The sequence below is a fragment of the Prionailurus bengalensis genome, chromosome D1 (genome assembly GCF_016509475.1).
Source record: "Prionailurus bengalensis isolate Pbe53 chromosome D1, Fcat_Pben_1.1_paternal_pri, whole genome shotgun sequence".
Lineage (NCBI taxonomy): Eukaryota > Metazoa > Chordata > Mammalia > Carnivora > Felidae > Prionailurus > Prionailurus bengalensis.
In genome coordinates, this window is record NC_057346.1 from 69,443,269 (window position 1) to 70,019,984 (window position 576,716).

The 576,716-nt window shown below is 45.3% G+C and overlaps 2 protein-coding genes and 1 long non-coding RNA gene across 11 annotated transcripts; 2 read left to right on the top strand and 1 right to left on the bottom strand.

The window, feature by feature from the left end:
* The first annotated feature begins 106,599 nt into the window (after nucleotides 1-106,599).
* TEAD1 (TEA domain transcription factor 1) lies at nucleotides 106,600-376,627 on the top strand. 9 transcript variants are annotated; one of them, XM_043580694.1, is made up of 15 exons: nucleotides 106,943-107,036; nucleotides 107,640-107,786; nucleotides 193,682-193,937; nucleotides 299,497-299,561; nucleotides 301,954-302,016; nucleotides 302,106-302,168; nucleotides 315,624-315,635; nucleotides 316,475-316,609; nucleotides 317,995-318,041; nucleotides 318,918-318,979; nucleotides 320,740-320,864; nucleotides 336,547-336,720; nucleotides 358,287-358,427; nucleotides 362,805-362,957; nucleotides 368,900-376,627. In XM_043580694.1, exons 3-15 carry the CDS (start codon nucleotides 193,781-193,783, stop codon nucleotides 369,011-369,013), a joined length of 1,311 nt encoding a protein of 436 aa, XP_043436629.1. In that variant the 5' UTR covers nucleotides 106,943-107,036; nucleotides 107,640-107,786; nucleotides 193,682-193,780; the 3' UTR covers nucleotides 369,014-376,627. The 9 variants fall into 9 exon arrangements, with proteins under 9 accessions (XP_043436626.1, XP_043436627.1, XP_043436631.1 ...); XM_043580691.1 differs by lacking the exon at nucleotides 107,640-107,786 and having other exon boundaries at nucleotides 106,600-107,036; XM_043580692.1 differs by lacking the exons at nucleotides 107,640-107,786; nucleotides 315,624-315,635 and having other exon boundaries at nucleotides 106,600-107,036.
* LOC122483575 lies at nucleotides 291,530-293,226 on the bottom strand. Its single transcript, XR_006297417.1, has 2 exons — nucleotides 292,280-293,226; nucleotides 291,530-291,894 (listed from the first exon to the last, which is right to left on the bottom strand). It is a non-coding gene; the product is annotated as an uncharacterized LOC122483575 (long non-coding RNA).
* Nucleotides 376,628-421,686: 45,059 nt separating the features above from the next.
* RASSF10 (Ras association domain family member 10) lies at nucleotides 421,687-424,043 on the top strand. Its single transcript, XM_043580701.1, has one exon. It carries the CDS (start codon nucleotides 421,991-421,993, stop codon nucleotides 423,494-423,496), a length of 1,506 nt encoding a protein of 501 aa, XP_043436636.1. The 5' UTR covers nucleotides 421,687-421,990; the 3' UTR covers nucleotides 423,497-424,043.
* Nucleotides 424,044-576,716: the final 152,673 nt, after the last annotated feature.

Below are 576,716 nucleotides of genomic sequence, written 5' to 3' on the forward strand. Positions count from 1 at the left end.
CATGGTTGGTGAGGTCCATCCCTGTGCCGAGCTCCGGGCTGACAGTGGGCTGCTTGGGATGCTCTCTCTCCTTCTCTCTCTCTCTGCCCCTCCCCTGTTCTCTCCCTCTCTCTCTCTCTCTCTCTCTCTCTCTCAAAATAAATAAATAAACTTAAAAAAAAAAAAGAAATGCAATAACCATCCCTCCCTAAGCCTGTCACTTTTTTCTACATGTTCTACCCATCTACCTCTGCCTTCTTTCACTAGGATCTCAGTTTCCTCCCGTTAGTTCACCTTATGTTTTCTTGTCCCAGTCTCTTTTCCTGGACTCTAAATAAAGCCTTCTTGCCCATGGCCAGCTCTGTAGTATAGCAAGAACCAGCAGAGGCCTGAGATTCGGGCCACAGCCAGGTTCAAAGGCAGGCACTTCTACTTACCAGCTATGAATCCTAAGGTAGAGACTCAACCTTCCTGAGACCCAATTTCCTCTTTAGCAAAATAGGAATAATAGTTCGTACTTCATAGTGCTATTGGTGGATTAACTGGAATCTTTCATGTAGGAAGCCTGGCATATTGTCAGATACACAATCCCTATTAGTCGGCATTACACCACATAGCCCACGTAAGCAGACTCACTGGTGCCCCACAGAGCTTTCTTGAATTAACCTGAAATAAACATTTTCTAGATTTCCAGGCTCCCTGGAAGAATCTCCTCCACTACCCCTATCTCAGTTAAAAAAAAAAAAAAAAAAATCAGTGCCTGGCTGGCTCAATTGGTAGTACACATAACTCGTAATCTCGGGATTGTGGGTTTGAGCCCCATCTTGGATGCAGAGATTACTCGAAAAAAATCTTTAAAAATTAAAATAGTTTTAAAAAAAACCAGAAGCTTGAGAAGTGGAGGAGGGATTGGAGAGAGGGCAATGAAGTAAGCCGGATGCAAGAGCCTGGATTGCCTTTGGCTCAGTCTGGGTTTGAGGGAAACCTGGAATTACTGCGATTTCATCACAGCAGCTGGTCCAAGATAAACCTGCCAGAACTGCTCAGAGGCCAGATCTGGATTGCAGTGATAGCTGGGGCCTGCTGAGAAGCAAGGAAAAACTATTTATCTGACATTTTTTCAACCCCAACCAAGAATTTTCTTTGGCTCGAGATGCCGCTGGGACCGGTTTTCATTTGCATGGATCTCATATGAGGATCCATGCCTCTGACGGGGGAAGACTTCTTAGAAAGACTTCCATTCCCCAGCCTCCTTTCCATGTGTGCCTTTCTCATGATTCAGAAATAATTATCCATCCAGGAAAACTAATCCCTGAGTTACTTATGCATGGACTGTGCCAGAACCTCACATATAGGTTCGCTCTGATTCAACTCCACACACAGCCTGTGCAGGTCTGAGCATCAGCAAAGATGGCCGCCAGAGAACATTTGCCCTCCTTCCAAATTGGCAGCCTTCATGTCACTGAAGCCATGTTAACTGATGTGGCACATTTTAATGCATTTCACTGTCTCAAGCTGTGGCAGCAAATTTAGAGTGTGAATCTTCTTAACAGCTGCTTCTAGAGTGGCGGTCTGGAATCTGCATCCTTGACTCATTGGTGCCAACCAAAAAAAAACATAAAAAAAAAAAAAAAAAACTTGTCCATGTATCATATATGGCTTTCAGTGGCTGTAAGACAGTCCTGTCTGAACTCAAACGCCATTGTTCTTGTAATATGCTTATGAAGACCGCACTTTTCAAACAGGTAGCATTTGGGGAGTGGTATAAATGTTCTAGGAATAAAATAGTGAGTTTGAGAAGTCAATCCAGAATATGTCCAATCGGATTAGCATTATCTGTGTTCAATCAGGTACTTTATTTGAATGAGATGGCCTTACGAGCCTGTTGCATGTCCTGTTGATTTATCATCCTCATCCGTCGCAAGGCAGAGGATACTGCTTTTTGAGCCCTTTGGTTTATCATCCTTAGTCAAAGCTAGGCACAAGGATGGACTTGGCTGCATTGTTGTCATAGCCAAAGACTAGAAACAAATGTATCTGTTAGGATACATCCAGTCAACGGAATGGCATATATCATTTAAACAAAAAAAGTGATTCACCGAAAATGTACAAGTGTTGTTATGAAATAATTTCCAAGAAATAGAGTTAAATCTGGAAATATACAAGATCCTGGTCATACTGATCATTTCAGGGGAAAGAACCAGGGGCAGAGGGTCAAGAGAAAGAAGTTTCTGTAATTTTTGTATGCTCTTGAGTTTTGTACCTTGCGTTACCCATATACACCATGATAAAATGGTTGGTTTTTCAAAAACTACATTCAGGGTCGAGCCCGAAGAAAGATGGTCAAACTAGCTATATAATTCAAAGAGTTATAATCACAAGAGCTCTCATTTGCTGAGCAATTACTCTGTATCAGCCTCCTGTTAGAGCCACTTACACATTTCATCTGGTTTTCCCTTCAAAGCAATCCTGTGAAGTAGATTTTACTGTCTTCAATTTTAGAAACAAGGACACTGACTCAACGGGTTCAGGAAAGTTGCCTGAGGTTACACAACCCGCACAAGGCTAAGCTGGGATTCAAACCTGGGTCGGACTAACTTTTTCCACTGGTCCCTGCGGACCTTCTCCGATCAAACACTCAATGGGACTGCATCTCATCACTCTGTCCCCAGGGCCTGGCAGAGCACTTGGCACACAGGAGGTGTCTAATACATGCTGAACAGATAATAAACAGAAAGCAAAACAGTGAGAGCAAGACGCAGCCAGCAATTCCCTAAGAGGAATTTTATACATGTTTGAGCATCTTGGAATTGCACGACTTCTTTTGTTTTATCCCCTGGTTTCCTCCATGATTGTTGGAAAAGGCCAACAAGCTCAACCATTCATTTCAGGGTGAATTTGGGACCCAAACGGTTAAACAACCAGCCAATTTGGCTTCCTTGCGGCCTCCCAGCCAAGGAGATGAATGGAATGTTCACGAGGTCGCTTGGCAGGGGTCCACATTCCTATGGGAACGTTGCAGCAGTGAGAGCTCTGGGACACTGAGAGGCAAATGTGTGGGAGTCGTGGGGCAAACTGCAAAGGATCCAAATTCTCAGAAAAATACATGGAGCTCCATTGGTCCAAGGATGCTCTGCAGAGGACTAGCTAAGTCTCCGCCCTAGCTCAGAGGGAAAATAGAGACAGGAGCCAGCACCCATCCAGCTCTCCCCTACAGCTGCCCAGGCCTAGAATGGTACGGGCCACTTTCAGCACCGCTGCGGATAGGAGTTCATTAGAAGAAACTCATCAGGGAGTCCCACTCCTTTGGCTGATCTTTAGATTCCTTCCATTTTCCGTTTTCTAAAGAAAAGGACTTGAGGGGAATTTGCCCCCCCCACCCCCGCTTTTCCCTGGCCCCACCCTGCAGCTGCCTCTGTCCTTCCCCATGGAAGAGGACCCAAACCCAATGCATTTTCCTCAAGTACATCCTTGCCCGGAACACACACTCCAGAGACCAGGTGAGTCACTAAAATTCCACATTACAACTCCCTCCAGCTTTTAGAAAGGCCGCATCAGTGATGATGATGATGACCATTGGATTTTCTGTTTAAAATTAGAAACTATGATGTTCACATTTTCCCTCAAACAGTAGCTCACAAGAAAACTTCTTGTCACCACTCTAAAAAGGAAGTTCAAGCCTAGAGCTGTCCAGACAGAGACTTCTGTGTGGACCCCCCAACATCTCTCATGCCAGTCATCTGGAGAAATTCTCCAGTTCTGAGGAGGGAGCCCTGCATCCCGATTTCCCTTCCCACTTGGTGGCATTGGTACCAGGGTCTGGTAGTACTCGAGCAGACTTTGCTGTAGTTAACTCAGGCTGTTAAGAAAAGACTCTGTTTTGGGGCGCCTGGGTGGCTCAGTCGGTTGAGCGGCCAACTTCGGCTTAGGTGATGATCTCACAGCTCATGAGTTCGAGCCCCACTTCGGGCTCTGTGCTGACACTCAGGGCCTGGAGCCTGCTTCGGATTCTGTGTCTCCCTCTCTCTCTGCCCCTAACCCACTCGCATTCTGTCTCTGTCTTTCTCAAAAAATTTAAAAAAAAATTTTTTTAAAAACATTAAAGAAAAAAAAAGACAAGACTCTGTTTTATCCTGGCACCATGAGGCTAGGATATGGAGACACTGGAAGCTGTTTGCAAAATGACACCTTTCCATTCCATATCCAAAGGCTAAGAGATACACCAGTAGGTTGCTGGCTCTGTTAGTGAAGTCTTAACCTAATTAACGCTATGGAAGAGAAAACTAGAAGTCTCTCCCAAGGCCAGGAAGCCAGGCTAATAAGCTTACAAGGAAGGGACCATTCTGGGGAGAAGCAGAAGTAACTAGGGAGGGAAAGAGCATCCTGACTTTGTTGGTACCACGGGGCACCAAAACCTTACAAGTCTTTTAGGACCAGAACAAAAAGAATCAAGGAAATAACACGCCATGGAAATGACACGAATGAGCTATAATGATGAAGTCATCTGCTCTGCTCATAATCCGCCTTCCGGAGAAGCTGCTGTGTTCGCTTGGCCACAAAAGTAGCCTTTGGCTATAGCATCATCTGAACATATGCCTTGCTCCCCACCTCCGGGGATAAATGATCATAAGTGGACACCTAACCCAAATTGAATAAATCAGGTTCTCTCTCCCAGGGGTTCAGATGTGGGATCCAGAGATGTTGGATGTACCATGTAATCACTTGAATTGAAGAGATGGCATTTGGCAGCAGTGGGTAGCCATCTTTTATCCTGTAGATAGAAAAGCCTGAAACCCCCTCTGTCGAGAGAGAAGGAGGGGAATGAATTGACCAGGTGAACAGAAACAGAGAGAAAGAACTCCTAAAAGACCCAGAGCCTGGCTCCTCAAGGTCCTTTGTTCAGGCCCGGTCACATCCTTGGACTCTTGGAGACTTGGATTCCCCACCTACTTTTATAATAATCCCTCTCCCTGTTTTCTTGGATTAAGCTAATATGAGTGGGTTTTCATTACTTATAAGCAGAATACTGGCTAACGCAGAAGCGCAAGGCCCTTAGGCCAAAGTAGGAACAGAGGGAGTTCAGGTAAGATTTGCAAGGTAAGGTTGTCTACCTGAGCAACAGGATGGGATTGCAACATCTTACCTGGTCTGGACCGCCCTCCTCAAAGCCCGAAAGGTTTGTTGCTGCTTTCTTACCCAAGTCACACACATACACACACACACACACACACACACACACACACACACACTTTGCAAAGTTTCAAATATAAAAGGATATAGAATAAGTACAGAAGTCTCTTATCATACTTACCCAGTCTTAGGTCCTACCTCCAAGATAAGCTTTGCTCATGCCATATTTTATGCTCTCTGAAATGCTGTTAATTGTAAAACACATCCCAATTTTGGAAATGTTAAAAGATAGAATCATATATATCGTTCTGTTGAGTCTATTTCCAAATATTTTCTCAGTATTCCACATTATCAGATTTTTGTATGGTTATTAGTTTTTATCATTAATCGGACTCAATCTAAGCACATTGTTCTATAACTACCTTCTGAACAACACTTCTTGGGGCATTCTCCTGATTTCAGTAAGAGAGTCTGTTCTATCCACTACTGTATCTCCAGGGCTAGAACTGTACCTGCCACATAAGTAGGAAGTCAATGAAGAAAGAATTAACTAATGAATAACCAGCTTCCTTTGCTCTTTTAATGCCAGAGGTCTTTAGTAGTATTTATTTGGGACACCTGGGTGGCTCAGTTAAACATCTGAGTCTTGATCTCAGCTCAGGTCTTGATCTCGAGTTCACGAGTTCCAGTCCCACAATGGGTCCCACGTTGGGCTCCATGCTGGGTGTGGAGCCTACTTAAAAAAAAAAAAAACAGTATTTATTCAACCTTTCCCCCATTACAGTAACCATTTTGGTTACTTCCTATTTTTTACCTTTATAAATAATACTGCTGTGAATATCTGGACTTCATTGTGTTTCTGTAACAGCAAAAGAGTTATCATGATTGGGTGCTCACTATGTTACAGATGCTAACATAAGTAATTTATATGCATTAACTTACTTAATATTCACAACAGACTTTGGAGGGTGGTACCATTCCCATTTCCATGTTTCAGATAACAAAACTGAGAATCAAAGAGATTGAATGACTCACCAAAAGAGTCAGCAGGAAATAAGTGAATGGGCAACCTTGCTCCAAAAGCAAGGCCAGGCTCATATCACTGTGTTCCTTTGTTTGGATGAATATTCTAAGGTGGAATTGTTATGTCTGAGAGAAAGAATGTTTCACTCCAAAACTTCTGCCATCAGTTTAATTCACTCTATCATTGTTTGAGAGTACCTGCTTCCCAACATCATTACCAATAATGGATGTTACCAGTTTTTAAGTCTTTTAAACATACAGGTAAAAAATAATGTTTCATTATTCATTTAATTTGTATATCCTGGTTTACTGGGACATTGGGTTTCTTTCCATTGATTACTGGCGACTTGTATTTTTCTATGAATTGCCTGCTCATTTTCTTTGCCCATTTTTTTCTATTGGGTTCTCTGTCTTTTAGTTACTGATTTTTAGGAACACTGAATGTTATCACAAATGTGGCAGAGTTTCACCAAGGCTGTATTTTCAATAGGATACATTTTGTTACTCAAAAGTTTTAAAATTTGATATAATCTAATTCATCAGTTTCTTTCTACATATGCCTTCTGAGTTTTGTGTCCTTTCCTACTCACATTGATAAAATATTCTGTTCTTTTCTTCTAACGTTTTATTTTTATGTTTAACTCCATATTCCATCTGGAACCTATTTCAAGATGTAACTTGGGCTCTAACTTCTTAAGTGCAGACCCAGTGTTCCTATCACTACTCTTTGATGTGCTATGTTTGTCATAAATTAGATTTCCATAAATACAAGAGTCTGTTTCCAGACTTTCTATTATGCTTCATTGTCTTCATGGTCTATTCCTGAGCCATAACGTGTGTGTAAAGCAGAGAGACATAGTTGTCACATAATTAACGTCAATTATCTTCTGCATCTCTTCTTAACTTCCCTGTTATTTTTTTTTCTTTTTCACAGTTTCAATCTATACATTCATGCCTGTGTTGCTTTTAACCTATCTAGAATCTTTCACCCTGAATTTTAGGGTACACATCGGACTACCCTAATCTCTAATGAAGGGAGATAATGTGGTCACTTTACCAAATCGTTTGTATAGTGTTACAGCTATCTACAACATAGCTCCCTCCCAGGCCTAGTAAGCCAGCCAATCTCTCCTCATTGATCAGAATAAGAAACAGTTGAATGTGTTCTTAGGATTCTTGGAGATGGAATCATTCACAGATCTGCATGTCAATCATCCTGCTGGTAGCTGAATCTGAGGTTTTGGGAAAGGATGCAGAGAGGTGATTCCCTGTCTTGGCTACAGGTGTCATTTGCGTCCTTTCTGTTGGTTGGATCCAATGGCATCATTCAATGTCTCCCCACGGCCATGTGGCCTGCCACAGAGTCCCACAGGTGTCCTCACCACCCCCAAGCTCACTGATTCTCGCTCAAGTGACCCATATTCCACCCCTGCCCCTTCTCACAGGGCTGTCTCTTGAAATAAAGGTGACTCCTCTGTCACCATATTCCAGTCCAGTTCCAGTCTCCACAGTGTCAGTGATACCATGAGGTCCTCCTCAAGTAAAGAAGAATCATATCAGATTTGTTCTGTAAGTTACCTCCTTTCTGTACCTTGGTATTTCAATATTTGAGGCTACAATAATCCAGTCCCCATTCCCACTATTCCTCCATATAATGCGGTGAGACATCTGGTGAAGAGCACGGCCCTGCAAATCAGTTGGCTGTGCCTGAACCTGGTTGCCCCCATACCCAATCAGCTCAATCCTCAACCTCCATCCATGTTTTCTTCATAAGGCACATCATAACCTTATTTACTTAAAACACTAGACAGCACTCCAGCGCTACACTTGGGGGCCATTTTAAACTGCAAAATCACCAACAAACAGTGCAGAAATGTGAAAAATGGGGCACTTAATTAGACCACAAAAGGGGCATTTGTTCACAGTGCAAAGGCTGAAACAAGAGTGCAGAGCATCACCTTGTTCAGCCTCAGCTGGGAACATGCAGGTGTCAGGCAACTCAAAGTTTTGCCAAGCCTTGTGGGTTGGCAAATGTCAGCCAAGGCACTGCAAGTATTGATTTGGGGTTACAAATGGATTATAGCAAGGAAATGAATTTGTATATACAGTCTCTGTGAATAAGGATAGACTGTAGTTAGGTCCATATCTCACATGGTATTTGAGAACAAATTCTAAAAGATCAGATAATAAAAAGTAGTAGAGAAAAATAGTGGAGAATTTTGTTAGGCCCTTGGAATAGAGAAGACCTTTCTAATTAAGGGATAAAATCTAAAAGCCACAAATAAGGATTGTTAAATTTGACTACAGACCACAGAAAAAAATAACGAAAACAAACAACAACAAACTACTTTAAGGCAAAAAAGAATTACTATAATCAAAGTCAAATTTAACTTGCTAAATAATCAAAATAGCAAAAGATAAATGACAAATCAGGAAAATATTTGCAATTCATGAGAGCAGAAAGCTAATCTCCCTAGAATATAAAATGTCCAGACACAGATGAGAAAAAGACTAAACTCCAATTAAAAAAATGTTCAAAGGACACAAAAATTCACAGAAAAATATGTAAGCAGTTCATAAAACAAATGAGAAGGTGCTCAGCTTGATTCATAATGAAAAGAATGGGTACTAAGTCTATACTTAGATACTACATCTCTCCTATCAGACTAGCAAAATCCAAGTTTTTATAATAGTTTTTAGAATAGCTGAGGAAACATGTATTTCCATACACTTATACCAGAAGGTTTAGTTGGTACAACCTATATAGAGGACAAATTGGTAATAATTATGAGAATTCAAATGGACATAACCTTTGATCCAGAAATTCACTCTTAGGAATTTGTCCTATACTTGGGCACATGTAAAATGACAGACAGGGTTACTCATCGTAACATTGTCAGCATTAGCCAAAGATCGGAATGTCAATAAAATGAGAATTAAATATATCATGATTATTTATACAATGGAAAATTGTACAGCTGTAAAAACACATGATAAAGCTCTTTATGAATTAACACAAAAGGATTGCCAAGATATACTGTTAAGTGAAGAGCAAGACGCAGAAAAATACTTATGTTGTCCCTTGTGTATAAAGGGGAAAAAGAAAAAATAATTAGGCACTCTGGCTTATATATGCATAAAAGTTCAATGAAAGGATTATTAAGAAACTGATAAAAATAGATACCTATTGTGGGAACTGAGCAACTATAAGAAGGAAGTGGGAAGGGCGTTGTTTTAGAATTCCTGATCTTTAACTTGTGGGAATGTATTCCATATTCAAAAAATTAAATAGAAAATTATTTTTAAAAATGGAAGCTGGATGGGGCGCCTGGGTGGCGCAGTCGGTTAAGCGTCCGACTTTAGCCAGGTCACGATCTCGCGGTCCGTGAGTTCGAGCCCCGCGTCAGGCTCTGGGCTGATGGCTCAGAGCCTGGAGCCTGTTTCGGATTCTGTGTCTCCCTCTCTCTCTGCCCCTCCCCCGTTCATGCTCTGTCTCTCTCTGTCCCAAAAAAAAAAAAAAAAAGGAAGCTGGAGGGGCACCTGGGTGGCTCAGTCGGTTAAGCGTCCAACTTTGGCTCAGGTCATGATCTCACTGCTCATGGGTTCGAGCCCCGCGTCATGCTGGGTGCTGACAGCTCAGAGCCTGGAGCCTGCTTCCAATTCTGTATCTCCCTCTCTCTCTGCCCCTCCCACACTTACACTCTGTCTCTCTCTCCTCTCTCTTTCTCAAAAATGTTTTTTAAACATTAGAAAAAATTTTAATAAAAAAAATGGAAGCTAGATAGATTGTATTATAAGATAAAGGCACATTATCTTTTTGTCAACACAAAACAGAAAGGTAATTAGAAACTCTAAGAAGGAAACACACAAAAAAGCCAAATAAGAAAGTCCTGGTCCAAACCGGAAGCAAACCAAACTCCATACTGCTCTCTGTAAATGGTCTGCTATACGCACAGTGAATCCATCAAACCTTGTTGCCTGGGACAGGATTCTGAGCAGCCAAATCAGGTCTGCGTGTACCAATGTGAATTCAGCCCAACCTGTTACACCCTTGATGAAACTGAGTTCAATGACATTCAAAAGCAAATTTATCATAACTAGAAAATCACTATTTGGCCCAGCCTTGTAAACTATCAAAATTAAAACTAAGTCTAACTATTAAAAAAAAAAAAAAAAGACTTTCTTTAAATCTTGCCCATTTTTCTAACACATAAACTATAATCTCACTTTGGTCATTGTACCAGCCCTACCAGGCTCTGGGATGACAAGGATGCTTTCAAAAGTCTGTGGAATGGGGCGCCTGGGTGGTGCAGTCGGTTAAGCGTCGGACTTCAGCCAGGTCACGATCTCGCGGTCCGTGAGTTCGAGCCCCGCGTCGGGCTCTGGGCTGATGGCTCAGAGCCTGGAGCCTGTTTCCGATTCTGTGTCTCCCTCTCTCTCTGCCCCTCCCCCATTCATGCTCTGTCTCTCTCTGTCCTAAAAATAAATAAACATTGAAAAAAAAAAAAGTCTGTGGAATAACATTATCTTCATGAAAATCTCTTTAGCCAATACCGACGATGCTCACCTTCTCTTTGCAGCCAGGCTGTGATAAGATAATAAGCGTTAGTGTGCCAGAGCTCATTTTCTCTGCACTCTCGCGGAGTTCTGAGAGTTGCCATCCAGATCCTCTCTACCTGACTCAGCCTTTGAGAGTTTCATGTGTACAGTGAAAGCCTTGGTTTATGGGTGCATTTATGTCAGTCTGGCATTTCATCATGGAAGGGACTTAAGAGCAAAAGGATCAGGCCCATGGCCTGATTTATAAATAAAATGTAGTTGGAAGATGGCCACACCCTTTTATCTAGCTATTGTTTATAGCTAATTTCATGCTACAACGGCAGAATTGAGTCGTTGCAACAAAAGAACGCATGGCCCACAAAACCAAAAATATTTACTATCTTGCACTTTAAAAATTTTGCTGAGCCTTACTCAAGAGTGTCCAGGCCTGGCATCCAGCTGATCCCACTAACAAATCAGACAGACATAATAGTATAATGTTGCCTGAATCAGTATTAAAAATCCTGCTTTGGAGATATATAAATATAGATGCAGATAAAATTATCATTATTATCATATAAATAATCAGTATATATATGTGTGTGTATGTATGTATATATGTATATACATATATATGTGGAGTTGTATCTTGAATAATGCAGGGGTTAGGGTGCTGATCCCCCACACAGTCAAAAATCTGTATATAACTTTTGCCTCCCCCAAAACGTAACTACCAATAGCCTACTGTTGACTGAAACTTTATCAATAACATAAAACAGTCAATTAGCACATATTTTGTATGTTACATGTATTATATACTATATATTTTTTTAAGTAGGCTCTACACCCAGCGTAGAGCCCAAAGTAGGGCTTGAATTCACAACCCTGAACTTAGATCAAGAGTTGGATGCTTAAGGGGCACCTGAGTGGCTCAGTCGGTTGAGCTTCTGACTGCAGCTCAGGTAATGATCTCATGGTCTGTGCGTTGGAGCCCCGCGTCAGGCTCTGTGCTGACAGCTTGGAGCCTGGAGCCTGCTTCGGATTCTGTGTCTCCCTCTCTCTCTGACCCTCCCCCGTTCATGCTCTGTCTCTCTCTGTCTCAAAAACAAATAAACATTAAAAAATAAATTAAAAAAAAAGAGTTGGACACTTAACCAACTGAGCCACCCAGGTGTCCCTGTATACTGTATTCTTAAAATAAAGTAAGCTAGGGGCGCCTGGGTGGCACAGTCGGTTAAGCGTCCGACTTCAGCCAGGTCACGATCTCGCGGTCCGGTCCGTGAGTTCGAGCCCTGCGTCAGGCTCTGGGCTGATGGCTCAGAGCCTGGAGCCTGTTTCCGATTCTGTGTCTCCCTCTCTCTCTGCCCCTCCCCCATTCATGCTCTGTCTCTCTCTGTCCCAAAAATAAATAAACGTTGAAAAAAAAATTAAAAAAAAAATAAAGTAAGCTAGAGAAAAGAAAACATTATTAAGAAAATCATAAGAGGAAATACATTTATAGCACTGTACTGTATTTATTTTTTTGAAAATCTGCATCTAAGTGGACCCATGCAGTTCAAACCTGTGTTGTTCCAGGGTCAACTGTATATGTGTATGTATTATGTATGGTAGCACACTCTTACTACAAAATAACAGTAAGATTAGGAGCAAAATGTTCATTCAAAGAGACTATAATAATCTTACCTTTATTCTTTCTCGCAAGAATCCAGTGTGCTCTACACATCTGAGAGGCAGCATAGTTTAGTGGAAAAAAATAGATAGATCCAATTAAAATCAGCTCTCTTACATTCCCTGAGCTCTACATCTCTTCTCTGGACCTTGGGGATACTATTACCTTCCTAAAGGAAGGGTCAATGAGACACCACATGTAAAATGCCTTGCACATAGTCAGCACCCAATAAATGGTGATTATTAGTTTTATTACACCTATGCTCATCTGCCTGACCCCATTCCTCTTTTCTCACTTTTTTCATTCCCTGGGCCCATTACCTGAACACCATTTCCTTTCATTACTGACAATATCTTTATTAATATCCTTTCTCTTACCTGTATTTAGACACTTATTTTTTAACTTCAAATAACTGAAGGTTGGAAGCCTCCATAAGTTTTGCCACTAACTAGGAATCAAAAAGAAAATATATAATTATCTCAAAAGAGTGTGTGTGCGGGGCGCCTGGGTGGCTCAGTTGGTTGAGCGGCCGACTTTGGCTCAGGTCACGATCTCACAGTCCGTGAGTTCGAGCCCTGCATCGGGCTCTGTGCTGACAGCTCGGAGCCTGGAGCCTGTTTCAGATTCTGTGTCTCCCTCTCTCTGACCCTCCCCCGTTCATGCTCTGTCTCTCTCTGTCTCAAAAATAAATAAATGTTAAAAAAAATTAAAAAAAAAAAAAGAGTGTGTGTGTGTGTGTGTGTGTGTGGTTAAAACCATAAAATAGTTTAAATATATACTTTTTTAAGTATCTAACACCATAAGAAAGAAAGAGAAATTTCCACATGCTAGGAAACTGAAAATTGGAATAATAAATATGGGAACTGATTTTAGAGAAAGAAAAGAGATGTTATTTTCAGTGATCTAGGGATTGGGGTTTTAACACTCTTGTGAGGCTACAAAAGCCCCATTAATGCTAGGAGTTAGAAATGAAATAACACTGTCTAGTGGAAATAAACTATCAGCATGCAAAGATCATAAGAAAGTTTGTCAGTCTTTTCTTAGGCTCTGGATCAAAAAAGAAAGGTTTCTCTTGACAATGCAAAAATGTGGGCCCACACTGTACATGGGTTTGGACTTCAACTTTACATTCTCCATGTGATCTGAGGACACCAGTGATGTCCAGTGTCTAAAAACAATTATTTTGCATATTTTGTGAGCTCATCTTTTAATGGCACTTTATCTGTGGGAACATTGTGCAGCTGAGAAATTAACATAATCTAGTAGAAAACAGAAAACTATCTGGAGGGATACGCTCTCAACACAGGCTGCACTAGATTCTGACAGAAAAAAAAACCCACAACTGAAAATGAGCTCATGACAAAAAATAACAATGTGAAACACTTGAAAACATAATTCACCGTGAATAAACAACAGTATGCACCACATAGAACACAACATAATCACCAAAAACCTTAGATACATAAAATAGATACGTCTGAAGTTATTTTTTTTTTATTTTTTTTAAGGTTTCTTTATTTTTGAGACAGAGAGAGACAGAGTATGAGCGGGGGAAGGTCAGAGGGAGGGAGACACAGAATCCGAAACAGGCTGGAGGCTCTGAGCTGTCAGCACAGAGCCCGCACAGAGCCCGACGCGGGGCTCGAACTCACGGACCGCGAGATCATGACCTGAGCCGAAGTCGGCCGCTTAACCGACTGAGCCACCCAGGCGCCCCCATCTGAAGTTATTAAAGATAAAAACGTCCACTTAGGGCAATGTGGAGTAACAGAAAATTGGATTTGCCCTTCCATCTGAAATGACCAAAAAAAGAAAAAAAGGACAAAATATATTAAACAATGGTTTGCAGACATAGAACATTTGGCAGCTCTGGACAGTGACACTTAAGAGAGGGGGAACGTAGAATAGAAACCCACCAACTGCCACAGATTACTTCTTGGAGGGAATTTCCAGGCCACAACACGGGAAGGGAGAATTGAGCTGGAGGTTTGCAGACCTTGTGGTTGAGAAGAGAGAGCTAGGAGAAAGGGAGGCCTGAGCAGCTAGAGCTCACAGGACAAGGAACCAGAGAAGAGAAAAATACACCAAGAGTGAGCTCTAGAGATCATCAGAGCCTCTTGAGTCTTCAGCTGAGTACAGCTCAGATTGTGCTTGTGAGGAAACTACACAAAAGTTGGGGAAAGAATCAACCAAAAAGATCAGAGGGATCAATCCCCAAAGCTCACATGGAGCCAGGAATAGTTCATTTTCCTGCCAGCCAGCATGAAAACCCTCACAATTCAAGGGAATTGAGTAGAATACTTAGAAGGATGATACATCAGTAATGATATCAAGATGTAGAACAAAGAATATTGCCATGGATACAAAAAGGACACTTAATAATGATAAAGGGGCCAGTTCATCAAAAGGAAATAATCCTTGAGTTAAGGAGATATAGCTGAGACCCTGGGGAAACTAAGGTGACTTGTATTGATGGGACATAGTACAAGAGAAAATGGAGTAACACAGAGAACTCAGGGATCTGCAGAGGGGTCCCTCGAGTTTTCAGTTGACTATAAGTACGTGTGTGTGACAAAACTAGCCATCTCTAGGGAAAGAACTTTCTAAAGAATTTAGAAGTAACAATGCCCAGTGCTCACTTATAGCTAGGAATGGTGCCTGATCCCACCACCTAGACTGAGAAACTTTATGATTCTTAGAATGTGAGGTAGGATATACAGAAGTCTCTTGTCTCAATAGTGGAGAATTATTAGTCCTCTACTGTGCACTACTTCAGTTTTGCCTAATAAATTTTATTGTGTTTTTTTTTTACGTTGATTTATTTATTTTGGTGAGGGGGGTGGTGGTGGCAAGAATTCCAAGCAAGCTCTGCACTGCCAGTACAGAGCCCTAAGCAGGGCTCAAATTAACAAACTGTAAAATCATGACCTGAGCTGAAATCAAGAGTCAGGTGCATAACAGAGTGAGCCACCCAGGATCCTCTGACTAATAAATTTTAAAAGCAAAACTAAAGGGGCACCTGAGTGGCTCAGTCAGTTAAGCATCCAACTTCAGCTGAGGTCGTGATCTCACAGTTCATGAGTTCCAGCCTTGCATCAGTCTGTGTGCTGACAGCTCAGAGCCTAGAGCCTGCTTTGGATTCTGTGTCTCCCTGTCTCTCTGCCCTCCCCCCACTCAGGCTGTCTCTGTCTCTCAAAAATAAATAAACATTGAAAAAAAATGCTTAGAAGCAAAACCTGAAAAGCTCAAATTGTTCCAAGTGTCTTAAGTGTGCCCCAGAACAAAGGGCAAGAACAAAAATATTCAACATGCATTACGGAAAAATTTATGATGTCTGTAATCCAACCCCAAATACCCAAATATAAAAGAAGAAGGAAACAGGACCCATATTGAGAAATTAATTAATTAATAGAAACAAACCAGATGTAACACAGATATTAGAATTAGCAAACATAGTCATTAAAACAGTTACTATAATGGGGCACCTAGGTAGCTCAGTCAGTTGAGTGTCCAACCTCAGCTCGGGTCATGATCTCATGGTTTGTGGGTTCGAGTTTCATGCTGGGCTCTGAGCTGACAGGATGGAGAACTACTTTGAGTTCTGTGCCTCCCCCTCTCTCTGCCCCTCCCCTACTCACACTCGGTCTTTCTCTGTCACAAATAAACATTAAAAAATTAAAAAAACAGTTATTATAACTATATTCCTCATGTTAAGAAAAATTAAATGAAAGTATGAAAGATACATGAGAAAAAAAGAACAAACTAAAAATTCTAGAGAAGAAAACTATAATGTGTGTTGGAAAATACACTGGATAAAAGTAATGGCAAATTAGATTTTGCAGGAAAAAAAAAAGGTTAGTGAACCTAGAGATGGAACAATAGAAACTATCCAAAAGAAGAAAAAGAAAATTTTCTTAATGAGCTGTGGGAAAATGGTAAGTGGTTAATGTGTTTGTAGTTAAAGTCCTTGAAGGAGAGAAAATGTGATAGTAGAAAAATATTTACAGAAAAAATGGCCATAATCTTTCAAAATTTGATGAAAACTGTAAGTCAATAGAGCCAAGAATTTCAACAAACTCCAAGCGCAAGAAATTTGAAGAAAACTATACCAAGGTCCATCATAATCAAATTTGTTCAAAACCAGTGACAAAACTAAATAACCTAAAAGCAGCCAGCTTAAAAAAATTAAAACAAAACAATATATGACATATATGGAAACAAAGATAACTTGCCAGAAACAATGTAAGTGAGAAGGCAACAAATAACATCTTTAAAACGCTGAAAGAAGGGGCACCTGGGTGACTGACTCTTGGTTTCAACTAAGGAGATGATCTCACAGTTCCTGAGATCGAGCTCCACATAAGGCTCTGTGCTGACAGAGTGGAGCCTGCTTGAGATTCTCCCTCCCCCCCCCCCCACCTCTCTCTCTCTCTGCCCCTTCTCTGCTTGTGCTGCTTCTGTATGACTCAAAATAAATATTTTTTAAAATAAAATAATGAATAAAATGCCAAAAGAAAATAAACTGTCATCTTACAATTCTATACCCAGCAAAAATATCTTTCAAAAAAATGAAAGTAAAGTAGATGTTTTTCAGATATTAAAAAGCTGAAAAAATTCTCTACCAGCAGAACCACACTACAAGAAATATTTTAGAACATCCTTCAGGCAGAAACAAAGAGTTATCAGATGAAAATGTGGGTTTATACAAAGGAAGAAAGAGTATTGCAAATGGTAACTACATACATAAATATATAAGATTCTTCTCGTATATCAATGCCTGTAATGGTAACTGACTCCAGACAAAAGCAATTACTATTTAATGTGAGTTTAACAACATAATATATGACAACAATTGCACAAAGTTTAGAAGGAAAGAAGTGGAAGCATACTATTGAAACGTTATGTTACTATATATGAAGTGGTATAACATCATTTGAAGCTAGAATGTGATGTGAAAGATGTATATTATAAACCCTATAGTAATTTCTAAAACAATAAAGACTTATAGCTAATATTGTAATATAGGAGATGAAATCACAAAAAAATATTCAATTAATCCAAAAGAGGGGCACCTGGATAGCTTAGTTAGTTAAGCATATGACTCTTGATTTCAGCTCAGGTCAGTTCATGATCTCATAATCATGAGGTTGAACCCCACATCAGGATCTGCACTGATAGCATGGAGCCTGCTTGGGATTCTCTCTGTCCCTCCCTCTCTGCCCTTCCCCACCCCTCAAAATAAATAAATAAACTTTAAAAAAAGTTTAAAAAATCCAAAAGAAGTTAGCATAAGAGGGGAAAGGTAACAAAGCATAGAGTGCACAAATAGGAAAAAAAAAAAGATGATAGACTTAAATCTAACTGTATCAGTAATCATATTAAATATAAATGGTCTAATTGCCCGAATTAAGAGGTAAAAATTATCATTTTGGATAAAAACATGTGAAGTCCAACTGTATGTTGCCTATAAGAAACTCACTTCAATAAAGAGATATATCGGGGTGCCTGAATGGCTCAGTCGGTTAAGTGTCTGACTCTTGGTTTTGGCTCAGGTCACGATCACACAGTTTGTAAGTTGGAGCCCCACAGAAAGCTCTGTACTGATAGTGTGGAGCCTGCTTGGGATTCTGTCTCCCTCTTCCTCTGCCCCTCCCCTGCTCACTCTCTTTATCTCTCTCTCTAAAATAAATAAGCAAACATTAAAAAAAGAAATATATAGAAGTTAAAAATAAATATCTGGAGGGGCTCCTGGGTGGCTCAGTTGGTTGAGCATCTGGCTCTTGATTTCTGCTCAGGTCATGATCTCAGTGATTGAGCCCCACATTGGTATCCACACTCAGCAGGGAGCCTGCTTAAGATTCTCTCTCTCTCTGCCCCTCTTCCCTGTTCTCTCTCTCTCTCAATTTAAAAAAAAAAAGTAAATTTTAAATATAATAATAAAAATAAAAAGATGGAAAAATATACACCATGCAAACATTGATTCAGACAGTTGGAAGGGCTATTAACAGGGTAGATTTCAGGCCAATGAATGTCTCCAGAAATAAATAAGTTCAAACTTAATGGTTGCTCTAGGGATTACAATATACATGACTAACTTCACAGCCTCTTTAGAATAAATACTTTACCATATCAAGTAAAATGGAGATGTCTTACAACTATTACTTTCCTCTTTCTTTTTTACAGTTGCCATATATAATACATGTAGATACACTGACAATTTTATATTTGCTTTCAGCAAATATATATATATAAATATATAAAGAACTATATATATATAGAATATATATAAATATATATATAGAACTAAATATATAAATAACTAAAAAAATTTTAGTTCTTTAAAAACTAAAGAAAAGAAAAAACACTTGCAAAAAGAAAAATCATCCATTCCATATACAGGGGTATTTACCATTTCTGTTACTCTTCCTTCATTCCTGAAGTTCCAAGGATCTCTCTGGTATCATTTTCCTTTAAGCTGAATAACGTCCTCTGACACTTCTTTAAGACCAGGGCTAGTGGTGATGGATCACTTCTCTCAGTTTTTATTCATATGAGAGTATCTTATTTCACCTTCATTCTTAATGCATATCTTCCCTGGATATAGAATTTGGGATTGACAGGGTTTTTTTCCTTAAAGATTTCATTCCATTGTTTTTTGGCCTTCAAGGTTTCTGGTAAGAAATCCACAGTCTTAAAAAATTATTGTTCCCTTGTTCAAATATGTCATTTTTCTTTAGCTGTGTTCAAGATTTTTTTTTCTTTTTCTTTGGTTTTTAGAAGTCTTGCTATGATGGATTTTTAGGTATGGGTTTTTTAGTTTACCTTGTTTGGAATTCAGTGATCTTCTTGAAATAAAAATTTATGGCTTTCACCAAATTTAGGTTGTTTTTCATCATTATTTCTTCAAATACTTTTCTCAACCCATCTTTTCTCCTCTCTTTAGGCAATTCCAATGCATAAACATCAAACTTTTTTATATCATCCCACAGGTACCTGAACTTCTGTTCTTTTTTTTGTCATTTTTTTTAATTTTTGTTTTTCAAACTGGAAATCTACTGCTCCATTTTCATATTCACAGATTCTTTCCTCTGTCATTTTCTCATCCAATGAATTTCTTAGTTTAGATATTACACTTTTCAGTTTTAAAATTTCCAATTGGTCCTTCTTGCATTTTGTATTTCTTTGAGATTTTGCCTTTCTATTCATTTCAAGAATGTTTACCTTTATCTAATGTAGCATAGATATAATAGTTGCTCAAAGTCATTGATAATTCCAATGTCTAGGACACGTTAGGATTAGCATCTGTTGTTTGTCTTTTCTCTTGAGAATTGATCACATTTTCTGGCGTTTTGTGTGTCAAGTAATTTAAGATTATATCTTAGATATTTAATATTGTATTGTGAAGTTCTGGATTCTATTAAAATTCCCTGTAAAAGGCTGATTTTGGCAGTAAGTCTGGTGAGATTCCGACTGTAAATTCAATTTTAAAGGCAGTTGAAAAGTGACAAGAAATCTACCATTGAAAATGGCACTAAGTCCAAATGGGTTTAGAACCAATCTTCACCTAAGCTATAGCACAGATTATAATAATTCTACTCAAATTATTTCAAGCCACATAAATACATACAGAACTCTCCAACTCATCTTATTAACAATCATTGTAATAACCAGATTGGTTAAAGATTGTACAAAGCAAGCTAAAAAGATCAAGATTGCCCATTGATTTAGCAAGAAAAATTCTAAACAAAGTATTAGCAGATAAAGTGAAGGAATATGTAAAATAACAATACAATATGGCCAATTGGGTTGCTTCTAGAGAATCAAGGATGATATGACAGCAAAAGTTTGATTAACAATCCATTAGAAAGAAATAAAAGGAGAAAAACTGTCATCATTCAGCATCCAACAAGATACTCAACACTGATAAATATTAAAAAGCATAGGGGAAAGAAATCTTTTGATTATCTTTTAAGTCTCTGAATTCTAGTAGCATATGATTGCTTCATTTGTCCTTCTGATTTACATAAACCAATACATTTCTTTTTTTTTCCTTAAGCTACTTTAAGTTGGAAGGCTGTCACTTGCAACTGAGAATATACACTAATGCAAATATCAAGAGAAAAACAATTAGGAAGTAAAAGATTATTCAACAAAGTAGTCACATACAAAATAAAGTTTTGAAGTCAATAGAGAACCTTCGTGCATTGCTAGCAGGAATATAAAATAATGTTGCCACTTTGGAAAACACTTTGGCAGCTTTTCAAAAAGCTAAACATGAAATTACTATACAATCCACCAATTTCACTCCTATGTATCTACCCAAAATATATAAAAATATGTCCACACAAAGACTTTATGCGAATGTTTGTAGTAGCATTGTTCAAAATAGCACAAAACTGAAAACCATCTAAATGCCCATTGCTGGTGACTGGATTGAGAAAATGTGATATAAACACACAGTGGAACACTATTCAGCAGTAAAAAGAAACAAGCTACTAACACATGCAACGTTATCAATGAACCTTGAAAAACATTATGCTATATGAAAGAAAACCAGACACCAGAGACTTCATATTTCCATTTATATGAATTATCCAGAAAATTTATACAGCCAGAAAGTAGATGAGTGTTCACGTAGGGCTGGGGATGGGAGCTGGGATTAACTCTAAAGTGGCATGTGAGGTTTTATTGGAAGAAGGAAAAAATCTTAATTATGGTGATAGTGGCATCATTCAGCAATGTTACTAAAAATCATTGAAATGCACACTTGAAATAGGTGCGTTCAACAATACTAGAGAATCTACCTTAATCTGATAAAAGCCAATAGCTAAAGGCTAATAGATTTCTGATATACAAACAGTAATCAAGTTAAATGCATGATAGAAGAAAACATTCCATACACAACTACAGAAAATTATAAATTATCCTGGAATAATGTAATAAAAAATGTTTGGTGTTTACAAGAAACCACAAAATTCTACCAAGAAGCATTAAATCTTGAACAAATAGAGAGCAGTATCTCAGTTTCTTCAGAGCAAATTTTATCATCATAATTTTTTCCTAACGTAACCATAAGTTCAATGTATTCACAATCAAAATCCCAGCAGGATTTTTTGAGAAGAAGGAATTTGAAAAAAAGATTCTTAACTTCATCTAAAATTATAAACATGTGAAAATAGATGGGAAAATCCTTTTTAAAAAAAGAGCAGAAATGGGATCATGTCCTCCAATGCATTATTATCATAAAGCTACAATCCCTAAAATAGTACAATAGAATGTATAGCTTTATCAATAGAACAGAATAAAAGGTTAGCAAATTAGCAAAAGCATACAAATTTAATGTATTATAAATCCAATTTCAAAGCAAAGGAAGAAATACGGAATATTCAACGCATGGTGCTTGGACTGGTGTCAAGTCATTTGGAAAAACATAAAGCATCATTCTGACCTCACTTCATGTGCCAAAATGAAATCCAGATGGATGCTATTTTTATCATAGCTGAGTGAAGAGGACTTTTCTGAGCATTTCACAAAGATCAGTGTCTATGGAGAAAAAGATAAGTTGGATTACATTTTAGCTAATAGTATCTGAGACCTCTATACCAGGTGCCTTTCTAAGCATTTTACAACTAGTCATGTATTTAATCCACAGAGCAGCCCTGCGATGTGGATACGAGCAGCAGCCCCACAAACTGAACTATTTTTTTGTTCATCCTCGTAATGTCTCGGCCTCACCTGTCTCCTGGACCCCCAGCCATTTGTTCTGCCTCACTCACCTCCCGGGCCAAAGAACTTCATTCAAGCCTTTGTGGTTTTGCTGCCTAAGGCTGGCCAGCCACTTACCTGGAGTCTATGGCTCCTCCTACAACCTCCAGACTCAGATGAGATGCCACTCCATAGGGTATGGGATCTGACTACCCACAGCAGCCAAGAAGTCTGATAATGCAACCCAGAAGTGAGGGAAAGTGAACTCCCAATGGGGTAAATGTTGACTAGCGAAAGACAGGATGCGGGAAAATAAACACAAACATCTTATAGCTTTATAGCCTATAGCTTATAGCTTATAGTCGTGGATAGCAGGACAGTAGCAGGAGAGTGGCAGGATGGGGCTAGTGTAAAATGTGTAAACATAAGCTTCACACTTCATACATTCACACATTACCTCTAAGTTTCATACATACACACACATACACACTACATCTTCTTTATCCATTCTATGTATCCCAATATATACATGTGTGTGTGTGTGTGTATATATATATATATATATGTGTGTGTATATATATATACACACACACACACACATATATACACATATATATATGTGTATATATATATACACACACACACACACACACACACACATACACACACACACACACAGTCTTTATCCATTCATGTATTGATGGACACTTGAGCTGCTTCCATAGTTTGGCTATAATAAATAATGCTGCAATAAACATAGGGGTTCATATAACCTTTCGGATTAGTGTTTTTGTATTTTTTTAGTAAGTATCCAGTAGTGGAATTACTGGATCATATGCTAATTCTATATTTAATTTTTTGAGGAAACTCCACACTGTTTTCCACAGTGGCTGCACCAGTATGCATTCTGACCAACAGTGCATGAAGGCTCCTCTTTCTCCACATCCTCGCTGACACTTGTTGTTTCTTATCTTTTTTATTTTAGCCATTCTGACAGGTATGAAGTGATATCTCAGTGCAGTTTGGATTTGCATGTCCCTGATAAGTGATGTTGAGTACCTTCTCATGTGCCTGTGGGCCACTGTATGTCTGCTTTGTAGAAATGTCTGTTGATATCTTCTGTCCATTCTTAACTGGATTGTTTTTGTGGGGCTTTTTTTGGTGTTGAGTTGTATAAGTTCTTTATATACTTTGTATATTAACCCCTTATCTGATATATTATTTGCAAACATCTTCTCCCATTCAGTAGGTTGCCTTCTTGTTTTGTTGATGGTTTCCTTTGCTGCGAAAAATCTTTTTATTTTGACTTAGTCCTAATAGTTTATTTTTGTTTTTGTTTCCCTTGCCTTAGAGATACATCCAGAAAAGTGTTACTATGGCCAATATTAGAGAAATTACCCCCCTGTGCTCTCTTCTAGAATTTTTATGGTTTCAAGTCTCACATTTAAGTTTTTAATCCATTTTGAGTTTATTTTTGTATATGGTGTTAGAAAGTGGTCCAGTTTCATTGTTTTGCATATAGCTGCCCATTTTTCCCAGCACCATTTGTTGAAGAGACTGTCTTTCTCTCATTATATATTCTTGCTTCCTGGGGCGTCTGGGTGGCTCAGTCAGTTAAGCATCCAACTTCGGCTCAGATCATGATCCTGCAGTTTGTGAGTTTGAGCCCCGCGTCGGGCTCTGTGCTGACAGCTCAGAGCCTGGAACCTGCTTCAGATTCCGTGTCTCCCTGTCTCTCTGCCCCTCCCCAACTCTCTCTCTCTCTCTCTCAAAAATAAACATTAAAAAGTTTAAATATTCTTGCCTCCTTTGTCAAAAACTAATTGACCACATACTCGCGGGTTTATTTCTGGGCTTTCCATTGTGTTCTATTGATCTATGTGTCTATTTTTGGTGCCAGTACCATACTCTTTTGATTACAACAGCTTTGTAGTAAAACTTGAAATCTGGAATTGTGATACCTCCAGCTTTGTTTTTCTTTCTCAAGATTGCTTTGGCCACTCAAAGTCTTTTGTGGGTTTTAGGATTATTTGTTCTAGTTCTGTGAAAAATGCTGTGGGTTTTTATAGGCATCCCATTAAATCTATAGACTGTTTTTGGAAGTATGGACATTTTAACAATATACGTTCTCTCAATCTCTGAACATGGAATGCCCTTCCATGTGTTTGTGTCATCTTCATTTTCTTTCATCAGTGTTTTATAGTTTTCAGAATACAGATCTTTCACTTTCTTGGTTAAGTACATTCCTAGGCATTTGATTACTTTTGGCGCGATCGTAAATGGGACCATTTTCTTGACTTCTTTTTCCAAGCAACTGCAGTTTTAATTACTACGGTTGTTTTAACATTGTCTTTGCACTTTCCCTTTTCCCAGGGATTAAACCAATGGTGTCCTGATAAATGTTTAGCAACCAGATTTCAGGAGGGTGGAAGCTGATTTGTACCACTTGTTGACTTCCATGGTGTAAATACTCCACAACAGACCATTTCAAGAGACGTGCATATATTACTGAACACAGAGTTAGGAAGAGATGCACAGTGGCATATCATTGCATGCATTTTTACCATTCGGTTTCAACAGATATAAACAACTCAAGAGCATAAATAATGGAAAATTGTAGTAAAATAATCAGGAAGTGATGAGTTTCAAGCTTGCATTACCTTCATTTTAAATACAATGTTAAATTATAAGTTTGTGAAATTTAATTTTTAGTAATGGTTACATCTAATACTCAGCTCGCAAAGTACCTGAAAATTTAAGTCGGCTCTTGTGAGATGGGATACCACTGAATTCAACCTGCCAAACATTTTCATGGTTCCGATTTGAACTTAACTTCCCACAAAGACTCCTCTTGACTCTTTGCAGGGGAGAGACCTATATATTCCATCCTGGATTCCCTGGGGGCTGCCACACCTCTGTCCAAACAGGTGCCCGCATCACCCACCTTTCTCCCCAAGCAATAAAGTTCCCTGAAGCTAAAATCACAGCTTAGGTCGTTTCCCTTTTTTCCCTTTGAGATAGAAAAAAGGAGAAAAATGTCTACTAAATTAAACCTAAAACTAGTTTATAGAAGCTGTACAAATTAATTACATTGGTTGATTAATACAGAAAGGCAAGGATCTTAATCCTTATTCTGTTACTTTTGAGCTGGAGGACATCATTCCATCTCTCTGAGTTTCAGTATCCTCCTTAGTCAAATGGGAATAGAAACAGCCTCACAGGTGGTGGTCAAGATTAAATGATATAATGTCTACAAAACAGCCCAGTGTCTGGCACAGAGTAAGTGCTCAACAAATAGTAACTTGTTATTATCTGTTTTAAAGGTCAGCTTTAGGTAGGTACACTTGTAATGCAACTTATGAAATTTTCGGATATCAACTCCTGATTAACTAGCTCATTACCAAGGCAAAATGCCTTCCAAAAATCTCATTAGTCCAATATTCACACACAAATACTAAAATCATGAATATGCTCTTCAGCCACCAAATTACCCAACCTACTTTTTCATATAAATGCAATGGAAAGGTACATCCATGTATTAGCGTAGTTTTCCAGGCATGGGAAATACAGCATTTAACAAAGTTGACACGAGTTTTGCCCTCATGAAACTTATGACCTAGTGGGTGACAGAGACATAGAATATAATCACACAAATACAGGGTTTCATGCTACAAGTGAAAAGCAAGGAAAAGGTATTCTGAGGAATTACTTCAGGCATAGCTTACCTACGCTGGAGTGTTAGGGATCTTTCTGTTAATAAGAGACACTTAAGCTAAGGTCTAAATGGTGAGCAAGAGTTAACCAGTCACAGATGGGGAAAAGCTTTCCATGGTAAGGGATCAGACTTTGCTGCTGTACATTCAAGGCCCTGGAAGATAGGAGCCACAGAGTATGATAAGCATTAAAGAAAAATTATGTCTGTTACTAATTCAACTATATTTGCTATTTCCCCCTCACTCATTCTCTACTCCATCTCTCCAGCTCTTTCTGAGAAGGTGGAGCCTATATCCTAAAGAACCCTTTGTGACATGTTTGGCTTGCACCACTTTGGAGGTAGAAACTGGAGACAAGTTGAAATCAAACTTAATTGTTCAGCATATTAAAGGAATAAGAAGTTTAAGAGTGACCCAGAGGGAGAAGCTGAGAGTCAGAGAGGCTGCATGCTATACTGGAGAAGGTACTTCTAGCTAGTAGAAAAAGCTTACAGAAGATCAGAGGCTAGAAGGAGGAGAGAGGCCAGGGTATTTACTCTCTATCTCTCTGCCTCCAGTTGGGTCTCCAGTGGGAGCTGCGTCTCCACTGTAACTTCCGATCCTGACAAACAGCCCCTCCACTTTAGTCCTGGCTCCCATCAGGAAGGCCTAGCCATGTTGCTAGCTACCCCTTGATGATGCCAAGTTCTAGGCTTTGGAAACAATGTCTCCTCTTGGTGTTCCTTCAACTCCAAGGAAAAGTATGCCTTCCTGCTATTGCCAATCTCTGGTTGCCTCAACTCCCTGTGTTTCCTTGCTTTTCAAAAATTGGTTCATGGGCCAGCAGAATTGGCTTTATTTGGGAACTTCTTAAAACACAGCATCTTAGGCTCCCAAACCTATTGAATTTGAATTTGCACTGAAAAAGGTCCCAGGTGATTTAAATATACATTAAAATTTGAGAAGTAATGGACTATTTGTATCTTGAAGAAGACCAACCCCTAAGAAACAAATAGCCTGTATTAAATTTCCCTCCTTTTGAAATGCCTAGATGGGTACTGTTTCTTGACAGGACCCTAACTGACACAGTCAAGTTTTTATATTCAATATTTTATGTTCGGGTTTGTTTTTAATGCTTACAACCTATTGTACAACAATTTAACATTCTTGGACTATTTTTTTTAACTTAAAGTTTATTTATTTTGAGAGAGAGAGAGAGAGCACAGGAGAGGCAGAAAGAGAAGGAGACAGAGAATCCCAAGCAAGCCCCTCACTCAGTGTGGAGCATGATGTGAGGCTTGATCCCATGACCATGAAATCATGATCTGAACCAAAATCAAGACTTGGATTCTTAACCTACTGAGCCACCCAGGTGCCCTTTGGGGACTGTCTTTTGAGCTTGATAGATGTGGTCCTATCCTCTCATTTCCATAAATTCCACTCCACACATATCCAAAAGCTACATTTCTCAGGACATGTGATATATTTCTTCCTAAAATGAGCACTTATCCAAAGAAAACCTTTCTGGTAGAAATGATAGACTTTAGGGAAGCGCAGTAGGTGGAGATGGGGTTGTGGTGGAGGAAAAAGGATGTGGTCTTTGATAGTCTCTCTGACAGAAGAAATAATGGAAGCATATGACCCAAACATCAGGGGAAGAGGAGAGCTCACCTTAGTCCTACTCAGTCAATGAGATGCTTACCTGCCCTGCCCTGCCCTGCCCTGCCCTGGACAAGGGGCTGTGTATATCTAAACCTATTCTAAGTCTAGATCTTAAAGAGGAGTACTCCAGCACCCAAGTGCGCAGGGAGAGAAACCAAGGAGATCCCACAGTTCTCACCTGTTCACAAAGATTGGGCCTTGTTTAAGGATAAGACAACAGTAAAAAAGGAATCCTATAAAAATTATTATAGCATAAAAGAAATGAAAAAATTATTCTCTAGGCTCAGAGGAAAATCATACCTCTAAAAACTACTTAGTACACACACAAAAACAAAACAAAACAAAAAACTACTTACTACAGGTGTCAGAAAATGTTTTGAAAGGATTTTCTTCATTATTTTCAATAAGATCCAAGGAGTCATGGTCTCTTTGAAAAAGGATAAGTGAGTTTTATCAGCAATGGTTTGAGATCAAAAGAGAGCTTGTAAATTAACTTCAAAAGTAATACTACTAATAATATCAATGTTGGACATGATTTTATAAAATTGAATTGTTCCTGAAGAAAATATTAGAACAAATAAAACAAAAATAAGAATCTAAATTTTAATGAAAGAAGCTATTTTTCAGTGGAAAAAAAAGGTCAGTGACTAGAGATCAATATGGGTTGGTATGTTCCAGGTGATATTAATATATATGTTCCTGATGATATTTTTTGAATTTTAAGGAAAACCAAAAAAATTCTGTAACAATCTATGCAAAACAAACAAATGAAGAAAACCAAAATCCCAGATTATCTACAAAGGAACAAAAATCAGATTTCTCTTTGGCAACATTGAATAACTTAAGAAAATTCAGAAATTTCTGTGAAGTTTTAAAGGGAAAAATTTTAACCAAGTATTGGTCAGAGACACCAAGTGAGAGAAGGATCTAAAATAATCCAAGAATAGGGACACCTGGGTGCATATGAGTTTGAGCCCCCCTCATGGGGCTCCGTGCTGTTAGTGCAGAGCCTGCATGAGATTCTCTATGTCTCTCTGTCTTTGCCCCTTCCCTCTCATGCTCTCTCTCTCAAAAATAAAATAAATAACTTAAAAAAAAATAAGCCCCAAATGCAGAAGGGATGTAGCTGCATAGGGTTTGTTGATATTTGGGGTCAGTTTAGACTCCTTCCCGAAAGAGGGTTCTATGCTTTCTAAAGGAGAGTATAGTCCCGGGTATATACCTGTATCAACAGTACAACTGGAAAAAACTCCCCCTCAGACACTGGTATATAGTCTCCTCCTTAGTTTCCAGTGTTAGTCTTTTTGCATATCTTCATGGATATTTTAATGGAAGAATATAAGACAATAATGTTGGGCCCTGCCAATCTGCTACCATAACAACAATCATGAAGACTAGCATTTGTTCAGCGCTTACTGTGTGCCAGGCATTGTGCTTAGTATTTTGTATATATTACGTCATATTCATTCTCACAATAACACCTCGCTGTAGGTGTTGGAGGCAGCCTCCCACTCTCTGTGGCTTCATGTTTCCATGTGGAAGGATCTCCATTAGAATAAAACTCTTGGCCTCTTACTCACCCTCTCAATCTCCCTGGGGAGAGTTGCTCATCCCATTGACGGGTTAAGGAAAAAAGGAACTAAACACACATGGCTTGGCCACATCCAGTACCACTCTTTGATCTGCCTGCCTAAAGAAAGGATGCATTTTGGTCTGCTTGCGAAGGCTCAGAGTAAGCTTAGTGGAGCAGATCTGCCAGAAGAGAGAAGCTGTGTGCCTTTTCTGCCGGTGCCTAATGAATATGATTCATGTTGGGGCACAGTATTAAGAAGACCTTCGTTTCTAGACACCCAAGTTTTTGAAGACAGTTTTATTAGTAGTAAAGCAGCATTTGGCGTTCATTTATCTAATTTCTGCCCTTTCAATTAGTTCAGTCCAAATGGGAAATTATTTATTAATCTCTTAAAATCCCCAGGGTAGGTATGACTAGTATCTCCAGTTTAAGTAAACTCAAGCACTGAGCTAACTTACCCAAGGTTTCCCAGTGCATCAATGGTAGAGCATAGATTCTCACTCAGTTCTATTCAATGCTAGGGCAAACATTCCACCATCAGGGCCAAGCTAATACCTGAAACTTTATTGTCCCCCACAGCTGACCTTTGTAAAAATCGCATCACGCTGCTAAGACTCAGTGATAGCATCATCTGAAGAAAACCCATCTATCCTTCAAGACTCTTCTGTGGAGCCTTACCCCAATTCTCCCAGACAAAGTTAGTGAGTCTGTCCTCTGTGCTCTTTGTACAGCCTTCTGTCGGAGAGCAAAGGTTCATTCGGTTACTGATGTGTTCATTCATTTTTCTCCCTAAGCACAACATCTAGCACAGAGGAGGTACTAGTTCAATTTCTGGTTAAATTATTGTCATAGAAACAGATTAACTAACACCAAATTCTCCAAAGCAATCCCTTTAAGTGCAAGGTCTACCCAGATTCCAGGGTGGATTCAGCTGCCCTCCTGCATTATTTAAGTCACAGGGCCTTCTTCTGTTCCATTTAATTTCAGGAGGGTTTTTTGTTGTTGTTTTTGTTTTTGTTTGTTTAAGTTCCTTCTGTTCTTGCCCATAGAAGTTGTTGTTCTGGGAGGCAGTAAAGGGGCAGCAATATGATGTCTATTCATACTGTTTTACTCTAACTGGTTTAATCTCACCTGGAATTGCCACAAGAACTCAAAGTAATTACAACAGTTACGAACATGAAAATATGAACTGCCATCTATCAAGCACCTATCAGGTGCCAAACACATGGGTTATACAAATTATCTCCAAGCATCACAAGAAGCCTATGTGGTAAGTATTATTATCCCCATTTCACAAGTGAGAAAACCGAGACTCGACGAGGTGCAGACATTTGTCCATTGCCACACACCGGTAAGTGGCAGAGCAGAAGCCAAGTCGGTGCTGTCTAGCTCCAGCTGGATCTTTTTCCTTTATTCAGTGATCTCTGGAACTTGTAGCAGCTGTTGTGATAGCTGGAAAAGGTAGTGGGTGCGAAGGTGCTTGGAAAATGAGAACTAAGCACATGCGAGATGATGAAGTAGAGAGCTTTGGCAAGGGCACTGTGATAACGGCCCTGGGGAGGGGAACACATTGATCTGGCTGGAGTTGAGGGACATTTCTTATTATGTGATTGCTCTGAATTCAGTATTTCTGAAACAGTGGAGATGCAGACTCTCTTCTCTTTGTGAAACAGTCCTCACCTCTGGGAACAAAGACAGGAGAGCTTAGGTTAGTTTAAACCAGCTATTTTCTTTCAAGACAGATGAAGGTGGGTGGCAGTGTTGCCCACTTGCTGTTGGGTCCAAGACATTGATTGATTCCGTACCCTGCTCTGAGAGAGAGCAGTAACTTACAACACATGCTGAACGTTTTTCCATTTAAATTGCATTTCGACAACACAATAGTCCTCCATGTTTATCCTCTGAAATACAGCACAGCAGAATGCACAGATTATTACATATGTTCTGAATGTTTCACCAGACTCCAGAGGCAGAGAAAGGCCTTTTGTTCTTTCATTTACCCAATAAACACTTCTTGAATGATTTCTATATGTCAGGCATTGTGTTAGGCACTGAGAGACAAGACAGGGGCCCTGCTGTTGAAAAATTAAGACTAGAGTAGGAGAGACAGACTCATAAACTTTTAAATATTATGATACAACATAAGTGCAATAATAGAAGTGTATGCAAGATAAAGAAAGCTGAATGAGTGATGTTCTTCACCAGTAGAGGCTCCTTCCAAGAAGGAGATGATGTCTGAGCTGACTTTGGATGACCGAACAGAAATATTAAGCCCAACCCCTATTATGTGCCCTGTCTTCCTTCCTCCTCCCTGCCCCCCATTTGTATCTAGTGCTTGAAAACACACTAAAATACTATTTGTCATTTTAATAATCATTTATTAAGTACCTACTACATGCAGAACACTACATAAATATTTGTGCAGGATGTGAAGAAGAATAAAGGATAGTTCTACTAAATCCATCAAAAGATGATATTAGAGTAAACAAGGCATGTTCCAAAATAACAAAAGAATGAGTAATAGTGGGGAAAATATTTATACAACACTGGAGATGAAAGATCAAGCAGACAAAATGTAAATTCTGAACCAAAAAGCAGAGAATGGGATCAATGATCTAAGCTCTCACCTTAAGAAGCTAGAAAGAGAAGAGTAAATGAAACCCAAAATATGCAGAAGGAAAGAAATATGCAGAAAACAATAAAATTGAAAACAGATAAACAACAAACAAAACTAATGAAAGTAAAAACTGGTTCTCTGAAATGATCAATAGAATTGAAAATACTCTAGCTAGACTTCTCAAGAATAAAAGAAAATAGATACAAAGTGCCAATTCAGGAATGAAAGAGGGAACATCACTACAGATACTGCAAGTATTTAAAAAGATAATAAGAAAATATTATGAACAAAATATCAATAAATTTGACAACTTATATGAAGGGGACAAATTCCCTAAAAGAATGCAATGTACCAAAACTGACCCAAGAAGAAATAGAAAATCTGAATAGATTTATATCCTATTTAAAAAAATTAATTTGTAACTAAACACAGCTATGGACTGAATATCTATGCCCTTCCAATTCATGTGTTGAAGTGGACATATTGTCCACTTATATGAAGTTCTAGAAAGACAAATCTAATCTATAGTGACAGAAAGCAGGTTAATGGTTACCTGATCTGGGGGTAGAAAGGACCACCAAGGGGCACAAGGGAATGCTTTAGGGTAATGGAAATATTTTATATTTTGATTATGGCACCAGTTACAGGATATATCCATTTGTCAAAACTCATCAAACTGTACACTTAAAATGAGGGAATTTTACTATAAGTCAATTACATCTAATGAGAGTTGACTTACAATGAAAAAAATACATTTTAAGAAGAAGTGTGATACAAAAGATAGATTATAGACTGGTAATCAGACAGATTAGGTTCAAATCTCAGCTCTTATATCCCAGAGGTGTGACCTTGGACAGACCACTTCACCTCTAAGACTCTCAGTTTTCTCATTTGTGTAAGTGGGAGTAATGATATGTACATCAAATAGTTGTGATGAGGAATAAGTGTACACATATTTTTTCCCCTGTGCTATGGTACTTAACAGTGTGCCAATAATGCTAATCCTCTTCTATTTAACTTCCACCATAGAGATGAAAGAACCGGAAGGCTGTGGTATTTCTTTGAGATGTTTAGCAAGCCCTTTGGACCCAAACAGTCCAGAAGCAATTATGGCCCCAAGTCACAGATCAGGCCAGCAGACACTACTTTCTTCCCTGGATAACAAAACAAAACACAGGAAATTGTGGCTTGGCAGAAATTCTTAGATAAAAAGAAGGCATGTAGAACAAACCATAGGGAGGGAGGAAGATGGGTAAGACCAGGGAAAGAAGATACAAGTCAACTGTGAAGGATAAGCCTTTTCCTCTCTGCTGAGATTCCAAGTTCTTCTTCAGTTCTATAATTGATAGAGTCTGCAGGTAAAAAATAATTATTGTGTTCAGTGCAGGGTAACCTGGTAGAAAGAAAACAGCCTTTGAAGTTCTCAGTGCTCGGCTCAAGTGCCAGTTTTTCTATTCCCTGGGTGTGTGATCCTTGGCAGGAGAGGGAGGGCTTCTGAATCACAGTCTCCTCATCTCTAAGACAGGGATGATGGAAGAATCAAGCTCAGAGGGCTGTCCTCAGGGTTAAATAGCACAGGCTTCCACAAAAATTGATTAGAGACATGGTTCTCAAAGATAGGTCTTGCTGACCAAGAATAAACACAAATAGTGAAGAGCTCTGGATCCAGTCCCCCAGAGGCAGGTCCAGATTGGATGAGAATGTCCGCTTAAGCCAGTTGGTGAGGTACAGAGGTCCTGAGTGACAAGGGTGAGCTATGAAAGACTTTGAGAGGTCATGAAAGATTTTGTCCTCCTCTACCCTGGTCCTCAGCCATGTGTCTCCAGGAAGAGACACTCAACTCAGTCTGCTATCACTGTTTACCCTCTTGGCCCTGGAATCCCAGAGCAGAATGTGGTGAGTGTATCCTCCCCCTGGTGAAGCACTGCATCACAGCTGGGTATGTTCTGGGAAGTGTATGTCCTATTGGGTTTAGTGAATGACCTATCTCCTCCATGGGCACCAAGTCCCCCTGGACCAATGGGAACTGGGCACGCTCCACAGTGGCAGCTAGGGGGATCCTGGGCTGGGATCTCCCAGAAGCTGCACCACTTTGGGGACATCTTTCCTGCAATGGGAAACTTGAGGTGGCCTGTGTCAGTTCCTGCAAGGACCTCATAGACCAGGATTTGGAGAATGTTTGAGAAAGGAAAATTGTCCAACACTGAAGAGAAAGAATTGGGGAACCTCCTGTTATCTCCACAATCTCTTCTCACTGGCTGAGAAGTTATTCTGTGTCTTCTCCTTGTGTCCTTTTAAAAGAGTCATTTCAGAAGCTGTGTAGTGCAGTGGAAAGGACAAGGGACAGAGGTCATGGATTCGGGACTGTTCAGGACTCTCCCTGCTTATGAAAACTTGGACACGTCTCTACTTTTCTGAGCCTTTGTTTATTAATCATGTCTATTACCATTCACTGGCTCTGTTCCTTGTACCATGCCGCCAAAAATTAGTTCATTTAATCCTTCCAGCAAGTATATGAAGGAAGTTTTGCTATCCCCATTTTATAGATTAAGAATCTAAGGCATAGGAAGCAACTTGCTCAAGGTTTTAATCCAGTAGAGTCATTGAGATCATTCTGACTTAAGAGTTTATGCTGAAGTACTTTGCTATCTCCAGTATACTCCCATTTTTCAAATAAGCCTTAGTAAAAATGATGATGATGATGATGATGATGATGTCTTTGTTACATATTTTGCCTTGCAAACCTGAAAGTAATTCACATGATTTTTTATATTCAAGATTTATATTCAAGGTTATATCAAGGGAGGGCACCTGGCTGGCTCAGTCAGTAAAGCCTGCAACTCTTGATCTCAGGGTTGTGGGTTCTACCCCATGTTGGGTGTAGAGATTATTTTAAAAAAAAAAACAAATGATTAGGGGCACCTGGGTGGCTCAGTTAGTTGAGTGGTCAACTTCTGCTCAGGTCATGATCTCATGGCTCGTGAGTTTGGAGCCTCACATCAGGCTCTGTACTGACAGTCAGAGCCTGGAGCCTGCTTCAGATTCTGCATCTCCCTCTCTCTCTGCCTCCCTCTCTCTCAAAAATAAATAAAAATATTTTAAAAAAAAGATATTATCAAGGTCGCAAAGAGACCCTGAGTTTCAGGGCCTAAGAGTCCCCTTCACAAAGGGAGTACGTGATAGGAAGAGATCTGTGGAGAGTGCCAGAACCAGGACCGAGATCATGAGCGTGGCATTGGACTGATCAGAGCCGAGTGCAGGAGCACTCATAATGGCAGCAGCTGTTTCCCCCGACCTTCACCCCCTCCCCTGGCACTGATGCTGAGGCAGGAGACCCCATCTCTTCCAGGCCTCTCCTCTGTCCCAGGCAGAGGACTCCAGTCCTCTAATGAAGAGCCAGTTTGATTAAACATTTTCCTCTCCTTGGCTCAGCTATGCAGGCTCAAAGTAGCCCACTGCTGACTATTCTTCTTTTGAAATTCACCATATGTCCCTCAAAACATAGCCCTCCCATTTATGCAAATTCTTTGTCCAGTCCATTCACCTTCTCCCCTTGGCCCCAGGAGGTGCAGATAGCTTAAACTGTGGAGCAACTTAAATACTCTTCCATAAAAGGCTGATCATACCAGTTATCTTTACTTTGTTGACTAGTCACCTAAAATCCTATAGTAGTTGAAATAAATATAACTCAAACTGCCCGAGGCCACAATAGGGACTTATTGGCTCCTGTAACTGAAAAGCTCAAGGATATATAGCTTCAGGTACAATAGGATCTACATATTCAAACAATGTTTTCAGGAACCTGCCTCTTCCCATCTCTTGTCTCTGCTTTCTTCCACATAGGTTTCATTCTCAGGCAGCAAAGCCAGGGGATTTTATCCCACAGAATTCGCCACCCCCAAAAGTTAAGGAGTCCCTGTGCACTAGTTTGCCCATTTCTGAACCAATCTCTGTGATTCAGACCAGGCCATGTCTTAATCAAGGGAGAGATATAACATAAAGCCTGGACCATTATACTTCGAAAACAAAACGTGATAAAATCTTTATAGCCTTGGAATGGGCGAAGGTTTCCTTAAAACACCAAAAAAGCACTAATCATAAAAGGAAAATAAAATCATAAATTGAACTTAAAGTAAAAAACTGTTGTTTGAAAGATATCATTTGAAATGAAAGAGCAAGACTCAGATGAGAGAAAATAACAAACGTCCCTTGAACTGTAGAATAATTTGCCACTGTTAATAAATGACACATGTGGTGTCTGGGTAGCTCAATTGAGCATCTGCCTCTTGATTTAGGATCAGGTCATGATCTCTCAGTTCATGAGTTCGAGCTCAGCATCGGGCTCCACCCTGGCAGCACAGAGCCTGCTGGAGATTCATTCTCTCTCTCTCTCTCTCTCTCTCTCTCTCTCAAAATAAATAAATAAAACTTAAAAATAAATAAATAAATGATACACATCAACATGAAAAGATCTTTGGGAATAAGACTTTCTGTTTTATTCTACATCTCTATCACCTAAAATAGTGTACAATCAATATATGAGTTAATGAATGACCAAAATATATTAAATAAAAAACAGTGTTATGCAGAGGCTGATCTCATTAATGTAAAAAATATTTTGCATAGATGTGTAAATGCATAGAAATAGAATTAGAGAGGTGCCTGGGTGGCTCAGTCAGCTAAGCATCCAACTCTTGCTTTTCAGCTCAGGTCATGATCTCATGGCCTTGAGATGGAGCCCCGTGCCGGGCTCTGCACTGACAGCACAGAGCCTGCTTGGGATTCTCTTTCCCTCTCTCTGCCCCTCCCCTGCTCATGCTCACTCACTCTCTCTCTCAAAATAAATAAATAAACATTTAAAAAAAGAGATTCTCATGGGGTGCCTGGGTGGCTCAGTCGGTTGAGCGTCCGACTTCAACTCAGGTCACGATCTCATGGTTCCTGAGTTCGAGCCCCGCGTTGAGCTCTGTGCTGATGGCTCAGAGCCTGGAGCCTGCTTCAGATTCTGTGTCTCCTCTCTCTCTCTGCCCCTCCCCCGTTCATGCTCTGTCTCTCTCTGTCTCTAAAATAAATAAACGTTAAAAAAATAAAATAAAATAAAATAAAATAAAATAAAATAAAATAATAAAAAAAGAGATTCTCCCTGTCCTTCTGCCCCTCTCCTGCTCATACTCTCACTGTCTAAAAAAGAAAATAAAGGAACAGCCAAACATTTAAAAAAGAAAAAAAGAAATGAAGGGAGAAAAAGAGCTGGGCTTTTACTTTTCACTCCTTATGCTTATGTAGATGGTAGAATTTTCACTAAGATAAATAGAAAAAAATAAAAATCATGAGTCTGTCTTATTTCAGGGCCTGGCTTTTAAGCCCTCAGGCCATACCCTGCCTGAAGCAGAGGAGCCATACCAGGTAGTTCTGGAAATTACTCCAGTCTCTGCCTCCCAAGACCACTTCAAAGTTTCACTCAGGATTGATTCCTCAAGTTTTAGTCCAGTTTGTACACAACTAAGCTTCTGATTTTTGACCCAGCTCCTTTGAATTGACAAATGGACTGTTTAGCTTTTAATTTGTTTTTCCTGTAAGATACTTTCTCTCTAGTCATTCCTTTGGACCGTCCCTTTCAGCTGTTTTATGAACGATGCTTCAACCTCTCACTGACCCAAGTTCCCCGGACACTATATCCTGATCTAGGAATGTCCTCAGCAGAACAGGACGAGGGATCAAGCTGGATCTCCTGCTGGGGTGAAAATTTTTCAAGCTGCCTTTAAGTCATGGGGATTATGTAAGATAAGAGCGCAAGGAGTAACTACAGGTGCTTGACATGGTTACTGCTTCCACAGAATATGAGAACAAGGTTTCTTATTCCCCTTTTAAAGAAAGGGAGAATCTGAACCTCCAAGTTTGAAAACATGCATTAGATCATACAGCTAGTGAGTGTCTTCAGTTCAAACTAAAGTTCCTTTGATTAAAGTTTATTCCCTCTAGTTCAACTCCAACAAGTTGCTACCAAGGAACAGGACCCTGCTTACCCCCAAGTCTCCTAGTGAAAATGTGGAACAGAATTCACCCAAGAATGAAGGAAGTTTCTCCCCTAGTTTTACTGCCCCTGCATAGCCCAGAGATGATACCACTTTAAGAAAGCCCAGGTACCATGGTTAGTATGAGCAACATGAGCAGAAGAACATCCCATCACCTGGAATGTGTTTCAGGTTGGCCTTATGAAAACTTTTAACTGTGTGAAGAAAAGAAGCTGATTATCCAAAAGATGAGTCAAGAGGAGTGGTTTCTCTGGAAACATAAGGATTTCAGAACTTTCAAAAGTGCTCCAAGGAAAGCAAGTCAAGATGTAGAAATGTGCTTTATGAATAGAAGGCTCATAACATCCTCTCTGTCTTCTTGGAAAAATAGCCTCAGTGCAAAAGTGGCAGCCCTATGCACGTGTGACCAGGTCCCTGATCACAGATGACTGGGCCAGAAGTGGACATCTAAAAGTGAGCTGGTCAGACTCTGCCCCCTGGCTCAGATGATCTAAACTCAGTAACAACTCAAAGTGGGGAAGCGATGGCCTGAATATTGAAAAAGTAAGTGAAAAGTCATTAAACTGAATGGTGAGGCTTCCCAGGACATTGGGAGCCAGGAGAGAGCATTCTCCTGCTCAAGACAAAGGACCTGCATATACTGACATTTTGATGTCCCCTCAAGGGAATGGCCAGGAACCCCTAATCAGTGAAGAAGCCTAGTAACAAGCTCTCTCTCTCGCACATGTGCGCGCTCTCTCTCCCTTTCTCTCATACATACACATGTACACATGCATATCTCCAATGCATTTAGTACCTTGTTTAAAATTTTGTTTTTCATTTGTTTAAATTTCATTTTTATTTATTTTGAGAGAGATCTAGAGAGCCAGCGGGGAAGGGCAGAGAGAGAAGGAGACAGAATCCCAAGTAGGCTCCCTGCTGTTTGTGCAGAGCCCAACACAGGGCTCTAACTCACAGATTGTGAGATCATGACCTGAGCCAAAATCAAGAGTCAAATGCTTAACTAAGTGAGCCACCCAGCACCCAAAAAAAATGTATGTCTTTTAAAAAACAAGGCTCACCACACATTTGGAGAAAGCTTGTTTTAACATAACAGACTGAGACAAAAAAAAAAAAAATACAGGAGGAAGAAAAGAACAAAGGAAGAGAGAATAATCTAGGGAAATTAGAAACAATTCAGGAAATAAATAAACTCTTAAAAATTATAATACACATAAGGGACTCATGGGTGGCTCAGTCAGTTAAGCGTCCGACTCTTGATTTCGGCTCAGGTCATGATCTCACAACTCATGAGTTTGAGCTCCATGTCAGGCTCTGCACTGACAGTGGGGAGCCTGCTTGGAATTCTGTCTCCCTCTCTCTCTCTGCCCCTCACCCACTTCCTCTCTCTGTCTCTCTCTCTATATATATCAAAAATAAATAAACAATTTAAAAATTATAATACATACAAGAAAATGGCAGGTGATGTTCAATTAAATAATGTAGGACTAGATAATAAAACCACACTTCTGCTGAGAACATCTATAAAAGCTGGATTTGTAAAAAAATTTTTTTTAATTTAAAACTACTTAGATTGTTCAGAACTGAGAATGGCTGGCCTAGGATGCAGGAGAGGACAGAAACATAGAGGTAGCAAGGAACGTGGGGCCTGTTTAACACAGAGACCAAAATCCAGAAGAAGTGTGTTAAAACAACAAAAGCTTATTCTCTCATGGTTCTGGAGCCCAGAAGCCCAAAATCAGTTTCCATGGGACAAAATCAAGATGTCAGCAGGGCCCCATTCCTTCCAGAGGCTCCAGAAGACAATCTGTCCTTGCTGCTTCCACCTTCGGAGGCTGTTGGCATTCTTGGACAAGTGGTGATGTCATTCCAATCTTGAAGGCCAGCATCTTTGGATCTCTCCGGTCCCATCTTCATTTGACGTTCTCTTGTGTGCCTTGTCAAATCTCTCTTTGCCTCTCTTATAATGATACCTGTGACGGCATTGCTGGCTCACCCAGATAGTCCAGAACAATCTCCTCACCTCAAAACCCTGAACCTGATCACATCTATGAAGACATATTCACAAGTTTCAGGGATTAGGACCTGACATCCCTGGGGGACCATTTTTCAGCCTACCAAAAGTAGCATCAAAGAGCATCAAGTATCAGGCACTTGGGCGGCTGAGTCGGTTAAGGGTTCAACTCTTGGTTTCGGCTTAGCTCACAATCTCACAGTTTGTCAATTCGAGCCCCACGTCAGGTTCCGCGCTGACAGTGCAGAGCCTGCTTGGGATTCTTTCTCTCTCCTTCTCTCTCTGCCCCTCCCCTGCTTGTGCTCTCTCTCTCTTTCTCAAAAAGAAAAAAAAAACTTAAAGAAAAGCATCAAGTATCTAGAAATAAATATAAGGAAAGACGTGCAAGACTTTACACTGAAAACTACAAAATGTTTTTGAGAGAAATGAAAATAAATCTAAATAGATGGAAGTATATATCATTTTCATGAATGGAGAATTTAACATTTTAAAGACATTCCAAGTTGATCTATGAATTGCATGCAATCCCGTTCCAGGTGTCAGCAATGTTTTATTAGGGGAAATTGATAGGCCATCTCTAAATGGCCTGGAGAAGAGCCAAGACAAACTTGAAAAAAAGAACAATGCTGGAGGAATTAAACAACTAGATGTCAACAAAAAGCTAAAAATGTAAGCGAATTTATATGCAGCATATAAATTCTAAAGCAGCACTTTTCAAACTTTAATGTGTAGGGGGGACCAGACAGGCATACCACTTACACTATACCTTTCTCACTTACGGCCCCTCACTTTCCAGAGTAAGCACATCCATGTAGTGAGGGCTTTTGCTTGTAATAAGCAGAAAAAGTAGGTGCTAAGAAACTATTTGCTAAATTAACTTTCATAACCCAGGTCTCTTTGCCATTTTGAAAATAATACATATCGCAGCAACAAAAGGACTAACACCATCCCAGACATGTCCACTAGTGATTTGGGGAAATAAGTGATCACCTACTAAACTTGGATACTGGACATTGAACATCAGAAGAGTCCATTTTCTATGAACGCTTTTTTCCAATCTAGTTATCTACAGACCAAGAAGACAGCGGGACCAATACTGTATTTTAGCTGATATATAGAACACACATGGCTCATTCAGTAATACCCTCAGGTTAGGTGTGTATTTTCCATCAGTGCCTTTATCTACACAAATGGCCCTGGTACCTCACTCTATTGTGATTCAGCAAACAGTACTAGCTTGTGATCTGAAATCAGCTGCCTATACCAATAATGGCTCCAATGGACATTATCTTTCCATTGTGGTTCCTAAAATTAGTATTTCTTTCTGTTATAATGAAAAAAATAATCTCCATTGATTGCAAAAAGCAATGCCTGATATTACAGCATGATTACTTTCAGAATAAATTGAATACTGTATTGTCCAGTAATAATTATCATGTTAAAGAGATCTCAGTCTACAAAATAGGAAGAAATCCTGTCAATTAGATAATATCCAATAAACCAATAACCAAATTGTACCAGTGCACTAAACATAATTAGCCTTAGATTTAAAAAAAAAATATTCAGAGGCAAAGTCAAGGCTTTCCCTGGGAAGATGTTATGATTGCCAAGTAGAGCTCTAAGTCACCTCTGTATCGAAGGCTGCCTGAGGCCTGAAGGAGAACATGATGTTTAAGAACACAGTGTAGGTAATGTTTTTAGTTTTTAATGTCCTTTATTCTCACTGTAGTAAGCCTAGTCCAGGCCCTGGTCGTTTAACATATGAATCTTAGTACGTACTTATTACCCTCACGACCTAAACACCTCCCAAAGGCCCTACCTCCCAATATCATCACATCACATATCAATGAAGGGGGTGGGACACAGATATTCAATCTACAGAAATATGTGCCCATCTCCAGGGTGGGTCTCTACCCATCTCTGCTGCAAGCCACAATCAAATCATCTTAAAAAAACAAAAAAACAAAAACAAAAACTAAACCCTAGAGTCGTCCTTTGCTCACTTGATATTCCTTGCATCAGTTAGGACTGGTTAGGTTATCCTGAGCAGTGACCATCTCTAGGTCTTGGTGGCTTTCATGTTACGAGAATTGTTATTTTATTCCTTGCTTATGCTGCATGGGTGCTGCTGGTTGGCAGTGGGGTTGTGTTCCCTATAGATGCTTGGACCCAGGTGGAGGAAAGCTGTCATGGGTCATGATCTCCACCACTGAAGGAAGGAAGAGAATACGGTAAATCACACTTAAATCTTCCTGGGAGTGGCATTCATGATGGCCACTCATGTTTCCTTGGCCAGGCAAAGCGCACAGCTATGGCTAACTTCAAAAGTGGGCAGGGAAATGCTACCCTAGAGGGAATATGGTGAACAGCACAAATAACTCCTACTTCTGCAAGGGGAATTTAAAAAGAGAAATATACAACCTTATGGGAAAAGTAGAGTAAGGACCACTGAAATATCTTATAAATATTTTTTAATTTTCTTAATGTTTATTTTTGAGAGAAAGAGAGACAGAGACAGAGACAGAGTACAAGCTGGGGAGGGGCAGAGAGAGAGGGACACATAGAATCCAAAGCAGGCTCCAGGCTCTGAGCTGTCAGCAAAGAGCCTGACGAGGGGCTCGAACCTGCAAACTGTGAGATCGTGACCTGAGCTGAAGTCAGACGCCAACCAACTGAGCCACCCAGGCACCCGTGAAATATCTTTAAATATTAGTAAACTTAAAACAAAATAAATCAATTATTTCAGCACACCAAATAGCATTAGTTTTTAATACCTATTAAATTAGCTATAAAGATTCTGTACCATTAATTTCCTATTATTGTGGCTTTCTCTGTGGAAAATGTAGAATTTTTCTCTTCAGTGGTTTCAGTACTAGCTGTGCGTTCATTTTGCTTGGTATATATATTGTGCACGTGAAATATACAATACACAAGTTATACAAACATAATGCATGTGCAAAGGTATTTTTCTGCTTTGTTATTCCAGCCAGCTGTCCTGTTTTATTTTTTAACTCTTTGTAACAGTTGAAAATTCACATAAGATATATTCACAGTCTGGAATAATATACATAATTTTATCTTTACCAACTCAATTTTTGCCAAATAAGATAGATATTTGAGATAGAGAGGAAATGTGTCAAGTGGTTTATTGTCATTATTTCACCCCTCTGCTTGAAACTTTTAAAATTTCCATTAGCTACCTGTTCAGATTTAAATTCTAATATCTGGATTGGCAAAGATGACTACCTCTCTACCAAAAATTCAAGACATCCTCTTTCCCCTTCCAGAGGGTGGAGTCACCACTAGGAAATAGCTCCCTAGCTCTCTTTATAGAGCAAGAGTTATTTTTTTTTGAATTGTGATTGCTGTTATTGTTTATACTATTTAGAGAACATGTATAAGCACATACTATATGCAAGGTATAGATGTGTTTGACAAACCAACCCATTACTGAATATAATAATCCTATAAAGTAAGTTCTATTATTGTCCCCATTTTACAGATGAAAAAACTAAGGGTCTGAGTAGTTGAATAATACAGAAGAACACTGTCAGTAAGTCAGAGATGGGATTCCAGCCCAGGAAGTCTAATTCCAGAGCCCATGTTCTTGAGTACTATGTCATCCTTCCCCTTGGGTCAGGGCCCTTAAAAATCAAGTGGGACTGGGGCACCTGGATGGCTCAGCCAGTTAAGCGTCTGACTCTTGGTTTCAGCACAGATCATGACTTCATGCTTTCGGGAGGTCAAGGGTCGTGTTGGGCTCCCTCCTGACAGGGGGCTCTGTATTGACAATGTGGAGCCTACCTGAGATTCTGTCTCCTTCACTCTCTGCCCTTCCCCCACTCTCACTGTCTCTGTCTCTCAAAATAAATAAATAAACTTTAAAAAAATAAATAAATAAAAACCAAGTGGGGCTTCTCTGTCTACTCTGTGACCTCAGGGGATAATAGAGCCACACCATTTCTTGTAGGATCCTGAGTTTCCAATTAGCCACAAGGAAGCAAGCTACCTCCTGACCACAAACTCCCACACTAGACTACCACATGAATAAATAATAAACTTCTATTAAGTTTACACACTGAAATTTGGGCTTTGTTGTTATAGCACCTAAAGTTTTCCCCCAACTTATATACATGGCAATCAAGACCCCCCAAAATTTCTTGGTTCAGAGTCAGGAGACCTGGATTCTAGGGCCAGCACAGACTCTGACTTAACATATGACCTTAAGGAATCATTTCTTTCCCTCAGGCCACATTTGAAAAGTAAGAAGGTTGGATTAGATCAACACTTTACAATCTGTGCTTCATGGAACATTCTATCTTGTCTATGTTGCTTGAATCTTCTTGAAAACAGGACTCCATGGCCAAATAAGGTGGGGAAATATTGGATACTGCATCTCCCTTCAGAGATTCATAATGCATATTTGCTTTGCTTAATGAAGGCTTTGAGACATCCTTCCATAAAGACTTAGTGAACAGTATTCACCATGTGGATTTGACCACAGTTCTTAATTTTTTTTTAATTGAGACACACTTATTAATATTTAGTGGGATACATGTGTACTAAGAAATGTAGTTCAGGTAATGGAGGGCTAGAATCCTAAAACCATTCCAAGTTCTAAAGATGTTCTGTATGGTTCCCTACCTTTCTAAGTTTTCCATGCACACCTCCAATCAGGTTACCTCTTCATTGCAACAGATATGCAACATATGTCTACACTTAGGTCTGGGAACCTCTCACTTTGTCTCCTAAAGCTGGAATAACCCCTCCTCTCCTCTGCAGAAGAGTCTTTCCTACACTTCAAGGCTCAACTCAACTCTGTGCCTGGTCCATGAAGATCACACAGTGTGATTCAGCATGACGTATTTCTCTCTTACTCAACACCCATCAAATTGTCAGCACCCTCCACAGATGTCTTAGGCTTGTACTCCTCTGAAAGGTCTCCTGAAAGAAAACATATGGAGGGTAAGAGATAACTAGCAGGTGAGATTCTTGAGCCATTTTGATATGCATTGGTTGAAGGGAGACACTGGCAACAGTCACAAACAAGAAAGATGTGTGTTGACTCAAAGGTGGTCTTCAGCCAAGAAAATCCCATAAGGATCAAACAAGGAGCGAGATACAGTTCCAGTTGGAAGTTTCAAGGACAGTCTGCAGACATGAAGAAATTATGTTTGGGGATTCCCTTATAAGTAATCACAGCAAAATGGGTTTCCTGTCTAAATGAGGCTGAACATACATTGTCTGCATGGGCTTGGGTCTGTATTCAGTATGCCTACTCTGCATTATGATGGCATCTTCTCTGGCATTTGGGGATATCTGCTCTAGAAGCATGAACACCTGGGTGCCAGATACCTTTCATGTATCGCCGCACCATAGCTCAAAATAAAATTCTATTTTTTTAATAAAATTCTATTTTTAATCAAGTACTGGATCCCCAAATACATGAAGTAAAAACTGACAGATTTGAAGGAAGAAATAGATAATCCAACAATAATAGAAGAGGAAGGAGCACTTCCTAACTCATTGAGGCCAGCATTATCCTGATAGCAAAACCAAACGAATCACGAGAAAGAAAACTATATCCCCTATGAATATAGATGCAAAAATACTGAATGAGATACTGGCAAACCAAATTCAGCAGCATATAAAAAAAATGCATATCATGACAAAAGGAAATCTATGCCAGGAATTCAAGGCTGGTTCAACATATGAAAATTAATCAATGTAATACACCATATTAATGTAGGATAAAACCACATTATCATTTCAACAGATGAAGGCAAAGCATTAACAAATTCCAACACCTTCTCATGATAAGAACAAAGTAGAAATACATGGGAACTTCCTCAATCTGATTAAAGGCATTTATAAAAAACTCACAGCTAACATCACAGTTAATGGGAAAAGACTGACAACTTGGCCTCTAAGGTCAGAAACAAGACCAGGAGGTCTATCTCACCACTCCCGGGCAACATTGCAGTGGAGGAGGCAGCCACAAGGCAAAAGAAAGACATAAAAGTTATCAGATTGCGGAGCCCAGAAATAAACCCTGAATAGATGGTAAATTAATTTACAACAAAGAGTGGAGAATATACAATGGGAAAAGGACATTCAATGGTGTTGGGAGAACTGGACAGCTACGTGCAAAAGAATGAACCTGGGTCACTTTCTTACACTACACACAAAAATTAACTCAAAATAGATTAAAGACTTAAATGTAAGGCCTGAAACCATAAAACTCCTAGAATAAAAGAAGTAGGCATTCAGCTCCCTGACATAGGTCTTGACAACGATTTTTAAAAATCTGACTCCAAAAGCAAAAATAAACAAGTTGGGACCATATCAAACTAAAACACTTCTGCACAACAAAGGACACCAACAGCAAAATGGGAAGGCAGACTAATGAATGGGAGAAAATATTTGTAAATCATATATCTGATGAGGAGTTAATATCCAAAATATAAAAAGAATGTATACAAATCAATAGCAAAAAAAATTTTTTTATTTAAATATCTGCAGAAGATCTGAATAGACATTTCCCCAAAGACATACAGATGGCCAACAGGTACCTGAAAAGATGCTTAATATCACTAATCATCAGAGAAATGCAAATTAAAACCACAATGAGATATCACCTTATGCCTCTTAGAATGGCCATTATAAAAAAGACAAGAAATAACAGGTGTTGGCAAGGATGTGGAAAAAAAGGAACCCTTGCACACTGTTGGTGGGAATGCAAACTGGTGCAGCAAAACAGTATGGAGTTTCCACAAAAAAATTAAAAGTAGGATTACCACATGGTCTGGCAAGTTCACTGCTGGCTATTTATCTGAAGAAAATGAAGACACTAACTCAAAAAGATGTATGTACCCCCATGTTCATTGCAGCATTAGTACAACAGCCAAGATCTGGAAATAATCTAAGAATTCACTGATTGATAAATGGATAAAAAATGTGAGACACACACACACACACATACACAGAGCCATAAAAAACAATGACATCTTGTCATTTGTGACAACATGAATGAACCTTGAGGGCATGAGATAAGTGAAATAAGACAGAGAAAGACAAATACCATATGATCTCACTTATATGTGGAATGTAAAAAAACCCAAAAAACCAAGCTCATAGATACAGAGAACAGATTGGTGGTTGCCAGAATCAGGGGATACAGCGGGGACAGGGGAGAAATGGGTGAAGGGGCTCAAAAGATACAGACTTCCAGTCATAAAATAAGTAAGTCACAGGGTATCATGGTGACGGTAATACTACATTGTACATTTGAAAGTCACAAAGAGAGTCGATCTTAAAAGTCTTCATCGAAAGAAAAAAAAAGTAATTATGTATGGTGATGATGTTGACTGGGCTTATTGTGGTGATAATTTCTCAATATATACAAATCTTGAATCATTATGTTGTGCACCTGAAACTAACATAATTATATGTCAGTTAATCTCTTTGGGAATTAGATAGTTACACAGTGGTGATGGTTGCACTTCTTGGTGAGTATACTATAAACTACTTCAAAAGGTGAATTTCATGGTATGTGAATTTTTTCTCAATAAAAAATTGTAATAAAAACGTAGAAGTCATGCTCACTCCTTGGAGAGAATCCCAGCAACATGACTGAGGGCAGGATCCTTGGTCTTTGAAGGCATCATGTCCTCATTTGCCAATTAGACTCAATACCATTGTCCCTGCAATTTGCGGTGAAGTCAGTATATGCATGGAGCTGAGCCCCATGTTCCCCTCCTGGTACTACTCCTAGTTGAATCTGAATCCTTCTTGTTTATAGCACTGCCCCATGCTCTACCTAGCATCATCCAAGCCACGAGATGTTTTTCAGGTTCTTTGGTTTGATATGGTTTTTATATCCCTTTTCCTCTTTCTGAAAGTCCTCACCAGAGAGAAAAAGTGAGAGTCAGTGAGGACCTATTACGTGCCAGATTCTGGTAAAATACCAGACTTAGGTGTCCAGATGGTGTCCTGGACTTGGTGTGTTTATTTCCACTGTAAAGGAAAGGAAACTGAGGCCTGGCTTACAAAATTCTCTCCAAGTCGTGCCATTAAGGAGAGTAGGGATGTTTGGATTTAGATGGGCCTCAGCTCAAATCTGCCTCTCAGCAAATCTTATGAGATCGCCCATAGGTTTCCTAAGCCTTCCAAACCTCAGCTTCCTCATCTATAAAACAGGGACGATGGGGGAATCTTTGTTGTGGAGTGATTTGGAAAATTAAACGAGATACAGAAGATGCACTTAGCACAAATCCTGGAATACACATTAGCTATTGTCAGTCGTATGTGAAGCTTAGCGGTGGCTGGATTTGGATTAGAAGCTCCATATGTGGCATTCCAACTTCTCCCCCACTTCCCCACATTGCCTCTCCTTTGTACCTGTCCAGGTTGGCGTGGAGAAAGACTAAGAACAGACCATCTATAGACGTACACATCCCATTTTCCCCAAACTCATCATTCACAGCATAACCTTCATGGATGCCCCCCCCCCGACACACACACACACACACACACACACACACACACGCAGCTTTCTTGCAATTTCCCAGTAGCCAGCCCTAATCACGTCATGGAAAAATGGGATGTAGCTTAACCAGCATTTCACTGGAACATCCCCAGAGTTTCACTTGCTTGACCTTTCATAAAAACTCTGAGACACAATCAAAGAGCTTGCACAAACCCCTCCACTCCCTCTGTGTCTTCTCATAAACTGGCTCCTGGCCTCTCCCAGCTAGGTCTGGTCTCAGTGGAATGTGCTTATCAATCTTACTCCAGGGGAATGAGACCAAACAGCCTGGTGCCCCGGTAGCCGAGGAAGCTTCTACAAGCTTATGGTATGCCATCAAGTGGGTTGACCCAGGATTTCCATTTTTTATCTTCTGGTAATTTCCATGACACTCAGAATCTGCACCCCCCACATACACACACACACTGACATGCACCCACCCTTCCAGACTCATTCTGTTTTTCAGCCTCAATCCTACTCTCTTTTCTGCTCAGTCTTGTAGCGTAAATTGAACATGAGCTCTCACTATGATCATTGCTAAGTACTGATATTATCGCTTACGATAATCAATGGTCCAGTTGGGCTCCCTGTTACAACCCAGCCAAGGGATTTGCCATTCCCTGGGAAGCAGCGTGGAGTGTGGGGAGAGCGCTTTGGTGTTGAACAAGCCTGGCTTTGAACCCAGCCTTCTGAGAGAACCTGAATTGGGCCCTCCACTTGTCCTTGTTTTCTCATCCTCACAAGACAGCTATTCATACCCACCTAGCTAGGTTTTTTGTGGGAAATACATAACTGGCACCATGGCAGTTATTAACTGTGTCACTATCTTCACTGTTGTTGATCTAAGGTTGTCAAGAGCCACCTGACAGGGACAGGGGCCCTGTTTCAAAACATGCTCTCAGGGCAAACTGTTACTCAGTTGTTACAAAATTAACCATGGGATGTCTCGACCTCAAGAGTATATTCACCCTTTATATCCAGACACTCAACCTTTAGGAGTAGAGTCTAAAGAAATAATCATGGAGGCAGGGCAAGGATGTAGCCAAGGGAATGATCATCACATTATTGTTTATAATAATGAAAGACTGAAAAAACGGACACTTGAGCAATGAGTTCTTACACAGTTAACCCAAGTCCAGTTCAAGGGATGACTAGCAGCTCTTGAAATGTGGTAGGACAATGTCCATGTCATGGAAAGCTGGCTACAATGTTGAATATATAACTTAAGTTGCAAAAATATGTTTCAAAACAGCATCTAGGACACAATCCTGGTTTTATCTGAAGGAAGATCGGGAGAGGACATCGGAGCATATTCAGAAAAGGCCAAGATAATCATGAATATGTTCAAAATGGATGTCTTCTTTTAGTCTGTATCTCCTGAACTGTTAATAGTGAAAATACTGAGGGAAAAGGTAAAAATTTGGGTAGATTTTACCAAAAAAAATGATCAAAACATTCCTCCAGAAAAGTTGCACAAACCCTAGTACAGCTTGAGGACTTCTGATCAAGTGAACACACCTGTGTAACTAACACTCTGACCACGAAACAACTCGCCACCACCCCAGAGGCCACCCTCTTGCCCCATGTGTCACTGCTCACCCTTCATGGATACCTGCTACCCTGGTATCTAAACAGTCTGGAAGAGTTTTGTTGGATTTTACGCACTTTACAAATGGAATCACCTCTTCTGCTTTGTCTCTTTCTTTCATTCAACACCGTCTGTTGTAACTGTAGTTCATTGGTCCTCAGTGCTGGATGCTCTCGCATGAACACGCAAACACAGTTTCATCAATCGTTCTCCTATCGCCATTCACTTGCATCATTACTTACTTTTGGCGTCATGAACAGTGCCTCTAGGGACATTCTTATTCTCTTTTGGTGGACTTATGCCCACACAGAATTGTTGGTCATGGGAAACGTGTATATACCGTTTAGTGGATACTATCAAACAATTTTCCAAAGTAGTTGTTCCAATATACACTTCCACCAGCAGAATGAGAGTTCTGGTTACTGGACTCCAGTGACTTGTCCATACTTGGCACTGTCTGGTGTTTTCATGTTCACCATTTCTAATGGCATCACGCTGAGGCTTTATTTTACATTTTCCAAATGACTGGTGGAGTTTAACATCATTTCAAATGTTACTGACCACTCTGATATTCTTTTGTGAGGTGCCTATTCAAGTGCTTTGCCCATTTTTCTATGAGTTATCCCTATTTTTCTTATTGACTCATAAGAATACATATATTCTGGGGCGCCTGGGTGGCTGTCAGTTAAGCATCCTACTTTGGCTCAGATCATGATCTTGCAGTCCGTGAGTTCGAGCCTTGCATCAGGCTCTGTGCTGACAGCTCAGAGCCTGGAGCCTGCTTCGAATTCTGTGTTTCCCTCTCTTTGCCCCTCCCCCACTCATGTTCTCTCTCTCTCTCTCTCTCTCTCTCTCTCTCTCTCTCTCCTCTCAAAACTAAGCAAACATTAAAAAGTTTTTTAAAAGGATACATATATTCTGTACACAAGTCATGTCAGATGCATGTAGTGCAAATATCTTTTCCCATTGTGTGGATTTTATTTTTTCAATTTCTTAACGGTGTGTTTTGATGAAAGAGGGTCTTGATGTTAGTGCCTTGTACTTCAATAGTACCCTTGCTATGTCCTCTGGCAAGATTGAACCCTGATCATATCACTTGCCATCAAGAGGCCAGGGAGGCAAACCCATACACAGAATAAGCATCTATCCCTATAATGACAAAAAGCTGGTCCTCCCAAGATGAATAGGGGCCAATCATGCTATTTGCCCACTCATAGTACTACTTTTGTTAGTCTGGGTGCTCGAGAAAGAGATGCCAAGGTGGAATTAAACGTGCAAAGATTTTAGTTTAAGAGAATGGAGAAGGAGCTGTGAAGATCTGGGACAGCTATCAGATCACAAATGCCAGAGACCTTACGTGTTGGAGCATGGAAGGAAAGTTTGGACAGATAAAAACATCCTCAACCTCCATGCAGTCTATGGGAGATTCTGCCAGGCCACCAGGGAGCACCTAAGCCAAGGTCAGTTGTCAGAGATGTCCCTCAACAACCAGGAATGGATGTGTCCTAGTATCTTTGCCACACGCAGTCATTCCTGGGAATGCCCGTGCGAAGCCTGGTCACCATGCAAACACAGCGATGGATTTCAGAGCACCAAGGCTGGGCTTTGGTCAATTACAGCCCCTGTGACTGAAGTTCTGCTAAGCACACTCTCACAGCGGCTGCAGCAAGAGAGCGAATACGGGAGGAGAACAAGGTAGAGGTGAATGAGGAAGGTGGCTAATGTGATCACTCTGGGAAATACTGAGTTTGATACATCTTCAGCTCTTAGATATTCGGCAACCAGCAAGATACACAGGGCAAGAATTCAGCAAGTGGGTCTCAGGTTGCTCAGATCGAACATCAGGGCATGACCCCCTCAAGAGCTTTGTGAGAGAAGGAGACTCGGGTATCTTCCTAAAGGAGTCAGAACAGCACTAGGGGGACCAGGCATTTCCATGGCTTCTTGCTCTTTCTGCTAAGAGCTTATTGAAGGACTGGAGAACAGAGAGGGAAGGAAGAAAAAAGAGGCCTCATGTAGTAGATCATGGGGCCCTTCCCAGACTTAGGGCCCTCATTAAAGAAACTCTTTCCCAAACATGGCAGCCCAAGGGTGCTGACACATTTCAGCTGTATTCGTCTCAGCAGAGCAAACTGGTTTTTCCCACCTTGAAACCGAACGTGGCCCAAAGTAATTTGTATCAGTTTTCACTAAGAATTTTAGAGGGAAGCCAATGTGCATTCCTTATACACATGAGTGAGCTTGCACACATGCTTGTACAAACACACCGACTCACACACGGTGCAAAGGATGTGAGCAGTCAGATGTGGCCAATCACAGAATCTGTGTTCTGCAAGCTGGGAGGGAGCGCGTGGGTACGTGAGTCAGGATTAAACATCATAGCGACCAAGGTACTGAAGCTTGCCGAGTCAGGCAGCAATTTCTGCTTAATAGAGCCCTAAGGTCTCAATAAGTGCTTTGAAATCCACACATCAGCGTGCAGTTCTCATGACTGGGGATGCCAGAAATCCAAGGGTGAAGGCAAAACTGACAGCCTCTCCTATGAACATTCAAAGATGCAAAAAAGTCCCCTGGTTCTGCCTCCTTCTCAGCGTTTGTTAAAAAAAATTTTTTTTGATGTTTTTTTATTTTTGAGACAGAGACAGAGCACGAGCAGGGGAGGGGCAGAGACAGAGAGGGAGACACAGAATCTGAAGCAGGCTCCAGGCTCTGAGCTGTCAGCACAAAGCCCGACACGGAGCTCGAACCCACGAACTGTGAGATCATGACCCGAGCCGATGTCGGACGCTTAACTGGCTGAGCCACCCAGGCGCCCCATCCTTCTCAGCATTTGTAAATATGCGTCTGCAACAGTCTTTTTAGTAACGTCCAGTCATCCACGCTCACCTCCAGGAGTTTCGCAGCAGATGGGGCTGGTTTGTGCACAAGGGCAAGATGTGGCCCCTGATTTAAAATCCGGTATTTGCTAACAAGGCTGCATACTGACCCAACTAGAAAAAAGTGCCCCTTCTCAAGGCACTTTTCTTCTATATTCCTGAAAATTGTCCTAATATACTAACTTTGTTAAACAATTTAGAGCCCGAAACATTGTTGTGCTAAACATGCAAAGTGATTAGTTCTACTTTCTGAATGAAAGATGGGGCAGTATACAACCTCGGCATCCGTCTGTCGCAGCCACCTCAGATTGTACCGAGGAATTGTCTTTCCTCTGCCCTCTGTTTTTACACTGTGGAATTTAACCCACTACATGTAAATGGCTGCTATTCTTTCGGAAAACAGCTATTCCGGTGGGCCAGGGTTCTGTGCCAGGAATCAGGAATTTCCCATCGGTAGATACTCACGGTCTATGGAAGAGGCCTGGAAAGGTGGAGCCAGCAAAGAATTCCGAAACGGGAGATACTCAAGAAACCTCAAGCGACAAAGGAAAGCAAAACAGCATGAGTTAGGATGAGTTCCAAGCAGCCGAGAAAACTGTGCCCCAGATGTGTGCAGCCGGAAACCTGTTCCAAGCCTGGCTTTCTCCCTTGGCTCCTCCGACCTCTGGCCACTCCGCTTCACCTCACTCCCAGGGTCCCTCTGCAGCAACAAACGTGGCCATTGCAACAGAGAGATTGTTGCTTGGGAAACAGTGGTACCCAGCACCGAAAAAGCAGGGGGCTCTCTCCCCCGCTCTCCAGGAAGAGCGGGTCGTCACCAGGTGGCCAAGCCCAGACTGGCCAGAGAGCAGGGCGCTTCTCAGAAGCCCCAAACACAGCTTTGGAAACTCTGTTCCAGGTTTCCAAGTTAGAGCTTTTACATCCTTCTTTTTTTTTTTTTTTTTCATATTTAAAATAGTACAAGGGTGTCTGGGTGGCTCAGTCAGTTAAGCGTCAGACTTCGGCTCAGGTGGTGATCTCGTGGTTTGTGAGTTTGAGCCCCGTGTCAGGCTCTGTGCTGACAGCTCAGAGCCTGGAGCCTGCTTCACGTCCTGTGTCTCCCTCTCCCTCTCTCTCTACCCCTCCCCTGCTCATAATCTGTCTCTCTGTCTCTCAAAAAATGAATAAACATTAAAAATAAATAAATAAATAAATAAATAAATAAATAAATAAATAAATAGTTCTGTAAATGTTTAAAAAATAAAATAGTACAAAACCATTATGGAAAAAAATAACAAAAAGAATAAAGAAGAAAATAAGTTTCCCTTCGTCTCATTAGCCAGAGACCAATTGTCTTTCTTTGTTCTGATTACAGAAATAACACATGTAGTCATAGTAGAAAATCTGGAAAGTAAACAGCAATATTAAGGAAAAAACATGACATATCATTTCATGTCATTTTGATGTGCTCTTTTTGGCCTTTTTTCTATGTTCCTTATTTTACAAACAAATGAGATTATACCACACATACAGTGTGTGTGTGTGTGTGTGTGTGTTTTCCATTTTTATTCTATGAGCATTTTCCATGTACTTTTTAAAGGTATTTCTATTCCCTTTTTACTTTTATTTTATTTTATTTTTTTAATGTTTCTTTTATTTTTGAGAGAAAGAGACAGAGACAGAGGGGAGGGGCAAAGAGAGAGAGAGAGGGAGACACAGAATCTGAAGCAGGCTCCAAGCTCCGAGCTGTCAGCACAGAGCCCGACATGGGGCTCAAACTCACAAACCCAGAGATCATGACCTGAACACTGGAGTCAGTGCTCAACTGACTGAGCCACCCAGGCGCCCCTCCTTTTTACTTTTAAATTTTATTTTTATTTTTTATTAATTTCTTAATGGCTTATAGATATGTCTACGTGGTACACAATTTGAAAAATACGAAAGAACCTAAAGCGAATAATAAGTTTTCCTTTCATTCCTATTCCACAAAGGGGCCATTAATAGCTTTCTATGTTATTCCTGAGATAGTCCATAAATTTAAACACACACACACAGACACACATACACAGAGTAGTAGTGTATTACTTTTTGTACCATTCTCTTTCATTTGATATACTCAGGGCCTAGCTCCACAGCAGTCGTGAACTAAACGGACTCCCCCGTTCTTATCAACAGCCACATAGGGCATTGCGTTGCCCAGGTGGACCGCACCTGCCCGATGCTCTGTTGGTAGGCACTCAGGTTGCCCCCAGCACTTCTCATTTTAACACAAATCAGTACACACAGATGCAAAAGTGTATGCGGATAAATTCCTAAGAGCAGAATTCCTGAGCCTAGAAGTTTGTCCATTTTAAAATTTGGTAGAAATAGCCAATCACCTTGCAAGAAGTTTGCAGAATTTTCTCTCCTGCCTGTAGGGTGTGGGGGCCTCCTGGATAACCCCGATAATCTCCCCCAGTGCTCGTGTTCCTCCGTGTTTTCTTCCCACACTGAATCACAGCTTCTGATGCTTTTAAGAGGATTTGTACTTTCTTCTCTGTGAACTATGCATTTTCTCCAGATATGTCCTTTCTTGTGGAGGCAGAATATGTAAGTTTATGCGACCAATTTAATGTTTAATGTGACTAATTTGACCAATCCTATTGTTAGACACTGAAGAAAATTTCCATATTTTGGCATTCACAGTACTGTGAGGGGCGTCTGTGTGGCTCAGTCGGTTAAGCACGTGACTTTGGCTCAGGTCATGATCTCACGGTTTGCGAGAGATCTGGGCTGACAGCTCGAGCCTGGAGCCTGCTTCGGATTCTGTGTCTCCTTCTCTCCCTGCCCCTCCCCCACTTGTGCTCTGACTCTATCAAAAATAAATAAATGTAAAAAAATCTTTTATCAAGTATATATTGCTAATCTAAAAGACTGAACATGACCTACCACTATCGACATTGCTTTGGGAGAGCATCCTCTTTGAAAACCCTAGCTAAAGTTGGGATAGTATCAAGCCATTATTATTCAGCGGGCCTCCTCAGGACCTCGAGCATCCTCACAGATTCCCGCTGTCACTTGAAAGTCACCTGGAATGAACCTAGCTTGGACGACAGCATCAGCAAGGGCAACTGTTGGGACCGTGAGAACCACCAAAGCTGGGACCCCACTGCTCAAAGCATGGGCCACGATGGATGCCAGACTTCTGACACAGCTCTGATTACACACATTCTGATCATAATCCCGCCGGCACACGCGTGCTTGTCGGACCTCGTGCCCCTAGGTGGGGTGAAGAAAACGGGGACGCAAGTCTCATCACACATGTGTTTCTTTGGCCTCCGCTCCCTAACCCAGAACAGCAGGGCAGGCCACGGAGGTGAAGCAAGACATTCCTCTAAATGGAAGGGTGGCTGAGCCCGTTCACTCGGAACTGGTGGGTTGCAGGCCTTGCCCAGGACCTAGGGGTATTAAGAGAGGTGGGAAAATGGCCTGCTGCCCACACCTCGAGTTAATTTGAACACTTGGGGCCAAGGCGCACCAGAGGCTCCTCAGCAAAGGCTCCGCTTTCCTGAGACAAGGGCCGTAAGTCAGCCCTTTCCAGACCCACACGTGTAAGGACCGCCTTGTCCACACGAACCCAGTCAGGACGTCTAACGAAGTAGGGTTACCTCTGATTGTACTATTTCAGAAATTCTGTTAAAGGTAGGAAACGATTCAGCAAGTTGCTTTTATGTGGGCGGGAGAAATGCTCTCAAACTACGAATCTTTATCTTTCTTTCCAGAAACTCCCTGAACTTTTGCCTAATAAGCAAAATCATCCATGTTGCCTTAAGAAGCAGAGGGGAAGCCCGGCTGACTCAGTTGGTGCTGCAGGTGACTTGATCTCAGGGTTGTGAGTTCAAGCCCCGCACTGGGTGTAGAGACTACTTAAAAATAAAATCTTAAAAAAAAAAAAAAAAGGCAGCAAAGGTTTTGAGGAGACAGGTTCATAGAGCATTAAATTTTTTTTTATTTTTTTATTAAAATTTTTTTTTCAACGTTTATTTATTTTTGCGACAGAGAGAGACAGAGCATGAACGGGGGAGGGGCAGAGAGAGAGGGAGACACAGAATCGGAAACAGGCTCCAGGCTCTGAGCCATCAGCCCAGAGCCTGACGCGGGGGCTCAAACTCTCGGACTGCGAGATCGTGACCTGGCTGAAATCGGACGCTTAACCGACTGCGCCACCCAGGCGCCCCATAGAGCATTAAATATTAACCCTTACAAGCGATGGTACCAAGAGGCGGCTCCACCGTACCTTACAAATTTGCACACGCGCGCGCGCGCGCACACACACACACACACACACACACACACACACACTAAACATCACTCCAAATAGGAACACGATTTAAGTCAAAATTGAATTAATGGTGCAAACTCAGCCTCTAGACATATCCCAGCCCCTCTTCCTAATAAGATCGCTTCCTTCCTAGAAACCTCGTTGCTCCCACAGGCCCCCACTCACCCCAAAGCAGCAAAGCACAACTGTACTGCATAGTGATCCTAGTTTCAGTGGGCAAAACACGGCACGCGGTAACCCTTTGTACATTGGTCTTAGTTCTACCTGTTTCTGCCCTATACACCTGTTGAATTTCAAAACAAACAAAAACAACAACAAAACACAAAACAAAACAAAAAAACCCAGCCCTTCAAAAATGTGAAGAAACTATCATGTTTTACCTAAATGTTCTGTAATCTAAAATTTCCAATGCCTTCATCTACGCTCCATGTGATACTCATTTGTTTATTCATTCTTTCATTTATCCAACCATATTTCCATTCATTGGATAGTTGCCCATTCTGGCCAACGCTGTGACAATCAAATAACTAACATACAGCATGGACCAGAGAGTGACAGACAGATGAGAATTGCCACAGTGGCATTGGCTTCTGTGTTTTATTAAGTAATAATTTAAAATGGAAATAGAACAAAAAGATTAAGTAAAGAAAACTCAGAAAACTTAAAGAAATTGCTCTGATTTAGTATCTTGATATTACATAGAGAGTTCTGAAATTCAAAGCCAGTGACATTCCGCAAGTCCACTTGTAAGTTGGTTGTTTAGAATGCAGATCTCGGGGGCACCTGGGTGGCTCAGTCGGTTGAGCATCCAACTTCAGCTCAGGTCATGATCTCATGGTTATGAGTTCAAGCCCTCCATTGGGCTCGCTGCTGTCAGCACAGAACCTGCTTCAGATCCTCTATCCTCCTCTCTCTGCCCCTCCCTGGCTTGTGCTCTCTCTCTCAAAACTAAAAATAAACAGGGGGCGCCTGGGTGGCAGCAGTCGGTTAAGCGTCCGACTTCAGCCAGGTCACGATCTCACGGTCGGGGAGTTCGAGCCCCGCATCGGGCTCTGGGCTGATGGCTCAGAGCCTGGAGCCTGTTTCCGATTCTGTGTCTCCCTCTCTCTCTGCCCCTTCCCCGTTCATGCTCTGTCTCTCTCTGTCCCAAAAATAAATAAACGTTGAAAAAAAAATTTTTTAAACTAAAAATAAACATTAAAAAAAAAAAAAGAACACAGACCTTATCTCCCATAGGCAGAAACAAGGCACCCAGAGGTTTCATCCCCTACCTTGGAAACCTAGTAAAGGAAGAAACACACACTTAAGTTAATACGCTCTACGTTGTCCATTGAATACTGTTAGAAGGCATCCGTGGCTACACATGTGATGACTGACCAAAACTAAAGCCACAAAATTCAGTAAGAAAATTCTTCTCACTTACTTTCCTAGTCACTAAGGATAAGCAGGTATTGTTCATTCATTCAAAAACCATTTATAGGGGCGCCTGGGTGGCGCAGTCGGTTAAGCGTCCGACTTCAGCCAGGTCACGATCTCGCGGTCCGTGAGTTCGAGCCCCGCGTCAGGCTCTGGGCTGATGGCTCAGAGCCTGGAGCCTGTTTCCGACTCCGTGTCTCCCTCTCTCTCTGCCCCTCCCCCGTTCATGCTGTCTCTCTCTGTCCCAAAAATAAATTAAAAAACGTTGAAAAAAAATTAAAAAAAAAAACATTTATAGGGGTTTATTTAGAAAATGATAGGGATGCCTGGGTGGCTCAGTTGGTTAAGTGACTTCAGCTCAGGTCATGATCTTATGGTTCGCTGGGCTCTGGGCTGACAGCTCAGAGCCTGGAGCTGCTTCAGATCCTGTGTCTCCCTCTCTCTCTGCCCCTCCCCCACTCACACTCTGTCTCTCTCCCTCTCTCAAAAATAAATAAAACACTAAAAAAAAAAAGATAAAAAGAAAAACCCTGTTGGCAACGTTTGCAGAGATTCTGAAGGGGACTTCTGGATACTGTCAAGACACTCAGAGAGTCACAAAACTGAATGCACTGTTTCTCTTTTCCTGGATATAGGTGCACTACCAATAATATTTATGCACTGACTGCCATGAGCATGGCCACTTGGGGGCTGTGAGCCAAACAGAACCAAGATAATTATTGAGGAATTTTCCAGACATAACTGGGAAAGAGCTAGAAAACAATGGAAGGAACTCTAATTGCCCACAGCTATGAATCTGACTAAAACAATTATCCATGTACTGACAAAGAAATAAAAAGATTTATTAAGTGTCTACTTGTGCCAATAAACAAGACGGACATGTTTTCATAATTCTAGGTGAGTCTGAAGGAAGATGGGGCCCGGGGAGGAGACATGAGTCAGCATATTCCCCGTGTTGGCCTCCACAAGTTCCTCTGGGCCAGGATGTCATCTTTGATTTCAGAGAGAGACTGGGGGAGAAAGGGGAAGTGGAAAGTTCCCTGTTTGTGTTGGAGGTACTAGAAGAAGCATCCTACCGCTGGCTCATTGACTTAAGGGTGCCTGAACTGGGCATCCAGACTCCAAAAGAATCCATATGCCCTGGCCAAAACATAATTGCCCTAGAATAATTGCATAAATTGTGAGGAGATGAAAAGGAAAAAATAAATATTAGTAACCACTGTATTCTTCCCTCACTTTATACTACAGGATAATCCAGCATATTAAAAGGCTCTGCCGTAGATCGCTGTTTATCAGTCAAGTCTTTTTTGAGGTCTTTGGGAATGCAAAACAGAAAACAATTCCTCGGGAAAACATAACTGGATAATAAACAACTCATAACAACAAATTAAAGTATTGCAGGTGTGGAAAGGAATGTTCTAGGTTCAGGCAAAGCATTTAGACCGACTCATGTCAGGATACCAAGAGTGGACTTTGCTGAAGTGTGGTGCTTAGACTGAATTTTCAGCAATAAGAAGAAATTAGCCAAGTAAAGAAAGGCTGACACACCTAGCCACAGGAATCAGACAAGAAAAAACAATAAAAGACATCCAAATTAGTAAGGAAGAAGTAAAACTTCCACTATTTGCAGATAACATGATACTACTATATATAGAAAACCCTGAAGATTCCACCAAACAAACAAACAAAAAACCAAAAAACTACTAGAACTGGTAAACAAATTCAGTAAAGTCACAGGATACAAAATCAATGTGCAGAAATAGATTGCGTTCCTATACACTGATAATGAAGCAACAGACAGAGAACTTAAGAAAACAATCCCAATGGCAATTGCACCAAAAATAATACAATACCTAGGAATAAAAGTTGATCTCTGTCCTATCCTGTTGCTCGTAGAGATTTCATTATGGGAGCACCTGGGTGGCTCAGTGGGTGTGTGGAGTGCCTGGGTGGCTCGGTTGGTTAAGTGCCTGACTTCATCTCAGGTCATGATCTCACTGGTTCATAAATTTGAGCCCCACATCCGGCTCTCTGCTATCAGCACAGAGCCAGCTTCAGATCCTCTGTCCCCCTCTTTCTCTGCCCCTTTCCCGCTCATGTTCTCTCTCTCTCCCTCAAAAATAAATAAGCATTTAAAAAATTAAGATGTGGTTTGTTTGCATATATAGTGATATATATATATATACTTTTTTTTACTATATATATACTATATATACTCGTGTGTGTGTGTGTGTGTGTACATAAAACCTTGGTTTGCGAGCATAATTCGTTCCAGAAACATGCTTGTAATCCAAAGCCCTTGTATATCAAAGTGAATATCCCCATAAGAAATAATGGAAACTCAGATGATTCATTCCACAAGCCAAAAATATGAGTATAAAAATGATTACAATACTGTCATTTAATACAAAATATAAAGAAAAATAAACAAATTAACCTGCACTTACCTTTGAAAACCTTCGTGGCTGGGGTGAGGAAGGCAAGAGAGAGGAGGGTTATTGTGTAGGATGACTTTCACTATCACTAACAGAATCACTGCTATCTATTGGCTTGATGGCATCTTTTTCTGCCTGAGGACCATTGTATATGCTTGTATGGATATTGACTACAGTACAGTATTAATAAACTCTTGTCATCTACTGTAAACTGGCAATAAGGCAGCAGAGGAGTCTATATCGGCAGGCAGCCTGACCTAGAATGAAGCAAAGCATTCCTAAGCTTACTCTTGTATGGAAAAGCAAAGGACTGTCTGTAGGTGCTTTGAAGTGACAAAAAATACACTAGTGACAGCTGTGGTCACCGTCCAATGTTCCGAAAAATCACTGATTTCTGCCAAACACTGTGGCCTGAGACCAAGCATCCGAGCATGGGAGATGATTACCCACAATCCCACAATGAAAGAGAGAGAGAAGAATCATTGGCTCAGTTGTGATCATGTGACATTCAGCGTCTCTCTCTCTCTCTCTCTCTCTCTCTCTCTATATATATATATATATATATATATAGTAGAATATTATTCAGGCATAAAAAAGAATGAAATTTTGCCATTTGCAACAACATGGATGGAGCTACAGAGTATAATACTAAGCAAAATAAGTCAGAGAACAACAAATACTATATGATTGCACTCGTATGTGGAATTTAAGAAACAAGACAAATGAACAACAGGGCAGAAAAAAGAGACAAACCAAGAAACACACTCTTAAATATAGAGAACAAACTAATGGTTGCCAGTGGGGGAAGGTGCCAGAGGGTGGGGGGATGGGTGAAATAGGTAAAGGGGATTAAGGGTACACTTATCTTAGTGGGTACTGAGTAATATATAGAATTGTTGAATCACTATATTGTACACCTGAAACTACTTTAAAACTGCATGTTAACTACACTGGAATTAAAACTTAAAAAGAAATGAAGAAAAAGATGACACAGATTTCCAAGTACATGAAAGGTATATAGGTAGGTCCTAAGGCAGAAGAGAGCTTAACATGTTTGAGGAACTGAGAGAGATCTTATGTGGCCAGTGGGAAAAGAATAAGAAAATTGGCTCAAATTGAGGTTAGAAAATAAGCTAGATTACATAGGTTGGTCAAATTAAAAGTTTTATATTCTAGGAGTGCCAGGGTGGCTCGGTTGGTTGAACATCCAACTTTGGCTCAGGTCATGATCTCACGGGTCCTGAGTTCAAGCCCTGCATAGGGCTCTCTGCTGTCAGCACAGAGCCCACCTCAGATCCTCTGTATCTCTCTCTCTCTCTCTCTCTCTCTCTCTCTCTGTCTGCACCTCCCCTGTTCATGCTGTCTCTCTCAAAAATAAACATTTAAAGTTTAAAAAATAGTTTTAGGTTCTATTCTAAACACAATGGGAAATCATTAAACTGCTTTACATTAGAGACAAGGAATAGTTTCAGAGCAGTAAAATCATTGATCGGTTTCCATTTTTATTGTATTTTTGTAATGCTTATTTATTTATTGAGAGAGAGAGCAAGTACATAAGTAGGGGAGGGGCAGAGAGACAGAGGGAGAGAGAGAATCCCAAGTAGGCTCCACACTGTCAGCTCACGGCCTGATGAGAGGCTCAGTCTCATGAATCGTGAGATCATGACCTGAGCCAAAATCAAGATTTGGACGTTTAACCAACTAAGCCACCCAGGTGCCCATATTTCCATTTTTAAAAGATCATTTTGGGGGTGGGACTTCCAAAATGGCAAAGTGAAGAGCTCACTGGGCCCTCTCCCCAGTAAATTCAACTGAAGAAAAGTATTTTAAGAAAACAACAATTTAAAATCTAGAAACTGTCCTAAAGGTACACAGCAAATGGAGAAACGTTCAATCAAGAAAATCTATTATATTTTGTTAAAATAGTAAACCACCACTAAATTCTTTACTCATGTCCAGCACCATGTTACATAAGCTCTACCCAGGTTTTCAACTTCACACAGAAATACCTGCTGAAGCATTCAAGACAGTGAGGAATCCCTCTCCCTACATCTCCCAGTCTGGGATTATAGGCTCAACACAGTAAGGGCATGCTTCTGGGATTTCCCATCCACCACCATCCTCCCCTACCACCAACGTTGTATTGCAGAAGCTCTACTCCAGGCAGGCATAGCCAAGAGGATGAGACTCCCTTTTTACATCCAGCATCCACTTGCAAGATAGAAGTTCTACCCGAAACATGAAAGGCTGAGAAAACTGAGGTTCCACTCACCTCCCACATTCACCTAATTCCATGTACTCAATGAACAGAATTTCCAGGTCTGTAGGATCAAGCTAAGAAGACAAGGGATTGCCACTCTCCCCACCCTACCCCAATACCCTCTTTTCGAGCCCGGGTGTTACCAAAATAACAGTAGGTTTCTATCGCTAATTCAAGTGCAGTGGCGCAAGGGCTATGCCCAGGGTGGGAGAGGTAGGCAATTAGATGAACTCTAAGGTCTGCCTGAGGGAACTGGGTGTTTGGAACAGAATGGAGAACTCCATGCCTAAGAATTTTGTTGAAAATCATGAAGATCAGGTGGAGGAAAAATGAAGAGGAAGCTGGTCACTCTATTATACAAGCTAAATAGAGCAGACAGAAGTTTAATAGGGAGTGCAGCGAAAGAGATAGCCACAAAGAGGCCTCTGGGATCACAATCCACTCTGGTGTCAGGAAGGCTGTGTGCATGTGCACAGTTGCACCCATGCAGGATTAATCAAAAGAGGACATGTGACAGACTTGAGAGCATTCCCCAGGCCACACATAGACCCATCAACATAAGGTAAAGCTTCAATGGAGCAAGGGGATTAAATAAAACATCTGACCACTGACTGAACAATAAGCTATTCTGCTCCAGAGACAACTCCTAAGAAGCCAAGCTTAAAAATAAAATTACACTCATCCCTGGCAGTCTGGAAGAATATGTGGTGCATAAGACGACGCCAGGAGTGATCAAAGAAGTGATCAAAGAAGGAATTTCTAAGTTACCTATCCCAGCTGAATGTGATAGAAAAATATAAACTTCCTGAATTGTGATAGCAGATTACAAACCACACACATCTATCAATAAAAGGAAAAATAAATCTAAGTGGCTAAGGGAACTGAAGCATAACCTTTGACCAATAAATGGCTTATGGTGGCCAAGAAGTGACCCTTAGGAATCCAGGCCAAAAGATAAAAACTGGGGGTGGAGGAGAACCTGAGTAGGTAAATTAGAGTTTGCACCCTACAGGAAATACAGACTTGGCATAATTAGTTCAGTCAAGTCTCTAAAGGAATAAACAAACAAACAAGCAAAGAAAAATAAACAGCAATTCCCTGGAAGGGGAAGATAAGTATTCAAATTGCTACACTATAATATCTAAAATATCCAGCTTTCAACAAAAAACTATGAGATGTGAAAAGAAACAGGAAAGTGTCACGCATATATAGGAAAAACTGCAGGCAATAAAATCTGCCATTCAAGGAGGAACAGATGGTAAAATTAGCAGACAAAACTTCAAACGAGTTATTACAAATATGTTCCAAGAATTAAAGGAAACCACACTTAAAGAATTAAAGGAAAGTATTATGACAATGTATCATCAAAAAGAGAATAGCAATAAAAAAATTATTTAAAAGAATCACAGAATTCTGGAATTATAAAGCATAATAACCAAAGTGAAAAATTCAGTAGAGTACCTCCCTCAATAGATTTGAACTGGCAGAAGAAAAAATTAACCATTGACAGATACATTAATAGGAAGTATATAATCTGAAGAGCATACAATAAAAGGAAAATTAACAGAGTTTCAAAAAGGTGGGACATCTTCAATGCACCATGATACATGAAATAAAAATATCAGAGAGGAGAGAAGGAAAGGGATGGAAAAAATATTCAAAAAACTGATGGCAGAAGTTTTCCAAACTTTGATGACAAATATTAACCTACACATTCAAGAAGCTCAACAAACTCCAAGTAAGATAAATACAACGAGATACCTATTTAAACACATCCTAGTCAAAAGGTTAAGACAAAGAGAATATTCTGAAATCAGGAAGAGAAAATCTACTGGGCATATATAGTTGACTCCTGAACAACACTTGTTTGTTCAAGATTTGAACAAAATTTGGATTTGAACTGCATGGACCGACTTAATCATATTTTTTTTCAATAAATACAGTACCATACTGTAAATGTATCTTATCTCCTTATGACTTCCTTAATAACATTTTCTTTTCTCTAGCTTACTTTATTGTAAGAATGCAGTATAGAATACATATAACATGTAAAACATGTGTTAATTCACTGTGTTATTAGTAAGGCTTGCAGTCCACAGTGGGCTATTCATTGTTAAGTTTTGTGGGACTAAAAAGAATTTGTGGGACAACCAATGGGTCAATAAAGAAGTCAAAGAGGAAATAAAAAATACCTGGAGTCAAACAAAAATGAAAACACAATGGTTCAAAATCATTAGGATGTAGCAAAAGCAGTTCTAAGAAGCAAGTTTATGGCACTATGGACCTATCTCAAGAAACAAGGAAAATCTCAAATGAATTACCTAACCTTACACTTACCAGCAGCTAGACACAGAAAAACAAAGCCCAAAGCTAGTAGAAAGAAGGAAATAATAAAGGTTAGAGTGGAAATAAATGAAATAAAGACTAAAAAAAAAAAAGATTAATAAAACAAAGAGCTGGTTCTTTGAAAAGTTAAACAAAGTGTATAACCTTAAGTTATACTTATCAAGAAAGAGAGAGGACCCATATACATAAAATTATAAATTAAAAAGGAGAAATAATTGGGGTGCCTGAGTGGCTCAATGGGCTAAGTGTCCAACTTCAGCTCAGGTCATGATCTCATGGTTCATGAGTTTGAGCCCCGCGTTGGGCTCTGTGCTGACAGCTTGGAGGCTGGAATCTGCTTCAGATTCTGTGTCTCTCTAGCTCTCTCTGCCCTTCCCCCATTCTCTCTCTCTCAAAAATAAATAAACATTAAAAACGGAGGGGGGGGAATAACAACTGACACCACAGAAATACAAAGAATTATAGGAGAGTATTATGAAAAAGATATATGCCAACAAATTGTACAACCTAGAAAGAATGGATAAATTCCTAGAAACATACAATCTTCCAAAACTGAATCAGGAAGAAATAGAAAATCTGAACAGACTAATTTCTAGTAACAAAATGGAATCAGTAATAATAATAATAAAAAAAAAACCTCCCAACAAACAAAAGTCTAGGACCAGATGGCTTCACAGGCAAATTCTATTGCACATTTAAAGAAGAGCTAATACCTGTTCTTCCCAAATTATTCCAAAAAAGGAAAACTTACAAATTAATTCTACAAGGCCAGAATTGTCCTGATATCGAAACCAGGCAAAGACGCTGCCAAAAAAGAAAACTACAGGTCAACATCTCTGATACACATAGATGCAAAAATCCTCAACAAAATATTAGCAAATTGAATCCAACAAAAGATCGTTGACCAGGATCAAGTAGAATTTATTCCAGCTATGGAAGTATGGTTCAATATTTGCAAATCAATCAACATGATACATCACATTAAGAAGGGGAAGGATTAAAACCATATGATCATTTTAATAGATGCAGAAAAAGCATTTGACAAAATTCAACATCTATTCATGGTAAAAAAAATCTCAACAAAGTGTGTATAAAGGGAACATATGTCAATATAATAAAGGCCTTATATGATAAACCCACAGCTAAAATTATACCCAATGGTGAGAAGTTAAAAGCTTTTCCCCTAAGATCAGGAACAAGACAAGGATGTCTACTCTCACCTTTTTTATTCAAAGTAATACTAGAAGTCTTAGCTATAACAATCAGACAAGAAAAATAAATAAAAGTCTTCCAAATTGGTAAGGAAGAAGTAAAATGGTCACTATTTGCAGATGACAGGGTACTACATACAGAAAGCCCTAAAGAATCCATCAAAAACTATTGGAACTAATAAATGAAATTAATAAAATTTCAGGACACAAAATTGATATTCAAAAAGTCATTGCCTTTCTATACACTACTAATGAACTATCATAAAGAGGAATTAAGAAAACAATCCCATTTAAAATTATAGCAAAAAGAACAAAATGCCTAGGAATAAATTTAATAAAGAAGGTGAAAGACCTACATTCTAAAAACTGTAAGACACTGGTAAAAGCAACTAAAGACAACACAGAAAAATAGAAGATATACCATGTTCATGGATTGGAAAAATTAATATCGCTAAAATGTCCATACTCCCCAAAGCAATGTACACATTTAATGCAACCCCTATCAAAGTACCAATGATATTTTTCATACAATTAGGACAAATAATAAAATTTGTATGGAACCACAAAAGACCTCAAATAGCCAAAGCAATCTTTAGAAGAACAAAGCTAGAGGTATCATAACCTCAGAATTCAAGATATACTACAAAACAATAGTAATCAAAACAGTATGGTATTGGCACAGAAAAACAGACACAAAGATCAATAGAACAGGATGGGACTGAGAAATAAATTCACCCCTGTATAGTCAATTAATCTACAAAAAGGGAGTCAAGAATATACAGTGGGAAAAAGACAATTCCTTCAATAAATGGTATTAGGAAAACTGAACAGTTACTTGTAAAAGAATAAAACTGAACCACTTTCTTAAAACACATACAAAAATACACTCAAAATGGATTAAAGACCTAAGCTGGAGCCCTGAAACCACACAACTACGAAGAGAAAACAGGCAGCAATCTCTCAGACGTTGGCCTTAGCAACATATTTATAGATATGTCTCCTCAGATAACACAAACAAAAACTACTGAGGCTACATCAAATGAAAAGCTTTTGTACAGCAAAGGAAACCATCAACAAAACAAAAAATAAACCTAGTGAACAGGAGAAGATATTTACAAATGATATATCTTAAAAAGGGCTAATATCCAAAATATATGGTGAATGTCTACAATTCAACATCAAAAAATTAATAATCCTATTAAAATGGGTAGAAGACCTAAATAGACATTTTTCCAAAGAAGACATAGAGATGGTCAACAGACATGATAGACATGAAAAAATGCTTATCATAAAGGAAATGCAAATCAAAACCACAATGAGATACCACCATAAGCCATTAAAGATAGCTAAAATCAAAAACAACAAGAAAAAACAAGGGGTGCCTGCATGGCTCAGTTGGTTGAGCATCCAACTCTTGATCTCGGTTCAGGTCATGATCTCACAATTTGTAAGTTCGAGCCAGGCGTTGGGCTCTGCACTGACAGTGTGGAGCCTGCTTGGGATTCTGTCTCTCCCCTTCTCTCTGCCTCTCCTGCATATTCTCTCTCTCTCTCTCTCTCTCTCTCTCTCTCTCTCTCTCTCTCTCAAAATAAATAAATAAACTTAAAAAAAAAAGAATTAACAAACATTGGAGAGGATGTGGAGAAAAGAGAACCCTTGTGCACAGTTTGTAAGTATGTAAATTTTTGCTACCATTGTGGAAAACAGTAGGGAGAGCCCTCAAAGAATTAAAGAAGGAAATATCATGTGATCAGTAATTCTACTAGTGGGTATTTACCAATAAAGCCAAATCCACTAATTCAAAAACCTATATATATGCCCTCTACACTTATTGTAACATTATTTACAATCCCAATATATGGAAACAACCTGAGTGTCCACTGACAGATGAATAAATAAAGAAGAGATGATATGTATACATACATGTACATATACATATACACACATACATATGTTTATAACATACACACAATGGAATATTACTGTGTTATTAAAAAGAATGAAGTCTGGGGCGCCTGGGTGGCTCAGTCAGTTGAGTGTCCGACTTCAGCTCAGGTCACGATCTCACAGTTCGTGAGTTCGAGCCCGGCATCAGGCTCTGGGCTGATGGCTCAGAGCCTGGAGCCTGCTTCCGATTCTGTGTCTCCCTCTCTCTCTGCCCCTCCCCCATTCATGCTCTGTCTCTCTCTGTCTCAAAAATAAATAAACATTGGGGCACCTGGGTGGCGCAGTCCATTAAGCGTCCGACTTCAGCCAGGTCACGATCTCGCGGTCCGTGAGTTCGAGCCCCGCATCAGGCTCTGGGCTGACGGCTCAGAGCCTGGAGCCTGCTTCCGATTCTGTGTCTCCCTCTCTCTCTGACCCTCCCCCATTCATGCTCTGTCTCTCTCTGTCCCAAAAATAAATAAACGTTGAAAAAATAAATAAATAAATAAATAAATAAATAAATAAACATTAAAAAAAATTAAAAAAAAAAAGAATGAAATCTTACCATTTCTGACAACATGGGTGGACCTAGAGGGTATCATGCTAAGTGAAATATGTCAAAAGAGAAAGACATATATTATGATTTCACTTATATGTGGAATCTAAAAAACAAACAACAAACAAAAGAACAAACTCTTTTTGTCCTGCCTATTCATTTATTTTTAAAAATTGAGATACAACTGACATATAATATTCTATATAGTTTCAGGTGTATGACATAGTAATATGTGTGTATGCTGTGAAATGATCACCACACTAAGTCTAGTTATCATCCATCACCACACAGTTATACTTTTTTTCCTTGTGATGAAAACTTTTAAGATCTATTGTCTTAGCCCCATCTATATGCTGCCTGCAAGAGACTCACTTTAGACCTAAAGACATCTGCAGATTGAAAGTGAGGGGATGAAGGGCCATCTATCATGCTAATGGACGCCAAAAGAAAGCTGAAGTAGCCATACTTATGTAAGACAAACTAGATTTTAAGCCAAAGACAGTAACAAGAGATGAAGACCATTTTATCATAATTAAGTATGCCTCCAACTTTGGACACCAAATATATAAATCAACTAATAATGAGCATAAAGAAACTCATTGATAATACAATAATAGTAGGGCACTTTAACACCCCACTTCCTGAATTGGACAGATTAAGCAGAAAATCAGTAAGAATAGCGATGGCTTTGAAAGACACACTAGACCATGTGGACTCAACAGATATATTAGATCATTTCTTCCTAAAGCAATGGAATACACATTCTTTTCAAGTGCACATGGAACATTTTCTAGAATAGATCACAAATCAGGCCTCAAAAAGTACAAAAAAATGAGATTTTACCATCCATATTTTCAGACCACATAACTATAAAACTTGAAGTCGACCTAAGGAAATAATTTGGAAAAGACACAAATACATGGAGGTTAAAGAACATCCTACTAAAGAATGCATAAGTTAACCAGAAAATTAAAGAGGAAATTAAAAAATACATGGAAGCAAATGAAAATGACAATGTGACAGCCCAAAACCTTTGGGATGCAGCAAAGGCAGTCTTAAAAGGGAAGTATATTGTAATATAGGCCTACCTCAAGAAGCAAGAAAACTTTCAAATACACAATCTAACCTTATACCTAAAAGAGCTAGAAAGGAAAAGCAAATAAAGCCTAAAGTCAGTAGAAAAAGAGAAATCATAAAGATTAGAGCAGAAATAAATGATATTGAAACAAACAACAACAAAAACTCTCTCTACCCCTCCCCCACTCACACTCTGTCTCTCTATCCCTCAAAAATAAATAATAAACATTAAAAAAAGAATTAATAAAATTGATAAACCCCTAGCCAGGCTCATCAAAAAAAAAAAAAAAAAAAAAAAGAGAGAAAGGACCCAAATAAATAAAATCATGAATGAAAGAGGAGCGATCACAACCAATACCACAGAAATACAATTATAAGAGAATATTATGAAAAATTATATGCCAACAAACTGGGCAATCTGGAAGAAATGGACAGATTCTTAGAAACATGCAAAATACCAAAACTAAAACTAGAAGAAATAAAAAATTTGAACAGGCCCATAACCAGCAAAGAAATTAAATCAGTAATCAAAAATCTCCCAACAAACATTCAGGGCCAGATAGTTTCCCAGGGGAATTCAACAGAAATTTAAAGAAGAGTTAATACATATTCTTCTCAAATTGATCCAAAAAACAGAAATGGAAGGAAAACTTCCAAACTCTAAAAAAAACTTTTTTTTTTAAATTTTTTTTTCAACGTTTATTTATTTTTGGGACAGAGAGAGACAGAGCATGAACGGGAGAGGGTCAGAGAGAGAGGGAGACACAGAATCGGAAACTGGCTCCAGGCTCTGAGCCATCAGCCCAGAGCCTGACGCGGGGCTCGAACTCCTGGACCGGGAGATCGTGACCTGGCTGAAGTCGGACGCTTAACCGACTGCGCCACCCACCGACTGCGCCACCCAGGTGCCCCTAAAAAAAACTTTTTTTAATGCTTATTTACTTTTGAGAAAGAGAGAGAGAGTGCACAAGCTGGGGAGGGGCAGAGAGAGAGGGAGACACAGAATCCAAAGCAGGCTCCAGGCTCTGAGGTGTCAGCACAGAGTCTGATGTGGGGCTCAAACGCACAAGCAATGAGATTATGTCCTGAGCCAAAGTCAGACGCTCAACCTACTGAGCCACCCAGGTGTTCCCAAACTCATTTTTTTGAGGCCAGCATTACCTTTATTCCAAAACCAAAGACCTCAGTAAAAAGGAGAATTACAGGCCAATATCCCTGATGAACCTGGATGCAAAACTTCTCAACAAGATACTAGCAAATAGAATCCTACAGTACATTAAAAGAATTATTCACCATGATCAAGTGGGATTTATTCCTGGGTTTTAGGGCTGGTTCAATATTTACAAATCAATGAACATGATATATCACATTAATAAAAGAAATGGTAAGAGCCATATGATCCCTCAATCGATGCAGAAAAAGCATTTCATAAAATACTGCATTCATTCTTGATAAAAACCCTCAACAAAGTAGGGATAGAGGGAACATACCTCAATATCATAAAGGCCATATACCAAAGATCCACAGCTAATACCCTCGATGGGGAAAAACTGAGATCTTTTCTTCCATGGTTAAGAACAAGACATGGATGGCCACTCTCACCATTACTATTTAACATAGTACTGAAAGTCTCAGCCTCAGCAATCAGACAAAAAAAGAAACAAAAGGCATCCAAATTGGCAAAAAAGAAGTCAAACTTTCACTATTTGCAGATGCCATGATACTCCACGTAGAAAACCCTAAAGACTACATCAAAAAATTGCTAGAACTAATACATGAATTCAGCAAAGTTGCAGGACATAAAATCAATGTACAGGAATCTTTTGCATTTCTATATGCCAATAATGAAGCAGCAGAAAAAAGAAATCAGGGAATCAATCCAATTTACAATTGCATCAAAACCAATAAGGTGCCTAGGAATAAACCTAACTAAAGAGGTTAAAGATCTGTACTATGAAAACTGTAGAACATTTATGAAGAAATTGAAGAGGACACAAAGATATGGGAAAAGATTCCATGCTCATGAATTAGAAGAACAAACACTGTTAAAATGTCTCTAGCACCCAAAGCAATCTACACATTTAATGCGATCCCTATCGAAGTACCAACAGTGGCTTTCACAGAGCTAGAACAAAAAATCCTAAAATTTGTATGGAACCACAAAACACCTCAAATAGCCAAATCCATCTTGAAAAAGAAAAACAAAGCTGGTGACATCATAATTCCAGACGTCAAGCTATATTACAAAGCTGTAGTCATCAAGACAGTATGATACTGGCACAAAAACAGACACATAGATCAATGGAACAGAAGACAAAACCCACAAATGGACCCATAACTATATAGTCAAGCGATCTTCAACGAAGCATGAAAGACTATCCAGTGGAAAAAAGACAGTCTCTTCAACAAGTGGTAGAGGGAATAGTGGGCAGCAATATACAGAAGAATGAACCTGGACCACTTTTTTAGACCATACACAAAAATAAATTCAAAATGGATGAAATACCTAAGTGTGAAACAGGAAACCATCAAAATCCTAGAGGAGAATACAGGCAGCAACCTCTCTAACCTTGTCTAGAGCAACTTCTTACTAGTCATGTCTCCCAAGGCAAGGGAAACAAAAGCAAAAATAAATTATTGGGACTTTATCAAGATAAAAAGCTTCTGCACAGCAAAGGAAACAATCAACAAAGCTAAAAGGCATCCTATGGAATGGGAGAAGATATTTGCAAATGACACATATGATAAAGGGTTAGCATACCAAGCACCCAAAAAACAAATAATCCATTTAAGAAATGGACTCTGCCTCCCTCTCTCTCTGACGGTTGTTCTCTCTCTCAAAAATAAATTTAAAAAAATTTTTTAAAAGTTTATTTATTTAGGGGTGCCTGGGTGGCTCAGTCGGATGAGCGTCCGGCTTCGGCTCAGGTCATGATCTCCTGGTTTGTGAGTTTGAGCCTGGCATCGGGCTCCGTGCTGACAGTTTGGAGCCTGGGGCCTGTTTCAGGTTCTGTGTCTCCCTCTCTCTCTGGTCCTCCCCCGCTTGTGCTCTCTCTCTCTCTCTCTCTCTCTCTCAAAAGTAAATAAACACTTAAAATTTTTTTTTCAAGTTTATTTATTTATTTTTGAGAGAGAGAGAGAGAGAAAGAAGAGGAGAGGAAGAGAGGGAATCCCAAGTGGGCTCCACACTGTCAGCACAAAACCCAATGCAGGCCTTAAACTCATGAACTGTGAGATCATGACCTGAGCCTAAATCAAGAGTTGGGTGCTTAACTGACTGAGCTACCCAGGTACCCCATTTTAAAAACAATTCTATATATATATTTGCAACTTAGTTTCTGTCTTTCAAACACTCCTTTTAAAATATATATATATATATATATATACATTTACTGTTGAGAGAGAGAGACAGAGTGTGAGCAGGGGAGGGAGCAGGGGAGGGGCAGAGAGAGAGAGGGAGACACAGAATCTAAAGCAGGCTCCCGGCTCCGAAATGTCAGCACAGAGCCTGAAGAGGGGCTCCAGCCTGCAAACCACGAGATCATGACCTGAGCTGAAATCAGAAGCTTAACCGACTGAGACACCCAGCCACCCCTCACACACTCTTAAATACAGAGAACAAACTGGTGGTTGCCAGGAGAACAGCAATGGGGCAGGAGGACAGATAAAACAGAAGGAGACATAGAGGTATAAACTTCTAGTTATAAAATAAATCAGAGATGAGAAGTAGAGTATAGGGATTATAGTGAATAATATTATAATAATATTATATGGTGACATATGATTACACTTATTATGGTTAGCATTAATACTGTATAAAATTGTTGAATCAATGTTACACACCTGAAATTAATATAACATTGTATTGTAATAATACTTCAATTAAAAAGTCAATTTTGGACTGGAGGGAGGGGAAGTCCCCCAAACCCCTCATTATTCAAGGGTCAACTGTACTAGGCAACATCAAGAAGAACAACTGTTGATTTTGTATCAGAAACAATTAAGGTCACAAGACAATGAAATGACCTATTCAGAGTGCTAAAATTTTTTTTTTAATTTTTAACATTTATTTATTTTTGAGAGAAGAGAGAGACAGAGCACGGGCAAGGGAGGGACAAAGAGAGAAGGAGACACAGAATCCAAAGCAAGCTCCAGGCTCTGAGATGTCAGCAGAGTCCAACACGGGGCTCAAACCCACAAATTATCATGACCTGAACCAAAGTTGGATGCTTAACCGTCCGAGCCTCCCAGGTACCCCTAGAAATTTTTTTAAACAAAAACCCCTATTAATGAAATATAATGAAAACACTATCTTCAAGTAAAGGTAGACATTCACACATGAACAAAAGTTAAGAGTATTCATCACTAGTAGATATGCCTTATAAGAAGTATTAACGAGAAAGTAAAATAGAAGAAAACTGCCCAACATTCTTGTTCCTGGCCTCAACTTTTCTTAAACGTGGGGCCAGCCCAGATCAGAGTGACATCATGCAAAGTGGTGACACAGGAAGTGCTAAGAGTTGGTCCCTTCATTAAAGCAATATATGAACCGGAAAGAGCTGCTTGAATAAACTATTGTGGAACTCTAGAGCCTGAATGGGTGCTTATAATAACCAGTAAAGTGCTTGTTTCAGTAGATACATATTTTTTTAATTATAGGAGAATATGGTGAACAAGTATATGCTAATAAAATGTTTTATGCTAATAAAAGTCAAATGACTTAACAATCTAGCAAACTATAGTACCAAGATTGACTCCAAAAGAAAAAGAAATCCTGAGTAGTCCAACCTGAAAAAAACAAACAAAACAGATCAATAGCAATTGAAGAGCCAAATCTCTCCCACAAAAAGCAATATATGTTATGTTATAAGTGAAGCTTACCAAAACTTTAAAAAGAGAGATAAGCTTCTTTTAAAAGAAGATAAAGAAACAAAACACTCAATTTGGTTTATGAATCTAATAAAGCATTGATATCTAAACTAGACAATCACAGCACAGAAAATTGTAGACATGTCTCTCCAGTAAATCTAGACTCAAAGTCCTTTAAAAAACGAATACAGATGTTTACTAAAAATAAAACATCATGCTTAATTTGGATTGATCTAACAACACATAGATGATTTCACATTAAAACTCCCATCAACTAAGTTGTAAAATTAATAGATTTTAAAACCATGTTATTACCTTCCAGTTTGATGTGTCCTAAAAGCCTCTATTAAAAGTTTGTCTTTGGGGTAAATTGGTAGCTCAGTCAGTTGAGCATCTGACTATTGATTTTGGCTCAGGTCATTAGCCCAGGGTCGTAGGATCAAACATTGGGCTGAGCTTGGAGCTTGCTTGGGATTCTCTCTCTGCCCCTCTCCCCAACTCGCACTCTCTCTAAATCTCTCTAAAATGAATAAATAAATAAATGCTCATCTTTGTTGCAACAAATATATTAAACAATACTTTTTTAATATTTCAAACTTTTATTATTTTTAACTATGATGAAAGGCACTCAACATAAAATTTACCTTCTTAACCATTTTTAAGGGTACAGTTCAACAGTTTTATGCACAATTACATTGCTGTGCAATCTCCAGAGCGCTTTTCATCTTGCAAAACAGAGACTTTGTACCCATGAAACAAGTCCCATTCCTCCCCACTCCCTCCCTCCAGCCCCTGGCAGCCACCATTCTACTTTCTGCCTCTATGAATTTGATTATTCTCATATTGGTGAACTCATACAGTATTTGTCTTTTTGTGACTGGCTTATTCCACTTTGCATAATACCCTTAAGTTTTCTCTGTGTTGCATTACGTGTCAACACTTCCTTCCTTTTTAAGGCTGAATGATACTCTATTGCATCACACACCACATTTTGTTTTTCCATTCACCTGTCCATGGACACTTGGGCTGCTTCCACCTCTTGGTTATTTCGGGTAATGCTCCTATGCTCCTCCTATACTAATGCTCCTATATTGAGTATACCAATATCTCTTCGAGATCATGCATTTAATCCTTTTGGATATATACTCAGACATCAATTTGCTGGATCATAGAGTATTTCTATGTTTAACTTTTAAAGGGACTGCCATAGTGTTTTACTCAATGGCTGTATAATGTTACATCCCCATCAACAGTGCACAGGTTTCCAGTTTCTCTACATTTTCATGGACCCTTGTTATTTTCTGCTTTTTAAATAGTACTCATCCTAATAGGTGTGAGATTGTACATCATTGTGGTTTTTAATTGCATTTTTCTAATGATTTGTTACATTGGGCATTTTTTCACATGTTGGCCATTTATAAATCTTTGGAGAAATGTCTATTCTAGTCCTTTGTCCGTCTTTCAATCAGGTTGTTTTATTGTTATTGAGTTTTATGAGCTCTTGAAATATTCTGGATTTTAACCCCTTATCAGATATCTGATTTGTAAATGTTTCTCTCACTGGGTCTTTTTTTTTTTTCCACTGTGAATTGTGTACTTTGATGCAAAGAAGTTTTCAATTTTAATGTAGTGCTTTTAATTATTTTTTATTTTGCTGCATATACTTTTGGTGTTATAGTAAACAAAATTTTTTAAATGTTTATTTATTTTTGAGAGACAGAGAGAGACAGAGCATGAGCAAGGGAGGGGTGGAGAGAGAGACACAGAATCCAAAGCAGGCTCCACACTCTGACCTGTCAGTACAGAGCCCAATATGGAGCTTGAACTCACAAGCAGTGAGATCATGACCTGAGCTTTCAAAGTTGGATGCTTAACCGACTGAGCCACCCAGGCACCCCTACACAGTACTTTTTAAAATGCAGATACCAGGTAAGCAATGTCAGTGGTATACGAAGTGAGGTCTCCTACCCAGGGAAATGCTACCAACAACAGAAAAAGATACACAGTGAATTAGTTATTGGTGCTATCAAACAACCTTTTGAATAATTATGACTAACGTGCAAAAAAGAATTTTAAACAGACCACTGAAACTATTATTAAAATGTCAAATGGAGATTCTAGTAGTGAAAAAATAAATTGTAACTGAAATTAAGAATTTAATAGATGAGTTTAAGGACAGATTAGACCACAGCAAAAAAGAGAATTGATTCACTAGAAGTGAAAATATACAGGTTGAGCGGTGCCTGGGTAACTCCATCAGTTAAGCATCTAATTCTTGATATCAGCTCAGGTTGTGATCTCACAGTTGTGAAATCAAGCCCCATATCAAGCTCTGCACTAAGCATGGAGCCTGCTGAGGATTCTCTCTCTTCCTCTCTCTCTCTCTGCACTCCTCCCCATCATGCTCTCTCTTTCAAAATAAATACATAAACAAAAAAGAAAAGAAAGAAAGAAAGAAAGAAAAGAAAAGAAAAGAAAAGAAAAGAAAAGAAAAGAAAAGATACAAGTTGAAAGAGTTGGGATAAGACTTGAAATTATAGAAAATAATATAAGGGAAATATAGGATACAGTGTAGTATCTAATATATATATAATTGAAATCCCAAAAGCAAATGAGAGAAGAGAGCAACAGAGGCAATATTTGAAGATATACTCATCCCCAAATTTCCAAACCTAATATATCAGACTAAAACACAGATTCAAAGAGTTCTTCAAACTTCAAGTTGGATAAATAAAAAGAACACTGTATAGTCAAACTGCTGAATTATAATTTCATTGGTAAATTCTACATCATTAAAGCTAAAATAAAAAATACTGCTAAAAATCAAAGACAAAGAGTAAACAAAACCAAATAAAGGACAAAAAAACCTCATAATCCTCAAAGAAAAACAATAAAACTTAGTTGCCTTTTCAGAAGAAACTATGGAAGACAGAAGACCGTGAATGATACCTTCAAAACATTGAAATTTTAAAGAAATCTCCCAACTTAGAATTTTATCCTTCGAAATTAAGATAAGTACTTTTCAAACAAACAAAAGCAGAGCCATATGTCACCAGAAGACTTGTACAACAAGAACGACTCAAGGGAATTCTTCAGCCTGAATAAAAATGACCCCAGCTTGAAGCATGCAACTGAAAAAAGAAATAAATACCACTGGAAAGGATAAAATATAGGTCATATAAATGGATTTTTACTGTTTATAAAAATAATAATGTCATGTAGGGATTAAAACATAGTTACAAAATATGTTACAACAAAAATATAAAAGATAAGAAGGAGGTAAATGAAATTCAACTGTTGTAAATTTCTTTGTTATCCAGGAGGTGGTGAAAGTATTAATTTAAGGTAGACTTTAGTAAATCAAGGGACATATTGTCATTGGTCTGGTAACAACTAAATAAATAATTATAGAGTTATGATTCAAATGCTAGTAAAGGAAGAAAAGTAAAAATAAAAATACCTTTGTTAATCCAAAAGAGGGCAAAGAGGGGTAATGAAGAGACAAATAAGTAGAATGAACAAATGGAAAATTGAAGGATGGTAGTCTTAAACTCAATTATATTACTAAGTATATACATTAAATATAAATGGATAAATAACTGCAATTAAAATAGAAATACTAAAAGGTGATTTTAAAAAGCCAATCATAAGCTATTTACATAAAATACTTTTAAATAAAAAGTTAAGACAGATTGAGAGAAACAAGAAAAAAGACATAAGATGCAGATACTAATCCAAAGAAAGCTTATGCATAGATAAGATTCTAAGGAAAATATTAGTGAAAGTAAAAAGGAAATTTCATATGATAAAAAGATAAACAGGAAGATCTAAAAACTCTCACCATGTATGCATCTAATAGCATAATTTCAAAAGTTGATAGATCTAAAGCAAAAGTTACTAGAACTAAAGTTAAGAGAACTAAAGGCAGAATTACACAAATCTACAATTACAGCTAGAAATTTCAATAAGCCTCTTCCAAGAACTGGTAAGACACGGATATAAAAGATTTGAAACGTATGTTTAACCACACTGACTTAATAGACATTTATAGAATAGCACACTGAACAACTGTGCAGTGCATTCTCAAACGCAGGTGGGATGTACACCAAAATGCACGACATGGTGAATCATAAAGCAAGAGTCAACACTCTTCAAAGAATTGAAATAATATGGAGCAATGTTTCTCAAACTTTAGATATCAGCATAGATATCAGTTAGGATCTTGACAAAATGTAGATTTTTAATTTCCAACAAGCTCCCAAATGATATTGTTATTGGGCTCATGAACCACAGTTTGAATAACAAGAATGTGGACTACAAAATCGGATCACAGTCAATTTAAACTAAAAATCAATTTTATAAAAGACTATTAGAAAATTCCTAGAGATTTCAAAATTAAGCACTTAATAGCCCATGGATCAGAAATCACAATGAATAGTCAGAAATATTTTAAGCAGAACAACAACAACAACAACAACAACAACAACAACAACAAAACACTACATGAAAGAAGCTTTTAGGAAACAGTAAAACAGTGCCTAGAGAAAAATTTTAAATGTTAAATGTACGAATTACCAAAAGAAGAAAGGCTGAAATTATGAAAGCTTCCAACTTTTGAGGCTAGAAAAAGAATAGGAAATCAACCCAAATAAAGTAAAAAGAAGGCAGTAATAAAGATAAAAGCAGAAATCAATAAGATGAGAAGTAAGCATATACTAAAGAAACATGATAAGGTCTAAAGTTCTTTGAAAGATTATTAAAATCAATAAATTCATAGAAAGGTTGAGAGAAACAGTACTGCAAGTTACGAATTCCAACAGTTCTCCAGATTCTACGATATTAAGGTAAGAGGGTATCAGAAATAATTTTATAGAAAAGAATTTGACAATTATAATAAATGGATAAATTCCTGCACAAACAAAAGTTAACAAAACTGAAATAAAAAGAAATATAAATTTTGAATGGTTCCATATCTATTTTTTTTCATTCCATTTGTTGTTTTAAAACTTTCTCCAGAAAGTTTTAAAGAGGGAACTCCAGGTTTAAGTGTTTTTAGTCTTGAGTCCTTCTATATACATAATAAAGAAATACTACCAATTTTACAAAAACTCTTTGAGATCATGAAAATGTGAGCATACTTCCCAACTCATCTTATGAGTCTGCATCATCTTGATATCAAAACCTGAAAAGGATATTACAAGAAAGGAAAATTATAGATCACTATCTCTCAGGAAAATAAACACAATGATTCTATACAAAATAATAGCAAATGGGGTACAGGGATATGTAAAAAGAATATTGAACTTGTCCCAGGAATGCAAGTGTGTTAGTTATCTTATAGCTACATCATCAATTACCTCAATACTTAATGGTTGAAACAAAGAAATATTTATTATCTTGTAGTTACTCTGGATTGGGAGTTTGAGATATGGGTTTCTCAAATGGGTAGATTTGGCTCTCAGAGCCTCTCATGAGTTTGTAGTCAAGATGTCAGCCGAGGCCACAGTCATCTGGAGATTCGATGGAGACCAGATAATCTGCTTCGAAGATGGATTACTTACATGGCTGTTGGCAGGAGGTCTCAGTTCTTTGCCACGTGAGAAAAGACACAAAAGGCTACATATTTTATGATTCCGTTTATACACGATTTCTAGAAATAACAAAATTATGCAGACAGAAAGCGTGTCAAAGGTCACCTAGAGTCTGGAATCAGAATAGGAATGAACTGCAAAGGGGAACAAGGAAACTGTCTGGGTGATGGCTTGTGACCGTGGTTGCACCACGGTGTCGGTTTTCTAAAACTCGGACTGTATTTTTAAAATTGATAAACTTAAGGTATGTAAACTGTGCTGCAATAAACTGGTTAAAGCATCAATCAATATCATTGACCGCCTTAACAAAATTAATGAGAATCGTTACAGAAGCGTCTCAATAAATGCAGAAAAAAAGTATTTGATAAAATTTAACACACGTAACAGCACAGGGAATGCAGTCAATAGTATTTTACTTCTGCTGTATGGTGACAGATGGTAGCTATGCTTGTGTTGAGCACAGCATAATGTATTGACTTGTTGAATCACTATGTTGTACACCTGAAACTGATAGAACTATACTCAATTAAAAAAAAAAGGTTTAAAAAATGTAACACCTATATATGATGCAATCTCACAGAAACAGAAGAGAGCCTCCTTAATCAGATGAAGAGGTTACTTAAAAAAAAAAAAAGGAAAAAGGAAAGAAACAAAGAAAGAGCTAAATTTAAAAAGACTGATACCAAATGTTGTTGAGGATATAAAACATTTGGAAATCATATATTGCTAGTGGTAATGGAAAACAGCACTACCACTGTGATAAACTGTTTTGAAGTTTCTTATAAAATTAAACATAGACTTACTCTATAACCCAACAGTTCCTGTCCGAGGTATTATCTCAACAGAAACTAAAACTTAATTTCACAAAAGAATTTGTATGGAAATGCTGATAGCAGCTTTTTGTATAATGCCCCAAACTGGAAACAGCTTAAATGTTCATCGAATAGGAGAATACATAAAAATGTATGGTATTTGTGGTATAGCGAAAATATTTTCGGAGCAAATAAACCATACATAAAAGAACACATGCTCTTCAATTCCATATATATGAAACTTTAGAACAGGCAGAACTAAAACTATGACAGAAATTGGGAAAACAGTTGCCTATGTGCTGTGTGTAGTGATGGAAAGCAGGGGAGAAATACAAAAATGTCTTAACTCTTAATTAAGGTATTGGATATACGAGCATAAAATTTATTCAATTATATACATAATATCGGTACATTTTTCTCTGTAAATTGTACTTTGATTTAAAATACTTTAGGGGCACCTCGATGGCTCAGTCGGTTAAGCTTCTGACTTTGGCTCAGGTCGTGATTTCATGGCTTGGGAGTTCAGCCCTGTGCCCGGATGTGCACTGACAGCATGAGGCCTTCCTGGGATTCTCTCTCTCTCTCTCTCTCTCTCTCTCTCTCTGCCCACTTGCTCTCTCTAAATAAATAAACTTAAAAAAAATAAAATACTTAAAAAGTTTCATTTAAACATTTGCTACATTGTCAATCATAATCAAATGTAAATTACTTACTCTTTATAGGCTAAGTCTTTTTAACTAGCCTTTGAGTTTACAGCAATAGGTCTTAATAACTTAGGATATTTTTTTTTTTAATTTTTATTTATTTTGAGAGAGTGAGAGAGAAAGCACGCACATGCATGCACACATGAATGGGGCAGGGGCAGAGAGGGAAGAAAAGAGAGAATTCCAAGGAGGCTGCACTCTGTCAGAGCAAAGCCAGACACGCAGCCCAAAACCACAAACTGTGAGATCATGACCTGTGCAGAAGTCAAGAGTCGGACGTTTAACCAACTGAGCTACCTGGGCCCCTCAAGCTAAAGGCTGTTTTTAAAAATACGTTCTGAATTTCACGTATTAAAAAAAACACAAAAATCTGTAGTTGAATGCCTACTTGAAGATCAAATATTGGATGTTTTCCTACTGATTTCAGAAATAAGACAAAGGTGGGGCACCTGGGTGGCTCAGTCAGTTAAGCGTCTGACTCAGGTTTTGGCTCAGGTTATGATCTTATGGTCTTGCGACCCAGTCCCACATCACTCTGTGCTTACAGTTTGGAGTCTGCTTGGGGTTCTCTCTCCCCCTCTCTTTCTGCCTCTTTCCTGCGCTCACATGTGCGCACTCTCTCTCAAAATGAATAAACTTAAAAAAAATCATCACCACTTTTATTCAGTTTTGTCCTGGAGATCCTAACCAGTGCCATAAGGCAAGAAAAGCAAAAATAAAGAATAGAAAAGAAGAATTAAAACTGTCCGTATTCACAGAAACACATGATTGAGTCCTTAGAAAATAAAAGAGAATCTACAGGAAAATTATTGGAATTACCAAGTAAACTTAGCAAGTTGTTGGATCCAGAGTCAATACGTAAGAAGCAACTTCATTTGCACATGCCAATACCAAACACTTAGAAAATGAAATTAAGGAACTAATATCATTTACAAAGACATCAAATACATAAGAATAAATCTAATGAAAGATGTTTAAGATCTTTACATTGACAATTATAAAATATTGCTGAGAGAAGTTTAAAACATGTATAGATGGATTCAATATTCAAAAATCAATTAACACGACCTACCATATTAACAGGCCAAAGAAGAAAAACTACATGATCATATCAGTTGATGCAAAAACAAACATTTGACAAAATTCATTTCCTGTTTGTGCTAAAACTCACTTGAGCAAAGTAGGACTAAAGGGGACCTTCCTCATCTTGATAAAGAGACTCTATAAAAAAAACTACAGCTGATAGCATACTTAGAGGTGAAAGACTGAATGCCTTCCACCTAAATTCAAGAACAAGACAAGGATACTTGCTCTTGCCACTCTTGTTCAAAATAATACTAAAAGGCCCAACCAGCACAACAGAGCAATAAAAGAAATAAGAGAGACAAATTGGAGAGGAAAAAATAAAACCACCCCTAGCTGCAGATGACCCAATTATCTACATAGAAAATCCCAAGGAATAAAAAAAAAATTACCTTGTAAAATTAATAAGTGAGCTCAGCAAGACCACTTTTACAAGACCAACACACAAAATCTATTCTATATACTAGAAATAAACAAGTAGAAATTGAGATTAAAAATACAGTATCAATTGCAATCGATCAGAAGGGAAATACAATAAATGAAATCTCATTAAAATGAAGTTTCCCTATCAAAACACAACATCAAGTGAATGAAAAGACAAGCTGCTGACAGGGAATAGATATTTGCAGGATACATATCCATCAAAGGAATCCTATACAGAATATGCAATATGTTCTGGCAAACCACTAAGTAGAGGACTTTCCCAAAAATGAGCTGATTTTTTAAAAAAATTAAACAAACCACATAAGTGGATGACCAACTGACTAACGAATGAAAAATTGTACAATATCATCAATAATCTGAGCAATACAATTTAAAACAATAATCAGATACTACAATACCCACCCTCCAAAAAGACAACATCAAGTGTTGATGCTAATGTGAAGCAACTGGAATGCTCATACATCACTGAGGAAGTTTAAATGTGTACAACTGTGGAAAACTGTTTGAAAGTGTCCATTGTATTGGAGGAAATTTATACCCTATGACCTAGCAATTCAATTCCTCGGTATATACCCAACAGAAACAAATGCTTATATCCACCAAAATCACATCCAAGAATATTTAAAGCAAGAGTATGCACAATACCCCCAAACTGGAAAGCACACCAATGTATATCAACAGAATAGATCAATAATAGATCAATACATGCCGATATGTATCAACAATAGATCAATCAATAAATAACAGTAGAAAAGATCATTGTTTATCAACAGGAGAATAGATCAATACATAGATCAAAGCAGAATAGATCATACAATGGAGTTATCCATAGTAATGAAAAAGTATTAGTAATTACTAAGTGCAAGGAAATGGATAAGTCTTTGAGACATATTGTCAAGCAAACAGAAACACAAAAGAAGAAATTTTATATGATTCTATATATATGAACAAGCAAAAATAATTAATAATTAACAATTATTATTTTATTATAATAAAAAATAATTAACAATGATTGACATCTGTATATATTCAGGGTACTGACAGTGAAGGTGCATAAGAAACATTCCAAATCCTGATCCACATGATGGTTAAACAGGTTTATAAATAGGTAAACTTTCATTTTAGCTGTGAAATTTAGATTTGTGTATTTTGTGGTATGTAAATTACAATTCAATAGGAAAAACCCTCACACCTAAGTCTACATGAATCTATAGTAATTTGAACAATGTAGCATTTGTACACAAACAGGTCAGTGTCCTATGATAAAGAACTTGGAATCACAAATATGGGAGTGCACATTATGAAGAAGTATTTACACATCAGTAGGTAAATTAAGAACTATTCAACCATGTGTTTCTGGGACAACAAAGTAGCCATCCAGGAAAAAATTAACTTGAGTGCTTGCTTTATACACCAAATGAATTTTGAATAGATCAAATGTTTGAGTTGAACAGTTACAACTATCTATATAGTAAGGAAAGTATTCCTAAATATGATATAAAACACAAATGTCACAAAATATTGATAACTGTAGTTAATTAAAATATTATTCATCACAAAACCTTCATAAACAAAGTCAAAAGACAAAAACTTGGGGAAAATATATTTGCAACTCCTGTTACAAAGGGTTAATTCCCCAAGTATATAATAAGTTCCTGCAAATTGAACTCAAGTATAAATCCAACAACCCAAAAGAACAATGGGTAAAGGGTATGAACAAGTTTCATGAAAAGAAAGTTAGGGGTGCCTGGATGGCTCAGTGGGCTAAGCGTCTGACTCTTGATTTTGGCTCAGGTCATGATCTCATGGTTTGTGAGAGAGAGCCCCAGGTGAGGCTCTGTACTGACAGCATGGAACCTGCTTGGGATTCTCTCTCTCCCTCTCTCTTTCTGCCCCTCCCTCCTTCTCTACCTCTCAAAATAAATGGATATTTTTAAAAAGGAATAAAGTTAGGGGCGCCTGGGTGGCGCAGTCGGTTAAGCGTCAGACTTCAGCCAGGTCACGATCTCGCGGTCCGGGAGTTCGAGCCCCGCGTCGGGCTCTGGGCTGATGGCTCAGAGCCTGGAGGCTGTTTCCGATTCTGTGTCTCCCGCTCTCTCTGCCCCTCCCCCGTTCATGCTCTGTCTCTCTCTGTCCCAAAAATAAATAAAAAACGTTGAAAAAAAAATTAAAAAAAAAAAAGGAATAAAGTTAAAAAAAGAAATAGCTATGAAACATATGAACATATCACTTAAGCTTTTAAACTTACTCAGAACAAGAAAGATTCAAGGAGATAGCGTTTTTTAACCCACTACAATAGCTAAGATAAAAAGGTTAATTTTTAAAAAAATTTTTTTAACGTTTTATTCATTTTTGAGACAAAGTGAGACAGAGCATGAGCGGGGGAGGGGCAGAGAGAGAGAGGGAGACACAGAATTGGAAGCAGGCTCCAGGCTCTGAGCCATCAGCCCAGAGCCCGACGCGGGGCTCGAACTCATGGACCACGAGATCGTGACCTGAGCTGAAGTTGGCCACCCAACCGACTGAGCCACCCAGGCGCCCCAAAAGGTTAATTTTTAAGGATAAGAGAAACAGGAAATTTCATACTGTGTACAGGCACATAAATTGGTGTAACCCTCTGTGAAAGTGATTTGGTAATACATATCAAAACTAAAAGTGTACATATCTTCAGGCTCAGTAACCCTACTTTTTTTGGGGGGATACCTTTTCCATTCTCAATTCTTTTTTTTTTTAATGTTTTATTTATTTTTGAGAGAGAGAGAGGCAGAGTGCAAGCGGGGAGAGGCAGAGAGAGAGGGAGAGACACAGAATCCAAAGCAGGTTCCAGGGTCTGAGCTGTCAGCCCAGAGCCTGATACGGGGCTCAAACTCACAGACTGTGAGATCATGACCTGAGCTGAAGTTGGCTGCTTAACCGACTGAGCCACCCAGGCGCCCCACCCCACTTTTAATAATATGTCTTGCACATATCCACACATATATACCAAATAACATTCCAGGTCTTCTGTGTGTGTGTGTGTGTGTGTGTGTGTGATATTGTTTGAAATACAAAAGACTGGAAAGAATCTAAATGGCCGTTAAATAAGCTATCTCCGTACAATGAAATATGCAGCATCTAAAGAGCATTGTGTATTGGCGTGAAATAGTCTTCAAGATACATAATCATGTTTTTTAAAAACTAAGTTGCAGAATGTTCATCAGTGCAAAATGGGGTAAAGAGAGCAACTAGTTACAAGATAACAGACAGTGTAACAGTGTAAAAGTAAGGGTAGCAGACAGGGTTGGCCAAGTGACAATCCATCCAACCAGTGGCATGGGGTAGCAATTACCCACAACACAGACAAGAACCTTATTAGCTCCGCCAATACGGACACTATGGTTACAACCAACAGCAGCCTCGCTATGGTTACCACCATGAGAAATGATCCCAGCTTTTACTAAAACCCTTTATTCCATTAACATGACAAAAGTGTGTGTATCTTCCACTGGTCATAGCTTTACATCTGATTTCAGAGAGTAGATTATTAACTTTTTGCAACTTGTGACTTGAGAGAGAAAGAGACAGAGAGAGAGAGAGAGAGAGATGTTACTAGAAATGTGATGGTTGTTGCCAGGAATAAATACTCCACTAAAAAGGTTGTGGATTCTATTGCTTGTCTTCTACCTCAGATTCTTTTTGTTTCATGTTTTAACAGTGCTTTGATTTTGGTGAATCTTTTGTTTGACCTCCAGGAGTTAAGTCTTTGTTTTCCACAGGAATACAAATTTTAAAGTAGAAAATGCTTGCTTTTACTTCATAAGATAAGGAAGTATCCATATACACAGATGTGCTCATTCCTAATTTTTTTTTAGAGTCTCTTTATTTTGAGGGAGAGAGAGAGAATGCGAGCAAGGGAGAGGCAGAGAAAGAGAGAGAATCCCATGCAGGCTCTGCCTGCTGTCAGAGCAAAGCCCTACGCAGAGCTCAATCTCACGAACCGCGAAATCATGACCTGAGCCGAAATGAAGAGTCAGACACCTAGCCGACTGAGCCACCTGGGTGTCCGTCATTCCTAAATTTTAACAGAGGTTAGTACAATCAACTCATGAATACACAACTATGCTTACTTGTAATGTATTGTACAGAACATCAGCAGTTGAAAGGTAAAACAATTGTACGGTATTTCCTGCGGCTTTTTTTGTAATGATCGTGGTATTTTATGTTTATTTACTGCAGGTGTGAGTCAGCTCCACGATATCCCTTTTTAGAGGGATATCATGAATATTAGCTATAAAATGAGGAAGGAGTCCTCAGTTTCAGTGTCTTGATCTAGTGTTAGGGCAACATTAAGGCACACAATTATTTTATATAAGCCGTTGGCTTTTTGCTAACTTAAACATATCAAGTCAAAATTCACATGTTACACAAAAGTTTAACTCTGTAAGTGTTCCTCTTCCCTTTTCAATTGTATGTATATCATGCTGCATTCTGATTACTTGCTCTCATGGTATTTAATGTGGATTGATTTTACAATGTTCTATTCACTTTCAAATGTGCACCTCAGCTGTTTTCTCTTCTGTAAATACAATGATGCTGTAATCTCCTTTTAGAATGGCCATTTTATTTCAGATTTTTTTTAATGGTTATTCATTATTGAGAGAGTGAAAGACAGTGCATGAGCAGGGGAGGAGCAAAGAGAGAGGGAGACACAGAATCTGAAGCAGCTTCAGGCTTCGAGCTGTCAGCACAGAGCCCGATGCAGGGCTGGAACACGTGAGCCAGGAGATCATGATCTGAGCCAAAGTCGGACACTTAACCTACTGAACCACCCAGGTGCCCCTATTTCAGATCATTTTAATGGCAATTAAATTGTTTCATTCAAATAAAATACTTGTAAGATAAAAAAATGAAAGTGGATAAACAAGATATGAAAATGTGATGTAATCCACAGTGAAAAGAAATTAGATAGACCACTATGTATCAATACAGCTAGATCTTAGAAATCTTATTTCAAAAGGCAAGTCACAGAATATGATGGATAGTATAATGTCATGTTTAAGGATTTAAAAACATACTCTGGGGGCACCAGATTTAATTAAAATTAAATCTGTTTTGGGGACACCTGGGTGGCTCAGTCAGTTAAGTGTCCAATTTGGCTCAGGTCATGATCTCACCGTCTGTGGGTTTGTTTGAGCCCCACGTCGGGCTCTGTGCTGACAGCTCAGTCTGGAGCCTGCTTCAGATTCTGTGTCTCCCTCTCTGCTCCTCCCCTGCTCATGTGCTCTCTCTCTCTCTCTCTCAAAAATATTAAACATTAAAAAAAATTTTTTTAGGGGCGCCTGGGTGGCGCAGTCGGTTAAGCATCCGACTTCAGCCAGGTCACGATCTCGCGGTCCGGGAGTTCGAGCCCCGCGTCAGGCTCTGGGCTGATGGCTCAGAGCCTGGAGCCTGTTTCAGATTCTGTGTCTCCCTCTCTCTCTGCCCCTCCCCCGTTCATGCTCTGTCTCTCCCAAAAATAAAATAAACGTTGAAAAAAAAAAATTTTTTTTTAAAAAAAATTTTTTTTAAACAAAAATCTCTTTGGGGCACCTGGGTGGCTCAGTTGGTTTAGCGTCCTACTCTTGATCTCAACTCAGGTCACGATCTCACCATTCGTGAGTTCGAGCTGAGCATTGGGCTCTGCACTGACAGTGTGGAGCCTGCCTGAGATACTTTCTCTTCCTCTCTCTCTGCCCCTCCCCGGCTCACTTTCTCTTTCTCTCAAAATAAATAAACATTAAAAAAAATTTTTAATCAAATCTCTGTTATTTACTACCTTTTTAGTCTTAAAAAAGTATAGCTTTATAATGATTTGTTGTGAAAATAGATTTGTCAGTGTAGGAGGGTAAAATATAACAGTTTATTGACTTGATTTAGACCTTCAATATTTAGTCATAAAGTATGTGAGCCTCTATTTGTAATCTATCCTAGACTACGAAAATGTAAGGAACTGTCTAGAAATAAATATGACAATTTTCAGTTAGCAATTTTCAGTTCTGAGTGGTGGAAACACAACTAGTTTACATTAAACTATTTGTTGTATTTTATGATCAGTTAAAGTTTTTTTTTTTAATGCCGAGTGGTTAGTTTTACGATATAGTACAATGGGTGATACTTATTTTCTCCTTTATCATTTTCTCAATTTTAATATAATGAACATGTGTTGTTGTTGTTGTTGTTTTAATCAAAAAGAATGAAAAGGATTTCAAAATGTAAGCAAGCCGTTTGGAATGAAGGCAATTTTAAGAACCTGATCCTTGTATGGGCCTGTTTGAGCTTTTTAATATTTAAAGGAAAAACTGCTCCCACAGGCCCGGTGAGTCCTTCACTGACATGCACCAGTCGTAAGTACAACAGGGGTTTGGAATGTAGGAGTTAAAGAGAGAAAGTTAGGACAGATCTGGTCAAGTCAGTGGACTTCTAGGAACACAAACACACCCCAACAGGGATGGACAGTGGAAACGGGGAGCGGGGGGACCAGCAGTCAAGGATCTTAGGGTACATGAACTCAACCCTACCTTATAGGATATTGCTGTCCAGTGTCTTAATTCTAGCCAGGATTCCTCCACAATTTGACATTATTTTTAAACTTTTATACAATGTTTGCTTAGAGTTACTGACATATTTATAAACATGTTCATCATTAGTTCACACGCCTCACGTTTCCATATGGGTTCACTTTCCATTTGGCTGAGGTAAATCCCTTAAAATTTCCTTTTGTGAAGATCTGTGGGTGGTGTAATCTCTGATATTTGTATCTGACTGAAGTTTGGGGAGTTTTTTTTGTAATATATATATTTTTTTACTTCTAGCCCATTCTTGAAATATATATATATATATATATATATATATACACACACACACACACACACACATATACACACACACACACTTTATATTTATATATTTATATATTATATTTATATTATATATGTATATATATATATATATATATACATATATATGTAGTTAAGTAGATTAGAATTGTAGCTTATTTTCTCTAAGCATAATGAAGATGTTATGCTTCTGGCTGGCATCAGATCTTCTGCTGTTGAGAAGTCAGATAACAATCAATGGTGCTCCTTTATAGGTGATGTGTCTTTTGTCCCTAAGTGCTTTTAAAATCTCTTTTTCTCTGGTGTTCTTCAATTATCTGATGATGTGTCTTGAGATTGGTTTTGTTTCTATTCACCCTGCTTTGGATTCACTGGAATTTCTGCCTTAAAATTTTTTTTAAGTGTTTATTTATTTTTGAGAGAGAGAGAGAGACAGACAGACAGAAAGACAGAGAGTGAGCAGGGGGAGGAACAGAGAGAGGAGACACAGAATCCGAAACAGGCTTTAGGCTTTGAGCTGTCAGCACACAGCCCGATGTGGGATTTGAACTCACAAACTGTGGGATCATGACCTGAGCTGAAGTCGGATGGTTAACCCACTGAGCCATTCAGGTGCCCCCAGAATTCCTGCATTTAAAGATATATTTTCAACACTTGTGGAAAATTCTCAGTTATCATGAATTCGAATATTTTCTCCTTCATATTTTATGTTTTTTAAACAGCTTTATTGATATGTAATTTATGTGCCACAAAGTTCACCTGTTTAAAGTGTATCATTCTTGAAAGGACAAATATTGTTAAAATGTCTGTACAACCCAAACAACCTGCACATCTAATGTACTCCCTAACAAAATACCGACAGCACTTTTCATAGAACTAGAACAAATAATCCTAAATTTTGCCTGGAAGCACAAAAGACCCTGAATAGTGAAAACAATCTTGAAAAAGAAAAAGCTGGAGGTATCACAATTCCAGGTTTCAAGTTAGACTACAAAGCTGTAGTAATCAAAACAGTATGGTACTAGCACATAGATTAATGGAACAGGATAGAAAGCCAAGAAACAAAAGAGGCAAGAACTTGCAATGGGAGAAAGACAATCTCTTCAACAAATGGAGTAAAAGAATGAAATGGGACCATTTTCTTACACCAAACACAAAAATAAACTCAAAATGGATTAAATACCTAAATATGAGACCTCAAACATGAAAATCCTAGAAGAGCACAGGCAATAATTTCTCTGACATGGGCTGTAGCAATAATTCTCTAGACATGTCTCCTTAGGCAAGGGAAATAAAAGCAAAAATAAAGCTTCTGCACAGCAAAGGAAACAACCAAAAGAAATTAAAAGTCAACCTACTGAATGGGAGAAGATATTTGCAAATGACATATTTGAAAAAGGGTTGTCATCCAAAATATGTAAAGAACTTACACAACTCTACACCAAAATAATAATAATAACAATAATCCAATTAAAAATGGGCAGAAGACATGAACAGACATTTCTACAAAGAAGACATACAGATGGCCAACAGACACATGAAAACATGGTCAACATCACTCATCATCAGGGAAATGAAAATCAAAACCACAATGAGATACCACCTTTCATCTGTCAGAATAGCTAAATTCAAAAGCACAACAGACAGCAGTGTTGGCAAGGATGTAGAGAAAAAGGAACCCTTGTGCGTTGTTGGTGGGAATGCAAACTGGTGCAGCCACTGTGGAAACCAGTATGGAGGTTCCACAAAACATTTAAAATAGGACTACCCATATGACCCAGTAATTGCACTACTGGGTACTTACCCCCCAACTATGAAAAAGCTAATTCAAAAGGATGTATGCACCCCTGTATTTATTGCAGCATTATTTTTCAATAGCCAAGATATGGAAGTGACCCAAGGGTCCATTGATACATAAATGGAGAAAGATGTGGTAATATCTACAAGGGAATAGTGTTCAGCATAAAAACGAATGAAACCTTACCACGTGCAGTGACATGCATGGAGCTGGAGAGTATAATGCTGAACAAAATAAGTCATAGAAAGATAAATACTGTATGACTTCACTCATATGTGGAGTTTAAGAAAAAAACAAATGGACAAAGGGCGAGAAAAGCGCGAGACAAACCAAGAAACAGACTGTTAACTTTAGAGAACAAACTGATAGTTACCAGAGGAAAGGGAGGGGTGGGGAATGGATGAAACAGGTGACGGGGATTAAGAGTACACGGATTTGATGAGCACTGAGTGTGGAAGCGTTGAATCACTGTGTTGTACACCTGAAACTAATATAACACTGCATGTTAACAATACCAGAACTAACATTTACCACTTAATAAAGAAATAAATGAAGTGTATAGTTCCATGGTTTATAGTATATTTAGCGTTGTACACCATGACTCTGATTTAATTTTAGAACACTTTGCCTCCAAAAGAATCACTGTACCTGTTACTAGTCACTACTATGCATCTCTATCCCACCTGCTTAGTTCAAGGAAGCCACTCGTCTACTTTCTTTTCCCAGAGATCGGCCATTTTGAACATTTCATAGATTGGCCTAGCTGGGAAATTTCATGTAAATAGAATCCTACAATACGTGACAATTTGTTAGTGGTTTATTTCATTTGACATAAGGTTTTGGGATTCATTCATGGCGTAGCACCTTCTTATTTCCAAATAATATCCTATTGTATGGATCTACCACATTTTGGTTTTCATTCGTGACTTGGGCTATTTTCCCTTTTTGGCTATTGTGAATATGCTGCTATGAGCACCTGTATGTAAGTTTTTGTGTGGAGGTATGTTTTTATTTCTCTCTTGTCAATACTTAGTAATGGAATTTCCAGGTCCTGTGTTAACTCTCTGTTTAGGATTTTTTGAGGAACTCTCAGACTGATTTCCAAAACGGTTGCACCATTTTCCATTCCCACTAGCCGTGTGTGGTGGCTCCAGTTTTCCATCCCCATTATCCCTTTTTGGAAAGATGACTAGATGAATACTAGACATTCTCCCTATATCCAACATAACTCATAACCTCTCATTTTTTCAATCTCTTTGTATTCCAAATAAATCCTTTCACTCTATCATCCAGTTCACTAGTTCTGCCTTCAGTGGTAGAACCCGTCTTCCAAATGAGTTTTGTTTTGTTTTGTTTTGTTTTACTTTCAACCATTAAAATTTTAAGAAGGCTCCACACCCAGTGTGGGGCTTGAACTCACGACCCTGAGATCAAGAGTCAGACGCTCTACCAACTGAGCCAGCCAGGGCACCCCCTCAACCATTAAAATTTTAATTTGGAGAACTTCTATGTGGACTTTTCTCAGTTCTGCCAAATTATTCCATGCTCACGTTTTAAGCTTGTCATATATTTATTTAAACCTATTGTATTAGGTAGCTCAGTCTGCCATAACAAAATACCATAGATGGGATGGCTTTAACAACAGACATTGATTTTCTCACAGCTTGAAGACTGGAAGTCTAAAATCAGGATGCAAGCATGGCAGGGTTCCTGGCGAGAGCACCTCTTTATCAAGTGTTAAGATGGGAGAGAAAGAGAGGGAGGGAGGGAGAGACAGAGAGACAGAGTGAGAGAGAGAGTGAGCACCAACTTTCTGGGGCCTTTTCCGATAAGACACTAATCCTATCAGGGCCCCACCCTTATGACCTCATTTACTGAATTATTTCCTTACTCCAAATACTGTTACATCAGGGGGTTAGGGTTTCACATAAAATTCTAGGGAGACGCAACTCACTCCATAACACATATAGTCTTATAGTGTTATAGTTTAGTCTATAGTCTTATAAGTCTATATAGTCTATAGTCTTATAGTTTAGTATCTGAGTACATAAAGGCTCTTCTTTGGCCTGGTATTTTTTTTTTTTTTCTGCTGTTTTATATAGATAATGCCTTGCTTCTTAGTATGTTTTGTGATTTTGTCTTACAATAGATTTCTCATTTTTGTTGGAACTTCCTCTGTAAGAATTTTTGGAGGCCTGGATTGAGTGTGAATTTTTCCAAGGAGGATTTACAATTTGTACCTCTCAGTTAACGAGGGACCTAACAATAGGGGGCCACCTTAAACAAATAACACCATCAGCTTGCTCCCCATGCCCCTCAGAACTGTGTGAATCCATGGGATGGTCAATTTGTGGCTACAAATTTTCAAGGATTCTTTTCCCTGACATCCAGCACGGAGGACAAGTCATTTTTCCTGCTGTGTCCTCAGTAACATTGCTTTTCTCATTCACTTTACAGTGAGGGTAGGGTCCCAGCTTTGTGTAAGATCTCACATCTGATTTGCTGCTTTTCTTAGCCCTCAGCTTTGCCTTCTATTTCCCACATGCCGCCTAACTATTAAATACAAAGTCAAGTTCTTTCCAGCTCAGAGAAACATTTAAAATAATGTTTAAGGGCGCCTGGGTGACACAGTCCGTTAAGCGTTCGACTTCAGCTCAGGTCATGATCTCACAGCTTGTGGGTTTGAGCCCACGTCAGGCTCTGTGCTGACAGCTCAGAGCCTAGAGCCTGTTTCAGGTTCTGTGTCTCCCTCTCTGTCTGCCCCTCCTCTGCTCAGACTCTGCCTCTCTGTCTCTCTCTCAAAAAACACTTTTTTTCAAAATAAACTATTAAAAACGTTTGAGGGTGATGGGGTGCCATGTCAGCAATTTCCTCTCATCTTTTCTGAATATGAGATTATTGAGAGAAAAACATATGTTCTGTTCAACCCAGAGAAATGATTCAAACTACTTAAAACAGAAATTATATTGGGGTGCCTGGGTGGCTCAGTCAGTTAAGCATCTGACTTCAGCTCGGGTCATTATCTCACAGTTTGTGAGTTCGAGCCCCTTGTCAGGCTCTGTGCTGACAGCTCAGAGCCTGGAGCCTGTCAGATTCTGTGTCTCCCTCTCTCTCTGCCCCTTCCCTGTTGACACTCTCGCGCTTGCTTGCTCTCTCTCTCTCTCTCTCTCTCTCTCAGAAATGAATAAGCATTGAAAAAAAGATTTAAAAAAAAATTCAGTTACTTTAAATTTGAGCAACACAGAAAAAGCCGGAGGAAAAAAGAACATCACCTATAATCTATAATATTTTGGAATGTAGCTTTCTGGTCTCTTTTTTTGTGCATACATATGTATTCACATATACTTTTTTTTTTTTAATTTTTTTTTCAATGTTTATTTATTTTTGGGACAGAGAGAGACAGAGCATGAACGGGGGAGGGGCAGAGAGAGAGGGAGACACAGAATCGGAAACAGGCTCCAGGCTCTGAGCCATCAGCCCAGAGCCCGACGCGGGGCTCGAACTCACGGATCGCGAGATCGTGACCTGGCTGAAGTCGGACGCTTAACCGACTGCGCCACCCAGGCGCCCCTCACATATACTTTTTAAAAAATGTATTTATTATGAGAGAGAATGAAAGCAGAGGAAGGGGCAGAGAGAGAGAGGAAGGGAGAGAGGATCCCAAGCAGGCTCAGAGCCTGACACAGGGCTCAATCCCACTAACTGTGGGACCATGACCTGAGCCGAAGTCAAGAGTGGGTCGCATAACCAACTGAACCACCCAGGTGCCCCCACACTTTTACCATAAACCTCTCCTCAGGCCAATAATATTCTTTTGCAACATAGAAATAAATAAATAAATAAATAAATAAATAAATAAATAAATAAAATAAAAGATTACTTACCGATTTTTGTATATCAAGTCAGCAATGAGGCTGAGATCCAGGACAAATTTTGTCTGCCTCCACAGCCTACATTTTTTTCTCTCTGCCCTCCTGACCTTCGATCACCACTCCCTACGTTCCCCCACTGCCTCCTTGCCCTCAGACAGGAGAAAAACCAAAACAGCACAGATTTTTTTTTCTCATCCCCCTGAAATGTATCAATAATGACCCTGATGTGAGCCAGCTGTGTAGTTCTGCCACCCCCCCCCCCACCCCCACCCCCCAGCTCCCATTCCCACCTGTCTTCGCAGGCTCTCCCAAACAGGTGTATTACTTTTGAATGCACCGGCTTCATCCTCAGGGCATTTGCATAGCTAATTGCTTTCACAGTCCCCATTTTAGGATATTCTTTTCAAGAGGTTATTTGAAATAATGCCCCCTGGTATGCCACTGGCCCCTTTTGAATTGGTGATGGGATATGTCTTGGGAATGGGTCAATCAACCGTTATTTGAATATCCGCTGTTCACAAGATTCTGCATTCTTCTAAAAACTCGGGAGTGCCAAGATGGGAATGTTAATTCCTTGCCAGGAAGTATTCTGAAATTTGACTAGAGGGAGAAGAGGAAGGTCCACACAACACTACACAGTAGCATCAAGCAGCCTGAGTTCAGTGATGGGAGTCAGAGAAACACGAGGAGCTTTTATTATCATAAAGACTTTACCAGAAAGGTGGGGCTTGAGCTCAGCCTCTATTGGTGGAGGGATGTATGTGGAGGAAGTATTTTTGGCAAGAGAAATAATGATTAAGATACAGTGGCAGGAATGTTTTCAACACGTGTGATGGATGGTGAAGAGACGGGTGTGGCTAGAAGGTAACACAAAAAATGGGTAAGACGTTAGGCCAGTGAGGCGCCTGGCTGGCTCCCTAGGTAAAGTATGTGACTTTTGATGTCAGGGTCATGAGTTCCAGCCTCACGTTGGGTGTAGAGCTTACTTAATAAAAATATAAAATAAAAGATTAGGTCTTAAAAAAAAAAAAAGTGAGGCCAGGGACTGATTGTGGAGAGCTTTGAATGGTGTATGCAGAACCAATTTTCTTAAATGGGAAGCATCTGGGTTGGGTGAGTGCCGGGTCCCAGGTGGGACTCTACATGAGGATGTAAAGCTTTTTGCAGACAGCTCCCTAGAGCCAATTGGTAGGAAAAGAAAGGGCAGGATGGGTGGTTCTAAAGAATCAGTGAAAATTATTGACAACACTGGGGAAGCCACGCCTATGTGAAGGCTAGAGAGACAGTGCTGGTAGAGGGGAAGATGAGAGACAATGAAGGGACAGAGAAAAATTAGTGGAGTGAGTTCTCCAGTGAGGTGAAGGGGAGCAGATTCCAGGATACACAGGTTGATGGAGAAGTTGGGGGAGGGCTTGTCTTTCAGAAGGAGGCAAGTCACATACTCTGAGACAGGAGGGACAGAGACTGGCCTAAGTAGGAAGAAGGAATGGTCTGGAGCGGAGAGAAGGGCGAAAGATGTGTTATCCTGGGCTAGGGCTAGGCTCAGTGGGTTGAGGGAGTGGGCAAGGAGTGATCTGGTTTGGAGACGAACGGTGATTATGTAAAGTGAGTTTAACAGTTCAGAGGATGGATGGGGAAGAGGCAGAAAGCCTGGTGACAGAGTGTAGACCTGCAGAGGCAAATCCATGCCCAGGCCCCATGACTAGGGACCACTGCCCACGAGTGAGTTGGGGTTCTCTTTGGGGTAGATAAATTCCTCCATTCCTGGTCTTGCCTTCTCCCATGGCCTTGGAATTCTCTGGGGCTAGGATTACTCAGGTTCTCTGGCAGCTCGGCTGAGTAGAATTTTCTGTAATGATACAAGTGTTCTATATTTGCACTTTTTACTATGGGAGCCAATAGCTACGTGGTGGCTTTTGAGCACTTGAAATGTGGCTAGTGTGATTAGGAACGGAATTAAAAAATTTTATTTAATTTTCACTAATTTTGAAAGCCACAAATGACTGACTAGTGGTCACCTCATTGGACAGAGCAGCTTTTGAATGGCCCTTTTCTTCTTAGTGAAAGAGATAGGACAGGAGTGGAGAAACACATGGGGTCAGGTAAGAAGTGTTAGTTTTTCCCAGGGACTACTCTGGCAGACCTTCCCAAGAATAGGCTCATCGTTTCAGAAACTTCACATTCCCTTCATTTTGCTCATGATAAACAAACTCACAAGGATCGCTTATTTTGGAGAAATTTTTTTTTTCATGGCTAGATTCTGGATAGGTATTTAAGGATAGGCCTGTCCTTGAATCTGTCTACACCTGGGAAGCAGAATTCGCTCTCCCAAGGCTTCTTGAAGAGGAAATGTGGAAACTGAGGAGACCATTGCACGCAGGCCAAAGTAGCTTCTGTGGTCATAGGAGGAAGTCTAGAGTTCTAGAAATAGTTCTGGCTTAGCAACAGAGAGATCTGGATTCAGACTTTGGTCCTTAAGCAAGTTAGACAAGCATTTAAATTTTACGGCTATAAAAAGGAAAGAATGATACCTATCTGAAAGGGCTGTTGCAAGCATTTCATATAATGAATAACATTCATATTTATTCCACATCGATGGCCAGCTAAGGTACCAGGTACTAGGAATAAAATCGTAGGCAAAGCAGGTATGACTCTTGTTCCGCTAGCTTGTTTCACTACCTTATGTTTTAGTGTGTAAAGATAGACATTAACCAAATAATTGCAAAGTATATATTGCATCTTTATAATATAATTGTGCTATATAAAGTTACAGAGTGCGATAAGGGCAGGAAGGAAGAGTACAGGTGGTATGATTTTTAAAATACGTTGACACTTTTCCAAGGAAGACATCCAGATGTCTGACAGACACATGAACAGATGCTCCACATCACTCATCATCAGGGAAACACAAACCAAAACCACAATGAGATACCACCTCACACGTGTCAGAATGGCTAAATTAACAACACAAGAAACAACAGGTGTTGGTGAGGACAGGGAGAAAGGGGAACCCTCCTGCACTGTTGGTGGAAATGCAAACTGGTGCAGCCACTCTGGAGAACAGTATGGAGGAGGTTCCTCAAAAAATTAAAAATAGAAATACCCCACAACCCAGAAATTGCATTATTAGGTATTTACCCAAAGGATACAAAAATAAAAACGTAAAGGGGTACATGCACCCCAATGTTTATAGCAGTATTATCAACACTGATAGCCCAAGTGTCCATCGACTGATGAATGGATAAAGAAGATGTGATACACACACACACGCACACGCACAGGAATATTACTTACCAAAAAGAATGAAATCTTGCCATTCGCAATAATATGGATGGAACTAGCATGTATTACGCTAAGTGAAATAAGTCAGTTGGAGAAAGGCAAATATCACACGATTTCATTCATATGTGGAATTTAAGAAACAAAACAGATGGACCTATGGGAAGGGGCAAAAAAGAGAAGAGAGGGAAACAAACCACAAGAGACTCTCAATGATAGAGAACAAAGTGAGGGTTGATGGAGGGAGGCAGGTGGGAGATGGGCTAGATGGGTGATGGGTATTAAGGAGGGCACTTGTGATGAGCGCTGGGTGTTGTATATCAGTGGTGAATCACTCACTTATACTTCTGAAAGCAGGATTGCCCTGTATATTAATTAACTAAAATTTAAAAGTGTTTAAAAAATATGTTTGCAGACTTTTTGACACTCTGCCTCTAAAAGGCAGTACCTAATTCTTCTCTTATTGAATGTGGGCCAATCTTAGTGACTCACTTCTAATGAATAGAATATGGTAGAAGTGGTATTATTTGACTTTAAGTTAGGATGTAAAAAGGATAGAGCTTCTTTGTCTCTCTTTCCTTCCCCCAACCTCCCCTCCATTTCCTCCCACTTTCTTAATGCTTAGCTTTGAAGTCAAGTCACCATGTTGTGAGAAAGCCCAAGAAATAGGGAGAGGCCTCTGTAAAGGGAAACTGAGTCCTCTTATCAACAGTCAACACCAACTTGCCAGCCATTTGAACGAACCGTCTTAAAGGGGAAACTCCAACCCCAATCAAACCTTCAGGTAACTGCATTCCCAGCTGACATCTGACCACAGTCTCATAAGAGACCACAAACCAGAACCACCTAGCCAAGCCATTCCCAAATGCTTGACCTGTAGATACGATGAGCGACAATAAATGATTATTACAGGGTTAAGACATTAAGTTTTGGGGATATTTGTTACCCAGCACTAGGTAACTAATGCAATAAAAAAAACCCATGTGATAAAGTTTGGGGTACCAAGAAAAAACAGAAGAAAAAATAAAGAGGAGAGGAAGATTTTTTTTTTAAATTAATGCTTATTTATTTTTGAGAGAGAGAGACAGAGTGTGAGCAGGGCTGAGAGAGAGGGAGACACAGAACTCAAAGCAGGCTCCAGGCTCTGAGCCATCAGCACAGAGCCCGACACGGGGCTCGAATTCACAAACCAGGAGATCATGACCTGAGCTGAAGTCGGACGCTTAACTAACTGAGCTACCCAGACACCCCCCAGAGAGGAAGATATTCTAAAGAGCTGTCATAACACAAACAAGGACCCTGTGAGCAAGTGATTGGTCTAAGGACTAAAAGTTATCCAGGGTGCTAGGAGCACACAGTTGACAGGCAGAAATGCAAGGTGACTGAAAAGGCAGGGAGGGGTTAGATCATGCAGAGCCAGAGAATGACTTCTCCTAAATGTGGTAGGGCACTCTTGAAGAGTTTTTAGCACGTAGAGAATGTATGAAGCCCTAACAGCTTGGTTTCTGGTGCTTTTCCTAGAGATAGGAAACACCCGATGAGGACCATACTCATAGTGGAAGACCATGGTTTTGGACAGGTTGTTTGACAGGCTTGTAAGAGACCCAGATGATGTTGTCCAACAGGACATTAGATATACACCTCTAGAACTCCAAGGAGAGATATGGATTTGCAGGTGCATGGTTGTAAAACAACAGCAAACACATAATAATTGAAACGAATGGAATAGATTAGCTAGAATTAGCCGCAGATAGGATGTAAAGTCAGAATGGAAGAAAACCTAGGATCTAGAACTACACAATTTAACAGCTAGCTACAGGAGAATGGGCCAGCGAAGGACAGTGAGATACAACAGAGGAGTAGGGGAAACCAGGAGATTGTGCCAGGGAGAGAGATGGCTTCGGAGAGGTGATAATCAACCATGCCAAATAACCCAAGATGGGGTGAATGAAAGGCCCACTGAACTAAATAAACTGAGTCATGAGGGCTAGAAAAACATCTGTTTTGAGGGAAGACGTGATGGAGACATGAGCCTGAGTGGAGAGTGTCGAGGAATAGTGGGAGTTAATGGAGATGAGATCAGACAGTTCCTAGTTCAGTTGAGAAAGGGAGGAGAGGGCAGAAGCTTCCATTGAGGTTGGGGCAGTAGAAGGTCATTTTTTTGTCATTGTTTTTAAGATGGGAGGCAGACGTCTGTCTGTTTACATGCTGAAAGAAAGGATCCCATAGAGAGTGAAGTTCGTGGTCTGGATAAGAGGGAATGGTGTACATGGAAAGGATATGAAAATGTGAGGGGATGGGATTCAGAACCAGATCAAGCCCTGGGCACATGGGAAGCCCTGGAATATGAGCAGCTTTTTTTTAATGTTTATTTTCAACTTTATTTAAACATTTTTTAATGTTTGTTTTTGAGAGAGAGAGAGAGAGAGAGAGAGAGAGAGAGAGAGAATGTGAACAGGGGAGGGGCAGAAAGAGAGAGACAGAATCTGAAGCAGGCTCCAGGCTATGAGCTGTCAGCATAGAGCCTGACGTGGGGCTCGAACTCACAAACCGTGAGATCATGACCTGAGCTGAAGTTGGACGCTTAACTGACTGAGCCACCCAGGCGCCCCTATTCTTAACTTTAAAAAATTGTGAAATACAACAGATACCTAGAAAGGAGTTCCTAAAAGAAGTCCCCCCTTATCCATGGTTTTGGTGTCTGAGGTTTCAGTGACCCAAGTTCACCTGTGGTCCTGAAGCAGATGATCCCATCATCAGAAGGGCAGTAGTAGCCTAGCACTGTGTCCCAATGCTTGGGTCAATCACCTCGTTTGACCTCAACACAGGTTCATTTTTCCTTCTTACACCATCGCAAGAAGAAGGTTGAGTGCAGTATGAGATATTTAGAGAGCAAGAGAGACCACACTCACGTAGCTGTCATTACAGTGTATCGTTATCAGTGTTGCATTTTATTACTATTGTGAGTCTCTTCCTGTGCCTAATCTATAAATCAAACTTTATCGTAGGTACATATGTAAAGGAACATAGTATATAGAGTGTTCAGCACTATCCATGGCTTCAGTCCTCCACTAGGGTCTTAGAATGTCTCCCCTTAGATAAGGGGGGGGGGGACTACTGTACATAGCTTAATGGATCATTATAGTTAATATCCATGTAACCAGACAAAAATATAACATTGCCTACATTTCAGAAGTCTCCTTGCATATTTCTTTTCTTTGTCCCAATGCCCTATTCCTCGTGGTAAGCACTCTATCCCAGATTTGTTGGTAATTCACGTTCTATTTTCTTTCTTTCCAGTTTTACCACCTATGTATATATCCCCAGACAATGCTGTTAAATTTTACTTGTTTTTGAACTTTATATAAGCACAATTATACTATATGGATTCTTTTATTTCATGCTTCTTTCACTCCACAGTATATTTTTTAGCATCATTCATGTTGCATGGACCTCATTTATTGTCAACCCTGTATACTATTCCACTGTATGATTATATCACAATTTATTTATTCTTTCTGCTATTAGTGGACATATGGGTTGTTTCTTGTTTTTTTCTAGGTTTGTGATCCTCTATTTAAAAAAAAAGTTTACTTATTTATTATGAGACAGTGAGTGGGGGGAAAAGGGTAGAGGGAGAGAGAGAATCTTAAGCAGGTTCCGTGCTGTCAGCGTGGAGCCTGATGCAGGGCTCTGTCCCACGAACCATGAGATTATGACCTGGGCTGAGATCAAAAGTAGGACGCTTAACCAACTGAGCCACCCAGGTGCCCTGATTCTCTATTTAAAAAAAAAAAATTATTTCATTTTTAAAAAGTAATCTCTATGTCTAATGTGGGGCTTGAATTCACAACCCCAAGATCAAGAGCCAGATGCTCTACCAACTAAGCCAGCCAGGCCCCCTCCTGTTTGGGGTTATTACAAAAATGCCCCCCCCCAACATTCTTGAATGTGTGTCCTAGTGCACACGCACCTGAATTTCTCTTGGCTGTATTCCTAAGAGGAACTTGTGGGTCATAGAGTACGCATCTCTTCAACTTCACTAGTTACTACCAAACCTCCCCAAAGAGGTTATACCAACTTACCCTACTACAAGTTGCTCAACTGCATCAGAAATGAGACAAACTATATATTTACTATTAAATAACATATCTTGTTTTCTAAGCAGTGTCTTTCTGAGCCAGGTGCTTCCTTAAGTAGGTTCTAACGGGTCAGCTCTCCTTTCTAGCTTCCGGCTGACTGAGTTCTAGCTTAACATGTTACCATTAAGTGGGTCACTGTTTCTCTTACATGTTATAAGTTAGGTTGTTTGGTTAAGACTTGGGAGTAACAAACTCTCTTGCATCATAGGTGATACATATAATTGTTACATCTCAGGGTGGATCACCCCTACACGTGGTTGATCTTTTGCACCGCATTTGGGCCGCTAAGTATAAGGTTAAGAGCCTGAAACGTGGCGCTGGACTGCCTGGGTTTGGATCCTCACTCTGTACTTTCTAGCTGTATCTCAACCAAATTATTTCACCTCTCTGTTCTGGTCCTCTGTTTGCTCATCTACAAAATGAGAATAATGAGTACCTATCTCATGGGGTGACGTGGGGATTACAATGAGATAATGAATGGAAAGTACTTAGAAAAGTACCTGGCATCTGATTGCTTTGTTATATATCCACTTTAGTTTGGGGAGCAGTAGGATCAGTGATTATGAACAGGGGCTGAAGTCGGAGGGAATTTAGGTCTTGGCTCTATTCTCTCCTGACTGTGGATCATTGGGTGAGTCATGTAAACTTCCTATACCTCAGGTCCTCACCTGTATAAACTGGGCTACTAATGGTTACCTCAGGTGCCATGAGGCTTGAGATGGCCAATTCAAAATGCCAAGTGCCGAGTATGGGTGTAGTACATGTTTAGTTGCTGTCATTTTGGCCGGTGGCAGTTACTGTTCCTGCCCTCAGATGCTGGGGTTGAACAGCTGCTGGGTCCTACATCCATAGGTCCCATGTGCTGACCAGTGGGTGGCTGAGGAGAGTGAAAATGTGTGTAGGGACCACAAGAGTTATTCCCATTTATGTGTAGGTCCCAGACAGCATACACTTAGCTAAATGAGACCCAGTCTCCTTTTGATGGCTCAGATATGGGGGCATCCCAATACATCACTAACAGAATACAATAGTGTGTCTGGAGCACGTAGCTTTGAGGGTCCTGGGGAGGAAACACCTAGTTGGGCAGTCTTCCTAGAAGAGGTTTTTAAGATGTCTCAAGAAACATCCATGTAAATGGGAGAAGTCGGAGAAAATATTGGTCATGAAGAACTTTGAATTGCAGGCCAAGGTATTTTTACTCTTAATTCAGTAAGAGATGGAATGCTTTATGTTGCCAGGTGGCTGAGAGATGGGAGCTGGAGTCTGAAAAGTGGTCAGGTGCACTGGGCCAATGGTGGTTGAGCAGCCCTATGGTCTGGGTTGCAACGCCGTCCAACTCTGGTGCTTTTAGAAGATGATATTTGGAGAGGGATATGCCTGGGACAGTTTTAATGCCAAGTTAATTATGTTTTTCTAACACATTTCCAAAAAAACCAGTGCTAAGGTGGCTGGGGTCGCTATCTTAACCCTCATTGTATCATCTTATTATTGCATGCAAAAGAGATAAAATACATGAGATCAAATACGTGAGTACCTGCCTGGGGTGGTGGATACCTACACAAGTGAGAAAATTGTACGGAAATACTGGCACCCACAAATGAGTACAGTGAAGACTGGGGAAATGTCGCTAAGACCGGTGGATTGGATCAATGTCAACATCCTGATTGTGATACAGGATACTTTTGGAAGACATGACGGTTGGGGAGAACTGGGCAAAGTGAACAAAAGATTTCTTTGCACTATTACTTTTTACAACATGCGAATCTTCAATGATCAGAACCAAAATTTCAAGTGAAAAACATTAGTAAAAGTTAGGTTTTGTAGAAAATGTGCCACAGCAAGTCATATTCTGCTTCCCTCAGTTATCCATATTTAGGGGACTTGGGGACACATAAAATAGGCGCCATTGTTTATCCTGGGACCTCAGCTGGAAAGGAGAGCAAAGAGCTTAGAAGGAAAGACGGCAACAATGCGGGAATTGCTTCATTACGTTGATCTTCGAGAAACTTCACTGACAGTTACCTGTTGCCCAACACTTGATAGACCGTTCTGCCACAGAAGGCCGACTTGCCTAGCTGTCTTCTAATTTATCCACCGGGTCTGCTACGTCACTTTCGCGCCTCCGAAGGTAGCGTTAAAATTATTTTTATTATGGAAGTGAAGTTTACCCACACACACAAAAGCGGTGACCTGAAGTTACCGGATGTAACATTTTAAAAACTCGAGGAGTTTTTACCTGATCCATTACTTTCGGAGAGGACAACCCGCAGGGAGGAGTGGGCTTAGCTTTTTGAGCAAGTTGGAGAGGACCGTGCTAGCAGGGCAGGGTTATCACGAACTCGGTAATTATACTTTCTCGGCTATGCTACAGGTTTCGCTTCCCAACAAAAGGGCCGACTTCGACTGGAACCAGCGCTCCGAACTTTTAAAGTGAAAGAGGGGAAGACATGGCAGGCTGGGAATCCGGCTCCCGGAAGGCTTCCATGGCGCTGGAGAACCACCACCGAATTTCCAGAAAAGAAACTTCTCTGCTCCGAACTTGCAGACCTCCGCGAGTCCCGGAGCGCTCTCAGCGGCCGAGCTTCCGCGCCCCGGACGAGGGAAACTGAGGCAGGGCAGGCGCGGCGCGCGCAGCTCCGGCCTCGGCGCCCGCCGGGAGGAGGGAACCCAGGGTTCCAGAGCTCTCCGCGCGGGCGCGGGCGCCTGCAAGCCGCCCTCCTCCCCGCCGCCCCGCCCTGCTCGGGACAAAGCCCGGGCCCGCGCCGGGAGGGGGCAGGGCGGCTCCCGCGCGCGCCCCGCTCCCCCGTGGGCGCGAGGCTCCGCCCCGCCGCCCCTGCCGGGGGAGCCCGCGCCCCAACGGCTAGGCGGCCGAGCCGGGCCCGCCCCGAATCCCCATGACGTCACCGGCGGCGGCAGGCCCCGCCCCCGGCCCCGGGCGGCAGGCCGCATGACGTCACCGAGGCCCCACCCCTCCGGAGCGAGTTCGGTCCTGGCGTTCATTTCATTCCTGTCCTCATTCCGAACATTCTTAGCATCGCTCGCGCCGCGCCGCGCCGCCCGAGCCGTGCCGAGCCTCTGCAGCCGCCGCCGCGGCCCCGCCGCCCGCCGCGGGCGCCCACCAAGCACTTTGCAGACTCGCTTCCACCCTGCGGGCCGGTCCGCGCGGCGGGGCCCGGGCCCGGGGCGGCCGCGTCCGGGGACAGGCCATGCAGTGAAACCCCCCCACCCCGTCCGCCTTTGCCCGGAGCCGCGGGCAGCAGCCCAGTGCGCCCAGCCGGCCCCGGGGCAGGAGCGGTGCTAGGCAGGGGTGGGGTGGCCCGGCCCGGGGACCGGGAGCCGGGGAGGGAGCCGGGCACCGAGCTGCGGGCGGGGGAACCGGCGCCGAAGTTTGCCTCGGACTCGCCGGGCGCTGCGGCGGCTCCCTTCGCCGAGGTAAGTTGGCGCGCGGGGCTGATGCAGGGTGCGGGCGGGCGGCGCGCGGGGCGCCGGGGGCGGGGGGCCGGCGGCGCGTCCCGCTCGGGCCGCTCTTTCTCTCGCGGCTCCGCTTTGTGTGCGGCGGGCGGGCGCGCGAAGGGCCGGGGCCGGGCCCCCGCGCCCCGTTCAAGGTGAGCGGCCGGGCGCCGCCGCGCGAGTTGCCGGGACGCCAAGTTGGGCCGCGCGCTGCGGAGCCCGCGCGGCAACAGGCGGCCCCCGGCGGCGGCCCTGGAGGCGGCCGGCCGCGCCGCGCCCCCCGCGCCCCCCTCGCCCGCCCGCACGCGCGCACACGCACACACCCTCACACCCTCGGGCAGTTTGCACGGTTTTCTCGGGGAAGTCAGAAGTTCGGAGCGGGCGCGGGCGGGGAGAGCCTCCGGCGCCGCCTGGGAGCCCGCAGCCGGCCGCCTCCCCCCAACCCCACCGCCCCCCCCCCAACCCGCCCCGGGCGCCGGGACCCCCCGAGGCCGGCCCGGGGTCCGCGCCGACTCGTGCTGCTGGCGGGGGTTCGCTCCTTCTCAAAGATGAAAGAAGGCACGGTCGCCTTTGCCGCTTCTCCAGGACTGTTGCTGCCGCCGCCGCCGCCGCTTCATTGCACATTCAAGTGGAAAATTTTCAGGAGTCAGCAGAAACATTGTGTCCAAAAAAGACTGAGTCGCAATTACCACCAAACCCTGGAGGAGACTCTCCCTGGAAAACTTCCCTTCGGTAGGAAATACTGGGGGATTTGTTTGTTTATTGGAAGAGAAATGATCCCCAGGAGAGGAGAAAATCAGGGTGTACTTCTAGTCTTTGTTCGTAGCAGCAACACTTGTTTTCAAAGTCCAGAGGCCCGCTTTCAAGAAAGTTCAACTTCTATGAGTTTCTTTTTTCTAAAATGCATTTGTATATTTTAAAAAAAAAAAAAGCAAAACTGAAGCAACATTTTAAAGGAGTTGAAAACAATGGAGGGCTCACACTTCCCTTATTCTCCTCCCACGAAAATAAATAAAATCCAGATCATAATTTTCTCTGCTTTTTAATTCTTTCTTTTTAAAGATTTATTTAAAGCTGAATGGTGTCACTGTATAAAAATATTTATGAAACAATGAAATAGCAGCCACCAGCATTTCTCAGGAGGCTTGTTAACTTCTCAGAAGCAAGTGGCTGTCTGTGATTTGCAGAAATGAAAATTGACCTCCGTAAGCGCTGGAAACTTAGAGACGGATGATGTTCCAGGAGAGGGTCATGTAAAAAGGCCTGTTTTAAAAACAGTGCCTTGGAGGGAGCCCAGGTCCTGGGACAGAAAGGTCTGCAAAACCTATCAGATTTCAAAATGGTTAAACAAACAAACAAACAAAAATTAAAATGCTACAGATATTGCAGAGGAGCAGAACACTAACAGTTCAGGGCAACCACAAGTTTCTCCCTCCCCACCCTTCTCCTTGATTGTTTCTGGAAGTTTTGCTGGTCTGATCGCTTGTGGTGTGCTGGGTGCCTGCAGGTGGTTACCTGAATAGACGGATCCCTTGCGGAACATGTGATCAGAGCAGGCAGTGTGGGCTTCTGTCTGTGCAGTGACTCTTGCTGGCGTGTGGTGCCCGGGGGTTTCTCCGCCAGGGTGCTCTGAGGCACTGGTTGGGGAACATAGCTCAGGCTGTGCCTAGTGCTTCATCCTTTGACTCTTGGGTTTGTGCCCTTTTGTAGATAGCAGGATCTTTGGGGCCGGACTTAAATCCAACTTTGGTAAGATCTTTCCTCTTCAGAAGGAAACAGTGGAACTAATTACAAAGTGACTCAGGAAAGACAAATGGATTAGTTGAACCTTTGTTAACAGTGAGGTTTTGAATTGTTGATTATGTTTTGGGGGGAAAACTTATTTTTCTAATCTCAATATTTCCATAAATGGGCACAGATATTTTTGTTTAGTATTTTGTATGTGCACCTCAGTGTTGAGCTCTCAGGTTTCAGGTTTTAGACAGGGTTTATAATTCTTTTATTTGTTGTTGGTATAAAAAAAAATGGACTGATAAGCTGTATTCATTACTGTTTCTTGCTGATGGTATAAAAGTGCCAGTGTGTAGACCATGTTATTTTTACTTTAATGGTAAGTATTATTTGGTCTGCAGTTTTAGGGTCGAGGTTTAATAATCTCCCCCCCCCCCTTTGTTTTTTTACAATTTTCAAACAAAACTAAGTGACTCTGCCTTGACAGTAAGATTTTAAAAATAGAGGAAAGAATCTTTGTATAGACTCCTCCTCTCTGTGATCTTTCCTAAAGTAACAAATAGAACTCCATCCAGAGAACATGCTTGAGAGATAGATGGAGGTTCCCCCCCCCCCCCCCCCCCCCCCCGCCTTAACCCAAACATAAACCAGGACTCACCACCATATATCCTTAATGAAATTTAATTTAAAGAGGGATGGCAACCTAGTTTAGTTTGAGCCGGATTGAAACAAATTTCTCACGGAGAGGCGCTTTTGCATTGCGGCTATGTGTGCTTAGGCCCTAGCGGCAAACTAATTATCTGTTAAGGGCAGGTTTGGGGCGGGGCGGGCGGGGGTGGGGGGAGGGCACCATGAGAGAAGTCAGCTTCTTCTCTTTCCCTTTTCCTCTACCTCTCTGTCTTTATACAGCAGGAATTATGTATTTGGATACTCACTTTGGGGATTAATGTTCCCTTTTATTTAGAAAAAGGACAAGCAGATCAAAAGGAAAAAGGTGTTCTGTCTTTTTTGCTGCTTGAGCTTCAGTGATTTAGAAAGCGTTTTGAATTCTGATGCTGCAGAATCAGAACAAGTATAGGAAGGCATTTCTTAATGGGACAGCTGAAGAAGAATATATGTGTATCATTTTCTAGATCATATTTGTTACATCTTCAGTAGAAAAGTATGTAACAGGAATAGAGACCGTGGGTCCCAAATGTTAGATAGGCCTTTGAAGAAATGAGCTGTGCCATTAACAATATTTTAAGGTTCCTTGTTTTAGAAATGGATCAGTGTGACATACGTGGTGGTCCAATAAGAGTCTGTGCATCTGTGGGATTACTTTTCTCTCATGTCCTGTATTATTACATGTTAATTGCGAGCATAATTATACTGACTGCAAATGAAAATTGTGGTGTTCTATCACTCAAAAGGTTGGTGCAGATAACTGCATGTATGAGCCAGTGTCCACATGTGGACAGTAGGTAGGTAACACTTCTAAGCTTGTATTTTAGGCACATTGACTTGTTCCCAATAAAGAGATTGTGAAAGAATAAAAAACACTGCTGAGTGAAAGCTGGGTCTACAGTTTGGATCCATTTAGTGATAAAACTTTTTTTTAGGTTTTTTTTTTTTTTTTTTTTTTCTTTTTTTTTTTTCCAAAGACTGGAGGATACTGGTCAGAGCAAGCGTTGAGCTTTTTCTGTAGAACTGCAGGGAAATCAGAGCCCACCTTTCTGCTGATAAAGGCACGCATTGCAGCTTCCTCTTTTAGAGTTCAGTGACTGGAACTGCAGAGGCTAGTGTCCTACTTCTGAACTCGGGGTGGGGGGTGGGTCGGGGTCGGGAAGTATATTGTAAGCTAATATATTGCCCTTTGACAAACTTGAGCTGTGCTGCTGGGCTACTGGTATTGGGGACTGACCAATGGCTAGAATAATCTTTATAGCTGCCTGGTGCTGTTTCTCATTTTATCTGCAGAAGTCACAGATCACCCGGTGGTGTTTCAGTTAGATCCCAAGTCAGGTTTGAACAATATCAGTGATACATTTGATTCTTTCATATTCACAAGGGTGATAAAATCAGGTAATTCAGGTCCATCTGAAGCCCTTAATGTTTCAGGGTTGGGCTTTTTGACAAATAGCAGTTTAGTCCCCCTTGTATTGTAATTACTACATGGTTTTGAGATCTGGGAAGTGTGAGCCTTCCCTCTTCTGGGATAGTTTGTGGAACCGTAGAGTATTTGGATTGAAATATCTGGAGTGTTTTGATTTTCTTTTGTTTCAAAGCTGTGAGCTATTGAGAGTCCCCAACCCGTTAAGGTTCTCTTCATAAGCTTCCTTGACCCTATTCCATATTTGAACTCCTAGCCGAAATTCAGTCACCTCTCCAGATACATTCAGTCTTCCTAGTGGTGCCTAGTAAGAACATTTTGAAATATGTATTTTTATTTTAGTGAAACCGAATGGGATGCCCTGAAGGGTGGGTTTTGAGGATGGTATTTCTTACAGGGTGGGTCCCTCTAGGCTCTTAAGTTCTGTCCAGTGGCTTTTTGCATGGTTGGGAGGGTTCTCAGAAAGTAGTTTCCATAGTCTGGGAGTCCTCGCTAATGGTGAAACCACTTGTCTGTCTTCTGATTGGAAAGAGGGGAGGGGGATCCTAGAGGCTGGTCTTTTCTATTTTGGGGTAGGCCAAGGGAAGTCTCCATCCTGGCTGTATCTGCCCCCACCCCCGCAAATTTACTTTCCCCATCAATATCTGCTATCCTCATGCAGTGCTTTCTGCCCCTTTTCACATTAGTTTTTAAGGCTGTGTCCTAGGATTTTATTAGCAGTTCTAGTTTGGGGAACAGAGCCCAGCATTGGAAAATGGGTTGAAAAGAAAAAAAAGGAGCTTACTAATGAACAAGTTAAGCACCACCATCGTCTCCAGTGGGGAATTCTGGTTGCTTTTAGGCATCTGACAGATTTAGATGTATGTGCAAAGTGACTGAAACACTCTTGACTGGGAATATACAGCAATGACTAGTGCTGTTGTTTTTACTGATATATAAACTGAAACACTGCTGCTAATGGTGGGAAATGTTAATTATGTGAGAACATATTGAACTTATATTCTCTGGCATGAACTTTTAAAAAAAAATGCATGAACTGCGCCGCTTTTTTATAGGCACAGCTTTCTAATTATCATAATTCAGTTCAGCTCCGCTCTTGGATGGAGTTCAAGTGCAATCTCCATTTAACTTGAAAGGAGATTTTTTTTTTTTTAAACTGAGAGTGTTTAAGAAAATTTGAAAAGTTCATCCGAGAATGTTGTCTGCTAAGGTGTTGGTAATTGGGGGGGTTGAGATGAGCACCTTTCCATAATAGATAACTAGATCTGAATGTTAGGTTGACTGCCTTTTTTTTTTTTTTTTTTTTTGCTTTTTGCTTTGCCCTGTTTCCAGACCTGCATCTTGTACATTTTTGCATAACCAGATGCTGTGTGTTGCTGAGTTCCCTTTGAAGACCCGTGTCTTTGCCCAAATAGATAAACCAAATAAGTGAATATTTTATTACCATTAATGATATAACCTCTGTGAAGATAGGAACCTCTTTACAGAGTAGAAAGAAACTAAATGCGGAAATCTTACGAATTCATTTGCCGAAAATCCCCATTAAGCTGTGATACCAACCAAGCCTTTAGAAGGTGATCTCATTTGTTCGACTTTGCATCTCAACCTGATGGCATTCTGTGACAGGAGTCATCTTTGACAGCATTCATTCCACGGTCTTGTGTCCTTTAAATTTTCTATGAGCTTAGTGCCTTTTCCAAGAAAAAAAAAAAAGTTAATGAAGCCCAGGCGCCAAATCCTCTGTGGAATCAATTTTAATTGGAAGAAAGAACAACTTCAGCTGGACCTTCCGACTTTCGTCCAGCCTGACTTCTGCTGAAATGCAAAGGGAGCCCGCAGAAACCAAATGACTTCATTTGCTCTGGCACTTAAGAGCCGAATTCACTTCCACGGTGGTGAAATAAAAGGAGCCAAGTGTTTTAAATAGCCACTCCCCGAGGCCCGCCCGCCCGAGTGTTTTGAGAAAAGCGCATTGTCTGCTTGGAGCTCCAGCCGGGAGCCTGCCTGACCCGCCCTCCCCCACCAGGCAGCTCCATTTCTGGGCTTGACATCTGGTTTGTTCTGTTCACCTGATGTATACCTACGCGCGCGGCGTGCACGCGCGTGGCCTGTAGGTAACGCGTCTTTTTGGCATTGAACGTGTGCTGCGTTTCTGGTCTCTACGGGGTTCGGGGGAGGCACGGAGCTAATGGCACAAAATAAAATGTAAACACAGTAGCCGCCCCACATGCCGCTGCTGCCGGGTTTCTGTCCGAAGCTGCTTTCTGGGCAGGCGCGCCTATTGTTGCGGCAGCAACAGGCGGCAGAAGTTGGGGCACCATATGGCGGATGTGGGCCTCAGATAAGCTGTCTGGTAATTTAGCTTATCAATAGCATTTTGATATGCTCCGTTTTCAGATCACCCGTCCCGGGGCTGGGGATGTCCTGGGGGCGAACTGATTGCGAACCATTGAAACCATTGTGAGCCAAGCTTCCTTTGGTGGAATCTCTTTGAACCCATTCTCCGTGGGCTGCCGGTTCAGCTCCCAGCCTGTGGGAGACCACGGTGGTTAGAGTTAGAGCCCCCTCAGCTGAGGGGACAGCAGCCCTGTCCTGTAATCTAGAACCCTCGGAAGACCTCCTCAGGTATTTTCACTGAGAGAAAAAAGGAAGACAAGCTACCTAATAGCATTTTTCTTGCAGGCAGAGCGGAGAAATTCCCATAATTCAAAATCTGCTTTTGTTTTAAACGCTGGAGAGCTAAGAGAAGGCCGATATTGCGCTTTCTTTGATAAAAGGTTTCTAGTTTTGTTGTGTGCTCAAAAGACCCTCCCCCTGATATCCTTTCCCCTCGGAGCTTTACCTTAATCATAAAATATAAAAATGACTAATGTCTATATAACTGGAAACCAGGAGAAGAGTCATCTATGATTTGGAGGGAGGAAGCAGCTTCCTTTTTTTTTTTTTTTTTTTTTTTTACTGGGAACTGTTAAAGAGGGAACGGCTTCTAGAACAGTTCTAGTCAGGTGTCTTAGGGGACCTTGGGCAAAACTACCCTGCCAGGAGGGGACTGACGGGGGTTCTTCCTGCCTCAGTTGCTGGAGCCAGCTTGGGATTTCTGCACACAGTAGGTGGCTGTGTGGAAATTTGAGGGTGTTCATCAGCCTGTCTGATCAGCCACGTGCATCTCATTCAGCGAACGTTTGTGCCCCTGACACGTGCCAGGCACCAGGGAAGCAGGGTGAGACTGTCGGGCGCCTTTCCCAACACACCCTCCTTGGATGTTCTCGCTCATCCCCACACTTTGACTTCTGGGTTTGTAGTTCACTGTCCACAGATCCTTTTGCATGGCTAATTCAGGATGATCCTGACTCCAGTCCACGTCAGCCTCTTTCCACTCCTGTCCCAGGGAGCCTCTGTCCCACCAGTGTTCCTACCTGCCATGTGCACTGCGGCCTTCACGCATCTTTCAACAGTCTGGACGTTACCCCTGGAGCCTTAGGAAGTCTGGGCTCGGTGCAAAGTTGCTGTGCATTTAAGAGGTCCATAGAGGTGTCCACCTCTAGTTGGGAACCATTGCTGTAGATACTCTTAACGCTTCTCCTCACGCCCGGTCAGACTAAATTTGGCCACCCCTCCTAACTGTGTGTGTTACCCCCTTGGGAGTGTAGTGGTTGATTCCAGATGTGATTATAGAGGTGAGGTGTGTGTCAGGCTGGCTGGCAAGGGGTTTCAGGGCTAATTCTTGCCTGGCGGCTTGCAGAAGCGGTTTTACTTTCTGGGTAGTGGGACTGCTCATGGAGCTCCTCAGGTGGTATCCCTGACGTTGCAGGAGGCAATAGGAAGGGCGATCCTACCAGCAGCCCAGAGATGAGCCAGCTGCCGCTAAGCCTAAGCCGCACGTGCCTTTCGTTCCTTTCTTCTGTCTTCCTTGCACCTCGGGCACTTTGAAATCCAGATGCTCCCAATTTTGTGTCGAACCGCTACTTGCTCCTGGACATTTGCACATTTACAGGTGCTATTGGGTGCCAGGGGTTGGGTGATCGGTAAAAGGTGGTCAGAGAATGGCGAACAGTAACATGTCCCTGCAAAGTTTGCAGTTTAGCAAGGGAAACAGGCCTGTAAAGAGATCATCACAATCTGGTGGGGAAGCTGTGTATATTTTGTATGTCGTGAGTTCCAAGATGCGATGTTTTGTATTTGAACACCGTGGGGGTGGGGATGTGTCTTACAGTTGTGACTGGGCAGGCAGTGGTCCTGACCTGGGATGTGATTGCACACACTCCTCAAAGCCTGTACAAAGAATGCAGGGAGGAAGAGCATCCCGGGGTCCGTTGTGGGGCACTCGTTAGGATGCTCTTGTCACGAGGGTCGTCGTGTGTGCTAAAGCATGGGTGTTGATGTCTTGGAGAAGCTGTTTGAGGTATATATTACCTAACCTACTTTGCTTATTATTTTCCTCTTTATGTGCAAGACTGACATGTGATAAAAAAAAGTTTCAACATGTATGAAGTTTCGATTTCTGAATGATAAGGCAGCATTCTGGCACGGTTGGTTTCATAGCAATGTTTCTTAGAAATCACGCTGCATGTTACACTCAATGGTGTCTTAGAGTTGAGGAAATGCTGAAGAAACACGTTTACATCTCCACCCAAAAAGATCTGAGGGATCTTTATATTATAGACAGGGGTTGTTTTGAGGGAGTGGGCTGGGAAGGGGCTTTCACTTTTTGAGCATGTGTTGTTCTCAGGAGCATGAATTTCCTTGTTTAACACCAGAATAAAGGGAAAATAGCTCAGTTGTCTAAGTGCTCTCGATAACATGCAAACAGCCGTGTCCTTCAGTGGTCGGGACCGAGGAAACCTTTGCAGAGGAAGTGGTGTTGGAGTTGGGGCTTGAAGGGAAAGGGTTTTATTTTCCTTTTCTTTTGGTGTGTGTGTGTGTGTGTGTGTGTGTGTGTGTGTGTGTGTGTTGCCAGATGCCATTTTGGGAGCAGAGCGGAGCTGAGTCAGTAGAAAACAAAGGACCCCCTGAAGTACTCTCCAGAGTACTGAACTCAACCCCGAGAAAAGGTGTATTGCCAATCTTTAGCTCCTATAGATCTGAAACTTGGCTTGAAGAATTAATTGGAGGAAGCAAAACAGAAGAAAGTGGGGAGGCACCTGGTTGACAAGGGGAGTGGGAAGTTTCTGGATTCTGGTTTGGAAAAAGGCAGGAAAATAATGTGGTTTTAAAAGCACAGATTTGGAGGGGCGCCTGGGTGGCTCAGTCGGTTGAGCGTCCGACTCTTGATTTCTGCTCAAGTCATGATCCCAGGGTCATGGGATCTGGCTCCGCACTGAACGTGGAGCTTGCTTAAGATTCTCTCTCTCTCTCTGTCTCTGTCTCTCTCTCTCTGTCTCTCTGCCCCTCTCCCCTGCTTGTGTGCACACACTCTCAAAAAAATTAATAAAAAAACCCACAGGTTTGGTTGGAGTAGGACACTCCTCTGTTGGACCCTTGGCTCAGCTACTTACTGGTTCTGTGGCCTTGGACAAATTACCCTCTGAGCCTTGGTGTCCTCATCCCTGAGTTTCAGTAGAATGCCTCCTGTATGTCGGATACGGAATACATGCTTGGTAAATAGGTATTTCAGGTGTTCTTCTGAATGTCAGGTCTTCACAGCTTTCCTGCCAGGGCAGCCTGACAGTGTGACTCTTGAGGAATACCCAAGGCTGAGGCAGAGTTACTTGAAGAGCTGGACTGCAGGTCTTGGGCAAATGGATTCAAATCCAGGAGTGGTTGAGGTCTGAGACCATTAATCACATTGAACCGTATTTCCTCTATTAAGAAGTGATGGAGGAAACCCACCAGTACATATATTACAGGTGAGGTCGTTCCTTGCCAAGTGGTGGTAGTTTGAATTAAATGGAAATGCTTCCAAAGGGGGGTAGCGGGGTGCACCATCGTGCACCGAAAGGAAACCTCTTTCTTAGATTGCTGCGTGGAAGCCACGCTCCTAACTGGGGATTGGGTTCTAAAAGTTCTCTGAGATGAGTGAATGGAAGTCATGTTTTCACAGAGAAATTATACCTGGGGCCCTGGACCTGCTGGGGAAACCACTGAGGAATCGCCCATGGAGGTTCAAAGGATCAAGCTTCAGGTGTGAAGGAAGAGGCAGAGATGTACCTTGCCCTTCCTTTTGCTGCCCCCGTTATACTGTTTGTTTGTTTTTAATTTTCTTTGGCATCGTACTTTATTTTTTAGAGCACGCTTCACACTCAGCGTGGAGCTTGAGCTCACGACCCTGAGATCAAGAGTGCATGCTCTCCTGACTGAGCCAGCCAGGCTGCCCTCCCCGCAACCACTGCACTTTTTAATACCTGTTTGGGAGCAGATTGCTTAACTTCTCTGCTCTCAGTTTCCACACATGGAAAATGGGGCTGACGCTACCTACTCTGAAGGGTTGTGGGCAAGTTGAGGTAAGAGGCAGCTCAGCAGGCCAGAGTCGCAGGTGTGAGCTCTGTTAGAACCCAGACCATCCTGTTCACCTTCGTGCTCCAAGCTCTGAGATGAAGTCTTTGCCCCTTTTATTAGACTCCTGTCTGTGGGCCTTAAATATACTTCACAGAGTGATTCAAGCTTGTGGGAATGGCAGCCCATCCATCGTTTTCCCAGTGTTTTTGCATATTAAGGAGGATGTTTGTTAGTCTAAGATGAATGTCTCTTTGGGTTAGTACCCAGGCACTTCCTGGATAGATGAACTGGACCTTTTCTGGAAGCTGTCGGGTCTCAGTCTTGTGCCCTAAGCTGGTCCTGCTGTGCTCAGATAGCCAGCTACGCTTCAGGGTGTGTCCGTGTCCCCATGCTTTAAGACTTGGGCCACTCCCTGTGACTGGTCTGAGCAGGTAAGATTGCTTTGTGTGAGCCTGGGCTTGGGACCACCGGCATTTTATTGACATCTCTTCCTGCTGCCTCTTAACCAGGTCACACGGAACTGTGTGTGAGTGAATCTGGTTTCCCAGTCTTGAAATTAAAAAATCAGAGATTGTTAAGAGAGATGAGTGGACTTGGCCGGGGGATAGAGGCTTTCGGAGACAGGCAGGCTGACAGCTGAGGAGAGGAGAGAGGCGCATTTAAAGACAATCCACAAGCTGTAAATCTACTAAAAGCCACTGAATTACATAATTTTAAAGGGTAGGTAGATTTTATGGTATGTGACTTCTATCTCATAGAATCAATACAGTGCTGAATCCCGTTATCGCACTGAACGACTTTGTACTCACTTGGAGCCCCTCCCACGCCCCACCTTGCGTTTGCATTTGTTTTGCTGGTCAGATGATTAAGGTTGATACTCAGAGTGATGTCCTAATATGAGTTTACATTTTTGCCTGTTTGCTGGTTTATAGTGAGAGGCCTTCAGGTACCCATTAGAAGTATCTAAGATGTAAGATGTTTTCACTTTATTTTTTTTTAACGTGTATTCATTTTTGAGAGAGAAAGAGAGAGCAAGCAGGGGAGGGACAGAGAGAGGGGGAGACACAGAAACCAAAGCAGGCTCCAGGCTGTCCGCACAGAGCCTGATGCGGGACTCAAACTCATGAACTGTGAGACGTGACCTGAGCTGAAGTTGGATGCTTAACCAGCTGAGCCACCCAGGCACCCTGGATGCTGTTACTTTAGAAAGAGTGATTTCAGGGCCTCCTGGGTGGCTTATTTGGCTAAGCATTCGACTCTTGGTTTTGGCTCATGTCTTGATCTCACAGTCCAGGAGTTCGAGCCCTGCATTGTGCTCTGCTGTGACAGCGCAGAGCCTACTTGGGATTCTCTCTCCCTCTCTCTCCGCTCCTCCCCTGCTTGTGCTCTCCCTCTCTGTCTCTCTCTCTCTCAAAAATAAATAGACTTTAAAAAAAGAAAGTAATCTCAATAATGCGGAATGACTTGCTCCTTACTGATATGTGTTGGCCACATTGACTGCCCGTATGGCTTGAAGCCAGAAGCAATCCAAGACCTTAATAAATACCAACAAGGAAAAACTGGGAGATCATGAGAAAGAGACACTCGAAAGGCACCTGAGGCCACAAGTCGAGTATTGAATCTGATTTGTAAATTGTCTTAAGCAGGGAAGAAAAGAACCCAGAGTCAGGTTAATTTATACCCCAACTTTCAGGTTCTGCTCTGCCCAGTTTTTTTTTTTTTTTTAAATATTTATTTACTTTTGAGAGAGACAGAGCATGAGTGGGGGAGGGACAGAGAGAGAGAGGGGGACACAGAATCCGAAGCAGGCTCCAGGCTCCGAGCTGTCAGCACAGAGCCAGACACAGGGCTCGAACTCGTGAATTGCGAGTTCATGACCTGAGCTGAAGTCTGACGCTTTAACCCACTGAAGCGCCCAGGCGCCCCGGCACCCCTGCCCAGTTTTTTCTTAATTGTAATTTGGTCTTGTTTTTTTGTTCTCCCATGAGATGCTCCCTGTCTTCCTCCTAATAACGGTTTGTGGCAGTTTTTATCCATTGGTATTTTGTAAATGGTTGTCTTCTTCTGTTTCTTGTGGCTATGTCACTGCTTGCCTGATACTGTCCTGCTTCTTGTCTCTAAGCAGTAGTTAATAACACGCTCTTTTACTCTCAGATGCCCCGTTTGGATGATAAACTATACATACAGTCATTTTACTGTTAGGAAACTGTTGAGGAAACTGGGTGACCTCCTCGAATTAAGCAGAATGGAGAGCCTATCTTGGACAGGGGGCCTTGTGCCCAGGGGTTGAGCTCCTGACAGAATTAATCTGGAAAGTCTGTCCCGGGCTGTTTCTGAGACCAGAGCCACAGTAGAGGAGCTATTCCTATAAACCTGTGCTGCATTTAACCAAGTTGCTTCAAACCCTCTGCTCTTCTGTAGATCAATTCATAATGTATTAAAAAAAAAAAAAAGTGTCCATTCATAGGAATGATTCAGCATTGGTTCATTTCCTTTTAGACTAGCAAAGTTTAATTGAGAAGTTTTTCCCAGTGGAATTCTGAAAGGTTTGTATTGTGTGAAATTCGGGAATTTCAGATTATATTTTAGGACTTGTGGTCTCAGTACTCTTGACATTCTTAGGTTTCAGGCTTGCTTGTCTGTTCTTTGGGAGACTGTGGGATCACGTCCTCTGATGTACCTAATGGAGTGGAATTTAAGAAATTTTAGTATTTTGCCTAAAACCAAAAGTAATTGTAACGATACCGCTCAGTTCCAGGTGGTTGTTTTGACACCACTGTTTACTTAGCTATTTTGTCATGCGCTTTAGGCAGTAACTTGGGCAGGTGTTCAGCCCACTGTGGTGTCTTTCAGGCCTGAGCTTGGAGAACTGTTTCCTTGTCAGGGCCATTCATAGGGCAAAGGCATTTTTGAGGGTCCACCAGGGGCCAGGATCTTGGTCCCTCCACTTCCAGCTGTGTAGAAAGAAGGCGCAGTTGGACAGCCCCTGCTGTTGGCTCCCCTGTGCCCTTGGGCAGGCAAGTCACTTGAAAATCTTGGTTTCCCTCTCTGGGAAGACAGTGCTGGGCCACCTGTCGCCCTGGCCCGCTTTCGAGCTGAGCTTTAAAGAGATAAAATGTGAGAACCTCAGGCAGAAAGGTCCTGGAGAACTGCGTCTTTATCGGTGTCATTCCATACACAATCCCAGACACCCCTCCTAAAGGTGGGATATGTGGACCAGGAGCAATACTGCTGGGTGCCCCAATTCCCGGGCCGCTCTGGGGGAGTTTGGGTAAGGAAGAGGCTGACTGGCCAGGTTCTGTCTTAAGACCGTTCTTTAGCATTACCTCATTTAAACCTAAGAGCTCCATTTGTAGTCGAAGAAAGTGAAGCTCAGACAGGTTTTAATTCCCTGCCAAAGGTCACACAGCCAGTGTGACCGTGTAACAGGGCCAGTGTTTGAAGCCAGTTCCTTGATCTGTTACTCCTCAGCTGCCAGGCCAGAAAGATTGCATATTAAGTCACCTGTCAGGTTTTATTATTATGGCATTTGAATTGAGTTAAGATAGATTATGACATTGAAATTAGAGGTAAGCTTCCCCTCGCTTGGTGTATTTGTGCAGAAAAGGTAAATAAAGTACACAATACCTTTGTTTTGTGTTCTTGGTGACCTGTTTTACTCTGTCTTCCAAACAAACGTGTGGCTAAGGTCCTAAAAAGTTGGGTGTGACTCTGTCAAGCCTTTTATCCGGGAATTGTCTCACCTGGTTTTGTCTTCTGGAGAAGGGGCAAGAGTCACCTCTGTCCTTTGGGTTTAGTCCTCAAAAGACTATCGGGACTCCGGGGGTGCTCAGTCGGTTATGTATCCGACTTTGGCTCAGGTCGTGATGTCACGGTTCATGGGTTCGAGCCCCACATCAGGCTCTGTGCTGACAGCTCAGAGCCTGGAGCCTGCTTCCGATTCTGTGTCTCCCTCTCTCTGCCCCTCCCCCACTCGTGCTCTGTCTGTCTCTCTCTCTCTCTGTCTCTCAAAAATAAATATTAAAAAAAAAATAAAACAAAAAGACAATGGGGACTCAGTACCCCTCAGTGCTCAGGGTATACTGGCCATTGAAAATGAGAGGGTAAGGCTCCTGGGGACTGGGTTGATCTGAACTCCTTTGTGTTTGTGTGTATTGTGTGTGTGGAGGGGAGGTTGATATGGTTTGGAAGCGTGGGTTGATGATCCATATTGCTGTGTGTGTGTGTGTGTGTGTGTGTGTGTGTGTGTGTGAGAGTGTGGAGGGCCGCTGATGCTGTTTGGAGGCCTAGGACTGGACCTTCCAGTTTCTCTGGTTTTTCTTTGGAATGTGCTCTGTTGGCAGGCTGTCAGAATATGTCAGCGCCCCCCTCCCCACCTGAAGGCCTGGATATGGAAATGGCTTTATGCTGGGGGGTAGGATTTAGGCAGGCAACCTTGACTTCACTTCTTGTTAGCGAGGGTGCTTGGGAACCTGAGAGATGGAATCAGTTCCTTCCCTTCCCCGCCCAGGTGACCACCTGAAAAACACACCTTAGGCTGTGCTATGTGGGAAGCAGTGGCAGAGGCTGAGGGAAGAAAGGGTTAATGGGCTTGCTCAGAGCCCTTAATAATAAGGCCTCTGAAGAAGACCTTAGGGTCTTCAAAATGGGACTGCTAATGGGGTTGCTACCCATCTTTGACACCTTGGCTGGTTTTTAGTGAGAGTGGGCCGGTTGATCCTCCTTTTGTCCTTTTCACCTGGTTCTGGTGACTCTGGTCCAAAAGGGCAAGTTGGGGCCACTGGTGGCCAATTTCTGGGCCCTGTGCTCTCGTCTTTCCCTCCTTCCCAGTACTGGCCCACTCCTTTCTTGGAATCTTCGTGCTCCTGTGCCTTTTGGGTTCTTCCGCCATTGGCCATTTTGGTTTTGCCCTCATTTTGTGTGGTTCTCTTTGTGTAGCAAAGTAGCCAACAAGCATGGTTTTGAGGTCAGACCCTGGTTCTGGCTCCAGTCCTGCTTACTGGGTGTGTGATCTCAGGTAAATTTATTCTGTTTCCTCATCTGAAAACTGAAAATAATATGATAAGGTGACCTGATGGAATATGGCAAATGGCCCACAGTGAGCTTCTGCATTGTCTTCCCCAACAGTTTCTGCAGCCCCCTGCCTCTGGTCCCCACCTCCCCCCAAGGTTCTGAGGGCTTTGTCCCGGCCAGAAGGGACCAGTCAGACTGGAACGCGTTTATTTGCTTTTCCATCTTCCTCTATTGGCTTTAGTTTTAAGCTTTTTCCCAGCCTCCACTCTTGCTGGATTTCCTGCTCTGTGGTATTTCTCCCTTCAGACAATTTCCCTTTTGCTTCCACGTTTTCACGCACAGACACGCATCTGCACACGTGTGCATGCCCTCTACTTTTCACCCGTGATCTTCTGCTCTTGTCACTTGGAGATCTTAGAAATTGTCCCTGCAGTTCCCTAAGGTTCACCAAAAATGGCCCTCAGAAAAGCCCCGTTTATCGATTCTGGTACCTTTAACCCTGGAGAGCACTGAATCTTTTTTGGCTTATGGAGTTACCAGCACTCTCAAGAGTTGTTGCTGTTTTCAAAAGACATAACTGATAACTACATGAACTTGTAGAATTACACACATTTCTCCTACTCCTCTCTTTGACCTTGGGCAACCTCTTTAATCTTTTGGAAACTCAGTTCCTTTACCTGTAAAATGGACACAGTAGTGCCGCCTTCTCAGGTTACAGCAAGATTTAGGATGACACCTGGCAGAGAAGGCAGTGTCCCATAAGTGTTAGTGGCTGTTGACCACTGTGATTACTGTCACCCAGCAGCTAAAAATTAGAGTGCCAAGTACCTCTTCCTGTAGCATTTTTCTCTCTCTTTGAGGGGGTGGGATAAGAATAGTATCTTACTGTATTTAAAATTTAAAAAAAAAATTGTTTGTTTTTGAGAGAGAGAGAGACAGAATGTGAGGGGGTGAGGAGCAGAGAGAGAGGGAGACACAGGATCCAAAGCAGGCTCCAGGCTCTGAGCTGTCAGGACAGAGCCCGATGCGGGGCTCGAACCCACGCACCGCGAGATCTTGAGCCAAAGTCAGACACTCAACCGACAGAGCCACCCTGGCACCCTGTGTCTTACTGTATTTTATTTCAGATTGGTCAGACTTTTTATTATGGGTGAATTCAGTACAGTAGAGGGCCTTTGTGTCCCATCATCACTTAGTAACAATCATCAACGCATGGCCATTCTTCTTTATTTGAGAGAGAGAGAAAATATGAGAGAGAATGAATCTTAAGCAGGCTCCCACACTTAGCTCAGAGCCTGATGTGGGGTTCGATCCCATGACCATGGGATCATGACCTGAGCCGAAACCAAGAGTCAGTGCTCAACTGACTGAGCCACCCAGGTGCCCCAACTCATGGTCATTCTTGTTTCTTCCAAATGCCTGGCTCCTCTCCCACCAGACTTCCATTCTGAAGCAATCCCAGATGTCATACCATTACATCTGTAAAGTTTCCAGTGTTTAAAAACTATCACTCCTTAAGAAAGAAAATACTAACTGCAATATCATCACATTTTAAAAATAATTCCTTAATATAAAATATCTCTATCTATAAAAGTCATTTTTCAGATTTCCTTGATTGTCTCGTCAGCGGTTTCCCACAGTTGGGTTTGTTTAAGTCAGGATCCAGAGGAGATCTACAGCTTGTGTTTGGTTATTGTGTTTCTTAAAACTCTTTAGACACCTCTCTTTCTTCCTTTACTTTTCCCCTTGAATTGATGTGTTACAAGAGCCTTGTAGTTTCTGTCTTGAGTTCCCCTCCTTCTGGATTTTGTAGCTGCATTTGCATTCTCAGGGTGCCGTGTGTCGTGTTCCACTATCCTGTTTTTTCCCATAAGTGGGAATCTAGATCTATCAGCTCCATCCCGTTCAGGTTTGTGTATATATATATTTTTTGAGAGGAATACTTGTTTTTCTTAAAAAAAATTTTTTTTTAATGTCTGGTTTTTTTTGTTTTTTGTTTTTGAGAGAGTGCAAGGCGGGGAGGAGCAGAGAGAGAGGGAGACACAGAATCTGAAGGGGGCTCCAGGCTCTGAGCTGTCAGCACAGAGCCCAACTTGGGGCCCAAACCCATGGGACCGCGAGGTCATGACCTGAGCTAAAGTTGGATGCTTAGCTGACTAATCCACCCAGGTGCCCTGAGAAGAATATTTCATAACTAGTATTCCCACAAGAGGTACATAATTATAATGTCCAGTTGTCTCTCTCTTTGTGATATTAACAGCCATTGATTTTTCATCTCTGCCTATATCTGTTATTTCTTGTGGTCTTTATAAACTGCTCATATTCCATTCCTCTTGTTCTTTGTTTGTGAGCTAGAATACTCTTACATAGAGAAACTTCTCTTATCAGTTATTTGGTTAACCTGGTGTATAGTTTGTACAAGAAAGGCAGGTTTCTGGTTTTGTTTTTTGTTTGAGTATCACTAGGCAATCATAGGTTTTTAAGTTATTGGATACATTGTAGTTCCTCCTTTGATATTCAAATTGTACCATCTTTGGCCAATTGGAGTTTCTTTAGTGGGTTCCTGCTGTCCATTTATTTATTGTGTTCTTGGACAGAATGAACCATTTCTGCTGGATGTTGGGTTCCTTTTAATGGAAAACAGTATTTCAAGGCTACGGTGGGGACGCTGGGGTCTCTGCTCCCCCCCATCCCCACCTTGTTCAGAAATGGACCCCACTTTCCACGTCAACGTGTTGACCCAAGGTAAAACCTGTCCTTGCACACTTGTCTCATGTTGGCCCCTTTGGCTCTCAGTCATATTTCCACACCCTTGCTTGTCATCTTGTCCTTTTCTCCCTTAAGAAAAAGGCCAAATCAAAGAATTCCCCAGGGACAGTTCATGGTTTGACACTCCTCATGAAGGCCAAAGCTCACATTAATTTAGGCTTTACAGAAGACTTCAGTCACTGCCCTCAGTCATGCCTACCCGATAGTTTGTTCTGGTCCTTGTTTAAATAACCAGAAGGTGAGAAATTCCTTATCTTATTACCTTTCGGAGCCATTCAGACTGCAGGCTCTATTTTGATGAGATTGTTGGGGTCATTTACACACATCTGTTTGAATAAATACTTGTTGAATTAAGTTTTGTACTTTGCTGTCTTGAAGTGTTTAAAATAGAACATATTTAATCTCTTGGTCATTTAAAGAATTTATCACTAATACATTATTTTCATAAGCCAAAAAGAAATGTTAAAGCGGTGTGGTTTTAGGTAGATTTATGCAGTGGAGTCCTTAGAACACAGCAAGTGTGGTGCTGTTGTGGGAACCTGAGAGTAAGCCTCTAAGCCTAAAGTGAGTTCTGTTAGACTTATTTTTAGTAATCCCTATCTTTGTTTCTTGGAAATTGTTTTGATGCCCATGTTGGTTCATTGCAGAATGTGACTGAGGAAAAAAAAAATTACAAGAAAATTAAAAGCTCATTTCAAAGAGAAACTAGAATGCTCTCCTCAGAGGGTCCATTTGGGCCTGGACTTTCAGCTTCAGTAATACTTTTTTTTTTTGTTTTGTTGATGAAACAAAGCCATGTGCGTTCACAGACCAGCCAACACAGCCACACAACAGAATGAGTGAATAATCCTGAAATTATCATCATTCGTGACATCCCTGAGAAATTAATCAGCGTCCTGGCCTGTGAAATTTTGGATATGCATTTAGATATGCCCCCCCATTTTTACTTTCATTTTTTTTTCTTTTTTTTTTTTTGAAGGCAGTGAGCTTCATTTAATGGTTCCTCTGTATTAAAGCAATGTACCGCATTGTAGGGCTTCTTCCCTCCCCTTTCCTCCATGGGCATAGAGGGCAAGGAGCCCTGTAATTCATAGGCAGGCAGGCCTCTGTGCCCCGAGGTAAACTCGGTTCCACAAAGGGAATTTTCATTGTGGTCCTGTGGCTCCCTGACATAGTGGAGGCTTCAGGAGGCTAGTGGTAAAAGCTACCAAAGAAAAAGCTGGACCAGAGCCACTGACGTCATGTCAGTAAATCTGTTGGAGGAGCCCCACCGAGCAGCGCCTGCCAGCCGGCCCCTGCACTTTGGCCTTGCCTGGTCAACTGTTCTCGCTGTTTCCTCCACCCCCAGGCCCCCCCCCTCGCCTACATTGTTGTTTTCTTTTCCTTTTCCCTCTGTGTGGCTGGGCTTGTGTTGAAACCCGTACACTCTTTGAAAATCACCCCTGAAACTGGTCCTATGTTTGATGCCCTCCCCCGGGGGAAGGCAAAACCCAGGGATTGGTGGGCAGGGGAGGATTGAAAACTTGCCCCCTAGTGGGACTTCTTGATGACGAATGATCCATGAGGACATCATGGGAAACAGCCGAGGTGCCAGCTCCTGACTCTGTACTTTTAGAGAGCTTTGCTCTTCAGTACTGGGTGCGTGTGTGTGTGTGTGTGTGTGTGTGTGTGTGTGTCCCCTTCCCCATTTGTCTGTTTGTACACACGTGTGCGTATGTGTGCGGCAGGGGAAAGAGAATAATGTTCAGCAGCAGAGAATGGTAGAAGTCCCGAATTGCAGAGTTCTGCAGAGGGTGATTTAGGAGAATGAGTTCCACGAGGACCCCTTTATTACCCATTACTCATCGGTCAGCTGACCCTGAACTTTCTCCCTGGTTTGCAACTCTAACGGTTAAATCTAGAGCTACATGCTTCTTCACATCTTGGGTATTTAGAGTCGCAACCCCAGATGCGCCTGAATTAAAATATTGCTGTGCTAAATCTATTTTTACATCTAGGGCAATGACATCTAAAAATAAACCTTATCCCACCTGTTACCCACTTTTGAGAAGTTTGGATGCTTCAAGTCCTAGCTCACAGACCAGGCTCTTGATCATGGCTTCAAATGGGATGTCTACATATCACTTTTCCTGCCATTGGCGTGATGTTTTATTTCATTAACCATCGTCCTCCTGTTTATTTTTCTAGGAATATTCATTTGCAAATAAGAGTGAAGCATAGGTTCAGATTGGTTTTGAAGTTCCTGAGTCTTAGGGTCAGAAACATATTAAAAGCAGTATCTTATCCATGAATCATTAGATGAGTCAGTTCCTGAAACCACTACAAGCCTCATAGTTCTTGGCTACAAGCAAAAGCAGGAAATCCAGGCTTCAATAACTTCCTTTCCCAGTCCTGGCTGTAGTCGCATTGGCGGTTAGGTTCTGCTGCCTGCCTTTGTAAGCGGTAGGAAGATGTATGTCTGAGGAACAAAGGCACTCAAGTCAATTTACTGAAACTGTTTATAATTTGTGGTCTTGATCTGAATGTGAGGCTGCATTGGCATACCCTCTCTGCTGTGCAGCCGTGCACCTCAGCCAGGGAGGGCGGTGGGCTGGGTCCCCTGAAATGCCCCTGCAAACCCAAGCCGAATGTTTCAAGGAGCTTTAATGTTCCAGTGAATCCTCAAACTTGTGGGCATGGAAGCAGACATCAGGCAGAAAGCTCTGGAGTCCATATGTACAGCTGAAGTATCAACTTCTTTTGTTCTCTGGGTTGAGAGGGAGGGTGGAGGCAGGGAGGAGAGAGAGAGAGAAAGAAAGAAAGAAAGAGGAGAGAACACACCCATACCAGCCAGCCTGAGCTCTGGCTTGTCTCTTGCTTTCCCTTGCAGTTTACTTCCTTATAAACCGGGTCTTTTTTTTTTTTTATTTTTTTATTTTTTTAATCCTTTTGCAGTGTTTTTCAGGCCAGTCTTACTTCAAAATCGGCTCAATAACTATTTTATTAAATGTTTTAAAAAGTAAGGGGGAATATGAAGTCCTTATCTCCCAGTGTAATGGGTTCACTGCAACTTGAATTTCTCTTCTTTCCCGAGCAGTCCCCACTTGTCTGTGTTCCGAAGTCAGAGCAGACATAGGTTTGTGTCTCTGCCAATTTAATGCTTTGCTTGTGAACTTATGGACTTTTCTGATTTTGAAAAAAAAAAGTTAAAATTGAGTGTGATTCATTTTCATTTATCAACTCCTCTGTTCTTTTCCTACGCTAATTGGTATTGGCTAGCTGTGAGAAAATGGGACTGAACTTGGACTTTTTTCCCACTGGGTATATGCAGAGTCCTTGGAAGTTCTGATAGAAGTCTAAAAATAGAGTGGGCAGGCAAACTCTGTGAAAGAGATGAGGAAAAAGAAGGAAAAGTGAAGTGATGAGCAGTCAGTCATACACTGATGCTGTCTTTTAGATTGAGCTTGTTTCCAATTCATGGCTGGCAATGACTCAGAAAGGTCAAATTCTATTTCAGCCTTTGTAAAGGATAAAATAAAAGCAAATGCAAAAGTTTGCCTGCCTTTTTAATGAAGCATGGCTGATTCAGAGCACAGCCAGGCTGGTGAGTGCCACTTTGTTCTTACTTGTCATTTGTATTTTGTGTTTGGGTAATTCTCGGTTCAACTTCAGTCTAGACTGGAAAGGTTCGGATAAGCTGTTGAGAAAGTTACGCTCGTTTTGATTTTAGAGGTTTGACTGAGAGTCATAATATCAGCCTTTGGTTTTCCAGATTTCAGGCTTGTAAGAAAGAAAACAAAACAAGACCCTTAGTCCTAGGTGAGTGTGTTAGGGAACCAGTGGAAATATATTCCTCTTATTAACGCAGTAAGAGTTATTGTCTAAACTTGCAAGATATTTTTCCTTATGTTGTGAGAGATACAAACCCAATTATTTTTATTTGTCCTTCATCGATCTGAGCATTAACTTCTTTTTGATGTAAATTTCAGGCTGGGAGTACAGACTGAATCTGGATTGCTTACTGTCGCCGGACCAAGTTGTTCAAGGCCAGGGATTGATTCATTAATTAAAATCAATGTAAATGGATTTGTAAGCCTCCTGTAACAGATTATCTTATTAGCAACCACACAGAGCAGCCCGTGATCTGTGAGGAATGTGTTTGTTGCCCTAGGTGAAATAGACCCCGACTGATGGACTCTTTGGGGCGATTTTATGAAAAACCCAGCGGCTTTTGGGAGGAAGGAGCGAGCCTTGCTTAACCTTTACACTGCGCAGTTTCTTCCAATGGAAAATTACTTTTAGTGTGTCTGCCCCAGACAGCGTCAGTTCTGTGTATGTGTGTGTCGAATATCCCTGCAGTGGCTGCCTCTCTCACCCACCTTTGCATTCATGATCCCAGGGACATTTTCGTGTATTGGCCAGGTTCTGCCTGTTTCCAGGCAGGATTCCTGCCGAGAACCTTCCTCTAAAGAGACAAGGAAGAACCAGAAATAACTTCCCATTTGATAACAACAAAATGCTTTTTTTCTTCGACCCAAGCAACCAACAAGCAAGCTACAAAGGAGACACTTATCTGTTATTTGAGGATCTGGCTGTACAGCTGTGCTTCCTTGGAGTGAGGGTAGGGAGACAAGATGGTACCTTTGGAAAACCTTGTGGCTTTAACAAAGGTCAGAGTTCATTAAGCTGTCATTTGTATTGTTACTTGTTGTAACTGTGCCAGACACGGAGATACCTTCTGCAGTCAGACCAGCTTACCCACCTTCTCTCTGATAGTTGGATCAAGGGGGTTCATCTCCCCCAAGCTGTGCTCAACTGTCCTGAATATTTTGGGATTGGGACAGCAATCCTAGTTTGCCTTTCATGTTCGCATTATAGTTCAGGGAAAATCTAATTGGGGGGTTGACTCATGGGTGCAGAGAAGCATGGAATAAAACTGCTTTGCAGAGAGAAAAGAACAAAGCAGTTGTGCAGGGCAGGAAGACAAGAGACCTTGGGAAGTCTCGTTTGTGGATGGTTTTCCATTTCTTGGTTTCCACTTCCCCTGAGGGCTGGCTGCAGATCTTGACTCAGGGTCTTCTTATAGACCCCTTGGCTTTATTCAGGGTCTGCTGATAGACCCCCTTGGCCTTATAATGAACCATGTTCTATCTTTTGTCTCCCTCGCCCCACCCCCTTAGGTTAGTGGGAGTGGGTTACTGTTAATTGAAGCCAAATGGTCTCTGGCCAACTAGTTTGCTGGGAAATAGGCCCCGTGTGGTGTTCTGGAGAAGCCCTACTCACAAAGGCAGCTAACTGTGGCAGCACATGGCTTCCGCTTGGCTTGCCATGCAGGGCTAATGTTCTGGACCCTGTGCTCCAGTGTGGATTCGGTCTGACGGAACTTGATTTTATTCCCTAGGTGTTTGGCTAACTGGGTAGTACCAATAAGGGTTACCCCTTAACTTGTGTCTCCGACTGGAACATTTCAAGGCCTTCCTTAGGCTTTTCTCCTGCTTGGTATGCCCTGTGGATTTAGGTTGTGTGATGCTTCATTCAAACGTGGCAGGTGAGGAGGAATTTTCCCCATCATACCCCAGGGCACTGGGATGATCTGGTTGGCTAAGCATCTGGAAAGAGGCAAGCCAGGTGTGTCATTGGACCTGAGTGTCCTGCCTGGTGGCACCACCCTTCACATCCTCCCCTCCCGTCTCTCATCAGTGTGGAAAGCATGCTGTCTGTGGCCTTTGGCAAATGCTTCCTGATGATAAATCCAATGTGTACATTGTGCACGTGCTTCAAACTTCCTCTCGGGGAATCTTCCAAATTCGTTGGGTTAGCAAATGGATGAAATGGCAAATGCCTTCTTGAGGAGACCAAATAAGATGTGTGCCCTCGGGGATGGTGTCAGGTACCAAATGCCTGCTTCTGCTACTGTTCTCCAGATTGGGAGGGGGGGGGGCGCGGCGGGGAGAGCAGTATAAACGAGCAGGGAGGAAGACATTTAGAAACGGCAAAGTAGAAGCAGTTAAAGAAGATAGAATTTGTTCTGGAAATCCTTGTCCTGCACGTTAGCAGATGTATATGCAGTATTTGTTGGCATCTTTACAGAGTTGAAGCCGTTTTGAGTTTAGGCTTGATATGACATGTTACGTTCTACTCAGTTCGTAAAGTTTAGTCTGTATATTTAGAAAGTAGACACCTGGAGAGTTTTTTTCCTCCTGTAACTTGAGAGGTAGTGGGAAGGGGAAACTTGGTGGAACATTATCGGGATGTGGATACGAGGAGGGCGGATTTATGGAAGTGCGTTCCCAAAAGTCCCATGTTTAATCAAAAATAATGTAGGGGCGCCTGGGTGGCTAAGTCGGTTAAGCGTCCGACTTCAGCTCAGGTCACGATCTCGCGGTCCGTGAGTTCGAGCCCCGCGTCAGGCTCTGGGCTGATGGCTCAGAGCCTGGAGCCTGCTTCCGATTCTGTGTCTCCCTCTCTCTCTGCCCCTCCCCTGTTCATGCTCTGTCTCTCTCTGTCTCAAAAATAAATAAACGTTAAAAAAATTAAAAAAAAATGTTCATCTGAAGCTCTACAGTTCGGATAGTTCTTTCAGTAGGTTGACTCACTTAGCCCTCATAACAACTTGGCTTTCGTAAATAAGCAAGTGGGGTCTCAGAGGTTAGGAGGCTTGCCCAGGGTCACAGAGCAAGCAGGCAGACCGTGCCCAGGGTGCTGCTGAATCATGCTGGAGGCCTCCTTTGCTGTGTGCTCTCCAAGCTGCCATGGGAGTAGAATGTGTTAGGACAAGGCTACAGAAGGGTGACATGGGGGTTGGGGAGGGCAGGCAGGTGGGGTCTGGGGACAGGAAAGGAATAATCTTTAAAAAAAATTTTTTTTTGAAATTTATTTATTCTGAGAGAGAGAGAGAGAGCGAGAGAGAGCGAGCGAGCATGCTCATGAGCAGGGAAGGGTCGGAGAGAGAGAGGGAGAGAAAGAATCCTACGCAGGCTCCACACCTACAGTGCGGGGCTCGAACTCATGAACCCGTGAGATCATTCTCTGAGCCTAGATCAAGAGTTGGAAGCTTAACTGCATGAGCCACCCAGGTGCCCTTGGAAAGGAATAATCTTAAACTATCAGTTCAGACAGGTCTCTCTGCAGTGTTCAGAGCACAGAAAGAACTGGAGTGGTCTCAGATGATCTGTCCACTGGATTGCAAACCAGGCCGAATGTCTTTGTCTCACAAGTAGTTTTTGTTTGTTTGTTTGTTTGTTTTAAATACTGATTCCTGCTGTTCACCCTGGATCTTCTAAGTCAGATTGGCCAGTGGTGATGCTTGGGTGGCCAGTGTTCTGAAACCTTCCTAAGTGATTCTTGATAAGGTATCTGAGTCCCTCTTAATTCTGGCCCCAGGTCTCTTTAACTAGGAAAGTTCCATAAAATTTAGCTACTTGGCATCTCCAGGGAGCTTGTTAGACTAGCAAAATCTGAGCCTTCCTCCCCTCCCCCACCTCCAGGCCTGCTGAGTTAGAATCTTCATTTTAATAAGATTCCAGGTGAATAGTCCAATACCATTTGAGAAACACAGCTAACATCTCAGGGAAACCAGGAGACTGTGGGATGGGTAATTGCACATACACTTTGTAGGGCTGTCTTTTGCCTTTTGGGTTTCCTTGTTTGTAATGTTTCCATGCAGAAATTAATTTTAGAGCAGATTTATCAACTCTTACTTTATGGCTTCTAGGTTTTTCATTTGCGTGCAGACTTTCTTACTTTGAAATAATTGGAAGAAAGTCTTCTACTTAAAAAAAAAAAGGTCATACTTTACATACTTGAGTGTGTCTGGAATTTATTTGGTGTATAAAGAGTGACGTAAGGAATCTAGACTTCTGTACCTAATGCTTGACTTGTCCCGACACCGTTCATTGAATCTTTTCTCCATGGGTCCAGACACTGAATTCATATTGTTTGATTATCTACCTGGAGCTTTAATTACCGTAGCTCTGTCACAGGTTTTGATATCTAACACAGCTACGTACTTTTCATTACTCCCCATTTTAAGATTTTTGTTACCTGCCTTTTTCTCACCAGTTTGGTTATCTATGTAATTTTACAAACACTTTGCGTAGTTCAAGAAATTTTTCAGAAACTATTTTTATTGGTTCTATTAAGTTTATCGATGAGTTTAGCCTCATCCCACTTGTTTTATATTTTTTGTCTTTTCTAAATTATATATCCTAGTCATTCAGAACATTTTCCAGTCACAGTCACACCAGCCTTTGTAACAGCTATTTTGAAAGTTGTGAGAATGTATCTTCTGCAGGGTTTTATCTTTGGAGAGCTTCTCCTGATTATCCTATCCAGTAGGTGTCTTTCTCCTCAGCCCAGCTGCTGCTTATTCTGAATCACTGTGTCCTTTTCATTTCTCTCAATAAAATAAAAATAAACATCCGATTATGTGACCTACCCCCTAGATTGTAAGCCCTTCAAGGGAAGGCTCCATGCCTGTTTCTTTTTTTTTTTTTTTTGGCTGGTGTAGTTGCTCAGTGTTTAGGAAATTTCTGGCAGTTAGCATTCAATAAATAAGGGTTAAATGAGTTGGAATGGAGAAATCCCAGTTACCAGAGCTCCTGGCCCTTTAGTTGAAAGTTAGCTTTGTGTAGAATTGTCTGGATTTGGATCCCACTTTGAATCCACCGTTTGAGGAATGACTCATGCGGATTACAGCGAACATGTGGTCCTTGGTGGGGAAGCATTTGTTATCTACCCCTGAATGGAGGACAGGCCTGGGAGTGTTTTCATCTGTGAAAGCTGACAGGTGGTATGAATTGGTTCTGGAGAGAGGGGCTTGGTGACCACCAGTGTCCGGTGTAGCCCTGGTCACCAAGCAGGCCGTCCTTTTGGTGAAGAACGCTCTGACCCGGATTCTCCTGCTTCGAGTGTAGCCGCATCCCCCCTTTAGGTGGTTCTCTTTGTGTTTCCAAATTCTTTTCAGACTTGGGAAAATAAAATATTACTGCAAAGAACTTTGCATCTTTTTTCTGTTTCTGAAAATCCTTTAGAGAAAACAGCATCACCCATTTCTTAGACCCTTTGGCTTTAAGTACAAGCACCCAACTTGCGAGCTCCACATGGACGGGAACACAATTTTCATTATTTTTATGTCGTTAACACCCAAATGCTCAAGTAGTGAGGGAAACCAAACTATAAACGTAACAGTATACATGTATTTTTTTCAATTTTTAAAAATGTTTTTATTTATTTTTGAGAGAGAGAGAGAGAGAGAGAGCGAGCAAGTGGGTGCAAGCATGGGAGGGGCAGAGAGAGAGGGAGACACAGATCCGAAGCAGCTCCAGGCTCCGAGCTGTCAGCACAGAGCCCGACGCAGGGCTCGAACCCACAAACCGTGAGATCATGACCTGAACCAAAGTCGGACGCTTAACCGACTGAGCCACCCAGGTGCTCCTATGTATATATATCTTTTAATTTTTTTTAATGTTTTTATTTTTGAGAGAGAGAGAGGGAATGCATACACGTAAGTGGGGGAGGGGCAGAGAGACAGGGAGACGCAGAATCCGAAGCAGGCTCCAGGCTCTGAGCTGTCAGCACAGAGCTCGACTCAGGACTCGAACTCCTGAACCTGAGCTGAAGTTGGATGCTTAACCGACTGAGCCACCCAGGCGCCCCCGTTTTTAAATTATTATTAAAGAAAAAGCGACCTTTTATTGGACTGCAGCGGAAAGAAGTTCTGCGTATATTTTAGTTTCTGCTAGCATTCTTAAAAGTCACACTGGTCTTAAAAACTTTTCCTCCTGCAATGGGAGAGTTTCTAGAAATTGTACTTCTCGACTCTCATTATTTCCCTTCACTCCGAGGCGAGAAGGGTGGGATGTTTGGATGGAGTTGGTCAACCACTTAAAACACTATGCCTCTAAAACACTAGGCCTCTATGATTTGAGGCCTATATTTGGGATAATTCAAAACTCCAGTAGTGTTTGAGGGCTTTAACACATTTGGTGCCAAAGGACTTGGTTTTGTAGGTTGTAAGTAGTTCAGGTGATTGTGTCTTCAGTAAAAATTACTTTCAAAACAATCACTGTGGCGGCACTGCCTGAACCCACAGCCGTCTCCTTGAGCTGAGTTCGTGGGTCAGTGGGGCAGCTGACCCTGCACGGGACAGAGCAAGGACACCGTCTCTAGCACAGGGCCCACCTTTCGGTTCAGCCTTTGGGCAAAACCATAGCAGTCCCCACTGGTGCCCCCATTGTCCCACCCCCTTTGCATTTGCCTTCGCTTCTTTGTGTGTACCGTGTATACTATTTGAAGAGTGTAAGCCCGTGGTGTTTTCTTTAATAAAACTGCATTTATCCTTGTGTGGACACAGCGTGTTCTCAGAGAGTCCGCATTCTTAGAGAACATTGGGAACAGTTGACTTACATTTTTTTTCTTTGTTTCTTTAAATACAGCCTTCCTCTGATTTGTCAACTTTAAAACTGTTGAAAGTCAGTAGAAAAAGTTGATTGAAGGGAGAAGGGGCTATTCTGGAGTGTTTTAATTTAGTAACTGCACTTGGGAGTGCTAAGGGCTTTTACTTTTCTAGAACCTGTAGCAAAGCACAACTAAGATCTCAAACCTAAGTTGGGCCTTGCGTTTGATCCGGGAAATTGGGAGGTTGGAAAAACCAAACGGGCCTGGATAAATGAGTTGCTGCCATATTGAAAGGGCGAAAGTTGAGTCATTGGAGCATGCCGTGCCTGTGAGTCCTCACTGTCTCTTTTTTGGGTTCCAAATGATGGCACAAACTTTGAATTTATTGTGTGTGTGGGGTCTGTGTTGGGTGCAGAGGATTTGGAGAATGAGAACTCTAGGCTGGTTCAAGGAACTTCAGGGAAGCAGTGTAGTGGGGGAGAGAGCTATGCTATGGGGATTATCCCAGTCTCCTGTGGTGAGTCATGTGGTGGGGTGGGTGAGGGTCTGCCAGAGAAGAGACTTGGGGCTGGGGGTCCTGAGTTCCTGCCGAAGCTAAAATAGAGACAACTTACATAGAGAATGTGAGCGGCTCATCTTTTTGGCCCCGTGGGCCGTGTAGACTTTACTCCACATAAACAAGATGAATTTCTACATGGAATGCCAATGAATGACAGTATGACGTAGGAAGCGTGAACCGTCTAGCCCCCGAGGGTGAGTGTTCTCACCCCCGACTCTCTCTGGCTGGCTCCAGAACCCTTCTTTGGATCTGCTCATGGTCTCTGTAACTGGAGACCTGGAGGAGGTAGAGCCAAGCTATGGACCTCCTTCACCCTAGTCTGTTCTGGAATGGTGAATTCTGCCTCCTCGTCTGCCCTTTGCACTGGAGCCTTTTGTGTGTTCTGCTCTGTGCACTGTGGCGGCCTTGGGTGTCCGTGGTCCTGGGCTGTGCAGGGCGCGGATGTTGGGACTGATCCTCGGGCTTAGCGCTGGGGAACATCACGGACGGGGTGAGCAGAGTTTCCCTCTCCCACGGCTCGTTCCTCAGACTAGTCCCCTTCTCGACTGCCTCTTGTGCTTCCTGCCTTCCATCTGTACAGCGCTTTGTGCCTTAGTGTCCTGTGGCCAAGTCTGCTGTCCTAGTTGGTCCTCACAACAATGCTGAGGGTGGAAAGTGTCAGGCTTGTTAGCTCCTTTTTAGAGATGGAAGACTTGAGGCTCGGAGAGATGCACTTGGGTGTGTAAAGAGCAGAGGCCAGCTGGGGCGCCTGGGTGGCTCAGTCGGTTAAGCGGCTGACTTCGGCTCAGGTCATGATCTCACGGTCCGTGAGTTCGAGCCCCGCGTCGGGCTCTGTGCTGACCGCTCAGAGGAGCCTGTTTCAGATTCTGTGTCTCCCTCTCTCTCTGACCCTCCCCCGTTCATGCTCTGTCTCTCTCTGTCTCAAAAATAAGTAAACATTAAAGAGCAGAGTCCAGCAAGGAATCCTGAGTCTCTATCAGATGCTTATATGGCGACTCTGCCGTATGCCCGCTCCGTCACCGCCTTTCTCCCAGGCTGCAAGCCTCGGCGGACCATCTCTCTTCCCCTTGTGAAACGATGGAGCTATGACCGTCTTCTCTTGTCTGGATTTCTCTAGCTGTCCCTGAGACGTGTCCACTGTGGTTAATAAAGTTCCTACGCCATCACTATCAGGACCCAGCAATACCTCTGTAGAGTTCTTACTGTTGGCCTTACACTTAGAGCTTGCAGCTCATTTAATTTTCACAGTAATTCTGTGAAGTAGGTGTAGGTGGTATTATCACCTCCGCTTAATAGAAGAGGACGTGGAGGCACAGAGAAATGAAGTACCTTGTCCAGAGTTGCACAGCTAGTGTCAAAGCTGGGATTCAAACCCAGACTGGCTGGCTTCTGTGGCTTTTAGTCTCTACATCTGACCCGAGACTCTGATTTCTCGAGAGCTGCCTCTTTCCTGTTTCATCACTCAGCCGCTGGGCACGTGCTCTTTGGCCTGGCACGTGAGGGCCCAGCAGTGTGGTCTCAGTGTCTCTTTCCAGCCTGGTGTCCTACAAACGGGATATTGTCATTGCCCAGATATCCCCTATGCATGCCATTCCCTCTGCCAGGAAGGCTTCCCTTAGCAGGAATGAGGACTTCGGTGTGTGGCTGTGCCACCAGTGAGGTGTGTGAGGTCACTCCTGCTGGCTGAGCTGGGGTTTCCCTGCCCGGTCCGTGGAGGAAATGTCCCCTCACACGCTGCTGCTGGGATTTAAGTGGTGCCGAACATGTGCTCAGAGAACGCCACCTGTTCTGTTTCGTTGAAATCTCCTTGTTTTCTCTGCAGCTGCCTCCTTCAGGAAGTCTTCTCCCAGCCCCTTCCCCTTTCACCAGAAGAGGACTTTTACTTCCTTTGACCCATCAGTGTCTCAGTGGCACCCTCGCCATCCAGCACGTTTACCGTACTTCATACGTGTCCTTCCTTCCTCCTCAACTGTAAACTCTCAGGGTGCAGACTGTGGCCCACACAGCCTCGTATCTCCACCGTGCTTTGCATACGGCTGGCATTCAGACTAGATCCATGGAGTGAGTGAATGTGGCGCCACTGGAATCCAGTTATTGTGTCCCTTGGAGAGTGGGGTGAGCGGTGCCTGGTGTCAGTGGACCTGCAGGAGCGACCATCTGTCGCCTGGGCTCTGGGTTCTGCTGCTTGTTAAAATCCTTCCCTGATAAAGCTGGAGATCCTTCCTCTTGTTTTCAAACCCAGGCTTGTGAGGTATTGTGAATTTGCACAGGCATCTTCTTTTTTTTTTTTTTTTTTTTAATTTTTTTTTTTTAACGTTTATTTATTTTTGAGACAGAGACAGAGCATGAACAGGGGAGGGTCAGAGAGAGGGAGACACAGATTCTGAAACAGGCTCCAGGCTCTGAGCTGTCAGCACAGAGCCCGATGTGGGGCTTGAACTCACTGACCGCGAGATCATGACCTGAGCCGAAGTCAGCCGCTTAACCAACTGAGCCACCCAGGCGCCCCTGCACAGGCATCTTCTAAGGAAACCAGCTAAAACCCCAAACCTCTGGAAGCACAGTGGCCCTGGATGTGCTTTTATTTTATTTTATTTTATTTTATTTTATTTTATTTTATTTTATTTTATTTTATTTTATTGATATTTGGTGAAGACCATTTTAATTATTTAAAAAATCTTAATTTTGAAGTATAGTTCAAACAGTATTATTTGCTTCAGGTATACAACATAGGGATTCAACAGTCATATCTGTTACAAAATACTCCTCATGGTAAGTGTACTTACCATCTGTCATCATACAACGTTATTACAGTATTATCGACAGTATTTCCTATGCTGAAGTCTTTATCCCTATGACTTACTTATTTTGTAAGTGGGAGTTTTTACCTCTTAATTAACCCTTTACCTGTTTCATCTGTCCTCTCCCCCGTCTCCCGTGTCTGGTGACAACCAGTTCTCTGTATTTATGAGTTTCTTTCTGCCTTTTTTTTTTTTTTTCACATCCTAGATTCAGATGAAATCACACAGTATTTGTCTTTGTCTTATTTCACTTGGCGTAATATTCTCTAGTCCATCCGTGTTGTCACAAATGGCAACATTTTGTTCTTTTTTAGGGCTGAGTGATATTCTGTTGCACATACACCACGTCTTTATCCATCCATCAGTGGGCATTCAGGTTGCTTCCTTATCTTGGTTATTGTAAATAACGCAGCAATAAACATAGGGGTGCAGATAGCTTTAAGAATTAATGTTTTCGTTTTCTTTGGTAAATACCCAGGACTAGAATTACTGGACTGTATGGTATTTCTATTTCTAACTTTTTTTTTTTAATTTTTTTTAATGTTTATTTATTTTTGAGACAGAGACAGAGCATGAATGGGGGAGGGTCAGAGAGAGAGGGAGACACAGAATCTGAAACAGGCTCCAGGCTCTGAGCGATCAGCACAGAACCCGACGCGGGGCTCGAACTCACGGACCGCAAGATCATGACCTGAGCCGAAGTCAGCTGCTTAACCGACTGAGCCACCCAGGCGCCCCAATTTCTAACTTTTTAGAAGAACCTCCATGCTGTTTTCCACACTGGCTGCCCCAGTCTACATTCCCACCAACTGTGCATGAGGGCTCTCTTCTCTTCGCATCCTCGCCAACACTCGTTATTTCTTGTCTTTTTGATGTTAGTCATTCTGACTGGCATGAGGTGATATCTCATTGTGTTTTTGATTGTGGATGTGCTTTTTATATTTTTTCATTTTTATTAATTTTTTTGAAGTTGTTTATTTTGAGAGGGAGAGAGAGAATGAGCAGGGGAAGGGGGGTGCGGGAGGGACAGAGAATCTGAAGCAGTCTCTGAGCTGACAGCAGAGTCTGGTGTGGGGCTCGAACTCATACCGTGAGATCATGACCGGAGCCGAAGTCAGATGCTTAACCAACTGGACTGTCCAGACATCCAGGCGTCCCTGTGGATGTGCTTTTAGAGCCTGGAAGGAGGTATGTTAGAGGAACCTGACTTCTGCCAAGTCAGAGACATGTATTTATCCTGTATTCTGGCTTCATTGGCATTGTGGTTGGTTTGTTTTGGGAACTCCCCTCCATGTACCTAGACCAGAGGAAGGTGATGTGTGTTATGGGCAGTTCCCCCTACCAAGCCTAGGGAGAATGCAGTGTGACCACTCAGTTTGGTAAGTGGAATTTGCCCGAGGAGCTGCCCTTTCCCCTCTTGAGAAGTTACAGGTGACCGAGGTGTCTGAAACCAGATAGCCTGCGTCGTATTAACTCTGCTGATGAGAATGTTGCAGTACTCTCTTACACCCTCCTGGCCAGCCACTTCCACTCAGTATTCCTCAATTTCAGCCATGCTCAGCTGTCCCTGATGCCTCCCTGCCTTCTTTCCCACCTCTGTCTACCTGTGCTACACCCTTATACCCTTGTCATTGTCCAACTCTTGTTTCTAAAGAGTAGAATTACGTCATTTCACAGAAGCCTTCCCAGCTCCTGCAGGGCGATATAACTAAGCCTGCTTTTGTCTTCCTTAGTAACCCCACACCGTTCCTCTGCATTAGCGTCCGTCGCATTGACCCCTATGTGTTGGATTTATCCCATTCTCTCCCCGAGCCCCTTGAGGGCAGGAACTTTGTATCCTGCCTGGTACACAGGAGCTCAAAGCATGCTTGCACAAGTCAAAATATTTGGATGTGATAGTCATAGCTAACATTTGCCAAGTGCTGTAACTGTTTTTTTTAGCAGGTGAGTCCTGCTTATGGTGATGGTCACTCGTTTTTGGTATCCCGTTACTTTTGAGGATATTGCAGAGCCGTCCAAAATGAAGTACAATATTTATGCTGATAAAGACATACACCGTGTGTATGCTCCAGCGTTTGCCTTGCAGAGTAGATACTCAGTGCATATCTGTGGAATGACTGAATTAACGAATGAGTGAATGAATGAAAAGAGCCTCCGTCCTCAGGGAAGGCAAGAGGGGTTGGAAGGACTAAACTTCTGTACCACCCTTGAAGCTGAACTTGGTGCTTGCCTTGAGGGCTGAGGCAGGGGCTGAGCTGACGGAGCTCTCTGGGAATCCACATTTCTTCTTTGTAGTCCTTTCTGCTCTTGAGAACCGGCAGGTCTTATGTATCTTGCCACATTTTCCCAGACCCCAGGGTTTTTCCTCTGTTCTTCAGAATCCTAGGATTCTACCACCACGTTTCAATCGAACCTGGAAAAAGTACTCATCGTTTCAAAGTCCTCACCTCGTAGTTTCAAAATCCTCTGTGAAAATAGTTGGGGTCACCATAGCATGATTCAGTACAGCGAAGCATCCCAATGCGCGAATGCTGAATGCTCGCCGTGGTCAACAGAAGCCCCATGGCTGGATTACGCGTGCTCTTGGGATCCCACCTGATGGAGGAGGGGAAGGTGCAGCTTCCAGCATCCTGCTGGCATTTGTATGTATTTATCCAGGCAAACGCGAGGACAACCGGTTCTTCGAAACACTTGACGCTTAGAGAAATGAAGAGAATTTTGCCTTACGCTGTGAGAACAAGGCAGCAAAGATGGCCAAAATGCTGGTTTGTGTACCAGCTCGTACCGAAAGTTGTGTTATGTATGCCAACATAACTATCGTATATGTGTAATATACAATGTGTATTTGTGTAATAAGTGATGTGTACGTTATACTAAGATGTCCTTTACTTTTTTTAAACTATTAAAAAAATTTTTTTGATGTTTATTGATTTTGAGAGAGAGAGAGAGAGAGAGAGACAGAGTGTGAGCAGGGGAGGGGCAGAGAGAGAGGGAGACACAGAATCCGAAGCAGGCTCCGGGCTCCGAGCTGTCAGCACAGAGCCTGATGCGGGGCTTGAACCCACGAACTGTGAGATCATGACCTGAGCCACCCAGGCGCCCCATCTTTTACTTTTATGAGTTATGTATTATAGTGTAGATAAAATTTCTTAGGAATCTCCTTTTTCATACTGCCATTTGTTGACTACTCAAAAAGTTTTAGCTAGAATATGTCAAATGAGGTGACAAATCATTTTTCTTTTTTTTACAGGCGTGCCTGGGTGACTCAGTCGGTTGAACGCCTGACTCCGGTCATGATCTCACGGTTCATGAGATTGAACCCTGAGTTAGGCTCTATGCTAAGCATGGAGCCTGCTTGGGATTCTGTCTCTCTCCCTGTCCCTCTCTCTCTCTCTCTTTCTCAAATAAACATTTAAAACAATCCATTTTTTTACACTGGCTGACAAACTCTATTGCCTGACTCTCTCCAGTGTAATCTGGTGGCCCTTGCTTAATGTATCTTGCTGAAACTTTTAAAATAAATTGAATGGGCTCCATTAGGCAATACGGGCCTGTGTTCTCACCATGCTTATTTACAAAGGCGGGTAAAGTGTCAGTGATGAAATCGAAACTTAGTTTGAACTCAATGTGCGAAACAAAATAAATTTGACTCTTTTGAAGTTTTACATAAATATCTGTCAGAGCCTGGTACGGAGTATCTGGGGATTTTTAGGGCTGACCTCATTGAACATTGAATTATTATGTTGTAGGAGATACATTTTAACAGTGTTTTCCTCAGAAATAAAGGGCTTAAATGGGCCAGTGAAAGTACTTCCACTCCCTCCGAGTTGAACATTTTCTGATAAGAACTATTACCCAACCTTAAAATAAAAATTTCCTGTTGCCTTACCTTTAGATTTCTGGGTTACTTTAATTGAATGGATTTCTGAGGCTGAGTGTAAAAGGCTAAAATAGGTAACATTTGCAACTAAATGTGAGTTAGGATTTTCCATATACTGTAGGCATAATAAAAGAGAAACATATTGTGGTTTAAACTTCAGTTCATGAGAGCAGTTTTATTGTATTTCTAATAAATAAGAGCTGGAACTTAAGAAATTCTAATCTCACTTTTTATCAGTTTTTAAAAATTTTTTTTTCAACGTTTATTTATTTTTGGGACAGAGAGAGACAGAGCATGAACGGGGGAGGGGCAGAGAGAGAGAGGGAGACACAGAATCGGAAACAGGCTCCAGGCTCTGAGCCATCAGCCCAGAGCCTGACGCGGGGCTCGAACTCCCGGACCGCGAGATCGTGACCTGGCTGAAGTCGGACGCTTAACCGACTGCGCCACCCAGGCGCCCCTATCAGTTTTGTATATATGAGGGTTATACATAAGGTTTCCTTTGACGGGATGCTTCTGCCGCTAAAACCATTGCCATGGCCATCTGTAAGGTACGCAGTGGAGCTACTGGGCTGCAGCATGCACTGCGACCTGGAAACTGGTCACTGAGCTCCTTTCTTACCTGCCTCTTGCGAGGACTATCAGGGTCCTCTCGTGCAGCCAGACCAGATGCGACGCTCCTGATGCACGTGTCCCTCAGTTCACGAACACTCCACGCTTGACTTGGAAGGTCAGCCTGGCTAGCGCCTGTCTGTGGTCACAGTTGTAATCTCCTGACCATCTCCATGATGCTTCTCTGCATCCTGTTTTACACTGATGGGAAAACCAGGCTAACAGAGGACATGTAACTGGTCCAAGGTTCTCTCTTGACCTTGGCCCCAGCAATCTTTTCACCACGCGAGGTTGCACTTGGAGATCTCAGTTGCTGTGTCTGGGAGGAGGGCTTTGGTTTACAAAACTGTCTCCAAATCATTGGCTGGTTGGCAATTTTCCAGACAGTGTAAGTATGGGAAAGAAAACGTTTGTGGTGCTTGCTCTTCAGCAGAAGCCACAATGGCGGTGGAAGACCTGTTCACTCATGGTGCTGTGCTTGTGTGAGTGGGTATTGGTCCCATGGGATGTGGAGGAAAGCAGTTGATGTGTTTGTTCTTTTGAAAACACTGGCCCGAGACCTAGGATCACCCCTTCCACTCCTCCTCATGCCTTCTGCTTTGGTGGCCAGCCAGCTGTCTGCCTTTGTGTTGAAAACAAGATCCCTCCACCCAAGGACATGGTAGGACTGCCTGCAAGCCACGTTAAGGCACATATTCAGATGTAATGATGACGTCTGAATTAGTTTTCACAAAGCCTGCACCCCAGAACTTACAGATTTCACGCACAGGTGACTTCTCTGCGCTCTGCTTGTTTATCCTTGACGTATTCACGTTCCTAATGTGCTTGATTTCTCATCGCAGAAATGGCTGGAGTGGGGGGGCGTTTATGGCTCTAAAGTAGACGGGGGCATCTGCTAGGGTGAGAGCTGATAGTGTGGGGAGAGGGGAGCACGACCGTAGGCACGTTAAAAAGCATGTTAAACTCAGTAGCCCTCATTGCCCTGTTGCTTCGAGTGGTTAGCTCGATCATCTAGCACCGTGGGGCACTGGGTGTTCGTAATAAGGCTGCGATCTTTCCGAGTCATCTTTCCCTGTTAACGAAGACAGGGATTGAAGAGACATTCTTCAAAGGGGCGCCTGCCTGGGTGGCTCAGTCGGGAGACTGCCCGACTCTTCCTCTCAGAGTTGTGAGTTTGAGTCCCATGTTGGGTGTAGAGATTACTTCAAAAGAAAATCTTTAAAACATTTTTTTGGTGGTAAAGGAATAGTTAAGTAAATCCCAGGGAAACCATATAGTATTATGAAGCTGTTGAAAGTGATGCGGTGGACTTAACCTCCTCTTAGGGAGAGATGGCAAAGGGATTACGTGAGAAATTCACAGCTCGGCCTGTGTAATGCAATCCTATTTTCAGTATATATGTATATATACATATATGTGTATGTGTGGGCGTAAAATGAATACTTTTTTTTAGGTTTATTTGGAAGAGAGCATGTGGGCAAGAGAGACTGCCCATGTGCACGCAAGCAGGAGGAGGGGCAGAGAGAGGGAGAGAGAGAATCCCAAACAGGCCGCATGCTGTCAGCGCAGAGCCTGATGTGGGGCTTGAACTCATGACCCGGGAGATCATGACCTGAGCCAAGATCAAGAGTCAGACACTCAATTGACTGAGCCACCCAGGCACCCCTAAAATGGGTACATCTTATATCATCTTTCTATATGCATTAATTTGGGGAGAGAATCTATATCAAATGCTAATAGTGATCATTTATTTAGGATTTAGGATCAGGTAAGGATTCTCATTTTCTACCTCCTACATTTCTGTATTGTTTGATTATAAATGGAAAACCAGGAAAAATTTTTAATTTCAGAAAGCCAACCAGCTTGGGCCCCTTTTTGAAGTCTTCCAGTTCTTTGACTTATCGGAACCTTTCTGATGTCCCTTTTTATTTTTAAAAAAAAAATTTTTTTTTTTCAACGTTTATTTATTTTTGCGACAGAGAGAGACAGAGCATGAACGGGGGAGGGGCAGAGAGAGAGGGAGACACAGAATCGGAAACAGGCTCCAGGCTCCGAGCCATCAGCCCAGAGCCCGACGCGGGGCTCGAACCCCTGGACCGCGAGATCGTGACCTGGCCGAAGTCGGACGCCCAACCTACTGCGCCACCCAGGCGCCCCGTCCCTTTTTTATTTTTTTTAAAAAAATTTTTTTTTTCAACGTTTATTTATTTTTGCGACAGAGAGAGACAGAGCATGAACGGGGGAGGGGCAGAGAGAGAGGGAGACACAGAATCGGAAACAGTGATGTCCCTTTTTAAAAGGGAGCTTTTTATGCCTTTTAAAACTTCAACACCGTGGCACGTCCCCCCCCCACCCCCCGCCAACTTCTTAAACTTGTTCAATGGTAATGAGCAAAGAAGTAATGAAGTATTAGCAATTCATTAACGAAAGGGATGAAATTATGTATGTGTGCTTCATGAAAATAATGTGGCAAGCATCACCAGGCATCCACCATGTGCCAGACGTTTGGGTTACAAGGGTGAATGGGACGCGGCTCCTTGTTCTTCAGAGCTCATCTTGAAAGGAGGAGCGGGGTGCTTACAGTGGAAGTGATCGTAAATTGGACGATCGCTGCTAACTAACGGAGGGCAGCCCAGCACCCAAGTGAGAAGGCAGTAGCTGTGGTCCTATGTCCCCTCAGCAAAGAGTGAGCCCCTTGTCTGACCAGGCACCGTTCTAGGCACTGGGGGACAGAGCAGTGACCAAGGCGGAGAAGACCCTGTTCTCTGGAGCTTATGTGCAGCAAGAGAGAAGCAGACCTGTTGCAAAGATCATGACCAGTGCAGGGAGGAAGTGTAGAGACGATGCCCGCAGAGTGAGGGGAGGGAGGTGAAGCGGTGATGTGCATGGGGGAGAGTGGGAGAGAGCAGCAAGGAAGGGCGTGGAGACGGTGGAGCTGGCGTTCCAGGCAGAGGCTCCAGCGGGCACTGCACGGGCAGGAAGTCTGCCGCGGTGTTTCCAGGGCTGAGCTGTGAGTGCCGTGTTGAGGAGTGTGGACCGTATCTGTTGGTGACTGGCCAGCCCGCGGGATTTTCACCGGGGAAGAGAGGCGATTGGATTCGTGGTTCAGAAAGTTTCCTCTGACTCTGAGGCTGGATTAAAAGGGAAGGAGACAGGGACCTTAGGGTGTGGTCACAGGGAGGCCACTGCAGTGGCTCGGGAAGAGGCAGGCAAGCCGAGTCAGAGGGCAGAAGGAAGAAAGCAGTAGAATGTATCGGACTAATGATCGTAAGCCACCGAGATCCTGTGTGGAACAGGAACTGGGAAAGAGTGAAGTAGTTATAAAATAATATTTGTTCGTTGGAATCCACGTTTCTCTGATGCCACCTAAAAAGTCACTGGTGAGCCCTGAAGGCCACACATGGGGATTTTCCCAGCTCACCTGCCGTCTCCCTTCTAGGATATTGCATACCGTGAACCTGCCTGGGAACCAGACAGACCCTTTGTGCAGAGAAGCTGGCTGGCAGGGCTGAGGCCTGAGGGCTAGACCAGAATCTGCAATCCTCAACTCAGTTCTTCAGTGTCTACTTCCTGAGCATCGGGGAGAGGGCGTGGGACACAGCTTCCCAGTCCCCTCCTCCTGTGCCTGCAGACAGGCGCCTTACCGGCTCAGGTTTTCCTGAGAATCACTACAAGGAAACTGACAGAGAAGCAAAAGTAACAAAGTAACACAGATAGGGTCACAAGTTAACCACAGTAACAATGAAGGAAGCATGGGGTCCCTGGCAAGGTTCTGCTCCTCCTACAAAGTCATTGTCCTGAGCCTGACTCCTGGTGAGGCTGCACCAGGCTTCCTAACCTCCCATCCCCGGGGGAGACCGTGCCAAACCTTCCTCTTTCCTACAGGTCCTCCCTGCCTCTTTTCCCACCAAGGGCCCTCAGCCCAGTGCTGGGCCTGAAGGCCTAATTCAGGTAGTCTGGGCCGAAGGTGGAGTGGCCATTTCCAGATCCACTTGGGAAATTTGCATCTTTTGAGGGACGCTCTGTGTAGTAGCCCTTCACAGGGGCAGTCTTGGTATTTCTTCCTGGAATCGCTCTGATTCTCCTTAAAAATCTCTCCTCCCCCTACCCACTCATCCATCCATCCATCCAGCCATCCACCCACCTACTATTCCTCCCTCCTTTTCTCCATCCAGTAATCTGAGCTCCTTGTTGGGGCAAAAAGCCCCGTTTTTAGCTGTAAAAAAGTTAGGGGGCTCTCAGGTGTCCTCCTACCAGTCTGACCATTTCACCCCTGGGAACTGTGGGTGGAACAGCCTCCTGCTGTGAGGCCCGAGCACTTTTTCTGCCCCCTCACGGCTTCAGCTCATGCTTCTGTGTGGATGACCCCTGAGCTCTGCCACTGAACTTGCTGTGTGGCCTTGGGCGGGTTCCCTAAACTCCGTCTTGCTGTCCTCTTTTGGTAAAATGGGAATAGTAACATACTTCTCTCCTGGACTGCTCTGACGGTGAACTGACATGATGTGCGAGAAGTACTCGGCAGGTTGGCTAGAATTCATCATGGGCTAACGTATTCCCACCACTTCTGCCGCACTACCGTTTGTGTTCACGCTATCACCGCGGTCTGTGGTGCCCTCGGGAACCGTGTCCATCATGTGGGGATGCTAGAGAAAAGGTGAAATGAGAGACTGAGTTTTTCTCTGGGTGAGAAACCATCAGATCCAGTATGCTTGGGGTTGATGAGGCAAGCATCAGAGGGCAGGTTTTTTTTTGTTTTTTTGTTTTTAAGATTTTATTCTATTTTATTTGGTTTTAGAGCGAGGGAGAGTGAGTAGGAGAGAGGGGCAGAATGGGAGAGAGAGATTGAGAGAGAGAATCTTAAGCGGACTCCACACCCAGTGCAGATCCTGTTGTGGGGCTTGATCCCATGACCCCAGGAACATGAACTGAACTGAAATCAAGAGCTGGCCGCTCAACCAACTGAGCCACCCAGGTGCCTCTAAAGATTTTATTTTTAAGTAATCTCTACACCCAACATGGGGCTTGAACTTACAGCCCCAAGACCAAGAGTCTCATGGTGTACCGACTAACCCAGCCAGGCGCCCCACTGGCATGCCGACCGGAAAGGCTTTGTGAGAGGAGGTGGGTCTTAGGTAAAGCTTGGACCTGAATTGACGAGAAGCATCAGCTTTGACCCAGACGGAATTGGAAAGGTCTTTGGCCTTGTGTCTAGTCAGAGGATTCTCGAGTTTGGGGCCAGTTATTTCTTAGGGCTGTGGTTGATGTTGAGGGTCTCCTCAAACCCACGGGCAGAGCAGGGGTTGTCTGCAGGCTCATCGAATGCAATGTGTGTTGTCTAATGTTAAGCCCAAGTGTTTTTAGATGTGTTAAGAGTTCGCTGTCTAAAACGCAGATTCACTTAAGAAACGTTACTGGAAGCTGTGGTCGTCTGTTGGCCTTTGAGTTTTCGATACTCAAAGCACTACTGCTACTTCCCGGGTCATCTGCAGGATGTTTTGTTGTTTAAAAAGCTCCCCAAACTTGGAAAAGGCAAGAACCATAGATTTTTGCCCAGTAAAACCAGAAAGTTGACACTGGCCGCGTCTCGGCTCATGTAACATAGCCGGAGGCTTTTAGCTACAAGTGGCAGACCTACTCAACACAGCTTTACGATAAGGAGATATTTCATCTCCTAGGATTTAGAAGTCCAGAGGTGTGGTGATCCTGGGGCTGGTTAGCTCAGCAGCTCAGTGACCTAGCCAAGGACCTGGGTCTTTCCATTTTTCACTGTGCCATCCTTTGCATGTCAGCTCCCTTCTTTCTTGGTTAGCAAGTGGCTGCAGCAGCTCCGGACATCACATCATCACACTCATATCCAGAAGTGTTTGTTCCCAGACTGTCTCCTCTCCATAAGGATGGAACGTATGGTGAGATAGCCTCTAGAAAACTCGCAAGTCGTCGCCTCTGAGGGCTCTTCACCTGCCACTCTTGGTCTGGAGAACAGAAGCCTCCTGAACAGCTGGTCCCAGGAGTGGGAAGGTCTGGAGAATGGAGTGATAGAAACACCACCCATATCTGTGTTGCCAGCAGCTTTGGCCTGGTCAGCCTCCAGGTAGCGCTCTGGGGAGAACCTGGCTGCTTCCCTGGCTTTTTTCAACAAGAGCACACCATGTGCCGGCCTAAGAACCCAAGGTAGAACGGAGAACCAGATAGGCATGGACTCCTTCGAATTCCTTCCTCCCTCCCACTCACCCTCCCTCCCTTCCTTCCTTCCTTCCTTCCTTCCTTCCTTCCTTCCTTCCTTCCTTCCTTCCTTCCTCTCTCTCTCATTCACCATTCATTCATCCCTCTAATACTTTCCCAGGGCAGCTGTAACAAAATACCACACACTGGGTGGCTTAAACAACAGAGATTTAGTTGCTCCTGGTTGTGGAGGCTGGGAGGCCAAGATCAAACTGTTGGCAGGTTTGGTTTCTTCTGAGGCCTCTCTCCTTGGCTCGTATATGGCCGCCTTCTCACCGCGTCCTCATGTGGTCTTCTCTGTGTGTCTACATCTCCTCCTCTTAAGAGGCCTCTAGTCATGCTGGATTAGGACCCACCTTATGAGTTCATTTTGCCTTAGTTATCTCCTTAAAGAAATACCATCACATTCTGAGGCATCTGGGGTTAGGGCTTCAATATATGAATCTTGGGGGGACACTGTTCAGCTGATAACAATCCCATTTTCTCTGTTGGGTGCCAGGCGCTGTCCTAGGCACTAGGGGCATCAATGGGGGTGAAACAGACAAAAATCCTTGCCCATATAGAGCTTACTGTGGGGTAGGGCGTGGTTGTCCTCTGTTACCGGTTCTGGGTCCTGTTCAGGACCATCTAACATAGTAGGATTTCAACACCTTCCTCTCCCAAATTCCTTTAAATTCGGTGTCCTGGAGTCATTCCTTCCTCAGAGACAGAGCCCAGGGTTGGAAGCACCTTGTGTTCTAGTGTAACCAGCAGAACAGGCAGGAGACAGAGAAGACATCTTTTCTGCCTGGGAAGGGCTTTTTGAGGGATCAGAGAGTGGAACAGTGCTCAGGGTGTGAGGGAGGGTGAGAGGACCCGTGTGTCGGGTTTGGATGGTGGCTAAGAAAAGGACTCCGGGCACAGGGTGCTCCGTTCCTGGGGAAGCTTGTTTCTGGGAGCAGGCCAGCCCCTACATTGGGGCGCCTGGGGAGCTGTCACCCTGTGGGTGTCAGCAGGGCTCCCAGAGACAGGAACTGCCAGGCAGTTCAGCAGAAGGGGCCGGGGTCAAGGAGTCCCCTCCTGGGTGTGATTTGGATTCTAAGGAGGGTTGCCCTGTTAAATTTGAGTATCAGAACAGCAGTCAGTACATTTTTAGTATAAGTCTTTGAATTTCTGAGAAGCAATGTTTGTGACAGTTATAGTGAAAAAATTATTTGTTGTTTACCAGAAATTCACATGTAACCGGGCATCTCGAGTTTTTATTTGCTAAATCCGGCAACCAACCCCAGCTCTAGGGGTTCTCAGATTAACAGAGGTGGTGAGGAAGATGGGGATCGAAGGGCAAGGATAATCCTAAATTTTTTTTTGTTTGTTTTACATAACAGCTTGAGGAGGGAATACTGTGCTCACTTCTTCCTAAGTTTACCCTATGCCCGCTCCCTTCAACCTGAGACCGCCATTGGCCTCTTTTGCACTAAGAAACATCACACAGAAGCCTCGTGACTTAGGACAGGCTCCTTGTCCCCTGGGCTGTCAGCTCCCTTCCGAGGGCTGCAAGGAGGAGGTGTGGTCTCCACTCTGGTGAGACCTGGAGCTCAGTCTTTCCATCTGCTCTCATTTTCTGTTGCGCTGGAGCAGAACAAGCTGCCTCACCGGACCCCATCTAACCTCATTTTCTCTCTTAGCAAAAGGGGGTGTCTCTGAGGTGGATAGGGTGGCTGGAGATGCACAGGGTGTTCTCACAGCCCCTGGGCAGCCCTCGTCCCTTCCCCTTGGCTGCGGACCATCAGTCCTTGCGGCTGAATCCCTGGACGCGAAACGGTGGTCAGGAAGCGACGTTCATATTCTCCTCCTGGACTCCTTTTTAGGTATTTTCAAGGTCCCGTTTCCAGCAGCGCTTTTGAGTCAGGGGTCTGGGGTCTTTGCGTGAACGGCCAGGTGGTAAAGATTTTTGACTTCACAGGCCACATGGTCTCTGTCACCACTACTCAGCTGTGCGGTTGTAGTGGGACACTAGCCACAGACAGTAGCCAATATACAGAGCAATGGGCATGATCAATAACATTTTAGTTTTTATTTATTTATTTTTTTTTACGGACAGTGAAATGTGAGTGCTGTGTAATTTATCGTTCTTCTGACTTTTTAAAAACCGCTTCAAGGGGCGCCTGGGTGGCGCAGTCGGTTAAGCGTCCGACTTCAGCCAGGTCACGATCTTGCGGTCCGTGAGTTCGAGCCCCGCGTCGGGCTCTGGGCTGATGGCTCAGAGCCTGGAGCCTGTTTCCAATTCTGTGTCTCCCTCTCTCTCTGCCCCTCCCCCATTCATGCTCTGTCTCTCTCTGTCCCAAAAATAAATAAACGTTAAAAAAAAAAAAATTTAAAAACCGCTTCAAAATGTGGAAAGCGTTCTTGCGGGCCGTACCAAAAGAGCCGGTGGGTTGCAGTTAGTTGGCCTGTGCGCTCTGGTTGGCCACAACCCTGTTCTGTCACCAGCAGAGCTGTCCCTCCCCCACTTAGGGGCCCGAATGACTCCTTCGCCCCGAGGTCACGGCTTCCGCTGCTGCTCCCAGGTGATCCAGGTGACCGGCTGGGTCAGGATCTTAGGCAGGTTTGTCTTTGACGCTTTCTCCAGCGCAAGTACAAACCCACATCCCGCGGTTTGCTCTGCAGAACACTTTGTGCGTGAATCTGTAAGTCCTTGGAGAATGAGCCTTTATCAGGGCGGCCTGCCCGTACGATCAGTATTGTAATGAATGCAGTTTGTGGTGATTCCAGGCTAGGATATCGAGAGTAATTTTGAGCTGATAATAAATGGGTGAGCAGCAGACCTGAATGTGGGGCAGTTATTGGTCTGTGCTCTAACGCTGCCTTCTGTATACAGTTATGTGTGTGCGTTTGGTATTATGTTTCTAAACGGACAGATCAGGTTAGGTTTGACTTTCTGTCACCAGATGGGATCAGGAGGCAGGGCCCTTTATCCCTGGGTGTCCTGACTGATGGAAGTTTCGTGCTTTATGGATGGAAGATGTGCTGGGCGAGGTGGACAATGGAATTACGCTTCCCGCAGAAATCACTCCTGGACGGGGAATCAGGTTTGCCCATGTGCCCTGTAGCACTCATTCTTGCCGAATGCTGGGAGATGGGGTGGTTATTAGGTTATGTCAAAGTGGTGTTTGCCTTAATACACGATCCTCCGGCAATAACCCAATAACGGGAGGTGGATGGGGGGAGCTGACCTGCACGTTTCTGAAGGTTGGAAGCATCTGGAAGTCAAGGAGGCTTTTTTCTGTGGTATTATCAGTGAGCCGTGAGGTTTCTGTACCCCACCCCTTGCCCCGAGTCCCTGGCAGGCTTGAATCCACTAACATGGGGACGTCTTCCAAGGCAGTATAGCTTAGTGAGCAGCATCTGGGCTCACATCGCCTGGCTCCTGGCCCACCAGTTTCCAGCTCTTTGCTTATGGGCAAATTACTTAGCCTTGCTGTTTACAGAATTGTACGGTGGGGGACTTAATCGGAGTACTCGCCTTGAGAGCAGTCCTACGAGTGAAATGAGTTAATGTCTATAAAGTGTTTAGAACCCTGGCCTGCCTCATAGGCATCTTTATTGAGATACAAGAGGGAGAAGTGACTTTCTTTCCTGCTAGCCTTATGCTGGGAGGTAGGGTCAGTGCCCCTCTGGTAGTAATGTCTCCAAGTAAGCTCGCAACCGTACTGTCTCCTCCCGGCATCCCTCATACAGAGCCGCCTAGCATACCTGGGAAAGGTACACACTGGGTTCTCTGAGTAGTGCTTCATGGATGATGCTTGGCCCTGGGAGGACCTAAGGCTGAGATGCCAGGCCTGTCGCTTGTCTGCTATGGGGCCTTCAGATGCCTCTACCTCTGGAGTATGAAACAGATAAGCAGGCATCTCCCCCCCCTTCCTCCCCCCAGGACTGTTTTGGGGACATCAAAGAAGAGGAAAGGGCAAGTGACTGTAAGCTGTAAAATCCGTCCTCAGAGGGAAGGCACCACCGCTGTTCCCATCCTCTTCCTCGCTGTCCTCCTGCACCCCCTTGGCTTCCCAGTCTCCCCCACCCCCCAGCTCTTGTGGGTTGAGGCTTTGATATCTGTAGAGTCCCGTGGTTCTTCTGTAGAGATTCTGATGTTCTCCCGCTTCCTTTCCAGGTAGAATTATCAACGTGATTCAAACATGAAGTTGTGTGAGAATAGCACTTTGGTTTTGTGGAGGGGTATTTTTGAATCCAGTTTCTTTTCTTTTTCCTTCTCTAAATTATACTCTTATCTTCTCCCCAGAGGGTTCTCGAGTACAGTCCAAGGCCGGTCTATAGTCAGATGATGTTTTACATTTGTTTTGCTGTGACCTAAGCTTTTTTAAAAAGGAGAAATTTCATCAAATCCCAATAACCTCCGTATGAATGTTACCTTGTTTAAGTATCTTCCTCAACTCGAAAGTGGGACTGAGCAGTATAAATTTTACTTCCATATGCTTTATGTGTGTCATTGTGTTCAGTTCAGGGCAGCTCTCTAACTTTCAAGAGTTTAAAAGCATTGGGGCACCTGGGTGGCCCAGTCGGTTAAGTGTCCGACTTTGATCTCACAGTTCGCGAGTTTGAGCCTCACGTCGGGCCCTCTGCTGTCAGCATGGAGCCTGCTTCGGATCCTCTGTCCCCCCCTCTCTCTGCCCCTCGCCCGCTCTGTCATGCACACGTGCTCTCTCTCTCTTTAAAATAAGTAAACGTTCGGGGCGCCTGGGTGGCGCAGTCGGTTAAGCGTCCGACTTCAGCCAGGTCACGATCTCACGGTCCATGAGTTCGAGCCCCGCGTCAGGCTCTGGGCTGATGGCTCAGAGCCTGGAGCCTGTTTCCGATTCTGTGTCTCCCTCTCTCTCTGCCCCTCGCCCGTTCATGCTCTCTCTCTCTCTCTCTCTCTCTCTCTGTCCCCAAAATAAATAAATGTTGAAAAAAAAATTAAAAAAAAATAAGTAAACGTTAAAAAAAATCTTTTAAAAAAAGTTTGAAAGTGTTGCTCTGAGGTGTTCTTGGGAGTCCGAGGGTGTTCTTGGGCAGGGGGGTCTGAGGGTCTTCTGGACAGTCCCTTCCGAGTTGTGGTTGCTTTCTGAGATCCCCGTGGCTGGGGGCACTATCTCTTTCACAGTGCTGTTTCCAGGAATCAGGAACAGGGCTTTACTGTCCTGGCCTGGATCCTCCCAAGTCCCCCCCCCCCCCCCCCCCCCCCCCCCCCCCCGCCTTCAGGGTCTCTCCAAGAGCAGCAAGCAGCCCCTGTTTGCTGACTCCGAACAGAGCAAAACTCCAGAGCAGTTTGGGGAGGGATGCAGGTGCCCGAGTGGGAGTGACTGCGGTGGCACTTTGCGGAGGGCGTCCTTGTCCCACGGCCGGATGGCGCTTGCATTAACGAGGGCGGGGTACCATCCCATGAGCTCCCATGAGAGGGAGATGCCAGTGCCTTGCCAGGTGCAGGCCGAGTGCTGGCCGAGGTAGCCCCCAGCCACAGCCACACCCCGTATTATCCCTCCAGCTCTTAGATGCCGTGCTACCTGCTTGTTCCAGGCGGCTTCTCCACACATCTCCTCTCCTCTCCCACTTCCTCTGTTTCAACTAAAAGGCCAGGCGAGGCACAAGGATTCTTTTGTGCTGAAAGGGACAAGCAGTGCTGAGAGAAATCTTAACAACCCTTTCAGAGTTGGATCTGGGAGAAGCCCAGGGTTGGAGCTGGGGTGGGGGGATTGGTTGAAATTGCAAAGAGCCTGATGTCTGGCTCGACCAGTCTTGAGCTAAGAGCTGTGAGACTCTGTGCCTTGAAAATTATGCTTTGGAAAATTAACAGAGGATCTAGGCTCCCCAAAAAGGGGAGGGCACGCTGAGGGGAGCATGTGCCAGTTAGCATTGCCTACAAGCTAGGGTGTGCTCATTCACTCCCCCCTTTTGACCAGTATGGAGTCCCGTGATGGAACTCTCTCTACGCCAGAGTCCTGAGATGGAACTCTCTCTACACCACCCTGCTTCAAGGCAGCAGTGGCTTGCTTCTTCCAGGACGGAACAAAATGTACTACTTACTAGGAACACGAAAGAGTTAAGCCAGATTTTAGGACAATATCCAACAAACAGGATGCAGTACACCAATTGTGACAATCCTCTTGATTTACCCGGTCCCTGCTACCAGAAAGGCGGTGGGGGGCACGTCTAGTTGACATCATTCCATATCTACATTTCAGAAAGAAATTCAAGTGCCAAAACTAGTTCTCCATGCATTAGTGAAGCTATGTTTACCAGTAAAAAAGAAAGCAAGGAAGCCAGGGTGTGTTGGTGGATGGAACAGGCTGTGGTTTCCATAACCTGTAAACCCTTTTTTAATTTTATTTTGATGTTTATTTATTTTTGAGAGAGAGAGAGAGAGAGAGAGCATGCATGAGTGTGCGTGAGTTGGGGAGGGGCAGAGAGAAAGGGAGACACAGAACCCCAAGCAGGCTCCAGGCTCTGAGCTGTCAGCACAGAGCCTGACGCGGGGCTCGAACTCACAAACCGCGAGATCATGACCTGAGCCACATTCGGACGCTTAACCGACTGAGCTACCCAGGCACCCCAGTGAACTCTTTTTTAAAAATTTAATTTAATTTTTCTGAAATTTTGAGGGGGGGGGCCCTCAGAGAGATTCCCAAGCAGGCCCCACGTTCTCAGCACTGAGCCCGACGTGGGGCTCGAACTCATTAACTGTGAGATGATGACCTGAGCCCACACCAAGAGTCAGGTGCTTAACCCACTGAGCCACCCAGGTGCCTCCATAATGTGTAAACTCCTTAAAGCATGACTGAGCCTTTGCATCTCCAGAGCCTTTTGCTCCATACGTGGTTACCGAAGCAATCTGAATTACAGACTTCTTTTCCTGGCGGGAAAGGATCTTTGAAATCCAGCTTCCTCATTTTGCTGGGGCGCAGGCAGGCGAAGCGACCTTCCAGATCTCAGGCAGTAATTGGTTGAGGCGGAGCTCCTTCCCCAGCTTCTCCTCCTGGTGAGGGGCATTTCTCATCGTATCGTGTTGCTCTTCTAATTAAATCCTGGGCAATGTCTGTGGCATGCTTAATTTCTAATTAGATGACTTTATGGATCAATTTGCATTTAATGTTAAATCTAATGTGGAAATCATTAAAAAGTTAAATCCCTAAGGAGAGGAATAGGTACGAACTCCATGCCTATTAAAAATAACAAGTATGTGCCCTGCGTTCATACACGAAGCTTTTCATGCGGAATGGGAAAACATTAGTAGGGAACGCAGAACATCCAGGTAGTCCCGTGTGCTTGTGAATTGGGGAAACGTGTGATGTTCAGATCAGACTTTACAATGCTTGTAGTAGCTGTTGTAACAGGTATCATTTTCTGCAACTTTACTGGGTGCCTGGCCTGTGGTAAGCCCATGGAGGGGTTGTTTTATTTAATCCTCAGAACAACTCTATGAGGGAAGCTTGACTATTTTCCCTTTACAGACGAGGAAACCACGGCTTGAGAGATGAAGGTCTTGAGGTCAGCAGATGGTAAAGGCAGGATTTGAATCCAGACCAGCTTGATTTTGGCGTCGGCCGTTGAGTAGCCTGTGAGATGCTCCCGTGGGTGCTCGGTGATTATATCCCACAGAGCTCCCCGGCGGTCTGAGGGTGACATCCGTCGGATTCTGAAGCGTTTGCAGCTGATGGCAATTTGGGGCGGTACCATTACTGCTTTAAGGGAGAGAGATGGGCCCCGAGACGACCAGCTGAGGCTCCTTGTCAGTGTCCCCAGGCTTAAAGAGGCAGCGGCTAGCAAGCGCAACCCTCCCCCTGCCCCACCCCGTGCACAACTTACCTGCCTGGTGCCTCCTCTGGCAAGCAACTTCCATCTTGTGTGTGTGGCTTTCCTTTGGACCGTGGGTCCTTCATTAACTTCACTTAAGTTATTTTAGACTTAAACTTCCTTTATTCCCTCGTTTTGTTTGACTACTTTCTGCTCCGTTAGATTGTAAAGAATGTGGTTTTGAGTCCCGTGTCTCTTAATTGCCTGCGTTTAGGGCAAACCATTTAGTCTTAGCTACCTGTCACTTGTCTACTTGGTGTAGTTGTGAGGTTTCCTTGAGGACGCACGAGTGTGGAGGTGTTGGGCCCAGGAGGCCTGGGATGTACTCGGCTAAAAGCTACCTATTTCAGGGCGCCTGGGTGGCTCAGTCGATGAAGCGTCTGACTGTTGATTTCGGCTCAAGGTCATGGTCATGATCTCGCGCTTTGTGAGTTTGAGCCCCTCATGGGTTCTGTGCTGGGAGCCTGCTTGGGATTCTCTCTCTCCCTCTTTCTTTGCCTTTCCCCTGCTTGTGTGATCGCTCTAAATAAATAAACAAACATTAAAAAGCATTAAAAAATAAAAAGCTGCCTGTTCCTTGCTTCTCATTCCCTTCTGTAGGAACAACATCCATTTATGATTGACATGGCTGGATCTGGGAGCACTCACTTTTTTTTTTTTTTTTTTGTCTGCCTCTCGCTGGTGCCTATTGTGCATTTATTCAACTACTGTTCACATGTGGACAGCACCCCCACACCCTGTTCTGGTGGCTGGGGACACAGTGCCACTGTGCAAAACACGGGGGATGATCTCTACCCACTCCCACCTCCATGTCTAAATACAGTGGGATGCAGGTACTACCATGCTACCTGCTTGTTTATTCATTCACTCATTTTTTTCAACAAGCATTTTGAACACTTACTGTGTTCCCATTACTCTGCTAAACACAGGGCATGTGAAATCGGGTAAGATCTGGTAGCTCAGAAATTACTCCGGCAGAAGAAAATGTGTCTGAGAAACACAGGTCCCTCTCTTGTGTTCTAACATTTTAACTCTGAAGTTAAATGCTCATTTGAGCAAATATGGGCTTCTAAATGTGTTTTTTTCCTCCCACAGCCCACAGATTTTTTTCATCTTGGGGGGAGATGGACGTTTGAGTTTGGGTGTTGGGACTTGGCGGATGTTTGCAGGATTCTTAGACTAGTGGGTCTCAACAATCCCTGTGCCTGAAGAATTGCCTGCGTGGCTGGTGAAATTCACATTCTGGTACTTCAGTCCCAGATACTCTGATGCACTAGGTGGGGTTGGGGCTTCAACCTGCAGCGGGCGTGAGTTGGATACAGGAGGTCAGATTCACACAGTGCTGAAAGAAAGAAAGTTTTAGTCTCTTCGTTTTATTAAGGTGGAGACTATTTCCCAGGGAAGGAAAGGACCTTGGAATTAGAGCCCACAGTAGACAGGATGGGCCAGGGTTTTCGAGCAAAATAGTTTGGAGTCTCAGCCGTGTCTGTCGTCTGGTAGCCTCATCCAGCTGTGAATGGGTCGTGTGGCTTCCCTGAGCGTCCCATTCCTGGCCAGCCTTCCTTGCTGGCTGAGGGATGGGATTGGAGGGTCCCAGGCCGGGCCAAGGACAGAGACTCTGTTGTCCCATGCCCAAAACTAGTATAGTGGTTTCCCAGATCCCCGCCTCATCCTCAAGAGTCTCTTGAGTTGAACGGCTGCGTCTACACCCCGTGATTTCTCTTTATTTCACAAAATAAAATGCTGTAACCACAATAAAGGCAATGAAGCAAAAGAAAAAAGTTCACCCACAAGCTCACCATCCTAACACAACTGTTTTCATTTTTCTTTTAGCCCTTGTCTGAGTGCAGGCATATTTCTGTATAGCTGTAATCATATGTAGGCCCAATTTTGTATTCTGCTCTTTGCAGTAAACCTTAAGCAAATGTTTTCCAAATGGTTACAGAGTCTTCGAGATGGTTTTTAATGGTCTTACAATCTATCATCTCATGGGCTGAATTTCTTTAACCATACATCTATTATTGGGCATTTAGATTTCTTCCCCCCCCCCAAACGGTTTTGCACTATTATAAATAATACTTGGAGATATGGCCTCATCCTTATTGTAGATTATTTCCTTAGGGTGAATTCCCAAGAGCAGGATTTCTGGGTTAAAGGGCGCAAACATTGTTTGGTCTCTCGATGCATAGTGCTAAACTGCTTTCCAGGAGGGTTGTGCCAGTTCGCGGTGCCTTCAGCAGAATAAGAAGGTACCAGGTCTTTAACAACTTGGCTTGCATTAGATACTGTCGTTTTTACAAAGGTTTTGCTCAGTGGTGCCTCATTGCTCGACTGGTATTTCTGTGATTATGGTCACGTTTTGGTATGGCTTTATTACTATTTTTTAAGATTTTATTCAACTTCTTTGTTTTGTGTCATGGGCAGGATCTAGCCATTTGAGGTCAGGATTTTTCAGATTCTTGCATTTTTGCAGTTAAAAAAACCCAAGCGAACACAAACCCAACCCAGAGCCTATCTGTATAATAAATACTCTGGACATCTTTTACGGTTGGATTAGCTGTTCGTGATCTAACTTCCTTGCAGGTTGCCAGTTAATGGGGTGAGGGGCCCCCATTTCCTGTCCCCCTCCTCGCCTGTAAGCACTGCTTTTGTCTCTTTGGAGATGAAACATGAAAGGATCAGCTTTTCAGCCATGCCCCCTTCAGCATATAAAATGAAGGTTGCCTAAATTACGTAGCACCAAGCCAGCATAAAGAAAATCACAGCGTTGTAACAAATTGCCTTTAACTGCTCTGCAAAAGTAAGCGTCTCAGGATGGAAGAAAGGTGTGTTTGAGGGTGTAATCTTAGCTTGTGGTGAAGGGTAGTCCAACTTGTTTTTCAAGTTGGTCTTGAATAACTTTGTTCTTTCTGGAATGCTCACCATCCTCAGCATGACAGAGTTTGCCTGATGACAAACCCCTTCACTCTGCCTACATACCACCCCACGGAACTGGCCTGTTTATTTGCCTGGAGTAAATGACCGAACCAGACTCTTTTGCAAGAGCACCTGGGATTTGATGGGCCAGTCTTGTCCCCCCAGGCACCCTCTGTTAAGGTGGCCCCTGGGGTCCCCCCCCCCAACCCCGCCAGGATCCTGGTAGGATGCTTACTGTCTTGGGCTGGAGACGGCTTGATTTCAGCTTAATTTGTTAATGAAGCAAGACGGACAGCATTTTCCCCTCCCGCACACCTCTTGGGCTGTTTGAGATGAGGCACAATTAATTTATTTGTACTGTCTGTGGAGGCGTATGCCAGCTAATGCAGTGCAAGAGCTTTTATCTTTCTGTTTGTAATGAAGAGGGGCAGGCTGCTGGCAAATTGACAAGGATTACTGATGACTCATTCTCGGACTGCAGAGTGCTTTCTTCTGAAATCATAAAATGCGTACACAACACACGTGTGTGCACACATAACATGCGAGCCTAGTTCCTGTTTGACATAGGCAGAACCGGTTCGGGGAAAGTTCAGGTGCCCCTGAAAACACTGCAGGAGAGAGAGAGAAGAGGTGGACAGAGCCATGCCCCCAGCTCCCTGGCTAGGCCCAACTGAGGGCAGGACCCCTTGGTCAGTGGGGGCCCTGCCCTTTGAGACAGAAAGTCCCTGCTTCGTGCTCCAGTAGGCAGCCTTGTCCCTCTTCCACCTGCTGGTGGGGCCAGCCAGTGGACTGACTTGGGGAAGCCTGCCCTCCTGGGCTGCTTCCTACCCGAGGTCCCCAGGCAGCACTGTGGGGACTTGGCTTTGTGAGGCCACGGACTCTGGGGCTGTTTGAGGTTAGCCTGCAAGTGCACTGGGCTCTCTCTGGCCTTTGCCTGAGTCCCTAGGCCTGGGCCCTGGCTGCGGCTGTGTCAGTTGTGGGTTGCTCTGTCACTCGACTGACATGCTTCAGAAGAAACAGCGTATGTAGTGGCTAACATTTGTTCGGCCCTGTATGGTACATAAGACGTTCTGCTGTTACAACAACCCTGAGTTGGTTATATGGTTATCCCCATTTGATGGATGTGGAAATCGAGGTGCATACAGGGTAAATGACACGACGATCAGGCGGTTGGCTGGTAGAAAGGTAGAGGCGATGAAAACCAAACCTCGAGAGTCTAAAACCCGACCTTGTGATCTTTTCACGACATTGATTCATTAAGCACAACGTTGAAAATATCCTCTGTAAGAAATGTATAACTCATTGGCCGGGGAAGGTATTCAAGAGTTCTCTGAGAGACTGTATTCATGTCTCTGCTTCTGTGGGAAAGAAAGCAGGAGGCTCACCGGATACTTTCACAAGACCTGAGAGCAATTTGGTTGTCGCATTCCGAGCAAGAAACTCTAAAGCGTATCCTAAGGAGTGTTCCTTCCTGTGTCAGACGGTTGGTCAGACTGGTTGTGCGGCGAGGGCTGGATGAAATGGCGAAGGCAGTTGACTTGCAGAGCCGCGAGGAGCCGCGGAGCTTTTACAGACGAGGAAACTAGGGCCTGGAGAGAGAGAGAGAGAGAGATTTTTGTTGGGAGGGATTCCATTCGTTTATCCAGCCATCCAGCCGTGCATCTGGCAAATGTTTATTGAGCCTGTGCTGGGCTGGGAGATAAGGCATAGGCTCTGAATGAGGCAGACACGGTCCTGTCGTCAAGGAACCTAGAATGGTGGAGAAGATGGCCCCGCGGGCACCCGCAGTCTGGCTGCTGGGGCTGTGTTGGGTGAAGCCGGGGTGCCCTGGGCACAGGGGAGGCGCACATAACTGTTGGGCCTGTAGTCAGGGAAGGCTTCCTTGAGGGATGGTACTTCCGGTGAGACCTGAAGGGTAGAGCTGAAAGCCCTTATATACGGAAAGCTGTCGACCGAACACGGGCCTCTCCGTCCTCAGATCCAGCAGCAGAGTCCGTGCTGGAAGGAAGACCCCAGGTGCTTGGAGACCGCAGGTGGCAGGCTCCGGGAGACTCAGGCGTGTGTAGGAAACGTGCAGTCTAGGCCCGTGCTGCACTCGGAAGGTGGCCTCTGAATCGAGATGGCCCGGAGGTACACAGTGACCCCTGGCCTCCGAGGACTTAGCATGGAAAGAGAATGCAAAACCTCCGTGGTTTTTTCAAAATACCGATTACGGGCTGAAATACTGTTTCGATGTGTTGAAAAGAAGTTATTGAAATTAATGTTACCTGTTTCTTTTTACTTTTTTTTTTTTTTTAAGTTTACGTATTTTTGAGAGAGAGAGAGCCAGCACGTGCACAAGGGTCAGAGAGAGAGGGAGAGAGGAGAGAAGACCAAGCAGGCCCCGTGCTGTCGGTGCAGAGCCCGACTTGGCCGTGAGGTCATGATCTGAGCCAAAATTAAGAGTCAGACGTTCAACCGACAGAGCCACCGGGGGCCCCCTCTTTTTACCTTTCTTAATGAGGCGACTAGAAAACGTGCCATGACCCACACGGCTCGCCTCGCATCTCCGTTGGACAGAGATGCTCGGTGCAAAGAGAGACCCGGGAGGGGAAGGGGTTGGTGACGAGAACATAGGATCTCGGGGCAAGAGGTGAGGTTCGGGACCCCAGGGCATCGTCTGGGGGCAGTCCTTACTGTCTCTGTGCCTCACTGCAGCGTCTGTCTCACATGGCCCTGACAGCTGAAGAGGATGAAGTCAGAATGCTCGTGAGAAGCGCATGCCGGTGTGGGCCGCGGTTCTCCTTGCAAGTGAACAGTCCAGGACGAAGAGGCCACAAACCATGCAGTGCACTGATACTTTAAAAAACAGCTGAGAAATCCGGCCACTTGCAGAATAAGAGGCTGGTGTGTGGACAGGGCGTGCAGTACGCAATGAACTCCAGACTGGGGGTGGATCTGTGTGAGACGTTGTGGATAAGAAAATTTCCGTTTCTGTTGCACTTGGCTTGCTCTGCCCCAGGAATTCCCTCACCCCTTACCCGGGAGATTTCATCCCGGCTTGTACGAGTCCTTGTTTCTTGCTTGACCTCAAAAGGCCATTAAGGGCTTTCCCATTTCTTTCTTTCTTTTTTATCTTCGGCTTTCCCTTGCTGTCCAAAGGTAAAGTAATTCTGTGATTATTTTTGAAAGTTCATTTATTTATTTTGAGAGAGAGAGAGAGAGAGAGAGAGAGCAAGTGAGCATGAGCATGGGAAGAGCAGAGAGAGGGAGAGAGAGAGAATCTCAAGCAGGCTCAGCGCTGTCCGTGCAAAGCCCAACCTGGGCTTCGAACTCACAAACTGTCAGATCATGACCTGAGCTGAAACCAAGAGTCAGATGTTCACCTGACTGAGCGTGAAGCAAAGAGCATTTCTTCCTTGCTTTTCAAAAGTTCACATTTTGCCAGTTTGCTTTTAGGAAGGACCTACATCAGTATGTGTTTTCTCCGACCGAAAGAACCCTGACGAATATTTTCACTTGTACAGGAAAGACTGCTACTGTACTAACATAGGTCTTTCATAAGAATGAGGTAGCATAACTTGAACTTACGGAAGGTGGAGGATACCCATGTTGTAATCTTAAAACCAGGCACTCATTGGGTTGCCTGGGTGGCTCAGTCGGTTAAGCGTTCGACTTCGGCTCAGGCCACGATCTCACGGCTCGTGGGTTCCAGCCCTGCATCGGGCTCTGTGCTGACAGCTCAGAGCCTGTGTAGTCTGCTTTGGATTCTGTGTCTCCCTCTCTCTCTGCCCCTTCCTCAGTCTCTCTCTCTCTCTCAGAAATAAATAGACATTAAAAAAAAAAAAAAAAGAAAACAAAACAATAGCAGCCCAGCACTCATTAAGTGCTTGTTGAAGGAGTTGACATTCTACCAGTATTGCCTGAAACCTGGATGTGGTGGGTATCTGCTGGGCTCCAGAGATACTGTGCCGAGCAGAGGACCACCCAGCCCCCGCCCTCAAAATTCTCACCGTTGGGAAGGAGACAGTTACCTGACCGAGGGAGAGGACTGTGGGAGGCACTGTAAGCATTCCCAAAGTGCTAAATCCTGTGACTCAAAGGGCGACTTCATGAGAGATAACAGAGGTATGAGCTCTGAGGCAGTTGAGAGAGAGAGCACACCTTCTTCGAAATGAAATCAAGGAGCTCAGTTTGCCTGGGATCCTACCAGCCCCTGCAGTTTCCAGCACTGTGACCATGTTCCAGACTGATGTCGCACCTGTATGTGTATTGATTACACTTTTCATTGTCAGTTTACAGATGCCCAAAGGCGGCGCAGAGCGTGTGGAGCAGACAGCTGTCCTCCATCGGGAGTGGCCCAGGCTAATTGGGAGGCTCTCCGGGGACCAGAGGGGCAGAGGCGGTGTGGCAGGCCCAAGCAGGGGATATTTGATGGGCACGAAGTAGCTGTGACCTGGCATAGAGGTGGCGGGCAGGCGGACGGTCGCTTCAGCGGGAGATGGCATCTGATACTCATCCCTTTGGGCTAGTTTTGTAATAGCGGCACGTAAATAAGCTGCCTCCGGTGTGTTCCCAGAGTATCTCTGTCTGCAAAATGTCTTTAAGGAGATGTTTGACTTGCAGGCATGTGGCTGATAAAATAAATACATTTTAGAAATGTAAACCTCTCTGTGAGTCTCCTCTCTCCTCTGGGAAAAATAAGGCCCTTCTTTAACCTCTTTTCTTCCCTAAGTGTAGAATTCCTGCCATGCTTTATAAGCAGAAATATCTTCGGAATGTAGCACCTGCGGAAATAAAAAGGGGCTCTGCCCACACCATTGGGCCATGGCTATTGTGTGGGTGGTTTCTCGATGGTTTGTGAAGAGATACCAGCCCTGACACCTGCAAAGCATTTGAGGAGCTGGGCCAGGGTTGGGGGAGCTGCAATTCGGAGGAGGGACTTAAGTTGTTTTTTGCTGAATTATTGTGGGCAGGCAGCTATCCTGGGAGATTCTCTCTGATACTGGAGGAGCCTTACCATTTATTACACCTGGTTAGAACAGGCACGTGGTGCCTCGGCACGTGCCTGGCACGATGTAGGCACTTAATAGATGGTTGTTGGACGAGTGAATGAAGGAACGAGGCCCCTTTCTGGGCCTTGGAGATCTTGCAGGGTGAGAGTGCCCCACGGCTTCCCTCTGCTTCTTGGTGGTTGAATGTACCGTTTCTTTGCTAGCATCTGAATCGCCTGCCAGTCGCCGCAAATTCTGATTGAGCGGTTCTGGGACATGGCCCTGAGAATCTGCATTTCTAGCACGTTCTGAGATGATGCCTGTGGTGCCGGTCCAGCGGCTACACCGTAAGTAGCAGAGTTCGGTTAGGGTTCGGTCAGATCATCAGGAAGTCTTTCATGAGTGCCCAGCAGCCCTTAGGGATCATGGATGAAGGCAGGGGCCTTGGTCCTGGTCCTAAAAAACGGGTAGCCATAGTGAAAAAGCCTGTAGTCCTAGTGAAAAATGAAGACTCCTCCCAGAAGCTGGAGAAGAAGCATTGCAACATTATACTTCGCGGTTGACAAGCGGTCGGGGGAAGCTGAAGGACCAGAGGGCCTTGTCATGCAGGTGGCACTGGAGCCACGTCTCGGTAGAGTCAGGACCTTGGTGGTACAGTTGTGTCTGCTTCCACGGGAGGGGACACCTGTGGCTTGCCCTATCACCTGGCCATCCAGCTTCAGCTTTAAATGCTCTCCTGATGGGAACATAACATCTCCTGCTTGTATAGCACTTTACAAAGCAACCCCACAGGCTTTTTCTTGAAAGGTGAGCAGAACCTTCTGAGATTGTATACATTTTACTGCCACTTGGCAGATGGGGAAACTGAGGCTTCTAGAGATTAAGTGACTTGTTCAAGGCCAGATTCTTCTTTCCAGTGGTACTCCTGGGATCCGGACCTTTTGATTCCCAGTTGAATGTCCTTTTAACCATACTCCATTTGGCCATGACTTGGTGAGAGAGCAGAGGGGTAGACCCTAAAAGCTTGTTTGAGGATTTGAGATTGTAGGGTCCTGGAGCATGGATGCCTGAAGTGTCCATCAAGGAATTGGAGTATATAGATGAGAGGCAACCTTGAGGGTCATTTAGGAGGAGGTAACCCTCCACTCACGGAGGCTTCTCCTACAGTGCGTTCCCAAAGAGCCTTAATGCTTCCTAGAGGCACGTTTCTTTTGATGGGGAGCTCACTACAACGAAGGAAGGGCCATTTATTAGCTCAGATGGGGTCTCCTCCGTCCTTAGCCATTAATCCTAACCCCCTCTTGCGCTGGAGCCATACATGAACATCTGATTGCTCTTTTCGTAGGGTAGCCCGCTTAGATTTTTTCTTTGTCCATATCAGATTTTCAATATATGTTTACTATGAAATAATAAAAAAGGTAAAGTTTTAAACTATCAAGAATTTCACCACTCGTAGTGGTGTTAGCTTCACGCTACATGGTCTCCCAGACAGGTTTTAATGCAATTTTTGATGTGTCTATATGTTGTTTCTACAAAATGAATTATATATAGTCTGTGTGCATAATATTTTGTAATTTTGTCTTGTAAATAGAATTTGATCGCTGTCTTCCATGTCAATAAATATTTGATATTGTACTTGGTATCATTTCATAATGAGATGTGTGATTTTTTTTTTTTTTCCCTCTTGTCAGATATTTTGCCTGTGCTCCTTTGTTTTTTGGCAATTTATAAACCGTGCTATAATAAACATTCTTCTAGAGAGGGCGCCTGGGTGGCTCAGTCGGTTGAGTGTCCGACTTTGGCTCAAGTCATGATCTCACGGTTTGTGAGTTCAGGCCCTGCGTCAGGCTCTGTGATGACAGCTCAGAGCCTGGATCCTGCTTCGGATTCTGTGTCTCCTTCTCTCTCTGCCCCTCCCCCACTTGTGCTCTGTCTTTCTCTGCCTCTCAAAAATAAAATAAATGTAAAAAAAAATTCTTTTAGGTTAATCTCACTGCTTTTATAGTTTACGTATAAACTGTGTCATTTGAAGATGACTCTCTTGGCCCCCCAAAGTTGTTCATTCTCTGGCCTCATCTTCTTCGTTCCACTTAGGATGTGGAGCCAAGCACTCTTGACTGCTTGCTCCTGCTCACCGAAGTGTGCTCACTTTTGGCCACTCATCCCTCCCTGTCTGTGGGATCCAGATTTGCAGTCTCACTTTTCTTACTCTGAATGCAGCATTTCTAATCAGGACAGCCTGATGCTGCATTAGCTTTTATGGCAGCCTCATCACAGAGTCATTGAGCTTGCGGGCAACCCAATCCCTTAAGACTTTCTCATGTGATCTTCTCTACCCTATACTTGTGAGTTGATTTTTTTTTTTTTTTTTTGGTAGTGGTGGGGGGGAACCTAAGTGCATGTCTTGACATTTATCCTTATTAAATTTCCACTTCGTTAAAGTCAGCCGGTCATTATATCCTTTGAGATCGTATCAGGAGCAGACTGTCATTCTTCATAGTCACCGTCCCTTCCAACTCCCAGCCACTGGCAAATTCCAGGCTCAAATGATTCAGCAAATCCCTGCGATCCTTTACATCTCTGTCTTCCTCACTAGATGGTGAGTTCTTTGGGGGCGGAGACCATATCCTGTTACTTCTCTTAAAACAAACAAAACAAGAAACCACACAGTTTCTACTTCCATGTTATTATAGGTGACCTAGTAGATACCCAGCAAATGTTGCCATGTGAATGATTGTTTTGCTTGAACTCCGAGGATGAAGGCACAGTTGTGGCCGTGGGATCACAGCGATGAGAATAGAGAAGTCCAGGCTGGGTCTCCGGGTGAGGTTGAAGGGACAAAACCTGAGTAACAGGTGCAGTCAAGATACCTTCAGGCGCTGCAGAGGCTGCCCAGGGTAGAGTATTTGGGCTCGGGCTAATTGTTGTGATGGATCCCCATGTCTTCCAGAAAGGCTGGCAGTGCAGGCACTCCTCTGGGCACATTAGGCGTGAGTGCTTGAGGTGTGAAAACCTGAGTTGGGACCCAGGGGATGGCAGGGAAGATGGTGGTTGGTGGGAGAGCTGAGGACAGGAAAGCACCTGCCCTGCTTTTGAGGACTGTGCTGAATAGTGATTGTATAGAGGGTTCTTACCTGACTCTGTCCTGTGAGTTGTAGAACCAACGGTGCCCTCTCTTTTTCTTGTCATAGTCTCAGAGTTTGAGACTACTTTTCTTGTCATAGTCTCAGAGTTTGAGTAGAGTGAAGACCTACTCATGATTGATTACGTTTAGATCAGAGGCTGAACTGAAACCAGAACCCAGAGGCTCAGATCCTTCTCCTGCAGCCAGTACTCTTGAAGCCAGATCTGCGGTGTGAGGCAGCATGATGGTTCCTGCATTTACCCACCTTGGGCCCACCAGTGCTTCTGAGTTTCAGACGCCTCATTTGTGAGAGGGGAGTAATAACTCCCCACTTGCCTTTTCGGGTTGTCGTAAAACACACAGGATGGTGTTATGAGAAGTAAGCACTGAGCACTGGGCTTTGGACACAGCTGCTTCTAGGTAAAGGCCCGTTGAACTGGAGGACATTGAACTTGGCTGCATCTCTTAACCTCAAGAGAGTCAAGGGTCAGAATCCTGAGTGTTCCAGGTTCCCCGGTGTGGCTGTGATCTTTTCCAGGCATGAAAGCAGCTCTGGGACCCCTGCTTCCCACCTCCCAAGAGATTTGGGATCCTGGTTAGGGCAAAGGTCCTTGTTTACTAAAAGGGAAGCTTTCCTCTAGGAAGAGAGAGAGAGAGAGAGAGAGAGAGAGAGAGAGAGAGAGAGAGAGGTTCGTTAGGGGCTGGGTCCAGTCACAGGAATTTCGAGACCCTGCAGCACTGCCCAGTGGTTGTCTTGGAAATTTTAAGGGCTTCTACACTGGCTGAAACCCTAGTTATTTGTGCAGGCTGAGCTTGCACGTGTTTGAGGTAGACACCCAATTTCCCTGTCCTGCCTTCCCTTGGCACACAAGCGGTGTCTGTCACACTTCCCTCAACCCCAGGAAGCCTACTTTATATTCATCTGTAGATGCTTACCTACGTAAAGAGCACAGGCGTCTGTGTGCGTGCACATATACGCATAGGCAAACGTGCATTCACAACTGGATATACAGAAATACACAAACACACACCTGCATTCTTTTAAAAAAGAAAAAGATCTAAGATTGTGTTTAAGCTTGGTTTAGGCTTTCTTTTAGGTTCGCCTCAAGTGTTAATGCGCTGCAGGCACTTTAATTTAGGAAAGGAAATTCAGAGGAGGAGATGGGGAGAAAATAACTCCCGCTAATTGTCAGGAATCCGAGGAGGTCCGGCGGAGTCTGGCCAGCAGAAGCCGAAGCGTTTCAGGTTCTGGCTTGCCAGTCCTTTCCCCCTTTTCCACTTCAGAAGTACCTAGGGTTTCCATTCCAAAGGATGGCCATCTCCTCCCTTCCTTCTAGTTAGCCAGAGGACTCGCTTTCCCTCTCCGTTCCACCTCTCACCCCCTTCCTTTCTGGCTCATTCCCACTGAGTCTTGTCTGAGCTAGTATTGGGGAAAGGGGTTTCTGCAGGAAGGATTACAAACGGGAGGGGAAGAAGTAGGGAAAAAAGATCTCGTCCTGCGGTGGTTCTGGCCTTCCTGGTCCTTGTCCCAGACAGGGGTAGTAGTGGGTGGAGAGGGGGTTAACATGTCTGCCATTCCAGATGTTTCCATGTATGTCAGCTCCTCTCCGCGGAAGGAGAGAACACATGAGGAGGCCGAGGTGTGGCGACATTGAACGCATGGCCTGGTGCACAGCTGCGGCGTCGTGGGGTGTGTATTCAAAGCCAGGCCTCCACGCGAGAGCCAGGCTCCCTGCCACACTCCAGGTCTCTTGACAAGCCTCTGCCCGCCCGCCCTGCCTCCCAACCTCCTTTTTATCTTTTGAGCACCTACTGTGTGCCACATGCTCTTCTAGATTCTGGGGTTATGGCTGACGTTGCTGCCTCTCACGGGACCGTGAGGTCTTTGAGGGGGGGCATGGTGGTTCCCACCTTCATCTCGGGGACGGAGCCTGGCCAGAAGTTCCCCCGTGCGTGTTGAAGGCTAATTGAATGAATGCCTGCATGTTTTATGACACCCGACTAAATTATGAGCAGGCCGGCCAGGTAGCTACCAGGTGTGGGTCTCAGCCAGCCGACAGAAGCAGGCCATGCTTTATCTAGACATCTAGAGAGGTCACTGAGGCCGGCCTTCAGGCGCTTTGTCAGTGTGTGTGAATTGTGAACAGGGATCTCCTTTAAAATGTTAATATGATTGTGATATTTGTTTACTTTGGCAAATAGTTTGCCTCTCCGATGATTTCTCTCTATGAATCACCACACGGTGCCCCTGCAATTCCAAATACATTCTTTTTCTTCCTCTATTTTCCGCGCATCCTTTTTTCTTCCTCTCTCATTTTTCTTCTCTCATTTACTATTTCTGATCAAAACCAGTACACGTGAACATATTAAGACCAAAGAGCTTATTTTTTTTTCTAGCCTTCCCCCCGCCCCCCACATTGCCCCACCTAGAACAAACTATTCAGGAAAGACAGGTTTGCGTGGTAGCAATGTATCTTAAAATGAAAGTGAATTCAACTTAAAGAAGGAATATAAAACTCGGAAATATTTTATTTAGGATTTTAGAGATCTTATTGACTTCAACTAGTCACTGTTATAAAGTGAGAAGTGAGGATCTCTCTTCCTTTGAACATACAGTTTATCAATGATTATTCTTAAATCTAAAAAAATATCTGTGTCTGAATATTCACTGTATTCTGTTTCAGATGAAGGTATAATCTTCAAAGTTTATTGGATGATGCTTGAACATACCGATTTAATATAGAATTTTTGTCAAATTTAATGGTCATGGAATGTGATGGGTTCCAGCTGGAACCTTGATTTTTGATAACATTTGCAAAGAAATACCATAGGTAAAGCAGGAAAAAGAAAAAAAAAGCAGGGAACATTTCTTTGAGATAGCCAAATACAGCTTGCGTCTCTTAAATGAGTTGCTATGAATGAAAATGTTTTTTTCCTTCTAAAATTTATTTATAATTTTATTGTAAGGTCTACTTTTGAAAAGTGCCTTTAAAACTTAGAATCACCACCTTTTATTATTTTGTTAAGAAATAGTCTGTGTCTTCAGAAAAAAAACACTGCTAGAACATATTTAATATCGCCTATATGTATGTAAAATATAATATAGTTAGTAACATTTATGGCACTCTAAAAAGATTCACGTTGTGGAGAATGCAGCCATGCATGGGCCGGAAGTCTCTCTGTTCTGGTGGACAGATGAATGGACTAGAAAGAATATTACACATGAGACCTATCTAATAAAACTCCTGTTTCTGCTCCCTTGCTTACAGATGAGGAAACGGAAGCGCTCAAGGTTTAATTGATAATTAAGTTAATAATTGTTGTGTCCTATCTAACCCAGCATGGGCTCAGCAACTCCAAGTCAGGCTGTGTCGAGTCAGGCTGTGTGTTGACACATTGCTGTCTCCATAATTCCCTGAACACCTATAATATGGATGGTTCGACTAAGTGGAAGACTAAATAAATATAAAATAAATAAGTAAATAAAAGAGGGCAATCATTATCTCCTTTTAAAAAGGCCGTCTGAGTCTCCGCTCCTTTGTCTCAGCGCCTCAAATATCCTTTACCTATAGTATTTCTTTGTAAGTGGGCAAGAATCAAAACCCGAGGCTCACACAGGGATTTTGCTTCCTGGTTGAGGGTTTCCGCACAAGCCGCCAGCAGCTGCGTGTCTAACATTTACTCTGCTTCCCTTGTCATTTCAGCCCGACCTGTTTGGAGCTGTGAGTAGCCCCAGTGTGTGAATGTTCCAGGTTGGGCTTCCCTAAAGCTGAACTCAAGGCATGGAATCCAGGCATGTTTGTGCCCTTCAGTTGGGGTTCTGTGTCCCCTGGTAGTTGGCCGACTTGCGGGGCTCCAACCCAGAGGAGCCTGGTTTATGCTTGCTTCCCTCTTGAGAGTTTGCTCAGTGATTGGGGGGAGGGGGGACAGAAAAAAAAAAAGGAAACCTACTTTGCTCAGTAGCAGATTCAAAAATTTGTCCTCCTATGTGATACATAAACTGAGAGTAGACTTGGAGGTGTGACGAGCAGAATGGCATTAGGGGCGATTAAGTAATTACAGCAGAAACACACAAGAAAAAAATACTGTGCTTGTACCAGCTGCCTTGAAGAATGGAAAGTGCGCTATGCAAAGAACAAGCAATTACCGCCCCTGCCTTCTGAGCTGACCTCTCCAGATCAATAAAGATTTAGCAGCCTTAAAGAATGTTTTCTGATTTTAGTCCAAAGAATAGGTGCCTGACAAATTAATCAAACTGCAATTTAAACCTGACCTCAAGAGAATTCGAAGAGGCGCCCTACGCCCTTGTACAGCACCAGGCACCCGAGTGCCAGCCCAGGGTATTGGAAGACAGGCATGGAGCTTTAAGTCCGTGGGGGCTGGAGATACTGAAAATCACCTGTTCGCAGATAAATCCCCCAGAGCTGATAGAGGTGGCAGTGGACTCTGGGAATCTCTGCAGGTGGATGGACCCTTGTCCTTTCAGGTTCAGGTGGGAAAATCTTGAGTTTTTGACGAGCATTGGCTTGCGTTCTTTAACCACCACCTTTCAAGACAACCGTGTTCTTGGGCTTTGAAAATCGGAGCAAGTATTCTAGGCCCTTTTTTTTTCCAGCAGTTAATGAATTGACTTGGTAATTATGAAAGGTGATATGTGTTGAACCAGGTCCTGAGAACACACCCAAATAAGATAAGGGTGCTGCCTTCAGGGAGCTTGACACCAGGGGCGCAGACCGGTTGACAGGCACTCAGAGAGGTGCTCTGGTACAAGGGCATGAGGCTGTGGGAGCATGTGACCAGGCTCCCCAGACAGGACTTGGGGATCCTGGAAGGCTCCTGGAGGGAGTGCTCTCCCTGCTGAAAGGGGAAGAGTCTTGGAAAGATGCATGTGGCATCTGTGTGATGTGTGAGGCTCTGTGGGCGGTGAGGGCTCTGTTACGGATTCCACTGCCGGTACGCTTGCACTTGGTCTGATTTCTTCGCTTAGAGGTCCCGTTTTACCTTCCTACCCACCTATCTATCTACGCACCGACCTGTTTATCTGTAATTTTAATTGTGGTCAAATGCATATAACCTAAATGCACTACCTTAACCATTTTTAAGTGCACAGGTCAGTGGCGTTAAGCACTGTCCCGTTGGTTTGCCCCACGTCCTTGTGATCCGTCTCCGTAACTGTTTTCATGGAAGACTGAAACTCTGTGCCTATTCATGCTGCGTGCGAGCACCGCGGGGAAGGTTTTGCCGAAGAGGGGCCGGTTTGGTCTCTGGAGTATGCGCGTCTTAGCTTACAGGGGGCTAAGGGAAGGACATTTTGGAAAAGAGGTGCCTGCACAGCAGCGGGCAAGAGACTCGTCTCTACGTTCAGGCGGTCTAGTTTGGTAGTTGCCAGTTTAGAGCCATCTGTGCTCAGATCTTGGCCTTGCACCTCTTCTGAGCGAGGCTGGGCAGTTGGTCTCTTTCTGGATCTTGGTTTCCTCATTTCTAAATGGGAATGGTGCTGGCACTTTTCTCATAGGATTGTTAAGAGGATTGAATGAATTGACCTATAAAGTGCTTCCGTAGGGCCAGGTCCAGAACGTACACGGTGTAAGCGTCCACTACTGCTGTAGAGTCCTCGGGTCTACCAAAAACAGGCTCCGATCTGTGTGCATCTGGACTCGAAGCTTGTTACTAGTCCTAGAAAGTGGGAGAATGGCTCCTGGGGGGTCCTGAAGATAGAGAGGATTCGGGTTGACACAGATGTCTGACTTCCAAGCTTTTCTTTTTTCGTTCAAGTGCTCAAATGTCTCAACTTGTACCTGATTATTTAAATTTTCTTCAAAAATTGGAGTCATTTTTGGGGCACCTGGGTGGCTCAGTCAGTTATGCATCCAACTTCGGCTCAGGTCACGATCTCACGGTTCTTGAGTTTGAGCCCCGCATCGGGTTCTGTGCTAACGGCTTGGAGCCTGGAGCCTGCTTCGGATTCTGTGTCTCCCTCTCTCTCTGCCCCTCCCCTGCTCATGCTGTGTCTCTCCTTCAAAAATAAATAAATGTTAAAAAAATTAAAAAAAAAAAGTAGAGTCATTTTTTAAAACAATAGAACATAAAAAAAGTGTAAGACAAAAACCTGTAATGTCACCCTCCTAACTATTTTTTAAAATTTCAGTTACTTTATTTTGTAGGTACAAGCATAAAATCAAAGTTTTAATTGCGTATATACCATATACAGTTTTGTGAGTACATAAATAGTACATAACACATGTAAGTCTATTTTATAATATTTACAAATACATATACATATAATTTCATACGCACTTCTACACATACAAGTGTGTATTTTCTAATACATATATACACAATGTTGTATTTTGCTTTTGAAAATCAATACTCTGAGAAGCTTTCCTCAATGTTTCAGCCTGTTCTTTTTCATTTTTCTTACAAATGGAGACAGTTTTCCTTTGCATTATGTACTATGGTTTTCTTAGTCATCCCCCCGTTCATAGTATCATGGGTGATTCTGTAATGTGTATCTTTGTGATCCTAATGTTTTTCTTCCATGGAATTCTCTTTTTGATAAATTTCTAAGGCGAGGATTACTAAGTGAAAGGATCCAAGCCTTTGAGGCTCTTGGTCATGTAGCCATTTGGGTCTTCACATCCCCAACACCATGGTGCATCCCCGGTGTCATATTCACTGAAGATGTTATTACTGTCTGTACAAGTTTGCTGGTTAGGAGCTTTACAGTAACACCTTCAGCTTGCTCGAATTGGTCATCCTTTCCCTCTCCTAGTGAAGGGGGAGAGTCACATACTTCTGAGCGACTTGTCCATTCATCTTCTTTTCTGGTTGTGTTCTTAATATTTTCTAAAACAAATTTGAATAGTTTACTTACCATAAATATTAGCTTTGTGTTGGAAAAGAATTCAGGTGCAGGAAATTTAAAAAGAGAAGGACAAAGACTCGGAGTACCTGGGTGGCTCAGTCGGTTAAGTGTCCGACTTTGGCTCAGGTGATGATCTCGCGGTCCGTGAGTTCGAGCGCTGCCTCAGGCTCTGTGCTGACAGCTCAGAGCCTGGAGCCTGCCTGGGTTTCTGTGTGTGTGTGTCTCTCTCTGCCCCTCCCCCACTCTTGCTCATGCGCTCTCGCTCTCTCTCGCTCTCACACACACACACACACACACACACACACACACACACACAGACTCTTTCATTGCCCTACAGTAGTCAGGCATGCACCCTTGCCATTGTGTTCCGGGGACGGAGAAGGAACCTGTGCTCGCCATGTGCCAGCTCTGCTGGGATGACATGGGTAGAGTCTGGACTCTCCAACGGCCTTGCTTTTCCGTTGCCTTTTGTTGTGAGCAGAAAAACAGAGCGGCTGTCCATTCTCTCAGCCCTAACAGTATGCTCACTGCATTCACAGGGTCTCCCGCACCTCCTGTCCCATCAGCACCCAGTACAGAGCCAGTGGCTAGGAGGCAATCTGTTTTCATCTGTCATGGGTCAGAGGTTAGAATGTGCCTTCCCTGACATCCTTCTCCCCACTCCAGTTCCCAGTACAGCATACCTGTTAAGAGATCCCTCAGCTATTCCTTGATTACCTCCAGTGATGGGAGATTGACTGTGGCACAAAAAAAACAAAACAAAACAGACTTTGGGCTCAAGGTGAGGTGGATCTGGGTTTGAATGTCTGTTTGACAGGTGGACAAATAACTTAAAGTTTCTAAATTTCATTTTCTTCGTTATCTGGAGAACGGATGTAGTAATGGGTGTAGCTCTACTTAAGAGCTGTGATGAGGAGTAGGAGAAATAATAAAAATAACGTCCTGACCCTTGTGCCTCACAGACAGTAGTGTTAAATAAATGTTAGCTGTGGCTATGATTTCCATTTACTACTCCAAGGTATTTCCTTAAGCTTTCGCCATTGTATTTGATATTGTGAGTTAAAAGTGCCTCCCATAGTGACATGAAATTTGGAGTACATTCTTCCTTAGTGGAGATGTTGGTGGGCATTGGCTTTGAGCTGATTCCCACTCTGGCCACCATCCCAGTTGCTGGGCTGGGCGGGGCTGTAACGCATCCAGGCTGCCTCTCGTTTGGTTTTCAAAGTCCGATGTACAGGCTTCTGGTTTGTCCTTCTCTTTCCTGGCTGTTGTCCCTGCCCTGGCATCCGCAATAGAGGACAGACAAAAACATTTAGAGGAAGCGAAATTCTGTTCCACTTACTCGTTATCTGTTTCCTCACACAGAAAATACTGTAGGTTAGCAAAGAGTGATGAGGTAGCGATCATGCTTCCAACTGCATAGCAATGCGCCCAGCTCCAAAATACTACATTTACTGGGGTGATAGGTGAGCCAATACCAGGGTGGTTGGGGCACAGGTTGGGTTGTACTTGACTCTTCTACTTATCTCTAGACTTCAGCATTTCAATATGTTTGCTTTAGCTTCCCGAGAATTATAGTTGATGATCTGAGACTTCCTCTAAGTTTCATGTGATTTAACCGGACAGCTTTTATCCTTGAGGAGCCAGTATCACGGGTGTTCGTACTCGGTGTATGGACCTGATGATTATGATGTCCCTGTTTGTCTAACCCAATTCACTATGCCCTGTAGAGAATAACTCAGTGGCAAGAGCTCCCTGCTAGCGTCTTGGGAAGTGCTTTTTATTAACAGTCCATTTCGGTTTTAAAAATAAAATATAAAGGATTTTAATGAATTTAAGAAACAGTGCTGGTGTGATAATTACGATTTTAACCAGTGGTCTTTGGGGAGCTGGTGGGGAGGGAGGATGAAGAAAATTTAAAAAGAAAATCTTAGGGCGTCTGGGGAGCTCCGTTGGTTGATCATCCGACTCTTGATTTGGACTCAGGTCATGATCTCAGGGTCGTGGGATCGAGCGTCACGTTGGGCTCTGCACTGAGCGTGGAGCCTGCTTGAGATTCTCCCTCTCTTTCCCTCTGCCTCTCCTCTGCCCACGTGCGTGTGCTCTCTCTCAAAAATAAAAATAAAAAGCAAACCTTGAGTTATAAGTTGCCTGCGAACAGGAGTGGTATTTAAAATATTTATTAAACCATAGGGACATTGACACCAGGGAAAGCACTGGAGGCCCCGGGGTGTTCCAGGCACTTATCCTTCATGGGGATAGAGAGGAGGCCTGGGGGTTCTGGGAGACGGGGGGCAGCCAAAGGGGCAGGGCATTCCACGGGCTTGTACCACTGGCTCTTCAGCAACTCGTATGGAAGTATTTCAGTATTGTAGACAACCAGCTTGGCCCTACCGGGGAGGTATTGGTGGGGTTGGTGTGGATGGTACCAGCAGCATCCACATCCCCTTTGACAGGTGTTTAGAGGTGTTAGAGGGACCCCTTGCTTGTGGCTTCCTCTGTCTCTCTGCTGAGGGGACTTCTGTTGTGCTGGCCTGTTGATCTCCCGGTAGGCGCTTGGAAAGTGTCACATAAGAATTTAGGGTTGTCTATTTGAGAAACACCCAGATGCATTCCTTTATTCAGAAAATACCACAGTGTGACAGGCACAGTCCCAGTCTTCAAGGGTCCCCAGTCTGCACCAGTGGCTTCCATTTTTCCCTGCTCTTGTGGATTCCAGGAATCTGTCCATAGGAGATGATTACAAGGATGTTTGCCATAACAGTGAACAGTTGGGCAACATATGAATGCGCACCCGTGGGGAAATAGTCAAATAATAAGTATATCCACAACATGGGATACTATACGTCTTAAAAATCACAAATACAAAAAACGTTTCAGGACTCAGGAAAATGCTAAGTGTGAAATGAACCCAAGACTGTAGGGAATAATAGTAAATAGTATTGACGAGAATAACATTATTTATGAAGAAGTACATCAGAATGTGTTGTTAGCACTGACGACTGTTTGGTGGAGGACTATGGATAAAGTTCGTTTTCTATGTATATTTCCAGATGTTCCAGTTTTTTGGTCATCTGTGGGTATGAACTTTACGTTTAGAATAAATGTAGTATTTTTAAAATCCAGTTTAAAGTTTTAAACTTTATGTCTAATCAGCAGCTGAGTATGCCGAATTCAAACTTGGAGAAACACATTTAGAGCTTGTGTCAATTGCCTATAAAGGAAGCTGCTGACTTAGTGGGATAAAAATAAGAGCCTAGGTCAGCCTCCTCGTGCGGGTGTACCCAGCTCCTCCAGGTTTCCAGACTGTGAGGGTTCAGAGAGGCCCTAATGGGCTTGTTGAAAAGCTCTACTTGGCTTCTCATTAATGTCCCTCCCCGAGTCGTGCGCTGCTCTGCCGGCTAACCTTGTCCGAAGGTTACCCGTGGCTCTCCAGGGCTCGGCTAATTTTAAACCCGGTCGGCCAGTGCGGTGGCGTGGCATCACACTGTGGAGACACGAACAGCTCCCTGGGAGACACAGCTGGGGAAAGATGAGCTGAGTCCTGGGTTTTTTCTCCTCCTCCTGTAAGTGACCAGGCACGCTGGACAAGCCAAAAGAGCTGGGCTAATAATGAGAGCTTTTATGGTTAAAAAAAAAAAAAAAAAAGAATCAGGATTATTAAAGATCTTTTGCAGTGGCAGTGCCGGTTGGTAATTGCACGGTGTGATGTGTCCTGCATGAACTGTGTGAATTCTGACAGCCTGAGGAGGAACAAGCGGATGAGATCCTCTCTTCCGGGAATTAGACTGTTTCTAAAGACCGAGTGAAACTGCTGTTAATTTCACTGTGTGTGTGTTAGTCTTCTAAACCTGCAGAACTCAGCCCCGGCTGCTAATAGGTTCCTTCTCTGAAGTTTTGGATGGGATTGGGAGAGGGCTATTTCTTAAAAAAAAAAAAAAAAAAAAATGAAGCACACAATCTGCCTGTCTGCGTGTTTACCAGCTGGGCTGGTTGCCACTGTGATTGCCATTTTAAAGTCCCTCCCCCGCCCCTTCCCCTTTAAGTATTTGCAGTGGAGTCCTGTTCAGGGCACTGCTTGCCTTCATAATCCTCATAACCCTGCTATTTTAACATGAAACATAGATCAATGACTATAAAATAAGGTCTTGTTGGAGAACCTTTCCTCAGGAAAACACACTTTTTTTTTTTTAAAGAAGATCTTAAAGAATCTATTTTTTTTTCCCCTATTTGGATTTTTTTTTTTTTTTTTTTTAATCTGCCTCCCTTTCAACACCTTCCTCCGGGGGATCTAATGTGCTGGGGCTTTCACAGCGGGCTCCCGCATGAGGGATTACAATGGGAAACCAAATCCGCCCCCGACACTGCCTGGCCTTGGGTTTTACCTGCCAGCTGGAGAAGGGCATTTCTTGTAACTAGGTCTGCACCCAACCCACCCTCTTATAAAACAGTTGCTAGGAGCGCATTACAGAAGCATGGTGTATGGAGTATACCCAGATGAAAGAACAGTGGACGGAGAATCAATAACCTGTTAACTCGCCACCGTGATTGAAGTTAACTTTATTTGAAGCACGCCGGCTGGGTCAGACCACATCAAGCCAGCAGTGTTCCTGCATGAGGGTAGCACGGGGGTGACCTTTGGTTTCATTTTGGGAAAAGGAAAAAAAAAATGTGCGAATGCTTTTTATTAGCCTTTTCTTTCTTGAAGGTCTGTTCCTCCTTCAGCAGAGTTAATTAGCTTTGTCATGTTTGGATTTAGTTTTGAGAAAATTAAAGCTAAGTAATATCAGGGATTTGTTGAATGGGAATACTTGTTAAAACCTTCACTGACCCCAATCTGACTTTTATAAAAGAAGCAAACTAAATAAGAAAAATAAATAAATAAAAATCCGCGCCCCCCCCCCCCCCCCCCCCCCATCTCTTGCCCTAAAATAATGTTTTTAAAAGCACGTTTAAAGTAGTTAAGCAGAATATAAATGTAAGCTGCTCTGGATGGGACACTAAGTGAATGAGTTATTGTAGGGGCTGTAGTGGTTATGTGAAGAGTGTAGTTGTGAATTTAAAGTATATTTCTTAAAACCCAGTTCCTCTTTGACTCAAACTCAAATGTCTGCTTTTTGTTGTTGTTGTTTTGTGTGTGTGTGTGTGTGTGTGTGTGTGTGTGTGTGTGTGTGTTCTCCTGGGCTTCTCTTTCTGCACTTGGCCTGCTCGCTGACTGTGCAGGCCCACTGTTATTTTGCGGTAACCTGACACTTTGGCCTGCCGACTGCAGCCCCCAGGCCCCCGGAGGGGGACTGGCTGTGAGCTGAGAAGGCTGGAACCTGTGTCCCACATGGAGCAGCTGTGGCAGGGCTGGGGCTCAGGGATCGGAGCAGGGATCCCACAGACCTGGGAGGAAGGCCTGTGTGTCATCAGTTAAGACCTCGGGTTGTGGCTCATTAGGTAACAGGCCCTACCTTGAAGGGGGTTCAGCAGAGTTGATGTTGAGACTAGAGGCTAGCTCATCAGGGCCTTTGGAGATTGGAGGAAGGTTTTTCAAGCCAGTGACTTTTTAATTTTGTTCTGTGGGTTTGGTCTAGAGTATGCCCGAGGCTGTCTTTGTGACTCCTTAGACAAGGATGAATTTCTTAATAGTCATAAAAACTGTATTAATATTTTATGTTAAACTAAATCAGGCAATTATTTATTGAGCCGGGGTGGGGATGAGGTGTAGAGATGAATGGGGCAGAGTCCCTGGCTTATGAAATGTCTGTAGTATAGCAGGAAAGACAGATATATAAGCAGTAATTATTCATTAGAGCTATATACATTTGTTCAGCAATTACGTTGAGAACCTGCAGTGTGTCAGCCACAGTTCTAAGATGTGTGTGCACTCATACCCACTAATCTGTAAGCCTGTAGATAATGATAAATAACGTACGTAATGACTGCCGATGATTGAGACACCCGTACTTTACATCCACTCATCATCTTTACAACAGGTAGGTAGTGCTAATTCTCATTGGCACAGAAGGGGGATAAAAACACCGGACACAGCTAAAAAGTGGAGAACTCAAAATTCAAACTCTTTGGTATTCCAAAACCCTAGGTACTCTTTATATATATTTCACTGCTTTGATATATAGGCTCTCCAGATGCACAGTGTAGTCCCTGCAGCTCTAGGGGTACCCATGAATGAAAACATGTAGCAGACATTTTTTTGGAGTTCCAGAAACTTGTCTGGTGTTGAGAGATGATATAGGAATGCCAAGGAACTTACCGATTAGCTGGGAGACTGTATCTTAAGAGACATTATGGTGAAGCATGCATGTGTGGGGGTTGGAAGTTTATTTGAGGTGCTCTGGGGACACAGATGTGACTTCTCTGAGTGGAGACATCTGCTAAGGCAGATTGAGAGAGGTTGGTAGTTTTGGTCTTGAAAGGACCAATAGATATTCATTAGGCAGAACGGCTGGTGAAGGAAGCACCAGGGCAGAGGGACCCAGGTGGCAGAAGGATTGAAGCAGGCGGCCCGCCGTATCTGGGCACCACGGAGCAGTCACGTGGTCGGAATGGGAGCAGGCTGCAGCTAGGTGGTTCAGGCCACGGGTGCCCCTGTTATGCACTTGGGTTCTGGAGTGGGTGGGGATCTGCTGAAAGATTTTGAATGAGCATATGATGAAAGTCATATTTGCATTTTGGGAGCACAGGAGAGACTTGGTAAAAAAAAAATACCTGGGGCCTCTGATTCAGTACTTCTGGCATCAGAGCTGGGATCATATTTTTAAGAAGCCGCCTATGTCGTCTCGACCTAATATCCAGAGCTGGGAGCCGGCCAGAACCAGGTTGTCAGGAGTGGTAGTGGTTTGGGGACATAGGCAACTGCCATGAGACAAGAGCAGAGTCGATGGGGATGGAGGGGAGCGGAGGACATGTAGCTGAGGGACTGGGGGGCTGAGTGGACACTCTTGGGATTCAGTTGCATCAGAAAGGGTGGGGGGAGCGTGGGATGGTGGCCCCCGCCGTGGGTGCTGTACTCCCGTGAGTCGCGGAGCCTCTCTGAGGGGGCTGTGCAATTGGGTCCCCTCACCAAGGACCTGGAAAATCTCTTCGGGTTTCCTGGCTGGTTTTAGAGACAGACCCTCAGTGCAGAGACATGGCGTTGAAGGTGTCAGCACCCAGTCTGCCCGGTCTGTGCATATGTGAGGGTTTGGGTTTGTTTGGCTTGCTTTTGGGCCGTTCAGGCCTTCAAGTTGAATCCTGCATGCTGAATCCATCCACATCAGTCAGTTGGACTGATGGGGAATCAACACCATGAACGTTGGAGAAAGGGAGAGCCCGAGACAGAGGGAGGGCTGTAGTGCCATTCCACAGGTGGAATCCGCAATGGATTCGGGTTCGAGGAGAGGAGTTGAAGGCCGGCGTTCCGTGTTCCTCTATTGGGGTAGCAGATTGTGTTGGAGGAAGAAGAGATCCTGGACAGAAATATAAACCCAGCCCCCTTAATTTTCTTCTGAAGAAAGAAGAAATCCTTGGGTGTGTGTGTGTATGAGTGTGTGTTGGGGAGCTGCAGAAATGTAGACTGAATCCACTTCTGGCCTTTTGCCTCCTTTACTTGGTACAGGGGACTCGCTGGCAGGGTGGGAGGGGGAGGCAGGAGTCTGGTGGCACGCCCTCTTTCAGAGCCTCCTGGGCCACGAGGAAGTGAAGGCACAGGGAGGCTGGATTCCAGAATTGGGTGCCTCAGCCTTTCTCAGTCTGTGCTTCTCGTTGCCTGGGGGTCTTGTCCCGCTGTGTGTCCTTGAAGTGTTTGTGGACCGCTTGCATGCTTAGAGCTGGTTGGTGCTGTGCACACAGTAGGTGCTCACGTAGCATCTGACTTTTTTGAATGAGTGGCTTATTGTCTAAAGGGGGAATACTCGCTTATCCTGCCTGAGCCAGTTTCCAGCCAGAGTGCCAAGACTAGTGCTCCTGCTGAAGTTGAACTGGGTGTAAGGCAAGGACCAGGTTTACATTTGGAGGATAGGGATGTGGGCAAGGGTGGGGCTTTAATTGGTTCTGAATTTGCATCCCTCTCGGTAGAAGACCTGTTTTGCAGCTGCTCCATCACTGTGTCCTCATTACATGGCACATTGCGTCTCTCATTTGAAGAGTGGGGATTCCATTATGTCAGTAACACTGGGACCAGCGGACGTTTGGGTCCACTGTTGTCTTTGGTCGTATGTCTTCGGTCAGATTATACATTCGTTCCTGTGGGCATTAGCTGGTGTTTGCATGTTGGCCATTCTCAGATGTGTGTCTGTGTGAGCACAGCAGCTTAGTCCCCGTGCTGGTTTGGGGGTGACTGTGCTGTCGGCACACAGCCCTTTTTGGGGACCAGGGGAATAATACAGGGTGCTTGAAGACAAAGTCTAATGAGCAGTAATTGAAGATCCGAGTGGAGTTCATCTGGTAGCTCTGGGCTGTTTAAACAAACACATCTGTTTACACTGTCGTTAAAAACACCTTTATGAATTTGGAATGCTTCAGGGATGGAACACTTGAAGTTACCTAGAGAACTGTTCTGGCCTTGGACTACACTGAAAATGCTTTTGATTAAAAAATTCTGATTGCAAATTTATAAAATTATCTGTTCTTCATCTTTTATTCTCCCAAGCAGATAACACACTCGTGCGCGCGTGTGCGCGCACGCGCACACACACACACACACACACACACCCCCCTTCCTGAGTGGCTTGCACACTCCTGATGTTGCTGGTATTTTCTTGTTAGCCGCTGTATGCAATAGCCCAGCCCTTTGGTCACGGTGTGCGAGGGGCCCTGTGTGATCCGGTTCAGCTTCGTGTTTTAAGCTCTGCTCCAGCCTTTCTGCTTTCTTGCTTTGCCCTTCTGTCAGCACGTCCCATGCACGGACACTCTTCTTGGGCCCCCCTGAACCCTGCTTGTAATTGGCCTGGTAAGTCCTGTTTAGACTTCCACAGCAGTCTGAACCTCCCCTCCTGTGACCCTCTGGTTGACCCGAGAGGCGGGATCAGCTCCTGGATCTGTGCCCCAATAGCACTTGGTTCGTTCCTCCTCTGACATCCTGTATCCATTCCTTGTTCATTCATTCCTTCACCCATGGACTCATTGTTTTAGACCTTCATTCAGTCATCATTTTGGAGGAGCAGTTACTGTGTGCCAGGCGTTCTGTTAAATGCCAGGGGCAGGAAGATGACTAAAGGCATGGACCTAAGCCTTAAAGATCTCACACACCTGCAAAGGCGGCAGACACGTAAATCCTTCCTGTGCAGTGAGTGAGGCAAGTTCATTTGTCCTGGCGAGCCAAAGGCCTTCCCGGCTTCTGGCAGAAAATGAGGGAGGGGTCGGACAGCCTCCCAGAGGAGAGGCTTGAAGTCAGGAAGGATTATGAACTTCGATATCTGTCTCCCAGCTGGAAGGCTGCTCCTTGAAGGCAGGGAGGGTAGCATATTTATTTATCTCTGTTTCTGTAGTGCCTGGCATGTGATGGGGGACATGGGAGCGGGCTATGAGAAAACATCGAACTTACCTTTGGGATCTCTGTAAAGAGCAATCCGTGAGATATGATGAAGGACACCTTCACCTTCTTGGAGTAAATCCAGTGACTAATTCTTGGGATGTTCCTTTGTATGCTGATGGCGCTGCATAAAAGCGTAATTCGGTAAAAGCAGTTTACCGAGAGCTCCTGGAATACTCTTGTCTCTAACGTAACTGTGGAATCAGAAAGGTTAGTTGTAGCCTCCCTTCTGCCGTGTTCCGCTTTTATGCAGTCCCCTAATGCCACATGCCACTGTCCGAGGTCCTAGAGGGCTCAGGGGCTCAATTTCTGTTTCCAGGGAGCTTTAGGATTGTGTTTTGGGCTCCAGATACTCCCGTATGATTTGGGATGAGGATCGGTATGCTTAGATCCCTTCGAAATGGCTATTGAAAAGTGGATTGGCCAGACCCAACACCCCCACAAAAAAGGGATATCCTGATTTTTGATGGTTGAGGGGCTGGAAAAGGACAACATGTGTTGTGTTGAATTGTGTCCTTGGTTTCCTGAAGGTGACAGGGAAGAGTAGTTTTTTCTGGAGCCCAGAGTTTGGATCTTACATTGTGAGTACTGAGGAGGTCCGTAGGGGTCTGTTGGGTCTTTAGAGAGCATTTCAATGCCAGCGTACCCTGTACAAGAACTGGAGCAGAGCTTGGACTTCACAGTTCAGCACTTTAAAGTTTATTTATTTGTTTGGAGATAGACAGAACCAGCAGCAAAAGGGCAGAGAGAGAGGGGGACAGAGGATCCAAAGCAGGGGTTATGTGCTGACAGCAGAGAGATCGACGCGGGGCTCGAACTCAGGAACTGTGAGATCATGACCCGAGCCGAAGTTGGACGCTTCACCAACTGAGCCACCCAGGCGCCCCCACAGTTCAGCACTCTAAAATGCCAGCTTTGTTCAGTTGTTCTTGTTGATGGACTTCTGGCCCAATCAGAAGTGAACTGTGGGTTTACCCAGTCCTTCTGTCTCCTTGCATACTGTGTAAATGATCCTGGGTAGACATGGGCTCGGCTGGAATGAGAGAAGCACCCTAAGTCATAGGAGCTGGAGAAGGTGGCCCGGGACCATTTCTGTAGGTGGACTAGGGAGGGCTGTTCCTGATGCAATAGAATTCGAACTCCACATCAGCCAGAGGAACTGCATCTGGGCAGGTCAGCTGTTGGGACTCAGTCAGCCCAGAGCCAACATATCATTAAGTTGGCTGGCAGCAAGCTGTGTAACACTGCGTCCCCATGGCCTTTTGTAAGAAGGGTGACACCCCAGTTGTGACCTACAGACTTGCCACCCAGGGCACAGCACTCTGCTTGTACGAGGCTCATTTGTAGGCACTCTTCCTAGTATGGGACTGAGATGGGCCGTTTGAAATGCTCGCCATCGGGTTTGACCAAGCACAGTGTATGTACCTCCCTGCTGTGTTGGTTTCTTTTAAAATACAAACTGTCTCCTTTTGATTTTTTTTTTTTAATTTCTATTCATTGCCATTTAAAACGAGAAGGCATCACAGTAATCTGATGGTGAACCTCACCAACTAAGAACGTAATAGTATCTGTAACTTAGTGACTAAGGAATATTCTTTTTGTGGTGTTTGTTTTCTTTGTTTTAAAGAATCGTTGCGGGGGCGCCTGGGTGGCTCAGTCGGTTAAGTGTTCCACTTAGGCTCAGGTCGTGGTCTCACGGTTTGTGAGTTCGAGCTGCGCATCGGGCTCTGTGCTGACAGCTCAGAGCCTTGAGCCTGCTTTGGATTCTGTGTCACCTTCTCTCTCTGCCCCTCCCCTACTCGCGCTCTGTCTCACTCTGTCTCTCAAAAATAAATAAATGTAATAAAAAAATTAAAAAAAAAAGAATCACTGGGATTGCTCTGTCCACCTCAAATATATGTTCACTTTACAGACCTACGGGAATTGAAGGGTTAGTTTTGGGGTTTTCTTGGACTGTTACCCCTGGGAAAGGTCGTAAGAATTTTCCTTTTGAATGCTCACTGAGCGCTACTTAAAAGCTAACTCTTGTGGCATTTTTTTTTCTCTTAAAGCAGGAAAGAAACTTCTGTTTCTGCCTTTGAAATGTGTTAAGTAGTCGACCTCCTGGGGCCCCATGGCTCAGGCTGTGGACCATGCCATCCAGCTCCTGCCTCGCATATGAGTGCACTGCCTTGATGTCAGGTTTTCACTTTGGAATGGTCAGATTGGATAGACTGCTTGGCTTTAGGTCTGTGGCCTAGTTCCTTTTGAAGGTGTCTTGGGATGAAACAGAGCAGTGATTCGTTTGACTGGTAGTGGCGGGAGGAGAAAGGGAGAGGCAAGAATTTCCGTTCTCCAAACTGAGGGTTGATGGGGGGTGGGAGGGGGGGGTGGGTGATGGGTATTGAGGAGGGCACCTTTTGCGATGAGCACTGGGTGTTGTATGGAAACCAATTTGACAATAAACTTCATATATTGGAAAAAAAAAGAACTTCCGTTCTCACTGGCTAACAGATTACTTAAGGGGATGGGAAAGGTGATGCCACTAAAGGCTGGTAATACAGAGCTGCATGGCATGAAGTCCATCGAAGCCTTTCTTGAACTGTCACCTGGGCAGGTACTTGGGGCTGATGGAGCCGGAGAATTAATCAGAGAAACTCAGGAGGGTAATGCTAAAGTCCTCCCGTGGGGTGCTCAGCATCGCGGTCTTGGTGATGAGGCATTGGCTTGTTGACGGATCCTGTTGATATGGAAGTGATGTTTGCAAATGAGAAGGAGTAATTATCCACTCCTTCCTGCTGAAATTAGCATCTGTTGGCAATTGAAGTCTATGACACCAAGGCTCACTGGCTGCTAATGGCTTTATGTTCTTAGCGTTGTCATTTCCTGAACGTTCTGCTCAGACAAGGACTTAACGTTCTGCAGCTCCATTTCTCTGGAGGTTGCCTCCAAAATCCAGTCTGTCAGGCTTCGCTTGCATTTCTCGGGCTACTTGTTGGCAGGTTTGGCTAGTGTCTACAATGATGGGAAACTAGTAACTTGTCCCACCTTACGTATGCAAAGTGATGAACCATCATGAGTGCCTGACATTCCTACCAACTACCTGGGGAGGTGAGTCAGTATCATCACTACTCATTAGGAATTAATTAGACTGTGCTTGCAGGTGTCAGTTGGAGACAGGGCTGAGCCTTTGGCACTGCCTACATTCTCTCCCTTGGAAATCCAGCCTCCAGCTCACTGTCTAGTGAGGGTGTAGTTGAGTCTGATATTCCCAGGGAAGGTGCACTGTGTCTGGCAAAATGACTCCTGGATTCAGATTTTCATTAATATAGGACTGTAGTCAACTTAGTTAGGTCTCTGGACCTCATAAGGTGGAGATAATGCCCGATAGGAGTAGGGCAGTGATGAAATAATAAGATACTGTAGGTCAGAGCTTCTGGCATTGTGCTTGAAACGTGGTTCATTGGGAGAAGGTTGAATTTGGATTTGAGGTACCAGTTCACTTTGGAAGTAAAGAATCTTTTTTTCCTAGTCTTTTATTGGAGGGCAGCTTTTCTCTTATGAGGAAAATCTGGGCTGTCACTAAGATCACAGTGACCAAGAGTGATTCTCTTTCTTTAAATGGCTCTCACCTTTGCCTACGTCCACATTCTTCTGAGCTCATAGAAATCTTCCTTAGCATTCCTTTCAGTGCCACTCCTTAATGTTTCTTTTTCATTCACCCGCTCACTCAAATTTGCTTTGTTACCATTTTTCATTTCTTCAGATTTCTTCGTTGGCCACCTCTTGGGTTTCTGGCCTTCACATCCTCGCCACTTTGCCTCTCTTATGACTTTTCTCATAGCTGCTATTGTCTGGTTCTATCTTCTCTAGGGGCCAGAAGAAAAGAGAACGAGAGAGGGTAAAATATTGTATCTCAGAAATTTCCATTCCACTCAAAATAATGTTTGTTCATCGAAGCAGGAGTTTACCTTCTAGAGGACCCAAACCGTATTTGTGTCTTTAACACAGAAGGGCAGTCGGTTGTCAGTAATTGTGATTAATAATTAATAAATTGGGTTAGATAGTCAACTCTTGTCTATCTCAACCGTGCCTGTCTTAGGTCTGTTCTCTTACATCTTCGTAATTGGGTGATTTTCTCTGGGACTCTTCTCCTTAGAACCTTGACCAGATCAGGGTGAGGGATGGGAAAGGGACCAAAGCTCTCGCCCTTCTTGTGGAAAGCTTGGGTGATAAGTTCACTCATATTGATGTCAAAGAATGTTCACGTCATCCGGTTGTTGGTTCATTCTTTCATTGAGCATTATTCCACATACTGTGCTAGCACTGGGGATCCCGTGATGAGCGTAAAAGTCCCTGCCCTCAAGGAGATTGGAGTATCGCTGGGGTGCAATAACAAATCAACTTACCAAGTTTTATTATAGGTAGAGTCGATGGGAACACAAGGTAGTGTTGTGTTGGCCTTAGTTGGCCTTCAGTGTTAATGACGGAAACTGATGTACATGGGGGTCGACGAGTGCCCTGTGTTCCTGGGTTACTCAGGTGGAGATAGAGTCGTAATGCCCAATCCATCCCTTTTCTGGTTGCCTCGTAGAGTACTGAGACATTGCCTAACAGAAGCTGTATGGATTTTTGTGACCCTCATGTTCAGTGGCGTTTCATTAATCAGGAGGGTTATTTAAAACTAACCCCTTTATTTAAGAGCTCTTAAATCACCTGTAAGTGGGTGACGTGCTTACATTATGAGAGACCCATAGAAATTAAGATACAGGGAGCAACAGAATACTGTGCCCTAGGTCATACCCTTGTGAATACGTCCCTTGAATGGAGTCAATGTCAGAAGCACCTGCGTTAGACTGTCTCACCCCTTTCTTTGCCCAGACTTTTAGATTAAGATGTGAATTGGTTAACTGTATATATGCTATCACTTCACTGTAATCCTATCACCTTTCTTGAAGTGTCAGTGGGTAATTATGGAAGAATGATCCATTTAGGGAGTGTAGCTATTGGGGCAGTTAACAGGAATATTTAGGTCCCAGGTAACATTTATTATAGCGTGGCCAAGGAGACTTCTAGGAACAAAATGAGCTTTTAGAAAAGTGTTAGTGATGGAAACGGAGGCACACAGAGGCTACATGGTACACAATATATCCCCCTAAGTCTCTACAACAGTCCTGCGAGAGTAGAGTCCTTCTACCCCTGCATGATTTTTCTGTGTTGGGATTGAACTTAAATTTATGTCCATTTGCAGGTTAAACCCTGAGCTTCTACGAGATGAACTAATTTAGTCTGGGTGTTGTGGCTGGTGGATGAGCCAGGTTTACAAGCCAGGTCAGGTTGAGTCTTAATACCACGTGTTCCCTCTCCAGCCCCCGATCCTGGGCTTTTCTTCATTTCCTGAGTTGAGTGAAAGTTGACTCCCTTGCTCAAAGGATGTATGAGCCGGTGAGGATGTAAGCCCTGGCACAGATACTCTCTGCTCAACTCATTTGACTAGAGCTTGTTGTTGCTAATAAGCGGGCGTTTGCTGCTATACATTCAGGGGCCACGTAGATTGCGTGGTAGTTTACCGATTCCACACATGCTTAGGATATTCCTAATGTGTGACTGACACTCGCAGAGCCACCGGACACACGCTTCCAGGATGAGGTGGATTTTGAGCTGGGCTGGAAGGGACCTGAGGGATAGAATGCCAGGATGGTTATTTCGGTATCCAGTACGGGAGCTTTTCTCAGCCAGCCCCAGTCTTGTGATCGGAAACTCTCTGCCCAGACAGGGCCTCATCTTACAGTTGGGTTGTAAAACCAAGGGCCTGTAGAACTCTGTGGATTATGTATGTGGTAGCTTCAGGGGCTATGTTCTGGCCCTTGTCCAGAGTAGGTAATTCCATCCTGCTGAGCTCCGGTTGACCAAATTGCAAGAGCCTGGACACAGCGTTCTTCCCTTTGCAGTAAATGAATAAAAACCTGAGAGCATTTAGAGCGCTGCCTGTATTGACTAAGTGGATGGATCAGTTAATGCTAGCTAATGTTGCATGCCCTAACCAAGGACTAGGGAGTTTTAGCTTTAGAGGTAACTTGAAGGGGTTGTCCGCCCGACTGTGCTGCCTGTCTTTACGGCACTTCCCTCCTTGTGGAACAGTTCAACTAGCTGGAAAATTTTCCGTATGTTGAGCCAGAATCTTCTTTGGAACTTCTACAGAATGGGTCTACACCCTTCCCATGTGGCAACTCTTAGAGGTTGTTCAATGTCTACGGACACTGAGCTTGACGGTTATGATTCAGAAAGATCTTACCAGCTTTGAGCCATGCCCTAAGGGTAAAAATAATGGAATTTAATAGGAATAAATATAAACTCCCGTTTTTAGCTCCGAAGCCAGTTGCACAAGAGAGGAAATTCAGGAGCAGCACTTGGGAGCTTGGAGGTTTTATGAATCATAGGTTTATGAATCTGAGTGTCATTTATGAAGGGTTGTGGACAAACTGGGATGCATTTATGAGGGCTGGGCAGAGGGACAATGTGAATTATGCCTAGTCTGGAACGTAATCTGGAGGCTGGGGGCTGTTCCAGCCATACCTCAATGGGTGTTTGTTGGGAGGGGGGGAGGGTTGCTCCATTTCTGTCCCTTGAGGGATAGACCCTCAGGGGATGAATAGGTAGACGTTAACTGGGTTTTAGCCTCCCAGATGGAAGAATCTCAGCAGGCCAGTACAAAGGAAGTGGTATTGGGGAGGGAGTGGGTTCCTTGCCATTGGGGATGTTCAAGTGCAGACCGCGTGACCAGCTGATGGAAGAGTTAGAGAAGATGTCAAGCATAGGATCAGGGGGTGCCGCTGTATTTTGGCCTGGAGACTCTGTGGCTCTCACTCACACGGTGGTGTTCTCCTTAGGCAAGTCACGCTCCCGGTCCCTCAGCAGGCCCTCACTGTCCTGGATTCTATCCCTCCACCATCGAGGTTGCATGCTGGGCACATCACCCGTTCATCCTACGGTGAGGCTCCCTACAGTGAATTCATACTGCTGGGAGCTGCCCAGAGCCCAGAGGGACTGGCCTGTGTTTTTTTGTGCCGTTCGTTTTGTTTTGTTTTGTTTTGTTCTATTTTGGGGTCAGGTAGAGAAGGAGAAGGCGGGCTGGCCGCTACCTCAAAACGTTTGCTCATATTCTCGTACTTCTTCCGAGAAAGTGCTTTGGAGGTGGAAGCGACTGTCGGGTAGAGTAGTACAGGTCAGCCTGAGTTTTGTAAGACTCCTAAATCCCAACCAAAAAAAATATAATAATTTGAGAATTCGAAAAGCCCACACTGGAGGCATCATGGAGTTCATCTGCAGGTCAATCACAAGACCTTTTCTTGTGGCAGAGTTTATGCCTCAACGTTTGGCAGGTTTTAAAGTCCTGTGTTAATGCCCACGTGTTGGTAAGACGTGGTAAATATTTTGCTGACAAGCTCCTTGAGTGATGGGTCAATGGCAGCATTTAAAGGCAGACAACCTGAGGGTTTCTTTTATCCAGGGGCTGCTAGGTCCAAAAAGCTGTCAGGCTAAGAAGCCAAACGCACCCACCAGGTACACCATTAATTGTGTCATGTTCACATGCCCCTGAGTTTCTGCACCTGGGATCTGTTGATCTACGCAGCTGGGGGAGGGCAGGTGAGAGGGGGTGCAGTTGGGAGCGAGAAGGAAAGAAGATAGGTTGCTTGCTCTCAGGGGACTGCCCCAGAACGCCGAACAGGTCCCCTGCGCCTGGTGGGGCCGCCGGCATCTGCTGCCCTTCTGGCCGCCTCTGTTGTAATATCGTGTGGACTTGAGGTGTGGAGGTGGATGGGATGGTGGTCACACCGAGCTGTCCCTGCTCCGGTCCTGTGCCTCCCTTCTTCGATCCATCCCCAGGCGCATTTCTTCTCCCCTTTTGGGGAAGCCTTTGAATTAATGATCTGATGCCTCTTCGACAAAGGAATATCGATATGTTAGTGTGCAGACGGCAGGGGGTACTGGATTAGATCATTTTCACATTGGTGTTTGTGCCGGTTTGACATTTGTTTGGAAAGCTTATCCCATTATGACCATAGGTTACATGCATAATTTAAGGGGAATAAATCTTTGAGAAAAATTTCTGGTGCTTCTGTAATCTTCAGTGCTACAGAAGAATAAATGAAAAGACTCCCTGCGGTTCTCATGTGATCAGAAATTCCAAGCAGGCTACCAGATGAAGTGCCCCGTGTAGGTGTAAAAACATTTCTGCAAATGCGCAGGCCACTTGTCGAGGTCGCAGGGGAGGCGAGGGCAGGGGCGTCTTGGTCCCTGCTGCAGGGTTACAGTCTAGAAGCTGAGAGCGGCCAAGTGAGCTGAGCGTATAGGGCAAAGGCCCCGCAGAGAAATGCTGTACAGAAGCAGATTCAGGGCAGTTGGCATTGGTTTTAGTGGAATGAGTATTTAGGATAACAGTAATCTCCTCCTTCCTCCCTCCTGCCACCGTCTTGCATTCTGGCGATCTCAGTGACACACCGACTGGGCTGATTTGACATTTTTGAGTTCTCGTGCCACTTGCCGCAGTGAGGCAGACATCTTTTGCTTTACTTTATTTCCTTTTGAACCACTGGTTTTGCCGTGGACATTGGATTATCCTTGAGTAAAGTGCTCCTGGTAGATTGGAGGCATTCAGTCAGAGGTTTTTGCAGGATTCGCTGTGAACTTGTAACTCCGAGTGAGTACTGTTCTCACATCTGTGAAGACTATCCAGTTTCTGCCTGCCATCGCGTTTGCGTATGAGTGTTTAACATGATCCATAAAGAACAAAAGCCGCCTGGACCCCTGGATTCCGTATTCTCCGCTAGGACTTATTTTTCGAGCAAAGCCAGTGACTGAAGAACGGGTAATAGAACTAGTGAGAGCAGTATGTTGGTCATTACCTCGTCCTTATGCTATCTTTTCATTTCTCTCTTAGGTTTATTTTCTTGAAAAGGCTCCAGGCTCCGGCTTGGAAAATCCAACCGCCAAAATTGAGCCCAGCAGCTGGAGCGGCAGTGAGAGCCCTGCCGAAAACATGGAAAGGATGAGCGACTCTGCAGATAAGCCGATTGACAATGATGCGGAAGGGGTCTGGAGCCCTGACATTGAGCAGAGCTTTCAGGAAGCCTTGGCTATCTATCCGCCATGTGGGAGGAGGAAAATCATCTTATCAGACGAAGGCAAGATGTATGGTAAGTGGTCTGGAATGCTACGATGTGCTTTTGTAATAAGGGACGATTGTCGCTAGCCTCGTCCTGAGATCCATTCACTGGCTTGGGTTCGATGATCTTTGTGGATTTTAGTTGGCCATCAAGGGACTAAATCTCAGCTAACCAGAAGAGTCCATAAAGGGCCGTCGGGAAATCATTCTCTGGGGTTTTCTTGTCCTTCTACGTGCTCAGCAGCATTATAACAAAAGCTCTCAAGGTCCAGGTTGGAGCACAGTCGCAGTGACATGCACAGACCCCCATGTGTCGGGGCTAGTTCTTAGGAGCACGTGGCCAGTCTCACGGAAGCCTGCCGCGTATTAGCTCCCGGTAATTGACTGGTGTCACGTGGAAACGGGACTTGGTGCTACCAGATCTCTTGATTCCCGCCCCCCACACTCCCTCCCCCCAGGAAGAGCTAGCAATATAGATGTTGATACATGAAATCTACTCATTTTTAAAAGCTGGCATTTTTGTTTTTTAAGCACAACCCTGCATAGGCCAGTCAGACATGTATGTGGCTTGCTCAGACCTTCAGACCACAATCTTAACCGCTGTGTTGCCAGTTTGCAGTTGAATGGCCAGACAAGGTGTTAGCCCCCAGGCTCTCACCAGCCTCCCCTTCCGCAAGGGGACGCTTAGCAGTGCGTTTTGAAGGAAACTTCAGGAGTGCCTGCGAAGGGAAGACTGGTTAACCAAATGGCTTGGGGTGCCAAGGGCCGCGGCAAGCACCCATCCACTAGTCTGGGGCTTGTGTGCTGGGGTTGAATGTTCCCTGGTCCTTCCCTGAGTGCTTCCAGCTGCAGACCTGTGCTTGCTCACCTTTTGGGAAGCAGATGGCAGGTGGTTGCCTGCACGTTCTGCCTGTCTAATTGGGCACGTTGAGTTGACAGAGCTTGTGCTGAAGAGTCTAAAGAGTCTAAAGAGACGCAATCAAATCGCCGAACCTCCAAGAGAACTGGCCCAGCAGCCTACCTGAGGTTGTTAACTTATCATGGAAGTGATTTATTTCTAAATAATTTGAAAGCTCTTCCATAATAGGGTGTTGTACCTTTAATCCTGCGCCTCGTCTATCTGGGGCCGTAGGAGGCTGCTGCTCAAACTAGCACACGCGGCTAAGGAGAAGGCAGATGGTGGTGCAGCTGCTACCAGCTGTGTTCCCTGCCCTCCCCTTCTCCAACTTGGATGATGTAATGGAAACAAGGGAAATTTTGCTTTCTGCAGCCTTGGAGTCTCCAGCCTGTCAGTGTCACACACACATGGGAGAGAGCCCAAGCCTTCATTTGTTTTATGCTCTCCTGTGATCCTTTGTAGCCAGAGAAGCTTCTTTGTGTCCATTGGTGAAATGGACTCAGGGTGAAACATATCAGCTGCTGTGGGTAGAAAGTTTCAGGACTGTCTGTTTTCTCTCTGTGTGTGCGCGTGTGTGTGTGTGTGTGTGTGTGTGTGTGTGTGTGTGTGTCTTTCCTGGGCTACCCTTCCTCAGCCTGGGGATATGCTTGCAGGGTCTTGTCTTCATACCTAAAAATGCACCCCCGCCCCCCATTTTAAAGGCAGAGGAAAGTACTTTAATCCTTCCGCCTCCTTTGAAGCTGATTTTATTACTAGTTGTGAAGGCGGCTTCAGGCTGCTCTCCGTTGTACAACTCCAGTTTGTTAGTCCAGAAATTGTTGTTCTCTAAAATACCGGCCGAGTATCGCACATCCTGGTGGGTAGGAACTACTACCCTTCTCTTCTCACAGAGGATACTGGAAAGGTGCTTGTGCTTTAGGTTTGCGGCCGAGAACTTAATTCAGAGCAAAAGTTAATTTTGTCTACTCCCGATTGTGTTTTCTTCTCTGTTGGTTTTACTTTTTAGGTAGCAGCATTGGTAGATTTAACCAGTCTGCCTATAACACCATCACAGAAACAATTTTTTTGTGGAAATGCGTGTGTTAAGTGCTCTTGTTGGTGGTCATGGGGTGTCCGAGGCACTGGGCTGAATATGGAAAAATAACCAAGAAGTTTTGGATTGGAGTCCTTTACCACCCGCGGACAGATTTGCCTTCTGCCTGAATCTCCGTTTTCTCCCCCGTGGAAAGGAAAAAGAGTCAATTAAAGTGGTTGATGTCTATGGGTCCCCGAGACTTGTACGTTTGGTGATGCCGGGACTTTGTACCTCAGTAAGAGTGATCAGTATGAGAGCACTTGTTCTTGATGTATGGATTCTTTCTTTCCTTAAACCAACATTCCACCGACTTACTGTGTTAGTAGCGACCAAGCTGATTTAAAATGGGGAGGTCTTTCGAGCAAGCAGCATTAGGAATTACAACTGCTGCGGGGTCACGTGTCCGGATGGGGGGGTGCAGGAAATGCATTTGCTGCGGTGGTCTTGAAGCCATGCCCTCAACCCCCTCTCGGTGGCCAGCATGGAGGGGTGGTGCTCTGACTGGTAATTTGAAAGCGACACATGGAGTTAGCAGGGACTCAAGAGGTGGAGACGACATCCCTCAGGAGGGCTGCTGCTGATTCCCCTGTGACTTTGAGGGTAAGAGAAGTTAGACGTGGGAACCTCCACAGTGAGGGCCCTGCCACTCGGGGATTGTGGATTGTGTCAGTGAGCAGTGTGGGGCCAGAGGTACTGTTCCCTGGCTTCTGGCTTGTTCCCCATCTTACCATACATGAACCAGGCACAAACCAGACCCAGAGTCGAAGTGTCCTAAGGTCCTAAGAGCGTTCTTTTTCTTCTGAGCATTTTGAAAATGAAAACATTGAAAGCATTTTAGATTCCGTGGAATAAAATCAAAATAATCTAATGCTTTTTAGTGAAATACCAGGTGTTTTTGACTTGAGGGGGGTTTTCCAATATTTCTGAGCATTTGTAGAGTGCATTGTGATGTCACTAATACTGAGCCATTTGAGAAGGAAGGTCAAGTGCAGCGCTGATTTATTTTGGTAATGACATTTCCTCCGTGGTCGGCAATAGGGCAAATGCAGTCTTATAGAGGGGCAAAATGGAAAGCTTTCTTTATTAGGAGGTTTGGGCCATTAGAAGAGATGGCTTGATTCTCCCTCTGCTGCCCGGGTCTGTGGGGAAGCTGAGACTTGATGTGATTGGCCTCCACGTGGACAGACTACTTTTCTGCCTTGGGCCCCTCTGTGTGGGCACCTGTCCTTAGGGATAGTTAGGAGATTGAGGCCTCTCTGCAAGCTCACTCTCTCTCTCTCTCTCTCTGTGTGTTTCCTATTTTTATGTAGCTGAGTGTCTCTTTTTCTGGTAGATAGTTGGAGAGGAGATAGCAAGAGGACACAATGGGAGAGAAGGTTTTGATCAGCAAACTGGTCTGAGATTAGATTTCACGGGAACAGGCCATTAGTTTTTAAAACAAAGCCGTGAACCACAGGGATACCCAGATGTGTTTGTTTTGCAGCTGAAAACCCTAGTCTAGCACTGTGGTCCCGTTATCTCCTATAATCAAACCAGGGTAGGGACAGCAGCTAACATTCCTCCACTGATTGCTTTAGAGACCGAAGAGTGCAGCACTTAAAATTTTGGACTTTGGAATTGATAGGAGGCTTGGCCCTGCCTCTTCTAGATATCAGACTTTGGGCAAGTTGCTTTTCCTTCTGGTGCCTTCGTTTCCACCACTGCAAAAGGGATTTAAATGGATCCTACTTTGTGGGACTGTTACAAGACTTAAACAAACTAATTGTGATCTGGGATTCCCCCTGCCACGTTTGGACGATGTCTGGCATCCGGTGAGCGCTATGGAAGTGTTTGTGAACGGAAAACGAAAAGTGCTGTCTGCCATGAGCTAGGCTAGGCTTCCATACGCTTTCCATCTACTGCTCCCAATGACATTTTGAGGTGGATATTCTGATCCCCACTGTGTCGACGAGAAAGCACATGACTAATGTAAATGGTATAGCCAGAAGGTTTCAAATCCAGGTCTGTCTGACCCCCAGACCTGGGCTCTTTTCACGTGCTTTCATTCCTTGCTTGGTGGAGGTCATTATGTGTTAATTCAACAGATCAGTATTGAGCGCCGCCTGTATTCCAGCCGGGTGCCGGGGGTTGTCAGGGATACAGCAGTGAACCAGACAGACACGGTCCCTGCCCTCACGGAGCCGTCACAAGTTCATGTGCAGGAAACACTGACCTGAGGTCAGGGCTGTGTGCCAGAGCTTTCTGGGAAGTCTGAGGACCCTTTGAAGATGGTCACCTTCCACTTAGCCTTTTGAAGCCTGTTCTTGGCCACCAACGTCCAGGGCACCTGGCCCAATGCTGGCAGGAGGAAAGCTTCTCAAATAACGCAGCAGGGAGGATCCTAGATCACAAGGCTGGCCATGATGGTGGCCAGGAAGCTGTCTGGAAGATTCTGGTGCCCTGGGATCCTACAGGCGGCCTGGACAGAGCAATTGCTAGGCAATGGTTTTCTCCTTTTATGAGCAAATGTCTTGGGGGTCCTCACCTAGGGACAGCTCCATGGATGGCCCCTTTCTTGCTGGGATGCCAGACCTACTGGTTAGTCCTGGAGAGAAGAACTGTGAGGACGACAGAAGTTTGAAGACCCCTGTGGGCCAGTCCTCTCCAGTTGTTCAAGCTGAACCCTGCCAGCTGGGGGAGCACTGGACATGGAAGGGGCCCGTGCCTACTTCACAAAGGCACTGACAGAAAAGGGAGGGGGGCACTTGTAGTGAGGTGACAGCAGGGGATGTCAGAATGGGTGAGCATTGGTCGGTTAGGCAGAGACTAAAATCTGTGGTCCTCCTGGTTTCGAGAGCTGGTTGGGAAAATGCAGGAACATCCCCTTTCAAGACCAGGAAAGTGGCCTGTGCCTGTAGGCCCCAGAGGCCTTGATGTGGAAATGGCTATAAAATCCAAGCCCTGTGGGATCTCCAGGCCACTTGGAAAAGTGACGCTCGGGGCCTGAGGTGAACTTGTTTTTCTGCACCTGGACATCATGTGGCATCTTTGATTTCCTCTTTCTGTCTGACCTGTGATTCAGGGTATTATTTCAAGTGAGTTGGCTACAAATGGGAAGCACAAAGAACTGTGCCCTGAGAACAGACTAGAAGCCCCGTAAGGCAAGGACCCCACCCTGACTGCCTTGTCAGACATAGAAGCTATCAGTGATGTTTGTCCAATACATGCATACCTGAATTATCATTGAAAACAGAGAAAGGTTGGTGAGTAATCCTGAGCCCAGAGGGCCTCTGTTGGTAGAGGCACTGGCTAGAAAGAAAGGGAGAAGAGAACGCAGGTGGGGAAAAAAAGAGAGAGAAAGGTGTTTGTATATTTAACGGTCTTCCTAGGTGAGGAAGAAGAAATCCTGGTTTTTGCTAGGTGCTGGCGGATGCTAATACAAGAGGTAGGAAGGATTTCTGCCCAGGTGGGCCCAGTGGTAGAATGAGGGTTAATTCTGGACTCCTCAGAACACGTTGAGTAGTAGAGGATTTTGAAAGACTTTGGTTCCTGTGAGAAAAGCAAAGCCAGCGTCATCAGCAGCGTTTTGGCTGGGAAGTTTTTTTGTTTAAAAAAAAAAAATTTTTTTTTAACGTTTATTTATTATCGAGAGAGAGACACACAGCATGAGCATGGGAGGGGCAAAGAGAGAGGGAGACACGGAATCCAAAGCAGGCTCCAGGCTCCGAGCTGTCAGCACAGAGCCCGATGCGGGGCTCGAGTTCACGAATCCTGAGATCATGACCTGAGCTGAAGTCAGACATTTAACTGATGGAGCCACCCAGGCATCCCTAGACACTTTTCTTTTTGTTTGAGAACGTGTTGTCTTGTTTATTCCTCGTGACAACCCAGCGATACAGGTACTTGACAGCTGAGGAAGTTGAGGCCCAAGGTCAAATCGATTGCTCAAGGTCACATAGTAGATAAGTGGTGGAGCTGACATCTGAAAGCAAGCCACTTTATACAATTAACTACAGTTGATCCTTGAGCAACAAGGGCTTGAACTGTGCAGACCCACTCTATACAGGCTTTTTAAGATAAATGTGGTGCAGTATTGTAAGTGTATGTTCTCTCCCTTATGATTTTAAAAATAAGTTTGTGTTTAAAAAATATTTCCTTATTTTGAGAGGGTGGGAGGGGCAGAGTGGGAGAGAGAATCCCAAGCAGGCTCCACACTTGATGTGGAGCCTGACACGGGGCTAGATCCCACTACCATGAGATCATGACCTGAGCCAATGTCAAAAGTTGGACACTTAACCAACTGAGCCACCCAGGTGCCCCCAAAATAATTTTCTTTACTCTAGATTACTTTATTACAAGACTGCAGCATATACTATGCTTCACACAACATATGAAATACGTGTTCATCGACCATTTCTATCATTGGTAAGGTTTCTGGTCAACAGTAGGCTCTTTAATAGTTAAGTTTTGGGAGAGCCAAAAGTTAAACTTTTGACTCTGTAGGATTTTTGACTCTTTAGGGGGTCGGCGCCCCCTAACCCCGGTGTTGTTCAAGGGTCAGCTGTACATATTGATCTGGAGGGAAGTGTATGCCCTACTAGAGATATACACAGCTTAGTGGTAGGGCAGTGGGAAGTGATTGTGACTGGGGAATGCACATGCCTCTATTAGAAAATGCAGAAGAATGAAGGAGGCAGAGGCAGAGAGGCAGACTTACCTGAGCTAACTTTGAATGGGAGAAGGCCACGTAGTGTGTGTTTTTCGCTTACTTTGGATTATGGACCCCTTTGAAAACCATAGAAAGTTGTGGTTCTTCTCCCCAGGGAGATGCATAGTTGGGTGAAGTTACAGGATCACTGCACAAAACTTCAGGTGATGTTGCGCCTAGGCTCAGACTTGCTGCTGTGGCAAGAGACGGAGAAGGGAAAGGCGAACAGATCTGAGCAGACCGGGTGAGAAAGGCACAGGGTCCTGCGAGGGCATCCCTCTGGTGCTCTTAGAAATGAGGGTGTATGTGGGAGGGTGGTGGCAGGCGGGCCTGGGCTGCCTCTGCATCATGGAGGACTGTGAAGGCCACAGTGTGGTGTCTGGTGGTCATTCTGAGGACAAAGGGAAGCCATTACATTTTTCCCGGAGAGATGACGTGACTCAGCCGGTGTTTTACGAAGCCGGCTCTGCAGGCGTGTAGGCAAGCTAGATGACTATTGCAGGAGCCCAGTGGGAGAGGAAGAGGCCTGAAGCAGGTACCAGCAGTGTGGGCAGAGAAGTTCCAGATGTGGAACCAACAGGACCGGCCAACCCAGTGGGATTTGTGAAAGAGAAGGCGGGGTTGAGTGATGGCAGGGTTCCGCTTCCAGGGGCCCGGAGGGTGAAGTGGGGAGTGGAGACTGGAGAAGCAGGTTTGTAGACAGGAGAGGAAGGAGGAGGTGAGTTCTGTCAAGAGCTCGAGGCCCTGGGCAGCCACCAAGGCTGGCTGGGGGCTCGCCATCAGAGAAGTGGTCCCTTAGGCAATCCCAGTGGGTCACAGTGAAGCTGGCACAATTTTTAAATGAGGTACCTGTTGGAGTGGGACAATAAAAAGAAGTGTCTTTTTGAGAAAAAGAGAGACACATCGGTAGTTCCCCAGCCTGACCGTCATCAGCAGAAGCACTTGAGAAGCTTTTTAAGCCTTTAAGAAAAAGAAAAGAAAAAAAAAAAAAAAACTAACTCAAACCAATCAAATGAGAACCTCTAGGAAAATGGTCTGGGAATCTATATTTTTTAAAGCTCCCTGTGAAATTTGGGTGATCAGCCAGGTTGAGAGCCATAGGGCTAGGAGGCTACAGCCTGGGTCCAGGAGGACAGGAGCACATTTTTTAGAGGGGGGGGGGGGGAAGAAATGAGCAGAGAATGAGACTGACATTTGAAACAGTCCTTACAAGGTTTGGGTACAGGAAGTAAACTACATTAGTCAGATTATGTTTCCTCTGTACCGAGACAGAACACGACCATGGCCTAGTCTTTGGAGAGATCTGGCCACACACAGGAGCAGCCATGAGATGGTATCTTGAAGGACGTGAGTAGTTGGAGGAAGACTTCCCTTAGGACAGGGGAGGGTGGTTAGCAGGGGACAGAAATTGATGAGGTGAGGATATATTTGGTGACACAGAACCCAGAAGTGACTTTAAGAGGGGGTAGGGCTTCTTTTACTCTGAGGCACAATGCCAGGACCAGATGGGCGGAGGGTCCGGGGAGGGCCTAATGATCGGGTCTACCGATGAGGGGAGTAAGGTCATGTGGGCCGAGGCGGGTTGCGGGCTTTGGAAAAGTAGATCAGGCTTAGTAGAGATGCTGTGGGGGAGCTGGGGTGAGCGAAGGTATTGCCCAGCACTGGCAGGAGGCCCTGAGAGAACCTGGAGAGCCTTCTTTTTCTTTTTAAAGTTCATTTATTTATTTTGAGAGAGAGAGAGAAAGAGAGAGAAAGCGCAAGTCAGGGAGGAGCAGAGAGAGAGGGAGAGAGCATCCCAAGCAGGCTCTGTACTGACACGGGGCTCAAATCCACAAACCGTGAGATCATGACCTTAGCCGAAGTCGGATGCTTAACCAGCTGAGCCACCCAGGCATCCTGTTTATTTCCTTTTTTTAATTGAAATCTGTATTGAGATAAGTAGATTCACGTGCCATTGTAGGAAATACACAGTGATCCCCTGTACGTGTTGTCCATTTCCCCCCAATGGTTACATTTAGCAAAAACTGTTACATCCTGTCCCAACCAGAATATTCGTGTTGATAGATAACCCACCAGTGATCTTACTCAGATTTCCCCATTCTTGCTTGTACTTGTGTGTGTGTGTGTGTGTGTGTGTGTGTGTGTGTGTGTGTACATGAAGTTCTGTACGGTGTTATCACCAGTGTCGATTGGTGTATCCACCACCATAGTGAGGGTGCAGAACAGTCCCAGTGCCACTAGGATCCCTGGACTTGCCCTTTTATGACCACACCCAGCTCTGTCCCGCCTCCCCCGGCTTTAACTCCTGACAACCTTTAATCGATCTGTTTCTAAAATGTTGCCATTTCGAACCTGTTATATAATGGGATCATACTGTATGGAACCTTTTGCGTTCGTTTTTTTCCATTCCGCATCATTCCCTGGAGATTCATCCCTGTTGTTGGCGTGTTATCAATGGCTTGTTCCTTCTTATTGTTGAGTGTTTTCTGTGGGATGTCCGTTTAAGGGCATCTGGACTGATTCTAGTTTCTGGTTATTACAGATAAAGCTCCTATGGCCGTTGATATACACAGGTTTTTGTGTGAACGTGAGTTTTCATTTCTGCGGGATAAAATGGCCAGCAGTGGTAGTTGGGACTTTCTGGGTTGTTTTGTTTTGTTTTGTTTTTGTTGTTGTTGTTGTTTTTAACCGGTCCCCTGTTTTCCAGAGCAGCTTCACGTTTTTCCCTGCGATCTAGGTTGTCTGCATCCTCACCAGCATTTGATGTTGTCCCTTGTTTATTTTAGCCATTCTGAGAAGTGTGTGGTCGTATCTCGTGTGGGTTGTAATTTGCATTTCCCTAGTGACTAATGATGTGGAGCATCTTTTCATGTGCTTATTAGCCATCTGTATATTCTCTTCAGTGAAATGTCTGCTCATGTCCTTTGTCCATTTTCTAATTGGATTCTTTATGTTTTTACTGTTGAGTTTAGGGAGTTTATTCTAAATATGACTCCTTTGTTGCGTATGTGGTTTGCAAATATTGGCTCCTTGTCTGTTGCTTTTCTTTTCATTTTCTTCACATGGGATCCCACATTAAAAGTTTTTAATTTTGATGAGATCCAATTTATTAATTTTCCCTTTTGTGGATTATACTTCTGATGGCCAGTCTGAGGACTCATTGCCTAGCCCTAGATCCTGAAGATTTTCTCCGATGTTTTGTTCAAAAAGGTGTATAGTTTTATATTTTATATTTAAGCTTATAATCAATTTTGAGTTAATTCATGTATAGGTGGAGAGCAGTACTTTTTGGGAAGCCCATTGGCGTGATTTTGTGATACATGTATTTTTTTTTCACCAGAGGATTATTGGTTCATCCATATTTTGACAGTTGTCAAAGTTGGGACCTGAGACGCCAAGGTGCTGGTGATCACATGGTTTTACCAGCCCAGGTTGGGAAAGGGACAAGGGGAAGCTGGAGGGGCTACGTCATGGCATGTACTGCCCAGAGCCTCTGCTAGTTAGGAGAAGAGGCAGGGTAGGAGGCTGTGGTCACGCATGGGAGAGGCAGCATCTGAGATTAGAGGTGGAGAGATTTCGAGCGATGAGTTTCGAGGTGTGGCCATGAATGTGGTCAACTGATACGAGCGTGGGTGATGACCATTGGGGAAGAGGAAGTAAAACATGGGGAACCTCATCAGCACTGGGTTCATTAATCACTTGAATGTTGAAGTGCATAGTAGTGAAGTGTGAATTTGCAAATAAATGTGCCAGAGTAACCAGATATTGGGAGAAATTCTTTGAGGACATGACCCCATGGATGTGAATGGAATGAGTTAGGTATAAGTGAATGAATACATGGTATGGACATAGTAAAAAGCAGGTGGCAGAGTGGTGGGGTAGAAGGAACATTTAGGGTCACAAGAAGATGCTAACAGTTCCTACCTCCTTCCTCCCAACTTCTCTGGCCGTTCCCATACTATTCCTATTTGTGATGTGTCTTTGGAAAGCTGTATTAGCTTTCTGTACTTTGTCACTATCATCTGTAGAATGGGATGAGGAAATCCTCATATCTCTCCCTGCCTCTCAACAATGCTGAGAGAACTCCAATTGCAGATGAGAAAGTGCTTTGAACTGAATCCTAAAAAGAGTACTTTTGTGAGGTTAAGCCCCCTTAGGGCCTGTTGGAAAGGTAGGTAGGAATGTTTTGGAGTTGTCACACAGGATTAAGCTTCCCTGTCCTAGGTAGAGGGGTGTTTCGTTAAGGGAGGGTTGAACTCCCCCCTCCCCCTTCAGGGTTTCTGCCAAAGAAGGGGTCGGAGAGGGGAGATTGGGGCAAACTTGTCCAGGTCAGAGTCACATACTGTGCGGGGGACCACTGGGAGCCTGTTGCACCACAGAGGCTGGGCAGCCCCAGACAAGTGGCCCTGTACAGCCTCCAGGGGGAGGGGGCTTGGACGCACTTGGGTGTTGTAGGCACAACCGTGGATTACAAGTCTTTTTTGTTCTTCCCCCGCTGACTTCTAGAGCTTTATCTCCGCGATCCCGTGGCTTTGGCCTTGCCTGTCACTTGGGAGCTTGTCTCTAAGTTCTTACTATCATTACTTATTTGTATCCCTCTCCACTGATAGGATGTACAGTGGTCATTTCAATAATTATTATTGTGGTTGTGTTCTGCTGATCTCTTTAGTAAAGGTGCCGTCTTAGAGAATGTTCAACTCTGTAAATTTAAATACATAAATGTATCACGTGGTCAGGATCATAGAAATAATCTGCAGGAATTTACAACATAGGAATAGTGGTTGCCACAGGGGTTGGATTATAGGAGACTTACTCCTTTTCTCCTATATATTGCAGTATTAATGGAGTTTCTTTAATAGCGAACATATGTTGCTTTTGGAATTGGAGGAAAAAATAATTATATCAAGTTTATTTTGTCCCTCTGGTTCTGAGTAAGGAATACTCATTAAAGGAAAATGTGGAAAGTACCAAGAATTAGAAGCAAACCATATTGTCTAGGTCCACTTTGGTGTGACGTTCACTAGGGATTCTGTTGGAGGTGTGGGGGGTGGGGTGGGCTTTGCAGGGTCTTGGTGAGTGGAAGGGAAGCTGGTGCCACTGAACTCTTCAGGGCAACAGTCTTGAGGGACAGGTGGTCAGAGAGTGGTGGTGCTGGGGCAGGAAGCAGGACAGAGTGTTCTTATTATAGATTTCAGGACATCGGTCCGGGAGTTCAACAGGTGCCCTGGCCAGTTGGATCTGTCAGTCAGCTGTCCAGACCAACAGTGGAATTATTCTGACATTCGTCTATTATGGTAAAATGGCTATGGGAGAGGTAGAGAAAAGCGTTCGAATCCATTCTTCTAATGTCTGCATGCTCACAGCAAAGGGACACAACAATATTAATGGGAGTTAACACACCATATCCCCTGCTGCACCAGTGCTTATCATTTAACTCAAACTTGACAGGAGTAGTGGACACGTTTTATTATGGAGGGCTGGGAGGGGGCCTGTCTTTAAAAAAGTGTTTGTTTGTTTTTTTTAAAGAGTGCCTGGGTGGCTCGTTCGGTTAAGCGTCTGACGCTTGATTTCGGCTCAGGTCATGATTTCACAGTTTGTGAGATCAAGCCCCACATCGGGCTCTGCACTGACACCGCGGAGCCTGCTTAATTCTCTCTTTCCCTCTCTCTCTGCCCCTCTCCTGTTCATGTTCTCTCTCTCTCTCTCTCTCTCTCTCTCTCTCTCTCTCTCTCTCAAAAAGTAAATAAAACTGCTAAAAAAATTTTTTTTAATGGTTTTTTTTTTTTTTGATGATCGTGTTTTTTTTTGTTACAGATTCCTAGCAAATAGTCTTGTGTTTGCATTGCCTTTCAGCAGAGCTAGGTGACTTTTAGAGTATGAAAATGCTCTGGAGACTATGGTGTAGTATACATTCTCATTTGATATAATCATTTGAATTAATAACAGGTAGGTTTCATTTGCTTGATATTTACCTTTTGTGCATAACCTGCAGATTATTCTGTCTGCCCACCTTCCCTTCTCTCAAATGCTTCAAATCCAGGTAAATAATAAAATCAAATTCACTCTTCAAAGCCTGTAAGGATATTATTTCTTTCAAGCCTCTTTCTGTATCATTGCAGTCCCCTCTTTCTTACCTTTTCAGAGCACAGTCTGAAAGGTGTGACGTTGAAACGTGCTGCCCACGACATTGAATTTATTTGAAAAAACATTTTTTTTTAATAGCATTACAGCCTTTTCATCACCGGCAATGAAATTGGTCATTAGCTGAAAATTTCCATAGACATTGTTCCTTTTGCAAAGGCCAGAGGAACTTTTAGGCTACCTTATAAGAGAATGCTATGGAGGAAATGCTTTGCAGCATCTGGGGTAATATTTAACATATGTTAATAAGCTGAGGGTTTTTTTTCACTCCCCCCCAGCCGTTTAGAAAAGGTCCCAATTACTCTGTGTCTGCCCTCTTCCCTGGATCTGCCTTGGCTCTGTGACTAGCTTGCCATTGTGTTGAGACAGCTTTGGCAACTGTCTCTCAGATGAATGGTTCTATTACAAACACAGTAGCTTCCGTGACAGCTTAGAAGAGATTGTTGTTTATGGCTGCTTTTATTGAGAGAGGTTCGGCGCACATTAATGTCCCGATAAAGACATTTGTACCTGTAAAGTAGCCACAGCTTTAACCCTATTTGATGGTGAGTAAGGTATTGGGGCTGATGACATGGCCAGATGTGAGGTATCGGATTGCATGTTTATTCAACTGTTTCTGCAGTCTCTGTACTTCGATGTGCCTTTGTATTTGCTGTATCACAGCAACACACAGAATGCCGTGGCGATACGATCCTGCTTATGGAAGATGCTATTTGGGTTACTTGGATCGTAAGCCACGTGTATTAGGAAGCATTCTCTCAGTGCTTGTGTGTCCTGAGACAGCAACCGCAAACAGTTGTTAGGTGAAGGGATTTGCCAGGTGGGATGACCACGTGCGCTGGGGTAGGGCACTTTTGAGATGGACGGATCTGAGTGAGGCCTGGGCTGACCGGGGCAGGCATCGCAACAGGGATTCACAATAACGATGATGAACATCTAGCCAGGGCTTGCTGTGTGCCAGGTACTATTCTAGACGCTTAACATCAACTCACCTAAGCCTCATGACAGCTCTTATGAATAGCTACTATTATCATTGCCGTGTCACAGATGAGGACACGAAGGCCCGGAAAGGTGAAGTAAATGGCTCAGGGTCACGCAACTCGTAACTCCTGGATCGGAGGTATGAGCCCCTATCGGTCTGACGCCAGCACCGGAGTCTCAACCGCCACTTGTCTGCTGCCTCTGAGGCTTGACAGAACTGTAACCTGAGGTCCTCTGGACTCCGTGTCCCTAAACTGCTGCCTGCCTGGTTTGGGAGAGAGTTTTGGTTCCAAGTAAACAACGAAAAGGGGAGAATGTGCTTTCCTGGTGTCTGGGATCCTCTTTATCCTATTATCTGGCTGGCAAACTCCTACAGGTTCTTTAAGACCCTGTACAAAATACTCTCCTTTTCTCCGTACCCTTCCTTAAACTCCACAAGCAGAGATAGTTGCTCCTTTGTGTGTGTGTGTGTGTGTGTGTGTGTGTGCGTGTGTGTGCGCGTGTGTGCGCGCACACACTTTTTTTTTTTTTTTTAAATTAAGTTATTTAACTGTCAGAGCCTTTCAGGCGCAGTTTTTTTTACAGTGTTTGTGTCTCCGTGTCCTCGGGGGGCAGGGCAGTGTCATCAGCACGTCTGCATCTTTAGCACTTAGCATAGTGCCTGGCACACACGAGGCCCTCAAAAAAATGTGTGGATTGGTGAAAATTGTTGGTAATAATAATTCCACCTTTCCATCTCTAGCAGGCATTTTTTCCCTGCATTGTTATCACATGTGCAACATTCTAATGAAATAATGAAGGCAACAGTTAGAAATTCATGGATGAGAAACTGGGGCACAGAGCCCAGAGGGCTTTCCATTAGGATACCTTATTTTGAGGTAACCTCCTGATAAAGCAGAATTTATGGTGGAACCCATAGCACCCCATCTGCATGTCTGTGTTTTTCTGTCCTGACCACATTGACCCTGTGCCTGGGTCAATGAGAATGGGAACACTTTTTCTTGGTTTACAATTTTGTGCCCATATCACCATGATTCTGCCCATATAGGATATTCAGTGGCTAGAAAGGATGGCTGAGCCTGATTTGGCTATTGTGGTGACTGAACCCACCTTCCTCCCATCCTGATTTGATTTTTATAACTATAGTAAAACATATTCCTAGAAAGCTAGTCTTTGACAATTTTTCCCCTTTGGATATACCCGCTACAGTGTGTTTGTAAGCTTATTTGGCATGTCCTAAGTGGTGTCTATGCATACATATGTGTGTGCCTTACTCTTTTCAGGTTGACTGTGGATTTGGTTTAACCTGTCTGAATGTGACTTCCACAGATTATTCTAAGATGACATTGTTGATCCTGAAAGATTCATTTGAGTGAAACAGTGAACTAAGCAAGCTATTGCTGTGGAGTTTAGAAGGTTGTTAATTTAAGTTAGGGCAGGTTACCAGACCTTTGTGACCAGGTCACAAAATCTGGTTAGCGTAGATTTAACCTACCACTAATCTTGTTAGTGGCTGATTTATATGGGGGTTTGTCAGCCCATAGGAGTAAGTTCATCGTGGTTGTTAAGGGCATGGAGTCAGGAGTGGGGCTCTCTGGGCTTAAGTCCTGGCTCTGCCGATGTGTAACCTTGGGTATGTTAGTATTCTTGAACCTCCATTTCCTCATCTGATAAATGGGGCTAATATTAGCACCTATCTTACAAGGTTGATATGAGGGTTAAATGAGATAATGTGGTGAAATGCTTCACATGCCCAACTCATTCTTGGAGAGAAGTATTATCTTGACCACAAAATCAGGCAAAGACATAACAAGAAAACTATCGACCAAAACCTCTTATGAATACAGATATAAAAGTTCTCAACAAAATGCTCATAGACTAAATCCTGCAACATATAAAAAGAATTACTCACCATGACTAAGTGGATTTACCCCAGGAATGCAAGGTTGGTTTAAAATCGGAATTTAACGTAATACACTTTATCAATAGAATAAAGAACAAAAATCACATGACCATCTCAATAGATGGAGAAAAGGCATTTGACAAAATCCACACCTCATCTTGATAGAAACAAACTCCTATGTGCCTACCATACTAGCCTCAGAAGAGAACGTCCTCCCTGATATGGGGCATTGGTAAAAAATCTACAGCCAGCATCATAGTAATATGATGTTTACTTAATAGTAAAACACTGAATGCTTTCCTCCTAAGATCAGGAATAAGACAAGGATGTTTGCTTTCACTCCTTCTATTCAACATTGTGTTAGAGGTTCTAGCCAGGGCAATTAGTCAAGAAAATGAAACAAAAGGCATCTGTATTAAAAAAGGAAGAAGTAAGATTATCTCTTTCTGATCTTTTATATAAAAAAATTATTAAAGCTAATAAAGGATTTGGTAAGGTTGCAAGATATGAGATCAATACACCAAGTTAATTGTATTTCTGTACATTTGTAATGAACAGTCTAAAAATGAAATTAAGAAAGTAGTTCTGTTTACAGCATTATAAAAAGGATAACATAACTCGTGAATAAATGAAAATAGACACGTGTGTCACTTTTACTCCCCAAGCTACAAAACGTTGTTGAAAGACATTGTAAAAGACCTGAAATAAATCAAAAGACATTCTGTATTCACAGATCAGAAGAGTTAATAGTGTTACAGCCGTCATCCCCAAATTGATCTACAGATTCAATGTAATCCCTATTAAAACTCCAGCGGACTTCTTAGTAGAAATTGACAAGCTGATCCTAAAAGTCATATGGAGATTAAGGGGATCAGAATAGCCAGGACATAACGTGGAGAAGAAGAACAGAGTTGGAGGATTCATGCTTCCTGATTTCACAACTTACTACAAAGATACAGTCTGAATCAAGATGGTGTGGTACTTGTATGAAGTTAGACATGTATCTTGGGAACAGAAACAAGTGTCCAGAAACAAAATCCTGCATATTTATGGTCAATTGATTGTCAACAAATGTGCCAAGCTAATTCAAAGAGGGGAGCAATAGGTTTTTCGATAAATGGTGCTGGGACTATTGGGTATCCACATGTCAGGAATGAATTTGAGCCCTTTCTCCACAACCTACACCATAACTAACTAAAAATAGATACTAGACATAAATTTAAAAGCTAAAACTATAAGACCCTAGAAGAAAATATAGGAATAAGTCTTTCTAAGATCTGGGGTTAGGTAAAGCCTTCTTGAATATGACACCGAAAGCATGAGTAATAAAAGTAAAAATAAATTGATACTTCATCAAAATTACAAACTTTTGTGCTTCAAAGGATACTATCAGGAAAATAAAATAACAACCTGGAGAATAGGAGAAAAATATTTTCAACCCATAAATCTAATGTGGGACTTGTATGTAGACTATAGAAAGAACTCTTGCAACTCTGATAAAGAAGGTAAGTAATCCAATTAAAATGTAGACAAAGAACCTGAATAAGCATTTCTTTTGAGAAAATATACAGGTCGCCAATAGCGCATTGTAAAGATGCTCAGCATCATTTGGCATCTTGGAAATGCAAATTAAAACCATGGTGAGATACCACTTCATATTCACTAGGATGGTTATGGTCAAAAAGACTGACAACAAGTATTGCCATGGATGTGGAGAAGTGGGAATCCTTATGTATTATTAGTGGGAATATAAAATGGCACAGCCACTCTGGGGAACAGTCTAACAGATACTCAGAAGGTTCGACATAGCATTATCAGAACACCCAGCAATTTTACACATAGGTGTAAAACTAAGAGAAATGAAAGCAGATATCCCTATAAAAACTTGCAAATGAATATTTATAGCAGCGTTATTCATAATAGTCTCAACGGTGGAAGGACCCCAAAGGTCCATCAGTGGATGGACATAAATAAATATGGGCATGAATAAAATGTGATATATCCAATCAATGGATTGTAATTTGGTGATAAGAAGGCATGAATTGCCAGTACATACTACAACATGAACAACTCTTGAAAACATTATGCTGAGCGACAGAGTGCAGTTACAAGACTATATATTGTATGATTCCAGTTGTGTGTAATACTCAGAATAGGCCAGTCTTTAAAGATAGGAAATAGATTAGTGGTTACTTAGGCCTGGAGGATTTGAAAGAAATTGGGCAATTACTGTTAATGAATATGGGGTTTCTTTCTGGGATGATTAATATGTATTATATATTACATATATTAATATATGTTATATATGCACGTGCATGTGTATATATGCGCATACATATATACACACAGATAGTCTACATACATACATACTCTGAATATACTAAAAATCATTGAGTTGTACACTTTAAATCAGTGAGTTATATGATATATACATTATATCTCAATAAAGCTGGTTGGTAAATGTATATACTTAGCATCCTACGTGGTCCATTGAAAATGGTCAGTAAATGTTAGCTACCATTGTGATAATTTCCTTCCTACTTTTCTTGCTACTTTTACAGTCGCAAAGATGGAATTGAGAGGACAATGCTGAGAAAGCAGGTGAACCTAGCAATTAATTCTGATCCTGGGTAATGGAGCGGGTAGAAGAATCTGTAGGGCTCTAGGCTGGATGCTAAATGCTGATTTAGGAGAGCTAATGGAGAGGTCGAGTGAAGTTACATGGTGCAACTGCCTGGCATAGAATCGGCCCTCCCAAACTCTTAGGTAGATCTGAATTTAGTTACCCTTAAAATGGTGGTCGAACTTAGGGCTCAAATCTGATCGAACTAAACCAGATGTTCCTCCCAAAAGAATAATCACCACTTGTGTGTTAAAAGCCAGGGTTTTTGTGTCCAGGAGTTACTAAGCCAGATGTGCGTGTTTTCTTTTTAAATCGCAGTAAGCATGGCAAAGAGCAGGGTTTTAGTTCTGGGCCTGTATATTTTTCTAGGCGGTGTCTGGGGAACCTCAGTTTCCCGGTCAGTCCCTGGAGAACAGCTTTGCTCCTGGCAGGCTGCCTTTGGGCCTGAGTGTCGGAACCCCTCGAGAGGAGAGGGGCAGAGCCCAGTCCTCATACTCTGGAAGTCAGTCCCTGCAGAAGCTCGACAGCATCATAGATCACCATGCTAGTTACCAGTGGTTCCTCCTTTAGAACTTGGAAAACATGTGCCAACTGGGTGGGAAGGTTCTCCGCTAAGATGCGTTTATTTCCCGACGTGTCTCACGGAATTTTTTCCCCCAAGGATTTACCTGTGGAGGGAAGTTCCCATTTCAGTGTTGGGGGAAAACCAAGTGAGCTGCTTTTCAGATGTTTAGCCACACGCTGGCACCCAGGGTCACGCGGTACGGAGCGGCAGAGCCAAGATTCAGAATGCCCCCCATGGCCACCTGGCTGCTAAGACAGTTTTCTCTTAGTCTTAACCACTAGACCGAACTGCCTCTCGGGAATGGACGCAGTTGAGGGAGGGAGAGGTGTGAAGACAAGTGTTTTCAGGAACAGTGAGGAGTCTGGTAGGGCTGGGTGCCGACAAGAACGGACGGAATGGCTAATGAACTGGGAAAAGGAGGAGGAGTTTGAGTAACATGGCAGGTGATTGCATTTGAACCCTGAAGATCAGCTTGTCTGTGTGAGTAGCACATTTCTGGAAGAAGGACAGGAGCCATCGCTTTTTTGGATACTCAGCTAGCGTTGAAGAAGAATTATTCTGGAAGCCTGAGGAGTGACCCAGAAGGAGGTAGAGGTCACTGCAGCACTCCTGTAGGAAAGGAGGATGGCTTCACCTATGTCAGGGGCTGTGGCAGTGACAGCGAGAGGCCAGGGTGGGTTAGGTCAGGATAATAGCGATCAGGCATCCAGATGGAGTATAGGAGGGATCAGAAGGCTCGCTAGGGCTTGGTGGCAAGAGAAGAGATGGAGGATGGCGGTGTTTCATCTGTGTGGACAGCAGCGCATTTACAGACACATGGAAAAGCAGATTCTGTGGGGCAGAATTGGAGTCATGCGTCCGAGCTGTATGGAGCTGGCAGGGCTTTTGGGTTCTCCGGGGGGGAGGAGACCAGCAGGCACGTGGAAGTTCAGCGTCCTGGGTTGAGAACAGTTTGGAGGGACAGCATCTCAAGGTTTGGAGTTAAAGCCTTAGAAGTGAATGAGCTTGTGCAGGAGACAGAGAGGAGAAAGGACTAAAGAAAGGAAGGTCTCGGTGAGAACCACTGAAGCCGTAAGAGTCAGGCCCCAGCTCACGCTTGTGTGTCCGTCTTTTTACTGAGCATCCTGCTTGTCACGTGAAACCTTACAAGTGCTGGAGCCGGGGAGCCCGAATGCCTGCGTGTTTATTGTACTAAGTATGTTGAAGTCTTGAAGTTTGTCTCTTCTCAGTGTGTTGATGGGAGCATGTTGATGGGAGTCTGTAGACACGTTCTACTCTGTGGCTCCCTAGGGTGAGTTAGTGGGTTAGACCCTGATCCTTGTTCAGCTCCTTCCTTTAACCGAAACCAGGTCTGGTCTGGATCTGATGTGTGATTTCCTTCCTCCCAGGTTCCCGGGGAGCGTTGCTGTCCTTGCGTTGCAAGGAATCAGCCCCCCCCCCCCCCCCTTAACTGTGGCTCCTGTGGGGTAGAAGTGCCTCCTTTCAGAGTCTGCTTCAGCTTGCTCTCTTGGGGCTGGCCCGGGGAGCCCAGGGACAGTAAGCGTGACCTGTCAGAAGCAGGGCCTGCCCTCTCTCTGAACCAGGACTGGGCTCCTGGTAGCCTGAGCCTGGGCGCCGCGGGGGACGTGTGGGCCTGAATGTGCTCTGTGCCGGCCGGGGTGGGAGGGGAGCTGAGGGGAAGGCAAGGGCCTCTTCTGCCTGCTCTTCTAGAACCCTGAACTGGAGGGGTCTGGTGTCCTTGGTTTTTATACTTGAAGCTGGCCCAGAGATGCCCTTTCCCCAGTTCCAGTTCTGGGGGCCAGCTGGCCAGGCGTGGTCGCAGCTGCTCCTACATGGCTGTTCCCTCCCGTCCCACTGGTCCCGGGTTCGAGGGTGCAGAGGTCATTCCCAGTTGCCTAAGATGCCATGTATTTGAATGTCCGAACTAAAACACTTGAGAGAATAAAATGGGGCAGTATTAAGAATAACACCAGGGAAACAGAAATAAACTGAGACCTTTCAGGCAAACCAGGATATGTGATCTTCTTCTCTGTGCTTTCACTTTGGGCTCAGTTCTTAATGTACCCCCCCGAAGTGGTCCCACCTCGCCTACACCCCATGACCCATGTGATTTGGGTGCCAGGGACTTACAGATCTCCACCCTTTGAGATTTGGTCTACATAACAGAAGCCTCAGGGATCTCCCACGTTGGAAGGCCCAGCACAAGGGAAACCTGGAAGTGTGTTTCCTGGAAGTATGTTACAGAGGAGGGTGGGAGGGACGTGAGCATCTGGGCCTCTCTGAGACGAGGCCAAATAGGGGTTTAGGAAGAGAAGGTGTTCTTTTTTGAGAGTCGAGGAGGTGATGAGAGCTCTGTCCGGGGGACTCCTCAGCCTGCATGGGCCCGCATTTCTACGCAAAGCTGGCAGAACCCAGATCTCCATGGGGCCTGAGCGAAGAAGGTCCGAGGACAGGAGATGGCTTCTCGTTTGGTCTTCTGACTGTGTCCTTGAACATCTGCCTTGCCCAGGTGACCTGGATGGCCTGGATTTGACCATTTTGGAGTGAGGAGTAGGGTTGCCAGATTTTGCAAATAAAAATACAGAGCACTCTGTTAAATTCGAATTGCAGGTAAAGACTAATTTTTTTTTTTTAAGTTTATTTATTTATCTTAGAGAGAGGGAGAGAGCACGGGTAGGCGAGGGGCAGGGAGGGAGGGACAGCATCTGCACGGACAGCAGAGCCTGATGCGGGGCTCAAACTCTTGAACCATGAGAGATCATGACCTGAGCCGAAGTTGCACGCTCAACCAACTGAGCCACCCAGGCGCCCCAAGCCTAATTTTTCTTGTGTAGGTATATCCCATGCCATAATTGTATTTTATACATGACAGTCTCAGTTAGTAGTATCTGGCCAGATTGTGCTTGCTTCTGGAACGTGGGGTAATCATTCACCGTGCTGCCTTCACTCAACAGGTATTTATTGAGTCCCAACTGACATGTCAGATGCTGTTGTAGGCACTGGGGGTTTTCAGTGAGCGAGAGACAACAGGAGTTCCTGACCTCCTGGGGCTTTCGTCTAGTGGGGGCAGTAGACGATAAGGAAGAGACATAAGGATGTCGGATGGTGACAGTGGGAAAGCGGAAAATAAAGTGAGAAGGGAGGATGGGAGGGGGCGTGGGGAGAGGATTCACACCTGGGTAAGGGTAAGGGTTTGAGGGGATAGGCCAAGCAGACGTTTTAGGGGAAGAGCATCCCAGGCCTCGGGCGACGCACACGTCAAGCCCTGGTGTGCCCGGTGCGTTTGAGGAGCCGTGAGGACCAGTGTGGCTGGAGCCAGGTCAGCGAGGAGGGAGAGTGTGGAAGCGGAGCCAGTGAGGTCAGGGAGTAGAGCTTGTCGAGGGGCCTCTGTAAGGACCCGGGAGGCCTTTGGAGAGGGTATTGAGCAGGGTGGGGATGTGATCTGATAAGGATTTTGTTCTGTTTTCTTTTTTTTTTTTTAATGTTTATTTATTTTTGAGAGAGAGAGAGAGAGAGAGAGAGACAGAGCACAAGTTGGAGAGGGGTAGAGAGAGAGGGAGACACAGAATCTGAAGCAGGCTCCAGGTTCTGAGCTGTCAGCACAGAGCCTGATGCGGCGCTCAAACCCACACACTGTGAGATCATGACCTGAGTCATGGTCGGTTGCTTAACCGACTGAGCCACCCAGGCGCCCCTGTTCTGTTGTTTTAAATTACAGTATGGTTAACATATAGTGTTATACTGAGCCGATGAGGTTTTATTTTATTTTTGGTTTTGAGAGTGTGTGCATGTGCATGTGCATGTGTGAGGGCAGGGGAGGGGCAGAGGGGATGAGAGAGAGAGAGAGAGAGAGAGAGAGAGAGAGAGAGAGAGAGAGAGAATCTTAAGCAGGTTCCATGCTCAGCATGGAGCCCGACACAGAGCTCCATCCCATAAACCGTGCAGTCATGATCAGAGCCGTAATCAAGCGTTGGACACTTAACCCTGCTGAGCCACCCAGGTGCCCCTGATCTGATGGGGTTTTAGGAGAGTCCCTGGCAGTTGGTGGAGATCACACCAAAAGCTGGCCTGGGGTCCCGTTCTGTCACCTCGCCTGCAGAGGTGGGCTGTGGGACTTGAGGCGTGCATGCCATTTAGAATAAAAAGTCATTGCTACCAGGACTCAGCAACACTTTATAGGATCTTTGCCTTTTTCTCTCCTTTCTGTCTTCTCCATTTGAATGACGCATTCCTCCTAAACAAGGGGAGGGAAGTGTTGTGATTATCTCTACGTGTTTTCAACCCCTGTGTGATAATACCTGGTTCGAGGGACAGTTCCAAATGTTTCTTATTAAGCTTTAGAGGAATGACTTACCGGACAGTGCTTACACATCTGAAGTTCCAGATAAAATACAATTCCAAAATACATGAGTTTTTGTTGGTGTTGAAGGAAGTCATTTTTCTTTGGACTAAATAAATTGAAATTTTTTTGAGGTCTCGAAGAGCTTGAAAGCATGTCTTTTGTTTCCAGTCTCTGAAAAGGAAAGGGAAGAGTGAGCTGATCATAGTATGCAGCTTTCTTACACTTAACTGGGCTGAAGTCTGATTTAAAAATGGAGGAAAAAAAGCCAACAGACTTCACATTGACCTTGACACTAAGGCATATATACAATTAATTTATTTTTTAATTTATTAATTTATTTTCAAATGTATTTATTTATTTTGAGAGAGAGCACATGGGCACCCAGGGGTGGCGTGTGAGAGGGGTGGGGAGGGGCATTGAGAGGGGGAGAGAGAATTCCTATCAGCCTCTGCGCTGTCAGCACGGAGCCCAACTCAGGGCTCGAACTCACAAACCCTGTGATCATGATCTGAGCCCCAAATCAAGAGTCAGACGCTGAATCAACAGAGACACCCAGGTGCCCCAGCAATTTATTTTTATAAAATATTTATGTTCTTTGGAAAAAAATACTGAGGCTGTAAAACCTAGACTTTTAAGTAAATGGGATCATTTTAAATGTTAGCCAATTTGGGGGATGAGAATTATAATTCTAAAAGGAGTAGCAAATATTTTCTAAGTATCTTTAACAAGCCTGATGACTTACAGAAGACCATAGTGGTAAATTAACTTTGCTGAGTAAATTAACTTTGCTGAGTAATATTATTAATAAATATTTAAATTTTTACATATATCCATAAGGTTTATTTGAGAAGATGCAAAAAGGAAGCACTTTAAAAAAGGTAATGCAGAGGCGCCTGGGTGGCTCAGTCAGTTAAGCGTCAGACTCTTGATTTCAGCTCAGGTCGTGATCTCATGGTTCATGGGCTAGAGCTGACAGTGCGGAGCCTGCTTGGGATTCTCTCTCTCCCTCTCTGTCTCTGCTTCTCCCCAGCTCACGTGCACCCTCTCTCTCTCTCTCTCTCTCTCTCTCTCTCTCTCTCTCAAAATGAATAAATAAACATTACAAAATGTGTAGTGTAGACAGTTCAAATGTGAAAATGGATTCTTTTACCAGAGTTGTGAAGAAAACATCAAGACCAAATCAATATTTATACATATATTCTTTGTTTTAAATGTTTGTTTATTTATTTTTAGAGAGACCGAGAGAGAGCACGCATGTACGGGGAAGGAGCAGAAAGGGAGGGAGGCAGAGAATCCCAAGCAGGCTCTGTGCTGTGAGCACAGAGCTCGATGTGGGGCTCGAACTCACAAACTGTGAGATCGTAACCTGAGCTGAAACCAAGAGTCAGACGTTTGACTGAGCCACCCAGGTGCCCCTCAAGCCAATATTTAAAGTAAGAACTAAGCAGGCTTTTTTGAGGGGCTGTCCCATGCCAGGTCATGAGATGGGTACTAAGAAAACAGAATCTCAGGGCTGACCACTGTAAAAAGCATCAGGTAAAATTCAATGAGCAGTAAAACACAGGTATGTAAATTGTGCATTTAAAAAGAAGGCCTTTGATGGGGCACCCATACTCTGTCTCTCTCTCTGTCAAAAATAAATAAACATTAAAAAAAAAAAAAGCATTTTAGACCAAGCCTGTTTGAGCGAGTTTAGCTACGTCCTTAAGCAGGGACTAAAATCCATTGTAAACCACTTTAACGTAATTGAGTCCCAACCATGATAAATTGAGATTTTTGCCACGCCAGTTTGGATTACAGCCTAGAAGCGCATTCACTTTAGGATTAGAAAGATCTAGCATTAGCATTTCTAGCTATAGGACTTGGCCATCTCTAAGCTTTAGTTTTCTGTCTGTAAAATGGGAGTCTTGAAACCAGCCTCATGGAGTGGTTTTGCCTGTTAAGTGGGCGACTCGTATCGGGTCCTTGGCCAGCACTGGCGCATAGTGAGCTCTCGGGGAGTGATGGCCTGTATCATTCTTACTGGCATTGCTGACGGAGACTCTACAACTTACGTTATTTCATGATTCCCGAGGCCACCCAAGTTCAAGTTTTGGGTGTGCAGGTAGCATAGTTTGAATGCCTTGAGAGGTGGGGGAGCAGACAGGGGGGTTTGGCTCACAGTAGGTGGGAGGTGGGAACTCAGAATCCTGCTGAATGTGCCATCACACTTGACATCGCCCTCCAGATGGCTGTGCAGCCAGGTTGATAATTAGCTCCGACAGATGCGGGCGGAGAGTCCCCTGGGCAGCTCTTCTGCAGCGTGGGTGTGTGGTGAGAGCGGCACATGGCATCGGGAGGCCCGAGCCGGGTTGGGATGTGCAGCGGGCTCAGCTGGGCCGACGCAGGCATCGCCCTAGTCGGACCCTCCTGGGTCTCAGCTGGTGCACAGACACTGCCCCCACCCCGCAGGCTCGCGGAAGCAGATGCCACCCCTGTGGGGGGCTGTGGCCTCCAGCTGCCTTGCAGCCTCTGTCAGGCCAGGGCTGTTGAAGCTCTTGCTCTGCTATTTAAACCCATCCTTGCTGGTGACCGCTTCCAGTCTTAAGTGGAGGCGGTGTATGTGTGTGCGAGTGCTACAGATTTCAGCTAATTACCGCCGCAGGGGATCTGTCCGGCGACTGGGTGTGGGGAAGGCCAGCCCCACGGCCCCCTGCGTTAGCCCCCACCCCTACAGAGGCACCTGCTGAGCCTGCACCCAGAGAGGGGCCCTGCTGCCCCTCCAGGACCTCCCCCTCGTCAGTGGACCTTTTTCAAAGCAGGGCAAGAACCCGGGGTTTCGTGCTCCCGGCCTGTGGGGACTGTGACACCAGGGCTCAGACATTAAGATGTGGACTCTGCCACCCAGGTTGAGGGAGGGCGGGCAAGTCAGCTTACCTCTTGGGATTTGTTTCCTCTATAAATGGGCAGTGAATTGGGGGGCGGGGGGCTATTAGCCTGTTGTCTTTATCTCCATGTCCCTTGGACACAGTAAGTGCTCATGAAACAATAGCTTCATTTGTAAAATGAAGATGACATTGCCCACATCCCTGAGTTGTGCTGGGGAGGAGAGACCGTTTGTGTAATTCGATTCAGCTGTGGCAAAAGGGGAACGAGGTGAGGACACTCTCGTTTTCCCCTTAGGTTCTGCTCCTTTCATGTCCCCAGTATCAAAACATCCCAGACACTCAGGACTTCAAAAGAAGCCCATTTGTACATCTTCACTAACTAGTTCAAACTTAACTGATTTTGACAGTGGATCTTAATGGACACGTCTTCAGAGAAAGTGTGTAAATGGCCAGAAAGCACATGAATAGATGCTCAACATCACTAGCCACTAGGAGAATGCAAATTAAAACCACAATGAGATAGCACTTCCTACCTGCTCTAGGAGGACTGTGGTCAGAAAGGCAAACACTAGTAAGTGCTGGTGAGGACGGGGGACCCGCTGGAACCCGCATACACTGCGGGTGGGGAAAGTAAAATGGTGCAGCCTCTTTGGAAGACAGTCTGGCAGTTTCTCAAAAGGTGAAAGGCAGAGTAATTCCATTTCTACATCTCTTTCCAAGAGAAATGAAAACATAAGTCCACACAAAGATTTGTATGCACGTATTTATTGCAGTATTATTCTTACAGGCTTTGCGTGAATGCCTTGGTTTCTGATATGGACTGGGTGTTGGGACATACTGTGAAGATTTTCCTGGTATGGCTGCTCTCCTGTTGGGTCTGTTTTGTGCAGTTCATGCCTCAGAAATGCCTAGCTTTGGCCTCCGTCATTGTCACTTTCAGAGGACAGCCCAAGTTCGGTCTGTGTTTTCAGAACACAAACTCAGGGAGTCTCCTGTAGAGACTTCTGTAGAAACCCTTATCAACTGAAGATGTCTGGTGTCTCCCAGACTTTGGTCTCCCGCATTCCTTGTAATCAGCATGGGGGGGACCCCTTCTTGTGGTGTGAGTTGCTTTCAACGCATCAGGCTTTCGAAGATGAATTCCTGGTCTGATGGAAGATTCTGGCAGTAATGGGATATCTCTTGAAGGTGCTGATAAGGGCCTCGTCACTTTCAGGAGTGGGCAGGTCTTTCTTATAGAGGTTTCTGGTGACTGGGATACCTGATTAGCAGGCTTTTTCCTGGCCCTGTACATTGACGGGTTATAGGTGGGTGGGCGTGGGAGCAGAGCATCTTAGATGTGTCTGTGACGTTTAGGAGTCAGTGGGTGGTGTCAGCCTCAAGGAAAGGGCCTCTTGATTGAGATTTGGAACTGACTTAAGCCAGTTCTCTAGGCATCTATTGTCTTGCATTAGAAACACAAGTTTTTCCTATAGTAAAACTATAATGGGGGCGCCTGGGTGGCTCAGTCAGTTAAGTGTCCGACTCTTGATCTCGGCTCGGGTCATGATCTCACAGTTCGTGGGTTCGAGCCCCACGTCGTGCTCTGCGCCGATGGCACAAAGCCTGCTTGGGATTCTGGTTCATCTTCTCTCTGCCCCTCCCCGACTTGTGCTCTCTCTCTCTCTCTCTCAAAATAAATAAACTTAAAAAAAATAAAATGGAATAGGGGAAAATGTTTCTTTAGTAACAGGCAGAATACAGAGAGATAACCGTAGGGAGAAAATAACAAGCACAAGGCAAGCAGCCTTATTTATTTGGAGAACATAGGTGAAATGTTTATTGTACACAAAGCAAGTCGAACTGAAATTTCTGCATGTACTACAGGGTATAATTACAGAAACCTGAAGCTAAAGGACTAGCAGGAATTCCAAAAGAACAAACAAGCTAGACATGGACGCTGCTGTTCCCGTAAACTAAGGGCATCGTCTAGAGATGCCCCCAGTGGGAGATCAGGCTGCAGAGTGATGGGAGTCGAGCAGGTGCTCAGGACACTACTCCAGGTACATGGGGACACTTGGAGATCACCTCACTGATTGGAAAGTTGTTTGGTGAGTACAGAAATCGGACAAAAGTAAGCGAGCATTTTTAAGGGAGATCTCGATCAGGCTTTGTTTGGTAGGTAAACAGTGCTTCTCTGCTCTGGGCCTTTTTTTCTCCAGGCAGCTGTCACTGATTCCACATATTTGGGGAGGAAGGGGCACAGTTCCAAGGGTATTACAAGAATAACCAGGAAAGGAAAGGGGAAAAACTTTTAAAATGTGCTGTATGTGCCATGGAGAAAGGTTTGGGCACAGACATAAAAATATAGGCAAATCTGAAAACTTGCTGCTTTACCAAAAAAAAAAAAAAAAAAAAAATTGCCCGTGTATATTCATGCCCTTGTGATGGGCACTGAAACGGAAATAAGGATGGGTCTCAGCCCACCCCACCCCCACCCTTGCCCTGCATTGCTGTATTAAACAGTGTCCTGGCTTTAGAACGTCAGGGCTGGATATGTACAGCCTAGTTGTTAGCTGAGCAACTCCAGACAAGGCTCTCGATCTCTCTATATTTAAAATAGCTGTAGTGCTGCATGCATATGGTTGCTGTGAACATTAAATGAGATGTTTAGCATAAAGTCAAGGATCATGCCAGGAACATGATAAATGTTTAGGTGTTAGTGCCCTGCATCTTAAACAGTGGAAGTTATATGGGGCGCCTGGATGGCTCAGTCAGTTGAGCGACCGACTTCGGCTCAGGTCATGATCTCACGGTCCGTGAGTTCGAGCCCCGAGTCGGGCTCTGTGCCGACAGCTCGGAGCCTGGAGCCTGCTTCGGATTCTGTGTCTCCCTCTCTCTCTACCCCTCCCCCACTCATGCTCTGTCTCTCTGTGTCTCAGAAATAAATAAACATTAAAAAAAAATTTAAATGGTGGAAGTTATAATTGGAAATGTTTAGATTTAAGGTACAGACTCATTTTTTGTTTTTCTTATTTTGACATTAGAAACAATTGAAAAGCATAAAATAAATCAAACTCCTATCATCTGTATTTGTTCTGTTTTTCTTTCTGTGCCGATATATGTTTAGATTTTTGCATATCATTGAAAAATCTAGAAAGCTATTTAAAAAATGACCTCGAATATATGCATGTATCTGTGCACGTAAAATACTTTTATTCAAGCATTTGCCTGTTTTTGTTTTGTTTTGTTTTTTTAAAGCAGCGAGGGTAGTTTTTCCCTTCCACAAGTAACTGAAGTGAATGCTCTTGAGTAATATATGCGATTCTTTAGGACCAGTTCCAAGAAGTGGAATGGGATAGATAAAGGGTAGATTGTTTTCTTTAAGAGCTATATGATAATATTGCCAAATTCCCTGTGTCCGCCTCACTAAAAACGAAATGGAACGCTCATTCCCCCCAGTCCATGCTCAATGTCAGGTGTTTAATTTTTTAAATGTCTTTGCTCTTCTGATAGGTAGAAAACACCTTATTGTTAATTCAGTTTGTACTTCTGTGGTTACAGGTGAGCTTAAATAATTGTATATGTTTACAGTGTATTCCCATTTCTTTCATAAATCATCGATTTAACATTTCCCCCAATTCTTCTGTTACAGTATTATTTCCTTATTAATTTGCAGGATGTCGACCCTTCTCATGAGTATTGCAGATATATCGATTGTGGCATTACATTTTTTTTTTTTTAAGCATTTTTAGGCACCCACTGACATGGTGAGGTAAGACTTTGTTGGGAAAAGGCATGCAGGTGTGGAATATGAATGCAAAGAGAACTTAGATGACTTCTTTATTCAAGCCCAGCGGTTGTGTTGCAGTGGGGTAGATGGAAATCTTGCTGAGCGCCTAACATCTGGGGCCTCATTTCTCATTGTGAGTTCCCCGCAACTGTTCAGAAGCCTTGCTCACTGGGAAAATCAGGACACAGGCTGTGCCTTGAGGGTATCCCAGGTGTATGTGCACTGCACCACTTTGAAGAATTGGTTTGGGATGACCGTATAGGATGACGGAAGTGGACATTTCGTTGTTGGGGCTCTTGGAGTGAAGTGGCCATGACCTTTGGTCTGTCCCACCCCATCTTATGTTTTGTTTACTCTGGCCAAATCCGATGGGAAACAGCTGTGGGATGATGGGAAGGACCTGGAACCAGTAGCTCAAATCGTGCCTCTTCTACTTATCAGCTGTGTGACCCTGCATAGATCATGCAACGTTGCTTTGTCTCAATATCCTGGGTTTGCTGTGTTGGTAAAACGAACAATACGTACGATCCGCTCGGCATGTTGTAAGCATCCAGTAAATGCTTGTCAATTATTTTTTCTCCTCCCGCCAGACCATGAGCTTCTCTAGGCCTGATCTGTGCCATATGCATCTCTGTATCCTCATGCATATGGTGGTCCCTTTGTGATTATCTGTGAATGGGGCCGAATGGGGCTGAGGGTGTGGTGGCTTATATATCAGAGCCAACTGCTCTCTGAAGAGTTGGAATTGACTTTTAAACATTCTTTGTTTATTACTTTTACATCTATATGTAAAAGTACAAAAGCCACCTCTCATACGTAGTCAAGGTACACTGAGTTGGGAGTGTCCTGCAAAATTTGGGGCTTAGAATCAATCCTCCCTTTAGGACATGTGACAGGCCCTCTCTGGGTTAGGGCCAGGGCGGATACTACCCCAGCACCGATTGTTCCTCTCCAGGAGGGCCCTCTGACATTGAGTTTCCCTGCCGCGTGGCCCAGCGGCTGCCTGTCAGAACCCACTGGGCCAGAATGGGCCGCCAGGACCCAGCCAGGCCTGTAATTGTTCCCACTCATGACAGAGCAGGGCTGCTCCTACAACCCACTGGGAGTGCCCGAGCGGGTGTGCAGACACATAATGGGCCCCGCTGCCGGGACGGCAGCCTGAGAAAGCCCTGGGAGAGGCCAGGCGCTGGAAGGCGTCTCCAGGCAGTTACTTTTCCTGGAAAGGGGGACGCCCAGCACCCAGTGCTTTTCTCTAGCACTTCTGGCGAGGAAAGGAAATCTGGTCCTCGGTGCAGGCACCTTCTGCTGTGGCCAGGTCCAGTCTCCTAGCAGCCCTGTCAGGTGGATGGCAGTGCTGCATGGGGTCAGTTGGCCAAGCCTGCATAATAAAGGACTGTGAGCAAGGCGGCTTAAACCCACAGACATTTGTTGTCTCACAGCTTGGAGGCCAGACCGCGTAAAGTCAAGGTGTCCGTATGGCCAGGCTCTCTTGAGACTCTGCGAGAGAATCTGTCCTCTCCTTCCTCTGAGCTTCTGATGTCGCTGTAAGTCCCTGGCTTCTTTTGTCTTGCAGCTGCATCATTTCTGTCTCCACCTCCCTTGTCACGTGGTGTTTGCTCCTGGTTTGTCTTTACTCTACCTTCTTTTAATGACACCGGTCACATTGTGTTAAGGGCTCCCTCTACTCTGGTATGACCTCAGCTAATGAATCACATCTGCTTCCATCCTCTTTCCAAATACGGCCAAATTCGGAGGTGCCGAGCTTTTGGACTTCAACCTAACTTTCTTGGGGACACGGTTCGAATCCATAATGCTCATGTTGTGTACAAGGATGCAAGTCACAAGAGGAGCAGTAATTTGGCCAGAGTCACCATTACAAAGTGTCGGGGTCAGGATTGTAACCCAGGTCACTTTGACCCCGAAGCAAATTCATTCTCTTTCCACTAAACTTTGGTGCATCAGAATCACTTGGAGAGCTAATGAAAAGCACAGAGGCCTTGGCCCCTCCTCTGCTGCTCCTCCGCCTGTGCCCCTGGACCAGCGACCTCACATCATCCCGGAGCTGGTGGGAAATGCATATTCTCAGGCCCTGCCACAGACCTGTGGAATCGGAACCTGCAGTTAACAAGGTCCCAGGATTTGTGTGCACACTCAGCTGGGGGAAGCACGCGACTGGGGGCTAGTTCATTCTGTTTCCACACGGACTGCATATTAGAATTATTTGAGAAGCTTTCAAACAAGCACACAAACAAAAACAATGACAGCAGCCTCACCCCAGGCGGTGTGAATGCGATCTCTGATGAGGCAGTGGGCATTGTTTTTTGTTTGTTTTTTTGTTTTGTTTTTGTTCGCTTTTTGTTTTCCCAAAAACCTGCCTAGGCAGTTCTCATTCACTGTCGAGTTGAGAACCTCTGGGGCCTGGAGGTGCTCATTTCTGGAAGATGTCAAGAACCTGCAATACTTAAGTTGAGAATCCTATCTGTATAGGGTGGTCCTTTTATTTCCCTGATAACACAGAGACTTGGCAGGGAGGGGATGTATTTCAGCGAAGACAGAATATTGGAGCAAAGAAAAACCACCCTGCTTGTCTTTCCTGATCTTACCTCTTACAAATGCCAAGTGAAGGGTAGCAACCTATTTACTGAGACCAGGAGCCTGAAAGGGGGGCATGGAGATATAGCACGTAGCAGGCGATCAGCATTTGTTGAATTAAATTGAAAAGAGACCTACACAAACAACATGGTTTTGTCTTCCTGAGTTTTGTCCTTTAGAGAGAAGTTCTTGTATTACGTTGGGGTACCAGGAAAAGACACAGAGGTAGAGGGCTTAAGATGTTTAGTAAGTCTTGATCTATCAGCCAACATGAATGGGTTCTTGGAAGTTTTGAGACTACAGTGTGAGTAATTCTTAGCTGTGGTGAGGGGGAGAGACCGGTATTCTAGTGGTGACATTTTAAGCTTTAATCCTTCACCACCGTTGGCCTGGAGAAGGAAGGTGACCATGTTCGCAGCCTCTGGCTCCTGTTTTCTCCTTAAACTCAGTGCCCATCCGTCCTTCTTCCCCCAGCTGATCCCTGGAGTGTGGGGAGAGAGCCCAGTTCAGTTTGAAGTTTGGCTGTGGCGTGTGTATGCAGTCGTCCGGCCGGGGTCCTCAGAGATGGTGGGAACCTCTTTGTGGGCAGGACTGGTGTCCTTCCCTCATTCCTTGGCCTTCTTGATTTCCGGGATACCCGTCCCCTCATCCTGACCGCCTCTCTTGTGAATTCCACAGTGTAGTCCTGATGTCTCGGGTGCTTTCTCGGTCATCTTTTACTGGCCTTTTTCTGCTCAACTCCACTCACTGGTTATCTTCAGGGTTCTATTCTCCTCTTTCTGGGAATTTCCTCCCCTTGGCCAACTTCACTACTCTCTTTATGCAAAGGACCGCTGTTTCCCTTCCAGATGGATGTCCTTTTGTCTGCAAAATGCTCCACAGGCTCCAAATGGAACCCACCGACTTCTCTTCCTTGTTTTCTTTTTTGTGTCATCGTGTGCAATCTCCTGTTTTTCCAAGAAACCTCCTAGTTAGCCCTACCATTTGATTCACCTGTGAGATATTCGTTCAGTCCCTGACTCTTTCATTCCCCTCTGGGACATCTTTCACTTGTCCATGTTCCTTACCATTCCTTCCACTCAGTCCTAATGGCCTATTTCTATTACTGCCATAGAAATTGCAATTCTTTTCCTCCTCTTCCTTCTCCCTCCCCCGCCGTGTGTGTGTGTGTGTGTGTGTGTGTGTGTGTGTGTGTGCCTTAAATTTTTTTGCATAAAATGTAAACTCTACCTTTATTCCCACTTTTATCTTCCACAGTCATCTTGGTGGCCTCAGCCCTCACCACAGTATTTTTTGTTTCCCCACACTTGACTTCTGCCCCTACACTCTGTGATTGGCATATGTGAAGCCCCGTGGAAGTCTGCTGACTGCTGATTGGAGGCGATGCATCCCGTCTTCTAGACTGTCTGTCTCCCCCTGCCTATCCATGCTTTTCCTGTCTTTGAAGACTCCTGGTTCCAGTTCCGTTTCCACTATGCCTTTCCTGACCACTCTATCCTCCCTTGATTTCTCCATCTTCCCTTCTCTCTTTTTTTCAATGTTTATTTTTGAGGGAGAGAAAGAGCATGAGCAGGGAAGGAGCAGAGAGAGGGAGACACAGAATCCGAAGCAGGCTCCAGGCTCTAAGCTGTCAGCACAGAGCCCGACGTGGGGCTCGAACTCACAAGCTGTGAGATTGTGATCTGAGCCAGAGTCAGCTGCCCAACCGACGGAGCCACCTAGGCTACCCCTCCGGCTTCCCTTCTGATCTGCAGAGTACTCATCTTCTCTAGCACCTTTTCGTAAACTGTTTTGAATTCACTTATATTGACTTCTAACTTGTAGTATGCTGGTGTTCTGTTTCCTCAGTTAGACTGGAAGCTCCCTAAGGGCAGGGCTTGCTTGGTGTTCTGCGGTGGTCTTCAGGGGGATGTCTGGGGTTGGCTGTCTGCCTGCGCACCTCCTGCCCCGCCTCCTCCCAACACACTCCCCAGGGGACTCCTCTGCACAGAGTAGGAACTCGGTGCCTATGGTCACATGAACGCAGGGAGAAAATTGGAACCTGTGGCGGGTATATTTATTCAAATATGTAAACCAAGCATGACTACGATGCATATGCCAAAAGTGTAAAGTTCTCATCTGTAATTACCAATTAAAAAAAAAAAAGAAACCACTTTGTATTTACAGTGGAGTTTGGCACCAGATCAACACTTGTTTCTCCTTTGGTACAAATGTTATAAAACCTTGACTGCTCTGTTGCCATAAAAGGAATGTGAACTTCTGTGGAAGTGGTGATTTACGGTGGATGTCTCCAGGCCGTGCTGTCCCACTGTCCCACCGACAAGGGCAGCAGGGGCGGTGTTGATCTAGGCTCAGTGTGGGGACTGTTTGGTCCTTTCTCTCCTGTTCTCCCTACCTCCCCACCTGAAAAACAAAAAAAAATCTGGCATTCTGCTTGCCGGTCCTGTATTGAAGTAGAAAGATTTGAACACTTGGTCTCTATCTGTTAATAACTCATTCAGGGGAAGTTTGAGGTGTCACATTAGGCTCCCCTCATCTGTGAGGGAGTTGGAATCTGTCTAAATAGGTGTGGTGTGAAAATGAAGAATACGGACTGATCTGGCCTTTTTTTTTCTTGGCTTACCTACCTGTCTACCTTGGCTCTCAAGTTCGCAATGTCTGGTGCAGTTGGTAGAGCATGTGATGCTTGATCTCAGCGTTGTGGGTTCGAACCCTACGTTGGGTGTAGAGATTACTTAAAAATAAAATCTTTTAAAAAACAACAACCAAAAAAAGAAATGTGCCAGGCATTGGTCTAGTCTACATGCCTTATGGGTATTAATGCATTTAAATTTCACAACATTGTTACCCTCATTTCACAGATAAGGAATCGGGGCACAGAGCTGTTTGAGGGGGTTGTGAACGATCACACACTCAGCTCAGGGCAGTTATTTTTATTTTTTTATTTTTATTTTTTTTTTAACGTTTATTTATTTTTGAGACAGAGAGACAAAGCATGAACAGGAGAGGGTCAGAGAGAGGGAGACACAGAATCAGAAACAGGCTGCAGGTTCTGAGCTGTCAGCACAGAGTCCGACATGGGGCTCGAACTCAACCGACCGCGAGATCATGACCTGAGCTGAAGTCGGCCGCTTAACCGACTGAGCCACCCAGGCGCCCCAGGGCAGTTATTTTTAAAAAGACACTTAATGATGACTGTTTTTCCAATAAATATCAAGGTGACTGAATGTCTTTTTTTTTTCCCCCAATCAGATGTCCGATTCTACAACTTTAATCCCTATAAATCATTCTCGTTCCTTTTTATGGTTATGGCTATACTCTATTTCTCTCTTAAGGTTAGCAACAGCTGTGTGTGTGTGTGTGTGTGTGTGTGTGTGTGTGTGTGTGTGTGTGTGTGTGAGAGAATGTGTGTCTGCATTTCAACACCTCCTGGAAAAATTTCCTACAGCGCTTTACAGTTTATAAGGGCTTTTTCACATGTTATCTCCCTTACTCCAACAGCCGTGGTGAGTAGAGTTATTATTAATTTCCATTTAACAAGTGAGGTAAGTGGCTTAGAGAGGCTAAGAGACTGGGCTGTGACTTCAACACGATTAGTACGTTGGAATTTGAACCCAAGTCCTCCTAGTCCTTTGCTTTTCCGGCACCAACTTCTGTTCATGACTTGGGAAGTCCTGTCCTCTCTATTTGTCTTTCTTCCCATGCTTTGTTCTTCTAACCTGGCTCAAAAATGATGTCTTTTTACTCATATCCCAAACTTGTATGGTAGATGGTGAAAGTAGGGGTTTGAGAATGCAGTTTTTTTGAAAGAGGCAAGATTGTCAGATCCCACCAGGCATTCATTCATTCATTCATTTTTTTGTTGTTTTTCTTTGGTAACTAAAGATTGAATGCTTTGCAGGGTTTTTCTTGCTGTCTTTGGACTCAGGCACCCCAGGGGAATGCGCACCTAATGCTAATAATTAAATACAGTTTCTAATAAGGGAGTTCTCTCAGTGTCACCTGCACTGGTCTACAGAATTGGGTGAGAGGCTTTTAAGGAGAGATTGGAAGCTGGAGAGCCCAGATGTATGTAAATACCCAAATCTGAAGATAACTACTTCCTGTACTTCCAGAGCTAAATAGTCTTCTGCAAAAATACTACTGTCACCCCTGTCCAGAATGAATGAGTCAGAGTTCTAGGTTCCAATCCAGTTCTCCCACCCAGCTCTGTGATCTTGCATCAATCACCTGCATGCCCTCAACCTCAGTTCAGGGCGGTGTGGGAGCAGCTATGTGCCCCGCACCATGGTAGGTGCTCCAGATGGATATATAAATTAGATAAGGTCTCTCTCTTGGAGAGCGGGAGACTGCCAGGAAACACAGCTATGTTCCTGTTGTGCTGGAGATAGGCCGGGGGCCTGAAGAATTGCTGGGAGGCCCTAAGCCATGCTGTAGAGCTGGGTGTCAATGAGGGAGTATTCCCTAATGTTGAGTAAAGTCAGCTTCCCTCCTCTGCCTGCCCGTCCAACCCCACCTTCGTTTCCCTATAGTATCCCTCCTTGGGTGCTCAGCGTATAGATGTGCTCAGCTTATAGATGGACACAGTAGAGAATGGGATAGAAATGAATGGTGGTACAGAAAGGAAGCAGAACCTCAGGAGCCATGGTCTGCTCCTCTGGGAATACTGTGGGGCATCTTACCCTCCATTCTCTGCCCCCATCTGTGCCCCGGAGGACCATGTGCTTCTCCCAGCACAGGGCTAATCTTATAGATTGAGAAGTATCCTGCACATCTGACTGTATCCCACACTGGCCTAAGAACCCCTTGCTAATGGAGTCAAGGTTACATCTTTCTCAGTATCAGCACGGTGCCGGGCACAGAGGTGTTGAGTGTGTGGATAGATGCATGGATGGATGGATGGATGGATGGATGGATGGATGGATGGAGCTTGCTGGAAGCACAGTTGGAAGGAGCAAAGGGAAGAGGCTGAAGTGAGGAGAGGTGAGATGCTCTTGGGTTGTGATTGATGAAATGTAACCCAGGCAGGGAGGGGCCTGGGCTAGAACCTTTTGAAAAGCTGCCAGCTTCAAAGCAAGAATTTAACTCCTTGGTTTCACAAGAGAAGACTGAGCTTATCCCAGAAATGATTTGATTTGATTAGGCCTAATGCCGGTAGTTTGTGCTTTAGCGAAAGCTTCTCAAGTTCTAGTTGATGGCTGGTGTGAAAAGGCCGTTGTGGACAGAACTGGGTTCTTGGTGGGGTAGGAAGGTCCCAACTCAGCCACTAAATCCTCTCCTTTTCTGGGTGAATGGGGCTGCCGGAGTAGAAACTAGAGCCTCTGGTAGTTTTACCCCATTTATAAGAAAAGGGGTAACTTCATGGAGGCCTTTAATTAATAGCTACAATATCTTGAATACCTGCCATAGGCTAGGGACTGTGGTAGACACTTTAATTCATTGAATCCACCAAATAACTTTCTGAGATAGGTTTTAATGTCCTTATTTTGAAGATTGCAAACGGAAGCTCAGAATGGCCCCTGTTGAATAGCTAGTCGAATGGGAGCCTTGGTTTGAGTCTGGGCCTGTTTTCTTCCAAAAGCTCATGCTCTTAAATGGATTTCAGCGATGCCAGATCGCTGGACTTTCCTGAAGATGTTTATGTACATTATCACCACAAAGTCAAACTGAGAATCATATTATTGTATTTCATTCAGAATCATAACATGCCTTAATCCACATTCTGCCTCGGATCATGAAGGTGGGTGGTTCACAGGCTTTATTGATCCGTGCTTCTGATGGGCAAAAAAAAAAACCCAACAACAACAACAAAAACCGGTTTGATTTCTGTTCTGGGGAGGCAAAACGGATCACACAATAGCTTGGTTGAGTTTGACATTTACTTAATGTAGGTACATTTAGTGTAAGCTGAAATTAGGCAGAGGGCTGAAATAGGCCCTCAGGGGTTGCTGTGGAGTAAAAAGAGGCAGTTACACTCGTATTTCACGCTTGACTTTAAATATTCGTGAAGGGAACATAGATCTTTGGTTTTAACGGGATGTAGCTCAAAGGTCAGCCCTTCAGAACAGATCATTTCAGACTCAGGGCACCAATTTTAACCTCCAGAGATGAGACCACATTTGAGGCAGCCAGAGCTTGGTGTTCAAGAAAATCCATCAGTGATAAATCAGATCACAATGAAGTTTTTTTGTGATTACTTGTTGAGTGTCCACCATGGGTGGGTCTTAGAAATATGAAATGATTGTGGGTTTTATTGTTTGATTTTGAGAAGTAACTAGTCACCTTTTCCACATGCGGGGGATACTCCTAAAGAAGGGTAGATCGACCTAGTCCCCTTTTGAATTCATGAGTTTTGTTTTCTGTATGATAAAGTGTATACAGTAAAATGTATCGTTTAAAACAACCATGTGTTCCCGTCTCCCCCCCCACACACCCCCACACACCCCCATCCAAATAGTTCAATTTTGTCTCTGGACAGGGAGGAAGATTCTGTTTATGAAAGTGCCCGGCACATGGTAGGACGTGGTAGGGGGCAAGTCGGTGCCTGTGAATCTTCATTTCCCTGCATGGCCTGCTTCCCGAGAGGGACTGGTGGCCAGGTGCTGTTCATCCAGGTCAAGATGGAGAGAATGCACTTTTGTCATTTCTGCAGGCATGTAGCAAACCCAGCCGGGTCTCAGGTATTCCAGATATGAGCGATGTGCCGATTGCGCAAGGCTGGAAGCATTGCTCACCCAGAGATACAGAGGCCTGCCTGCCCCGAGCCCTTTGTTCTCCTGGTTGAAAGCAGTTAATTAGCAACTGTCTCCATAGCAACTACCTCATAGTCCAAAAACATTGTCTAGTTTTTCAGTTTAGCTTATCACACTGTTTACCTGAAGGGCTTTTCACGGCTCGGAGTCTCATTTGAGTTGGCGGTGTGCCCGTTGGAGAAGTGAATTGTCAAGACAGAAAAAACACCATGGTAGCCAGAAGCCGGGGGGCGCCTTCTCCCTAACACGACCCATGCAGGCTCTGGGTTCCGTGAAGACAGGGCCTAGCATTTTCACCTGTGTTTTTTGGTTTGCCAGAAAGCTGCCATTCTCTCCACCAGGCCCTGAATGAGGCGGATTTCCGCCCCCCCCCCCCCTCCTTTCCCCGGGAGGCTCTCTGAGCTTTCATATTCCCTGTTTACGGCCTGTGTCTGTTATTAGTCATCTCAAAACCCTCGGTGCTCTGTGCACATTCGAGGAAATTTCACTTCCCTGAGGGTCTTGGTATTTCTGAAGGTCCTTGGATGAAGGATTATGAGGAGGCCTGTGAATTAGTCAGGGAGGCTTTGTTTTTAGTCATAATGAGGAAGGGCTTCTCCTTACCTGTGGCTTGAAGTCGATCGTGTGTGAGCAAAAGACGACTTCAGGTGGCTCGCCGGTAAATAGGAAGGGGAGCTCTGGCTTTTCGTAAGCTGGGCCACAGAGATAATAATTGTCATGGCTTTTGCTGATTGAATGCCACTGTGCTGGGACTTGGTGGAGCTTCAGCTCACATCCCCAAAGGGAAGGTGGGAGGCGGGTAGGGAGAAAGATCCCACTTTCTGAATGCCTGCTGTGTGTCCCTGTCACGGAGGCAGGTCTTTCACAGAGTGGGGTCCCCTGGACCCCTCACAGCAATCCTGCAGACTACGTTCACTCTCACTGTGCTGAACACTGGAGAAACCAGTGTTCTGAGGAGCCGTTGCCTGTTCAGGATTGTGGAATGCCCGCCCAGGTCTGTTGGTATACAGGACACAAGCTCTTGCCTCCGAGGCAAGCGGCATTATGGATGCGGGGCCTTCTGACTCAGGATTTGGTGGTGGGGCTTTGCCCATAGCTGGTGAAAGGCTCGGTTAGGAGGTATGAGTGACACATGGCAGTTTTCTTGCAAACTCTTGCCCGAGGGGGATGGTTACAATATGGCGGCGTATGCGTGTAATCAGATGCCTAAGTTATGTCCAGAAAAATCACGAAGCCCAGGCCTTCTGTGAGGTTTTCTCAGGTCCAGTGATAAAGTAGTGGAATTTTATCTTTAGGCACATGCACCAGAGCCCAGGTACCTAAGGAAATGTCTCTCTCTTCAAAGTATTAATCTGGAAAGACTGTGCCTTTTGACGTTTCCATTCTTCACACCTGAAAGAGGTCTTAAAAAGGGACCTCCGTGGGAGAAAGTGCTTTCCAAGCTTGCAGCATATGGCCTTGAATTCTGTTCAACAGAGCATTGTTGGGCACTTAGCTCCTATCACTGTGGGCTGAAGAGTGTGGCGTTTCTCTTGTGGTCATCACTTGGACCTAGCATGGATTCACTAAGAACAGCTCCTACCAGGCAGTTTCTTTCATAGCAAAGCTAATAGAGCAGAAAACTGCAGTTGATGTAGAGGATAAATAAGGCAGTTTATCTGATTTTTAGTGATGTCTACTCTGTCAAAAATAGACCTGTCCTTTGTGCTCCATGCAAGGGCTCTCTGATTCTAAAGTGCCGTTGGTTTAACGCCTAAGGCTAATGAGCAGGTGGTAACATGGGAGATCATTTCCTGGCTGTTGCCACCATATCTTGTGTTCCAGCTGACATCTGTACGGCGGCCTGGTGGAGATGACATGGAGCTTGGAGAGGGTGAGCATGCTTGGTGTGGGCCTGAAAAAGTCTGCCCTTGCTGGAAAGTGAATCCATCTAAGAAAGAGGATATTTTAGAGGAGGGAAGGTACCCAGAAGTCCCAGCGTGGACAGTAAACATGTGACTTGACAGTATTACGTGGGTTTTGTTGACTGTGAGATTACAGTTAAGTTCAAAAAAGTGGCCTCTGCGGAAGTGAATGTTGTCTCGGGCTCTGTTGATCGAAGAGAAGGGGATGCTCACCATATTCGATGATGCTTGGAGTCGGGTGTTCTGCTTTCTTCCTGTTTTCCCCCCTTCCCTCCCTCCGCCCCTCCTTCCTGTGTACTCTGTGCAAGGCACCTTTCCATGTGCTGGGACTACAAGGGTGGACACAAAGAAAGCTGCCTTTAAAGGGAACGTAAACATTGTGGAGCTCGTACAGAGAATGATAAAGAGAATAGAAAATCACATGGTACACAGAATCATCGAAGGGATTGGGGGTGTTTGGTCCAGCTTCGAAAAGACTCTCAGAGATATGAGACTTGTTTTCAAATATGTGAAAGATGTTCATGGGTCAAGAGGAAGCACTTTTGTCCTGTAGACCCTAATTATAATGGAGGCAGTCAAATACTATTTTCTAATTGTCCTACCAACATGGACTTAGGCTTCTGTTCCAGAATACAGGGAGAAGTGTTCAAGCAGGGGTCAAATGACCATTTGGTGGTTTGCTGTGCAGATCAAATGATAAAGTGAGTCTCCTTTAAAATTTCTAGTCGCACAACTATGGTCGGAGAGCAGGCCTGTTATGGGTATCACATTTAAGATGACTTTTTTTTTATTGCTTACTTATCTCTTTTGGGAGACAGCTGAGGATGATCAATTGAGAGGCATTAGGACATTTGTAACTATAGTTTATGAGATGGGCACTTTTCATTGCAGGAGGATCCTTTTCTTCAGAATTCTAGCACAGGCCCAGTTCACGATAATTGTTACGTCATCATTCTATACCGCGGGGGTCTTCATTCCTTTCTGAGCCCAGAAGTAAGGATCGTGTAACATATATCCTGGCCATTTAAAAAGGCTTACAAAATAAAAAGGGGGGGGGGGTGCCAGGTGGCTCAGTCGGTTAAGCGTCCGACTTCAGCTCAGGTCATGATCTCAACAGTCCGTGAGTTCGGGCCCCGCGTCGGGCTCTGTGCTGACAGCTCAGAGCCTGGAGCCTGCTTCGGATTCTGTGTCTCCCTCTCTCTCTGCCCCTCCCCTGCTCATGCTCTGTCTCTCTCTGTCTCAAAAATAAATAAAAACATTAAAAAAAATTTAAAAAGCGTTACAGTGATTATATAAAACAACCTTTTATGTAGAACCATTCAAGTCGAGGTCTTAGGTCTCTCCATATTGAGTTTATTTCTTGTGTCTTCAAAATGCTTGTCCCTAAAGATGGTACAGATTTCCATGCACGGGACACAGAACAGTGGTCTTTTTGCTCTTGATAATTATTTACCATAGTTTTAAGACAACTGGGGAGTTTTAGAAATTGAGACAATTTCTGCAAAATCAGGCATTGAGTGATCAGATGAAGATAAGGAGTTTCAGAAACTTGTTGAATCATTGATTCACCCTGTACCACCCGAAAAATTGATCTAGTTAAATTGAGTTAGTTTCACAGCTCTGTTTGGTGTGCCTCTGGGTTGATTAGATAGTTTTAGGGAGTTTTTTATATTCTTTCACTAGGAGTTCTCCTGACCGTTTTTTAATACCTGAATTGACAGGCTGGCTTATAAATTTCGAGGGTCTGTGTGAACTTCTCCTTAGTCTGTTTACAGTGGTAGCACTCTTGTGTTTGAATGTGACCCGACCTGCCCCTAGTATTCATGGAACCTGAAGCAAGAGTAGAAGTGGAAGCTCCTATACCATATGTCTCAATCTTTAAAAGTTTTAAACCAACAAATTATTTTCTCATCTCCTACTCTGATAAATGTACCTTCATAATAACCCAGAACCAGACTGCCCCCTTTTGCGTCCCACCCCTGGATATGTGGGTTCCCCAGCTGGCATAGGCAAACTCTCCTCCACTCGCCACTCCCTTCAACAGCTGGTCACTCCTTGCCCCTGAGGGTACACATACTAGGGACACAAGTGTCCTTTTGAGGCCAGATTCGGGGAACTGGTCTGTGAAGGCCCTCGATGCAGATTGGGGACCTGGGTCTGGGAGTTCTGAAGCCAGAGGTTCTTGCTCCCTGAGGTAAGGGGAGCCCTGAGCAGGCTGTCCCCCTGACCTTCAAAGACTTTACCTGGAGAGGAAGAGTATGGTTGAGAGAGGACCGGAACGGGGCCTTTGAGGCCTACAGTTCCAGTTGGGTGCTGTGGCCTGGGTCTAAGGACAGTATTGAATGCGGGTAAAAACATGACCAATTTCTAACTGACTTTCAAGCTTCTGAGCTTGAAACTGAGTTATTTCAACTGAGTAGTTGGGTTGGCCTAAGTAACGTTTGCCATTTAACCTTATAAATAATCTAAAGATCATAGGCTGAGAGTTGAGTGAAAAATAGGTGAGCTCATCAGGTCGGGTTTGAATTCTGTCATATTTTTTAGTTTATAGATATGGGGACCTGTACTGTGAAATCCCTGCGACCGTGAAATCACCTATAAGAATTGCAGGTTATGCCGAACAATCCAAATGAATTGGTAGGTTGGCTCCCGTCGGCAAAATCTTGAGGCTGTTTGGGGCAAAAAATTACAAAGTGTAATTAGTAATAAATAATTTGCTTTTCTGGGGAAGCAAATTGCGTTACGGGTTTTTTCTCCCCCTGATAATGTGTTTATTTTTTAATCTCTTAATACTTTCTATTGGTAGCACACCTGATGATTTTTAAGGCATTTTGACCCTTACAGTAGTCCTGCATAGCAGATAGGATTATTTTATAGACACTAATCCAGGCTCAGAGGGGTCTGATTTGATCACAGTCTCACCTGGGGCCCAAGTTTATAGTTCCAGTCTTTTTTTGTTTGTTTGTGTTGTTCTTGGTATTTATTTATTCATTTTAAATTTAAACCCCAGTTAGTTCACATATAATGTAGTAATGATTTCAGGAATAGAATTTAGTGATTCGTCACTTACGTATAATACCCAGTGCTCATCACAAGTGCCCTCCTTAATGTCCCTCGCCCCTTTAGCCCTTCCCCCAACCCAACACCCCGCCAGCAACCATCAATTTGTTCTCTGTATTTAAATCTCTTATGGTTTGCCTCCCTCTCTGTTTTTATATTATTTTTGCTTCCCTTCCCTTATGATCATCTGTTTTGTTCCACACTTGGGTGAAATCATGATATCTGTCTTTCTCTGACTGACTTATTTTGCTTAGCATAATACACTCTACTTCCATCCACGTTGTTGCAAATGGCAAGATTTCATTCTTTTCGATGGCTGACTTATAGCCCATTTTGTGTATATACCACATCTTTATCCATTCAGCAGTCAATGGACATTGCATTTTTTCCATACTTTTTGGGTAGTGTCGATTGTGCTGCTATAAACATTGGGGTACATGTGCCCCTTCGAATCAGCACTCCTGTATCCTTTGGATAATTACTTAGTAGGCATTGCAGGTTGTTTTAAAGAATGAGGTTAAAACACTGAACCTAACAGCACAGATAAAAAGCGTATGCCAGTTTTCACAAAAAAATTCTCAAATGTGAAAGCTCTTTTTTTTTTCTTCATAAATTTATTTGGAAGCAGTAATGTTGGCAGGCACGTTGACTTGGGCAGAATAAAATAACTTTTTATCTTAGTTTTTCCAGGAAAGTGAAGCTGGTCAACCTTCAGTGTCCACACAGTTCAGTTTCTGCTCGAAACACAGTCTTTATGAAGACCAATTCTTCACAGGATACCTGAAAATGTCTCCTTAACCTTAAACCTCAAAATGGTTGAAGACATTACTATGGTTCGGTGTGGTTGGATGGGTTCTTCTTCTTGGTTCTGCCATTTCTTGGCTATACCTGTGTGACATTGAGCAAGTTCTTTAACCTGTCTCCAAATTTTAGTTTTCTCATTCTGTAAAATGGGTTGAAAATAGCACTTGTGTTATAAGGTGGCTGTAGGGACTAGAAAATACAGGTATAAGAGCTTACTTAGCACATAGCAAACTAGTAATAGTAGTCAGTTCACAGAATAACAAATGGAAACTAATCATCATTAGCTCACTTGTGTGAGGAAGGTTTAAGGGTTTACGTAAAGGCAACATTTTATGGTAAAAGAACCTGGGGTCGCCTGGGTGGCTGAGTTGGTTGAGCATCTGATTTAGGCTCAGGTCATGATCTCATGGTTTGTGAGTTCAGGCCCCACATTAGGCTCTCTGCTGTCAGCGCGCACAGCCCACTTCAGGTCCTCTCCCCCCACCCCACCCCCACCCCCACCCTTCCTCCACTTCCACGATCTCTCTCTCAAAAATGAATAATCATTAAAAAAAAAGAAGAAGAAGAACCTTTCCACGAGGACCTATGAAAATTATAAAGGGCTGCAAGGAAAATCCCAATGCGGATAATTTGCCTTCTCCTGGAATTTACCTGTTCAGGTGACATAAGTGATGCTTTGAAGCGCTGGAAGTGACCAGCGCTGGATAGGTGCTGAGGGCTCAGTGGTTCCTTTGGGTGCTCCGTCCCTGCCTCCTGTCCTTGAGAGCAGACTGTGGTCCTCACCCATCCCCAAAGAGTCCTGAGTTGCCAGAGCCCTCGATGTGATTGAATGCTTATCCACAATGTGGTTTTGAAGGATGCGATTTTTCCTCTTTGAGTATGAAGCGGAAGAGGATGGAGAAACAACTGGAAGTTTCTTTTTTCTAAGTGAATACAATGCACAGCCTCAGGAAACCGGGGGAAAGGATGAGAAGGAGAATTATTTTTGTTTCTAAATGCCCTATTCATCCCACTTCCCAAGTAACATGTAGCTATCATTATTTTTAGTGATTTATGCTTATTAAATCGTCTCGCCCAGGAATAATCAAATACTGGCCTCAGACATCGTCAGGGAGATTGCAGAGCATAGCAGGCACATACAGTAGTGCCTAGAGGGTGCCCAGTTTGGAATTGGACATGGGATGAGGCAGCGGACCGCTACCCCTCCTGTGTCCTCAGCTCTGCCCTGGAGCCTGCGCCGACGGGGGTCACAGGAGCCTGACCTCTTTTCTGGAGCCGCTGCCACTGAATTCATTTCTTGCAGCCCCTGCGAGTGCACCTCCTCTGCGCCCTGGTCTTCTGTAAGCCTCGGTTTTCTCCTTTGTAAGAAGGGAGACAAGGTCCCAGCTTCACCTGCGTGCTCAGAGCACGGACCGAGAGCACCTAGCTTGAGTCTTCCGAGAGGCTGCTAGGTTATGCCTTCTCTTATGTGTGGGGCAGTAGATGGTTTCACTGGTCGCCAAGCCCCTCTTCTTTGAGACAACTAGGGAGAAAGCAACACATGAGATGCACAGAATTTCCTGAACAGGCACTTGAAACTTTAAAGTTTCAACTTTAAACTTGTCAGCGGTGTTTTCTTTCTCATTCTCGATGTTAAAAAATCCATCCTTTAAGCTTTAATCATCTCACCTGTCAGGTGGGGAGAATAGCTCCCACTCTGCGAAGTGGCTGTGAGGATTGGTGCTGCAATACATATACATATACATATACATATACATATACATATACATATACATATACACACACGTGTATATGTATGTATATACACACGTGTGTATATGTATTTGTATACACATATATATATATTTTTTTTTTTTGAGAGAGAGAGAGAGGGAGAGGGAGAGGGAGAGAGCATCCCAAGCAGGCTCCACACTCTGCGTGGAACCTGACGTGGGGCTCGATCTCAAGACCACAAGATCATGACATGAGCCGTTATCAAGAGTCGGATGCTTAACCCACTTAGCCACCCAAGCACTCCTGGAATCCTGTTTTGAGCTGAAGGTTTGAATTCTGAATCCCTGCTAAGACGAGAAATGAGGCCCTTCCCAAACCAGAAACTGCGATGGTCCATATTGAGTATGGCCTACGCACTGGTTTTCTTTATTAGAGGGTAACTCTAGTAACTCTGATAACTCATAGTAACTCTAATGATTAGAGTTACACTCTTCCTGACCCAGGAAAAGTGTCTGAGTCGCGGACCTAGAGGACCCCAGAGGGAACAGGCTTTGAAGGGAGAGCCATGGACCCTCAGTGATAGACCCTCACAGTCTGGCTCTGGCCCTACCAGATCCCGTGGGTCAGTGTAACCTTAGGATTTTTAGGTCTTAAATCTTCATAACGAACTCTTTACCCTCCCCTTTACTTAGTGGCAGAGCCTGGAATCCTTCTCTGTGTGAAGACAGGTGGAATCTGGAAGGTTCAAACCCTCTGCTCTCCCCACTGACAGCCCAAGTGTCAGTGAGTGTGTTTCACTCACTGCTAGTCCCATTCCTGAACTCTGCCTAGTATCTAGTAGACATTCAAGAAGTGCCAGCTGGAGGAATGTCACCCTTGGGGTTGATGTCTTGTGTGCCTACCCCCAGATCTTCTCTTTTTTATAAGTAATCTCTGTGTCCAAAGTGGGACTCAAACTCACAACCCCAAGATCAAGAGTCACACGCACTACTGACCGAGCTAGCCAGGTGTCCTCCCAGATCCCCCAGGCTCCCCAGATCTTCAAAGACCATATTTCTTGATCTGACCACAAGATCCCCCTTCCACGGGCCACTTCAGACACAACCGGGACGTTGGGCATAGCCTTTCTTCACTTCCAGGGATAATGTTCTTCTTTGTAGGGAGGTCTACACTGGCAAGGCTGCCTTTAAGCCTAAGGAGGGGCTGCCAAAATCCGTCTTCCTGTGCTTCACCACTCAAGGCAGTGATGGGCAACTGCTAAGATCTGCGGAGGCTTCTGTCTGCAGCCCAGGTTAGAGAAAACCCTCTGCTTCATTCTCGGGCTCCACCTTCGGCCACCAGGAACTCAGCTGTACCTTGTGATCTCCCAAGCCCTGCGCCCCACAGGTCGGCGGCGTTGTTATGGAAATGCTCCCGAGGCATGAAGGAGTCTTCTTTAGACCCACGATAAAAGGGAAAAATAAAGAAAAGAAAAAACTCCTCTGTTAATCCTAAGTAACTGCTACCAGGTGAAGGCTTTTTAGAAGTGAAGGAGCTTGGGAATTTAGGGACAAATGTATGGAAGCTGGAACATTTTCTCTGTTGGGGTTTAAGCCTGGGAAAATGGCCAGTTTGAACTTGGAGACATTTTCCTGTTTTCTCAAACTAGGGGTGTGCTGGGAGAACTCTGGGCTCGTTGCCCACAGGAGAGCTGAGGAAGCTTTTGCCTTGACCTCTCTGGCTGAGACACATTTTCCTCCCTCTCTCCACGTCCCTCTGCGTCTTTTGAGTGTCTTTGTAGAGTCGGGATGTCTAGTGACTGAAGGCTCTGTGCTTTCTGGTCTGACCAGGAACTGTGCTGTACCTCCCCGGGTCTGGCAATGTCACCAGCAGTGGGTTGATGCCCAGTGCTGCGTCCTACATGCTGATGAGTACAGTAGATAACGTGACTGCGGTATTGCGATTTATAAGGAAAATATATATTTGGTCATGCAGCTGACCAAATATATGTTTTCTTGTATGTCTTTGGTCTCCATCCATAGCTCCTGACTCACAGCTCCCCAAACCTGTGGAATTTCCTGTTGAGAGCGACAAAGGTGTCTCTCTTTATGTTAATGAAATGACTTGTGGGCCCCAAGTAAGGATGGGTGGCTGCTGATTGCCAGGAGAACCAACCATGTGATTAGAGGGTTGGAACTTTCAGTCCCATCCCATCTCGATTCCTCCCCACTCCCAACCTCTGGGGAGAGATGAGGGTCTAGAGGTTGAATCCGTCTTTATTGGCCAATGATTTAATTAATACTGCCTGTGTAATGAGAAGCCTCCATAAAGACCCAAAGGATTGGGTTCCATGAGCTTCCAGACTGGTGAACATGTGGAGAGTTGGGGAATATGGTGCCTTCTGAGAAGGCGCACCCTTTCTCCATGCCTTGCCCTGTGCCTCCCTTCCATCTAGCTGTTCCTGGGTTTTATCCTTTGTAATAAAAATAAATAAGCTAGTAAGGTGTTTCTCTGAGTTCTGTGAGCTGCTGTAGCAGATTAATCAAATCTGAGGATGGCGTCATGGGAACCTCTCATTTATAGCCAGTTGGTCAGAAGCACAGGTAACCACCTGGGCATGTGATTGGCATCTGAAATGGGGAGAGGGGTCAGCTTTGGGGGACTGAACCCTTGACCTGTGGAATCTGACGCTATCTCCGAGTAGACAAGTGTCAGGATTGAGTTGAATTCTTTGGCACGCTGCTGGTGTCCACAAATTGTTTGTTGGTGGGGTGGGAACTCCCTGCGAACATTGGAATTTGGGTGCGGGAACCCACTTCGTCATCTTGGAGGTTTCTCATGAAGTTCTTCCCAGAGCTTTTGGTCAGAGAGGTCTCCGATAGTTCTGTGTCCCTGGCCCTGAGAGACATTTCTTCAGGCTACGGATTCTTCCTTATCCAGTGGCTGCTTGCTGTTAATAATTCTTTCCCTGGACTGGTGAGATGGTTGCTTTCATCTCCGCCTGTGACGCTGGGAGTCATTGGCACAGAGGTGGCCTGGGGCTACTTAAGCGCTCCTCAAGAGGCTTATAGAGGACATTTTGGAAGCCTTCTCAGCATCCATTCTGCTCTTCTTACCAAAAGCACACAGGCTAGCCTTCCCCTGTGTCCTTTTTTTTTCTTTAGTGTTTATTTGTTTTTGACAGAGAGAGAGAGAGAGAGAGAGAGAGAGAGAGAGAGGGAACACGAGCAGGGGAGGGGCAGAGAGAGAGAGGGAGAGAGAATCCCAAGCAGGCTCTGTGCTGTCAGCGCAAAGCCTGACGTGGGGCTTGATCTCATGAACCATGAGATCAAGACCTGAGGTGAAATCATGAGTCAGATGCTTAACCAACAGAGCCACCCAGATGTGCCCCCCCTCCTTGTTTTTTTAATATCATTTGGGAGGGGTTGACCTCACTCACAACTACATAGGTGGGCCATGATTGACATAAGCCAAACAAACAGCTTCTGTCCATGGGCAACTAGTTACCCAGTCAGAGCCAGTGAAATAGATGAGATTTTTTTCTTGACTTCTGAAAAAGTAAATCTTCTTTTTCGCCATAGATTCTGGTTGAGTATCTCGCATTCTATGGATGGTGTGTGAGGACATGAGGTCTGTAACTATGGTAGCGTTTTTCTTTCTAAGGAACCTACGCATGTACTAGACTGGTTGGAACCAGTAGCTAACCTAGGTTAACCTAGGGGACAGCTTTGTGATGATGTCATCTGAGCTGCTAGAACAAGACTTCTTAGTTAAAAGAACCACTAATCCCCCTTCCTCTGTTCTTTGCTTAAAAGCCAGTTTTAATTGTTTCTTGGAATGTGGTAACCTGATACGAAGACTCTTCCTGATGAGAATTTGGTGAAGAATTTCCAACAAGATCTTTCCAAGTCCTTATCATGAGTGGGCATCGGCCATGGCAGGTGTATTCAGGGCATAACTCCCACCTCATGCCGCTGGGGGGGTTGGGGGGAGAGGTCAAGGCCGGAGATAACTGTCTGTGATTCTGGAGAGAGCCAGAGGTGGGACCCAGAAGCCCAGGGAAGTGCTGAGGAAGAGTGGGTTGGAAGAGAGCCGTGGGAAGGTTTGGACTGGTAGTAGGGAGTGGCCTTGTTCCAGTGGCATCTAGGAACAAGATCTCAGGATGGATATATGTCATTAATTTGTCCAAATCCATAAAATGTCCAACAGCAAGAGTGAACCCTAATGTAAACTATGGACTTTGCATAATAATGATGTATCCATGTAGATTCATTAATTGTACCCAGTGTCACTCCGGTGGGGGGTGTTGGTAATGGGGGAGGCTATGCATGTGTGGGGGCAGAGAGTACATAGGTAAACTCTGTACCTTCTACTCAGGATTGCCGTGAACCTAAAACTTCTCTACAAAATAAAGTCTACTTGTCTGTTTTTTTTAAAAAAATTTTTAATGTTTATTTTTGAGAGACAGATACAGAGTGTAAGTGGGAAAGGGGCAGAGAGAGAAGGAGACACAGAATCCGAAGCAGGCTCCAGGCTCCGAGCTGTCAGCACAGAGCCCGACGCGGGGCTCGAACTCACAGGCCGCGAGATCATGACCCGAGCCGAAGTCAAATGCTTCACCGACTGAGCCGCCCAGGCGTCCCTAAAATAAAGTCTGTTTTTAAAATAAAGTTCCCAGGATGGAGGTGTTGGTCCTCAGTTGTCACAGCCCGTGTGTGTGTGTGGTGGGGAGGGGATGGAGAGGTCCAATTTCTGTCCTGTTTGCAGAGTCTGATTGTTATAGGTGTATTTCTCCCAAAGAGATCTCTACTTTTTCTTTCTTTCTTTTCTTTCTTTCTTTCTTTCTTTTTTTTTTTTTTTGCTTTGTGAAGCTCTTGCCTCTATGCTGAGAAGAGTCCCTCACAGCTCATCTTGGGGTGTGACAGTGACACACACCTGTGATTGGATAGACCTCACGCTCAGCAGTGATACACCCACCGGCCAGAGCTAACCACAGGGCCGGGGCCGTGCTCAGAAATATTCTCTTATGATGCACACGGGCTTTGGGCTTGTGGCTTTGGCCTGGTGGTTGTGGACGGAGAAAATTGCTTCCTGGGTTTACAGGGAAGGTAGGGGGATGGCCCTCTTGTCACCACTTACGCAGTGAGGGCTGCCTGGTGTGGGCACGGGAGGACGGATGTGAGGGACAGGCAGGATTTCAGGGCTTTGCAGTGAGGTGGCTGCGTGGACAGGGTAGAAGAGGACATCCTCGTGCAGGGATAACCCCTCCCTGCTGTTCTGTTGACATTAGAACCCGAAAAAGGTGGGAGTGAAAAGAACACTTACTGTCTGGTCCTGGGGAGACAGAATGATTGAAGGTATTTGCCTCTATCCTGTGGGAGACTCAGCCTCTTACAGACAACAGGTCTGTAAGAAATGTGGTCAGGGTTAATAGAGGGACAGATGCACATTGGCATAAGTTTTTTAAAAACGAAAAAGTTGCATTTATTTATTTATTGTTTAATGTTTATTTTTGAGAGAGAGAGAGAGAGAGAGAGAGAGAGAGACCGAGCATGAATGGGGGGTGGGGGGCGGGGGCGGGACACAGAATCCAAAGCAGGCTCCAGGCTCCGAGCTTTCTGCACAGAGCCCGAGGCAGGGCTCGAACCCTCGAACCGTGAGATCATGACCTGAGCCGAAGTCGAACGCTTAACCGACTGAACCACCAGGCACCCCAAAATGAAAAAGTTTTAAAAAGAATTCTGAATGACTACCATTAGCCAGTCTTTCAAATATAGTATCTAATATGAAACTTAGGAAACTTTCCTAGAGAAAGTTTAATCTTGGAGATGCTGGAAGCCCACAGCTTTTCTTGAATTCCTCTTGGTAAGCATGAATCCCCTAGATTCAGGACCAGAGAGAGTCAGCTGCGTATCTTCACTGAGTCAGTTTCTTTGGGGAGGTGGTGGCTGAGTGCTTTCCTGGGTTCAGGAACAGAGCCACAGAATCACCCCTAATGGGCCTGAGAGCAGGTCCTCTGGATACCCAGTGAGACTGTGAACACAGCGGTAACATAATAGAATAATACCTCTGACAGCACATGGCCAGGCTGGAAGGAAGGGCTCATGTGCCAGCAGGTGTCTGGTATAAAGGAAAGGGTTAGTGACCAGGATATTCTGAACCGAGAATCAGGGCACATGGTCTGTCTCAGCAAGGTGAGTCGGGGCAGAATCGCTGGTGTTTGGATGTTCCTGCCGAACCCGTATCAGCGGGCTCTGCCGGGCAGATGTGGCCCCGGAGGAGTAACTAAGCCAGGTGGCAAGAGCCGGCCTGGAGCTGGGGGTTCAGTCCTGGGGAAGATGTTCCTGAGCTGAGGGTGTTGGGACTGTGGAGGCAGTGGGGGCACGCCGGGGGCTCCCTGCGTGTCCTGGCAGCAGCTGCTACCACATTCGATGCTTGAGAGGTGGAGGGTGCCAGGGAAACCTGTTGGGTGCTTCCCCCCCTTCCCCCCTACAGAATAATAGAAATGCTATCTTTGAATCTACTGTTGAGGGGATCTCCTTTAAGGGAGCTTTAGGAGAGCCCAAGTCGAGGCTCAGTGGGGACAGAGGAGCTGCTGAGGTGAGGTGAGCACCATGAGCCACATTCTGCTCTTCCGCCCCCCATGTGGACTGTGCATCCCAGGTCTGGCCTGGGAAAGTAACATTTCCCACGGTGTGTCCGTGTGTGTGCACCTGCACGCGCCCGCATGTGTTCCGTTCCTTACGGTGGTACTTTCGAGAAGCAGTGGAATGTTAAAGCCAAGAACTGTGCTTTTCATTTCTGGAAACGAAACACGAGGAGCTCAGAGGCCTCTGACAAGTTGAGAGCTGTGTGACTTTGTGCGACCTCCTTACCTTCTCTGGGCCTCCGCCTGCACCTCCTTCGCAAGGAGCCGCGATGAAATGATAGCCCCCGCTTCCCTCCTCGGTCATGCCAGAGGACAGCACGCTGAACTGTAAGTTCACCTGGGACCTCCACGTTTTGTTCGGGTTTAGCCGGTGCTGGTGTCCTTTCCTGCCTCAGGCAGCGTCTTGAGTCCCCGCCCACGGTGGAGGAGACAGGGTGGGGTCCAGCCTGGTCCGGCTCTCTTGGACAAGGTTGAGAGGTGCTAGCCACAAGTCTGAAGCCTTGAAGAAGTGCTACAAGGAAGGTGTTTCTTTCCCCGTTGGCACGGCCTCCAGGTTCTCGACAGTTGGACACAAACAAACCGTTCTGGAAGCTGTTTCTCATTCCCCTTTGCCTCCTGCTTGCTGCCTGCCACCCTTGCTGGTCACTGGGGCTGATGTATGGGGAGGAGTGGAAAGTGGCCGCGCTGACAGTGTCTGTCATTGTTTGCTCTCTGTGGAAGGAGGATGTCTGGCGGAGCGAGAGACCGCACTCTGGCTGTTGAGGCCTGTGCTAAGGCTGCAGGGTGCCCTGGGTGCCCCAGGAGTGCATAGGGGCTTCTGTCTTCCGAGGGTAGTGTCCTGGGCCACTGTTCCTGTGTTTGAGTGCTGGTTCCACTCTTGGAGAGTTTGCTCTCCTTGGAAGCAGATAGGGATATAGCCAGTGGGCGCCTTTGAAGGCGGCAGGGACAAATGGGAGAGGGTGTGAGGGCGCTGGCCGGCTCTGAAGGGGTGGGGTTGACATCCTCGGGGCCCCCACCTCCCCTTGAGCCCCTGCTGGCCTGGCTGGAGAGCTTGTATGGGGGAGGGGGCCTCTGGGGCTGGGCCAGGGAGAGTACTTTTGGCTTCAGGGAACCTGAGGAGCTTGTCCTCATCAAGAATCGCCAGCAGAGGGGCGCCTGGGTGGTGCAGTCGGTTAAGCGTCCGACTTCAGCCAGGTCACGATCTCGCGGTCCGTGAGTTCGAGCCCCGCGTCAGGCTCTGGGCTGATGGCTCAGAGCCTGGAGCCTGTTTCCGATTCTGTGTCTCCCTCTCTCTCTGCCCCTCCCCCGTTCATGCTCTGTCTCTCCCTGTCCCAAAAATAAATAAAAGTTGAAAAAAAAAATTTTATAAAAAAAAAGAATCGCCAGCAGAGTGGAGGGGAAGTCCAGGCCAGAAATGATTGACAAGTCCGTGAATAAAGCGAGAACAGTGGGGAACATTTGTGCATGTTGCCCCCCTTCATTCCCCAGCAGCAGGAAGGGCACAGAGGTGTGGACAGGTTAGCAAATTTGTCACACAGTGAGAGGGCCGGGAATTCTCATCTCCAGTCCAGCCGCCCTCTGACCGTCCAAAAGCACGGTCCGTGTGTGTGTCTGCCCACCCAGTCGCCACTGAATGCTCCCTCCACGTGCGCAAGGCGCATGCTTTTTCCTTTTATTACTCAGGAACGGGCGTCCAGTGCAGAACTGGGCCCCATAATGGCTGCTGACTAAGTGCTTAATGGAGATATTGCTGCTGATAAACCACAGTTGAAAAGGGAAAGAGGCAAGCAAGCTGGCCAACATCAAAGCCAGTTCTGTTTTATAGATAAGAGTAGCTTTCATTTTGTGGGCTCCAGAGCCCCTGTCCCCAAATCTCGGAGTGAGTTTTAGAATGGAAGCTGTGTCTGTCCCAGGGAGCTAGAAGACAGGCCTGCTGGGGCTTGGAAGCCTTCCTTCCTTCCCAAAGAGCCTGGCCACTGCCCTCATTTGCAGTGGAAACCCTTGGGGCACAAGGAGGGCTCCCAGCTGCCTCTGGAATGAACAGTTCTGCTCTCACCCCCAAGAATTTCCATGTGGTTTTTGTTCTTCAAAATTTTTCATTCCTACTTAACACAGCATTTAAAATAATTCAGAAATCACAGATATTAAATACAGGAATCTGGGGGCCCCTGGGTGGCTCAGTTGGTTAAGCATCCAACTTCCGCTCAGGCCACGATCTCCTGGCTTGTGAGTTCGAGCCCCGCGTCAGGCGCTATGCTGACAGCTCAAAGCCTGGCACCTGCTTTGGATTCTGTCTCTCTCTGTCCCTCTCCCCCTGCCTTCTCTCTCGCTCTCAAATATAAATAAGCATTAAAAAAATATATTTTTGGGGCGCCTGGGTGGCGCAGTCGGTTAAGCGTCCGACTTCAGCCAGGTCACGATCTCGCGGTCCGTGAGTTCGAGCCCCGCGTCAGGCTCTGGGCTGATGGCTCGGAGCCTGGAGCCTGTTTCCGATTCTGTGTCTCCCTCTCTCTCTGCCCCTCCCCCGTTCATGCTCTGTCTCTCTCTGTCCCAAAAATAAATAAACGTTGAAAAAAAAAATTTAAAAAAAATATATATATATTTTTGAATTAAAAAAACTACAGGAATCTGGAGAAGAGAAGAAGTCCCAGAAATGTAATGGGCCCAAGTTGCAAACATTGTAAAACACACTTGTGTGGCTGCGTGTGCAGTGACTTTCCTCCTTCGTTAAAACTTAGCGATGACGTGAGGTCACGTCCCCGGTCACAAGTGTTCTGGGTGAAAAATGCAGCTAATTGTAGCCAGGTGATAAGTAGTTTTAATGACTGGGTGATAATTGGACTAAATTGTAATCTAGGCAGAAGCATGGGGGACTTGACGGTCGTAGGGCATGTTTGTGTTTGTGTATGTGTGTGCTCGCCTGTCTGTGTGTTGCTTTTATGTTGTTCAGTGCAGGGGCGGGGCCGCAGGGGAGATGGGGTGTTTTGAGCACAGTGGCCCATAAGAGAGCAGGTGCGGGCCACACCAACACATTAAAACTTGTTGCCTGACTTAAAGGTTGAAGGATTCTTCTGTCACTGGCTCAGGGGAAAGAGGCAAAGGCAGCAAGTCAGGATCATAAATATGACATAAACCTGATCCATTTCAATTACTGTTTATAGCACTTCAGTTTTGATTTGGCCCTGACTGAAGTCCTGTTCACCCTTCAGAAGATGGATGGTTGTTAGGACCCCAGGCAGGGCTTCTGTTGAGGCCGGGCAAGCTGGTGACGGGCCTGTCCTCTCTCTGTTGGGAGCCAAGTGTCTTTGTGAGCCATCCACCTTCACACCAGGCCTGCTCTTGGGTGGTTCTTTTGTTCTTTGTTTAAAATCGGCATTAATACCATTGCAGCCACGTCGCACCTGGGGCTGCCCACCTTGCTGTCACCCTCTGTCATTCTAGTGCCTGTGTGACCACGTTCCCGCTTGGCCCTCTGGAAAGCCCCTGGAGGGTTCTGGAAAGGCATACTAGCTGTGGTTCAATTTTCAGGACACTGGAGCCAAGGCTGTCAGCCCTTTGCCCCTGGGAGCCTCTTTTCTTCTGAATATTTATTTTGCAGGGGATTTCAGGGTTGGCTCGGCAATTGAATGCAGGCAAGCCCTTTTCTGTATTCCTAGTGGCTTACAAGCCCTAAAGTAACAGAAACCATTTGTCGGCCTATTAGGGGCATTTCCACATTGGGCCCCTAGTCTGGGAGATCTGAAAGGTGGCCCTTTGGGTGACTTTCTGCTCCAGGCGATGCTCCGAATCAGTGCAAGAAAGAGGAGAAATGCAGTTTTTATACACAAGCCAGATGCAGGACTCCCAGAGAGGGAGGGAGAATTCACACCCTGTGGCTGTCTTTTACCACATCTTTTGTGCAGATCTCCAGTGCCAGGAAGGGGGGGAGTCAAGGTGAAGAAGCCTTGGTTCTTGCTCTCGACACACTCGTGGTTTAGCGGAGGGGACAGAGTTGGGCACAGCTTGCTGTGTAGCGTTCTCACGTGGAAGTCTACAACTGAGAACTGCTGGACCCTCCCTGTTCCTCATCAAGATGCCCTCTCTGGGCCACGCGGCTGGAGGCCTGCCAGCCTGGAATACTGTTCGTTCCCGGCTCAGATGAAGGCTCCCCGCCTTTGGTGGAGCGGCCTGTGTGAAGTTCATGTACACTGCACGACTAAAGAGAAAAGTCTCTCCTGTTCACTAGCTGCCAGATCAATAAGAACCTTGAGCCAGGCGGTCCGCGGACGCGTGCAAGTCAGAAGACATTTGTTCTTTCTGGCCACCTGTTAATTTTCTTGGAATAAAAGGTACTTCAGAGCGAGGGTAGGTTGAGCTGACTCTTCTGTTATCCAGAAGTTAGCAAATTTTACTTTTGAGAGCGGTGGGGATAAACAAGACGGCGGTCAGCCAGAAGGGGTACGAATTGCCAGCATTTGGGATTTTTCTATTCTTGTTTATGGAGAGAGAGACTGCCATGGACTTAATTCCCAACTTGTTGATATAGCATACCCTATTTTTTAATCATTTTGCCAGATGTAAATATTTCTCTTCTTTTGTGAACAGGGAATTAGTACTTGGTCTATCACATTTAATGTATTCTGTGCATGTGAGCACCGGCCTCTTCAAAACTGTCGACTTCATCATCCATGTGCTGTCTCGAAATGAGATCTTGATGCCCCCCCAAGTGAATTATGAAAAGCTTTTCATAGTAATATAATTGATCTACTGTTGGCCACACTTATAAAAAAAAATCAATGTAACGTGTTAATATTTCATGAGTGCCCACGTTGCCAGCTTCTTGCAATGGGACCAAACTGTAGAGAATGAGAACTGTTTCACAATAGCCCCAGCACACGGACAGAGTGCCAGGAAAGAGAGTTTGGGGTTGACTTGAAAGTTTTAAGTGCACAGGGCCATTGAAAAACAATCCTCTGACTCATGTCAGATTGTTATAATTATTTAATGCCCACAATGCAGCCTTGTCCCCACGGATTTATACTGGAGAGGTTTCTTACCCACACATTGTGGTTATTAGCTGCAAAGAAAGCAGCGTTTGTTTATAGTGACATGGGGTCTATCTGTATGGCAAAGAAAACACTGCAGATTCTGTCTTCTTGTGAAGGAGGCAGGAATTTGGCAGACAACCTATAGGAAATTGGGAGACAGGCTCTCATTACTTTTCATATATGCGGGTGGTTGCCCCTAATAACCATTAAACACCTTTTATTTTTAACCTTTGTTCTAAACCCTTGAGAGAATGAAATTGAGTGCTGACTTTTCATCCACGTGATACTCGTCTGCCGGTGTGCTCCAGAGTGTATGTAGACTTGGAGTTGTCCTACCTCCATTAAACGTGGGGTCACACGCATTGTCTGTGGCACCGCTGTTAACATTTGTGTAAAGAGTGGATGTGTTTTGAGCGGTTCTCACATGGCCACATCTCATTAAGCTCTTTCAAAGGACATGGGATTTGGTGTGTGTGTGTGTGTGTGTGTGTGTGTGTGTGTTTTGGAGTCAAAAACTAAATGTTGAGGAAATAGCGCTTTGGAGCCTCTCTGGGGACATGTTGGGTTTGGAGATCAGTGGTGGTGCTAATGACCCAGAGTCAGGGCGTCCGGCTCCTTGGGAAATGAAAGCCCTTTGAGTCCGGAGGGTCAGTTGAGTCCGGCTCCTCAAAACTGCCCTCTGTCTGTGCCTTCCTTGGCCCTCCCCTCTTCCCTCACACGGAACTCTTATAATTGCCTTTGCTGTCAAAGGAGATTCAATATCAATGGGTTTCTCAAGCTTAGAGGGCGACAGGGAGACATTGAACCAGAGTAGTGTGAAATTGTCCTGAGGCACTCACAAGCTGGGGTGTGCAGATGCAATTTATAATTGCACCGGAAATACTTGTAACCTTTATCACGCTTAGTGGTGGAAATGAGAAAATCTATGTGAGTCAGCTTAGGACTGACTTGGGACCCATATAGAAACAACTGAATCCTCTCAGGTTTGCAAGAGAACTACAAATCGAAAGCAGACACAGAAAATAGGCCAGAGTAACAGCCACTATATTTTGAACCCCAAGTTAGGGCTTATGGTATGTTCCAGGCTTTTTTTTTTTTAAATGTTTCTGGCTCAATAGGAAGTCTGGGAGATCCGTAGGAATTTGGGGGCACTTTTGATGGTTTATGCAAACTTTGGAATTGGGGTTGTCCCAGAAACTCTGGGATGTGTGTTGACTGAAATACAGAGTAGGGTGCTGAGATGTTGCAAAGGACAAGCCATTTTCCAGAAAGGTTGCGTTTCAGTGTCATCCCCCACCCCCCCTACTGGGTACTGGGTGGAGGCTGCCCCATCCCTGATTGTAGGAAACCCCCAGGGCCTTATGCGGAGGGGAGTTTTTGTTGCTGATTTAAAAAATGAGGTCACCAGTGTATTCACATTATGATCCTTCGTTTAGGCAGTGCGTTTAGGTCTTACTTTTATGTGTTTATGTTACATTTCGCGGTAGATGTTTAAGAAGCAGTCCTATTTTGTCTTCTATGGGCCCAATTTTAAACCATTTGAAACAATGGGTTAAGAACATGTTACTGTGTCCCAGACAACTAAATGGCATATTGATTTTCTTACCCTGATTGCGAGCTTCGTGAGGACAGGGGCAGTTTCTCATTCTTCCTGGGGTTGGAGGTGGAGGAACTGAGTGAGCATCGTAGCCAGGTGGCCGGGAACTTAGGTCCTTGGAGCTTAGGGCCTGTGCAGTGAGGGAAGGAGGTGGAAGGCAGCTTAGAGGGCACCGTGTGCTGTGCCATGGAATATAAACTTCTCCATCAGTGCAGAGCCGGATGGCAAAGGTTTTAAGTGGGGAAGTATGTTGGGGGCGTGAAGTGAGCCGGTTTGAATGAAATCTGCCCAGGGCCCTTGCCCTGCAGTAATTTTCTGCAACCCACAGGACCCTGCTTTTGTGGGGGACGGACAGCTCTGTAGCCCAAGAGCCACAGGCGCCCCCTGCCCCCACCCACCCTCGGGGGCATCCAAAGCCTTCCTCTCTAATAGCACTTTGTCTCCTGAGAAGAAAGGCACAGTTGTTTTTCCTTTCTTCCTCTCCTCCCGCCCCCAAAGCGTTCTCCTTCTCACCCAAACCATGATCTCAGACCTTAGGAGTTACAAGTCAGACATGTCACGGAGCTTCTTTGAGATCAGTTGTCTACCCTGGTGATGAAATCGAAACACCCTAAAAGAAGCCTTTGGAGGAGGAACTTGCCAGGGTCATTAGGCATGCTTGGCGTGAGAGAGGAAATGTGATTACATGAAAAAGGGAGTACAAAGTGGTGCCTATTCCATGATTGTGGCTACTGTTCCCAGGGATAAGCCCCAGACCAGAAGGGAAGCCAGGCTGAGGAAATCCCTTGCCTTGTAGGGGCTGGGTAAGTGCAGGTTTCCCAAATTAAAATAAGTTCATCTTTGTAATGACTTTGTTGAGCCACTGATACACTGATTTAAAGAAATCAAAAGTGAGTCATTATAAGATGGCAACAGCGAGTGTGAAAATCAAGCTGAGAACCCAGGAAGGTATATTGTACGTCAGTCTGTTTCCGGCTGATGGCACAAAGGGCTTGGCAGAAGGCAAGTGTTTGCAGCCCTTTGGGGGCTCTGTACCTCCCGGCATGCTTTGTTTCGTCTTTGCCTTGGTCTCTCCACTGCCCTGTCTGCCCTTAAACTTGGGGAAGTGACCTCCTGCTGCTTTCAGGGTTTCCAGAAGCAGAGCCCCTGTTCTTCAGTTGGTCCAGTTCGCTGCTATCCAAAGCTGGAATCTCTGTGGCATGACTTTGTTCAAGGCCCTGGTGTGATAAGCCATTGATGGAAGTGTGTGATTTAACAGCCAGTGCTTCTGTAGTGCGTGGTGCTTGCCGACTTGGGATTTGTGAATATGAGGAGGCCAGTGTTTTGAGTGCTGGCCCCAGCCCCATCACTTTCTTACCCTGTGACCTTGGCCTAGTCCTGAAACCTTTCTGAGTCTTAGGGGAAAAAAAAAAAGGCTGGATTGGACCACATGAAATGATACATGTGAAAACATTTAGAAATTGTCAAAGCTGTATCCACCTGCAAGAGAATATTTTTATTCATAATTGCATTGTATGTTAATGGGGACATAGAGGAGGTTAACCTCTTGAAGAGTTTAGTTTTCAGTAAAATGGGACCATGACTGAGGCCTTCACTGGGAGTTCCCTTAGCATGCAGATGGAATTGTAGAAGCTCCTCTCCGTGGCCCTGGGGTCGGTAGAATGTCTTTGGGATAGAAGTAGGTTGCCTCCCGTGTGTCCTGAGGAGCCTACAGTGTAGGGGTCGTACTAGGTTTAGAAGAGTCATCTGGGGGCGCCTGGGTGGCTCAGTCGGTTAAGCGGCCGACTTTGGCTCAGGTCATGATCTTGCAGACCGTGAGTTCGAGCCCCATGTGGGGGGCTCTGTGCTGACAGCTCAGAGCCTGGAGCCTGTTTCAGATTCTGTGTCTCCCTCTCTCTGACCCTCCCCTGTTCATGCTCTGTCTCTCCCTGTCTCAAAAATAAATAAAACCTTAAAAAAAAAATTAAAAAAAAAAAAAGAAAGAAGAGTCATCTGCACCCTGCAGAGGGTGGCCCCTGAAAGGGATACATCGCCGCATCTCATTTCATTCACAGCTTATCTCTTCGGTTTCCACTGGGCCACGTGGGCTGGAATTGTAGCTGCGAGTGAATTACTTTTCTGCGGTGTGTCAGGAGTATGTCCCTAAGGAGATGAAGTTGGTATAAACAGCGTGGGCATCCTGGCTGATGAGTGGGGAGCACTGATACCGGGAAGTTCATCGGGGCCGAGTTGGACTCACTGAACGGGAAATCCCTGTTTCACGTGCGAGTGGAGGTCGCACAGCACCAGGGACGCCCTCGCTTCCGATCTGCCACACTGCGGTTGTGTGATGTCCGTGTCCCTTCCCGGCCCCTGCCCCTGGCGGCTTACCTCCTTGCAGCTCAGCCCTTTCACCCACTAAGTATAGTGGCAAAAACAGGGACATCAAAAGAGACAAGACAAAATGTTAGTAATGTTAGCAATTGGTTCTGTGATGGGGAGAATTCTCTTGGGCATAAGAATTTAATGTTTTTGTGGGTGCTGTCTTAGTCTGTGCTGCCGGAACAAAACACCATAGACCACAGTCTCTGCTGTTTACATACAGTTCTGGAAGCTAGAAGATTGAGACCAAAGCACTGGCTTGACTCGGTGTCTGGTGGCGAGCGCTAGCTTCCTGGCTCATAGATGGCGGTCTTGTGGCTTCTCTTCTCCATGGCGGAAGGAGCACCCGGTCTCTTCAGCTCCTTTGAAGGACACTGATCCCATTCTTGAGGGCTCTGCCCTCCTGACCTAATCACTCCCCAAAGGCCTCACCTCCAGTTACCATCACACTGGGGATTAGGATTCAACACGAATTTTGGGAGGATGGAGGACACACACATTGAGTCCCAGCATGTATGTTGATCATGTACACACATTCTATCACAAAAACATTTTTACGTAGAGGGGCTTGTTTTAATCCTCGTAGCCACTTTATGCGATGGGTACTGCCCTGTTGTGGTGTGAGAGATGGGGGAAACTGAGACACATGGAGGTCAAGTTCCAGAACAAGCAAGCGGAAAAGCTGGAATTTGAACCCAGGCAGCCTGGCTCCAGAGTCCCTCCTCTGAACTACGATGCCAGTCTGTTTCAAGATAATGTGCTCCAAATATGCCGGGTATGATATTCTTCTCCCACTTGATGAATTCTCATTCACTCGGCAACACGCAACATGTGTGTGCCACCGTGAGAAGAAACTAGTCTCGGGAAACAGAGTCCTAACTTAGAGTTCCAGGCTCAGTAGAATCTCTCAGTGCTCCAGGGAATGCGTGGTGATCGCTTTCCTTCTGAGCAATGTCCACGTGACGTGTCAAGTCCCATGGAGACTGGCTTTTTAGGTACATTCTTGGGGACCTCATGCTTTCTAGAGCTTAAAGAACTATGCCTTTGTATACTAGGGATATCACAGACCACAGTTCACACTGCTTTCCCTCGACCCAGATGCAGACATCTTCCTTTTCTAGCTACATAGAGGTCTGGCCTCCGACTTTTCCAGCACGCACGCGCACGCGCGCGAGCGCGCACACACACACACACACACACACACACACACACACACACACAGAGCTGCCAATACCTCTTTCTTGCTGACTATAGCAAATGGTCTGGAACCCCGAGCTACCACCTCTTCTAGAGGATCAGAAGATTATTATCTTTTGACTCCATGGTGCTAAGGACATCACAGATACTCAATGGAAGCTTATTGAGAAAGTGAAAATGGCTTTACAGGAAATGCAGATCTATTTTCATGTGTTTTTAAGTTATTGATCAGCCTGTGTGGAATCTATAGCCAGATTCGAATTGGCTGAGCATTGGTAACGCGTTTCAGTGCGCGCACCTGGAAGGGGAGCACATTCTCTCACTGGACCTTCGCCGCCTCTGTCCACCGCTCCTGCTCCTGTTCTCTTCCTGTGTTCTTTGCAACTTCCTCCTCCTTTTTCTCCTTCTCTGCTCTGCCTCACCTGCAGGGAAGCTAGAGGTCTAGTTTCTTACACGCTGGTCCTCTGTCCGTGAAAACATAGAGTGCCCCTCTCACGAATGTAGAAATTCTTAGTTATTTTCAAGGAATGATTGCGTTACGCGGTGTACCCACCTACTGTCAGCTGTGAGCTCTGGGAGAGACAGGTGGCGTGCCCTGTCACATCCCCTCAGGATGAGAGCCCAGATCATTTATTCTAAGCCTTCCCACCCTGGCTTCTCCATAGGAGTCCATTGGAAGAGGTGGGATAGATGCTTGCCTGTGAAGTGTCTGTCCTGGGAGGAGGAGGGAAGAAGGCATGTAGCCAGAGACTACAGATGCTTCTGGAGAGGGCCGGAAGGTGGCCTTGTGCACATGCCCTCTGCTCCTTCCAGCTACGCAGACGCCTCAGAGCTTTCCCCGGCCATGCACGCCTTGCAGAATGGTGCACTGTGGAGCTCTGCTAAAGGAACTTGCGTTTTAGGAGCGCCCCCATTCTGATATCGGTGTTGTCGCATGGATGAAATTAGCATCCGTATTAGTAACGCCCAACCCTAAGAACCATGCAATTATCTCATGATTTTATTTAATGACGGTGCTCTTTTCAGAGCTTATTGGGGTAATCTTCAGAACATGTCCTGATTACATGTTGCACGGACTACTTAACAAGTGAACGAAAAAAGCGATTTAAACCGAGCTCCAGCTTAATTTGTAGTTTTTACATTTCAAGACAGCATTCTTAATAGGTAATTATCCAGCGTCTTTTTTTTTTTTGACGTATGTCAATTTTTACTTGTTTTATAATTTCCCAATTCCCCCAGCACATCTCATCTTTGATAGTAACAGTGAGAATAGTAACAGTGAGCTATCCCAGTGCTCCTTCACCTTGCTAATCAGGCAGTCTCTCTGAGCGCTTTCGGGAATGTTTAATGACTAAAATAAGACCTTGCAGGGCTTGCGTGTGGAGCCTCGGAGGTCATTTCTAAATGGAAAGCCAAATTGCAGGCACTTGCTAGTTGCATGATCCCGGGCAGTTCACTTGACTTCTGAGCTCTGATAGTCTAGCTTCTAAAACGCTCCTACTCCATAGGTGAAGCCTGCTTCACAAGGTTGAGCTGAGGCTTAAATGAGGGACCTCTGTGAGAAGCACCTGTCCATAGAAAGTGTCAGAAAGCCCTTTTCTGGGGCAGGGCAGGGCAAGGCGGGTGCTGAGACTGCCCGGGTTGCCGCACTGGGGCCCTTCTAGAAGACCCTCTTTGCCTTTCCACCCCGAGATGCTTTCTCTAGTTGGGAGGACCAAGTGGGGAAGGAGAGCAGGCGGTTCCTTGACACAGATAATCTGTTCTCCCCCCAGATCATTGTGATAGTGCATTGAGCTCTGCATGGGGCAGGGTACGAGGCTGCGACGTGCATTCCGCTTGTGTAATGCACTAGTGGTGTGTGACAGAAGCGTGAGCTGTGATGGCATACACACAGTGTCCGGTGTTTGGTACAAAGTACCATTAGCGGAGGAAGGGAAAGGGAAACCTTCACTTGGCGCTTCCTGTGTAGCAGGCACAGGGGCTGCAGGGGTGAGAGGGACGGTGGTGGTTGGGGGTGCAGAGGGCATGGTCCCTGGGGATGGGAACTGCAGCGGTACTGGGTGAGGTGTGCAGATATCTGGTGCCAGTGAGCGCAGGGCCCTGGGGGAGCCCCCTGAGTGTTGCCACTTTTCCCTTTAACAGACGGAGGTCTGCCTGCTCTGCCCTGAACGAACGGTTCTTCTGGTTCTTGGGGAGACTAAGTGATTTCGGCTTCCCACCTCCCTGAGATACCGGAAAAGGAGAACTTCTGTAAAAGCAGGAAAATGAGCTCTAGTTCTGCCCACACGCTTTGGTTTTTCCCTCTCTATCCCTGGCTAGATTTTAAACACTTTGAGCAAGTGTTTTGTTTTGAAAACCCCACCCCGTGACGTCCAGTTTGTTGAGCCATCCGTCAGGTTCATTGCCCTTTGTGATGGCCTGCCTAGGTACGTTACGGATGACGAGGTACACCATGGGCCCTGGGTTCTGCATGCTGTAGGCACTCAGCCGTCGTCTGCGGCCTCGTCCGAGGGGGTACACGGTAGTCCTGGCAGGCAGGTGCCGCCGTCCAAGCTGGCAGGTGTGCGCAGGGTAGAGTGCGAGCGAGTCAGAGACAGAGTTTGCTCCCACACGTGGATTCTGAACCGCCGTCTGTGCCTGTTGCTGGGGCTGCTCAACTTTCACCTTTCAGAGAAAACACGGTCTTTGGATCCAGTGCGTTCTTTCAAATAGCGCTGGATGCTGCTTGATTGTCTCCATCCTGGAACTGCGCGTGCACGCACGTGCGTGCGTTTAAAGAAGTCCACCTGTTTTGTTAAGATAAGAGACTGTTGTGTGAAAATTGCTGCAGGGAACTCCCACTGGAGGCTTCCCTTCTGCCAGACCCCCGCAGAGTTCACTCCCAGCTGGCTTTAGGATGGGGGGAGAGGGCTGGGGCCAGATCGGTGGGTCCCCCGGGTCCGCAGGCTTGGTCAGTGGGATGAGTGGAGGGTGGAGACAGTTGGTGGGGCAGGTTCCAGGCCGGAAGAGCCATACTGACCAGGGGGCTATTAAAGAGCTGACAGTGGTGCTCTGATTTGCCCTCTCTTTGCCCTCCCCCTCCCCCCACTTCTCACGATCAGCGCATGAGACAATGCCGCCTTTACGTATATTTAGCGTTCAGTAACTTTCATGTTGTATCTGTTAGTGACATTTTTGGTTCTCTGTTCTTAATTTAAAACACACATTGATTTTTTTTAAAGTTGTAAGTATGTTTCCCATTTGTGTGTGATCATGGGTCATCAGTATAAGGAAATATTTATCCAGCTCTCTTTTGGAAGGTCCTCAGTAAAGTCTGCGTAGACTACTTTGTACGGATTGTGAATACGCGTCCTCCTAAGAGCTCAAACAGGCAGGGATGTCCATCTTGCCACTTCTGTTCAAAACTGGTTAAGGCATTAAAAGAATTCACATTATAAAACTCGTTAAGGCAATAAAAACATTGACATTATAAATGAGGAAGTAAAACTGTCTTTATTTGCAGACGAATTGAGCCTGTATATAGAAAATCCTAAGGAACGCACGCACACACACACACACACACACCCCATAACACATGAACCTACCAGAAGCAGTAAGTTCAGCCAGTTTTCAGGATACCTGTCAATATACAAAAATCAATTATATATACAATACTGACAAAAAAATCTCTCAAGATGAAATTAATAACACTATCCCATTCAAAATAGCATCACGGGGGTACCTGAGTGCCCCAGTTGGTTAAGCATCCTACTTCGGCTCAGGTTATGATCTCGTGGTTTGTGGATTCAAGCCCCATGTCTGGCTCTGTGCTGACAGCTCAGAGCCTGGTGCCTGCTTTGGGTCCTGTGTCTGTCTGTCTGTCTGTCTGTCTGTCTCTCTCTCTCTCTCTCCACCCCTCCAAAAGTAAACATTAATTTTTTTTTTTAATTAGAAAAGAACAAAATGGCATCACAAAATAAAATTCTTGGGAATCAATTTCACAAAAGAATTGTAAGACTTGCACCCTGAAAACATTGCTGAGAAAAATGAAAGATCTAACTAAATGGAATAGAGTCCACACTCGAGGATCAGAAGACGGAGTACTGTTCATTCTTCCCACATTGGTTTATAGATTCCATGTAACTCCTGCATACTTTAAAAAAAATTTTTTTTTTGTAGAAATTGACATGGTGTTCCTTTTAACACAGAAACAGAGAGGGCTCAGAATAAAAACACAATTTTGAGAAAGAAGAAGATAGAGGATTTACACCTTTTGGCTTCAAAACTTACTTCAAGGCTACAGTAGTCAAGGCAGTGTGTTGTTGCTGGTGTAAGGGTAGGTTTATGGCACTGGGTTGAGAGTCTCAAAATAAACCATAACGTTTATTGTTAATTGATTTTTTTTCCTACAGAGATGCCCAAGCAATTTAATAGAGAAAAGATAGGATGTTCAAGCAAATAGTGATAGTGCTGGGACAGTTGGATGTCCACATGCAAAAAAAAGATAAATTGAAACCCTTAGACTCTCTCCAGAGATTACCTCAAAATGGGACGTAGACCTAAATGTAAAAGCTAAGGCTAAATCTTCCAGAAAAAAACCACAGTAAAAAAATCGTTATGACCTTGGGCTCTTAGTTCTTAGACACGTGGGACCAACTCAGTATACCTTTGCTAGCCCTGAAGACTGTCGTTTTAAAAATCCTTCTTCATTCAGTGGGTGGAAAGCAGACACGTGAGGGAACTGTATTCTCCTGTTCATAGCAGGATTGAATTCTTAAAACGTATTAACCACCCCAAATTGGAATCTCTGGGATCTTTGTCCTGTCTTCTCCTAACCCACCCACCAGACTTTCCCAGAGAAGTAGTTGTTTGGAGAAGAACATCAAGTTGTGGAGCTTTGTACTTCAGATTACATTTTCCCTTGTCAACTGTGGGTCTACTGGGCCTACACAGAAGGAGATCCATAGCGATTTTTGTCCTTCCGCAAAGAAAATAGTGGAAGTAAATAGTTTTCAAGAAATGAACAGTAGAGAAGGAAATGCACACAGACCAGACTAATAACAGTAATCAGTCAGGTGTGATAAGAAATAGCATGGGATTTGACATCAAACTGCTTGGATTCAAGTCATGGTCTACTTCTTACCGGCTATGCAAACTTTGGGCTAGTTACTTACCCTCAAGTCCTTAATTTCACCTGTACAATGGAGGTAGAAGCATTGCTTTTTCCTTAGTGTTGCTTTGGGCATCAAGTGAAGTAACACACGTAAGGGTTAAGCGCTGAGCCCATTGTTAATTACCACAGGTTTGGGTTTCAGGTCCCTGGGTTTGGAACTCTGACTCCAAAGCTTCCATCTTGAACAAGGTTTTCCCAGGCGTCCCTGCAGAGCCTTCTTCTTTAAAATACGCTTCAATCGAAAGGTTGGCAGCACAGTCTTTTTGTCACTCCAGACGTGATTTCCTTTGGGGCTGCCGTGCTCCCTCCGGTTTGAATTCACAGAGTAACTAACTAAAGGGCAAGAGAGAATTCCTCTCAACTCTCCGTCTCCGAGAATACCTCTGGGTGCTGGTGAGGTGCCACTCATCAGTTCTATTGTTATTGTTTTTAGGGCTGTGAGCCTTCTGGATAGAACCCAGTGGATTTTCTTGAGTGCAGAAGAATTAAGCGAGGTGAGGGGAAAGCATTTAGACTTTATTATCTCCAGCGAACCATGCCTAATCTCACGTGAGCCCTAAACGTACATATCCTGCCTCTGAGTACCCTGTGAGTTCTTTACAGGCAGGAACTGCATCTTTGAATTCTATGCATCTCCTAGGCACCTGCCCTCAGCGCTAAGCAAACAGTAAGCAGTCAGGAGAGGCTGGGACTGTGCCTGGCATTTTCTGAGTTTCCAAACAGGCAAAGTTATGGAACCATACAAGGTGTCAGATGGTGTTCAGATACATAACCTCACTTTGTACTCTCCGTCATGCTTGGGGGGAGGTTATGAGATGGCAACAAGCATTGCCTGTATTTTACAAACAGAAGAATGAGAGCCCAGATAAGTTAGTGCCTTGCTGAAAATGATAATAGCTCTTAAGGGAGAGCAGAGATTTGAACTCAGATCTACTCCACTCTAGGCTAGAAGCTTTATTATGCTTACACTGCAGATGGCCTTGCGCATCTGATACAGCCAGAGCCACAGGTTTGTCCTAGTGACAGACCACGCATCCTGTTTGCTTACCTTCAGATTTGCAGAGGGAAGAAAAACGTTCTTCCACATTTGTTGTGCCGGCAGTGAGAAAAATCCTATTACCAAACATATTTACTCCTGGCCCCTCCCCTCCCCCCCAACTCTGTGGACAACCGTGTATAGACTTGACATTGCGTTTCGCCCTCTTTGTGCCAGGACAGCTCAAGTGGATGCTTTTGTCACCATTTCTGCTTTCTTGGCAAGAGTCGTATCCCTAGCCAATGAAAAAATAAGTGAGCGAGAAAATGACATTTCCGGGGAATGGCAAGTAGCAGTTAGTGAAACTTTAGAAGAGAAGTGGGGTGTGCGTGCGTGTGTGTGTGTGTGTGTATGTGTGTGTTTCAGCGAGTAAGAAATGGTCACAGCAGAGCGAGCTGTTGGCTGAAGAATGTATTCGCTCTCATCACGATGGTCACTAAGGATGTTTTGAAACCCCAGGTTGAGTCTCGAGGGCCTGGGGCGCTGCCGTGCCACTGCTCCAGGACGGAGATCTCTTCCTGGTGGACACTTAATTCACAAGTGTGCTAATTATTCATCCTCCGTCAGGACAGCCTGCTGAAACAATCGCCCTGCTTGTTTGGTGCGCAGTGTGGCATCGGACAGCAGGCCTTTTTATGTAACTGATGGCGCTGTATGTTCATATTGTTCTTTATGTACTTATTTTATAGCTTATGCAGCAGACACTGGAGTCAATTAGCTTCTTGTCTTGCAAACTGGGCGCTGCTGTTCTAGAACCGAGTTGGAAGGGTGTGTCGGAGGGCGACCGGGCCGACCTCTCTCTCCTTTCTTTTTGTGCTGTGTGGGCTGGTTTCAAGTTACAGCATTTTTATTGGCTCTTCTTTGCTGAACCTTGGTTTCAAAAGCTGGCATCTGTGAGTTGAATTTCTTAAAGGCGTAGCTTTTCTTTTCACAAAATCGAAATCAGGAAGATCCACACAGTCCACTTTTTTTTTTTTTTAGCTGAATGTTATATATATTTTTTACAGTATGCGCTAACTGAAAATTACGAGTGAATCGTTTCTCCACTCAGTCCTTTCCTCGATATCGGTCCACACAGCCCTTCCTGTAGAGTCTCTGCTCTTGCTTTCCATTTTTCTGTATCCTCTTCCTCCTGTCTTAATTTTAATTTTACTCGTCTGTTTTCTTCACCTGTATTTTTTGAACCTACCTCCAGTCCTTTGGGGAACAAGCCAAGCAAGAGTGTAAATAAATTAGGTAAACTCTGTTATGTCTGTCCCACCAACTATTTTTGCAAAGGACAATGTTTATGAAACATGGATTTGCTGTTTTCAGCTTATGAGCGTTTTTAAATATCGGAAAGAAAATTTATTAAAAAGAAAGAAAGAAAAATGTCTTTCCTACATCCTGTTCTGTGGACGTAGCTCTCTGACCTGATTAATGAATGCCTGGTGGACGAGGAGGCTCCCATGATGGGGGAGCTCACCCTGGACTGAAGTGCAGCAGGCAGAATTTTTATCCGGTGCACTTTGCCCCAGTCGACCATCCAGTTCTGCACAGCACAGACTCCTGTTACCCTTGAATCCTAAGAGCCTTCCATGGTGCCTGGCCCAAGACAAGAGTTTGAGAAAATAGATGAGAAAAATGAATGAGCAGATGAGCCCACTCGATCTTTTCCTCCCTTGTGGAAGCATCCCTTAAGTCTCAGCTGCACTAGAAATCGTCCCCACTGTGGTCACCAGGGGCCTGTGGGTGTGCCTTAGAGAGCAGCTGGGTTCTCCAGAGCAGTCGGGGCCCGCTGTGCTTCGGGCTTACTACATTGCTTAGCCTTATATTTGTCTTTAGAAGAAAAGTTGAACTCTGGGGCTCCTGGGTGGCTCAGTTGGTTGAGTGTCCCACTTCGGCCCAGGTCATGATCTCGCGGTTCACGAGTTTGAGCCCCACGTGAGGCTCTGAGCTGACAGCTCGGAGCCTGGAGCCTGCTTTGGATTCTGGGTCTCCCTCTCTCTCTCTGTCCCTCCCCTGCTTGTGCTCTGTCTCTCTCTCTCTCTCAAAAATAAATAAAAACATCTATAAAGAAAAAAAAAAGAAGAAAAGTCAAACCGAAGAAAAGGACCTTGATTTCTTCCTCATTCTTGCCAACTTTGTTGACTGATTATGCTTCTGTTGATCCTCGAGACGAACGGTTTTCTTCCTTTATCTCTGTATTTATTGAACATCTTCTGTAGTCGAGGCTCTGCCTCAGCATGGGAGATGGAGAATCTCCCAGTATGGTGTTCTGCTGACCCCTTATTCCACCTGTAGAGATTAGGTATGGACTTGGGTGTTTGCAGTGCACCTGTCATGAAAGCTACAAGAGTTACAGTATATTGAGCACATGCCATATCCTGCAGATGGTGCCTGGCACCTTCCCTGTAATCACGTAGGTCGTTCTTGAGACAGGACACAACGTGTGTTGGCTTAATGAGACTGTTGAAGCCATCTTTTTTTTTTTTTTTTTTCCTCCGCGACACTCACCACAAGACACATAGAGGGTTTTTAATGAAACGACTGGGCAGTGGGAGAGTTTGTAGCTCTCTGTTGAAGAGGGCAAGATCAGTGAAGTTTGATGAGTTGTGCCTTGGGAGCAGAGACATTGAGGGAGGACATGCAGGCCAGGGAAGCATCCGAGAAAGGACTTTGGGGGTGACAGAAACCCTCTTCCGTTAAGAATTGGAAGAGGGAGGGGCACCTGGGTGGCTCACTCGGTTGGGCGTCCAACTTCAGCTCAGGTCATGATCTCGCAGTTTGTGGGTTCGAGCCCCGCATCGGGCTCTGTGCTAACAGCTCGGAGCCTGGAGCCTGCTTGGGATTCTGTGACTCCCTTTCTCTTTGCCCCTTCCAAGCTCACACTCCATCTCTCTCTGTCTCTCAAAAAAATAAATAAATGTTTTTAAAAAATCAAAAGAGAAAAAAAAAAAAAAGAAGAATCGTAGGAGGGAATTGGAGGAGGGTTGAGAGTGATAGTGACCAAATGAGAAAGAACATTCTGGAGACTGAGCTGGGCCTCACCTCACGTGGGTAGGGAAAGCCAGAGGACAGCCTGCCCTGCGGAGATTCACAAAGGCTGGCGGGCAGGGCATGGGTGTGTGTCCTGATGTACAAAGTGGGGGTGAGCAAGGGGTACAGAGGTGGGAAGACCCCGTTGTGTTTTAGGGGAATCAAATTCCTCTTCCATGTCTGCAGATTCCAGGATGCATAGTTGTTCCAGTGAATTCTTGAGCCTTTCTCTGATACAAAGAAATATCGACTGTGAATTCTAAGGCACTGATTCTTTTCTATTATTAGTATTACTATTATTATTTGAATTTCTGAACCCCTTGGAGGGGTTCATCTTCAGCACTGTTCGTCTTGTTATTTCTCTACTTATACTGTATCTCCTTGTGTTGTCTTGGCAGGAAATGGGCAACCCCCTGCCCCCCCCCCCCCCCCTGGTTGGCTTGCCTCATTTGTTAGGCTGCCTGGGAAGTTAGCTGTGGCTCTCAAGGGCTGACGCCACATCCCTGAGTCCTGGGTCCTGAGGAGGACTCAGCCCAAACCTGGCTACCCATTTGGGTGGCCTGAGAATTGGCTTGTCCTCATTCCATGCCCCTGAAGGGAAGGCTTCACCCGGTTACCTCTGGGCATGGAGACCCTCATACTTAGAGATGGGCAGGGATTAGGGCCCAGGGTCTCAGGGCCTCACTGCATGTGAGAGAGCTGCCTTTCTGTGCAATACAGCCCAACCCCACTTGTCCTTAGGTATCTGCTGCTTGTGTGTATTTAATAAACAAGATCAAGAATGTGTTCATTCATCAAAAAAATCTATAAGCCTTTGTGTAATACACATAAATACATATATAGACACATGTTTTTGCACATGAATTATAAATGAATCATACATATACTATATACTAATTATATTAATAATTACATTACACACACATTTTAGTTCCTATGTGTCACCCGTGTAACCGTGTAAAAAGCCAAAGATGTCAGGAGAGTGGGCGAGCCACCCTCCAACCCCACACCCACGGTCTCCTTCCCTCCACTGTTTTCTCTGGCTGAGGCTTCTGCCCTGGCCCCGTCATCTGATCCCAGGCCCCCAGTGCTGCTGGTAGGAAGGTGATGCCCTCTCCTTTCCCTTTTCCCTGTTGTGAAAACCATCTCCCTCCATTCAGTTCCCCAAATGAGACCTCTTTGGCAGATGAAGCTCTCTCTGCCTGAAATCCACCCCCCCTCACCTACCCTTCAATGGCTAAACCTCCGTGACCACCCCCCCACCCCAAGAAGCCTGCCGTGTTGGTCTGTCTTCCTCCTACTCCTTTCCAGCTTGTTCTGTCTGCATTGTGGCTTTCTTCAGAGGCTGTCTCAAACACCGCTTCTTCCGTGGACTTTGCTGCAGAGCCTGCTCTTGCCCTGGCCGCCTGCCACCTAGAGGCCTTCTCCTTTCCCCGAATTCCCCCAGTGACCTGAGCTGATCTTAGATGTGCTTGGTTCACCATTAATTGGGCGCATATTCCCCTCAAACTCCTTGAGGGCGGATGCTCTGCCTCATTATCTTTGTGTCTCAAAAAGGTTGCTTTTATATAGTCAAGAAATACTTGTTTGAATTAGTTTCTTATTGATTCTGGGAAGTTAGGTTTGTGGGTTGTTGTTTTTTTTTTTAAGCAAAAGGAAAATGTTGTAATCTCAGTCTATGTATATGACTCCTTAAATTGGCTTTATGTACTTAAACTTCATATTGTACTTACTACATATTCCTTATTGAAACATGCCACTTCCTTTAACGCAGGAAGGAAACATTTGTACTTCTAATATGCCAAGCAGGAGATTTACTGTTTCCAACAGGTATAGGAGGTAGGAAGCGTCCCTCGCCTCCTCCCCACCCCCCCCCCACCCACCCCCCCCCCCCCCCCCCGACTTCAGCATATGGGATAACTGATCCTAGAACAGTCATGTGACTTGCCCGGAGGCATACAGCCAGGAAGCCAGGATCCCATATTCCCACCCACATCTCTCTGACTCCTTCCAGTGAACCGCACTGCCCCCTAGTAATGATTAAGCTGGTTACTATGTACACACAAAATGCATTAGGACAAGTTTTACTTGTTTCCAGTTCTGAGCTCTCTCTGTATGTTGGAGCGTCATAATTTGGGGGCATTTGAAGGATTGTCTGTCCCTTAATTAAAAGTGAGCACACTAACAAAAACCAAGATGGAACAGTGGCGGAGATAGTCACTCAGTTAATCTAGACACTCAGCAAGGGTTATAAATTCAATATAGACAACTGGGGAAAAATACTCAAAAGTTTTTGGTAAATGGTCTCCCAGCCAGACTGCTTCTTAGTAAAACAAGGGAAAAGCAGTAATGTCCCCAAGACTGTGTTTAATCTGTACATTCTTGGTAAGACCTTATCTCCCCCTCTTTACATTGAGTTTAAGGTTTCCTTTTGCCTCCTGCCCTAATCATCAGGAACTATACTGTTGTCACAGCTCAAAACTTTCCTATTGACACATCAGTCATTTTTAAAGATCTTGAATGTTCCACCTTTATAAAGCTAACCTTTTGCACTCTATTAAAATTTAAGAACCGCTTGATTCTCCGTGAATGCCCCAGCTACTGGATCATGAAAGCATTACCTTGTGCCAAGGGCATGATTCAGTACACTCATTCCTTTTTAACAAATAATAAGAAGTTTGACTTTTCATTTACACATCCTGCCAATCGCTAACAAGTTTCCATCTCGTTCAAACACCAGATTGATCCTAAGAAATTGAAAATATTGATTTAACCCTCTGTCTGATTTGTACCGCAGGCACCTGCTAGTTCAGTCTTAGCACATTACAATTGCTTGCCTGTAATTCCTCAGGGGACCACTAATAACTACCACATCTGTCTTTTCATCTTCCGAAATTATGCTAGCAGTTGTCCAAGTCAATTGTGATTCATTTGATCCTGCTCTCCTTCAAGACATATTGCAACCAAATAGACTTGCTCACCAGTAATATATCTGATGACATAGTTAGTTCTCGTTAATTGACAGAATGATTCAGGCTTTTATGGATGGCATTAATTGGTCCCTTGTGTCCATGCAATAATTGACCAGACAGAAGAAGCAGCATTAGCTTTCACCCAGTCAGGAGAGTGTTGAGATGAGGTAAATGTAGTCAGGATGACAAAATGTCTGTATTTTTAATCAAGACTTTATCAATGAATTGAAGAAAAAGAGATTTGGGGGGAATGCGGATCATCTTAATTAGGAACGCCGCACCCCACCCCGCAGAGAGAGGTGTGCCGAAACGCAGGTCTGCCTCTCCCCTGGCCTTGTGGGGCTGAAATGTTTTAATACAGGGTACCACGTAGATCTGATCGATACAAGGCAGGAAAGTGCTGTTTTCTGAATTAAGATACTGAAAAAGGAGAAATAAAAAACGCTCTTTTGGACATTCATCATTGGCCGCCCAACAAACTGCGCACGTAAAATCTGAAACTGTGGAATTTCGTCTTGAGTCTTGGAGAGCAAGTCGGCCCCCAGAATGTTTGGATAAGTTGTCTCATCTTCCCGAAACTTAAATTCACTCCTGTCGCCATGCTGCTGAAAAGAGCTTTGGTTCCCTTTTTCCTGTCAGATCAGGCTTTTCGTGTTTGAAACGTGAACAGCCTATCACCCTTGTTGATTCCCCTGTTGTTTTTGCTACACAGAATCACTCGGTATTTCCAGGGTCTGTTATGATTCAGCCATTCTAGACATTCCCACTCATTCTTCAAGAACCCTTTCTGCTGCCTCCTCTGAGTTTCTCAGACCAGACTAGTTGCTTCCTCCTCTCGCTCACTACACGTTTGGTTCCTCATTTCCCCGACCGGAGTTGGGACTAGCCCTTGGGCAAAGGCTCTATCTGTGTACCTGACACGTATAATTATGTAAAGACTTAATAAGCGTTTGTCGAATTGAGTTGCAATAGTGATATCTTGAGGAATGAGAATTTGGAGTTGGAATCGAAGAAAGAAGGCCTGGATAAAATTAGACATCAAGCCATGTGTATTATAGCCCGTGTCAACAAGTCGCTGGCAACCAGCGTTGGGGGTAATTACAGTTTGGTGTAAAACAAGCCATTTGAGGTGTGAAAGATAAATTGCTCCGCTCACGTTTGGAGAGGAGAGGGTGAGATAGGAGATATGCAGAACAGATTTTCTAGCATTTGATTTACTTAGATTATTCATCCTTTTTAGGTCATCTGTTACTTAGGCTGGACAGTGGCTGGAACCAATATCCGTGGAGACTTTGGACTTGTGAATGTCTGACACAACCTCCTTTTAAGGGCAGTGTGTTCTGACAGACCTGGGCTCAGCTCCCAGCCTGGTGTTTAGTTGCTGTGCCCTTGCAGTGAGCTCTTTAACTGGTGTGGGGCTCAGCTTCCTCATCTGTAAACTGGGAATAATGGTAGCATCTGTCATAATAGAACGCCCGTGATAATGAAGGGATTATTTGGGAAGGGTATTGCCTAGCGGCTGGTACACACTAGGCACTCAATAGATGATACCCATTACTGATTAAAGATGTTTTGATTCTTCCTTCTGAGAGTTCAGAAGGATGGTGAGTAAATATAGGTGTGTGTATAAGGAGGAAGTGCTTTAGAGTTTTGCGATTTTTTTTTTTTTTTAAAATCCTGCCTCTGGTTGCATCAGATGGCCATTGTCTCTGTGAGATCATGTGTCACTTCCATAGGACTCAAGAGCATCGTGTATGTAGCCCAGAACGTAGCAGAGGGAGGGCAGGAGGTGATGTGCCAACACACGGCAGCAAATACATATAATAGCAAACCTTGTTTGTTTGTTTTCTTCTACTGGAAAGCAGCGTGTCTGCCATTGTGAGAGTATCTGTTTCCACTGATTTGGAATAGACTCCCGATCTAGGTCTGGTATTTTATACATACCAAACACTGTCCTGTTTATAGGAGAAGAAATCTGCTTGGCAGTGAGATTTTTTAAATGGCGAAATTTATACAAACAAACCTTGGCTTCTAACTTAGGCCTGGCTTAGAAGTACGTATTGTTTTTCTGTTAAACGTGCAGGGTTTAGCAAGGAGACCTCCTCTGCAGAGAGGTGAACCCAAGAGACCTCAAATTTGGGAAACTGGGGCTGGTACTTCTATGTGGACTTGACCGACACCACACCTCTCCGGTTGAAAGGGTTGGCACACAGGAAGGGTTTGGTTGTTGGGTGGATGGATGGATGGATGGATGGATGCCGTCATGCTGCTATTGGAGTTTTATCTGAGAGTCATAATCCTCTTTTAAAACATCACTGTCCGTGCAATGACAAGTAAAGGGTACTGAGTGTAGTGTAAATGAGGTCAGTGAGATCAATTTCTCTTGACCCCAGCTGGGACTGTGGCATTGCAGGAGTGCGATCTTATGTGGGAGCAGAGAGGCGGCTTAGTAATTTCTGAGCCTAGCTGACTACTTTAGGGCTGGAGTGCCTTGTGCTGGGAGAAAGAGGTAATAGGATTTGGGAAAGAAGTAAAGGTAGCGGGGAGGAGGACTAGGAAAAAAACAAAACAAAACATTGCTTCCTACTAAATTGGGGAGCAGGTGGCTGAAGTCCCCGTTTTCCTTTTAGCATCCTCGAAGGAAGACAGGTGGCCACTGTTAGTAGTCTTACTCTTATGGGTTAGAGTTTCGTGGACTGGTCTCGGGTTTATGAGCCGAACGAGATTTTGTGGATTCGCTGGGAATGTAACTGCAACGCTGTCTTTTCAGGGGCCGGGTAATACTACCTTTCAATTTCTGACTTCAAGCCGTGGAAAACAACCCATCCTTACGCCGAGTACTCCCCCTCCCCTCTTTTTCTGCCTTAAGGCTTATTTTGAGGAATCCTTGTCATGTTGTATCGAGGACCAAGTGGGGTAAAGGTGGGGAGTAAAGGCACATTGGTCCTAAGAAGAAAAAGTGGGTCTCTTTTTCTTTGGCAACGATCACCTTTGAAAAGTGTTGTACTATGAAACGCAGTTTCCTTAAGTACAACTAACTCAGCCTAAATGTGTGCTTTTTATTATGTTCAGCAACTGAGCCCAAGTTAATTAATGCCGCACATCCCGTAGTGACGCTCTCTCAAGCCAGGCACACTCACATATACCCTAGTGCATAAAAGGCAAACAACTTAATTAACTTACTCTCTGTCCATAATTATCTTTAAATTAACTATTTATAATGTCCAAGCGTTTACACTGCGAGCGTATTTTAAAATCTGCTTAGAATAAAAGGGACTGGGCATGGTTGGTTACCCTCTTCATTCCTTTGTCTGCCTGCTTGGCTGTTACTTTCAGATGCCACTCTCGTCACACTCTAAGGCTGTGTGCCTGAAATTAATATCAATTTCTGCAAACACTCAGGGTTTCGTATTTGTTGCATCTTGTTTCAAGATGTGTTCTTTTCTCCTTGAGCCCCTACGCTGTGTCAGGCCTTGGGCCCTCAGGAGTGGATAGGACAGATGGGGCTGCTGCCCTCAAGAAGTTGAGAGTCTCTTTGGAGGCCACATATGCATTGTGTTAGTTTGCTAAGGCTGCTGGGCCAAAGACCACAGACTGGGTGGCTTACACAACAAAAATGGATTTTTCTCAAAAATTGATTTTCTCACAGTTTTGAAGGCTGAAAGTCCCAGATCACAGCGTCAGGAGGTTTGGTTTCTCCTGAGACCTCTCTTCTTGGCTTCATAGACCTCCACCGTCCCACTTTGTCCCTACCTGGCCTTCCCTCTGTGCACACACGTCTCCTTTGGTCTCTTCCTCTTCGTACAAGAACGCCAGTCATACTGGAATAGGGCCTCACCCTTATGCCCTCATTTAACCGCAGTTACCTCTTTAGAGACCCTGTCTCCAGACACAGTCACATGGGCGTTCAGGGCTTCAACTTAACAAATTTGGGGGTGGGACGGACCTACAGTGTAGTCTGTAAACCGTGTTTATTGTCAGGGGCTGTCTAAAATGGGAATTGACATACAAGTAGGAATTGGCTAGGCGGAGAAGAGAAACGAGGGGCGGAGTATCTCATGTTTAAAGGCCCAGAGGATATGAGAGAGAATGCAGTGGATAATTCAGTGTGACTGGATTTAGAGATAGTTTCTGTTTTTTTTTTTTTCCGTCGTGATTTTGAATGCCACGTACACACGGATTGTACTCTTGAATTGTACCAGCTCTCTAGAACTCAGTGTACCTTGTCCTTGGATTTGTGAGTGGTGCTCAGTGTGAAAATGGGATTTTATCTGTGGAGGGTCAGGGTCACCAAATGGTATTGACCAAGTAGCCTTCTCCCTACATACTTGTGCTGCTCTGGTTGGTTGGGTTTGTCGTCTGCCCTCTTGTCCCCCGTGCCCCTGTGTAGGCAGTGTGTGCAGGAGGTAGGCACAGTGGGGATGAGACGGATTCCCCTAACAGAATCCGGAGAATAAGGGTTCCTGGCTGGCCCCAGTCAGTTAAGTGTCTGAATGTGGCTCAAGGTCCACGATTGCACCGCTTGTGAGTTCGAGCCCCACGTAGGGCCGTCAGTGCAGAGCCCGCTTCAGATCTTCTGTCTCCTTCTCTCTCTGCCCCTTTCCTGCTTGTGCTCTCTCTTTCTCTCAAAAATAAATAAACGAACAAACGAGCGAATGAACAAAAGAAAGAAAAAGGAGGGAAGGAAGAGGGAGGGAGGAAAGAGAAAGAAAGAAGGAAGGAAGGAAGGAAGGAAGGAAGGAAGGAAGGAAAGAAAGAGAATAGAAAGAAAGAAAGAATAGAATAGAGAAGTGAAAAAAAAACCCACTGCCCAGAACCAACTACTGTTAGCATTCTGGTGTATTTTCCTTCATATGAGTTCATTTTTACTGTACAAAGTTGTGATCATCCTCCATGTTTTATTGTGCTTTCTTCATGTAAAGCATAAGCCTTTCCTATTAAATAATATATTTTTTAATTTTTTTTAACGTTTATTTATTTTTGAGACAGAGGGAGACAGAGCATGAACAGGGGGGGAAGGTCAGAGATTGAGAGAGAGAGAGAGAGAGGGAGACACAGAATCGGAGACAGGCTCCAGGCTCTGAGCTGTCAGCACAGAGCCCGACGCGGGGCTTGAACTCACGGACCGCGAGATCATGACCTGAGCCGAAGTCGGACGCTTAACCGACTGAGCCACCCAGGCGCCCCTTAAATAATATTTTTGAATGCCTGTTTAATGTTCTATTCGGAGAAAGTTGAACAATTCCTTATCTTTAGTGTGTTTCTCTTCTTTGCCCCTCACGAACATAACTGTGACAGGCACCGCTTAGCAACCTTCTTCCCCAGGATTCCAGATTCTGTCCCTAAATCACACCAGGAACAAAGGTATTGTTAAGGCTTTTCATACATATAATCAAATGGCTCGCCAAAAAGGGTTGAATCAGAGTATCAGTACTTTCCCCCAACAGCAAGGTATGCTCCTGGGAGCAGAGAGGATTATTGTTGTTTTACATTGCATTACCTGCGAGGATGAACCTTTTCTCACTCTATCAAATCATTTGTTTCTTTTGTGAACTAGCCTTCCAAGCCCTTTGACCATCTTTGTGTTGGTGCGGTGGTGCTTTACGGGCAACAGAGGTGGGGAGGAGTGCGTGTTCTCTCTTCCCTGGTTTAACTGGCAGCAGTGAATGCTGAAAGTGATGTGAACGAGAAATTATAATGGTAATGAGAAATGAATTTATTTACGCCTGGTTTTGGAGTCAGCTAATGAGTGCAGCACATTTATAAGAAGATGGAGGTCCGGGTAAGTTCAAACTGGAATTTTGAACCAGGTGTCCCTGTCCCTAAGCTGGGGCTCCTTTCTCTAAACCAGCCACCTCTTCTATAAGATCCGGTATCTGTGTTTTTACACCGTTTGCTGCTGGCCCCTGGAATGCCCGACCCAGTGCTAAGCTGCTCCTGCAGGAGGATGTAAAGAGATAAGCACACTTCCTGGCAATGACAGTGACCCCGGGGACCGCCTTTGGGTAAGGAGAGACTGAAGGCATTGGCTCTCCTGTCTGGAAAGAAGAAAGTTGGCAGAAAGACATAAAGGAAGCTTAAAATCGTCTAGGGTAAATGCAGATGCATCCAGTATTTTTGTAAATGCTTGAATGTAGATGTGCTTAGAAATTACAAAGGAAGATTGTTAGGACAGAGGGTTGCATAGTACATTTCATATCTTGTTACTCTGCATATCTCCGTAGCTGAAATTTAAGTGAGTCGGACATTTTGTGGATGAAGGAATGATTCAGAGAATGAATGATTCAGAGAGGAAACGTAGCTGGAGAGAAGACTCCAACTTTTTAAGGCTGAAATTATGGGTGGAGGACCACAACGCCTTCCCCAGCAGGACATTGCAGGTGCCCACCCAGAGTGGGCTTGGTCTGAGGGGCGGAGCGGGAAGGATGAGCCATGGACGCCCTGGTAGATGGCTCTTCATGGGTTAAAGCAGGGACCGACACGGCTGCTTTACATCATCATCTCTCATGTTTGAGGACCCACTGGATGCGCTCAAAATGAGCCGTTTCACCTCCTCTTACCTCTTCCGCATCATCAACCTGCTTATTAAGAGAGAAGATCTTTCATTCTTTCTCTTCAGAGGAATTTTGGAGCCTGTGGGATTTTGAAAACAACACTGTTGCCTCCGAACATACGGCATATCCCTACGAATCCTAGTAACAGGAGTGTTTGGTGTTGACACGGGACCTCCTTTTGTGAAACTGACTGCATTCAGGAGGATCCCACTGTGGAGGGGCCCTTGGAACATTGTAAAGTCTTTGGATAATGTCCAGTGTGGACAGGGCTGTGTGGCCTCTACAAAGGCCTCTGATGTTTTAGGGGGAGAGCGGCCTTTACTTTTTGATTCTGCAGTTACGATCGCAATAGACTCCAGGACGCAATTCCACATATATCCGGATTAGGTTTTTCTTTCTAATTAAGGAGAACTTTGGATTTAAATCCTGCTGGAAGCAACGTTAAGGGCCTGTTTTATGCATTTACTAAATGTTTATGATGAGATGCACTTTATTTATTTTTTTTTTAAAGATTTTTTTTAATGTTTATTTATTTTTGAGACAGAGAGAGACAGAGCATGAGCAGGGGAGGGGCAGAGAAAGAGGGAGACACAGAATCTGAGACAGGCTCCAGGCTCTGAGCTGTCAGCATAGAGCCCGACGCGGGGCTCAAACCCACGAACCGTGAGATCATGACCTGAGCCGAAGTCGGACGCTTAACCGACCGAGCCACCTAACCGACCGAGCCACCCAGGCGCCCCGAGATGCACTTTAAAGAGAACATTTAGCATTTGCGTAAAACGTCGATACAAAACAAAGGTTTATTATTACAGAGTGGATCTGGAATGAATACTTCCCCGCTTTAAACTCATGAGTGGTGGGGATGTGGGCATGTCCCTTGGCTTTTCCTTGCTTGAATTTTGTCATCTGCAAAAAAGTTGAAATTATTAGATAATCCCTAAAGTGTCTCCTAGAGCTAAACATTTCTGACTCTCTCGTATTAAAGTCTCTAAGACAGTTCCTCTAACAGAGTCCAGGCAGTATGGTTACAAGTATTTCCATCGTTTTTTTTGTGGGTTTTAGTGATAATATTTTGTAATTAAGAGGCTTGAGTAGATGAGAAACCACACACATGGCATGAAAGGGTTTCTCAACAGAAAATCTGTGTGGCTCAAAGTGGAGAAGCAGGCGTATAAATTTCTCTTGACAGAAAACATGTTACCACACAAGGAAATCATGAAAGACCTCTGAGCAAGCATTGCTTTTTCATAGGCTTGGGAAAATTCCCAAATAATACATTTTTTTTCTAAAATTTTTTCTGGGGTACCCGGGTGGTTCGGTCGGTTAAGGGTCCGACTCTTGACTTCGGCTCAGGTCACGATCTCACGGTTCATGGGTTTGACCCCCCCCCCCCCCCCCCCCCACATCGGGCTCACTGCTATCAGCATGGAGCCTACTTTGGCTCCTCTGTCCCTCCTCACCCCCCCCCCCCCCCCGCCTCTCCCCCGCTGGTTCTCTCTCTGAAAATAAGTAAACTTTTTTAAAAACTTAAAAGATAAATAGTATTTTCCTTCCAACTTTATTAAAACAAAACAAACAAATAAACAAAAAACCGTTTAAGATCCTAAACTTCAGAAAGAAGTCTGGTGCACACTATGTATATTGTTGGTCCATTCATTCAGTCAATGTTAATTGATCATCTTATATGTGCTAGGTGGTATCGTGGGGGCTGGGGATAGAAGGGTGATGGGGAAAGCCCCTGCCATCTGGTACCCTGGCCACTTCTAGAGAAGGCGGTCATGGAAACAAATGATGGATGTCGGGGTCGGTTCTGAGAGCAGGAAAGTACAACGAGCAGGAGCAGAGAAACCCCAGTTGCGGGTTGTGGAAGGCTTTATGGAAAGGTGGATTGCAGGGGCGCCTGGGTGCCTCAGTCAGTTAGGCGTCCGACTTCGGTCCAGGTCATGATCCTGCATTTCGTGGGTTCAAGCCCTGCGTCAGGCTGCCCTGTGCTGACAGCTCAGAGCCTGGAGCCTGCTTCAGATTCTGTGTCTCCCTCTCTCTCTGCCCCTCCCCTGCTTGCACCCTGTCTCTCTGTCTCCCAAAAATAAATAAATATATTTTTTTTAATGTGGATTGCAGTCTGCAGGTAGCAACAAGAGCTGGCATCCCTGCTGCAGGGGACTGCACTGATTGAAAGCCCAGGGATTGGAAGGAGGCACCGAAGACATTGGGAGAAGACTTTGTTTTAAGTAAGGCCGCTCTGGTGGTAGCCTTAAGGAAGGGTCAGAGTGGAGGAAATGGAAGATCAGGAAGCAGTTAGGAGGTTACTGGGAAAGATTGGGAAGAAAATGGTGAGGGCCTAGAAGAAGTGTGGATGAGCCCGAGGGACAGATGTTTATGCAATTGTGTGTTTGCAGACGAATGGATCATGTAAGGATGGGGAGCCAGAAGAAGAAGGCACATGTGATTGTGGGGGGTTCTAACTTGTGGATGTTGCTTGGATCACCTCTGAGAAACTCACAAGACGTCACTCAAATGTGACATCTCTAGTTGACTTAGGAAACTCCTTGCCCCTTTGGTGAAACATTTATTTATTTTTAAAGTTTATTTATTTATTTTGAGAGAGAGCCAGTGTGCATTTGGGGGAGGGGCAGAGAAGAGGGGGTGGAGAGGGAATTCTAAGCTGACAGCAGAGCCCAAAATGGGGCTTAATGCCATGAACGGTCAATCGTGACCTGAGCAAAACCAAGAATCTGATGCTCAACCAACTGAGCCACCCAGGCTCCCCTCCTTTGGCGAAACTTTTAGAAGCACTGACTAAAAGGGCTTTTGGCCACTGATCTCCTGACAGAGATTTAAAAAAAATTTTTTTTAATGTTTATTTAATTTTGAGAGAGAGAGAGAGAGAGAGACAGAGAGACAGAGCACAAGTGGGAAAGGGGCAGAGAGAGAGAGAGAGAGAGAGAGGGAGACACAGAATCTGAAACAGGCTCCAGGCTCTGAGCTGTTAGCACAGAGCTTGACGTGGGACTTGAACTCAGGAACTGTGAAATCATGACTTGAGCCAAAGTCCGACGCTTAACCCACTGAGCCACCCAGGTGCCTCTGCTGACAGATGTTTTAAAACACACATATGCGTGCACACACAAACTCAACTGATGCACACACATATATGTTGATTAAAATTTTCACTAACATAGAGCACATGTAGCACACAACCTACAAATACTAATGGAACATACAGTGCTTTTGACTGTAAATTCCATGCAGCCAATTGATTCTCACAGTATTTTCACTATCTTCTCTTGTGTTCTTAGCTCGACTGAGGGCAGCGAGCAGAGAGTGGTGTTGCCTGCGCTCCCCAGTCTCTGCTCACGTCTGGGAAAGTGGACCTGCTGCCTCACCTCCCTTACGTACTCTCCCAGAGGGCTTCTGGACACAGGCCTGCTTTGTCAACACTCTCTCCCAGACCACACACCATTCAGTAACTGCCCTTGGGTTTTGTTTCCATTCATCCCCCCCCCCCCCCCCCATATCCGAGGTCAGTGACCAGAGTCCAGCACATGAGACCATGTGAGTCGTGTAACTTCCAAAGGGCCCTTGATCCTTGGAACCCTACTTGCGAACCCCTGTCTCCAACAGGCCTCATTCTGCATCAGACTGATGGGCGGGCACACCCACAACCACAGCCACTTTTGTCTGTGAGCATGTTTATTGTCGCTCTTAAGAGATGTAATTTAACGTGTCCCATAACACACAGCTCTCATCCTACTTGACCTTTCTCTAGCATGTTAAATGGGTGGCTTTTCGGGCTCTTTTTGGAACTTTATCTGACCTTGCCCTCCATGATACTACTTGACCAAGTGTATTTCTTTTTGCAATTTCTCAACCTCCTCTGTTGACTCCTTCGCCTCTGTTCAACCCTCTGTGCTCTCCAGCTCCCCTTTCCTTCTGTACTCTTCCTGGTGTGATTGGCTGCTTTCAGGCTTATTTATCAGCCAAGAGGCTGACTGCCGGACCCATACCTCCTGCTCAGCCTGGATCTCTTAATCCCCCACCTCGCACATCCAGCTGCTTTTACAGATGGCTCCCCGCGGGCATCTCTTTGTGCCCTCAAATTTAGATGCCCAAACGAAACTGATTGCCTCCCTTGCTCCAGTGGCCTGTGTTGCCCGCATTCTTCATTTCTAAGATGCAATACCATCTTGGAACCAAGACGATCAGCTGCCCCTCAAATCTGTCCTTTCCACCTGTACCACACGTGTCCAGAAGACCGGCCAGTGCCAGCCCTTGATCCAGTCCCCTCTCTTGCTTCTTCCGGGCTACTTCCCAAATTCAGGCTTTCTTCCCCGCTCCCCCGGATTGTTGCCCCATCCTCCTTGCCCCCCTCCCTGCCTCCAATTAGCCCCTTCCCGGCTCCTCTTCATTCACTAGTTAGAATTCTCCTTCGAGAGCCCAGGTAGGATGTTCAGGCGCCCTCCTCGAGCACTTCTGATGGCGCTTGGCATTGTCCTCGGGATGCAGCCTTAACTCTCAGCATGCCTGTCTCACTGACGCAACCTCAGCTGGGCCTCCGCTGTCCTGGCTACTCGCTTCGTAAACCAAGCTGAATAAGTCCTCCCAACTGCTCACTCACACTGAAAGGTCTGTAATTAAATTACAGAGAAAGGTCAATCAAAACTCATATAATGGGGATGATTGTTTCTGAGTAACGGTCTTTCTCAACTTTTACTCGTTTTCATTCACGGCCTAAGTGACCGTCTCTTGGCTCCTGATACCTGGGTTTGGCTGAGATGATGTCATTGGGACTCCCCTCTGCATGTGCTTCACGTGGTTTGGGGGTGCTGTGTATGTCCGTAGGCGTGCCCAGCTGGCTCCACATCTCTCAAGGATAGAGGGGCCCTATTTGCATCGGAAGCTTCTCGGTTTTCTCTGAGGCAAAAAATGAGATCTAGGCTTCATGTTACGGGAGGTCATACGTACACGGTGGCTCCTTATATGTGATCTCGTGAGAGGAACAGAATTAGATTATGTGTGGTTTTTGGAGTTGGGGTCCACATTTGATTGCTCCCCCAGGTAGCAACTTCATGGCTTTCATGGCGGGGAGGGGGGAGATTGTTCTGGAAATTTTACGCTCCGTGTCCTTCAGCCGGTTTGTTGCCAGGCCAGACCTGTCTAAAAATGGAAACAGAATATTGGGATGCTTTCTCTCTTCTCAGGCTATCAGTGGTAGCTGTCAGGAATTTGTTACTGTCTCCTAACGCCTTTTAGCATGAGAACAGGCTAAAGGCAGTCCAGGTGGGGGAAGTTAACATTATTATGGGGATGCCAGAGAGGGACCCAAGTCCGGACTATTCATATGTGGAAGGGCGAAAAAGGGGAACAGAATTAAAAAGGAAACCCTTAGAAATATCTAACCACCACGGATCTGCCTTTTTTTGTCTTTCCCTAACTGCGTCTCTTATACACCATTAGGTAGCTAGATTGTAAGTTCTGTGAGCGCAGAAGCAGTACCTTTTCCTTCCTTTGTCCTCTTCGCTGTCCGCCTCCAAGTCATGCCCATAATGGGTGCTCAGAAGCCATTGGCTTTAGCATAGTATCTCTGTGCTCTATCTAGCACAGCTCTTGAGATTGCAAGGATGGGTGCTGATTAAGAAGTGTGTCCTCACCTTAGCATACAGACGGCACTTAATTCTCCTCCATCACTATTCCCGGAGGGAAACTCGAAGGTGAATGTTTGCTCTGCCTTGTTTTTGGAAGGGCGACTTTATAATTTTCTTGGGCTTTTCTAAGAATCCCGCTAATCCCAACACCCCCCCCCCCCCCCCAAGACCAGCGCTGCTCTCATAGTAGCTGTCCTTCATGCAGCTACTTGCATTTCCTGGGAAGCGTGCCATCTTCCTTTGGTTTGGGCCGTGGAGGCTCCACACTTTCAGCATTCAGAGGGAGGCAGAGGGTGGAGGACAGGAGGACACCAGAGCTTTCTGTTTGTTCTCTGGCCGCTTGTGTTTGGAGGGAATCTAAAAGTAGCTAGATCTCATCATTGTGATATCATAGCATTACAGGGTACTAGCCCTTTGGGGAAACGGACTTTCCCTAAAGTCAGTGACTAGTTAATGGCACAGTTCTAGAGTCTGTATTTTTCCACCCCCCCCCCCCCCCCACCGTTTCTGTGGAGGAATCTGGAAAGCTCTCATCTGAAAGTGTGTCCTGACCTCGTGAAGTATCAGCCTCAAGGTTACATATGTTAAAGAAATGCAGTCCGTTTTCCCCAGGTGCTGGATTCTGGTGAGCAAGCTGACTCTGAATTCCTCAAACCACTTCTACAGAGCAAAGAAAAACCAGTCAGACTAATGTTAATCATGGGAGCCTATTACAATGATATATAACTTGTCATAACACATTATAATATTGCAGCAGGTATATTTAACCCACAGAACATTCTCTGGGGGGCCTTAACTCCCTTTAAAATCGTGTTCCAAGTCTCTGTAGCAAGACGGAGTTTCCGAGACCGGTGACGCGGCCACCCCACGATGGGCCAAGCCAAATGCTAGGAGAATCCTTTTTGGAAAACCCTGCCCTGTATCCCCGGGCTTAAAAGTATGTTTGGTTTTGTCAGCACCTCCAAACGGGAAGTTGAGATTTGACGGAAAACCTTTGGTGGCTGTGCACCAAGCTTTCCCTAGAGTCGGAGTCTCGGTCGTCATGGGAACCGCACTGCTACCCCATTTATTAATGGAGGCCCGGTGAACTTCCGGAGGTACTCTTGCCCCGTCCTGTAAATTCATTCTAGAAAAATGCAGGTTGACTCTTCAGATATTTCTCTGTCACGTCTCAGGCATTCGTTCCTGGAGCCTCACGAGCTCCAGAGAATGGCCTGTGTGCAGTTTCAGAACCACTGGTTTTTATCTGGCAAGGGTGCGTGAAGGCCGTTTCCTTTCATGCTTAGATCGTGTTACTGCCTGCCTGCCTTGTTCAATAAGCAAATTTTTTTTTTTTTTATTATGCCGCCTTTACGAATTATGTGGATTTAAAATAAGGGAAGAGGGAATGGAAAAATTCAGTAATCAAATACATCTAAAACCTTGATAGTGGCTTTAGGAGACTCAGATGTTTCTGAGCCTTTTCTAACTTTTAAAATTCTAAACTTTGTCCTTTATCCAAAGTGAAAGGTTTCTTTCTTCCCACTTCAGTAAAGCACTTTCAGAGAATGCCTCAGACAAATGGCCTTAAAGTAAGTCTAATTTCACTAAACTGACTCTCCCCTGCCAGGCATATATTAACAGTATTGGAAGTTGCCTCCAGAATTTTTTTTTTTTTTTTTAAGCTAATTGTTTATCTGGGAGGATGGAAATGGTGGTTTTAAGCCTTTAAGTCATTCATCATGCCTGGCAGCCTCTATTGTCTCATTGTTGAGTCTCAGCCAAGTGAGACTCCTCCTTGGTCTTGGGAGGGAGGTCCACAGATCTGGTTTTGCCAAATCTGTGTTCTGAGTCCGAGCCCTACTCTAAGGGAAGGTAATGCCGGCAGACTCCTAGGTCCCCTCAGCTTGGGGAAATGGGGACCCACTTTCTTATGTCATAGGAAAGTTTGGAAGTCACTCTCCGTTCAACGTAGAAGTGACAGCACTTACTTCATCTGTTCTTCCCAATGTCTCTGCATTACTGTTAGTTTTAAGTGCATTTTTGTGGACGTAATAAAATATTGTTTATAGTGAGCTACAAAGTAAGTAATTACAATGTGGCAAATGAAATTCAATCTAGCTTTGTCGTGGTTTTTTGAATTTTAATTAAACCAGTCTTAGAGTAAATTATAAATGCCGCTGCTTTTGTTGTGACAAGTGACATTGGCAAAATATTAATCTAATGGATAGTTATTCACAGAAGTTAATGTCTTCTCCCGTCTGCAGGCTTTGGGTGTTTGTTTTTGTTTTAATTTTCAGTTTATGCTTTAAAAAATCCAGAGTAGAGAATAAAGTTTTAAAAACCACATGAAATAAGAACTCCATGTATGGAATATTCCGTCACTGATATCTTGCCAGCCACAATTGCAAATGTCTCATTTATGGCACTGAAAACTTTTTTTTTTTTTTAAGCCAGATGTCTCTGTGGTCACTTTTTTGGTATCGTGAAAGCTGGGATAAATAACCAACTGTTGACTACAAAGCCGTAATATTAAAGGAATAATCAGCCCGTGTTCCTATTAGATCATTTCCCTTTTATTGTATTTTGTAAATTACCTTGTGGTGTTGCTTAAAAGCTGCATTTTGGTGGTTGCGTGTCCCTTTAATAGCTAAATTATCCAAGTTATTTTCTTAAGAGATTCTCTTAACTTGCATTTATAATTATCTGTAAAGAATATATGTATTTTGAGTATATTAAATATTCAAAAGTTAATTTTTCTTTCTGTCGGTTTATGTGCTTCTCTCCACCCTGGCCTAAAGCTTTTCTTACGTCTTAACATTCTGATTTCTAAAACGAATGTGAAAAATTTAATGACAAGATCTTTACACTAGTCCTGCAGGAGTTTTTAATATGATGAATTTCAGTCCAAGGGTGAGATCTTTACACATTGTTTATCTCTTTTCACCCTTCAAAGCTGACTTAGATCCCAAAAGTTAGAGTAAAATCAATTTCACCCCATAGTTTTTTCCCTCCAGCGTGCTAGACATTCCCATCGGAAAAGTAGAGCCAATTATCCCCGCGCGCGTGCATGTGTGTGAGGATGATAAAATCACATCATTGAGTCAGTTTCCAAATATGGTTGTAGCCTGTATTTTTTATCCAGGGATTACATTGTTGCCCCACCACCGCCATCATTAGATCGTGGGGGGCAAGGGTAGAGAAGGTGCGAGACGGTTGGCTGTAGACATCCAAATATGACAGCAGAGAGTAATCTCTGCAACAATATGGCAGCGGAGCATGTGCTGACTTTAGAGTGCCAGATCAACCCCAATATTTTTTCAGGGAGGCTAAATCTCTTGTAACTGCTCAATTGGATTTGTCACTGAATGAAGTATCAGCTGCTGTTGGACAAGGCCATAAAAGCCAGCCGGCTGGCCCTTTGTAGGCAGGGCTTACCCAACGATTGATATGTTTTAGCACTTTTGGGATTATTGTGATTAAGAGGAAACCATTCTGAATGAGAGAGAAAAGAGGGTAAGGATGCACAGCCCACAGCTGGTGAGCAGCATGTGTTTGCTGCTGAGGAAGTCACCATTATGGCTTTCTCCGGGATCCTGCCCTGATTGACGGGTATGAAATCTTTATACGAAGAATCAGTGTCCCGGTTTCCTCCAGCGGCAGCTCTCCTTGCAGGGCGATGGGTATTTGGAATGTTGTGGACTCGAGCATTCTGAATGCTTTCAAAGCCCTCGGACGCGCATGCTCACACGCCCACAGTGCCTAAACACATTGGTCTGCGCGCACCCGAGTTAATTGAGTTAACGTGTAGGGATTTCAGGAATAACAACAGAGTGTCCTCTTTCATTTCCCAGACCCAACGCTCTGTGACAGCCGTTAAAAATATCCCTCCATGTAGTTTGTGCCCGAGTCGTTTGTATGGGTGCGACGGCGACATGGAAACGGCACAGCCAGTGGATTTGTAAACTCAAGCACCTGGCTGGGGGTTTCTTTAAGTACGGGAACCTTGCCTTGTCTTTTTAGAACAGGTTTGTTTTCGAGAACCACCTGCTCCCCGGAGCAATAGAGCTCTTGCACGGGTCTTGCACTGGCCAAGGCAAGCCCCTGTGGAGGGCAGATTGGAGTTTGAGGCTGCCCAGTGCTCGCAGTTGTGCATGGAGTCCGGTCGCCTCTCTGGCCATCCCGGGGAGACTGTGCCCGGTTCATGCTCAGAGTTTGCTCGGCATCCCGCACAGGAAAGAGGCCGGCTTGCCAGGTCCTGCAGAGTGTCTTTCCAAGCCTGTGAAAAGCACGAATCATCCAGCAGTAGAGCATGCTTACAGCTGGCCCTTTGCTAGCTTTGATCTGCGAATCAGGCCGCTCCATGAATGCCCTTATTGTCATGTTATGTGTACACAGTGTGTGAATTATTGAAAATAGGGAGGCCTGAGCCTCATCTGGTAGAGATTACAGTGCAGGCATGCTGGGCGAAGGTCTGTAATTGAAAATCCCCAGATGCTGTTTATTTGGCCTTTGTCACATGACCTGCTGCAGGAAGATTGTCGGAACAAAATGTTGCCTGCATGGAGAGTGGAGCCCACCCTCCCCCACCCCGAGAGTCTCCGCAGGCTCAGTCTGTACACAGCTTAAACACCTGCCCAGAGGATTTTTAAAGGCTTAAAATAGATTCGCTCATAGCATTTAAATAGAGGGCATCTTGCTTGTTGGTTTAAACTGCTTAAGCGGTTGTTGACTTGTGGAACCTTCTATCCACACAAGGGTTTGCTGGATAATTTCACTCTGAGATATCTTTGCAAAGCAACCTTCAAGGCTAGAGCCATGTAAGCAGAAGTAGTTTGGGCTCTGCCTTTTCTTAAAATCAAACTTGAGTGTGGTGAATGAGCTTGCAGATGAGGCCACATTGACTGTGTATGTGTTCCTTGTCTTGAAAAATACTGTGGCTACCCAGAATATGGCTAGCTAGTTCATCTGTGTTTTATCCAGTTCATCCTTACCAATTCTACCAATGAAAAAGTTGGGAGGTTTCTTAGAACGTGTGTTTTTCTCTGTTGGATACTGAACGTTATACTCTTTGTAGGTGGTGGATTGAGGCCGCATGGTAAATCTGAACTTGATCACAGGAATGAAAAGCGTTGTCATTTTGAAGAAGGGAGGGCTGTGGGTTTCGCAGGTGCTTTCTGCCAGGGAATAAAGTAACCCCTCCCCATCCCTTTGCCCTCCCCAGTATCTATCTCAGTTGTGATTATGGGTGCCTCGTACGTTTCTTAGAGCTTGGGAAGAGGAAAGGTTCTTGGGTATTTGCCACTCTCAGCATTCACCTGGACTGTGAGTTCCTCGAAGGCAGGAGCCCCTGTCGTGTTCTCTTTATATCCCAGATATCTGCCAGCACGGTGATTTTCTGTCCTGCCAGCTCTGTCTTCCTCCCTCTCTTCCCGCCTCTTGGAAGAAAACATTCAGTCACCACCTCCTGTGTGCCATCATGACAGTTGTTCAAATATTTTGCCTTTCAAGATGGGGCTATAAAATCAGCAGTGGTGCTATCATGAAGTAGCACATTCTCAGTACTGTGCCGGGAGTTGGGGGTTCGGGGAGACTGGGAGTAGGAAGTGTCCCCTGCCTTCAGGAAGCTGATAATTTGTCAAAGAAGGTAAGTGGAAACACCGACAAGCAGCGTGCAGTATGGTAAACCCCGTGCTGGACGCACACCTAAAACCTGCTGAGCGGAAGGGGCAGAGCAGGCTAACGGGCAGGGAACTGGGAAGTGCCATGTGACTTGGGTTTTGGTAACTCAGAAATAAGCCTTCAGCAGATTTGGGTGGGATGGCGGGAGGGGGGGTGGGGTGGGGTGCGGGGAGGGGAGGGGAGGTGAGGTCATTCACACAAAAGGTATAGAACCCAACATGACATGACAGTATGTGTAGAGAGTGACAGGAAAAAAGGCAAAAAACAAGACAAAACAAAAACCGTGGGTTTGTGTATGTAACATTTTAATTTTTTACAGGGAGAATATACTGCATATCACCTGGGTAATTTGAAATTTTTAAAGGAGAATAAAAGGGGGTTGACTCTCCTGAATGTGAAACTCGACCAAGAGAGGTATTCTGGTTTGCTTGTTCACGATCTCACGTAGAAAGCCCAGTGCATAGGCCACTGTTTTCTCCTTAACGATCGGCCCGTGTGTTGCTGCCTTTGGCTGCTCTTGGTTTTGCGACCAGTCGAATGTGGCCGGCGCAGCTGCGTGAATGACAGAGCGTGGCAACCACGGGAGAAAACGTCTGGATTTTTATCTCAGACTGTTCTTTAGTTGTCCCTCTCATCCTCATAATGCCCTGCTTTTATTGCTGTTGTATGGCTTTCTGCCTCAGTTTCCCTCCTGTACTCGAAGCCCCTCGAGGGCAGAGAATATGTACTGTTCCAGTGTATCTCCCACACTGCTCCTGCAATGCTTCGTGCGACGCCTTTTGTATAGAAAGTATTCAACAGATGGTCGTCAAGCAAGGGAGGGGAGTGCATCTGGGCTGGATTAGGAAGGACTCGAAAGCAGAAGGACGGGTTGAGTTTTACCCTGTGTTGTAGGTGGTGGATGGAGGACGTTAAGTGGTGTACATTCAGTCCACTTCACGGCCGGGTTGTGCCCCCTTCTAGTAAGATTGTGTTCTCGCTAAGCGCCTAGTAGTGGCCTTGTGAGAAGTTAACTTACTGGGGTATCGAGGCTATCTTCAGAGCAGTCGGTCCAAAGTCAAGGCGTCATGAGGGTGGAGTCAGAGCCCGACTCCCCCACTTAGCAGTTTGGCGACTTGCGTGGGTTTCTGAGCGTTTTGAGCATCAGTCAGCATCCACAAACTGGGAATAAGGTAGGTGCGAGGGTGACGCACGCGAGCGAATAAGCACAGCGCGCTACGCGGCCCTGGCGCACAGTAGGTCTTCAGCACACGCTGTTGTCCACCTCGCTCCCACCTCATTGCGTCTCTACCCACCACGCAGTAGGTTTTTCGTTTCGCTTAGCCCTCAGATTAATATGTCCTCGGTTTGAGTGCAGTTTTTAAAATGTCCTTTATGATCATGGTTTCCATGTTATTTTTAAAAGAATTCCCGAGTGCCTGGGCATTTAGAATCCTCTTTATTTAGCATGTTTCCTAAGCAGCGGGCGGTCCCACGTGAGTGTCCCTTCGACTGAGTGCATGGGTAACGTGCCTCTGTACGGCAGCCGCCTAGTAGCTACAGAAGTTTCTTGCTTTATTCTTCTAGTGACGGTTGTATTTGCACTAAGAACTAACTTCTGGAAATCCGGCGGGGGACGTGCTATTTAATGTGATGCCGCCAGCCTGTTCATAAAGATAATTTTACAATCTGCCACGGATTACAAGAATTTTGGCCGCGCTTCGCCCTTGGCAAAAACCTAATTCCCGCTATCTTATTCAATGAACAATCCATTCTAAATTAAAAGATTATTATAGCAAGTAAGTAGCCTGCATGATGCCCGGTTAACGTTAAGATAGCCTAATAAAGGGCTCCGTTTACTTGGAAACAATTTCTGTGGCCACATCCTTTTGACAGGTTAGTGTGCGGTTAAGATGTCCAGAACGGTTTCAGTGCCGCGTGGCAGAGCTGCTCGGTGTTAAGATCCCAGAAAGTAGAAGCGTTGTAGGTTTATACAAGATGCTGTGTGGCATGGCGCTCCGGACAGTGAAACCTCACATACGCGTTCCAAGCGATGAAAGCATATAAACCAAGTGCAGTGACACTGCATAATAGTTCCAGGACCATTTAAGATCACTTTGAGGGGTGAGACCCTTCCCCTGTCATTGCTAATGCATGCAACAATCCTTCCGAGTAGATACTTCATCCCCATTTCACAGGTGAGGAAATAAGGCTCCAGAGAAGTTAAGCAAGCCGCCCCGACTCACACAGCTTATAAGTACAAGTCCAACTTCCCCAGCAAGACTGCAAGTCCTACTTCGGAATCAAAAACAAAAACAAATCTGCAGCATTGCCGCCATTAAAGATTCTCCATGAAAAACCAACAGTTTTTGGCACTTCACATGTGTGGATTTCACACTTCTTTAAAGGCCAAATAATTAATAAATAAACAGAGTGTTCTTAGCAAAGTTTTTCATTAACAAGACTCTCCTGGGTTAATGTGGAGATTAGCTTTCTTTTGGACCAGGTCCATATTCCTGTGGCATTTGGAGGTCGGTGTGAGTAGGAAGGGGAGAGGAGGAAAGGGGCATGTGCTGGTCCCCCTTGTGCCAAGTTAAGAACGAGGGTCTGGAAAACTTTGCTGACTGTCATTGCAGTAGTCGTAACTGTAAAGGGGCTTACGGGTTTCAGGTGATACTGTTGGTGCTGCCCACTTTATACGATCTTTTTCTAGATCATTTTTTCTGTGTGTAGGAGACCTCACTCGGTCATTTATTAAAGACATTTACTGAGTACCTACTTAATAGGTGCCGGATCTACAGTCAGAGAGAACTAGATAGATTGTTTCTATGGAGCAGTTATAGCCCTAGACGGGGAATGAATAGTCCCCTAGATGAGTAATCCTCGTGTAGAGCAGCAGGGGGTATGCTGGGCATATGAGAAAATGACTCACTCTGGATGGGTCCCAGAAGACCTTAGGGAGGAAATACTTCAGTTGGGGCTTACAGGGATGAGTAGGAGTTTGCAGGCAAAGGAGAAGGGAAAGAACATATGGTCTGTGCAAAGGCATAGAGGTATGGAAAAGCATGATAGTGACCTTGGGAAGTCTCCAAAGTTCTTTGTGCTAGAATAGAGGAGCCATCTACAGAAATGGGCTTGTAGGCCTGGGTACGGGCTAAGGAGTGTGTGTTTTTCTTACAGTGGCCAGGGACGTGTGGATGTGAGAAAGCAACATAATCAGATGTGGCTTTGAAAGAAAAGGCAGATGCCCCAAAGATGAGTGAAGATTTTCCCTGAGAGCCTGTGGTAGGGGGTCTGTTTAGGTTGCCGTCAAGGGCAACAAGCATGGGTTCCATTCAATCCCGTCTACACCTTGAGTGTGTATAGACACAGACCCTACCTTTAAGGAGCTTATGGTCTGTTACACAAGGAGTCTTACTAGAGCCAGAATGTGGGCCGTGCCTTGATACAGGCCGAAGTAAGGCATCGTGGGCCCAGAGCAAAATGGTGATTCTCTGCTACGTTCCCGGCCAGAACCAAGCCATGCTGAGCGATGTGTTTATAACGCACGCTATCTATCTTCTGTTACCAGTTTGCTCTGTTGCGCTGTGGTCTTTCCCAGACGCTGGTCTGCGAGGTGAGCTCCAGGCTCCTGACTCTGGCTCACTCTTCACATGTTCCCTGCCTTGTGCGTCTTTCAGACGGGGTTTCGTGGAGGACACCCCCTCCGAGCTGGGCCTGGAAGGATTTGTTGATGGATCGTCCTAACCGTGAGCAAAACCTCCGAATGGCAGGATGGTTCAGGGAACTGAAAGCTACATTGTGCGTTTTGATGGTGGCAGAATGGATTCAGGTGATGGTGGAGGTGGTATGTTATGAGAACGCAAAGTTGGGGCCAGATGGTGGAACAGCATTGAATACTATACTACGGTGGTTTGACCTTTAGACTGTAGGCAGTCGGCCATTAAGGTCTTAAAGCAGTAGCGTGGCTAAGCCAGAGCTGTGCTTTATAGGTAGCCGTGGACAGGATGGACTAGGCAGAACAGGGGTATAAAGTTCAGCTATTCATTTGAGAATGTAAAAGGTGATCATCCAGCATCTCTTTACCGCTTCGCAGAGAATGCACCACCAGAGACGCTTACTTCATTCATATTTATTTTCCTTCTAGACATAATTACAGCAAGGATTTCTCTCCAATGTAGAAGGAGTGTGTTCCATACAAAGCATTGGGCGGTTTTACTTGCTTGTCTCTTTGGCCCTTGTAGTCTACTCCGAATGTGCAGTCTGTCAGCTGTCCTGCTAAGAGGAAGGACAAGACGGCGTTTTATGGGGGCCATCCCTTGATAATGTTATCAGCCGCCGTTGACTGGTAGGAGCTCTTGGAAGTGGGATTTGAGTTCTCTCCAGGCCTTTTGAAGGGGGTGAGGAGTCAGTGCCGACTTGCCAGAGGTTAACATAGCCGTCCTCTGTATTCTTTCTGCTACGGCGATTGCTTCTAAGCCCCTGAGTGGAATGCAGACACAGGTTCTTTAAGGGACTTGCCAGTGTTCACCTCCTGAAGGCCATCAGTCCACCCTGTAAACCTTTAGATTGGGAACACACAGCACCAACCCCTCACAACCCAGAACAGGCTGTCCGGCCCTTTCTGGTGATTTTCCACGTTGGTGCTGGTTTTTGGTCAATGATTTATATCAGGGATTAACCGAGACACTGAACTTCCTCATTGGTAGTGCTCTGGGGTTGGTTCAGATGCTGTTTTTTGTTTTTTGTTTTTTGTTTTTTGTTTTTTTTTGGTGACCCTTCCTTTATCCCCAAGCTTAGCTTTGTACCCTCCTCCCATTCTGGTTGTCCATCCCTGCAATTCAGTCGTTCATCAGTGTGTACTTACTCTTGAGGACCTGCTGTGTGCTCGACCCCGGGGGTACAGTGATGCACAGACCCCAATGTGTGGCCGGTGCTCCTGTGGAACTTCCTGTCTGGCAAAGTGGGAGGGGCAGGCATTTATCAGGGAAGCATTCGGATATGTGGGCCGCATCAGCTGTGGTGCACGAGAGGCACAGTCCCAGGCCGGGCGACTGGACTCCGTTGTCATGAGGGTCCTTCACAGGTGTAGGTTCCTTGAAGGCAGTGGCATCTTCATACCCCCCCGTGATGCTGGCATACTGCTTGTGCTCTGCAGGTGCCATCAGTTGTCTGACTAGACGGTGACTGACCAGCTTCAGTAGGCCTCCTTTTCCTCCCCGTGTTGCTGGTGCAATGGCTAATTGTTAACTCCTCCCAGGTTAGTTAATAAAGACCCTTGACTGCCTCCTCTGGCAGTGTCCATTCCTACAGACTCCCCATAGATTGAGGAGGAGTGTGTGTCCCTTGGTGCCCACATCGTCCCCTACACTTGTGCATTTTGGTGTTGACTTTCAAAGCCTAAGAGAATTTTTCCTTGAGGGGAACCTCAGCTGACAGGGGAAAAAAAAGGGGGCGGGGGGGATTCGTGGCTACAAAGTATTTTACCACCACCTTAGAGAATCTTGCCCGAGAAAGTACTTCGTAAACCGTCTCTCTGTAGGGCGCCGCTCCTGTGTCGGAGGACAGAGCCACGTCCCACGGTCTCGTCACCTTGCGGAAGGCGTCTTCTTTGCTTCTTTCCACTGGGGCATCTTTCCCTTTTCTGTGTTCGCTTTATGTTGATGATCCCGTGTCATAGTGCATTGATCACAGGGAGGTAGCAGCCCTGCTTCTGCCCCTGTCAGTGACTCACTCCACAAACGCTGAGCTGCCTGGGAAGGGGAAGCAGAGAACAGAGGAGTACCATTGGTTCTTATTTTCAGCGACTTCTGGTTGGAGCCATGGCATGTACCGAAACAATAGAATATAAGGCAGAAAGGATATGAACCAGCAGCGAAGAGGCCCAAGTCAGAGGCTGTGGATGTTTAAGAAAAAGGGAGGCCTCTTCTGTCCAGAAGGCTCACGACGGACGAGGCATTTGAAAGATGAGCAGAATCCAGATGTGCAGAAAAGAGTCAGGGCAATACAGGGAAAAGCCGTTGTGCGTGCGGGTACAGAGCTTGGAAAGCTCAAGGTGTTAACAGGGAAGCTTCTGGTAGCCAGTAGGGTCATTGAGCTGAGTTAGGGTTTGTGAGGGGCTGTGGAAGAAGGCCCTGAGGTCGCAACCATGGCATCAGTGTCTATTTGATACGGCTTCGTTCTAGCAGTCTGGAGAAGTTGGAGTTTCCTTTCTGATTTTCTACGTGGTTAAGAGACGTGGGGGATCCTCAGGTGTCCCTCCCAGCAAGGAGAGGGCCAGTGTGCAGTGACCAGAGCCCCTGCCCTGCCCCTGGGGTGGGTAGCCCTCCCCTGGTGTGAGTTTGCCTCTGAACCCCGGCTACAGCCGTTAAGAGGAGGTTCCGTGCCTTACTTCTTTCTTTGTGGCTCCCTGCCTCCGTTCAATTACAAAGTGGCTCTTACGCTGTGAAAGCCCAGTGTCTCTGGGCTACAATTTCTAGCCACAGACCCTGCATTTGCTGGGCCTCAAACATGACCTTGAGGCCACATCCCATCACACACCCAGCCCACAACAACGTTAACCAGTCTTCTGTCTGGGCAAGGCAAGCCCCGTGCAGACTCCTCGCCTTTCAGCTGGAGTCTTGCTCCCTGTTGTCCCTTTTAGCGGGAGATTGCACGGCCATCCGGGGCACGGGAGCAGCGATGATGGCTCACTTTCAACGCTGTTATGTGCTTTAAGAGAAAGGAAGAATAAATAAAGGCTGGATTGCGGTGCCTGGTGAGGATCACGGTAGGAAAGTGACGAGTCGGGCTTTGTCTGTCTTTGCTGCTGCCCGCTGCCTGTGGGAAAAGCAAGGGCAGCCACAGCTGCCGAGCCTCAGGCTTAAAGAAGCTAGGGGGTGTAGGTGTCTAACGGACATTTTATGCCCCAGAGTAGCTATAGTATAATGACACTTAGTGGTGAAGTGTGTGACATTGGCACTGAGCTCTATAAGCTATCACAAATATTGATAGAGAAGTGTGAAGGTGAGGCGTGAATGCTGTGGGCGCTGACTATCGGGTCAGAAACTCTTGGGCCCAGAAAGGAAGTGTGGGGCAGTCAAGGGAGCTTCAGGGCCGGCAGGTGTGGTTTTGTGGGGTTCCACGTTGCTGCTTCTGTGTGTAAGGAAATGCCGCTGTTCCGTGTGGCATGGCCTTCCTCCCATGCCCCTCCATTCCGTCTTAGCACTTCAGTTAATGATACTCACATTGAAGTCTTCGGAAAAATGTCCCCATGCCTGCGGAAACCACCACAACACGAAACGCAACCGCAGCAATAAGATAAGAGCTCGGCAGATGGGCAGAGGAACAGAAAGGCATGTCGAAGCAAGTATAGAAAAAGCGAAGGAGGTGGGTACGTACGTAGTGTGTGCTGTGAGATTCTGCAAAAGAGAAAAAAAAATTCTGTATGTCTGAAGTTTTTCATAATAAAACATGGGAGAAAGTATCATCTGTCCTTAAAAGCCTACATGATGTTCCGGTACTTTGGGGACAGCTTTCTAGACTTCGTAAATTACTGTGTCCGATTGCACGTGTATGTTGTCAGACCCTCTTCCTTGGCGGTAGTCCTAGTGTGACCCTTGGAGCTGGTTGGCGCTTTTATCTTAGCTTCTGTGTTGACCAGTGACCTCCTTGTGGGCAGGCAGTCTGTCTTCTCTTTATATCCCTGATGCACCAGGCAGGCATCGTAGAAGGCGCAAAGAGGTGGTCCCCACCTGCCAGTAGGGTGCGTTTAGGAATATCATGCATGCTTACCGTTGCCATTACCTTTATTGAAAGTCCTGTTTGTAATGTAAGGTTACTGGACCACTGCGTGTGTGTGTGTGTGTGTGTGTGTGTGTGTGCGCGCGCGCGCGCACGTGCATGCTCACACACACACTTGCGAGTGTTTTAGAAGAAAGAGAAAAATTAGGGTTAACATTTCCAATTCCCAGCATCCTGATCATGACTGCAAAACAAGACTATGCTGTGTGATCCGAGGCCGGCTGCCAGTTACATCGGTGATTGTGGGTGCCCAAGCTCCCAGTCCTTGGCAAGGGAATTCTGGACTATATGGATCACCCCATTTGGAAAGCCGTACTATAGAAATATATATAAATAGGGCTCAGATGCTCTTGTCAAGGTCACTGACCAAGATCCATTCAGAACCTTGTTGATTTCCCAAAAGTATGTCCAACCCTGGGGTGCCTAATAGATACCCCACGGTCATTTGGAATGTCATCCTTGTTTCCATAATGGTAGGCATATTTTAATTCTGGGCAGATTTAGAATTGAAAACAGAAGATTTTAATAGAATCAAAGCTATATAGTGTTAATATTTGACTCAGAGGATTTATACATATTTGATGTTTCAAGTAATTATTTAAAATAATTTGGCCCGTGCCACAGGTGAGCCTTTTTTTCCAAATTAAAATGTGCAATGAGGTAATTGGTTTAGACTTGATCTGGGGGAGGGTTGAAGTCTTACTAGAATTGTAAGCAGTATTAGAGCATTTAAGATAATTCGTTAGGTTTCTAAGAGTTGTTTAAGGGAAGGTTTTGGAAATTCAAACAATTCTAATAATTAAAAGAATTAAATATATTCTAAGTTAAATACCCAGTTTTAAACGTTTAAAGGACTTTCAATTAGCTTTGTAAAATGGAGCAAACATTATTTGAATGGCCCTTTGAAAGTGATTATAAAAATTATAAGATATGTAAGTTGAGCTTAAAACTTAAGGATGAACTAGATAGAGTGTTTACATCTGTTTTTTTTTAATGTTTACTTTTGAGAGAGAGAGAGAGAAAGAAAGCCTGAGTGGGAAGGGGCAGAGAGAGAGGGAGACACAGAATCCAGAGCAGGCCCCAGGCTCTGAGCTGTCAGCACAGAGCCCGATGCAGGGCTCGAACTCATGGACTCTGAGATCATGACCTGAGCCAAAGTTGGTTGTTTAACTGACTGAGCCACCCAGGCGCCCCTTGTTTTTTAAATAAATGAATAAAATATCCATTTTTAAAAGCCAGGTAAGCCCAAATACTGTTTCTGCGTACAAAGCTGCCCGCATGGTGATTAAAAAATTCACACGAGATAAAGTGATTAACAAACACTGTACTTACTAGATCAGGTGGGTGCTCAGAGTTAGTTGAATCTGAATTTAAAAGTCGCATCAGCGGTACCCCTTGTGGAGGCAAGAAACACGCAGAAACCTCAAGTTAATTACCCTTCACGGCTTCAAACGTGGTATGAAAGAAAGAACGCAGGGTTTCGAAAGGTGATCTTACTTACGCAAAGAACAGGGACGTGAGAGTCACAACAAGCTTCAGTGAAATGGTGGCTGTCGCGTAGTGCTCTGCGCATGCTAGGTGCTCAGCGAGGCCCTGCTGTAGACAGGGTAATGTTGAGAAGTTTGATTTGACATCATTTAGCTCCGACGGGTATCATTCGCACGGACCGCAGGGTTGTGTACGGTCAAATGTGGCTGATCTGAATGTTCATCTCCCCGCGGGACCACATGTCCCACATGTGTCACACAAGTCACACAACCGCGTCTGCTTTCACAGAAGACGGGTATGGGGGCAGGGCACGTTCCTGCCATCTGGACAAGGTTCGGGTGAAATTGCATGTAATATAGAACCCTGGATTTATTTTGTTCTGGCCACTCAGCCAGCCCTAAACAGGGCTCACAGTGAGGCCCTGGGCTGGAGGATGCTTGGCTCGTCTGCAGACATTGTCATTTAGGTCTGGCTTCTGGTAATGAGGCACTCCTAGCCGGGCTGTGCTGTCAGCGAGCCTTTGAGACAAATTGCAAAATCTGTACAACCATTTGAGAGATGGAGAAGCAGACCCGAGGACCCTACAGGGGATATTGGTAGTTCTCAAAAGTTTGAAACAGAATGCTCAGAGAAGCAGTTTAAACCTGAATTTAGAGGTCCTTTTCCCGTGGTTAAAGCGTAAGTTCAGACAAGAATGAGGATGTGAGAGGATCCTGACGGGCTGGAATGATAAACTTAATCTAACAGGATGAAATGCAGTAGCAATAAATGTAAGCTTCTGTATTTGGATCTGAAAAATCCCAACTGTGCACAAAAAGACTGGGCACAGAGGTAGAGAGATATATCTGAGGAGTAGTCTATATGAAAAAGACCTCTAGGAGTTCAAGTGACGTAAATTGACAGTTTATTGTGGGTCCCCAAAATCAAATGTAGTCTTAGGCTGCATTAACAGAAGTAGGGTATTTAGGATGAGGGAGGTGATAGACTCATTCTGCTGTGGACTTGTCATAGGAAGAGCACCACTACGGTTCTGGGCTCCAGCCTATGAAAGGAAATTAGATAAAGGATGCTCACTGGATGGCTGTGGTAGTGTTCCAAAAGCTGCCACAGGTAACAGGAACAGAGGAAGTTTGGCCTAGGTACAACTCCAGGAAGACCTGAAAGTTGTTAATATCTGAGAGTCAGTCACGTGCATAGCCTCGCTCATGTGAAGAGGAACAAGGAGAACCTGGGGATGAAAGTTCTAAGAAGCTCCAAATAAGGAGGGTCTTTTGTTTTTTTGTGTTTGGTTTTTTTTTCCCCTCTGAGAGAGAGTGTGTGTGAGCAGGGGAAAGGGGCAGAGGGAGAGAAAGAGGGGGATGGGGGGGGGGAGAGAGAGAGAGAGAGAGAGAGAATGAATGAATGAATCTCGAGCAGGCTCCATGCTCAGTGCAGAACCCCACATAGGACTTGATCCCATGATCCTGGGATCAAGTGACTTGAGTTGAAATCAAGAGTCAGACACTCAACTGACTGAGCCACCCAGGCGCCCCTTTTCATTCTTAAATATGGTTTAAGATAAAGTGGACTGCTCCCTTAATTCTATAAGTGCTTGGTTACGTTTATAAGACTCTAGGCTTCTAGCGGTAGGAGCAGATGACCCAGAGGAATCTCCCAGCCCCAGGATCCCACAATTCCTTTGCCTTCCAGTGGTGACCCTGATCTGCATGGTCCTAACACAGACATGCACGGACAGAGCCATGATGACAGGAACCTTCTAGGCAGTGCCGAGGGAGTCTTCAGAATCCTCAGACGAGCTTTCCACAAGGACACTCTTGGGTTGATCCTCATTAGGGCTGCCAGTTTTTTACTGTGCCAGGGGAGATCTGGGGGGGGGGGGGGGTGGTCCCTCTCTGTCACCAGAGGCTGTGTTATTGTCTCATTGGTTCTTTCTGTGTGCCCAGCAGTGTGTTGGGTGCCGGGGAGGCTTTTGGGAAACAGACAAAGCTCTTGCCCTCTTCAGTTATGCAGAATGTCTGCAAAGTAAGGCAGCACAAACGAATTCTACAACCAGCTCTACAGCTAACAAATGTGGTTAACTGAACGAGAGGGCTTTTATTTCATGTAGTGTTATTAATACCTTTCCCCACTTAGCTTCAGGGACACATTCTCCCATGACATTATAGTTCTTCGAAGTCAGATTACCTGTCTGACATCTCCGTCTCCTGGTGGGGTAAAGCCGGGAGATTTTGCTTATTCTTGTAGGCATTTTCTTTCCCCTACAGGTTATAAAGCTTTGAGGTAGTTAAGTCATTTCTTTTTCTTTTTCATGAACATGATCTCGTGTATAGTTAGTTACTAGGACAGTAACATCTTTCGGGAATGTCGTTAGCCCCTTGTTGTAGGTTTTCTGTGGTCACAGCAGGTCAGTCTCCGGTGGCTCTCACGACTCTAACTGGAGTGAACTAGGGATGGAAACGTGGGTGCAGCGAAATGGGCATGGAAACTAAGACGGAAACAGATTTGTGGATTCCCGCGCAAAGCCTTGTGTTTGTTGCTCGTACAGGTTGACCACCTCTTCAGGCATAAAACGTGTAAAGAAACAAAAAGGCACATTTCTGCCCTCAGTTGCTGATCCTAGTAATTAAATGCCCTTCATCCTAATTTCCCCTAGCAAATATTTTTGCAAACAATCGTACTGTTTTGTTTTTCTGGCATGAATAGATACACAGCTCCAACTTTGAAAATTTTTTGTTCTAACTTCTTAGCTTTCAGAGGCTTTTTTTTTTCTTTTTTTAAGTAACCCATCTTATTGTAAATTCTTCTTTCTTTCAGGTAGGAATGAATTGATAGCCAGATACATCAAACTCAGGACAGGCAAGACGAGGACCAGAAAACAGGTAAAATAACGTACCTGGACACTGTGCATGTCAGCGAATGGCCCGACGAGGCATTTTGGCTGCACTGGCTGGCTGTGCTTTGGCTCCTAGGAGCCCCCAACTTGAGTTCCCTGTAAGGACGTCAGTATTGGAGGTGTTTCCAATTGGCTCAGTTCTCACTGTTCATCATTTCAGTGACCCTTTACGATGTGGTCTCCAGAGTTCTTTTTATACACACATGGGAAAGTCTCACTGCCAAGGACAGTGTATGCACTGGTCTGGTACTGTACTTTAATACTTCTGTTTCTTTCCCGAACTGCGCATCTGTAAACGCTACAGACGCTGCAGGTGCAAGTACACTTGGAAGTCACGAAATATTGAGATTTTGCGCATTGTAAAATCCTGGAACAATTCTGCATTAGTCATCATTTCGATGCAAAAGTAACACTGGCAGCCATGACTGTTGGCCTGAACATAATACTGAATGATGTGCGTCCAGGGAACTGTTGCTCCTTAAGCTATGGCTTTTTGTCAGTAGCTGCTGTGACTGAAATGAAGTTATAACTTAAATACCTTTGTGCAGAGTAGCGTCAGGAATTTTCCTCTGCCCTTTGTCAGGGCTCTGGCTCTCTCCCCGTTCCTTCTGACGTAAAGCGGTCCAAATCTCTGACCCAGTTCAGAACTGGAATGGATGAGCAATTCGTGTTTAGCTAAAAACGGAGAAAGAAAGAGAGAAAGGCAAAGGGGGGAAGAGCCTCGAACAAACCTCATGGGTGAGCTGTTAACAGAGCACAATTATTTTTTAATATTGACCTATGCTGATCTCTCTGGCACGGATTTTGAAAACTATCATCGTACCAAAAGGCAAGCTTAACTGTGGATCTCGTTAAGTATGAGCAGCAGACTCCGGTTCTCTGCTCAGCGATGAGTTGTTTTCATGAGTGTTTATGACGGGGAGAGCTTTTCCCCAGGAATGTTACATGTGCCCCCGCCAGGAGCCCGACTGCTGAGTCAGCACAGAGGGCCGTGGCTTCCTGCCAGGGCTCAGAGGCAGGGCACTGTCTGTTCGGTGCATGCTCCCCCCACCCTGTGACAGTGGACAGTGGCCCTAGGCAAGTCAGAGAATCATGTAAGAACAAAAGTTAGGGGGAGAACAAGTAAAAGCAGGAGCCGGATGGAGGGGTGACGATGATGGGGGAGTTCCCGCTTCTCTGTACTTTAAAAAAAAAAAAAAAAGGCAACTTGCAAACAAAAATCATTGAAACTCAAAGATAAAGCTAAAGATAAAAGGATCTTTTGTTACCATCAATCCTGTTTTTATAGTCAGTATAGTGTTCGAAATGGAGTAACTGCCTCTCAGTCCGAGTTGCTGAACTTTTCAATGGAGGGTTCTAAATTTCCGAAATAGATCCAGTTCCCAGCATACTGAAAGCGGTGGACCTGGGCTATCTCTCTGCTGGGTCTGTGAGCCCTAGTCCCGTGCCCAACCCCTTCACCGGGGACTCTTCTAAATTTAACCAAATGTAACCCACTGAAAGAGATGCAAATTTGTTTACCCAGTGGAATCATTGTGTTTCCGAAGCTGGGCTTGGCTTGGTTTCCAACACCCCGGCATCCTGGGGATGTTTTTAGGCAGCAGTTGGTGATACCTCTCCAATGTGAATTTGTTGTTCAGCAAATCGTGTGGTTTTCAACCCAGATTTTTAACAGGATGGCTGGCTGGCTGTATTCACACTTTTCGCTTTGTAATAATATGCAAATCCACTTCGCGCCCAGTCAGTACCCAAAAGAGTGGAAGGATTGAAGATATTTATAAGGGGGGGGGGGAGAAAAAAAACCCCTCTGCTGACTGGGTCTGTCCATTTCTCTGTGAGATCTAATTTACATGTCGGTATTATTTTAACATTTGCTACAGAATCCAGAGCTCTTAATGAGATCAGAATATAACCGACAGCTTCGGCTTTTTGATTCTGCAGAATGTGCTAATTTATGGATGGTCTCTTCTAAATTGAGAAGGAGGGATTTTCCCTCCTGATCCTGAGAAGCTATAAATATTTTCATTTACCTCTAGCCCCACCTTTTAAATTTCATCAAGAAAACAACTCCACTCTCCCCCTCTCATCCCGTGCCCGTGATTTCTCCCTGGTGAGAAAACTAAAAGCAGCCTAACTTTCATCCTGAATCAAGTCACTGCAGTGATGACCCAGTCTGAAAAGCTTAGAGCAGCGCTGGGGGCTTGGTGTCTGGCTGGGACTGTGTATTTCCTAACTGCAGAGCTTTGTTGAGATGCAAATAACCTTCCCCCAACCCCCACCCCAAAACCCTCCCAAGGAGTAGCGATTTTATATTTGATTTCCTTTTTTTGTTTTGTTTTGTTTTGTTTTGTTTCCCCTCATAAACCCGAACAATGTAGGTGTCTAGTCATATACAGGTCTTAGCAAGAAAGAAAGTTCGAGAAATTCAAGCCGCCATTAAGGTACGTCTGGCTTGCCCAGTTGTAGGGGGCTTTTCATCTCCATGGTTACAGGCTTTTCCTTTGTTTTCCTCCCTTCCCCTACCCTGCAGGTGTCTAGTCACATTCAGGTTCTTGCCAGAAGGAAATCTCGTGATTTTCATTCCAAGCTAAAGGTATGCGCTTTCCTGCTTTTTGGCTTGTGGTTGCTATGCATCTCACTTCCTGTTTTCCATGGTGACTGGTGAATGCCTGGTGCTGGGATTCTCGTAACCTAGTTTCCTCGCATGTGAGAGCTGTTTACATTTCTTTGTGTCTAATCTCTGTTTCTGTACTAGCCTCACATTAAGCTTAGTGTGTGTGTGTGTGTGTGTGTGTGTGTGTGTGTGTGTCCCTAATAACAATGCAAATGCAGCAGAAAGCTGGTCTTGATAACTTTTCAGCTCAGAAACATGATTTTTTTTTTTTAACCTTCAAATGTCCACCAAACAGCCCTGGGCTGGGAGAGGAAAAAAAGTCCAGAGACACAAAGTTAGCGTAGAAATTGTAAAAAAAAAAAAAAAAAGTAATAAAGTAAAATAAAATGCATCACTTCTAGAGTAGTTCTCATGATTACTTTAAAAAAATATTTAGAAGTCATTTTTTTGTACCTGTTATGTATTTTAGAGAATACTTATGAAAAAAGATGTCTTTTCATGTAATTTTTCAAGTATTCTTTCAAAACAGACAGTATTTTCTGCCAGATTTCTTCCACGTTGCTCAATCTTGTTTTTTAAGGGTACAGCTCTGTTATTAAAAAAGAAATTTGAGGTGAGGCCTTTAAAAAAATCTTAAGAGATGGGAAGGCTCTTAATCAAATCCGTGTTTGCAGTTCCGTTTCTACTTGAGTTTACTTTAATTGTTTTTTCCATGTGTCTCATTTTCTAGTCTCTGAAAATATATTTCACAGCAAAAAGGGAGGCATTGAGATTTTTAAAATGCAAGTTCTCCGTATTTTCTCCCCTGCCAAAATTTGTAGTAAAAGATAAGTGACTTTTTCTTTCCATAATGCCCCATTTTAAAAATGCAAAGGAATTATGGTTTACATAGAAGAGCTTTACTTTATAATAAAAATGAATTTGTGGCCCATCTTGTTGCCCTTCCCACATGCCTTTTTTTGTTGTTGTTCCATTTTGATTTTTTCCATACATTAATTAAATTTGTTTTTGTTCTAAACCTAAAGAACCAAGTGCGATTTCACAGCACTGAATGCTGAACACTGGGATCCTTCCCAAAGTCCTCCAACTTTTTTTTTTTTTTTTATGCAAACAAGGCTGGCTGTGGAACAGGACTAGCGACCAGGAAGGAGCATTTGGTGGCCCTCTGCAGTGGGCTGCATGCTGGCTCGCTCGCACGTGTGGCTGATGGTGGCTGGCTTTTAGCTGACTGGCTGAGCAGTTGGAAGATTAAGATAACTTCACAGATCTTGCTTTTTAACCAAAGGCGCCGTCCTCTCTATGTGGATGTAACTCCCCCAGCGTTCGCTCAAGTTCTGACTCTGTATCTAGTTTCTCTGCGCTAACGAATTAATGATGTTCAAACAAGTTTACAGACATCCATTCTGTGTTTCCATCCGCGATGTTATGAATTGCTCTATTTCTGTACCGTCTGTGTGGTTCCTACATGCTCGCCCAGGGCACACAGCCCTGGACCAAAAGCCCTGTACGTGATGAATTAAGCTCTCCTGCCCAGAAGGGAGCCCCATGGGATATCGGAAGTACTCGTTTTCTTATTCAGGGATTTTGAGAGCCTTCCTCCGTGGAAACACTTTACCAGTACTTTATACGTACATGTACATCATGCAAACACAGTTGTTGTATTTGTGTTCGTTCTTATTAAAAAAAAAAAAAAGACAATTTTTCCCCCTCCTTTCAGCCTTGGCCCACTCTCCTTTGGGACAGACACAGGGAGGAGGTGGAAACAGAGGCAGTAGGGTAGCAACCGGCTCAGCGTTTCAGCTCCAAGAACCACCTCCATCTTCTTGCGGTTCCTTTCCTTCCTCCCTACCACATTATTCTTGGGAAAAGGGAGGCCTTTGTTCTTCCCATCAGCTAATACCAGTGGAGTGCTCCAGGCATGGTGTCCATCACGGTGGGCAGTTAACAGTCAGCCCCCTATTCACAGAGCTGGCCGTGGAAATAGGAATGCGGAATAGAGGGCACTGTCGGATGAGTGTTAGCAGAAAGCACCCGGAGAAAACGTGGAGGGAATCCCAGGGACGGGCTGCACAGCAACGGTGCTGCTGTTGGGGAATGCAAAGACCGAGTGAGTGTATGCAAAGTCTGTTACGTGTCCTCTCATTCAGTAAGCTCACTCCAAAGTGAGTTCCATTATTCAGATTTTGAGGGATAATATTTAAGAAGCCAGGAGGTCAGTTGGTTTGCCCAAAGCTACCAAGCCCAGCACACGTCGCTGCCAAGATTTGAACTCCGGTCTTTCTGATGCCTACCCCACCGATCTTTGAGGCGGGGTTTCCTCCAGTGGAGATGGGAGAGTGTTCTCAAGCAGAAGGTCTTGTGCCAGCACGCGCTGTGCCGCCCCCCCCCTCCTCGTGTCCCTCGGAGCTGGGCGTGCAGTTCTGACCACCAGCCCTCTCTTCGGCACCCAAACTTTAGAAACAAGGCGAATTGTGAACTTCGAGCCCTTGGTCAGAATGTGGACCTAATGTATGATTGGCACTGTGGTGATTATCCGTAGTTCAGGGCAGTGAGGTCCTAGTCGCAGAGCCGCTGTGTCACCACCCAGAGGGCATTAGGCCAGCCGAGGAGAATGAGTGAGACTGGCTGTCACCAGACTGGCAGGTGACAGCCAGTGGACATGTTGCTGCCTTCGCCTTCCCGTGGGCATTTGATGTGAGGGATGCCTTCCTCAGCCTTCCCAACCAGCCATTACCAGGCAGGCAGTGGGCTCGTCAGGAGAGGTAGGTCTCATTGGCTTATCCGTGCTTTCCCCTTCAGGTCTGGTGTCTCCCAGCATGTTCGTGGGAGGCAGGGGTGAGCACTGAGTTCGTTGTGGGGTCAGGCTGACGGCCACATTGCCTTGGCCTCCCACGCTCATTAACGAGGCAGACTCGCTGTGGAAGGTTGAAGTCATCCCCGCAGACAACAGCGATAGCTTCTGGGCGGGCCGTGGGGGCGGCAGCGAGGGTCCAGACTTCAAAAAGAGACGCCGTGCTTTGCCTGGGAAGATGTAGCCAGGTTCGCCGGAGAAGGTGGCTGATGGCCTGCCCCGCCTGCTTCAGCCCCGCTGCTGGGCCTTTTTCCTATGTGCTCAGAAGTCAAGGATTTGTGTTCTCTGGGGTGGACAGAGGCCCTCCTTAAAGAGAACGAAGCCAGGCTTCATCCCTCTGGCCTCCCTTGGAGTCTGAAAAAGTGGTTTGCTTACACCTGGGGCCGCCGCCAGGCGTGGCTTCCATGGGAGCCCTCCTGCCTCTAAGCCTCCCTCCTTCCTGGGGAAGGGTGCGGTCGAATTCTTTAGGCTGGTGACTTTCCAGCCTTTTTTTAAGCTGCAAACTCGTGTTTCAGGTTGAAATCTTTGTTGAAGCATTTCATATATAAATGAGTAAACTATTTTAATTGGGGCTCATGCTCTTTTAGCCTTAGCAATGGCCTCTTGGGGTGTTCCACTGAATACAGTTTGAAAACCACACTGCCTTAGGCAAAGGGAAAAAGAGGTGACTCTCCACTGTCCCTGCAGCCTTTACAGGACAGTCCATGTTTGGCAGCCGGTTCTGCCATATTCCTGTGAAGAAACCAGACTCAAGAAGAGCGTGGTCATGCTCATGTCCCAATTAAGGATGAGTCATCCTTACTACAAAAGTCATGCTCTTGAAAATCTGTTAGAATGAGACCCAAAGGTCAGCCTTACTCTTCTGCTAGTGCAGAAATGGTTCTCAGAGTGCTTGCTCGTAAACCAGATCACCCCCAAAATGTGTGGACTTTAGTTTTAGCTGTCATAACAAAATTTGTTTTCATTTTGTGGACATTTAAGATTTCCACGGAGATTGGAACTTCATAAAGCACAGCAAACTTTACATGGAGAACCCAGTGTTCTAGACCCTCGAGTACATGTCGGGCATAGAGAATCGAATTAGCAATCTCTGTTCTTGAGGAACACTTAACATTTCTGTTGTTTCTGGCCACAATTGGGGAAATACTAGATATCCAGGAGACTGCTCCCCAACTAGGGGGCTCTGCAGTGGAAATTGAACAGAGTGGTGCAAAGACTCCAGTGAAAAGAGTGGTCAGCTCTGAGTGTAGAATTAAAGAAAGACTTGGGGAGGGCGTGCTGTTAGAACTGGGCACTGAGAAAGGAAGACAGTTCCCCTGAGATATCGGGGTGTTTGGGGAACCATGAAAAACACTATTACTTGGAGGCACAGGATGGACCTGGGCAAGCCCAACAGAAAGGTCCCAGATCCTCTGTGAGAGAATGAGGTTCATCTCTGAGCCGTGGGATGTGCTCTGGGCTGGAAAGTTCTCTCCCACCCTTTTCAGATGGGTGGCTAGGGGGAGGCAGAGCTGGAGGCAGGGAGCCTAATTCAGGGACTGCTGTAGGATCTGAGTGAGAGGGGTGCTGACCTGGACCAGGGGCAGCCACACACACACACACACACACACACACACACACACAGTCTCTTCAGCTGGCTCCCGCTCCTGTCCCCTCGACTGCTATGCTCTCTTCCTTCCTTGATGTTTTTTAAAGAGTAAATGATGTTTAAAACTTCTCTCCTTACTAAGTCTGAAAAGTGTACACTTTTCAATAGCAGCATTGAACATATAGGTTATTGAAGGTTGGGTTCTCTTAAAGTAATGGCAGTTCACTGAGGGGATGCATCAGTTAACTACGAGTTTCTTCCTGCTGTATTTTAAATAGGACAACATGAAAAAGTGAAGAGAGTTACTATAAAATATTTGTTTCTACCAACCAGAAATGATCATTTTCATTATGATGTATTTCTCTTCATTTTTTTTTTCCAGTGGAAGAAATCAAATGGCAAAACGGTATTCTTTTTCTAATTTCCTCTCCCCAACCTCTTTCCCCAGCCAATCACAATCTCCTTCTTCTCCCCACCTCCCAGCAATGGTATCTTTCCTTGCCATTTATTTCCCTAAGAAAATAAATCCAGTGAAAACTATTTTCTCCTTTTGCCCCTGTCCTAAAATGAGTCTAGATTTGTATCCATCGTTTACTCTGAATTTGTGCTAAAGCCATTGGCACCAACATGAGACATTTTGTTTATGCAAAGCAGCCTAGAGGTGCCTGGGTGGCTCAGTCAGTAAAACGTCCGACTCTTGATCTCAGCCCAGGTCACGATCTCACGGTTTGTGAGTTCGAGCCCACATTAGGCTCTGCACTGACAGCATGGAGCCTGCTTGGGACCCTCTCTCTCCCTCTCTCTCTGCCCCTCCCCTGCTTGCTCACTCTCACACTCTCCCTCTCCCAAAATAAATAAATAAACTTAAGAAATTAATAATGTATGTAGAGGCCTAAACCAAGATAGACTTGGCTAGCCATTTGGGATGGCCTTGGCCCCAGACTGTAAGCACAAGGGAGGGCTGCAAGGGGCAAGCAGATCGAGGGGATGGTTGAGGTAGTTGAGGAGTGCTGTGAGGAGACAAAGAACCAGGAGCAGAGAAGCCGGGCCAGTAGGAAGAAGGGGTGAAGGGGTTGGCGGAGTCCCGTTGAGATTCAAGAGCCTGCTAAAATGGATAAGGAAATGCAAGGCACTTGTGACCAGAGTGCCAGAATTTTGGACGTTAAGCATACACTTTGCAGTGTTTTATTTTCTGATTCAATCTTCTTGGGCTAACGGGCCTTAAGAGACAAATCAGAGCGCTAACTGGGGGTCTAAGAGGGAGCTTATTAGCTTTGAGGGAATCGTTCCGCAGCACTGGGCGTGCCATGTTGTGGTCCCTGCCCAGACAAAATCCTTTTGAACCCACTGCTCTAACAGGCTCTGGGGTGGTTGTAGGTGACACACGGCTTTGTAACTAGGCCTGATGGTAGTTACAAGGTAAAGATGGAGCCACGCAGGTACAGCATGGGAAGGACCTGTGGATCGGTGGAACGTGCCTTTAGCAATTCCAAGGATGCCGACTTTCCTCCCTCGGACCTCGTGTCACCAGCTGCACCTGCAGATGTCACCCAGAGCAGGTTCATTTGTTGTCGCGCGTCTCCTCCTCACCCGCAGGTTAGCCCCTCACTGCGATCTCCGGCCGAGCAGTGGAGAAGCGGCAGCCTGTCAGAGAAGACAGCGTGCGGCGTGGTCCCGAGCCTGGCCCACAGCTCTAGAAGTTATTCTCTACTTTGAATTATTTCGCTCACCATTAATTGCCCAAGAGGCCATTAGCCCCCCCCTTTTTTTTTTTGGAAGCGCAGCGATTTATTATCCCAGCCTATAAAAAGAACGCAGAAGTGTGGTCCACACACGAAGCAGTCTCTCTTTGCTGCTTAGGGTTCCTACTTCGAGCTTCCTCCTCCGAGTCTCTTATCTCGGGATGTTCAGTTGCCTCGAGGGGTTGTCCAGTCCCTGCCCAGAGGCTTCCCCTCCCTGGCGGCCGCAGAAAGGCGACCTGCAGACCACCCACCCCCTGTGGACCGTCGTCATCTTCCTGAGAAGGTGGGCCGGGCCTCCTGGGGTCTGGAGTGCCCAAGTCCAGACGGTACTCCGAGGAAAAGAGGGCTTCTTCATTCTGCCCTGACCTCAGCAGGAATACATCTTAGGCGGTGGACGTGTTCATGTCCAGCTCTGGACTCGCACTGAAGAAAAGCCAGTACTTGCTGACATTGCGTCATGCCACGAGAGCAGAAAAGGGCCCGCGAGTGTCCGATTGCGTCCAGTCGTTGGTGACTAATTTACGAGCTACATGTGCTCCCCGGGGCCGTTTTCCTCATCCTCACCCTGGTGGCCTTTTGTGATTTGATTTCTGAGCAGGCCATTCTTCCCAATCTGCCGTTCCTTCCAATAAGCAGAGAGCTTAAAGTTCAAATTGTTGATTTAATTCTCGCGGAGAGTTCAGGAACTTCTCTGGGGGCGTTGCTGCACTTCACAAGGCTACCTCCCGGTTGTGTCACCACCGATGCCGGCCACGAATGGGCCCGTCCACAGGGGAGACACGCCTCACTTCACCCACGGTGCTCCCCGTGGCCTGCTGAGCCACCCCGCTCCTTCAGGCGATGGCTGTCAGCGGTACACACGGCCACGGAAGCCTGAAACCACAGCCTCCTTTGTCCCGGCGCCAGTCCTGAGACAGTTGGCTCGGCCGCAGGATTTGGGAAATGACGCAGCACCTTCCTGATACCTTCCGATCCTCAGGGGGTTCTTTTGCACTCACCCTCTCTCCCCAGTGATATTTTCTCTGCCTTGTTTTTAATTTACCTGAGTTCAAGCTAAGGGTGGAGACCGTTTATTTCTCGGGCTTGGGTGTGTTGGAATTAGAACCTCTTATCAACCGTGTGGTGATGCGGAACTCACAGTGTAAACAGAGGGCTGAATGCATTCACCTTTCTGTGTGAACTGAGCCAGGGCTGGATTTTCTTTTTAAGGGCAACGGAAACACCCTCATTCTCCGTTTTTATCGCTTGCTAGAGAAATCCCGTTGTTAATCGGCCCCCAGTGTCTACGATGCTCTAGACTACCAGAGAGCTGAAAGTTCATGTGATCGGGGCCAGGGTGTCTTAAGCATTTCGGGTCACATGCGCCCCAGAGACTGCAAGTTCACTGAATGGCAAGGCTGCGGGCACCCTGGGGAGTGCTTAATGCAATTCCCAAAGCAGTCCTGAAGGCGCTGTTCTCGGCCTCACTTTACAAATGAGGAAGCAGATGCTCAATGGCCAGGTGACTTACCCAGGGTCCCAAGTCTGCATTTGATCTGCATTTAGCACCAAAGCCCAAACTCTTCACATGATGTCATGCAGCTCTGCCCAAAGAATACTGGTCAAGGATGAGGGCTCATTTCTCTGACTCAAGATGCTTTCACATCATCTCTCACTGTTCATCGTGTCTGTATGTTTGAATTATTTAATTTTAATCTTTTAAAATGTTTCTTTATTTTGAGAGAGAGAGAGACAGACAGAGACAGAGAGAGTATGAGCCAGGGAGGGGCAGAGAGAGAAAGGGAGCCACAGAATCCAAAGCAGGCTCCAGACTCCCAAGCTGTCAGCACAGAGCCCGACGCAGGGCTTGAACCCATGAACCGTGAGATCGTGACCTGAGCCAAAGGTGGATGCTAACCGACTCAGCCACCCAGGCACTTCTGTATATTTGAATTAAACAGCAGATGAGTGGTGGGAGCTGGAACTCAGTCTGGAGCCAAACTAGAGCCTGCTGCCTGCGTGGGTTCCTCTGGCTCCTTGGGAGAGATTTACTTCCTGCCTCTTACTGTCACCTCCCGGGGGAAAGGAGGCTATGGTCAGAAGGTTGCCTTTTCCCCAGCACCCAGACCTAGCTTTAGCTGACCTCAATGATAGGTTTCCTGGTAGTGTTGTCAGGCACACCTATAAATCACCTGGATCCTCATCTACAATCTTTTATGATGCTAAGCCCCACATCAAAATTAAAGGAAACCCTATTGACAATTATAAAATACTAAATATAGCTTAGTACATTTAAAAATGAACAATAGTAAAAGCCTTGAAAATTTTTTCTTTGATGTGAATGGAGTCTCTGGCATTTGGAAATACAATAAGATGAATTAATTGCTACTCATTACATGGCAAGTCGGGAGAAGTATGAATGTGCCTTCCCCCCCTGGCATTAGCTGTTGCCCGACCGAAATAGCCCCCTTTTGTATTTACTCCTGCTTTCACTAATAATAAGTAAATTAGGGATCATGGCTAGAAAAATTCAAGTGCCCTCCATCTTTTCTCCCAAACCATCCTACAGATTTGCGATGTTTTATGTACTCAGGGGCTAGCGCTAATAATCACAGAGGTCATGTGAATCCACATAGTGCAAGGTGAAAGCAACATCTGCAAAATGACTTTTTAGGAGAGCATCCTGTGTTTTGTCTTTTCCTGAAAAAAGTGGTTTTGCAAGCAAATTGCTATCTTTCCTCTCCTGTACTGTATTTTTGTATTGCTGGGAAAAGTGCACTTGGGGAAAAACATTTAAGAGCTATCCAGAGATTTTGAGTCCGTGGTCTTTTTTTCCAACGTTGCCTATTTTTCCTGGTGTATCAGTGGACTTTCTTACTAATAAAGTAGATTGGAGTCTTTAAGTTTTAAATTGACAGCCCTTGAACAAACTGGAGTATATTGATTTAGTATGCTGTTCATTAAAATGCCATATATAACAGCTATAATATTATACTTGCAAGCTTGTGAACTTTATATTATCTTTAACGTTGTTGATGGCTAGTGCTGGAAAACAATAAGAGAATTGATTCCTCAGAGTAATCAAAAGCCAAGGAAGCAGAGGAAAGTGGGAATAAGACTCCCATACTGTCTGGAGACTGATTCATCACATGTCCTGGAGTCTGAAGAGTGCACTGCTTCAGCCATGTGCATTTGTGACACTGGCCACCTTCCTGTCACGTATATTACACTGTAGACACTTTCCAAACATCGTGCACATTTAAACCATAACGAGGAGGCAGTCTGTGGAACCCAGAGGTATAGCAGCAGCCTTGCTCTGCTTCATGAAATATGAAAGCCTGTTTACTAAGTGGCAATAACAGTTTGGAAGGCTTCAGGCTGAGGAGTTTATGCATGACACAGCCTGCTGGACCCCGTGTGGCTGAGGCAGGGAAGGCCATTGACAGCATGGCGTGCCAGAAATTGGACAAGGAAGAAAGTCGAGTGGGTTCTGAGACCTGCATCCCTCGGCACAGTGCTGTGTCTGACCTCATTCTTCGGACAGACGGGCCATTTGTTCTTAAAGCCCCCGTGTTTCCTGCTCCGTAAATATTTTGCACATTTCAGACCATGGGCTTGAGTTAGGATTCAGTTGGAAAAGGAGATTTGCCTTTTATTCTCCATTCCCCAAATATTCAGCTTTTTTGTGGCCTCATTCTTCGTAATCTTAGGGATGGAGGGACTTAAAATCAGTAATGAGGCCTCGGTGTGAAGTTGTCCAGGCTTTTTGCTAGGACACGGTGTTCTTGTTCATGCAAGGTCACGTATAGACACGCACACACTCAGAGTATTTCCCGTCCTGTAAGACATCACAGACCGCAACTTGATATTGACTTAGTAACAGTTTTTCACGATAAAACAGGGTGCTTGTCCTTTGTAAATCTCATCCACATTTCAGAAATGTTGGTGTGAAAACATCTTAGAATAAAAGTATTCTGATGTACAAGTGTAACGTATATTTTTGAACTTACTTAAGCGTCAGTTATTTGGGTAGATTAACAACCGCCCTGCCCCCTTTATTCTGGGGTGAGTGGTAAGGATGGAGTGGGACGCCCCAAAAGTCCAGGATATTAGACCAGAGTGACACAGAGAAGCAATTTACTCAGGTCTGACACTTAGAGTTATAATTTCTTCCAAGCCAGGCTTGTATCTCTAGGCTGCAAATGACAATTTAGAGTCCCTTCCATTGAAATCTCTCAGCTTGGCATCATTCCGTACTCCCATTTCAGATTAAGTGGGTCAACAGCCAGGCTGTCGGTTCTGATTTCAGGATCTTGCTTGCCGTGCTTTTTATCTGCAGGGTTGCTTTAGATTTTAAATAATAAAATTTAATCCTTTTAATTTTCAAATATATATCATAGATAAACGGGGAGATGTTCTAAAATTAGATGAGTAGGTAGAGTGTCTCCACTTCAAAAGGTAGGAAATCAGAGGTATAGACATTTTAGTCCATTTGCAGAAAATTGCCTATTCTCAAATAGCTAGGTCAAGTGCAGAAAGAACCTCTACTTGAGATAAAATTTCCTCTCCACGCTTGGCTTTCTCTCTGTTAGGATAGGTGGCCAGGAGCTGCCCAAATTTTAACATCTTACTGTCTTTTCGCCGGTGGTTTCCGGCTGTGTGTGTTAAGACGTATTTGCTTATAAATGGAACTCACACTCATCGCCACAAATACTTTTGGAGCCAGAAAGGCTTTAGAGAATAAAGTACAACTCTGTTTCATAGATGAAGAAAATTAGAGCATTCAATGACTTGCCCAAGGTAACGCAACCCACTACCGTCACGCCGAGGCAGGTTCAAGCCAGCCTGGAGAGGCTCCTATTACTGGCACGGAACAACTTGGTGAGCTAGGAACCACTGATTTGCTCTCCTGCTTCCGGACGTGTGTCCCATTCAGGCACGTCCTGGAACGCTGGGCAGTAAGAGTCCAACCTTACGATGTTTAGCAAAAGGAAACGGCCATGTTCCGAAGCTGTGTGACATACAAAAGCTGGTGACTTTTCTCCTTTCCTCCTTGACTGATTTCCTTTAAAAAAAAAAAAAAAAAAAAAAAAAAGCATCAAACTTTCATGAGCTTTTCGAAGAACTTTTCAGTCAGCGCAGCACACGGGAACATCTCCAGCACCTCTAGTAGAATAAAAATGGGCCATGGAGATGTGGGGGAGTCCTTTCTCTTTGGACCTGGACTTTTAATTCTTGAGTCCTTCCATCCACCCGAGCGTGTGCAAACACACTGTATCTGGGTGTGCCAAATCACCCCCGTCATCAGCATTTCATCAACAGGGGACTCTCAGGTCTGAAAGGGGCCCATGACGTGCATTTGAAATTAAAAAAAAAAAAATTGTTTGAAGTTTTTATTTATTTTGAGAGAGAGAAAAAGTTTTTATTTATTTTTGAGGGAGGGAGAGAGAATCCCAAACCAGCTCCGTGCTGTCAGCACTGAGCCCGATTCGGGGCTCGAACTCGGGAACCTTGAGATCATGACCTGAGCCAAAGTCAAGAGTCGGACGCTTAGCCAGCCGAGCCCCGCAGGCGCGAGGATGGTGCTTTTGGGATAGAGCCAAGCCCACAGATCTTTTGTAGTAATTCCTCAGAATTTGCATCAGCCAGGCCTGCGAGAAGTCTGGGCTGCGCTGTCCCAGCTCCCCTAGCCTGGGCCCCAGAGAAGCTGTGAGGCTTGTTCCTCTCAGTGGAAGGCGCCTGTGGTGAGACCTGTGGCATTACTTCAGTTCAGAAATCACCTTGAGAGGCGTTCGTAACCTCTCATTAGGGGCTAGGTGGCTTCAGGGCTGGAGTACAAAGTGATGGGCCCAGAAGAAAACTGATGTGTTTGTATTCATGTCAGGGCACTTCTGACGGAGATGGGCTGTAGTGTGACTAGAGCCGGGTTTTCTGTTCACACATGTGGATCACCTTCTGCGGGGATGATGAGGGGGCAGGTGGCAGGTGAAACCACGGGACCAGCTAGGTAGGAACAGATGGACTGGAGCTGGGATCTGTGTGTGTGTCAGGCTCAGCTGGGTTTAGGGAACTTATACACCTAGTCAGTTTATTCCACCATCATCATGATTTTGTCTTTTACAAGCATCACGGTATCTGAAATGATTCAGATCTTTAAAAAAAAAAAAAAAAGAGAGAGAGAGAAGGAGAAGGAAGGAAGCAAAAATGTTGACCGAGAAAGCTAGCTTTAGGTAGAGCCTTCAGCAAATTAGCAAATGGAGGCTCAGCTCAAAGAATGTCATCTGACCAGAGGCAGTAAAGCACCACTCTAGTCCCCCAGTGCCATTCCACTGGGGACGAGCAATCCTGCGGGCTTCCTGGGCCCTTTGTGGTGCCATTCAGCTGTAGCACGTGTCTTTCGAGATGACCATAATGACCGTGTGCCAGCCAAAAAGCTGCAACATGAGGCTCCTTACTTTTTCAGTTGAGAGCCAGAGAAATGTGACAAGTGTCAAATTTTATGCAAGTGTTAGGCTCTTTGTCAAGGGGCAGCATAAGCTTTTTGCAAATTCACGCCGTGTTCTGGCAATTACGGGGCAGAGTGATGTCTGTCTATACCTCGGGAGCACCTAATTTGATCTTTCTTAAAAGCCCCTAGTAGTTATTTTGTAGGCTTTGGGGGGCTTTTTGTTTCTGGTTTTTGCTTGTTCGTGTTTAAATTTCTCCTTTTGGCTTTGCCTTTGGCACCTCCGCATGCTTCTGTGTCACCTCTGGGTAAATCTGTACACATTGAAGCCAAGTCAGGGCTGTTTCAGCCTGCAGTTCCCCTTGACCTTCACTCACTGGCTGACTCTAAACGGCAGCCGTGGTGGGTGCTGTCTTTACTTTACTGTCCCCATTTTGTTCCTGCTCTGATGGAGTCTGGGCCTGGTATAGATTGTATAGACCTTCTGTTAGCAGCCGGGAGGAACCTTGACTTGTTTCCCAAGCATGAAGCCTGTACCATCAGGACCTGCCTGACCGTTTCTCCATCTGTACTGGGGAAGCCACAGAACCAGCTCGAAGGGGGTCGGGAGTAGTTTCTGAAAGGTTGGAATGGTTGGTAATCGCCCTTCTAGTTATCTGGGTCAGACATCCCTCCTAAAATGTGAAAAAAGACCCACACTCCTATGCATTTTATTGTACCCAATATTTTGTGTTTGTATAAGTATATATGTATTTTTTTAAGTAAAGAAGAAAAATGCCCCTGCTTTTGTCCGCAATTCTTTTAACAAATTGTTTATTGTTGTATCCAGGTAACAAGCATGGTAAGTATTTTCACCACATTGAGTATTCTGTATTTTAGCTGTGCTTGGCAGACTTTTTGGCTAGCTTTTGTGTTATCAGCCTTGGCTTTTCTAGAAGTGACCCATCAGGGAAGGGAGAAACCACTTACCCGGTAGCAGCCCCTGCGTTCTTGGCTGTAGAGAGAACCTGTGTGGCCTTAGCCCCATGGTGGGGATACCTGAGAAAGCATGCACCCCGCCAGCATGCTGCTTGGCCCCGTCCTGGCCCCCTGCCCGCCCTGCTGCCTCCCGACCTCCCCTCACCAGGTGTCTGCTACGGCTTCTGGGCCTCGCATGACTCCAGCAGCCCCTGGGAGTGCGGCCCCGTGACTGTGCACACTGATGGGGCCTGCCCGCACCTTGTGGATGGTCCTACCCCAGATCCACAGCCACCCCTCTTTACGCCCCCTTCTCCCATCCGTATGCTTAAAAGCAAGGCCTTCCCCCCCCTCCCCCCCGCCCCTTGCCTTGAATGTGTTAAGTAATTGGAGAAATCTCCCTTTGGAAGCTGGAAAAATAAATACGCTGTCCACTCTTCTCAGAGGCTTCCCATTCTGTTGAAAAACAGATTTAAAAAAATTTTTTTTTTTTTTTTTTTTTTATAAAACCTTGCCACTGGGTAGTCTCAGTAAAGGTTCAGAGTTAACGGTAGGTCGAGTGTGTTTTAGCCTTCTGGCTGTGTTTATTTATCCATGCATGTTTGCTTCTCCGGCCTCTCTTGTGGCTCTGTATTTAGTCCATGTGCTCGTGGCTGTGCCTGTGGAAGCTGCCTGGTAGCCCTGTGTTCTGTATTAAGTCTGTGTGTCACTGTCACCTTCAAGGATCAGACTGCCAAGGATAAGGCCCTGCAGCACATGGCCGCCATGTCGTCAGCACAGATTGTCTCGGCCACCGCCATTCACAACAAGCTGGGGCTGCCTGGGATTCCACGCCCCGCCTTCCCGGGGGCGCCGGGGGTAAGTCACAAGCTGGTCCTGTAGTGGTGGCCCCCAGGGGTGAGGGGCCGGGCGTGAAGCCATCCACCTGGCGCTTGTTCTTGGCTCCCGTGTAGGGGAGGGAGGGACTACCTGTGGCCAGCTGATGCTGCTGGGGGCAAAGTGGTAAAAGGGAGGGAAGGAGCGGGAGAGAGAAGGAGGGAGGGGGCCTGGAGAGAAAGGAAGAGGAAGGCATCCTTGGTCCCTGCAGACGTGGGATTAGGTATTACTTTGCCAGTGCCCTTCTGGGTTGTGACCTGCTGCTTCTGCTTTTTTTCCTGGCCCTTCGTCTCTTTTCCTGTGTCCTCGGGGTCACTTTAAGGGAACTAAGCCCTAAAGGGACAAAGTATTCTGTTACCGTTTTCCTTTTGCACCTACCAAGGGCTGAGAAGTTGAACGTTTGTTACAATCCCATTAATCTTTGAAATCATCTTTAGCGGTTCTAGTTATTGTTGCCGTTTTGCAGACGAGGTTACGGAGTAACAAGAATTTGGGAAATTTGATCACAGTCCCATAGATAGTGACCTCAGGACTCAAACCCGGAGCCTTATGCCTCCCTTTGCAACTCCTTTTAACAGGCCGCCTCTCCAGCAGGGGCCGGCAGGCACCAGAAGCCTCAGGGAAGCTTACAGCAAAGGAGGTGTCCGCATTGCTTCTCGGAGCTTTTGGCCTCTTGCTCAGAGCTTTGTCCTCTCCCAGCGGTGCCGTGAGCTGTGGAGACAGAACGTCACACAGGGAGGGTTTAAGAATGGAGGAAGAGGGGCGCCTGGGTGGCTCAGTTGGTTAAGTGTCCGACTTCGGCTCAGGTCATGATCTCGCGGTCCGTGAGTTCAAGCCCCGCGTCAGGCTCTGTGCTGATGGCTCAGAGCCTGGAGCCTGTTTCAGATTCTGTGTCTCCCTCTCTCTCTGACCCTCTCAGGTTCATGCTCTGTCTCTCTCTGTCTCAAAAATAAATAAACGTTAAAAAAAAAATTAAAAAAAAGAATGGAGGAAGAGAAGGGGAGGGGGAAGGGGGGTGAGGGGTGTGCCTGGATAAAGCAGTCAGACAGAACATCTGTGAGCCCACCTGTAATGTGCCCAGATCTCTGTTAGGTGTCAGGGGAACGTGGAGAAGCTGCTGCCTGGTCCCTGCCCTCAGGGCACTGATCTGGAGGAGGAGCTCCAGGGAGCCCTGGGCTGCCAGGCCAAGGATGCCACTGCCATCGTGTGCACATCGGTGACCACATCTACGTCGAGAGAGGGTCACCGTGCAGCTGATGGAGGGTCTGAACCCACTGTCTTTAGCAGGGGTTGCAGCGTGTAGGCATCCCGAACAGTGCTTCGATGTGAACTCCTAATTCTGACACCTCTTGCGTTTTGCCTTCTAGTTCTGGCCAGGAATGATACAAACAGGGCAGCCGGGATCCTCACAAGAGTAAGTGCAAGGAGGGGCTTCTCAGTGACGGCAAGGGTCTAGTCACAGCCCAACCCCGGGTGGCATTTCTCTAGGATGACTCTGCCTCGGGGCTTGCGGGAGAAAGGAGATTTAACCTGAGATCGCCAGAGTCATCTCCCATTATCCACCGAGGCCAGTAGCAGCAAAGAGACTGCTTAAGTCCAGCTCACGGCCACCTTAAGTATTAGTGTCCAGCGGGAGACAGGGAGAGAGGCCCCGTCCCTTCATGGCTTTGGAGGGCAGAGCCCGGGGTCTTCCTGAGAAGTGCCTTCCTGAGAGAGGACGGTGGAGGTGATCCTATAGCCCAGCCCATCCTGGCTTTCCTGGTGGTAAGGGCAGCTAAGAGACCATCCTGCTTGAAGCGGGCCTTGTAAACTGGAAGCCGAGGGTGGTCTGGAGATAAAAACAGAAAGGAAATCCTGCCCACCTGTTCTCAAAAGAACTTGAGCTGTTTGGCCAAGAGAAGGAGCCTGAAGCACGTCCCAAACCTTGCCTGGGAGTGGTGACCCCTGACCTGGGTCGTGGCAGGGACGAGAAGAGAGGGTCCAGTAGATGTCACAGCATACGGGAATCGTGCTGGGGTCTCTCCAGCTTGTCCCACTGAAGCGGTGTGAGGCTTGATGGTTGGGTCCCCAGCACCATGCTGGCCCGTCTCAATCAGAGGGAGTCACTGTCTCTGTCTTGGCAGAGCTCTGCCTGGGCTGTGCTACCACCTGCAAGCAGGGAACCTTAATTGGGGGGGTGTGGGGGTGGCAGGTTGGGCCCCAGCACTGGGAGGCCAAGGCAAGACCTGGGGAGTAGAGTAGCCACTGCTATAGTCTCGATTTATGACTCTGTCCGCCCCTCCGCCCCCAGCGTCAAGCCCTTCGTGCAGCAGGCCTACCCCATCCAGCCAGCGGTCACAGCCCCCATTCCAGGTGAGTCTCCCAGCGGCTCCCTCGTGGAGAGTGTCCCACGCAGCTGGCAGCCAGCCCGTCACACTGTGTTCCACGGCAGTGCAACCCCCACCCCCACCCCCACTCTGTAGGTTCGTGGGTGCCCCTCCCTCACCCCTACTTTCCTTAAGGCTGGAAGTCAGGAGGGTCATGGATGTGTCCAGTGCCCCCAGTCTCCGCCCAGGAGCTCTTCAGATGGGTTTTTACAGAAAAGGAAAGCCAGGGACTTCTGGCTGGCTCAGTCAGTAGAGCATGTGACTCTTGATCTTGGGGTCATGAGTTCAAGTCCCACACTGGGCAGAGAATTTACTTAACAAAAAGAAAGGGAGGAAGATTTAGATATGTCAATTATATCTCAATTGCAAAGTGGGAAGAAAAAAAAGAAAGAAAAGGGAAGCCCATCACTTTCGCCAAGACCCTGGGTCACCCTTGGAAGGGGAAGTTGTGGTGGTTCCTTCCTCATCATAAATAGGCTGGATTGGGCAGTCCACGTCTTGAGAGCAGATAGGGTTTATTTACCCTTCCTTATGTCAGTAGGTTTCAGTTCCTTGCACCCTTTCTTTAACGAAGAGTTTCCAGGGAAGCCTTGACCAGGAAACCCAAATCTCGCCCGCGTACCTGCCCCATCCCCCACCTGTGCGCCTGGAGTCACTTAGCTGAACTATCCCCAGATGGGATGTGTGTTCATGTGTTACCCTCTTTTCTGACGCCATGGAACATTCTGAGAGAGAGAGAGAGAGAATTCTGTAGTGCTCATGACCACAGTCTTAGGAAAAGAGATTGGGGGTTGGGGGGCGCCTGGGTGGCTCAGTTGGTTAAGCGTCCGACTCTTGATCTTGGCTCAGGTCATGGTCTCCTTGTTCATGAGACTGAGTCCTGTGTCGGGAGGCTTCTGTCCACACCTGCTTGGGATTCTCTTTCTCCCTCTCTCTCTGCCTTGTGCTGTAAATAAATAAATAAATAAATAAATAAATAAATAAGGGAGAGAGGAAGGAAGAAAGGAGGACGGGAGAGAGGGAAGGAAGGACGGATGGAAGGAAGGAAGGAGGGAGAGAGGGAAGGAAGGAGGAAGGGAAGGAAGGAAGGAAGGAGGGAGGGAGAGAAGGAAGGAGGGAGGGAGAAAGGGAAGGAAGGAGGGAGGGAGGGAGAGAAGGAAGGAAGGAGGGAAGGAAGGAAGGAAGGAGGGAGGGAGAGAAGGAAGGAAGGAGGGAGGGAAGGAAGGAAGGAAGGAAGAAAGGAGGGAGGGAGGGAGAGAAGGAAGGAGGGAGGGAGAGAAGGAAGAAAGGAGGGAGGGAGGGAGAGAAGGAAGGAGGGAGGGAGAGAAGGAAGGAAGGAGGGAGGGAGGGAGAGAAGGAAGGAGGGAGGGAGAGAAGGAAGGAAGGAGGGAGGGAGAGAAGGAAGGAAGGAAGGAAGGAAGGAAGGAAGGAAGGAGGGAAGGAGGGAGATGAGCCAACACAAGAAGTGCCCGGTAGTCCCAGTGTCTCAGAGGATCTTTGCAGGATTCACCTGGGCTCTTTCAGCCTCTCTGGTCTTGGTCCCCAGCTGGGCCCCTTATCCAGGGTGAGGTGTCTTCCAACCCTTAAACTGGGCTGAAGTTGGCCTTGAGAGGAGCCACATGACCATTGTGCCTCCGGGGTCCTTGGCCAGAACCCCACCACCGCCTGACTTAATTCTACCCCTGGACTCTGGCGGAGGGGGACGAGGCTCACAGCCTCCTTTAGAGGTGACGATTGGTCTTTCAGGTTTTGAGCCTGCGTCAGCCCCAGCTCCCTCAGTCCCAGCCTGGCAGGGCCGCTCCATCGGCACAACCAAACTTCGCCTGGTGGAATTCTCAGCCTTCCTCGAACAGCAGCGAGACCCAGACTCGGTGAGTGTACTGCGAGGTGTGCCTTGAATCCCATCCCGTGCACCTTCCCCCGCCTCTGCCTTCCTTCTCCTTTCCCCCTGCCTCATGCCTGACAAACAACCTGCATGTAAATGGGCCTGCGGGAGATGAGCCAGGCCGACTTCCAATTAAGTAGAAAGGTATTTGTGTTGACAAATAGGTAGAATTTTAGAGCCAAATGCTCTGTGCCTCAAACTCCGGGGAAGGCTGGAGCTGGAAGGGAAAGGCCTTAATAGGCTCTTGTGTTTAATAAAACGTAACAGTAGGTGGCAGTTACTGAACCCTGACGTGGGGCTGGCACTGTGCAAAGCTGTTTATATACACGGTCACTTTTTATCCCCACAAAAACCCTACAAGGACGGGTACCATCTGACAGATGAGGAAACAGAGAGATTAACTTCTCAAAAGTCACACAGGTAGTACTGTTAGATGCGAGATTCCAATTCCTGTCTTTAAAACTCAAGCCTAAGCATTTAGCTTAGTTATTCTATACTGTCTTTGCTTGTTTTCTCAAGATAGCAAGTGGTTCTCTTCTTAAGGAGAAGTAACAAGATGGTATTTTAGCAGTTTGATACAGAACGCGTTGCATTATAATATAAATACCAGTCACAATGGCATCTGGACTCTGTGTGTCATTTTCTTCTTTTCTGTCTTCACCACCCCATCCAGCACCCGCCATACCGTTGTTTCTCAGCCTGCGCCATTATTTCCCATACATATGTGAGCCTCCCTTCTTTCCTACCCGATGAGCCCCAGACCCTTCCTTCACTCCCACTCCTTGGCTGTGAGAATGAGCGTTGCATCTGTGTGTGGGTGAGCCCAAGGCAAAAATGCAGGAATCAGGAGGTTTGTCTTCGGGATCCTCACCAACTTCTCTCCGCGCACTCTATCTCACCCTCCCCCCACCCCCCCCCCCCCCAGCCCCAATCTCGGGCTCCCAACGCCCAGAGGTCCCAGGCTCCCTGTGAGTTCACCGCCTTGCTGTCATTGCCTCGTCAGCAGAAAGTATCATGGGTGAGTTCACCATCCATCGTAAATACCAGCACACTGAACGATTGGAGGTGACCTCTCCGGGGTGTTTGTACTTGAGCTCAGTGGAGAGCCTCTGATGGCGACATCAGGGAGACACCGCGAGCCATCACCAGAGTGGAGACCTAGGGGGAGCCTGTGTGTGGACCGCTGACACTTCTGTCTACGAATTGTGAACTCTGGGAGCTGGTAGTAAAATAGAGCCTGCTCCAAAACTAGGGAAAAAAATGAAGAAAGGGATGTAAAGTAAATCATTGGGCCCATTGAGGCAAGTTACTGGGGCCAGGGAGGGAAGGGCCAGCTGGATCGCTCTTCTTACGTGGCTGAGCGGTTTTATAGGAAGGGTGGTGGCGATGGCTTAAAATCTTTCTCTCTGAGAGGCACTGAGATGAACAAACATGAAGATTATCCTCCTGGTTCTTTGTTTCTTCTTCTTTCTGGAAAGTACAGGGGATTCTTTGGCCAAAGTCTGGGTTTCGGCCCAGGAATGCTTTTCACTTTGCATCACGCGTGTTTGTATGGCACCTGGTTCCTTACAGAGTACGCTGTAATCGATTATTTCATTCTGTCCCCGTAGGGCCCCATGACTAAATTGTTTGCCCTATTTTACAGACGAAGAAACCGAGGCCCAGACAATGTTAAGACAACTTAAGATGTTTAGCAAATAAGCAGAGGGATCAGGAGCCCAAATCTATTCCGTTATACTCTTTTGACTACCGTAAACCATCCCCAGTTTTGAAGTTCTCTCTCTTCAGTACACATGCCTCCTGTGTGGCAAATGTCTCTCTTTGCTTGTGACCATTTTTTAAGGAACAGAACTCCAACGCACTGGGAATCAAAAGTCCCAAGATGGTAGTTGTTTCCCCTGGTTAAAACACGATAGAATGTTTTATCGCAATAAAAAAAATTTTTTTTTGATGAAAATGCCTATGGCAGCCCCGTCTTGTGACTGTCCTCTCCAATCATGGACCCATTAGGGCCCGGAATCTCTAGTCTCTCTTTTTGTTGTTGTTAGTGTTGATTTGGCTTCACGTTGTGAATCCCTAGATTCCTTCAGTCCAATCTGTAAACATTTACGAGCACCTGCGCATGCATGCACAGTGTCTGCCCACGTGGGGTGTAGCATCTAATGGGGGGACACACACAAAGCACCAGCCACTCACGAAGAGGTCATTGTGAAGTATGGTGGGGTTTCAGAAGGAAGAGCATCGAATGCCGCGAGCGATTAACGGCACAGGGCAGACTCCCTTGAGGAAGTAACCTTAGGTAGAGGATTGATCTAGCCCGAGGAAGAATAAGGGAGAAGAACATTCCAGACGTGATGACTCTGAGTATATAAAGGAGTAAGTGAAAGTTGGTAAACAGTTTTGTAAAGGCAGGACCCACCACCTCCTTGGAATACAGTCCAGAGATACGTGTTTCGTACGTGTTGAGGATTACACGTGATAATCCGACTGGTTCGACTGGATTTGGCCTTTTACTGATGGAGGAAAAGGTTTGGCTCTAAAGACCGGACTTTAGCACATGACTTCAGAGGCCCCGAAATAAATGCAAGGCCTGGCGTGAGTCAACACCCTTGGGCCTCTTGAGAACATAATTATATTTTAAGGGGACACGAGTTGGGGACTGAAAGAAATTGGAATTCATTCAACAGCTACGTTTGAAACACTTACTACATGCCAGCCACTGTTTCAGGTGTTAGGGATTCAACAGCAGAGGAAGCTAATCCCCATTGTCATAGAGGCTGTGTTCTAGAGAAGACAAACCAGAAATGCACACACACACACACACACACACACACACACACACACACCCCATGTGGAGTGATGTTGGTGCTGAAGTGAATATAACAGTCTTTCACAGTGTGAAAATTGCTCGTCCTTTAGATTAAAAAAGTATAATTTCTGAAAGTAATAATACCTCCTAATACATATGTTGGTGTTGCTGGCTTGCGTCATGATTTTAAAAGTATGTCTGTCAGTGCCAACCAAAGCTGTATCACTGTTGTGAAATTATGTCGTTTCCTTTGTAAACACCAGTCTCACTTTTGATGTGGCTCCTCTCATTCCTGGGTTCTGGACCCTTAGTTTGCAGGGGTACACAAATGGATTTAATGTGTACAAGTGAATACACGGGGGATTGTGAATAGTAGCATATGGGTTAATTTTAGGAGAAACGTGAGGGCTTGAAGGATGAGTCTTACCGAAGGAGGAAGCAGGGGAACCTTGGGAGAACAAGGTGACTAATTGAAATTTGGGGGGGAGAATTAACAAAACTATTTAAAGCTGAGTGAGAGGGTCTCAAGCACCAGCTTCTCAGATTACATAATGTGTACTTTATTTTGCAACTACAGAGCGCTAGGGTGCTGTTACAATGAATGTAACACTTCGGGCCCAAGGTCACACTGAAAAACGTGGAGCTTGTGGATGGTTTCTTTGGCTCTCAGACTTTCTGTGCTTCTCGGGCTTTAATTTTACTGTATTTTTGTTCCAACTCTAAGAAATTGTAAAGCCATCTAAAAGAAACTCAACTGGTATCTTTTAACAATTTGGGGTGTATACAGTGTTTAGAATTTAACATTAGACATCTACACACATACAGATGTGTCCCCCCACTTCTTTCTCAGGGCTCAGCCTCCTCGGAGTCACGGGCTTATAGGCAGTGGTGACAAAAGGCAAACAAATAAATGAGTGCCCTGCGTCTTGTGCTGTTTTTCACTAGTGATTTCTTTCATCTTTATCACAGCCCTGTGAGGTTGGTAATTCTATTCGTTTTTGTAGAAGAGGCCTGGAGAGATAGCTGGTTTAAGGGTGGCCGTGGCCAGCGTTGAACCCTGCTGGTACTGTCCCCCAGGAGGAGATGAGGCACGAACACACACTTGTGTAGCAACAGAGGCAAGAGGAGAACCTGGTTTGCCACATCCCCAGTCTAGGGCGGCCTCCCTGGTACCAGCTCTTCTGGAAAGCCACTCTTCGGCGCACTACGTGCATCACCACTGCCGCCACTGAAGACTTCTTCCTGACTGCCATCCCTGGCGATACTGGCTGCTGGTAATATTCCGCAGTACAGTAGAGGCAGTGGCCGACGCCGTGCATCATTTTATTTAATCCTGTGACACAGCCTGCCCCATGTTAGGCAGTCACTTGTCATTGGACACGGGATGGAGGTCCAGGCCTGCTGACTCTGCAGCCGGAGACGATGACCAAAGAGCTGCAAGATCCACTTGTATCTTCATTTTGTAGTCCATAGCTCCGTGAAATCTGTGAGGAGCGAAGGAAGAGTAATCCGGGCGGCGAGCGCCCCCTGCTGGCTCTGCATCGTGTACAAACCAGACGGCAGCATTTCCCCAAATCGGTGGTTGTTTATATTGGTGGAAAACCAGCAAGTCAGTCCCTCTGTTACCTTTGGCTCCACTTGAAGCTAAGAGAAAAACAGCAGAGGGTGAAGAAAGGGAGGAAGAATCGAAACAACAAAGACTATTTTAGAAGTGGTTAGTAATGCTTGAAAATGCACTCTTCTACATGATTTCACTGTTGCGTATCAAAGGACTTCCGAATGTTAAGTGCAAGATCCTCCACCCAGGGTGGGCTGTGTAGAAGCACCTTGCCTGAAATCTGGCCAAGGGAGCCAGCTGCTCCTTTAGGCGGATGAAAACCTGGGCTCACCGTCTGTGCACGGGGAGTGGTTTTTCCTGATAAAGCCTAGCCAACTTCCTCCATCCCTACCCTGGGACGCGGCAGGTTCCTCCAGCCCTCCTGCAGCCCGGGCCACATCCGGCCCCACAGCTGGCAGCCCCCCACTGGTTCAGACTTCCCAGGCACAGGATTGTTCTGGATGCCAGGGCAAGCAGCACCATATGCAGGGAAGAGAGTGTGTGAGTTTACTTAGGTAGGAGTTCATACAGCCAGAGAAGGGAAGGCGGTGGATTGGAGAAGGAGGGACAAGGAGAGCATTCTCTTTCAGTTGGGAAGCAGCACTGCTTTGCAGAAAAAGGAGGGGAGCTCTGTGACGGGTACAGGTTTTTCCCTGAACAGGGAAAGCACACCTCGACTCACTACGGCGGCGATGACTGTTGCTGGCACTGACTGAGCTGTTTTAAAAGCACCGTATGCCAAGTATGTTGACATGGATACTGTTCTTCTCTCCAGTCTGTCAGTAAAGGAACGAGGCTCCGAAACACGAGGGTACGTTATCAAGATCCATCGGCAGGAGGTGGCCGTGCCAAGGTTTGGCTCCACTCGGTGTTCTTAACCACCTCACTGTACCTTTGAAGAAATAAAGAAATTATTCAAACAGAAAGACAGCTGCCTTCCCAACTGTGAGCTCCCTAAGCACAGGCTGGATGTAAACAGTGCCCTTCACCTTGGGTAGAGAGTTGGGCTGGGTCTCCCCCGAGCTCCTTTTCCAACCTGGGGCACCATGGTTCTTCTCAGGATTTGGGGCAAAGGAGTAAAAGAGGCAAAGAAGATTGCCACCCGGACTTCAGAACACATCTCCCATCATGCTGTAGTGGCAACATGTGTATTCTGGTGGAACGAGAAGGCTCTATCTGAATTCTTACCAGCTGTGTGAGATTGGGGACCAGTGGACTCAGCCTGACTCCAGTCTGTTCATGGACATAATGGTCTTCACTGTACTGCTGTGACAGTGAACGTGAGTAGGATCCCTGGACATGTCGACAATTCCACAAATCTACTTAAGACCTGAGCACCTTGTAGTAATGTAGCAGGAAGTTGGGCCAGAGACAAGGAAGGGACCAGGCTCGAGAGGCTATGCTCACCAGGTGGTTTGGACCCTGTTGAAATTCAGCGGGGAGCCAGAATGATTTTTGTTTTAATTTTTTTTAATGTTTATTTATTTTTGAGAGACAGAGACAGAGCATGAGTGGGGGAGGGGCAGAGAGCGAGGGAGACACAGAATCCGAAGCAGGCTCCGGGCTCTGAGCTTGTCAGCACAGAGCCCGACACGGGGCTCAAACTCACAAACCATGAAGTCATGACCTGAGCCGAAGTCTGACACTTAACTGACTGAGCCACCCAGGTGCCCCATAGCATGATTTTTTTTAATTAATTCTGATTAATTCTGATTTGAATACATACACACAGCCCCAAATCTATAAGCATAAAAGAATGGAGGGAGACTTCCTGTGCTTCCAATGCCTGTCCTACCCCAAGTAGGTAACCACTGTTACTAGATTGTTGTGAGTCCTTCCAGAGATTTTTTTTTTTTTTAACGTTTATTAATTTTTGAGACAGAGAATGAATGAGGGAGAGTCAGAGTGAGGGAGACACAGAATCCGAAACAGGCTCCAGGCTCTGAGCTGTCAGCACAGAGCCCGACGCGGGGCTCGAACTCACGGGCCGCGAGATCATGACCTGAGCCGAAGTCGGACACTTAACCGACTGAGCCACCCAGGCGCCCCGCAGAGATTTTAATACATATACCGGGTAATGTGAATATCCTCACTCCTCTTTTGAAAGACAAGATGTGGTCGGATGTGTGTTCCAGGAGAATGACCTTGGCAACTGGTTAGAAAGCAGGCTGGGGGAGGGGAGTGACTTTCCAGTCCAGGTAATGTGGCAAGGACCAAACGAAGGCAGTGGCCTGGACATGCCCAGGGGGATACAAAACAGAGAATGTCAGAGGGGAGCGACATCGTGTTGATAAAATTAAAAGGCCTTGGGGATTAATTAGCTTTGGGAGGAAGAGCATAATGGGATGACTGTGTTTTTGAGACCAGGGATGGCGCTGTAATTTGAAGAGCCGTGGAACAGAGAAGAAAGCAGGATTGCTAGGAGCTGGCCAGTCTGCTAATGCTCTTGCTTCTTGTCAAAATGAACTTGGCTGGAGTGGGTATTGGAAACAGAGAACCTCAGCGTCTTTAGGTAGCTGAGCCTAGTAATCAGCTTCTAGATGGCGTGGCCAGATATTTGAAGTTTGTCTGAATCCAAAGCCCGTGGTTTAAGGAGTTTGAGGAGACGTAGAAGCAGTAACCACCATTCAGGGAGATCTTATGTTCTAAGCATTCTCCCGTGCATTTCCTCGCAGCGTGACATGGAGGGGACCGGGACTGGGACGATCTTGCGAGGACAAGGATGTGCACCCCAGCCCCACCCCTCCGGGGGGCCCACCTGCAGTTCTGCAGGTTACCCCGCAGATAACCTTATTCTTTTCCACGAAGACAGGTGGTCACTGTGGCCCCAGGAGCAATTTAATTTTCGTATTTTTATAGCTCCTTTCAACGGCCTAAATTCACAGATCAATGAAAATTCCTTGGTTGGATCACAGATCCTGGTTTTGGTTTGGAAAATGTGACCGGTGCGGCTCGAAGGACATGTACCATTGATGAGGACTGTGGCAAAAAGAAAGGCAGGTGGTTTGTATGGGGAGTCGATTTGAGAAATAAAGGAATGAGCTCCGAAGCAAGGTTAAAACTCCACGGACTGCCAGGAGAATCCCTGCCTGTATCACGGACAGGGTGAAGACTTAGGGCAGGGTTTCTCTGGAGAAGTTTCTAGGCCCTGCGGTGGCTATTGAGGCAGCGCTTCATCTCGGAATGGGGTCGTGCTTTCACGGGAAACGGCTATTTGGCCAGATGCAGTTGCCGGTCCTTCAGAAGAGAGGCTCCTTCTCGCACCCCGGTTCGTGGCGTGGCAGGTGGATCTCATGAACAGCAGACCTGCCTACCAGCACCTTTTCCTAAACTTGTTTAGGAAGCAGCTCCCTGTGGTTCACACAGAACTGTCCTGTTTACTGTTCCGTTTGCCCTTCACACTGACCCCTGGAGAAGAGCCAGCCAGGTGTCATCTGCGTTCAGATGAGGGAGTCAAGACCCAGAAAGGTTAAGCAACTTGCCCCAGGCCGCACCGCTTAGCAACGCCAAAACCCGGCTTCTAATCCCTGTGTTGTTAATGGACGCCCCACGTGCTTGGAATAAATGGTCGGAGCGCACATTTGGCCTTCCCGGTTCTCCAAGGGAGGCTACAGCTGGTCCGACGGTTGGCTGCGCCCAGTGTTTAAATGCTTCTCCCCCCAGGTTTTTCTGGAAGGACACAAGCGAGGCGGTGTTCCTGGGTGACGGCTCAGTGTGGTGTGCTGTGGTTTTCCCCGCTCTGTCTTGCGTGCTGCCCGGCGGTCCCCGCTGCCCATCCTCACCCAGCTGTACCCTCTCACAGCGGTGGGTGGTTTATCCTCGTGTGGGAGCTGCGCTGGGCACTCGCCATCCTTTTTCATTGCCATTGGGGGATGAGGCAATTGAAAGCATCTGGAAATCTGGGTTTTATGGACGTTTCACAGAGGCCCGGCCAGGCTCCCATCTGCTTTCCGGGGCGGGTCAGCTCCCCACGCCTGCCTCCCCGCCGGTTGCCGTCCCCGCGCACGGCCCACGGGCCTTTGCAGCTGCACCTCTGCGGGGAAGACCCGCTTCTCTCTGAGAAAACAGCAGCCCCTCTCTAACCGTGGTGGTGGAAATGGGAGGCAGGGCCGAGGGGGGTGCATCCTGGTGTGAGATCTGGGCAGGAAAGACCCAATTTGCTCCTTAGTCTTTGCTCTCAGTGCTGTTTGTTTCTGAGAAGGGCACAGGGCAGGGGACGAAGCCAAGTAGCCAGGATAGGGCTGGTGCCTCTGAGCCCTTAGCTGAGGAGAGGCCCTACCGGAGTTTGAGCCCGGCCAAGCCTTGCCCGTCCCCCCACTGCCTCCAGGCGCTGAATGTGCAGGTCATTCTGGTTGGCTCGGCCCTACAGCCACTCCCTGCAGGGCCCAGGGGTTATCGCAGGTTGCCCAGGCTGCCCTGGGGGAGGGGTGTCTGGACAGAGCCCAGGCAGGCGAGGGACAGGAAGCAAAGGTAGGTGATTTGTCCCTGTTCTGTTCCAACTTGTACATTAGCATCCCTTGACATGAGTTATTCGTCTTGGTTTCTTTAAATTCCTAAGTGGATTATGATTTTTCTGGTGGTATTATTTGACAGCAGTCATTTTTCAAGGTTTTACTACGTTCTTCACATACTTGGAATTTTTGAAACAAGTTTAGGAAAAGACCGCCATCTTTATGTCGGACGGTGTAGTGCAGCTCTGGGCGTGTCTGAGGAAGCGGCACCAAGGCCAAGGGCCAGGGTTTTTCTCTCCCCCTTTTCACAAAAAGGGAACTGCCTCATCAGAGGTCCCTGAAATAGAATCCGGTAGCAGTTCTTTTTTCGAAAAGGAGAAAAGAAAGTCAAAATCAAACCCGAGTGGCCACTTTGGGGCGTCTGGTTTATCTCATCTGTGGTGATGGGCACTTTCAAGAAGAGGTTCTGCGCTCTTCAGAGAGCGGACACTGACCAGTCTGAAGGATAATAACAAGTTAGGTGCAAGCACAGCACTATGTATTTCCCACACATTATCTGCTTTAACCCTTGTGATGCTCCTTCAAGGTGGGTTCTCTGCTTCTCCCACGTTCCACATGTGGAAGCTGTCCCGGAGGGCTGGACCCCACCCCCCATCCCCAGTGACCCCACTAAGAAGTGCCACCCACGCCAGATTTGGCCACAGACCCTGACTGACTCCAGAGTTCGGGCCCTCGGGGCTCCCTCTGCAGCCTCCCCAAGCAGCAGAGAGGAAGAGGAGAGCCGGGAGCAAGATAGAAAGTGACCTCACAACAGATTTGGGAGAGGAGGAAAAGTCCTTTGTGAGAAGCCCAGGGTAGCTAAATAACCCGTTGCAAGTTAGCTTTGTTGAGTTTTTAGGGTAACATTCACCTTTGTCACTGTTTACACACTGTTGACACATTCTTCTGCTGTGAAGAATGGCTAGAGGGATGGTAACGACGAAAAGAGAAAATGAGCATGTTCCCAAGTCAAAAGAAATCTGTGTATTAAGGTTGTGTCAGGGGCTGTCGAGCTTTGAGACATCCTTGATCCAGGTGGGACTTTGCTGGTGCAACATTGGTGTTTTTGGTGAACCGTCCAGGCAGACAAGGGTGCCTGTTTCTGCTGGGTCATTCTGAGGAGTTGAGCCATAGGAAGGCTCTGTGATCTGACCAAGTTCCTTTTGAGTCCAGGGAACTGTGGCCAACTAGAATAAACATCCTGAAGCACAACTCTTAATATTTTTGTTTCCCTTTATAGTTCTTTCTCTTCCTCAAAAAAACTCCATGATGTTCCAAGATAGTTTCTGATTGGCTGTTTATTTAATTTAATAAAGTCATATGTGTGCTTTGTATATAAGCCAAATTGAACCAGACTCAGCCTATAAAGAAAAGCAGTGGTCCTCTGTCCCATGTCTCCCCACCTCCTGGTCCTTCTTCTTAGGGACAGGCACTTATAAAGCCTTTCAGCTATTTCTTTGTATATTATTGCCATATTCCCAAATAACATGATCATACTGTATATCTCAATCCATCAATTTTGGACATTTTTTGTTGACTTCTCGCTATGGAAGACCACACTTAGCTCTCTAAATAAATTTAGCACTTTTTTCCTGCCCATCCCCTAGTGTGGTTACATCACAATTTTTGGTTTAGTTAACACTCAGCATTTGTATCACAAGCCTGTAAATTTTACATACAGCATGGTTAATGTGTGATGTGTTAGAACCATTTTCTTGATTGTAAACATTTTTTCCTGGGATTTGTCATTGCCTCTTTTTTTTTTTTTTAAATTCGGTTTTTACATGCCCATACAAGTTCATTCTCAACGTTTCTAACAGGGTTCTCATACTCTTCTCCAGATGGTCACATAAGTCAGGGGATCTTTCAAGTCCATTGTCCCCTTGGTGGCACCCCTCCGGCTCTCCATCCACCCTGGACCAGCTGCCGTCCAGGTCAGGGGCCCAGCTGCTAGCCTGTGCATTCTCTTACCTCTCTTCTGGATTAGGGCCCCATCTCCCTCTTGTGATTTATTCCCTCATTTTGTGAAAACATCCTCCGGCAGCTACCTGGAATAGTTGGAGCCAGGGCTAATTTTCTGAAACCTTTACAAATCTGAGTGTGTTCAGCTCTCACTCAGATGTGATGGATAACTTGTTTCTCATCATGGTTTCCAACTTAGACTCGTGAACCCTTATTCACATCCCGTGAGTTCCACCTCTGTTCTCCTTGCTCATGAGTAACACTGTATGGTTAGTGCTGGAGAATAGTCATTCCTATCAAAAGAGCAGGTGAATGCTGATTTAAGTCATGTGATATACGGGAGAGGAAATGTTGACTGTCTTTATTCCCAACCCGCTCTATGGGAATCATTGAGAACATTTATTTACATGGGTAAATATATGATTCTGACTGTGGAGGCAATAAACCAGCTCCATACGGTCACTCTATAGGGTCTGTGAAGAAAAGGGTTTTGTGCTATTAGCTCATGGATTCCCTGTGTCTAGCAGAGTGCCTGGCGTAGAATGGGCCATAGGAGTGCTGGTTTGTTCCACTGAAGTCCACAAAAGAAATATGCAGAATGAGCACCTTTTCTGTAGTTGTCATTGAAACGTTGATAATCCACACATCCACTGACCACCGCAGGAGACTTTTTTTTATCATTGAACAAACCAACGCTAACCTCCTTTTTTGGTATCGAGGCAATCTAGTCCATGACTTACTGACATTCACCCAGTTTCTGCTTATACGTTGCCCCCAACACTTAAGATTAGTTGCTGCTACTGGTGTTGTTTTTGCCAATATTTGTTTCCTGCCCTATACAATAGAATTGCCCTTTTTTGGTGCCGTGTGTCACCTTTAGCTTTGGGGAAACCACCATTGCTGAAAAGAAAATGGGATTTGTATGGGAAGGAGGAAGGGAAATCAGGTATTCACCCTGGCCTTCTTCCCTTATAAGGAGAACTGGCAGGATGGGAAGTAGTTAGAGCCTCACCAAATGGTTTTTAGAGTTTTGATTCCATCAAAACTTGAACCCAAACGTATCCAGTAGATCTCTTCCTTTCAGTCTTCTGGATTTGGGGGCGGAGGGATTCCTAACCTACCCAGGTTGAATTAAGGGGAGAGGGGAAGGCTGTTTGTCTCACTGCTGTGGTCTCCAAGATACCTTCTTTAGTCCTTTGTATTCTTAGAAACAAAGTCACCTCTTGGCAGGAATCAAGCCACCCAGATGCCAGCAGTCAGGGTTTGGTTTCACGTCACCAGCTTTGGAGAGGCAGTGCCCGGTTTCCTTTGGCAAAGACAGCCTGCCCTTCTCCGTTCATTTCAGCCACTCGGGCACAAAGGTAACTTCCTCAAAATAGAAACCTTAGAAGAAGAGTCCATCTGATGCATCTGCGAATCATTATGTTTATCCTGAATTCTAATTTAACTTCTTAGAATTTTGCAAACACGAGTCAGCTTTTTTCTCTTCTCTTTTCTCAAATCAACCATCAGAAAACGTAGATGTGAGTGAGTGAGAAGGGTCTAGACGTTTTCTTCTGGGAGGCGGTGTGGTTGACGTTTGCGGCAAATGCTCAGGCTGTGGCATTGACAGGTCCAAGTTTTATTCTTAACTCTGGGACTATTCCCGGAAGTGTGACCTCAGGCAAGTCTGTTCATCTCTGAACTTCCATTTCCTCGTGTGTAATGACCTTAATAAAATGCCCCTGCAGTGTCATTGTGAGGCTGGGATTACCTGAGGTCACATATATAGAAAGCACGTTGCCCGGAGCAGTGAATGGATACAGCGCTTTTCCGTCCGTCGGGCACAGGAGAGGTCTGTCTACACTCCGGGAAGCTCATTATGAGTGGGCCACAATCGAGAATTTGAACGGTCACATGGCTCTGCAACTTGCTCCCAGTTCTTGGCTTACCTGTGCTTTTTTTTTCTTTGCTGGGCAAAGGGGTAGCGAAAGCAGGAAAGTTCTTTTGCCTCTCCCCCCAGGATGGAGTCACCTCACATAATAGTAAATGATAACTGTAGGAATCTCAGCAGCTACAATCGGTCCAACACCTCTTACAGGCTAGGCCCTATGCCGAAGGCCCTCTCTGCATGATCACCTTTCGTCTTCAGACCCGCGGTGCAGTACACATGGTGTGTCCTCGTTGACCATGTGAGCAAGCTGGGATTTCAGGTTCTCATCTGGCTCCGGGGTTTTTGTGTTCAGCCATATCTTCATGGCCCCCGTGAAAGCGTGGTAAATTTTGCCCCCCGTTCACCTTCCTGTCCTCTTGACGTGCAGAGGTCCTGGGTTCCAGCAGGACGCTGCAGGGACCCTAGCCGTCATGAGCCAAAAAGACTGCAAGTCCCAGCTCCTCACCTACATCCCAGCTCTGGCTGCCTGTGGGTGGCTGCCAGGGAGGAAGAGCTGGGAGTGCGGTGTTCTGCAGTGAGACTCGGATTCTATCTGCAGGTGTCCCCATAGCTCTGCTTGTGGTGCATCCTTGCCCAGAAACTCACAGCCTGCAGGGGTTACACGAAATGACAGAAACGGTGCTGCCCGGACAGGGCCCTGTCCGGGGAGGGCTGGGAGCTTGCTACCAGCAGAGGTTATTAAGAAGGGTTGGGTGGATGGAAACGCACTCGGCCGGTCACCTGGATAATGAAAGAACGCCTTTTGCCCTCAGCTCTCAGAATGGCGGGGAAGTAGAGAAAAGATGATGTGACAGCATTTGGGAACATTTACAGAAAGGTCAGAGACACTCCGCTGTGTGGATCTCAGCTCCCTAACCTGGCAATGGCTTTGACTTTGTTTTTAAAATTCTCTTCCGGTACAGGCATAGTCTGTCCTTGCATAGTGGTCCCCAGCCCCCAGTCTCACCTGAAACCTACCAGGTAGCTGGGCAGAGGCTGGGTCCGTGACAGAGCTGGACAGGTGCCCCCTTTTTTATTTCCCCTGATGCTTTTTAGGGATTTTGAAGCTTTGGTAAAGATCCCATTCTGATGTTGAACAGAAGAGGGGCGTAGTCTTCTCCCAGAAGATGCTGGGCCCTGGCCGCCATCTCCTTATCTCCAGCACTGTGAACAACTGCCATCGGATGGGGTGTCAAGCCTCCTGCCCTCTGGTCCTGTGGCCAGAGGTCCATAGTCTGTGTAGCAAGTTATGAATTTAAACCAGCATTTCTTCAGGATGTATTTCTAGGGTTTTGTGACCACGCAAGTTTAGGAAACTTTGGGTTACACTGTTAAAAACTGTTTTTTAATCATGCTAATACCTACTGTGAATCTCAAAGAAGGGTTTTTTTTTAAAACAGTAGCCAGTAATACTAGCTAGCGTATATCGTTTACTGTTCATTGAGTCTGTGAGCCTAGTAAGCTCTTTCTACGCAGTTTCTCATTTAAACCCCATAGCATCCCTGGGAGGTAGAGGCCAGCACCTTCCCCATTTTAAAGACCGGGAAGGCACTTGTCTTAGCTGGTTTGCCCTGGGCACAAAGCTTTGTGCTCAAGCAGGCTGAGTCCAGACCCCATGCTCTTAACCAGGATATCGTACTCTTCTGGTAGGCGACCTTGACCAAGCCTTCTTGTATTTGGGACTCCTCATTCCCAATGGGATCAGTACCCCGAAGCACTCTAGTTGGAGAAACGTCCGTTTAAACTTAAAAGGTAAACAGGGGCTGCTCAGCGAGCAGGGGCATAGAATTTCTTGTATGAGTCCTATTGGGTTCCACTCTCCCCGCAGCCCCAACCCGGCCTCCACCCACCCCAGACGTGTTTGTGTCACGTTATGTTGGTGTCAAGCGTCTTTTCTGCAGGAGAGGCAGGCACAGAGGACCTGGAGTAGGAAGTGGAGGCCAGTGGTTCTCAAACCTGGCTGCATATTGCAACTCATGTAATGACCACTAAAAATTGCTGATGGCTAGCCTCGTTTTCTGGGATTTCCAGTGAGTCCGGATGGGCTAACCAGGCACTGGTGAGGTTTAAGTGTTCTTTGAGAACCACTGGTTTGGACAACTCCTTTGTGGTCCAGTGACCATGTCTTCTACCAAAGCAAGGAGAAGAAAGGGTCTTTTTTCTAAGTTAAACGACTTAACAGGGTTTTGGTTGGTTGGTTGGTTGGTTGGTTTGTGACTGAGTGACCTGTGTTCTCAGATTACTGGCCCCTTATAGCCTTGTACCATGAATCCTCTCCATGGCCTATACTCCTCACCCTGACTTTGCACTGACAACCATGTACTGACCGGCCCCTCTGCCGAAGCTTTAGACTGGTTACTGAGGAGAATGGTGGGAAAGAGGCTCGGCACTCTTACTCCCATTGGAGGAAGTAGGTGGGTACCGCTGCCCAGAGCACTGCATCTGTGCTGTTGCCAGGGGAGCTGGGGCAAGAAGTGCATTCTGGGTGATGCTGTTAGCTGACCACACACACACACTTTTTGTTGGGCTTAACGGCAAATATTGGGCTCCAAAGGGTGTTGCTGTCATTCTCAGTTGAATCAGATGAAACTGGGTGAGAGGATAGTTTCTTGGTTCGGTAGTTAAAATAACTTCAGCTGTTATTTACTGCTATGTCTCCAAAAAGCCCTTTTTAGGGAAAACATATGCCCTTGTCAATGAAAGACAATGATTGTTTTAACCCTGAGCTATAATGGCTTTTCTTAACGTCTTCATCTTTTCAAAGGCACAGACCCTAGGCTATTCAAGGCGTAATTCCAGGATTTCGAGACTATTGCTCTTTTTTTCCAGTTCAAGATGGATGTGCCCCAGGTTGATCAAAGGGTTTGTAATGGGAATGTTTCTGTTGGTTTCTTACAGTACAACAAACACCTCTTCGTGCACATTGGGCATGCCAACCATTCTTACAGTGACCCATTGCTCGAATCAGTGGATATTCGTCAGATTTATGACAAATTTCCTGAAAAGAAAGGTGGCTTAAAGGAACTGTTTGGAAAAGGCCCCCAAAATGCCTTCTTCCTCGTAAAATTCTGGGTGAGTAAGACATTGCTGTGGTCGCGGTGGATTTTGTCTGAATGGTCGCGTCCTGTGTGTGAGCGCGGAGCCTGTGCGCGTGCATCCGCAGGAGCGCCTGGGGGGCCATCCCCATGCTGACCTTGTGATACATCCTTGGGTACGGATGCACCCGGGCAGCATCTGATATCCCTGCCCGAGAAAAAGAGAGATGGAAGGCCTCTTTGGGCTTCAGGGCTCACTCGTGCCATGGCCGTCCTCACAGACGGCTGGAGTCGTGATAGAGGACATGGGGCACGACGAGACCCTTTCTGTTTCTTCTCACTCCATTAAGCAAAACGACCTATAAATTCCACTGGAGCACAGGACCTGAGGCAAAATGGGGCCGGGATGGAGATAAAGTTTCACGCTTCAAGATTTTAGAAGTGTCAGCCTGCAAAGTAGCTTTTCCCCGTAGGTCCCTCATTTGTGCTTTAAAACACCGAGGGCAGATCCCCCCAGCTGCTGGGGCTCGCTCTGAGAGAGGTTTTCTGTTCTTTTCTCCACTAGTCAGGCTCGAGCCAAGAGACTGCTAACAGGTCACAGGCATGAGTACAATGTGTGTATATTGGAGGCAGCGAGACACCAGAGGGCCTGTTAGCAGTGAGTATTTATAAGTCACCCGTCTTTACAAAAATAAAATCACTTCAAACGTTTGCACTCCTTAGCATGGCATTAAAGGCCCTAAGTGAGCTGGTTCCAGGGGGTTCTTTGCTCTCCATCCTGTGCCCAGCAGTTCTGTGTGTCTGATGGATTTTTTTCCTTTTCTTCTCTCCCGTGGGGCCAGCTCCTCCTTCCTTTGAGATGGTGGCTCCTTTATTCTAGCACCTTCCTCACTTAGGCAGACCATTGATTTTCCTTTTACTCCCAGCGCATTTTGCAGTTAATCAGTTCCCATGCTGGGTCATAATTACTTGGATGTGTGTCCCACTCCCCTCTGGACCCAGGCTACCTCCGGGGCACGTCACTCATAATAGGGCTGTCGTTTATTGAATACCTGCTGTGGGCTAGGAGCCGTGCTAACGCTTTACACTCATTTTATCCAGTCCTCACAGTGTTAAGTGGGATTTGCCTCCTATCCAGCTAAGAAAACAGAGACTCAGAGATTACAAAGGACAGGCTACTTGTAGAGTGGGGGGCCGGGTCTTGTAATGAGATAAGTTTGGCTGTTGTGCCTCTGCCTGATTTCCTGGCTGCCTCATACCCTGTGAGCCCCGGCCGGTCAGGGGCAGGGCGCGGGGAGGCAGGGGGGGAGGGGGAGTTCTGTCCATCGAGGACTCTCCATTTCTCCAGTACCACGCAAACGCCTTACACAAAAAAGCCCAACGAATGGGGAAACGAATGAATAAATCAGGGGAAAATGTATGTTTTAAATTTCTTGGAGGAGAGGGGCGCCTGGGTGGTGCAGTCAGTTAAGCGTCCGACTTCAGCCAGGTCACGATCTCGCGGTCCGTGAGTTCGAGCCCCGCGTCGGGCTCTGGGCTGATGGCTCAGAGCCTGGAGCCTGTTTCCGATTCTGTGCCTCCCTCTCTCTCTGCCCCTCCCCCGTTCATGCTCTGTCTCTCTCTGTCCCAAAAAATAAATAAACGTTGAAAAAAAAATTTTTTTAATTTCTTGGAGGAGAATTTACATATTAAATTTAGTTTGTTTAGTTTCTTATATCTGTCCGTGGCAACTAGATTTCATTTTTCATTCTTCTGTATTAAATTTGGATTGTTGTGGAAAAAGCCTTCTACTTATATTAATGTTCTTGGGACAAGTAATACATATGGGTAACCTGAATAAGGAAAAATCCCTTTCAGATTGGGGGCTGCCACTAGAGATTTGAATGGTCACTGGGGGTCAGTTATTATATGGTAACATAGCAGTTTTCAAAGCATGGCTTAGAGTCCCCTGGAGGGTTCATCCGTATACTTTCAATGGGCTGAGAAGGCCAAAGCGATTGTCATTATGACACTGGGACATTGTTTGGCTTGTGCACACTGCTGATATGCACTCTGAAAGTTCAAAAGAAATAGGGTAAGGGGTGCCTGGGTGGCTCTGTTGGTTAAGAATCTGACTTCAGGTCGTGACCTTGCGGTTTGTGAGTTCGGGCCCCACGTTGGGCTCTGTGCTAACAGCTCAGGGCCTGCGGCCTGCTTCAGATTCTGCATCTCTCCCTCTCTCTGCCCCTCCCCCACTCGTACTTTGTCTCTCTCTCTCTTAAAAATACATAAAACATTTAAAAAATTAAAGAAAAAAAAAGTAGGGCAAAACTGCTGAAGCTTTAGCTTAATTGGGCTGGTACTCACGTACAGTTTCAAGAAAAAGAGAACTAGTCACACCAAGAATGTCCTTTATGAATTGTATTACATCTTGAACCCAGAGTACACATGGCAAATGAATGCAGGGAGCCTGCCTGCCACATCAAGGAGAACGGCTGACAATATTTATTACCAAAGAGAAAGTCCTAGCTTTCTAGAAAAAATAAGGGTTTTGGAAAACTCATATCCACCTCCGTGAACTTGACAGCTTTCCAGTACTTAAAAGACTTGTCTGGTGAGATCCACAGCCAAATCAACAAAAGTGACTTTTTGGTATTGTGTAAGATAAACCAGTGGATTTTAATGTAACCGCGTATGAAAAGTTCACGGGTATGGTTTCAGATTCCACACTGCAGCTGCGTTTTAAGAAACTATCGCTTGTTAAGTTTTGGTATGGTATGAAATAAAAATGACCACAAGTATCTGAAGAGCCTATTGAAGTACTCTTTCCTTTTCTAGTTCCCTATTCATGTTAGTCTGGATTTTCTCCACGTACTTCAGCAAAAACAACACATTGTGACAAGTTGAATGTAGAAGCATGTTTGGGAGTCTAGGAGTTTTCATGAAGACACACGTCAAATACATTTGCAAAGTATGAGACAGTACTACTCTTCCAATTTTTGTCTTTGTTTTTTAAAATATGCGTATGTCTAATTAAAAGAAAAAAAGATGTAATGAGTTTATTTTTTAAGTAGGTAACAAACAGGGGTGCCTGGGTGGCTCAGTCGGTTAAGTCCGACTTCAGCTCAGGTCATGATCTCATGGTTCATGGGTTCGAGCCCCGCATCGGGCTCTGTGCTGACAGCTCGGAGCCTGGAGCCTGCTTCGGATTCCATGTCTCCCTCTCTCTCTCTCTCTGCCCCTCCCTCACTCATGCTCTGTCTCTCTCTCTCTCGCTCAAAAATAAACATTAAAAAAATTTTTTTTAAATAGGTAATAAATCTTTTTAAGATGTTCTCAGTTTAAATTTCCAATACAGAAAATACAGATAGATATAACCGACAGAAACAAAAGCCCCTTGAGGTCCTCAATAAGTTTTAAGAGCAGAAGTGGGTCCCTGAGATCAAAAAGTTTTTGAGAGCCACTATTGTGAAGGGTATAAAAAGAGGCCATTCTACTCAAGTTGATTATAATTAATCAGAAATTGTAGGATCCGATGAAAGGAAACCGTTTTCATTACTTTCACGTTAAACAGTATTGGTTTTTAAGGTTAATAAGATTTCTTATAATTAGCATGTTATTTGGATATAAAATGGAATGGAAAGTGCTTAAAAAGTTATTCTTGTTTTTGTTTCCAAAGCAAAAACTTGGGATGATTTTAATAAACGCTTTCAGTGCTGGGCCCCTTTGGTCATGAATCCCCAAGGAATGAAGTCTAGATTGTAGCGTGTGATTGCTGGTAGGAAGTGTCCAGTTTAGAAACAGTCGCTCTGGGATTAGATACTAGTTTATTAAATTACCACATGCAAGATTAAAATTAAGCACTCCTATGAATGTGGGAGGAGATTTCACTCCTTGAGTACAATTGTGAGCAGCACTTAACCTTTATAAAGACATTCAGTCACAACCATGTTAAAATAAATGAGGAGGGGCGCCTGGGTGGCTCAGTCGGTTGGGCGGCCGACTTCGGCTCAGGTCATGATCTCGAGGTCCGTGAGTTCGAGCCCCGCGTTCGGCTCTGTGCTGACAGCTCAGAGCCTGGAGCCTGTTTCAGATTCTGTGTCTCCCTCTCTCTGACCCTCCCCCATTCATGCTCTGTCTCTCTCTGTCTCAAAAATAAATAAATGTTAAAAAAAAATGTTTTTTTAATAAATAGATAAATAAATGAGGAAAGGCCATTTGAATTAGGTTTACAATTTGCTGCAATTTGAAGTTGCACTGGCTTCCTCCGATGCCTCAATAAGAATAAATTACACTTAGAATATCTATCCTTGAATAGCTGGTGTTTCTAGCAGGTGTTTCTGAAGCCGGTTTAACACTCCCTTTGAAATATTTTTTGTATCTGCAATTTGCTTAGCAGATTTTCTTATCTTTATGTCAATTCAGTAAATTTCAGCAGAGATCCTGTACCCGATCTCCTTTATTCTCCTCCCTTCTTCCTCCTTCTCAAAGTGCCTGAAGTCTCTAGGGTGTCAAAGTCAGGCTGACTCTTCATTTGCCCCTACGATTGCTCCTGAAGCTGTTTTCGGAATGTCGGGCCGGCCACCTGCAGCCTGGACTCAGTCGGGCTAGGCAAGGTCAGGAGTTTGCCTCGGAGGAAATACTGAGCGCTACCCTCCGAGTGCCTGTACTTGGAGGCCCCAGCTGTGGGCACCTCCGCCCTTGGCCAGCTGACACTTGAAGGTGAATGGCATGGTGGTGTGCCAAGCAGCAGTCTGTCCACTGTTCGGAGGGTGGAAGACCCTGACTGGCACCCCAGGACTCAGGTCCCCAAACATAAATGACCGGCAGAGGCAAGGGTGCCCATGTGGGTGCCCCTCTACCCTGTTGGCTCTATAACCTCTCATGCCTTAATGGGGTGGGGCACCAAGGGCCCGTGTGGATGGCTGTATATCTGGTGAGATCTTTTTTTTTTTCTTTTAAGAGCCTTACTGAGGCATAATTTACAAACCATAAAATCTACACCTTAGAAACCGGTGATTTTTAGAAAAATGTACAGAGTTACATAACCATCACTCTACTACAATTTGAGCCTATTTGTATCAGTCCAGCAAGATCCCCCGTGCCTGTTTGCAGCTGTTCCCTGTTCCCACTCCCAGCCCCAGACAGCTACTGATCTACTTTCCGTGTCTACAGATTTGAACCCTTCAGTGTGCAGCCGTTTGCACCTCGCTTCTTTCCCCCACAGTGTTTTGAGGTGCAGCTATGTTACGGCGTGCCTCTAGGTAGCCTCTTTCTATAGCCTGGTACTAGCCCATCGTGTGGACATACTGCGTTTTGCTTATCCGTTCACCAGTTGATAGACTTGCGGACTGTTGACCCTTTAGGCTTTTCTCCAACAATGCCGGTATGAAGTCTTTGTGTACAAGTCTTTGTGTGGACGTGGCGGTTGCGTGTTCACCGTCTTTCTTGGCATTTTTCCATAGCAGTGGAATTGCGAGGTCACATGGTGACTTCATGTCTCTAACTTAAGAAACTGCCCCAGGTGTTTTCTTAAGTGGCTTCGATTATTTTCCCTTCCCCCCAGGTGAGATGTTAAGGGTCACTCGCCACCTCCTTCAACCATTATGGCGGCCAGTATCAGGGTAGGGAGAGATTACCTTGAACACTGTAGATGGATGAGGGGCTGGCTAGGGGGATCAGCAAGACACAGGGCACATGTGAGTTCCATCCAGGTGAGTTCAGGAGCGTTCAGGTACCTTGAGGTGCTTTGCAGCTGGGCCTTCACTTGTATTCGAGGCGTAGGTGGGCGGACAGATTAGGAAAGACAAGGAATCCGGTTTGATGGTGTCAGCAAAAGGAAGCAGTCAGTGCTTTTAACCATTTTCAAGCTAAGAGAGTATTCGGATTCTTTTTACTAAGTGTTACAGCGACTTTATTTGCATTTTGCCTTCTCTATTTTTATTCTTTATCTTTTTCTTTTCATGACCCTCTCCTTATTTCCTTTCTCTTCCTTCCTGCCTCCTTTTCATTCACTCTTGTGCATTTTAATTCTTTTCCATATTTAAGTACAAAGAGAAGAAGAGGCTTCTGCAGGAAGGGGAGGGAAGGGGCTTCTCACTTTCTCAGCAGTTGAACGTGACTTAATGAGTTCCTTTTTTGAGCCAGGACTATGCCAGATAAACATGGCCTTCATATTATTTAATCCTTGTGAGGCCCGTGTGATTATTCCTACTTTACTTTACACATAAAGAAATTGAGTCAGGGAGAGGCAGAGTGACTTCTGCAAAGTCTTACAGCTAATCAGTGTGGGATTGGCCACACTCTGAATCCACACTCTTTCCGTGAAATCTGTGCGTGGCCTCTGCAGGGGGCATAGCTCTGTCCCTCGCCCCTCTCCTGGCCTGATTTCGCTGGAAGCGGGTGACGGTAACCGACGGGAAGCAGCGTGGTTTCCGGCTGAAGTCAGCCCTGTCATCACGGGATGCCCTGGTGCACGTTACGTGGGGGCAGCCGTGAGCAGACGCTGCTACCAGGAAGTTCAGGTCGGACCTCGAGTCTTCTTAGAAAAACTGATACCTCACTGTTAGCGGCCTTTGAGGTGGGGTTAGGGGAGCAGCAGCTTCGTGTTTACATTATGATTCCAAAGGCAATATCGTAACATTCTAGACAGTCTTGGAAATATATAATTTTTCATTCATTCCTAAGTGCACCATGAATATGACATGTTTATGTAGCTTGAATCGGGGAATACATTAAATTAAATCTGGTATCCGGCTTTTCTCCCTTACCAGACACCCTGCCAAGTGGCCATATGCCATTATATCCCTAATTACCTTTTTTTTTTTTTTTTAGTTTATTTATTTATTTTCAGAGAGAGCGCTCGCGTGAGTGGGAGAGAAGGAGAGAGAATCCCAGGCAGGCTCCACACTGTCACCGTGGATCCTGATGTCGGGCTTGAACTCACGAACTGTGAGATCATGACATGAGCCAAAATCAAGAGTCAAACCCTTAACCGACTGAGCCACCCAGGTGCCCCCTCTATTGAAACTATCAACGAGGTTAAACATACTGTTTCACTCAACTCTGAGACCTATACTTGTTCCCATCTTAGCAGTTCTAGAAGTGGGATGCTGCTTAGAGCGGACACCATCAGTGCCTTCCTGCCCCTCCAGAGCTGTGGTCATCCTCACCTGCCCTTTGTGACCTGAGCCAACGTGGGAGGCATCTCACCAGCCCCCTGTCGCCTTAGTTAAGTCTTTTGTACTAATAGCACTTTGGACGACTAGTGCACGTCTTAGCTTAAACTTGAATCCCTACTGAAAACGTCTCGGAAAAATTACAGTTAGATGCAGGACTGAAGTTATGATCGAGGAGTGTGGAACCAGACTGGTGAGGCAACCCTTGCACTGGCAGAAAACCAGACATTTTTTCCCCTTATAAAACAGTGATGGATTAGGTGCTGTGGAGGCCCTAAGAACAGAAGAGCCCCATCCGCAAATGGACCATTTCCGCACCGAGATTACGCAGATGAGTTGCCAGTGATACAGCAGACAAGGCAGCTAATTTCAGATAAATGCCAACTGTCTTGGAATTCACCATCGGATTCCCAAAGCTAGACAAGGTGTGGGTGTGATTCCGTCGTGAGTCCCAAAAGACAGAAATCCAAAGTATCACTTGCAGCTGACTTTCAAAAGAAGTTCCTTTCCAGCCACATGTGGTTTTCTGAAGGAAGTAAACAGAATTATGGGTTTAACCAAATAAGAAACACAGCAAAGCTAATATTTTTTGAAGGGCCTCGGAATGCTACCCTCTGTCCTAACAGGGTGTTCAAGTGTCAAGCTTGGAGACTCTGGTTCAAAGAAAGCCACGTGTTACCAACACGTTACTGATAACCTTGCAGCCTAAAACTATTTAGAAGAATAATTAGTATGATGAAGACTTAGTCTTAAACTTTGCTTGAAATAATAAGTAATATGAAAATGAAATTTTACGGACATGTACCCTGTTGTTAAAGAAAAATTTTATACACATTTATATAACGTTTCTTTTTTCTCTCAAATTATCAAATTAGTGATATTTTAGAAACCAAGGTATATGATGCTACCCTGTGGTTATGCGTAATATTTTGCTTTTTAAAATTCTTGGAATTATGATCATTCAGTCGAAACAATTAACAATAAATAAATATATCTATAGTCGTTCAACTTTCTTAACCTATTTTTCTGGGGGAGGAAAAAGGCTAGTTTTACTAACCAGAGCAGATGTGAGAAGGCTTTATAAAACAGAAAGAGAAAGTGAGTTATCTGGAAAGAGGGCAGCTGTTAGAAGATGCTTTTATCTTGGTAAGAACGGAATCACATTTGTTGGACAAAATGACAGCCACTATAAATAAAACCACTGGGCTTTATGTAAGAGGAGAAACCGGGTGCACACGGAAGCTGCCCGAATGGCCCCCTGCAGAGCTTCAGCCTGTGTCTAATTGGATTCGGCCTGATTTTGGATTGGAATTGTAGACTGGAGTCTATCATTTGGAACCAAACCCACCCGTTCCTGTTCGTGGAGTTAGCAAAATGGAACGATTTGCTCCGCACATGTTTCAAACTGCTATCAGTAAAGAAAGGGCCTTTCAGTTCAACAAGCCTTCCATGTCTCCGTACTTCGGTCTCATCTCAAAATAGCATCGAGTCCCGAAATTACGAGAGCACTGTCAAGTGATGGCATGATGTAAGTGGAGGGAAGATTAGCAAGCAAAACCACGGTGTTCGGAGGTATTTATGAGGCTAATACATAATAAATACCCTGGGCCGATTGTGGTTATGTGATCATCTTCACCAGTGGCCTGTTTTTTATAAAAAAAACCATTGCTTGGGGTGTCTGGGTGACTTAGTTAAGCATCCGATTCTTGATTTTGGCTCAGGTCGTGATCTCACAGTTCATGAGATCGAACCTGAGTCCGTGTCTGACAGCACAGAGCCTGCTTGAGATTCTCTCCTCCGCTCTCTGCCACCCCCCCCCCCGCCCCACACACCCACTCGCGCTCTCTCTCTCTCTCATGCTCTCTCTCTCAAAAATAAATAGATAAACTTAAAAAAAAACATCTCTTATCCACAAGTTCTGGTACTGCGTGTGGAGGGCTAGGCGAGTGAATAAACTTGCACACGCATCCAGTTTGGTTTGATTTCATAAGAGAAATGTCTGGAGCTTGCTGGCATTTTCTGCTTTGACTGCTGTCTCTTGCTGCTTCCTTCCTGTTTTGCCTGCCCTGCATCCTAAACTTCTTTGAAGGCCTCCCCCACTGATCAGGGATCCCATCTGTAGCTTTTGTTTACCCGGCGGTGTGGTGTATACAGCAGATTTTTTAAGTGTTTTAAAAAAAATTTGTTGGCTGAAGAGTTCTTTCACTCAGCACACGTAGAAAAATTGCTATACGTCAGGTGCTGTAGTACACCTACCAGTTAGCCAGCTCAGATGTCGTGTACTGATAGAGTAAGCATCTGATAGTTTATGGAGTGATGCTTCTAGAGGCATTTACCAGAGTGGGGGAGGACACCTTGAGAGAGCCCCCACGGAAGCTTTTTTCCGAGCTATCTCTGGAGTTCTGTTAGGTTCTTATAGAGATGGTTTCTTGTTTTGCATTAGTGACAGACATGTACGTCACTAGTGAGTCATTCAGTCAACTCTCAGTGCACTCTACTTCGATCCTAGAGAGCTGGGAAAACAGACTTGATAAGAGGCCGACCTTGGTGTCAGGTCTGGGATGGCAGACACATAGGCAGGTAAGTGACAGCACCATGGGATAGGAGCTGTGATGGAAAATGTGGAAGCACAGAATGCCTGAGAACATTCCGGAAAGCCTCACACACACATGGCATTTGAGCCGAATCTTGAAAGAATTTGGTCAGCGGAAGGGGAGTGGGAAGGAGTTCCAGGAAGTGGATGCTTGTTCAGAGACCGGAAATCTTACTAGGAGGTGTTGGCTGCTGAGTCTTCCAGAACTTGGAGAACGGTGAGGGTTGGGTTGGAAACAGTGATCTCTGTGGCCATCACTTTCTATTTAAAAGACTTTCTGGATCCCCCTGAAAACAAGGCCACACAGGACAGCCTAGAAAATGGAAGACACTCATTCTGCTTTTTCCTCAATCCCTTAGCCTCAGCCACAGTATGGATACTTTTTTTTTTTTTTTAACTTGAATGCTTATGCACATCTTGGCGGGATGTAAATTGGAGTTCCCTTAAGCCCTTGGGAGACCCCGTCTGACAGCTGTTCCTCTAATGCTTTCTGTCCTGGGTCATTTGGCTCAGTGGTTGCTAACAAAGCCCAGGTCAGGGGTCCATCTTTTCTTGCACTGGGCTCTTTAACTCTGCTCCCTGCCATGGTTCCAGGCTGAGATGCTAAGCCACTGTCCCCCATGAGCCACTGCTAAGCAGAGGTCTGGGGAAGCAAACACGTGATGTCTCTGCCCTTCCCAGTATTTGCCCCGTTGTTGGCGGCACGATTGGCTTGTCTGTAACTTTGCCTCAAGAGAAGCCTGAGAAGGAGAGAACTAAGGTGGCACGATCCGGGTGGTTCTTGTTGCCAGACCCAGTTTTGCAAGAATAAGTGGATTATCTGGACATAGTCATCTGGACATCTTGGTCGGTTGTCTAAATACACGTAGGCCCTTGGTGATATATGACATCCTTTCTCACCGGTGGCGACCCAGAGCACATCCTACCCACCCACCGCATTTGTATTTACTTTGTACATTGCAAAAGCAATATAAGCTTATTATAAATAGTCTAAGGAAATCAATAGACTGGAGAAGAAAACGTGAGATTTCCCCCCACCCCCACAGCCATGTATCCTCCTGGACTTTTTACACACATTTACAAACATTATCCATCATTCGATTGTACTAAAAAAGAATTATGCTCCATGTATGATTTGGGGGCTTTGTTTTTTTCTTAAAATATCCTGAGCAGAAAACGTCTTTGAGGGTAAGTCCCAATCTTTGTTCTTTTTGTTAACATGACTTGTTAGTAGAGTTGCCAGATTTTAGCAAACGAAAATACAGGCCACTCAGTTACATTTGAATTTCAGATAAACAACATACACGTTTTTAGTGCACACAACTTCCCACGCGATCCTTGGGAAACACACATAATTAAGAAAGTTTGTTGTTTACCTAAACATCCAATGGATCGAGGTGTCCTGTATTTTATTTGGCAACTCTGCGCTTGTTAATTGATTTGTTGTCATTCTGTATAGGACTTTTCTTGCACAAAAACTCTCAGCCAGAAAAAAGGTCCTGTTTCCCGATTTGGAAAGGGTGGTCTCGGGCCAGTGTTCACACACCTGATGAATGTGCTGCGTGACGGGCCGGCTCAGCTGGGAGCCCAGTACTCATTAGCTGCCTCCATTGGAAAGAACTGGCCTGTGCAGCTGCTTTGTGCTTGGGGCTGAGACCTTGGCTTTTTCATCCCAGCTACTGTGTGAAGTCACCAGTGGCAGTTACCTGAAGTCCTGTGGGTGATATTAATTGACATTTTTTAAATGAATGCCGGTATTTGTAGGAATTTGCAATGCAAACAGTCAGCCTTTCAAGCGGTGCATATTGTAATTAAAGCAAGCTTTTAAGATTCTTTGAAGTACTAAATGTTTATGAAATTCAAATAGGGGTGCCCGATCTGCACAATAAAGGGGCTCTTGGTGGAGTTTTTTTTTTTAAATCTTCTATTTTGTAGATGTAAATATATGCCATAATTAGTGGAAAGTAACTTGAAGAGCGAGGCTGAGTTTATTCCTATTATTCTTATTTAAAACAGCTGTGGCAGGAGCCCTACAGCTGCTGTCCTGTTGTTTGGGCAAGGGCACCATGGTCCCAAGTGAACACGCTCAAAGACTCGCTTCCCTATGAGCAGCTCCCTCGCTCTCCCCCAGTGTAGGTTGCAACGCAGGAGTTGTCCCATGGTCATCCCGGTGAAATTCCCCCACCCCAGTCCTCTGATGCCAGTGGGGCTGGCTTCAGGGGTCTGGGCGTATGCAAATGAGTCAGGGGGGAGGGTGTGGGAGCAGCCTGCATCCTCAGAGCCTCCCCCCCCCGCCCCCCATCAGCACTGCCTCCTGGGCTCCTTCTGCCCCACCCCCCTCCCTGCTCGCTGCCTTGTTGCCCAGTGCGGAGTGATTGTCCTTTGGCGCCTGTGGGAGCAGCTGCAGGCCTACGCGGTGCCCTGCCCGGCGGAGCCTGGCCATGTGGCAGGCCTGGACGGCCGCCCACAACCAGGCCCAGCTCCCAGTGCCGCCTGCCAAGGAGCAGATGCTGCCATTGGAAAAAATTGCTTCACAATTTGAAATCTTGGTCCTTTGATCATTGCTCAGAGAGGATGAAGAGGAGAGGTTCAAAGTGGTGGTTTGAAAATGCCAGCGTCTCCTTGCCTCCATCAGTGCCTATTAGACTGTCTCTTGTCAGGGACAGTCCTCTTGATGTTTTCATCTTTGCAACCAAGTAATTCCCACTCAGCCCTTGCAAGCCCTCCGGGTGGAAGGGAGTGTCCAGCTGCCTCCTCCTTTCCTGATCCGGTGCCCCTGCTCTGTCCCCTGCCTGTGGGGTTATCTGCTTCCCCTCAGTGCCGGCAGGCTTTTACTTTCTAGAAGCTCACGGCAGAGTATGTCACCAGCCCAGCGCTGCTCCTGCGTGAGCTGTGCGTTTCCATTCTTTGCTCAGCAGCTGTAGTGCTCACGCCCTGGTCCTCCAGCCACCTGGAGCCAGGTTTTCAGAGCCTTGGAGTTGTCCACAGAGGGCCCCCTGGCCCGACCCTCCCCTCTGAGAACTCTGGATCCTACTTACCAAGGCGAGGCCTCATTTTTCCTCACCCCTAGAATGGGAAGGATCATTCTTTGAAGTATATTCCTTTTTTTAATTTTAATGTTTATTTATTTCCGAGGGGTGAGAGGGGCGGAGAGAGAGACTCCCCAGCAGGCTGCAGGGCTCAATCTCACAAACCATTGAGATCATGACCTGAGCTGAAATCAAGAGTCGGACGCTTAACCAACTGAGCCACCCAGGCGCCCCTGAAGAATATTGCTTTTATACTTCAAATTTCAAAAACATAAAACTAAACAGCGGAACAGACACGTGAATAAACGGGCTAACTAAATGAGAAGTAACAGAGGAGAAACTAATCTAGAGTCTTGCCTGGTGACTGAAACGTTTCCGCTGCATTTATAATGAGTGTAAGACAAGGATGATTTAGAGAAGGATTAGGGAAAATTTGATGTTTCCTTTTTTTGTTATTGTTTCTTTGCTGTCTGATGCAGTCAGCTCTCTCTGTGTGGCATTATAACTTGCTTCCACCTTGACCTTGTATCATTTCCCAGGACTTGCCCACCAGTGGACTCTGAAGTCTTTAATTGATTCAACACGCCTTTATTAATGATTGCTTTTTTGTTTTATTTGCAGAAAGAATTCTGTAACCTCTCTAATTAACTCTTTGTGGGAAAGATGGTAATTTTGTGCCTGTGCGAACAGTTATATCCAAAACTTAAGACTCGTCATAAACTCACAGATCAGAAAAAGTGCTGCTTTTTCTCTTAGGAAAAAGCCATCGTGTGTCTGTACTGTGCACCTGATCCTTATAGATGGGGGCTCAGACTGGCGCTGTGGGCACTGTTTTCTGTCTTGGTTATTGATTATGAACAACCATCTTTACGCGGTTACGTCTCTGTGGATATGACGCAAGGCTCCGTCTGTATCTGTCCTGAGTGCGTTTTCGATCACCGAGTTACTAGGAACAGTTGTCAGCGTTTTTAACGGCTGCCATTTTGTTTCATGTGCCATCTCTTCCTATCACTGTGGCGGCTTCGGGAAGCAGGTCTTTCTTTGTGGTTAAAAATGGAGAATGAGACTGAAAGAAATGACTGCTGTCCATGCTGTTGGGCAGACGTCTGGAATGAAATAAGGATAGGTGAAAAGTCAGAATTCACAGACATCTGTAATGGATGGAAGGAGGGTCTGAAATCAAGATGGGGTTTGATAAAAATAAATGTAGGACTTGAATCCGGGGAAACAGATGGGACCTGAAGAGCCTTGTGGGTGAGAAGAAGAAGAAGACAGGTAGGAAAAATGAATGAAAACTGCAGAATTGTCTAACAGAGGTATTCTCGGGTCTGTGTGATTCCAGAAGGCAGAGCACTGGGGGGGAGTTGCAGGGACACAAACTGCAAATTGAGGGGGTGTGGTAGGCAGAGTCACGTCCCAAGTCCGTAGCCATCGTATCTGTGAATATGTTACATCGCACAAAAAGGGGAATCAAGGTTGCTTATCAGCAGCTAGGGCGAGGATCTTGGATTATCTGAGTGGGCCCAGAGTAGTCACCAGGTTCCTTACAAGCAGAAGAGGAGGGGGACCCAGGAGAGATGAAAGTAGGCAGCGGGAGAAGGACCCAGCCTGTTGTTGCAGGCTTTGAAAATGGGGAGAGGGGCTCAGATAAGGAATGTGAGTGGCCTCCAGATGCTGGAAGAAGCAAGGAAAACCAATCCCTCCCCAGGGCCTCGGGAGAGGAATACAGCCCAGCCAGGACCCTCATAGACCCGGGGAGACCAGCGTCAAAGTCTCACCTGCAGAAGTTTGAGATTGTATATTTATGTTGTTTTAAGGCACTCAGTTTACTCATTTGTTAAAGCAGCAATAGATAACTAATATAATAGGAAAAAGAACTGTCTAACAATGAAGTCTACCGTGCATGTAGTTTTTTCTTAAAGCAGTGATTTTCCTATATCTAAAGATATTTAGCCCAAAGGCAGCACAGGTCAGGATACCATAGAAAGATTCCTGCATTTGGCCTCCAAGCCTAGTTCATATATTGGGTCTCTGTTCTAAGGCAAAATGGGCAAAGATTCCTTAAAAGGGCCTGTTTGCCTGGACATCCCCCCCTCCACAGCCACATCTGCCTATGTGTGTGTGTTTAGCACTTCAGAGCCCAGCCTAGACCATTTTAGGTTGGCTTGTCCCCAAAGGAAAGGATGGGATATGGTTTGAATTTGGGATTTGTTGGGAAGACAAGTTTGCTGGACTTTAGCTGTTTCTTGGATTTTTATATTAATTTGCTTTTAGAAAATATCGTGCGGTCAGGTAAAGCTGATGAGGCAGAAATAGTTTGTATCTGATACCAGCACATTCTTTCTTATTTTCTTGCCTTCAGAACTGTCTGAAACAGGGGGCGCCTGGGTGACTCAGTTGGTTAAGCGTCCGACTTCGGCTCAGGTCATGATCTCACGGTCCGTGAGTTCGAGCCCCGCGTTGGGCTCTGTGCTGACGGCTCAGAGCCTGGAGCCTGTTTCGGATTCTGTGTCTCCCTCTCTCTGACCCTCCCCCGTTCATGCTCTGTCTCTCTCTGTCTCAAAAATAAATAAAGGTTAAAAAAAGAACAAAAATTAAAAAAAAAAAAAAAAAAGAACTGTCTGAAACAGGTTTGCCCTGAGTTTTCAGTTGGGAGAAACAGGTAGGGGGGTGGGGGGTGATGAACTACATGTGAATCTCAGACTCAAATCACAGAGTTTGCCTCCTTTGTTGTTGATTCAATACTAGCATTCTTTCTTTGATATTACCTTTGCTCCATGGGAGCTCAGTGAATGCATTTCTTTCTGGGATAATCGGAACATCCTCAGCTGACAGACGATTATCTCTCCCATCAATACCTCCTCCTAGAAAATTCCCAAAGAACAGCTGTTGATGTGGTGGGATGGCTACATGATTATTTCCCACCATTCGAGAGTAATTGCAGAGAGTTGTAATAGCAAATTGGTTATTTACTGTTAGTCGAGAAGCCTTTTAAAAACTAACCTGATAAATGTATACTGATAATTAAAGTTTTCTCAACTGTGAGAAAAGCAAGATCATTCCAAAACCATCTGTCCCTGTTATCTAAATGAAAACTAAAATGTGCACAGTCCTCATGACCCAGCTGTTCCACTCCTGGGAACACCCAACAGAAATGCATACACGTGTTCATCAAAAGTGTGTGCAGGGGTGTTCAGAGTAGCTCTCTGATTTGGAAACATTGCCAGGGCCCGGCAGTGGTAGAATGCCTAGATCGTGGTATTTTTCATTTGGTGGAATCGTCTAGCAAGTAGCAGGTGAATGAACTGTCCACAACAGCATGAGTGAATCTCCCCGCTAAGGCTGAGCATATGAAACTGAGCACAAAGGAGTCAATCTGTGACTCCATTTATTTAAAGTTCAAAACACCAGACAGAACTAACGGCCAGTGTTTTCCCCTCAAGATCACCCCTATGAGGTAAAGGGGTGATTGTACTCGAAGACAGCATGAACGGGAGGGCTTCTGGTTTCTTCATCGGGGTGCTGGCTGCATGAGTGTGTTCACTTTATGAAAATCAACGGACTGTAAACTTGTGATCTGTGCATCTCTCTGAATGTACGTCAGACTTTAGTTTTATGTAATAAACAAACAAACAAACAAACTTCCACAAGTTTAGAACTCCTAATTTGTTGAGCTAATTTCTGAGCAGGTTTTCGTAATGTGTATATTTTAATAGCTTCATTTTTGATACTTCCTGTCACCAAAACCATAGATCCTCCATCACCAAGAAAAACTCATTACAATTATTTGGGGACTTCGAAGGGACAGTGGTGAACCGAAGGTGGGATGGTAAGGATGGTCTGCCCAGGTGCAGGCAGTAAGGACGTCCGTGGTGGTAGAGACGTTTAATGGTAAAACCACCTAAAAATCGTTGTCATGTTTATGATCACCATGTGCCCACGGTTCTGAACAATGCCGTTGACAAAATACTTCTAAAGAGAAAAAAATATTTTGTTGACCTAAGTCCTAAACGATTGGTGAAGTTAGTGTTTTTATTCCATCTACGCACACATATATATGCTTCAAATTAGCACTCTTCTGTTGCGTGGCCGTTGTGTGACTTACTCTTTAGTAACACCTGTGGACTCAGCCTGTGTCCGTTCGTAGGAGTAAGTTCTTGACAGTTTGGAGTCGTTTGGGCTGCAGTCCCCGTGGCTAAACCATAGACCCGGAAAGGCACCCTGATAGCACCGTCATTATGCAGACAGCAAAACAGAACTGGAGTCACTTGAGTTCTGTCACTCTCTTACTACTTTGGGAGTTCTTGCATTTAAAATTTAAAACCGTGAAACAGAGTGCTGAGTCTTACTGAAAATAATTTTGTCCAATAAAGAAAAGAGGGTCTTAAAAATGAATCCAGTCTGCTGAGGTCCACGCAGTGCGCCGCTGCCCGGGACGGCTGCTTTCTTTCACCAGCATGACTTTACGCGCAGAAACTCTGAGAGATGGGGGCATCTCTGGGAGACACGGGAGGCTGTGGACATTTCCAGCAGTTTTGCTAACATCACATTGTGGCAGATACCATTCCAAACATTTTTAAATATATATATAGACAGATTATTTTGTGCGTTTGTTTCTATGCTTGCTTTAGGTTTGAAACGTCTGAGTTAGTTTGCATGATCAATGCCAGTGAAGTGAATAAAGTAAAAAATGGAGCATTTTTTTAAAAAAAAGGGCAGAAAAGAAAGTCTTGTGCCTAGGGAGCTGAGGTGCAGTTCTGAAGACACCTCCCTCCTGGTCGTATCACTGACATAAGTAGAGGTTGGTAGTTTAAAAGAAGTAACCCAGGGTGCCTGGGTGGCTCAGTCGGTTAAGCTTCTGACTTCGGCTCAGGTCATGATCTCGCGGTCCGTGAGTTCGAGCCCCGTGTCGGGCTCTGTGCTGACAGCTCGGAGCCTGGAGCCTGTTTCGGATTCTGTGTCTCCTTCTCTCTGACCCTCCCCTGTTCATGCTCTGTCTCTCTCTGTCTCAAAAATAAATAAACATTAAAAACAAAATTAAAAAAAAAAATAAATAAACATTAAAAAAAATTTTTTTTAAATAAAGTAACCCACCCGGTTGCCTGTGCCGTTAACCACCTCCTTCCTATACTTCTCTCCACTCGTCACATCAGACTGCTTTTAACTGTTCGTTGACCACCTTCTTCCCTATACTTCGCTCTTCACACCAGACTGCCTTTGACTGTTCACCAGTCTTTCAAAACAACCCGATTGTGTCAAAAACAATGAGTTTCTTTGTAACTCAAATACTATCAGTTTATTTATAGCCCATTGATACTCTTTCAGTGCTGGAAAATTTTTTTTTTAATTTTTTTTTTTAAAGGTTTTTTTTTTTTTTTCAACGTTTATTTATTTTTGGGACAGAGAGAGACAGAGCATGAATGGGGAAGGGGCAGAGAGAGAGGGAGACACAGAATCAGAAGCAGGCTCCAGGCTCCAAGCCATCAGCCCAGAGCCCGACGCGGGGCTCGAACTCACGGACCGCGAGATCGTGACCTGGCTGAAGTCGGACGCTTAACCGACTGCGCCACCCAGGCGCCCCTGGAAAATTTTTTAAATGGAAGGAAAGGAAATGAAAAGTAATTTCTAATGTACCTTTCCTGCTGCACATAAACTCATTATTGTATCCATGTTGGGAAGCAACGAACTATTCATCAGTAGAGCACGCAGTAATTATTATGCTGTGCCTGGGTAATGGAATAGTATGCAGTTACCAAAATGTGAGGCTGCTCACGTTTTTAAATGGCTAGTCTTTTTAAAACTGATTATTTCTGTATCAGTACTGTATGAGTTCTAAGATGTAGCTGTGTATTTTTTTTGTGTTTAGTTTTTAAAGTTTATTTATTTTGGGAGAGAGAGCGTGGAGATGGGGCAGAGAGGGAGGGAGAGAGGATCCCAAGGAGGCTCCACACTGTCAGCACCGAGCCTGACATGGGGCTTGAACTCATGAACTGTGAGATCACGACCTGAGCCGAAATCAAGAGTCGAACGCTTAGCCAACTCAGCCACCCAGGCATCCCAACTATATATATATATATATATATATATATATATATATATATATATATATGTATTTTTTTTTTTAAAGCAAGGTTTGAAGAGTGCCACTCTTTGTGCAAAACAGAGGGGAGGTGTGTGCTTGCTTATCTATGTGCTAACTCTCTCCAAAAAGACGCTTGGAAAACACTGATCACCAGTGGAGAGATTGGCAAGTTCAGGGATAGAAATAAAATGTACACTCTTTTTCCAGTTTGATTTCTTTCTTTTCTTTTTTTTTTTTTTTTTTTTTTTACTTACCACATATGTTTCTACTTTTTTCAGAAAAATACTAAAACCTGTTGGCACAAACTATACCATGACTGTGAGAGCATAAATCCCACCACTGAAACATACCTGAGCCACTTCTCAGAGCCTCATGTCCTCAGCTGGTGGCAGAACAAGGCAGTGGTTCCTGCGGGCCCACGTGCACGCCACATGGCAGGTAGAAAGCTAGATATAATTCTGGGCTCCCGCATGCCTGAGACTCGTTGGTAACGTTCTCCTCTGGAGGCTGGAGCTCAGTAGACCCAGAGAGCTTGGGCATAGATGTCAGTCAGCGTCAGACATCATCGTTTCTTGCTAACCTGCTCTTTTCGCGGAGTCAAGCGTCAAACCTGCAAAAAACCTGAAAATGTACACTTGGGTATTTTTGTTTATCTACAATCTGTGCACCATATAATTCCAAATGGCAGAATGTGAGGGAATGTTACTAAATTTATGGGTAATACAAACCTGGACAAGTACAAGTAAAAGCAGATTGGAATCCAGTAAAAGGAGCTATACGCTGGTTGTTAGTTGCTATTAGGATTACCTGGGACAGGTAATTACTGTCGTTGAGCCCTGAATTTAGCTTTGAATTTCTTGGCATGTAAGAAAAAAGGGGGAATTTAAAGCATACGGTTCTTTTTATTTGAGGCCAGGAAATCTGCAGTTTTGCCTAAGGAAAGGGACACTGTCTTGATATTCAATTCCAATGCAGATCCTCATTAAAAATATATATATATAGGATGACTCAGGTCTTCCTAGTGGTTACTGCCTGTCAGGGTTTGAGAATGAGCTGGTCAGAATGTGCCAGACCTCACAAACTGTGGTCTCATTTATGAGACCGGTCCACCTGTCTCTCTCTAGCCCCCACAGTGGTGCAGATACTGTCCCTTGTCCGGACCACTTTGACAGTTTCCTGACCTGTCTCTCCCTGTGCTCTCACTTTTCCAGAGTCGTCTCCATGCTGTGTTCGGGGTGCCTTTTAGGAACTCAGATCCAGCCGTAACTTGTCACTGTGCCCGTCCTGGGCACTTACAACTCCTGCATCCCTTGGTTTTAGGATCTAAGACCTAAACCCTCCTGCCTCTCTTGCCACCCTCTCTCATCCCAGCCTTTTCGTGGCCTTGTTTCTGGTTCTGTGTACCTTGTCCACACTCTCTCAGGACACATTCACCCGCCTACGTCAGCTCTCCTACCGTCTTTGGATCTGGGCTGCATCATCCTCAGAAGCTTCCCTGACCCCAAAGTTGGTTCTCATGGCCCTCGATGCCTCTTTCAGGAGTGCTCATCCCTAGGGTGATGTCCTCCCTACTAAACTGTGACCCCATGGCAGCAGGGACTGGCCCAGCTCGTGCTTACTCTGATCCCCAGCTCCCCACCCAGTGCCTGGTGTGCCATAGCAGATCACAAGGTACCGGAGGGGAGGGAGCCATCAATCAGTGGTCCGGCCACTGCAGCGGCCTCGCAGCGGCCTCGCAGCCTCCCTCCACAGTGAACACCAGACCGCACTGAGACGTTGATCCCTGAAACACAGCTCGGTTCACAGCACCTTCTTGTGCCAGAGCTTTCAAAGGGTCCCCATTTCCTGCAGCATGCAATCCACACCCCTTTTTTTAGCCCTCCGTGGCCTGGGTCCTGGTTGCGTTTTTCCAAACTCACTGCTCCTGGTGGCCTCAGTCCTTAACACTGCAGCTGGAAAGAGGCGCCCTAGGCTGCTTCTACCCCCACTGTCCCCTCAACCCATCTCTGCATGTTCACTTCGTAACCACCCCGTAAGTAATACCCCTGATTGAAAGTAATGCCTTCCCTTGTCTGAACTCTGAGCATCTTTGACATGGTAGTATTTCTATGTTCCTTGCAGCTCTTTTAAGACATACCTCTCACTTGTGGTCCTGTATAGCGTCTAGCATAAACCTCACACAGTAGGTAATCCTACGATACCTGAAATGAGTGGGAATTACCAATGACTTGGCATCTTTGCAAGCCAGTCTTGAACAGGAACCATTTCCCTCCTGGATGCTGTCATTTGTAATGAAGGTTCTGTTTTTGTACGTATAACAAGTGGCTAGCCAGCTGCAGATCTCCTGTTCTTTTAAATCTGTCTCCAGATCAGTGAATGTGAACCCAAGGCATACACTGCTTTCTGCACATCTTTCAGAGACCTCCTGGATCCTTTATAACAAGGATAGAGTATTATTCTATACTGGACGCAAGAAAGCGAAACTGAATAGATGCGTGTACCGTCGTCATTTCACGGGAAGATTGCTGGAGTTAGTGTTCTCTTCAAAAAATGACCAGTGGGCTGCAGAACTTGTTTCTAGATCAGCATCACCTCACCACCTCCCTGCCTCCCACCCCCGCCCTCTGCTCAGCCAGAAGGATTGGAGATCTTCCCCCCGCCCCCCCCCACCCCCCGTCACTGCTCATTGCCGTGACTCCTGTAAAGAGAAAATAACCCCCACCTCCGTTTCCTTTCCAACAGGCCGACCTAAACTGCAATATTCAGGATGACGCTGGGGCCTTTTATGGTGTCACCAGTCAGTATGAGAGTTCTGAAAATATGACAGTCACCTGTTCCACCAAAGTGTGCTCCTTTGGGAAGCAAGTAGTAGAAAAAGTAGAGGTAAGTGGGCATCTGCAGACCGGAGCCTTCATTCGGGGGCACCCTGCTTCCTCCCTTTCAGCTTTCACCGGGGCAGAGAGTTTTACTTTTCTGGTGTCTCCTCCTTCTCCCCCTTTCTCTCTCACCTCTTTTCCCTGTCACTTCTAAAAAGACACAGCGATTTGCAAGCAAGTGGAAGAAGCCCCCACGCCACCCCTCCCCGACTGCAGGGGCCCTGCCTTGTGTGGCCAGCAGTGTTCGGTGCCCTGGTGTGGAAGCTGCTACAGACAGGCCCCGCCCCTAGGTCCGAGGGCACTTCCGGGCGTTGTAAATAGCACCTGCCTTCTAAAACCCGGACACCTCAAGCCTGGTGCGGGTGCTTCTGCCCCTTCTACTCCTTTCATTGTTCCGGACAGATTTCCAGCGCCAGCTGGGGTCAAATACCTATTCATAGTTTTCCTGTTGCATACCTCCCTCCCTTTCAAAAAACGTGTGTTCTTTTCAGCAGGGTGGGTTGCTTTGTGTGAATGTTTGCGGTTGACATTCCACGTAAAGCTGTATTTTCCGACGTCTTCTGCCCGTTAACCCGGTCCACCCGTCATGGCGGTCCTGGAGCTCGCAGGCCCCAGGGCCCAGCCTGACTGTGCCAGACTTGGTGCCGAGGCGGGAGAGAGAGGATGCCCTGGGTGGGAGGAGAGGTTTGAAGACTTTGGGCCGAACGATGAGGATCTGGGCTGCTGCACGGCCTTTGGCTTCCTGAGCACAGGAGGGGCATGCTGTGGATGGTGTTGAGGAGGTTACACTGGCCAGAGTGGATAGAAGGGAGTTGACTAGATGGTCGATGTCAGCTGAGGCGTCCTGAGCTTCATGAACATGGCAGCAGTGGAAATCCAGTAAAACATTTTTGAAAGGAACTTAGAGACTCACCAGATGTTAAATACTAATGAGGAGGAAGAACCAAAGGTCACACATTTTGTGGTTGCAAGGGCCGCACTGCCATGAGCAGAGATTAGAAAGTAAGGTATTCAAAAGCAAGTAGTCAGGGGATGACTCTAGATGCAAGACTGGAATTTGGAAGACTGAGAATACCAGTTGGGAATCCTAAGCATTAAGGACAATTAAAGCTATGGGAATGGAGGGCTTGGTGCAGGGAGGGCGTGGGAGCAGTAGCCAGCCCCGGGGTGAGTGGAAGGGACACACCAGCAGAGGAGCAGAGGAAAAAAATGGCTGAAGGAGGAGGGGAACCAGCCCAACGCATGTCTGGGAAGCCCAAGGAGAGGGGAGGTGAGAAGGTGACCGACCGTGTAATGAGACAGGTCTGGGAGGCCTACGGCCAGATGACCTCCCATCTCCTCCGAGCGAGAGGAAGCACCATTACTGGTCAGTGGTTGGGAACGTGGAATGTTCGTGGGCAGCATTGCTGCTGAATAGCCGAATTGTCAGGGCTCACCTCTAGATGGACCACCTGCCCGGACAAGATGAACCAGACAAGTTACTCTGTTTCCCAGATTCCAAACTCATACCCAAAGCTGTATATAAAGTTCAGGGAGCAGGAAAAGGTTGCCTTTGACTGAAATCCCAGGAATTTTCATGAAGAAGGTAGCGTGAGTGCTGGTGGAGTTTTGTAATTAAGCTTTTAATCCATTTCAAATGTATTTCCGCATTTGGTGTGAGATGGGCGTCCACTTCTGTTGTCTTCCAAATACACAGACATTTGGGTCAAAAACCGTTGATTGGGGCGCCTGGGTGGCTCAGTCGGTTGAGCGGCCGACTTCAGCTTAGGTCATGATCTCACACTCTGTGAGTTCGAGACCTGCGTCGGGCTCTGTGCTGAAAGCTCAGAGCCTGGAGCCTGCTTCAGATTCTGTGTCTCCCCCTCTCTCTGCCCCTCCCCTGCTCATGCTCTGTCTCTCTTTGTCTCAAAAAAAAAAAAAAAAAAACATTAAAAAAGATTTTTTTTAAGGTAAAATAAAACCCGTTTATTAAACGATTCATCCTTTTCCCACTGAGTAGATCTTAGATGTACCCCTATTAAAGTCCTGTGTATCCTGGGAGCCATTCCTGGAGTCTGTTTGATTCCACCCTGTTTATCTCTCCTTGTCCCCCTGTACCATGTTGATTTGATTACACGGGCTTTATAGTACGTTCTTACATCTGCTAAGGCAAGTCGATCTTGCTTTTCTTCTAATCCATATATTTTGTAGGCCAATAACCAGCACTTATTCTTCCAAATAATTAGATCACTTTAAAAAAAAGTAAAGAAAGCCAAAACCTTTTGATCAATGTAATTACAATCGTACTGGTTTTATATGTCATGTGGGGATAAACTGATACATTGCCAGTACTAAGTCTTTCCAGTGAAGAACGTATTTGCAGGTCCATTTACTTATCTTAATAAGATTTTGTAGTTTTTACATATACGTTAATTTATATTAATTTGTTAATGCAATTTCCTGTTTCTAGATTTTAATTACCAGAAGAGAGACAAGTTCTTGGTTTTAGCAAAAATATGTCCTATCTGGCCATCTTGCCATATTCCCCTATTTATCTCTACCGGGTTTTGCCCCTAGGTTCTCGGATTTTCTACGTATGTGGTCATAGCAGCAGCAAAAAGAGCGGCTTTATGTTATTTCTTCTTTTCCAATGTTTATGCCACTTTTCTGTTACTATTATTTTCTCGCTTTCTTTCCATTTTCTAAAACCTCCAGCACACCTGTAAAAAGAAATAGGATGGTGAGTATCCCTGTATAGTTAGTTACTGCTGCTCATAGAGATGGACTTGGTGTTTGGCCATTTAGGGTTATACTTACTGTTGGATTTCATAAATGGTCTTTCTATTTAAGTGCTTTCTTTGTATTCTTGTCATACTGAGGGTTTTTATTAGTAACAGCTGCAATATTTTGCCAAATGCCTGTTCAGCAACTCTTACTATCAGTTTTCTCCCATTCGTGGACATCACGAGTTAATGCATGTCCTGTGTTTGAGCCACCACAGCATTCCTGAACAAAGTCCTACTTTGGACGCACTGATGTGTTCCATTTGCTATTTTACGTTAAGATTTTTGCATCTCATAAGTGATAATCACCTTTCCTTTTTATAGTCTCTCCGTGTCCTTTGATTTCCTAAAAAGAATTGAGACACCTGGTCTGATGTAGTTTCCGTAACAATGAAAACAGTTGTTCCTTAAGAGTTCCATAAAACTCAGCCATCACACCAGGTGGTCTTTATGCCTTTTTCAGGGATTCATCTCTAAACAAGTTTCTAGGCATTTCCATGGTAATTGAGCTATTGGAGTTTCCTATTTTTTGGTTCAGTATTAGTAGTTTAAGTTTTGCTGGGAAAGCATCCTCTCCTCTACGGCTTTTTGCCTTACAGCGTTATGTGAAGTAACCTTTTACAAATCTCCCAATCTCTACTGTCATTGTGGTTTCGTCTCTTTTCTTCCTTAACCTTGTGAAGGTTTTATTTTATTTTGGCTTTTTAAGAACCAGTTTTTTAAAATTTACTCTGTCTCCATTTCTTATTTCTGTTAACATAGATTTGAGCTTTTATCTTCATTAATTTCCTATTCTGGGTTTTCTTTGGTTTCTTTGTGGTTTGGGTTTACTTTTGTGGGTTTTTTTTTTTTTTTAATCGAAGATGTGGTTTAGTTCTGTAATTTTTCGTCTTTAATGATGAACTCATGAAGCTACATCATTAAGTGTCCTCCAAGTATAGCTTCATCAGGTCCCATAAGTTTTGATGTAAAGGATTTTCCTTTTCATTATTCTTGAGATAGTTTGTAATTTCCTTTTTAATTCCTCTTTGATCCAAGGCTGTCTAGGGGTGTGTTTCTTATTTCTGAGTGCTTCAGTGGGAACTTCAATACCAGTATTTTTTTTTTCTTTCCTTGTTTATTAAAGACATAAATAACTCACAGTCAGGAGCTCATGATCAGTGGAAAGTAGTTTTTCCCAAGGTAGAGAAGTTAGCTGCATTGGTTGTTGGCTGTGAGGCCTTTATAACAAGTGAAGGAGGATTTTCTCTGGGCTCTTTGAAGAATTGTCATTGGCTGGGCCCGCTCTCCCAGATTTCCAGGTAGAAAATCACTAAGTAGGTGATTATATTTCTTTCCAGCCTTTGCTTTCTTTTCTTTCTGACCTGTACAACCCTTCTTTAAAGCTATTCTGTTTACACATTTTGTTTTTTAATTTCCAGAAAAATCCTGGATTTCTGAGTATGGCATTCAGTTTGGAAATAGGATTTTTTTTTTTTAATTAAGTAAACTACAGAAATAGTACAGCATCTAGCAGATGATTCATGTTGAAAAGGAAAAATGCTTTTGCAGGCAGCAATAGCTTTTTTCATGTATCTTGAAGTCAGAAGTGTAAAAGTGCTCAACTCCTTTTTCCCTCACAGACGGAGTATGCGAGGTTTGAGAATGGCCGATTTGTGTACCGGATAAACCGCTCCCCGATGTGTGAATATATGATTAACTTCATCCACAAGCTCAAACACTTACCAGAGAAATATATGATGAACAGTGTTTTGGAAAACTTCACAATTTTATTGGTAACTGTTTTGCCTCTTTCCTCTTGGGGCAGACCCAGCTGGTGGGGAAAGACAGCAAGGTGGCCGGGCCAGGGGAGGTGACCAGGCTGTTGATCAATTACCATTTGAATCCACAGCATCCAGGGCAAGCATGGGCTCAGGTCTATAGAAGAGACGGGGTTTCATTGGGCTGGGCTAAGCTTTTCGAAGCTTGGGAAAACTAGAATTCAAATGGGTAGTAAAAACTATGGTCCCTACATTCTAAACTCCAGCTGCACATTAGAAAGATGTGGAGAACTTTTAAAATACTTAAAAACTTGTAAAAGCCTGACACCAAGGCTGCGTCCTAGATCAGTTAAATCAGGATCTCTGAGAATAGAACCCAGGCATGAATATTTTTTATAGTTCCCTGAGTAATACCAGTGTCAGCCAAGTGCGAATCCTAGAAGCATTGTCTGCAAATCTCAAATGAGGCAAAAACTGTAAAGTCCGTGGGTTTGTCCTTCAAATACACCTTGACTCATTTCACGAAGGATTGCAAGGCTTTAAAAGAGATAACATACCTAAAGACAGCAAAACGTAAACCCTCAGTACCACAAGAAATAGAAAATTAAAATAGAATGTCATGACCAGGAAGAGGGCAGAGGAAGTATTCTCCATAGGCTGAAAAGTATGGCCAAAACGTGGGCAGCTAAAAGGGGAAGTGAAAACAGTGGTGCTCAGGGTCCACGAAGGGAGAAGTTTCTGGTTCCCCTGGGCAGTGCTGGGGAGTGGGGGAGGGTCCCCTCAGATTTAACTTTAAAACAAATTTCCCATGGGGGCTTCATTTGGAGACTTGGGGAGGTTAAGAACAGTGTCGTCCTCAAAAATCTGCCTATAAAATATGCGGCAATGGGTTTCATAATGCTCATTTTTGAAAAAGTTAGCATTCCTTGATTTAACTGAAGGAAAAATGCCAAAACAGAACTTGGAAACAGTTGTGCTAAAAGGGGTCAGCAAGACAATATTGTGGTCAAATATTCAGCCCTCTGAAGGCCTGCTTTGTTGCTCTGTTTCTAGGATGAAAAACTGGAATACTTAGGGCAGAAGTTGTTTACCAGGAGTTTTTGGATCCTTTGAAACCAGGGTTCTCAGTCAATGGTGTGCTACTTTAAGGGAAAAAAAAAAAAAGGCAGCTGTTCCCCAACCTTCCCCCAAACCCTTGATTTATTAGCTTTTGCCCATTTCCATGGTCAGAGTACCAATGGTTGTCCAGTTCATGAACTTCCTTAATATTCAACTTTCAGAAGCAGTAGGAGCCAGCTTCTTCACACCAAATGTAAGAACTGAATAAATAAAGGTTTAGAAATTAAAATCTTCTGCATATCAGATTCAGCCAGGAAGCTTTTAAAAATTCTGGGGCCTGGCCCCCATCTCAGATAAATAAAATCAGAATCCCTGGAGGTGGGGCCCAGCATCCTGGTTTTGCTTCATTTTTACAGCTTCCCAGGTGTTGAGACCCACTATAGGGGATGGCTAAGTGAGCCACAGAGAGCAGAGCCTCAAGAGTTCACAGACACGTGATCGGCATACAATTGGCGGACAGATCATTTGGCATGTAATTTTCATTTATTCCTGAGAGGGAATCTCCGTGGATTCTCAGACGTGTCCGCGAGAAACTAGCAACCTGAGGGAGAGTTTGGAAAGCCTGTTCTTTAATAACTATTATTTACTAGTATCGTGTTCCCTGATGGTCTTTAGCGAAAACTGAGCAGTTCACGGTTTGGGCTGCTGGCAGGCACTTGTCGTATAGGTGCTTCCTGTTGCTATTTGAGAACAGGTGACTTTTGTGCTCAGATGAGCAAAAGGTGAGTGTGGCACCTTGGGGTGGACATTGAATAGCCTCACGAATTAACCCAAACTCTGTGAGTGAATGGGCCAGCCCACCTCTTTTGGAAGCAGCCTTAGGCGTTGTTACAAACCAGTTCTAAGGTCTGTTCCAGCATGTTAAGGAATATGTCCTCATTGCCTATAACCCTACCTCACAGAGCATAGCTTGGGAAAAATCAGGCCCAGAAGAAATTAAAAGCATCTGTTGGCCACCAAACTCATGAATACTAGTAATACTCTTTCAGAACACGTGACTTCCAGCAGCTTAGATATTCAGAAAACACACCACATTATGCTAATTTCCAAAATGTATCATTAAACCACTAAATAAATCCTTTTGCTACGAAGAACTAGGAGCTCTCAATAAATGTCTGCCAGAAATAATATTTTAGCATTTAGAAAAGCTGAAATTAAACCAGTATGCCTGGATTATGAGAGTCACATCCTCTCTTTGATGAATAAAGGAGAAATAGTACTTCTGAGCTCTTCCTCCCAGGAAGGGTGTAGGAATACGGCCAGGCTGGCAGCTGCTGGACACAGTGACAGGTATTTTACCAGGTATTGGATACAAAGCCTCTGTCGGCAAGATCAGTCCCAGACCTTACTGGCTGGTGAGCTAGACTCTGATTTCATCAGGATGATGGAGAAATTGAGGTGAACCCGTAAAGGGAAGGCCTTAGTGACAGTATCCAGACTGGGGAAGACAGTAGCTGAATCATAGGCCAAGCGTTCTTGTCCTCTTTCGAGGTATATTCAGACATACATACACGTTGCTAGGGACATTTTTTTCTTTCCTCCTTTTGAATCTCAATCATCAAGTCTAAATAGGACACATTGGGGGTACCTAGCTGGTTCAGTTGGTAGTGCATCTGACTCTTGATCTCAGGGTTGTGAGTTTAAGCCCGACGTCAGGCCTGGAGCCTACTTTAAAAAAAAACAAACAAAAAAACAAATAGGACATTTTCTTTCCTAGAAAGTTTGCGAGAAGGTAAGGTAAATCATAGAGGTTCCAGGCACAGTGCTGAATCTTTTATAGATGTCGTATTATGAAATTCTCACCGCAGAACTATAAGGTCATATTTATTCCCATTTTATGGATAAGGAATGTTCGGTCTCTCTGAGGTCACAGAGCTAAGGACACACATAAATTAAGACTTAAAATGATAGAAAAGACACTTTGCAGGTTATTTCATGATCCTGGAGTCTGAAAACGGGGGTTTAAGACCCAACTCTACTTTATGATCTTGGTTTGAGTCAGTTTTTTGAAGTCTCTAAACAGTTTTTCTCCTCCATTTACAAACAAAATGCTCACATCTGTATGCTTCACCTCAAAGGTCATTGAGAATATTTTCATTTGTTCAGCTAAACTATGGAGAGATAGTACTAGCTGCCAGAATACAGCGCAAATATAACACAGTCCCTTTCCGATAGTAAATCCTGGCCTGGTAGGGGAAAGAGACGGTTACAATACCTTTGTACGTTACGTGGCTGCAGTATCCTTGAGAAACAGACACCTGGACATACAGAGTAGTGTAACTACCTGAGCAGTTACCTGTAGTTGGAATGAGGTGGGAGAATTCCCAGAGATGTTAAAAGATGAGGTTTAAGCTGCCTTGATGGATAAACAGACACTTTGCAGATTTACCAAGCAAAGGGCTTTTCGGTGGGTGCATTACGTAAGCGTTAGGTGCTGGGATGTGACCTAGATGGGGTGGGACAGCTGTCCTGGAGGCTCCTGAGAGAGGCAGGGGTTCCTCAAGCGATCCATCACAAAATGAATGTAAACCAAACGGTGGCTGCTGGCTGGCAGAGGGAGGTACGTGGTGCCACGAGAGCACATGACAGGAGCATTTGCCTGGTCAGGGAGGCTTCCCGGAGGAAGAAACCATTGAGGCATACCCGCCGGGTGACTAGGCGGAGAGGGCGGAGAAGGGCACTGCAGGTGTGCAGGCAAGTGGAAGGACTGGAAATGGGGGGTGTGGCTGGTGTGGAGAGAGGGAGGAGCCCAGGGAGCCAGCCAGGTAGGAACAGCCACGGGAACAGCCAGACCGAGCGGGATCTGCTCAGCCATCGGAGTTTTTAAGCAAGAGTGTGTCGTTGTCAGATTTATATTACTTGCAGGGGTTTTGTGGCTGCTGTGTGCCCCTGGGAATGTGTGAGCCAGGGTAGCTCCTGGTAGGGGAGTCTGGGTGCTTGGCTGGTCCCCTGGGCTGTGGCGGTGGAGACCGGGATGATTCAAGAGCTGTTCAGGAGGTAAACGCAGGCAGGACATGGCATTTCTTTGGACTTGGGGAGAGAGGGAGAGAGGTTTCCAGGATAAGAGGCCTGCATACTTGGAGTCTGGTCTGTGAAGGAAGAGGCAGGAAATAAGACCAGGAAAGCAGGTGGATACCAATATTGAAAAAAATCTTTATTCCCCAGAAACAATAAATGTAGATAATCTATTATTGTATCAATTCATTTGTCTAGAGCAGCATCACTTAATGATTAGAAAAAAAGGTCTTCAAAATCAGATCTGGGTTTCTTAGTTGACAGTTGTCTAACCTTAATTTTTTTTCAAACTATCAAGTTTTTTGGGTTTGTTTTTTTTTTTTTTTTTTTTGAGAGAGAGAGAGTGCAAGTGTGGGAGGGCCATAGGGAGGGGGACAGAGGATCCAAAGCAGGCTCTGTGCTAACAGCAGAGAGCCTGATGTGGGGCTCGAACTCATGACCGCAAGTTCATGACCTGAGCCAAAGTCAGACACTCAACTGACTGAGCCACCCAGGTGCCCCAACAGTTGTATAACCTTAAATCACCTAACTCCCCTGCCTCCCTCTCTGTCAGAGGGGATCTGATAGGGCACCTACTCATGGAGTTATTATAATATTACATGAGACGGATGTGTATGAAGCATTTAATACTGAGTAGATGTATACTAAGCAGTTACTATATGTTGGCTATTATGTGGCTTGTCATTCATTCAGCAAATATTTATTAAATGGCTGTTGTGTGCCAGACTAGTTATTAGGCAACATGGCCCCTGTTCTTCAGGAATTTATAACCCATTGAATGACATGGGTATTAAAAAAAAAAATCTTACAAATCTGTGTGTACTTACAGACAGTACTGTGTGCTCTGATGGGGAATTACAAGTTTGTGAGACTTTAGTCATCAGTCAGAGACCATACCCTTGGATACCAAGAAGGCAAGGGAAACAACATGGGTGAAGCAGCCTGACAGAGCTGGGGGCGGGGCCCCCGATGCACTGGACTAGGCCCTCAGACTCCAAGTATTTGAAGGCACGGGGCTTTTAGAAAGTCCCTTGTGAGAATGGCTCTTAGAAGTAGGGAGGGGCCGCAGGGACCTGGGTCAGATCCGGTCACTCAAGATAGGAACGCAGGCTGAGACCATGAGCAAGAAGAACAGAGAGCTGGAGTCCAGCGACTTCAACCAGGAGGGGAAGTAGATGATGAGTATTGAACTTGATGAGTATTTCAAGTACATTTCGAAAGCTAAAGCCTATATGAATGAAAAATGAAAAGAAAGATCCTTTGACAAAATTCTCCCACCATTCCTTACTTATTTTACCGAGTCCTAGCACTGCTGGTTGGTGAGCAGGGCATTCGTGGGGCTCATGTCTATCACTGGCCCTTGTGAAACCAACCTCGTAAAAGTTTAGGTACAAGATGGGAGGCGTTTCCTAGGGTAAATGACCCGTCTCGTGGGACAGAATGCTAGGAAATTGTCTTCGTTGTCAAGAAATTGACCCTCCCCCAAAACCCACACTAATTCTTGTGGTCTCTTCGTGGACCCAGATAATGGGTGAGGCCCTGTCCGGAAGGTTTTTCTTACACATGGTACCTAAGTTCACATAGGATTCAAGTCAGACCCAGAATAGCCTGAGTTTGTTGGAGAGGGCAGAATCAGGCCAGAACACCTCCAACAGTCTACCTGCTGGACTTGAGACTGTTCCTCTCCAAGCAAATCCTAGTTGTCGTGGTACAGATGGAGTATGTCTTCATCCATGTGAGTTTTTCTATCTGTATGTGTGTGTGTGTGTGTGTGTGTGTGTGTATATATATATATATATATATATATGCTTTTTTTTTAACAGGTGGTAACAAACAGGGATACACAAGAAACTCTTCTCTGCATGGCCTGTGTATTTGAAGTTTCAAATAGTGAACATGGAGCACAACATCATATTTACAGGCTTGTAAAAGACTGAACATGGTTATTTATATATATAGACATCTGTATATACACACACACACACACACACACACACACACACACACATATGTGCGCACACACACTCTCTCTCCATTACTGAATGACTGACTGTAAACCTCACCACACAGGGGGGTGCCCTGGCCCCGAGGTCACCCTGACTTTTTCTAAATCCTGTTTGAGTGAAGTCATTTTTCATGTGTTCATACTATCATTGTAGCTGTGAAGTTCTGGTACAGTTGTAAAAAGAGAAATCGAGTTGTTTCTATGTGTCCTTCAGATCCACAGCCCACAATTTTTTGGGAAGGATGAACCTTAAGAACCTGGGTCTCAGTCTGCAGAGACCTGTTTCTAATTGTGGTAGAAAAAATTTGAGACAGAGCATTTGCCATGGGACATTTACAGCCTTTATACAAATGTATTTAGTTCTTTTTTTTTTTTTCCAACATAAAATTCTTGTTTTAAGATACAAGTAAAATTAATCTTTAAATATAAATGTAAATTAGTACACAAAACTAAGAATCTTTAGACTTATCTTTGTAACTAATTAGGGTGGAAGTTATGAAAGAATGTAATTCACTAAATTATTTTTTAAATGAAACTTTTCTTTCTTTTTTGAAACCAAATGTTAAAATATAGCCTTAAATGCTTGGTAGAAATATTCTAATGAGACAAATTTGTACTTTTTTTTCCTCAAGGTTAAAACTAATCTCTTAATCCATTAAACTCTTGAACAGGTATTACAAAGGAAGAAAACTTCACCCCTTATCCTTAACATATATAGTATATTTAAGAAATATAAAATTGTATTGTACTAATGTGATGATTATTTAATGAAAAAGAAAAGATGGCTCTTTTTGCAATAAGTAGATAAATACTGAAAATCTAAACGTACAATGTTTATAGTCTTGTGTGTGCAGTTATATTTTATATGGACAACCAAATTTTTTATAAAGATGAGTAAATGTTTGAACCACTGAAATTTAATAACAAAAATTTAAAATTGGCACGAATACTGCACTGTGAGCTGCAAAATCTAGAAAATCCTGTGGCTGGGAGAAATTTCATCAACCAAACAAGTAAAAGGCTCATCAGTTTTAGCATCTCTGCTCCCCAGAAAACTTGCAAGCATCCTCACCAGCCTGTGGATAAATTATTTCTGGTGAACCAACATGCATATTAACCTGCTATAACTATATGTGTATGTGTGTGTTTGTGTATGCCTCTATACACATATACATGTGTAGTTATTCAACACATATTTATTGAACATTTAGTGTCACTCAATTTGCTAGGTGCTGATGCGTATGTATATCTCAGTCTGTGTCCATAGATCTAGCTATATTCTCACAGGACATCCGTTTTCTCAACGTCTCTCAATAAGTCAGAGTACTTGTTTGAGGTCTGAGAGTCCCAGCGCCCTCTGACTTTTTCAAACAGACTCATTTGGGAGGTTCTCTTCCCAGGAGAAATTCGACTTTCCGACCCAAATATTCCAAAGCGTTGCCCAGGCACAGCTGGTTTGAAGTGGCCAACATGTCTTGGGTTATTTTTCCGTAAGTGCTTCATTGGGAAGGAGAGAGGGCATACTCCCCAACTTCCCAGAGGAAAGTGACGTTTTTATATTTGCCAGGCATATGTTAACATGGTGGAATAAGTTCTGTAAGTCACGAACCTTATTAAGACTTTTTCATTAAGCTGGAAAATGAACACCCTGTTCTTTCACCTCCAAGTAACCTCCCCTCTTCCCTGTCCCACCACCTGCCCTGCTTGTGTATTGATTAGTGCCTGGTGGTCATGATCATGAGGGTGTGGCTGGCTTGTGGCAGAGGGAAGGACACTGGACCAAGCCTGACCTGTTCCAAACTCATATGCCACCGGTTCCTGGGAAGACCAGAGAAGAAAGTGCAGAATGTTTCCCATTTGGAACGCACATCCCTCATTCACACCAGCAGGATGAGATCTGTCTTCCCTCTGTAAAGAAACTAACATTTATTCTCTGATTCTAAGTGGGCCTTGGAAGGATTGGCCCCAGTTGTCCGTTCCATCTAGTCTCCAGCCTAAGCATTTAAGCTTCTTCCATGGTCATCATACGTAAGGACTTCTCTTGGTCACCCCTCCCGGGGATGCTTTTTTTGCTCCCGTCTCCTGCATCTTTCCTCAAAGGAAACCCCGCTCACCCAGGACCAGGACCCTACGGAGGGGTGTAAATGACCCGCCATGGCCAGAACCATCCGAGAATTCAGGGAGAGGGGCATCCGATTCACATTCCCACCCAGGAATGGGGTCTTCTGTGCTGCCAGGAGGGCTCCTGAGGGTTTACTTTTCAAAGCACAAACAGACCCCAGAAGAGCAGCTAGAGGGTGGTTCTGTTGGCTGCAGAGAAGGGCAGACCCCGGTCTGCTGAACTCACAGAGACAGGCTGGGCCCTTTAATGCCACCCCGCCAAATGCCCTCTTCCCCAAAATGCCTTCGTGGTTGAGTTTGGGGCATTTACACGAACATCCTTGAGGATTGCTTTTTGGTCTCAAGACATTTCTAAGATCTTTAAAATTTTACTTTTTGTCTTGTTCTTCTAAAACTTTCTCCAGGGCAGATATTTTCCCTATCTTAACCACTGACCCAATCACCCAAACACTTGGCCCTCTCTCCATCTCTCTCAAATTAGGTGCTGGGGTGGGATTTGTGTAGTAACACCTAATCCAGATCTGTCTTTGGCCTTTCACCCTTAATAGCAGAGTCTTCACCCTTTATATGTAAAGCTTCCTAAACCATAAAGAAGCCTCTCCACACCTCTGTCTTTACAGCTTTCTTTTGGGTACCATCTATCCTGGTGACCCTCTGCTACCAGGATTGAGTCAGACATCATGTGCTTTTACTGGAGAATTTGGAGGCTGATTTACCACAGCTTAGACAGGGAGGCACTAAAGAACTGGACTCTGGTCTGTTGGCATTTGTTTCCATCTTAGCAAGAGACCTAAAATTACAATCAGGACTTTTTCAGAACAGGTAGAATCCCAGAAGGCCTAAGCTATGCCAAGCCAGGGTTTCTAAACCTCGACACCAGACAGTTTGGCGCAGTTCCTTGTTGTGTGGGACTATCCTGTGCATTGTAGGAAGTTTAACAGTATCCCTGGCCTCTTGCCCACCCTGCCTCAGCTGCCACAATCCAGAATGTCTCCAGACATTGCCTGGTATCCCACGGAGCACAGCACTGCCCCCCGTTGAGAAGCACGGCCCTAGGTCTTACAGGTCACCAATAGCATATTTGAGATTTTCTGGTTTCCTTCCATTTCACCCTTAGAAGTCTTGCTCTCCTGGGAGCCTTGTTTCAGGACATTAAGAGGCAGGTAGGAATATTACTCAAATGACATTATGTCCAGGTCTCTTCCAGTTCAGAGCTTCTATTTAACTGCAGAGTCTGTCTCGCTACAAAGTATCCCTTGCTTCGGGCGGATAATCCACTTGCACCTCTATGTTAGGTGCATTTGGAATTTGATCTTCAGGTTTTCGTGTACCAGCTTGAAAGGAAGTTCCGGCTATTTTCATGATTCCTCAGAAGCTTATGGGTCTCCTGATCGAAGCTGTCATCATTTCAGTGAACTTCCTCTGGTCTTCTACTTTCTGCCCTACCTTCAGTGCCGTTGTTAGAATTTATGGAAGCCTTTGGAACACTTCTTTTCATCTTTAGGGATGTTGGAGAGAGGGACCAGTTCTGGAAGAGGGCTGATAGGTTTTTTGTTTGTTTTTTTTAATTGAGCTACAAGAGGGCACAATCTACCGTCTTTCATTTAGCCAATGAGAAAGTTGAGGCCCAGAGTGGAAGTGACCTGCTGAAAGTCACCCAGCTAGTTAATGACAGAATGAGGATGAGGAGGCTCTGGGACCTTGTCACTTAATCCTTGGCCTCTCCTGGTGGAGGTTGTTCCTCTCCGGTGCTCGAGGCTACCTGATCCCTACAAAGGTGTGCACAAGCTCAGGTCAGAAGAGAGGGGGAAGATTAAGAACCGTCCCCCTCAGCCAGAGTAATAGCATCCCTCCCCCCCCCCCCCGCCCGATGCTGATGTTACTTCTCACATGGAGCCTCTGGTCCGCTTGGAGCTACGCGAGACACGCACAAGCAGATATGAAAGCTGATGAGCCTTTTCGCTTACCCTGAGGACAATTCACCTGCCCCAGACTCTGAGTCCAATTTCTTTTTGCCAAACATCCCAGCAGCAAAGTCCCACACTCAGACCAGCCAAAAAGCAGCCCCGGTTCCCGGCACTTGGTGTTACAGGTCCCCAGAGGACTTAAACCCAAGGCTTCTTTAGGTCTCGATACCGTAGCGGCTTTAGCAGTCTGTTTTTGTACAACCGTAAATTATTTGAATTGTATGAGATGACAGTCGATTTTACCAAACCAGGTACATACAATTTGTATAAGTTTGTATATGCTCTGTCTGGTACACCACACCTGTCCTAATGAAGGGTAGAACCAATTCTGTGCGTTGGTGTTCACACCTGTGACATTGAGAGGAAATGTCTGCATTGCTTCTTTCTTTCTGTTGCTGTTTCTGTGGCAAAGCCCTGCACATGTCATTTCTGAAAAGCCTTAAATCTTTGAGATGTTGCATGTAGGGTGCGCAGTGCAAAAGGCTGCCTCGGAACTGTGAGCCCTTTTGTAAGCTGGAAGCATTTCTCTTACTACTGTTATTACTTTTTTAGGGAGTTTTAAATTCAGAGCTGCCAAAGCGTTCCAGTAAGCAGTGCCTTAGTGATACCTAGTCATGCCGCCGGCCTTTTCTTACCCAACCCTCCACGCCCATTTACGAAATTGGCCCAGTATTTGAAACCACGCAGGCAAAAACCGTTCTCATTTCTCTTGCGTAAGCCCATTTTTCTCCGGTTCTATAAGAAACTGGCCACACTCGGTCTAAAATCGGAAGCCGAACGTGAGTGGGTTCTTTGACCGCACTCTCCAATGTATATACCAAAATGGAAAGTTTTCCAACTTCGTAGTTTACCATGAAAAACAAATTGTACTTTTAACGCTGCCTTTTAAATTCACGACCAAATACTTAGCTATTTATGAACCTTCTGCGCTCTAGCATGGAAGTGCCTTTGGTGTGAGATTCCAGCTTAGAAAAGTGCTGCCGTGGTAAATTTGTAGAGAGACCAAAAATATTCTGAGATCACCGTAATGCCTTTGGTTTACCAGGATGAGTAACCAACCACAGGCCTCTGTCCACAAGGGTGCGACGCGGACCCTGCCTGTGGCCGCCACCAGTCACCAGTGGCACGCCGCGGGAGGAGGGCCCCCGGGAACTGTCGTTGTCCTGTCTGTGTGTGCCAGCGACCCAGGTGTCCCCTCCGCTCGCCACCCAGCCCCACGTCCACGTGAGGGGACTTGCACACAAACGGCAGACTTCCGGCCGGTGGACAGATCCGTCCTTCCCCTTCTGTTCGTGTCCAGTCTCTGGAGGCTCACTTTTCCATCCGGACGACCGTGCGCACTTACCTGGTTTACACAGTGATACCATGCCGAGAGCTAGAAGCCTCAAACTGAGATGACCGTGCAGAACAAAAAGCGAGTTAGGGTCATGACAATTGAAGTGTTCTTCTTACGGCGCAGATGTTGACTCTGAGTGTTGTGTATGAATGTGCTATGAGAAACTTCCAAAGAGCACCATTCACAATTCGGCATTTTCAAAGAATGTTCCAGCCCTCAAAAGGGCAACTCTCTAGAGTCCGTGTTGGCTTTTATCCAAACCTTGTGTAGCTTGGGAAAACTGTTAGAGGTAAGGAAGAGGAGTGGAAAGGACCAGAAGGCAAAAACACCAGCCAAACAAAAGCCAGGAGAAAAAAAAAAAAAAATTGTCCTTTACCAATATAGACTTCAAAATGACATCAGACATCTTTGAAAGTTAGCCTCTGAACTCTTAATGCGTATGTTCTTTCGTCTCCACCTGGTGTCTTTAAGAATACCCTGTCTGGGCTCTGAAATTTCAGGAGTGATTCCTACCCACACCAAGTTGTGAGTATAGAAATTTCTACAAGAAAAAAAAAAAAAAATCCAGTGATGAAAAGGAAACTGACCTAACACAAGCGCTAGTCAGCTGCTTGTATCCAACCCCTCCCTGCTAGTTTACTCCACCACAACTTGAAAGAAATTAATCAATTACTTGTTTCCCTGCTTCTCTTCTCAACTGTTACTGTGCTTTGTTTGGCAATAGATTTCTCCCATAAACTCATCATCGCTTCTTATCGTTAAGAATGAAGGTTTTGTGTTTAAAATGTATTGCGTTGCAAGGATAGTTTCACTGAGGTCACGCACCATTAACTGAGATGAAATATTTGTATTTATTGTCATACTTCCTAAGCTATCGCTTGTTTTATTCTTCGTGAATTTGCGTTGAGTCAGTCATATGCCACGCCCCATCACTTTAGTTCATTTGAAATGGCATTTATGTTCCCTCTTGCTCCTCATTAAATGGGGTCAGATTCCAGTAGATTCCGCCTCTCTCAGGTAGACTCTTTGTCTGCTTTCCATTATGGTTTGCCCTTCCCTGGTCTCTGAGAGGGGCCAACAGAATCTAGGCGTAAATCAATTGGAAACCAGTCTCGTATTTCTTTATTTTCATTGTTATTTTTTTGGATCATTTTCTGTGACTAGTTTGACTGTGTAAATTAGATATTAACTGCACTTCTTAAAAAGGAAAAATACATCTCCCTGTTACCTCCTGGAAAGATTCACTTCTGTAGGCCTTTGTCAATAGGCTCACGCCTGCAGAGAAGGGGGAAAAAAAAAGAAAGAAAGAAAACACAAAAACAGTACGTGCCTGAAAAACAACAAAACAATTTTGTAACATTTAAAAAAGAAACCCGAATAGCCTTTAATTCTTTAATATGCTTCGATTTTATGTAAATTGGTTTTGCCACATGTGTTTGTTCACATTCTAAATGACTTAATGGGATTCTCACAGTCTGTGTCTTTGTGTCCCGTGTATACTATGGGCTTGTGACGGAAACGCTTCATCTGTTCAGTGGTTGCTTTGATATTGTACTGCGGCTGGGAGGGGGCTATGGAACCTGCCTGTGGGTAATAAGGTTCCTCTTGGTAGATTGGAGATCTGGGGGTGGGGGTGGGGGCAAATTCTCACACACGTTTTCTTAAACTGTTTGCAGAAACTTTCAAAAGGCATTCGGTTAAACCTCTCGGCAGTACAGTATTCCTGTATTTGTTAACGTCTGTGTTTAGGTACTGGTACCTTTTTGTTTAAAAATGTTCTAAGTGTTGGCTTTAAAGTGAATTTATCTTTAGTATGATAGTTATATGAAAATTATAGGGTTTGTGTGCAGAGAATTTTTTTATAAAGTGCTTTGTAAAAAAAAAAAAATGTATTCTAGCTTTCGCGGTACATATGTGTGATAACTTTAATATCCATGACAGTTAAGTGCAATTATTTCATCACTCTAAAAATGCTATTTTTGTGTCAGTTCCTGCAGGTGTTTTCATGTCTTTGCAAAGTGACACATTTTGATGCCTTCTTGATAAAGTGGTAGACATTTTGTAGCTTTCTAGAAACTTTGTATTCATACGGTATCAATGAAAAATAAAGACAATGAAAGTGTGGGCTACCTTTTTTATCTGCAAAAGTGTATGCTGTTGAAAATGACATGTGATTATGTGTTGTGGGTGAGCTGTGGGCTCCATGATTTGGGTGTATGAGGCACACCCGTGCATAAGAAAGCCTTTGATTCACTGAGTTAAGTTTACTGTGTGCTTGGCACTGGCCAAGTGTTTGTGATACAATGTGGATACATTGTTTCCTTTCATTCTTACAATAGTTCCAATGACAGTGACATTATTACCCCCAATGGAGGCTCAGAAGAGATGGGTCATCCGGAGCCCTAACCGGTGAGTGGTGGAGCCTTAAATAGTTCACCTTCTAAGGCTGGGACTCCTGCCTCGTCCTTCCTCCCCTCTGACCCCCACATTACGACTCACTGAGAATCCGTGGACGTAAGTAGCTCAAGGCTAGACGAGAAATTTTTCAAACAGTGATGACCTTAGGCTTCTGACACAAAGACCGAGTGTACCCTGGGATCCTCCAGTCTGTGAACTAGACCTCAGAGGGTCTTGTTTCTGCCATTTCTTTGAAAGCTGAGGTCAACTGTGCCTCAAACCCCACAAGTCACTGGTGGGAGTGGGAACAGAGAAGAAACAACATCTCCTCTCTCCTTTGAAAAGAGACCTCTTCGGCAAGCCACAATTCAGGAGGAATGCTGTTGTCCACTGAGCTGCTCAGGGCAGAGAGAGAGGAACTGTGGAACACCTCGTGGAGGCCCTAATGTATGCCAGGCACTGTTACAGGCACTGTTTTCTCTAAACCACACACTCAAATAAAGGAGTCCTTTCCTGTTTTCCAATAAAGAAATCGTGGCCCAGAGAAAGTAAGCCCTCGTTAAGGTCACGAAAGCTAGTAAGTGGCAAGAACTGAGAGGTGGAAACGCCTCCCCCCTTGCCGTTCTGACTCCACCACTGACCGTGTGGCACCCTTTGCGTTACAACTCCTCTGAAACCAGGTGCTTTAATACATTAAAAACCTCTTTCGTTAGTGCCTGTGGTTCCAGTCAACTGAAGTTCAGCAAAGATAGAGACACACGAGGTGAACATCACTGAGTAAAGGGGATTTTAAGAGTAAAGGGGAGGACAAATAAGGGCTTCTGTAAGATGAGGGAACGAGCAACTTTGCTGTGAACCCGGATCGTTTCTGACTTAGTGTTGCAGTAGACTAACATAGCTATACTTACCGAAAGCCAAATTAGCGGCTGCCGTTAAGTCATCAGTGAACAACTGATAGAGTTCCAATTAAAACAAAATAAAACAATGTTGTGTAACCCTGTGAAGCCTTAGGGTTTTTTAAACTGCTTTTAAAGACACCTTTGTTCTGTTTAACATCCCATATGTCAGATATATCTAGGTTGTTTTAACTATAGCAAATAGTCTGCCAACCACCTGACTGCATTTGTTTTTGGTTTTTCCCCAGTAAACGTTCTCCTATTTGCTTTGGCTCCCAAGACGTTCAGACTTAAACGTTGTGTTCTGTGCTGATAAGAAACCAACTCAAATGTAAAGGCATAGAAAGGTTGAAAACAAAGGCTGAAAAATATACCAATAAAACACCAAAGGAAAGCTGATAGATTATTTTCACGCTAGGATAGCTCAAGGGAAAAAATTACTACTAGAGTTCATGGGGATTATTTCAAATGATACAAGTTTTAATTACCCAGAAAAAAATAGAGACTCTTAACTTGTATGTACTTAATAACATAGGTTCAAATTTATAAAGCAAAATTGGGCATTCCGTAGTGGGAAGTTTTTAAACAACTAAACTAATTGGGTTATTTACAGGCAAAGCAGACCAAAAAAAAAAAAAAAAAAAAAAAGAGAGATATAGGGGATTTGAACATATTTTTTTTTTAACTTTTTTTTAACGTTTATTTTTGAGACAGAGAGAGACAGAGCATGAACAGGGGAGGGTCAGAGAGAGGGAAACACAGAATCTGAAACAGGCTCCAGGCTCTGAGCTGTCAGCACAGAGCCCGACGCGGGGCTTGAACTCACAGACCGCGAGATCATGACCTGAGCCAAAGTCGGCCGCTTAACCGACTGAGCCACCCAGGCGCCCCAACATATTTATTTTAATGTGCTGTTCTAGTTTACAAAATACAAAGTGATGAACCCAACAATTGGGAGACTACACATTGTTTCCAAGCACATACTGAATTTTTATGAAAATTGACTGCATTCAAGGCCAGGGGTTTTGAAATTATAGTCTGTGAACCAGATCTGGCCTGCTCTTTGTTTTTGCAAATAAAGTTTTATTAAAACACACTACTAGCTCCTATGTTATTTACTTGCTGTCATGACTGCTTTCGTGCTGCAAAGGCATAGTTGATTAATTGTAAAAGACCTATAGCCTAAAATAATTGCTACCTGGCTCCTTACAGGAAGAAAAAAAAATGTTTTAGGGCACCTGGGTGGCTCATTTGGTTAAGCATCAGACTCCTGACTGGCTCAGGTCGTGATCTCATGGTCCATGAGATCGAGCCCCGCATCAGGCTCTGCACTGACAGTGTGAAGCCTGCGTAGGATTCTTTCTCTCTCTCTTTTTCTGCCCCTCCCCAACTCTCCCTCAAAATAAATGAATAAGCTTTAAAAAATCATTGTTTTGCCAACTCCCATCCTAAGCCAAAAAAGCAAGGTCCTAAAAAGATGTCTGTGTTTCCTGTTGCCGAGTGTATAGGTATTCTGGCAAATGGCTATCAATTCCTTTGATGCCCTTGATGTGGCATCATAGCATTCTTCCTCAAGTATCCAAGCCTTCCCTTTGATCAGTGAGTTATGGGTCTAAGAACAGGCTTAGATCTGGAAAGGGTGAGGGACAGATAGTGATCTTTCACTGGAGCAGCTGACATCTGTTCATCTAATCTTGGATATTTTATGATTAATACAATCAACACCTTCGATGGTTGCCCATCTATCTTGTCCCTATCTTACCATGGTCCCCTAGCCATCTTCACAGATCCCTGAGTAGCTAGACTCCTTGGTTTCCATCCTTTGCTGCCTGTTATGGTAGTTACTACCTTGCCTCTGACAGTTAATTGCTGCTACCTGGTCTCTGCTGTTCCAGAACCTTCTCTTCGTTCACATAGGGGAACCCAAATCCATTTCAGTATCTCCTGCCATCAGCCCTGGCCTGCAGGCCACCACTGCGTTTCTCAGCAACGCTTATGCCCCATTCACTGGCGCATTTGCTATTTTAGTGAAGGGACTCTTTTCTTGGGCTTCTGGAGCACATAGTTTTATGGTAGGTGTTCTGGTCTTAAATTATACCCCCACCTCCAGGAGTGTTGACTCTTTGAACTTTCTGAGCTCTGCCTCAGTACCAAGTACCAAGGCAGTTCCAACACCTCTACTACATTTCCTCTACACCATCATTTCCTCCAGATTTCAAGAGGCCACCCAGGAGCACGCTGTCCAGCTGACCCAGGATCATCTCCAGATACCCTTACCAGGATATTAAATACTAATTTTAGAAGAGTGTGACCTATACCAAGAAACTCTCCCTAAGCTAGCCCAGTTGCAGGTTCTCAAGATTAATTCCCAGCCTCGTTCTTTTTTTTTTTTTTAATGTTAGCGAGCATGAGTGGGGGAGGGGCAGAAAGAGAGGGAGAGAGAGAATCTCAAGCAGGCTCCATGCTCAGCGTGGAGTCCAGCTTGGGGCTTGATTCTACGACCGTGAGATCATGACCTGAACCGTTACCAAGAGTTGGACGCTTAGCCCCCTGAGCCACTGAGGCGCCCCCATTTCCAGGCATGTTCTGCCAGTTCCTGCAGGACTGAAGAGTACAGACTAGCCAAATGGTGCACTCTTGGTGATGAGCCCTTTCCTCCTGAATTAAGAACCAGATCTCCTCCACCGGACATGCTGAGGCTCCACCCTAGTAATTGATGAGGTGGGGCAGATCTCAGGGATGCAAGTACTTCATCTTGTGAGGCATCCAGTTCAGTTGAGGTCTTAACGTGGTCTCCACGCAGGGGAGGCTGCTATCCCAGCAAGAGCAGGTGTACTACTCGCCCAGAGCGTTTGAAGTCTCGGCGTTTCCACCCAGATGTCCCCACCCCACGTTTCAGGGTGCTGCTACTTACTTTTAAGGCCTGACTGTAACATAGACTTGTGAAGGCTGTGAATTCAGCTCTCTTTGTAATTTCTGGCTTCGTTCTCAGCAAAGTCTGCCGTCAGCTGCATGAGCTAAGGATTTTTTCAAATGCTGCCAGGGAGACCTTTAAACCAGGCCCTGAGTTGAGCGTGACATTTTCTTCTTTCTGTGCACTGATTGCACTTAGCAATAACCAGCCTGTTCCACAACCGTGAATTAATACCACCCTCACATGCTAGAGTTTGTGTAATTTAGTGCGTCCCCTTCCTTGTAGACCCAGTGCCAATTTATCACAGGTGGCCGTCCTAGTGTGGTGCTACAACATTCCAGGGGACCAACTGTCCTAATTTAGATTGTCCCAGTAGACTCTTTTGAAAAAAAGACTCAAGTGCAAACATTATTTGTGAGCCCTGATAGACATTAAGATTAAATCTTAAAGATGTCACTTCAGATGATCTAAGGTTAAATCACTATGAAGGTGAAATACTGTCCATCCTGTCTTAAAGAATATGAAACAAAAACAAGAGAACGACAAAGAAAAAAAAAATCCAGCCATCTTTCAGTAATTGATGGGATAAGCAGACAAAGACCAGGAAATGTGCACAAAAATTGAAATTTTGATTATATGTATGTGCACGTTCACAGTCTATATCACGACATTATCATTCATAATTTTCAATCACATAGGGAACAATATGAAAACCATGTACTTGGCAGGGGCACCTGGGTGGTTCAGTTGGTTCAGTGGCCAACTTCAGCTCAGGTCATGATCTCGTGGTTTGTGAGTTTGAGCCCCACATCAGGCTCTGTGCTGACAGCTCAGAGCCTGGAGCCTGCTTCAGATTCTGTGTCTCCCTCTATCTCTGCCCCTCCCCCACTCATGCTCTGTGTCTCTGTCTCTCTCAAAAATAAAAAATAAAAACATTTAAAAAATTTAAAAAAAACACCAACATGTACGTGGCAAATTAAGCAAGTGTCCATTTGTTTCAAAGGATTGCTACAATACACAATATTCTCTGACCATGTGCAATTAAGGTAGAAATCGGTGTAAAAAAAAAAAAAAGATCTTTAGAAAAGCCCCATATATTTGCATTTCTAATTAGCATTTCTAATTAACACATGAAAATAAATCATGGAAATTAAGAAATAATTGAAACTATGTTAAAGCAATACCACCTATTAAAATATGTAGAATGGAGTTAAAGAAGCATTTAGAGAGGACTAGACTAACGTGCTTAGAAACATGCATTTTAGAAAAGAAGACTAAAAACTAATGAGCTACGCATTTAATTCATGAAGTTAAAAGAACAAAAAAAATGGAAGGAACTAATAAATATAAGAGTAATGAAATAGAAAACAATCATGTTAGAGATCAACAAAGTCAAAAGGTGGTTATTCAAAAACACTAATAAAATATACAAGCCCTTAGCAAGATTGATAAGGAAAAGAGAGAGAACCAACCGAACAACAGTAACAGCAATGAAAACAGGAACATCACTATAGATCTTACAGACATTAATAAAAGTGCAATGAAATAAAGATATAAACTTTATGTCAATAAATGTGTAACGATAGATTAAAAGTGATGAGTTCTTAGAAAACTATAACTTTGGAAAAATGTCTCACAAAGAAATAGAAATTCTGAGAAGAGCAGTGTTAAAACCCTTAAAGAAAATGAAACACTAGTTCCCCAACAGAAAAACCCAGGCCTAGATAGTTTACTAGGGAGCATTATCAAACTTCAAAGGAACAAAATCCTGCAATCTTTCACAAAATCTTTCAGTGCATAGAACTATCTAAGCTTAGGTCTTCTAGGAAGCAGAGCCTGAGACAAGGATTAAGATACTAAAACTATCTGGGAAATGCAAACTCCACAGAGTAGATGAGAAGAAAATGGAAGTAAAACAAGGGAAATGCAGTGTGCTACATTTATGTATTGAATAGAACATTAGGTCATTCAGCATGTGAGACTATGGGCTATTGGCATGTGGACCCTTCTGGAAAGGATTCCAGGAAGAACCATATCTTGAAGTAGTCAATGGGAGAGTAATTTGGCTGTCAGGTAACTTCCCATCTCCTAGTTCTCACGGGTCATCACCCCGTAGAGATACAATTGCCTGTCCCTCTGGGTGGCATCATCCACCTATTAGCAGCTGTTCAGGAATTCAGATCCCATATCTTGTAATGTGGTGGTGTTTCATTAAAGTCCAAAAGTGGAGGGAAAACGTGGCATGTGTGGGATGTCAGTCAAGGCAGAGAAAGGAGGCAGTCAAAGGTATCTGAGAAGACGCATAAGGTTTTTTTTTTTAATGTTTATTTTGAGAGTGCAAGTAGGGGAGGGGCAGAAAGAGAGGGAGAGAGAGAATCCCAAGCAGGCTCCACACTGTCACCACGGAGCCTGACACGGGGCTCGAGCTGATGAACCGTGAGAGCATGACCTGAGCCGAAATCAAGAGTCGGATGCTTAACCAACTGAGCCACCCAAGCACCCCTAAAATTTGATTCCAAATATACTCCCCAACTTATTTTATAAGGCTAGAATACCAACAAGGACAATATGAGAAAAGGAAAAGGTTAATCTCTCTCATACGCATAAAATTGACAAACTATTATCAATTTGAGTATAACAATATGTATAAAGCATAATGCATGATAACAAAACGGGCTTCATTCCAGGAAAGCAAGGTTGGTTTACGGTAGGAAATCAACCCATGTGATACACATCAACACATGAAGGAAGAAAAATCACAGATCATCTCAATAGAAGAAGATAGATGTACCTGATACAGTTCAATGTCCACTCATAATTTTTTTGAAAACTTCTTGGCCAATTAGGACTAGAAGAAACCTTTTTTTTTTTTTACTTTTTTTAACGTTTATTTATTTTTGAGACAGAGAGACAGAGAGTATGAACAGGGGAGGGTCAGAGAGAGAGGGAGACACAGAATCTGAAACAGGCTCCAGGCTCCAAGCTGTCAGCACAGAGCCCGACCCGGGGCTCGAACTCACTGGCCTTGAGATCATGACCTGAGCCGAAGTCGGACGCTCAACCAACTGAGCCACTCAGGTGCCCCTAGAAGAAACCTTTTTGAACTGATGGAAGGTATCTACAAAATAATGAGCTGACAGCCGTAGCATTTCTTTCAATGTTGGGAATGAGGTCAAGATGTCTGTATCTACCACTTTTGTTCAACATACTGAGGCTCTAGACAGCAAGGCAAGAATAAGAAAATACATAACGGGAATCTGATCTGTCATTATTCTTAGAAGATAAACTCGTACATGTAGAAAATCGAAAAGAATATATGGATACGTTACTAGAATTTGGAAGTAAGTTTAACATGTTGCTGCATACAAAACAATGTACCAACAATAAATTGCATTTTTGCATAATATTAAGATATAGAAAATTTCCTTAAAACATATGAAGTACTAAAGTACAAACCCAACAGAGGTCATAAGAGATCTTTGTGGAGAAAATGATATAAGTGCTATTGTAAAGGCTTTAAAGAAGACCTACGTAAATGAAGAGATCCAAATGTTCATGAACTGGAAGAATCAATTGCATAAAGTTGTCAGTTCCACCAACTAAATCTATAGACTAAGTGAAATCCAAGTAAAAACTCCATTCTCTCCACTCCCTCACTTACGTGCATGGCAGTGCAAGGGACCGAAAATAGTTAAGAAACTTTTGAAGGTAAGAACAAGCTAGAAGATTGTGCCAGTCATCAATTAATTTTCTCTTACCTCCAAATCCGCCTTCTCGGCCCTCTTCGGGAGAGTGGAGCTGGACACTAAAGACTTCTTCCTTGCCGGTTGGCAAAATGTTTTGCTTTGCCAATAGAGGGCACTGGAGTTATACTGCACGACAGCAGCGACAGGAAGGCATTGGGCTCAGTCCTCCATTACCGTTATTTAGCGCAGTAGCCCAGCAGCCCTGGTGAGGCAGCTCCAGCTGTGCCCACAGGTCACCCCTCCCCCCACGGCGGGTGCTTCTATGGGGCTCCATGAGGCCACTTCTACTGTGGCTCTGACTATGCCCTCAGGCAAGTGTCTCCGCCAAGGAGGCAGTTTCCACAGATTAGCTCCATACCCCATGGCAACAGTGGACCATTCTACACACCAGCTCGGGCCCATACGCCCTGTCAGGTTTCTTTGCAACGAGCAGGCTGCATATACCTCGGCCTTCGGTTGGGAAGGCATGTGGTTCTCCAAAGGTTCTAGTTCCTTCTTTGTCCCCACTTCTTCAGCATGGAGGTAGGAGCTGCCTGCTATATCTGGACTCCTTGAGTCTTCCTTTACCCCTTTCGGTAGTTAAGCCCTTTCTACTAGTTAACAATTCTTTATATTACATTTTCCCTGTTATAGTAACTGGTGTGATTTCTGTGTCCTGATTCTGTGACTGACATAGGAGACTAACCCTACCAAGACATTGGTACTTATTATAAAGCCCTACTTAATAAAACTGTGTGCTCGGGGCGCCTGGGTGGCGCAGTCGGTTAAGCGTCCGACTTCAGCCAGGTCACGATCTCGCGGTCCGTGAGTTCAAGCCCCGCGTCAGGCTCTGGGCTGATGGCTCGGAGCCTGGAGCCTGTTTCTGATTCTGTGTCTCCCTCTCTCTCTCTGCCTCTCCCCCGTTCATGCTCTGTCTCTCTCTGTCCCAAAAATAAATAAACGTTGTAAAAAAAAAAAAAAAAACTGTGTGCTGATAATGCAGGATGAGACAAATTAACAAACAGAATAGAATAGGGAGTTCAGAAAAAGATCCAAGCATATATAAAACCTCGATACATGACAGAAATGGCACTACAGATCAGTGGTGTAAGAATAGACTATTCAGTAAATGCTGGGGGAGACATTGCTTAACCACCAGGAAGAACGAAAATGTATCTTGACTTTACAACATGCCCTGAAATCAATTAAAGATAAGTTAAAGATAGACATAAGAAAGGCAGAACTATAAAGTATCTAAAAGTAAACATAGAATATTTTCAACACTTTTGATTAGGCAAGGAGTTCTTAAAAGAGATAAAAGGAAGACCCAATAAGGAAAATTTGATAAATTTAATTACAATTCATAAATTCCATCAATTATAAAGATAGTGAAAGTAACTGCCCCAAACTAAAAGATACCTGTAATATGTATAATGAGGGAAAATAACAATATACAAAAGACATCATGAATCAATATGTAAAAATAACTCAGTCAAAAATAGAGAAAGACTTAAACAGTCATTTGCCCCCAAAAGAATCTGCATGGCCAATAAACCTATGGAAAGATAACTCCATTCTATATGGAGTTTGTTTCCCCTCTTTCATTCCAGGAAGAGCAACGGCTGTGTTTCCTCCAGGGCTCCAGCTCCTGTCTGAGGGACCCACAGGGTTCCAGCTTCCGCCAGTGGTCTGACGCCTCCCCCCACCGCAGCTGAGGGCAGCTTATCCATTCACTCCTTGTCCTGAAAGTGGGAGTGACGTCCTCTTCCTGCTCATCTTGTGCTTTAACCTCTCAGCACCTCCACCACCTGTGAAACCAATTCCCTGCATCAAATTCCCTTTGTTGTAAATACTCTAAGTGGTTTCTCTTTTCCTAGTTAGTCCCTCACTAATGCAGGGGAAACACTCTCTCTCCACTGCTCTGGTTTCCATAGCGAGGGATTTTTTTCTCTAATTACTCTTGGCATCTTGCTCTATTCCTTACTTGTGCCCACGGAGGTCCAGTGAATTCCCCGGTCAGTGGGTGACAGCCGTTGCTGCACATTCTCATCCAGGTGGGGCTCTCCTGGCGGAATTTGAGGGTGAACTTTAGCATGCACTTGAGTCACAGGGAGGGCTCTGTCCTCCAGCGTAGCCTGTTTGCAATAATGTTGATACCTGAATCCCCATCTGTCCGGTTTCTGAGTCTGAATCGGTTCCCAAGGCCAGGACAAGGCGTGCTGTTTCTCCCTGGCTTCCTCACACTCCGGCAGCACGCAGGGGAGAGATCAGATGTGCGGTTCTGCTGTGTTAGAGCCAGGAGAAAGTCGCCCCCCTCCCCGGGTCTGGCTTGTGACAGGAGGAGGGGGGAGGAATGGGGGCACCCTTTCCCCACCTCTTCTCCCCAGACACGCTCTACTAAATTTCCGTTCCTCGGGGAGCTATTGAGACTATACCATAGACCCAGAAGGTCAATGCCAGGAGGAGGTAAGAACCAGGGAAAGCCAGCTTCATGGGCGTGGAACACGCGCAGCCGCCAAGGGCACCACCCTCAAATGTGCTCGTCCTTCTGTTGTGGCTGTCTTGAAATTCTTAAGACGCTTTCCCACAAGGTGCCCTGCATTTTTCACCGGACCCCTCAGATTGTGTGCTTCCCTTGTCGTGGGGTGCACCTCTCAGAAGGATCGGGCAAGTGCTGCGTGCCAAGCTCCTTGGGATTTTAAGGCCGGCCAAGCTGCCGAAAGCATCCAGGGAATTTTCCTGGCGGACAGCAGAGGGCAGTAAACTGCCGCTTAAGGCCTTCTCGCCCTGGAGGACTAGGTTTGAAGTAAACTTTTCGGAAGTTCATGGGTGGGTTGGGGGGCGGGGAGAGCAGGCGACAGGAGTAGGGGGTGCTGTTGGCTGGTTGTCTGTTTGCGTTCACTGTGAAACTCTACACTCCTGAGCCCCAACTGCGGCCACGTAGTGTGTGGCCCGTGCTATTCCAGTGAAGCCTGTCCTTCAGCACGGAATCAGACCCCTGTGGGGTCAGGCGGGAGCCCTTCCACCGGTTGCCTCTAATCCTTAGAGCACGCCAGCAAGGGCTGTGTTTTCATCTGCATGTTCCTGCTGAAAAACCGGATTCAACAAATGTTAGCTTGCTCCAGCTATGAAGTAAGAAAATGGGGATTTGAACCCTGGTCTACCTTGTTTCAAAAAGGCACACTCTTCACAAGTTTGGTCTGCAAAGAGAAGAGAAAAAAAAAAAAAAAGGAAAAGACCTTTCTTTTCAGCCTTGGCTTTGTCAGGTGGAAAGTTCCCCAGGACTGCGTCCGTCCGGAGCTGGTGCTGGCTCTCCCAGGGGCAGGGAGGGCAGCAAACAGGAAAACTCCCATCCGCCCGAGGGCTGTGACCTGGGCCGCATCTCTCACCAAGCAAAGAAAGGACTTTTGAAACCTCGTTTCCCACCCCCCCACCCGTCTCCTTTTTTACAATAATCCAACAGCTCTCTCTCCTGTCTTGGGAGCCCTGTTGTCCTGAGGAGCTCAGCATCGATTCCGGCCTAATGAAAAGTGTCTTCGGGCTTCAAGCGCTTCTGTAGACGGGGTTGCCTTGAGAAGCTCCCCAGAGGACTTTGCAGCCTCCTACAGGCAGGCCCTAAAGCACACAGGTGTCAAGATGAGAGAGCTGAAGTGTTTCACAGTTGATGGAACCACGATTCGGGGCTTGCGAGCCCAAATGCACACCAGGAGAAAGCAATCCTCGTAACTAAGGAAAGCGGCCCCTGTGAGGCAGCGCCTGCCTCCCCGTTGACGGGCGTTCACAATTAAAGCAAAACCACCCCAGAAAACCCACCTGTGCACCTGAGGGCTGAGATTCATTAGCCTGCGTCTAATTTAGCTTTGCCTCAGTGGCCAGGGAGTGCAGGGATGAATGGTTGAGGGGGGTAACAGTATAGGAGAGGCATTCTATGCAGTGGCTGGGCTGAGGGATCTAGACTCCTCCCAGTCTGGATTCCGACCCTGATTTTAGCACTGAATAGCGGCGGGTCTTTGGGCAGTTTCTTGCATTTCTCTGAGCCTCAATGTCTTTGTCCGATAGTGGTGAGGACATCTCCCATTAGAGCGCTGTAAAAAGCCATGAGGATAATGGAGGTCCAGTGTTGCCTGGACCCCCAAATGGAAGCTCGTATGTTTTCTTTCCACTGCTCCATGCCCATTATAGCCTTTGAAAGCAAATATTCTGCTCGGGCCGAGGAGACCACTCCGTACGATGTTTACACGCGTTCTCCTGCGTCATGTTTTCTGTGAGACCTCTCAGATGTTTCCAGAAGAAAGGTATACGTTTTCAATTCATAAACAACAACAAAATAAGAAAACCATTTCTTTCTGTGCCCATTGCCCTCCCTTTGGCCCTTCGAGTAAGGAGAGAACAGATCTGGCCCTGAGTCGTTGGTACAGGGACATTCTTGAGTTTCACAGAGGCAACACCAGAGAAGCCAGACCTGTGTGAACGTGGGAAGGGGAGCCTGCAAGATTCCCACAGCGTGAGGGCCCCCAAAGGTGGGACCCCACACATCAAGCCCTCCACGGACAAAGCTGGACCCTCCCCCTGTTGAGCTGGGCTGTGGCCAAGAGGCCTTTTAGCAAAGGACTGTGGGTCCCGCAGGGATTGATCGACTCCCTGCAAGTGTGGCTGGAGAAAGGTCCGAGCTGGCAAGATATGAGGAAAATCCCTGCACCTTCGGTGCCCTCCTCCCCAGCCCATCTTGAACAAAACACCTCTCTCCAGCACAACCCTGGCACTTCTTTTTTCCTCTTCATTTAATGAAGGAAAGAAAATCAAGGAGGTCACGTTTCTAGACATCTCAAGCTCCAGATCCAAACTCCCGCCCAAGGAACCGCGCACTTTTGGGAGAGCCCAGGGTGTCTCAGACAGCTCTGACATGTAGCTGGCCCGGATGCCCAGTACTGCCTGAGGCTTCTTGGGATGGTAAGTAAATGCACATATTTTAAAACTTGGAGCCAGATTTCAAAGGGGCTTTGTATGTGTTTTTACAATTAAACCAAGGAAAAAAAAATCCTCTCTATTTTGCGACGCAGGTATAGCTCTTTTGAAGCCGGGTGGAAAGGCAGATTTATGAAAGTAGTTACCACACTGAAACTTTAGAAGCTGCCTCCGGTCCTTCTCAGGATGATGCCCGGTATGAAAATCAACAGGCAAATACAAATGTAATTAAAATATTATCACAAAAATGTAGATCAGCGTCAACTGGATCCAAGACAAGAACTTTGACAGGGGATTTAGGCAGAGAAAGCCAGGCATTGGTTTCTAGATTTGGAGGTAAGATATGTAAAGTACTGGGTTGGGTCTTGAATACATTCGCTCTCAAGCTATAATCTGTGAGTCTCTGTCGGTGGGTGGCCTGGGCAGGCTGGAGGGTGGGGGTGCTGATGGGGTCAAATCTGTGATGGGACATTGAGGGGGACCGAATTTCCCCTGAGGAGAGCCTCCTATTCTCACCGCTAGAAAAGGAGAATTTGAGAACCTGACCCTTGACTCTTCTCTTCCTGAGGTTTCTCTTAGGCTTCTTTCCCCTCCCCCACCCCTGCCCTGCAACCTTCTTTGAAGCACCAAAGGGATTCGAGTGGCATTCCGTGCACCTGCACCGGCTGCCTCCCTGGCTCTCCGCCTACAGGCTCAGGAGACACTTGCCTTGGTCATGGCACCCCCTCTCCCACCTCTCATTGAATCAGTTTCTTCCTGTAATGAATCGGTTCTGAATTCCTATACCGAGAGAACTCTTTTCGACTTGACCCTGCCCACCGAAGAGCCAAACCTGAGAATCCTTGGTGACGGACCAACACAGGTGAAGTCCCTCTCCTGCCCTAGCGTGGAGTTTTACCCTCACCGTACCACCGACCCTAGCTGGGGACTCACAGGTTACCTCTGAACACCACTCTGGGGGCCTGCATAGAAACCACAGCCATTTATCAAGCACTTAACTATGTGGCCCAGATTCTACAGCCTTGCCGGAGGGTATGGCTGTCACCATAGTGGAGGACGTCTCCTAGTATAGGACTTGTGTGTCATGTTCTCATACTATAGAATGTCAGGGGGTATTTACTAAAAGAAAACCAATAATTAAAATAGAGGTGAAAGGGGGTGCAGGCCCCCGGCTCTGGGCTGCTTTGGAGGAGGCAGGAACAGAGAGAAGTGTGGGTCGTAGGCCCTCCTGCGCTTGCTGGGAGGTCATGGCAGTTCATCAATGCGTCGTCAGCCTTTGCCTCATGGACTTGCCCCAAGCAGCTTTCTGCCTGCTGTCTGGACGGCAGCACCTCCACGCTCTGCCCTCCCACGATCCCATCCAACACGGAATGATCATCCAGAGAGTAATTTACAAGCCGACTCCCCTGACTTGGGCTCCGGCAAGTCCTGGCGGGTGTCTGCTGGCTTGGGTGGGGAAGCAGCCCTAGCTGTAAAGCACCTGCAGGCCCCAGAAGTGTCCCCCGCCCGCCCTCTCCTGCAATCTCCCGCTGCATCTCGTGTTCCAGCCCAAGTGCAGGGGAGGGAGATCAGACATAAAATTCCGGGGGCGGAAAATTCCTCCCACAAGGACATTCCCGCCCCCCCCCCCACCCCTTTCCAATGAAGCAGAAATTTTAACTCTTCAGGGCAAATTTTCAAAGCTGAGTAACTACCTATTACACACTTAAATCCTGTTATTTGTTAACAGTATTTGAATGAGTAACTCGCTCCCAAAGCCATGGGAGCGTATCTTTTAATAGAGCAGGGGCGATTAGAGATGAAAAGTACCTGCGCGGTGCGCCGCCAGAGGCTGTTCTGCGCTGGCATTCCAAGGCTGGTGAAAAAGAACTTTCTTTAGGAGGATGTAGAAGGAGGGTGGCTTAGCGGGGAGAGAGAGCACAGAGTATATCCGTGTGGCAGGAAAGGTTTGGGAATCACCTGCTTGACCACTTTGTGTGTGTGGTTCAGGGACCTGTCCTGTGACTGTCAGTTGCAGGCAAGTGTCTGTCAGAGAAACAGACCAAGGCTCGCAGGGTAGAGCAGGGATGTCAACTGAAAGAAAAAGGCCCTGAACGCTCCCTCGGGACTCCCTCTCCACCGGTCGCGCTTACAGAGAGTCACCTTCCCGCGGTAATGTACGAAAACACCCTCCACTCCCCTAGCGCTGAGCCATGAGTATAGAAACCCTGGAGCAAATAAATGAGTGTCTTGGTGATGCTGAGACCCTCCAGGATGGACACTTCCAAGCCCCTTGCAGTGTGGTGTCCCTAGATGGGACTGCCAAGCCATCAGAGAAAGGTACTGCAGCCGAAGAACGAAGCCAGAGACCTGGGGGATTCTGGCACATCTCGAACACCACCAGGCTCTGAGCTCAGCTCCGAGTGCGAGGTGACATGGCGTACAAGAGCGGGTTCTCCAAGTTGGCTGCACGAAAGAATAATTACACGAAGGAGTTTGTAAAAATCCTGATGTCCAGACCACGCACCCCCAACACTCAGTGATTCAGACTTTCTGGTGGTGGGACCCCACGCATCGGTAATTTCTCAAGCTTTTCAGGTGATTCCAGCACGTACCAAATTTGAGCAGTGGTGGTGCCGAACGGTTGGAATGATTATGAATGAGACTTGGGGACCCACTGGGGAGAGAAGAAGGTTTATCAGCTTCTGGTTGGCAAAGGAAGCATTCAAACAGAGAAGACTCCGAATCCTCCTTCTTTTCGTATGGACGTTGTAACGTCCTTCGGGGGTAAAAATATTGCTCCTTCTTCCTTTGGAAGGGGAACCCTACAGCTCAACCAGCTTAGCTTTTTTTTTAGGTGGAGGGGTAAACTTGACTTTGGAGTGTTTATAAAATATTTTAAAAACTTTTGGGGGGGGAGATAATTTCACACTTAGCATAGGAATTTCAAGAATAATATATAAAGCCCTAGTATACTTTTCTCTAGAGCGCTAGTTGTTACTATTGTCATATTTTTTCATATATATACAGACATATATGTATATGCATATATAATACACATCCCTATATATATGTGTGTGCACACACACACAATCCCTGTGTGCATACACACACACATATGTGCATCGTACATATTTCTTTCTGACCATTTGAAGATTAGTTGCATATACCATGCCCCTCTCTATGCATTGTGCCCTTTCGATTTAATGCCACGGTGTATATTTCCCAAGAACATGGATATTATTATCTTCTATAACCACAGTACAATTATAAAATTCAGGAAATGTGACATCCATACAGTACGATTGTCTAATCTACAGTCCATGTTCCAATGCTGTCAATTGTTTTAATAATGTTAGCTTTTATAGATTTTTTTTTCCCCAATTCAGGATCCAACCTAAAATCACACTTTGCATTTGTTTACAGTTTTAACTTCCTAGTAGGGAAGGGAGAGATTTACATTCAAAATTTCCTGCTGTGTAATATAACATAACATAAGGAAGATGTCCTCTGATCTTAAACAAATTATTTCTCATTCCTAAAATTCATAAGCCAAAGTTTTATTCAAAGCTTCCTCAGAAGTTAAAAATGAAAAACTTTCTCATGATCTTTCAAATCTTTAGTGTCTCAAAGAACTCACAACATGTTACCATATTTAACCTGTTTTTCTCATAGCATGAACACAACATTGCCGTGTAAGGGAAATCTCCCACAATATGTGTGTGATGCACGAAGCGTTATCTCTGGTGATGTCTTCTCAAGAGGTAACCAGGAAATGCTTCCTCTATGAATGAATGAATGAATGACCCCTTGCTTGGATTACTGCAATAGACTCTCAGCTGTTTTCTGGCTTACATCCTTCCCCTACCTGCCCCCCTGCTCTTTTTTTCATAACCCGGCAACCAGAATGATCCTTTTAAAAACCTAACTCAGAGCGTGTCCCTGTTCACACTCTCAACGCCTTCTTTGGCTTCTCAACTCATTGAGAAGAGTCGGCATCTTCAAAATTACCTACAAGGCCCCGTGCGTTTTATCCTGTGGACCACCCGTGCCCATCTGCTCTCTCTCTCTCTCTCTCTCTCTCTCTCTCTGCTGTCATCTTTTACTATCCCTCCCTCCCTTGTGTCCCCTGCTGCAGTCACACTGGCATCCGTGTGGTTTTTTGAAGGCACGAGGCCCACTTCTGCCTCAGGGCCTTTGTACTTGCTTATAATTCTATTCTTCCCCCATCTATCCACCTAGCTTGTCCTTGGCTCTTTTCAGGTCTCTGTTCAATTATAAACCCTCTCATCCCTGCCCCTGCTCTGCTCTCCAGGAGGCTCCTCCTTGTGCATTTATCTTCCTCCTCCCTATCTGATGGGCTTCGGGGGCCACACAGCCTTCTTAGCCCATTTGAATTTTATGGAAAGTTGGGGTCCCAAATTTTGACTTCTTTCTTTAACTTCTATTCGCCAACCAGCCAATACTTTTGGAACCCCTCCCTATTGAAATTTGTCAAAGGCCGAAAAGGGCAACAGAAACTTATTCTGTTATCCAAACACTTTCCTTCGACCAGGAGGTGGCAAACAGGCCAAATCCAGCACACTTCCTATTTTTGCAAATAAAGTTTTATTGGAACGTAGCCGTGCTCATTTGTTTACATATGCTCTATGGCTGGTTCCATGCTATAATAGTAGAGCTGAGTAATTTCAAAAGAAACCATAAGGCCTGTACAGCTGAAAATATTCACCACCTGGGTCTCTACCAAAAATTTGCCAGCCCCTGCCTTACACTTCTAAATTCAGATGGCTCGTGGTCTGCTTTGCAAGTCTGCAGGCCCAGCTTCCCTCACTTTTTGCCAATGCATACCATGGATTGCCACCTTTCTGGACTAGCAGCTAAGCTAACGCCACATAGCTTAGATTTCCGGTATGGCAGTCTGGAAGGTGTGACCTCCAAGGTCACTCAGCAGGTGGAGGAGTACTGTTCTCAACTGCCTTTCCTTCCGTTGGCCAGACTAGTTCTAAAACCCCAGTTTAAGTATAAGGTGGGGGGCAGAGGGGTGACTGGGGGATATCTAGAGGGCTGTTTGAATGTTTGATGAATTCTAGCCCGTCTTTGTAACTTTGATCCTTTACCTCCATGCAAGATGAGATCTAAACTCGCCCCCACTGAGACACTCTTGGAGAATCCCATAGCATGGGATTCCACAGACTATTCCAGAGGGCCTGGAAGTCTTTTCTCATATCCAGCAAAAGCACGGAGTGTCTTTTATCTTAGAGCGCTGGGTGCACGGAAGAGGTAATTTGAGGAAAAGGAGTGTAAGTGAAGGAAATGGGGAGGGGGAGACGAAGCGTGTGAGAAAGAAAAGGATACTGGAAGTCACCAAGAGGGGCAGCCCTCTTCCAGTGACTGAAGGTCTAGAAGCCTGTGAGCTGTGCTTTTCAGAGCCGGGGCGCCACTGAAGCCCAAGCTATCATTATGACTACAAAGCTATCTACTTATTTCAATTGTATTATTGAAAATAGTGAATCAAGCATTTTATGACTGGAAGTGACTTCAAAAATAAACTTAGTCTCCCCCCAAGCAATTAAAGAAGAGTTTAGAGTTCACTTCTGCTTAATAGATCAAGGTAGAAAATTGCATTTCCTATTAAAAAAAAAATGTTCAGAGAGCTTTGGGGGAACGCTGGGTCGTAGGCCCGAGAGACAGGAGGCTGGGCTCTGTGCCCAGCTCTTTTTTTCCGACCCTGTTCATGACCCTGAGAAGTCGAGTCGTATAACCTTCTTGGAACCTCAGTTTCTCCCTCTGAAACAACCAGTGCTTGCCTCTTTGGGCAAGTTGCATGATTAATAATGACACAGTGTAAGCAAAGTTACTTTGAGGTCTTTGGATGAAAGACAAACTATAAACTCTGCTGGAGATTTACTGTCTTATTAAAGAAATGGCAGCATATAGTACTCCACTAATAAAGGCTGACAAAAGTAAGCGTTCTCCATTCATCCCGGCAAGGACAGGCTATTCATGTATTGCAAGTATGATGAGAGAGGGTGTTTCCAGGGTCATTAAACTTTATATTAATATTGCCCAGGAACATGTTTTGGATCTACGTCTATATTATCACCTGGAGTGGTAGCCAGTAGGGCCAGCCATCTAGATTTATAATTACATAAGGACTAACAACGAACAAAACGGGCATGTAGAGTAGCTTTGTCCCTTGACTTGGATACGAAGGGAATAGGAAGAATTGCCACCCAGCACATTAAGACCAGAATTCTGGTAAAACAAGAAAAAGCTATGAGACAAAGACAGAGCACCGTGTGAGGATCGCCTTGGCTGAGTGTCCTGAAAAATTAGGCAGGAAGGAGGCCTGTGTCGGTCCACATAGGAATACAGAGATTTCAGAGGTGCTCTTAATTCCTAGTATCCACGCTTCTCATCAATCCAACCCAGACACAGTCACCTCCATCTTCTTGGCCATTGTGGGTGACTCTTCTGGTTATGTGGGAAGAGTTAAGGAACGTGAATCCAAAGGCTTTTAGCTCTGCGATGAGCTGTGCAACCTTGAGCAAACTGTTGCCTGAGCTGTAAAATGAAGACCCGGAGCTAATAATAAAACTAACGTCCGCTGAGCACATACGAAGTACCAGGCCCCTTTCTGTTCCTGGCGTATGCCCTCTTTTCTTCAGTCCTCTGATGTGGGTCCTATTATCTTCATTTAACAGGTGAAACTGTGGCTCAAAGAACTTGCCAGGTCTTTTATGCACAGGCATTTATTTGATAAACATTTACTAAGTGTCTACTATATATCAGTCGCCAAGAATCAAAGAAAGACATTCAGTCCTCATCCTTGACGAGCTCAGAAGGTGGAAGAGCCTCCTACTGAGAGTCTGCCTTCGTCCTTAGTCTGCTCCTGCTGCTAGAACAACATACCATAAGCTAGGGGCTTAAACAACAGAAATTTCTTTCTCACGGTTCTGGGGCCTGGAAGTCTCCACGAACTTGTTCTGGTGAGAGCTCTCTGCTGGGCTGCAGACTTTTGACTTCTCACTGTGTCTGCCCATCTGGAGATCAGAGAGGAAGCCAGCTCTCTAGTGACTCTCGTAAAAACACCAATCCCGTTCATGGGGACTCTACGCTTATGACCTCATCTAATGCCAATTACTTCCCAAAGGCCCCACCTCTTAGTCCCATCACAGCGGGGGTAGGGTTTCTACACGTGAGTCTGGGAGGCACACAAACCTTCAGTTCATAACAGAGTCACTACTAGAAGATGGAAGGCTGGAAATCTGACCTTGGGTCTAAGATCTTAGCCGTGTCAATGTGCTGAATCAGTACGCAAACATGCTGCTATTTCGTCCATCTTAACAAACAAATGGTTTCTCTTGACCCCGTTTTACCCACCAGCTACTGCCCCACCTTTTTGCTTCTCCTCCCAATACTTCTGTGAGGAGATGTCTGTACGCCTCTCCGATGCCACTCCTCCTGTGCTCTCTTACACTCACCCCACCCAGGCCTTGGGTTCCACCAAACCACTGGAGTCTCATCATGGTGGTCAAGCATCTCCACATTACAGTGACTTAGTTCCACGTCCATCCTCGCCACGAGACTATGTGTTCCTCCACGGGCTAAACCGGGCGCTTCTCACTCATCATCTTCCTTGACTCCTCAGCAGCGTTGGACACACTCACTTGACGCCTCCCTCCTCCTTGATATGCTTTCTTAACTTGTCTTCCAGGACACCCCTTCCACTTGTTCGTTTTTGTTATTGTTGGTCTGTCTGCTGGATTGTCTTTTGTTTCCCAATCTCCTTGGTTGCTCCTTATCAGTCTTCCTTGTTAGCGTGTTCTCTTCTCCCCAGATTTTTGGCATGGCAGTATTCCAGGGCTCAGACCTTGGGCCCCTTCTCTTTTCTGTCCACACTCCCTGGGTACTAATGCCCGGTTTCAAGGTTTGTCATACCGTCTTGATGCAGATGAGTCTCCCATTTATATCCTTGGTCCAAACGTCTCTCAGATTTCCAACTTGGGAAACTAACTGTTGCGTGTCACCTCTGATTTGGACACCCCAAATCAGCATGTGCAGACTTACCACCTGCTGTTTTCACTGAAACATGTTCTACTTGCCGCTTTCTCCATCTCAGATGATTCTAACTTTATTCTTTGGGTTTCCGAAGCCAAGAACCTTGACTCACACTGCACTCCACTCTTGCTTGCATCCTCTACATCCAAAAGATTAGGAAATGCATTTGGTTTTACCTTCAAAAGGTATTTAGAAACTGACCAGTCCTCACCATGCCCCTGCTCCTACTCTGGTCCAAACCACCATTAACTCTTACTTGGGCATCTACTCTGTGCTGGGTTTTGTGCTAGATGCCAGGAATATTGATCAGTAGGACCTAGTCCCTGCCACAGAGAGCACAGAGTCTACTGGGAAAGATAGATAAGGAGCTAGATAATTTGCATTGCACTGCAGTAAATGCTGTGACAGAGACGTGGAAATCTGGAGAAGGGATGCATTCTCCATATTCCCTTATAGCTCAGATGTTAAAGCTGCTCATGCCAGCCTTATATCTTTAAACTAAGCTGACCCCACAATGTTCTAGGCAACCTAAGACCAATTAAAACAAGGCTCAGGTTCCATTCACAGCTCCTAGACCCATTTGCTTATAATATGTCAATACCTTTTTTTTTCTTTTTTTTTTTTTTTTATCTTTGCTTTCTAATTCCCTGTGTCATACTCATCCATAGATAGAACTCAGACCTTCCCAGCATTGACATTCAGTGTGTCCAGAATGTGGCCTACACTGACTTCCGTTCTCCTGGTAACTTTGGCTAATGGCTCACTGGCCCAGCTCTGGCCCCCGGGGACTCAGCCCCAGTGGGCTGGCTGGGGCTGATAAAATTCAATTCCCATTGAATTGGTGCTCATTGAGAACAACTGGCCTTGGCATCCTTAGTAAGAGAAATGTGTATTTATCCTTCCTTTCCATTTGTTTTTTGCTGTTCCGCCTGGATCCAGACTCACTAGATTCTCTCCTTTCTCCATTCCCTCGCAGCCAATCTTGTACATGACTCTCATTTACATATGCCTAAACAACTGCCTTGGCTCCGTCTTTTCCAGCTAAAAGCCTTCCAAGGCTCTTTATCACCTACCCAATAGGCTCAAAATCTGTTAGCAATCAAGACCCATACTTGGCCTCAAACTTCTGCTGTCTCGTGTCCCAGCCATATTTCTGCATAACCACGCCCTGTCTACTCATGGAGACCATAACATGCATACGTTTGTTCATCTCCAGGCCTCTTCTGTGCCCTCTCCTTTGTCGGGAATGTGCTTCTCCACGTCTTCACTGAGGTAATATCATTAACACCTGTGCCAAGTCTCTGCCCCTGCCAGCTCACTATGACCCCTCTGAAGTCACAGTCCTCAGGCCCATATCATCAGCAACTACTCATGTCCTTACTTTCTCAGAGCATTTCTTGCAGTGTAGTTTTTATTATATGCATGCGGGGTTTTTTGGTTTTTGTCTTTTGTTTGTTTTTGTAGTTTTACATTGTATTTAGCCCTTTCCTGGGCATGTTTTCTCTCTCTTGTGAACCCTCAGCATGGCAAAAGTGGGAGAGCCTAGACTTTGCAGTCAGACAGACCTGAGTTTAATGCTGGTTCTCTCATTGACTAGACATGTGACTTTGAGGAAGCCACTAGATCTGGGACCTCAGTTTCCTCGTCTGTAAAATGGAAATGATAACTAACTCGCAAAATTGTTGTGACGATCAGAGAAGACAACATACCTGAAGTTTCCTAAGAGTGCGTGGCTCAGTATTTTCTCCCTCTTTGTGTCCCGTATGGAGCCTTATACATAGCACATTTTGAAAATCTTTTGATTTAGTTTTGAAACAAAATGTCTTTTGTGCATTATGAACGATTATAGCACCATCATAGGGTAGATACAGGCACCCATTTCTGCAGTACGCTTTAGCAAAAGGAAAAGAAAAAAAAAAGGCAAATACTCAGGATCCATAAATGAAGCAAAAGCTGAAAAAAAGGAGTTTCAAGTAGTATCTGATACTTTGGCTGTCCTTGGGGGTAAAGTCGCCAAGTTGGGGTTCCATCTTCCATTCGGGACAGGGACAAGGCCTTCGATGAGGACCCTGCATAGAGCCAGTACCTTCTAGGGGCACATTCTGGGAAATAAAGCCCGCCGGTCATGGGCTCTGGGGAAGGCAAAAAATTCCCTTCTGAAAAACTGTAACCAGAAGCCAATTGTCACTGAAGGGTTATACCCACCAGGGGTTTGAGGTTCAAATGTATTATTACCTGAGTGGCAGGGAGTCCCCAGCAATTCAACATGAGAAACATCCTGAGCTGGTAGCAAGGCTTCCAGAAGCAAATGCAAAACCACTTTGAAGACACCCTCGCCACCCAGGCTACGCAGGAATGCCACGAGCACCGCTGCACGTCAGCCCGGCTCAAAGTTATGAAACACACAAGAAAACAATCACACAGGAAACAGCAGCCACAAGCAAACCACAAGGCAACAACAAAAGCAGCCAAGTTAAGACGCCCAGGGTAGCAATAGGTACTGCGGTGGTTAGACCGGAGCCTGTCTTCAAGGGGCATCCAATCAGCCTGGGAAATAATTCACCAACAGCGTAGGGCAAGGCCGACGGATCCCAGTTTAATAATTACCACAGGGTAATCCGAGTAAGTTCTTCAGCTGTCAGAATGTCATTTTCTTAGAAAGCAACGCTTTACCCCGTAGATCACAAAAGGTTTTGGAACTCACGAGTTAAACCTCTTGAGGACACACAGGCACAATGTCCAGCACTAACTTGTGCTCAATAACCATTGGCTAAATGAATTCATGAGGAAATAAAAGAAGCGGGTCCGACCAGCACTGCAGAGCCTGGGGCCAATGGATGTAGAAGAAGGAGAAGAAGAAACAAATTGTATCTTCTCTCCAAGGCAGGAGCCCAGCTGTGTAAAGGACGCACTTGCGAATAAACAGGTAGAGTTTACTACATCAGGCACTCTCCCACCAGCCTGCTCTGACTTCTGGAGTTTTCCCAGCATGGACCCATCAAGATTATCCTACTCTCAAATGTCCCCCTGCCTTTTTTTTTTTTGTTAATGTTTATTTTTGAGGGGGGGGGGCGGGGCAGAGAGCGAGGGAGGCACAGAATCTGAAGCAGGTTCCAGGCTCTGAGCTGTCAGCATAGAGCCCGACATGGGGCTCGAACCCACGAACCACGAGACCATGACCTGAGCTGAAGTCTGACGCTTAACCGACTGAGCCACGCAGACACCCCTCAAATGTCCCCCTGCTTTGAATGCCCATCTCTCCAGTGCTGGGGGTCGGACTGCCCTGTCCTTGGGAAGCACTCAGGCTGGGATCCGGGTCGGATAGGAAGAGCCATTACGTGCCCACCCAGCGTCACCGGATGCCTGCAGTTCTCAGGGATGTGTGTTTTCCTGCATGAGTCTCTACTTGCTATGACAAAGTGAAATGAATTTATTCCAGCTATGTGGGCTGGCTGGAAGGGAGGCGGAAAACCTTTATCCAGGCTCCCTTACCATGTCCCCCCTTGAGGTCACCTTCATTCATTTTCTCATGCAGTCAACAGATATCTATTGAATGCCTACTTCCGTTCAAGGCTCTGGAGAGGCAGCGATGAACAAGACTGAACATAGCTATGCTCCCAAGGAGTTTTCCTTTCAGGAGAAGAGACATCCAATAATAAAAACAAATCCTGGACAAAATAAATGCCCAGTGATAAATGCTCTGGGAAAAAGCCAAGAGGGAGAGGTGGGAGGGACCAACCCTACCTTCCTCCGGTGTTTTACATCTGCCCTATCACCTCTGCTGAACCCAAAGTGGGTTTTTGGTTTTTTTAAGCTTTAGTTTCTTTTGAGCTGCCCATTTTGGCAGCTGAGTCTGTCTTACAGGCACAGGGGGACGGGCGCGAGCATACAGAGGTGTCAGAATGTTTGTAGAAGTTGTCTTACCCTGCACTGACAGCTGCTATCACTCCATCTGATTCCATGGCTCACTCACACAGGCGCGAGAAGAATTCTTTCTTAATGTGAATTTTAAGGTTCTGCTGGCTGATCAATGGACTCTCTCTGCCTGCTGTTAATTTCAACATACAAAGGGGAAGTTGTCCCACAGGTAACCTTTTGAAACAAAGGCAGGGCTGGAGTGGTCATCAAGGCAATGGTTAAGCAGGCACAAACAAAATGTGAGCTGGCATTCATTTCAGCCCGCAGCAGCCTGGGCTCCTTCCTGGAGACTGTTGACAAAGGAACTTGAGAAGGCAAAAAAGCGCCTGGAATCACAAGAGGATGCTCTGAAGTGCAGGAACAGCGCTCTGCCACTGGCGGCTGAGAGGATCACTCTTCTGACTCCAGGATTAGAGAGAGCTCTGTCTACCCACCGATCCCAGACACCAGAGCAGCTGAGAGACTCGAGGGGAGCCTCCTTGCCCACCCCCCACCCCCCCGAGGATTGTTCTCCTGGAGAAGCCACCGCGTCTGTGTTCCTGTAGTTTTCCAGAAACTCCTTATCCTCTCCAGGCGCCTGGCAGCCCTCAGGGTACGGAAGCCTCAGGCGAACCCTGAGCTCTTACCCGGGGTCTCCAGTCCACTGATCTCAACAGTGTGCAAGAAGCCTTTCATACTTGAAAACCCACAGTCAGGAGAGCTGAAACATCCCCCCTGTGCAGAAAGGAAGTAAAAAAAAAAAAAAGTTTTTATTTTTCTAAAAACAGATTTTCTTTATAGACTCTTCCGATGTGTTGATTTCAGGTCTTTTTTATATCTTGAGACTAAAAGGACCAACAAACCCGAGTCCATTGTGCTAGGACTAACTACTCTCTGTCTCTCTCACTCACCGACACCTTATCTGGAGCTCCCAGTTTTTCTGCCAATTCTATTCCGTAGTTACCCTCTCTCCACCCCCACATCCCTGCCCAGCTCCAGGCTTCCCCCATCACCCTCCAGGACTACTGCCGCCCGCCTCCTAATATGTATCCATTCTTATGGTCTCCTATCATTTTGTGGGGGAGAGAGGAAAGGGAGGGAAGTGTGGACTGAATATCAGATTTCAAATGACTTCTGGGTTTTCCTTATGTTTATTTATTTATTTTGAGTGTGACAGAGCCCACGAGTGGGGGGGAGGGGCGGGCAGAGGAGAGGAAGAGAGAGAGTCCTAAGCAGGCTCCACGCTGTCAACGCAGAGCCCAGTGTGGGGCTCGATCTCGTGAACTGTGGAGATCGTGACCTGAGCTGAAATCAAGAGTCGGATGCTTAACCGACCGATCCACCCAGGCGCCCCAGCTTCTGGTGTTTGTTGTATGGAGCATCATGAGAAGAACTTGGGGTATGTGATCAAGAAACGTTAACCGAGAGCAGCCAATATTCAAGAACTAAGGAAAATGCATATGCCATTGGGTCTGATCTGATAAAAATCCTTTGCATATTCATGATTGTTCACCGACAATGATAAATGAGTGCTGTCAAAAATCATTCCAATTCAAACTTCTGTGGGCATATACAGATATACAGATTGTATAGATACATATAATAGAATGACAGAAAACACAAATCATTTGCATTTCATTTTTTTAAATGCTTATTTATTTTTGAGAGAGAAAGCATGAGCCCGGGAGGTTCAGAGAGAGAGAGAGACAGGGACAGAGGATCTGAAAGGCTCTATGCTGACAACAGAGAGCCCGACGCAAGGCTCGAACTTGCACATAGTGAGATCATGACCTGAGCCAACGTCAGACGCTCAATGGACTGAGCCCCCCCCGGGCGCCCCTGTGTTTCATTGTATACTGTATTTTATTAATGGAGATGAGCACACTCATCAAACATTTATTGGGTTTACCAGACAGATGTAGGGCCACTATGCAAGAATAAATACAGAGCTATCGTGTCTCTTAAGGGGCTAAACATAGAGTTTCAAAAACGACAGGATCATTTGGTAACTTGAGATCGATAAACAATATTCATTTGATGTCATTTGGTTCTTGAACTGTGTTGTTGGGGGAATCCGGAGGTTCGTCTTTTTTGTTGCTGTGTGCACGGAAGTACCAAATGTTGGTTTATCCATTCATCAGGTGAGGGACATGTGGGCGATTTCCAGCTTTTGGTGACTATGAATAAAGCCATTATACGCGTGTAGGTGCAGGTTTTTGTGTGAGCCTGACTTTTCATTGATCTTGGGTAAATGCCTCTGAGTGCAGTTGCTGTGGGAGCCTTCCAGTTCCTCCATAGCCTTGCCAGCACTCGCAGTTTTAGACTTTAAAACATTTTTTAAGTGTTTTTTTTTAAATGTTTTATAACTTCAGTCATCTAATAGGTGTGCATTGGCATCTCACTGTGATTTTCATGCGCGGTTCCCTCAGGGCCCATGCTGTTTGTTTCTTCATATGCTCATTGGCTCGCTGGCCCCATATTGTCTCCAGTGAAGTAACTTCAAATCTTTGGCTTTTTAGTATTATTTTTTAAATGTTTATTTGTTTTTGAGAGACAGACACAGACAGACAGGGTGCAAGCAGGGGAGGGGCAGAGAGAGAGGGAGACACAGAATCCGAAGCAAGATCCAGGCCCTGAGCTGTCAGCACAGAGCCCAATACGGGGCTCGATCTCACGTACCGCGAGATCGTGACCTGAGCCGAAGTCGGTGGCTTAACTGACTGAGCCACTCAGGTGTCCCGAATCTTTTGCTTTTTAAAAAATTGGGTCATTTATTTTCCATACGTTATTTATGTTTTAAGGTTTTTATTATTTTTATTTATTTTTGAGAGAGCATGAGCAGGGGAGGCACAGAGAGAGAGAGAGAATGAGGATCCCAGGCAGGGTCCACACAGCACAGAGCCCGACTTGGGGCTCAAACTCATGAAGTGTGAGATCATGACCTGAGCCGAAATCAGGGGTCAGACACAACCAACTGAGCCACCTAGGTGCCCATCCTTACATTATTTGTAAAGAATCTATCCTTCTCGCTGCCTTGGTCCACTATTGTTATTGGTCAGCAACTCCTTAATCCTTAAAGGATAGAGTCCAAACATCTTACGATGACATAAACAACACTCATAATCTGGCCCCGGACAGCCTGGCCACCTGTTTCTTTCTGCTCCCAAACATATTCTTTCCATGGCTGAACCATACTATTTACAAGGTCGCAAGGGCTGCATCGTATTCTAAGTTTTGCACATGCTGGGTTGCATGCCCTTCTTTCCAGGTGAATTCCTACACTGCTCTCTCAAGGCCCAGATTAGAAACTTTGGAATTTTGAGACAGCTAGTAGGCTTCTGAGCTTGTGTTGCTACTGTAATATATCACTCATCTATTGATGCATAACAAATTGCCTAAAACTTAGTGGGCTTAAGACAACAAACATTTATGAGCTCACAGGTTTTGCAGGGCAGAAATTTGGGAGTGGTTTGGCCGGGTGGTTCTGGCTTATAGGAGGTCACATGACTCCTCAGATACAGTCATCTGAAGACTTGACTGGGGCCAGGAGATCCCCTGCCAACCTCACTTATATGGCTTAGCAGAAGGCCTAGTTCCTTGATGGATGTTGGACAGAAATCTCACTTCCTCAGCCATTGGGTCTTTTCTCATAACCTGGTGGCTCTTTCCCCAAAGTGAGTGATCCAAGAGAAAGAGGCAGAAACTGCAATGTGTTTTGTGACCTAGACTTGGAGGTGCCATTACTTCTATCATGTTCTCCCCTTTTTAAAAAATTTTTAATGTGTATTTATTTTTGAGAGAGAGACAGAGCATGAGATGGGGAGGGGTAGAGAGAGAGGGAGACACAGAATCTGAAGCAGGCTCCAGGCTCTGAGCTGTCAGCACAGAGCCTGACATGGGGCTCAAACTCACAAACTGCAAGACCATGACCTGAGCCAAAGTCGGACGCTTAACCGACTGAGCCACCCAGGTGCCCCTATCATGGTTTTTCTTTTTTAACTTTTTTTAAAAGTAATCTCTGTGCCCAACGTGGGGCTCAAACTCACAACCCCAAGATCAAAAGTCACGTGTTCTACTGACAGAGCCAGCCAGGTATCCCTACTTCTCTCATACTCTATTGGTCACACAAATAGTTGGGAAGAGGAGCATCCAGACTATGAGTACCAGGAGGCCAGGATCATTGGGGATCATCTTGCACACTGGCTACCAACTAAGAGCATAGACTCAAAAAGACCCAGGTTCAAATCCTGCCTCTTGCCATGTATTACCTGTGTTGTCATAATTAACTTACTTAACTTCTCTGAGCCCTGATTCCACATCTATAAAATATGCCTGATAGTATTAACCTTATGAGGTTGAGGTTGCACTTAAAAAAGTGGGTTGCCAGAAACCAGCTAATTTATAGGAAACACTTCATAAAAGTTAGATGCCCTTTAGAACCTCCATGTCATTTCATATCATTATTTTTTTTTTTAATTTTTTTTTTTCAACGTTTATTTATTTTTGGGACAGAGAGAGACAGAGCATGAACGGGGGAGGGGCAGAGAGAGAGGGAGACACAGAATCGGAAACAGGCTCCAGGCTCTGAGCCATCAGCCCAGAGCCCGACGCGGGGCTCGAACTCGCGGACCGCGAGATCGTGACCTGGCTGAAGTCGGACGCTTAACCGACTGTGCCACCCAGGTGCCCCTCATATCATTATTAACCTATTTTTTTGGCTATATGTTTCCTCTTCCCTACCTAAATTGCAGTTTTATTATTAACAACCAACGATTGAGTCCCACCCGCCAGACTCTATGTTCATGCCATCTCTCTGACAATCTGTTGCCACTGGAAGAAGAAATGAACATATTAATTGGGATCGTAAGCCCTTCCACTTCCTCCCTAGGACTTCAAGGTTACAAGAGATTCCTTCCAGATTTCTTTTGCCTGAATTATTCTTTCTATGTGTTGGTTATCACCCCCTCCCAACTCCCATCACTCTAAGCCCACGATCTGTCTTTCTTTGCTCTGCTCTGGGCCCTGGGAGCCTAACCCCTCTGGAAAGCATCACTGCGGCCCTTTGCTTTCTGGTTTCCTTTGAGTTCAAAGGGAGGCACCGATTAGAGATCAAAGAGCAGTAGAAGATGAGCTTGGAGTATTTTTTTTTTTTTTTTCCTGATTCCTCCCTGTTTGGGTGCTGTGCTTCTGGCAAGGGCTGTGTCCCTCTGTGTCCCTCCTGCTGGGGTGGGTGGGACTTGCCTCTATGTTTCTAGCTCTCGCTTGGCCCAGAGACACTATTTCTTCCCCATTGCCCTTTCAGGACCAGGGGTGGTGATGCCTTCCAGCTGTTGCAAATTATGGCCAACCCTAAGCTATGGTCTCAACTCCATGAACTTGCAAAATACATTATTCACTGTCATCGTTTTCCCCACAACATCACTTCTGATCAAGGAACACATTTCACAGCAAAAGAAGTGAGGCAACAGGCCTATGCCCATGGGATCTACTGTTCTTACCTCGCAAGGATGGTGGGACACCCTACTGAAGACCTATTTCTGTCACCCAATAGACAACATCGGGAAAGTTCAGGGTTCTATGTTATGGGGTGTGGTATACACTTTGACACAGCAACGAGCGTATCTTTCTGTTTTCCCCATAAATAAAATCCACAGGTCCAAGTAACTGGAAGCACTCGCTCCCAGAACTTTGTTCTGATGTCTTGGAGGTCTGAGGGCCCAAGGGAAGAATGCTCTCGGCAGGTTCCGTCCAAGTCGACCATCATGGGCTCACCGGGTCACCAAACAAAGAGGCAACGAAGGGAGTGGCTGTCCCTGCTGGGGAGTTAGGTTCTGGTAACCAAGGAGAAGGTGGAAGGCTGCCACACAGGGAGGGCCTGGAGGACCATGTCTGCAACCCATGGGATTCTTGGGGCACCTGCATGTCCAAGAGTAACACTTAGTGGACAAAACCAGGCAGAAGCACTAAAGAGTCAGACCTTTTAGAAAGGGAAGTTGAGGTCATTCTACCAGGTAAAGAACCCACACCTGCTGATATCCTGGCTGGGGGCAAAGGAAGGAAACATGGAATGAGGAGTGGAGGAAGGGAGTTCTAAACAGCAATTCTGCCTGGTTATCAGCTGCGGCAACAAGGACTGTCACGACCATGCACGATTTCTTTCATACATGCTACGTGCACATGGCCACATACATACACTTATTTCTTCTCTCTCCCTCTCTCATCCTTCCCGTACATTTATAATGTATGTAAGTCTTGGTGGCTGTAGAGGAGGCCCAAAAGGCAAGAAGACAGGGCGGTGAGGTTGTCCTTTTGAAAGATAAGAAGTGGTAATAAGGGAAGATTAGCAAGAAGCAAAAGTCCGTGACAAGTTCAGAAGAAAGTGGCAAAGCGGCATATAAAATCGAGCCTGAGTTGCTGGCAAACTAACTGTAAATTAAATACAATTCTTTGGGGCACCTGGGTGGCTCAGTCAGCTAACCCCCCGACTCTTGATTTCGGCTCAGGTCATGATCCCACGGTTCGTGGGAACGAGCCCCTAAATGGGCTCTGTGTCGACATTGTGGCACCTGCTTGGAATTCTGTTTCTGCCCCTTCCCCACTCATGCACCAGCTCTCTCGCTCTCTCTCTCAAAATAAATAATAAACCTTAAAAAAATAAAATTCTTCAAGGAAGTCCTCACACCTTGCTCCAACTACTTGATCCTTTCTTCTTTCTAGTGAATCGTCAGGACCCGTAATACACAGGGTGACCATACGGCAATGAGATTGATTGCCACAGTCCAATGTCCAAAGTCCAAATCGGTCTCAGCACTTTGGAGCACATCCGATCAGTGCTTGGTAATAAGGATTAACTTTGTATTCACTGCTGCCAAACTCATCACAAACACGCTCTAAGTGACCAGAACAGTGAAAGAAAAAGGCCTGGGTCTGGGAAGGCCATGTCTCTAAACTGATCACGTAGCATGTTGGGACTTAGTTTCCTCATCCACAAAATGAAGGGGCCACCTGACATGGATGGATGAGGCATCAGAATGTTTTTGGTTCTAAGAGCAAAGCTGGTTCATACTGGCTTAAATTATAAAGGGAATTCACCGGCTCATGTAATTGAAAAGCCCATAAAGATTTGAAGAGCTTCGGGGCTAGCTCGAACACCTGAATGGGAACCGATTGCCGCCTCACCGGTTCTTGGCTCTGCGTCCTTGGTGTTACTTCGCCTCCTCCGGCAGATCTGGGCAAACCCTTTGGTGGTAACCGGGTTCCAGCTGTTCCCTGGAGCTGCAAGCGCCCAGGCATGGAGGCAGGAAGCAAAAATCTTTGTGCAGATGAATGTTATCAGCAAAGTGCTTGAGACTTACTCTAACCACACCCTCTGAGGTCACGTGCCCCTTCCCGGGCCAATCACTGCCACCGGCGGTGGAACGTGAGATCCCCCTGGCCTGGGTCCGCAGCTCGGTCCCTTCGCACTGCTTGGGGTGGCTTCAGCCTCCGGACAACTGCGTTGATTCCCAGGTGGAACTGGAACAGGGGGGAAGCAGGAAAGAGAGAAAGAAAGGTGCACAGTCAAGCAACACGTCTTCGTGGTTAGTGCATTTAAACTTTTTGGGGGTGAACAGAACCCCAATATATAACGTATACATAATGGAACTTCTTCACTTAGCTGACATTCGAGTGGGGATTTAGGACCCTTTCTTCTGTTGTTCCTAAGAGACGTGCTTAGAAACCTAGCGCCTCCTAGCCCAGGAAACAGGGATAAAAGCAATGTCCCTGGGTCCATCAGCTCTGTTCGTTGCTACTGCTTAATAAGCAAATATCTACTAAGATAACTTGTCAGCTGCCTCCAGGCACTTCTGCGGGCCTTGTGCTATTAATTCTGTGCACAGTTCTGTGAACTAGGTAGAACATTAATTTTTATTAAGAATATGCTTTATAGTTCCAGGCTCCTCAACATAAAGATTGATCAGTACCCAACTCTCATTGTTCAAGTTTACCAAAGCTTGCAACCATTTACCTAAGTTTCTGGTAGAGACCAGAGCGATGAAGCCACAGACCAGCACAAGAGGCTAAGGAATCTGACTATACATGGGTCCAGGGAGAAACGGTTTGAAAGCAATAGGAAGATAAAGGCTTTCTTCAAGTGGACAGTTACCAGAAACATAGTTTCCTGAAAGATGCAGGGAATTAACAAAATATTATATTAAAAAAAATTTTTTTTTAAAAAAGGGGGCACCTGGGTGGCTCAGTCGGTTGGGCGTCCGACTTCAGCTCAGGTCATGTTCTCATGGTCTGTGAGTTCGAGCCCCGCGTTGGGCTCTGTGCTGACAGCTTGGAGCCTGGAGCTTGTTTTGGATTCTGTGTGTCTCTCTCTCTGCCCCTTCCCTGCTCGTGCTCTGCCTCTCTCAATCTCAAAAATGAATAAATGTTAAAAAAATTTTTTTTAAATAATTTTAAAACCCCAAAATATTATACTTTTATTTGTATTTATTTTTATTTTAACATTTATTTATTTTTGAGAGAGAGAGAGACAAAGCATGAGCGGGGGAGGGGCAGAGACAGGGAGACACAGAATCCAAAGCAGGTTCCAGGCTCTGAGCTGTCAGCACAGATCCTGACCTGGGGCTCGAACCCATGAACAGTAAGATCATGACCTGAGCCAAAGTCGGACGCTTAACCGACTGAGCCACCCAGGCACCCCAATATTTACTTTTAAAGTCACGTGGAAAGCATTTTACATCTTGAAAAAGTTGAAGATTCTCTTAATAAGCGCTTTGACCTAAAAATCTGAAATACTTAGACAAATTAAGTTCTGGTAAAAATGTACATGACATAAAATTTACTATTCTTACTTTTTTTTTTTCCAGCGTATCGCTCAATGGCATTACGTGCATTCACACTGTGGCGCAATCCTTACCACTGTTCATCTCCAGAACTTTTTTCACCTTGCAAAATGAAACTTCACACCCATAAAGCAACAATTCCCCGCCAGCATCTGGTGAGCACCCTTCCACTTTCTGTCTGTGCATTTGACTAGGTGCCTCATATAAATGCAATCCTAAGGTATTTCTTTTTTTTATGACTGGCTTATTTCGCTTAGCCTGATGACCTCGAAATTCATCCACGTTGTAGCATGTCAGAATTTCCTCCCATTTAAGGCTGAATTGTATGTGCATCACATTTTGTTTATCCGTTTATCATCTGTCGATGGCCGTTGGGAGTGCTTCCACCTTTTGGCTGTTGTAAACGACGCTGCTATAAACCTGAGTGTGCACATCCGTCTTCAAGACCTGTCTTCAAATCTTTTGGATAAGCACATACCAAGAAACGAAACTGCCGAATCACGTGGATGGATAAGATACTTTTAATGACACAGTTCTGCTCTGTGAAATTCTTTAACGTATACTCAAAAGTAGCAAATGCTTGCACACGGAAGAATTCAGTGATTTCATTTTATAGCTGAACAATCGATATGGAAGAGAAAGCGACCGGACAATCTTTCGGAAGATCGAGTGGCTTCTTTCCTATTTACGGAGGTTTAAGTGATTCGGGGTTCTATTGTGTTCTAGGTTTGCATTTGTGTCAGTCGCGAAATCACAAAATCAGGTGTAAGGGATCCATAGTTTAATCCAGGTTTAACTCAGAGCACCGGTCCAAGAAAACAACGCTGTGCTTCAGGAGTGAGACAAAGAGGAGATTCTCCAGCAAGCGGGGAGAGACGGCCGGCATACTCAGATGTAACCTATTTTTGCTTATCTCTCCCACAGCCTTCCTTTTCAATCCAGACCGGCCACAGTGACAATGGAAACATGTCTCTATTTCTTCCTCAGTGGGGGAAGAGAACATCTCCTTGTGAAGATAGTTTCATTGTCTGAGAGTCATTTGTATCAAAGGTTCCATTCAATCAAATTTAGCTTCTTCTAAACATTATTTCTTAAAGGGAGTTGGCGAGTTCTCTGCAGCTGGTGCCAGCTCATAAAACAATCCTGCTTTCAAACCAAGAAACGTGGTATTGAAACTTCTCCCGACGCGGTGGACTTTGCTGAAAAAAGAAAGCTAGCATTTTGCTCATATAAAATGGCAGTAACTCAAGCACAGGCCTCGTATTGTGTCCTGGGTGGCGAGCAGCTGACACATAATAATTTGGTGTTGGGACGGTTGGAGAGAGTTTGTATCTCTCTACAATGAAGAAAGGCCACACTTGGGGTCAGGCCGATTCCACCCTGAAAAGGCTGGGGAATGTTTCAGATGTGGCAACGAAGACACTGTCTCGTTCACACACTCATTAATAGGATCACCTTTCGTTAATTGGGTAACAACAGATAATGAAAATTAATCGAACAAAACCCCTTTTGACATAGTCTTCAAAGGTGATGTCATAGACCATTGAATGAACCGTGGTTTTTTGTTTTTTGTTTTTTGGGGTTTTTTTTGCTCAGGAGACTTCTCTCTGACTGTAAGTCATACATTCCCAGGATGATCTGTGAATCAGGAACGAGGCTGGTTTTGTTGGAACAAAAACTAAGAATGTCAAATATCTTCCAGAGTGTCTTTCAGATGACTGAAGTCAATGCTACTTGAGACCCTCGTACCTAAACATTTCTACGTTATCACCTTGTAACCTAGGCTTCCAACAGAAGATACAAAGCTTCCACCAAAGATACAAGATTGCAGAGTATAATGAATGAGCCGCTCCTCCCCTACTCTGTCCTGTGTCTTCCTTTCTCTCTCTTCCCTGGGGCATCCCTTGCCTGTCATATGTTGCCAACATCCTACGGTGTGGATGTCCTTTATATGTATGGTTACTATTCATGGAGCCAAGGTGCTAAAGAGAATTCTTGCTAAGAGCGTGCTTGTCTCAGGTTTTTTCCTCCTCGTGCAGTTGGGCTCAACTTTCAGTGTGCAGAGGAAGCCCCAGGGGAGATAGCTTTAAACACAAATTCCTGGGCCTACCTCTAGAGACTCCAATTCAATGGGTGTGGAGAGGCCCTGGAATCTGCATTTTAATAAACACCACGGGCAATTCTGAGCAGGTGGCTGGCCGACCTCACTTTTAGATGCCGTGTCCCTGAGGAGGCCCCCCTCCGCACCCCTCACCCCAGCATCTCTGCCCCAGCTCAGGCTGGTGAGGAATGCGCTCCCTCAGTGGAGAGCGGCAGGTCCCCGATTTCCCCCCGATGCATTTGAGAGAGCAGCCACGCATTTCCGTAAACACAATTTGCCAGATTATTTTCTGTGGTTAATCGTTAAGAGGAACTGATTCAGGCAGTAAGGTCCAGTCACACTTCTGCACGGCTCAGGATAATTAAGGGCGGAAGTTCCTGTTTGGGGTGTTCCACGGCCGCCACGAACCGTGACTGACAGACTGGACGGGTAGGAATGCCAAACAAAATACCAGCTCCCACAGGGCTCCGTGAGCTGGGAAACTGGCCAGTGCCTGCCCCTTGGCCCTCAGTTTTCTCATGAGCGAGGGAGCTATGTCTCACTTCTCACAGGTATAAGGAAGATGACTCAAAACCCATAGAATCGAATGACTCGCCACCCTTGAGATCCAACACGAGGACATTGAGCAAAGGGCTCTGTCCCCACTGTGAGAACTTCGTAGAAGTTCTGTGTTGCCTTCTTAGAAGCTCCCCTACAAGAGGAAAAAAGATCCAGGGTGAAGCACATTCACATTCTTTTTTTTCTTTTTATGTTTATTTATTTTTGAGAGAGAGAGGGAGAGAGAGAGGGAGAGAGAGAGCAAGCACGAGTGGGGGAGGGGCAGAGAGAGAGGGAGACACAGAATCCAAAGCAGGCTTCAGGCTCTGAGCTGGCAGCACAGAGCCCAACACCGGGCTTGAACTCACAAACCGTGAGATCAGGACCCGAGCCACCCAGGTGCCCCAGCATGAAGCCCATTCTTTAAACCAGGTACTCGACTGGACTCCTCCTCAGCCTACGGTAGCACTCTTAATTCACCATCCTTGGAGATAAAGCACCTGAGATAACTTCCTTCAGATTACAGGGAACGGAGATGCCCTTGTTCCCGGGGCTGTATCCACAGCAAGGAGACATGGGCAGGTGAAGAAAAGGTCTAAAGGATAAGCAGGACTCAGTGATCCAACCTGAGGCCTCTCACTTTTTAAAATCGTACACTGTAACTGCATAATCAGGTAATACGTGACTGAATTCATCTTGTAAAATCATTACAGAGGAAGCTAAGTTCCTCTCTGATCCTCTCCCTCGGCAAACATCTTCTTCCTCCAGGAGAGATTCACTGCTTTCAGTCTGGTGCCTTTGATACCTGGCTCTGTGCACGCACACACAGATATCAGTACCCCTGGAAAACATACAACGTGGTTTTATGTACATGCGTAGGGGTATGTGTTTCGTGTGTATATTTTTTTAAATATCAATGGGATCCCAGCACATACATCCCTCCAAAACTTCCCTTTTGCACAGAACAATGCATCCTAGAGATCTGTTATTGCCTGTGCAGATAAACCTACCGGCTCTAGCTAACAGCTCGCCTTCCAAATTATGGTTGTCCCCCAGTGCACTCAGCCAGTCCCTTACTGGTGGACACTTGAATTGTATCCAGGGGCTTGCTGAAACAAAAATGGTCAGTTCACACCGCTGTTCATGCCTCCTGAGCATATGTGTGTTTCTCTAAGGTAGATACTGGAAGGTTGAACTGCTGGGACACGGGGTATGCATAGTTTTATTTTTAAGAGATAGTACCACATTGTCTCTAAAATAGGTGTATTGATTTACACAAGTGGCGAATGAGAGGATGTATCTCATCTTTGCCAACAGTGTTATTACCGATTTAAAACATTTTGCCCATCTGCTGGCAGGAAAAGGGCATCTTGTTCTACTTAAATTTACATTTTCCTGATTTCTGGTCTGGTTGCGCATTATTTCATGTTTGTTGCCATTTATTCTTCCTCCCGTAATTCCTCTACCCGTAGTCTACCTGTTACCCATTTACACGACGTGTGATGATTTTGCATGATCTTTTTTTAAACTAAATTTTGCGAGTTCTTTTTACATCCTAAATCCTAAGCTTTTGGTACCTACAAGGTACATGTTTTCTCCTGAGTTATTATTTAACTTTTCAACATCATTGATGATATCCTTCTGTACTGTTTTCGTCAGAAGTTTCAAATTTTGGTACGGTTGTATTGACTGGCCTTTTCTGCATTTTGCTTTTTTTTTTTTTTGATTTTTTTTTTTTAATGTTTATTTATTTTTGAGACAGAGAGAGACAGAGCATGAATGGGGGAGGGGGAGAGAGAGAGGGAGACACAGAATCCGAAACAGGCTCCAGGCTCTGAGCGGTCAGCACAGAGCCCGACACAGGGCTCGAACTCACGGACCACGAGATCATGACCTGAGCTGAAGTCGGAGGCTTAACCGACTGAGCCACCCAGGCGCCCTGCGTTTTGCTTTTTTAAATGTCCTGTTTGTGAATGCCTCCCCTCGGTTATCAGTATATTTTTGTATATTTTCTCCCATTATGAAGCCTGTGTATTTTTCTGGCTCAGAGCACTGCCTGAATCTATGTGTCTTACATTAGGGCTGGTGGATGAGCAGGGATGCTGAAATCCTGTCCGGGAAGCAACAATGTATGTTTTCAATGGGATCCAGCTGTGGGCGGGCCTCAAGAGCGGGCTTCTTAGGCTGCCTAAGGGGACTGGCTTACATTGCAGCACAAGGCTTTTCTGAGGGACATCATAAAACAAAAAGAAACCTTCCAACTACAAATCCAGAAAAGATATGCAGTGGCTTTCTCTGGAGGTGGCCACGACCCAAGACAGATATGCACTTGTTCAGGACTCTTAGGGTAGCTCCACTCGAAGAGGCTCAAACAATCTGCTCCAAGTTTCTAGGCCTTCCCATAGACAGCATTGCCTAATGGAAATACAATGTGAGCTACATAGGTATTTATAAATTTCTGGTAGCTACATTAAAGAATACATAAAAAGAGGGACACCTGGGTGGCTCGGTTGGTTAAGCGTTTGACTCTTGGTTTCAGCTCAGGACATGATCTCATGGTTCATGGGATCGAGCCCCATGTTGGGGTAGAGCCTGCTTGGGATTCTCTCTCTCTCTCTCTCTCTCTCTGCCTCTCCCCCCTCAAAATAAATAAATAAAAATTTTTTAAAAGAATAAGTAAAAAGAAACAAGTAAAATAATTTCAAGGATTTAATCTGATATTTCTAAAACAGTGTCATTTTAATATGTAGTCTCTATAGCATATTGTTCATGAGGTATTAAACATTTTGTGTGTGTGTGCTGAGTCTTTGACATCTAGTGTGTAGTTTATACTCACAGCACATCTCAGTTCAGATGACCACATTTCAAGGGCTCCAGAGCCACCTACGTCCATTGGCTACTTGTGTTGGAAAGCACAGCCCTGAGGATTAAAACCGGAATGTCCCTGGTGTGCTGGGAGGCATCTACTCAATGTGTAGGAAGGTGCTTAGGTGACCACAGTCTGAATCTTAAGTCCATTCTTCACCTTCCCCTGCAGCCCAGTCTTCTTCCTAACAAAAGGGCATCATGACGTCCATTGTTCTCAGCTAGTTATATGGGTTAATCATCCTAAAGCCCAGTTTTGCTTGGATTATTTCCTGGAGAGGATGTTGTTGACTTTTAGGAGGAGGTGATCATTCAGCTGAAACCTGGAGGGTGGGTAGGAATTAGGGGGTCAGAGAGGACGGTATGAACAAGGGGGCAGCTGGAATGGACAGGCTGGGGGTAAAGCAGACATCAGATCCCAAGGGGTGTGTAGACTCTACTGAAGTTAATGGGGGTCATCAAACATTTGGCAGTAGTGGGTATGAGAGAAAAGCAAAACCAGAGACAAGGAAACTCATGAAGAAAGTGCAGGATCCAGATAAGAAATAAGCAATCCTTCCTTCCTCCCTCCCTCCCTCCTTTCCTTCCTTCCTTCCTTCCTTCCTTCCACCCTGCCACAAACATTTACCAAATGCCTACTGTGTGCAGAAAACGAAAGAGAAGACCCATGCCCTCACAGAACTTCAATATACTGTGGGAAAGGAGATAACTAGAGAGTGATGGAGTGTGACACTCAGGTTCCTGATCTCACTTGGTGAATGGTGGGGCCATTGTCTGAGACAGGGGTTCAGGAGCCAGAGCAGGTTCAGGAAAAAAGATGATGGGTTCAGCTTATCTTTTTTGACACATGGTTGGGGTGTTTGGGGGACCCCTAAGTGGAGCTGTGCCACTAGCAGCTGCATGTACCTATTTGGAGATCACGAGATCCGGAAGGGACACATAGATTTGGGAGCCATGACAGATCAAGGGTATTAAATCCCTGGCAGTGAATGAAAAAATCCTGGGAGGATGTGTAGCAGCAGGAGTCACAGACTCAAAGGTGCACGGCGGTCAGGTGAGTTGCGAGTGTGTGTGAATTGGGTCATATGTGAGACATAGAAAGTGGTGGGAACGTGGCTACCTGGAAAGGATGTCCTCCACCTAAGACATCCTGTGGGCCACATATAGACCCATTTGCAACCTATACACTTTCAGAAGTCTCTCTGCCGTATCTCCCGTTTCTTATAAAGATTCTCGCGGCAGGTAGCTAGCTGTTCACAAAAATCCACTTCTGGTTCTTTGGGGTCACTGCATTTCCCAGCCTCCCTCGCCATTACAAGTGGCCGTGTGACTGGGTTCCAGCCAGTGGGACGTGAGGGGAAGTTCCCAGCCATGGCCTTGAAGAAGGTAGGCCCCCTCCTCCTCTTTTCTTCCTCTGGCCAGATGTAGATGATGAAGTCTATGGGCTTTTGGATCCATTAAGTGGAAGGAACCAGGCTCCCTATATTATTGTCTAGAATAATACCACCTACCAATCAGGACACCTGCTTTTGACCATGACGTCGGTGATAAATAAACCTTTGTCATGTTTGAGCCATTATACATGTTTGGCTCCGTTTGTCACTACAGCCTAGCGTAATCTACCAAATACATTTCTAATCGAACAAATACCAAAGTAGCCCTGTCTGTGAGCTCTCTAAGGGCAGGGACCATGCCTGTCTAGTCCACTGCTGCGTCCTAACACCAAGTCCACGGTAGAGCATGGAGTAGATACTCAATAAAACTTGTGGATAAAGCTAGGTATGTTTCATTGAGCATTTGCTAGATGAAATGTTAACTCTTTTATTGTTGTACACCGTTTCATTTTGTGTTCCTGGGAACTCTATAAGAAAGGTTCTATTATTGTCTCTTTTTTCCACACAAAGAAAACTTAGAAAAGTTGTAGCTGAAAGGCGAAAGGTTCATCTAAGCAGGATGATTCCAGAACCCACACTCTAAAACACTGGTATACAACCAACCATATGCATACCTACGTTAATCATTTAACTCACATGATCTCTCCCTCCAAGGATACCCTCAACCCCTTCCCTCTGCTCATTAAGGTCCCACCTTCTTTATCCTTCCCAGAACCCCTTGATTACCCTTTAATTACTCCAGCAGGAATTTCATATATATCATTCCTGTAACAGGGATCCCACATATCTGTCTGCCTCTAGAGAGAAATTATACTAACCCTAAGGGTAGCAGAATATCTTAGACATCATTTATTGTAGTGTTCCTTATAGCATCGAGGAAGATAGAGGCACCACTATGTGCCAGGCACTCTCTAGGCACTGGGGACCAAAATATAAACAAGACAGTCCATCCAGTCTCACAGAAAGCTCTCAAGTCTTGTGGCATAAACATATTTTAAAAAATGTAACTTCTGCATATTAAGAGAGGCAGAAGAAGAGCAAGGAACCCATTCTTTTTGGAGGAGAAAAGAAAGGATTCCCAGAGTGTATGATCTTTGAGCTCAGCTTCTGGAGGATTAGTAGGCGTTTTCCAGTTGTTTAAGAGGGATCCTCATAAGCAGGGAAAGCATGTACCAAAGCATGGATGCATCAAGACATCCGTGCTGTTCTGGATGAGTGAGGTGTTGACTTGCTAGAATGTAGGATCCACTCATTCATTTGCTCATCCCTTTATCTGACAGATACTTGAGTAAACTTAGAAGGTGCCACGCATTGTACTTTAAATGCAGAGGATTCAAAAGTGAGCAAGAACAGGTAGGATCGCTACCCTCGTGGAGCTTAAAATCCAGTAGGGATTACGGCTGAGAACAAAGCTGTAACGATCACGTGTCCGGCGGGAAGGAGGAAGGGATAGCCAAACATGTGAGGACTCGGGGGAATGGGCTGAGCCAGACTATCAGAGACCTCCAATACCATGCTAGGGAGATGGAAATAGCCCTACCTCTCTGATAGTTCTCAATTTTGTCCAGCCCCCTCACTGCCCCTGCCTACACTCAGTGCAGGCCACCGTCTCCTCCATGAAGGTATATGACAATCCTCTAAAGAGCCTTTTTGCCTCTCATCCTCCCCCCCCCCACCGTCACCCCCAACGCAGAGTGATTTTTTCAAATGAGAAGATCATGTTACGTTCTGTGGTAGGCAGAAGTCTAAGAGGCCCTATGATCTCCATCACTCTGGTGTTTCTCTGGTGATTATGCTAGGTGACACAGCAAAAGGAATTCCGCAGATATAGTTAAGGCTACTAATCAGTCAACCTTAAACACAGGGAAATGATCCAGGTGAATCTACCTGATGAAGTGAGCTCTCTAAAAGTAGAGAGTTTTCTCCAGCAAGTAGAAGGGCAAGTCACAGAGACTCAAATTCAAGGAGGTTTCCCAAGGATTCAACATGCGGTCGCTGGCCTGAAGATGAAGAGGGTCACGTGGAAAGGACCTAAGGAGGGCTTGCAGGAGTGGACAGTGAGCTCCAACCAACAGCCAGCAAGGAAACAGGGACCTCCCTCCTCCAACTGCAAGGAACTGGATTCTACCGACAACGTGAGTGAGCTTGGAAATGGGTTCCTTCCCAGAGCCTCCAGATGAGAGCTTAACCCAGCCAACGCTTTGCCAGTAGGCTCGGGAGACTATGCGCAGGGAAGCCAGCCATCCTATACTGGGTTTTTGACTTCCAGAACTACAAACTAATAACTGCGTGTTATTTTAAGCCACTAAATTTATGGCGATTTGTTCCACAGCAATAGAAAACTAATACACCCCCTGGCTTCTAACCCTCCAATAAAACACCCACCGTGGACTTGCCACGTCTCGGCATCGAAAACTTATCACAGTCCTATTAGGTGGGTATGTTATTATCATGATTTCACCGATGAAGAAACTGAGGCTTAGAGAGTTGAAATACTTTTCCTAAGCTTACTGAGCTACTAAGTGTCAGGGTTGAGATTTTTTTGCTCAGCCAGTCTGAACTCATAATGCATACCCTGTGGCTTCTCATTACCCTTATGGTAGGTTCACCTCCCTTCCTGATGGACTCCTGTTCACTCATCCAACCTCATTACTTTTTTTAAATGTTATTTATTTTTGAGAGAGAGAGAGTGAGAGAGAGAGAAGTGGGGGGGGGGGGGCAGAGGGAGGGAGGGAACATAGGATCCTAAGCAGGGCTCTGTGCTGACAGCAGAGAGACTGATGGGAGGCTCAAACTCACGAACCCATGAGCGAATGACCTGAGCCAAAGTCGGCTGCTTAACCGAGCCCCTAGGTGCCCCTCATCCAACCTCATTCTTTGACACTACTCTCACTTCGGATCCTTGTAGCCGGAGTAACAGCCACACCACCACGCTCTCTATTCCTTGACTTTGCACATATGGCTCCTTTTTTTTTTTCAATATATGAAATTTATTGTCAGATTGGTTTCCATACAACACCCAGTGCTCATCCCAAAAGGTGCCCTCCTCAATACCCATCACCCACCCTCCCCTCCCTCCCACTCCCCATCAACCCTCAGTTTGTTCTCAGTTTTTAAGAGTCTCTTATGCTTTGGCTCTCTCCCACTCTAACCTTTTTTTTTTCCTTCCCTTCCCCCATGGGTTTCTGTTAAGTTTCTCAGGATCCACCTAAGAGTGAAAACATATGGTATCTGTCTTTCTGTGTATGGCTTATTTCACTTAGCATAACACTCTCCAGTTCCATCCACGTTGCTACAAAGGGCTAGATTTCATTCTTTCTCATTGCCACGTAGTACTCCATTGTGTACATATGGCTCCTTCTGCCTGGGATGCCACCTGCCTCCTCCCTCGGGTTTTTCTTTGGCTGACCTAAATGGTGCTTTTGGCCTTGCTTAAGATGCTATTTCCCCGGGGGGAGAGGGGGGGAACGTCTTCCTTGGCTCTCCCAGGCTGGGTAGATACTATCCCAGCATTCCCCTAGCACCTCATACCTCCCTTATCAGAGCACAGAAGCCGCTGTGTTCAACACTCCACTCAGCGGGGCTCTTCACTAGATTGTGAGCTCCTTGCTGGCCAAGACTGTGCTTTGTTCATCACCAAAGTCCTAGCACAGTATCTGGAGCCAGTGGGTACTCAATAAATATTTACCAAGTGAATGAATAAAAGTACTTTATTCAGGAGGCAATGGCAGTCATCCAAGGTCTTGACGCAAGGGAGTGACCTTATCAGACCCGTGCTTACAAGGACACGCTGAGGCCAAGTCTTGCACGCAAAGGACCACCCTCATCAACATCTGAGGATGAAGAAGTTCATTCACATTGTGGTCTTGGACTTCTTGAGCTGGGAAACTTGGCTCTTCTGTCTTCCTGACTACATCTGGATACTGGATACGCCAGAAACGGTCACGGTCATGGCTAGTGTTCTCCTACGGAGGTGGAAAAAAGCTCGCGACTGGGGTCGAGGGTCTCGAAATCCCACTAGAATTAGGCGCCGCCTGCCAATACGGCTGTGAGAAGCCACCGCAATATGGGGAGCCACGACGCTGTCCATGCGGGGAACCTGGAGCCAGCCTCCGGAGAGCCCACTCAGGCCTAGCCCTCTCTATCTCCACGGAGCGCACAGTCCGCATACCTCTCCTTAAATATGCAAATATTGCTTCCTGACGAGTAGGGCTGGAAGGCCTTCCGCATTAAAGGCAGCGCTTACTGCTCCCAGCTGGAGGTCAAGTGATGCGGTCAGAAGAGTCTCCAGTTGAGACGCTGCGCGTCTCGGTTTCCTCGTCTGCGCAAAGGGCACTCCCCAGACGACGAGGCCTTGAAGGACCAAGGGGCGCCGGGAAAGGTGAGAAAGTCAAGATGCGTACAGGTAGCTCTACACGCAAAGAGAGGAGCCAGTGGGCCGAGGGAGAGGCAGCGGAACAGAGCGGCGAGTCCGCGAAAGGGGCCGGGATTCCCGTGGCGGGCAGCGCGAGAGGGGGGCGGACTCGGCTCCCGGGAGGGGCGAGGCAGCGAGGGGCGGGTCCGGGCGCCGCGCCTCCCGCGCTCCGGCCGCGGATCTGGGCGCTGGGGGCGGGCGGGGGAGGAGCCACGTGGGGAGGAGCAAAACCTGGAGGCCCCGGGAACCTTGGGCAGAGCCAGAGCGGCGGGAGCCCGATCCCGGGCGCACTGCCCAGGAAGAGCGCGCCGTCCGGGCCGAGCACGGCCTCGGCCATTCCAGCCTGCGTCGGCCCTTGCGTTCGGTGCGCAACCCGGGAGGAGGGCCAGTGCGGACCGGGCGAGGGTCCCAGGCTCCTAAACTGTCCCAGAGCTGCCGGGCTGCCCGCCGTCGCTGCCGCCCCACTGGGGCCCAGCCCGACCCGCCACCTGCGTCCCGGCTGCACCATGGATCCTTCGGAGAAGAAGATATCGGTGTGGATCTGCCAGGAAGAGAAGCTGGTGTCTGGTCTCTCCCGCCGCACCACCTGCTCGGACGTGGTTCGGGTGCTGTTGGAGGACGGCTGCCGGCGGCGACGGAGGCAGCGGCGGGGCCGGCGGCGGGGAACGGCCGGCGACTCTCCAGGCCGGGAGGAGCTTCGGGAACTCCTGGACGAAGACGAGGAGGACGACGACGAGGCGCTGCCGCAGGGCATGCTGTGCGGGCCCCCGCAGTGCTATTGCATCGTGGAAAAGTGGCGGGGCTTTGAGCGCATCCTGCCTAACAAGACGCGCATCTTGCGCCTCTGGGCCGCCTGGGGCGACGAGCAGGAGAATGTGCGCTTCGTGCTGGTGCGCAGCGAGGCGTCACTACCCAACGCGGGCCCCCGCAGCGCCGAGGCGCGCGTTGTGCTCAGTCGCGAGCGCCCCTGCTCGGTTCGGGGCATCCCCGCGCGGCCCAGCCTGGCCATGACCCAGGAGAAGCAGAGGCGGGTCGTGCGCAAGGCCTTCCGCAAGCTGGCCAAGCTCAACCGGCGGCGCCAGCAGCAGCCGTCGTCGCCCTGTTCGTCTACGTCGTCTTCCACCGCCTCGTCCTGCTCGTCGCCGCCGCGGGCCACCGAGAGCGCATCCGTGGAGCGCATGGAGACGCTGGTGCATCTGGTGCTCTCCCAGGACCACACCATTCGTCAGCAGGTGCAGCGGCTCCGGGAGCTGGATCGCGAGATCGATCGCTACGAGGCCAAGGTGCACCTGGACCGCATGAGGCGACACGGAGTCAACTACGTGCAGGACACCTACTTGGTGGGCGCAGGCATCGAGGTCGACGAGCCCAGCCCGGTAGAGGAGCCCGAGGCGGCGGTGGCGGCGGCGGCGCCCCTGGACGGCGAGGCAAAGGCGGCCGCGCTGGAGGAGCTGGCCCGGCGGTGCGACGACCTGCTGCGGCTGCAGGAGCAGCGGGCCCAGCAGGAGGAGTTGCTGGAGCGCCTCTCAGCCGAGATTCAGGAGGAGCTGAACCAGAGGTGGATGCGGAGGCGCCAGGAGGAGCTCACCGCGCGGGAGGAGCCCCTGGAGCCTGATGGTGGCCTCGACGGCGAGCTGCTGCTGGAGCAGGAGAGGGTCAGGACGCAGCTCAGCACCAGCCTCTACATCGGGCTCCGGCTCAACACGGACCTGGAGGCCGTTAAGTCGGACTTGGATTACAGCCAGCAGCAGTGGGACAGCAAGGAGCGCGAGCTGCAGGGCCTCCTCCAGACTTTGCACACGTTGGAGTTGACGGTGGTCCCCGATGGGACTGTCGGCTCTGGCGGACCCTCCCGGGAACCGCGGCCTCAGGGCTGCGCGGAGATGTGGGTGGACCAGGCCCGCGGACTGGCCAAGAGCTGTCCTGGCAACGACGAGGACTCGGATACCGGGCTGAGCTCCATGCACAGCCAGGACTCGGACTCGGTGCCCGTGTGCGAATCTCTTGTGTAAGAGGTGTAGACCACGCTTCTCCCTTCCTCGAAGAAAGCAGTGGCCTTGGCCGGCTCAGGGACTCGAAACCAGGCAGGGGGTGGGCGGGGGAGCTCCTGCCAGGTAGCATTGCTCTTCGCGGGGCGGAGGGAGGGCTGGCGACACCCGCCAGGCCAGGGAGTGTGGAGGGGGTGCGGGACGGGGAGGCCCGGAGGAGGCAGGCGGGTCTCCATTCCAAGCTCTTTTAGGGGAAGGAAGGAGGGAGGAGGTGAGAACGTCCCGTATTGGAAAACAGTTGCCCCAGGGAAACTGACGTGGTCCGAACCCATTTTCAAAAAAAGAAAAAGAAAAAGTATTATGGAGATTTCAGCAATCTTCTGTATGGGAAGGACTGATGGCAGCTAGAACTTTAGTTTGTGGCATAAAGTGCTTTTAAAAGAAACTCTTGGATGAGAAGGAAATTCCTTGAATGTTAATTGTGACTGTGAACGTGTTAAAACTAGCCAAAGAGCACTGGTGTTCGTCTCAGCCTTGCTTACATCTCTGATAAAACCCACAGGCACCCAAATCCTGGCTCTTTACATTTCTGCAGATTGGGGGATTTACCCATCTGCTACACTGTTCATCTTTTCTTTTCTTTTTTCTTTTTTTAATGTTTATTTATTTTTAAGAGAGAGAGACAGAGACAGAGCATGAGGGGCGAGGGGCAGAAAGAGGGGGAGACACAGAATCCGAAGCAGGCTCCAGGCTCTGAGCTGTCAGCACGGAGCCCGACTTAGGGCTTGAACTCACCAACCGGGAGATCATGACCTGAGTGGAAGTCGGACACTTAACCGATTGAGCCACCCAGGTGCCCCATCTTTTCTTTTCATTCAAAGGCTGAGCTGTATGGAAGCCTAGCCTCGTATTTCCTCCTAGCAAATACAGTATATGGTAAAATAGAATCCTTTCCCTACAATGACCTTTTATTATTACAAAAGCCAAACATAACCCTTTTGAGATGATAGAGAATCCTGGGACGCCTAATCCCTGGTTACAGCTTAATGTAGGCCCTTCGGGATTTGCTCCCGCAGAGGTACCTGTGCCGTCCTTAATTTTCATTCATGTTGCCGCTTCATCCTCTCAATCACTGCTCCTCCAAGAAAACTAGGAGGAAAGTTGCAGAAGCCAAGTTCAGTACAACTAAATTTGCTATTTAATGAGCACGCCGGTTGAAACTAAGACTTGAAAGCCAAGATCTTTGTTAGCATTCAGCTTTTGAACTAAGCTGTGTGATTAAAACCAACCATGACCTCAAGGTGTTTTACCCCCACCCAAGCCAACCTTCAGTATCTTTGGTCAGAGATTAATTAGTTACTTGTCCAAGCCTAAACGGAGAGGGCAAGTATCCAGGCTTACTAGATAAGGCCCCCCCAAAGAAAACAAAAGAAGTCAGTCTAATAGTACACCTTGGGTGAGCAGTTTGATTAACCGTGGCACGTAGCCATAGATAAAAGCATACAAAAGTGAGCTCGAAGACAACTCGAATGACTCTGGCTCTTGCCTTTGCAGCCGCCAGGAGATACAAGCACAACACCTCTCTCCTAATAGCCCGGTGACAGAGCCCTGGTGGGGACTCAGGGTAATTGTTGCAGTTATTTCAATGAAAAGTTATCAGTTGTAGCTAGTTGTTGGCCTGTGGAAGGAGCCTGTTGGCAGTGTTCCCTCTGGAGCTCAGTGCTTCTGAGGAATGTGGGATCTAATCTGTCCTGAGGAGGCATTAACAATGGCGTGTGTGTGTGGTTTGCAGAAGCCCGGTGTCAGCCCAACCATGCAGGGGCTGGCTCTGGTTTCAACACTGCACGTGAAGATAACGTCAGAGGTCTTGCTGTAGAGAGACGTTTCTTTCCTTGGAGAGGTCGCGTCTGCTGGTCACCAGCGGGGACCTGCTCACCTGACCGCCCTCCAACCATTTCAGCTGTTTCCTTTGGGGAGCCCGCCCTCCCCTGTCCCTTGCCGTTACAATGCACGTGGATGTCGCAGGTTTTCAAGGAAAAGGGGGATTAAAAGGCCGTTTTCTTAATTGATGTTTTCGGAAGACATTAGCTGGCGTAATTACGGTGTTTTAGTTTCGCCTGATGCGGAAAACGTCTACGCATTTGGTCTTGAGCGTGACTGAAATGGGGAAGGGACCGGAAGAGGGCCACTGCCCCCTAGATGATCATTTGATCTCATAAACACAAAGCCTAATGATAGCTTCCCTCTTGAGGCAGAGGCACAATCCTCGTTAGAGGGTGACAGACGCTGCTTGTCTGAATGGCTTCTGCTGGCAATGGGCTGACCTGGTGGTTTTAAAATTATTGTGTTTTTTTCCTCCCTTTTTTTTTTTTTTAATCCCCCAGAGTGGTAGGGGAGGTGGTTCTTAGACGTTTATTAACTCAAAAGAGAATACAGAAGTTGGCAGAACAGGACTGCCTGGCAGAAAGGGGCTGTTTTCCTTTTCACTATTATTATTATTTTAAACTTTGACGGGCTGCTGACATCAGCAAATATGCCTGAAGCCTGTAAAGCAAATGAGCCACATCACAGGGAGAAGGGCTGTGAGGTTTTCTGGTGCCCTCTTTCCAGAGCCTTCCTGTCCCGTCTACCTGGAGATGCTTCTCCAGTCAACACTTGGGGCAGCGAGGAGGCTCTGTTTGTAACAAAGGGCAGCCCAGTCTGCCCCCTTTCTCCTTTCATCCCAGTCACTTACGTCCCCAAGAGCCACTCCCTGTGTGGGTAGGAGAAGGAACAGGAGGTGAAAAAGAAAGGAGACAATAGTTCCTTTTACTAAGAACTTTCCCACGCCTGAGAAAACGTGAAATTTGGATATCAAAAGGACCGAAACAGTGCCTGTGCCTAGAAAGTGCCTAACAAATGCGAGATATTTTGAAAACGTCATTTCATTTAGAAAATAATCCTCATGGCATATTTAAAAATATGCATCATGAATGCACAGCAGTGGAAGCATCCACTCAGGATGTCAGAGCCCCTGGGAGAAGGAACTCATCTCCTGCTCTCCCCGCGGAACAGGAAACCCTGGGGAAGAAGCAGCAAGCCTGTGCAGGACAGTGTGAAATGGAGGGGGCTCCCACCAACCTACCCCTTCCTTGCTGGGAGCTGATAGAATTTACCGTAACTTTGATCTTAATTATCCCATTCTCCACCCTCTCCCAAACCAAAAAGACTTCCCCTGGCATCTCTGTCTGTTTACATATAAAACACGGTGGTGATGATTTTCTAATTAGGCAACTTACATTCCATGGTCCTTATGATGAACCTAACAATAACATAAGTAAAAAAAAAGAAAAGTCACTCAAAATCCTGTCACTGAAAGCTTATCGCTACCAAAATTGGGCATGTTTTCCTTCCCAACCTTTTGAATTGTGATTTCATATTTTGCTGGGGGTTTTCTGTTTTTTGTTTTTGTTTTTTTTTGAGAGCACCAGCGGGGAAGGGGCAGAGAGAGGGGGAGAGAATCCTAAGCAGACTCACGACTGTGAGATCATAACCCGAGCCAAAATCAAGAGTTGAGTGCTTAACCACTGAGCCACTCAGGTGCCCCATATTCTGCTTCTTTTAAAAAAAAATATATACTTTAAATGAGGTTGTATGTATGCTTTTATGCTCAGGTTTTGACCTGAGGCTCCATCCATCTGGTGGATACACCATAGTGCATATAACTGTTCTCATGTTAGTAAGTTATTCCCAGTGTTTTTTTTTTTTACTGTTATAAAATAACACTGTGACATGTTCCTTTGTGCACATTTCTGTTTTCCCCAATAAGATGGAAAGAGACTTCCCAGGCCAAAGAGTGCAAACATTTAAGGACTTGGTACTTAATCATCAACTTTCTTTTCAAAAGATTTGTTCTAATAACAAGCTGCTATGTGTGATGGGGTCTATTTCACCACCCCTTGGCTTTCATTAGATATTACGTTTTGTTAAGAAAATATTTTTTTAATGTTTATTTATTTGAGAGAGAGAGAGCTAGTGGGGGAGGGGCAGAGAGAGAGGAAGACACAGAATCCGAAGCAGGCTCCAGGCTCTGAGCTGTGTCAGCACAGAGCCCAATACGGGGCTCCAACTCCCAAACTGGGAGATCATGACCTGAGCCGAAGTTGGACGCTTAACTAACTGAGCCCCCCCAGGCGCCCCATTGTTAAGAAAATATTTTAACCAAAATTAATTAAATACTTCTTTGTGGCCCCAGGAATGCAGGGCTGGCAACCACTGGCTTAAAATATTCTTACAACAGAAATGTGGGTCATCCAACGGAAGTGTTCAGAGGATGTGGTGCTTTCCCTTCTTCCTGTTTTCCGTGTCTTCCCTGAGCACCTGCTTCGGAATAGCGATCCTGTCTCCTATCAGAGCTGGCCAACAATGAGCGAGATTAGGAGAATTAACAAATAAGAGAAACAGATTTATAAAAGACAAACATTTATTATCTTTTTCACCCTGAGTCTATGAGAAAAGGTTATTCTTAGAAGGTGATGAGAGAGGGGCCCCTGGGTGGCTTAGTTGGTTGAGCCTCCAACTTCGGCTCAGGTCGTGATCCCCCAGTTTGTGAGTTCAAGCCCCACTTTGAGCTGTCTGCTGTCAGCACAGAGCCTGCTTCGGCAACTCTGTCTCCCTCTCTCTCTGCCCCAACCCCGCTCGTGCTCTCTCAAAAATAAACATTAAAAAAATTATTTTTTAAAAAGGTGATGATATAAGTCGCGTTTGAGTTTCTGCTTCTCCCTACCCACTCCCATCTGAAATTAAATCAACATAAAATAAATACATAAGCCCACTTGCTTATTAACAGCCTCTAATTCACAGTTTTGATTTTTCTGGGAACTTCTTTCTACATGTAATAAAACACCTGAGCTTATTCTTGGAAGGGGAACATTTGCCCATGAAATTTGTAAAACTGTGAATGTGGAAATGTTTGAAATATATTGTTCTAAACAGAAAGGAGGACGATAAGAAACTATTTTTTGCTGAGTACTTTCCAAACATCAGATCCTTGGGCTGAGTATTGTTGCATGCATTTTCTCTGCATTCATCTTGTGAGATAGAACTTTCTAAAAAATTTTTTAATGTTTATTTATTTTTGAGGAAGAGAGAGACAGAGTGTGAGCAGGGGAGAGGCAGAGAGAGAGGGAGACACAGAATCTGAAACAGGCTCCAGGCTCTGAGCTGTTAGCACAGAGCCCGATGCGGGGCTCGAACTCGCGGACCTCGAGATCATGACCTGGGCCGAAGTTAGGACGCCTCGCCGGCTGAGCCACCCAGGCACCCCTAGAAGTTTCTAACCTCCACTCTTTACAGACAAAGAAACTGTAGAGCGTTGGCATTGGAAGGGCCTCAGAGATAATCAGCTCTTGTCCACGTATTTCCACCGGGGAGGTGGAGTGCCTTTCTCAAAATCGTAGAGCCAGTAAACATCTACTAGGTGGGGATTTAGAAAAAAGACAAAGGAGGAGAAATTCCTGTGTAAATATCTGGGCATCTATCTGTCAGGTGAAGTCCTTGACAGTGGGAAAAAAATTCTCACAAAAAATTAACACCCTGTGTATCAGCATGGAAGTTTCGATGAATGTACCCTCCTCCCCCCAAAGTCACAGATGGCTAGTCAGTCGCCAACAGGGACTCCTCGGCCATCAGGGCAGACAGCTGTGTGCTATTCACAATAACATCTGGAAGATGGTACCAACCAAGGCTGTGCCGAAACTGCCCCCAGCATTTTTAAGCAGGCCTTGTTTCTGGTTGAGCCTCTGGGCACGTGAGAATCAGCAGAGGGTCAAGGGAGGGGACGTTGGGCCCTCCGAGGACCCCAGTGCCCATGGAGTCGTGCACACTTGGTTTAGGCATCTCTGGCCATGCTCTTTCCATTGAACATGTGTAGCCCAAAAATGGATTGCTTTGAAGGCCCGCTGCTTCAGCCTCTGCCCCTCTCATCCATTCCCTTGAATTTTTTTCTGTTTCAGACACCTCCAGGGTTCGCTAGAGCTTTCAAGGTAAAATCCACATTTCTGAGCAGAATTTATAAGGTTGTTGGTTATCCAGCTCAAGGCCGCCTACTAAGGCCCACCCTCCCCTGCCTTAAAATCACAGAATTGAGTGGATCCTGTTTCTCCATTCAGGTCACACTGCCACCGGCTGTGCAAGGGCCCTCTTCTTTCTTGTTTTACTTCATGTTTTCCTTCCTCCCCCACTCCCACCCCCATTTCTCTTCTTCCTCCCACTGTAAGCAATTCTTCTAGTGTATTTGATCTATATGACCTTTCAAACCATCTTACATATTCAAGGCTGTCACGTTGCACACCTCCAGGGGGCACCATCGACCTAGGAAACTGTGTGAATGGTTTCCCTGAAGTCGAGCAATGTGCCAGCACGTTCCATTCGCTCCTATGGGTATACGTATCTTTGAAACGTAGAATGAAACAGTTGTGTTCTGATGATTAATGTGCGTGACCTTTACTGGACTCTACAGCTCACTATATTTCTTTCTTTTTTTTCATGACATTATGTTTGTGTAAGCACTCCACATTGTGCTTCGTAAATCTAGCTCATGATTTTCTGACCTGTGTGGTATTCTGTCACTTTAAGGTCTACGTTTCTTTGGGGGAAGGAAACTTAGGTTGTTCCCAATTCCTCACTTCCTCAAACAGTGTTCCAGTGAACACAGGCAGAAATCAGTGGCGACATGAGAGAATTTGTCTGAGTTTGGAACCCAGAAGTTTGAGTGCCGAACTGCTCTATCGCTCTCCCAAATGGCTACACTCCCAGGTTGGGCTCTTACTGGCAGTGAAGAGTCTCCATTTTCCCCATTGCCTCTTCAACACTTCATATTATCCAACTTTCTACTGTTTACATTTTGTCTTAATTTGCATTTCTTTGAATTCTACTGAAATTGACCTTCACATGCTTTCTATCCTTCTGTTTACTGCCTGTTACCGCCCATTTTTCCTGTGGGTCTCTCTTTTCTGGCAGATTTGCAGGAATTCCTATGTGTCCTGAACACTAGTTTCTTGTTAATTATAGAGCAAGTATAAATATCTTATTCTAATTTGACTCCATCTTAACTGTGTCTGTGGTGTCTATTGTTGAAAGATATCTAATTATAATACAGTTAAATGTAGCACTCCCACATCTCCCCATGGCTTATGGTTTAAGGTTCTTGTCTAAGAAATAAAGTCACAAAGATATGCTTCTGTAGTTTCTTCTATTAACCCCATACTTTTTCTTTCTTTCTTCCTCTCTTACTTTTTCCTTCCTTCCCTTCTTTCTCCTCCTTCTCTCATTTCTTCATCGTTGATTAACTGAAGTACTTCCACAGAAAGATTCTTCCCTTTATAAAGTGTTACTCTGAAGGACAGTTGGAAGCCTAATTATCCTGAACTACAGGACATGAGCAACATTCTTACTTTTTATTTTTATTTACTGGGGTTCAAAATAATGTGGCTGATCTCTAGCCTTCTCCAAAGGTGACTAATGAGTTTTTCCTTTATTGTTCATCTTTTGGGGAATCATTGTGACTTTTCAGATTTAAAATATTTAATGTGTTTCAAACCATTGTGGTTACGGTCCCATCTTTGGCTAGTGGGAGCTTCTTCAGGTTGACTCCTGGATCTTTTTCCTGGATCTTTTTCATAGTCTTCGAAAGCTTCCTTTGGTCTTCCTTTGTCAAGATGATCCAGGCTTGCGCTGTACCCTGTCCCAGACCTGAAATCAGCCATCACTACACAGAGCCTTGATTTTTTTCAATGGCAAATGATATTTAGAAACCACAGTCTAGATACTAGGGGTGCTCATTGCCACTGGGTTGGTGATTGTTTTTAGGACTTCCCAGTAGAAATAAAAGAGGAGATACGTTTTACTGTGTTTCCTTTTAATTTTTTTTATTACGGTAAAATACAGATAACAAAATTTGCCATTTAACATGTGTTAAGTATACAATTCATTGGCATTAAGTAATTCACAATGTTGTACAGTCATCACTGCTATCATTTTCCAGAACTTTTTCTTATCATCCCAAACAAAAACTCTGTGTCCATTAAAGAATAATTTCCTATTCTCTCCTCCCCTCTAGCTCCTGGTAACTTCTATTATCTTCTTTGGAGAAGTGCCTTTTCAAATCCTTCGCCTGCTTTGATTGAATTTGTTGTTGTTCTTGTTGTTGAGTTGTAAGAGCTCTTTATATTTTCTGAATAGTAATCCTTTATCAGCTGTGTGATTTGAAAATATTTTCTCCTATTCAATGGATTGTCTTTGTTCATAGTGTCTGTAATGCACAAACGTTTTCAAAGTTTTGTTCAAGTTCAGCTTGTTTGTCTTTTGTTGTCTATGTTTTCTTGTCTTATCCAAGAAATCTTTACAAATCAAAGGTCATGAAGGGTTTTTTCTATTTTTTCTTCTAAGAGTTTTACAGTTGAAGCTCTCATATTTAAGTCCTTGACAATTTTTTTGCCACTATTCTTTTTGTTTTTATTGACAAGTGACTTTTTGGAGGTCTTTATCCTACAATTCCTACTGTATCACTTACAGGATTTCCCCCCTTTTCCTTCTTTCATCGGATGGATAGAATTTTCTTTGGCTGATTGGGAGTTGTGCATTTAATTTTGCTCTTCTGCAAAATTACTAGGAGCCATACTTACTGCAAAGTTACTAGGAACCATACTTATGTTTATTTTTCCTGAGTAAGAAACACACTACTCTCACTTTTCCGGTCTCGCGCCCTTTTCATTTTCGCATCATCTATAATTTCAGTTATAGGAAATCTTACTTAGCTAATAATAACCCGTCTCAGTCTATTTTGTTGGGATCATATGAAGTGTGCATAATATGGAGGAGAATTGACATCTTTATGATGTTGAGTCATTCTATCCAAGAAGAAGATAATAGCAAAGCACAACAAATCACTCCCGAGTTCAGTGTGGCTTAAAATAACAATTTATTCTCTCTCATGCATCTGTGAGTCAGACAAGGGTTAGTTGATCCAGGCTCAGACAAACTGGACTCCAATCTGCAGGTCAGGCTTAGGTCTGTTGTATGTTACCCTCCTGGGGCTAGACGCACAGAACTTTCCCAAACGTCCCTTAGCGTCGTTACAGAGACATTAGCCTAGACTTTTTCTTTTTTACATATACTTCTGTAGGCCGTGGCTCCTCAGTCTGGGTCAACACACAATTATTAAGTGCCTACTGTGTACCAGGCCTAGGGTTTAGGCCTTCAAAGGTAGGGATCAGTAAAGCAGGTAGCATTAAATCACTACATGTACTCTCTATGACACGAACACTGGGATTTTAAACATTGGACTCATACTTTTCAGGCAGTGATCCCACTTTTAGGTATCCACAGAGTATTCGTGCAAGTGGGCAAGGATATAAGTTCACGATGGTCACTGCAGCGATATTTGTAATAGCGAAAAATCAGAAACCATCCTAAATAGGAAAGTGGTTATAGAAACCATGTTAGAATCATATTGCTGATGATATGCAGCTACTAAAATAATACAGATCTGCATTGCCGACATGGAAAAGTATCTAATATATCATTAAGTAAAAAAGCAAGTTAATGGAAATAGCATAAGCTCCTTACTTACTTTTATAACTTTAAAAATTACACATTTCTTAACTTTATCCCCTGAAAGGGTCTGGAATCAATTATTGCCTAGCGGCAATGAGTACCCGCTGGCACCTATATCATGGTATCTAAATTTGTTTTGAATTTTATTTATTTATTTTGAGAGACAGCATGCGTGAATGAGAGTGGGGGAGGGGCAGAGAGCAAGGAAGAGAGAGCATCCCAAGCAGGCTCTGCACTGTCAGCACAGAAGCCAATGCAGGACTCTATCCCACAAGCCATGAGATCATGACCTGAGCTGAAATCAAGAATCAGATGCTTAACCGACTGAGCCATCCAGGTGCCCCTATATGGTGGTATCTAAATACCATATTCTATTAAAAAGATAAGGGCTGCTTGAAGTAATCATAATTCCAAACCCACAGCAAGAAATAGGTAAGATGGGCTTGCCACCTCTTAGGTACTAGAAAGCAAGGAACTGTAAAAACTTAGTAGTTTTATCTAAATTCAGGAGTAACCTGAAGGCACTCCAGTGGCTAAACACGGGGAAATCAATTTCAATGAGAATAGCAACTGTTATGGATGGAAGCACATGAAAAATGTAAAAAGCTAGGGGGTCATAATGATACTGCAAAAAAAGAAATTAACTCATGAATCACCTTTGGAAATTGCGAGGATGCCTAGTTGTCATTCTGGAAATCAGTAATGAAGAGAATATTTATTCTCGTCTGTACACACCATGCTTCTAAGTCCATCAAGCTGCTTGATGAGGGGAAGTTTTTCTTTACAAGAGAATTTTAACTAGCAAGTGCAGAAGGAACGATTACCCGTATACAACCCAGCCCTAATGAATTAGTGCATGTAGAGAGTGGTCATGGATAGGTACTAAAATGAGCAGGTGTCAGGTTAATGGGAAGCTGTATGGGATGATCAGCTGATCACACCGGCACCCATGGAACATTCAGTTACAGTGTGCCTCCCAGTATGATAAAATAGGAAGCACTCAGCCCCACCTATCAAATATGCTAGCCCAAATCATGGCATCTGAATCTAATCAAGAATCTAGTGCTATTGAGGGGGTTGTAGGAAACAGGGAGAACAGAATGTGGCATGGTCTTCTGAGTGTGTAATCAGCCAAATCCAGATTGTGGCAAATCCTGCAGGACAAAAGCCTGTATATAAATAGCCTAAAAGAGGGAGTGGAGATGTAATGATTACAACTGTGGATTCATTTTTTTTTTTTAACGTTTATTTATTTTTGAGACAGAGAGAGACAGAGCATGAACGGGGGAGGGGCAGAGAGAGAGAGAGGGAGACACAGAATCTGAAACAGGCTCCAGGCTCCGAGCTGTCAGCACAGAGCCCGACACGGGGCTTGAACTCACGAACCGCGAGATCATGACCTGAGCCGAAGTCTGCTGCTTAACCGACTGAGCCACCCAGGCGCCCCACAACTGTGGATTCAAAGGAACTAAGACATATCAACAAGTTATAGACTTTATTTGGATATTAATTCAAATAAACCAAAGGTTAAAACAACTTTAATGACAATCAGGGAAAATATAAAATAGACAATTATTAGGGGATTATTGTTTTTAGATATGATAATGGCAAAATGGTTATGTCTTTAAAAGATTTTACCTGTTAGAAATACATAACAAAATGCTATGATGTCTAGGACTTTCTAGGATATTCCAAGAAAACAACAACAACAAAAAAAAAACTTGATGCAGAGGAGAAATAAGTAAAACAAAATTGACGAATTGTGCTTATTTGTTGAAGCTTGGTGATGGGTACGTAGGATTCATTATGCTGCTCTCTGTATTTATGTATTGGTTTTAGGATTTCCATGATAAAAAGTAAAAAATGAATTGTAAAAGAGAGCACAAGAAGGAAAAATCGGGTGTAGAACAATACGTATGTTATAGTTTATGGGTTTTCCCCCCCTTTTAATAAACCAAACAGGACAAAACTCTGTTATACTGTTATCTGGGGTTATATTTGAGAGACGGGATCAAGGAATGGTGTGGGAAGCTGTTTTTTTTTTTTTAACAGTATAAACCTGGGGATCTTTTGAATTTGAGATAAGTACATATAACTTGTTACTTTAAAAAAATGAATAAGACGTCATAATTAAGATATGAGCAAAGCACTGTGGGGGATTGCTTCCTGTGTCCTGGTTAAACATGGCTGCCAAAAACAGGACCTAAAAGCATGAGACTGAAGGGTGCACCTGAATAACTGGACAGGCTCAGCGTGACCCCCAGCCAACCAATCTGCCATGCCTTGAGGGATTTACAAAGTGATCACACTCTCTGGAAAAGACAGTATTCTCATCTCATCATGTGGAAGCTAAGCAGACTGTCCAGTAGAGTGACCCTGTGATTAGATGCCTAAAAGAAAGTATTTAATCTGTTCATCATGGGTTAAAATACAAATTCTTACAGTTTTGAATTAATCTTTCAATGCCGGAATAGAAACAGAGTAAAACCTTGGTTTGCGAGCATAATCTGTTGCAGAACCATCTTTGTAATGCAAAGCATTCGCATATCAAAGCAAATTTCAAGAACCATTGGCTCAGTTGTGATCATGTGACATTCGGCATCACGTCGTACTTGTATTGCAAGACATTGCTCGTTTATCAAGTTAAAATTTATTAGAAATGTTTACTCATCTTGCGATACACTCGCAGAACAAGTTACTCGCAATCCAAGATTTTACTACTTAGTTATGAAGTGTTGTCAGTTAGTTATTCATTTTCTTCCATGTCAGTGATTGCCTGAGTTGGCCCAATTCCAGGGGGGGAATGGTAGTGGGGGGTGTAAAGGGTGGATATTAGCATCAGTGGGTCTGAAACATGGGCTCCTAGCATGCTGGGGTCCACAAACCCATACCTCACACTAGGCACAGTCTGTGGGCACCTTTCACATGAATGTTCTGCTACTTTGGGAATTTTTGTAGATGCATAATTGTGATGCCTATAATCAGACTCTTCAGATCCTTGCTGAAGTTAGAGGAACATTAGGATGTTATGCAGCAACTGCTGTCACGTGGGGATTTCTAAATCTTTTGATATTAGAAGGGGTTCTCATATGGAGAGAGAATGGGGCCACTGGTCTGGAGTTATGAATTATTCTTTTTAAAAATGTTTTTAATTTAGGGACACCTGGGTAGCTCAGTTGGTTGGGCGTCCGACTTCAGCCTGGGTCATGATCTCGCAATCTGTGAGTTCGAGCCCCGCATCAGGCTCTGTGCTGAAAGCTCTGAGCTTGGAGCCAGCTTTAGGTTCTGTGTCTCTGTCTCTCTCTGCCCCTTCCCTGTTTATACTCTGTCTCTATCTCTCTCTCTCAAAAATAAATAATTTTTTTTATTTTTTATTAAAAAAATTTTTTTAATTGTAAGTTTTTAAATTTTAGACACAGAGAGAGAGAATGGGGGAGGGGAAGACGGGGAGAGAGCCAGAATCTCAAGCAGACTCCACGCTCAGCATGGAGCCCAACGTGGGGCCCAATCCCACAACTCTGGGACCGTAACCTGAGCTGAGATCAAGAGTTGGATGCTCGGGGCGCCTGGGTGGCGCAGTCGGTTAGGCGTCCGACTTCAGCCAGGTCACGACCTCGCGGTCCGTGAGTTCGAGCCCTGCGTCGGGCTCTGGGCTGATGGCTCAGAGCCTGGAGCCTGTTTCCGATTCTGTGTCTCCCTCTCTCTCTGCCCCTCCCCCGTTCATGCTCTGTCTCTCTCTGTCCCAAAAATAAATAAACGTTGGAAAAAAAAAATTTAAAAAAAAAAAAAAGAGTTGGATGCTTAACTGACTGAGACAATGGGACCCTCTGGAGTGATGAATTATTCTTAAGCTGATCTTCAGGGTTGGAATTTGGGTGCTCTTTCCATTTGCTGCTTTTCAAAAACGTAACACTCCAGGCCTATTTCTGCCAGGCTGAAGACACTTGAAGCTGCTGGGGCTCCCTTCTGCTTGCTCCAGGGTACTTTACTTATTACACAACTCCGTTATGTTTCTTGTAACACTGACTGGGTTGGGTGTTTTACTTGTGTCTCTTCCACTATTATTGGCAGGGGGAGGAGAAGTTGGGAGAGATTGAGAACAGAAATTCATTTATTCAACAAACTTACAGGCATCTGCAGGCTCAGGAGCTAGAGAGAGGTAAAGAGATGAATAAGATACACCCCAGGCCGTCACAGAGCTCACTGAGTAAGGCAGTGGAGGATAGATGAGCAAATAGACATCACAATACAGTATGGGAAGGTGCTATGGCTTCCATGGGAGAAAAAAGCATCATTATAACCCAGTTTGTGGAAGCCACAGATACTGGGAACCGATGATGCTTAAACTGTGATTTGAAGAACCGGTTGGAGGTGGCCAAGTTGAAGTGGGGGAGGGAGGGACCAGTAAGTGCAAAGTGCAGAGGAAGAGAGCACAAGCCCAGAGGTGAGAGGTGGAAAGTGGAGAGAGAGGGGACAAATGCGGAGAGGTTGGCAGGGGCTGGGTCACATGAGCCTTGTGTGCCATGATGAAATCTTTGGACTTAATCTTGAGACCAATGGGAACATATTGCAAGTTTAAAGGCAGAAACCTGACCGAGCAGAGTTGTCTACCTAAATCATGACTTGGGCTAGAGTGTGGATGGTGGCTTGGTGTGTGCAAAACTGGAAGTGGACAGAGGTATCAGGGGGCTGATTCTTCATGCAGGTAAGGTCCGGGCAGACACCTGAGTGAAGGCTGTCATCGTTGGGATGGAGAGATAACAAACTCGTGGAACACTGAGGAGGTAGAATGGACCCACTTGGTGCTGGGTTGGACGTGCAAAGGGAGGAATCCAGAGGACTCAGATGATGACCAGATTTCTGGCCTGAGAAATAGGTGGCTATTCCCTGAGAGGATATGGGAGGAGGGAGGGGCTTAGGGAGATACAGTGCAGGATATCAACTCTATTTGAGTGATGTTGTATCTATTCCAGCCTTTCTAAGAGATGCCAGAATCACCAAGGCAGTGAAAGTCTCAAGCCACAGGGGCACCTGATGGCTCAGTTGGTTAAGTGATGGACTTTGGCTCAGGTCATGATCTCACAGTGTGTGGATTCGAGCCCCACATCGGGCTCTGTGCTGACAGCTCAGAGCCTGGAGCCTGCTTCTGGATCCTGTGTCTCCCTTTCTCTCTGCCCCTCACCCACCTGCAGTCTGCCTGTCTCACTCTCTCAAAAATAAATAAACATTAAAAAGAAATTTAAAGGAAGTCTCAATCCACCAAAGATCATATAAATCTTCCTGCCTTTGGTGAATGGGACTAAATTTTGAACACACATACCAGGAGAGCAATCTGTGCCTGAAGGTCGTACATGACCACACATTCTTTGGAACAACAACAATGAAGGCAAATTTCTGTGCTTTGCAAAAATGAATACATTTCATTTTCTGAAGGAAAAAAAAAATGTGTCATTTAGAAAAACTCCTGCTAAGTAGAGTAGATAATCAATTTGGCTAATACCAGCTTTATGGAAGGACCTAAAAATAATGCAATTGCTGAGCAAAACTCTATCTTTGGTGGAAAGTCTAAGACTTGGACCCATGGGTTCAAATCCAGGGTTTTCTACTGCCTCACTCAGTGACTCACTAATTTTATAGTTGGGCCAAATTATGTAACGAGAGAGGTTAGGAACAATAATAACCACCTCACAGAGCTGTCGTTCAAGTGATCTGTGAATTGTAATGTTGTAAACATATTATTTTAGGTTGGATGGTGTCACGTGCCTGGTCCCATTTGTTCCTTAGTTTATCCACACATTCATATGCTCATTTCATTCGTACAGTCAGAAATACCCACTCTAAGTACACACTATGTGCCACCACTCTGGCAGACCCAGAGGATAAGACATTTATTAAGATGTGGTCCTGGGGTGCCTGGGTGGCTCAGTGGGTTAAGTGTCCTACGTCAGCCCAGGTCATGATCTCACAGTTCATGGGTTCGAGCCCCACATCAGGCTCTGTGCTGATAGCTCAGATCCTAGAACCTGCTTTGGATTCTGTGTTCCGGCTCTCTCTGCCCCTCCCCAACTCCCACTCTGTCTCTCTCAAAAATAAATAAACATTAAAAAAATTAAAAAGACATGGTTCCTCATAGTCCAGTGGGGATGAGAGATTAAAAACAAAAGCAGGGAAGATAGCAATCAAGTGGGTCAACAATTTAGAGGAGAGGTGAAGAGGCCCTGAACTAGGGGAGGGACAAAGCAGAGATCTGAGACACTGGATGGTAACTTCACTCACATGCAGTGACTCATCAATAGTAGAGGACAAGGGAGAAAGAGTAACCTAGAATGACTCCCAGGTTTCCAGCTTGGGCAAATGGAAAGATAAGACTGGGTGATTTCCTTGGATGGGGTGAAATGGGTCTTGACAAGGGGTGGGAGTAGGAGGTGGTGAAGTCAGTTTGGAGTAAGTTGAGGTTCCTCTGGGTATCATCTGATGGTGGGGGAAGGGAAGCGATAGACAGGGATCAGATGCTTAAGGAAGGGTGCAGAGTGGGAATTTAAGGGGACTAAAGTTGAGCTCTGGACAAGACTAATACTGAAATAGTAGACAGAGGAAGGGAAATTCACAGAGACTAAGAAACAACACAGAAGAAAGAGAAAGTAACATCGTGGAGACCGTATGGGAGGAGTGAGTTTCAAGACAGGGGTGGCCACCTGGACCCATGTGATTTGGTAATTTAGAAAGATAACCTTGGAGAGAGGAGTGGCAGTGGATTGGTAGGAGGTGAAGCCACATTTAGTGGTTTTAGGAGTGAGTGGGAAGGTGGGGACAGGAAGTAATGAGAATTCATTTGCGAAGTCTGGTATGATGTGGGTAGAGGTGTGACTGTAGTCTTGCAAGATGAAGGCCCACAGAAGGAAGAATGGAAGGTGAGGAGGAGAGTGGCCCAAGATGGGATTGGGGAAGTAGGCAAGGGCCAGAACATGTAGAGTCCAGAAGGCTACAGGAAGGTGTTTGGATTTTTATTTGTAATGCCCTGGGAATCACTGAAGAGCATCAAGCAGGAGAATGATGTGATTAGATCCCCCTAGCTGCTCAAAGGATAACAAAGGAAGGGGAAAACTGGGCTTTGAGTTTCTCAAGGTGTAGAAGGTCTATGATGTTGCTCTGGCAGTAGATGGCTAAAGAGAACGGTTCAAGGCCAAGGTCATCAAAGCTGGGAGGCCAAAGATGTTAGGAGATATATCTACATGGATGTTGATATATCTACAACAGCATCAGGAATTGAGATGGTGAGAGGAAAAGGTCTTGAGGTGAAAGAACAGAGAAAGGTAAATCAGCGGAACCAATATTGTGAATATGGGGAAGCCTTGCATCAGAGCAGTGACTGGGGAGGAGAGGCGTTAATGACCCCGTGACTCTGACCACATCTCTCCCTTGCTCAGCTGCTCCAAAATTTCCCTGTTACCCACTGGAGAAAGTTCAAGCATCTTAGCACTTCCCTGCACAAGTTCATCTTGACAGCCTCACCGCCTGCCTCCACCCTCCCCCGAGACTCATTGAACTGCTTGAGTTTTCCCATTCACACCTCTCTCCCTTTGCACACACTGTTCCTTTCATCTCAAGTGTCTGTCCCTTCTTCCCGCCCTTGCGAGAACCTCTCTTTACCCTTTATGGCTTAGTTCAAATGTCCTACTTCTATAAACATTTTCTCAAATGCCCCAGCTATTCAGGAAGCTGATATTTATTGAAGATCTGCCATGTGCCAGACTCTGGGCAAGGCACATTCATTTGGCCTGCCCTCTGTGCTGCCCCATCCAAGCTTGCCAGGTCTGCCAACAGCATAGAGACCGGCCCAGTGTTAGAGCTTCCAGACTTGGCTCAGTAATCACTGAACCTGAGAACCAGGCTCCATTGGAATTTCATCAACAGGAAGGGCTGGGCAGGTTTCTTCTTATTCCCTTACCTTAACCCAACCTCTACAGCTATAAACAACAAAGGATACTTAATACGTGAGATGCGATGGTCTGTGAAGCAATGTTCCTGATTCATTCGGAAGTTATGGTCCGGTATTATTGCGGTACGTGCTTCCTATTTTGATTTCTGGGTACCCGTGATATCCATGCCTGCAGCTAGATACCAGATGATTTTTCCCCAAGAGTCATTTGCTTTGCTGTAAGCAGAATGGAAATAACTGAGAGACTCTGTTTGGAGGGCATTCATCTTGGGGCAGAGATTGCATGTTGGGTGACATAAGCACTCGATCAGAGGCCACTACGTAGTCAAAAAATATTTCCCGAGACGAGCACTGGGCCCAGTTCTGAGCTAGACACTGCAGAACAAAGCTAAGCTTGGACCCGGCCTAAGCATCAGTGCTGTTGTGTGAAGAAAACCAGCAATGATGCCCTGGCCTGCACACCCTTTCTCATTTTTTGGCTGCCAGCCTAAGCCTCCTTTTTCTGGAAAGCCTTTGATGGGCCCCAGTAGATATGGTGAGTTGTTTATTCAAAACCATTTTCCCTTACGCATAAACTCTGTTTATATTCTGGATAGCATTGTACACAGCTGATAGATTGCACTTCCCAGTCTCCTTTATATTTAGGGGCGGCTCTTAAAATGTAAAAGGAATAGGTTGGGTGAGGTTTCTGGCAAATTGCCTTCAAAGAGGCGACTTAGTGGACAGGTGCCTCCTATTTGCCCTCACTCCTGTTCTCCATTTTCATTTCTGGGCTCCAGATATGATGGCTGGAGCTTTCACAGCCATTTTGAATGATGAGGTAATCTTGAAGATGTAAGACACGCTAAAAGTGACAGAGAAGAAATAGAGGGCCTGGAAACTAGTCTAAAAGCCCTGGACTGCCTCCTCCTGGGTGTCTTCATTTCAGAGAAACAAACAAACCTCATTTAATATGAGCCCTTATTTATTCTGCCTGTTCTGTGCAGTTGTGCCTAATCCTAACCAATACACCCCCCAGACTGCTTTATCCCTCGTATCCTGATTCATGTTCCCTTTTTTGCTTGTTTACTTACTTATTTTGAGAGTGAGAGAGCAACTGTGCCTGCATGTGAGTGGGTGGAGGAGTACAGAGAGAGAGAGAGAGGAGAGAGAGAGAGAGAGAGAGAGAGAGAGCCCGTCCCAGGCAGGCTTCTTGCTATAAGCGTGGAGCCTGACTCAGGACTTGATCTCACAAGATCATGTCTCGAGCTGAAATCAAGAGTCAGATGCTTAACCAACCGAGCCATCCAGGCACCCCTGATTGATTTCCCTTTATAGCATTTACAACTACCTGACGTTTTTATTTGTCTGTGTCCCCCATTAGAATGCAAGCCCCATGAGAATTTCTCATGGTCTAGAACAGTGCCTGGCCCACAGTATATCCTCATTAAAAAGCTGTGGCACTGTTATTGCTGTTGTACATGTCCTTGTGTCATCACACTCATTGTACTTGCAATCATGCCCTTAACATCTATCTTCCCCACCAGAATCTATACCCGTATACACAGGGGATATTTCTACCTTGCTTTCTGTTATATCAGCAGCATCTAACTTAGTGCCAGCATATATGTGATCGATAAAAATGCAACAAGTGGAGCAAATTTTTCTTTGTGAGAATCCTGGGCTGGGGTGGCCGGAGAAGCCAGGCTGGGTTGCCAGGAGTGGTCCCAGTGGGGGAAGCAGTCCAAGTGGGGGTGGGAGCAAGAACCGGACTGTGTCTCCCAGTGATTTGGAGACAATGAAGAAGGTCTCTTGGAAGGATCCTGGGTTGGTTGGCCAAGGGTCTGGAAACAGGATGGAATGAGAGACATGGCAGGAGCCTGATGAGATCTTTCCCCGTGCTCAGCTCCTCACCTGAAGTGAAGTTGCTAAATGCTTGGAATTCTTGATCTTATTGGATTAGTTGTTGAAAATATTGAAGGCCTGCAATGATGGGCACTGTGTGTTGGAACTGAAATAGTTTGAACACAGGAGAGGAGGTAGGGAGAAAACAGGAGGAAGGAAGCCATGAGGATCACAGAACTTGGGTGGAAGACTTCAGACTGCCCAAGTGTCGAAAATTCAACTTTCTGGATGACCACGATTTCCCACTGTCCCGGGGTGAATTATGTCCCCTCAAAAAATATGGGTTGAAGCTCTAACCCTAGTACCTCAGATTGTAACCTTATTTGAAAATACAGTCTTTGTAGAAGTAATGAAGTTTAAAATTGAGGCCCTTAGGGTGGGCCCTAACCCAACATGACTGGTGTTTCTATCAAAAGGGGAATTTGGACAGAGACAGTCATGCACAGAAGGGAGATGATGTGGCCACACATGGGAGAAGATGGCCTTGTGATCGGAGTGCTGTATCTATAAGCCACGGGACATTAGGGAGCAGACACCAGAAGCTGGAAGAGGAAGAAGGACTCTCCCCTAGAGCTGGCCCTGGTGCCACCTTGATTTCAGGCAGCTGGCCTCCAAAACTTTGAAACAATATGTCTTTGTTGGTTTAAGCCACTCAGTTGGTACAGCTATGTTAGGACAGCCCTCGAGATGAACAGATCTATGAGAGAGGGAGACCCAGCTAACAGCTGGCTGCAAAAATTAATTGAATTGCATTGAATTAGTGAAGCTTCCTTTTTTGGCGGGGTGATGGATGCAACACTGTGTCCCAGGGGCTGTGTTAGCATAAAGGAAGCGGGCCTAACCCTGTCTGAGGATGTCAGAGAGCTTCACAGAGGGGTGTCATACAGTTGGGTCTTACTAGATGAGTAGCTATTCACTGAACAGGTAAAGAGAAAGGGAATTTCAGCTTATAGGAACAGACTGGGCAAAAACATGGGAGGACCTGGGTCACGGGTGTGCTTAGAAAATGACTGGTGATCTCATGTGTGGAGTGTAAGTTACCTGCAAGTCAACAGTAGAGAAAATGCTGCAGGACACAGCAGGGCCAGGTTAGGAAAGACCCATATTTCTGGCTAAAAAGCTTGGGTAGCAACCTTGAGACAATCCAGAGTCAGCAGAAGCATGCTATTTCATCTCTGTTGTAGAAGACTAACTTCGTGACAGAGAGGAGGATGAGCTGGAAGGATAAATGGTGGTCAAGAGATGGCTGCAAGGGTTGAGGGTGATAATCGTAATTGCTTACTATTCAATTAGTATTTTACCGTCTACATCTATATCTACTTTCTAAGCTTTGCTACTGCTTCCCCAAAACCTGAGAAACAGTTAATAATAATTATCCAGGTTTTGAGTTGGGGAGACCAAGAAACTTGCAGTCTAGACAGGTACATTAATCTCTCCGTGGGGGACAAAAGCGGGGGTGGTCAAGTACGTGGACTCTGGAGCAGACCGTCTCTATAGGAATGGGCAATTCTGTGTCCTACCTGGGTGACTTTGGGCAAGAGGCTTAACTCCGGTCTCAGCCTCTTGGTCTGTAAAATGGAGGTAAAGATAATAATTACCCTTGGGCTGTTGCAAAGATTAGATATATAAAGAGGTCAGAAAAGTGCCCGTCCTAACCCAGGTGTCATAGGCCTGCTATTACTAGAATCGTTTTGAGAGGCGTGATGGTTTATTTTATGTGTCAACTTGACTGGAACGCAGGCTGCCCAGGTATTTGGCTAAATGTCATTTCTGGGCGTGTTTCTGAGGGTATTTCCAGATGAAATTAGCACTGAATTGGTGCACTCAGTAAAGCAGACTGCCCTTCCCAATGTGGGTGGGCATCATCCAATCTGCTGAGAGCCTGAATAGGACAACAAGTTGGAGAGAGAAAGATTCATCCCTTCCTGCATGATTGCTTGACCTGGGACATCTATCTTATCCTGTCCCCGCTGCTCCCAGCTCTCGGGCTTTCAGACTCAGAATGAATCACACTACTGGCTTTCTTAAGTCCCCAGCATGCAGACCGCAGACCGTGGGACCTCTCAGCCTGCACATAATGTGAGCCAAGTCCTTATAATAAATCCCTTCCTATACATAGCGCCTATTGGGTCCTATTTTTCTGGACTGTAGAGGACTCTGAATGTTACTCCACGCGGAGGGATTTGGAAAAGCAGAGAAGGGACCTAAAAAAATGTATGTGAAGGTGATGTGTGGCACGGTGGGGGGGGGGGGGGGGCAGGCATTCCAGACAAGGGGAACAGAGGGTATGAAGGCATGAATTAATAAGACCACCGCATGTTAGGGGAGGTGAAGGGTATGAAGCATTGGGAATGCATGAAGATGGTGGGGAGGACATGATAGACAGTACACGATGGGGCACAGGATGTGAGCAGGAGACCAGAGCTAGCTCTGAAGATCCTAGAGTCGGAGTGTGTAACATCGTCAGATTTGTCATGTCAAAAAGACAGCTGTGGTGGCCCTGTGTGGAGGGAAGAAACTGTGTGCAGAAAGACGAGGAAGGAGGGAAGCAACAGCTTGGGGCCGGGACTAATGCAGTCTTTGTAGACCTGCAAGGGAGGAAACGGATGTGAGGCATTTCTGATTTGGAAGAGATAGCACTTGATGTCTGGATGCGGGCAGTGAGGACATCAGAATTGAATAGGAGTAAAAGACGACAGACACCATTCATTTGGACAGAGAATTGAGAGGTGGGCTTAGGCTGAGGGTGAAATGATAAGCTGTGCTTTGGACATGCTGGATAGGAGATGTTTTTCAGACATTCAGGTAGAGGCGCGTGGAAGGCGGTTGCAAAAACGGGTTTGGAGTTTGGAAAGCAAAGTGGAGGGGGGTGATGCTGGTTGGGTGGTCATCTACGTGTGACCAGCAGCTGAAGCTTTGGAATTGAAAGGTCTTACACAGCAAGTAGGCACAACGTGAAGAGGAGAGGGCCGGCGACAGGCCCACCATAGGTCATGGTTTCTTAATTTGGCTCACGCATCGAAATCTACATCCAGAATGGAACTATGGAAGTCAGCCAACATCTTGTTAACTTTCGGGATATAAAAAGCAAGGAACTGGGGATGAAATAGGTTTGAGTTTTGACTAGAGGGTCCAGGAACCAAGGGGCCTTGTGCAGAACATCAAAGGGAATGAACAGCAGTAAATGATCATTATAATAATACTTAATAATACCTGACATTTACAGAGCACCTTTCTCCAAAGGACTGGAATCTCTGCTCACACATCATGAATCTTCATAGAAAGTTTGGGAGGTCTGTAAGGGGCAGGGGAGATTATATTCACTTCTGACTCACGGTAAAAATGGGGTTTTGAGAGGACCAGGAAGTTCTCTTTGAGCGTAGAGCTGGAGAGTGTTATGGTCTGGCATCCTCGTTCGAAACCCCCTCCTGGTGGCCAGCACTCTGACCCTGTCTCCTTGTCTCGATCTGACAACACAATCGTGTGCACTCCCAGTCTTGCCGACCCTAGATCTCAAATCCTGTCCCAAGCCAGTCCAGACACAGAGGATGTGTGTGTTCCAGAAGAGAACCAGTTATAACAAGGCATTCTCTAGTGGAGAGAGTATAGAATTTAGAGTCCGACACACCTGAGTCCCAGGGCCATCGCTGCTTCTCACTAGCTGTGTGACGCTGGGCTCTTTAGTTTCTACTTTGGGGCCTCAGTTTTCCTCACGTCAAAACGAAGACGAGAAGAGCAAACTCAGGGTTGTGTGAAAATGTGTTCATTCCACAAATGTTTATTGAGCAGCGGCTATATGACAGGCATCGTTCTAATCCCTTAGGCTGTATCAGGAAACAAATCAAAGCTCCCTGACTTTGGACTCTTACCTTCCCAGATGGTGAGGAGTGGGAAGGGAGGAGAGGCAAACATCCAATAGTGAAATAGCGGAGGAACAGAAGATCTGGTACGTGAGACGGCGATAAGCTCCAGGAAATGGAGACATAATGTTCTATCCGGCACTTAGCACGCTGTCTGGCTAGGCACACAGTAGGTACTCCAGGATCTGGTGCTGCTATTATCCTAATTAAGAAAAGATGAAGGGCCTGAGGCAGAATAACAGGCTGTACATTTTTATGAAAACGTGTCTATCTCTTAAACTTCAATCAGAAGTAAGCAGAAAAGTTGCCAGAGAAGGAGAAGAGTAGAAGATTACAAAGTGAAGGAAAAAAAAAAAAAAAAAAAAAAGACCTGAAATGCTTTCAACTGATGTGTAATCAGCTGCATCTATTCTAATGACCGCTAATTAAACTGTCTCTTGTAGGCTCCCAGAGAACCTCACTTGCCCAAACAGGTAGACTACGAAATGAACATTATAAGACCTTCAGCGTTTGAATCGAGTTTCATTTTTACCATAACTCAGGGAGCCATTTGGAAAGGTTAGGCTATTTTCTTCTAGCAGGCAGCCTTCACAAGTGACCATTTAAAATACCCATGTGTTTTTAGCTGTATTTTTAAGGAAAAGCGAACGCTATGTCAAGGACATTTCCTCCTCCCTTTCATTCGTGATGCCCTCTTTGGTTGACATAAAGGGATTGTGATCAGAGGTTTGGGCCATTTATTTATTAGTTTGGCTAGCGAACATTTATGTGGTTAATAATAAAAACGAGAGTTAAAAATTCTTCCGTGTGCACCTTTACCCTGTCGCCCATTTATGTGCAATGCCTAACTTAATTTTCTCAACAACGTATTGGTAAATATCTTTTACATGACGAAATTAAGGTTTATAGAGATTATGTAACTTCGCATGGTCAAAAAGCTAGTAAGAAGTGAAGCAGGATTCGAATCTGGGTCTGACTGACTACTGAGGGCTTATATTTGACCACTACTATGACTGACAAACCTCACGATAAACCAGGTAAGGAAGGTATAGTTCTGGCCTAGGAAGACCTCGTTAGTCAATGAGAGAGACAGATAAGCAAACAAATAATTGTAAGACGGTATGTCACCTTGACATAATAGGCATGCTCTGGGAACCTAGATAAAAAGAACTGCCTACTCAGATCGATTGCACTGGGGAGATTTTTCCAGAAGTGATATTTAAGGTGGGTGTTGATGGATGAGTAGGAGTTTGTCTGGAAGCAAAGGGCAGGGCATGAAGGGAAGAGCATATTGAGCAAGCTTTCTCTGACGCTACAGCCCATGCTTTAAACACTATGCTAGACTAACTACCTCCATTCATGTCATAATTAGTCAGACGTTCACTGAGTATTTTTCTTGTACACTCAGGTTTTTTTGGGCGAGAAAAAACAGAAACTGGCTTCAGTTCATATCAATAACCAACCTAGAGAATTCAGGTCTTACAAATGCATGTTCTCCTTGTAGATTCTGCCCTGGGGATTTTGAAATGAGTCATTTAGCTGAACTGCGCCCAAGGAGACAAGAAAGATCTCACCGGCAAGGTGCACGGCTCACTGGGCACTTGTCTGAGTATCCCAGAAACTGCTCACACTGGGCTCCAAGCCCTAAGCTCCTCAGTGAGGTGTCCTGCAAACCCTCCAGACACAAAAAAGTTAGTAACCGGGATCGGTTGACAACAGGGTTGAGGCAGAAATCTCAGAACAAGTGGTCAGTGGGAACATAGTGAAAATCACTTGTGTTCTGGACTTGTATTTGTCTGTAGCGAGAGGCAAATGATAGCAATGGGAACCATTTAAGCCTTGTCCCCCCAAGGGGGTGGTTTATTATAATCAAGTCTTTCTGTTCTATGAGAAATGAGTGTGTTTGCATTTCCACTGAGTCTCACCCATCACAGAGCAGAGCTAGGCTCATTACAGATGTTCCTGTACTAAGGGCCGTAATCAAAATGAAAGCCCTTATGTAAATCTTGAAGCGATTGGGCTGGAGATTCGAAAGCCAAACAGGGGCAACATAACTTCTAGCCCAGGTCCAGGAACACAGCTTGTATTCAAGAAGCGTCTGCTGAATGAAGTCAATAAATAACACATTAAATAAATAAAACATAAGGTAACTAGATTGATCTGATCCTCTTTCAGTGTGGACATTTTAATTAAATTAATGGGTGATTTCTGATTACAAAAGCAGAAGGAATCAAACATCTGGAACCAGAGGGACAGCACGTAGGTACAGTGGCCGTGGTGGGAGCATGGAAGTATTTCCCAAGGGGTGGAGGGGGAGATGGCTGGATGAGGCAGGGGAGAGTGGGAGATCCTGGCTCATAATTAAGGAGTTGAGAGCAATGCGAACATTCTTGGGTTTCAGGTAGGGGGTGATTTACAGGACCACTGGCTGCTAGGTGGAGAACCAACAGACTGTGGGGAGCAGCAGTTGATGCCTGGAGAGCTGGTTGGGAGACGCCTTCAGGCCCCACTGAGTGACGATGGACTAGGAGGTGATGGAGGAGTTGGGGAGTGGATGGGGGTTCGAGAGTGGGCAGGTGGGACCCACAGGACCTAAGGACAAGGGAGGAATTGTCATTGACTCCTGGGATTTTCACCGGAGCAACTAATGGGTGATGGTGTCATGTACTGAGATGGGGAAGAGAAGGTGACAGTGTCTGGAGAGAAAGATCAAGAGGCTGGTCATACACCCACTAATTTTTTTTTGATCACTTGAGTCACATCCAAATGGAGACTGCAAACACTGAATATGAGGGTGTAGCCCAGGGAGAAGGTTTAGACTCCAGAGTGTGTGTGTGTGTGTGTGTGTGTGTGTGTGTGCATTGTATTAAGCAAAAATAGATTATACTATGACACTGTAGAGCAACCTGTTCTTATGATCCAAAATACCACTTGCCCATATTCCTCTGACGACCTGTACAATTTTTCAATTCTTTTGTTTTAATTTTTTTAATGTTTTTATTTATTTTTGAGACAGAGAGAGACAGAGCATGAGTGGGGGAGGGGCAGAGAGAGAGAGGGAGACACAGAATCCGAAGCAGGCTCCAGCCTCCGAGCTGTCAGCACAGAGCCTGACGCGGGGCTCGAACTCACAGACCGTGAGATCATGACCTGAGCCGAAGTCGGACGCCCAACTGACTGAGCCACCCAGGCTCCCCCTTTTTTTTTTTTTTTAATTTTTGAAATGCTTTTATTGGGGCGCCTGGGTGGCGCAGTCGGTTAAGCGTCCGACTTCAGCCAGGTCACGATCTCGCGGTCCATGAGTTCGAGCCCCGCGTCGGGCTCTGGGCTGATGGCTCAGAGCCTGGAGCCTGCTTCCGATTCTGTGTCTCCCTCTCTCTCTGCCCCTCCCCCATTCACGCTCTGTCTCTCTCTGTCCCAAAAATAAATAAACGTTGAAAAAAAATTTTTTTAAATGCTTTTATTAAATTCTTTTTAATAGCTACATAATATTCCACCATATGAATATACCAGTTTCCTAATTTAAAATTTTAAATGATGACATATTTGAAAAACAGAAAAGTACAAAACATATAACAGATACCCATGCACCCATCAGCTAGGTTTAATAGATGTTAACCTTTTAAGACATATTAGTCTCAGATCCCTTCATTGGACTTAAAGAAATAAAATAGTTCAGATACAAGTAAACCCCCCGCCCCTCTGCCTCCTTTCCTTTATCCCTTCTCCAGAGCCAATTAACTGCCCCGATGTTGGTATATGGGATTTCTGGGCACATTTTTGTGTACTTGCCAACATGTGTTTGCATCTGTGAATAATATATAATACAGTCTTATTTTAAAACTCACATGAATTGTTTCATGGAGTTGTATATGCCCTTTTGCCATGGCACAGATCACTTAACATTATATGTATGATATTTATCCGTCTTTAAAAAGTCCTCTATTAGTGGACACTTTAATTTTATTTTTCACCTGTGTTCCTCCAACACAAATATAGGGTGGTTTACCTGGATACATAAGCCTGAAGCTCTTCAGCCAGGTGCCATCTGTGAACACTGGCGTGAAAACCACTGCCAAGGTATTTCCTGAGCCTAGCCCCGGAGTGGCGGCCTTGGATATTAACCCGCGGTGCCCGCAGCGGGCCACGCAGAGCAAGTGTTATGTAACGTCACGTTCTGCGAAGAATGCACGCGAAGCTGCTTTGTCATCACGTCAGCTCAGAACAGGAGCAAAGCTGTTGAATGAGAGGCTCAGAGCACAGCCCGGGCTGTTTTCTGGGTTGGGCGTTGATGGAGCTGTTTGCTTCTCTTCATCTTGGCCCTTTTAAACCTTTCTTAATTGCTTGACTCTGGAGCTGACCAGCCAGTTCTTACATCAAACACTCCTCCTGCATCCATAGGGCTTCTCTCCTCCACCTCCTCCTCCTCCTTTTTTTTTTTTTTTTAATATACACCCAGCACCTCCCAGCTTTAAAAAAAAAAAACACTTCTGAATGCTTTCAGTCTCAAACAAAGCTTTATAGATTTCTTGGCAGGAAATCCTGAATGGAATTTGCCATTAAACTTTACTAAAGCAACTCTTTAAACAACATGTACGGAACAATCAAACACGTTTAAATGTCGGTCCCCAACAAAAGCGTGCATTGTCCCTGGAGAGCCCCGAGTAGCACTAACCTGCTCAGAGCTGGAAGAGTTTACAGAAATGTAACCTATTTCCTTTCACAGTTTGCCTGTTGCACGGAACTTTCCACACCCCATCAAAAGTAAGGCTTCCTGATAGCACATTTCAGAAACCTCAAGTAGCTCCTTAATGGGAGACTTCTGCTCCTCTTGGGGCAACGCGACAGCACTTCCCCCCCCCCCCCCAATTGAGACAGCTTTTTCATAATGACAAAGTCAAACAGAAAGTGTAATTTTGCTCCAACTCTCATTCTCCTCAGCTTCTGGCAAGTCTTAGCTAATATTTATTGAGCACTTATTATGTGCCATGGACTGCTATCTCAAGCATCATGACAACCCTGAGATAGGTATTGCCACTGTGTCTGCTCTCCAGGTAGGGGAACTGGGGCGTAGCAAAGTTCATGAACACATTCAGGGTCATAGGGCTTGCAAGAGAGGGAAGCACGATTTGAGCTCAAGGAGCTGGACTTCAAAGCTCATGGTCCCAAGTTGCTGGACTGATTTAACGCGTTCTAAAAAGGCTTCCAAATTTTCAATGAGGTGGGAAAGAAGGCTCACCCCTAATGAGCACCCACTAGGGGCTAACGTTGCACACATGCTCTCGTTTTTTTAAGTCTCTTCACACCTTTAAGAGTTCTGTTATCTTCCGTGGTTTATGTGCGTGGAGGTGGAGCCTCCAAGGGCTCTCACCTGCAGAGGACTGTGTCTGGCTTAGGACTGAACCCAGGTTCAGTAGAGAGAACTAGAACTGCCTGACCCTCTAGAAAACGACTGAGCATCTAGAAGGTCTTCAGTAATGCTTTAGATTTATGGGTCTTTGCCCTCTTTGGCTTCTTCTTTCTGATGCAAAGGTACACATATGGTTCAGTGGGAGAACGTCTGACTCTTCGAGTTTACAAGTTTGTTTAAATAAAGCATTCATTTATGGCCCAGATATAAAAACCTGCCAATAAATCAAAATGGATGGCCATCGAAGATAATAAACAAGAAAGCAGCTGGTGGAGAAGACCCTCTGTGACCCCCAGGAGCTCCCCCTGTGACCGTCCAGTCCTTCGGTGCCATTGGAGGGACGCCCAGCATACGCATCGCTAATGTGAGTCAGATATCCACGCACACGCGAAACCATCTTCCTGTCGCCTTAACCTTGGGCCCCCAGGAACTGGTGCTCTGCAGCATTTTCTCAGAAATTCCCGAACGCACAAGTTCAGAGTCCTCCCTGTGGGTTGCTGGGTACGTGAGCCAAAGTTATGTAAGTTAACCAAACAGAAGAAAGAGACTGTGTGAGCCGAGGTGACGGAATGACACAACAGGTATGGGAGCCGCTGGCCTCGGGTGGCTGGTTGGGCTCCAGCGCAGGTGAGGGAGGCAGATCTCCACCTTTGTTTCCTTCGGGCTCCAGGGCAGTCACCAAGAGAACCTGGTCAAGGGGAACTCTGATCGAGCCAAGCTGTGGGGGAGGCCCTGACCCCTGGCAAGGTCCCGGTGAACTCTCGGAAGAGGAGGAGGAGGAGGGGGAGGGGGGCGGAGGTCCCCTAGGCAGCGGGTGGGGCCACCAAAGAGGCCGCAGCCTCCTCTTTCCACACGCAGGGAGGACAGGTCCTGTGTTGTTGGAGTCTCCAGGGCTGGCACGGCAGCGGTCGGGAGGCGAGATGGGGAAGGAGGGGCAGGTGAAGGAAAGAAAGTGTTCCAGCTCCGGAGCGGGCTAGGAAACGTTGCTGGAAGTGCAAAGAGAGGGAGTTTGTGCAATCAAGACTGCTCTCGTCATGTTTCGGAGGTGTGGATGTCCGGAATAAAAACACGCAGAGGAAGAAGCGGCCCCGCGTAGTGTGTTTCACATTGCTGTGGAAACAAGCCCTCAATGGCTCCCACTGTCTTCACCCAAGAAGCGGACCTGGCAGCCAGAGCGTCTTTTAGAGGCGACCGAACCCCCGAATACACTCGACACGCTTTTTCTGGCGTGTGGGCACTAGCCGCGAGTCCCGCTCCCGCTTTCCTTTACCGCCCCCCCCACCCCCCACAAGAGCTGAATACAGACTACTCTTGAATTCCAGCACACAAGCCCTGTTGAGGGCGTTGAGCAGAGTGAGAGCCCCCGTGGAAGGGGGGAGGCATTTGGACAGCACATAAAAGCTGAGCTGACCCAGTTCTAAGATTCTCATTTTGCCAAGTACAGACTCAAGTCTCCCTCTTCCCCAGCAGCCGCGAGGCATTCAAGACGTAGATGTCTTAAAGCAACTGCCTCCGAGACCTTTTCAGTCCACAGGAGGTGAGATTTGTCTACTTTTAAAAATCTGACACACAAAGCCAAGCACACAAGTGCCCACTGAGTTATGAAGTCAAACGTTTCAGGATTCGAATAGGGCTGCCTGGGCCCCTTGTGGCTACTAGAGAAAACTCCCAATTCCTGTACAGAGAAAGGGATCTTGACCAGGGGTCTGGGAAGCAGGCAGGCTCCAAGCAAGATGATGTCTTAGGAGAGAATGTTAGTGCTTGCTGGCCCCCAGGCTGTCTTTTTCAAGTGTTTATAGGGCTTTGAACCTCAGGAGAAGGAAGCCATTCAAGGGTGAGGCCAGGGTAGTTCTCATTTCTTTTTCCCTTGGGGGGGCGGGGGGGGGGGGAGGGAAGAGGGGGCAGTATTTTTACTGCTCTTTAAAAAGCAGTGCGAAGCCTGCTTGGGATTCTCTCTCTCTCTCTCTCTCTCTCTCTCTCTCTCTCTCTCTCTGCCCCTCCCCTGCTTGTTCTCTCTGTCTCTCTCAAAATAAATAAATAAACTTAAAAAAAAATACTCTTTTTTTTTTTAATTTTTTTTCCCAACGTTTATTTATTTTTGGGACAGAGAGAGACAGAGCATGAACGGGGGAGGGGCAGAGAGAGAGGGAGACACAGAATCGGAAGCAGGCTCCAGGCTCTGAGCCATCAGCCCAGAGCCTGATGCGGGGCTCGAACTCACGGACCGCGAGATCGTGACCTGGCTGAAGTCGGACGCTTAACCGACTGCGCCACCCAGGCGCCCCCCAAAAAAATACTCTTGATTAGACATTCGGGAACACGTTTCATGGTTGCTATTTTCCAGAAAAGGCCAGGCCCACCACCTGAACCCACTGACCAACCTCAGCATGGCCATGAGTGAGGCAGTCAGCACTGTTGCTTCCTGACGTGGGCTAAAGGGACACACGGAGCACCACCTCAAAGAACCATCGTCAAAAAACCCAAAGCAGTCAAATGTTGAATGCCAATTTCTACTTGGGGGTGGGAAGCGGGGTACGGGGGGGCGGGGGTAAGCAAAGTTAAATTTTACCACAAGGAGACAAATAGACTAGTTTAAAATGGGGGACGTTCTCAGGACAATGGATCTACTTCTTTCAAAGCGTTGGCATAGAAACATCAAGGAGACACTTGGGAAAGAGAAACTCCCTAGCTTAAAAAGGTTTAAGAGACATAACCACCAAATGCAGCGTGAGGGGCTGGAATTGTGATTCAAGCGTACCAATTGTTTAAAAATAATAATTAATGGGGCGCCTGGGTGGCTCGGTCGGTTAAGCGTCCGGCTTTGGCTCAGGTCATGATCTCACGGTCCGTGAGTTCGAGCCCCGCGTCGGGCTGTGTGCTGACAGCTCAGAGCCTGGAGCCTGTTTCAGATTCTGTGTCTCCCTCTCTCTCTGCTCCTCCCCTGTTCATGCTCTGTCTCTCTCTGTCTCAAAAATAAATAAACGTTAAAAAAAATTAAAAATAAAAATTAAGAAGGAAAAAAGAAGACCGAGAAATTTGAATATGGATTTGGTGTTAGGTGATACCAGGAGATTGTTGTCAAGCTCATTGGTATATAAAGATGGTCCTGTGTCTAGATTGAAAAAACAAAACAAAGCCCAGTTAAAAAAAAAAAAAAATACATACTGGGGTGGGGAGTGAAATAACAGGAAGTCAGGAATTGCATTAGAAAAAAAAAAAAAAAAGATGAAGCCAATGCAGCAAAATCTTGCTAATTGTCAGGTACATGGGTTCATTATCCCGTTTTTTTCTACTAGGTTATTATACAATTATACCACTGTAATTGTATGTTCAAAATTTTTCATTAAAATGTTAAGAAATTAAAAAAAAAAAAATGGGGCAGAAACTCCTAAAGCAGAAGAGTCAGGTTTTCCCTTGATCTTGTTATTCTTCCTTTTCTAGCTGCGGTCAACTTGGGCAACGGAACTCTCTGGGGCCTTTTCAACCGCGCCAGAACTGGACCGTGACCTTCACTGGCTCAATGACAATTTACCGTCTTTAGGATTTTCATTTATTCTCTTTACATACTAGGTCTGAAAACAACTAGAAGGAAGCCGTTAAGCCTTGGGTTGTGCTAGACACTTTCATAAGGTCGGGGCGGGGCAGGAGGAAGAGGGGAGGACGATCCTGGTGGGGGGAAGGGCAAGCAGACCGGCCAGGCTTGGTGCCCTTGTGAGGCTTACACCGGGTGCTCCAGGCAGCGGTCAGGGACTGGCTTAGAAACCCGCGGGGTTGAGCGCTGGGTGTTGTATGGAAATCAATTTGACAATAAATTTCATATATTGAAAAAAAAATGCAAAAAAAAAAAAAAAACCCACAAGAAACCCGCAGAGAAGAGGAGGGGAAAATAGCGCAAAAGACAAAAGGAAAACCAGGTAGCTGGGAGATGGTGGGAAAACACTGACGTTGGACTGAAGGGTTGGCTTGGACGACTTGACCTCTCTGGGCTTTAGGAACTTCACCTCCCCCCGCCCCGCAGCGTGGCACCGGTAAAAATCCCTCCCCGACAGCTACTCAGGGAAGAGGAATCGGGTCTGAGTGTAGAAAGCAAATATTTATTGAGAATCTACTCTGTGCCAGGTGCTGTTATAGGTAACAGCAACACAGGGATTAATAAAATAAGAGTTTTGCCTTTGAGAAACTCTTATTTCCGCGTGTACTTGGCCATGCTGGCGAAGTGAGTGAGGATATAGAAACGAACTAAAAAAACAAACGTGTTGAAAGCCTGCTGTGTGACGGTCACTTTGTCCTGTGTTCTGTTACCTCATTTTAACCTCGTGAGGACACTCCAAGGTGTTGTTCGCTTTACAAAGGAGGAAACTGGCCCAGAGACGCTCACCACGTTTGCCAAAACCACGCAGCTCGTACGGAGTTTAGGATGTGAAATCTCCCCAGACCTCCAATCCTCTCTCCTTCTCCACGGTTAGAAGCCAGCCATCTGGAGCGTTCTCATCTTACCACAGCCAAACCGCAGACCTGTCTATACCAGCATCTAGCCTGTCCTTTCCCCTCTTGTTCAATGGAGAAAGCGTGCTTCTCGGTATCACACGGATTCTGGATCCCAGAACTTCTCTTGGATCTGTTTGTAGGTATGGATTATCTTCTTTCACTCCCGCTACTCCACCTGGGGCTTTTCCACCAGATCCTTCCCATCAGCACTCGACACTCAAGCCCCACATGCCTTTCTAGCTCTCATGCCATCCCTCTGTTCCCTTCCACAGGGACGCTTCTTGAAAGAATTGTCTGCAACCACGGTGTCCTCTGTTTGCTTCCTCACTTCCGGTTCCTCTGACCCAGTCCCTTCCCCTTGCTGCCTGTATTTCTCCAGCAAAGCCGCTCCTGCCAAGTTCAAATGGCCCCGTGATTCCCAATCCATTCTTGTGTGCGTGTGTGTGTGTGTGTTTTCTTTCTATATTCTTAAAAATTGCTCTTTGTAGAGAGGGATCACACTGCTAAATGTTGTTGCCACCCAGGTAATTGTATCTTAAATTTAAAGAACACTGAACTTTTATTTTATTTATTTTATTTTTATTTGTAAAATTTATTTTTATTTATTTTGAGAGAGAGAGAGAGAGAGAGAGAGAGACCGACCGGGGTAGGGGTGGAGAGCGAGGGAGACAGAATTCCCAAGCAGGCTCCATGCTGTTAGCACAGAGTCAGATGCGGAGCTCAGACTCATGAACCGTGAGACTGTGACCTGAGCTGAAGTCTAGAATCGGTCGCTTAACCAACTGAGCCACCCAGGTGCCCCAAACTTTTTAAAACTTTTTAAAACCATGATTATTGAAAGGTAATTCACATACTTGAAAATTCACCCAAAGTGTATGGTTCAATTGTTTTCAGGATATTCACAGAATTGGGTAACCATCACCACAGCCTAGAGTTTAGACATTTTTACTGCCCCCAGATAAACCCTTCAGCTATTAGTAAGGGCTCCCCCTCTCTCCCCTAGTCCTTGGCAACCACCAATCCACCTTCTGTCTCTAGAGATTTGCCTGTTCTTGACGTTTCATGTAAATGGAATCATACAATAGGTGGTCTTTTATGACATGTTGCTTTTACTTAGCTTGACGTTTGCAAGGGCCATCCGTGTTGCAGCCTGAATTGGTGTTTCATTCTCTCCCACTGTGTGGATACACCCCTTTTTGTTCATCTGTTCATTAGTTCATGGACATTTGCTTACTGGTCACCCTTCAGCTATTATGAATAATGCTGCTATTGACATTTATGTAAAACTTTTGATATGGACATGGGCTTTCATTTCTTTTGGTCATACCTGTAAAAAGGGAATTGTTGAGTCACATCGTAACTCAACCTTTGGAGAACTGCACGGCTGTTCTCCAAAGGAGCTGTGCCAGGTTGCATGTCACTGGCCATGTATGAGGGCTCCAATGTCTGCACATCTTCCCTAACACTTGTTATTGTCTGTCTTTGGTCTTTGGTCTTTAGCCATAGCTTTTCTTTGTCTATTATGATATTAGCATTTTTGAATAATTCAGCCCCTCTTCCCTTGGTGTTACATGGACAGTCTTCATTTTAGGTTTATCTGATGTTTCCTCATGAGTAGATTCTGGTGACACGTCATGGGCCAGAACACTGCATAGATAGTACTCTGTCCTTCTTAGGGTGTCACATCTGGAGGCTCATGATGTCCATCTGTACCTCTTGGTGGCGCTAATTTTGGTCATCCGGTTGAGGTGTCGTTCAGTTCTCCACTCTATGATTACTATTTGTTTTTCTTCTTTGCAACTAATGGACCCATGTGTGGGGAAACTCTTTAAGATCGCTCAGATATTCTGCTCTTAGTCAAAATTTCCCCTAGATTTTCCTTCCATCGATGGCTCTTGCCTAATTCTATCTTTATCAGGATGGTTGCCAAGTGAGCATTTTCCAGCTACTGCCCTCCCTCTATATTTCCCAGCTGGTTCTTGGCATTAGGTTGTAAGCTAGATTTCTCCCTTATCCATTGATTGATTGATTGTAAGAACATATGAATTTCTATTTTTCCTAATGGTTTATAATTCATTACTGTACTTCACTGATTTGGCCGGTGGGAGTTTCTCTACTCTGTCTCCTTTGTCCTTGTGACAAACCCCAATCCTTCTCTCTTTCTCAGCTCCATCGAGGCATAATTGACTAAATTGTAAGATATTTAAAGTGTACACCATGGTGATTTGCTAAACATATATACATCAGGAAAGGATTTCCAGCATCTAGTTAATTAATACATCCATCATGTCACATGCGCATCTGTCCATATTTGTATGCTCTTTCTTCTCTTGTGAAGACCCTGGATCTGCACATCAATCCATCCCCTCACTTCTCAATCTTACAATCATATATACTAGTTTCAGAAGTGCTTCCCCTGTACCATTACAATAAACAAACCTACAAAAACGAGTTTGAGATTTGTTTATAATTCTTAAAATTCATAGAAGTGTGTAATGCGTATCATGAGAAATCTGAAAAATATCCTAGGGACTCAGAAACTTTCAATAAAAATCTCTTATAAGCCTGAAATACAAGCTCAGTTCTTGGATTGGAGTTGGATTTGGGGGTATTTTCTTTCTAAGGTGGAAAGGCAACTGTAATTTCCTGAGAGTAGCCTTTAATTGAAGACATGTTTGCAAATCCACTGTGTGATCCCAGAACTCATTCAAATAGGCATTTGTGCTCGATATGTCTCAGGTTTGGCCTTGTCGGAGCATGCCAACAGACAGCAGAATCACCAGCTACATTTTGCTAAGAGAGATTGTGCCAAACTGATGCACTTGACCGCCCGAGGAAACAACTCCCTGCTCTTCCAGGTGAGACTGAAACCTGCTTACCTTCTTCTTTCTTCAAAAAATCCACAGAAGCATCAAAAATTGTCTTAAATTAGACCCAGGCCAATCTGGAGATAAGCTCCATCCCTGTCTACTCCCCCTCATTATTCCATAATCACCAGTTTGCATTTTTTGACTCACTTCCTTTATCATAAATCCCTCTACATTTGTTGACTTCTGGCCTCGACAACAGGAATGCTTAGCAATGAAGAAAAGACTTAGTGCTGTGAACTAGAAGAGGAGACCCTCCCAATCTAGACAATACAGATTGGAATGGAGTTGAGAGTTCGGGGGCCTAATAAGTTCCTTTCCTCCTTTCTTACCCATGTAATATACTAGTTGAGAGATAGGAGTCAAGAAGATGGAAATCGACATCTCTTTATTAATGGTATATCTAGGTTGGACTATGTTAGTGGATGCTATATTGTACAACCAAAAACCCATTTCAGGAAGGAAGGACTCATTCCCCCAGCTGTACATCTTCCAGAAGATCAGCTGACGGCCCTCTTTGGGGATGGTCTTGGCCGAAGGAAACCATCTTGCCCAATCTCACCTTCCAGAGGCAGCCTATACCCAATGACTGGCCCAACTTGGGAATACCAAGACTTCACCCCACTCCAATTTGGGACAGGTCTGTAGGGTTGCTGAGGCTTCTGCTGGGACTGCATTGCTGCTCAACCTCTCCCTCTACCCAGTTTGCTTCCTCCTCCCACTGTCCAGAGGTATCAATCCCAAGAGCACTGCCTTGTCAATTTCCTATAGGCTAATCTCCAAATTTTTCTCCAGAAGAACCCAGCCTGAGATGCATGCAGTCAGGGAAAGCGTCCTGGAGGTTGCATTTGACTGAGCTGTAAGACTAAAAGTGAGACAGGCAAACCAAGAGTATGTGTGATTCATCCCAGGAACAACATAGGTGAAGGCCAGAGAACTTAAAATCTTGTGTTCTGAGTCCCAACTTCCTTCCCTGTTCCATTTAGACCTACCCAGGGCCTGACATCATTTTGGTTGTATGCATTAATAAGGATGAGTGAGCTTTTTCCATGTATTTCAGATTGTGGATTGTACCTATTTGTTTGTTACAACAGAAGCACAGAAACAAACAATGCCAAACAGGAATAATAATGGCTCCCATTTATTGAGCTCTTACTATGCTCTAAGCACTGTATTAAGCACTTGATACATATTCTCTTATTTAGTTCTCCTAAGATCCTCTAAGGCAAATACTATTATTGTTTCTAATTTTATGAATAAGAAAACTGAGGCTTAGCCAAGTTAAGAGACCTTCCTGTTCTCCAGCATCCAGTAGGACTCTTGGCCACCTACTATAGACTCCCTTAGACAGAGAACCATGAGGGAGCATATATGAGGATTGCAGAATCCACAGCGGGTTGTGACCTCTCTTGGATGTGCACAGAGGGCCTGGCCTGAGGGCAGGACCTGCCTCAGGCAGCTTGAGGCTGGGAGACCTGACCTTGTGTGGCTTCCACCTCTCCAGCTCAGGTGGAGGTGGGTAGTAAGCAGAAAGGCCTCAGCACTGAGGAGAGAGCCATGGTTCTGAGGCTGTAGACAGTTGCCTCTGCTCAAACTAAGAGAAACTTGATAGACCAGTTTTTCTTGCCTTTGGAAAAGAAGGTGCCAGCATAAGGCCAGTGCTTAGGGATCATTCAGAGATGTTTTTTCAGGAAACAGAAGGGAGTGGGGCCAGCAAGGCATAAGGGGAGGCGTTTAAAAAAAGAAGGCCTGTGTGTAGGTTTCCCTTGCAGGTGGGGTTTCATAAACAAAAGACGCACCATGCCTCTTGGTTCTTTTGCTCAACCATCCAATCATGCATTTAACAATATCTATTGGGTGCCTACTATATGCCAGGCACTGTTCAAGGCACTCGGGCACAGCAGTGAACAAGACATTCAAGGTCCCAGCTATTCTTGAGCTAATATGCTAGTGGGAGAAGATAGACCTACTCTAGTCTCCTAGCTGTCACTGGCCCTGTCAACTCCTGCTAAGCTTTGTTGGCCCGTTGCCTGCTCAAGGGATGGTACCTGGGCTTCTGCATGATCATGGTCAAGGACGGGCAGGGTGTGGAAGTGTTGCTTGTTACCCCCACTACAACCTTCCTGTGGCAGGAAGGCTGGATTCCACATTATTCTCTTAATGGAAAGAGCTAATGCCAAAGCCATTAGCCTAGGCCTGTGGGTAAGAGGGCCCCAGGAGGCCAGCCCTAATCCCTCTGTGCCCCATCCCTGGCAAGAGGGGTGAGATGAGTCCAGATGGCCCTTACCCATGCATCAGGAGCTACTCTATGGCCAGTTCTCTAAAACCTAGGAGCCTGTTGGGATGGCACCTATCATGAGTTGGGGCCTCCAGGCCCTGCTGCATGAAACCGAGTTCTTACTTCTCATCAAGGACTTTCTCTTGAGTGGGCAAGTCTGCTGAACTTGGGGCCCCTTTGTTTAAAGCAAGAACTACCACTGGAGAAACAGGTGTAGTGTAGAAAACAGCACTTGGTCTGAAGCAGGAGGAAAGCATGTTCCAATTCCAGGATTGCCACCTTTTAGCTGAGCGATTGGGCAAGTTGCTTGACTTCTCTCAATGAGCGTTTTGGAATATGTTATCATCCCTAACTCACAAGACTAAATAAGGTAATGGGTAAGAAAGGCTCAGGCTTGGAACACTTAGTAAACACTGGCTAGATATCAAATATTAATTGAATATGAAGTGATCTCAAATCAAAGTAGTAACTTTTTTGCTGAGCACTTGAGGGAATTGAAGGAAGTATAAAGCAACATGCCTGTCCCCAAGGAATTTTCCCTAGAGTTCAGTTGTAGTCTTGTAGAGTTCTCTGATGACAATATCGAGTGCTCAAAATTGCTAATAACTAGCATGTGGGTAAGTGTGCAAGTGTTACAAATGGGTTTCATCTACATATGCAGAGAGAATTACAGACTAAGCAAGAAAAAACACTGAGGGAGCAAGCGGGAAGTTTTAAGTTCCCATACTGTACCTGGTAGGACACTTACTGGTGGGACATAGGGACTATTCAAAGTAAAACCTTCTGAATAATGGGATGGGGGAGTGGAGGCACCCAGCCTGGGATTTGCCCTCTTCCAGGGAGTCTAACGGAGGGCTGGGTTCAGCACTGATGACAAGTGGACCTTCACTGACCCTTGGCAGTAGTCACCTGATCAAGTGGCTTTTCACTGGAGAAGAACTACAGCTTACACATGAGTTTGTTGTCCAAATAGAAACAAAACCAGAGATGGCCAGAGTTATGGAAGATGAAGACTCTGCAGGTGGAAGGACCCACAGCTCACTGATTATTATTGTTTCAGTCCTCGTACAATGAGAGGACAGGCCTTCGGGAGCCAGACGGGATCATGGTGGAACAGGGCCCAGTATAGCATGCAGGAGATCCACGGAAGAATCACAAAGATAAGCAAGGAGAGGCATATAGAACAGAAACAGGGAAGAGGCTGTTCTTGTGGCTTGTCTTAGTGGGGAGGGACAGGTAGGAACACCAGACCCATGTGGTTGTTTTAGTTGCATACTTTATTTTCCTACTATAACTATATTTGTGCTTAACAGTTTTGTAATGTAATGTGTGTATAGTTTATCGTAGAGGGTGGGCTCAGTCATTTTAAACAAACCATTTTGCTGATATAACCTCCGTAGATGTTGCCAAGGAGGGGAAGTGAGTGGGCAGTTCCCATGTCCATGGCAGTCACCCGGTGCCCACCATGGGTGCACTGGTTGACCTATTCCTTACAGGGTGGTTCTGACTGAGAAGGTTGAGTATGGGCACCTCTCTCTAAAGTGGAGAACAGAATGATTGCTAGAGGAATCCACCATACTGGCCGCTCCTTAAATTTCCTCCTATATTTTCTGCACTTGTGAAAACTGTCATCAGCCATATTTGTGGGGGCTTCAGGAATGTGACCCACTCAACCCTGTATCCACTAGTTGCTTGGTTTTAGAAACATCGCTGAGATTTTTGACAAGTGATTTCATGGTTCCTTTATTCCTGTGTGTCAGAGACAGAATATTAACTTTACACTCTAACTCGGATGCACAGAGAAAATATACCTTATTTTTCTTATATCTAGAGTAGCCTTCCCCGCTTCAAGCCCACAGCCAACTCATTAGCAAAGAGAAAATGTAAGTGTTCAAATTTAAGCGTAACTCAATATTAAATCTAAAAGTTTATTTAGAGTAACCTCTTTGGGATAAAATTGCTCACTCCCCCAGATATAATTCCTCCTCTGTCTTTTTTGCTCCCAAAGATGCGTCCACATGTGTACATGAGAGGTGGTGGTGGTTTATGTGACGTCACAGCCATAGGGAAGATTCAGGGTCTTTGTTCCTTCTCGTGTACTCCTCACCGTCCCTGGAAATATGACTCCTGACCTGGCCTTGCTCAGTTCTGTTAGGGCCTTCAAGCACCCTCTGGCTGACTCCCCCTCACCTTGGCTCTCTTAGGCTTTGGCAACTCCTCTGAAGAGACTCCCATTTGGCTTTGGCTGGAGTGTTTCCCTCAGTAGCCTGGGTGCTGAGATCCCTCGTCCTTCCCATGGTGATCCTTCTGGAAAACTCTTCCACTGGACTCTCAGGCATTTCTGAAACCTGTCTATGCCACACTGGGAACAAAGATGACTCAGGAAAGCTTGAGCCATACGGTCTGCCTCTGCCTGACTGTGCTGGAGTATCAGGGTGAGGAGGTGGTCCCCCCAGCTCAGTGTGGACGGCCTGGAAATTAGCCTCCTCCTCCCAGTCTTCAATGGCTTGCAGAACAGAGCCTCCGGCCTTCTTGGCTCTCTTAGACTTATCTAACCCACGGCCCTCCTAAGTTCACTGGACAGTAACCAGCTAGAGCAAAAGCTTTGTTCTGCTACCTCCATATGCTTCTTCTGTCCCCTGCTATATCCTGGGCTAGAACGTGGAGGGCTTGTCTTTTGCTTCTATTCCATTTCTTCTTGCACGGAGTGCAATTTGTTCCCATAAGGGCAAGAGTATCTTCTCCATACCTTGGAAGCACTCTCTGAGCCGGGTCCTCCAGGCTTAGATGCTGATACCTAAGGAGGAAGACAAAAGAATTTGGAAAACCATCTCTCAGGACAGTAGCCTTGGGTGCAAAGCTATTATCCTGCTACCTAAATTGTGATTGCTGGAGCTGATTACTACCTTGGTAATTCTTTTTACGCTCTCTCTGTCACAATACCTAATCTTCTGGAGGCATTTGATAATAAAGGTCGTGTACTTGGGGAGGTAAGAAAGAAGAACAATTTTAGAGATTTCAACATGTGAGTTACCCTTCTTAGACCTGCTTCTCTGGAAAGGTCCTTCTACTTGGGCACACTGCAGTGGTGTGGGATGGAAATACATCCAAGTGGAAAACGTCTTTGTCCCAGTCAGCCTGATAAATCTTGGTCCCAGCCAAAGACGGGATGACAGCAGCTGTAGCTGATGACAGAGGGAGATAAGAGTCCCTGAACTGAAAAACAAGAGGGGACAGTACCTCACCCAAAGGGCATCTTGAAGGAGGAAAAAAAAAAGAAGATACTTAAAGCATAGCCCATAAAGAACTGAAATGGACTTCGTCAAATAAGAACTATTCGCTACTCTACTACTAAATAGCTACTAAATAGCCTGCCGACTGGCAGTCACCCTTCATTTAATAGATATATTTTAATAACATCTTAATTAGAACTTTCTTGTCTACCTCCGCCAACCTCAACCTTGTCTAAATAGTCATTTTCACGTATTTGAACTGTTTCCACTGCTCTCCCTTCCCAAATGTCACCTGCATGAATGAGGCACCCTCTGTCCTCAAGGTGGAAAGTTTAAGCACTAGCATATTGCCCCTTGTTATTCGTTAAGCTTTCTATGAGGAGCCTGGGTTTCTGCAGGGTCCTGGTTTCAGGAAAGCTCACAGTTCAGCAGGGTCGTATAGTTCTTGCCCATTTTCTGTGTTGGGTAAATTTGCAACTGGCCGCTGGCAGAAGGCTCTGTCTGCTAGGACTATGCTCTCTTTCACGGGAGCATGTTAGGGGTCAACTTCGAGCACTATTAGCTAGGACTTACTCTCTTCATCTTCCCCATTTCCTCAGCAAGGTATCATCTTGACTGCTAGGTGCAGTACCATAGATCTCCTGGAAACAGGGACACCTGAGACTTCAAACCTGTAAGGAGAGATCAAGCCTAATAGCTCAACACAAGTTTTCTGAAATCGCTGACGCAACACATAAGGATCGCGTGCCCACTTTGTGCTCACACCATGCTCAGCACTGGAAACATAAGTGTGCAAGACAGACATCGTCTCCCCGCTCAATGGAGCTTATGGGCTGGTGGAGGAGACAGGCTTTGTTAAAATATCTGCTCAAACAAATACACAATTACAAGTGGTGATAAACGCTGTGGAAAAAAAACGCAAAGCGCGGTGAGTGGAAAGAGCTGACCTAGCTTGGAGGGAGGAGGCGGAATAGAAAAGTCTGTCTAAGGAGAATGAGTTTTCAACTGGGATCAAGAGGAGGACAGGCGTGGATAGGAGACCGGAGTCTGTGGGCAGGATATACAAAAGACCTGAAGCGAAATGAGCGTGGCTGCTTTCAGGGACCGAATCACACGAGTGTTACAGATTAAATTGTGTCCCCTTCAAAAAAGATATATTAGGGGAAAAAAAATACGTTGAGGTCCTAACCCCGGGTACCTCAGAATACGATCTTATTTAGAAATAGGGTTGTTGCGGATGCAATTACTTAAGATGAGGTCCTACTGGAGACCAGTAGGCTTCTAATGCAATGTGCCATCCTTATAAGAAGGTGGCCACGCGAAGACAGAGACCTGGTGAGAATGCCATGGGACGATGGAAGATTGGAGCAACGCACCTACAAGCCAAGGAATGCCCACGATGCCTGCAAACCACCAAAAGCGAGGCGGAAGCAAGGAAGGCTTCCCTCACAGTTCTGGGGAGAAGCCTGGCCCTGCCAACACCTTGTGTTTGTAGCCTTCTAGCCAGAACTGTGAGACAATGAGTTTCTGTTGTTTAAGGCACTGGGTCTGTGGTACTTGGTTACAGCAGCCCCAGGGAACTTTCAGAGCGGGTGTGGCCGAGTTGTAAAACGGAGTGCAAGGGAGGAGTGTGAGACGAGAGGGGAAGAGTAGGAAGGGCCATAGACCTGTGCTCAGGATTCGAGGCTCTAGCCTCAAAGCAGTGGGGCAGCAGTGAGGAGTTTAACTGCTATCATTCCAGTCACAGTGCACACAGATCGCCGTGGTTGCCGGGTACAGAAGGACTGGAGACGGGATGAGGGGTGTTGCAGGTTGAGTTCTCCAGGAGGAGACGCCACGATAAAGCCTGAGCTGACAATGCCTCCGCTAACCTGCTGGAGAGCTCTGGAGCGAGGTCCGTCAAAGTTGTGCTACCACCTCTCAAACGATCAGACATTCCGGCTTCCCAGGGTGGCCACCTGTCCGGGATGCCCTGGGAAAGGCATGACCTGAGGCGAGGTGGCCCGTCAGCAGCGGAGGCAGCCTCGGCAGGAACAGTGAAGCTGTCTGCGGTCTACATGCCCCACGGCCGGTCAATAAGTCTTTCCTTGAAGGGTTCTGGGCTGCTCATCTCCTCTTCTGCCATAAGACATCATGGGGACCCCAGAAATGAAGGGCTCCGGGGGAGAGGTGACAGTGGCTTGAGCCGATGTGGTGGCAGTGAAGAGAGAGAATGTGGCCTGTTTCCGAGATGGGTTAGTAGGTGAAATGCTACAGATCGCAGAGATTGAATGAGAGGATTGAGGCTTTAAGGGAAAAGGAGGCATCAAGAAGGGCTTCCAGGCGTCTGCCTTTGCCCCACCGAATGGATGGTTGGTGCCATCCACCAAGTTAGAGAGCTCTGGAGAAGATCGAATATGAGAAGGTAGAAGGTCGTGCTTTCAGATGTGAAATACTGTTGGATGAACTGGATATACCGAGGAATAAAAACCCTGAGAGAAACACACACGCAGGCACACGCGCGCGTGCACGCACATTTTGGTTCCAAGAAGAGTCCTGTGTGCTCACCTCTCATTCTTGAAAATGCCATCTGTTGTTGCAGCACTATGGATTTTACCCTTTTTTGCTGGAACCTGAATCAGCATCCATAATTTACCTGATAAGCACGCTGAAAAGCTGTAGTGCAGAAAGATATGAAAAGGAACTCAGACATCTGAGGAGTGAGGATGGCCCCACACACTGCACAGGAAATAATTAGCCAACTCCCGAGCCAGCGGTACCACCCCCCGATGGTATCACTTGCTAATCCAGGACTGTAGTAACTCCAGAGGTGAGGCAGGTAGGTTTGAGAGGTGAGAGAGAGCGGCGACATGAAAGACTGAAGATTAATTTAAGACCGGGAAAGAGTTTTCACCAGAAAACCACTTTGCTAAGCAGAATCTGTGGACAAGTCCAAGCAGAACTTTCCATCCAATCGAAGTTCATCAGCTGAACTGGGCTCATAATTATGCTCCATCCCGCCACCAGCTGGGGCTGCCTCCTGTACCGCCCCTTTGAGATGTCAAGTTTTCCGTGGATATGTTCATTGCCTTTGACTCAGTGAGTCCAAATTCTGAAGCTGATCCTAAAGAAAATAGCCAATAAAAGGAAGATGCTGTAGGCATGATGATGTTATCAGCACATTTTATGATAGCGATATATTAGAAAACTCCTTTCATGCCAAGAATGCATCTTCACTTCGTGAAAGGTGTTGACTGTGGTCATTATGAGGGTTGTGTTACAACAGGATAAGATGCTCGCCTAGTCTCTTTGCTGAGCGGCCGCCTTGGGAAGCACTGTGATACATCCGAACATAAAAGTAGGCTCTGATGTGGGGAGTAAACCACAAAGATGATACGTAGCCTTTAGGAGGTCACACAGTAAGAGGGAGAGCTGAGATCCTAACCCAGATCAGTCCTTCTACAAAGCCCGACCATCCAGCCACTCATACATTTAACCAACAAATATTTATTGAGTCTCTATATGTGCCAAGAGCTGTGTGAGGCCAGGCTGTTTTGGTGATATCATCTTCCCTGGAAAGAAAGGTAAAAGTGCAGCTTTTCATATGCAGATGCAACTTCTTGTCTGAGAACTGCAATGTTTTAGATGGTGTCTTACAGTTTTTAGAAACTCATAGTCTTTATCCTCCCACTGTTCATCACCTGCCCATCTTCAAGACTTCTCTCAGACCCCTTTCCCCATTTCCTCCAGCCACAGCAGCTCTCTCCCCACACTGGGTCCCTTTACCGCACAGTTCACACCTAACTAGATCTTGATGAATGCTGATGGCCAGCCCTGGAGATTTATTCTTTGGTATATACTGTCTTACTCTTTACTTAATAGATGCACATGTGTGTGCATGCTCTTCTGCATGTGTGTGTGTGTGTGTGTGTGTGTGTGTGTCTGGTATAGATAGAAAGATAGATACGTAAATAGATAGATGATAGATAGATAGATAGATGATAAATAGACAGACATAAAAATAAAATAGGATATATCCTATCGGTTCTGTTTCTCTTGAAAACCTTAGGCGAATACATCTTGTCTGCCTTCAACATTCCAGCTTTACCACCATTGTCTGCTTTGAGACCATCAGAACTTATCTCATTAGTCCTTTTTTATATCAGTCACCGCAAGAGGCCCAAGGTGTCCTGGTTATTCATCATCCCTTAGACTCTCATCCCCACGTGGCTCAGATGTCCCCTTTTTTGGTGAGGCCTTCCTAACCATGCTAATTCACATTGCAATCCAACCCCTCTACACCCCGAGCCCCTTTCCCTATTTTATTTTTTTCCATAGCACTTACCCCAACTGAATATACTAGATATCACTTATTGACTTGCCCACTAGAATACGAGCTCCATAAGGGCAGGGAATTGTACCCGTTCACTGCTGCATGCCCAGTGTTTAGAACAGTGCTGGGTACATAGTAAGCAGTCAGAAATTATTTGAGGAATGAGGGACACATGCTGTGTCAGCATTTAACGGCGTATCTATGAGTTCCTTCTTCAGAAAAGGCGGGCCCTAGTTTCTGAATGTAACCTGATGCTCAGTGAATTGCTCACGGGGTGCTTTTTGGCCAAGCATTTTACACCATCTCAAGGATCATGTGTAAGCTGCGTCTGAGCACTCACCCAGATCCGCCCCCACCACTGAAGTCTCCTAGAGGTCCCAAAAGGCGGGACTGTCCCATGGCCAAGAACGTGCTCCCAGATCTGTGACTCCTGCAGTTCCCCTGGCTCCGTAAATGGCACCACTTTTCACCCAGATGCTTGGTCTAAACACTAGGAATTACCTGTGATCTCTCTCCGACTGCTCACATCGGGTCCATCTCCAAACCACTCGGAGCCGGCATACTTTCCGCCATGCCAGGGCCACTGTCTCCCTGAAGCGGCCTGAGATCTGCTGCTTCTACGTCTGCTCTTGACCCCTACTGTTCATTCCCACAGAACAGAGATCTTGCCGTTTGTTTACTTCTTGTATTTCAAAAAAAGTTTCGGTGACTTAGGAAATTGATAAAGTGGAGTACTTGATGAATAAGAATACGATAGAATAGAATAAATAGAATAGAATAGAATACGATCCAAATGTGAATAGGTACTGAGAAAATAGAATAGATAATAATAGAATAGATAGAATAGAATAATACGAATAATACAAAATAGAATAAATAATACGATCCAAATGTGAAATAGGTACTGAGAAAAAAGCCTAGAAGGAAACACGTGGGTATTTTAAGTGTAATTATCTCTGAGTGGCAGGATTATGGTTTGAATTTCCTTCTTTATGCTATTTAGTATTTCACAAATACTCTACAGTGAGTATGTATAGTTGCTGAGAAAACAGTAAGAAAAATGCTGAGTGACCAGTGAGGCAGCACCAATGTAGGTCAGATTTATTTAATAGATTTAGAATTGTTAATTTATGAATGTAACGAAATTTGGAGTCTGCTCATTTTGTAGATCTCCTCCGTGCATCCCAGTCACTGTGCTACTGGGCGCTTTTCCCATACTTTATTTCTGTGGAAAGGGAGCCTTCTTCAAAGAGGCTAAGTGGTTTGCCCAAAGTCACTTAGCTGATAAGAGACATGGCAGATGCTAACGAGGTCTCCAGACCAGACATCCAGGCTCTACTCACTACCCCACATTCTCTTCTCTTACCCGAAGGCTGGGGTCCAGGGCAGACACGGCTGGCGAATGACTGGGTCAAAGATGGCAGGATTGAGGTTATCAGCCTAACTAAGGGGGTGAAATGGTTTGGTGAAGACACTGTCAGTTAACGTAAATCAAGTGACTAGAGAGCATCGTTTTACAGGCATACTTGAACTTGGAACTTATTAGCAACATGGATTTAATGTCGCCTGTAAAAGCAGCATAAAGGTAAACCTTTATTTGTTCTGCTTCCTCGCGCTATAAAAACAGAGCTCACGCTCTGGGAGTTGATGAGTCTGGAAAAAGGGGTGGGGTTAGACGCTGGCATCTCCACATAAGTCCTGACCTCTTGAGGAGAGAGGGGAGGAGCTGGGGGGGGTGCGCGGGGAAGGGGCAACTGTGGTTTCCCTCAGTGGTCCAGAGAGACTAATCTTGTAATAAAAAAACCCGCTTCCCATTACACTCAGAATAACACCCACATGCTCTGCACCCAAGGTCCATGCTTCTTACGTGGCCCACCTTCTTTCTTCTCTTTGTCCAGAGCTCTCAGTCCCTGGGCTCTGGGCTCACCAGCCTCTGTGCTTCTGGAACTTTCTGGTATTCTGGCAGGGTCTTCACTGACTCCTCTGCTGTCCCGTTGCTTCTTCTTCATGCCGGTGCTCTGTAGGCTCCCTCTCGTCCTTCGGATTTCAGCTGAAATATACACTTGAGGAGAGGCCTTCCCTGGTGACTTCATGTGAGAGACCCCACTCCGCATCACAGTCACTCTCTGTGCCCTTAACCCCAATCTTTTTTATAAGCAGAACTTTTAACTGATATAATTTCAAATTCAAAGAATGTGCAAAGAATATACGGAAAAAATAGGTAAGTTGTGAAGCATGATAACATAATAAACACTTATGAACCCACCAATCAATTTAAGATCTAGAATATTAACAATACCTGATTTTTTTTTAAGTTTATGTATTTATTTCTGAGAGAGAGAGAGAGAGAGAGCACACGAGCAGGGCAGGGGCAGAGAGGTGGGGGAGGGGACAGAGGATCCGAAGCAGGCTCCTTGCTGACAGCAGAGAGCCAAATATGGGGCTCAAACCCATGAACCATGAGATCATGGCCTGAGCTGAAGGCAAGCACTTAACCAACTGAGCCACCCGGGCACCCCCACAATACCTGATTATTTTCTGCATAGCACTTATCAACTATCTAAAACTATATTATGTACTTATTTCTGTATGTATTTTCTTTCGTATCTACTGGAAGGTGAGGTCCGATGCCTGTCTTGTTGATTGCTGTATCCCAGAGCTTAGAATGGTGCCTAGAAAATAAATATTTGAGAATGGATGAGCAACGAGGGTGAGGCAGAGAGGTCAGAGGAGTGGGACGTTACTGTCAGTGGTGAGGGGCGGCCTGCCCTGTCTCCGTGCAGAGATCCACAAGCCCACCAGACACAGCCCACCCCCCATTTCTCCGAACGCTAGTCACATAATGTAAGGTGTAATGTCTAGCTATGTAGACAAAGGCACGCGAGGCCAGTCATTTTGCCATTTTGAGACTCCATTCCCGTCTCTGATAAAATGGACCGTAATAGCTACTTGCGGGATGCCTGGGGTAGAGATACAAACATTCTCACCTCCCTCTGTAATACCTGAGAGAGCAGGGCCACGGAGGTACAGGCAGCTGCTGGCAGCAGGCAGCTTCAGACCTGGAGACTGACAGGCAGACAGACAGACAGACAGATAGACTCTGGGTGGGCAGAACTGTGGCAGACAGACGCCCAGGCCACCCGGGAAGCAGTGGAAAGCCTCTCCTGCCCTCTAAAGGGCCCGCTGCATGTGCTTTGAGCCCTGCACTGATGCCCGAGGCCAGGCGCAGACCCCTAGAGTGGTGGGATGGCTGGGCCTTGAACTGCCTGCTGGCAGGGATCATACAGGGTCTTGGTGCCCGAGTGGAGGATGCATCATAACTGAAAAGAACAATGAAATCTCTTTTCTCTTCAGTGAATCAGGAGAAAACTTCAGTCGAGCCTCGGTTCCCCCCCCCCCCCCCCCCCCAGTGCAAGTGTCCTGATTAAGCCAGTCTGTACTAAAATTATATCCAGAGGAACCAGGCCCTCAGGACAGTCTTCAATGTCTTCCTTTGCCTGGCAGGCTAATTAATTAATTCAACCAAGTCACCAAGCGACTAGTATGTGTCGGGAGGCCTTTTGCAGGGCCAGGGTGAGGAGGGGTAAATGCACGGGGGCAGAATAGCGCAGTCAGTATTCTCCCCGGGGAAAGTGGAAGCTGGGGGGTGGTGGGGGGTGTGGGGAGGGGGGTGCAGCCGGCTCTGCGAGGGCCAGGCAGAGTGACAGCGAGCGGCTCCTTGCAGAAGGGGGCTTTTGCATTGCGCCTGAAGGATGATGGAGGCACAGGCCCACCCACGGATGGTGGAAAGCAGTACATGTGTGGGCATGGGTGCAGCAGGGAATCATTTCAGAGACATGGGCTGCAGCCACATGTTGACGGCCTTGCTCACTGGGTCCTGAAGGCAGTGGAGCAACACGATTAGGTTTGTGCCTCAGACAACCCCCGCAGGGAACAGCTACTCCTCTGCCTCTCCCACCTTCACTCACCCTTCAGCTGATCGGAACATGTCCGGTTTCCTTTGGGGACTCGCCCCGCCCCCACTCTCAGCTCACGTGGTTCCTTCTGGTTCCTGAGTCCTGCCTATGATTCAGGCCTGGCCCATCAGTGTATTTCATTATTTTATCCCGAGGGATCGATTCAGAGCTGGGCAGATTCTCCCGGTGGTCCGGTGAGACCCCGTTCGTGGACAGTCATTGGCTCTGTTGGGGAGAAATCTCCTGTCTGCCAGTCTTGAAGCAGGAAGCCTGCCAACCTGTGGCTGTGGGGCCACCAGTGGGAGAGGACTGGCTTGAGAACGACACCGGCACAAGGGGAAGCAGAATGAAGACCTGGATCGATCAATGATGCCTCCATGCTCTCCCTGCCCATCCTGAGGATCCCGTCAGACCCATGGCAGGAGCAGGTCCCGTACTTCTGAAACCACCTAATGGGTAGAAACGGGCTTTTTTTCCCTGCTCTGTCTACCAGACACTGACCTTCCTTTTTTTTTTTTTTAGGTTTTATTTATTTATTTTTAAGAGCGAGAGAGCGTGCGCAAGTGGGGACGGGGCAGAGAGAGAGAGGAGAGAGAAGGAGAGAGAGAATTCCACGGGGCTCAGACTCATGAACTGTGAGATCACGGTGTGAGCCTGAATCAAGAGTCTCATGCTAAACCAACTGAGCCACCCACGCACCCCGGGGGATTGACCTTCTTGTATGACTCTGGTCCCATAAGGACTGTGAAAACAAACCCCTCTGAAAACAAATGGGCCATTCGGGAGGGATTTCCAGTTCCTGTAATCATTCATTCATTCATTCATTCCACAAGTATTTGAGATTCTACTTTATGCCACACTCTGCGATAAGCCTATAATTGTGAGCAAAATAAACATAGGCCCTGTTCTCATGGAGTTTGCAGCCTATTAAAAAAGACAGATGATAGGGGCGCCTGGGTGGCTCAGCCGGTTAAGCCTCCTACTTCGGCTCAGGTCATGATCTCACGGTTCGTGAGTTCCAGCCCCTCATTGGGCTCTGTGCTGACAACTGAAAGCCTGGAGCCTGCTTCGGATTCTGTGTCTCCCTCTCTCTGCGCTCCTCCTCTGCTCACGCTGTCTCTCTCAAAACTAAATAAACATCAAAAAATTTTAGATAAGACGGATGATAAAATATGTAATTAGAATGAATATGTAGTTAAAAATTGTGAAAAGTATCACGGAGGAAAAGTACAGGTAGCTATGAAATGTATTCTGAGGTATCTGATCTTACGGGGGCAGGATGGGTAGGGATCGGGGGAGTGTTCTTTAGGAACCAACAAATGAAATAGGAGCAAAAAAGAGGTGTAGGAGTTGGCTGGGTGAAGGACTGGGAGCAAGGAACTTTCCTGGCAGAGGGAAGAGCGTGTTCAAAGGCCCTGGTGTTCTGTCAGCCATCTTGAAGAGCTTCCTCATCCCCACAGGCCCTCCTGGGTGGGAAACGGGGAGGGGAGGGTGGAAAAGGTGGCCTAGGAATCCAGACTTGGCTTTGCTTGGCCCTTGGACACAAATGCAGCATAGATAACTGCCTGGCTTCACTCCTTCATCTCTCAGTCCCAGGGCACTTTCACTCTTTCTTGCTTAAAGAAAGTCCCTGTGCAAGTATCTTGCATTGGCGATGGTAAGGGGAGGAGGCACATTGCTAGCCTGCCTCGACCGCCGTCCTTTCCTCATTTCTTCCACAGCAAGAAGGTTTCAATTGGGCTTATTCAGTTACTATAACCTAAGATTATAGTGATGGTTCACTGCTTTTTTTTTTCTTGATTTGGAAATCATGCTGGATATTTAATCTCAAAGCTTTGTTGAAGTAACAGACACACAGAAGTTTAAAAGTAGACGTTACATGACACTGAAACGTAAGCAGAAAAAGAAAAAAGTGGATAAATTGACTTCATCGCATTTCATTGAAATTTAATTTTTTTGTGCTGCAAACAATACCATCAAGAAAGGGAATAAAGAGGGGTGCCTGGGTGGCTCAGTCGGTTAAGCGTCTGACGTCAGCTCAGGTCATGATCTTGAAGTCCGTGAGTTCGAGCTCCACATCAGGCTCTGCGCTGACAGCTCAGAGCCTGGAGCCTGGCTCAGATTCTGTGTCTCCCTTTCTCTGCCCCTCCCCTGCTTGTTCTCTCTCACTCTCCCTCTCTCAAAGAATAAATAAACATTAAAAAATATTGAAAGAAAGAGAAAGAAAGAAAGAAAGAAAGAAGGAAGAAAAAAAGAGAAAAAAAGACAAGTCGAAGAACGGGAGAAAAATATTTGAAAATCATATATTGGATAAGGGGCTTGTATCCAAAATATATAAAGAACTCTCAGCTCATCATAAAAAGAGAAAGGCCACAGGGGCGCCTGGTTGGCTCGGTCGGTTAAGCGTCCGACTTCGGCTCAGGTCATGATCTCGCGGTTCGTGAGTTCAAGCCCCGCGTCGGGCTCTGTGCTGACAGCTCGGAGCCTGGAGCCTGTTTCCGATTCTGTGTCTCCCTCTCTCTCTCTGACCCTCCCCCGTTCATGCTGTCTCTCTCTGTCTCAAAAATAAATAAATGTTTAAAAAAAAAAAAAAGAGAAAGGCCACAATCTAAAATGGGGCAGAGGATTTGAATAGACATTTCGGCAAGATCTAGAGATGGCCAATAAGCACATGAAAAGATGGGCAACATCATTAGTCATTAGGGAAATGCAATCAAGGCTCTAAGGAGCGATCACTTCACATCTACTAGGATGACTTTAAGCAAAAAGATAGCAAGTGTTGGTGAGGGCGTGGACAAGTTGGAACACTCAAACACTGCTGGTGGGGATGTAAAATGCTGCCGCTGCTTTGAAAAACGGTGTGGCGGTTCCTCCAAACGCTAAACACAGAGCTACTATACGAGTCAGCCGTTCCTTTCCCAGGTATGTACCTAAGAGAAAGGAAGACGCAGGTCTACACAGAAACTCGTATTCTAATATTCACAGCAGCATCGTTCATAAGAGCCAAAAGGTGGAAATAACCCAATGTCTACTAACTGATGATGAAATGAATACAGTTTGCTTTATCTATGAAATGGAGTATTATTTAGCAATGAAAAGAAAGGCAATATTGATACATGCTACAACGTGAGCCCTGAAAGCACTATGTTGAGTAAAAGAAGCCAACACATTCAATGATTCCGTTTATATGAAATATCCAGAAGAGACAAATCTCTAGAGACAAAAAGACGCCTGGTTGCTTATGGTGGGTTGATGGGAGTGAACGGGAGTGACTGCTTATGGCTATGGAGTTCCTTTAGGTGGAATGAAAGTGTTCTAAAATTAGATGCAGCAATGGTTATACAACCCTGTGAATATACTAAAGAACATTGAACTTTAAGTACGTGAATTTTACAGTACATGAGTTTGTGCTTTTTTTTTTTAAGTAGGTTAATGATCTCAAGTAGATCAATCAATATTGTCAGAGCCTGCGGCTGAAGTAAATTTTACTCGGATTCTGGCACAAGACACAGGTCAGTCAGAGAAAACCTCCCCAGGGGAAAAGTGTAGCGATAATAATGGTCACATTATTCACAGTGGTAACTGAAATTGATATGACCTTTATGGTTAGCAAAGAACGTCTGCATCCGCTTGATTAAATCCTTTCATTCACATGAATCATGGGAGGGAGGCATCATCACACATATCTGACACCCAAGGGAACTGTGGTTCAGGGGGGTTAGGAACAGGTCAGATCATATGGGTAGTAAATTCTGGGGCTTGGGGCAGAGCCCTGGTCCACCTGCCCCAGATCTCATGTCACTTCACTAAGCCTGGGAGGGCAGAGGCCATGCTCTGTCTTTTTACAATAGTAGCCCAGTGCCTGGCAGGATGAATACATGAATGAATGAATGAATGAGTAATAACTTACTTCTCTTTGGACTCTGTGACCATGTAATGCAAAGTGTGTTTCCATCTCCTCCTAGGAAAAGGAGACCAAGAAAGACAAGCTACAGGGGCCATCCTCGGAACACAACGTCGCAAAGTGCTGGCCGGCAGCCTGGTCTCCAGAAGTCACGCTGACTTTATCCTTTTATGGGTATAGAGAACGATCCTTTTATGGATTGCCTCAGCCCCACTCCCCACGTCCTGCCATCTTGAATTCCTGGTCAGCATTTGCCCTCCAGAGAAAGGTTGAACCTCCCGAGGCTGAGGTAACCCATAGCTAGTCTGTGCTGTCCAGAAGATGGCATGGGGTCCCACAAAGGAGGTGCAATCTCACGCAGCCAAAGGAGTCTTTACGGATGAAACCTGAACGGGACAGAGAGAGCTTTGACCTTCTGCCTAACACGTTGAGTCAGCTGGTAGTTGAGTTCGGTTGGTTGGCTGTGTCTCAGATGTCAGTAGGAGACGAAGCAAAGATGTTCTGCTTGCTGAAGTTTTCCTTTCTCCATGGACCAGATGTTCTTTTGGAAAGAGCCTTGGATTTGGAATCGCAAAAACCTGGATTTAAACCCTTTTCTGTCATTTACCCCAGTGACCTCCCTAAGCTCAACGCCCTCGCCTAACCAGTGAAAATCTCACAGTCCCCAGCTGGTAAATGGCAGAGCTTGGATTTGAATCCAGGACTCGTGACTCCACCTCCACCTGCGGTCGAATGATAGATGGCAAAGAGATGTCTAAACTGCACGCAAAAGGGCAGGCTGTGGTAAATGTGAACACCTCCTCCCGGTGGCTGAAAGCCAGGAAGGAGGGAGAGAGCAGATTGAGAGAGCAGACGCTAATGTTCTCCCATTAATCAAGGCAGAGTGTGTGCTCTGTGCCCTTAAGAGGGCTTAGGACTTGGAATTGCTTCTGCTTCACAGCCTGTCTCTGGCACAGCCTGGGCTAGAGCCCTGGGGGGACTGGAGACACTGCCCAGATACGTGTCTGCTCACCTACACCCTCGGCCCGACTCCTTTCATGGCCCTTCCATTTCACAACCGTCACTGTGTCCGGGCCACACCCAGAAGGAATGGGATACACATCCCGCCAGTCTGGGTTATCTAGGTCTAAAACACACTTTGTTCCTTTGGTGATTCCATCTGGAAGGCCCCATGGAACTGAATGACTGACTTTCCTCCTTTAGCTTTAATCAAAGGGACGGCCGCTCCTACCCGTCCAAGGATGGGAGTTTCCATGAGATTGTCGGGGTCAGAGGCAAGGGCCCGGATTTTTGAATCAGACAGCCCCCTATTTAATCCTGGTCTCTGGTTATTTCTGTGGGACCTTCAGTCATGCCACTTGACCTCTCTATACTTCATTTTACCTTTCCTATAAAGTGAGGCAACGATCCCTTCATCTAGGGCTGTGAGGACTCCACCAGGTAGCGTAGTGATGTGGTTGGTGCTGAGCAGACCTCAGAAACCAGAAGGTTCTCTCTCCTTCCCGATTCTGTCTTTTCTCTTTACAGTAGAGTAGATCCACTCAAAGAAGGAAGTAGACTCCACCTGGAACCTGGGGCGGTTTGTTCAGACCTCCACTGAGTCCTCAGGTGTATGTGGGGGAGGATTAACGATCTTAGACAAGTCTTCCCGGGAGGAGAGGGGCTGGGAAGTATTGGAGGTATTGAAGGCAAGGAGAGAAAAGACCAGATGGGGATGTGCTAAGTATAGTAATAAGCAGTAATAGTGATAGAGTGCCTCATTTAATTGAACACTTACTATGTGCCAACATTGTAGTTGGAAATTTACATGTGTTTCTTAATCCTCCTCTCGTCATCCCCATTTCACAGATGAAGCAACCAGCTGACAAGCGTCTGGATACGCCAGTAACTGCGACTTGAAACTACATGTCACCCAGTGCTCTGGGGAAGGGTGGGAGACGTAGAGGTGATGGTAACTCAGGCTGGCCTGGAGGTCCCTGCCCTGGGGGAGGCTCAAGTCCTCCGTGGTTTGTGACCCAGCCCGGGCAAGGCAGGAAGTATGGGGCCTCCTCAGGCAGAGGGCCTGTCTCCCCAGTTCAAATGTGAGCACCTCCAAACCAGGGCCCCATCTGCCTGCTCCCTCTGGTAGGGGCGCAATCTGTGTTTAATGGAAGCAAGAAACACTACCGTTTTCCCCTTTTCCTTGTGGGGTCGCCCTGTGTGGAATGACGTCTTTGACAACATAGAGCTTGTCACGGTTGGCAAACCACTTTCCTATCCGTTATTCTGGAGACCACCTGCCACCCAGGAAGTCTCTCCTCCTCCCCACTGCTGACACCTAAGTGGTCACCGAGTCTGGCCAATTCTTCCCTTTATAGTCGAACTCGTCTGTCCTTCTGCACCTTCCCCACTGCCATCACCTAGATGCAGGCCTCTGTCGCTTCCTCCCCCGACGGCTCCGTACCTGCCCTCCTCACTTCCCAGCTTGCCCTGTGCTAAGCCCCCTTTCTATCCAAGAGTCAGAGCGATCTCTCTATCTCTCCTTTTTTAAGTGCATTCATTTATTTTGAGAGAGAGAGAGAGAGAGCACAAGCCAGGGAGGGGCAAAGAGAGAGGGAGAGAGAGAATCCCAAGCAGGCTCTGTGCTTTCAGGGCAGAGCCTGATGCAGAGCTCGAGCTCATGAACCGTGAGATTATGACCTGAGCCGAAACCAAGAGTCAGATGCTTAACCGACTGCACCCCCCAGGTGGCCCCAGAGAGATGGCTCTTAAATAAAACTCTGCTCGTTTCTCTCCTGTTGCCTTAGCACCAAGTCAGCCCCTGCATAGGGCCTGAGCCACCTGCCCCCCCCCCCCATCCTGTCCTTATCTCCTCAGACCCACTTGTCCTCCCCCTGCCTGCCTGGCCAGGGGTGACCCGTGAGGCCACGTGCCTGAATCACCTGGCAGGGAAACAGGGACCTGGAGGCACATTTCATCCCTCCCTTCATGTCATCCCCTTGTCCGCACACGCACGTCTGTCCCGCCTGGTGATGTCACGGGCCCGGGTACATGTGCAGTAGCTCGCACCAGGGCTCCGAGGCGGGGGCGGGGTGCGGAGTGATGAACGCCCGGTCTCACTTTGGAGAGATGATGACAGCACGGAGGAAGGTGAGGCAAGACTTGGCACAAGGCACAGTGGGGACGCAGAGTCCCCAGAGCCTCCTGGCTGAGAAATATGAACACGCAAACTTGGGTAAATAATGTCACTCTTAGCTACCATAGCACTTGCTAAATAAGATGCTTACGTGGTACTCTCTTCATGCTGGACACCATTGTAAGCAGCCTACGTGCACTTACTTGATTTATCTGATGAGTTATCCCCACGACAACTCACTTTACAGACAAGAAAAACAAAAACAAAAACCCTGAGGCACAGAGAAGTTAAGTAACTTTCCTAAAGCAACACAGCTTGTAAGTAGTGAAGCCAAGATTTGGCGCCTGAGTCTGTGCTCTTAACCCCCATGCTCTTTTGTCAGCCTGTAAAAGTCAGGCCTGCCCCCCTGCCCCGGGGGAGCGCTGTCCTCCTGCGGCCCCTCACTCACCCGGGCGTGACAAGTGTCTGTAGAATCTCCAGCCCAGAGGCCTCACCTCGCTCTGCTGTCATTTATTATTTCATCGCTGTGAGGCCTCATCCTGTTTCTCAGCTGGGTTTTGATCTCCCCATTGCGGGGGGAGCAAACTGGAAGAAGATTCCTGTGAGGCACCGCACCGCAGCATTCCCAGGAATCAAAACTGAGGGCATCTATCCGCGGAAACACTCCTGTAGGAGAAGAGTCGGTCTGAGGGTGCCCCGGGGGGCACTCCCCAGGCCTCGGTGGGCACACTGGGTCCGCGGCGCCACAGGGGCACGCGGCTCCAGGCAGACGCCATCCTGTGAGCCATCGGTTGTGGGCAGTGGTTGAGTCCACAGAAAGAGAAGTGAAGGAGTGAGGAGTTGATAGGAGCAAAGACGAGCCTTGGGGAAGGCCTGGTCGGAGGGGATGAGATAAAGAGCAGGGGTGGGGGGAGGAGAGGGACAGAAAAAAGTGACAGGAGGAGCACACGCACGAAGCAAGAACTCCTATTTGTGCATCATTTTCTCTTATCCCTTATCACACCTACACACACACACACACACACACACACCCCAAAACCTCCGAGTCCAGTGCTGGAAGCAGGTGAGATACGATTAGTACCACCAGTTTCCGGATGTGAAAACTGAAAACAGCACAGGCTCGTGCCCCACCCCCCCAACACCGCACCACTACCCCCGCCCCGTGTGGCAGGTGGTAGCTAGCACCCTTCCCCACCCCCACCCCCCACCGTCCGGGAGCTTGTATCCCTCGCGCAAGCCACCATGGGAGAGGAAGCAAGGGGGCCACCTGTCACATGTGCCCTTGATCCAAGCAGGAGGCACCTCTGGGCCATGGAAGGAGCAGGCCCGGTGGGAGTGGGGCTCCAAATGGAGGTGTGGGTCGGGTGAGGAGTGGTGGGGGGGTACGGAGCAGGTGGAGGAAGCCAGCATACACCCTAGTTGGAGAAAACTGGTTCTGGGGAAGGAGAAGCAGGGGGCCCTGGGAGGGGGTTGTGCCCTCTCTCTCTCCCCCTGGTCTCTCCCTCCTCTGCCCGCCCCTCACTGTCTCCCCGCCTGCACCACCCCCTTCTCGATCCCCCCTCTCTGTCTGTCTCTCCCCTTTCTCATGGCTGCTTCTCTATTTTCAGGGCCCATTCCGTCTCCATGTTTCCTCTTCCCCGACTCAACTATTCTGTACCTGGAAATCTAAAACATTATCTGGCATGAGGTTTGCTTACTGAATAAAGTTTTATGCTACTTGTTTTCATTTGAAAAGCAGGAGGGCAGAAACGTTTTCTTCCGTTCTCTTTGAAGAAGAAAAACCGTCTCTCCAAGGGGGATGCTTTTTAAACATCATCCTTGATGGATTCTGTGGGCAAACTAGTGTCTCCCAAGAGAGAAGAGACGGGCTCGCCATCTCTGTGTGAAGGTGCCAGAGACAAACAGTTTCTGAATGAGACAGAAGGGAGACTCTTTCTCACTTTTCCTCCGAGTGACACAGACACCCGTGGGCTCTTCCCCATGATGAGATCACCCAGCATGCCCAGCAAGGTGCTAAAAAATAATTGCCCTCAGCGAAGACATACAAATAAATCATTCTGCCTGGCAGAGAAAAAATGTGAGCGTTATCAACAAAACAGCCAGGCAGAGCATTCCTCCAGCTCCTGGGCTCTGAGGACAGACCCACCCCATGCCCCCGGGGCCAGGAGGCATGCTGCTGCCGGCAGGCCCTCACGACAGTCCGCTGGGCCCCCAGCTCACTCTGGGAGCAGAAGTGGAAGTCACTGCACAGCTTTCCTCCTGGAAAGCACGCAGTGCGCAGATGTGTGGCTCCACCTGCTCAGTGGGGAGTTTGTCCAGGGCTGAGCTGTCGCGGGGAGACTTGCGCCTTCATCCCGCAGCCCGAGGGCTACAAGGCCATGCCGTCAGTCATAGCGGCTCTCCATGGCTGTGATTCGGCTTCAGGAACAGGCCCTTCCGGCCACCTACACCTCGGTCAGTGGGCATCCTCGAGCCCTTGAGTTTCCCCGCGTGAACTCTTGGACAGATTGAAAGAGAAGCCCGTGTGATGCCGACGCCCTTGGAGGGAGGCCCGGGTCCCTTCTCCCTCCCCCGTCACTGCTGTAATAGGCACTCTTACTAGCTTCCAGCTAAAGCCCTTAAATCACTTTTGCCAATATTAAATAATGAGTTGGCTGCTTTCTTGACACAGCTGACACAGAGATAGGAGATTTCCCATCATCGAATAGGAAAAAAAAAAAAAAGGCCTAGGTTTGACTCTGGATTTATTTCCTAAGACCAGATTCTTTCATCGGTGAATCATTTTGCTGACTTCCTTCTAAAGCACCTGAGACAAAGGCTGGCATTTTGGGGCATGCTCACAGATGATGGAGACGGGATGGCGTGAGGGCCTCTCGCTCTCAGGGCGGAGGGAGGAGACAAACACCTGAATCCGGGTCAGCTGGCGGTGGGGGCTGGGAAGGGAGGGAGGAGTTATAAAGGCTGTTCCGGGCAGAGGTAGGCGCAGCTTGGGGTCGTATTCTACAGGTGGGAGGCAGTGGAGAGGGAGGGAAAGGAAGTAAGAGGGTGAAGAAAGGGGGCAGAAGAAGAGCAGAGTGAGGACTAAATTCTCACCGCTTCCCGGTGCCTGCTTCTAAATTTACTCTGTTAAAGATGTCCCGTCTAGGGGTGCCTTAAGCGTCCGACTCGTGATTTCCTCTCAGGTCATGACCTTGGGGTTCGTCAGTTTGAGCCCAGTGCAGAGCCTGCCTGGGATTCTCTGTCTGTCTCTCTCTCAAAATAAGTAAGCATTAAAAGAAAGAAAAAAGATGTCCCATGTAAACATAGCTTTATATTGAGAGATGCGGTACAAACTTGGCATACGGCTCAAGGTCTTTTCAGTCTTTTTTTTTTTTTTAATTTTTTTTTTCAACGTTTTTTTATTTTTGGGACAGAGAGAGACAGAGCATGAACGGGGGAGGGGCAGAGAGAGAGGGAGACACAGAATCGGAAACAGGCTCCAGGCTCCGAGCCATCAGCCCAGAGCCTGATGCGGGGCTCGAACTCACGGACCGCGAGATCGTGACCTGGCTGAAGTCGGACGCTTAACCGACTGCGCCACCCAGGCGCCCCAAGGTCTTTTCAGTCTTGATGGAGTCTGTTGGGCTTTCCGATCTGCTCCCATATTTGCACTTCTGGGAAACTTTCTTGGTCTGGATTCCCCCGGAAGCGTACCCTGAGACAACACTGTGAGTGCTGGGGGGGGAGCTGTGGTGAGGAAGGCAGCCACTAAGTGTGGGGCAACTGACACTTCCTCCCACCGAGCAAGTCTGGGAGCCAGTGTAGAATATGCATTTGGGAGTTAACTACTTCAGGAGCAAGGGGAATGGGTTCCCATCGTGACTGGGTGGGAGCTGCTCCTCGGGGAGAGAGAGGGAGGGTGTTCATCCCCAGCACCTGACCTGCCCCAGGTTTGCTCAGCAGTTGGCGCAAGCCTCTGGGCTCAGCGGCCAGCCGGGTGCCGCAGTTGGAAAGGCTGGTACACATGGGGATGGAAAGAGTAGAGGCCATGGGCGTGGGACATCAACAGACTTTGCCAAAGCGACTACGGCAAGCAAGTGACCCAAAGCCGGGCACAGGGCACCTGATCCAGCCAGAAGAAACAAAACCTTACAGGGTTTGGCACCCACTGATGTGACCACTTTGAGCTCGTCGTCGGGGCTCCAGAGACCTCTTTGGTCGTGAGGGACGCCAGCACTGGTGGGAAAAAGGAAGAAAAACCAGAAAGAGATAGTCAACCGGACGTGAAAGGGGAGGGCAACGAGAAAAAGGAGCAAGACGTAGGTAAGCCACTGAAAAGGAAGCATGAGATACACAATCCGCAAAACTCCAACGGGACGTGAGGTGAGCCACGCAGGTGGTGTAGCTGGTCAGCTTTTGGGAAGGTGACACAGGAAGCAGCCACAGAGAGATGGGGTTCTGAGTAGGTGGCAAAAGATTCTAGACAGAATTCAGTCTGGAACATTGCTCTCTCTCTCTTTTTTTTTTTTTTTGCTAAATCCAGGAAGATCTACTAAGACTTATTATAAAGACAAGGCTACAGCTCTCACCTATCTATGATGGGACAATTAGCAATTAAGAATAGAAGCGTTAGAGCAAGAACAATGAGAATCACAACAGTCGATGTGGTTGAGAAGTCAGGTCAGGGTGGCGCCCGGTGTGACGCAGCCAGCAGTGGCTGCGGGGGACACAGATCGCTGTGGTTTCCGATGTGTGTCTGCAGACACGGCCCAGGCAGCGTATGATCACAGAGGAAGGTCTGGGTGGGTGGGTCCGCACTGTTACAACCTCCAGCTGTTCCCTGTTTGAGGGCCCCAGGGAGGCGGCTCTGGTAATATAAAATGATATTAAATGCAACTCTTCATGTTGATCCAAAACGTTGGCCAGGAAACCCTAACGTGAAGACATAGGTGAGAAGTGGCACATTGTCTGGGGGAAGTACTAAACATATCCATGCAGGACGTCTACGGGGTTAACAAAAATAGCTCTAGCAGGCGTCGAGCTATCCAGGTTTATAGGGACAAAGAGCTTGGGAGGGGCTCCCTAGGAGAGTCATGGAGGCAAGGAGTTGCCAGCCGAGCCAGGCGTGCTGAGCTGTTTCTCTTGTTCCCATTACCCTAAACCAAGCGAAGGGGCACTGACAACACTGGGGAGGAAAAACAAAAAAATAAAAGAGAAGGGTCCTAACTTACAGTCCTGAGATGAGCTGCAGAAAGTGTGGGTCTATGGTGAGAGAGACACTGAGAGCAATGTTTGTTTCGTTGGAGTTTGGAGGTATATTTGAACGTAGAGAGTCCCTCCTCCCAGCCTTGCCCTCTGCTAAGTTGGGAAGCTAAGAAGGTCACTGAAGTCCCCCACTAAGGCAGGGTAAAAATAGCGAGCAGGGTGCCTGGGTGGCTCAGTCGGTTGGGTGTCTGACTCTTGATTCCAGTTCAGGTTGTGATCTCCCAGTTGGTGAGTTTGAGCCCTGCATCGGGCTCTGTGCTGACAGCATGGAGCCTGCTTGGAATTCTCTCTCTCTCTCTTTCTCTCTCTCTCTCTGTCCCTCTTGCTCATGTTCCCTCTCTCTCTCTGTCTCTCTCAAAATAAATATTAAAAATATTTTTAGGGGGGCGCCTGGGTGGCGCAGTCGGTTAAGCGTCCGACTTCAGCCAGGTCACGATCTTGCGGTCCGTGAGTTCGAGCCCCGCGTCAGGCTCTGGGCTGATGGCTCAGAGCCTGGAGCCTGTTTCCGATTCTGTGTCTCCCTCTCTCTCTGCCCCACCCCCGTTCATGCTCTGTCTCTGTCCCAAAAATAAATAAACGTTGAAAAAAAAATTTTTTTTTTAAATATTTTTAGGGGCGCCTGGGTGGCTCAGTCGGTTGAGCATCTGACTTCGGCTCAGGTCATGATCTCACAGCTCATGAGTTCGAGCCCTGCATCGGGCTCTGTGCTGACAGTTTGGAGCCTGGAGCCTGCTTTGGATTCTGTGTCTCCCTCTCTCTCTGCCCCTAACCCACTCGTATTCTCTGTCTCTCTCAAAGATAAATCAACATTAAAAAAATTTTTTTTTAATAATTTTAAAAAGTGAGCAGAAAAACATCAGCTTTGGTGTGAAAAGGAAGCATGATTTTCCTTTGGGATAAACACACAAATCTTGGGGAAGATTAGTCTTGAAACATGGATTTGGGACCCTGCCAGAGAGCGTCACCTGCCAGTTGAGAGGCGACAGGAAAAGGCTGCAGAGAGGGTCGTTGCAGAAAGTGGTTAAGGGGGTTGCAAGGTTGATGGGAAAGCGCTTCACCCCGTCATCGGGGAACTGCAGCGGGGCCAGCCATGAACACCTAGAGGCTCCCAGAGGGTGTGGACACGCGAGAGAGAAACAGTACTTGTGGGACAGGTAAGAATAAAGACACGCTTCCCCTGCCCAAGGGAGACACCTTGAAGTGGGTGTATGATTGCTTTATGTTTTAAATTGGGGAAGACGCTTTATATTCACCAAAGTGACCAGAAAGCCATGAAGGGAAGGACGGCAGTGTGCCTGAATGCCACATCCCCTTTCCTATTTATACAAGCATAGAATTTAGGCCATTCAGTAAACTAGTTTACAGGCATTAACACCAGATTCACACCATGGTTACACCTTATCATTGGGGTGTGTGTATTTGGGGGTGTGCAATATTTATAAACGCCATACATAGCTCACCCCATAGTGTGGGTTTATTCCTTAGCAACAGGTGGTTTTGTGGTCTCTAATTTATGGTCCTCCTAAAGAATCCTTCTAGCTATCTTAAAGAGGAGAACCTCAGCCAGTTGACCCCAATCAATGTTATAGTCCCTGTTGGGGGGCCGCAGGTGGGCAGGGTAGATTAAGAGCAGTCCTGAGTGAACTAAGTAGCTTTGTGAGAAGGTTAATGTCTTTCTGGTGTCTATGGAAGGGAAGGCAAGGGGAACCTCCTGCAATAATTTCAGGTGGCTTGGGTTCCCACTTGGGAAGAAAAGGCCCATATTTTTACTTTGACTTTTGATTCACAAGTCTTAAAGAACCTGGACTCTGCAGGAATCTGGGTGAACTTGCCCCCCTTCTCTCCCAACCCCCCCACCCCCCCACTGTGTCCGGGCTCCCTACCCCATTCCCGTTTTGTCCTTGGGGAGCTATCCTTCTCCTGTCTAGAGCAGTGGTTTTCAGCCTCAGCTGCATATGAGAATCACCGATTTTTCACTGGTATTTCAAAAATACACCCGTGCTAAGCTCTCACCTCCAACCGTGTTTCTGGAAGTGGGGTGTGGACCCAAGTATTTATTCATTTATTATTTTTTCTTTAGAAACTCTTATGGTAACTCTTGTGTTTAATTAAGGTCTTGAAGATTGAGGAGGATATTAAACAGAGGCCAAGTGGGTTCGATTGTAGGAGACAGGGGAGGCAACGTTCTGTAGAAAGCATGGCTCCAGGCTGACACTTCTGGGCCTGGCTGAGTGAAATAGAGAAATTCATTCATTCCTCAGATATTCATGGACTGTCTACTATGTGCCCTGTATGGTGGCTATAACAGTGAACAAGACAATTAAAACTCTGTGCCCTGGTGGTGCTTACATTTCAGTAGAGGGGGCTTGCCTGATGGGGAAACACAGGTGAGGCCCGCAGAAACCCCTCTTGGGCTCTCAGGTGGGTGAGGCTGGCGAGCATGCGTCAGAGTGCTAACTGGTTGTCTGGTTTGATTAAACACATTTGCAGCGGACTGTAGGCTCACACAGCTGATCCACATCTGGCTGCTGGTCTCCCGTGTCTGGGCCAATACAGCCCCAAAGGCTCAGAGCAGCAGGAGAGACGTGTGGAGCAGGTGCTCATAGCCCTGCACACTGGGGACGATCCCAAGGCTGTGGGATGATGTTGCGGATGGTGATGATGAGTGTGCTCATTTTCACTTTAGTTTATTGTCTCACATGAGGAATCTGAGGCAGAGCCAGCCCCTGAACCAGAATCTTCCAACATCTAGTCTAGACAGGGCCCTCTCCTGCCTCTCATTACGGCCATACTTAAGTTACCTTGAGACGAGAGGAAGGACGTCCTAGGAACCTGCTTTGGGCCCTTTTTTGCCCCAGGCTTCATGACCTGACAAATCCCTTCTGCTCGTCTTCCTCAGGATGAGATTTCAGAGGCTGGGATCAGAGGCAGCTTTGACGCAGCACAAGGCTAATGGTTCTTATCACCACCCCCACCTGTGAAATGTGTTTCCGGTGGGAAGTGTAATTAGAGCCTCAGGAAGCCTCGGGGGTGGAGGGTTGCTGATGAGAGCTTGGCCACGTGCTGAGCAGGTAGTGTCGAGATGACCATCTGCCCAGCCCTGTCCTGCAGGCCCACAGGTCTTGAACCTGTGGAACAGAATGGATGGAGAAGCAGCCTGGCTTCTGTGTGCTTCCAGGTCCCCTTATCCTGGCACAGAAGAGCCTTTAGGTCCGTCTCTGCCCTATTTGCGGGGAGGCCCGTTGCTGAGTGTCCCCATTCTCATTTCTAGGGTCCTCTTTCTTCTTCCACCTCTCTCCCTCCCTTGTCCTCTTTCTTCCCTGGTTTGTGCGCATGCCTACTGCCTTTAGGCTGTAGAGTCCTGAGCGGCGTCCACATCTTTGGGGGCCAAGAGGCGGCTGGACCACCAGGCCACTCTGCCCAGTACCTTGGAGCCTTTCGGACTCCCCCTTGGGTTCCGAACACTAGTTGCGGACCGTGTGAACTGCACAGAGAAGGGAGCAAGGAGCAACATGTGAGCACAAAACTACATGCCCTGAAATGGACAGACAGCCTTTCCTCCCGTTGCTTGAAACACTCCCGCGGTGTCTTTGTTGCTGGCGTCGACTGAGCCAGGCCTTGTACTCAGTGCTCTACCTGTATTACCTCACGATAGGCCCATGAGCTACGTCTTATTTTCCACTCTACACTTGAGAAAACTGGGGCATAGAAATTTTAACTTTCCCAAGGTCACACCACTAGCAGGTGCTGGATTCTCCAAAGCCCATGTGTCTGGACTGGGTGGCCTAGGCATTGGGGGAACTGGCCTGATACAGAGACCCCCGGAACCCAAACCCAAGTGGTTTAATTGGCCCCAAGGGTAATAGAAGGAAAATAGTGGCAAATAGACAATTTCCGGATTCAGCCTGGGAGGCGAGCAGGGGGCAGATCTAACCAGATGAGCCAAGGATAAGCAAGTGGAGTGGTGGGAAGGGTGGGAAAGAGGCTTCAGCCTTGAGGGGGAGGATTCAGAATCCAGGTCAGGAACTGGGCCTTGGCCACTGGCTGAGATGGGGTGGGGGTTGGGGGGGCGGCTGGCCCAGGGAGGAGGTGTGGCCCTCCCTGGGAATTAAGGAGAAGAAACAGGCAGAGGCCCAGTCTTTGGGGTGGGTCAGCACGGGAAGAGGAGTGGGTGGCTGTGATGTGATAGGATGTGGCAGATACGCAGATGCCCAGTATGATCCCCAGTGCAGTGGTTGTTGGGTCCACTGGCACAAAAGGAGACCCGGAGCAGGGGGCACAAGGGATGCCGCTGCATGGGGCTAGACCCCAGATTTAAAGCTGATTTAACAACTACATCCCTGCAAGTCAGAGGGTCAGAGGCCACTGGTAAATATCCCGATTCATTTTAGATGAGCTCATGAACTCGGGGAGTATGCGGATGCCCAGTTTGAGAACTGGGGAGGGAAGGGTATCAGGCAATGTGCTAATATCCCCAAAGCAAGTGCCTCTGAAATCCTACTTCATCTCTACCTAAATGATGAGGCCCCACTGTTCCTGGAAAAGAGAGAGCAAGATGGGAGACCACCTAAACACAGCCTGGGCTACTCCGTTGACGCGGAGAAGTCAAAGACTTTTTATTCTTCCTGCCTTATTGCCTGAGAATTATAGGCTTCTTTGTTTTGTGGTGGGGAGTGGTTGGTAATGAGAGTGGGATCAGCATAAGATAAAATAATAACCAATAGATATTGAACAGTTACCATAGGCCAAGCCTAACAACGCCCCCTGGATTAGGTACTGTTATCATTTGTCCTTTTTACTTATGAGGAAAATGAGGCTCAGCAAGTTAATAATTCAAAATCTTACAGCTCATGAGTACAAATTTCACGATTTGAACCCAAGCATAAGCCTACACTGTAGCCACAGTGTAAAACGGCTATATTCTTTGGAAGCCACGAGCTCCAGGCCAGGATGTCAGATGTAGCAGATCATCGGAATTACATATTGAACGAATGAATCAATGAATACGTGGATGAATAGGCCCTCAAGATATATTATCCAGACCTTGAGGCCGAGGCAGGTCCAGAAGGGGAGGGAGTTAAAATGAAAACTGGGTGTAGGTCCCCCTTGTCACATTAGAATTTACTTGGGAGGATGTCCCAAGATAAGGCCAAAGGCCAAAAGCCTATCAATTGCCGTGAAATGAGGAAGCCAGGCTACCCTACCTCCTTTATGCCCTTAGGTATGATTAGAGAGCATAGATGCGGTCATTCTCGGGAATGTCACTGCTCTCTTCCTGATGTTTCAAGTCTCATTTCCAACGTTCTATATTGTTAAATATGAATGGTGAAACAGAGTCCTTACCTGAGTTTTAGAAGCAAGTTTTTGGCTGGGGAGCCTGGGTGGCTCAGTCGGTTAAGCATCCGACTTCGGCTCAGGTCGCGATCTCACGGTCCGTGAGTTCGAGCCCCACGTCGGGCTCTGGGCTGATGGCTCAGAGCCTGGAGCCTGCTTCCAATTCTGTGTCTCCCTCTCTCTCTGCTCCTCCCCCGTTCATGCTCTGTCTCAAAAATAAATAAACGTTAAAAAAAAATAATAAGTAAATGTTAAATTAAAAAAAAAAAATAGAAGCAAGTTTTTGGTTCCAGAATAGACAAATGAGGGAAACAATCCCCTGGACAAACTTGGGCCTGCAGGAGACTTTCTCTTTCACAGACGTAGCATTGAAGAATGGTAAGCGCCCAGGACAGAGGAAATAAAGAGCACTGGGGATCCAGGTCGTGACTGAACCCTGGGGAGGCAGATAATCAGAATCCAGCCCCAAGAAGGGGATGGACAAGCATATGCAGAGCCTGGGGTTCAGGGTAGGGAATGGAGTAGCAGGAGGTATAATTGATCCAAGAATTTGGGAGGGAGGCAGATGGGGCTCAGCCTTGTGGACTGCTTCAACATGGCAGCCCGATGGGGACAGAAGTGCTTGGAGGCAGGGATGTATGATGTCATACACTGCCTCCACTACCACTGAGAAGAGTGGTACTCAGGATGGGGTCCAATTTTCACCAAGTTACAATATCACAGATAAGGGACCAAGGACAATGACCCATATCTTTCTGGGTTAGGATTACTACACAGTCTGGATCTGCAGGAGGGAGATGGGGGGGCCCAGCTGCCCATTGCCGGGGCATCCTGAGGCTACATGGGAGGAGGGGGTCACCCTCTCCTATATGCCTCTCACTACTCTTGACCCACTTAGTTTGAAGCATGTGCATGGCCAGTTTATGCTTCAGAAACTTAGTCCCACCAAAATAGTCCTCTTGATTGTTGCTTGTTATGCCCAAGACAGCAGTATGATGCTGCCTCTTACTAGTTCTATACTGGCTTTGGGTCTCCATATTCTTTGTGGACTGTGTTGTGGGATACATAATAGCAATGAAAGGGGTGTTTACCCTGTTTTAATTGTGAAGGGTCACCTACTTCTTGGATCTGAGGCATCCAAGATGCCTTGCAAGATGGCTTGCTCCATCATCCTCCATGTACCCTAACAGTTCCTCTGAAGGCTCCAGATGGTACCTCAATGCCCGGGGATGGCTGCCCAGTTCCTCCCTCTTTAATAGGTGTTCATCCAGGACTGTGTGGGGCACACCTACATTGCCCAGGTGCTTTCCTCTGCACTGCCTCCAAGGGCAGGTTGCTCCCTTGGTTGTCCTCTCTACTTTACATTCTTTGCCCAGAATGGGCTCCCTCCCTTCCCTCCTCTCCCTGTTGTCAAGGCACCAGAAAGCTTCAAATTCAGAACAGGATGGTTAAGTAGTAGAGGAAATCACAAGAGCCTCCAAGTGTCCCAGTGCCGGATCTTTCGGGATCCTCTTTCCCTCCTTTCCTTCACTCTTTTATGCCGATTGGAGACTCTAGGTAGCCCATCCCTCAATTCCTCGCAACTTACGCAACATCCTGATTATTTGTTCAGAAACACATCTAACATCTGGTCACACCTTTTCCTCCCTCTTTGCACCTCCCTTTCCTTTTCCTCCTCCTTGCTGGATCACCACCTGAGTCTCCTCTCTAGGTTGGATGGAGGGCAAGTCAAAATTCCCAGGCCAGGCAACTGCAGGAGTGAAAGCTACAATAAGGAGCTAAAGAATTTGCAAGCCCGGGACTTCTTTTTGTTTTACAACTAATCACCCTATGACTTGATTAGCTGATTTGCTAATGCCAATACATTCAGTATGGTTAATTATAGACTGTGCTATTCAGGTCAGAACACATGCAGGTAAATGAGGTGTTGGGACAATTGCTCTCCCTGAGACCTGTTTTGGATTCCAAACAATCCTGGGGTTGGTTCCTTAGGACTCCTATTAAGCTACTAACTCTTGGTGTAGTCTTGAGGGGGGGTTGTCCTTTCTTCTTTCTGAGGGTCAGTTTGCCATGACAGAGGTGTCTTGTGGCATTGATGGGATCCAAAGTGCTTCAAAGGCCTAATCCATTCTACCACTCTGGGGAGCCTTAACCTCCTTTGGCTCCATAACTCAATAAGCCCTAATGCTAATAAAAATGCCTCTGTAGCAGGAAAGGATGGACCTTGTAAATCCTTCGTATTTTGGGTTTGGACTTTCATCAGGCAGGATGTGGTTCAAGAATATATAAGCTTGAACAACAACACCTGGACCCAGACCTTGCATTGGCACCCTCAGTGGCCTGAACAGGACAGATGTCTTGATTTATCTCAGCATGAAGAAACTCCTGGCTGCCTGCCTGCTAGTCAGCCTGGTTCTTGCTTGACCCACTTTTTTTTTTTTAATGTTTATTTATTTTGAGAGAGAGCACAAGCAGGGGAGAGGCAAAGAGAGAGGGAGAGAGAATCCCAAGCAGGCTCCACACTGTCAACATGGAGCCCAATGTGGGGCTTGATCTCATGAACCATGAGATCATGACCTGAGCCAAGGGTCAGAGGCCTAACCGACTGAGCCCCCCCAGGTACCCCTTGCTTGACCCACTTTGCCAACTCTCTGGCTACCTAGCCTCTCCCTCCCCTGCCACCTCTCTTACACACACACACACACCCTAGGCTACCTCCTCGCATCACCCATACCACACTCCTCACAGATGTTTTCTTCCTTCACAGCACAGTCTATATAAGAAGATTGAGAAAAAACTTCTAAATATTTTCGTCTTCTCCATTTCCTCTTTCCTCCAACCCCTTTGTCCCCTCTTTCTTCTTCTTTTTTTAAAAATGTTTATTCATTTTTGAGAGAGCATGAGTGGGGGAGGGGTAGAGAGAAAAGGACAGAGGATCTGAAGCAGGCTCTGCGCTGACAGCAGTGAGCCGGATGTGGGGCTCGAACTCACTGTGAGATCATGACCTGGGTGAAGTTGGACACTCAACTGACTGAGCCGGCCAGACAACAGGGAGATGCAGTCAGACCACGTGCCCAGAAAGAGAACCAGGATGTTTGTAGACAGCACGTCCTGCCTTACTCCACAGCTGTCTGAGCCCCCAGCCTTCAAGAACCCCTGGAAGTGCTATCCAGCTGACAGTCCCCTCCTCAGTTCACTCCCACCCCAGGCTGCTTGCTGCTCTAAGAGCCCCTTGCACAGGTACCTGTGGAAAATGGATCAATTTAGGTTACAATTATTCCTAAGTGTCATGAGAGCTCCCCCAAAGAGGGCAGCTGGATTTGTAGGTCAGAGTGAATCTGCCAGGAGATAGAGAGGACATGGATGGGGAAGCAGGGCAAGAAAGGGAGGACCATTGGGTGGAATGACTGGACATTTGGGATGCCGGAATGTGCTTCTGGCCTGTGGGGCACCAACCCCACTCCTTCTTGGGGAGGATGTGTGTTGATATTCCCACTGCTTCTGGGTTCACAGGGACTGCTGGATTTGCCCACTAAGACTTGAGCCCCAGGAGTGGCCACACTTGATCTAGACTTTCTTACATGCCCCTGCTGTCCCCAGGCTTCTCTGCTCCAGGGGCCAGCTCCTCTGCCACCAGCTCTCTGCCGGGACCACCTTCGTCTCACCAGTGCTGACTGCTCAGGACCAAAGAGTTTCTCCTTGTCCAGCAGGTGCCACAGAGCCAAGGTAAGGTCTTACCTTTCTAGAAATCTATTGGCCTTGTGATATAAGCCCCATGGAGACATAACGCTCTAACCCAAAGGCTACACTCGGTGGGGAAAATTCCAGATTTGGAATCCATAAGCATTTATAGAGTACCTACTTTAATCTGAGCCCTGGGCCGAAAACTCTCTCAACCATTATTTTATTTGAGATAACAAACTTATCAAGTACATCTAATTGTTCCCATTTTAAGACGGAGGAGCCCAAACTCAAATTAAATACCCAAGGATGCAGAGCTGGCAAATGGGAGACACAGGGTTAAAGTTCATGTCTGTCTGACTCCAAGTCAGAAGTTCAGTTGGTCCCTCCTCCAGTCCGTGCCATGCCCCAGCTTCCTAACACTAGCTGCCTCAGTCTAGGCACTCTCAAATGATGGAGGCTCAGGCTACTGATTCAACTTCAGCAAAAGTAGATGGAGCACCCGCTATAGGCTGGTCTCCTTTCTCTCTCACGCTTTGCCTCATGTGATGCTCAGAGCATCCCTGTGATGGACCCCTTCTATCTGGGCTTTTCAAAGTGGATATGCAGTGGTGGGCAAAGAGTAGGTAACACCACAGGGAGCCATCCTACATTTTCCTAGCCAGTCAATTTTATTTAAATATTGTTTTACACAAATTACATGCAAATACATGTGTTGATATGTATTTTTCTGATATATATGTATTTCTGATATATATATGTATATTTGTAGTATTTGTATATGTAAATATATTTATAATATATAATATATTATGATAAATTTTCTTTTTTTAATATGAAATTTATTGTCAAATTGGTTTCCATACAACACCCAGTGCTTGTCTCAACAGGTCCCCTCCTCAATGCCCATCACCCACTTTCCCCTCCCTCGCACCCCCATCAACCCTCAATTTATTCTCAGTTTTTAAAAGTCTCTTATGGTTTGCCTCCCTTCCTCTCTAACTTTTTTTCCCCTCTTCCCCTCCCCCATGGTCTTTTGTTAAGTTTCTCAGGATCCACATAAGAGTGAAAATATATGGTATCTGTCTTTCTCTGTCTGACTTATTTCACTTAGCATCACACTCTCCAGTTCCATCCACGTTGCTACAAAAGGCCATATTTCATTCTTTTGCATTGCCTAGTATTCAATTGTATATATAAACCACAACTTCTTTATCCATTCATCAGTTGTTGGACATTTAGGCTCTTTCTATAATTCGGCTATTATTGAAAGTGCTACTATAAACATTGGGATTCAAGTGTCCCTATGTATCAGCACTCCTGTATCCCTTGGGTAAATTCCTAGCAGTGCTATTGCTGGGTCATAAGGTAGATCTATTTCTAATTTTTTGAGGAACTTCCACACTGTTTGCCAGAGCGGCTGCACCAGTTTGCATTCCCACCAGCAGTGCAAGAGGGTTGCCGTTTCCAGCATCCTCTCCAGCATCTATAGTCTCCTGATTTGTTCATGTTAGCCACTCTGACTGACGTGAGGTGATATCTCAGTGTGGTTTTGATTTGTATTTCCCTGATGAGGAGTGACGTTGAGCATCTTTTCATGTGCCTGTTGGCCATCTGGATGTCTTCTTTAGAGAAGTGTCTATTCATGTCTTCTGCCCATTTCTTCACTGGATTGTTTCTCGGGTGTGAAGTTTGGTGTGTTCTTTATAGGTTTTGGATACTAGCCTTTGTCCGATATGTCATTTGCAAATATCTTTTCCCATTCTGTCAGTTGCCTTTTAGTTTTGTTGATTGTTTCCTTTGCAGTGCAGAAGCTTTTTATCTTGATGAGGTCCCAGTAGTTCATTTTTGCTTTTAATTCCCTTGCCTTTGGTGATGTGTCAAGTAAGAAATTGCTGTGGCTGAGGTCAGAGAGGTTTTTTTCCTGCTTTCTCCTCTACGGTTTTGATGGTTTCCTGTCTCACATTCAGGTCCTTCATCCATTTTGAGTTTATTTTTGTGAATGGTGTAAGAAAGTGGTCTAGTTTCATTCTTCTGCATGTTGCTGTCCAGTTTTCCCAGCACCATTTGTTAAAGAGACTGTCTTTTCTCCATTGGATGTTCTTTCCTGCTTTGTCAAAGATGAGTTGGCCATACATTTGTGGGTCCAATTCTGGAGTCTCTATTCTATTCCATTGGTCTATGCATCTGTTTTTGTGCCAATGCCATACTGTCTTGATGATTACAGCTTTGTAGTAGAGGCTAAAATCTGGGATTGTGATGCCTGCCGCTTTGGTCTTCTTCAGTATTACTTTGGCTATTCGGGGTCTTTTGTGGTTCCATACAAATTTTAGGATTGCTTGTTCTAGCTTCGAGAAGAATGCTGGTGCAATTTTGATTGGTATTGCATTGAATGTGTAGATTGCTTTGGGTAGTATTGACATTTTGACAATATTTATTCTTCCAATCCATGAGCAGGGAATGTTTTTCCATTTCTTTGTATCTTCTTCAATTTCCTTCATAAGCTTTCTATAGTTTTCAGCATACAGATCCTTTACATCTTTGGTTAGGTTTATTCCCAGGTATTTTATGATTCTTGGTGCAATTGTGAATGGGATCAGTTTCTTTATTTCTCTTTCTGTTGCTCCGTTAATAGTGTATAAGAATGCAACTGATTTCTGTATATTAATTTTGTTTCCTGCAACTTTGCTGAATTCCTGTATCAGTTCTAGCAGACTTTTGGTGGAGTCTATCAGATTTTCCATGTATAATATCATGTCATCTTCAAAAAGTGAAACTTGACTTCATCTTTGCCCATTTTGATGCCTTTGATTTCCTTTTGTTGTCTGATTGCTGATGCTAGAACTTCCAACACTATGTTAAACAACAACAGTGAGAGTGGACATCCCTGTCGTGTTCCTGATCTCAGGGGGAAAGCTCTCAGTTTTTCCCCATTGAGGATGATATTAGCTGTGGGCTTTTCATAAATGGCTTTATGATGTTTAAGTATGTTCCTTCTCTCCTGACTTTCTTGAGGGTTTTTATTAAGAAAGGATGCTGAATTTTGTCAAATGCTTTTTCTGCATCGATTGACAGGATCATGTGGTTCTTATCTTTTCTTTTATTAATGTGATATATCACATTTATTGATTGGTGAATACTGAACCAGCCCTGCAGCCCAGGAATGAATCCCACTTGATCATGGTGAATAATTCTTTTTATATGCTGTTGAATTCGATTTGCTAGTATCTTGTTGTGAATTTTTGCATCCATATTCATCAGGGATATTGGCCTGTAGTTTTCTTTTTTTTGCTTGATATAATTATTTTCATGTAATACAGCATATTAAGTATATAACTTGATATAATAAACAATATATACAAACATAAAATACATATTTGTACTTTTACAAATATAAGTACAAATTTATCAAAACAAATTACTATGTGATAAAGTAGGCAGGAAAATGAAATTGACCATGGTAGAAAGAATTCTAGGATGTCCCCAAAGATTTCTTGGCCCTAGTGTATGTAGGTTATGTCACATGGCCAGTTGACCTTAAGATAAGGAGCTTATCTAGGGGGGCATGATGCAATCACCTGAATCTCTTAAAAGCAAAGCATTTTCTCTGGTTGATAGCAGAAGGGAAGTCCAAGAGATTCAAAGCATGAGAAGAGTGGGCTGTGTGGGGTGTTCTCCATAGCTGAGGTGGAGGGGGCCACATCACAAGAAGTTGACAGCAGCCTCCAGCAGCTAAGAGCATTGCCATTCTATAGCTAGAAAGACAGCAGGGACTTCAGTCCTACAACCACAAGGAACTAAACTCTGTCAACAAGCAGGGGGAATGTAAAAACATACCTTTCCCCAGTCAAGCCTCCAGATGAAGACACAGCCAGCTGACATCTTCATTACATTATGAGACTCTGGGCAGGGGACTCAGCTAAAACATTCCACATTCCTGGGGTGCCTGGGTGGCTTGGTCGGTTAAGCGTCCAACTTCAGCTCAGGTCATGATCTTGCGGTTTGTAGGTTTGAGCCCCGTGTCAGGCTCTGTGCTGACAGCTCAGAGACTGGAGCTGCCTTCAGAGTCTGTGTCTCCCTCTCTCTCTGCCTTCCCCCACTTGAATTCTGTCTGTTTCTCTCAAAAATAAATAAACATTAAAAAAAAAAAAAACATACCACACTCCTGACTCGTGGAAACTGAGGTCATAAATCTAGGTTGCTTTAAGCCGCTAAGTTTCTGGTAATTTGTTAATACAGCAATAGAAAACCTATACACTGACTTTTCAGCATAAAAAATATTTCGTATTAATTTTTGGCTTGCTGTCAGCTACTGTTTGGGCTTATGTTTCATGACTCTGTGAGGTTTGCCGTTTATGCTTCTACAGAGAGAAACTTTAGAGAAATTTTTTCTTTCTTTTGTGTTTTGTAACAAATGTTTATTGCAAATGTCTGCTCTTTGTCAGGTATGACTAGGCTGTAGTGATAGGTGAGACAAGGAAAATTCTCTGCTCTCAAAAAGTTCTGGTCCAGAGGAAAGTCTGACAATAAGCAAGAGAACAAATAAATACACAAGATACTCTGAGGAGTCTGAAGTGCCATGAAGATGGTGAAGGAGTGTGGGAATGTAAACAAGCCTGGGGGTAAGGCTGCAAGCTGTGGCCTTAGCTGGGTGGTCAGGGATGGCCTCCGAGAGGATGACTTTGGAGCTGAGACCTGGGTAATAAGGAGCGGCCCCAAGTGAAGAGGGAGAAATGTCAGCTCCAGGGCGTTGTGAGCCTTCCTGAAGGTAGCCCTGTCCCTGGGCGTCACCACCAGGAAGGAGCTGGTCAGAACCTCCAGCACCCCAGGGCTGCCTCTGAGGCTTCCCTGAGGGCCAGCACTGCTAAGTCTCCAAGGAGGCTGCTTGGTACAGCCCAGGCTGGGATCCCGGAGACTAGTGCCACCCCTAGCCCCCTTCAGGATATTAGGCAAGGCTTGAAGGACCGGAGGTCCCCCTCAAGAGTTTTCCAGATAATCTGCACCATTTGGGGTCTGGCCATCAGATCCTCACCACGGTGAAAGTGCTTTGTTCTCACTGGGACCTGTCCTTACGTGTGAGAGGTTTTCCTGAAAAGTGTTTGTTTTCTCTCAGGGCTTACTGCTCAAGGGCCTTCTGAGTGATCTCAGTCCAGATTCTTGCCAATCTTCCCATACCCTGCTCATATTGTTGTAGGGTCTGGTCTTTCCATTGTTTAGGGAGCCCCTTCTGCCCCTGCCCCACCCCAAGCCTTTAATGAGGACCATGAGGAGAGGCAGTGCCGAATCTGTACAGGCAGGCTTCTCTAGGCTTCCCATCCCTGGTCACATGCATAATATTGCAGGGCCTGGGAAAGAACTTGAATTCAGGTCCACATACCATATGGCTGAATACTTTAAAGCAATACATCAGGCTGGCAAAGTATATATAAAATGGGTTGTATTGTCAGACTTAAACAGACCTTCACAAAGACTTCTCAGACTCCTTGGAGCTCTACTCCGAACAGGTGGTGTAGGGGGGCAGGCCTCTGGCTCCCAGGCTGCAGAAGGCTGACTTCTCTCCCCCACCAATCCCCTGTTCCACCCTGAACCACAAGGGGTGTCCCTTGAATGCATGTAGACACCCTGGCCTGCATGTCCAAGCTTCAAGCAATGCTCCCTGCAAACCTCTGTCCCTCAGGCCTTACAGTGTGCACCCCTTCCGTGTGGTCCACTCTCAGGAAGATGGATCCAGGCAACAGGTACATGCACATCTAGAAGTGGATTCAGGGTCAGATGGCAGGGAATTGTAAGGTTCTGGGTGCTTGGAGGCTCTAGAATGAGGTTGGTGGGCTCTGGGTGGACGCAGCCCTGTGGCCCTGCAGTCTCCTTGGCCTGTTGAGAAGGGACAGGATGCGGATGTCTGAAGTGCAAAGCCCAGTGCGAGAGCCCCTCTTGCCTGGATCTAAGAATGAGAACTTTCTGGCACTTTCCATGGTGCTGCCTGTCAGAAGCTTTTTAAAAAATTTGTCTTTAAAGAAACACTTAACATTCGACTCTCAAAATTTCTCAAATTTATGGAAAAGATGCCAAAAGAGTTCGATGAACTCCCCTTTGCTTTCTCTATAAATAACCTACAAAAATTGTGCTGAACTGTTTGAGAGTAGTTGTAGACACTGTGATTCTTACCCTCTAAATACTCCAGTGTGTGTATAGTTTCTAGTTTCTATCTTTCTTTGTCTTTTATGACATTGATAGATTTGGAGAGTATAGGCTACACTGTCCCTTGGTTTGGGTTTGTCCGGTGTTTCCTCCTGATTAGGTTGGGGCCATATATTTGGGGTAGGAATACTTCCTGAGTGATGTTGTGCTCTTTTCAGTATATCTCATCAGGAGGCCCATGATGTCAGTTTGCCCATTACAATTCTACATGCTGATTTGCAGGTAATGTTAAACCATAAAAACATCCTGTCTCATCACACTGTTGGAAAGCATACCTTTCCCCATCTTGTAATTTTTATCAAGAACAGTATTGCCCAGGGGTGCCCGGGTGGCTCAGTAGGTTAAGCGTCCGACTTCAGCTCAGATCATGATCTCATAGTCTGTGAGTTCGAGTCCCGTGTCGGCCTCTGTGCTGACAGCTCAGAGCCTGGAGCCTGCTTCGGATTCTGTGTCCCCCCCCCTCTCTCTGACCCTCCCCTGGTCATGCTTTGTCTCTCTCTGTCTCAAAAATACACATTAAAAAAAATTAAAAAGAATAGTATTGCCCAGTAGATATATATACTGTAAGTCACATCTTATTTTAAATTTTCTAATAGCTACATCAAGAAACTAAGAGAAATCAGGTCAAATTAATTTTAATAATGTATTTTATGTCATACAACCTATCTAAAATATGATCTCAAACATGTAATCGATATAAAAAAAATTGCCAAGGAGACATTTTAAGGTTTTTTTTATTCCAACTCTTTATAACGCTAGAGAATTAATATTAATTCCTAGAAACAGTACAATAACATTTTCTACAGTAAAAGGCAGTCATGAGACTTAGAACAGAAAGGCTCTGTGAGCTCATGAACAAGATGAACACCAAAACCCCACACCCGAGACACTGTAAAAACTTCTGAAGCAACAAAACAGCCCTAGACAAAGGAATGAAAATCAGTCCAGCCTAGAACTTCCAAACAGCAATGGGATACTAGGAGATAATGGATTTGGCATTTGATAAAAAGCTGCTCATTATTTTGCAGGGGATAATACAAGTCCCACCCCATTCCGAGAGCTTGAGAAGGCTGATGGCACAGTCCTACCGAAAATCAACCATCTTTCTGCATGCACCTGCTCCATCTTGATGAAAGGCACCACTTCCTACCTAGTGACCCAAGCCAGGCTCCTTCAGGGTGCCTTCCTCAGCTCTGCTATCCAAAGGGACACCAGTTCCTGTAGCTGCTACCTCCTAAAAATCGCTCCACTCAGCCACCTCCCCATCCGCCACCCAACTGTTCTTCTCCAGATTATTTTTTACATTTTTTTTAACGCTTATTTATTTTTGAGACAGAGAGAGACAGAGCACGAACGGGGGAGGGTCAGAGAGAGAGAGGGAGGCACAGAATCAGAAGCAGGCTCTAGGCTCTGAGCTGTCAGCTCAGAGCCCGACGCGGGGCTCGAACTCACAGACCGTGAGATCATGACCTGAGCTGAAGTCGGCCGCTCAACCGACTGAGCCACCCAGGTGCCCCTGTTCTACTCCAGATTATTATCATAAAAGGTTCTCAGCCTCAGCATGCCGTGGTCCACTCTGCAACCCGCGCGATCTTTCTTAAGTTCAAATATCACTCACCATGTTGCTGTGCTGCTCGCAAACTTTTGCGACGGTTCTCTTCAGCTTTACGACGAGGTCTGAGTCTTGGGTTCAGTTCACAGGACTCTTCCTGATCTGGCCCAGAACAGCCTCTCCCGCCTCCCTCTGCTCCTCCACCCTGTGCTGCTCCTTGACAAAGCTCCTTGCAGTTGGCCGGACGCGTACATTGTGTCATGCCTCGGTGCATTGACAAATGCTGCTCCTCTTCCCAGTAAACTCCTTCTCCTGTTTCCTCTAGCTGAGCACCCCCCCCGGCCCTCCACAACTCAGCTGGAGCAGCACTTTTTCGGCCAGCCCTCATCAGATTTAAATTTGAGAATGGATCCCTTTGGCAGCCGTGAGGAAGGTGGGTTCCTCAAAAGCCATGGGCTGATGGTTGGCTTCGGTCTTAAAACGCTACATCAGACATCTGGGATGTAAATTGTGAAGAGCTGCCCTGATAGTCACTGCAGACAGATGGTCACCACAGAGAAAAGCTGAGGCATGGTGGTCTGGAAATGGACTACTCCATTCTCCTCACTGAGTCAAGCTTAATCAGGGACGTCATGAGAATTTTGTGTTATCTTTATCTCGAGATGAACTTCCTTTTCTTATCTAGGATCAAGGCTTTTCAGCACATTCATTTGCCAGGTTACTTGGGCTGATCTTTCACAGAATAATCAAGAGTGTCAAACGATTTCCTTGTACATGAAACTGTTATAAGAGACCTCAGCTAAGACACCTGTGGCCGCTAAGGGCACACATTCTTCGGGATCCTGTGATCTCATTGACTACCACCACACTCTTTCAGACATGGTGAGAACTATCTCCTCTCCTCATGACTCCCACGTCAGAGTTAGCTTCCCTTTCGTTGCAGGGTGAGGAGAGAGAACGAAAATCATTTCACACAGCCTTCTCACCTTACTGCTTTCCTCCACATGAACGTAAAGAGGGACTTCTGAAATCTGAGATTTCTCCTCTGTCTTAATGAGTAGAAATTGATGAAAAAATACCAACGTTGGAGGACTAAACCATTGCATTTCAGGATTGGTACCTAGCAGGGCCTGGACACGATACAGAAATATATTTGCTCCAGTAAGCTCCTCTCTAACTTTGGTTTTTGTTTTTTGAACATCTGTCCTTTTCTTGGTGGGATGTGTTCGTTAAAACAATTCGCCCTCGGGGTACCTGGGTAGCTCAGTCTGTTAAACGTCTGACTTCAGCTCAAGTCATGATCTCGCGGTTTGTGAGTTGGAGCCCCGCGTTGGGCTCTGTGCTGACAGATCAGAGCCTGGAGCCTGCTTCGGATTCTGTGTCTCCCTCTCCCTGTGCCCCTCCCCTGCTTACGCTCTGACTCTCTCTGTCTTTTAATAGTAAATAAACGTTAAAAACAAAATTTAAAAACAATTTGCCCTCCTCTGGGCACGGGTCACTTCTCGAGGGTTACTGGCTGTCGCCCTAATGTTGGATTTTTTTCTTACCAGCTGCTTCCAAATATCTGCCCCCTTCCTTTTCTCCCTTAGACTGGGGTTCCACAAACTTTCTTTGCAGAGGGCCCGGTAGCAAATACTTCCAGCTTTGTGGCCATATGATCTGTTGCACTTACTCAATTCTGCTGTTGTAGCAAAAGTAACTATACACACTATATAAACGAATGGGTGTAGCTGTGTTCTAATAGGATTTTGTTTACAAAAACAGTCACCAGGCCAGATTTGGCCCAGGGGCCATCCTTTGCCAAACCATGCTTTAGAATATTCCATGCAACAATGTACCCTTACAAAAACTCTCACCTTTCAGGCTCCTTGCACTTAGGGGTAGTCATGGCCAATGAGACATTAGCGGACTACCACAATGGATTTCTGGAAAAGCTTCTTCTGTTTTCCAAACAAAGGTGTCGCCATTTTCTCTTTCATTGTTTTCTTCCTTTCGTTCAATATAAGCATGAAGCCTGGAGGGGCAGAGCAGCCATCTTGTGACAGTGAGAGTTCTGACAGCACTGGGGGTCTGGCTCAGCCCTGCGCTCTCTCCCCGGTGACTCCTTTACTTAGTTAAGCCACTGTTAGTCACGTCTTCCGTCCTTGTACTTGAACTCACTCCTAACAGGTACATATCTGAAAGCAACATACGCACACTATAAAAAATTCAGAAAATACAGACAAGCTGAAAGGAGAGGGGAAATCATACCCAGTTTAACCACCCATAAACACATGTCACAGAATGGAGAGGATGTCATCAGTTACCCTCAAACTTGCCTTGCTCGGGCCATTGCAAGGTAACTGTGATTATATTTCTGAGTACAAAACCCCAAAAGAATGAGTTTTATTTGCTTATATCAGTTTCTTCCAAGAAATCTGGATGTTGTAAACCAAGGTTTTTACAGCACTGGAGTGACAGTTCTTGCAACATGTGGTCCATATCATAAATCTTTAAAAGGGGCAGCCTTCTGGTAGCCAAGAAAACCTTTCAGACCTGAAACTCTACCTCAGGATCAAACCCCACCCTTCTCAGTCAAACATACACATGCACACACACACACACACACACACACACACACACATACAAGTGTGTGCATGCACAACCCTCCCTGGTATGGGGCGAGATGCCTTTAGATGAAGGAAAAGACCAGTAGGTTGAAAGAATAGGGTATAAAGCATGGACACGAAAATGCAAGCGGATGGAGTCTAGTATGAAACAATAGAGGGGATACAGCAGTGCAAAAAGGACATGATAGTGAATAAATGGTGTTGGGACAATTGGATTCCTAAATGTAAACAAATGAAATTAGATTCCTACTTCACCCTCTATCCAAAGTAATTTCCAAGAGGATTAAAGACCCAAATGTAAAACGCAAAACTTTAAACCTATTTAAACACATGAGATGTCTTCACGTCCTTGGGGTGGGGAAGAATTTCTTGACAAAACGTATCATGAAGAAAAGTTATAAATATGGCTACATTAAAACCCAAAATTTTGGTACATCAAAAGACATCCCTTTCGAAATATGAAAAGATAAGCCACAGATGGGAGAAATATTTACATATATACAACTTACAAAGTATCTGTATTCTAAGCATATAAAGAAGGCTACAAATTAATAATAAGGAAAAGACAGCAGCCCAATAGAGAAATGGGTAAAGATAGAAACAAGTAACTCACAGAGAGAGAGAGAGAAAAAATGAACGGAGAGGTAACACATGAAAGATGCTCACCTTCGCTAGTCCATTAAGGCAAAGCAAACATAAACAAGTTATGTTTTCACTCATTTATGTGGCACAGTTTATAAATAAAAGAAATGTCAAGGATGTGGGAAAACAGGAAGTCCATTGGTGGAAATGTATATTGGTATAGCCATTTTGGGAGGTAATTATAATGAAATATGTTTTTTTTAATGTTTATTTTTCAGAGAGAGAGACAGAGAGACAGAATGTGAGCAAAGGAGGGGCAGAGGGGGAGGGAGACACAGAATTCAAAGCAGACTCCAGGCTCTGAGCTGTCAGCACAGAGCCCAACGTGGGGCTCAAACTCACAAACCACGAGATCATGACCTGAGCCAAAGTTGGACACTTAACCAGATGCCTGATGTAATGAAAATCTTTATTGAGTAACAGGGTAGGGCAGAGATCAAGTTTTACTCTTCCCCAAGCCTCGTCTTGAATCTGCTCTGCAAATTTTTTCTCTGTTCACGATAGCTTCAAATGCTACGGACTAATTCATATGTGGAAACCCTAACTCCCCATGTGACTGTATCTGGAAATAGGGTCTTCAGTAGGTAATTAAGGTTAAATGAGTTATAAGGATGGGGCCCTAATCTAACAGGACTGTGGCCTTATAAAAAGGGAAGATTGATCTCTCTCTCTCTCTCTTTCTCTCTCTCTCCTCCCCCTGCCCCCCCTCTCTCTCTGCCAAATGAAGACCCAGCAAAAAGGCAGCCATCTGCAAACCAGGAAGACAGGCCTTACTGGGAACTGAATTGGCCAGCACCTTGATTACAGACTTAGCAGCCTCCAGAATTGTGGGAAATAAATTTCTTTTGTTTCAGCTACTAGTCTATAGTATTTAGTTATGGCAGCCCAAACAGACCGATACACCTAATAATAAATATGCATGGCTTAATATGAAGAAGGAATCCTTCTGAGGTGTAAAAAATGACCCAAATATCCTTGGATTGGGAGGTTCTTCCAAAGTAATAGATACTTAACGGAATCCTATTCAAAATTACAGATTATTCTTTTACCCTAACAAGCTGATTCAGTAATGCCTCAAGAAATTACATGAAAATGACAACAATTTTGGAAAATCAAAACAAAGGCAAAACAATAATGTGAATGGGGCTATTTTCCCACATCGCAAAACACCATGGATTTGGTGACTTTGGTGTAGAAATAGACATATAGTGACCTAGAAGCGAAGAGAGTCCAGAGATCCCCACACATCTGTGCCTATGTATATATGTGCCTGTATGTGCTTGTGTATTAAAAGTAGCATTTCAAATCAATGACAAGACAATGGCATACCCGATACATGGTATTAAAATAATTAGATATTTATTAAGCAAATACGATTCGGTTAGATCCTTCCCTAGGCCCATACACAAATTAACTTTAGGTAAAGAGTTTGGCGTTAAAATTTTAACAAAGTATTTGCGGTGATCATTGTATTTGATCTATTCACCCCAAAGAATGAGTTTAAGGCAATCATGGCAATCCTATTTCCTTGGGCAGTAATTGGGCCAGGACATGAGGGGAAATGTTTTGGAGCTTTGGGAAAATTTTTTTCATGTTTCTAAGGAAGAGAAACAGGAAAATACAGTCGTTTTTGGTGCTTTGGATTTTCTATGAACTCTGCATATGAAATATATATCTGCTCTACCAATCTTGCTGGCAACCTAAAATGGAGGCAGAACCAAAGATGGGATGCCAAGAAGTCAAGTTCAGGATAACCTCATTGGGCCAATGTTCGTACCAGGCCTAAATCCACCCTATTTCTAGACATCTTAAGTTAAATAATATATCTCCTTATGAGGATACATGGGAAAATACTTTAAATAATTAGGAATTAAGAAGTAATTTTTAATCAGAACACAAACCCTACAATCTGTGAAAGGAAGATTGACATAATTGATTATATTTAAAAATCCATATGGCTAACTTCATCATAACAAAGTGAAAATAGCAGCAGAAGGGGAGAAAATAATTGCAAGTTACATAACAGATCAATGGGCTATTACCCATAATCCTAAGGAGAGCCACAAGTCATAGGAAAAGTTAAAAGAAAAACTCCAATAGAAAAATGAGCAAAGGATATAAAAAGTCACTTCGCAGAAGAAATGCAATGGATAATAAACATGATAAGGTGATTGACCTCTCTGCCTGCCAAGAGAGTCAACAAGAAAACTGCTTACTGAACTGACAAAAATTTAAGTAATGATAATAATACCCATTTTGATGAAGAAGCAAGTATTGATGGGAATATAAATTCATATGGTCTTGTTGAAGGACAATCTGCTACATCTACTGAAGTTTTAAAGGTGCTTGTACTTGAAAGAGTATATCTATACCAACTTTTCTAGAAAGATGTCCACACAGATGCTCCATAGGAATGTATGAAGGTGTCACTGTAGCATTGTCGGGGGGGGGGGGGTGGGAAGAAAGAACCTAAATATTCATTTTAATATTGAGCAGAAAAATTAGTAAATGATGGTATAAATTATGAACTACTATGTGGCATTTTTAATGGGGTAGATAATTATGACCTAAAGTAGAAAAATCTCCCAAGTTATATCCTCAGGAGGAGAAAGAAAATCACAATATATATATACATGCAGAGAGAGAGAAATTATATAAAACAAGTCCATTCTTATACAAAAATAAATGTTAGAATAAATCTATTATAACAATTAGATATTTTTTTACTGTGTGAAATTAGAAAGCATCTCACAATTTCTGGCATGTCATAATTTAACTGGTACTGGGTTTTTTTTTCCTTAGATATGCAGATATTTTAAAAAATAGATGCATCTGGCTGGTTCAGTCGATGGAGCCTACAACTCTTGATCTCAGGGTTGTGAGTTCGAGCCCTGCAGAGGATGTAGCGATTACTTACAAATAAAATCTTTAATAAAATAAAATAAAATAAAATAAAATAAAATAAAATAAAATAAAATAAAATGCATATCAGAGCCAGTACAGCACAGACAGATAGATAAATAGATGATGAATAAACAGGTGATTGAAGACCAAATGTTTGCAGCACCTTACCTCTGTTGAATTCTGTACTGTTTGAACTTTTTACAATGAGAATGCATTTGCGAACTACTTGTGTAAACATTTAAAAAATTCTAGTTCTTCTGTTTAATCTTCACTCCCTTAAGTCCTCTCTTGTTTTCCTTTTGTTTGCACTTGCCTGACGGATCCCCACCCCATCCTTTTCAACCTTTCAGTATCATTTTACGACATCTTGGGTGAGCAGTCCCTGGATTGCTTTGCTGTTTTTACTCCAACGTGAGCCTTTGCCTATTTTTAAATGGGTTTTAAAAGTGTTGACATAACCATTATGCGGCGTGTTACTTCTGTCATCTTGCCTCATGCCTTACATTTTGTTCTCTATTTTGTCCTTCACTATAGGGATAGTATTTTGTTTGCTTTAATTTCTGCAGTCATTTGGAAACTAGACTTCCTGCTTTAAATTCTCTCGGTGGTGACTAAATTAGGAAGTAATTCTTAAATTCAAATGTAGCAGCCAGCTCTGGGTCAGGAAAATGATTGTCTAGGTATTTCAGGAGTAGAAGTTTACTGCCAGGGCCACACAACTTTGGAAGAACGGGGCTGCGTAGGTCGGTGGACCCCCACCTAGATCTGAGCCAGAAGGTGTGAGGCCACTGTGAAGTTATAGGACGGCACACTTTTGCGGTCACAACCGCCTCAGGAGAACAACGAACCGATCTTCTCGAGAATGTCTCTCCTGGGCAAACTCTAATCCATATGGAGAAGGCGATTCTAGGGACTGTAGTTCTTCCTGGCTTCTCTGGAGCCACGCAGAATGGTAGCAAGTTGTTAAGAGACACGGGAAGAGAACTTGTATTGTTTTATTAAAAAGTGAACATTAACATGGGGCGCCTGGGTGGCTCAGTCGGTTGAGCCTCCGACTTCGGCTCAGGCCACCATCTCACGGTCCGTGAGTTCGAGCCCCGCATCGGGCTCTGGGCTGACAGCTCAGAGCCTGGAGCCTGCTTCCAATTCTGTGTCTCCCTCTCTCTCTGCCCCTCCCCCGCTCATGCCCTGTCTCTCTCTCTCTCTCTCTCAAAAATAAATAAACATTAAAAAAAATTTAAAAAAGTAAACATTAACATTTCACTCCTCTTTATATGGAATGAGGAATCAAGCATTCTTCCTCGAGCTACGTTTCCCCGTTTCCAGTCATTTTAACTAGACGATTTATAATTACCCATTTTAGTTTTTTATATTTATATTTCTTCTGTCTTCTAGTATAATTTCTTCAGTGTATCCTCTCATTAATACACTTTTTTTTTGCAGCGCCATATTTATTACTCTTCTGTACCCAAAATGGATGCCAATCTGTACTGTATTTTCAATTCCATGGAGTCTTTTCTAATTTGGCTGACTGTGTTTTCAAGAAGTCTTGTTCCTATTTAGTACAAGAATTTCAGTAACAGTTACTGAAAACACAAGGCAAGTCGCTTCTAAAAATGTTTTTATTCCATACCCAAAAAGATCCACATCGAAAGGGGAAAATTCTATATCTTACTCTAGAATATTGGGCCATTTTTCTCCTCTTATGTTACATTGATTTTCATAGGTCTGTGTTAATTTTTCCCTCTTTGGTTATCCTTTTAGACTGAGCTATATTCAGGGCGAGGCTGGAGACTTAAATATAACTCACCCAGTTCCAGGCTGGAAAGAGAGAGGATAGTAGATTTTCAGTTCAATGAATAAGCAGGCACCATATTTGTACATTTTTGTGCACTTGACCTACTTTGAAGGCTTTCTGGACACCATGAAAGATGGATACTTAGGGGAAAAGCTCTCTCTGAAGCACCACCTAATCCATTAAATGTCCACCAGTCAAATGGTGGTTTCTGTCCTAGGGTAGAAATTAAAGTATCTGCAGTGACCAGAAATGGAACTCTGATAGGCTGGCTGCAGTGCTGTCTTGCCAAAGAGCCCAGTGTTGGCTGCGGAGAGAGGCTGAAAAGTCAATTCTGAGCCATCGTTAAGGAGATGACTTCACTTTCTCCAGAATCTGGAGAATGCAGATCTCTTGCTCATATATAGCAAGAACTGGCCGGGGTACACAGTGTCCAAATTCTTGGGTCAAATATGAAAAACATGCGATTACCCTGGAAGAAACGGATGGCCATTTATTTGAGCTCCTAAAGATATGAAAAAAAAAAAAAAAAAAGACATAGGATTAAAAACAAAAGTGGAATCCTTTCCAGGCAGACTGAGCCAAGAAAGGGGCCCAGGTCCTCCCCTTACCCAGAGCACCCTTCAGTCTTGGCATCCTGTGCTTTGAATCAGAGTCATTGTCTGGCTCTAATGCAAACACTGGCTTCATTGTGATTCTGCAGAGAGGCAGCCCCAAATGCACTGCTTTCTACCCGCCTGGGGCTTCTTTGAGCTTATCCCATTGAGCTGTGACTCCGGCAATCGGCCAGGAGGGCCTCTATCCAGGGTGGTGCCTTGAGATTTCTGCTGATTTATTACACAAGAACTGCCAGGTAAATCCCTTTGCTGTCTCATGGGAAATGTCAAGTCAGGGGCAAAGTTTAGGTGCTGTCCAATTGAATCTGGGGGTTTGGGTCAGAATGGATGGTGGCCAGGACCTTCCTGTTTGTTATACATGCGTCTGAGGCTACTTGGATGGACCTTAGACTCCCTGGAAAGTTCTAGAAAAATTCTAGGTTCCACGAATCAAGCGTGCTAAGGGATTTTATTGAAATCTAGGGAGTGATGCAGTACACACTGAAATGGATGAGGTTCTGTGAACTGGACTTCTCCGTGGAGCTAATAAATATGGGGATTCCTCAGCCACATTCCCCGGACTTCTCATCCATAGGTCCGTGGTTGAGCCGAGCATTCCCAAAGGGCTCTAATGCAGGAGGGTCACCGACAGGTTCCACTGAGAAAAACAGTGATTTGTGGGGATATTGGCAAAGTAAACACTTGGAGCAGTAAAGGCGTATGGACCAAGAATGTGTTCCTCAGGAACTACAAAAGGAAGACTACATCCCGCTCCCACTGGAAGGTCGAGCCCTGCTTTGCACCTCGCCAGATTTCCTCAGAAAGCAGGATGCCTCGGAGACTCTAATAATATGCATTGCTCTCAGGCGAAGCTCTCCCAAAGGTCAAGGACAGTAGCAAGTAAAGGGAAGAAACCTTTCTTCTGTCAGGTGACTTCAGACTGATGAGCTCAACTGGGAAATCCCAGTGACAGAAACAGTGGGTTGTGATATCAATCAGCGCCCGTCTGCCCACACCCCCCTCTCCCCCGCTAAGGAAAACTACCCCACCCACATCCCCTGATTTCCAGGTGACCACATGAAGTGCCATAAGAAGGTGCATCCCTGGCCACAGCTGATTAGACCAAGGATGGGCACCTGAACCCCAGGCAGCCAATTTTCAGGTGACATAGGACGTGAACTGGCATGAAAAGATGAACCAGGCCAATCAGATTACTTCTTCTGGGAATCTGAATTGGGAAACATGCAGAACCCAAACCAGTTACCAGTCAGCCATAGTTTATCAGAAGGTCATATCATGGTAAGAGAGGCTAGGGGAGCTTTGATGAACCATGAGTAGGCAAAGAATGCCGGTGAGGAGGGAGAAGAAAGGAGAGCAGATAAGCAGAGACAAACAAATTTTGAGAAAATGTGAAGAATAGAAAAATGAGACACGTGGTTAAGAGCACCAGGTAAAAGCAAATGAGAAATTCTCCCCAACTCAAGGAACCTGGAAACTTATATGAGCAAGCTTGAGAGCATCTCCGTTGCTGGCAATGAGAGACACCCATAAACAGTGAAACGGGACTGACATCACACCAAATGTTCATGTCCCCCAGGGTTCATATGTTGAACCTAATCCCCAAAGAATCAAGATGTGGTCCCTTTGGAAGATGATTAGGTCATGGTGGGGAGGGGCTTGTGAACGCGATTAGCACCCACATGAAAAAGGCCCCCGAGAGCCACCTCAACCCCTTCCACCACGTTGAGGACACTGCAAAAAGACCGCTGTCATTGAACAGGAAAGCGGACCCTCACCAGACACAGAATCTGCCAGCCCCTCAATCTTGGACTTCCTGCCTCCAGACTCCGAGGAATCAATTTCTGTTGTCTATAAGCCACCCGGTCTAAAGTACTTTGTTACAACAGCCCCAATGGACTAAGACAAACAGTTAATAAGCTCTTATTGCATGCAAGGTACTTGCTGAGTACTTAATGTATTTCTCATTTCTCATTCTTTCTCAGCTATCTCACAATAGCACTAAAATACATACATTATAGTCCTTGCCTGTTCTACTTTATCATCCTTACTTCAGAGATAAGGAAAATTAAGAGATTGTCTAGCTCTTCACTTCCCAGGATGGTAGCCACTAGTCACATGTTGCTCTTAAGCATTTAAAATGTGGCTAGTCCAGGGGCGCCTGTGTGGCTCAGTCAGTTGAGCAACCAACTCCGGCTCAGGTCATGATCTCGCGGTTCACAGGTTTGAGTCCCACATTGGGATCTGTGCCGACAGCTCAGAGCCTGGAGCCTGCTTCGGATTCTGTGTCTCCCTCTCTCTCTCTGCCCCTCCCCACTCATGCTCTGTCTCTGTCTCCCCAAAATAAACATTAAAAAAATAATGAAAATAAAATGTGGCTAGTTCAAATTGCGAAGTGCTGTAGGTGTAAAAGCCACACCAGACTTTTGAAATTCAGCACAAAAATTTTAAAGACAACGTAAAATATCTCCTCCATCATTTTTGGTTGATAACAGGTTGAAATGACATACGTGAAGTATCTGAACATATATCCATTTTTACGTTTGCTCTTGGAAGCCACCACTATCCAATAAAGAAGCTGAACTTGACTACAGAATGGGACAGAGAGAGAGAGAGAGAGAGAGCGGTCACGTGGGGGAGCCCCTTAGTGCCAGACATCTGAACAAAGCCTTCTAGGACCTTCCAGCACAGCCAAGACGGCCAGCTGAACACAGCCTAACGAGTGTCTGAGCCAATGCCATGTGGAGCAAATGACTCAAGCCAAACACAGCCCAAATGGCAGAACCAAGAGAAATAATAAAGCGCTTTTGTTTCAAGCTGCTAAGTTTGGGGGTAGTTTGTTACATAGCAATAGATAATTAAAGTGTGCCTTCTGTAGGCAACACCCTATGATAGACAGACCCCTGGGGCCGTTCAGCCCCTGCTAGTTAAGCACTCCCTGCTGGTTGACAGCCGCTGCCCAGATTTCAGATGAGACCTTTGAGTGGTTGCCTTTCCCCGTTGGGTACCCCAGGGCCCTTTCCTTCCCCACCGAGCCTGGTGAGGAGAGAGGCAGCCATCCCATCTCTCTCTCCTGGCACCCCTTAGACAGGTCCACAGGACTAGCTGCCAACAGGAGCCCGCGGGAAAGCAGGTCGCAAACACGAAGAAGTAACACAGATGCTGGACTCTTACAAGTTTTTATGCTTCATTGGGCCGGACTTTCTGATATCTCACAAAATGTAGTAAACAAGAGCGGGTGGACGCTGTTCACCTCCACTTTCTTTTCTAAGGATGGGGCTCGCCTCGCCTGGCCCCCTTCCGACTCTGTATACCAAAGTTCCTTCCAGGCCAATTTTTTCCCCATCATCATCCAGGCACAACAATAGGTTCTCCTTTGTCTCAAGTTGGCCACTTGCATTTCTGGGGCTTTCGTGCCTGGGTGACACCCACTTGACTAGACATTTGCCCCTGGTGGGCTCAGAGCCCCTCATTTACATTTCCCCACAATAGTGAATGGCTTACAGGCCGGTTGAATGAAATACAGTTGCTAAATAGCTAGTGTTTGAGCCAGAAAGGCGCCCTTTAAAGGTCGTCCTTGGAGCATTTCAAAGCTGTGGACCACCTTTGAAAGTCAAGGCAGTGTGAGAACACTAGGAGCAACTCAACCTTGCCTCGTGCAGACATTTCGATGGCCACTTCCCACCCAGGTCTTCATCGATGACCCCGGGAGAAAGGATTTAGGAGTTAAAACCAAAGCCACAAAAGCAGCGTCACCATTTAAATTCTACATAGAGTCCATGCATAAAACAAAAATCACATATGGTCGCAATTATCCTTCAATGCCTGTGAATAGAGCAGACATTGTTGTGTGTTGACAACCCTGAGTAGTAATTCTTAATAGCGTTGGAAGTTCAAGACCGCTGAGTTACAGACAAAAGGGAGGAATAAAAATAACGTCGATGCATAGATGTCTGTTTTCAAAGCATTTCACATTTAAGACAACTGCTAAATTCCCAGCCACACTCTACCCATCTCTAGCGGGAAATGAGGGACAGGTGGAGAATAACAGAAAGTCAACACTCAGCACAGTGAGGCGCTGTGCTCTCTGCTGTGTATCAGCTCACGCAAACTTTACATTCAGAATCACCCCTATTTTACAGAAGAGGAAACTGAGGTATACAGAGGTGGTGGAACTGTCTGAGGTTTCCTACTAGCATGTGCTCCCAAGGGGCCGTAGTAAATGAGTAAATGATCTCAATAACTGGAACTGAGAGATGGGGACGGATATTTGGGGTGAGAGACACCCCGTGAGCAAAGGAATAGAGATGGAAAATACAGGGCAGGTCTGGACGATATGTTTTTGTGGTTGGGTCACGGTGAGGTGACGTGGGCTGGGGGAAGGGTCAAGAAAGAACTCTTGACATGTTTTTGGTGCAAACAGGTGTTTTTAGTGAACCCCGGGACAGGGCCTGTGGGAAGAGTTGCACAGGGATTATGAAGAAGGATTAGTTATATACTTTCATGTTGGGGGGGGGTGGTGAGTGCCGTGGCTTGAGATAAAGGAAGTTTCCAAAAGGATGTTCATAAGCTAAAGAAGACTTTCAGGATCCTGGAGGTCGGCTATTGTCAAGCTAAGGTTGCTTTTTGCCTCTAGCAAAGCATGAACATTAAGACAGTTGAGTTCCTTGGGGAATGTCATATTCTGCCTGTGTCAAATCTTTGTCAAAGGGCTGCAAAGTGTAAGGAAAATGTAATTTTCTCTACATTTCTTTTGCCTTTGTTCTTCTCATCCAAAGGATGAGTGACATCTGGCCTAGGAATCTAAGGCTGGATAACCCGGTAATTCTTGATTTACGTGCAACCTTGGCTAGGCCATGGATGCCCAGATATTTGGTCAAATTTTATTCTGGCTGTTTCGATGACAGTGTTTCTAAATGAGATCAATATTTAAATAGGTGGACCTTGAGAAAAGCAAATTTCTCTCCCTAATGGGGTTGGACCTCATTTAGTTGAAGGCCAGAGTACAACAAAAAGATCGGCCTCCCCCAAGCAAGAGAGAAGACTCCAGCAGCCTGCTTCAGACTTCATCCGCAACATCATCTCTTCCTGGTTCTACAGGGGACAGCTTTCAGACTAGAATTGCAACATCAACTCCCTAGGATCCCCAGCCTGCCAACCCACCCTGCGGATATTGGACTTGCCAGCCTCTGTAATTGCCAATACCTTATAATAGATCTGTTTCTCTCTCTATACACATCCTATTGATTCTGGTCTTTAGAGCCAAACCGTGGGAGAGTCACAGAACTTGAGATCTGGAAAAAATCCTTTAGATCTCCCTCATTAGAACAATAGAAGAAGGGAGGGCCGCTTGGGTGGCTCAGTCGGTTAAGTGTCTGTCCCTTGGTTTCAGTTCAGGTTTGTGGGTTCGAGCCCCGACAGCTGTCAGTGCAGAGCCTGCTTAGGATTCTCTCTCTCCCCTTCTCTCTCTGCCCCTCCCCCACTCACCCTCTCCGTCGCTCTCAAAATAAATAAACTTAAAAAAACAAAAATAAACGTTAAAAAAAAAAAAACCAGTAGAAGGGAAAGAAGACCATGTCTTAGAGACTTTCAGTGGCTTGTGAAGACCACACAGACAGTAAACAGATGTGGGCTAGCTGCTGGCTTGGAACTCCCTTTCCAATCTCTTTTTCACTGTCCCCTTTGACTCACACACAGGATGCAGGTGGGGTTGGTGAGGGGACAGAGCTCTCCTGTGTGTTTCCCAAATACATTCTCTGCTTTCCTTCTCCAAACATGGCATACTGTTGGTGTTGGCTCCAAACAGCCAGTGGTGGCCGCCACGGCACATGCCCATATGTCACGATCCCGCGATGCCAAGCACCTCACAGGTAGGTTGTGCCCAAGAGCACAGGTAGGAGCCAAGTCGGGCAAGCAAGGAGGTCCCTTCTTCTCAGCCTAACCAGCATTGATGGCTTCCTCTCCTGGTGTGATTTTAGGATTTCCCATTCTCCTCCCTACCGCATTTCCTGCTTAAAATAACTTTTTTTCCCAAGTCACTTTGGCTGCTCTCTGATTCAGGCAAAACTAGAGAGGCAAAGAAAAATAAAAACCGGTCAGTTATCTTGGCCCATAGGTCACGCTACAGAGACACCAAATAATTACCTAATCCTGAACCTCACCCACTCTGCCCCTATCACAGCCCTGAATGTTTGAATGTTTTGCTTGCATTGTTCAAAGACTGGCTTCATCAAGTTCAAATTTATACCTTCTTGATGGGAAGGACAGGTGTAGACAAGCGTTATGGCTCTTGTATGTGGACCACTCCGGACAAAAGTATGAGACATCTCTGCATCGCCCATTGCTTGTCCCCACCTATGTTTCAAACCTACTGGTCTTCCCAGCTGCAAATTTTATGCTCCGGTCAAACCGGTCTCTTGATTGTTCCCTAAACTTGCCTTGTGTTTTGCAACTAGAAACCTTTGCCCCCACCACCTGCCCCCATGGGATGTCTTCCCCACCTCTTTCGACCTAGCCAAATCAGATTCATTTCACCCTTATTCAACGCCAACGGCAGGTCGGCATTGGGCCAGCACCTACACACGTGTTATCTCATCCTGCAAGGTCCAGCAGAAATTCTTCTTATCTGTGAAGCTTTCTGGGACTCTCCCAACTGGAAGTGACCATTTCCTCCTTTCTCTTATGCTTATTTTCTGTACTACTCATTTGGCACTTAATGTGTCGTAGAACTTTATAATCATTCACTCATTCATTTTATTTAAACAAGTACTCACTGAATGACTATTATGTTCCTGAAACCGTGGTAGGTGCTGGAGGTACAAAGATGAAGAAGACACCCTCAGTTGTCTTCATGAGACTCAGTCTAGTGGTGAAAACCGGCACATGAGGAGACAGTTTTCATATGGCAGATGTGGGTCCAAGAAGGTTTCCTATGTCATCTCTGTCCCGGTTCAGTCTTGATGAATGAGTAGAAGTTGTTCAGGCGAAGGTGGGGAGAAAGCATGTTTTTAAGAAGGACAGAAGGACATGGGCCCAGAGCTGGGGAACAGCAGAGTGCGTAGAAGGAGATTGTAAGCAGCCCCCTCTTGCCGGGGCGTAGAATATTACTAAAGCACAGAATGTGCAAGACATAATAGGAGAGTCTGGAATACCAGGCTTAGAAGCTTGGATTCGTCCTGGGGGTTGTGGTGTGCCATCGAGGGTTTTAAGCAAGGGATCGACCCAAAATCGGCAGTTCGAGATCACTCTGACTACAATGTGAAGAATGGAGAGATTTGAGGGAGGGAGCTGTAAAAAGGCTGTGGTGAGAACCTAGGCAAGAAATAAGAGGGCAGTGATATCTGCCCCAGGAATAAGGATGCTAGATTTGAGAAATATACAAGATGTGAGATCATCTCAAAGTCAGAGTTTTGAAGGGCTTCACAACTACAAGTGTAGAATATAAATATAATGCAATGTAGGGAATCCATTATGGAGATTGCAAAAGTGTTGTCAGGGGAGACAACTGTCTGTTGTCAGGCTGAGACTGTCTTAAAAATATAAAACAGCTCATAGATTCGTCATTCTTATAACCTGGATATTTGTATGCATCACATCTCTTCTCCTAGACTGTAGGCTCCTTGAGGGCAGGGGCCCTGAAAACGCTAAAGCACATCTAGCTCTTGTGACAAGCCAAAGCCTCTGCTCTCCCTGTTCGAAGGAGGTAGATTGCATCCTGGGGAACCACGTTGTACAGCGGGCAGACCAAGAGTTTCCGCAGCAGGGGCAAGGCAGGGAAGAAGAACCAAGACATGTTTCTAACAAACCATGAGGGGGATAGCCAGATCACAGCTGGAGCCAGGCAAGGCCAAGTCCACATCTTTATTCTGCCACCAGCCGAGTTGTGTGATCTTGGGCAAGTAAAATTCTCTTAGCCTCACCTCTTTTGTCTATTAAATGAGAATAATATTACCTGCCTCCCCAGGTCAATTTCAGTACTATGTGAAATAATAAGTGGACACCTTCAGGCACGTACCTGGTACTGAGGGAGCACTCATTGTTATAGGCATAGGTGTCAAGGTGTCGGTGTCTTTTCTTGTCTGTTCCCCTCACTGCTCTGCGGGACCTCTGAGGGCAGAGACTATGTCTTACTCATGGTTTACTCCCATTTTCTACCGCAGTGCCTGGCACACAGTAGATGTTCAATGAGCTCGTTGAATGAATTTGTATTATACTTACAGTGTTATCTCAGAGCCCGGCCAAGGGCTGTTATTCCAGATTCACAGCTTACCCCCTGAAAGAGCAAAGCCAGGATACAAATTTGACTAAGATCAAAGAGGCAGAGATTATTCTAATACAAAGTAGAGCATTAGGTTCTCTGAAGCTTGATCCTGTTCTTCCTTTCTTTTCCTCCTCTCCTCTTCCTGTCTCGTTCCGTTCTACATCTTGGTCCAAGGCCATCTCATTTGCTCACATGACTCAGATCTATATGTTGATGGCTTTCCAAATGTATGTCTCCAGCCCTGACCTCTCTTCTGAAGTCAAGATCAATGGATCCAACTGCCTCCTTGACATCTCCACCGGCAATTTCATGTCTAAAATTGAACCTCAGACATTCCACCTAAACCTGCTCTTCTTCCAGCATGGCGCTTCTCATTGGGTGGCACCATTATCCACCCAGATGCCCAAACTCTTCATCTGGGACCTGCAACACCTCCTTCTCCCTCAGTCTCCACATCCAATAAAATGCCAGACCTCCAAAGTCTATCTAGGCCCTCTCCTCTGGTCACAATCCCTATATTCAGCACCATCATTCACACGGAGAGGGTACAACTCCTCTTGTTGGCCATTCTTGCCTTCTTGCTTCTGTTTTTAGACTGGAGCCAGAGGAATATTTAGAATTACATATCAGACCACATTATGTATTTGTGTAAAAGCTTTCAAAGGCTTCCATTACACTTGGGGAATTTCTCAAAATGCTTACCACACGTGACCTGACAGTCCTTCATGACTGGACGTCCTACTGTACCCCTCCCTCCCTCTGCTTCCTCACGGGCCTCCCTTCAGTTTTGCAAACACCCCATCCTTCTCCAGCCATGAGGGCTTCAAATCTACTGTTTTTCATGGAAGACTCCTACCCGTCCTACTCACTTGGGCCACTAACAATTTCATCTGCTCATTTTAAATGTTCATTCCTCAGCAGGGCCTTTCTCCTTCAAGCACACATCACAGTTCTTCCATAACCCTCTTATTCCCTTACAGCACTTAACACAATTTACAAATATACCCATTTGTGTGTTTGACATCCATCGCCTCAGCCCCACCCATGTGCACACTTCTCCCGTGTTACCCATCGCCTTGTCTCTGGAGCCCAGCACAGAGGGCTTGGTGCACAGAACATGGTGGGTTTTTGTTGAATGAATGTGGTAAAGGCTGTGAGAAGCAGGCAAGCCAGGGGTTGGGATTGTGCAGTGGAGGCCGGAGGACCTCTGAATGGTGGTGCAGAGAAGGCTTCCAGGAAGGTAAGGATTTGGCGGAAGGTTTGAAAAATGGGTGGGTTGGAACCATCCAGGGTGAGTGAGAATAAAGGAGCCGGTGGAGGAGCTTTCCATGTGGCTAGACAACCTGGTAGGAGAAACCCCAGTGGGTTGTGAGAAATGGCGGGTAACCAGGATGTCTGAAATATAGGGCTTGGGACAGGAGGTAGACTGGAAAGGGTGTGCAGAGAGCTGGCTTAAATCTCCAGGAAGTGCTGATGGGTGGCCAACAGGCATCTCCTGGACCAGATGGTCCTTCTCTTTCTGGAGGGATTGTTCACAAACACTTGTGTCCCTTCGTGAGCTTTCAGGAAGGAGTTAGGGCCTAATACGGTTCAGCCCCTGCCGCTCCCTGCCCCACCCCAGCCCCAGGCATCTGGTTGGTAGGTTTGGGCCAAACCCTATTTGCAGTGGAAATGGAATGTTGCTTATTTTATGATGTTAACTGTTTCATCTAGTTCCACATTAGAAAACTTGGGACTCTGGACAATTTATAGGAAAAAAAAATTAGGACAGAATTCAAACAATTCTTCCACAGGCATTTGACTCGTGCTCGAATCATGTCCAGGTGTGAACCCTCTTGACTCACCGTTGAGGCCTCTAGAAAAATTCGTCCAGCTACACACATGACTTTCTGAGCTTGCTGAAAACACATGCGTGGCTCCTCTATCCAATGGATTAATGTTTAATTATTTTTTTTAATCTTTATTTTTGAGAGAGAGAGAGAGAGAGAGAGAGAGAGAGAGAACAAGTGGGGGAGGGGCAGAGACAGAGAGAGACACAGAATCTGAAACCGACTCCAGTCTCTAAGCTGTCAGTACAAAGCCCGACACGGGGCTCGAAGTCACAAACCGAGAGATCATGACCTAAGCCGAAGTTGGACGCTTAACCGACTGAGCCACCCAGGTGCCCCTGGATTACTGTTTTAAAGGGACATTTATTAAGTGCTTTACCACTTACCCTGTTAGGTGCTTTCCATGTGTTACCTCATTTAGTCCCCACCCTCATGCCATCAGGGAAGCACTCAGATCTATCTTGTAGATAAGGAAACCAAGCTCAGAAGGATTAAGTAACTTGCCCCACATCACACAGCTTGTAGGCGTGAAGGCCGCATTTGAATGGAAGTCTGTCTGGCCTACGTCCTGTGCTCTCAGCTGGTAAGTAAGCTCCGTGGCTCTCCAAACGCAGGGCATAGTGACGGGGTTTGGGGGAACCATAAGGATTGCTTTTTAAGGAACTTTTTTTTACTTCAAAATAATTACAGACTCACAAGAAAGTTGCACAAAATGTGCACTTGCATAGCTGTAGTACAATATCAAAAACGGGGGATTGACAGCTCAATCCAGAGTTGTGAGTTTGAAATTCAGATTTCACTAATTTTACCACCCAGGTTATTTTTTAAGTGGCGTGAAGCTTTCAAGGGTAAAACCAAACCAACAAACAAAACCTGCACACTTTGTGAAAGGTCCTTTTGAACTCCTTCTGCCCTGGGCCCTTGAACTCTCACTGATGTCCTAGGCTTCCTGAAACAGCAGGTCTGAGGAGGGGAGGAATCAGTACACAGAGAGATCCATTTCTGCCATCATGGGCTCCAAGGAAATGCTATATTGCCATGGGACCTCACTGAATCCATGCTGCTTTAACAGGAGAGGGCTTCCAGCAGGGGAACCCAGAGGGACCTGGTCAGACTGCCTGAGTCTGGTGTTTGGAGGCCTCTAAAACCCTTGGGGCTACCTAAGACCTGGCTCAGCCAAAATGTCTCTTTGCTCCCATTGTCTGTCTCCTGGCAGCTGATGATAAGTGATAAGCATGGGAGATAAAACAGGTTTGGGGCTGTGAACCTGCCTGAATCACTGGCAGCCAACCAGGCCATTTTTATCTGGAAAAACTCCCCCCAGGACAGCCCAAATGAGTGTTTGGGAACCTGACTCAGGGAACAATGGCGGGAAATGGAGGCCCAAGCTTGGGCGTTAGGGCCCTGCCACCCACACTCCCCTTGCACTGTTATTCCTGGCGAAAACAGAGATTTGCTTTCATTCAGACAGACTCTGTGGGAAGAGGTGCAAATGAGGTTTTAAAATTAAAAGGAAGTAGTATGATGACAAGGGAAGTGATAGGAGATTATTTTCCAAGCTTCAGAGATTTCATTATAAATGATTCTGAGAACTCCCTCCCCGGGTCTATAATGACAGCCGTACTAGTAACTATGGTAGCTCCTTGCCCACCAGGCCAGATGTCGAAGCCACGTCGGGGGTTAATTTCCTTGCCACACGGTTTCATTTAAGAATTTGAGAGACCCCAGAACCAAGGAGAAGTCAGACCTTAATGATGCAGGAGACGGTCATCCTTCTTGGTGCGGCCATAGGGCGATTGGGTTCTGGCCCCAGGTAAATCTGGTTTACTCATCTTTGACCCTGTGGAGGAGGCCATCCAGTTAGACTGACATGCACCGATGTTGCTAGAGATGACTGCTGTACCAAATGCTCAAAATCTCTCCGTTATGGTTGTGTTGCCCCCAAATTCGCATGTTGGAGTCCTAAATTCAGTGCCTTAGAATGCGACCTTATTTGGAAATCATTGTGGATATCATTAGTTAAGGTGAGTAGAGGAGAAGAGGGTGGACCCTAATCCAGTACAACGGGAGTCCTCATAAAGAGGGGAACTTTGGGGACACACACACACACACACACGGAGAATACCATGTGAAGATAAAGGCAGAGACAGGGGTGATGCTTCTCAAGGAAAGCTGAAGACGGCCAGCAAACGATCAGAAGCTGAAGAAAGGCATGGAACGGATTCTCCCCCAGAACCCCTAGAAGGCAACTGCTCTGCCAAACCCCTGCCCTCAGACTTCTAGCCTCCAGAACTAGGAGACCATAAATTTCAGTCCTCGAAGCCATCCAATTCCCACAACTTTGTTAAAACAGCCCTAGCAAACCAATAACACTCTCTCAAGAATTTTGTTTTAGAAACTTGCTCAGAATTGATTTCAAGGTCACTGGCTCATGCTGTGTGAAGTCCACCTGCCTTCCACTCTCAATATTGGAGTGGATCTTGCCATATTTATTTTCCCAACACTTCTGTTCTCAATAACGCCTATAAGCAAAAACAAAGCAAATACCCCAAAAATGTTTGCTGGTGATTATGCTTAAATTAGAGCCAGTCAGCTCTTTCTGAAAACTAAAAACAAAAACCAGAACTAAAACCTAGATGTACGCCATTCAGGAGATATTTCCTGCTGGTTCTTAGTCCAAACGGGTGAGGAAACACTAATGGTGGAAAAGTACCACTGTGTTCTCAGCAGGCACATCACACCTGCATTGGGCATAAACAGCTCCTTTCCCCTGGTTCTCGGATGCACAGAGAAGGGAGAGGCTCTCTACAGACCCAGGGGAATAACTTGCTGGCAGAAAGATGACCTAAGGAAATGACAGAAGCTGCATAAACATGACCCACAGCCCTGGTGGTGGTGGGGAGTCCTTTCACTGCAACCATCCCAACAGTGCCCTTCAGCAGAGACAACCAGGACCTGGGCTCCAGCAGGCCCTAGAAGGAATCCCTGTGACCAGAGGTCACTGGGACACATATCTCTATAGCCATGGGGTCCTGGCACTTGTGGCCCAGCTCCAAACCTTACTTGCTCTGGAGTGCTGGCTAGACATAGATCAGTTAATCTGGGAGACACCACTTGGAACCCCTAGGACTTTCTGTTCTGAGATCCTCTTGGGGCCTCCTCTTGGAGTGTAGGTCGGACTTGGGCAGTTGGCTACACGGGTGAACAGAAGGGAGAACAGACTTCTCCTTCCTCCTGTTTCCCCGTGTTCCCTCATGCCTGACACACAGCCTTGCTTGGCCTTTGCAAGGTCCTCTGCTTTCCCACCTGAAGGTGAATGGTTTTGTTACAGGTGGGACAACAGAGAGGCATGCAGGTGTGGGGAGCGGGAGAGGGGGTTCTGCCAGCAGGCTCGGTCTCTACATTCCTCCCAGTGGGACTGGGTTTAAAAGATCAGAGCTGTGCCCTTTGAGGAAACAGCCAGAACTCTCCTCCCCTTAAGTGGGAAACCTCTGGTCCTCACCACAGCTGCTCTGACCTGGCTTGTCTCCAGCCTCCCTCTCAGATGACCCATTCTCTGAAGGGTGCCTGGGGCAAAAGATAGGGAGACCCCCAGGGAGTTCCAGAATGGTCCAGCACCACCCAGATGCTCACCCAACTGGAGAACTGACCTCCATAAATGGCACCACCCCTTTTGGCCACGGATTCACTCATTGATCCAACAGGGTCCACCTTGGAGGCTTTCCAGAATCCCTTTTCTGTCTAGCTTCCTGCCCTTTCACCTCCTCCATAGTCACCTTAGTCTTCTCACCTCTCTTTCCCTGCCTGGCCCCACCTCTATCCCCAGAAGGTATAGGTCTCATCCACAGGTGCCTGGGAACCCCAGCAAGAGGCTTAAGTCTTCCAAACTCTGCAGCATACGACATCAACACAAACCTTTCCCTGGCTACTGGTGACTGCCCTTCCTAACTCAGCTCAGATGTTTTTAGGCCAACAAAATCTGTTTGTTTAAACTGTCGTACAGGAAAACCCAGGCAGAGGTGAGAAGGGAGGAAAACCCTGTCCTGCCACAGAAGCAGAGCAGCAAAGAAATCCCAGCCCAGCTGCACACCCTGAAGCAGCGACCAGAACTAGGCACTCGGCAGGCACACTGGCCCTGGCCTCACGGCTGCAGCTCAACCTTCCCAGCAGGGCACACAACGGGTTAAGGAACTACATTTCGACGAGTACTGTGGCCTGAAACTCAAGCTCCCAAGGTCTCTTTCAGAGTCCAGGGCCAGGGAAGTGTCTATTGTCAACAAATGCCACCACCGGACCAATAGCAGGCCAGAGTGTGGTTCTGAGATAGGGGCCTCTGCGTGTCACCAGGCAACGGGCACAAAGAAGGCTGGATCAACCAACCGCCCAGCAGACGGTGACAGTGCCCCACAGCCCCCCTGCACCTCCAGCTCCAGCAAAGCCAGGTGGGAGAGCCACTCAGTCCCAGAGTCCCCCAAGATCACATTACCATCAGTCTCACAATTTGGGGGAAAGGAGATGGTGTAGAAAAGGCTTTATTTGGAAACTCTAGTACAATTTGGTTTATTAAGAGCTGGGCTGATGGCAAAGGTGAAGATTTTCAAGTGAAAAGGAAGTAAATGTTGCTGCAAACCATAGCAAGGCTCATACACCTTTCCTTTGCTCCCTTCCTACAAGTCAGGAGATGGCCACAACCCTAGGATCCCTCACCCAGACCTCCTGGCTTTCCCTGGGGAATGCTGGGTGGGATGCTTGTGACACATTTACTAAATTAGGCTAGAGGAGAATGTAAGGTGAAACCTAAGAATGTTTGTTTCTCATTCCTACAAAGTACACTCCCTTCCTGTCACAGAGCCAGAGCGGGTCCAGCCATCACCCGGGCAAAGCCTTCTGATCTCCAATGAATGGAGACTTGAAGAAACATTTTTATTTCATCACATACATCTTCATTCAACATTTAGAGCAAAATAGGGCCTCAGCTAGGTGCTGGGGATGCAAAGATGAGCTGGTCATGTTTCCCACATGGCCTGACCTTCCCCAAAAGTTCACCATCTTACCCACCCTATATGCTGAAGACTCAGATCTATCCTCCCAGCCCAGCCCACACGCCTCCTCTCCTAAGCACCAACCCAATATATCAAGTAGTTTTCTAGACACTTCCTTGTGGTTTTCCACAGGGCCCCACGCTCAAGGCTTCATCTCTCTACCACCAAACCGGTTTTACCACATGAACTCTTTGCATTAGTGGATGATACCACCCCTCCATGGGGTTGAAATGTGCCCCCCTGAAATTCAAATATTGAAGCTCTAATCTCCAGTACCTCATAATGTGACCTTATTTAGAAATAGGGTTGTTAGAGATGTAACTAATTAAGATGAGGTCGTACTGAAGTAGAGTGGGTCTATTCCAATATGACTGGTGTCCTTATAAAAAGGGGAAATTTGGATACACACACAGGAAGACACCATGAGAACAGACCTAGGGAACAGACAGCCATCTATAAGCCAAGGAACACCAACGGCTACCAGAAGCCAGGAAAGAGGACTGAAACAGATCCTTCCACAGAGCCTTCAGAAGGTACGTGGCACAGCCAATGCTTTGATTTCAGACTTCCAACCTCCAGAATTGTGAGACAATAAATGTCTGTTGTTCTAAGCCATCCCATTTGTGGTACTTGATGACAGTAGCCCTAGGAAACGAACACTACCTCCATTAAACATTGTCCAAGAAAGGAGCCTGGAGGGACGCCTGGGTGGCATGGTTGGTTGAGCATCCAACTCTTGATTTCAGCTCAGGTCATGATCCCAGGGTCAGGCTCCATGCTGAGCATTGAGCCTGCTTGAGATTCTTTCTCTCTGTCCCTTTGCCCCTCTCCCCAGCTCTCTCTCTTTCTCTCTCTCTCTCTCTCTCTCTCATTCTCTCTTTCTCTCTTCTCTCTTGGAAGGAAGGAAGGAAGGAAGGAAGGAAGGAAAGAAAAGAAAGAAAGAAAGAAAGAAGAAAGAAAGAAAGGAAGGAAGGAAGGAAGGAAGGAAGAAAGAAAGAAAGAAAGAAAGAAAGAAAGAAAGAAAGAAAGACTGGAAGCTTCCATTGTGTCCTCCCCTCCCCTTCCACTCTCCACCTGTAACCAACAATAAACCACTAAACATTGCCCATTACACCTGCAGGACACCTTGCCACCAGCCCACTTGTCTTCGTTCCTGCTGTCCTCACCTTGGAGCAGGCTGCCATTATTTCAACAAAATCCTTCCTAACTGCTGCCCCGGCCTCCAATACCACCTCCTGCCTAGCTCTTCCTCAAATTCCAGCTGGAGTCATATTTCAATGTGCAAAGAGGAGATGCCTCTTCCCTCCTTAGAAGATGTTCCCCCTTGCTATTAGAATGGAGTTTTCTTCCCCTACAGGGCTCAAGAGGTAATGGGTAATGTGACCCCTGGTTCCCTCCCTGTCCCCATCTCTTGCCAGTCTCTTTCTAGTAGAGTCCTCCAGCAGTCCCAAGCTTTTTTCTCTTCCTTAAATGCACCAGGTTCTATCTGGCCACCAACACTTACATTTGCTGTTCCCTCTGTCTAGAACCCATTTCCCCACCCTCTTCATCCACAGGCTTTTACTTAAATTGCATTGTAATTGCCTCTTTTTCTATTAGTGTCCCACCTCGATGGTAAGCTCCTAGAGTGGAGTAATTCCATCTATTTTTTTCATGGGTGTATCTACAGTGTCTGGCATGGTGCCTGGGGCATAGTAGGTACCCACCAATCATTTGCTAATTGGCCAACTGGTAGACATAAATGCAACTCCTATCCACGATGAGCTCAGTCCAGAGGGAAGACAATAGTGTGGACAAAGAAGCTCAGTAACACAGAAATAAGACCCGCCTTTGACTCAGCCTGAGGAAATCAGGGACATTTCACACAGGCAATACCATTTAAGTTGGGCCTTTAAAAATGAGTAGGAACTGGCCAGAATGGAGAGGGAGCAGGGTAGGGAAACTCATTTTAGGCAAAGAAGATGCCAAGGGCATGCTTAGGAAATTGTGGGAATATTTTGTGTGCCCAGAACATGATTCAGCAGATATGGGCTGGGGGCAATGGACTATGAATCTTGCAAGGAACTTTTTTTTGCATATAAACCTCAACTTTTCTTAGACATGAAAGAGCAAAAAGTAAGTTTGTGATCCCTTTTTACAGTCAAGGAAGGGGATCTAAGTCCAGAAGCGCTGTTCCCTGAAAATCCTAATTCTGTTTGTTCCTGGATGTAAAACATTTACCTCTTCAGAGCTCCGGCTAAATATTACATTTCTTTTTTTTTTTTTAATTTTTTTTAACGTTTATTTATTTTTGAGACAGAGAGAGACAGAGCATGAACAGGGGAGGGGCAGAGAGAGAGGGAGACACAGAATCGGAAGCAGGCTTCAGGCTCTGAGCCATCAGCCCAGAGCCCGATGCGGGGCTGGAACTCACGGACCGCGAGATCGTGACCTGAGCCAAAGTCGGACGCTTAACCGACTGAGCCACCCAGGCGCCCCTAAATATTACATTTCTGCTGAAGCTGAGCATCCGGATAAAAACAGCTGGGACCACAACTGCATCCACTTTCCCCTACCCCAACACCCCTCAAACTCCTGACTATTCTCAAAAGAACACAGGTTGAGTGAATAAATGTCTAACTCCTCCAAATGTCCTGGGGGATGGAGGGGAGGGGAGGCTTTCTGGGGATACCCTTTATCATTCTGAAATCTCTCTGGCTCTAATCTAATTTCAGTTCCTCTTGTTAGTCTTTTCATATATAAAGAATAATCTGTCTATATCCCCTGCATAGCAAGAATTAAACCACCCTTTGCCTTCTCTTCTCCAAAAAAAAACAAATTTGCTTCCTTAACTGTTTTCTTGCAGAATCTATCGTCTCTTTGCCAACCTTAACTCCTTAACATCATTTTAATATTTCCCTCTCTCTCTCTTTCTCTCTCTCTCTCTTGGAACCAATGTATGGACCAGAACAGGAGAGAAATCATAGAGCCAAGATAGTTTTTCTTAAGATAGATGGGTGACCTGGCATAGCAAGAAAAAGAGTCCCTTCTGCACAGGAATATCTGCATGGTCCAACACAGTTCAAGTTCAACCCAGGGAAACATATGTCTGCTGTTGCACATAGCGTGAAGCCTGAGAAGGTGTGCACGGGATAAAGGAAGCCTGCTACCATGCCACCACCCATGGATCTATAGCCTGGAGCCAGCGCTGTGGTCAGAACATGGACAGGAGAGTCTGAGCACAGGCACACACACACAGCTCAAGCCCAAGTGTCAGCAGTGGCCCAGCAGTGGCCCAGAGCTACGAAGTCATTTTTTGTGGTACAGGAGTGAGACATCATAATCAGCATGTTAGTACTGTTCAGGCAGCTCAATCTCATGGGAAAGCAATACCATGCCAGCCAGCAGAAGTAATTGGATTGCCAAGCCGCTTTCCAGGGAAAAGGAAAAGGGACATCTGGTTGACCTCATGGATGGGGTAGAGGGTCAGAGATATTCCCCAAGGGAAGAAATAAGGACAAAGCCCACTCAGATCCCATCTGGAATCAGGGCGCCCCACCTGGACAGCACTGCTGGCTCTGCCTGGTTCCCAAACACTAGAAAGGCACTTAAAACATTTTAGGAAAGTCACTCTAAAGTGTGTGTGTGTGTGTGTGTGTGTGTGTGTGTGTTGATGCATGGAGGTCCAAAGGTGTGAGGCCTGGGCAAGGGCTTCTTTCTATCAGAGTCTAAGAAAAGTACAGGCTTGAATTCAGGTTGGGGTGACTTCAAATCACTCATCCTGACCATTATAAAATATTGGGAACCATACAAATCATAGCTTTTTATGACAAAGCTAACATGTCAAGCTTTAGAGAATAGAGAGGAAGATGTGGGTATACCTGCTGCATCGGCCCCTTCCTCCTTGTCCTGTCAAATGTTCTATTCCTGCCCCCCATCTGCTCTCATCAACCTTGCCTTCCCAGTAGGTCCTACCTCCGTCATCCTTCTGCCCTTCCTCCTTCACTTTGCTGTGTGTGAGACGGTCCCATAACTCGGAAGCCAGGCACGAGGCGCTTCACTTTCTGGTCGCATAGGGCTGGAGTGGAGGGTGCACAGGGCAGGATTTGTTGAGCAAGCCAGAGTCAGGCAGAGACTAACTCTAGGGCAGGGCAGGGCAGGACCTAGAAGAACAAATTGAAGATTAGGGTTATTTATGTGTCCATTTCCAGCCCTAGGCAGTGACTACTTCCCGGGAGGGACCTGCCTGCTAGTCTATCTTCTTGCATCCCTTGTGCCTTGAACAATGCCTGTCACCATGTTTGTGATAAATGAGAGGATAAAAAGATGAAGGGCCAAAGGGCCCTGCCTTTGCCTGTTGAGATTGGCTCAGGACTTGGGGCAGGCTCGACTCTGTAGGTAGAGCCATGGGCAGATCCAGCTATAAGGAGTGGAGAAAACCATAAAAGGAGGTGGACCTGAGATTAAATGTCCCTTCTCTCACACCCCAGAGGCATTTCAATGTGGTTCCATTCCCTCAATGGTTGTGGCTCAATGCTGTCCTCATGTGACCACCCTAACCCCACAATAGCAGTGCTGTCCAGGGGCACCCCTCCCTCCCATCAGAGTCACAGGAATCCCTAGGCTTCCCTTTGAACCACATCGCTGCCACAGCAAGCCACATCGGACTTGTGAAATGTCCAGTGGGTCACTCTTACGTTACAAACAGTCCCCCACTAGCAATTGTCAGCTCGTGTCCTGTGCTCAACCACCTGGGAGATCTATCAGTTGCTGTTTGCAGTCACCCAAGCACCCCAGTTTCAAATAATTAACTGCTCCCTCGGAATGCTTACCTTTGCAAAATACCGCATGCTCACCTGAGCATAAAGAGGCTCCTGATAAGACTATCAAAATTGCCTTTGAATGCTGCATAATTTATGGTTAGGTTCATACCCTTCACTAAGCTCTAGGTGACAGCCTGGCATGCAATTAACAAAACAAAACAAAACCTGGCCTCTGAACTGTTAAAAAGCCTGTCCAATAGTCCTGTCTCACAGATGGTGACTCTCGGTGCCTCCCAGCTGAGAGTAGTCGTGTGGAAGGGAGTATCACTGGAGAGGAGGCCCCGGAAACATGAAGGCAGCTGCTGCCGGCTGTGTTGGGAAAACAAGCTTTGAAACTCAGGGCTGGGATGGGCTAGCGGGGATCAGATATAGCTAGGTGAGGGGGATGGCTAATGCCTTGCTCCCTGAAGGCTGTTTCTCCTGGTTACATGACTCCTGCTGTCGCTGTGCCCCCTCTCAAACCCACCCCAGCTCAGGGGAGCCAGCAGGCAGAACTCTGGACAAACTGGCCACAGAGTATCCCCCGATAGTAGGGGGATGCTCATCTGGCCCATGAGCAGCATTTCCTTTTTATCAACATTCCAAATGGAATTTTAACACTCCTAGCACCTGCCACGTCCCTCAAGGATTCCTTTCACACATAGAAACCTCTGTATGCCACCTCTCTCGCCTCATGGTAATAAGACTCCTTTGAAATAGCATTAATAATAACAGCTAATATTAATCATGCCCTTAATAAGTGTCAGAAACTATAATAAGTTGAAACTATATTCAGAAACTACACTAGGGGTGCCTGGCTGGCTCAGTTGGTGGAGAGTGCGACTTTAAAAAAAAAATTTTTTTTTAATGTTTATTTATTTTTGAAAGAGAGAGACAGAGCGCTAGTGGGGAAGGGGCAGAGAGAGAGAGAGAGGCACGGAATTTGAAGCAGGCTCCAGGCTCTGAGCTGTTAGCACAGAGCATGATGCAGGGCCTGAACTCATGAACTGTGAGATCACGACCTGAGCCGAAGTGGACGCTTAACTAGTTGAGCCACCCAGGCGTCCTGAGAGTGTGACTCTTGATCTCAGGGTTGGAAGTTCGAGTCCCACTTTGGTGTAGAGATTATTTAAAATCTTACAGAAAAGAAACCACACTAAATATTTCTATAATTGTAACAGTATATGATTAGTCCTATTGTGAGTACTTTATACACATTATCACTCAATCTTTCACAATAAGTCTCCAAATTAAAAAGAAAGCATCCAGGGATGGCTGGGTGGCTCAGTTGGTTAAATATCCAATTCATCTCAGGTCATGATCTCACGGTCTGTGGGTTCGAGCCCCACATTGCACTCTGTGCTGACAGCTCAGAGCCTGGAGCCTGCTTCAGATTCTGTCTCCCTCTCCCTCTCTGCCCCCCCCCCCCCGCCCCCCGCCCCGCTCATGCTCTCTCTCTCTCTCTCTCTCTCTCTTTCAGAATGAATAAACATTAAAAAAAAGAAAGAAAGCATTCATTCTTTTACCATTAAGTACGATGTTATTTGTGAGTTATTCATAGATATCCTTCATTAGGTTGCCTTCTATTCCTAATTTAAGCGTTTCTATCATGGAGAGGTACCGAATCTGTAAAATGCTTTTTCTGTATCTATTGATATTTTGTCATTTATTCTATTGGTATTGTATGAAATTAACTGATTTTCAGATGTTAAAACAATCTTACATGCCTGGGATAAGGCTGGTCATGGTATATTGTCCTTTTTATAGGCTGCTACGTTTGGTTCGCTGGTATTTTAGTGACAGTTGGTCCTTTTGTTCTTCTTTTTGCTTCCTGTATGTGACCTGTCTATTTTTCCCTGTGCGATGTGTCCGCCTCATCAAAATGGTAAGAATCCAAAGATTGAGAAGGTAGCTGGATCAAGAAGCCAGCCAGCTTGACAATTGTCTGGAGCGCCCTCTATAGGAGGTCTTGGAATAAGTACAAAACACAACAGTTAACTCAAGATTTCTACAAACCACTTATTATATCAGCGGTTCTCAAATTGTAATGTGCAAAAGAATCACCTGCAGCGCTTATTAAAACACAGAGTCTTGGGGCGCCTGGGTGGCTCAGTCAGTTAAGCGGCGACTTCGGCTCAGGTCCTGATTTCGCGGTCCGTGAATTCGAGCCCCGCGTCGGGCTCTGTGCTGACAGCTCGGAGCCTGGAGCCTGTTTCAGATTCTGTGTCTCCCTCTCTCTGACCCTCCCCCGTTCATGCTCTGTCTCTCTCTGTCTCAAAAACAAATAAAAGTTAAAAAAAAAAAAACAACAACAAAAAACCCAGAGTCTTGGGTCCAACCTTCAGTCTGATTCGGTGAGTCTGGGGAAAGGCTCATGATTTGCATTTCTAACAAATTCACAAGTGATGCTGATGCTGATGGTTCATGGATTATACTTTTAGTAGAACATTTTTATATGACTGGCTAATTGTAAATTGCTCAATCTCACTCTGAAATTCACAGAATCTTACAAAGGAAATAACCACCTCCCCCCCACGCCTTGAAACAATAATACCACCAGCAAAGAGAGCATCCATTATCCTGATCTTCATTTCTAATTTAAAAACAAAATTTTTTTTTAGTGTTTGTTTATTTTTGAGAGAGAGACAGAGTGTGAGCCAGGGAGAGGCAGAGGGAGAGGGAGACACAGAATCCAAAGAAGGCTCCAGGCTCTGAGCTTTCAGCACAGAGCCCAATGCCAGGCTGGAACTCATGAACCGTGAGATCATAATCTGAACTGAAGTCACACACTCACCCGACTGAGCCACCCAGACGCCCCTTGATCTTCATTTCTAAATGCCATTCTCTGATCCAAGGAAGCAAGGACCTTTGAGAAATAGCTAACTCTAGGGCTGGGACAAAAAAATACAAAATGAGCCTGGGGCATCTTATAATGTAGAGAAAGTAAGGAAATAAAAAGAACAAAAGGATGGAACATCTCAAAAGACTGAAAAAAATATCCATGAGTTCATACTGATATAAATAAGTGAATGAACAAATAGGGAAGAGAGATGAACTTCCGTACAGAAGAATCTAAATAATATATGTAAATATTCTCCCTTCCAGGAGGTGAAACTTAATTCTCATCCCCTTGGGTATGGGCTAGATTTACCAACTTCCAAAGAAGTGGGTAAAAAGTAACTTGATGGTGGAGGAACATGGCAGATACCACGTTGACCAAGTGATCTAGGTCAACATCACCAGTGATAAGTCATCTCTGTAGCATGTGCCCCAATAAGATGCCATGAGAAGGGTACCTTACCTCTGTGATATTCCCCCCAAGTCCCATAACCCCAGTTTGATCATGAGCAAACATCAGATAAACTCAAACTGAAGACACAAACTGGGGGAAAAAAAAACACAAATTATGTAGTTGCTGGAGGACTTGTTTCCAGAATATGTATTTTCAAAACTCAGTAAGAAGGAAACAATCTGGATAGTTGGAGACATATTAGGGGTTGCCTGGGAACAAGAAGATGGGGGTAGTGGAGAGGGGCAGAAGGGGGCAATTCCTCAGGGGTGCAAGAAAACTCTGGGGACGATGGCTATAGTCACTATCTGGCTTGTAGTGATGCAGTGATCACAGGTGCATACATATGTCAAAACAAACTAACCAGACAGTACATTTTCAATATGTGCATCCTGAATACTCTCAATGACTTTTCCTTATCTTTTCCTTATTTTCCAGAGGATACAGGGGTGAGGGATCTTGTCTCACCGGGTAGAGCCAATACATACCCTTTCCCTACGAATCACGTTCCTGGGAAGGCAAGGCAGCCAGCATTTATTGTGTAGTTATTATGTTCCTGGAACTTTCACACAGTAAACTCAGTGAATCCTTGGAGCGATCCCGAGAGGAAGATAGTAATAACGCCGCTTTCCAGATTACAAAGATGAGCCTCAGGCAGTTAGGTAACATGGCTTATTATACAGCTAGGCAATAACGACAGAGGAATTGAAAAATAGTTTATTCAAAACCCAGGGGCAGGAAGGGGAATTTGTGTAACTATATTATCATAAATTACTTCCATCTCTGTTGAGTAACCTAATGCCATCCAGTTATGACTGAAACAAAAAACTCAAATAAATTAAAATAAAATATTGTTTATTAAATATATAGCAATGCTTTATGTTGACAATAAGGAGGATCTTTTTTTCATAGTATCTGTATTGCATTTTATTGAAAATCTGTTTTCTCTATTTCCACCCCATTAAATGAATATGGATAAATATTAAAGCAAATAAGACCTGACTGGGGCAGCCACATGACTCCATCTGGCCTCAGCTCTGGGTCAGATTGTGGTTTAGAAGGAAGGGGCAAAGCAAACCACTGAGGGAGCTTTTGTTGAACATGGTAGCCCTGTTCTAGGTGATGCCTGTGCCCGCCTGGTTTTCTGAAATCTCCCCTCTGGATTCTCCAGTCTGGTGTCCACTCTGTGGGATAGCCATTACTTCCAGAATCACTGATGCCCACATTTCCTAAACCACAGCTGGGACCGTGGCACCCAGGGACGTTGCGCTGGACCCTGGACTGTCTGGGCAGCATTCTATGGGTTGCTGGCATGCATGAGCTTCGCACCTCCCACATCACAGACTTCTCTCCTTGTGTCTCCTCTGTCACAATCTCAGCTGGACTCCCAGCCTTCAGGCAGAGTGATCTTTCTGAAATGCAAATCTGATCATGCCATTTTCCCACTGCCAGCCCTTCACTGATGCCTCATCACCCACAGGCTAATGCCTGAGCTCTCTGTTTATACACAGCATCTTCATGATCTGCCTCAGCCTATTATTGTAGCTTTACTTCCTGTCCATCTCGCCACCCCACATGCCAACCAACCCCTGTTCCAAGAACAAGCCCCATTTCCTCTTCCTCTGCCAGGAAGACTCTCTCTCTCTCTCTCTCTCTCTCTCTCTGCAAGCTCCTACTCAACCTCCATGTTGAGCATATAACTCAGAGGTCACCTTCTCCAAAGTGACCTCCCTGACTCTTCAGGAGTTTCCTTTTTTATACTCACCAAGCACTTTGTTTCCATCCGCATATAGCCCCAAGCAAAGCTCTCTCTGTTTCCATATCTGGATCTTCCTATAGACTGAACTCCTCAAGATGGAAACTGTTGGGTACATCTTTGTGTAACCACGGTGCCAGCTGTCTCTTTGTCTTACAGCTCCAGAGTCCACATGTGTTGTCTGTGTTTACCCCAAGGCCACCTGGGTGCCCAGTTCAATAGCTCTAGACCTCTGATCCATCCAGGAGCAATGCAGACTTTGTGGGAGCAGTGAAGAGTGACTCACAGGGCACACCCCACCACAAACAACTGAAAACTGCTCATCAGTTGTCTTCCCATGGAATTCTTTCCTTGGACAAGCTACAACCAGGGGCTTTTCTCTCTTCCCCTCCCCCAAAGAGTACCTGTTGCCTTGGCTCTTCTCTGTCTTTATATACATGTATATAAATGTTGCTATCCATGAGAATTGATCTTAAAAATGCAAACAGAACAGGGGCCCCTGGGTGGCTCAGTTGGTTAAGCGTCTGACTCTTGATTTCGGCTCAGGTCATGACCTCGTGGTTTGTGAGTTCAAGCCCTGCGCGGGGCTCTGTGCTGACAGCCCAGAGCCTGCTTGGGATTCTCTCTCTGCCCTTCCTCCACTCGTGCTCTCACTGTCTCTCAAGAATAAACACACTGGGGCGCCTGGGTGGCGCAGTCGGTTAAGCGTCCGACTTCAGCCAGGTCACGATCTCGCGGTCCCTGAGTTCGAGCCCCGCGTCGGGCTCTGGGCTGATGGCTCAGAGCCTGGAGCCTGTTTCCGATTCTGTGTCTCCCTCTCTCTCTGCCCCTACCCCGTTCATGCTCTGTCTCTCTCTGTCCCAAGAATAAATAAACGTTGAAAAAAAATTTTTTAAATAAAAAAAAAAGAATAAACACATAAACTTTAAAAAATGCAAACAGAACATAAGACTGTAAAAAAAAAAAATTAAAGTACCACATCTCTTTTAGACCCACTTCCCAGAAATGACTGGTCTGAAGTTTTCATAACTAACTTCTCATACTTAGATCTTTATTTCATGATTTATCCATCCGAGACAGTATCTGTTGACCCCTCAGGATGAATATGGTGAAATTAGTACACATACTCCCCCTCCCACTTACCTTCTCTGTTCCCTTTTCTCTTTTTGATCTTCATGATAGCCTTAATTTGAGTTCTCCAGATGATTATCGTTAAACAACATACTTACACCTCTATATCTTGATCTATCAAATTTATACATACTTACGCACTAGCTCTTTAATAAACGCACCTACACAGCCACCTCCTTCTATTTTTGTCAACCAACCACACTTCAACATGTCAAGATGGTCATAATATTTGTATGTTGTACAACTATAATTCAGTTTGCTTGGTCTACTGGGTTGATTTTTAAAATAGCAAACCAATAAATAGAATTCAAACAGTATGACGACGTAACTATTATTTGCTCTAGAATCGTGTGGTGTGGCTGGGTTATTAAGGAAATGGAACAGACAATGGTCTGGGACTGACCCGTGAACGCCTGTGGTCGTGGGAACTCTTTTGATTGTACATCTTAATCACCTTTTCGAGTGACAGTAATTGGCCTCTTCAAGCTTCCTTCTTCCTCTTAGGTCATGTGCCAGGAAGTTACCCTTTCCCTCTGAATCCTTGGATTTATTGCCACAGGGTTGAGTCTCCCCCTTTTTCGTTTTTTTTTTTTTTTTTACTTATTCAGTTTTCTTAAGGGTTTAGCTATTTCAGGGAATCAGCTTTATGTTTATTTAAATGTTTAAATAAATGTTACATCTAATTAAACCTTAACAAATCAGGGGCGCCAGAATGGCTCAGTCAGTTAAGCATTCGACCCTTGGTTTGGGCCCAGGTCATGATCTCACTGCTTGTGAGATTGAGCCCCGAGTCGGGCTCTGCACTGACCAGCCTGGAGCCTGCTTGGAATTCTCTCTCTCCCTCTCTCTCTCTGCCCCTCCCCTGCCTCAGAATAAATAAGTGAACTTTAAAAAGTAAATTTTAACAAATCAATAAATTAAATTTTAATAAACTCATTGAATCAAATTTAAATTTTGTTTTTATAAATCTCCTCTTCCTAATTTCCTGCTTTTGTTTTTGTTATTTCATTAGTTCCTTAAGACAAGGCCTTAGTTCTCTTACGTTTTAGTCTTTCTGCTCCAATTGCAAGAGCATGACAGGCCATAAATTTTCCTCTGAGGACAGCCTTTGCTGGGTCATTGGTTTTTATTGTTCTTTAGCAATAATCATCTCCCTTTTGATTTCCTCGTTGAGCCCAAAACTATCTAGGTATATACTTCTTAATTCTTTTTTTTAATTAAAAAAATTGCTAATGCTTATTTATTTTTGAGAGAGAGAGACAGACAGAACATGAGTCAGGGAGGGGCAGAGAGAGAGGGAGACACAGAATCCGAAGCAGGCTCCAGGCTCCGAGCTGTCAGCATGGAGCCCGATGCGGGGCTCGAACTCACGGACCACGAGGTCATGACCTGACCCAAAGTCAGACGCTTAACCGACTGAGCCACCCAGGTGCCCCTACTTCTTAATTCTTAAATAAAGTCTTGTTGGGTTTTTTTTTTTTTTTTACCTTTTTTACTGACTTATTTTTCAAGTCATATTATGATCAGAAATTTTGCCTGGTTATATATCAGTTATACCACGATTAAAAAAAAAAAAAAAGAATAGAAAAGAAATGTTGCCTGTAAAATTGCTACTAAAAAAATACGTATTAAAAAACAATTTTCTGGGGCGCCTGGGTGGCGCAGTCGGCTAAGCGTCCGACTTCAGCCAGGTCACGATCTCGCGGTCCCTGAGTTCGAGCCCCACGTCAGGCTCTGGGCTGATGGCTCAGAGCCTGGAGCCTGTTTCTGATTCTGTGTCTCCCTCTCTCTCTGCCCCTCCCCCGTTCATGCTCTGTCTCTCTCTGTCCCAAAAATAAATAAACGTTGAAAAAAAAATTTAAAAAAAATAAAAAACAATTTTCTTTTTGTCTTGGCAAGGGACATCTGTTTGCTAAAAGTAAATACAACCTTTAGTGAATAAGGGAAAAAAAACAGCTTTCATTGTTCCTAGTACCGGGCTTAATAACTAGTAAGTGACAATTTTAGGGCTCCGTCAGGCAGGCCACACGGATGGAGCTAATGCTGTGCTCAGAGAGTGTGATGGCAGCTCCATCCAATGTCGGTTGTTAGTCAAGGACCTTGGGGTCATCCTAGACTCCTCTCTTTCTCTTACATTTCAGTGAGGCAATCCCGTGGGTTCTACCTTTAAAATATATCCAGAGTCAGACCACGTGTCGTCACTTCCATAGCGGCCACCCTGGTCCAAGCCCTGACATCTCTCTCCTGCCCATCAGTAGGCTCTTAACAGGGCTCCCTGCTGCCACTCTCGCCCCCTACAGTTTGTTTTTGGCGTAGCAACAACTTGATCCTGCTAAAAGGATAGCGTGTGCGCCTCTGCTCAGAACCCTCCAGGGGTTTCCTGGCCACTCCACGGGGAAGCCGCCTTGGTAGGGCCGTTGGCACCCTCCCGACCAGCTGGAATGGCAGAGAAGTGTCGGAATGAATGGGGAGCCAACCAGGAGAGGAGGAAGAGGGGGAGGGCCCTCTGAAACAACCAAGGGACACTTTAAGGACAGATGCTTATCAATGATCCAGCTGCTCGGGTTAATGCCATCATTATTTGGATGTTAAAAAGAAGTGTGACCTTCCTGGTCACAGGCTTTTAAGGCACAAATCATTTCTGTTACAGTAAGTTTTGCCAAATGTTCTTGCCTAAATTTGTCTTCAGGAATGAATGATTTGCTTCCAATGCTTCCAGGTGAGCTTTCCTTTGTTGGCTGTTTCTTTGAGAGGCGAAAACAATGGCATTACATTTTCCTTTTAGCCAGAAGCATCTCTGCCTGTGCTTCTAATGACACCATCTGATTAATGCAAACGTGTGGGTCTTTCTGAGCCGTGCACTTTGTAAACCAACCAGTGTTGAAGCCTTTGTTGCAGCTGACCATGTGAAATGCGGGGGGTGGGGGGGAGGCTTTCTTTCCCCCTCCGCTGGGTTGAAAGATGGCTACTCTTTATTTTCAGTGGAAGGGCATATCACCCGATATTGCACGCACTGGGATGAACACAAGAGGCCTTTATCTGGGTTACCTGATCACGGTGCTGTACAACTTTCATTACCTGATTAGCTACAAGAGATGAGAAGGGTTTTCCAAGGAAGGCTCAGATACAGCAACACTCCCAGGAGTCAACAGCCTTCTTAGCCAGGGGCACTGGTCATCCCTATTTTGATAAAGACCAACGTCATTTTTTCTTTTTTACCTAAGTAAGCTTACAATGAGGGTGGGGGGAGGAGTGTACATGCGCGTGTATGTGTGTGTGTGTGTGTGTGTGTGTGTGAGACAGAGAGACAGAGAGAGAGAGACACTCCTGGGATCTATATAGTTTGTCCTCTCTTTATACACCTCAAAAATGTTTCAGAAAGGAACTTCTCTACAATGTGTCTTGGGCTGTTTCTGGTCCCTGTTTCCCTGCACAAACACGGGGTTGCTTCTGTGACTAAAACAAAAATCGTCACAGAAAGCAGAACCTCACAGGCCCAGGAACCTCGGCCAAGGTTCCGCTGCCCGCCTCACGTCAGGAGGGAAGGCAACCACATATCTCTGGAGCATTTACTGTGAAGTAGACACTTTGCCTCTTTGCTTACCCTAAGCTTTACCTCTTCTTGTCTCTTTTATAGGACTACACACTGAGACTCATAGAGGTGATGGGAAACAGCCCGGCCCCCTCAGTGCAAGTTCCGCCTCCCCCCACCCCACCCCAGGTCTCGGGCCTGGATTCTAGCAGCTGCTTTCCAAAGGATCTCTCCACGCCAAAATCTTTCCACCAGCAGCTAGAAGGAAATTTTCAAAGTACATTTGTGAGCAGGTGACATATACATACCCTTTACCCCCACCCTCACTGCTAAAAAAAACCCTCCCAGGTTTTTTTGCTTTGTTTTTAAAATTTTTTTTTTCAACGTTTATTTATTTTTGGGACAGAGAGAGACAGAGCATGAACGGGGGAGGGGCAGAGAGAGAGGGAGACACAGCATCGGAAACAGGCTCCAGGCTCCGAGCCATCAGCCCAGAGCCTGACACGGGGCTCGAACTCAGGGACCGCGAGATCGTGACCTGGCTGAAGTCGGATGCTTAACCGACTGCGCTACCCAGCCGCCCCTTTTTTTTTTTTAATTTTTTTTTCCAGGTTTTTAAATTAATCTTTGCACAAAGACCAAATGCCTCGTGGTACCCGATCTGCCCATCGTCTCTCTCCAGCCTCATCTTGCCCCGCTCTGCCTTCATCCTCTGGGCTCCCACCCACTGTGCTGCACCGTGCTGCTGGCTGGCCCAGGACTCTGCCACATTCTCGCCACCACCCCGGGGAGCCCCGCGGGCCCAGCTTCCAGGAGCCACTCGGGCCTCATTCACTCCCATTCACCCTTAAGCTCACAGCTCACCCCTGGCTTCACCAGGCCAGCTACATTTGCTCCCTTAGAGTCCCGTGTATGCCTCCTTCAGAGCCCTCGCCACCATTTCAGATGGGCATTTTTATCTTATGAGCGTTTGATGATCTTCTGACTTCCTCTCTAGACTGGCACGGACTGGGTCTTTTGTTCTTTTCACGAGCTGTATTTTGAACACTTTACACGGTGCCAGGCCCAAGATCGGCAATCCAGATTTGCTGTGCGAATATGCCTGAAGGGGAAGGAATACAGCAACACCTGAGTGGATGGAAAGCCAGGATTTAAACACGGCTTGTGTTCATTCCATTGCCTCACACCCTCTCTCCAACTATTTGCCTCCTGACTTTAAAGATACTGGTTAAACTTCGTACATGGTCCTCCCTTGCACAGGACCAGTAAACATAGAATTGGTCATGTCTGGGGCACCTGGGTGGCTCAGTCGGTGAAGCACCCGACTCTTGGTTTCGGCTCAGGTCATGATCTCACAGTTCGTGGGGTCGAGCCCTGCATGGGGCTCTGCATTGACAGCGAGGAGCCTGCTTGGGATCCTCTGTCTCCCTCTCTCTCTGCCTCTCCCCTGCTCACTCTCTCTCTCTCTTTCTCTGTCTCAAAATAAATAAACATGAAAAAAAATTGCTCATGTCTTTTCCAGCTGCTTGAAAAACTGCCACTGATACCAAAACTTTCTGCTTCCACGTCTCCCTCATTAGAAACTTCTCATGTCAGCTTTGGGTAAGGGATGCCTGTTTTCTTGCTCTGTTTTCTAGACTGTCTCCCCATCGTCACATCTCATTTCCCTTCTGTCCCAGTCCTCCTAGGCTGAGACTATTCCCTTTTTTGCTCTCCCAGGACTCAGGCACGTGTCACAGCAGCTGGCCCCCAGGAGGCAGTGAGCCGGGAGGATGGGCCATTTGAGAGCACAGGTGAATGGGCACCTGTGAGCGGGAAAATCAAGGTGCAGGTCAGCAAGAGATCCCCCATTTGGGGTACCAACTTCCCACTGTGTTTCAGAAATTAATGTGACAGATTAAAAAAAAATGCATGGTGGACCTAGTCTTCAAGTTCTAGTGGTTCCCTCGAAAGCGTGTAAAGCTTTAAGTCCTCCTATCTGCAGCTAGAGCAAAACCACTTTGCATTCACCCTAATCGACTCTTACTCGGTACCGGCTGTGGTTCAGACTCCATGCAAGGCCCGAGGACCCAGGGCTGAACGGGGCACAGGGCCTACCTCCAGCGCAGCGGTGGAGAAGGTTCTGGGACAAAGGTGGACAGCACGCTCTACCGGAGAATGGATGCCACCAGGGAGGGAACAAGGCCCGCTGCGGAGGAGAGGGCTGAGGGTGGGGAGACAGCCCGGAAAGCAGAGAGACAGTAACAAAACACGTCAGCTGGAGTTGGGGGGTACAGAGAAGTTCATCCGGCAGTGGTGGGAAAGGGTAAACCAGACTGAGGGAGGAGGGCGCACAAAGTGCGAACACCGGAAGCGGAACGTGATTTTGCAGAGTGGTGTCTCGAACCGCTGAAGCGCTGGGTGTGCATTAAAGCGGCGGCACGGCGTCATTTATTGCCCAGATCCAGACACCTTTGAGGGTAAAGTGGCACCGTCTTGGTCATGATGGCAGGCCCGCGGGCATAAACCAGGACCGTTCCAGGCGAATTAGGCTGTGCCGCCACCTAGGTGGACGGGAGAAGGCCGTGACCGACACTAGCCCAGGTGGTGGGTGGGACAGGGACTGAAGCGTGGAAACCTGCCCGGGAGCCAGGATTGGATCCTCTCGGCACTGAGATGTCATCGAAGGGTTGGAGGCCCAGTAGTGGTGTGATGGCTCCTGTGTTGTAGGAAGACCGCCCGGTAGCTGCAGTGAGGACTCAAGGTGCGCGAAAAAGGACTAGACTGTAAGCTTTACAAGAGTGGGGGTCACAGCCCTGTATCTGGAATTTGCATACGCCGTGGCCCGCACGATGTCTGGCATAGCGAGGAGCTGGGCAAACATTCCAAATGCAAGACTTGCCCTGACCCCTGTCTTCAAAAATCGCAATCCCCTCCCCCACCATGCTGGGCAGCCTCCCCTTTTCCCCTCCCTTATCGCTGGGCTTATCGCTCCTGGCCGACTCCACGTGTGTCTGGGTCCCTCGAGAGCTCAAGCTCCTCCAGGGCAGGACTTTGACCTGTTTTGTTCACTGGTCTCCCCAGCACCTAATGCAAAGGAGACGCTCAACCCGTGTCCGTTGATAGAAGACGGAGGCCAGGACGCTTGGAGTCTGACAGCTGTGCAGATGTGAGGATCCGGAAAGGGCGATGGGGCAGGGATGAAGACATAGGACATTCGCAGTGAGACATGTCTGCCCCTGTCCTGGGATGCCCTGGTCAGAGCCTGCCCATCTTTGTGGCTCCTTCCGTAGCCCCGCCGTGCTGTGATCTGCAGGGAGTCGGTGTGAGGGACGCCCCAGGTCTCCTGGATGTGAATAGCTAACAGCCCCCTGCCCTCTGCTCGTCCAGCCAAGGTCCCAAGTGCCCACTGCTTGCCTGTGAGCGTTTCATGGGAGGACGGCGTTTGCCATGCTGGCAAGCGGGAAGGAATACGAGGTCACAAGGTATGCTTTCAAGCCCTTGTGTTTTCAGTTCGTGAGATCGAGGCACCTCTCCTCTTTCCCATTGGCTCCATCTCCTCTTGGACCTGCTCCGAGGGCCCTGCTCCTGAGCTGGTGGGCGTCTCTTCCTGCAGGGGCGGCTTTCTCTCCAGTTGTTTAATTTCCTTTACATGACTTCCTGTGCCTTACCGCTGCCACCAAATACCTTGGACAAGTGGGCCTTGGTAACCTTTCTCAGGATAAATTCAGCCCATAACCAAACGTCTTCTAGAACCCCAAACGACTAAGAGTGTAAGGGGTTCCTCCAAACTGCTCAAGCTTCCACCTGGGCCACATTTCAGTTCCAAGCCTTCCTCGTGGCTGCTTCTGGGAAACCTATGGCATGTCCTTCATGTCAACAACCCCCCTGGCGACTTGCCTGGGCCTGCCTGGACGTGCCAGAGACTGAGCGGTGGTAACAGACTGGGCTTCTCTGTCACAACCACATTCCAGGCTGTGCTGGCACTAGGGCGGGGACGGAGGGCTGGGACAGGGATGTTGTGATTAGATCCCAAGGCTCCAGGTCCTGCCATCTGGAAAGGGCAGCTGGCGGGGACTGCTCGGAGACTGGGGACGTGGGGGGACCACAGTTAGCAGACCTGACACGGAGGATGCAGGGCTCATGGTGGAATTCTGAGATAGGTCAGTGTCCAGTGGTGAGCTAGCAGCTAAGAGATGGTTGTGGACCCTAGAGGCGGAATGTTTGCGTCTGGGTGCAGACACTGCAGAGGAATTAAAAACTAAGACAACAGGGGCGCCTGGGTGGCGCAGTCGGTTAAGCGTCCGACTTCAGCCAGGTCAGGATCTCACGGTCCGTGAGTTCGAGCCCCGCGTCAGGCTCTGGGCTGATGGCTCAGAGCCTGGAGCCTGTTTCCGATTCTGTGTCTCCCTCTCTCTCTGCCCCTCCCCCGTTCATGCTCTGTCTCTCTCTGTCCCAAAAATAAATAAACGTTGAAAAAAAAAAATTAAAAAAAAAAAAAAAACTAAGACAACAGATGTCATCACACATGGCCGTGCCCATTTTCACGAGTTAGGCCTGTTGGGGAAATGGCGCCAACAGCCAAAGGCCAAGAGTGTGCTGGTGAAGATGCACAAGAGGAACACGAGGAGGAAGGGGTCACTCAGGCTCCAGCCCCACTGGCTGGGGTCCCTACCACTCTCACTCCATTCTCGCAAAAGCGCACAGCTTGCTTTCAGCTTAGGACCTGTTCTTCCCCGCAGGTGCCCAGACATTTTCCTGGGTTCAACCTTCCATCGGGGTTGATTCCGATGGCTGTAGTACGTGGTTCATTCATTCATCCGCAGCTCCTTGAAGCCGTCAGCAGGTCCTGAGTTGGTCCTGAGGTACGGCTTGGTCAAAACACAGCCCCTGCCTGCAGAAATCTCCCCGTCCAGGGGCGCCTGGGTGGCTCAGTCGGTTGAGCATCCGACTTCAGCTCAGGTCATGATCTCGCGGTTTGTGAGTTTGAGCTCCGTGTCGGGCTCTGTGCCAACGGCTCAGAGCCTGGAGCCTGCTTCGGATTCTGTGTCTCCCCCTCTTACTTCCCCTTCCCTGCTCATGCTCTGTCTCTGTCTCTCAACAATAAACAAAACATTAAAAAAAAAAAAAAAGATTTTAAGAAAGCTCCCAGTCCAGTGCAGGAACCAGCTAGTGGCTAGGGATTTATAAGTCCTATCACAGAGGCAGACCTAGAGGGCCACGGGAGCACATAGGCGGATGCCATCTTAGGTTTGGTCCCCCAGAGAGATTGATGTGTCCGCTACGTTCCTGATGTTTCAAGTAATGCTCTCAGGAGGAACCAGTAAAAGAGTGGAAGAAGCAGGACAAGGGAAGAGACCCAAAAAAGTTGAGCACAACTTTGCTTCGAGAAGGTTCCACCTTCTCACTGGAGAACTCTGAAGTGTATGTCAGGCCTCGGTTTTGTCCCAGCAGGAGGGGAAGAGCCTAGGCTTTGAGACTCCTATCCTTCCAGTCATAGGCTAAGGGGGACTTTGAGGACAGGCACATACCTTCCCAGACTCTATGCATGCAGGGGCCAGTGGACCCAGGGCAGTTCTTCTGGAGAAGAGTCACAGGTACAGGAGGCAGAAAGCCAAACATTCCAAAGGGGAAAACAAGGAAGCTGACAAGCCAGGGAGGGGCACAGAGAAATAGTGAAGGGATCTGAGGGGATCTGGATGGAGGTCAACGTCTGATACAGGCACCCAACCCAACATGATGGGTCAACATAAGCTTTTGGGGAAGGCCATGCCACGCCTAGGAGGTGGAAGGGAGTCATGAAACCGAGGATGTGTGACAGGCTTGAGGTGGGGTGATGGTAGGGGAGGCCGGTCAGGGCAGGAAGCAAATGCTCTGTGATAACCACATTCAAGGGGGCCCCTCCCCTTTCTGGGGTGGCTCCTGTACCCAGGTCTCAGCAATTTGTAATTACCAAGATAACAACATCGGGATACCCACATCTGTTCCCAGGAAAAGAAAACAAACAAGAGCACATACTATTACCTGGTTTCTTTGGAGAAGAATGCTGTGTTGTTGAGAACAATGTCCGCTTCTGACGTTGTTCAGCCAGTGTGTGTCTGTCAGGACCACCAACTCCTTGGTAGAGGAAACCGTACCCAAAGCCACACAGCGTGTCTGCTTCTGAGCCCCACTCAGGAGCACCTGCTCTCACCCATCACCTCTCCTGAAGCCGGCTGCCCTGGGACCCAGGACAGGCTACCAAGTTAGAGGAACAACCTGCCTTCCATTTGTGTCAAACTCTCTTCTGGAAGACAGGAGAAGTGCCCGGCCAGGGGAGGAGATGAGTCTCCTCAACACTTCTGTTGGAAGCATTTTCAAAGCGAAGACAAATTTGCCGGAGAAGACATTGGCCTTCCTCCAACTCCCCTTTTAACTTTCACAGATATCGGCACTTTCGTGGCCTTTGATTCCAGAACATCTACATCTTGGTGACTGCAGCACAGAACGTGTTTGGCCTCTGGAACACAAATGTAATATTTTTGTCTCTGCTTCAAACACGGACACTTAATTTTTCAACCTGCAGAAAATGCTCAACGGTCACTAAACCTAAAGAGCAGAAAGTCAGACTGATGTGTTTGACAGATGGGGAAACTGAGGCACAAAGAGGGAAAGTGATTACTGGGGAGTGACAGGGACAGGTCTAGAACATGGGTGTTTGGTCACCTGCCTTGCACGCAGGCCTGCTTATTAGGACTTCTGACTCTCAAAACCTACACTCCGCTTGCGCCTGGGAAGTCGTGGACACCGCTGAAAACCCTGCTTCGTCGGTGATGGGGTGAAACCCCTCCAGCTGCACTACCGTTGGGAAACGGCGGCCATCTCTTAATCGGACTGCCTAGTCCACGTCCCCCAAATGGAAATGTTTTCTTACCCCTCTACCCTTTGCTCCGTTTCCGCTGAAAAACCTTAAATCTATTTTAGGACCAAATGAAGCTTCTAGTTGTTCTGCTAAGTATCTCCTCCACAGGTGTTTTCTCTGGTTGTGCAGGAACCACGTTTTGGTCCAGGTGGTCGGCTGCTCCTCCATCAGTGTGTGAGCGATGGTCACTCCTTAGTGTGCAGATGGGTGTACGAGTCTTGCTTCCCCTCTGGGGCATATGGGTATTTTTTTGTGCCTTCTGTGTTTGCTAGGGTTTTCTAGAGAAACAGAACCAAGAGAATACATATATATTTTACATATATACATTGTAAGGATTTGGCTCTCGTGATTGTGGAGGCTGAGAATTCCCAAGATCTGCAGGGTGAATCGTCAGACTGGAGACCCAGGAAAGCCACTGGTATAGTTCAAGTCTGAAGGATGGCAGGTTAAAGACACAGGAAGAGCCAATCTTTTAGCTTAAAGGCCAGAGAAAAGAAACCACGTCCCAGCTTAAAGGCAATCGGCCTTTTGTTTTGTTCAGGCCTTTAACTCGTTGCATGAGGCCCACCTACATTGGGGTGTGGGGTGGGGGCAATCCGTTTTACTCAGTCTACCAATCCAAATGTGACTGTCATCCAAAAACACTCCCGCAGAAACAGCCAGCATAACGTTTGACCAAATACGTTGGTCAAAACACATAAAATTAACCATTACACCTTCCTAAAGAAATTTGAGCAATTTGTCAGCCAGAAGAGTGGAATTTCTTTGGATGTGTGGGTCTCTCTTGAGACTGCCACAATTACACAACATAGAAATTAGAAAGAAAAGTCCTTCTTCTTACCCTAATGTTTGAAAAGCCCCATTCCCGGAGACATTTTGCTAATTGAGGCTTCACGGATGATTATTCTCATTTTCCCTATTTTACTGTGTTTGAACTTTGTTACAATTGCTCTGTAAGATGAATTATAGACACAAGTTTCATCTGATACTAATCCAAGGATGAGCCTTCCTTGAGTTTTTCAAATAGCCATTTACAATTCCTTTAATCAAGAAAACCGCACCAAATGATTAATATTTCTCTGTGATTCCAAGTCACCTCCCTCCAAACAGAAAAGAGAAGTGCTCGATTGTAAGAATATGGAACCAAGCTGTGATGAGGCTAAGGAAAATTATCATCTAAGAATCATTTCAAGGAAATAAATAGAAGACATATGCCTTTACTTGGCCTTGATATAAAGGAGGGGGGAAAAAAGTTCTATCCTAACATACACATCCATGAAAGGAAACTCCAAATGATTTTCTCACAGTTACATGAAGGCAGCAGTAGGTCACGACCATGCTGGTGCTTCCTCCATATGACTCCATCTGAATCACCCTGGGCAGTGACCACGGTCTCCTTGGGCAAATAGCAGTAGGGGAAGTGAGCAGGTAGTAAACTCCAACTTATAAAAGGAGGGGCCAGAAGCTTAGATGATGGTCCGCAGGCTCTGTTTCCACTACTAAAGGGAAGAAGGGAATGAAAGCATGTCTAGGAAGAAGTGAAATCAACCCATCTTGTTCCCCTGGACTCAACTGTGATGTCCCTTTGGGATAACAGCTTTCAATCTCTGTAGTGCAGAATGGCACGAAGAAGCAGTGAGCCCTCCACACGGTGCAGGCTTCAGTGGTGTGACCCGGAGTTCAGTTTCAGGGGTACGGACTTCACTTCTCTCACCATCGATATAAGCCCATATTCAAGGTTTCCACGAGCATCATCATCACCATCGTCATCACGTCACTATCATCATCCTCAAACCCACAAATGTTGGATTCCCTTTAAACTTGAAAAACTATGGGGCGCCTGGGTGGCGCAGTCGGTTAAGCGTCCGACTTCAGCCAGGTCACGATCTCGCGGTCCGTGAGTTCGAGCCCCGCGTCGGGCTCCGGGCTGATGGCTCAGAGCCTGGAGCCTGTTTCAGATTCTGTGTCTCCCTCTCTCTCTGCCCCTTGCCCGTTCATGCTCTGTCTCTCTCTGTCCCAAAAATAAATAAACATTGAAAAAAAAATTTTTAACTTGAAAAACTAGAAATCCAGTTCCTGGTTCATGCAAATCAGTCAACCTGATTTATTTTAGGTAAGTCTGTTTTGATCGTTATTTTCAGGCGGAAACATTCAGTGCAGCCAATACAGTGTGCACGGTGCAGCACGAAACTCCACTGGGGTACACAGGTGGGTGAGGCGTGCTTTGTCTCTGTCTTCCAGGGGCTTCCGCTTACAGGAGGATGGCTCAAGGTGTGGGGGGGGGGAGGGGCGGGGGGGGTGGTGGGGCGGTGTCAGAAAGGATTCCAAAACAGCGAATGGTTGACATGAGCCTAAAATTAGCAACTATGTGGTTTGTCATCCAAGTCAGGTCCTTATGAGCTAAAAAGGGAGCCCGGTTAATTATTACTCCTGGGCAGCAAGCACCAACCAGGGCTGTCCTGAGCAAACCAGGTACATTCTAGCCTTAGAGGATGCAGCAATCCCATGGTCCCAGCTGAGACCAAAATTACTGATTTCAGGGTCGGGTGCTGTCTTGGCCTTTGGCTGAGAGTAAGCAATAGGAAAAAAAGACGGGATGTGTCACACCAGACTTGGTTGCAAGTAACAGAAACAGCACTCAGACTAGCTTGGGCAACAAGGGGACTCTTTGGGGTCATGTAAGCATGGGATGACCCAAATTAGAGAACTGGGATGTGGACTCCGTCAGCCCTCCATTGCTCACGTGTGTGCTGTCTCTCCCGATCTCAGCTTCTCTCCGTGTGTCAGCCTTATCCTCTCAAAGGTGCTTTCTCTCCAAAGATGGACCTATGGTCCCCAAAGTTGCAGGTTCACATCTTCTCTGCCTCACCATCTGAAGAAAGCTTTTCTTGGTCCCATTTAAAAAAAAAAACAAATTGCAGGGGACTGTTCTGATTGGTCTGGTTTGGGTCATGTGACCATTCCCTGGACCAACTTCTACAGCCAAGGGGAGGGTGTCGGTCTCCTCTAAAACCCTGTTGGCTGCCGGGGTTGAGATTCTCCAAATGAAGGAGGGCTATTTCTAGAAGAAGGAGGGAGTGTTGAGTGGGCAAAGTAACACACATTCATGACAGGGCACTTTGAAAATATCTGTATTTCATAAGTATAAACCATCTAGCTGGATAGTCTCAATTCGAGAGCAGACTTTGCCCCCTAAGTTTTCTTGTTTGGTTGCCTACACTGACCAAGGACCCAAATGATTACCAAGGAGCCACTGTGCTGTGGCCTGTGGAGGAAACGTACAGCAAGGACGGTCATTCCTAAGTCCAGAGCAGAGAATAAATCCCTCAATTTGCAGACAAGCAGTTACAGAGCTCAACCAACCAACCAGCCACGCGTTGGCTTCCATGATAGTTTCAAGAAAGTTGCAGAGAGGGAGACACAGGTAAAGGAAAACACACAGAGACTCTAGATCAGAGAAAATAGAATTATTTATAGACTGAAATTTGGGGAAAACTTAAGTTCTTTGATGTTCATCAGTCCCATCTCTTAAATTAAAAGATTAATACCTTCCTCACTGGTATTGAGAGGGTTGAATAATGTAACATAGATAAAAGGACTAAAAGAATTTGTTTCCTCCTCCCCTGCCTCAAGCCAGTTGAGGAGTTTATATGAATAATTAAGGAAAGTTTCTGAAATATATAGGTCTAGAAAAATGCTTTGAGGGAAGCGATGCCCTATTTCCCAATAAGCTGGCATTAAGGGGCAACACATGAGGATGATTGGTATTTTTTCATTTCTTACAAAGCTGGTTTGGCACCTCTTCCTCTTCTGTTTACCTCCCTGTGGCAATTATCATTTTTACCACTCCCCTGCCACAGACCGCAGAGGGCATTGTTCAATTAGCTATTGTTTGATGTGTGTGAATTCCGCCCTAACCCGTGACCTAGGGCACTTGACTTAACCTCTCTGAGCCTCATTCTCCGAGTTTGAAAAATGAGGTTAATAATGCTTTCTTCACAGAGTTGTTGTGAAGATTAAAGATTATGTGTGAAAAGTGCCTCGTGGTGTGCCTGGCACATACTAGTCAATATTTCCCTGCCTCTTTTCTTCTCCTGGTGTCCAACCCTTACGAGAGCAGAGTCTAATTGAAATGCTGTTCCACTAACACGAAAAGCCTGAATTTTGCTTTGCTCACTAGTCCAGCGCGGGGTACCTCTGTTGAGAGTGGGGTACCTCTGTGTCCCTAAAGTCACAAGATCCCCCTGGTCCTGTCCTTTATGTCCAGCCAGCACGGATAGGTCTTTGTCTTGGATAATGGCAACCAGCTGGGATCCGGATCTAAACTCAGCAAAACTTGATGCTATTTCCAATGGACTCTGAGATAAATGACAGAGTCTGCGTTTGGACTGTTGATTATCTCCTCTTGGAGGTTCATCCCTACATTGCCATGTAGCCTATCTTTCTTAGCCTATCTTGCTCCAGATTCTTTTCCTTCTCCATAGGCTCATCCACCTCTGAGGTCCCAGCATTGCCTAGGGACTCAACACCTCCAGGTTTTAACAGTGAACCCTGACTTGGCGCAGTCAGGACTGTGCATCATGTAGGTTTTTGAAAGACAGCTACCGTGGGATTTCTTTATCAGTCCACGTCTATACTATTTGGACTCAATTGCCATCCATCAGAATTGATCAGATCAATTCATTCTTCACCAAATGTCTTAGGTTAGATTCTTTAGAAACAGACCCTGAGACAAGGATTCAAGTCCATGTGATCTATTAAGGAAGCATTCCCAAGAGAAATCAGTAGGAGACTGGATTCAGGAGGAGCAGGAAAGGAAAGGGAAAGAGGACAACCCAGGGAAAGACTTGAGACCAAGTCACAGCCTCAGCCGGATGCCATTGGGGTTCTGGGAGATAAATGACAGCTCAGAGCTTATCTGAATGCAAGCCAAGGGATCCAGGCTCCCAACCACAGGACCACTGGCCCTTAGAAACAAAGGAACACAGAGGCTGGGAGCAAAGCACAAGAAATAACAAAGGGGGTCCAGGGAGATCTGGGCAGAGCCCCTCCAGTGTCCACTGTTCCAGGTTCCTTGATGGAGGATCCTATTTCCTGTTTTCACACCTTTAAAAAAAAGGGGAACTTACTATTTTATGGCTCGTCACTTTCCAGTGTTCAACAGGGCTAATATGAAGAAAGCTCTTTATAGGGAATAAAATGTGTACCTCTGTAACTTCTATTCGTTGGTTCTCAACAACTAACCAACAACTTGGGATGCCTGGGTGGCTCAGCTGGTTAAGCATCTGACTCTTGATTTCAGCTCATGTCATGATTTCACCATTCATGAACTCCACGCTGTGGATCCATGCTGTCAACGTGGGATTCTCTCTCCCTCTTCCTCTGGCCCTTCCCCACTCACGCTTGCTCTCTCTCTCTCTCAAAATAAATAAATAAACTTTAAACAATTAACCAACAACCTATCAAACTCATCAGATATTTGTTGAGCAACTATTATGTGCCAGGAAATATGCTAAGTGCTGGTTTCTGCCTGTGGAGGAACACAGAATAGGTCTAATTCTTTAGCACAGCACATAAGTATTTTGATATAAATATCAAATATACTTAATTATAAATATTTATAAGTAGTTATGTTATTAAATAAATTATAAATATTTACAACAAATTAATATAGCTTAAAAGAGGGCACACCAAAATAGCCCCAAACTGTAAACAACCCAAATGTGAATCAACTGTGGACTGAATAAATAAGTTATAGTACATCTATACAGGCAGAATACTATGCAGAAATGATAAATCATAAACTATCACTGTCCCCAACAATATGGATGAAGATTTCAGAATAATGTGGGTCATAAAAGCCTAGACAAAAAGAATATATCCTATATGATTGTATTAGGGATAAAACTAATCTACAGTCAGATATCAGGATAGTGGTTACAGCTGGGGCACAAGGGAATTTGTTCTAGAACTTGATCTGGCAGGGGAGGGAGGCCACATAGATGTATACAGATGTAAAAATCCATCGAGCTGTGCACATAACGTGTGCACTCTACTGCAGGTATGTTACACCTCAGTAAAAGTGTTTAAGTGAAAATGAGGAGACAAAAAAGAAAAAAAGACAAGGCTGAGAAAGTAGATCCAGAAATAAAAGCAATAATGAAGGCCATCGTGGCCTATGCACTTGGTGAGTAGTCTGTGATGGGCTCTAACCCTTCCAGCAGCCATCTAGCATAACCGCCACCCACTCCCCTGAATCTTTTTCTTCTCCAGACTGACCAGACCCAGGTCCTACAGAAGTTCTCAGCGTGCATATCTCTAAAACTTCCAATTTCCATTTTCTACATATTATGGTGTGTTACTATCCCTCTAGCAGTCAAAACCTCCAGATAGCGTAGGGCTGTGTTGAAAATCCTCAACTACATTTCTCCCGCTCACCCATCAGCACAGCACGAGATTACTTATGGGAACCATATGATGAGGTATATTGTCTCGAGTCCTTTAACTACATACCTTCTTAGCTCACCAAAAGGAATTTGTTCAAAAATACTGACTAGTTATGATTCAATAAAATGCCCAAGTTCATTAAATGAGCTATAGACAAGCCAGTTCTCCATTTTGTCTTTATGAGACCTCATGTAGATATGGCTTGTTGATCCATGTAGAGGACTTATGTCTCTAAATTTAATAAGCAGGTCATTAACCTCTGACAAAGGTACTAATGAAATTGTTATGAAGGACAGGATCAAGAGTGGAACCTTAAAACATGTTACTGGGTTTGTATTTTCCTGGGTATAATTTTCAACCAGCTGTCTGAAGCTCCCTGTGTCCAGTGACTTTTTCTCCATCTGCCTCAAATTTCTTGTGGAAACCATGAAGGGATGTACTACATTTATGGCATTTTTCTAATTGACACAACTAATGATCCTTCCCCCAGACACTTTAGTTCTTAGTTAACCCATGCTGCCTCCTAGTGACCATTGCACTTTCTAGATGTTTTAAAATGTTACCAAGTGGTTGGTATTGGGAAATTCTGCTCCCAATATGGTCCATAAGAAAGGAACAAGTCAACAATAACAGATTTAATAGAAATATGACCCTCTGCTAGAGAAAGTCATTCCTACTATGCCCCGTGCCGAGAAGAAGGGATTTGTAAGTCCTTCTCAGATGGCTGCTTTCCATCTGACTCCAGCAAGCCCACCCAGTATGATGGATGGGCGCAATCATCACCAATAGATGCATCAGTGCAATACTAAGAAAGTTTCCATTCATGGAACATTTTCTATGATCCAAGCCCTGTGCTGAGTAATTTAACAGAGTAAAATCCTGCCTCTCCTACTTACAGCAATGACCTTATGTTTCTTTTCCTCAATTACTACACCTAAAACAGAGATATTGATATCTCCCTTACAGACTTGTTACAAGCATCCAGCACAGAGCCCTGCAAGTGGTGAGAGTTGGCTTTTTCCCTCTTTTATATTTTATAAAATTCTTATCCAACACCTGATTCTGCCCAGAGAAATATCTGTTATATAAGAACAATCAGATAACCATTTCAATAGATGCCTCAGGAGCTTTTAATGAAGTCCAGCATCCTATTCTTTAAAAAATGTCTAATGTTTATTTATTTCTAAGAGAGAGAGAGAGAGCAGGAGGAGGTCAGAGAGAGAGGGAGACACAGAATCCGAAGCAGGCTCCAGGCTTGAGCCATCAGCACAGAGCCTGATGCACAGTTTGAACTCAAGAACCGCGAGATCATGACCTGAGCCAAAACTGGATGCTTAACCGACTGAGCCACCCAGGCGCCCCTCTAGCATCCTATTCTTAAAAATAGGAGATAAGAACCAAAGACAGAACTCAGCAGATACCGGACGGATGAATGTGGTAACAGCAATAGGATCTTTTCTGTGCAAGGCATTTGGCAATTTGTAAAGAACTTTAGGTATATTATTTCATTTGAACCTCACAAAGAAACCTTATAAGGTGTGCAAAAAACACAATTATGATTCTTTCCATTTTATGAATGATGAACCAAAGGCACAGGGCTTTTAAGAGACCTGCCCAAGGTTATGTTGGAACTGTGACTTCAGCACAGCTCAGTGCTTGAAGAGACTAAAGTTATGTCCTGTGGGTAATTGGTATAATTGTTAGAGTCTCCTGGGGATCCCTGGAAGCCAGGGAACACTGGAGCCAGTGTTTCCTAGACTTGTTCTACAAGACTTAGGAAGCACCATAAATGTTGAATCTCTAAGTCTTCAAGTTAAACTAAGGTTAATTTTTAGTCTATGAGATGCAAATGCAGTGGGTACAATTTATGGGGTGATTCCCTAGTCCTGTGTGATAGGGTGGTAATAACGCAGTCAATACATTTTCAGGGAAAACGATTCTTAGAATAGTAGGTTTGGGGCTCTTTGGTTGTACAAAACACTTTGACTTGAGAGTCAGGGGATCTGGGTTCCAATCCTATCCCTGTCAGTGCACTATATGTGTGAATTTGGGCACATTACTTAACTTCTCTTAGTTTTGGCTTCATCACTGTGAAATGGTGAGCAATGCACAGGGTTGGTTCTATTAAACAAGAAAATGCATGTAAAGGCTCCTGCCTAGTGCCTGATGCATAGTAGGTATTCAGTACTTAATTATTGGCATACTTCCCTGCTCCTCACTTTCCTTCACCTTTGTGAAACTCACCTTCATTGTCTACAAATTCAGAATCAGTAACAGAGCAGTGGTTCTCAAAGTAAATGTCCTAGATGTATAGCATCAGCATTACCTAGGAACTTATTAGGAAAGTCTTGGGCCCCACTCCAAACCTACTGAATCAGAAACTTTAGGGATGGGGCCCAGAAATCTGTGGTTCAGACATAAAACTCCAAGATGGTCCCCAAATGCTCCCCACTTCCTGGAATTCACACTCTTGTGTAGTCCTGCCCTACCTTGAACTAGAATCAGTATGTCTGATGACTAAAATACATCAGAAGTGGCGGTACATCTCTTCCAAGATTATATTACACAATACACTGTGGCTTCCCTCTTAGTTATTCCCTTGATCTTTCTTGGATCACTGACTTCAGGATAGCCAGATGCCAGGTTTTCAGGACATTCAGGCAGCTCCATGAGAGGCTCACATGGTAGAGAAAAGAGACCTCACTGCCAGCCAAGTGAGTAAGTCCTAGTCAAGCCTTCCGATAACTGTAGCCCCTCCAAAAAAAAACCTTGATGGTAGTCTCATCAGGGACCTTGAGCCAGAAGTATACTGATAAGCCACTCCTGGATTCCTGACCTTCATAAACTGTGTAAGAGAATAAATTTTTGCTGTTTGAAGCTGCTAGATTTGGGGGTAATTTGTTACATAGCAAATAGACAACTGTCGCGCAAGCCCTGCACATGATTCCACTGCACGCTTAAGTCTGAGTGCCCCAGGGTAGATATTTCCAAAGCTTCTTGCCAGCTCAAAAATGTTGGAATTTTGTGGCCAATGTTGGGAATTAAAAACCAAGCAAGAAATGTCTCCTTCCCCCTACACCAAACAAAAGGACATTGGCCACCAGAGCCCTGGTTTCAGGCCCAGCCATTGACATTCAAGGAAAACTTGGTAAAGCTGGAGAAATTCCAGAGGAGGGCAACGGAGAGAAATTGCAGCCTAGAGCCACTGGGTTCGAAGACAAACAGAACCCTACTACTGGAAACACTCAGAGATGCCAATCTACAAAAGCAAAAGGCGCATGATCAGGACTGTGGATCTATTATCCAAGTGAGGGAAAGCAATGTTAATGGCAGCACATGCAATGGAGGGGACCCAGACCCCAGGGTCAGACAGGCTGGGTCCTGCTCCATAGAAGCCACTCACTTGGGGAAAATTAAATAATCTCTCTGAGTCTCAGCTGCTTCTTCCAGAGGAAAGGAAATAAGACTGTTTGGTAGCCCAAAGATGAGAATTCACATTGATCTGTTTCAAGAACCTGCCACGAAGCAGATTTTTCCAGAAGCGATATTTATCATTGGCAATGAAAGCAAGAAAAGGTGGCCTTTGTATGAGTGCCACTGTGTTCATGTTATCTGTGCTTTCCTGTTGTTTAAAGGAACCTAAGCTGAACTTCCAACTAGAGTCAACATGGGTTTCAGTGAATTGGTGAGTTGGTTTATGATAGGCTATAAGGCAAATGACAGGTGGTTGAGCAATGCCATATGTTTTAGACATTGACATCACAGAGACTGAACATTCCCGCCGTGGGCGCATGGTCCCTTGGTCACCTTCCACCACCCACCCACCCCTCCCCCCACCCATCACGGAGCAGAATCCGAAGGAATGGCCCAAGGGGGCAGCAGGACTTCTGACGAGCCAGTGGGTGGGTGGTAGGGGGTGGGGAGGATGGAGTGACGCAAGTCAAAAACAAAGGATGAATTTGCTGCTTCGGGCTTGGATGTGTCCAGCAACGCTTCTGGATGCTGGCTTCCCCCACTCCTCCAGGCTTGGGTTGGAACGGAGAAATGACTCCACTAACAATCTACACCCACTTTACTGCAGCCTTCGTCCCTGAGTACATTACAAAGCTACCAGAATCCTCTCCGAGGGTTGCAAGCAGCCCCCGTTCCCTTCAGAAAGTATTAACGATTTAAATAAGTAATCGTCTAACTCATCCCACCTTCTGTTTGCTTGCTGCCTCACAGCCGTCCCCTGACATGCCCTGGCTTCTTTCTGCTGCGATGCCATTGCTTGGGAAAATATTCTCATCTGGTTCCACGACTGTTGAAACTTGTCCGTAAATGATGAGCCATGTGCTGCAGTGCCACAGCCGAGGGAATTAGTCGCTATTAAAATCGTGTTCAAACCTGGGCGTTGCCAAGGCGCCGACATCTGGGGAAGGTGCCCGGAGGGCGTGGGCTCTCCAACAAAGACTTGAAGATGGCAGGATCTGAGCGGGGTTTCTACATCACGGACAGACAGACGCTCTGGGCCTGGAGGTTGCCCGGAGACCACTCCAAAACCCTCAGTGAGTGAAACCTGCAGGGTTTTTAAATTGTCATGCACAAGAGCCTGATGTGGCCGGAAGCATGCAGGTGGAGCCGGGAAACTTCGAGATGGGGACCAAGGCGAGAGGGAAGGTGAAGGAAAGCATGTGGGTGACCCATTTTTCACTTTCCCCGTGACACGCAACCATTCCTAAGCCCTTCACACTTATCCAAACAGCAATTAACACACAACCTAGCATGTTCCTGCTTGTAACTGAAAGTTGTAAATGGCTGTAAAGTCAGTTGTGTGTAAATGGTGGAGTGACATGTGCGTGTGACGCATCCTGCGAGACGTGCCCACACTTTTAATTTTTGTCAAGTCTGGATTAGCCTGCCAGAGGGGACCGTAGGCATGAATAATGCAAACAGCCAAGGACCTGCAGCTCTCCTTCTGGTTTAGTTTGGGATGTATCTGAGCACTGATCCCCGCAGCAGGCTGAAGCTTCCCCTGGCAGTATTCTCCAGCCAATGTGAAGGTTAACTTGCCTTCTGTGATCCACCCCCGCCACCACCCCCCCCCCCCCCCCCGCCCTGGGCTTCGTTGTCCGCGGGGACGGGCAAGGAGCCCCAGTGGAAGGAGGAGAGGGTGGAAGGTTCCACGAAGCTCCATAGACTTCTCCCTAGATAAGGGGCCCCTCACACATTTCTTTTACTGTCATAGCTTCTAAAAGAATTTTGACAAAACTATGCACCTGTTGGCATATTTTTAAGTTGACATCTGAAATAGTTCATACTTAAAGAACTGCAAATAATGTAACTTCTGATACCCTGAAAATATTCATTTAAAAAAGCAAGCTGACGTCATTCTTTTTAATGTAGTCAGTGGAACATGAATGTCATAAACCTTAATTCCCACCGTCATTCCTTTTGTTATTTTTTTTAAGTTTATTTATTTATTTTGAGAGAGACAGAGACAACAAAAATGGGGAAGGGGCAGAGAGCCAGGGAGAGAAAGAGAATCCCAAGCAGGCTCCTTGCTGCCCGCTAGGGAGCCTGATGAGGGACCTGGAACTCACAAACCGTCAGATCATGACCTGAGCTGAAACCAAGAGTCGGCTGCCCAAACAGTGGAGCCACCCAGGTGCCCCCACCACCATTCCTTTTAAAAAACACATATGCAAATCTTTTTACTTGTCTAATATTTAAGATTGTGGCTTTCTCTTTTTGAATTTGACCTCCACCCCATTTCACATACTGTATTTTAGCCTCATACATCGTTTTCATCTACAATTTTTACTGATTAGTCAATACTTATTCTGCAACAAAACTCAACTTTATCGATATCTATCTATATTTATTTCCTGTGACCACAGTGTTAAATTTATTATCCAGTCATCCTTTTTTTTTCTTGTAAAAGCAAATAAAAAGGGGTCTAAGTGTTCAGAAAGACTTCTTACCTTTCACATGTCATTTTTACTTTTATTTTTCAAATTTTTTAAAAGTGTTTATTTATTTTGACACGCACCTGTGAGAGCACGAGCCGGGGAGGGTCTGTCAGTGTGGAGCCATAGACCCTGGGAGACTTACTCGGAGACCTGAGCTGAGATCAAGAATCATATGCTTAACCAACTGAGCCACCCAGACGCCCCTCACCTGTCAGTTTTTACTTTTAAAGAAAAGTAGTGCTCCTTTGTGGGGAGACAAATGGGAAGCTTACCATTTCCTTTTCCTTGAAATGCAAAATATGCAAATAGACAAGTGTCAAGACCCAGTGAAGGAGAGTGCTCCCTCAATTCTGTCCCCTCACTGCAAATGGAGAAAATGCAGAGAGGCACTCCTTCTAGGAGATTAGTATTTACCTCCTAGGAGGTTAGTATCTCCCAGCATGCTTTTTAAGCATGTTGAACAGGAGTGCCTGGGCGGCTCAGTCGGTTAAGCATCTGACTTTGGCTCAGGTCATGATCTTGTGGTTCACGGGTTTGAGACCCGAGTTGACAGCTCAGGGCCTGGAACCTGCTTCGGATCCTGTGTCTCGCCCTCTCTCTGCACCTCCCCTGCTCGTGCTCTCTCTCTCTCAAAAATAAACATTAAAAAAAAAAAGAATGTTGAGTATTCTATTTTTTTCTCTTTTTTCAAGATTTTGTTTTCAAGTAATCTCTGCAACCTCAGCACAAGGCTCGAACTCACAACCCCGAGATCAAGAGTCGCATGCCCCACCGACAGAGCCAACCAGGTGCCCCGAGTATTCCACTGCTATAGGACAGAGAGAGAAACAGAGACAGACACACACAGAGAGAGAGAGAGAGAGAGAGAGAGAGTAGAGCTCTGCCTGGAGTTCATCAGTGCAAGGAAATGAGGCACAGCTGCTTCACTACCTCTCACCACCCCCCCCCCCAACTACGCTGCACTAAAACAGTGTTACTGTCAGAAGTAAGCTACTCCTGGGGCGCCTGGGTGGCTCAGTCGGTTAAGCGTCCAACTTCGGCTCAGGTCACGATCTCGCGGTCCGTGAGTTTGAGCCCCGCGTGGGGCTCTGGGCTGGTGGCTCAGAGCCTGGAGCCTGCTTCCGATTCTGTGTCTCCCTCTCTCTCTGATCCTCCCCCGTTCATGCTCTGTCTCTCTCTGTCTCAAAAATAAATAAAACGTTAAAAAAAATTAAAAAAAAAAAGAAGCTACTCCTTGACAATATTTGAGAGATGTGATTAAATGAAAGTGACCACCCCTCCACCGCAGTCGACAATATGATCTGAAGCTATAACATCCTCATGTGTACCAAAATCTGTGTTTCTAAGGCCACACTTTTCTCTTCGTGGAAACACGCGTTAGGCAGGGAAAGAGTCCAACAACGAATCAAGAGTGTCTCGATTAAAGGAAGCTTCATAAATACCAATATTTAAATTGTCTTTGTTTGGAGCCCAGGAGGATTTCTCACTCCAGGGCAAAGGCCTATGGGAAGATTTGGAGGAGAGGGGGTGATAGGTGCCCCTTTCTTTTATAGATAAGGGGCAAGCCGTTGTGACCTCTGTTCAAACGCCAGCGAAAACCCCCACACCCAAATGCCTGCATAAGTGTGGCTGCTAACAGACCCCTGGCTTCTACCCTCATCATGTTTCCCGCCCACCGGTTGAGTCTCGTGTGGCTACTTCAGATTGTCAGAGCCTAAATCTCTTATAGAACCTCAGTTGTTTGGGGGGTCTGGCAAAGATAGGATTCTTTATCAGAAAGCATCTAGAAGAAGATAGGAATGGATACTGAGCGATCTGATCCTTAGTATCCATACAACTGGAAAAGCCTATAAAGTGATAGAAAACATAGACAAACACCTTAAACTCGACAAGAGACAAATTGAACTTCCCACATCCACTCCTGCTTCCCAAACACCTAAGCACACTCCAACCTTCTTTTCTCTCTTGGGACTCTTATCTCGGTAACGGGTACCCAGCAGTCACCCAAGAAATCGGAACACCCCATTTTGTTCTCTCGTCCTCATTTCAGCCCAGCCCAATTCTCACTCCCTGGTAGCTTTCAGAGATCCATTCCCTTCCCTCCTTCCTCATGGTCAATGTCTTATATAAAGATTTCTTCCTCCCTTACCTGACGTTACTCAGTCTCTAATAGGCCTTTTGGCCACCAGTCTCTGGCCTCTGTATTGATGCAAAAGTAATATAATAAAAGAAAATCCGCTGATTAAGTTATTCTAGGACTTTCCATCTCCTTGAGTAATGGTCCTCAATCCTAGCTGCACATTAGAGTCACCTGAGGAACTTTTAAGGTCCCAATGCCCAGCCATTCACAAGATCAGTGAAATCAGAATTTCTGGGTGGGGCTCAGACATCAACATTTCTTAAACTCCCCCATCAATGCTCAACCAAGGTCGAGAACTTCTATTGTCTGCAGGAGATCATCCCCAGTCTGGCTCCAGAGTCAGAGGCTGTGACTCCCACACCCGAGCTTCAGCCACAATATCTCTTGGTCCCCCAAACATGCCCTGCCTCTCACCTCTCCAACTTTGCCTGGCCTGTTCCTGCCACTGCCTGAAAATCCCCTCCTACGCCCTTGACCTGGAAATTCCTACAAGACCATGAGTATACTATCCCATCAAGCATGTGCCCTACACACTCTGCACATTCTATCATGACAGCAATTTTCACACTGTGTAATAACCAGGTTATTTGTATGGTCACTTGACCCATTGGACCCTGGGCTCACTGAATACAGAGAACGGATTCATCTCTGTGTCTCCAGTGCCTAGTATATTTCAGCTGATTCTCAGCATACATGGGCAGAATGAGTCCGTAGATGAATGAATGAATGAATGAATGAAGCATGGATGAAGCTGTTGACCGAACCCATGTGTTTCACCCTCTCCCCCAATTCACCATGTTGTACTAAGTATGTTAATTATGGAAAAAGCCTATGCCCAATTTTTTCTCTATCAAGTATTTCCTTTCGCATCTCTGGAGCCACATGGGAACGTTAAAACACGTAATGAAAAGCACACAACACTGATGTGATAGTAATATCCAATTTCTCCTTTCTAGAGTAAGGGACATATCTTCGTTTCGGTCATAGTTGCATGGTCAGATGCTCATCTCTTTTTAAATTATTATTATTTGGTAATCCTAGCCTGGATTCATTGCAGCAGAATGCATACCTCTATCTTGAGGTCTATCAGGGCTTTTGTAATAATTACAGGGAATTCCCAGTCTCGCTACTTGCAATTATTCAAGCACCTTCTACCTGTCATCCAGTAACTGGTCATTCTGTTGTAGGTTCCCTACTGGCATCTCTCTGCAACGCCAGAAGCTGGGTATATTTGTCTCCTCCAAAATCTGCTGTCTTCGTGCTCTTTCATTCTATGCTTTCTCCTTCTCGCTCCTGCTCTTCACCCTACCTTTTCCCTTTTCTCTCCCTCTGTCTCTCTTCCCACAGCACAGGTCAGAGGTTAGGTGGGGGTAAGCATCCCTGGCAAGATTCTCCCCAACCTGCAGAAATCATTTACCCTGATTCCTGCCTTTAGTACACGTCCAGACACTCAGTGGCAGCCCTGAGGTGTTGCTGATGAACGTTTAGTAGCCATCGGGTAAGCCTCCACGTAGACACCTGGGTAAAGACCATCTCCTGAATATGTCTCGGGATGTGCAATCTCACCTTTGAGAAGCTTAATGGCAGCCTCTCCCATTGGGGAGCTCCTTGGCGTAACATTTTAGAATAAAGCTTTTTGTGATTGTTTCCCTTCATTATAAAAAATAATAGATCAACATTCTTTAAAACTGGGAAACAGGGCAGCCGGGGTGGCTCAGTCGGTTAAGCACCAACTTTGGCTCCGGTCATGATCTCACAGTTGGTGACTTCGAGCCCCACGTCGGGCTCTGTGCGGACAGCTCAGAGCCTGGGGCCTGCTTCTGATTCTGTGTCTCCTTCTCTCTCTGCCCCTTTCCTGCTCATGCTCTGTTTCAGTCTCTCTCAAATATAAATAAACATTTAAAAAGTTAAAAAAAAAATAACACTGGAAAACATAGGAAGGTATACCGAAGACCATAGAAATTCCATAGAATCTTATGGGTAAGACAGAAACCACTATCCCTGTTAAATTTGGTGTGTTTTCTTCTATGCTTTTCCTATTAAATCTAGAGTCCTAGAAGTAGAATTATTATCTCAAACGGTATGACTATTTTAAGACAATTGATAAATATTGCCAACATGCTTTCCAAAACCTTCCAGAAACTTAGTGTAGGCAGTGTGTGAAAGTGTTCATCTCACCAAACTCATGGCCTTGCCTAACCTTGCAATAGCGTCAACAAAATAAATAGTGCGTGGGAAATAACTGGCGATGTTTCTAATGGGCAGTACAGAGATAATCTTTTCTAAACCCTAGAGCCATGGAATGTGTAGCCACTCCTTGACGTTCTTCGTAAATGTATTGATCAACATAGGGTAAGCTAACGTAGCAAATAAACCTCAAACTTGCCGTGGGATGGCATTAAAGGTTTGTTTCTCCTCACAATTTGATGTGAGTTGGATGACGCCTGAGGAGCCCCCCTCCAAAGGATGACTCAGGAAGCCAGAAAGCTTCCATCTTATAACTTTGCCTTCCCGTAAGCCCTTTGCTTCCAGCCCTCTGGATAAGAAAGGAAGAGTGTGGGAAAGCACACCCACTTTTAGCTGCCCCAGACCGGAGCTATGCACCACCCTTCTCTTTCATACCCCCAAAACACTAATTCAAGCGCCCATCTGGTATGACCGCTTCTCTTTCCCAGCCATTCCTACAAATCGCTGAGAAACACTCACATGCCTATCAGCCCATTTGAGTTGTCAGTGGTTAACTCAGCCACCTTGCTCCTCCAACCATTGGCATAGTCTCTGTATGTGGCTACTGCTTGGGTTGAGTTTCAGGTCCCTCCAGGATGTAGTAGTTCACCCCAATGGTGGGCACACATCCCTGCCTCTCCCCTGGATGAGAGCTTCCAGCCCGGCTAGATCCAGGGCGTCAAACTATTACTCCCGTTCAACTCTGCTTTCCTTCGCGTTCATTATCAGACATGCTCTGTCCAAACGGACGTCCCTGTCAGCTAACACACTGCATGAGCACAGCAGTCCCGGTGGTAAAAGAAAGCCTCTTTTCCAACAGTTTCTGGGCAGGAAACAACTGTAGGTGTCTGCTACTGAGCCCAGACTAGTGGGAACTGTCCAAAGGTAATACAGTTTGAGCCGGGACGGGATCGAGCTAGGGTGGAATATAGGAGGTGGGAGCCACTGGACCAGAGATGGCGAATAGGTGACAAATGTGCTCACTCCCCTCACCCATAGCAGACATGCTAATTAGTCCTAGTCCTCATGTTAAAAAAAAAATTTTTTTAATGTTTATTCATTTCCGAGAGATTGTGGGGGGGGGGGGGGGGCAGAGGGAGCAGGAGATAAAGAATCCGAAGCAGGCTCCAGGCTCTGAGCTGTCAGCACAGAGCCAGCCGCAGGGCTCAAATCCACAAACGGTGAGATCATGACCTGAGCTGAAGTCAGACACTTAGCCCGCTGAGTCGCCCAGGCGACCCCAGTCCTGGCCCTCTTGACCGTGGGGCCCTAGAATCCTTGCAACACGGGGTCTACCAGTGAGTACTTGAAACTTACCTGCCATCTCTGCATCAAACTCTACACTCAGGCCGCAGAGTTCTTAGCACAACATGAGCGCTCGGTAAATATTGATTTAACAAAACAAAACCAAAGCTGAAATTTGATCCAGGGAGTAGACTTAACAATGGTGCGTCCAATTTTAGGAAACTGAAGGTCAAAGAGCTTCCATGGGATTTGAGAGGAGCGCAGTGCCCAAAGCCAGGAAATCACAAGCCGGGAAAATGTCTGGGGTCATTTAACTGCTGCAACAGCCAGTTGGTGTCCCTGCCTCTGATCTTGACCTTTCCCACCCCTGACAGTGCCTTCTCCAGGCCACAGCCATGAGTCACCACCTTGTTTAAAACCTTCTTTGATTTCCTATTGCTTTTAGGATACAGGCAAGATACTTCCTACAGCTTCCAAGGCTGCCAGACCCTGCCTCTCTCTCCAGACTCCCCTCCACTCGTCCCTCACTAGAATATTTTACACACGTTATCTCATCTAATCTTCACCATCAGCTAAGGACCAGGCTTGTTAGTCCAATTTTACAGGTGAGGAATTCTCACCTGATCCTCCAAGAGATTATGGGAATTAGCCAAACTCATGGAGCTGCCAAGCCTCTTAAGTGCAATTTCTATGCCTGCCTGGTTCTGAAATCTGCATTCAGGAATAGAGAGGCATTTAGAATTAATTCAGCTTGGTGCACGAGGCACTTTCTTTTTACCAAAACAACAAAACAAAACTGGCTATTGGCCCACTGGAATTCATTCACACACACACACACACACACACACACAGAAAGAGAGAAGGGATGGAGGGAGGGAGGGAGAGTTGTCTGATTTACTTTCTGCCCACGGTGTTGGCACAGTGTGGACAGAACTTTCTAGCGTGTGTAACTAGAGCTCACTTCCGGAAGAGGAGAATGAACCAAAGTACTGGATTTCTTTCATTTTCCTTTTTTTTTTTTTGCCCCCCCCCTTCCTTCGTTTTTTCTTTTTTGTTCATGGGTGTTCAAATCTTTGCGAGTGAGAAGAAGGGATTCCGGGAAGGGGTCCTGTCGATGAGTCAGCCACTTGTGAGTGGAGAGAGTAAGCACACAACCGCGACTTTCTTCTCTTCTGACCCCCATCTCCACCCCGACCAGTAAGTTTGCTTCCCAGCGACAGTTGCTCCAACTGCAAAGCGAAGCCCTTCCTGTCCGACTGGAACCGCGCTCAGAATGCGAATGCCCTGGGGCTGAAAAGCGCCTTTCAGCAGAAACTCTGGGCCCGGCCGCCCCCGCCCCCGAGTCTCTTTGGCCTTGACTGACAAGAGCATCCATACACTGGCCCACGGGGCCTCCCCCGCCCTCGCCCCCCCCCACCCCATCCCAGCACTGCCCTCTAGCTCAGCTGGAGACTAAAGAACCAGGCCTCCAAGGACGTCCAGTGCTACACTGCTGGACAGAAGCCCGCGCTGACCACATGAAAAGTAGCCCTTGTCTCTATCCCGCAGCCCACTCTGGCTCTGCAGGCTGGGACCTGACGCTGGGGCCAGCTGCACGTCGGGCTGCAGGGGAGCGGAAGGGCGTGGAGCCCTCTGTTAGCACTCGCCCCCTCGCGGGGCTGGCGGGCTCCGAGGATAAGGAGCGCGCTCTTTCCCAGAAGGGGTTTGGGTCTGTTGCAACATCTCGCAGACATTAACCTCAGGGGAGAGGAGCAGCAAGTCTTCCTGTTTCCTTGTCCCAGGCCAGGCCTGCTTGCTTTTTTACAAGCTCAGAGTGACTAAGGCGGAAGCTTTTCACGGGGCTATCACTTTCGATGACTTTTCCTAGGCTCCTGGAGGGAGCTGAGTTTTGACCTGCACTTGGAAGGGTCTGATGGAAAGGGAAGAGGTTCTGCTTACCACTGCAGGAAGGCGGTCTGCCCCTGAGAGTCTTTCTTAGAGGTCAGTCAAGGCAGGGAGTGAGCAGGGCAGAGAAGGTGTGCCCAGACACCAGGGCTCTGGACCTCAGTGCCAAGGGATTCTACCTGGTTTTGGGGGTCACCCGTGGCTCAGCACATCCGGTGGTTGACAGAACACCAGCTGTGGGCATCTCGAATGTTGCCAGAGCAAGGAGGCTGCCATGGACTTGAGTCTTGAGATGCTTCTGCAAAAAAAAATGGGTGACCTGAACATCCACCCTGTCATTCTCGGAAGCAGGGGGTATCCAATCTTCCAAAACGAACTGCTGTTTCTACATAAACTGCTGAAAAACCAAGAGTCCTTCATTCCCTTATTTGTTTTTTAAGAATTTTCTTCTTTTTTTTCTTTTAAAGTTTATTTATTTTGAGAGAGAGAGAGAAAGAGCGAGGGCAGAGAAAGGAGAGAGAGGATCCCAAGCAGGCTCCACTCTGTCAGTACAGAGCCTGATGAGGGGCTCGAACTCACGAACCGTGAGATCGTGACCTGAGCCAAAGTCAAGTCAGACGCTCGACCAGCTGAGCCACCCAGGCGCCCACACCCCTTCCGTCCCTTCTTGCTCAATTCATTTATTGATTATATTAAAAAGAGTTTTATTCTCATTCCATGTACTCTTATTAGTTGTACAGAATCGAAATCCATTTAGGTACGTTTTGAGTCTCAATTCTTATCTCTCTCCGTGGCATTTACCTGGCTTCTCAACTTGAAAATAGCGGCAAATTTATTTTCTACCTACGTATCCAAGTCATCGTGAACAATGTTGTGCAGGACAAGGGTTAACTCAGAGGCACATGGAGGTCACCTGATACCATCCCATGAGTGGTAGTAACTCAAATATCCGTCTCCCTTTTGTATAATAAGTCAGCAGTAATTAAGTCTTCCAAGTAGACTATCTGATCATCCAATCCATATTCATTTCCAGATCTTTCGGTAATAATCTCAAAATAGAAGAAGCATTCTCTCAAATGGGTTGTTAAAATCAAGGTACACCATCTCTGCAGTAGCCAACATTTTAGCCTGAATAGAAAAAGAAGGAATTATACCCATAGCATGTGTTCTTTATGTATTCAACCAAGTTTATTGAGTGTCTCTTTATGTGAGGCGCTGTGTAGGTCCTGGCGATGGAAGGGTGACTCTGGTAGTCCCAACGCAGAGCGGAGCAGGGTGTCAGCAAGAAATCTAGTTGGGAACTGGATTCCCAAGAGTGAAGGGAGCCAGGATGAGATCCCAGCCCTTGGGATTCTAAGGCTGGAGCTCCCTCACCAAAGGGAGCCACGTCTGTTCCAGAGGCTCTCACTGGCCGAAAAGCTTCCTGCCAACCTGCCTGCCTGCCAGTCCTTCTGGATCTGCAACACTTCTTCCAGACAGGCGTGCTGGAGGGCTCTCCTTTCTACTCAGGTGCCACATCTCTGGGCCCCCATCCTGCCATCATGTCTAGGAGACTGGCAGCTCCCTTGGCAGCCGGCAGGGCACTTTGTCACAATTAGCATATGATTAGTGTTGTTTATCTGAAGGCAGAAAGAGCACTTCATCTTCTATGAATGGCTTGAAACCTGCTTTCCCGAAGACCAGCACAAATTGTTCCCTTCCCAGCATTTACCTTCATGGGAGGCACAAAAACAAAAGCCTCTCTGAAAGCAGCCCCTTCCTGGTTGATTGGCTATCCGTCCAGTTTATCAGGGAAAGAAAAACAACGTGGAGCCATCCTGGATTTTTCTCTTTCCCTTACCCGCCACGTGGAATTCTCCAGCAAGTCCTACCCTTTAAATATCCCGACCCTGGTCATTTCTTACTGTGTCCACAGCTGCCTCGGGATGCAGGCCAGCATCCTTTATCTCTGAGCCTCCAATGGGGTGTCCCCCCTTCCACTCCCTCCTCCCATACCCCCACGCTCCAGTCTCCCTCCAGCAGCCAGACTGTCCCCTCAGACACATCACTGTAGCCCGGGACACTGTGCTGCTTGACCCTCCGTTGCTTTCCTGTAACGCTTAAAATAAAACAACCCCTTTCAAAGGTGTCTTTTCTTTGGGGTCATTCCAGGAGGAAACGGTAACAATGTTTCATTTAATGCCACTGAACTTAAGGGAGGCGGAAGATCACGTGTTCCAGGAAGGCTGGTGATCACCAGGAGATGGGGCCGCTTCCCTGTCACCTGAATCTGAAGAGAAGAAGGTGATACACCCCTGCTCCTTGGTCCCTCATCGGAGTGGCACACGCAGCAATCCCCGGCCTGCAACTCCCCGTGTCTGAGGCCGGGTGTCGTTCAGAGGCTCAGGCTGGCGATGACCGAGATCTCACTGTGAGCTTGTGAACTGACAGTGGGGAACGGGGCCCCCCTGCCCTGGGGGGTCCTGCCGTATATAACTCAGTATCAGTCGTTCTTTAAAATAGAGAAGGATAAAGGGTGTTTGGATGGCCTGTATTGGTTTGCTAGGTGGCTTCGAACAAGAGAAATTGAAGGTCTCCGTTTTGGAGGCTGAAAGTCCAGGCTCACGGTGTTGGGCACGTTGGTTCCCTCTGCGGGCCTGGAGTGGGAATCGGCCCCGGGCCGCCCTCCTGGCGCCCCGTGCTTGCTGGCAATCTGTGGCGTTCCTTGGCCTCAAGCTGCATTGCTCAGGGCTCTGCCTCCTCTCCACATGGGGTTCACTCTGTGTGCATGCCTGTTTCCAAATAGCCCCCTTTTGTAAGGACCCCAGTCATATTGGGTGAGGGCCCACCCTCATGATCTGGTTTTAACTGCCTCCCCTCCGTAAGACTCCATCCCCAAATAAGGCCACGCTCTGAAGTACAGGGGGGTTGGAATTTCAACATACGAATTTTGAGGGAACCCAGTTCACCCCATAACATGGCCTATCAGCACCATCCTTGTTAACATCACAAATATGAGACCACGGTTAAAAAAAAAAAAGCAGTACCCAAAAGCACTGCTGTGTGGATTGCACCAAATAATGTACAGAAAGGTTTGGTATTTAGAATTTTTTTTTTAACGTTTATTTGTTTCTGAGACAGAGAGAGAGACAGAGCATGAACGGGGGAGGGTCAGAGAGAGAGGGAGACACAGAATCCGAAACAGGCTCCAGGCTCCGAGCTGTCAGCACAGAGCCGGACTCGGGGCTCGAACTCACAGACCGCGAGATCATGACCTGAGCCGAAGTCGGCCGCTCAACCAACTGAGCCACCCAGGCACCCCAGGTTTGGTATTTAGTAGGTGCTCAGCTCATCGTAACTTCCCTCCATCCCTGTCCCTCCACATCACCAGCCAGTACTTTCCCAGATGAGACGGGTTAAAAGATGATTTTTTTTTAAAGAGAGAGAGAGAGAACGTGCATGAGTAAGTGAGGGGGGAGGGGGAGCAGGGGAGGGGCAGAGAGAGAGGGAGGGAGAATCTTAAGCAAGCTCCATGTCCCGCATGGAGCCACGCTAGGGGCTCGATCCCCCTGGGATCATGACTTGAGCCGAAATCAAGAGTCAGACGCCACCCCGGGGAGCCACCCAGGTGCCCCCAAAGATAATTTTTCCGAAAAGATACATTCATGACTCTACAAATGTAAGATGAGCACATATTAAAGGTTTCATTTAACTCACTAATTAATTAGGGAATGGGTAAGATGTGACGGGTGGCTCAAAGGAGAATTCAAACAATCGCATGTATGTAGGCAAAAGGGAATACTGCTACTCCATCCACACAGTTCATTTGCATTTTATTTGTTAATTTTTTTAACGTTTGTTTATTTTTGAGAGACAGAGACAGAGCGCGAGTGGGGGGAGGGGCAGAGAGAGAGGGAGACACAGAATCCGAAGCAGGCTCCAGGCTCTGAATTGTCAGCAAGAAGCCCAACGCGGAGCTCGAAGTCACAAACTGAGATCATGACCTGAGCCGAAGTTGGTCGCTTCACTGACTGAGCCACCCAGTCACCCCATTTAACGATTTTTAAATTGGCATAAATATAATGAAAAGAGGAGATACGCAAAGGATGCACTAGACAGGACAATCACTCACCTGTCTTCTCCTCATTTGAAAGCATTCTGACAACTTTTCTTGACAGAAGTAGATCTTGAACAAGTAAACCTTCTTGCTTTCTTTTCCCTTTCAAACAAGGAAATGGTCAGCAAATCTAAACTCATCAAGCTCCCATTTATGAAGCTTTTAAAAGTAAATGTTTTGAAAATCAGGCCAGCATCTCAATTTGAAGAAATAGAAATAGTCGTTAAAAAGGTGGGGACATATTGGGGGAAAAAAACGTCTCTAGATACCTGCTAATGTCAGAGAACCTACTGGTAGTCACCCTCCCCTAGGAATGTGACTCTGAAAAACCGCAAAAGACAGCCTTATTTGTCATCACCCTTGTAGATCTCCTCTGCTCTCATGCTCCTGAGGTGAGAACAGGAAGCCTTGTCTTTTTTCTAACTCTAAGGTTTCCTCTAGCCTAGCCCCTCCCACACTGTAACTTGGAGTTTATTAGTGCCAGGAGGACAGTCCCAGGGTCATATTCATTTTTGTAGACACTTGCGCCTGGCAGTGTCGGGCAAATAGCAAAACTCAGTTTATTAAATCAAATTGGATTGGATTGGATTGGATTGGATTGGACTGGATTGGTTTGGATCGGATTGGGTTGGGTTGAGTTGAATTGAGTTGAATTGAACTTGCTGAACTGAACTGAATTGGATTTCTTTTTTCAGGTCCCACCCAGCCTTCAAGAATCAGCATCACTGCGAAAGTGGCAACCTTTTAGTCTTATTGCAGACTCAGCTTTCTTTCCATTGCTGTCACTTAGCAGGCAATTATATTGCACAAGAAAAGGGACAAGAAAAAGGTACCTTGTTTCCCCTTGACTACACGGAAGCATGTAAAGTTTGGAAAGCCACGAAGGTACCATTTAGTGGAAGAAAGGCTTGCTAAATAACAATTCCCTTGTCTCCTTTGGTATCAGATCTTTAGTGCCTCTGTAAGTGCTACCCTTCCCACCGCAGAGGCTGAAAACTTTGTGGGAAAGGAACTCATGAATGAATGAGGTAGAGTCCTTAGAGCCTAATAATGCTAATAATTACCAACAGTTGCAAAGGACTTTATAGTTTGCAAAGTACTATTCGTACCTATCACCTTATTTAATTCCTACAATCATCCCGTGAGGGGTGGGTCATCATTCTCATTTTAAACACAAGGAATATAGGTCAATGAGGTGAAGCTAGATGGGTGGAGTTAGAAGATCTGGATCTCCTAACTCCAGGACAAATTCTCTTTCCCTTACCTCACTCCTCTCTGGGAAAGATGAAAGCAGACGGACGCTCACAGAATCACGGACACTGCAGGTGGAAATGAACTTGGTAAGGTCTTTCTTTTTTTTTTTTTTTTTAATTTTTTTTTTCAACGTTTATTTATTTTTGGGACAGAGAGAGACAGAGCATGAACGGGGGAGGGGCAGAGAGAAAGGGAGACACAGAATCGGAAACAGGCTCCAGGCTCTGAGCCATCAGCCCAGAGCCTGACGCGGGGCTCGAACTCCCAGACCACGAGATCGTGACCTGGCTGAAGTCGGACGCTTAACCGACTGCGCCATCCAGGCGCCCCGGTAAGGTCTTTCTTTAGGTTACTGTTGAAGTGACCAGCTAAGTGATGAGGACATACACTGATGATGGTTCCCTTTCAGTCTGTGAGCATATATTCACCGTGACCTACCTACCCCTAACCCTCAGGTATACCGTATGCATGGAATAGAGGGCTGGAGGGGAAATGAGAGCTAAAGACTAACATCATATGAACCTGAATATTTGCCAGGCCTTGTTCTGAGCGCTTTACAAATGTCGACTAATTTAATTCTTATAACCACCTTCTTTTACATAGAAAGGCAGAAAGGGAATAAAATAAAGGCTAGATCACAGGTCACCAAGCTGCCATCGGTGGACTAAAAAGGTTCACCGCCAAGTTTTTGAGAATAAAGTTTTGTTGGAACACAGCCACACCCATTCATTTATCTGTGGGCTATGGCTGCTCTATGCTACAATGGCAGAAATGAATAGTTGTGACAGAGACCACTTGGCTTATAAAGCCTAAAATATTTACTGTCTGTCCCTTTGTAGAAAAATTGTGCCCATCCCTGGTTTAAATGCATACCTCTATTTAGCATATATACAATAAGGATGTTTGTTTGTGTGTGTGACTCTCCCATGAGGCTCTACGATTTTAACATGCAGAGAGTGTGCCTTATGCATCTTTGCACTTGAATACCTGGCACAGGGGCTACCATACAGTGGGACTAGAAAAAGAGGTTTGTTACAATACACAGTCAGGAAAACTTGTGAAAGACTTTGAAAGGATAAAACCAATTACTGCATGTCCTTTCTAGAATACCCATAGAGATCTGTGGCACTATAAAACAAACAAACGAACAAACAAAACTAGCATTTATATTGGATAAGAAGAAGAGATGAAAGGGGTTAGGAATGAAAATTACTCAAAGAAATAATGGCTGAAAACGTCCAAGATTTAGCAAAAGACATAAACCCACAGATGCAAGAAACTCAGTGACCCCCATTAGGATAAACTTCTGGCAAAAACAAACAAACAAACCACACCAAGAGACATAATAGTCAAACTGCTGAAAGCTAAAGACAAAAACAAACAAACAACAACAAAAAAAAACCACTTTGAAAACAGGAGGGAAAAACAAAATCTTATCTGTAGGAGAAAAAGAATTCAAGTAACAGTGACTTTCTCATCAGAAACTGTGAAGGCTAAAATAAATAGCCCAATATTTTTCAGTTGCTAAAAGACAAGACTGTCAACTCATAATCCTATACCCAGCAAAAGTACCCATTAGAAATGAAAGGAAAATCAAGACATTATCAGGTGAAGAAAAATTAGCAAGTATGTCAGCAGCACACTTACCCTAAAGAATGGCTAAAGGAAATTCTCTAAACAGAAAGGAAACAGAGAAGGAATCTTAGAACATCAAGAAGGAAGAAAGAATATGACTTTCTCTGGATTTGGGCTATGTAAGCAAAATATAGGTAAATACAATAAGCTTTCTATTTCCTCTTTAGTCTGCCAAATTATCTTTGGTTGTTGAAGCAAAATCCTAACACTGTCTGATACAGTTATACATGATACCAGAGGAAATCATTAAAGCAATAATATTATAAACAGGGGAAGGTAAAGGGATGTAAAAGGAAGTAAGGTTTCTACATTTCACTCAGACTGGTAAAATAATGACACAATAGACTCTTATAGGTTATATATATAATAAAATATGGAGAACAGCCACTAAAAAAGTTATCAAATAGGCACATCCAAAAATAGTATAGATAAAATGGAATTTAGGGCGCCTGGGTGGCGCAGTCGGTTAAGCGTCCGACTTCAGCCAGGTCACGATCTCGCGGTCCGTGAGTTCGAGCCCCACGTCGGGCTCTGGGCTGATGGCTCAGAGCCTGGAGCCTGTTTCCGATTCTGTGTCTCCCTCTCTCTCTGCCCCTCCCCCGTTCATGCTCTGTCTCTCTCTGTCCCAAAAATAAATAAACGTTGAAAAAAAAAAATTTAAAAAAAAAAATGGAATTTAAAGAAATGTTGAAGTAATCCACAAGAAGACAGGGAAAAGAAAACAGAAAATAGAAAAACAGAACAAACAGAAAATAAAAAATAAAAAGGCAGACTTAATTTCTAATATATTAACAACACTAAATATACATAGCCTACAATAATTAAAAGATAAAGATTAGCTGAGTAGATTTAAAAACATGACTCAACTATATGCTGCCTAAAAATAACTCACTTCAAAGACAGTGATATAAACAGGTTGAAAGTAAAAAGATGAGAAAAGGTTGTGTTTTCTATTTTATTGCCATTCCAACAAATTATTCCAAGTTGAGTGGCTTCAAACCACGCAAATTTATTATCTTAAAAAATTCAACTTCATTTAAATTAAGAACTTCTGTGCTATGAAAGTCCCATGAAGAGAATGAAAAGACAAGTTACAGACTGGGAGAAAATATTTGCAAACCACATATCTGATAAAGGGCTTGTCTAGAATACATAAAGAACTCTCAAAACTCAACAGGTAAAGAAAATCTACCCAGAAAATGAGCAAAAGACACGAAGAAACATTTCACTGAAGATGAAGGATAGATGGGAAATAAAAACACATGAAAAGACATTCAACATTATTAGCCATTAGGAAATCCATATTAAAGTCACAAGAGATATTCTAGAGAATCATGCTGAGCGAAGGTGGCAATCTCAAAAGGCTACATATTGTATGATTCCATTTATGTAAAATTCTTGAAGTGACAAAATTATAGAAATGGAGAACAGATTAGTAGTTGCCAAAAAGGATGTGGGAGCAAAAGTGGATGTGGTTATAAAAGGGCAACTTGAGGGATCCTTGTGATGGAATGTTCTTTTTTTCTCAATATATGAAATTTATTGTCAAATTGTTTCCATACAACACCCAGTGCTCATCCCAAAAGGTGCCCTCCTCAATACCCATCACCCACCCTCCCTTCCCTCCCACCCCCCATCAACCCTCAGTTTGTTCTCAGTTTTTAACAGTCTCTTATGCTTTGGCTCTCTCCCACTCTAACCTCTTTTTTTTTTTTTTCCTTCCCCTCCCCCATGGGTTTCTGTTAAGTTTCTCAGGATCCACGTAAGAGTGAAATCATATGGTATCTGTCTTTCTCTGTATGGCTTATTTCACTTAGCATCACACTCTCCAGTTCCATCCACGTTGCTACAAAGGGCCATATTTCGTTCTTTCTCATTGCCATGTAGTACTCCATTGTGTATATAAGCCACAATTTCTTTATCCATTCATCAGTTGATGGACATTTAGACTCTTTCATGATGGAAAGTTCTTTATCTTGACTGTATCAATGTTAGCATCCTGGCTGTGATATTACTCCATAGTAATTTTGCAAGATGTTACCATTGAGGGAAACCAGGTAAAGGGCAAACGGGATTGCTCCATTTTTGGGTTTTTTTTTTTTTTTCTTACTATTGCATGTGAATCTAAGTCACCTCCAAATAAAAAGTTCAAAAAATTTCATGAAAAATTTTCATTCAGGAATTCATAGTCAAGTTAAGAACAAACCCTTATAATATGGTCTACAGCTTCTCAAGGTGCCTTCACATCTATCATTTCATGCAATCCCTGGCTTATTCAGTCATTCATGTAGGTATGTAATCATTAAAAATATTCTCTATTAAGCATTGTGCTTGGGCTCAAATTATAGTTATAAAGCCTACAATTCCTTTACTCAAGGAGGTCATGGTCTTTTTATTCTCACCAACCACATGAGTTAAGCAGGGCAGTTAATATCATTCCTGTTTCAGAAATG

What these genes read in the sequence shown, in the direction of transcription:
- RASSF10 (XM_043580701.1), top strand. Translation starts at nt 421,991, where the DNA reads ATGGATCCTTCGGAGAAGAAGATATCGGTGTGGATCTGCCAGGAAGAG.
- TEAD1 (XM_043580691.1), top strand. Translation starts at nt 193,781, where the DNA reads ATGGAAAGGATGAGCGACTCTGCAGATAAGCCGATTGACAATGATGCG. An exon ending in CCTTCCCGGGGGCGCCGGGG is followed by an intron (nt 316,610 to 317,994) that starts GTAAGTCACAAG and finishes TTTGCCTTCTAG; the next exon opens with TTCTGGCCAGGAATGATACA. An exon ending in AGCAGCGAGACCCAGACTCG is followed by an intron (nt 320,865 to 336,546) that starts GTGAGTGTACTG and finishes GGTTTCTTACAG; the next exon opens with TACAACAAACACCTCTTCGT.